Source organism: Synchiropus splendidus, chromosome 6, assembly GCF_027744825.2.
Source record: "Synchiropus splendidus isolate RoL2022-P1 chromosome 6, RoL_Sspl_1.0, whole genome shotgun sequence".
Taxonomy (NCBI): Eukaryota; Metazoa; Chordata; class Actinopteri; order Syngnathiformes; family Callionymidae; genus Synchiropus; species Synchiropus splendidus.
In genome coordinates, this window is record NC_071339.1 from 21,155,137 (window position 1) to 21,731,852 (window position 576,716).

The 576,716-nt window shown below is 41.8% G+C and overlaps 10 protein-coding genes across 26 annotated transcripts; 3 read left to right on the top strand and 7 right to left on the bottom strand.

The window, feature by feature from the left end:
- Nucleotides 1-24,227: 24,227 nt before the first annotated feature.
- LOC128760259 (proto-oncogene tyrosine-protein kinase Src-like) lies at nucleotides 24,228-47,961 on the bottom strand. Of its 7 annotated transcripts, XM_053867484.1 has the most exons (13): nucleotides 43,738-43,983; nucleotides 36,638-36,919; nucleotides 35,842-35,941; nucleotides 35,080-35,097; nucleotides 33,391-33,489; nucleotides 33,118-33,221; nucleotides 31,196-31,345; nucleotides 30,974-31,129; nucleotides 28,962-29,141; nucleotides 28,043-28,119; nucleotides 27,819-27,972; nucleotides 27,614-27,745; nucleotides 24,228-27,496 (listed from the first exon to the last, which is right to left on the bottom strand). In XM_053867484.1, exons 1-13 carry the CDS (start codon nucleotides 43,778-43,780, stop codon nucleotides 27,288-27,290), a joined length of 1,704 nt encoding a protein of 567 aa, XP_053723459.1. In that variant the 5' UTR covers nucleotides 43,781-43,983; the 3' UTR covers nucleotides 24,228-27,287. The 7 variants fall into 7 exon arrangements, with proteins under 7 accessions (XP_053723459.1, XP_053723464.1, XP_053723461.1 ...); XM_053867489.1 differs by lacking the exon at nucleotides 35,080-35,097 and having other exon boundaries at nucleotides 43,738-43,992; XM_053867486.1 differs by lacking the exons at nucleotides 35,080-35,097; nucleotides 43,738-43,983 and adding an exon at nucleotides 47,915-47,961 and having other exon boundaries at nucleotides 30,974-31,345.
- Nucleotides 47,962-48,007: 46 nt separating this feature from the next.
- On the bottom strand, nucleotides 48,008-50,293 carry manbal (mannosidase beta like). The gene is made up of 3 exons (XM_053867490.1): nucleotides 50,145-50,293; nucleotides 49,444-49,627; nucleotides 48,008-48,295 (listed from the first exon to the last, which is right to left on the bottom strand). Exons 2-3 carry the CDS (start codon nucleotides 49,591-49,593, stop codon nucleotides 48,185-48,187), a joined length of 261 nt encoding a protein of 86 aa, XP_053723465.1. The 5' UTR covers nucleotides 49,594-49,627; nucleotides 50,145-50,293; the 3' UTR covers nucleotides 48,008-48,184.
- A 1,678-nt stretch (nucleotides 50,294-51,971) lies between these two features.
- LOC128761195 (1,25-dihydroxyvitamin D(3) 24-hydroxylase, mitochondrial) lies at nucleotides 51,972-57,519 on the bottom strand. Its single transcript, XM_053869239.1, has 12 exons — nucleotides 57,095-57,519; nucleotides 56,834-57,024; nucleotides 56,675-56,768; nucleotides 56,514-56,607; nucleotides 56,106-56,197; nucleotides 55,650-55,761; nucleotides 54,753-54,898; nucleotides 54,274-54,440; nucleotides 53,259-53,337; nucleotides 52,790-52,987; nucleotides 52,546-52,657; nucleotides 51,972-52,281 (listed from the first exon to the last, which is right to left on the bottom strand). The coding sequence occupies exons 1-11, from the start codon at nucleotides 57,350-57,352 to the stop codon at nucleotides 52,547-52,549; spliced, it is 1,542 nt and encodes a 513-aa protein (XP_053725214.1). The 5' UTR covers nucleotides 57,353-57,519; the 3' UTR covers nucleotides 51,972-52,281; nucleotide 52,546.
- Nucleotides 57,520-73,699: 16,180 nt separating this feature from the next.
- Nucleotides 73,700-78,840, bottom strand: nat8l2 (N-acetyltransferase 8-like 2). Its single transcript, XM_053867475.1, has 2 exons — nucleotides 78,565-78,840; nucleotides 73,700-75,259 (listed from the first exon to the last, which is right to left on the bottom strand). The coding sequence occupies exon 2, from the start codon at nucleotides 75,252-75,254 to the stop codon at nucleotides 74,580-74,582; it is 675 nt and encodes a 224-aa protein (XP_053723450.1). The 5' UTR covers nucleotides 75,255-75,259; nucleotides 78,565-78,840; the 3' UTR covers nucleotides 73,700-74,579.
- A 214-nt stretch (nucleotides 78,841-79,054) lies between these two features.
- slc12a5a (solute carrier family 12 member 5a) lies at nucleotides 79,055-223,234 on the top strand. Of its 3 annotated transcripts, none has more exons than XM_053867472.1 (26): nucleotides 79,055-80,269; nucleotides 184,093-184,193; nucleotides 184,896-185,033; nucleotides 197,321-197,467; nucleotides 203,132-203,186; nucleotides 204,847-204,977; nucleotides 208,602-208,849; nucleotides 208,935-209,146; nucleotides 209,281-209,448; nucleotides 209,816-209,914; nucleotides 210,746-210,803; nucleotides 210,860-211,034; nucleotides 211,115-211,233; nucleotides 212,439-212,537; nucleotides 212,610-212,729; nucleotides 213,570-213,674; nucleotides 213,955-214,123; nucleotides 214,191-214,386; nucleotides 214,449-214,618; nucleotides 214,704-214,835; nucleotides 214,905-215,012; nucleotides 215,278-215,403; nucleotides 216,285-216,517; nucleotides 217,156-217,170; nucleotides 217,327-217,460; nucleotides 217,612-223,234. In XM_053867472.1, the coding sequence occupies exons 1-26, from the start codon at nucleotides 80,116-80,118 to the stop codon at nucleotides 217,701-217,703; spliced, it is 3,504 nt and encodes a 1,167-aa protein (XP_053723447.1). In that variant the 5' UTR covers nucleotides 79,055-80,115; the 3' UTR covers nucleotides 217,704-223,234. The 3 variants fall into 3 exon arrangements, with proteins under 3 accessions (XP_053723447.1, XP_053723448.1, XP_053723449.1); XM_053867473.1 differs by having other exon boundaries at nucleotides 79,058-80,269; nucleotides 216,324-216,517; XM_053867474.1 differs by lacking the exon at nucleotides 79,055-80,269 and adding an exon at nucleotides 138,994-139,575.
- Nucleotides 223,235-225,380: 2,146 nt separating this feature from the next.
- Nucleotides 225,381-234,773, bottom strand: ncoa5 (nuclear receptor coactivator 5). Of its 7 annotated transcripts, XM_053867801.1 has the most exons (13): nucleotides 234,501-234,773; nucleotides 233,806-233,933; nucleotides 233,282-233,333; nucleotides 230,936-231,188; nucleotides 230,660-230,767; nucleotides 228,958-229,021; nucleotides 227,667-227,852; nucleotides 227,477-227,598; nucleotides 227,298-227,421; nucleotides 226,984-227,186; nucleotides 226,715-226,919; nucleotides 226,508-226,599; nucleotides 225,381-226,405 (listed from the first exon to the last, which is right to left on the bottom strand). In XM_053867801.1, the coding sequence occupies exons 4-13, from the start codon at nucleotides 231,102-231,104 to the stop codon at nucleotides 225,612-225,614; spliced, it is 2,067 nt and encodes a 688-aa protein (XP_053723776.1). In that variant the 5' UTR covers nucleotides 231,105-231,188; nucleotides 233,282-233,333; nucleotides 233,806-233,933; nucleotides 234,501-234,773; the 3' UTR covers nucleotides 225,381-225,611. The 7 variants fall into 7 exon arrangements, with proteins under 7 accessions (XP_053723776.1, XP_053723777.1, XP_053723778.1 ...); XM_053867802.1 differs by lacking the exon at nucleotides 233,806-233,933; XM_053867803.1 differs by lacking the exons at nucleotides 233,806-233,933; nucleotides 234,501-234,773 and adding an exon at nucleotides 233,403-233,731.
- Nucleotides 234,306-238,827, top strand: LOC128760405 (F-actin-capping protein subunit alpha-1-like). 2 transcript variants are annotated; one of them, XM_053867808.1, is made up of 10 exons: nucleotides 234,306-234,390; nucleotides 236,270-236,333; nucleotides 236,412-236,463; nucleotides 236,541-236,604; nucleotides 236,669-236,875; nucleotides 236,947-237,026; nucleotides 237,103-237,181; nucleotides 237,373-237,444; nucleotides 237,946-238,008; nucleotides 238,078-238,827. In XM_053867808.1, exons 1-10 carry the CDS (start codon nucleotides 234,355-234,357, stop codon nucleotides 238,231-238,233), a joined length of 873 nt encoding a protein of 290 aa, XP_053723783.1. In that variant the 5' UTR covers nucleotides 234,306-234,354; the 3' UTR covers nucleotides 238,234-238,827. The 2 variants fall into 2 exon arrangements, with proteins under 2 accessions (XP_053723783.1, XP_053723784.1); XM_053867809.1 differs by lacking the exon at nucleotides 234,306-234,390 and adding an exon at nucleotides 234,421-234,993.
- A 1,964-nt stretch (nucleotides 238,828-240,791) lies between these two features.
- LOC128760191 (rho-related GTP-binding protein RhoA-D) lies at nucleotides 240,792-256,876 on the bottom strand. Its single transcript, XM_053867288.1, has 6 exons — nucleotides 256,746-256,876; nucleotides 256,317-256,524; nucleotides 247,540-247,697; nucleotides 244,123-244,243; nucleotides 242,868-242,998; nucleotides 240,792-242,778 (listed from the first exon to the last, which is right to left on the bottom strand). The coding sequence occupies exons 3-6, from the start codon at nucleotides 247,693-247,695 to the stop codon at nucleotides 242,605-242,607; spliced, it is 582 nt and encodes a 193-aa protein (XP_053723263.1). The 5' UTR covers nucleotides 247,696-247,697; nucleotides 256,317-256,524; nucleotides 256,746-256,876; the 3' UTR covers nucleotides 240,792-242,604.
- Nucleotides 256,877-257,742: 866 nt separating this feature from the next.
- ppm1j (protein phosphatase, Mg2+/Mn2+ dependent, 1J) lies at nucleotides 257,743-273,962 on the bottom strand. The gene is made up of 10 exons (XM_053868971.1): nucleotides 273,445-273,962; nucleotides 265,329-265,443; nucleotides 263,238-263,567; nucleotides 262,812-262,924; nucleotides 261,655-261,739; nucleotides 261,281-261,399; nucleotides 261,118-261,181; nucleotides 260,903-261,010; nucleotides 259,503-259,654; nucleotides 257,743-259,315 (listed from the first exon to the last, which is right to left on the bottom strand). The coding sequence occupies exons 1-10, from the start codon at nucleotides 273,705-273,707 to the stop codon at nucleotides 259,168-259,170; spliced, it is 1,497 nt and encodes a 498-aa protein (XP_053724946.1). The 5' UTR covers nucleotides 273,708-273,962; the 3' UTR covers nucleotides 257,743-259,167.
- Nucleotides 273,963-280,898: 6,936 nt separating this feature from the next.
- On the top strand, nucleotides 280,899-414,797 carry tafa3a (TAFA chemokine like family member 3a). 2 transcript variants are annotated; one of them, XM_053869291.1, is made up of 5 exons: nucleotides 280,899-281,299; nucleotides 368,791-368,903; nucleotides 402,141-402,290; nucleotides 404,240-404,364; nucleotides 413,746-414,794. In XM_053869291.1, exons 2-5 carry the CDS (start codon nucleotides 368,792-368,794, stop codon nucleotides 413,755-413,757), a joined length of 399 nt encoding a protein of 132 aa, XP_053725266.1. In that variant the 5' UTR covers nucleotides 280,899-281,299; nucleotide 368,791; the 3' UTR covers nucleotides 413,758-414,794. The 2 variants fall into 2 exon arrangements, with proteins under 2 accessions (XP_053725266.1, XP_053725267.1); XM_053869292.1 differs by lacking the exon at nucleotides 280,899-281,299 and adding an exon at nucleotides 308,986-309,057 and having other exon boundaries at nucleotides 413,746-414,797.
- Nucleotides 414,798-576,716: the final 161,919 nt, after the last annotated feature.

Here is a 576,716-nt window from a genome sequence, read left to right on the forward strand (position 1 = left end):
TACATCGGGCTGCTGTCTTTAATCATCACACATTCACATCTTGGCCTGTTATCTGCAAAAATGCTTCAGCATCTCCAAACATGCAGCCAGAAAAAAAGAGAGAACACCCACATCATTTCCACATTATTCTTATCACTTTATCCGTGCAGTCTCAAAAAACATCCCAAGGAGGAACCTCTCATTGCTCTATTTGTCAAACACTGGAGATCTCACAGAGTGTGTTGACAGTGCTGAGTGCAGGTGAGGTCCTTGTTTGGGTGTTTTCCTTTTAATCTCCTGATATAGAGATACAAACCTTTCTGGCAAAGTTATCTATTCATGAGTAAAGGTTTTCATCATGAAAGTTCTCAGCCTTGGTACTGAGCATTGGACCCTGTATGTTCACCCTAAGTTGGGTATCTGAATGAAAACGTTCATTTTGTGACTCCAAATTGTCTACTGGGGTGAGTGAGTGTCAAAAAATAAGTACCACGATTGACTGCACCTTCTTATCCCAAGCTCAACGCAGTTTGTTTCTAATTATTTGTGCTAGAAAGAGTACAAACCAGTCTAAATATGTGCAGCTGTTCACATGTAATAACTAGGGGCAAGAACACCTTCTGTCAATAACATTTTGGAACTAAATTGTGTCAGTGACAGTGCACCTGTGTCACATAGAGACCTCTGTTCAGAAGCAGTAGAAAAAAACTGGATTAAATAACCAACATCCAACTCATTTCACCGCATTACTACACCCCAGGAAGACCCTCGATCACACCGATGGAGTTAATCCAGTGTCTACAACCTCAGAGGAATGATAACAGGCAACTGTTATAACCGCAATAAAGCAGCTATAACGCTCTCTAGGAAACCTTGGTAAACATAAAATTACAATTTACCCTGGTTTGAAGCTCTAAATGAGTTTTTTTTTGGTTAATCGCCGTCCCCTAAGCGACTCTCTGTGTGTGACCTGCGGTGAACTGGCACCCTGGTCATCATATCTCCCGCTATTCACCCCTGAAAAACTTGTGCAGGTCTGTGGAGCCCTCCAGTTCTTTGGAATTTTTGAATGATGCAGCAGCTCCATAAGGTTAGGTGCTAAAGTTCTCATAATATTGAAAATCCCCAGATTTATTTCATAAACTGTGCTGGTGTTAGATGATAAAACTGGGTTGTTCTTCTGGTCAACATGTTTTCTTGGTAGCTTGGTATGTGTCCAACATATGAACAAAACAGAAGCGCTATGCTGAATACTGCATCAGATAGATGTGTCCTCTTTGAGGACTAGACAAGAAATGTCTGCTGCTTTAGTCCATTAGTCTGAGTACATCACATGGAAAATGCTCTCAGCAGTTCAATCTTCATTAAAGACTCCTCAAATCATTTCTAATGAGTTTTTAAATGAGGTGCAGAATAACCGTCTGTAGACTGTAATTCATTTGCTGACTCATTTATTTGCCATGCAAATGATGATTCGAGTGCTACGTGAATCTAATCACTGTTTAATGTATTATGGAACTGATGTTGAGTAGTTCTTTCATTACATGGAAAATTGGGGCGACATTTTCAACACACAAACCGATCAAGTCTTGTTTTCCCTTTGGCCGGAGGAAGAATGTTCTGAGTCGAGTCATTGGTCAAAAGACTGCTGACAAGAAGCTTGTTTCTGGCTACTAACTCTCAGGTCTTTGTGCCACTGTGCTGCTCTGACAGTCAGCCCTCATCTGTGTCTCACACATCACTGCCACTCCAGCCTTTGGCACATGGAGCTGCAGTGAAAGCTATGTGTTGCTTTTACACACCGATCCGTCATCGCTTCGATTTGGAGCACACAAGAGCCAAAATTCCGCAGAGGTTTGTCTGCAATATTCACGTTTGCTGATGCATTTTTACACGGAAGCCATAGAAACACACCAGCTTGCTTGGTAGAAAGCAAAGAAACAAACACCAGCAGGTTGGGTGGTTGATCCTCAGAACAGTGATACTGTGAGACAGATGGAATGGCTCTGGGTGATATTTACACTCTGGGAAAAGTGAGGAAAATATTCTGGAGCACCGATCCGTACAAGTGGTTATTCGCCACAACTTTATTTATTCCCTGCAGTTGCCACAACTGCTTTAATCAGCTCAGAACCTGAAGTTTCCACCAGTGAAGGTCGGGTCTGGCTCATCGCAAGGCACATCGTTTTTCTCTATTTTAACTTAATTTATGGTGAATTGATTAAAAAAAACAACTTAAAAACTGAGACAGCATGTACCTCTGTTATGGAGCTCGTGTCACATGACTTTATGAAAGCACAGTGTTAAGTCAAATGCACTATTCAACTTCATGTTTGCTTACAGCAGAAGCTCAGTTCCCAGAATCAAACAAGCACCTCCACTGACATATGCTCTTCTATGTTACACAGTCAGGAGTCTTACCGAGGAATTTTGTCACCACTTTCAAAACTTCAAAATATCACAAGGTTGTAGGTAACTATGCAACACTACCAAAACGGAGTGGGCTCATGTCTAACCACTCCCGAGGCTTTCACAAGTATCCATTCATAACTTCTGTTATGTAGTTACCAAACAAACAGATGAAAACATAGCTACCTCATTGGCAGTGGTTTGGACTGGACAGGATTTGATGGCATTTATTTGTTTCATTTTAATGCAAGAATATACATACTAACATTTCTTCTAATAAGATAATAAGACAAGATATTCCAAGGGCCACATGGCAGACTAGTGGTCAGCACTGTTGCCTTGCAGCAAGAAGATTGCAGGTTCGATCCCCGGGTCTAACCATCTTTCTGCATGGAGTTTGCATGTTCTCCCCGTGTGCAACCTGTTCAGGACTAAGCACTGGCAAATTGACGTAAAATATTCTTAGTTGACTCTGTTTCTGCCTTCTTTGATACTAAGCCGAGTCCTGTCTAGACTCTGTGCTAGACTCATCACTGTTCCAGCACTAAGGCTCTGAATCTATAACGTATTGATCCCACTACACTTCTGCTTCCTCTGTTCTTGCACGATAGCTCAGTCCGTGTCAGTAACCACTCCTAACATCTGCCCTGTGTCGGCGCACGTTTGGCCAACTATTAACTTCAACACAAAAACGGTGCTCTGGTTCTGTCTTTCATGCTAGCGGGATTATATGAAAACGTCCCTTTGAGAGCTCTTGTCGGCAGCCGTACTTGAGTCAACTCCTTGTTGCGCAGTGTGTACACCAACCAGGCCTTGCAAAGGTTTAATACAATCTTCATTTTAACAGGTACTTCTCTGTCGCTTCACTCCTGGAATATCTGACGCTCTCTTATGTAACAGGCTGCTGCTTGGAAGTATTCCAACTAGTAAATCCATAAATTTTGAGAGCTTATTATCGAACTAAAAGCCTATCTCTCAGTGCAGTCACACAAAATTGAGCCCTTATGGCAGCCAAACCATTTTTCTACCAGGCAGCTTTTCTCCTATTTTACTCAGACAAGGTTTTTGTACACCTACACATGAACTCATCTCGAGAGCTTCTGGGAAACTGTACAATACTTGGCAGGCGTCAACCTCAGAATGTCCTTGGAGTCACCATGAAAGCCGATTTTTTTGGCGTCTCTTGACTGGGCTAAATGTTGAATCTGTTTTTTGTAGATCCATGGCTGTCACAGTGCACTGAACGAAGAATATTCTGCCACAATACGCTAAAAACAGAGAAGAAATCCGGATCCAACTAATGTGGGTTTAAAAGTTTCTCCCTAGCGAGAGCACCTTCAACCAGGTTTTCTGTCGCTGCTGTTTTAGTGAAGGGCTATGGGACCAAAGTTTTGCCAGGTGTGCATTTGATATTGTCCTTGTCCATTTGTGGGAAGTTATGCTCAATGATGAAATGGATGCAATAGGGTGAGGGGGTGAGGGTTGGAGGCTGGCAGATGTCAGAGGAGGCAGCGGCTGTTATTGACATAGCTGCCATCTCAGGTCTTCTTTTCATCCATCAGCAGGAATCATGCGTGGATCCCCTCTGCTTTGTAATCTGACCCAGATGATGGCTCTCCGGCTGCAGGGAATGTGCGGGCACACGGACGCGTAGAAAGGAAACACTTGAACAAACACGCACTTGCTCTCTGGACACACACACACACACACACACAAACAGGCTTGCGCGCGCTACATTTCTGTTGCCGGCGTCATCTGCCATTTGGGGCCGTATCGGTTGCTCAAATCTGCCCGCATATTATTTTACCAAGTCTCAGATGGGGGACAAGTTTTCATCTGGGGCCGTAAATGGGAGGTTTACATGCAAAAGTCGTGTTGGATTTAATCCAGAGCGGAGAGAGACTTTTTAAGGGATATCTGATATGTTGACACCATCTGTCTGCTGCTACTGCGGATGATTTATGAGCAATCTAGCACATCATCATCACATTCAGCGACCATGACACACGTCATTATATAACGCACGCAGGACATTTTCCAACTGTATCAGTGACTTGTTTGTTTTTCATGCACTCAAAAACTGAAAAGACTGATAAGATGGGTAAAGAAATAATTGAAAAATATTGTTGTTACGTGGGGTGAGGATACTGTGACTAAATTTCAGTTTATTACAAAAGAAAGAGGAAAAAAGAGAAATATAAATGCCTCCCTCAACGTCAATGTATGTGTTCATACTGCGACATCAGGAAGAAAAATATGAAAGGATCATTTTAATTCTCATACTGTTACTTCTGATCCATAACATAGATTTAGGTGGAGGACGTTTATAACTTGCTGACATTTCTTTATTTATATGCAGTTTAAGTTGCAGAAAAAAAAATTGTCTGGATTAAAAAAAAGGTCACATGGCAATTGGCAATTTGTTGACTCATGTTTTTTACCTAGATGTTTATCGACCTCCAAAATGTACTCCTACACATGGCAGTGATTAATAGGGTTAAGGTGTGGAGTCCGAGTTGAGTATAAAACACCATGTACGCAGTGAAAACATGTTACATGCAACAAACTGTGCTGCATTATGGGAGCAGGGGAAGCGACAAGTTTGTGACAAGTGACAAGATCTATTGTGGCTTGAGCGACACATTTCAGGGAACACATTCAGTTGTATCGAAAGCTCATTCTGAGAAATCTGAATTTCAGTGACTTGTTGCATCATGTTGAATGACCAGAGAGGGAAGCTGTTTTTCAAGAGAAGGGAAAAGGACAAGTTTCTTATAGGGCTTTCCTCTAGCGTACACCCTTAAATACCCTTTCTTGCTGAGGATTGAATGGGTCTTCTTGAAGGAATGTGTGGTAGGGGTTGAAAAAGTTTTATGTTTAATGAGGAAAAAATCCTAAAGTCTCAGGGTCATGCATTTAGACTCGCCCCCCAGCACACGTGACCCTATTTTTATTGCAATTTAAGTGATGGTAGGAAAACATTTCTGTTGTCGGAAACCAATGGAAAGCGTTGTCAAATCACATTTGTGATGAACACACATTCACACTATCAACATCTCACTCTGGGATGAAGCAGCATCTTTATTTAATGAGATGGTGTCAGCAGTTGAACTTCCATTCCAACGTATTCTGCCTCCGCAGTTTACAGTCCTGTATTTTAACACACCACTTCTGTGGAGTAATTCATCAGCAATGCATCAGAAACACTTCAAATCAATAGAGTGACCCAGGTCAAACGTTCTGTGTCTCATATCCTTCCTTTAAATAGCTGCAGGCTGCTTGAAAGAGGGAAGAAAGGAGACAGAGGGTGGAATAGATGTGCAGAGGTGGCGGTCCCATGACTTGTCACATTCCAGCGGAGGTCCCCGGCATGGGCTTCTGGTCCCAGTATGTGAGATTAGAGAAAGACACGAAGGGGCCGGCTGAGGTGAGACATGATCCTGACCACAGATAGACGCACAGTGGGCAACAAAAGCAGGTTCAGGGTCGGTTTCGGTGGTCTGGAAAGGTTAAGATGCTGTTGTGCGCTCACCTCAAAGACACAAATGTTAAACAGATGTTTCATTAAATCTGCACAGATCAATAGTTTGAGGGAAGCAGAGGTCCCATGTTTCCCAGCACGACTGTAACGCCGTTATTGTTGACATTTTTTGGCATGAGGTAAAATTACTATTTTCCACAATGTGCTGCTGAGTAAAGAGGAAAGGACCAAAAAAATCTTATCTAAGGAAAAGTGGCAGTCAAGACTGATACATTTGTCAATGACATTGTTGTTGTAAATAGATTACATCATGATAAGTTTGTGCATACATCTGACCATGAAGTCTGGGACTCACACACGGTGAGTTTTTAGGGGTTGGAGGTTGGGTGCTGTCTACAATATCGGAGCAAGGAATTGAGGCATTTGGGAAGACTGGGTTGCAGCCCCAGCATGTTGCACCTCAAAGTAGTGATGGGCTTTTGAGGCTTCATGAAACAGTGTCATTCTTTTAAGAGCCCACGAGTTGGCACTTTTGGACTGAAATCTATGGATTTGAACAACACATTCAAAGAAAACTTCATCATTTTTAAACAGCATCTCCTGAGCACTGAAAATGAGGACACTGTTTCATGAAGCCTCATCTGCCCATCACCACCTCAAACAATATTGGAAAATCTGAACTTTGCTGACAAGTGTTGGAGTGCGAACCAGTCAGAGCCCAGATTTTGTGGTGTCGTATGCTAAGAGGGGAAATTCATCAACAAGACAAGAGAAATGGAAGAGAAGCTGAATTTAGCAGTTGCTGGAATTATGAATCACTGAGCTGATATTTATAATTCAACATAGAGAAAGTAGAGCTCAAGATTGTTCTTTAAGCATTAATTGTGTGCGAGTGTGTTAAGCGCTTCTGAATTGCTGAGCCTCATGTATGATTGTTATCATCATTGCTTTCATTTTGAGTCACTCCAGATCAGTTATTTAGTTTGAGGCAGCAACGCTGACGGATGTGATGAGAACATTAGTGGGGAGGGAGATGGTGAGATAAGAGCTCGCTTGGATGAGGTCGGGTGGTGGAGACCACAGACGACTTTGTGTGCAGGCCAGGAGAAAAAAAAAAATCTCTTGCTCTAATTTCATACCTGCAGACAGGTGCTTGGCAGCGCAGAACGTGCGTGCGAGAGGTGAAAGAAGACGATGGGACGGAGGGTGGGAACGAGAAAGACCTTCAGAGGGGATCAAAGAAGGTCACGCTGTTACTCCACCCTCCCTTAAGAGATCTGGAAATGATAGATTTCATTAGTGGTTTCACCCCTGAAGAGAGGAAGTGGTGTAAAGTTCCAAGGTGGACCCTGAGGATGTGGTCTGATAGCTAGAATGTAGAATTTGTTTGCCACATAAAACAGTTGTCTACAAAGCCTCAGGGAGTGCTTTGTTCGTGATAACCGATGAAAAGCATCAGCCCTTACTCTGTTCAACCACTGCAAGAAAAGGATTTATGCCAAAGTATTCACTTTGACAAAAATGACACTTTCTTTTAGTGTGTTGGTATTTAACTTGTAACCGATACAGGGCAACCTTTTAAACTCTACATTTTTATTTCTTCTTAAAATCCTGAAACTGTTCTGTACCGTTCTCACTCGCTCTCTACATCCTTGTGTCCTTGGTACTGACGATTAGACTCAGTTTTCTGGACTGGTCCCGTCCTTATACATTGCAGTTCTTTTTGGAGCTTCTGGAACAGATCACGACACACAATAAATGGCGTTCAACTGTATGTCTGCATCTGTCGGCCGGATTTCCCATTTCCTGTGCCCATCAGAATAAATCTTGTCAGTAAACTGAAGTACTACTGTAGGTACACATGCTACAGTTCAAGAGTACTTTTAGCAAGAGTGTTTTCAGATTCACATAATAAAAGAAATTCGTCTGTAAACTAAATTAAAGTGATGTGCGCGGGAGGGCCCCATAGAAAAGTTGATCCTGGGCTGCAATTGACCATGACGCCAGACTTTTTTACATGTCTGATCCAAAGGTTCCTATGGAGTACACTATTACCTCGAAGACATTCACATCAGCAGAAGGGACTGTAGGATGCGCTTCAAGAACCCTTTGAGAAGTGAGTCAAGCAATGATGTTGTGTTGAGCTCCTAAATTGAATGTGCATGTTGATTGAGTTCTTAAGATTGTGGCCAACACCAGCAGGATAAAAGGCAGTTGTAGGGGCCACAGATTCAAAGCTAATAGTTTTTCACCAGCATAAACACAACACACAATTAGATCTAATATTATTGACTTTGTTTAGTTTTCATCTTAACTTTATCATCTGTATTTGGCGTTGTATGCATCGGTGTTCTTCCTGTGTTTGTGTTCCACTTTAACTACTGTGGTACTCGAACAATGGACATTCTCATTCAATTCTTAGCGCTTCTAAACTTGTTGAAACAGCCGTCGAGCTCACAATTCCCATGGGTGGAGAATGGAGGGTGTATTTATGTCTTTGGTCCATCGTGTTTTTTTCTACTGTAAAGCAATAACAAGCCTGGCAAGTAGAGGCGGGACCCAAACCATTATTTACTGTGACATTGTACCTTAGAGACCTGCAGCCATGATACGGGGGAGAAGGCATGCGGGAATTAAATTACACGCAAAATTTAGCGATCCCTCTAAAGAATGGTCTCCCTTGTTGCACTGGGTTTCACGTGTTTCGGCAAAGGAGCCCTGCTTTTTCAGAGAGTAAATGTTTAAAACAGATCGCAGTGAAGAATTTGAGGATTAGCTATTAAGTGTCAAAGGTGGTTTGTGGCGCCGCTGTGCAGTTGACATGTTCGCTCCTGCGTTTGGGCTTCAGAGACGCTGCTGTAGGTGCAGTCGAGTCGATGCTTAATTGCCTGTTGAGATGTGGTTTGGATGCAGCCAGATCTCGTGACAGTCGCTCCTTTTCCTGATGAGGAAATTACAGGCTGCGTCGAAGCGCGTATTCTCGTGATTTGCATGGCGAGGTCTTCACCTGCTCCATGCTGAGATATTTACATTTGAATTATATGGCGAGGTGGAGAAATTTCCCGTCATCGGTCTTCATCGTCGTCTGAGGGGGGATTAGAAGGTAGACGCTGAAATAATTGGGACTGGAGAGGAATGGAAACGTAGATCATGTTATGGAGAGCAGAGTTATGGTGTTTTTTTTAAGACGGAACATGCCGAGGAGTGAACCGATGACATGAGATCAAACACTTGTTCTTGTCTTTGTTTGTTTTCAGAGCGCAGGGAGGGTGCAGACAGAGAGCAGCATAGATTAGCATGCTGCCCTTGATATCACAGGTGGCTGGATCTTGGAGCTTAGCGTCTGATGCAGTCCCTCATCCCACCACTTCCTACCTGGGATACCAATCCTGTGTTAAGGACGATGGCAAGGCTCGCGTTTCTGTCGGCTCTGCGGTTGCGGTGTGTAAGCAAATGAACGAAAAAGATAGTCGGTGAAATATTCGAGCGGTTCGTGCAGAGGTTAGCGGCTATTGATGGAGACTTTGAGGAATATTTTTGAGCGCCCTGGGATTTGCGCTTGATTTACAGCTGCTCAGCCTGCAGGAGAGGAAATGAGTTATGCCATTTTTGAAGAAGAAACAGCAGAGGGAAAAGAATTTTAGAACACAAACAAAATATGCAATTACTCTTTTCACCTCTCTGTAACGCATTCTTAAGTGACGACAATTCATCTTCAATTTCGCCCGCCGTTTTCCCTGTGAGACCCGCGTTAGGCTGTCTACCGCGTGTATTAGTGGCGGGGGTGGAAGAGGGAGTGAGCTGACATTTATGGATGAGGTTTTCCACCATCTCCGCGCTCAGGTTTTAAGAGTTGTTTCTCGCAGGAAGGCCTCAGCTCGCTAAGTTAGGGGGCCAAGGGCCCGGCTCTACACTGACAGGATAAGGGGTGGCTGCCGTGAATTCACAGAGGCTTTGTAGACGACGGCTGTGATGTGCACATCCATCACAGCAAAGCGGCATGCTGGGATTCAGAACGGGGGATGCATTCGTTATGCTGACACGGCTGGAGGAGGGATGGGGACGTGGGGCCGGTGGGGGGCAGGATTAGGGAAGTGAAGCAGAGAGGGCCGGGGTCAAGATTAGGGTGTTGGGGTAAAGAGTGGATGTTGTCGGTGAGGTGAGGCGGGGGTTTGTCCGAGATAAGAAGATTTTTGTGGGATTTTAGGGGGATAAAGCTTCCTGGTAGTGTTCCAGACATCTCTCACAAGTGCCTGCATTATTAAAAAGGGATTTTGAGAACAAAGCTTTTTGTGAAGGGCTGGGGGCCGAAAGTGGGGAAACAACAAATTGACCTTAAAAAAATTGCGCTATTTATGATTTCATTCCAGTAGATAATTTAATAAAAAGTGGGATGAAATGATGTGTAAGTTTGATATTGACACTCTGTCTGAGACAACTTTACTTTAAAGCTGATATTTGTTCTGTCTATGTGGTGCAATATCTGCATCTTCAGGAGGTAGACTGCACCCAATAGGCGCGATAGCATTCATAGTTTGGTTCGAACCCTCATGAATATTCTTTGCCGTACTATGGATGGTTTAAAAGAAACATCATGACACTGTATAAGATTTTGGGGGGTCACCTATTCCTTTCTAGAAAGAACGCTTTAGATTACGTGTTGCATTGGGGCACACATACCTTCACACACTCACTTCTGCTGAGCAGGGTATCACTTCAAATTGCTGTTGTGTGCAGTCGCCTCCCTTCAACACCTTGTAATCAGAGCCTGGCAGGGTATCTTCTGGTGAGAAAGAGGAGTGATGCTGACACGGAACAGAGTGACAGACAGGAGTGTATGTCATGGGAAAGAAAGACATGTAGTTGTGCTTTTTGGTGACTCAAATTTGTGTTCCATTTTTGACCATTCTGAAACAAACAGGCCTGGCCAACCTGCCGTCCCCGAGCCATATGCAGCTCTTTCCCCAGTTTCATTCAGCCCTTCACCAAATGAGCCGCCAAAATGGCTGTCAAAATAAGACTTTGCTTTGAAACATAAACAATAAACCTCGTAGCATGGGCGACTTCTCATCAGATCCACGATCAACACTTTGTTATTCCCTTAACTAAACGTATGGCACGTGTTTCACTTGTTATTCATTGTTGATGGTGGTGAAGTCCATTTAATTCAGTGGAGTGAAGATGAGACGTTCCAGTCTGCAGCGTTGCTCACACACAGACCAGGGCCATGTTATTGGTGGTATGAGCCACATAAAAAATATAGAAGTAAAATAAATGGCATACACATTTCTATCTACACCGCTTGGTATTTCCAGGAGGATCACGGTAAAACGTATGAATTTTAAAAATACATACCCAAGTGACATACGGCGGACGTGAACCTGCAACCTTGTGACACACAGGGATGGACTTTAAACGCTGTACTGCCGCTAAGTCACATGACCAGGTGTTCAGGTGATCTTTACAACCTTACATGTATGTAGGAGGTGGCTGTTTTCAGCAACACAGTGAAACATAGTGACTCTTATCCTCGGACTGGTTGGCCACCCTCAGTTAGTTGCTAAGACTGAGTTTTCAATTGCAATTGATGTGGTATTGAAATTGCAATGTGCAAGTGAAGTTCAATCATGATGTGCTTTTTTGAGGTTGTTAATGATTGAACGTCGAAATAATTTGGGTGTGAACATATTAAACATTGTTCTGTTATGCACCCTGGAATATATGAAGCACTGGACCATGTGTAGTTTCTGCCTGCTGCTGAGCCTCTCTTTGTCCAGACACTTAATCCAAAACTGACCAGCCTCATGTCTCACTTTTAATAATTGTGTTCTTATATGGTTCTTTTTCCAGTCCTGAAGTGAATGAGTTTATTTGGGTTTTCAGTCTTTCCCTCATACGTTGAAATATAAACCTGGTTCACTGATAAGATGAGCAAATAAAGGAAGAGCCCTGATACGTTCTTGCTTATTTAGCTGGTGATGAAAGAGACCCTTTGTCTTTTTTGGACTTTCCAAAACGTCAATCAGCAAACATCTGTTGTGTTTGGCTGTAGACGTCGGTCCTCCGCAACACACCCCTTAGAACCATTTGGCGTTCTCACAATGACCTTCATCCTGCTCTTGCTTATATATCTGAGGGACTGAAGATGGAGAGCATGGGGCCCGGCAGGAGATGGTCACATGACAATCGCATCTTCACGTTTCCCTCCCAAACGCAACAAGGGTTTTTAAGGGTCATTTCCAGGGCTGATCTCATGCGTTACTGTCGTGAGAGTATGTCCAACTTTTACAAATGAAAAGAGAGGAGGAATAAAATGATGAGCGGGGAGGTTTGGGAAATAACTGGCCTGTGTCTGATAGTGCAGCTTCATGAGCCCGCCAAGCAAAATTAGAATGATATGTGGTTAATAATTCACTTTATGCCACAGTTTCAGGAGTTATTTCTGTGTTTGGTCTGAAGCCATGTCGTCCGTAAAGCTTCCGTGCTTTACACATCCTAACATCAAGCTACAACCTGACCCCCACCACCTCCAGACTATTTGGAGATGTTTACGACTCACGTGTGACATCACAGCGCTGGTGGTGTTAATGACCTCACACGAGGTTTATGACTTTATGACTTTAAACGTTCTGCTGTGAGGAGCTCAAATCATTTTATATTACTTCCACTGGTTTCACTGTAAAACTTAGTGGACGTTAGTAACTCATGGTGCAAGAGTTTAACTATAGTCTGTTTTCCTGTACGAGTCAAACTACGAGTCCAAACAGTGGATAAAAATGAACAGTTTCATAATATATAAAACTTTGATTTGAAAATGGCTGATCTATCTATCTATCTATCTATCTATCTATCTATCTATCTATCTATCTATCATCTGTCTATCTATCTATCTATCTATCTATCTGTCTGTCTGTCTGTCTATCTATCTATCTATCTATCTATCTATCTATCTGTCATCTGTCTATCTATCTATCTATCTATCTGTCTGTCTGTCTGTCTGTCTGTCTGTCTGTCTGTCTATCTATCTATCTATCTATCTATCTATCTATCTATCTGTCTATCTATCTATCTATCTATCTATCTATCTATCTATCTATCTATCTATCTATCTGTCTGTCTGTCTATCTATCTATCTATCTATCTATCTATCTATCGTCTGTCTGTCTATCTATCTATCTATCTATCTATCTATCTGTCTGTCTGTCTATCTATCTATCTATCTATCTATCTATCTATCGTCTGTCTGTCTATCTATCTATCTATCTATCTATCTATCTATCGTCTGTCTGTCTATCTATCTATCTATCTATCAATCTATCTATCTATCTGTCTATCTATCGTCTATCTATCTATCTATCTATCTATCTATCTATCTATCTATCTATCTATCTATCTATCTATCTATCTATCTATCTATCTATCTATCTGTCTATCTATCGTCTGTCTGTCTATCTATCTATCTATCTATCTGTCTATCTATCTATCTATCTATCGTCTGTCTGTCCTGTCCTGTTCTTCGTCCCGTCCAACATCCTCTTCTGACCGTCTTCTGTCTTGCTCAGCCATGTGTCCCTCCATCCCACACACCTTACTAATCAGCGGCACAGTCGCTCTTTGTCTGCTCGCAGCCTCGTGCTCCTTCAGTCCTGTCAGGCATGTGGTCTGCTAACTGCGAGGTAGCTCAGCCATGTGGAATTTGACATTGTGTCCCGGGGCAGGCTGGGCCCCTAGAGAGAGAGTGTGAGCGGACGAGACGCAGCCAGTGTCAGCGCCCGAATAATGATTCCACTCAAGGAAACATTCACGAGTGAGATTGTTGTTGAAGTCGCAACCATAACAATGTCAATGTCAATGACATAATCTCACAAGAAAAGAAGCCGATAAAGTGTGAATCGTGAATCTGCCTTCATGTAGTATGATTTTATTATTATTTTCAACTTTTTTGGAACAGATTAGAGCTTGTCTCATAGTGGACATGGGTCTTTTCCGTGAAAAGATGGCTGCCATCCCACACATGAGTCTTCAGCTCCACAATTACAATCTTATCTTGTTCATATTTTCTTTTTATTTTATCTGATAGAATCAGTTAAAATGAGTTTTTTGTCAGACACGAGTTTTATTTCTATTCAGTTCAGCATTTCCATTTAGCTTGTCATTGACGGAAACACCTTAAAGCTTTTTTAGTTTTATACGCTTAAAGCTTTTTTAGCTTTTTGGCTTTAGACACAGACAGCTAAAAAAGCTTTAAGGTGTTTCCATTATTTTGTCCAACCCTTGTACATCAATGTGATGTCACCACACAACTACTTTATCACTAGAAAAGTTGTTGTTTGTCAGTTGTTAAGGCAGATCTTCTATTACTTCGTGCTGCTTAGTTTCCTTGTTGATCCATCCAGTCATTCTCTGCATCATGTTATTTCACGTTGTGACACAGGGCAGGATGTTTTGCTGCATAGATTTGTTATGAAACACTGCTACTAAATATTGGCTTCTCGCTAGCCTTGACTCATGACCTTCTTTTTTGAATGCTCTGGGACTTCTTACTAGTTACCATGTCCAGTTTCTTATACATGTTTAATATTACTGCTTGTATGCGTCGTGACTCCACATTGCTGCTATATTGCGGAGAGAAACCAATACTGGTCTTATCTTATCTTAATAACGCAGTCAAGCAGATACTGCGCAGACACGCATTGTATTGGAGGTGTGGTGGGTCATTCATCATCCTGCTCGGCCTCTTGTTATCCCCCCACCTGCCTCGCCGCTGAGGTACGGTCACTATAATTCATGAGCGGGTCAGGAAGGAATGCATGTGAACGCTACAAGCCTTTTTACTTGGACACACACTGCAACAGGTGCAGCCGGGGAGCATTGTTAACAAGGTCAACATGGTTAAGACAGGGGTGTCCGTACTTACCTGGCTTGTAAGCAACATTTAAAATGACCCCGGGACTGCAAGCTACATTTTTAATAGTGTTAAAAAGTTTTTTTAACAGCCTTATATTTACACATATCAAAGATGGATTCATGTCACCATAACCTTAAATGGCAAGTAGATGAATGTTTTCTTTATATATATCTGTGGATCTACCTGAGCCAGCTTTTCTACTGTTATATGGCGCCCCTGCTTTTACATGTGCAGATTCTGTAGTGAGTTCACTCTTGACATCTTTGGGTTAATGTTCAGTTTGAGTGTTTATCCAAGTTATATATCTTAATTACTGTATATTCTGTGTTTTTCCTGCATTGTGAGGCGTTTCATCTTATTCATCAAGTGATGAGAGTGAGGTGCATCTCTTCACTGTAGTAGTGATTTATGATATCGCAAACAAGGGAGTATTTGGGTTGAAAGAGATTCTAGAGCTCAGATAAATGGTCCCTCAGTAGAAAAACATTCCCCTGAAGAGTCTTCTATCAGAGCGAATTGAAAAAACATGAAGAATTGTACAGGTTAAAAGGATCTGGGGCCTCATTTCGAAACGGTGCGTAAGCACAAGAGTGTGTACGCCTCCTGGTACGCATCACTTGGTATTCATAAATGAAGAAACTTGCCGTTCGAATCCGCGCATGTCTACGACTGCTCCGACACTGCTGTACGCACAGAATCATGAGAAATGGGAGACAGCAGAAGGATGCTGAACTGATCTTATCTGATCTAGGGAAAGATCAGATAAGATCAGAGAGGGAAACACATTTATTGTTTCACAAGTTTGAGACTTTCAATGAAGTGAATGGCGTCTCAATGTATACTACATCACACATGTATCTTCATACATTTAGCGCCTCTGTCACCACTCAGGAGCGACTCCGCCTCACAGAGATGGTGATTTCTATATTCATTTGTGGTGTTCCCCGACCTCACATGGGCATAATGTTGGTGGGTAAAGTGCATTCATGTGGCAACTTCAGGATAGTTTCATGACTTGTGCATAAGCACATCCTATGTTTCCTGCCTACGCACACCATATTTTAAATAAGGCTACTGGTCTCAATTGAACATGAGGTTGTTGGCGGCTTTTTGTTTGGAAAATTTTCACCTCTTTTGTAATTCAATGTATAAAATCAAGTACTTTATATAGAAATAAACATGATTTGACTTCACTGAGGACTGGACACTTTTACAATGGTATTTTTTTTTAAATGTTATTTTTAGGTTTCAGGTATCTCTTCTTACCAGAAATAGTGTCAAGTCGTGCATGCACAGGAAGGATAGCTAATTTAGTAGTCGATTATTCTGGGCTATGATGACAGGTGGTTGCCGCCATAGTTAACAAAGTGAATGTATTACACAGGCGGAAAAAAGGTTTTTGGACACGCCACGTACTCCACTTTGTGCTCAGGGCAGGACTGCTACATATTAATTTAATGATGTGTTTATTTATTGCATATTTTTTGGGTGATAAATAAAGACTTTGTTGGCAACAATGTTGAGAACTGATATATTAAAACTGTCAAGTCTTTAGTTTTCTTGTAAACCAAAAATCATGCAGCCACATCTTTTGAAACATAAATAGATTTTTTTGTGATAATGTTTTAGATTAAGTCAAATCTTAACATTTTCACACCAATACGTGTTTAATTTATCATAAAATTCATAGCTACTTTGATGGTTGACAGTCAATTTTTTTGTGTCTTTAAAGCAAGTATTTTTTCCCAGGGCATATTAAGGTCAGAAGGCTGTGTGATGTGAGAGTCTCTGCGAAGATTTAGTCAATAAATATTCTAGTGCTCCTTCTCCACACTGGGAGAAATTAATGAAACTCACTTATATGGAGGCGACGACAGAACAGATATATCCCCTCTAAATTCAGTTCAAACCATCTGGATGCCTAGTTGAAAGAAAATATGTCTCAGGCCACTTGGGAGGAATAAAAACATATTTTCTGTCAGTTGGTCTGAAATATCGGCCAAAGTGTTTCTCCAGTGGAGGGATTTACATTCAATTTCATGCAGACATTCATTTTCCCCCAGAGAAGGACCTTTTTTTTTGTGATCCAGCAGTTTTTACTTAAAACGCGACAAATACCTGGAATACAGAGTGGATACGATGCACACAACAATCATGACAGAAGTCAACTTTATTTTAATGTTTTATTGGGGTTGCTTTTTCTGCTACAAAGCAAATCCAAACACTGAAAAGATGTAGCGCACGTAGAAAGTGGTGTCATGTGTAAAGTGTAGCTGCATGAGTGTGAAGGTGTGTGCTCGCTATGGTTCTCTATTCTTCACTTTAGCGTGGTCTACATTTCTTGAACTTTGTTTTCCTGCTCTATTCAGTCTCAGTTCACAGACGATGCTCCATTGTGATAACAATGAAAACATCCCGGTCTTCATTACTGCTGGCTTCTCATAAGCGGCTCCTTTGTTCCGGCTGGTTTGTAATCTCAGTGGCTTCAGATCACAAATAAATTGAGACAACCCTAAGGCTACGCCATCACACACCGGCTTTAGCTGAGAGTTGAACAAATAATCAGGATGGGTTCACGCGAAGGTCAGGAGATCTCCAGCTGACGGAGAAGAACATTTCAAGGAAATCTGCTGATTTTCCACGGCTTGTGTTTTATTTACTTCAACTGGCGAAAGGCATGGGGACGTAAACTGACAAAGATGTGTGTGTCTGTAAAGTGTCTTTGTTATAGTGTATAGCTGTGTGTTGGCGTGTCTGTCTTTTACCCTTAAACAAACCCTGAACTCTGGTATCACGGCCAGCATGTGAACCTTTGTCTCTTTGGTCAGCACATGCAAACAGTTAAATGTAATTAGAGGATGTCGCAGAGCTTCGTCCACGGGGCAGCCTGTTCCTTTCATGTTCGACGTGCGTGCACGCGCGTGTGTGTGTGTCTTCCTAAAGAGGCGATATTACTGAACTCCTGTTTTTCTTCTGATTCCTGATCTTCTAACCTGAACACAGCAGAATCCTGAAATGGCTTCCACAGCTATGTCTGCAGTTGTAATTGTTCTCTGGTGTCAATGAGATTGTGTTTCTGTGCACGTCCCAGATAGCTGTCTGTCATTTTCACTCACATAGCATGAGATCAATCTGCAAAAATGCTGGAATGGCAACACTGATTGGTCAACACCTGTCACATGGCATTTTTGACAGAAGCAAGACTGAAGCTTTCGCTATCATGAGTGGCATTATATTCCTTCTTACCTTTGTCTTGTTTCCCCCCTTTGCAACGATAAAAATGTATTGCTCAAATCACTAACATTTAGCGAGTTATTTACAAACCATTTTCAAGAACAATGTGAAGGCAAAATGATGCCATACCTGCATGTCCTCTAAAACCTAAAAATCTGCTTGGCTGGCCGCTGTGGTGAGCTCAGGACTTGATGCATCTCTGGTGGTTATACATGGATTCCTTGCAGTAAAATATAATGCCTCTCTTTTACTTTTTCCTTATGTACCAGTTAACCATTGCTCAAGTCATCATTAGAAAACAGACGCTGCCCACACATCTTTGCTATTCAAAGCACAGTACGATCCACATGCTGTACAGTGTGAACATATCAATCCTGAACTTTGGCTGTATGAGGTATGAGATGTATTTTTTTTAGCGTGAAATGGTTTTCAACAAGAAATGTACTAAAATAGCTGTGTGGCTGAAAATATTATTTTCCAGCCCAAACCTAATCTGTGGCTCCCAGTCATGTCTGCCTTGGTTTATAAGTTGTGGACTCAGAGGCTATGTTCACACAGAGACACATCTTGCCCTACACGGTGTCAGAAGGTGGTGACCTCAGGGGTCTCTGTGTATTTATCAAGAGTAGTGTTGACTCTTAGTAAATACTCCGTTCAGTTTATGTGCCATAATCATGCAAGAACATCTTCCCCTGGAACATTTAGGTGCTAAAATGTTTCTGTCATTGATATTTAGACCTCTGTTCAGACGTATCAGAATATAATGCTGCTGGAGCTGGGTTAAATAACCAACATGCAACTGAGGCTGATGCAGTTCTTCACCCCAATTCGACCCTCAATCTCATTGATGGTGTTCATCCAGTGTGTACCACCCCAGAGGAGCAATACCAGGAAGCAGATGAATCACAATGTATATGTAAATCTTCTTTTTTTCCCATCCCAACCCTACTAGATACGACTGAATCTCAGTGTGGACAGGGTCTCAGTTTAATAGGTTGGAGCCACTTACAGCGTTCAGGTCAACTCTGAAGAACTGGACCATGTTGCCCTCCATTGGAGGTTTCAGGAGGTTCCAGGCATTGGAAGCCAGTAGACAAAAATGTTATTTAAAACCTACCGAAATTTCATCTTCACTCTATTTTTGGGAATGTCAGCACTTCTCGGTGGACTTGCCTGATGTTTCCTTGAATAGAGAACTCCAGAATTCACTTGATGGACAATAGAAACCTTCACAGTTGCCTGACCTGGATATGTGGTTTAGAGTTTTATCACTCCTTCCACATCTGTTATTTAAGTCAGTTATGGTTAATATATTCACTCTTTACAACACAGGACACATTTGTTTAACAGTTCCGTCATGAAAGAAAATGAGCAGATGCATCAGAAGAGTTTTCACTATAAACTCCAGCAATGACTGTGAGGGTGGACCATGTTGGATTTTATGTCTCATACGGCTTTACCAGATGCTCATCGGCTGACCACGAGGATTGCGAGTGTAGCTACAGTTGAATTCACACCAAACATTGTTACACACTCACTTCAGCTGGTGGGAAACTGCTGGTTGTATCTGCTGAATGAATCGGCTAACAAAAGACTCAGGGATGTTCCACACGTTTGTTTTTCCTTCTCATGCAATCATTTGTAAGTATGAATAATACAGTCCAACAAAAGACACTTTTTCGCCTCCAAATATTCAGTGTTCAAGCTGCACAGCTTCAATTGTCAAACAAAATTAGGGAGCAAAACATGATCGTATGCATTCCAGGGCTCTTGTGAGCCGCTGGTTCCTTGATGAACGTGCCAATGGATGACGATGATGGATCACACTGGAGAGGGTGGGTCACATGAAGGCCCTCAACATCAATGTTGCGCCAAGTTGTAAAAGTCAGGGAAAAGAAGGATGAATGAGGAAGGGGATGATGCAGTTAAAGATTACAGACAGGTAGTGTGACTGTTGAGGAGTGTTGGGAAAGAGAAGTGGTGAAGGGAGGAAGTGGGAGGAACGGGACAAAGTCTCGTAGAATAGCTTGCCTCCAGAAGGGTGACAGAGAGCGTTCTGGACAAAAACATTACAGCATTATGGACAAATAAGGACAAATAATTAGGGCTTTATTCTCATGAGTAAGCTTGTATACCTCTTGCGTAAATGTGCAGTCCATTTAACTCTGTATTGCCTTGGACTGTGCCCATTCTCTCCAACCCACGGTTGCCTTAAGTAGCACGAGACTGGATTCCTTAAAAGGGACCTCAGTCATGATTTTCAATGGTTAAGATAGAGGTGGGCAAACCGGTCCTGAAAGGGCCGGTGTGGTACTGGTTTCTGTTCCAACCCAACTTGCACACACAACTTCACCAATCCGTTCTCTAAACACTGTAGTCAGTAGTCTATCTCTCTGGTGTTGCTTATTTCAGCTGACACCTCACTGGTTCCACTGCATGTGCCTGTTTGTTTTGGACAAACAAATACCTCCACCACACTGGCCATTTGAGGGCCTGCTCACTGGATTATTATTTTTTTCTTCTTTTTGCTGTGCCGTCACCAGCAGGCCGTAGCTGTGATTGTTTGGGACTCACACTGTTTTGATGTGCCAGACATAAGTTACTAACAGGTGTGATTCATGACTGCACACTCAGGAGGGCTAGAAAAGAAAAACCCTGGCGGTGTTGAAAGGCTGCACTTGCGAAATTCAGAAAGCCCTGTCACTCAGCGATTCATCAAAAAAGTGGAAGTGAAATGGTGCAACGCAGTGACAGCATAAACAAAATTTTGCTTTCCTCGGAGGAATTTGTCGACCTGCGCTCTTTTGAAGTATAAAAACTTCCTTGTATGCTGGAACCAAACCTCAGGCGTGGCTTCTCTTGCCAGGTTGCTATCACTGAATCGCCACAGGCTATGAATTCTAGCTGCTAAACGCTTGCTAGTCTGCTGAACTTGGCAGGAGACTCTGAAAACAGTCACGCAGGTTGGTCTTCAAGCAGCTTCGCCAACACGGCACAGTGCTCCACAACAAAAGGAGGCTGATTAAAGTTGGGCAAGCGTCCACACACCTGCTCCTTCTAATATCAAAAGAGGTTTTTGGTTTCTGCTCACAGGCGGTGCATCCTTCAGTGTCTCCAGGAGTCCTGAGATGAGTCAGAGTGTTGGGTGATCCAGGAGTGAACTCCCCCCCCACAGTAACTGCACACAACTTTAGCCTTGTTGAAAGAACCATCAGGCATGACTTTAAAGCTTAACTTGTCTAGAATAAAAACCTTAACCTTTGTGATGTCGAGGCCCACCGTGTCCAGAACAAATGGCTCAAGGGCCCATTCAGGGAATAGAACTGATTCGTTACTGATTTCAGAATTCAGTTCAATTCAATAACCATACATGTAAACAAACCAAAACCTTGTGCCATCACATGAAACCATGTGATCAGCGCAAAGATATTTGTCATGGAAAAGTCCAAACAGCAGTAGAACCAGGTGCAAGTCATGTTCATCGAAAAATGCCTGAACGTCATAAAATATTTTCTTTTCCATAAATAAAACTCTACTCTAAAGGTAAGTGAAGTTTAAATGAAAGTATGGCCATAAAATGTTCTCATGAATTTTAAACTGGTCAACAGTTTTTACTGTTGAGGGCGCTATCACTTTCTTCAGCATTTTTTCTTTACTTCTTTATCGTTGTTAACTACCACAAATTTGCAGCTGTCAAGTCAATTCAATGACCCACTACTGCCACCATATGTGGCAAGTGTATTAGAACTGAGGGGCCAGAGGAGTAAAGCAGAAAACTTGTATCGGCCATCGGGGGGCTCAACCATGGGCCTCGGCCGTATGTTTTAACTAGAATCCTCCTGTTGCCGTCTTCGCCGTGAAGGTTCATTAACAGACTGTGTACTGTATAGGAGTATTCACGGCCACATGCTTTCCGTGGGTGTTTTTCAACATAAAGAAATAGATATTTTGTCTGGAGCTTAACACAATTGTGATGTCTGGAAACACAAATATTGGCTTCCTCTCTTTGACATATAAACAAAACAACTTTGGGCAGATGGATCTAGACAGAGTAGAAATGCAGTGGACAACACCAAGAGCTGGAGGAACATAAAAGCCAATAAAAGTCGGCAGTGATGAGGAATCTTTGGCACATGTTCAATAAATAAATGGTCGCAGCAGAAAGAGTCGTTGCTTGGCGATGATTCATTAGGCGGGAGAATGAGTGGCTGACATTCGCCAGGGTTCAGGTAAATCATGTCAAGACAGAGACGGTGGCGCACCATTAGCGGGAAGGAGGGAACAACAAAACAGAAGTTTTATCTGACTTCCGTCTGCACTTGTCACGCAGTCATCACTGTAATGAGACAAAAACAAGCTGTAGCCCGGTGAGAGAGAGAGAGAGACAGAGAGAGAGTGTGTGTGTGTGTGTGTGTGTGTGTGTGGAAAGACTATAGCCTTGTGTGTGTCTCCCAGGTATCAGTGGCACTCACCTGGAGGTTGTGGCTCAATGCATTTACTGTGTTCACAGATGGACTTCTGACAATGTTTGTAGTAACTGAGATAAATGACCGACGCTGCAGCTTGGCAGAGAGTAGATCAAGACCACTTCCATGTCCCGATGCAAACACGCCGACCATTAATCGGGTTATTCATTGATCCCCTAGACATTCAAATCGATACCCACTTCCTTCCCTACAATGGTTTCTATTTCCACCGCTCATTTGTGGGAGAAGAGTCTGTCAATTTGGTTGCTGATTCAGGAGATCATGATAGAGTTCTGTACTCTGTTCACAGCTGCAGTCATTTCATTAGCGTCAGTCATTTATGCAACATGTTGCGCTTGAACACGAACAAGGTTGAAGTCGCTTTGGTGGACAGTGAAGGAGGTGGGGGCCCTGTCTCTTCCTGGGATCCGGGCCTTTGAAACTCCAATGTAATGCTGCACCCTTGTGGCCACAACCTCGCCTGCTCATCTTTATCATGACTGGTGGTTGTTATTGTTCAGTCAGTGTCAGAGAAGTGGTGGATCAGTGGTGTGCTTCTTTTCAATACCACCTGAAGGCCATCACTTATGTTTTGTTCTAGGTTTGCAGTTTGCTGTTCCATTGCAGTGAATCCACCTGCAGGATCTGTACCGGAAAGATTAAAAAAAAAAAAAAAAAAAAGAAAGAAAGAAACGCTTAGGAATTTATCTCAGCCAGGTATCGGCAGAAGACTCAGGCATATTACTTATTTTGACAGAATGAAACTGAAGGTGTATGACTGTAACATATCACAAAATTGTTGACAGCTGCGTACAACAAACTTGTATAAATGATCATTTAATTTAGCTACATGGATGTTGAGAAACTGACACGCCAGGAATGGACATGGTTAGTTGAAAAACAAAACTGTATTTTTCTGGGTTGAAGCATTATATTCTTCTTGTAATTATTATGTATTTGTTGAGTTGAGTTGAGTTTCTGTCATGTGGAGTAGAAAATACAGTATGTTCACCGTGACAACAGAAACAAAACTATGCTGATCAATAGCAAAACAAATCAATGTCCTTTGTCGCCAGAATAGACCTGGGGACATGTGGCGATTTGCTTTGTGAATTTGATTTTAATGAAGTTAACAGAATGAAAGATGTCAGTCATGTAGCACAACATTCTATTCAATATTTTAAACCAATCTACACAAGTCATGACAAAATGTATTAATCAGCTAAGAAGTAAGCGAGCAGTACATAGTAATAGTGTTGGATTACTGTGTGAAGTGAACTTGATCAACACCATTCAGGCCTCACCTCAAGCTCTGCCCCTGATACTCAATTCAAGTATGAACTATTGTGAAGTGACTGTGTCCCGGCCTGGTGAGTGATGGCCACCCACCACTAGACCGCAGTGTTTCCACACCAATGTTTGTCCAACATGCTGAGATTGTAAATATGAAAAGTTCATCACAGAATGTACTGTGGGGGTAATTACATGAGAAATTAGAGAGAAATACGGCAGATATAAGCGAGAAAGCGAATACAGTCACAAATGGAGAGTTGAATATTACATTTATTATTATTATATAATAGAGGCTTCTGAAGTCATTGTATCTAGAAAGAAAGGGACGCCGTGGACAGGTCACCGATTCATCGTAGGGCATTTATTTAACTGTAGAATAGTAAAAATGCCATAACCAAATGTGATCTGTGGTGAAAGCCAGAACAAATGACAGCACACACTCTTGTCAAAACCCATTTCAAATATAATTTATTGCACATTTAAAATAACATTAAGTGGCACGATACCCATTTGTCAATCCTGTCACAATTCTGAACAGCAAAACAAAACAAAAGTCCTTATAAAATGCTCACAACTTCATCAGATTTATGATCTTTCAAATTTAAGAATAAAGATGGCCATCAATTTGCAGGAATGCCGGACCAAAACTGCATAGATTCATAAAAAAGTCAACATAAAAAAAGACTGAGACGCTTCTAAAATATGGCACAGGAAGTCCAATGACACCTCGGCCCTCGGGGCCCTCTAGGCAGCTCAGAAAACGATTGCAGTCATTTCTAATATCACTATGTGGAGCTTAAATTTAGTTGAAAATAACCTCAGAATATTTAAAAACCTCAGAATGATTAAAAAACCTCAGCATGGAGGCAAGTAAAGAAACATGATAGTCACAGTCATTTTTGCTCTCACTGATTTGTTATCGATCAGGATTCATCACCAGGGCATTGACAAGTACAGACCACCAGCTCCCTTATTGCTGCATGTAGAGAAAACTGGTTAAGTTGTTCTAACCGGCTATACACTTTTTTTTTTTCTGTATCGACTACATCGATAACCAACTCACTATGAATGAGTGACACTTCTTGGAGACCTGCCTGAAGGTGACTGGTGTGATACAAAATCCCTAAAAGCGCTACAGTATGTACAGTATGACAGTGGTCGCTGTGGACAAAAATAATTGTAAGACGATGGTCTTAAAAGTCCATGATCCCAAATACACATGATGATGTGCGGTACATCATAACTACAAACCCAGCCAGGAGAACAGCACAAAAGCATGCTAACTGGTTTCTCATATTAAGACATTAACACAGTTTTATTAGGGTCACCTGATCGAATATGCTTCTTGAAGGGTCTCTTCGGTGGCACCTTTTTAATGGTCGCCTCTCTTGGCCGTAAAAGATTATGTACATCAGCAACAGTGGAGATACTTTTTGGCACGGCGAACAGTGGGCCCGGCTTTCATCTGCAGCCCACTTGGATTTTGATTCAACCGTAATATGATTGGACGGGCAGCTTCTTTAGTAGGTCACGTAAATGTTTCATGAACGCAACAACGCTCTGCGGAACCAAGCTTAGGACTTCGAACTGTGCCCAGTGCCGTTCAAACCAATTCTTTTATATCACAAATTACATTTGTTCGGGTGTACAAATGCTCTATAACCACATTTTTAAATCATCGCGCATTGAGATGGTGACTTCAAGTTCGTATGCACGGTTCGCACCTACCCAAGGAGTTATGAGGAACAACTCAAATTAAGTTGTGTATTTATCGATATTGTCAGCATAAAATAGGGAAGTAGAAAAGAAATGGGGTTGTTTTTTTTGGTGACTTGAGCACGCTTGTGATTAGGAGTCGCACCTCTTACCAAGTATCTGACGCTCCAATAGCAAATCTATCCATCTGCAGCCATAAACTGTGAGCCACATTGGGATTAAGGATGCAGACATTTGGACTATGAAAAGCTTGCTTATCAAAAAGCAGACCAGCGGGAGGTCCACTCAGGATCAAGTTTTTAGACCATTAAAATAATCCTTTAATTGTTGAAGAAAAAAAAGTACATCAGCCCACACACTTTCAGTAACCGAGTGCTGATCTGATATTTATGTTTTAATTTAAATCACAATTTACCCTCTAAACAGCTCTCCGGTCTCATTTTTGCAGTGCACGTTCTCATGTGGTTCAATCTAGAAAGTTTTTGCAGTCTTTTCATCCGGAGTCACGTGGGGTCGGTAAAGCAAAGACTGTGTGATGTTAGAATTCATATTTAATGCTCTGGCCTTCAAAGAGCTACTCTTAAAGAAGAACTTTGAAATGGGTTCGACGCGCCGACAGAAAGTGGCGTCTCTATAACTCCTCACGAAGGCGTGTAAGAAGACAAATGGCACGATAAATAATAAGCTTTATCATGTTTTACTAAACCAACCACAATGTTTTTCAGGCAACATGTAACAGCATGGGTTTCCCTGTCTATGACTTTTCGATATCACCAGTAACAAACCAACGTTGTGTGGGGGCATTCTACCTTTTATTTTGGGGGTCCTGAGAGGATAAACGCACTAAACAACTCTGCAGCATGAGCGATGATTCATTACGTAAAGCTGTACAAACATGTCACGTTTCTACTCGCTACTGCTCACCTGCCTTCCCAAAACCCCGACCCTTTTATTACTTGTCTTGTAGGTCACAGTTACCGTGTGGCTTTTTAAAATCCAAAAGACTCCCAGTTGTACCAAACCCTTCGTAAACCTAAAACAAAAAAAACAAAAAAAACACACACACAAAAACCCCCAAAACTTAAGAAGTCCCTGCGTCAGAATCGTTTTTAATCATTGACGGTGAAACCAGCCGACCAGCGTCATGAAGTAGAGAAAAAAGTCAGCAAAGTTGTCCTCACCTCATGGTCCAGTCGATGACCCTCATGAAAACAACGGACTGGAAATCAAAAAGTACCATTCTTGCCACTGAAAATGGAACTGAAACCACAGGACTGTTCAACTAAACATCAATAAAGATGCAAATGCTCCAGAAGTGAATCTGAGTTCAAAGGAGCAGCACTTGAGAATCAGACTGAAGACAGAGGAGGAGAGAGGCAGGAGGAATCTTGCGGCTCCTCCGTGGATGAGCAAGAGAAAGTTGCAGACCAGAGGAGAAGAGACACGACAGAAGAAAAAGCACTATGTTTTGCGGCTCATGCTTGGCAGGATAATCCTCCACCTCCTACCTCTCGCTTCCTCGAGAGATCTGGATTTGGTTCCTTCAAAACCTCCAACATGTAGACTTGTAATTCAAGCACTCTCCTGTCTCCTCTCTGCTCAGCACTATGGAGAAGTAAACAGCTTGATGAGAGGAGGACCTCCACGTTTCACTACTGGTCTCAGAAGTTCCTCTCCATGGAGATTCACAGGCTCAGAACTTCCAGTAGATGCTTCTCTGAGGTTGCTTAGTGCACATCGTTCTGGGTTGAGGTTCTCCCTCCAGGGGTAAGGGGACAAGGGGTCGGTTTATCGTGTGGTTCTATAGGTTCTCCCCAGGCTGATACTGGGGTTCTGTGGAGGTGAAGTAGTCCTCTAGGAAGCCCTGAAGGTACTCGAATGTTGGCCTCTCTTCTGGATCCTTCCTCCAGCAGGACAGCATAAGGTCGTGCAACGATCCGGGGCACTCAGATGGGCAGGGCATTCTGTAGCCGCGCTCCACCTGGTCAAGGACCTCACGGTTCACCATACCTGGGTACCCAGAGCGGAAAGAGGTGTGCACATGGAAGCCACGAGGACAGACTTCACAATCCATTTAAGAAAACACTTCAATCATGAAACCACCTTGCTATCAGTGAGAAACTCTACCTGGATATGGCACTCTGCCTTTAGTGGCCAGCTCTGTCAGCAGCACACCAAATGACCAGACATCTGACTTTATTGTAAAACGGCCGTACAGCGCCGCTTCTGGTGCCGTCCACTTGATCGGGAACTTCGCTCCTGTTAATTGTAAGAAACGGAATGATCCCGTAAGCCTCCGTGTGGGTAGCAAACTGACGTTTTGTGGATGTACCTTGTCTTGCCGTGTACTCGTTGTCTTCAATGAGTCTCGCTAGACCGAAGTCAGCCACCTTACACACCAGACTGTCTCCCACCAGGATGTTGGCAGCTCGCAAGTCTCGGTGGACGTAGTTCATCCTCTCCACGTACGCCATTCCAGCCGCGATCTGCATCAGCAGTGTGACTTGGTTATTGTCGCCACGGGGAGTGTTGAGGAGTAACATGAGCAAGGTGTACCTGAGCAGCCATGTCCACCAGCTGCGGCAGACGCAGCATTTTTCCTGCTTCACCTTTCAGGAAGTCCAGTAAGCTGCCTGTTGACACCAAACAAGTACAACTTTTTAAAACAATTGAACATCATATTCATATTATCTTAACAGGATTTGATAAACTACTCTTGGATTATTTTTTATTTGATTTTTCCATTAAGTAGGTGAGTACTGAACAAATTCAGACAAGTATGGAATGTAAATGTCTCACAGAACAAAAAAAACAAAACAAGTGTATAGTTCAAGTAAGGACATGTAAGACCACTGAGTAAATAAAAAATACTACAAGAGCCAACCAGTCCGTTCGTGTATTTCAGATGCGTATGGACATACTATTTGCTTGAAATGAGCAAAGAACCGCTTTAAGTCCTCCCGACTGCAGGTTCAAACTACTTACAACTTGATAAAATCATTAGGATTTTCACTTCGCTGTGGAGCACTAGCAGTTTTAAATCATTATTCAGTGACAGTGGTGACCACCAGGTGGCTCTTTGGTGCTGAGGACAGCCTTGTTCTCCAGACTACAATGGTAGCACAGCTGTTGCTGTCTGTATCATACAGAATTAGGAACTGTAAATTGAAAGGAAGCAGCCCATTTGTGAGTTCATCGACAGTAGTTATTCACACTGAAGGAAAACGATGAATCCTACAAGTCGCGGAGACGCAAATAGAACAGGTAATGGTGGATACGAGTCACTTGATGTGATGTCTCTCTCACTCACTAAGACTGCTATAGAGTCAGGACTGTCTGGTCCAACTTAATGTAAATCTAGACATCTTAGCACTCATAATCAATTTTGCAATATTTTCTTGCAATACTATTTCCTCTTTAGGCAAACAAGGACGTTTAAAGGTTTAATTCAGAGCCCTGCATGCAATCTGGTTACCTTGACTCATGTATTCCGTCACAATGTAGATGGGCTCCTCAGACACGACGGCATAAAGCTGGACCAGCTTTTCGTGCCTGAGCTTCTTCATGACCTGTGCTTCCTGAAGAAAGGCCTCTGGAGACATGGTGCCGGGCTTTAGGGTCTTGATGGCTACACGGGTCGTGCCATTCCACGTGCCTGCAGTCACAAATTCGATAGTGAGAAGCCTGACTCTGACACCTCTTAAATCGCAACTGGTTTCATAATGCCTTTAAAGTCGATCCAAAGACTGCACTAATCTGAGATCCAATTGGGAGATTGTTGTTAGATTAGAAGGTTAGGAAGAGGATCCCTCATGAAGATGTCAAAGTCACCATTGAACTGTGGGGTAGACCATGAATCATCACTGGGATTGGTCTGGGTGAAAACAGGAAGTGATGTACAGGGAGAGTTCAACAGGAGGTCTATTAAGCAACAAGGCATAAAGCTAGTGATCACATGTTTTATGATTATAGGAAGACTAAGGGGTTTCATTTCAGCTTAGTCAAGATAACTCCAGTTTAAACTAGACTATTCCATCTTATGGACGTTATAGGTGGTGGACAAACCCGTCTGAGTGGGGCTTGCAGTCAAAGTCAAGACGCGTCACGGCATGAGAATGTATGTGGCCCACTGCATATATTGTGAAGGTTTCAATAATGGACCTGGAAGCACTCGTAATGTCCTGCAACAGATTTCAAATATGCTACAGTACAAGACATATAGCATGGATGAAATATCTGCCGTCCAGGTCCGAGAGAACAGATATTTCATCCATGCTATATGTCTTGTACTGTAGCATATGTGACAATAAAGCTACCTAACCTAAAAGTTGCATTTCTGATTTCATTAAAACTCATTGTGCGTCAAATTCTATTCCAAATAGAAAAAAAAGTGAAACTCAAATGAAGCATGAATACTTTGTTGTACTGAAACAGTCCTTGCTTATGTATAACATAATATTATTCCTGATGCAGTATAACACAGATGGTACTCTTGAGTTCCAACTAGTGGTATCTCACATTTTCTTATATACTACATTTCTTAGTTTAACTCCTTGTCGTGTTTGTAACATCACAATGTGTTCTGTCAGTTTTATTTTGGAGTTAAATTGGTGGCTTTGTGAGACGGTGAGTCAGAAAAGCCTGTGTCAGCTCACGAAAGAGACGCAGAAGATGTGGTTAACTTCATCATCTGACAACATTGTTGTGAAGTTTTGCCAGTACCTAGTCAGCATTTGAGAAAATATACTTCCATACCAAGTTTTGGTCACACAGAAGAGACATCTCTTTTATAGGATGCCTTTATCTGTAACAGCTTTGAACCTACAGCTTTTAGAAATAGTGATATCAAAGTAAAAAAAAAAACTCCCAAATGGTTAACAATAGTTATCACTACCTGAACCCCAACTATGAACATCTCAGCCCACTGAACTTCTGCGCCTAACCAATGAAAACATAGTAATAAGTGTAACTTGTATACACTCTATGTCAGTGGAGAGCGAAGGACAGGTCGGGGGTCACATGTGGCCCCTGGGAGATCAAAAGAATAATACTCGTTTTCTTCACTAATTCTTATTGTCCCTCAAAACAAATAAAGTATAGTGAAAAAATAGCTTGTGATTCAGTGAGTAATATTTAAGAATAAACAAGTTACATTTAATATTATTGTTTTTCCATTGGTCCTTCGGATTGATGGCCCCTCACATTTCACAAGTGACTCACTAGTCTTTTCAACTTATACTCTTGGGGAAAATAAATAAATAAATAAATACAAATAAAAATTGTGTATCGTACTGTCCACTTGGATCATTTACATTAAAAGCAATAGAGATTTTTACCTCAAGGCAGCTTTTGGTTGCTCTGCGGACCTCGGCATTTGCGTGCAGGTGTGGGGGGATTTTATCTATGTGGTGGAGGGTGTGTGTGTAACATGTGCGTGGTGTGTAACATTTCTCGCAGCATGCTCAGTCAGGGTGCAGCAGTGCTTACCCATCCAGACTTCTCCAAAACAGCCCTGACCCAGTTTAAGGTCGAGTCGTAGGGATTCTCGAGGAATCTCCCAGGCATCCCTGGCAAGTCCCTGCGTCTGAGGTTTGGCCACTGGACACACATCTGTGAGAGCGTGGCACAGCCCGTCAGAGTGCTCTGAAAGATTTAAAATCATTAGAAATCCTAACAAACTGCCGCAGGGACGGGACGGACGTGACTCACTGCGGTAATGGAAGACGAGCTGCTGTAGGCTGGTGAACTGGGTGCGAGAGGTGATGTAGAAGCCACCACTGTCCAGCTTTCTGATCTTGTAATGCTTGACATTCAGACCTTTGGTGTTGTCGTAGTCCAACACGGACAGGCAGTACGCTCCTATGGGACACAAGAATGAGACCAGAGACACATTAGAACAATAATGCTGAGCCAGAGTGGCAGCTGTGCTCTGATGTCTCCCGCAGCTGTCCTCTGGAAATCCCTGCTGCTCTTTTATGGGCCTTAGAGTTTCACCAAACCTGTCTTTTGCCCTCAACTGGGCTTTCACTTACCAGTTTGATGGGCACCCATCTGATGCATAATAAACAGCTGTTTATTGAGCTACTTCAGTCAACCACAGGACCTAAACAGATGGTCCACCAACTGTTGAAATATTGTGAATTATAAAATCAAGCTCCCAAAAATGGTTCCCTGTTTGACTTGTTATCGATCTGCCAGCACCCACAGAAGAAAGGATCTGGATTTTATTAACTGGTTTTCAGAAAGACGGAGCTGAAAACGTCCCAAACGCTTCTGGCATTACTCTGGTATTATATGAATCTAAAGTGCTTAATCATGCTGCATTTTGTGTAATCTGGCCAAAATCACAAGCACACTGTTGGCTCCTGCTTCATCTGGAAACACCAGCGGTGCGGTTTACGAGAACGTGTTGGAGATAACTAATGTTAAAATGATGCATTTTCATTTGCCGCCTTTGAGATTTGGAGACCTTTTTAGCCTTTTAGATGATCCAAAGCATCTTAGCCAGAGTGACACGCTTTACAACAGCAAACATGGAGCTGCACACTAATCTGAGCTGCACATTGAACCTCACATTTGACATCTAATCCAGCACCAAGCCAGAGGCCAACACGCAGACCCCCCGCCCCCAGCCTCACACTTTCACTCAGTCTCCCCCATAACTGCTCTTTCCTCTCTCCATGCCTCACCCCGCCCCTCCTGTGTGTGCGTGTGTGCGACTTATAGCCAGGGGGAAACACAGCGCCCTCATAGGTTGACCTACTTCTGACAGAGTGATTCACCCCGATCCATTCACAACCCCCCAATTCACACCGCTATGTTGCTATTCCCCCCATACAGCCTTCAAAAACAAGCCCGACTTACATCACAGGGACGAGAGTCGGCCGACTCTCCACTCGCACACGTGGACAACAAAGACGCTGCAGGACTTAGTGAAAAATTTACAAATGACTTCATTACAAGGTTTCCTCTCTTTCATATCTGGTCCCTGAAGATTCACTTACTTCTAAGTGGCGCAAGAAAAAAACAAAGCTCAGGAGATTCGTAGGCGGATTCAACACACATTGTTACCCACGTACAGTGCCCGCCAAGAGCAAAAATACAACCTGGAATGTTCATTTTTTCCATGTTGAGATTATATCACAATAATCTGAGGATGTGGATTACAAACCCCTTGTATGGCTTAAATTGTGATTCTGCTGTGGCCTGTGCTCAGATCTCCTTATTGGACTACGATCCCGCTCGTATTTCGCTTCACATCTCACTACTCTGTAACATGATTCTATCTGTATTAGGGACGGGTATTGGCAGGATTCTGACATGTCATTTTGTTGCCTTCATTGTGTTTTGCTAAGGTGAAGGATAGAGATGCCGAGACCGAGACAGTGAGGAGATCTGAAAACCTTTGGCTGACATAACATTTTTCGTTAATGCCTTTGTTGCCAGTTCACTGCTTTTCCATCCTTTTGGCTCCTTTGGAAACACTGCAGGCTTGTAACACCACGCAAGAGTTACTGTAGATTAGGGGTAATGCGTGCACTGCGACAAATCCCCCTAACATTTAGCATCAATTACTATCTCAACAAACAAGTAAAAGCACACTATTATCAAAGTCAGGACGACCATCTCACCTTTGGTCGTTTCACTCTCCCTCACTAAAAAGGTTCCCCGTCTGTTTTGCAAGTTCAACAGGATCCTTTCCGAGTCACGGCGAGTGATCTTCCCAAAATACCACCTGCGGGAGGTGAGGAGTGTTAGAGTGACACTTAAACCCGTGAGGGAAGAAACTCACAATGCAGGAGAGGCTCATTAAAATGTGCAAGAAACTACATTTGAAACAAGCGGACTTGTCTGCGTGTTTCTGCTCTAAATGCTTTAAGAAGAAACAAGAGAAGATAATGTACTCTTCTGCTTGGATGGAGTCGGACGGAGCCACGTAGTTGCTGGGGATGTATCCGCTTTCCCCCGTGGTCAGGGAGCGAGCGAGCCACCAGTCTCCTTCTCTGTGTCACACAAAAAGAGACGCGAGTCAGACAAGCAAGACAGTAAAACCTCTTCGGTCTGAAAGTTACAAAAGCACCCAACATTGTGCTGCTACGACTTTACACATCAATAAATCATTGACGTTTTAGCGGGTTCTTATGCTTGACTGAGCCATTGTGATGTGTGAAGCATTATTATCTTCATGATTTAATTGTTCACAGAATTGAACCAGCACAAACTTCAAGGAAAACGAAACATTCCGTTTTTGGTTTCTTATAGCTCATGTAGTTGATGGTGGCCAGGACCTAAAGTATTTCATTGTTTAATAGATACCAGTTACAGATAACAGTTCTTGACTCTCAGACACCAGTTTACTCCCCCGCTTCAGTCGTTACGAACAAAAATATCCACTTCCTGAAAACTGTTGGAAAAACTGATTCAACTACTTCCTCAAAAGTCACACACATTCAATCGATGGAGAGTTTTAACTGCCTCATCCTCATCCAAAAATGACTAAAGAGGGGCTTCAATCTTCAATGCTGTATTGCTCTCATCAAAGTTATGATTCTTCGAATGTCCATCTATTAATTGTGAGCTAGATGCAAAACCACATGTATAGGGTGAAAATTAGAAATAGAGATACGATTTATAGCATGGTTTAATTGTTAAACTGTTCCTGTGCATGATGGAACTCAGAAGTGTTTTTATTGTGGAAGAGCCTTTTATAGCAGCACAAATGAATATCAGGTAGTGATGTCACATGACGTACATCCAAAAATACAACAGGGGCAAAGTGAGGCCCAACGGTTGAAACCATGTTCCCACTGAGGATAGAAGTGGTTCTTGGGTATCACATAAAAAAATGATATCCAAAGTGCTCAGATAATGTGCACAGAACAGTTTCCCACCCAGCCTGAAGTATTTTAAACTTCACAACCTTCCATCCACCAACATAATCTCATTCAGTCTCCATCATGAATGTTTTGGTTGTGACATCACACTGCATAATGTGGTGCACCTGGAATTGGTGCACTGAAAAATGTTTCCTCTCAAAGGTTTATATGCAATTAATCTGCGTGGTTTGGATAAGTCATTAGAAGTAGACGTATTTTCTGTTTTAACTGTCAGTAATTAAAATCACAGATTAAGAAATTGATTTTTTTGAAAAAGGACGCAGTATTTTCCCTTTAAATTTCCTTTATGATCAACAATGGCCCTCTAGTTCTGGGATTTCCCTTCAGTCGGCCTCCCCCACTTTAACCTATCCATGAGCCTCTGGTTGTCTTCCCAGTGATGTCGTTCGCTCTCATCTTGCATTTCCTTTTTGAATCAAATTCTAGTATTCTATTTTGTTAAATGAATATTACAACTTTGATGTCACGCTTTAATATAGTTCCTCAGCTCGACTTTCCTTGAAAGCATTTCCTAAACACTTTTCCCACATATTCGTAATTCCATCGACTTCTAACCGTCGAGCCATTTCTCAGCAGTATTGTTCAGTCGCTCCTCCACAACAACAGAGATGAGGGCATTAGTTGCATTAACACCGAGGGGGAAGTAAAGCACACTGCAGACTTGTAAGCATAAGAATCTCCGGCATTATTACTAACCTGAAGCTGTACTTTTTCCTAGGAGAAACCATGAAGCATGAGAAAGGAGGAGAGAGGGAGAGATAACAGACACAGCAGACACATCAAAATCACAGCAAGGAGACACAGCAAGGCAGACAGACAGCGTGTGTGGAGGGACTGCACAGTGGAGGCTGCTCTTCAGAGCCATCATTTCAGGTCAGATTATGGAAAACAGTCTCGATTTAAGGTCAGACGTTATCATCACCAGCATGAATATTATGTTGAAGCGAGTGGCTCAATATGAGCCCCACACTCTGTAGTCCCCACTCTGGTTAACATCCATAGCAAAGATTAAAGCAGGAAGTTTTTGGAGGAAGCTCACAGAACTCAAAGAACAGCATTGTTTCTGGTGTTACTAAGCAGCTTCAGAGTAGGGTTGCTCCACTTTACTCACTTCAAACACATTTTAATAAGCATCCAGTCACTTCTAACTCCAGTAAATCTGCACGTTTCGCCATTCATCTGAATCTCAGCATGATGCCGTCAGCCTAGAACACGTGAAGTTTCAAATCTTGATGTGAGGAGCTTTTTCAAACCATTACCAAAATGACAAACAAATCCAACGTACTCTGCCATCCTGCTGCCTTTTTGTCAACAGATGGATGCTTGCTAAGATTTGTCCTCGTGTCTGCGTTAGCGTGCTTTGATTCAGATGACGGTCACAAGTAAAATCAGTTCATTTAAGGTTTTCTGTCGAGTCGTGTCGTCCGTGGGGGAAAACAGATGACAGCTGTTTCTTACGTGTTGTTTACAATCTGCAGCCTGTCGCCTTTCCGAAAGGTCAGATCAGACGCTGTCCGTGATTCATAGTCGTACAGCGCCACGAACGTAGTAACGCCTCCTGCAAGAAGCAACACAGCAAATACATTGAGAGGCCTCGCTTCATGTTGACATTAACACCAGAAATCTATATCCATTCATGCGCTGCTCAACATCGGCACGAAATTGTTTACTCTACTTGATGAGGAATATTGACTCGTCCACCGCCGATAGTCCAATGTGGAGGTTTTATTTGATTGAGAGCTCAGAATTCTTTTGTGATTCTTGCTCCTTTTATATTCTAATGGAGGCCCACACACAACCTTGGAGTGGGCCAGACAGAAAGGGAAGAAAATACAAAAGAAGTATTTAAAGCAAAGACATTAAGCTCAATTACAACAAGTTTTAAAACTTTGAATGCAGTGTAAGTTGCGGGTGAAGCAAGAGAATAGAGCGGCCGATGTCATGATGAAGCATCTCTGTTGTTCACCACCATCGTTCACTGAATTCCCTCTCCACTCTGCATGAATGTTTGGTTTCCAGATGTACCACATTAACTGTCAATACTTAGCAAAGCTACCGAATAACTTGGTGGTTCACATTATCAACATGCTCTAGTTATGACCTGAGGGCCACGTAAAATGAGCAACATTCTGAGCTTTGAATTTAGTTCCAGTACATTTGGCATAATTTTCAATGGCTACCATTTTAAAGTAACTCACTGGTGACCCTACTCGTAATTTTCAACTTTAAAAAGTGCCAATGTCAGTCTTCTTACCGGACAGCGGACCTCTCTGAGGTGATGTGATGGTGCCGGTGTGGTCCACCCCTCCGAACAGAGCCAACTCCGGAGTATTTGTCGGCGCATGTTGATGCTGGCTCGGATGTGCCCGCCTGCCGGTGCCAAAAGCAGGACTCCTGTTGGGGGTTTGGGTCTGCTGGGCCGGGCCTAGGTGGTGGAAGTGCCCGCTGTCTGAGCCGGTGCCGATGGTTCCATCCAGGCTCATGGAGCGCTGGCCCGGCTCCTTGGGCTTACTCTTGCCCGCCCCCATATGCAGACCTGAAACGAGAGTCACTGTTAAGTTGCCGATATAGAAATACTGTACGTCCTCAAGACAAGTCAAATGAACACTACTGTGTGAAGGAGGTAAACCCGTGGGTGCCCATCGGGCTGTCTATCAGCTAGTGTTTTAGGACAACTGCAGCGCATCGTACGTTCTGCTGAGAAGGTGATCGGTTGCAGCCTGCCACCTCTTCAGGATCTGTATGTCTCCAGGACTCTGAGACGTGCAGGTCGGATCAGAGGCGACCCTTCTCACCCTGGTCATGGACTGTTTGTCCCTGGTACCTCTGGCAGGAGGCTACGTTCAATCCAGACCAGAACCTCCCGTCATAGGAACAGCTTCTTCCCCTCGGCCGTCAGACTATTGAATTTGTGAACAGCCTTTGTTGTTTTTTTTTTTCATTTTCATTTTATTTTCCGTCAGCACTTTTTCCAAAACACTTTCCTAGTTGGTGGGATTCTGAACAACGTTCTTTTGCCAATGATGGACCCAAATTGAAATAGCAAATCCTTGACAGATGTTTATGAACAGCACAAGTGGTTCATCAGTAAATAAATCCATGCATTGATTCAGTCACAGTTGTCCGCTTATCTGTGGTCTGGTTTCAGAGGGAGCAACTGCTCTTGGGTAATGGACAGAACAGGCACACATTAGGGGGTAACCTGACCAGTGCCACCTCAGTGGGCTCTTTCAATGTGGTTGAGCAGTGGTCCTACTCTGAGCCCCACATAAACGACTGGGCTCCACACCCTCCTACCAAGGGAGAACCCAGACAGAAAATAAAGAAATGGTGACTACTTCGTACCCAAAGCTATTGACCGACAGAATTGGATCAGAAGCGCACCACCTGACAGGCTAGAGGCTGGAAGACACCAATAGAAGAACAGTGGGGGAATCAGCAATGACGAGATACAGCATATCACAGTGCACAAAGAGCAAAAGCAAAAACAAATAATATGTGGGACGAAATAAGAAAAACAGTAGACAACAACAAAAGAGGAAGAGGATAATACAATGTAAATTATCCTACAGTACTTGTCCCAGATACTGTACTTAGGGAAATGGTGCTGATGAAGGCAGAAAAAAGGAACAGATTCCTCCATTAAAGGAAGAAGAAAACAGATGAGAGGAAGTGAAGGAACTGAACAATGAGAATATGCATCACACTCGCCGCTGAAAGTCAAAATTCAAGAAGCGGAATGGGAGTACACTACAAAGAAGAACAAAAAAAACATGTCGCTAAACGAGTGAAGGAAATTAAGTGAACCTCAGAAAAGATGGGAGTCTCAAGATGGGAAGCGATGGCAAGAGCAAGGAACATGATATATATATTATATATATATATATATATATATATATATATATATATATATATATATATATATATATATATATATATATATATATATATATATATATATATATATATATATATATATATTCAGTGCCAGGAGAAATGGAAAACACAGAATGTTGTCCTCGTACTTCGGCTACGCAGAGATTTTCCCAGTGGAGGCGGAGTTTCTGCTGTTTTTGTCAACATCCAATAAAGTGCGATTTGCAATGTCAGTGTTCCACCACCGTCAGTCAGTGAAGGAGGCGAGAGACCCCACACTCCAATCTCTCCTCGGTAGAGAAGCGATACACTGAGGAGAGCTCATACAGAACAACTACAGAAGAACACTGGGATGGAACCATAACTGGGTGAAAATGACTGCCTTGCTGCAACATGTAAAGTGGATTGAAATACACATGACTTCAATAGCAATATCCTCTTGAGTGATAATGCTGCACCAATGTTGCACCCTCTTATATTTAAAGCCTTCAGATAAACACAAGCCTCTGAACCTGGATTGGTGCGACAGGTAAATGCTTCAAGAACAGCCTTGAATCAGCCAACATTCGGGGTCACTTCTATTTGCTGATAGAATCTATATGCTACAATTGATGAAAGATTCATGCAGACACACACAGCATGGTGACACTGGTGAGCACACAAGCACGCACACAGTCGCATCCTCACCAAGTAATTATACTCTGCCTTCTCCAGCTGAACGCATCAATTATGGCCAGCGACGAGTCAAGAGTGTTGCATTGTAGCAAGCGCCGACACGGACACGATGAGACAGTCAAAGGCACCCACGGAAAGTTAGAGTGCTGTGTTTGTACAGCGCGTCCAAGACTCCCCGTGGGCCACTGCAGAGTGACTCACAGCGGGACCAGCTATTTCAGGCCGACTGAAACAGAGACACTCATACACACATGAAACAGCCTTGTTCCTTTTTCAATCTCAGTTCCAGACGGTATCTGTGTCATGTGTGCACAGCTGTTTTGTGGTCACTGCCCCGTCGAACACTTAAAAGCACTTCACACCTCTTTTTCCCCCGTGACACGTGTGTATCCTCTTAACGTTGCCGCCACACGTGAATGAGTCAACGCTCTTTTTTTTTTTTAAATACAAAGAGGAAGGAACTGGTTGCTAAAAGAACGTGGGTGGCTGTTGTATACTTCACGGACAGCTGAGGCTTAGTGGGCGTTTCAAGTGGAATGTGAGAGAATACCATAATCACAAAAGGTACGGGAATTCTCTCAGATAAGGAAGGATCCCACTGAGGAGGTGTGTGTGGGAGTACTAGTTATCAAGCAAACAAGTGTGAGTCGCTTCATGTAGAGTCGTGCAAGATTTGATTCAACGGCTGCCAAGAGGTAATCTGGAGCACCGAGGGTTAACGCATCCTCTGCTGCAGCACTGACTCACAGTGGACCTGCAGGAGATGGACCGGGTGTTGCGAACAGTGGGAAGCGCCAACCGGTGCATTTGGGAAGAAGAGAAGGGAGTTTAAACAGGACTGCAGGACAGATATGATGTTTATATTGAGCATTCCCAAGAGATGATGTACACAAGTGCGTATCACATAAGAATGAAGGAGAAGGTCGGTACAGCCGGAGTGGATTGTTCAAAAAGTTCCAACACCAACGTTTTTCCCAGATGACTGTTGGTTGCTTGTATTTTGACTTGGCGCCTTCAGTAATGGTCCCTGGAGCAAGTTTTACTTTGGTTTTCAACATATTTTATTTTCAGTGTATAATATAAGTCCATTCAATTACTATATTGTCTCCATTATTTTACATACTATTATTACTGTTGTTGTCAAATCTTGTATTGAGGCATTATTTTTTTTCTTAGATATTTGTAAATTAACTTTTTCCCCCATTTTATTTCATAAAGTACGTTCTCCTAATATCAAGCACATTTATTTCAGTAAGTACACTTGGCTAATGACCCTCATAGATGGTGATTTGCAAATCCCTATTTCTATGCAAAAATCTCCTTTTAGTCTTTCTAAACAAAGCCAGGCTCCTTCTTTCTCCACCTTTAGTATATTCTCAATAGGTCCAAGTAGAACACCGTGGTTGTGTCCTTTTTCCTGGTATCTCCATCATTTGTCTTTCAAAGAACCTAATTAAGAAAGAAAAACGAAAGGATATTCCAAAAATAAATGGTGTCCTAAAAATGTTTCATTTAGAATTTAAATAGTAATGTACTCACATCGGTCATATGAATATAAGTATAGGGCCTCACGTGGTCCCCGGGCCGTACTTTGCTCACCTCTAACCCATAAATAGCAGTAACCACTATGCTTTAAAGCTTCCTGCTCACCCTCACTGCTACTCAGTCCTCTCCACCCTGCCTGCACTTTCTTTTCACCTCCCTTCATCTCTGTCCATCACATGGCATGAAGAAAGAAATATAATAATTCATCACACAGGAATCGCACACTTTCTAGCAGGAATAAAAGATGTCTATTTATAGTTTTCCTCTATTTACATTGAAAAGGGAAGTCTCAGTTGGCCACTGTGGATTATATAATGGATCAACTGCGTGAAGTAATTAGAAAAAAAAAATACGAATAAGCAAATTGTAAGCACTTAATATGCGTGCATAGCAATTTTTGCTAAGACTGGAATATCAACTCATTCGGAAAACTGAATAATTGGCTTGTTTAAAGCCATTCCAATATCGGAACGCAGAACTCTCCAAAGCCCTCCAGAACCGCCCTGCATATGTAAACAACAGTGGTGGAGCTGGAGCATCTTTCCCAAATATGGCGCCACAAAACACTCCAAGAGCAATGAGGAACTGCCTCCTTCCAGTGAAATAAAATGGAGGCGTTATCATTGTGCAGTGAGAAGAACGTGCACCGGAGAATAAAGGTATTAAATATTAAGCTCCAACACAAAAGGCAAGATGAAAAGGTGTCGGTTTTGTTTTGGATTTTACTGTCAAAATAAGGGCCTGTCAAAGGAGCAGATGGAGTCACTTGCAAGCGACTGCGGTGGGTTGCTCGCTGAGAGGAGGGAATTGGGACGAGGCAGAAAGATGGGGTGAAAAAGATGGAGGCGTTAATGAGGAGCAGGACTTCCATCATCCTGAAACGCTTTTAAAATAATAGCAGTTAGCTATTACTTTAACCGCTGATGAGTTATGAACAACAAAGACATCTCTGATCGTCTCATTACAGCTGTTTCAATGGTGTCCAAGGGAGGTTTGCTATTGCCTTAGCATAACAGTATAATGTCACTTCTCCATTCTCTTCTGGACTTATAACTTTAGCAAAAGGGCAACTCTTAGCAAAGACACTACAATGATGGCAGCTCACAGGTCTGCGTTTGCTTGTATTGCCTCTCACAAGAAACAACCACATGGACCGTTCATATTCCTTGACTGTATTTTCTAAACAACATTTTACAACTTAGTTGCTTCAGACACGTCCAAAAGTGCAGTCCAGGGGCATTTGTGGCCGTTGATCAGATGTCCCACTGCTTCTAAGATAAAACATATATCTGTAACTCTGTGTCAACCAGAGAGTGTAAATACACAAAATATATTTGAATCTGCAACAGCATTAAACAAATATACAAAAAAGCTTTCCAACCAGTCAAATGAAAACGGCATTTATTATCCAGTGGTGATACTAACTGCCAAATACAGAAAGCTATTGGTGCCTATCTGTGTTAAATGCTCCAGTTGAAGGCTCGATGTTTTGGTAAGGCATGTTTTATGATCGTCTGGGTTGGTTCACCTCTGGTAGTAACCCACAAAATGAAGCCCAAATAACCAGCCCCCACCATTTCTTCCATTTGTTGGTTTCTTAAGAAGCTACAGGGGTGATAAGGGCCCAGACGACTGTGACATGTGACCCTGGTCAGTACTCATTGGAAGGGAGTGAGCGCAAAATCTTGAGTCGAATTGCCTCAGCAGCCATTTTTGTTGATGAACGTTACAGGGCGAAGGAGGAGGTGCTAGGAATTCTTGCACTCACAGGAGGATGAAGGAGTTTGTTTTATCAGATCATGTAGTGCAGCTGCCCAGTACAGGACGTGTCCTCTTACTTCAGGACCAGCACAGCTGTGCATGTCTGGCTTGATGTTGACAGACACTCCAACAAACAGTAATCTGTGAATAAATACAGAAACTCTCGGCATCTAGTGAGTTAGTTCGAACCCAAAATGTGTATGAATACCCATTATAAACAAAAAGAGGAACGATTATCACTTGGAAACAATAACATAACAATGACCGAAACACACCGACCAGTTCCTTGCCCTACAAAAAGGGTACTATATTTGGTGGGGACACGAGACAGGCCTGAGGGAAAGGGACCAGAAACTACACTACCTGAGACAAACCTACTCGGACCACTTCATGGAAACTAGGGATTTACCAATCTGACTTTTATGGTCCCGATACAGATACGTGGGCTATAGGTATCGATACCATTGTTTAAGTATTAACCGTCTTTCCATGCTGTGGGATAACACTGGTCATGTTTTGAGCAAAAAGCAAAAATGACTTCACATGGAATTACAACTTATTTATTTATATTTGTTTTTATTTATTTAAACAAAGTGTTTACTAAATATTGTCAGTATTTTGCATGTCGCCATTGCAGTTGTCACTGAAAAGAGGGTGAAATGTTTCTACACAGCAGAGTATCTGCTGTTAGCTGCTGTCATGTTATCATTCTGATGGTCGCCGCGTGCGACGTCAACATGTGCACTAAACATAGAGCTTAAATGCCAATATCGGCATCCCGGATTGGCAATTTTTCACCAATACTTTCAGAGGCTTGATCGGGTTCCATACCCGATACCAGGATCATCAGCATCACTATTGCAAACACAGCATTATTACATTAATGCTTATTATTATTTGTAGATCTGAAAAACAGAAGTACAACACAGCTTTCTGTTCATTGTTTCACGGGGACAGTGTGACTTTACTATAAGCTATAACGTTTAACTAGAAACTTACAATCCAACAAAGTTTGTGGTTAATGAGTCCAAAACGTAACCAGATACTAGCCAAAGCGTACTTCCTCTTGTTAGTAAGCTATTACTGCGCTCCAATATTGACTCATAGAACACGACTCAGAGTGGAAAATTCCAGGTCCCGTGTCGTTCAGGGTCAAGCCCGGCTGACATTAGGAGATAGCGCAGAACTAAGTGAAAACAGAAGACAATCAGTCATTAACTGTCGACTTGGTGAACTTTTCACATTATGAGAAGAGACAAAGGGTCTGCAGATACAGAGGCCGCGGCTCTCATGCAGATAAGGATTTGTCGGAAACAATTAAAACGAGAAACTGTTTCGCCTACAAGGACGAGCTGGCGAAGTCACAAGAATACAGTTTCATAACAGTGGTACCCAGGAGTGCAACCAAAGAAACGTGTTGCACAATGTTGCCTTCATCGTGAATTAATGTCAACTGATATATGGTTCTATAAAAGACATCAAACAAGGTCTACTCACAATGGTGACGATGCAGTTTTGGTAACACTGAATGAGCAACCATTGCATCAAACTGTGCAATTTTTACATCCTCATTGTTGCATTTAAGCAGCGCGGATGTTTGGCCGGAAAATAGATGAGCAGCTACCTCAGCTGTTTACATTGTTCAACAAGGGTTCTGGACCCTCCGCAGGACAGCTAACCTTTGTGCTTACTCAGCACTTAAAAATCTATAAAATGAACGAGCAGATGTCCAGAGTTAGCATGTTAGCATGCGTGAAGTAGCTTAGCATGACAGCAAGTGTGACTGTATAGCATCATTGGCGGCTAACTGATAAGGTTTTACATGGAATGCTAATTTGGATATTTTTTTTCTTTTGTTTGAGCATCATTTCATGTCTAAAAAAACACTGCGCTTAAGGACTAGCAGGTAGCATTAGCTGGAGGGCAAGACAATATTGCTAATTTTATTTTATTTTTTGGGACAATTTGTGTGTCGCCCTGCTTTACATATACAGTCCACTGACATTCTTAGTTAGGTTTTGTAATAAATTTATTGCCATTAATTGCATTTCAATACCAGAAATTCAAGTTGAATCTGTATACATAAGCTAAACAAGATTTTGCGACATTCCACGCTATTTCAGTCCCCACCATCATGAATGTTTTGGACATGGCCGATCATATTGTCTAATGTGGATCACACAGAATTGGTGCACGGAAAAATATTCCCCGTAAAATAAAGTTCATTTACTTTCACTTATTCTGTCACTTTCTGTACTTAAATAATCCAATTTGAAGTAGTGAAGTCCAAACCTTAGTTTATTTTTCATTTTATACAACTATTTTGGATCATAAATCTGTATTTTAATTCCTTAAAGTCAATATAAGGCTCTTGATGATAACATTTTTTAGAACATTGACGTGCGTCTGTGAACCTGCTGTCAATGGCTAGTGAAATACAGAACTAGATGAAACTGCCTCTTCCGTCAACTGCATGAAATTAACTTGAGGAAGCCCGACCACTGACTCCTTCACTTTGACGCTCTCATGTTTCCATTTGGTGACCAGCAGCTGTAGCTCTCCACATTAAGCTGAGCTGTACATTTCGGGTTCAGCCAGACCAACATTTGGCCGTGACAAACTTTCACAGAGTCACAGCAGACGGAAGCAGTTGCCAGTGTGAAGAAGCTCCAGCTGATGCTCCAGTCATTGGGGGGAGAAATAGTGCTTGTTCCTCCAGGTATGAGGAAATGTGACTTCCAGGTTTAACACAGCCCATCAACAACTTCTTCTTTATCAACTGGTGAAATCACCCAAAGCTTTTAAAAACATACAATTCTATCTGAGTGCAACAAGGAAAAGCCAAGAAGGGAAAAGGAGGATGTTGGCATTTAACCGACCAACAGTTCCTGTTTAAGACACTGTATATTTTTAAAGGAGAACAAAGCAAACGTAGCAGTTCACCTCTCTGTAGAGGAAGTGATCAGATCCTGAAGTAAAACTGTCCACCGCTCCCCTCAGAGAGGAGGAACAATGACACATTAATCCTCTGTTGTTGAAGTACCACATCCATTTTATAATGTTTTTAGATCCATTTAATTTCAAAGTGGACTGTGAGCTAAATATTGTTTGAAAACTAGCCTCCTCCTGTATCATTAAAGACACCATAACAGCATCTTGACGGTGAATAACAGGCGTCGCCTCTCATCCATCTAGTAGTTACAGCAATTACTTATTATGCTGCCACTCTGTGTATTTAGTTGGTCGGTCCATATCTTAAAACGAAAAAAACGAAAAACAAAACAATGGCTAACTCTCTGAAACATCAGAGACAAACGCAGGACAGCAAGATACAGTTGTTGTGTTGAATGGTTAGTGGCTCTCAATGGTGTTTCGATCACTTCCTAAATGAAGGGGATCGTATTTGACATCACACAAACCTGCTTGAATTGAAGGTTAGAGTTGATAGCGCCAGCATCTTAAACTAGGTAATGCAAGTAGTCGACATTGTTGAAAATGGCCGATTTCATGGGACCATTTCACAAAGGACACATACCTTTCACACCACATTTTTGAGGAAGCAGAATTGACATTGACATATAAAGTTGCTCTTGGGAGTCGGTTACATTGACCTGAAAGCATAGCACTATAGCTGGCAAGTCAGACACTGAGAATTTTTCAAGTGCCTTGCATGTGATGAACTTGGTCTCATCATTTAAATTACACAAACATTGCTCTGTGACATCAGAAAGGCAGCAAGCGTAGAGAACAGAAGCTTTCTGGGACAGTAGCGAGAGCTGCTAACACAGAATTCCATCTATGTGTGTTCACATTTTGGTCAAATGAATCTGATTTTGACCCTGGTGGGAAATGCCAAAAGAAGATCGCAAATAAGGTGCCAGTTTTAGACATGTCAAACTGAATCCCAAACATACAAAATACAATCTACAAATACAAAAATTCAATTGACCATCAAAATATAAACTTTGTGTTGTTCTTGCAACTGTTAGACAAGGGTTACCTGGGTGTCCAATGTGGCCACCTTGACAAAAATAAAACAGAAAAAAACCCAACACAAACAGTCTGATGCTATGAAGACAACAAGTTAGTTGTTCCTCAAATGATTTTTTTTAATGATTTTTGAAACCCCGTCAACTGTTGCAGTGCATTACGTGAGATGGCCATATATTATTGTGGGCAAGATATGGCCCATAGCGCAATAACATCGCATCCGTGACCGTGTGTATTTCTAATAACTACATTTCAATGATAAACAACAAACTCGTGAATAGCGATCGTTGGATTTTTGGTTTAATCCAATTTGTTTTCCCACACACCCCATGCCCAACCTGAACTCATTGGCTTATGGAAATGAGCTGGAGCAAGTCCAACCCCCCCTAAAACTAACAGTAAAGGGATTTTCCACATAATTAAAATTTCTATTTCCTTGGGATTAAAATAAAAACACCAATTATCAAGGGGGGTTTCAGTTGGAGGGGAGCAGGGGTGGGGCTGGATCTGCTTACCGGAGTGGCAGCTGTCAGATTGATTCACCAGAAAGGCCCCTGGGGGGTGAAATTGTTTTGAAAAAAATGTATGTCTATATATCACACGTTTGTTATTAAAGAGAATTCGCGGATATGAATGAAGCTCGAGTGAGCTGTCTCCAGCAGGAGCAGCCGGATGAATCAAAACAGGTGCTGCTGCTGCTGCTGCTACAGCTCCATTTTGAATGTCGATGGCGTGTTTTTCTCTCACCGACGTCGAATTTGAAGGCTCTCTGCAGGAATATCATAGTGAATTAACATCCTACAACACAAAGGTTGAAGAGGATTTCCTCCAGAAAGGGTTCTGGCTTCCCGATGAGACAGACGGAGCGAATGTTCGGCTGAATGGCCTGCAACAATGAACTCAATGAGGGGGGTCACAAATGCCGTGGAATAACATCCGCGCAGGAAAATACGCAGCGGACCGGAGACGTATATGGATCCGACAAGGTGAGCCGATATGGATTTAAATGCCGGTTTTACTCACCAGAGAAGGCGTCTTGATTCTGCCCCAAATCAGAGACGCGCAGCGAGGAAGCGAGCTAAGTCCGGACGGCTGTCCTCATCCGAGAAAGAATGGAAGCGGACGGCCAGTTGCTGTGGAAACCACGGTCCAGCCACGAATCCCATTTAGTGAATTTGGCCGGAGACTCGAGGAGAAGAGGTCATGCCGCACGGGGATGCCTTCTGAGGCGGAGGGGAGGGGGACGCAGCTGCTGCCGGTGGGCCGGACAAAGCTACGCTGGAGAGGGGTGGAGGAGAGCGAGCGACGGAGAGGAGTCTGGAGGTTACGCACGACTCACGTCGACCACGCTCGTTACGGAGGGGGTTCACTCGGAGCTCAAGCAACCCGACTGACAACGAAGGAATCCATCTCCATCAAACCCACCGTCCGGACTCAACACCGTGACAAAACCGTGTAGCAGACAGTCACACTCAATTAAGAGCGGGAGGAAACCGGAGTGAAAAGGGAAAGGTCATCCTCACCTAGCGGCGGGTTTCATTGTAAACTAGTCAATAAAAAACACACGGAAACGCACTCATGCTGAATGAGCATACTGTACAAGAGATGCATACACAGCGCAGCCAACTAACACATAAACAATAAAAAACGGTTTCGTTTCTGTTTTAACAACAAATCTTCACACCTCAAAACTCCACCTGCTTCCATGACGGGGTGTGGTGAAGTGTGAGGACATGAGCTACACACTCATGACGCTGTGACTGAGCAAAGGCTCTTTTATTGAAACACTGACACATTTTAAAGCAACAAAGATGGACACAAAACATCACAACTGGAATAGTTTGAAACATGCGTTTAAAAACAACAGAGGAATCCCAGGTTCATTGTCATTGTAGTGGTCTGGTGTCATGGTAAGATGGAGCTGAAGTAAACATTTCCTCTCAGGAATGCTATGCTATCGCTTCTTTTTGCTTTCTTTCTTGGGTTTCTGCCGAATCGGAGGTGCTGCTCCTTTAGGCTTCTTCGTTTGATCAGCAGCCTTCCCGTTGGTGGATTCTGGCTCCTCCTGAAGAGCAAACACAAAAGAACATAGGGCAGCTTTTAGGGATTTGGAAACATCTACAGTCATTGAATTGCAGAGTGGAATTTGTGATTTGCTGAACGGTTGCAAGACGGTGTCATTTTAAATAAATCTGACTTGAATGCTTGAGTCTGGGAGAATTCCTGTCTTGGTAACCACAGCGTGTTTCATCTGTTGCTGTTCTTTTAATAACAGGAATGATTTGTAAATCAAAGTGAAGGAGTTTCTTAAACACTAACGTCTGTCACGTTACTTTTGTCAGAGAGCAGCCTCTTCTCAAATATTCTACCCATAGATAAGAGGGGGATGTTCATGGTTGCTTTGGTCATTGTGATTATAAAAGGTTGCTGTAAAAGAAATCCTTTAAAAATGAGTAATTAAATTAAGTATATTTAAATATCAAGCAACACCAAATGAGATCTGGTTCTACTTGGGAGGGAGGAAATGGGAAAATATAAATAAATTAATAAAAAATAAAGTAAAAAAAAAAAAACAGTTCCTGAAAGATTTTGGATTCATTTGACTCAAAACATGAGCTACAATGGAAACAAAACGTTTTGAACTTTGAAACACAGGCGGATGAAGATCTATAGTGCCACCTAGTGTACAAAACTGCGAAACATATTTTACATTTCAGAATACTTTATTTCAGTAGTTCATATGCACCAAAATTCAATTATATATTTTCAAATAATATGCAAAAAAATATTAATTAACATTCATTTTCACCTAAAATATTTGCGGCAATGTAAAAAAGGTCTCTGTGATTCTTGGAATTGCTTAGAAAATGTTTGATTTCCGAAAATAGTTTCAAAAGAGTTACATTTCTAAACAAAAGAGTCTACATTTTCGATATTTTCACTTAGTGTGAGGTCTGGAGAGTAACTCCCTGATAATCGAGGGACAATTCTCTCTCCATTCATGACATGATTCAGTGAAAAATCTATTTTTAAGAGACAAATTTGTATTTCTTGTTGTTCTTCAACATCTGCAGATATTTGATAATGTGTTGGGGTTTACTCCTCATTGTACGGATACCATTATGTTCAGGTTTAAGCTGCATTACCTTGAACTCAATCGCTTCCTTTGTTTGTCTTGGAGGAGACAGTTCAAATTTAAATGCAATCTCTCACCTGTTCGTGTCCTTTGGAAGTCGGAACGATGATGGCAAGGATGCAGATGAGTTGGAAGATTGCACCCAAAAAGAGTCCATATCGTAGGATGCTCTCGAGGAAGGTGGGCTCTGGAACTTCAGGCGGAGACAAGTCCAGATCTGCAGACATGATCCTGCTCTTTGTTTTCGTTAGGAACCAAGATCTGAAAACAAGCAAGCGTTTGTAATACGACCAGCACAGCGCGTAGCTAAGTCATATACAGACAACCCTGCTACGTTATAATGCCACTGGCCCAACAGTAACTAACCACAATGTGAGTTACAATGGCTCCTGAGTGTACGCGTGACCAACATTTTGCCGAGAAGATTTATTTTAAAGACCAGTTTACCACTTGAAATTAGAAAGTAGGGCCGTCATTTAAGCACTAAACCAGGATGAACTGGAAGCCAGTGGAGCAGTTGGAGGACACGGTGTGACGTTTGGGGTCGACACATCGAACGGCAACACTAAGTTCCGTGTCATTGCCGTTGTGTTTCAGAAGAAGTTGCGATTACCTAGAAATACGTGAATCATTGTCTGTTCCCTGAAACATGAAACATTTCAACAAGCTAATTCGCCTTTTCTGCGGACGTGGTACCGTTATACCACAGACGTGACTTTGACACGTAGCAGGACAGAACATGTATTTAGGTTTTTACAGACTAAGAGTTAGAACTTACCGGAGTGTGGTTAAGTTCTATGTGTAGCCGACAAAGTCAAAGATAGCGCTGTAATTGCATAATTTACCAGTTTTCTTTGACAAAGAACTGGCAATCACAGATAAAAAAATACACGCAGGGGATTTCGGAAGTGACGTCATAAAAGAGTGACCAGGCATATTTGAAAATGGCGTCTCCTAGCGGTTATTTTGGAATCAAACGCTCTAGCGTCGCAGGTTTCATTGTTATGTACAGGTTTTACTTTTAGTTGAGCGCAGTCGAAATCCAAAATCAAAACAGCAAAGTCGTGCCATACTAGCTTAATAGCTTGAGCAGGCTAGGGCTTAGACACTTCAAAATGATAATATATTGCTGATGGAAACCCCAGGAACGAAAGGAAATCCGATTCTTAAACGTAAGATCCGTGAACTAATACGTGCATTTTATTTAATGGTCAACTTCTGCACACCGAGGATATATTTAGCTACGAAAAAAAAAAAAAACAAAAGAAAGGAAACGTCTTGTGCTATCAATGGACGCTGGGTGGCGGTATAATACAATGACTTTCTGTTGTTTTGACTGTCACGGTTGGTACCATTTGTTCCCCATACAAATCATGTTACACGAAAGTTCCTCCCAGATTTGTTTCAATTGCCAAATACGTTACATCAGAGTTCATGATGTTTTTCACTCTGCTCACCGAACAGGGAGGCAAAGAAAAAGAAGAATGTTTTCAAGTCTATGGACTGAGATTTCCTCATCTCATCAAGTTGTTTATCGTCTGCGGATTGGCTTCGTCTCTCAAAGATGTCACAGATCATCAGTTCTTAATTCCAGCTGCTGGAACAGGATGTGAGTGAAAAGCACAGCCATAAACATGTTTTTAGAACATTTTAACCTTGCTGGACTCTATTTATGCCCTTGGATTATACAACCATCATGTCAAAGGTAGAAAGGCAAATCCACCTTCCTATGTTCATCCATGAATGGGTGGTTTATTTTAACAATGAATCCAATTATTAAACACATTTGTAAAGCAATTTGGACTCGGTGGCACGATTTCCTGACCTACTTTGAGTGAAAAACATCAGGCATCTTTATTGTACCCCAATCTGCTTTATTTCTACCGGTTCCATTTCACCTTGTGCCATTGATGTCCTTTTCTTATTGAAGACAGCCAGCCAGTGCAAATTTAAGAATTAAAGAAAAAATAAAATAAAACATTTTTGTTCCCCAGATCATAATCCCTACATGTTTATTGAAAGTAAGTGGCACATGTGACTGGTTGAGGCATCCATTTTCACCTCACTGTAGACTCATTATGTGTTCATGTATGTATCATTAAATGCACTCACAATACACTGCACCAAATCAATATTTGTAGCCACTATATCATGTTTTCATAGTCAGAAAATTCCACATCTGCAAGTCCTACATGGCTGTTTTCACTGCTGTGATTCCGAGTGACGCGGTAGTTTTGGTGGTATTCTTAAAAGTGGTTCAAAAAGGTATCATATTGTTATTGTGGATCATCAAATAAGGACTTAGTCATAAGATTTGACAAATGTACATGTTAAAATCGGGGTGCTCGTGTTCAATGAATGTTTCCAATTCATTTGGAATAGTAATGCTTTGAGAAACGTGGTCATTCTACTTGTACACATCTATATGTCTAAATATTTCCCGACATCGAAGAAGGATTTTGTCGTGTTATACAATACGAACAACTAATCTGGAATTAGCCTGGCAGTAATTTGAATGGGGATAATCTCGACAGAAACTTGATTTTAATAAGATTAACTTCATAACTGCTATGAATTATAACATAAGCAAGAAAAGCAGACAGAGTTTCGTCTATTATTTTATTGAATAAAATATGTAAAACAATATACATCATAATACACATTGACTTTATTTACAAAATGAAAAATATGACCTATTTCAACTATGAGTGGTGAGAATATCAGAACATTCACTTTATACTTTTTATTTTTTTGTCTTCTTGTTGGTCATTCAGGAGACACAGTTTTAAATAAGTGTGAGGTATTTAATGAGGGATTAAAATATAGATTAATTTTAAGTTCTATTTACAGAGCAGCAGCAACATAAGGAGTCACTGGATCATCAGGGCGTGTCCAGAAAAGTATGGATGTGGATCCTAGGGTGAGAGAGAGGACAAATCTTTCAGTATAGATGTTACATCTCAGACATTGAGAATAACAAGCTGAATGTCTTGGGTGACGTATGGAACACGTCAGAAATATCACATTTTTACTAACATCACTATTGTCTGTACACCATATGAGGATTTTAAAACACAGGCTTTGGTAGATTTTCAATATTCTATGGAACAACACAAACATTTCATAGCCAGGACAAGAAGTGAAATAGATGCGAGTGGATGAGGTCCGTTTTCTTTTACCTCATCTCTTGATGAAGGCGACAGGAAGTTCTCTTTTAGGAACCAAAAGTCCTGAATGGATCACATCGAGTGGCTTGTCATCCGTTGCCACGATCTCATAGTCTCTCACCAACTGTCACAAAAACATAGAGTTGAATCATTAGTGACAAATTCTTTTCCTTTCAGTCTTAATCCACTTGCGTGTTTTTTTTATTTAACACGTGGAATTTTATTATTCATGTCATCGAACATCAACAGAGCCTACCCAGCACATGGCCAGCTGCAGCTGCAGCTCCGCCAGCCGTCGGCCGATGCACATCCTCTTCCCGATGCCGAACGGAACATAGGCGAATGGATTGATAGTACTATTCTCTCGCAGCCAGCGCTCGGGTTTGAATGCTTTCGCGTCTTCAAAGTTCTCCTCGTTGGAGGCCAAAACATGGCTGTTGATCATCAACACTGTCTGTGAACAGATAAAAAAAAGAATTAGTATTTATGCTAAGTATGCATGTGAAGAGAGCAAGATAGCAAAATACAGTTAGCTCCCTAGCTAATAGATGATGAATCACTCGTGGAACATTCCGTCATGTTCTCCAAATAATAAGCTACAATAGCAGCAGCTCTATACAACTCATTTTATCGTAATAAATGTTTCAACTTGACACATCAGACAAATGCAATTTCATGTAATCTGCGAATATCAGGTGTAAGGTAAAGCAAGCTAAGCCTCTTACCCCTTTGGGAATGGCATAATCTCCCAACACAGTGTCTTTGTCCATAGTTCGGCTTGTGAATGGGACTGATGGTGACAACCTGCAAGAAAAAAAAGGAACATGAGAAACGTAGACTCAAACCAAGTTACAGAGACTGACACATGTAAGCGGTTTAACGCGAGCTAAACATTTGTTTTCATGGCTGAGCTGTGATCTGTGATATAATCTCCAATGGGAGGCGGAGGGGGGACATACATATGTGATGTGGTTATGGTATTAGTCTTGAATAACATCAGACAACTTGTGACTGCACGAGAAGGAGGTCAAAGTGAAGCGTGATTGGAACGTGACCACACGGCCGACTTTCAGATGGGGAAACGTGGTTGTTGGTGGTGTGGGGCCTGTTTCTCCGAGCCGGTCATGTGTGCAGGTTTTTCTAAATCTCCGTGGTAATGGGTGAAATAATGATTTGTTTTGTAACTGTAATTTAGACGACCAGCTTTCACTGATAATCCTGGAAGAGAGGTTGACATAGAAATGCGACACATTTCACCAGCCTGTGTCTGTAAAATAGTTTGCGTCTCACATGAAAAGGTATGTTTAACGCAGTCTAGTCTTTGATATGTCCACAGTGAGATGTTGTTTGGACACACTCCCACATGCACAGAAAGTAGCGCTTATGTTGAGTAGATGTTGCAGCCCTAGTGTCACGTTTGGGGGGAAAGTTTTACATGCTAGCTTGATGCTAAGCATTAGCCTTTATTCATTGGACAGACACGATGCTCCCTTTAGCCATGTCATTGCATTATCAGCTAAAATAAAATGTTGACTTGGAGCCTTTATGATTTTTATGAACAGCTCCCTGAAGGTTGTGGCATTTCATCTTGAGTGCACGGTAGCTAAGTTAAGAGGTCACATGCAGCTGGGTCGTGTTTATCACCCGCTAATGACAGCATTCCCGTTTGTGGCAACAAAGGAGCTTTTTGTAGATGTGTTATAGGTGAGCAGAGAAAGTGATAGCCCTGCTGTGCATTACCTCATGGATTCCTTCAGGCAGGCTTTGAGGTAGGGCATGCTCTTCAGGTGCTCGCTGCAAGGGTCCTGACCAGCTGGCACCACCGCTCTGATCTCCTCCAGGAGCTTCTTCTGCGCGGCAGGGTTACGTGACAGGTTGAAAATGACCCACAGCATACTATTGGCTGTCTGAAAGGAAGAAGAGGAGAGAGGAAGAGCGTCGGTTAGTGAGGCAACTTCTCTAAGTGCATTCCTCAGTGGGGTCCTGAAAGGAGCAGAGGAATGTCAGGGGTTCCTCAAAGGCTCCTCAGTTACATCTATGCCACATTCATTTACTCCTTTTGAAACACTGTAACCGCAGCACCTGTTTGTTTTAGAGGCTGAGTTTCTTTTTTTTTCTCCTTTACCCCACTAAGAATATAGACCAAAGGTAAAGCCGACCAACAAACCACAAGGCCGAAACAATCATGAAGGATGATATGAGCCGCGATTGACACTCACTGTTTCCACGCCGCCGATCTGGAGCTCGGTGATGGCCGCGTACAGCTCCTTCTTTGACAGGCAGCTCTGATGAAGGATGTCACCGATGAGGTCATCAGGGTCCCTGTTGGCGTTGCTCTTCAATTTTCTGTCGATGTAGACTTTCGCTGTTGAACCAAGGTTATTATTTAAATTTATTTCTCTTAGCGGTTACTGCAACTTGAAGCCAATATCAACTTAAGCTCTTTAACTTTGATGGACATCACAAAAGAGCACATTTTTCCTTCAAACTGACATAAATGTTGCTGCTTTTCTTCTCTTCTCTAATCTTAACACTAATGTGGTGTCAGCCGACTGGGCTGTGTTCAGTATTCATAATAATAAGTCTGTGCTAATTGGCCAATGCACTGCCTAATATCTTAAACTTAAACAGCTTGAACAGAGGAATATTTGTATAATACATCATTCAGGTTCTGTTACCCCTCATATCACACGCTACTTAAAGTTGACTTTAACTCAAGTTAATCATGTGACTGCTTATAGAATTCCTCAGTGACAGTATTTGTGATGCGGCTAAATACAAGTTATTCTGACCGACAAGGTGTTACAGTTTGTATATACGGATTAATGCAGTTAGTTCTATAAGCGTATTACACCGGCAGCCTAAAAGAAAACTCTAGACATGTTTTTCTCTAACAATATGTGGGGAAATGTGAGTGAGGCCATTGAGTAGCCTGCCAGCGCCCCCACCCCACCACCACCACCACCCTCCCTTCTGCTACTACAAATATTTGGCAGGGTTCTTCCTCTTAGGTCATGCAGTTTACTACAACCCCAGCTATCTTTTACCCCAAGAGCCAAGTACACCCGGCTCATCTCCTCCATGACTGGGGCCCATGCAAGTTTTGGGTTCCGTACCTGTGCTGAAAATGCGATCCCACGCAGCTGTGTGATCCTTCCAGAATTTGGTGTTGAGGCTCTTGTGCAGCTCCACAGGTATGACCATCATGATGCCAAAGGTGCTCATCATCTGCAACAGTGGAAACGGAAATCTTATCATCTCATTGGGCTGGTGTTTGTTCTTGCTCCCGCTGTCCTCTGACCTTTGCTAGCTTAGAGTTATTATCTGTTTACCATGGATGTTATTGGTTTGCCCCAGTAAATCCCGGTAAATAAAGCGAAAGTGTCAGGCAGACACTGAACTGCTGCATCTCTGGCCGCAGTTCAGCTGACCTCCGCTTAGGTGAACCTGATGAACTGCACCGTTTCTACAAGCACGGGCTCAGAAAGTCAAACATCCAACACCTCGCGGGTTGTCGAGCCGGTGCTACCGCAGGAGCTGCTCCTAGGCTCCAAGAGTGTGTTCAAACTCACCGTCTTTACTGCCGTGATGAAGTCCATGGCCTCCTTGTTGACCTCATCTTGCAGGAGCCCAAACCTCTTATCATAGAGGACAAGGCAGATTGCTAAAATAGATGAGGGAATACAGATGTTAAAGAACAAATGTGGAAAATTTGCTTAAATAATGTATTAAAACAATAATAAATAACACAGTTATGTTGGCACTCTTGCGTCAGATGCTATTTTAACATAAAATTCTAAACTAAATTCATTGATTCAGTGTACAGAATGTGTTTGATAGAATACAATTACATTATTCAGACATTTAATTCCACAACTCTACATGACCTTTTCACACTAAAATTGCAAAATTCTGCTTTTTTTTTTCAAACATCTCATCCTTAAATTTAAGTTGAAAGGGAATATAAAGTGCAGACTTACTCTCAAACGACCATTTATTCAACTCGAAGTGCAAGTCCTGAATCCTCCCGTTGACGTTCACTCTTCCAACTCTGTTCACAAAGTCCACCAAGACCTGACCCGAACAATCCGATCAGCAAGTGTCGCTGGAAGCGATGCGGTGCGAAGTTTCGGACACTCACTTGGTTTATTTTGCCGTCAAGTTTCACCACCTCTGTGGGCTTCATCAGCTTCTGCTGGAAGGCGCTCCTCACCCTCTGCCAGTCTTTCCCCTCCCTGCGACCATCAGCGGCGTTAGTCGGGATCCACCAAAGAGGTGGGAAGCGTCAGCGTCTACTCACAGGATGAGCAGTCCGTAGGCCTCGTCTCGCAGGTCTCTGTACGCTGTCCAGGGTCTGATCTCCAGCCTCTGAGGGTAGCTGCCCTCCTTCCTGTAGAGCGACTCCAGCAGACATGGCGAGCCGATGTGCACCGACTCAAACGACCCGAGTTTCATGCGGAAGATCTTCCCGAACTTCTTGTGGTAGTGGACCTGAGGATGCGCGACAAAGTGAGACACGCGCGGTCCGACTGGCGAGAATAAAGCGTGAGATTTACGCTACCTGAGCCTCGTGCTGTCTGGTCAGACCTCCTCTACAAAGGAGCTCGAACAGACTTCCCACCACAGGCCACCTGGAGGGTCCGGGGATCGCGTCCAGGCTGTGCGTCACGGAGGCGGCGTGCGGGCAACGCGCAGCCTCCCCAGCATCCTTCTGCTCCAGGACGCACACGGAGGATGTTGGCTTGAAGTGCTGCAGCCCCACTGACTTCTTCTTCAGCAGCTCCACTATCTGCGGGACTTTCTGAATCTGCGTTCGCATCTTCAATTGTTTTTTTTTTTTTTTTTGAAAAGTCGGACTTGAATTTTCAAAAGTGTGTCAGTTTGGGCTTTTCTCGTTTCTTGGAACTGTCACACCTTGCCGGCATTTATACACCCAGAAAGGTTGGACTCCGAACCAATCAGGGGTCTGGACGGCATGGTGTGGTGGTCGAGCCCACAATCCATTTTATAGATCCACGTTGAGAGGACCGTATGACCTCTGATAGACCAAGGAAGTCCACCCTCACCCCGCCTCCCCCCGCTTTATAAATAAACACGCAGCCGGGGTGGAGGTGATGCGGTTCGCTTGAACCGTGTTTCACTGCGACCCACGATCGCAAGAAGCAAAACAAATACTAGTGCCACACTTCTGCCCCGTGGACAAACATTTATTTGTTTGTGAAAGAGAGCTCACAATCGAGGAAGAGATCAGTTATGGACATGATCAAGTGGCCCAAGTTTGTCAAAATAAATAGATAAAAACAATATTTCAAGAATGTAATAGTGGTATTATTGCTAGCTATATAGTGAATGGTAAAGATTCAGGAATGAGTGATGCATGACTGATGTGACACCCATGGTATATCTTTAAGTTATTTGTAATGTTACATATATCCGTCCAAATTGGAGGCGCTAACAGGTGGAGGAGTTTTTCCACACTAACTCATAGCCTCTTTATTTGTCAGCACGAGGCAGCAAGGATGAGGATCAGCACCTCTAAATCGAATGCTGTGGTTCAGAGTCAGTCCATGGGGGTTCCATTCCCCGGACTTGCGGAGGGATGGGCATAGCATGAAGTCAATCAGTCTGTCCCTGGGAAGAGAAACTAAGCACCTGAATTCCCACTCAACCTTCCTCTCACATGTGATCCTGAGCTTTGAGAGACCAGCACCAGTCAATGAGTGGAGACAGAAAACGTTTTAAATTGTAATGATTCTTTTTCAGGTTCCAGTTGTTTTCCACTTTTCAAATCTCTGCATGAGCAATTCCCGTGCACACATTAATTTCTTTCATTTTTAATATCCGACCACCTTGAAAACTGTAGCTATGTTCGATAATGGACTTGGGAACATCCCTGTTTGCTTACCTCCCTTTGGTGGAGCGGAAACCTTCAGTACAACAGCTGTCAACCTTGAGAATACGTATCAGCATGAGAATGAGAGAAGAAGAGTTATATGCCAACACCTCTTCATTTATTCACTCAATTCTTTCATTCCCTTCGCTTGAAGTATCTCAATGAATCGAGGTTTAGTGGGCACACATCTTGCACACACACGCACGCACGCACACACACGAGCGTCCCCCTCAGAGTTTCTAGGACTTAAATAACATATGGAGGGGCCCAGTCTTCATACCCTATAAAAGTTCTCATTTACAGACTCAGGTGGCATCAGAACAACCTTGACCTCTGACTATCGCTGCAGTGCGTCGATAGCAGAGTGAGCCTCCCAGATGCAACACGCTCATAAATCACACATGATCCTTCTTAAAGAAAGAGAAGGCAGCTGGAGAGAGGCATGGTGATACATATTTGGGTAGGTGACACTTCCTCCATGGAGAGATCTAACAGCCATGGAAACCAGGATATTTGAACGTGCTAATAATGCCAGGAAAACTGAAAGTACATGTTGCATTTATGATTAGAATACATCACTGACATTGGGTATTTTCAACCCAGTTAAAATCTTTTTTGCTTTTAAAAATACAAAGATGGCAGAATGTCGACACCCTTGAAATGTGATCATTACATACAGTAACATCAATAAAATATTTAATCTCACACGCTCCTGTTACTATTAAAAGGGAGTGAATCTTGTTCTAGGGTCTATCTACTCTGACAGATTGTCCAGAAAAGCTCATGAAGAGTTGCTTGACTATTAGATCTCAACATTATCAACTTAAGATAGAACATTGCTAAATGGCTGAGTTTCTTTGCCCATGTCTGTGAAAGGCCCATGAGTTCTGCCTCGCGCTGACCTGAACTGATCCTGGAGTTCCACCAATGGTGTCACTGACATCTGGCAGAGTACGAGGCATAAAGAAAACATGTTGTCTCCCGATGTTCTGTGGCGGCAAACACGCCCACGCACTCCTTTTTGGATAAAGTCGCTGATGCAGTGACTCATTAAACGCAGTTGTAATTTCAACAGCAAACTATCAAATTTACAAATCAATTTTATTCACACTTCTATACAAGTACATGAACTTGATCTTTGTCCGAGTGGCGTGTGAAGTGACTTCTCTTTTTAAAACATGGGTCCGCCTTGTGCATCGCCGTATCAGCGTATTACACTTCTAGGCATATCAGTGTTTTCCTGCCATAAAGTCAGCCAGTTAATGCCATAGGTTTAGCAGGACAAAAGGTTTATTCAAACGTTGTGTTTCAGGCGGAAAAAAGGTAAATGGCTCTTCATACTTATCCAGCAACCAAAGTGCTTTACGCTAAGTCACCCATTCCCACACTGACGGCACCATCTGAACTGTCAGCAGCAAACCAGGGTTAACAACGACACAAACAGGAACAGAGATCAAACCAGCCACCACTCAGTCACAAGCCGACCGCGTTACCATCTGAGCTATGTCTCTATACTTTCTTAGCTTGGTTGATTTGGGTGTTTGTGGTTTTTCATATCTCACTGAATTCATCTGAATGGCACCTTGCGTCTATCTGGGAAACCACAAGCCTGTTCCAGAGCGACTTCAACACTCACTCTTGATCTCATCATTTGCAGTGTGATTGGATTTGCATGACAGACATCAAGATGAGCCCAGATAGAGCACTGACCACCTTCCCCAGTCCACTCATCAGCACAAACCCATTGACTCCAACTGATGTGCAAATTGACTGGGCAGGTCAGTGAGTTCAGCGATTGGGTTTCAATCTCTTCTGAGATTTCAGGCACATGAAGGGAAACACGGTCATGCATGTGCATCTGAATGTCATCATGTGAGCGCTGGAAAGACCACCGTGCTCCTGGAGTATAATGCAGGGGCCACACAGAAGATTAGGAAAACTTCACAGTAGAGATGCAAAACATACAGTCACAGAAGCCTAAGTGGTTCCATAATGGCGTTGACCTAGAATGTGAGGTGCCCCTTTCCCTGAAAGCTTACACTAAAAAACATTTACAACAGAGCAGGAGTGAAATAGCACTAGGAGGACTCCTCTCCTCCCCCTTCTATCAGCATGAAGCACTCCTTCATGAGGCTGTGAACTTCTTCCCCAATTGATGATCCCCTATTCCGTCCTTTGGTTCTTTACAGTTCTCAGTATCTTAGAGTGTCAGGCACGAGTTGTTTGGTTGCACGTCCTGCAGAGCTTTAAATGAAATGAAAATTGTTGAGAGCGAGCCAGTTTTAATAAGAGCTATTGTACGTGTACATTTGCTGAGCTGACCAACAAAAGCTTATAGATTATTGACTCTGTGGAGAAACTAGGTCATTCCTATTGATAGAGAAGATGGGGAAGGGCTGGAGGCTGCTTAGAAGGAGACCTCCATGAACCTGTTGACCTCCTCCTCAACACACACAGGCTGCTGTTGCTGCTGAAGTGTGTGGGTCAGGATTCCCTGGTTAGAGTCAGACCCACCTACTTATTCTCTTCAGGATTGAAGTTGATCTCTTGCATGATGCTAGTGGAGAATTATGTCACCAGGAAACCTGTTGTCTAAACCAGCCCCGTGAATTCAACGCTGGTACTCAGACAAAAACAGAAAAGACAATACATGTGATTTAAGCAGAGCGCCATGAGTGAGACGTCTGAGACTGAGTACAGATACACCGAGGTCACAGTCTACTGAGGTCTGCGAACCAAGTGAACCAAACGTCCTGAAAGAACTTCTTAAAATCTGGGACAGGAGCCAACTTTTGCTTTATTCTTATGTACTTTTACCAGTCTAACCAGTTTGCTTTGGGATTGGATGTCCCACATATTTTTCCGCATGTGAGAAAGCTGCACAGAACAAATAGTGGTCTGTCATTGAGTGACCAAATATTTGATGCTGTCTGATTGTAGTTGAATGACACATCTTACACATGAATTACGGTATAGAACAAGGCTGATGTCAGTTAATACTTGGGATGCTCCGATCGATTGGTCACCGATCATGACCGGCTGATTTCAGAGTGATCGGTGAATGCATCATCAGATCACAGCAACTGATCACGTGTGACGCTCTGATGAAGCCCCGCGGGTTGTGATGCGTCCGCTCCTCCCTACGCAGCTGGCGTTTACAGAGCTAGATGAGCAGCCTTTTTCAGGTGTCGTTTACGCAGAGACCGAAACGACCGGATCCGTTGCTGTTTTGGATTTGGGTGCAGCGTTCGTCAGCCACCTGAATCTGAAACTTTTGAAAACGTCCAGAGTGGAAACTTTCATAAATGCGGTGCTCTCTGCCTCGGAGTCCCGCTACAAGCAGCCAGTATGTAAATGTTTCACGGACACAGCAAAGTCTCAAGAGACACACCAAACTGCAATGTCTCGCATCAAATGAAATGTTTTTCACTCGTCCTTTTGACAGAATAGTTGCTGCATTCCGCAAGGTTTTACTATTTTTGCCTACTTGAATAGGTATATGAAATGTGTCTGAATGAAATTGATTTAATCCTTCATGTTTTCACTGCATGTACACAGAAGGTCTCATCATTTTGACTACAAATTTATTGTCAATTCATGTGATTGGTATTGGTGATCTGCAGCACAAACACGGATCGGAGCATCCCTAGTTAATACATCGTCATTGAACCAGTGCTTCGTGTTGCAACCTCACAGGTTTGACTCTAGCTTGATGTTCTGAGCAAGTCTAGTTCGGTTGCGTGACTCTAAATTGTCTGTAGGTATGAGCGGTGATGTCTTCGAGACCACCTGACCCAAGACTGACATCAGGGCATAAGGAGACCAAGTCAGAGAATAAGGAATATGTAATAAGGGGCATTTACAGGCAATTTAACTCAGCAGGTTGGCAAAGGCTGGAGGTCATAGCTGGTATTTCAACATACTTCATTTCCACAATAACTTGATGCGGAGTGACCACAAGCTTTGACCTGCATCTGAAGAGACTGCTGACTCCTCGAGAAAGACTTGGAGTTTTCACTGGCCTATTTTCTCCACATACCAGGGTGTCCAATAGGTTGACAGGTATGATGCTCAGTAGTACATCAAGGCCACAGGTGAGGGAGTGCAATGTTATTGGACTGAGATCACTAGTAAACAGGACTTTTGCTTATACGCCATGATTTGTTTCTGATCATCATTTGAGTCGAAGTTCATGACTGAATTGACAAATTTCGTTTTATTTTCCAGTGTTAATACGCCAGAAGACATGCGTCACTCATGAGCTCCTTGGTTACGTCGCCAGCTCACTCTCTTACACTTTGACCTTTCCACCACGGCCAGAGCCTCAAATGCAAATTTGTCAAAGTGTTGACCCCCGGCTGCTGTGCACCACCAGTGGCCCCATCAACTCATCGCCCCGTCTCAGTTATCTTATCATTATAAACAGAACCTCTGGGTGGATGTCATCATGCACCGCTGTCCTGTCAGGCTGCCTGCTGGTGGGCATTCACAAGTAGCCGAGCGTGGCAGAGCACACAGAGGTTTGCGCAACCAGATGCTCATAAAAGTTGAGTCTGATTCAAAGCGCTTCACAGTGATGAGCATGAAGGGACAGCTTTTTAATCCTGCACTTCTATGTGCTCTGCATAGGCACAACAACATTCTACTTGTCTGCTTTTGTTCCTCAAGCCTGAAAAGCATCTGAACCTTCAAAGGATGTACAACTGACTGTGGATTGTACATTTGGGATAATTGTATATGCATTTATATATCCTAACTTGGAATGCACAGGTTTGGGGAATACATATGAATATCCTGCGCCTTTCAACTGGTTTCCTGTCAGTCCAATTTTCTTTATTCTGCTGTTAGCCATAGTTGGCTTCTGCTTTGCACCTGATCTCTTTTATCCCAAAGCAGGCGGTGGAGCCACAAACCTTACACTTACCTTGTTGTAACTCAGACATACAGTGTTAGGCTCTGCTGACTCATATCTGGACAATTGTAACTGGTATCATCAAACGGTTTCTTTGGCAGTAGATCTTTGTCTGGGCTTTGTCCATGGATCGTTGGACCATGGGAAACCCTATTAGGGCAGTGTGGCCCCAATAACAAAATGTCCAGGCTCACTGAACTTTGCCAGTGAAACAATGAAATTGCGAGTACAAGTGGTATAAATGGTGTCTCAGAACTACCCCAAAAGATAAAATCTGTTTTGCTACTAAAATACCAGATGTGAACATGAACTAACCAGGCTCTGGCCTCGTACATGAGTCTGTCTGGAGCGATAGATTACGTCCCAGGTTTGCGATGTTTCGGCCAGGGCAACTCAGCTCAACATTCTGGAAACAACGTGACCGTTGAAAACAATTCTGCAGCTAGTAAGTCGTTGGGCAACTGGCATTTGGGGGGAAAACAACTTGACGAAACACACCATAAAGGATGAGGAGTTTTCGCATCGACACCATTGTGGTCTTGTCTCTGGTGACTCCTGGGGAAATGCTTTAGAAATAGCTACTTTCTTGTACTAGTTCTGCACATACTGCCCCCAGCAGGTGAGAGTTAGTTTGGAAGAATGGGACACAACCGAAGGCAGAAGTGTGAAGTGAAGTTACGCACTTGGGCATGAAACAGACTTTGGGCTATAGTGTGAAAACTCCCTCAAGAGAGATGGGGAGGATAAGTGGAATTAAGGGAGCCTCTGGTCAGGATGCCTCCTGGAAGTTTCTAGCATGAGCCACTGGGAGGACGCCTCAGGGTAGACCCAATAATCACAAGGCACCTCTGGGTTTGAAGTGAACTCGTGTCCTTGTTCTCGCCTACATTTCATCACCATCACAACCTGACAGGCGACTCTAAAATTGTTCGTAGGTGTGTGGGAGTGTCTTTGTCTGTGTATCCTGATATGGACTGGTGGCCTGGGATACCCTTCATTCACTGCAAGCCTATTAAGTGAGTCACCATTTCATTTGTCTTTCTCGAAGAAATGCCTTGTGATAATTCTCTTCGAAAAAACCGGACCACCGTAACGCTGAGATGGGAAAACAATGCACCGCCATTTGAGACATAAGCAGGAGAGAGTCACACTGCAATGCCGCCTCACACCTCGACCACATGAAGTCCAAAGGTCTCCATTCATTCTGAATGATTCTCCTCCAGTACAACAGAGTCTTGAGAATGCTGGATGTTTAATGACTACAAGGGCACTCCATTAAACAAGACATAAAACTAACGTTTGTTTCCCTTGCTTTTGTCAGATTTGATACATCAACATTTCATAGCAGTAGTTCTACCAGGTGGTCTCGTGTAGCCAGTCCCCCGTGCATGTTTACGGTAAGGTTGGATAGAGGTTATTCAAGGCAGGAAGTGACTGGTTAGGGAATGGGCCAAGTTCGGGATCAGCCTAAGGTTGAATGGGAAACAAAAAAACACACTTCAAATAAATCGCTCTTGTTAATACCCTACTTTGTGTACACATTTGCCCCCAGTTTCCAGGAAAAAATACCTTCATTTTTGCCTGACATGTGGCATGTGTTAGTTCTCATTCATAAAGGGAGCATGATCAAACACAGGAGCCCCAAAAGGGGGATTTTCAGGAAAAAGGGAAAAACGATGTGAACACACCACGAGTGAAAAACATTCCAGAGCCTACAGTAACAATATCAAGTTTCATTGGACAGAGAAGTATTGCTCAATGACGTAGTAAACACGAGGAGGAGGACATAGAAGTGAGGCGGAAAAAGCCATCAAAACAGGCCTGTGAAGACAGCGTGTTGTGTGTGTTTGCTGTCAAAGATAAAAGCAGAGAAAGTTTCTGCCACACTTTTTACAACTGGAATTTATTGTTTACTATTCTGCCAGATGGATTTTTTTTTTGGAGTATATTTCAAGATGCTCTGAGATTACACTCAACAAATCAAGCCACACACATGCTAGCCATCAAAGAGTGGCTGTGAGTTCCAAAACAAGTCATTACGGAGACGGGTTTAGCATGAGGACAAGTGAAGCACAGACCTGGAAACAGGATTCGTATTTGAATTTTTCACTCCCATCAGGGTTTGACTGCACATGTTTTTGTCCTGGGTTAGAGAGATGACATGCCAGGAAAGGTTCACTACGTTCTCTTTCACAAATTATGTCTTAAAATAGATTGGGGTTAGACATGTTTTCTAATTCTGAAAAGTAAATATGAGTCAACCTTTTAAACTTTCATGGCAGATAATAACATGCTGTATCTTCCATTGATGCATTTTAGGATTAACTAGTCATATTTCCATCTGTTCTTGTGGCACAAAAACATCTGTTTCTTTCATGAATTTGGGGAATTTGCCTCCAAAGACATTGGTGATTTTCAGACTGAAGAAGGGCTGTGGAGATAGATGAACGACAGAAAGTACACAAGCTAAGATGGAACTGGAACTCCTTATGTCTGTCCCCCATGGATCATGCTGTGGAAAAACTCTGAATGACTCAAGCCAGTGACTCATTTCGATGAGTGCTAGACTTCTTGATGAGTCAGGCGTGCTTGCTGATTCACCGGTTTGTGCAGATCACTGCCATATCTTCCTGGCATTTCTTTCATGAGTATTGCGAACACAATGTTTGTCTTGGTTTGGACTCGCACAAAATAGTCAGTGTTTTCTCTCAACCCTAAACAAACAGAAGTAGCTGATTTTTGATGTTGCTCTCATTTGAAGCTTCATTCTTTGTTGCTATACTTTTGGTTGATCTGAGGTCATCGGGAAGGCAACTGTGTTATGCAGTAGATGTCATATGATACCCACTAGATTTTTTTTTTTCATTGCACGTGTTGGAAAAACAGACCTATAGATGCATGTTCAAACATGTTCTGACTCCCTTCCCAGACTTTCTCCTGTTGTTTTTGCTTCACCGCACCATTTTTCTATTGTGTCCGCTCATGTGCACAGGGTGGGATGTAGTTTCGCCTCTTCATCCCTCATGCTGGTGATTACAACATCTGTTTGGTTCGGGTGCTGGGGTGCTTTACATGTTGGAGTGGGAAGGAGGCCACAGAAACCCTGCTCTGTTATGAACTGAGGTGAGATATTTGTTGGAAAGGAGCCAACTTGTTGAGTTCAGAGGGGTCCTTGTGTACCCTGCTCTGAACCCTTCGCAACCTCGCTGTGTGTATGTGTGTGTGTGTGTGTGTGTAAGGGTAGGTGAATGAGTGAATGAGCTAAAAAACATGCACTGGTCGACCTCCAGTATGCCAACAGGGGTAAAGAGATGCCCCTTGTCACCCTAAACGCACACACACCTTGTGCATGGTGGCCTTCCTTGGGGGAATGTGACAACGATTACTGACTGTACCGCCCACTTTACCTTCTGGTAACCCGACATGACTGAACACACACGAGGTTCCGTGCATTCCGTGGACTCCAAACATGGATGGATGTTGCCAGTTTCATCGCCACACAAAACATCTTTTCTTGGTTATTTTAATGGCATGTATCCTGACTCAACCTCCATCCATCAACTCCCCTCATATGGTTATCATTTGTAATTGTTGCTGCATGTCTCCAGACAAACTCTGGAATTCCACTTTTGATTTTAAGTAGACCACCTGTACACCCTGGAACCATTAACAGTTGCCTTGTAAAAAGTGCCATGAATAAAGACAAATTGTGATACAGACTTCTGCACAAATTTCACGACCCATTCTGACCAGCTAATGATTAGGCTAATGATATAACCAATATGTCGTGTTCTTTTAAGACACACTGTAAACACAAAAAGTTAAGCAATGAAAATGCAAAAAAAGACAAAAAACCTATTACTATAATTAACTATTATTATAGTATTACTGACTATCTATCATTATACAGTCATTGAAGCATGAAATAAAACCATAGATATTTTCCATAAAAAAAATGACCAAAAAAAAGCACGGTGGTAGAGAAACATCAGATGACAGAGTTATTAAGCTTTATAAACATACTTCCACCTGCACAGCTGAAATGCTACCCTCTACATGTACTATACGGAAGGGAAGCTGAGGCCTGTGTTCTATTGTCACAGTGACTAGAAACCCTGAGTTATTTATCCAAGCTGATTGAAGACTTCCAAATAAAGCCTTCAAAAGAACTGTGAGACTACATTTATGTCTCCCATTCTTACAGAATCTTTTTAGCCACTTGTATTTTCAAATGTATTTATATCTTATTATGCTCTTGTGAATGTACATCTAATAATAAAACTGTTTACATTTCTTATAGGGACAAGAGTTGCTGTTTTAAGGTGACTTCCTGGACAAGGAGGACATGGGGACATGCTGCACCTTTGATGGGTCACCTGAGTTTACGTGCCCCTGTACCCATGCACACACTCCCTCTCCACTCCTCTTGTTTTCGAAACTTTGACAGGCTTGAATAAAAATGTTGCCATCCACGTCTCAAGGAAAAAGAAACAATTAGGGTGTCCACAAGTGGTCACAGGTCAAATTACATTTTTACCCCAAAGTACAATCTGTATTCCAAGGGGCCCATTCTAAGTCATTAAATGTGAGCTCACTCACCTCCGTCCAAAGCAAGGCTCGCTGTTGCCCAGCTACATGCCAGATCTGAAAAACGTTCTGGACTATGAGTGAAGAGACAGATGAAGCTACATAGTCACCCTCAAGGTAGCGATTCAGAAGAGTTACTCTCCATACATGGCTCTTCAATAGGGAGGAGATGGCAAATGTTTGGCAACAAATTTTCTGTCAGCCACGTAACATAGTGGGAGCGTAGAGATTTAACTTGTCATTGTCCGAAGTGCTTGCTCATCGACAGCTGGTTTTTACTATGGAAACCATCCTCTACATTCAGTGTGATCTTTTTGGATCATACTGTACATCTAATGATTTCTTTGCTATGTCTGTTACATTTGGCTGCTATTATTCATCCCATATCCTGAGGATGGTAATGTTTCCATTCTCTTGGTTATAGACCTGATTCAGTATATACTCCAGAATACTTTGGATCCATTTAATCTCACAGTATGACACTATGGCATGTATGAATAATATATAAAACAAAATAAGTTCCTTGTTTTTTTAAACATCAAACAGACTCGTGGGTAATAATTGATTCTGTGTAATCACGTTCCATGTCACAAGTATTAGATTATTGGGAAGTGTTACGCCACAGTTAATCTTTCACTTGTTATTTCACATTTTAGACATGTTTTTGCGTCTGTATCGGATAATTGTTGAAGGCCATCAGGGCCTAAGAGTTACTGACCTCAGCACAGATGTTATTACACATCAACAAGGCCACCCATCTGATCGTTAACCCTCACTAGTGTGTGTGTGTGTGTGTGTGTGTGTGTGTGTGTGTGTGTGTGTGTGTGTGTGCCCACGCCCCCCATCCGTGTCTTCACGCTCCCTCTTTGTTTTTGCTACTGTATTTCATTTAACTGTATCGATTTCTCCCTGAACCACCTCCTCAAGGTCTCACACTCGGGGACTCTGATCTCTACTCTGTCAACTTGTTGTGCTACTGGGCTGAAAAACAAAGGAATCTGATCATAATTCCGAGGCCCCTCCACTGTAAAGACTTGTAGTAAAAGTTATGAGGTGCTGTTGGACATCATACATTGCTTATTGGCTCGTAAATATTATTTCACTGGAAGGAAGGCGAGATTTCATTGTGTCTGTTCGGCATTAAGGGGAAGCCTGCTCAGTTGAGATGAACTGTTGTCAGTTTGCTGATGTTTCAGATTGAAGTAATACTTGAAGTGAAAACCAGAGGAATAAGGAGCTGTGAGGTTAGTTCAGATTACCATTCAGTGGGCCATTTTGATGATCCATATCACCCGTTCACATGGGCTGGTCCAACTGGACCTTTGGGTTTTATGTTTAGATCAGTGCACACCAAGGTATCATGACCATGGACACCTTTTCTGCCGGTTGTATACACTGATATACCATAAAGGTACAGTAGTACTGTCCTATACAGTGTGGTATTGCATAGCAGCAGTGTACTGGCCCATTGGAGCCGATGAAACCTACATCACGAACCCTGGAATTTTGTTCTTCTAAACTGTCAGCACTACCTGCACAATCAGTGAGAGCTACCGATATGTTTTTGTGGTTAATACAATTTTTCTGCACAAACTAGTTCCTCAACACTGCGCAGGAATTTGTCAAAATTCAAATGTTGCTGCTGTGTGGAAGATAGCATAGCCTCATTTCTTTACAGTTATTTTTAGTTGCCCTCAACTGTACATGTTTTTGTCATCTGAATGCTAGTTATGTTCGTCTTTTGCCTTTTGATAGCTATCCTCGCATGTTTGATATGAAGGTCTTTTTCTGACCAAACTTGACAGGACATACAGTAGGGAGTAGATGGTGCCAGACAAGCACCGTCTGTATAATGTTGCTGAGTTAGCATCATGGTTTACTGATCTTTAGAGGGCTCTTGGTCGAAAAGCCTTGCTAGTTTGTATCAGATTGCTTTCAATGCCTTTAACACTATTTTACCTCTCATAATGTTTATGACTAACTAGATTTCACCAGTCAAATGTCCAGTTCTGTAATGTGGTGAAACAGTTGCAGCTCTTTTATCAGAAAAACAAACAAACAAAATATATTCCTCATCTAACATGGTGTCAGGAATTTGTATAAATGTTGATTCAGTTGAGTTGAGTAAGTTGTTGCTGTAATCACCAACCTGTGTGACAGCTCTGGATGGCAGCAGTATGTGACTTAAAAAATATGTTACAGGCTTATATGTGTATATGATGCACAACATTTACAGGCCCCAGTTATTTATCCACTGACCGACGTGATCCTTAAGATGTTGACTGTTTCAGGGTTTCAGTTTGAATTTAGTTTTGAGCTCAACCTCAGTAAAAATGAATTCTGATTATTATTAATCATTATTATCATGATAGAATAATAATAATTAATAATAATAATAATACATACATACAAAAAGCCTGCTTGTTCCGCCTTTGTCTGTTTGCTGCCCCCAGTGGTGCATGAGAGGAAGTTCGTCTGTTTGTGAGTAAAGACTGGTTGATCTGTCAACATGACCAGATCACACATCTGTCATACTTGGGGACTCATGCAGCGTTGTATCAGCGTCAGTGTGTACCTGGGCACTCGTCCGGGCTGTTTGTGCAACTGCAGGTCCGCGCCAGGGCAGCGGGGCTTGTTTTGAAACTGAATGCACTGTTCTGTTTGTCAAACAGGGTTACAAATGTTTTCTTGTTGAGTCAGATCAGTAGTAGTTACATCAAAGATTGTAGTGAAAGGAGCATGAGATGTTGAGACGCAGGAAGTTCATTGAGGCCACTTTTCAAAATCTTTGTTACACTGTGGGTCCATGTAGCCCAAAACACACAGGTACATTTATTGTTCATCATCGGAAAAATCCAACTACATATGAGCATTCATTATAGCGAGTGACTCTTATCTCCATCTTTAGACCTGTTGGTGAACTTTCGTTTGAAAGACAGAACCATGAACTAAAGTTCTGCGTCGGGATTCGGTAGAACGCTCTCTGAAATTGCACGGGTCGGGATCCTATATAATTTGAGACCCTTTTCTCCTGTGGCTTGTAACAACTATACGCCGCCATAGGTCCATTGCAACTACTGTACATCATCACTGTTTAAAAGTTGTGCAGTCTATGAAGATATTTGAAACCGCAGAAGGAGGTAGACTCTGCAGGATGTAGGTTTTTCAATCCTCACCTCCAACCAAACCTGAGAGGAATATGAAAACGTGATATTTAAATCCTATAAAAAAAAAGGAGGTCTGGATCATCAAGGACCCCAGTGAGCACCAGAATGACACTTGAACTCAGGAGGGCCGATCGCATGTACAAGGATGGCCTGAGGAGGAGGGTTGGCCTGTTTGCACAGACACACGCACGCTGTAGCATTTGCATGCTATCCATAAAAACAATTTAAAACACATTTAATTTGTCTTCTGCATGATTGGTCAATGTTCAGAAGCGACTTGGCAGATCACAAACGTCTCTCCTGAAGACACACTCCTGGAAGCATCTTCTACTGAGGTCACAGACACCATCACTTCAGGACGAGAGCCTCAAGAGTTTTGCGGTACATGTGACCTGTCAGCGTGGAATTTGCTTCCACGCACTTAAGTGGATTTCCTCCAGGCACTCTGGTTTCCTCCCACAATGCAGAATCAAATCGAGGTTTATTGAAGACTCTACATTAGGTGTGTATGTGGTGGTGCCCTGTGATGAACTGGGGACCTGTCGAGTCTCCCTCGGTCTCCTGCCCGAGCAGCTGGGACAGACTCCAGTCCACTTTGGCACATTGATATCTCAACAATGTCACCATACGCACAATTTAAGGTGAGTTTTGGCAGGAACCACACGATACGATCAGCATCATCATCATATGAGGATCATGACACAATCTACCACAATATGATGTATTGCTATATTCTGTGACTTTCAATGCACCTCACTCAGGCTTGACTATTACGTTTATTGCTATTCATTGAAAAGAAATGAAATAAAAATTAAATCTATGTACTGGGACATATTGCCATGTTGATTTTCTTTCACATTTTGACACACAATCACACTGAAAAATAACCTTGTGCCAACAATACATGAGGTTTTGATGCACACCTTCATGTGTTTGTTCCCTCGGCCTCCTCAAAGGTTGACACAGATTCAATCTTTCCCGCACGTTGAGAGCTCCTGAGTACGCAATCCCTTTGATGCCAAGTGTTATAACACAGTCAGGAGTAACTTCACCTTTGGTTTCTCAATCTCACTCTTTGCTTTGGTCCTCTGCCAAGTGTCATTCACCTGAAATGTGTGTAGAGCTGAACTCAAAACAAGTGTCATGTGTTGGTCTTGTGGGAACAAGTTGTGAAGACAGCACGTCTGTATAATGATAAGGAATGATTTATGTCAAAGGGAAACTCAAAAATAAGCAAAAAGCCAAATGTGTTAGAACGATTTTTGCTGGTGCTACTGTGCTGCATCTGTCTGGGTGTGAGGAACAGTTTGTATTTCACCTCGCAATATACAGCCATATTGGTTGTCTTCCTCAGCTCTCATCCCGTTACAGGCACAATTGAGTCTCCTCCAACCACACAAACTAATTTTGGATAATTTATCTGATAAAAAATAACACCCCACGTCAGTGACCTTTTGTGCCCATGTTTTGTGGTGCGAGTTAAAATCACTACAGGATAGTTATGAGAATTGGAAACAGATTTTGCTCGATTAAATCATATTTCCAGAAAGAGGCATGAAAATCGTCATATAATGATGTATGTGTTGCAGATTCCCTCGCTTGCTGAACTGTACCATACTGTAACTTTTTTGTGACTCAACTATTCTGCTTTTAATAGTGAAGAAACTGTGAAGTCTCATGGATCTGTGAAAGTTTATGTTTCACAGGTGAGCTGAGCAGCTGCTTCACCATTGTTTGTCTCCTTTTTATCTCCTCACGCTGCGTAACATTTAAGTGCTCATGCTGTCTCAAACACTAAATGAGTTTTCCTCAAAGTAATTGCTCTATATTTATGGCTTTTGTTAAACAACCACAAAGAATGTTCATAAAACACCAGTTGCTCCTCAGATTTTTGGGGATAACAACATGTCTGGAGCTTGTTGGGTGGTTCTCACTCCAGTAGAAGTATGAAAGAAGTATGTGTGTGCCTGTTTTGGTCCCGTTAGGATCCGCAGGGGGAATGAAATGTTGTTTTCGGCAGAATATGAACTGTTCCCCAGCTGTTCTTCAGAGTTCTCAACATGTGTTTTCAAGGAGGATCACTCTGTAGTAACTGTTGTTGCTGTCGTACTGTTACACAACTGGTCTTTTCAGTTCACTTTTATTTTCATCCTCTTCAGTTATGAGCTGTGATCTGGACCCGTCCATAGTTTGAACTTCTCAAATCTTTTCCAGGTGACACTAAATGTCCTTTCTCCTCTCTGGGACCCCAGATATTTCAGCAACTCCAACACTTAAATCATGCCTGACCTCATTAATCCACACAATTTGAGGGATTTGCCAACAAGGTACCAAGAGTGAGTGTGTGAAATGGACTAGTATTCCAAATCAAAAGAATAAACACTGCTACATCCCTTGCGCTCATCTTCAGCTTTTCTGTCCACTGTCTTCCTGTCTGTGGCAGCTGATAGAACTTGATTCCACTTTTGGTACCCCAGTTGTCTTCAGTGTTGATGCTCCCTCCATTATGCATGAAATGAATAATAAAATGTAAACTCATTGCTATTAACCATGAACAATTATTTATTGTGAGGGATGCAGGACACAACAACACAATTTCATCCTGCCTCACAGACTGACAACTTCAGTCAGAAGTTGTCTTATGATATCATTGTTTTAAAAAAAAAAAATCATTCTCAAATCAAAATGACTTTGTGATCACTTTTCAGCTCCATATAAAGGTTCCTTAGGTTTTAGGTAGTCTACAATAACAGACGAAATGAAGTGGAATTCACGTGTGAGACGCTTCGGTGAGATTTGGCGCTATCTAGTGTTAATAAGGTGGTAACGCATGTTTCCTAAAATGTCTTAAAATCAACCGTACTGTATACTTAATATAATGATTATTGGTTCTAGTATATGATACATATGAACCCTAATAAAAAAGAAATCACCATAGACCCTTTACATTTAAATACAATGTAAAAACAGTGATGACGAAAGAATGGCAGAATGGAATTCACACAATTTGGCAACAGAATTACAATTGTTTGTCCAAGTGAATGGACTACCTTCAAAAGACCCATAATTTTATCTGCCAAAACTCACTCACTCAGTGTCGTACTGTCTCTCTATGGTTAGCATACTAGTTGTGACATGCAACGCGGAGAAATACTTTGTGAAGAAAATCTTCCTTTTCTGTTGCCAAAATCCACATGAATATTTTTGATGACAATGAATGCAAATGAGTCTACATATATGTTATGCTTTAGTCTTGATAAAGGCCTGTGATTTACTGACAATGTAATGGTTTATATTCACCGCTATTGTTGTCACATTGCTGGCTTAAATAACTGTTCATAGCATCATCACCATGATCCTGTGATGCATCCAAGGTGTGTGCGCTACGTATCGGTCGTAGTGATGGAACACCTTTTGGACATAATAACCACCTGGATTTACACTTGCACACCATCCCAGACCAAAACAGAATGTTATGCCACCGCTCTTACTTCCCCAACTTCTTCTCCATTCTTATAACCTTCACTCCAGACAGCCAGGCCATCCAGACGGGGCCTTCAGTGTTTGTGTGTGTGAGGACCACTTCAAAGCCTAGTTTCTCATAAAGGGCAATAGCCGCCACCTGCGTGGAGCTGGTCTCCAGAACCACTTTTGAAAAGCCTTGTTGCTCAGAGAAGTCCAGTACCATCTGCGTCATCTTGAGGCCGAGTCCAGTGCGCCTGCACTGAGGTGAAATGATCATTCGGAATAGCTCTCCGTACTTCTCTTTCCCGTTTTGTTTGGCCACGACTGCAACCATACCTAATATTTGGACCTTGCCGTAAAGCTCCGCCTCAGCCACCCAAAAACAGCTATCTGGTCGATTTAGATAGTTCCCGCAGATGTCCTGCATGTCGGTGTGCAGCTTCACCCTGACAAAGCCAGCGTAAATCTCGTGACAGCAGCCGTAGATGGCAAGAACCCAGAGTACTGCCAACACAGCAGTCAGCACAGAACCAAGCAGGTAGCTGAAGACACAGAGGGAGAGGGTGATGGACAGGTGGACAGGGTTGCTCATGGCGTTGCGAAAACATGGTCCGATGTGCTCCAAGATTCCAACGCTGAATAGAGACCGCACCACGTCCTTGTCGGCAGGTTGGTAGCGACGAATCAGCAGCTGCATGGCAACTATGACCAGAAGAGAAACACTTGCTTAGTAACAAAAGGGGAAGCGCTGGCAATCACAAGTACAAAGTCAAGCATGACCCAGCTCATCAGGGTAGGCTTTAGTGCAGGGGTTCTTAACCTTTTTGATCGCGGGGCCCACCTTTCCCAGAACAGACAAGAAATAGAAGTGATTCATCTAATTTGTGATCAATAGCCATATTTAATCTACTGACATGGAAACAAACCAAAACCAAGACCATTTATTTATTTGCCACCATGTGCGAGTCATATTCATCAAATTAACTAAAGAAAAAAAATACACTTGACGCAAACTGTATAATAAAACCATGTCTAAATATCATAAAATAAAAATAACATATTTTATTTAAACTCCAAAGAAGATATAAGTAAAGTGTAAATGAAAGTATCGCCAGTGTTCTAATACATTTTCAAAACTGCTTCAACAGGTGCTTTCATGAGTGTTTACTGTTGGAGGGGGTGGCATCACATTCTTTATCATTTTTTTTCTTTTCAAGAACTTCTCCATAGTTACTATCACAGATTTGCAGCTGTCAAGTCAGTTCAGTGACACACTAGTGCCACCATACGTGGCTAATGTATTACAACTGAGCGTCTTGCAGCCCTCGCGGCCCAAAGGTGTAAAACAAAAAAACTTTTAGCCCAACCATGGGCCCCGGCCCAGTGGTTAAGAATCACTGCTTTAATGTGACTGAGATTTCAGTGCTGTCCAAGCACCACACTGTGACCCTGAGTATTAGCGCCACCCAGTGTCCTATCGGAGAAACTGCTCAAATAAGAAAAGAAGCAACACCACTGACAGACATCAGGGCTGTGTTGGGCGTACATACATCAACTCCAACATAGGCCTCTTTTGCTTGTGACAAGAGTTTATTTCTTCCACCCTGAAGCCAACAAGAGGGAGAAATTGTTCTCAACTTCACAATAGTGTTAGTTCAACCACACGAATCACATCATCATCCTGAAGGTGGAAGGTGATTGGTGACTCATCAAAACATGCATTCAAGTCATTCATTAATGAACATTACGACAAAGCTCCCACTCCTCTAAACCCAAATGGGGTTAAAATGTAAACTGAAAACTCAGTTGAGTTTACAACTCGGACTGAGGCCATTATGTACTTTTGTCTATGTTCACGTGATCTTTAACTAGATATACACAAAGATGAGCAGCTGCCATGAGAGGACTTACTTTTTCTCCTGTTGAGGAAAACCCTAATTACCAAGTGATTTTTAAGAGGAAGAGCAAGTACAGCCACATCTAACCTGAGCAGCCTTTAGGTAGGTAGCAGACAGAATGATAAATAGTACAGTCCCTCCAGGATTTCGCACACTTTTTTATTGTTTGTTGTGGCCTGATCTTGCGGCAGATTTAAAAAAATAATTGTGGTGAAAGTTGCGATCATTTATGGTCAGAGAATTAATGACCTTTGTAAATTGGCTTGAAAAAAACTTGTGGCACTTAGTAGGTAAAGAAAGAGCTCCAGGCTGCAGCATGTGGTGAGCACTTGTTGTTTTGAGCTCCTCACACATTTGGATGAGTGGAGTCTGAGGGGTAAAGGTGGGGAATGTTTGTCTTTGTGTGACCGGAGTTGTTCACGAGATATAGCATGATACACAGCGTCAAATTGTAGAGTATCAGGTACAAGACAGCTGGATCTCACAGTCATATTTATTTCTGTCCGCCCCGTATGGCGTTCGGTTGACGGCGCGCTGCACTAGTGAGTTCCACTTTTAGGTTTGATTATACATTCAAATAATAGGAATTTGGACATTTATGAATCTCACTCTGTTTATGAATCGTTTCCGTCTGATTTGCATCCGTGGCGGCAATATATTTGCGTGGGTACGTGAGCATTTGGCGTCGCACATGACTTCATGGGGGTGCACATGCCATGTAGAGGGCATTGGTTGAAATTATGTTAATAGTTGCGATGGCAACATCCTTTCATGGAAACAAGTTGACAACAAGTGTTATGTCCATTTAACCTAAGTTAACTGCAACTCAATACTATGTAACAATCAAAACCTGAGGACTTCTGGTTGACTTCTTCGTGTAGTTTTCGGTGGTGGGCACTAGTGGCCGCAAGTTTGTAATTTGCCGCCTCTAGCTCAACACAAGTAACCTAACTTTGAGAAGTTGTGTTCCTTGTATGGAGCATTTTTCTTGAATAGTCCTGTGCAAGTTGATACCGATGTGTTTATTTTGTTTCCGTTTTAGACACAGGGGAGAACAAAATGCACTTTTACTGTCACTCCAGGTTAGAAACAGAATGCTACACTAGTCACTTGGAGGCTAACTTGTCAATGACTCCATCCAGCAGGTCCCCTTTAATCTGCACCGTTTTTTTTGTTGTTGCTTGTTTTATGTAGTGATCCAACCACTTTAAGATATGCCCAAGCAAGAAAGCATCCTGTTGAATATCAATTAATGCAAACTGTGCTCGGCTGATTATTTGCTCACCATCATGAGTGGGTCACCAGCACCAGTGAACACAAGGACTTAAGTGTTGCCAAATACTGTCTCGTGCTTGACAGTGACAAAGTCCCCCTCAGAGCAGTTTAGCAGTGAGTTAGTTAGTTATTATTAACTTTTGTAGTACTGGTTAAAGTTTATTAAATAGCACTATAACTGTTGTGTGGTTTGGTTTAGAATATTTAGGCTTTTCATCCTTGCATTCTTATTGTTCGTTTTGGTGATGTAATTTTAGCTGAAAAATATATTTTTAATAGCAGCTGGAAAAACGTTGGATATCGTATTGAAAGCAGATTTTGCGTTTTATTTACACTTCCTGCTATTCTCACTGACTTTTTAAATTCTATTTGTTGCCCATCTTTTCTGTTTTTGGACTATATTTTAAGGCAGAGTGATGAGCATGCACTGCTGATGGCACAGAATCATAACAGGTTATAACAGGTTTTGCAGCGAGGACCATGCACACTGCAAATAACGCAATAAATAGAACGTATGAAAACTATGTTTAATTTAATGGACAAATTTAACAATGCAGGTCACACCAATATCATATGACTTAAATGGGGTCGAATCTTCAAGTTGTAATCAATAAAATAAACAACTATCTAACCCTCCCGATGTTGACTGACAGTACTTTCAAATCCAGAAACTCAGGAAGTTCGAATGGCCTGCTTTATTACATCTTACTCGTTCCAACTTACTTTAAACTTGTTCCAACACGAACATTAAACCCACTTATAGAGGCGAAGTGCTAGCAGCTAACGTTAGCTCGTTTACATTCGTCCAACATTCAAATGCGACATCCGACTTACTCTTTGGTCTCCACGCTGACTTCTTCGCTGGTTGGTGAATGGATGAATGAATGAGTGTTGAGGTTCGGACGCTGCAGATGTAGTCAGGTCGAAGTGCAGCACAAGTGATAAAGAGTATCACTGGACGACTTGGTGGAGACCCGACCCGGAGAAAGCCGAGCGCTAACGGAAATGTCCGAACGGGCGTCTCGGCTGAACGATGTGTGAGAGGGGATGATTAAAATAATACTCAGATATATATGAGCAATATCGCCGATTCTGCTTTATAGCAGTCACCAAAACATTTTCCTCTTAGGTGAGGGAATATGGTGTCAGTCCATTTCAATAGACAAGTTTCACACATCAGCCTACGATTGTGCTGGAGAAGCCTCTCTGTTGCAGACTTCTTCAGATGGGTTTGGGCCTCTTTGTTTCCACCTGACCATGAATGTGCAAGAGAAGTAATGCTGCTCTGCCGTCCGCTATTCTAGCCATGTGTGGTTCTTTCCTTTGGTGGATCTCCAGATCCAGCCTGGAACAGAATATCTGTTGCCCACTGATGTGTCTTGGCTCATTCTGTGGTGGTGTCAGGACTGCAGACTGATGGTTTGGTCTATACTTCGAATAGATTAGATGGTCTTTATTCGTCCCACAGTGGGGAAATTCAGCTATATTACTTGGTGTTACCTTTATGTACTAATGAAGAGGCCCAAGTTAATACGATACTTTTTGAATTAATGGTTATGAATGAGTGAGGATGACCGCTCTACCATCTGAGGATCAGTGGTGAACAGTTAATGTCATTTCTACCCTGTTTCCCCGCCAATCTCTTGATTTATCGGAACCGTGGTTGTGTGTAGCTGTGTGTAAACTTATTGTCTTGTGTTTGTTGGTTTGCTTCTGTGATGTGCTGTGTGTTTCATCCAAAGAAACCACACACACACACTCACTTAAGGATCTTTTAGCCTAAGCACCGACAGCATGTATTTGGAAAGTGACAGGAAACCGGATATTCTGGAGGAAGCCCAGACATTTCACTTCAAACAGTGAGGAACCGAGTCGGATTTCAATTCAGCTGTGGCTCAGGCTGGGCTTGAACTGTGAACCTTCTCTGCTGTGCTGAGTACAAGAGCTCTACCGGTTATTTTGTTTATGAATTCAACACAAACATTTATTGACTGCATCTAAAGAACTCTACTGATAGACAACTATCTTCACATTATTCTTTCCATCCAACTACACAATGGTGAAACTATTAAAAACCTGAGGTGGAACACAAACATGCACTAACTAATGAATGTGATACGCATAGCGAGTTTAACTTGAATTCACTGAACTTTGCCTTTCACATTGACGATGCTGTCTTGCGAACGTCGGCTCTAGGACCCAGATGCAGCAGCAGCAGACACCGGTTGATGATACTTCGTGTCTAAGAGCCAGTCTTCGTACTGTAGCGTGGACAGGTCTCGCGCGTGCACCGGGACGCACGAGGCCCAGCAGAGTGACCGCACTGTGAGGGTGGACCAGGACCACAGCCAGGACCCACGCTCAGCCCCCTGCACCGCGTCAACCATGAGCCAGAGGTTCACCGTCTCCAAGAGCGACGGCGAGGCTGACATCCACGGGGAGGTGAACCAGCTGTTCGAGGTGGACGAGCCGCCGGCCAGCACCAGCGCAGAGACGGGAGATGCTGTCAGCACCGAGCCGGAGGTCGTGGTACTGAAAGGTAGGGAGCAGCCCATCACTGTCCGCATCCCGCATCTCCGGTTAGCTGCTGTATGCTAGCTGTTACACATCCCTGTGTGTGTGGACAGATGTGTGACTGGAATCTTTAATGGGTTCAGAGCACAACCCTCCGAAAATAATACCTATAGTAAGATTTCCTATTCACAAAATATGGTTTGTGTTGAAATGCATCTGGTTTTCTGCTTCTGTTCTGAGTCACTGTGAGTGGATGATGTGCACACGTGTTTGTTCCATGATTCTTTGTATGTTTCATTATTTATATGTAATAAATAATTCTCATTGGTAGGTCACAGAATAATTATAATCATCCTGACACGTCTGAAATCAGACATGATGGAGAAAAAGCAAAGCTAACCTGTTTAGTCTTAGAAGTATCAAAAGAAATAACAGAGAATTGAAGCGAAGTCAATTGTAGAAATATGAGATATGAAATAGTTATTTTTCTTTTTTAATTCAGAATTTAATATGATGTACACAGTGTCTTTGGAAGCAATATGATATATGTTATATTAATTTATCAATGCTTTACTTGAAATTTTAATCTCCACACATTACAGAAATAATACACCTGGTGATGATGATGATGATCATTATTATTACATATCTATGTATATTAATGATTGCTGAATACTCTGAAATTATTGTAAGAGATCTTCAGAAGAAGATTGCACTTTCACACCCCAAGTACTAAAAAAATAATCATTTAAAATTCATAAATATGGGAAGGGTTGATTTTTATCATTTATGTTCCACCTGCCTGTGTATTGATGATTTATATAACGTACTGCAAGCACCAGCTGTGCTGGTTTTTGTAAGGACATGCCCTAATCTGTAACAGTAGTCGTCCATGGATCACCCCCTGAGGCACCGGCGTTCGTCAATTATTCCATTGAATTACTCTTCTTCTACTTTTCTCTCGTCATTGGAAATCGCTGCGCTGCAGCTTAACATAAAGCTAATGCGTGTGTATGTTGCCACATAGCCACGCTGTGATATGAAGTTTGAACAGTGCTGACTTGCTTCCTCTCTTTTTAATAATGTCTACGCATCAGTCAAATAGACAGACATAAAAAAGACATTTTTGCTTTAAAAAAAGAAGAGAAAAGCTTAATAGCAAGTAGTCACTGCCACTCCTTTGAATGAGTTTTAATATTAGAGCTAAAAAGGAACAGTTCTAGGTCAGAGAAACTTGAAGAAAGAATGTGCTTCGCATGAATAATTTCCTCTACTCCCCTTGAGTACCAGAGCCTTTGCATTTGACCCTGTCCCATGAAGTGGCGAATGAAACACTCAGGGTCCTGCCAGCCTGTTATGAGTGCAGCAGTGCAGAACAATCCCCACCGGCATTGATAAGAAAAGTGCAACTGTTCATTCATACTCAAGAGCAAATGACCATTTAATAGTTTGAAAAAAACACTTCACATTAACTTAAAAGTCTGCTTCATTAACCGTCTTCATGAGTAATTGCTCAGGCTCCCTAGGTTTCTATCTTAATTGCTGCCCCAGTTTTCCTCAAGGCGTCCTCTGGTCAAAATATTGTTAAAATAAAGTTTCTCCATGGCTACTAAAAAATACAGGTATATACCGGACACTTCAATCTTTTCGTGTCATTTGACCCCAGTAACATAGTGGTTGCATATTAAAGCAAATTAAAAAAATGCCAGTTTGGATACTAAGCTGATGCCAGAAAACTAAAACGATTGTGGGTTAAACAGCAACAACCTGATATCACTTTATTGTTGTGCAGAAATATGTTATGGTCATCTACCTTCAGGTGTCATGCATGATTGTCCTTTACAAGATTGTACTGAATCACATTATTTTTGCGACCATGGAAGTCACCTGGCAAAGTAACTGAATGAAACAGTGTGCGAACATTTCGAAAAAAGCAAAAAAGAAACTTCAAGGCCAGTAATAGCAGCCCAGTCATTCAGGTGCAGGACTGGTGCTCCGACACAAGGCTGTAAATCAAGAACCAACTGGAACACCAGACTTACACCACTGCTCTGCGGTGTGTTTGGAAGGAGGATCATTTAAGAGAGCGCAGATTTTGTCAGAATCACTATGTTTTATAATGGTGGAAGCTTTTGAGAATGTGTCTGTAATATGATTTAAATTATAACAGCAGTTCAGAGCGTGCCTTGCATCCATGGCAACATATAGCGGTGCACATTCTGATTAAGCACAGCTTTAATGTTGTAGCAAGGTTTCCGGTCTGATGTGGCCCGTGGGTCTTTGCCTTCCAAAAAGCAAATTTCTTAACAATGGATTTTCAACAGAACTATAACTGGAATAAGCTGTCCAGGTGGGAAACGATTTTATGCCTCACTTGGTGAACATTGTGATTTAAGAAATGCTGCTGTGGTCGACAGTTCAGCATGATCTAAACTTCTAGTCATTGAGGTTGTTTTTGTAGAGCCCGGCGTGTGTGTCATTATCTTTCTACTCAACAGTGTGGCTGTTACAGTATATTTGTGTCGTCATTTGAGGGATGCTGTGTTTGGCTCCCAGGAAAGCATGAGGAGAAAAATGTAGCTTGACCATCATAATTAATTCAATGTTTCTATTTATCTAAAAGGGATTTGAACCCCCATTACACGATCTTTTTATTGGTGTTTTTCCCTTCAGACCCCATGACCACATCCATCATTTTTGACAGAACAATAGCTGCGCATGTTTTCACAAGCAAGTCTCCCCGCCATGGTGCGTCTTCAGACTGCTTCATTGAGTGACCTCCCCTCATCATGTGTGTGCTCCACTCCACTGAGCTATGGCCCGGCTGCTGTCTCCACATCCAGTTTGCCGGTTGCCGTGGCGACGCAGTACATTATTGTCGGCTCTCTCATAAACGCTCCAGCAATGAGAGTAAAACACTTCAGTTTGAGCTGCTACCATTACATAAACTGCCGGCTTTAGTTTTAATCATGGTTTATTTTTCTGCCCGAAGCTCACAGGGCTGAATCTCGGAGCATTTCACTAGAGCGATGCTCTTTGTCTTGGCTCAGTAGCCTCGCTGTCTAATGATTATCCGCCATTCCATTAAGAATCACTTTCTTTGATGGTGTCGTTCCACTTTAACTCTTCAGCCAGGTCTTATTGGCACCAGCAACTGCAGACCAGAGAAATCCTACTGGGTCGGACGACTTTACTTTGGCTCTATTGTGTGAGCATAGGTTTCCAGCTAAGTGAAACGCAAACGTTACCCGATTGTAAACATGTCGCTTGATAAGTTAAGGAAACTGTCGGTGACTCTCTGACTCACCTTGTATCCAAGCAATGTTACGATGGTGATGGCACGTTCCACTTATAGGTTTCCTCAAACATGCTGCATTTTTGAAACATTCTACACAATCTCAATGCTGTAAACTAGTAAAAGTGTCAGTTGTGTTAAATAAATGTGTATCATGAATGCAGCAGAAGAGGCGGATTCAGGGATTGGAGTCTAGACCCTTGATTCTGTTTTCATTGATCCAAAATGTCTGAGCTCAGACTGTCCGGCCAAGTGTTCCGTCTCCTCCTAACCTTGAAGCTGCACAAAGATATCGCCTGGCTTACTGCAGAGTACATAGACTTCAGTTTTCAGCAAGTCCAAAGGCAGAGTGTGAACAATGTGGTGTTAGACTTTCAACAGTTCTTTGAGCTAAATGCTCAATGCTGCTTCTTTAATGCAAATCGTACTTATCCAACCAGATTTTAATTATAATAATTAACTTTTAATTAATAATTAACTTAAGCTTGGACACTTTCAGGTGCAGTTTACTTGTGAAGAAAACTACAATCGTGGTTTGTTGACCAATAAGTGGAGTCGCTGATTTTGTTCAAGGAACACGTATCATCTCTTACTATGCTAGCATACGACTTTAACATTAGCGCTGTCATTTTTTGGAGCACAGTTTTGAGCCTCGTCCTGTTTACAAGGCATTCTTGTTTATGGTTGCACGTCTACTTCCCTCTAGCCATCCCTGGGTATCACAGTGATTTACCCCGGCCAACTGAGATGTAATTTCTCCAACATGTCCTGGGTCTGCCCCAGGGCCTCCTTCCAGATTGGCATGCATGAAACACCTCTCCCGGCAGTGGTCCCGGAGGCATCCTTCCTCCTTCCCCGGACAGTCTCTGCTGGCCTCACTAATGTGGAGGAGCAGCTGCTCTGCTCCAAGCTCCTCCCTGATGACCCTGTCCCTGAAGGAGCGCCCAGACGGCCTGCTGGTCAAAGTCATTACTGCCATTACCGAGTAAAATCTGCACTAGACAGAATCTCCACCACAAAATGTGATCATTTCTATTCTGGATCACATTTATTGGACTGTGGAAACAGAGTCTAAACATGTGAATTAAATCTAATTTACTACATGTCATGTTTCTATTTTCACTTCCTAACTCCATCTAGGGTTACAGCAGAAGTGATCCTGGCTGTTTTACTGCCCTAGAGGAATGAAAAATGAGTTGTCCGTTTTTAATAAACCTGAGTGTCCGTTGGTATTGGAAGACTGAGTCTGTTTTTGGTCGAGACAAACAGAATGATGATTTTTAGACTGTTCGTCTTAAATAAATAATAAATTAAACTCACTGACCGTACCTGAGTTCTTGAAATTTGAGTTACAGTCTGACTTTGCTGAGCAAGCATATGATGGAGGATAGATGTTAGTGGACTCGACCACCATCTCAAACAAATCTCTGCTCTGTGTACCTTCTGAACTTTGCTCATTGTAGGTCATTGCTGAGCCACAATGTGTCTGGCCACTTCCATGACAACTGGCTTTGGGGTTTTTGTCTCACATTAAGTGTAAGGGCTGGAATGAGTAGTATGACTATCAAATTAGTCGGTGACAACTTCATGCGCTGACTAGTCGTGACAGTGTTGCTCTCTTTTGCGTTTGTGAATAGTAAGTAGAGAAATGGCAGAGGGACCAATGCGACTGGAAGCATCGATCGTACAAATCAAAACTGAAGGCAGATTTGCAAACATACCTTTTAAACCATGTTTTAAACAATTACTCAGTCAGAATAATCACATGGTAGTACTAACACGTTAAAGTGACATTGGATATTGTTGTAATATTTATACGTCTGCTGCGGCGACACTTTGACCCTCTTTGACAGAACGAGCACAAATGTGCTCCAATATATTGATATCCATGCACCAAAACATGATGAGAAGATGGTCTCACGTGGATTCAGATCAAACCACAAGTGAAGTGATCCCCAAAAGAAAAGCAACAAAACAAATGGAGCATACTTTTGTTGCATACCTTTGGAACTCTCTCAGATAATGTATCTTGCTATGATGATTTGTGGAGGGAAATAAACTTTTTGGTAATTTGAGTTTTTGTTGTCAGTATATTGCAGCCTATATCGATTATTTTTGTCTGCACTTGAATTGCATTTCCTAGTTCCAACATCAGGCAACTCTCGAAGTGACCCTGTGTCATTAATCTGATCCCTTTTGAGAGGTTCCAAATACTTCCAACCACGGATTGGAAAATTGTGTAGATTTCCATTGGGTAATTGAGTTTCCTCCTACAATCCCAAACCAGGCAGTGGTTAGTTAATGGCTTTAAATTGACCCCTGGTGTCAATGTGTGCATGAACGGTTCATCTAAACATGCCCTGAGATTGGCTGGTGACCTTTTCAGTGTGTGAATGAATGACTCCATGAATTCACAAGCTGCGTTATGATACTTAAACCTGTCCACCTAAAGGGTGCGCTGTATAATCTTCGCTCTCACCTTCACATAGTTAACGTTCCCTGCATCACAACATGATGAAGTGAGAGTTGCTGCCGAACAGAAGACGCCAATTAGTCAAAATTCCGGCACTTGTTAATATTTAATGGGATTTAAATTATGCCATCATTTACTATAATAGATTTTTCAGAGTGAAAAACAGCTCTCTCAACCTTCTTCCTCAACATTGACTCCTTTGGTCCATTAATGTGTTTACTCACCTTGAATCCAAACAAAAAAAAAAACTGTTTCAAGTTGTTCATCCTCCTTTTGGTTCAAGAACTCTTAATCCTTTTCTTTATTGAGAGCTTCATTTTCAAAAAATCCCATTGTTTCATAGAAGGTCAAATTTTCATAACATATGTGTATTTAACAAGTGTGTGGAGTGCAGAAACAAACTAAACACGACTTCTACAGGGATCTAGAGGACAGGACAGAAAACTGCTCACAGGTAGACCCAAGATGTTACAGACAACATTGACGGTGTCTGTCCAGCTGGTCCTCAGAGGAGGAGACTTTTGCTTGTAACAACCAAGCTGACCTTTTAGGACATGACCCCAGCTGTCAAAACATGTGAAACCTCAAACTAAACACAAAGGGCAAAAGACAAAGAGGACAACAGGGGAAACTAAAACGTCATGTTGAAGATTGGACAAAGAAGTGAGCAGAAAAAAAACATGCTCACCTTCTCTCACTGCTTTTTTTGATCGACTCTACACTTACTCTCAGCTGTCTCTGAATTGAACGACTTTCCCTCCAGTTTCAAAGCAAACAGCAGAACTGTGCCATCTCTCCTCAAATTCTGCAACTGTCTTGTTTGCACCACACATTGCTCTAGAACGGAGAAATAGATTCACCTTCCATTTACCTTCTCTCCTCCGCTCACCCATCCCTCCTCGACCTGCTGTAATTTTATTAAATGGCTGAAATTTGTTCCCTCGGAAGAGCCATTGATTTGTAATCGAGCTGCCGTTAAATGCCATCGGCTGTCCGCCATCACTCACGCTGTTCCATTTTCTGTCAAAAGAGAGAATCATTAATTCACTTTAGATCGATGCAGTTCATGCTGAATCGCTACAGGATGTCCAGTGTCTAATTTTCCGAAGAGCTGCCCTCATTGAATTGGAAAATCTCATTTGTTTTTACACTCAGTGCTTTGTGATGACTTTGACAAGACAGCAGAGGGCAGCCTATTAAACATTTTTAACATCTGCAATCGGGAAAAACGTCTCACTTCTGAATCCGATTAAGTATTGTGGCAAGAAAGATGTCTTGTTTGTCGTTCACGGTGAGAAAGCATTGCCGTGAGAAACCAGATTCTCTGCATTGACCGGAGCGCTTTGGATGCTGAGACAACAGGGGGCACTTGAGCTCTTTCTCTTGATCCTGGCTGCAAGCAGGAGCTGTAATCCCCTCAGTCAGAATCATGTTCTCAAAACGCTTGATGCGAGAATGGGATCAGTCACATGTGTGCGATGAAAGGTGTGTGTTTAGTGCACTGTGCAGTGAAAATGAAATGAGTGTGTGTCCGCTTTTGTGCGTGAGAATGAGAGAGTGACGGATGAAAGATGGGGAAAAAATAGGCAGCGGCACCACGGGGGGAGTGAATCTTTCATAGGCCAGAAATCCTTGTACCGTTATGTAATGCAGTCTGCAAGCATGGTTTATGGGGGAGGTGTGTTTGTATGTGGAGGTTTGGTACCGATAGATTGAGAGTGACAAAAGTGTCCTCACATGCAGGCAGGCTGCGGGGCAAACGTAACCGACGCAAACACAGGAGTAATGTGCTTCCTCACTGGTCCACATTTCAGTGGAACTTTTTCATTCTCCTGCCAAGATTTAGATTACAGAGCGTCGACAATTATTTTAATGTATAAATTATCTCATATGACATTCAGGAAGGGGCAGAAAAACAAGGCAGGTCACCGGTCCATTTGAAAACCAACGCTTTGGTCGCCCTGTCATTATCCCTCAAGCATGTTGTTGGTCATTGAATGACATAAAGCATTCAGTCCACCCATGAAGGAGCGGCCACCCAAGGCTACAGCTCCCATGCTACGTTCATGATTGTAATTTCAAAATGCCCAACGTCCTTACAATGTCGCAGATGCCAGTGGAAATGATTCCCCTGGGCATGGTTTCAGGGTTGCCCCAAAGAGAAAGAATTGCTGTGTCACCTGCCTCCCCTAGCGGCTGAACCCAGGAGGTGCTGTGGCGTTTGATTCTCAAAATTTGTGCATGTGAATTCCAGGGATGTCAGGGTGGGCGTCTTTTCATAGGAACCCTTGCGACAGTGGATGAAAATTGAGAGATAATTTCGATCAAGCTAGGCTTCAAAGACAGCATGGAGCCTAGTTCCATCTATATAAGTCACCCTGAAATGTGCAGTAAATTCTCATATATTAGATCAGATTATGACCAAAGAAACCAATATTTCTATGTCGGTCTTGTTAAGCTTATCTAAACAGCTTATTAACTCTGACTCTCTCTCGTTATCTTTACCAGATTAGAGACGCTTGACATCAATATCATTTGAAATGTATATAACTGAAGTGATACCCATTGACTGTGTTGCATCAAATGCTGTAAATGAATGGAAAGACTAACATGGACTACTAAGAGCAAATTTGCTGCGACAAAGCTCCATTAATTGTCATATTTGTGAAACAACAAAGGTTTAGTAAAACGGCAGCACTAGAAATTCGCCCCTATACGTTTTTTGATCAGTTTTGGTGTCAAGAGTTGAAGGTTAATGAGGATCAGAGGTCTTATTTATTAACAGCGTGTGAGCACAGAAGAAGTGTGCCCAACTAGGGCTGCAATGATTAGTTGATGTCATCGATAACATTGACAAAAAAAAATATTCGACGTCAGAATATGTGCATCGATGCGCCATGTTGCTGTTGGTGTAAACACACACAGCCTGCAGGATGGGCATTGAGAACTGGTTGTTATTCAGAAGCAGTGAGAAACTATCACATTCTCTGGAATCATTAAAATATGTTTTGATTTATGTTCTTTTAATTGGTTCCAGACTAGGGTCCGACTCCAACTCGCTGCTGTTACTACGTGCCTCAGACTCCACGTAACCTCCTCCGACTGACCGTCTCAGTCACGGAGGAGTTCGAGCGGCGACGTGTCATAGTGTTCAAAAGTGTGGCTTCATTTTGTTTGCGAAGATAACGCGTCTTAAGGATGAGCAAACCCCTTTGACACCATCGTAGAATAATGAAGCCACCAATTGTGCACGTTCTCCCACTTAAAAATATGAGCGAGGACTGTAATTTTCATCATAGGTACACTTCAACTATGAGAGACAAAATGAGAAGAAAAATCCAGAGAATCACATTGTTTGATTTTTAAATAATTTATTTGCAAATTACGGTGGAAAATAAGTATTTGATCAAAAACAAAAGTTCATCTCAATAGTTTGTGATATACCTATTGTTGACTATGACAAACGTTTTCTGTAACTCTGTAACTTCTGTAACAAGATTTTCACATATTTTGGCGGTGATGTTTTGGGGCTGGGCAACACGGATTTTCAACTCCCTCCAAAGAGGTTGAGGGGTTGAGATCTGGAGACTGGCTAGGCCACTCCAGGACCTTGAAATGCTTCTTATGAAGCCACTCCGTAGTTGCCCGAGCGGTGTGTTTAGGATCGTTGTCATGCTGAAAGACCCAGCCTCGTTTCATCTTCAATGCCCTTGCTGATGGAAGTGGTTGGTTTTCATTCAAAATCTCACGATCCATGGCCCCATTCATTCTCTCCTTTATGCGGATCAGTCGTCCTCGTCCTTTAGCAGAAAAACAACCCCAGAGCATGATGTTTCCACCCCCATACTTCAGTAGGTATGGTGTTTTTTTGGATGCAACTCAGCATTCTTTGTCCTTCAAGCACGGCGAGTTGAGTTTATACCAAAAAGTTCTATTTTGGTTTCATCTCACCATATTACATTCTCCCAATCCTCTTCTGGATCATCCAAATGCTCTCTAACAAACTTCAGACGGGCTTGGACATCTACTGGCTTCAGCAGGGGGACATGTCTGGCACTGCAGGATTTGAGTCCAGGAGTTGAGATTTGGCGGCGTAGTGTGTTCCTGATGGTAGCCTTTGTTACGATGGTCCCAGCTCTCTTCAGGTCCCCCCGTGTGGTTCTGGGATTTTTGCTCACCGTTCTTGTTATCATTTTGACCCCACGGAGTGAGATCTTGTGTGGAACCTCCAGATCAAGGGAGATTATGGGTGGTCTTGTAGGTCTTCCATTTTCTAACAATTGCTCCCACAGTTGATTTCTTCACACCAAGCTGCTTACCGATTGCAGAGTCAGTCCTTTGTCCTTTGTCAGTTCTTTGGTCTTGCCCATAGTGGAGTTTGGCGTGTGACTGTTTGAGGTTGTGGACAGGTGTCTTTTACACTGGTGACCAGTTCAAACAAGAGACATCAATACAGATAACGACAGAGGAGCTTCTTAAAGAAGAAGCTACAGGTCTGTGAGAGCCAGAAATCTTGCTTGTTTGTAGGTGACCAAATACTTATTTTCCACCATAATTTGTAACTAAATTATTTAAAAATCAAACAATGTCATTCTCTGGATTTTTTTTCTCAATTTGTCTCTCATAGTTGAAGAGTACCTATGATGAAAATTAGAGGCCTCTCTCATCTTTGTAAGTGGGGGAACTTGCACAATTGGTGGCTGACTAAATACTTTTTTGCCCCACTGTATATGAACATTGATGATTTTAAATTGTACTCAAGGACCAAACTGGAGCTGACTGTTTTATGCTTTGTGCTTCACAGGCTTAATAAAATGTAAATTAATAAATAAACATTATTTTAAGATTCTTGTTTAATAATGTATTGTGTCGGAGTACCACAGTGAGATGATATAAGCAACTTTAAGTTACACAGAAATTCAAAATAGGTCCAAATAAAGGTAATCGCATTTAGTCGACTAATCGAAAAAATAAGTCAACAACAAAAATAATCGTTAGTTGCAGCCCTATACCCAACCCAGTACGCATCTTTTGTTCGCTACAAAACACAAACCTAACGTGAGAATTCACACACTCCTGCAGCAGCTCTGACCCTGGTGTATGCACAACGTCTTACAAAACGGTTAGACAGCAGAATGACACAATCAAAGAAAAAGTGGAAGTGATTCATTTGAGTGAAATTATTACATAGTACACATTTCATTACACAATATAAACAATGAATATTTGAAAAGACAAAGTATTTTTAATTCACAGATTTTTTTCCCACTTTGACGACAGGGAACACAAATGCAGAGCATTGTACGTCCTTCCCGAACCTCTGTTAAAGTCCTACCTTAAAAGGTGGAGTCCTGCTTGACTGACGGTGAAGGAGTGCTGACGTTGGAGTCATATTTCACTTCATTTTGACAAGAAAAACGCTGAAAGTCCCAGCATTGGGAAAGAACCCTGATTTATATCATGCATGTGTGAACATGCACATTATGGTGAAACTATGGTGAAGTATTAATTTTTTTCATATTTGTCTATATTTATTAAGCCAGAGTTGGATATGGCGCTATTAACCTTTCTTACAGAAGTTAACTCACACATTGACACTCGGATCTAGGATGAATGGTTGGAATAACACTGGAATTCAGCCTCAGTTTTGTTGGCTAATCTTTCAACACACATTCACATTCATGAAACTGTCTACCCTGAAATTTTTGCTCAATATGAAGACTCACTTGGCAGCTTTTTTAGCAGGGTCTTTTGGAAAGGCAAATACATGTTCCTCTCCTTAATAGCCAAAAACACACTTCATCGTAGCAGGTTAAAAGGTCGCTCCACTAAGTGGCGCTATTTATAGTGCAGTGTCTCATCGATCTTGCAGGTTTGTTTGTTCTTTGTAAAGTACATTTCTCAGAAATGGATGAATACACATATCAGGTCTTCTATGAGCTAACATGGGGTTTAGCTCAAACCTATGCCTCAAATGTTCTCCAATGTTCTGCTCATAATGAGCGTTACTGTAGAATACACTGTTATTTTACGATTCCTAGAAAGGTGGAGGCTCTTCTTTTGAAGCTCATTTGCCGTCATAGCTTATCTTTGATGATGATTGGGGGTAAAATGTACGTGTTAATATTTAATGTCTTTGGAACTTGGCTTTGGCTCTGATTCACTGACTTCGTCTGTATTCCTGCGTTTTTTGTTTTTTTTATCGCAAATACAACTGACTTTGGATCGTGACTTTGCAGTCAGTTTCATCATTCTGAATGTATCCCCTTCCTCCTGTAGGATCAACCATCTCTCTTTCTGCTTCACGCCATCCAAATCTGTGGGCAGCCACATCTCCCGGGGCTGGCGTATTTACATTTCAAAGCTGGAATCCAAAGGACACTTCACTAGATACTTGGAACTATTATATTACCAACTAAAAAACACCTACGTCAACAAAATTGAGGCTTTCATGAATTGCATTAAGCGGAGTAATTTTATTAGGTCAGCGGGATAATGTATTAGACTTTTTCCTGCCGAATAAATCACTGCCACAAGGATATACGAACTTCACTCTCGGTGTGATCATGTGTGTTATTTTTGGGCTGATTTGGTGAGTTGAGGATGCGCCGTCTGCTGTGCGATATAGAGGCATGCAGCGGCGGCTGGAGATACAGGTCGTCAATCCCCACAGGGCCAAGCTGGTATTCAGAAGCCAGACCAGACCTTCATACCCGTCACAGCAGGGGAACGGTGGACTCACCCAACCGATGATACAAATGAGGGATGGGCGGATATGGGTAGTTTATTTCCCTAGATCATTTTATTTATATGCTTTGGAGACACCCCATAAGTGGACCTGACGATATTAGGTACCTGGAAAGGTCAGTAGCGCTGCTGAAGATTGGCATTCTTCTCCTCAAAAACAAATGCAGAGCTAATTGGACTATGTAGGTCAGAGAATAAAACAAGTCCAACTGGGGACAAAGTCATCTGACTACGTGACTAAGTGTCTCACCCGGAGAATGTTGTTGACAAAGGAATATGAAGGCGCTGTGGTTTATCTAGTTAACTTGCTTGTGAGCTAGTGCTGATCTAGAGAAAGAAAAGTATTCAGTAAAAAAGGGAACAAATACTGTCATGTTATTTGAATAGTGGGTAGGTTACTCCAGTCACTCTGGTTTTCTAACAGTCCCAAAACGTACAGAGGTTGATTGAGGGTACTCTGAATGGTCCAAATCTGTGTTTGGTTTGTGTCTGTCTGGTCTCTAATAGTCTGCCGGCCTGTCCAGCGTGTCCGCCATCTCTTGTCCAGAGTGGCTGGGATAAGCTGCTCCCTTTAAGGGAACCAACAGTAGAAGATGACTGAATGAATAATTTAATTTCTAAAAAAATATTTACTCTGTACAATTTAGCATACATGTTTTGTTTTGCTAATAAGATTAGTGCATTGGGCTGTCAGTAAAATCTACAACAATTGAATGTGAAATGTGATGGTGAACATGAACGTTATTCTAATGAAGTGTTGTGCGCTCTCTGACTACTGTTCCCCAGTTTTGTACGTGTAAAAACATGTTTGAGTCTGAGTGCAATGATTGATGAATTAGGGAGGAACTTTTTCCCCACAATGAGATCACTCTACAAGTGCATTTTAAGTGTAGCAATGGATGGTGTATATAATGAAGCCACTTTTTTTCACAAATAAAATTTGCTCAGTGTTTTTGTTTTTAGAAGTGTGTCCTTAGTGTCTTTAGTGTCCCTAAATTCTGTTCCATCAAACTAATGTAAGCCATCAAACCTTTGTGTGTTTTGTACCGTGTCGGTACATTTATTTATCTGTAGAATGATATGAAACAAGACTGCCGTCTTTCAGATTGTTCATCAATGAATGTGGAGTCACCCTGTGAGTTCGAATCACCTGGACAATTTCAGAGTGTAGCAATTTCTAGTGCCATTGTAAAAAAAATGCTTTTGTTATACACAATAAACCTTCATAGCCCTTAATTGCACAAGCAAGTAGAAGTAGTAGTACAAGAAAAGGTTTGTACTCAAGTTCATTTTGGTAAATGTCACTGATATTATTTACTACCGCTCCCTCAAGGTTAACCATCGAATCTATTATTTTTCTTACTAGAGCGAAGCGCAAACCCATTCACTTCCATTAAAGACAGCCATGTAAATATTTGTGTTGCGATACTCCCATGATGCATTTCTTCTGCAAAGGCCAGATTTAGAGCTGCACCCCTCGAGGTTTTATCACCAGCCAAGTTTTTTCCACTCTTGAGGGATTCTGTCAGTTGGTTTCGCTCGGTTGGAGGCTCACACTTTCCATCACCATTACTGCGGATGACAATGCTGTAGCGCAATGTCAAGAGGGTGACTGTAAAGCTGGGCCGGGTCAAATGCGATTTAGAAATACTTCAACTTTAACCAAGCTTAGACTGATGAATCGAATGTTCGCCTGAAGTGCAATCCAAAAAGACAGACTCCTATTGTGGAGCTTGGGTGTGTGGAAGCCATTTGAGTCTTCAAATCTGCAGAAACTGGCAATTTTAAAATTGTCTCTGAAGTGTTTATATCATCATTTCTGTTGCTTAAATGCCAACAGGAGGATATGTATATATTTGTCAGTTTTATATAAGGTGAACGGTGGGAGGATTCTCTTTGGGTCTGTTGGACTCGTCATTTTTATGGGTTTGACACACATAAGTCGCACCAACAGCTTCCCTTTGAGCCAATTGAAATACTTGAGAATACAGTACGCAGCTAGCCTTCAGTACTGAAATGCACATGGCCCCACAAGGCCCTCTGGTGGAGGGTCTTGAACAAATCCCAGTCACTGGAGGATTAGATATGGTTTACCAGTTTATGTATAGGACCTGACTAAGTCTCTATTCCTCTGACAAATGCCCTAAATCTACAGTAAGTAGAAAGATAAAGTCCTGGCCTGACTGTTTGGCATTTGAAATAAAGATGAAACATTCAAAGCTTAAAACAAAAGTCCACCATCCTTCTTTAATTGTCATTGCTCATTACAAAGTATGTAGAGAACAGGGACTGGAAACTTTTTTGACCATGAGAATTGTGATTGCTTTCAGTATTGAATGATTTTTGTCTTCATAAAATGCTGACTTTCTTCAGGTTAAAAGGTTTTTGGCCAGGCTGCCATGACATTTTTGTCATACAGCATTTGTAGGTCATAATTCGCTGAGCTTTAAGAAAGAAAGACAACAAAATAAGTCACAAACTGTGTTAGAAGTTGTGCTGCAGTGTGGCACCAGCTGTGGCGTAAATTATTTACATGTTGAAAAAAAGAGTTTACATAATGCACTGTTAAATAATAAACTGAATCCAGACTATCACTGGGTTGTTAAAAAAAAACTTAAAATTTCACCCTGCAGAGAAACATGTTTTTTATCTTTTAAGTGGGACCCGTGATTTGGAAGAATCACAGTGAAGTAGGGTTTCGGTAATAAGCCCAATGTCCGAGCTTCTATCTCAGTTCACCACGAGACCCAGTTTATTCTCCTTTGAGGCGTTTGCTCTCTTTCTCACCTCTCCATTCATGCTGAGCTTCCATTTGACTGTCAGCCAAATTCAAGGTGCTCATGTAAACAGCGGCTTCAATCATTCCCCCTCCTTTGTTGTCCGCTGGTGTCAACGTTCAGACAAAGTCATTTTTAGCTTAACACCTGCTGGGATGCAGATCTGCTCTTTCCAAAGTCCTTTTTTTTCTTGCAGCTTGCGGCCACTTTACCGGTGTGTTTTCCTGATAATGGATTGAGAATGCTGTCCGGTCTTTGGCAGGGCAGAATATACAGATGCCGCAGATTAAGATCGCCCGACACAGAAGACGAGCAACACTGGCATCTTGGACTTCAGTTATTGCCACCTCCAGCGCCACTCTCACACCTTAATTGGGGTGAACTGCCGCTGGATAGAAGGCATATAGATTTATTGTGCTGCTCTCATAAACTCCGCCACATTGTAGGTCAGCCAACGTTGTCAGTATCCATCTCTGTGCAGAAGGAATCTTCTCTGGACTTCATAACGCAGCTTCCTTGCATTCACCGTCACCCCGTCCCCGTATTTGTGACTCGGTCTCTTTCCTCTTCTCTCTTCTCTATCTTTCTTTCTGTTTTCTCTCTGTAACCACCCCCTCACTCTTACACCCTCTCTCCCCTTGGTTTGGTGCATTGCAGTGGCTCCACCACCACATTGGAGACACAACAGCCTTGGCAAACGAGGTCTCTCTTTCTCACTCTATCACTTTCTTGCTCCCTCCTTCTATCTCTCGCAGTCTCGCACATAGACGCCAGCAGACACACTCTCCTCTTCCTATTCTCTTATTTTAGCCCCAATTTTTCATCTCCTTTACTTCCCGCCTCCCTCAAGGTTTATCGAGAGCGAGAAACAAAGCCTTGAGAAGGAGGCGAACAGGAGCCTCAACTATTTCCACATCAAACAGCTGCTCACGTCGTGAGATGAAAGACACTAACACAATCCTTTGCCCTCATTTTTGCATGCTATATACTCAGAAATTCGCAAGTCCCCCTTATTCTTGTTCTTGATGGACACTTCTAGGGTCTAAAGAAACTTGATTGATCTGCTATGTACAAAGAGTGCTGGAGATTTTCTTTTCGTGTCATCTATCCAACCCGAATTGACGACCAGGCAGAGCACTCGGGAGGTGACTGGCATTGTTTCATTACATCAATCCAGCGCCACCTGCTGTGGCTCTGGACCTGCCAACATTGATTAGGTATGGCTTTGATTGGCGGTCTCCTACAGACGTGTAAGATGAATGTATTTACCAGCAATCGCTGCGGTGGAATCAACACTACAGTACAGCACATATTGCAACAGTTCAGCTTTGAAATTCAGTCATAGTGGAAGTCACTGAACCTTCATATCTTTTGTTGCACCGCAGTGAGTACCAAAATTGTATCTGTCTTAAACATACGAAAGATGATGCCGGAGCAATCAATGCTGCCATGGTGGAGGTTGAAATAGGACACCTGGATTTAATATGCAAGCACTTGAGTGCTGCTTGAAGTGATATCACGCTATATATCAACAGCCCATTTAACACATCTCTACGTATTAACCAATACAAGTTTAGCAGTCTCTTCTTTGTTGCCATCAGCATGCCTCCTCTACCTTAACCTACCGTCGTCTTCATGTGCTCCTTCCTCACATACTGCACATGAACCTTAATAGTTGTCGTCCTCTTGATCTTTTCTCTGATCCTTCTATTTCCATCATTCATCTGCCCTGTCCTTCCTCTTCTCAAGTCTAAACCACCTGAGTCTGACCTCCCGACCTTAGTCTCCAAACTTCTGCAGTAGCTGTCACTCTGATACACTCATTTCTAGTCGTGTCCTTCCTAGTCACCCTTAATAAAGACCTGAGCATCTTCAACTCTGACACTACTTAACAGATATCTTTAGGAATGATGCTGAAATGAAAAAGCAGCTCATAAGCTTACTTTTTGAAGCAGTACAGCGTTCCAAGGACCAAGGATGTTATTTTATTTACTTTTTAACAGCCATTATCTTAACAAAATTTGTAGTATAGTATAGCCTTTATTGTTATTATAGCTGAGGATATAAGAAGATTGAATACCAGCTCCCCTCCCACTATATAAAAAAAGAAAAGACCAATATTAAGGACAATAACATTAAATATAAAATATGCAAGATTAAGTGAGGTAGATGTTAAAAGGGGGAATAAAGCGCAGGGAAGGTGTATTTGAATGTATTTATATTCATTACAGTTCATAACAGAAAATCTAAGTTGAAACAATGCAATATCAGACTGTTTCTTGGAGGCTATTTTTAACATTAAGTTTCTCTGTCCTTAATCAGTGACTTCTCCTCACAAGAAACTGTTTTTTCTTCATGTATGCCTGTCAATGAATTTCCTTCATTGTGCATTGTAATTACCCAGTTACAGAATGGCTGGTTCTACATCAACCTTGCATACTGTTGTCCTTGGGGTCACAATGTCAACATGTACTGGAGGGAATCTAGTTTTTGTTGTATTTCTCTGGTGCAAATGAGCAGTCAATATGTATTTCCGGTTCTTGCGGGCCACATCAAATTACTTGGAAGGCTGGTTTTAGCCACTGGGCCAAGTGTCAAGGACAAAAATCACAACCTGTACAACAATTCTTTAATTCTTCATGACATCACTGAGGTTAAGCTCATTTCCAGTTCTCACTGCAGGTCAGAAGCAAAAGAACAAGATCTGTGCAGTGTGTAACCGTGTTGTGTTTGTAACATCTCAGAATGTGTTTCAGTGTGTAATAGTTTATATTTGGAGTTTAAAGAGATGTTTGTATCTGCAAACAAAAGAAGTGCAGAAGACATGTCCAGTGATGATGTTATCATGAACAGGCATTTTTCCTTCGGAAGAAAGTTGTCAAGGCGGAGAGCAGTTTTTGTCAAAGAATCGAGCTTAATGATCTCAAAGAGGCTCAAATTAGAAACAGTTGGAGGTCTGTAGGGATGGGAAAGTCCAAGCCTCTTTGCTTAGAGCTGCCCCGTGACACATTCGCATACCGTGCGGACTGAAGGAAATAGATGCATGGAGCTACAAAGACCACGTTCATAGAACAGCGCTTGAGTAACCGCGCAGCTTTGACTGCCACAGCAACAACTCCTCTGCTTCTTCAGGCTCACATTCATATTACATTAATGCGACAGGGAAACCAACTCAACAATGCTAACAAGCATCGACACACATAAACAGGCCTCGCTACATTTACGTCAGCACCCTTCGCCGGAGACGGACACCCACGCTCATGCACACATAACTCTTTCCATGGTTGTGCTTTACACTGCTTTCCTGTAAAACCTGAAAAGCACTGAAAGGCACACGTTGAAAAACAGGCTGGAATCAGTTCTCTTTCTTAAGGCAGCGCATTAGCCCACCCTGCCACAGAGGCGTGCAGCCCTGGATGAGGCAAACCCAGTGTGAAGCATCCCTTGTTATAAGCTGAGCTATTTAAAGCCCGCACTCCCACTCATGAAAACCCAACCCGAAGCCTGTGATTTAATATTCTGTGCATGCATTACATAATGCTTTTGTCTCTCACGCTTGAACTCCTCTGCGGGCACATGCATAGTTTATTAATGAAAGGGATTGCATGATTTGGGGGTGGTTGTCTGTGTGCGCGCATTCACTCTAGCAAACTATCTAATGTATGTGTGTGAGTGGGCGGTGACTGTGGGGATTCCTTCGCACTTGACATGACGACATGACCACCCATGACAGTGGAAGGTCAAGGTCTGCCTCCCCTGAAGAATGTCCGCCTGTCACAGTTTGCCGGGAGCCTGTGCCAGATGACCGAAGTGACATGTTTTATGTGCACTGATTGAGAGGAGCGCACGTCCCAGAAACAGATTGCATTTGTCACGATTGTGGAGCACAAAAGAAATGCTCTACGATCTTCTGTGTCTTTTCCTGAATTATTCAGCCTTTCTTGTTTGAGCCAAAACATTTAGACAAACCCCGCCAAGGCTGACTTTCTGATTTAGCTAGAGAGTCAGCATCAGTCTGACGTTTGGTTACTTTTGTAAATTTGTCGGTACACTGGAAGAAAACTCATGATTTATGACAGGCGTGTCCGAAGTCTGGCTCCTGGCCAAATGTATGAATTGTAGCTTGCTCTTAACAGGTCCAAATACACAAAATAATGACAGTGCGAGAACTAAAATATTGCGTGGTTCAACTGGGCTTTTGACTCTGATTTTTTGAGGAGGTATGCCCCCAATTTCTTTCAACAGATTAGACAAAACAGTGCTGAAAACTGGCCTGTGTCAGATTAGTTTCCCTTGTACTACAATTACTGACACAGAATTTTCCCCAATGAAATGCTGCTCTTGCAAGATTTGATCGGCAAAAGAAGATAGCTGCAACCACTGGTCTTGAGTCTTCAAATCTTTATTATTACTATTTTTGAAACCTCGTTCGGCAAAGCTATTGGTCAAAACAGTGGAGGAGGAGGTCCTGCCTAAAAGTAGGGCCATTTTCAGTGCAAGCCATCCTCAGGACACCTGGATGCCTTGATAAAGTCCGGTTCAAACCATTTGAAGATACTGAATCCACACTTGTTTTGTATGATTATATAGAGAACATTCTCATTCTCAAGATAAAGCTTCAGCTTCCTGGAAATTCTGTTTTCACATCTAGCTTTTTCAATGGAAGAAAGAATGACGATTTCTAATGAAATGTCCTTGAACTTATTGTCTCGTTCGTCATTTGTTGCTGTGTAGAGGCATAGAAAAGTGTATCTCACTGCATTTATGATCCCTTTTTTCAAACATTTTATTCCATCAATGGATGTTACAGAAATGTGCTAGTGTTGGATTATAATGTTGTCAGTGAAACCATTTCATACATTTGTTTTCATTGTAATATTGGCACATTAGCAAAATAGCAAATAGAGTTGTTTTTTTGTTTTTGTTTTTTCACCTGAGTAACCATGTCTTAGGTCATAAATGAGATATAGGGTATGGAGCGATCCATCTTACTTCTTTGGGCTCAGTCTTGCAGGCGCACTTGGCTATATAGCTCTCTCGATTTTAAATGGTCACACTCCAAGGGCTGCACCTCAGAACAACCCAGACATTTGCTTCTATTATTGGAAACTCATTGACGTTCTGTGTCACTGTGAGAGAGTTGAAGTGGATCAATTCCAATTTGTTCTATATTCAGCAGTATTTTATTAAAAATGATTTTTATGCCTGCCAGGTGAGAGTTAACTCTCTAGGTGCCAGACTTTATTCCAAAAATATTCAGCTTTGATGCCACTATTTCAACAGACTGTAGCTTGAAATCTCTCAGAGATGAAGAGTTGACGTGTTTTCTGGCGGGACCATGAACACCACTGCAGCCTGCAGCACCATTCACAGTATTCTCCGGCACCTTCTACTGTGTCTGCCGCTATTTCTGCCTTTTTTTTTGTCACTTTTCCGCTACACAGTGAAGCATTGGCTCCAGTCTGCGCTGGTTTTGGACTGTCAGGCTGAATGGTGCACTCTCATCACATGCAGAAGTGGCGTCACTCTCCGTCATCCAGAACGAGTGAAAATCTTCATCAGAGGATGAGTACTCCTCTTCAGAATCTGAGTCAGTCAAATGCGTTCTCTTGCTCTCTGCCTACTATGTGACTACAACCTCACTCAACTCATTGACCGGTGGGTGGTTTTAAAACTTTGACACGAACACGCCCACAGTCTTCTTGCGTAAAGTAGTAACTACATTAGACTTCATAACATGCATGTTGCCTGTTGCAATTTTGCGACAATGGTTCCTCATGGGTTCATCTTATTATTTTCAGCACTATTAATTTTCTCTGAATTGACTGCAGGATGTGAGTCAATATATGAGGAGTGGTCTTCAGCCCAACACCGTCATGATTTCTTGCAAGTTTGATTTAATTTTGTCACATGTGTATGTTTTGATGATATTAGTGAAATCTATTTACAATATATTTTAATGTATGTATACAAAGTACAGAAACACCATCATTGATATTTATATGAATAGTAAACTCCACTGTTGGATGTATGTATTTATTTCGGGGTGCACCAATGTCCACTATTATTTTTTTCTGTAACAGCTGATGACTAATATTTACAAGTATCAATATTTCATTTTATATAATCTTTCAAAAAATCATGCAAAGACCATTTTTTATGTTGTCCTCTATTATTACCTTTGCAGTATTATATGACATTGTTACTTATGAACATCCCAGTAAACTAACAGTGATCTACAGGATGACAACCTGGTGCTTATCAATTGTTTTACGCTCAACTCCATTATTAATAACTGAGATCTGTGAAAAAGACGAAATCAGAAATATTGCGAAATAATTTGTACTGTGTCTGGGAATTTTTTTTTGTTTAGTCAAGTACTTGTACCGGCTGACCACTGCAGCGACGAATTTTCGCTGTCATTTCCCCCTGCTTCCAAGCGTTTGCAGCGTTGGCTTCCAGCAGTCACTTGTAGACTTTGTGTTGGTGGTTTTTCAAATGATTTATCATGTTTGTGGCATTCAAGGATTTTGGCATCCTCCTCACAATACGTCCTCTGGGCAAGTGTGGCACACAGCACACAGTGAAAAATGACAACACTGTAGACATTTTTCTTTTCTTGGTTCAAACTTCACACGACCTTTTGATGCTTGTGCGTAGCGGTAACATGCCCGAAGAAATGCACCGCCCGATATCGGTTGACAGTATCATGCCATTTTTACACATTGGACCGATCCTGATATGTCAAAACATTACAAATATCGTCCGATAACGATATTAATGCAGATATATATGCATCCCTTTTTTTTTTTTACTTTAATTTGCTCTTCTTTCATAATAGTTCTTAAATAAAATAAATAAAATAATATGTCTCCTTTTTTTTCCTTCAATAAAAAAATCAAATTCCTCATATTTTACTGTTCATTCAAATAAGAATGAACTTCATGAGCTGTCCTGCAATGATGAAAGTTGCCCTTTAATAACCTTTATGGAAATCGATCTTAGTGTTAGTGTAGTTCTTACTGTTGAAGCTGATGTTATTATTGGTCTTACATGTATTCAATCGTATCATAAATCCTCAAAAAGGCGATTCTAGTATCATCCATCAAAAAATAATATCGTCTGTAACATTATTAACTTGTCATGGTACAGTAATAACCCCGGCTTGATTGAGTATCTAGTTTGCTCGGCGTGCCAGCGGCTGCTGAATACATGGCAAGACTTGGACCTCCCACCAGCTTCTCTTGAAACTGTTTATCACTAGTGAGCAAACACTGATTGATTGGGAGAATAATTAAATGTGCTAATTAAAGTCTCTCCAAGTGGACATCCATCCCTGCACCTCTGAATAATTTGGTATATGTTTTCCCCCCGTGCACAAATAAGAGGCTTACACGTTGACCAAACATTGATTTCATATTCTCCACTGACATGTGCACACTGCGATGGTCATGCTTGTAATCCTGTTGGCAAAATATGCTTCGCTGTGAAAGCAGATTAAGACGTGGCCGTGTTTTCTTGGCCAGATAGTCCCAGTGGTCTGTGTGTTCTAAGCAAGAACTCACCAGCGTCTGTCCAAAAGCATGTCTCCAAGACTTACCATGCCTTTTCAGACTGACACATTTATGGTCCGCAACAGACACAAATGTGTTCAGTATAATGATTCTCAAATATTCAAAATACTTACGATTTAAATTATCACTTCATATTTTTAAAAATCATTTTCTCTTTAATAGTAATCGTAATACGCATTGTTCATCCATGCTTAGTTGCTATGGAAGTAATTCTGTTTTTGACTGAGCAGCTGTCATTAAAACTAATGCCTTTCACTTTTTTGTTCAGACCCTTGAGATGCCTTTTTGTTACATATTCAACTGAAGTCATTTGATTTTCCGCCTATGATTCACTGCCATACGCCTCGCCAGTGGCAAAAGTGTCTTCCAACATCTGACTCAGTTTTCTGAAACAAAGCCTCCCTGAGCTGTACAGTGGTGTGCTCACATCGCTTTTTGTCATTTGTCAGAGGAGATTGTTCAGCGACCATGAAGGTTCCATGTCACATGGGTTTTACGCTACCTGATTAACGGGCCAGTTAGGTTTCTTTCGTGCGTACTCAGAGAGCATAGTGGTAGGATTCTGTAAAACTAAAAGTACATGGATGACCAAGTATCAGAAGTCCTGAAGATAATGTAGGTCTTCCGGTATCGTTTTACATTCATTGAATCCAGGGGCTGAGTTAATAAAGACAACAGGTTGGGGACACATCAGTCCAATGGAAAATGGAAATAAGTCAACCAGCATCAATATTGAAGAACTATGCTCATGTCTCCAGTACAGAGCGAAGGGTAATATTTTATTTCCTCGCACTAGTTAAGTACTACTAAATATTATTTTTTAGTCACCTATGGAAGGTACTGAATGAACGGCATCCAGTCATTTCTAGCCCCTCATTGGTGATATTGTCTGAAGAAAGTGGGTTGTACTGGTTGCACCCCATCTATTTTGCGCACCACACTTTTTAGGGACAGTTCCACATGACAGTTCACACTTGAATTAAGCTGTGCACTGCAGACACAAGGCATTGTTATTATATTGCCGTTATAAAACATTGTTAGGCATCACAGGAAAAGTCTCATTTTTTTTGTTTTTTGGGGTTGGGATGGTGACCAGACCAGTGTTTTTTTAGAGTCACTGATACTATCAAAATTAAAGTGGACTCATTGACATCTGGTCAGACGTATTTTTTTTTATCGTCACAAGTAAAATAGAGGAAAGAGAGAAGATTTAAATGTCCAACGTTGCACTGTTTTCGCCTGTTTGTCCGCATTCCCGCCAACAGAGCCGATCTCCTGGAGGAGACGAGAAGCAGCAGCTGAAGCGGCTGTGGCGTCGGACATGACATGACACGCTCCTGATTCTAGTTCAAAACATTACTGAGTTTGTTTCATGAGTCAGTCTTGATGTTGGACCCGATTTCAAAACCAGTTTAGAAGTTACCTAGTGCGTCTCAGAACACTGCACCTTGCTATGCAGTGCACATTTTGCCTTCCTGGTATATCAAGTACATTGGAGCATTGGATTTACACAACTGTTTTCTTGCAAATGTATATAAAGTAATGTGAAATATCGCCTTGAAGGTCATGTTTCGCAATACACATCATATCGTGATCACTGTAACCTTATATGTATCATTATGGGAGTTTGTTGAAAATACAGCCCTAATGCTTGCTCTACATTCGACAATCAGTGATGTTAAAAAATAACATATAAAGGTTTGTCAGAAGTATCAAACTAATATTTTTGCTCGGCAGCTCAGCAGACACACGTGGCTCACTGTCTGTTTACTCAGAAAGGAAATGATGTCACGTGTTGCCACTGTCAAAATGGAAAATCATCTCGACATATTTGAGAACATCTCTAAGAATGTGTGCATAATCAAAGCTTGCAAAATGGTGCACAGCATTACATTCAATGGCAAACTGAGCTGAGCTGCATCACTTCATTGCCTTTCTTCGCTTGAATTTAATCTCATTCAAAATTGACCTACAGAATCACAAAGTGAAGTTGAAAGACATTGGGAGACAAATTGGATGCCAGTGTTCATTAACTTAATGACGTGGGACTTGAGAGCGTCTAATATTTGCTCCTTGCATCTAATGGGTATTGTGTCAAAAGATGAGGTGGCGTGAACTTTACAGGTAAAATCCCAAATTCATCTCGCCTCTTCCCAGGATGCAGCTACTTTTGGCGGCGGTTGTTGAAAGCAGAAGTGTAATGGGCTGTGTGCAATTCTCTGAGAACATCATTAAAGCAACATGACAGGAGCTTGTGAGGGGGAACAGATTGGCACTCTCTGCTGCCTGAGTTATGAGACGTGTCAAATGAACAAGACAAATGACAATGGCTTGATTCCGAGTGTGTTTTCTCCCGGGTTACATAAATTAGAAAAGAAGACAACATTAGGACGACATGCAAGGTAGTGCTACTTAGCATATACAATTCGGAATCATTAACTGACTTACTGTAAGTAAGTATAAGTATCCCTAACAAACATAGTCATGGATCGGTGGTGATGTTGAAATGAAAACACAGTTTCATCTGACTCATTTTGTCAACGCTAAGTGCCACTTTGTTTAAATCTCTCGACACATTTAATTCTGATTAGCTTCAATAGTGGATAGTAGCTTTGAGGTGGCTCTAAAATGCCTTTCCAACTAGGGGGGGGCTTGGGCAGACCCAGGAAAAACGGGATTGCCTTGTTAACCTTTACGTTATATGCAATTAACGCTGGTATTCCTCTGGAGAGCTGGGAGAAGGTCTCTGGGGAGAGAGCAGTGGGATCCAATTTTCCTGCTGCCCCCACGACCTGACCTCAGATCGCAGTGAGGAGGAAGTAATCTGTGCTAGCTCAATGACAATCTGCACCATAATTATCACCAGAAGAAAATATTCCAATTTTAGTCACAAAGATTCATTGCTTAGCCCAAACAATGGAAATCATGTTTTTTTTGTGAGCGATGTCTAAAGGTGAAATCTCTTCTAATGCATCCTTTGTCTAGAAGCATGAAGTGGCCTCAGGGCAGTGGGCAACCTGGCAATACAATACATATCTGGGTACCGGTGGGATGAGACGATGAATCACGATAAATTAGAATTTTGTAACTTTGGTGCTGTACTAATGAAAATTAGAATATGCAATATATAGATAATAATGATTAAACATGATTATAGCCATTATTTACAAAAATACAATAAGGTGGAAAATGTGAAATATTGTGCATTAAAATACTTTACTATTTTGATGAAATTAGATATAGCCACTTAGCCATGTTTCCACTTTGCTTAGATGATGGTGAAAGGATGTTGACGTTTTCTCCCTTATGTTTAGCTGACAATTAAATATAAAATATTTAATAAAATGTTAAATATTTTCCACTTGATTCTGATATCTATATTATATATATATATATGAATATTTCCACTAATTTGGCACGTTGTCATTGTAGCTTCTCAGTTGATGATTCAGTCATGAAGTCAATTTAATATCTTAAAAAATATAATATGAAATTTAAAAGAATAAAATATTGCTGCAGTCAGTAATATTTAGTGAATTTTGTTTTTCATACTTTTAATTTTGGCTTTTTTTTACGTTTAAAAAAAATAATTTTTTTTTAATATATTAACAATTAAAGAGAGTTGATTCAAGTATATGTTGTAGTTGTCCCAAAAGAGAACGCTAAGACTGAGTTTGTGGCAGGAGAACCCTGGGTGCTGCAGTCTTAACACATGTAAGCTCGTGTTTAAGCTCACTTAATTTAAACTACTTTAGGTGTCTTTTTTATTCGCCTCTATAAAGCAATGGAATACATAGCGGCTTCATTTACCAAGTTAAAGTAATGGTCACATCAGATCGCCTTCCTCTGGCTGCTTGGTCTCGCCGACTGACAGTCAAAGCAGCAAGCTGAGGGCTGCTTGTGGTTAGTAGGCAGCAGAAGGCTGGAGAAGGTGGTGGACTGGAAGACAGCAAGGCTCTGGCAGTGGGCACAACAGCCTGGCACATGAATCGCTGTGCAGCCAAGTGGAAAGGAGCAGTCTGGTGAAGCTCCTGAAAGACTGGACAGTCAAGTAGTGAGGGCACCGGCACAATAGGGAAGCAGCATTTGTTAGACCAGGGTGAGAGATAATCAATGATGTCACTGCACTCCATGGAATGCAGATGCTCGTAGGGAAGTGGAGTATCTCAGCGAAGCGTGCGTTCTCTTTTTGTAGGATCATTTTCTATGCAGACCGTCAAATGGGTTTTCGTATTTGCATATTTGCTCCTGCGCATAGGAAATGAAAACCAAATGTTTCATCTTGTGAGATGGCTTCGCAGATGAGCCAGCAGGACTCTCATCCGAGAGAACATGAAAGCGCGATCCCTGAACGCCACATCATCATGCAGCAAACGCGTTTATTAACATTTGTGACCGGAAACGATCAGTGGTGAACAACAAGTCATTGGAAATAAATAGAGAGAGAGAGAAGAAGCCACCGGTGGACCCTTTGCTTGTTATATTGGGCAGGAGTGACGTTGCCACGGCAACCAGCAGACCTGGATTGATATCTGGAGCAGTGAGGAGAATTACTGCGGAGAATTTCATGCTCACTACACATCTGGGGTCAGCTACCATGGCGTGGAGACGGCCACGCCTTTTTTCCCCCTCACCGAATTCTCAATCCCTTGTTTGGAGGCTGTGTTTGGCAGCTGACCCACTGGCGTTAAAATCTCCTGCAGATCAGCAGATTATCCCGCAGTCCCCGTCATTCTGACAGATGTTGGTGTAGCTGCTTACATGTGTTGCCGTGGCAGATAAAAACTTAGTTGATCACAACTTTTTGGTTTTGGATCGATCAACCCCACCCTCCCTATACATGCAATGAGATGCTGAAAAGAAACATTTCACTCATGTAAACACATGGTAAAATTACACAACACTATCTTGTGTGACAAATCAGGCACACCTGTTTATTTATTTATTTTTTAATCTGGCAGACATTTTGATTCATTATTAAAAATTTCCGTGATATACTCTAAAATGGTGCCTGCTGAAAGAGTGGAAACAACATCTTTTTTGTGGTCGATAAATATGTCATTTTCCACCTTAAATGCATGTAATGACAGTGACTAATGGAAAAGAAAGTTTAGTCCAGAAAGAACACCATTAGGATTAAGTTTAAGGAAATACTGGTATTTGGTTGTGATTAATATCAGTTGTGAAGATGGAATACAGGACAAGTACAGTACAAGTACAAGTAGAGACATTTGAGGCTTTTCTTGATTTGAATTCACTTATTGAAATCTACTACAATGGAAAAAAAAAAATCCTCCAGTATCTAAAGGCACGGTCACAATAGCGCCATTTCATCCATGCGACGCTAGCATATTGCTCCCCCACCTCCCATAGCCCACTCTCATTATGTCAGCTCTCACTATCACTACCTCGGACCGTGACAGTTTCCTCCGACACTTATGTCATCACCTTGAATGCAGGTCATAGAGCCTCATCAATAAGTAAATTTCTGTTGAGCCAACGTAACGGCGCCACAGCAGTGGCGTTCTTCTTCTTTCCACAAGATTTTCAAAATAGTCTGCTCTCGCACATAGTTGTGATACATTTGATAACAGAAAAGAGGAGTCATTGAAGAGTGGGCCAGCACCAATACGAGTGCACGAATACTATATGCTTCATAATTTACGTGTTTTCGCTTTTGTTTGGCTGATAAAACCTGATTCACATGAAAAGACAGGTTTGTTCCCATTAATGATGTTGGATTCCAACTGCTTCCACTGACATGATCCCGCAGCTGTCATCATGAGAAGAATTGCGATAGGGAAAGACGCCGATTTTACTTACGTTTAAGCAAGAATATGACCAGAATATTCATTAATCATTCAGGCGTCTGGCTCTGGATTACTCTGATAAAAATGTGGTTCGTGATGATTGAGATTTTTTTTCTCCTGTGCACACGACCGTCAGTAATCTCTGTCGCTTTCTTCAACTTGTTGCGTGGATGAATGAAGACTGTCCATAGTGTCCTCTGTGTTTCAGCCATCTTCCAGTAAAAATAAACATGAAAGCTCTCTCTCACGTTTACTATTGCCTGTGAAACGTGTGTAACGCCACATTCTGTTAAATGACTTCATGCCTGATCTGACCTCAGGCCCGATGACAATGACTCGTGTTTGGTACCGACAGAGAAATGAGACAAAATGAGAAACATCTGCATTGTTCCGTGTCTTGTCCAGCCGCTCTTGTATGCTGTTTTCTGCTCAAGTCTACAGCAAACATTGCACTCCCTCATCGGCCCAACACGAGCTCTTCGGTGCTGAGTGGGTCATAGATCAGCTGATCAAAGATGGCGTGCAATCTCATCAGGGTACTTCACACAGGTTGATCTCATATCACCTGTGTAAACTGCTAGTAGGTATCAGGTACTGTCACGAGCGAGTACAACAAAATAGGCCAGCATTGGTGTGAGTTGCGATACTGGTGTTGGCATCCCTAATTTAAATGCTTGCTTGACAAAGCCTGATACAGAAGCCATTTCAAATACACTCCCAGTCAAACAGATTTTTGGATCCCCACATGTCCCGCTGTTCATAAACCTCTTGTTGCTTTTGCCCCTTTGATAAACAAGCTTCGCATATTTGTGTATATTTTGTGCCGTTTGTAAGAACAGAATTAGAAATAAATAGCTTTAAAATCTCAAAGCCGACTTCCAATCGCGCTCTCTGCCCTGGTTTCTACGCTGGTTTAAATTTTTCACTCTGGCTCTGTTCATTCTTTCTACTTGAGTTGACAAATCTGCTAAAAGGGTTCAATGTCACACCAGCATTGTCATTTGAATATTTGAGTCTTGGTTTCACTGCCAGCAGAAGAAAGAAGATGCAAAGCACTTTCAGTCCATTTTTAGCCTCCAGTTGCACCACTTTAGCAAGCTGTAACACACTTCTGCCTTTCACGCAAAGCCACCTCTTTGGTCGCACAGTAGTGTGCCTTTGAACTATTACACCACGTGCACACATTTGTCTCTTTAATTCTGTCTGTTAAACCTAGATAAAAAAAATGGTGTCAAGATATCCCACTGTTTATAGTTCAACTATAGTATCTCTTGTTGCAGTTTTGTTTTCAGTTAGTCTTGAGTGTGGGTAATGAAAAACTGCCGTATCTTGCAATAAGATATTGATTGTAGTTTTAAAAAAAAAAATCATTTTATTTGAACAATTCACTCTGATCTGAAGATTGATGATGAAGATTACCTTTATTTATTTATTTTTTCTATTTTTTACTTTACCCTATTTTTACTTGATTTATTGATTTATTTTACTTTATCAATATATCTCTATGGATGGATATATATATGGATGAATGGCATATGCAATCAAAATGAAAAATGAATATATGGTTTAACAGTTGGATATTTTATTTTGAAGGCAAATAATAATCAAATTTTCACATTTTCATAGTAGGTTCAATTTTATTTCCTAGTATATTTCTTCCTTTTCTTTCATTTCATTTCATTATTCATTTTTTGTTTCATATTTTCCCATCTAATTATGTATTTTGTTATTCTCATACAGTAAGTTATCATAAAATGTTTTCCTTTGCTGTATTATGTATTCATTTATTTTAATATTTTTACATGCAAGAATAACAATAATAATTAAAAATATATATACAATCTCTGTATCCTGTGATTTTGGGTGTAATTGCTCACCAGTGCTGTACCAAGCCTAAGTGAAAGTGAAATTTGCTTTGACAACTTTGAATGTAGCTTGTAGCTCGAAAGTCAGTATACAACGTGAATGAGTCATTACAGGGAGCCTCTGACTTCCAGTGGACTATTTATTTCAGCACTGAGGATTACACATTTCATTACAAATGCACCATCATTGGACTAACAAAAGCAGCACGGTCGTCCATCAGGATATTTCGGTTGGTGACATTATCGGTGGAATATCGGACACTGTCTATCTTTTCACTGAGACCAATTCACTATTGTTTCGCAGTGTTGTGGAGAGACAGGGTGATTAGTTTAGTGCTGAGTGGCTTCATCATCTCCCCCATCATTTGTGAAAACCGAACAGGGTAAACAAACTCATTCAGCAACATAATGCTCGTGGCAATCAATTCTTCATGAGTAACACTCAAACAATACGCCACCGCTGTTGCTGCTATTCAATAAGGGCACTCCCGCTGAAACAGGCTGTCGTTGTTGTGTTCGACATGGATTAGGTTTCTCATCTTCCTGTGGTGATTTTGTTTTGCTATGCAATGAAGTGACTATCCTCTGAGGCCAAAGCGCTGTTTCATTTATTGACAGTCAGATACTAAGAGTCCACAACAGAGCCCTTTCTGGTGTGGAGATAAAATACTCAAGGGCTCGACATCAGCATTTATACACTCAGTTTTGTATTGCTGATTCCAACGCGCTACTACAAGAGACCTTACTTCTCTGCCTTTCCTCATTGTTATTTTCCTGATGGGGGTTGTCAAGTTCAAGCCTCACTATTACCCTCAAGGGTAATAAGCTATCCAACTGCTGAATAACAGTTAAATTAACCATTGTTAATATGCATTGGATGTCTTCATTTTGATGCAGCTGAAAGTCAGTCGACGTAATATGGATCTGTACGTTGGAACACTTTAGAGGATTAACAAACCTGTTATTGTCGGCAATGAAGATCTTGTTTGGTATGGAAGCTGTGGAAAAAATGGTTCACTCCCAACATTTTCCCATCTGTTCTGAGGCCTTTCCTCAGACACACACAGAAACCTGACTGATTCAATAGTGCAGTCAACAATGTGGTTGCCATTCGCTTATGTATATATATATATATATATATATATATATATATATATATATATATATATATATATATATATATATATATATATATATATATATATATATATATATATATCTGCTCTGAATGTCACTGCCAATGTTCATGGGTGTTTTGACTCAATTGAGGTTTGATACTACTGGAACTCTGTCTTTGCTGCATAGCTATAAATGCTCTCGCATCCTACACTGGTATAGCAATATAGCAATTGAAATACGTAGAGGCCTCTAAACCACACCCTCTTACACAGCAGGCCTGTGATTGGTTAAATTTCTAGACTCGGGTAGGTTTTCTGCTTTTTTCAAAGCACAATACAAGACCCCCGGTGATCTGCAGAGGTTGATTTTTAGGGTTTTGATGTGCTATATAACGAAATTCTGGCATTGGAATATCATTCAAAGACGGCAAAATATGTACTATAGTTAGTCTGAGAAATCTCTTGATTCAGATGAAGTCTCTGTCGTGGAGTCTCACATATCCAGGTGACTCCCTACAGTTGTTTTCTTGACTGTTAACATCTCATCTCATTTACACAGCTTCATCATCTGTGAGAGACTTTGGCTAGCGCCGCTGTCCGTTGGGTGGATTCATGCATCAGAAGAGGTCACCTGTTGCCTTCATGTCATGGATGTGTATTTTGGGTAGGGATCTGTCGTATCCTAGTGCTGACAGCCTTCTGCCAACTTCCTAAAAGCATTTTCTGAACTCATTTTTGGAAGAACAAAATGTTCCCGCATTGATGGATATCACAAGGTGTCCACAGGGATCCACGTTACACAATGCATTTCTCCCCTGTGTGAATATTTGATAGTGAGAAAGAGCTTAATGCACATACCCGGGTCTCTGTGGATACAGTGAGGATAAAAGCCCCACGGTTCTACTCTTAAGACCTTAATGGTCTTATAACACTTTCCGTTTTTTTTTTTTTTCCTTACGAATCGTCCATTTTAGTATACTTGCAATGTGCGGCCACATTCCTCAATGCCAAGTCTTGATGCTCATGAGTAAGCAGAATCACTGTAATTAATGAGATTATTACTCCACTGTGTGGCCGTGCCTCTCTTCCCCTCTGTGTATTATTCATCATAGAAGAGTCCTGCCCTGCTTCCCTGGGCTATTTTTACCCAGCATGCCCGTCACATTAACTGAGAGCCCCAATCCCCTGCTGCTCTCTTGAGCAAGCCTCCATCCATCTGGATCAAGAGTTAAGTCCGTGTTTTTTTTTTTAACCCTTTCTTTCATTTATGGTATCCTGTGGCCTCAACTGCGTCTTGTCACTTTTCCAGTCCACTGACCCCGGCGCTCTTCACTCTTGCACCCTTCGTTATGTATGTTATTTAATCTTTCATATTAGTTTGTGTCCAGTGGGAACCTTCGCGTACCGCTGTCACCCGTAGAGTTACGAGTGAGCTGAAATCCATGTCTTCATTTTTTATTTAGATTTTTTTCAATAAATTGTTTACAACTTTTAGAAATCCATTTCAAGAAGCCTCCATCTCCTTGAATACAGAGGTGTCCCCCCATCAGTCAAGACATATCTCCTAGTCCAGGGGTTCTTAGACCTTTTTGATCTTAGGGCCTACCTTTCCCAGAACAGATGTCTCCGGGACCCATACAAGGAATAGAACTGATTCAGTACTCTTTATTTCATTTGTGATCAATAACCACATTTAATTTACTTACATGGAAACAAACCAAAACCTAGAAGATATTTATTTGCCACCAGGTGCAAGTCATATTCATCAAATTTACAAAAGAAAAAAAATACACTTCATACAAACTGTTAAGAAAATGGGAAAAACTGAATAAAATTTTGAATAAAATAAATATCATAAAACCATGTCCAAATATCATAAAATAAAAATAATATATTTTATTTAAACTCCAAAGAAGATATGCGTAAAGTGCAAATGAAAGTATCGCCATAAAGTGTTTTATTTAATTTTAATTAATTTTCAAAACTGCTTCAACAGGTGCTTTCTTTCTTACTGTTGAGGAGGGGCGGCATCACTTTATAATTATTTTCTTTTCAAGAACTTCTTCATAGTTAACTATCACAGATTTGCAGCTGTCAAGTCAATTCAGTGACACACGACTGCCACCATATGTGGCTAATGTATTAAACTCAGTGTATGTGGTCCTAGCGGCCCAAATGTGTAAAAGAAAAAAAAAATAGTGGCCCTCTTGGAGGCGCTTGCGGCCCAACCGTGGACCCCGGCCCTGTGGTTAAGAATCACTGTCCGAGTCAGTAGGATGATAGAGTTCCTGACTCTGGTTCTGACAGAGATAATGCATCTGTGATCTCATTCATAGCCAGAGCATCTGTCCTCAAGCAAGGAATTCAGATCTTTCTGAGGGATTTACTTTCAATAGATTTCAAAATCTAGTTTTGTAGTGAGAAGAATACGTTCCAGTTTGGTTTCTCAGACTCAGAGACCATGACCAGCCCATGTCCCGCATGGGGTGAATGTGAAATTATAAACTCGATCACATGAAAATGCATCCAATAAGTATGTGTTCTAATATTTAAGCTGCTGTCAATATTTTCCTTCTTCGTTTTTTCTGCCTATATTCGGTGCCAATTCTAATTCTAATGACGACAGGGTGGGCTGTGGTCAGAGTAGAACCTTGCTGTATTTGTCACCTCACAGTCTGTGTTCTGTCAATTTTAGCTTGGGGTTGAATTGTGTATGGGTGACACAGTGAGTGAGAGCAATTGAGCGCTCGGAGGTGTGAAGATGATGTGTTGTCAACATCAACATCAGATGCTGTTGCGAAGTGATAATTGTTTTTTCCTTTGTTCTGAGGAACATAGTGAATGCGGAGAACGATGCAGATAGCAACTTGAACGGCACCACAAATGAGAATCTTTTTCTAGTGTTATTGAAAATGTCACTGTAGTCTGTTCCTGTTCACTGTATGACGGACTTGCTGTTAACCTATCGAGCCACTGTTTACTCCCTTCCATAGTGTCTGGAATTTTAGGTCTGATCAGGAACAGCCTCAAACACCCAGACATTTGAAAGCTAATAAAACAGAGGCGAGGCAGTCGAGACAAATACAAGAGGAGTGGAGATGGATCGTCTAATGAAACCGTCCCTAATGGCTGCGGAGTTGTTGGCTGAAAACAAAAACACAATTTAGTTATTTTATTTTTACATTTCAGGATTGCTGTTGGATGGCAGGTAATTGAATTGAAATTCAGTCCAAAATCCAGTTATCAGTCTGCTCCCAGACCTTTATTGGGTTTCAAATCTGCAACCTTTCGACGACTGCAACAGATGGCCCTAACGTGTGTGTGCAGAAATTATGGATCGGTCGGGAGACACACACCAAAAAAAAAGAGTAGAAATTTTGCTAATTTGAGGACAAAATGAGAAAAAGTAATTCACGTTAAAGAATATAGTAGGATAATGGGGGTTTTACCAGAAGCATTGTTCTTTTGGGGAAAGATATTTTCTGAATTTTCAAAAAACTGAATTGATGCAGCTGTGGTGACATTCCCTGGAGATGTGTGTGTGTGTGTTTTTGTTTTTTTGTTGTTTTAATAAAAGTTGTCCTTGGGCCCAATGTCATTTCAGTTCCAATCAGTCAGTGATCCATGGACAAATGAACTCGGCCTGCCCCTAACATTGATGTTCTTATTCTACAGAGCTCTTATTTTGTCTTCTTAAACTCGGACGCTGCCCCACGCGGAGCTCTGTAAATATTTAATCAGACCAGAAGGCAACGTGGTCATTTTTTGTACTAGACATCCATTATAAGCTTTTTTTTTTAAAGCTATTTCTGCTGCAGCGCAGGCTTGTTGTTTTCTTTGTACTCCCTTCAAAAAACTCATTCAATGTCTGGATGTTTTCATTCGCCTTTTAAAAAAGGACTTTTCATCCAAGTTATGCTAATCTCTTCTCATTAATTTATTCACAAATTAATTACTCATGCGCGCAGCACTAACTTATCGAGATCTAGGAACCTGTGTGTATGAAGACACACTTTTATCTTTAAGAAATAGACTACTAGTGCCACATCCCACATGTGTCAAAGAAAACTGGCTATTTCTGAAGACTGACATGCTGGAATTTGAAATAAAATAGTAAAAAAAAAAAAAATCTATAACCTTGTTGGCAGAACATGTTCACTTGTCATGGTTCATTGATCCTGCATTACCATTTGTTTCCCTTGGAGAATGAAGTGTTTCCACCCCTGAGGTGAAGCTGTCATCTCTGTTAATCTATTATGCCCCCTCCCAAAACATCGATTGACTAATATGTCGATGAGGTTGCACACCCCCCACTCACTTATCGCACTTATAACTGTGTTTGCAGAATTGCGTCGTAGTGGCTCTCTTGAGACGACTCACATCCACACCATGTGATGTGAATTTCCGTCCTGATATAAACCTCCCTGAGAAACACTGCAGTGAGGAAACAGTTTTCTCTAAATAAGTAATGAAGCTGTTAGCTAAAGAGCGGTTTAACTAAATTTAAAGTTTTGCTCTGTGTGCTATTGTCAGTGGATTTTAGAACGTAAGGGAGTGAATCCCTGAATGAATACACGTCTTCAGATCTCCATGTTTGTGCTTTACCAGTCCTGAAATCAACCCACAATGTGGGAGACCTATGTACATTAGGAGGCTGACAGCTCCAAGCCTATCATCTAGCATTTGTTTTTGCAAGACTTGCTTCATGTACTGAAATAAACACTTGTGTTACCATCTGTATTTTTTTCACTCCAGTTTCTTCCCATACTCCAGTAACAGAGGTGACATGGTGTAGTGTGACTTGGCTGGTGACCTGTTCAGGGTGTCCCTTGCCTTTCGCCCAAGCAGTTGAGCTCCAGCTCTGTGACTCCACTGAGAATGAGATGGGATTCATAACCTTAGTTAAAGCTACTGCTGCTCCTGCAATGCAATAAAACGGGGATTTGCTTCTGTCAAAGAGACAGCGCAAAAGCAATTAATGTGGGGCCTTTAATTTGCTCAATGTTTACCCATCATTGTTAATAATTCCACTGTGATTGATGGGATGTCTGACGCAGATCAGCGGAGGAAACCACAGATAAGTTCCAAACTTTAAACAATACTAACTCATAGCTTTGTAATGTGAGGACTTTTTTGGCTGGCTCCCCCCGCTCCTCAGTGCCGTGCATGGGAGGGGTGCAGTTTGCTGCACAGCACACAGAACATCGGAATTTGTTTTTGTGCAAATAGATGTTTTCAGCTTGTTTGGTGAGTTGTTAAGTCAGTCGTTGAAATGTGTTGTTGTGTGTGTTGGGGGGTCACTCGGCTGGGGGCGGGGTTATGGCATGTGGGCGTGGCTTTCAACACCCTCTTTCAAATTCCCAGCTAAAAGTCTGTTCTGCTTTTTTTTTTTTCGCTTTTATTATTGTAATTTAAAATGTCTCTACAGGACAAATGTAATTTATCTGTAAAGTCGTCCATTGTGGCTTGGGTTTTTTTTTAACCCCATTTGTCAGCACTGTACACATCCATTTGTCTACTGTCGATTTATCCTTATCAAAAAATAAATAAATATAAATATAAATAAAAACTGTTTAAAAGTACAAATAAAGGCCCCCTAGGGTAGAGGAAGTATACTTTGAAGGAGGAACCACTAGTCTTTTGCAAAGTGTGCGTGTAAAAAGTTCCGACTCAAACTGAAGACTGGCTGAATCACACGTGAGTAAATCGGTGACAGACAGACCAATAGTATTCTTCTTGTTATATGGCATGATTGGGGCAGGAAAAAAAATGCAGTGTGAAAAAAAAAGCATGTTAATACTTAGCCTGTCCAAATTAAGAGGCAGTTTTCATAGCATGTTCATTTGTCCTAAGTGTCTAAATATCCTATCCAAGGAAATGGGGCCACAGATTTCAGTTCACACTTAGAAGAGCACAACCCTCACATTTAATCACTTCATCCCCTCACCTTGTTTCCCACACAAACGCTCCGTAATATGTGACAGCAAGGTGAGGCTGTTTTTTTTTCTCTCCAACTTCACTCATGCATTACATCATCCTTCTCTCTCTCCCTCTGCTGTCATCCCTCGCTGTCACTATCGCTCCTCATCATCTTCGGTTTAGCTTTAATTCGCCCGTCTCTCCTCCAAATACGCGTTAACATTTATTTAGCTTTTCAGAACACAGCGCCAACTCAGCAGATTGTCGCGGATATTGTATGAACTTGGAGTGTCAGGTATAGGAACAGGTGAAGCCGCAGGCTACGGGCTGACCTCACTGTGTCACTTTAACTTCCACTCACGTCAAGTTAGTTTGAGCTGCTGCTTCCCTCTTCCTCTTTCTCCTTCAGGAAACTTGGCAGCTCATGTAATAATAATTAAACAAAATCAAGCATGACTCTTGGAGTTACAGATGCCTAAAATGAGCTCGGATTATATCCACGCCACTTACAAGGATTTAGTTCAGTCATACACTTACTGTAAATGTTTTATCAAACAATACATTAGTGACATCATAGCTTTAAATTGTGCTCCACTGGTGCTACCTGCTGTTGAATGGCAAATCCAAAAAAGGAATAAATTTACTGCTAGGCTCATCTTTTTGAAGCAATAAATCACCTTGCAGTTGTCATGTACTATAAATGTGGAGTTTTTGTTGTTATGCATTAAGCTAAATGCAGAATTGGCTGCCGTTCAATGTTCACTCTGCACTGCTTAAATGATAACATATGTTTTTTTGAAAGTCCGGATCAGGGGTGAGCAAACTTTCTGACTCCAACGCCATAATGGGTTGTAAAATTCGGCAGAGCAGCCAGCCAAGGAGCAGGTGGAGGCGCCAACTTGTGTAAAAGCCATTGCATTATTGAAGGTTAGCAGAGAAATTATTCAGCAACTTCATAAAAAAGTATTGTGTAGCTCACATGCTGATTTATTTAGATCTTTATTATGTATTTATTTTCTAACGCAGGGTATATTGCTAAATTTCAGGATTTGTTTTGACATTTTTGCAATGTGCATTGTCTTACCTAAAAAAAAACAAATAGCAACGAAAATGCAATATCGTAGAAGAAGCAGTGCTAAATCGTGGAAGTCCCAATGAAGCGTGGCAGTGCTCTCACTTTAGCCCCTGAAGAGGTTTGCAGATTCAATGCCTTGACATTATTAAGAAAGCGATCCCAACACAGCTAATGTTTATAGCGCCTGACGTCTATTGGGAAACGTGGGCATTCCAGGGAATGTCACAATGAAGTTGTCTGACATTGTTTGTGTTGTTCTTGTGCAGAATGTTTTGGGAAGCAAGTCAGAAAACAATTAAAAGCTGAATCAATAATGGATCATGAGTTGATGAGTTGGTTTTGTCTTTCAATCTAAGTGTTCGGTGGGTTGCAGCTTCTGTGCAAGTTAATGATGTGAGTTGGTGAAGCATGGTGGACTGTTTAAAAAAGCTTAATGGGCTGTGAGTGTTCATCAATGTCAGTGACTTTGGTTAAACAGAGACTGTTCTCTTTACTTCCCATTTATGCTCCCTTTATATATGAAATTGTATTTGTCTGTTCCAAACGTTACTGATCGCGTACTACATCCGTTCTGTCTATTGGTATTGCTGTTGACCAATATATCCAGTAGGGTCAAAAGTTCATGACGACAGAAACCAAAACAAACCTGGCGACTGTGGAAGAAGTATTGATCAAGTACTTCTTGCACAAACGACAAAACGGAGCAGTGCAGCTTTGTATGGGGCTGTGGTTAAAGTTGTCACAACTGGAGGATGGACAGTTTCCAGTGGTACAGCTCCATTTGGTCCATATATGTGGAAATTCAGACAAAATGAACGCAGAAGTTTCTGTCCATATCTGGATCCGTTTTTCGAACTGATTGCATAAATGGGCCTTTACTCGTCCAAGAACGTCGTGGGATTTTCATTTATCGATATATGAATTGACTATTAACAATGTCTTAAGGTATCTAAAGCTAAAGTTACCTTATCGTATGCATTAAAGAAATGTCGGAAAATAATAATAGGTGACAATCACAATGTTGGGTGGGAATGAGCTGCTTGGTGGAGGTGCTTCCACAAAGACTAGAGAGAGTCAACCTAACAACTATCTTGAAAACTAGTGAACTACTCAGATGATGGTGTGCACTAGTCCCACAGTACAAACTGGACTCTGCTGACACATTGCTGTATCACTGGTGGGTGACGACAGACGGCTTATTAATGTGTGAATAAATATCTAAAATGAGGGATGAGGGGGCCCATCTGCTTGGAGTCTTGTTCTTCCCAAAACGTGATATTTGCATCATCTATCTAAGCTCATCTCATCTAATACATGACACAAACAACACATCTGCATATCATCATTCCTTTATCATGTGTAGCTGGAGATCCTCTCCTGTCGATGGCACCTGTTCAGCTCTGAGCTTTTTCTCATAATTCTCTCATTTGTCATCATTCCTCCGTCTTTGACAAATACTTCTAATGTTTCCAGTCACTGTGTTGCTGCTGTGGTTGCAGTCATTTTTCTCTGACGGTCACTCGCGTGTGTGCTTTTCCCCGATCAATGATGTCATTGACTTGTCTTTAAGTTCATCGCCGACTAGTCGTGGCTAGACTGCATTATTGAGCGCTTTTCCAGTTTCATATGTAACTTGTGGTATCATGATGGGTTGCAATGTTGAATTACTTCAGGCCCAACATTAGCATTAGATGATGCATGAGATTACTGTCACATAAATATAAAATGTAGTGCAATAAGCAACATCTTTACATATAGTTCTGCATTCAACATTTACTTTGGGTGTGAAAAGATAATGACTACCACCACATGTCAATATTACATGACATTTCAGACATCTGTGTGGCCTAGTAATTTATTTATAAGGTGCATGTATATTCCTCATGCTTTTTATTTATTCATCTATTTGTGTTTAGCATATGTATAACAGCAGTGGGACAGTCAGGTTCTCTGTTCAGTATGTTTGACGAGTCTAAGGAACTACAATTCAGAAAAATATCGCTTGTCCTTTCTCCTCCATCGACCAATTAGCACTGCTATTCTGGCATTAAACAAAAATATACCATTACACACATGTGCGCCGATGATTCAGTGTGACACAGTATGTGCTAACAAGCCAGGCAAGAGCGCGCTAGTTCAATTTCTCCCAAGAGTATCAGAGTCAAATGTGAAACCGAGTGCCATAATCCTCGCATTAGACCTGCATTATATTCAGCTCCGCTCATAAAACATTCACCCTCCCTGAATATTGCATACGGTGTGAAATTTGTTGGTACAGCCACCTCTACTTGTGAATGTTTAATAGCGACTTAGTTGTCTCTGCGTGCATTACTTTTGAGAGATGCTCTAGATGCCCACTACAAAAGTTGTAGGGTCACAGAAATCAGTTTGTGATGAATCATCGCACTGACATCTGGAAAACAATGAAGGTTCATGATCGAAGGAAGAATCTGGGGTTGAGCGCGTGAGCTACTTAATGTTCCTCTACAAATGACATAGTGGAGCCAGGGTCTGATTGACTTACCTGTTGTAGACAGTTAATAAATGCACAGTACTGTTGGCGCGGTTTTTAAGATGCTCGAGCCAATTACCAGAAGCAATATCAGAGCTCCAGTGAGCAAATCAGATTACAGAATTGAGATTCAGCAGCAGACTTTCTCTCCCTTCCAGCTGACTACATCTTCACCGTGTCGTCAAATCTTTGGCATCGCTTTATCAACAACATGCTGCTGCCTTATCCCTCCAATTTGTGATGGTGCGGGAACAGCTGTAGCGCTGATGTCTATCCAGAGCCCGAGAATCTGTTGGTGTCTTAGCAACGGTTGAAGTAGTGGTTTTCTTCTGACTGATTCAGCTCGTGCCAGGATTCTGACGTCGGTGAAGTGACGCACCAGACATGTCCTGTCAGTTTCTAGCACTGATATCTGGAACAAAGTGAAACTCCAATTGTTTTGCATGATCTGGGTCTGTGTTTTATGGTTTGAATATTGCTGTGTATTCTGCTGAGATTTGTGTTTTGGTATGATAGTGTTTACACCTGCAACCTCACCACAAACGGTTATCGGTTCAAGTTCAGCATTTTTTCTGTGGTGTTTGTATGCTCTTGGATGTCCAAATGCGTGAAGTGAAGATGTGGCCTGCGTTGAACTTGTGAGGGTGTAGCCCTGGCCTTCCCTGTATAGAAAGAAACAATCAGTAGATACCGAATTTGGGTTTGCAGGGCTCTCCACAGTGCATTAGAACGAAGGTATACTCTCCATTAATACTGAGTTAAAAAGAAGTAAATATATGGCTTAACCGTTGTGGTTTTTCCTTCGAGTTTTGTTTTAAGGTGCTTACGTGGTTGGCGCTGCAGCCTTTCAGCAAAAGGTGGCTGTTTCAAATCTAGCTTGATGCAATTCTGAGTTTAAAGCTGATCTTATGAAGGAGCTTTTACGCACTCTGGTTTCCACTCACAGTCTAAGAAGTTAGAGATTTTAGTGTGCCCTGCATGGACTGGTTAAGGTGTCTCCCGACACTGTTGTCCAGTATTACTGTGAATTATCTGATTGTAATTATCTGTTTTGTAATGAATCCTTAGAATATTTTGAGTACAGTGCTCCCAAACCAGTGGCAATGTGCAGGAGCTAGTGAAGCTTTGTGGTGCTTCATAATTGATCTAGTGGTTTTCTATATGCTTACTTTCATCTGGCCCATTACTAGCAAGCCTCTGTCAGGGTCCTGGCTTTCTTCTCTTCTCAGGTTAATGGTGTTTTGAAAACAATTGTGCAGACATAGTGAACACACTGTGACAAGAGCAGTCTTCTCAAGACTGTCATAGCCAAGTCAGAATCAGAATCAGAATCATTGTATTCATCCGGAGGAGGAAAACTGCTTTTTGTTACAGCCCCAACTCCTGCTCAAAATAAAAGAGTAATGAAGAAACAAAGAGAATGGGTAACATGTAATAAACCAAAAATATAAAAACAAAAATAAAGACATAATAATGTATACTAATAAACGGAAATTTAAAAAAAGATCCATCTAGACAGTATTAACAGTGTATTCACATAAGCAGGTCATTGCACTGAAAGAGTTATTGCACGCAAGGGACACTAGCTGACACTCAGAGGGAGGAGTTGTACAGTTTGATGGCCATAGGTAGGAAAGATTTCCTGTGGCGCTGTAGTCAGTCAGTAAGTCAGCATTTGGAAGGACCGCCTTTTGATATCTGAAGTCTTGATATGATTCATAGTCTTTTAGCAGTGAGAAAAAAGCTGCCAAAGAAAGAGCTGTATGTTGCTCTAATCCTGATGCGTGGCATTACTCTTTGCATCGAAATGAAGGTGTGTGTATTGGAAATGCTTCAGATCAATTATGCAGCATCACAATCTGTTTAAACCTCAGTCTGGGCCAAACCTGAGTGAATAGAAAACGTCCCGGGCGGATACACGTCTGTCAGAAGCGTGGAGATCTGGATGCTGCCTCAGCTCCAGTGCTCTTGTTTCTTGCGGTCTGCCGAGTTCACAGTGTGGATGCAGGATGTCATGTTCATGGCTGCACTGTGGGGAGTTGGTTGCATGTGAAATCTGTTCCTATTCCCTGAAGTTCCCAAGATAAAGTTCGATCCAATTCATCTTCAAAGGTGAAAATGGTGTGAGCTCTTGGTTGTAAAGCTTTTGGAATGAGTGAAATAGCTTTGTTTATTTAGAGTCTCGAGATCTGGATTCGCATTTGCCTTTAAATATATGCACTGTTCTTGATGTGTTTCCTTGATGTGTTTAACACGACACCAGCGTGAAGGCGTGACTGTTCAGGGAATCATAACAACGGAATGATCGTCCTCCACTGTCTAATTGTGTCAAGAGTGGACGGAGGGGTAATTGCATTATCGGAGGCTAACAGAGTTGAGGTTGAGTGTGATGTGGATCTGGAAGTGGCAGATTACTCTGCATTATCCACTCACAATACATTATCACCTATCACAAGCCAGAGGTGTCAATTGATCCCATCAGCTGCTCCCTGCAGCCGTGCGGACCACTCCTCCCGACAGTTCATTATATGGAAGATGAGATACCTCACCTCACACTGCTGCGCTGATTCGGTCACTGATCTCTGTTTGTTTTCGGTCACATGAGTTTCATTTTAACATGATTTGAAAAGAGAATAATCTGAAAAATATTTACGCCCTAATGCTACATTTTACTTTTTTCAACTGAAGTTGGAAGAAGATGGATTAATAGAATTCATTCAATAAGTTGGTGTGCTGATGGTTCATTTGTAAAATTTCATTGTTAAATTTTACTTTAATATCAATGTAATTAAATTGAAATTTTCATGTATTTTACACTACATTTACATTTTTTAGGATGATTATTTTGCATTGTGTTTTTACATTTGTTTCTCAGGAACTAAACAATGTTCCTTCATTTATTTTGCTAAGCAATTATTGATAATATATTCAAAATATAATATAATATATAACTGATATAGACGTACAATGTTTTTTTCTGAATAATTTTCACATCTTGTTGCGACTCAATCATATTAGAACACTTGTTTCATTTCATGACATACATGACATACATGGTGTATACATATTTTTTGAAAAATAATTGTCACTTTTTCCATGAATACTATCTACCAATAACCAATAACATCTGAATTGAAATATATTTTCATGATTATTCCAGAATATAGAAATATAATATTCATGGTGTTTCTACATTTATTTGTATATTCAAGTAACACTCCCACTCCCAAAATATCTGAACATGACAGAATATTTCTTGATTAAAATTCATCATGTTTGGACAGTGATTTGACAAATTAATAAAAACATGAAAACATGAAAGCGTTTGCTAGAGCTGCAGTCTTGTCTTTTTGGAGGCTGCAAAGTTAAATAAATGGGAAAAAAAAAATTAAATATTAATAGGTGACTTGTTTGTCATGCCTGATGTCACAGAGACAAAATCTCCCAAAATAGCTGACAGGGCTTTAAAGAAAAGGTCTGTCATTGTGCCCTTTAACTTTCATGCCAGCTGACTTAAATAGATTAAAAAGATGGATAAAAATAACCGGAATAATGTGATACATATAACTGTTATGCAACTGGATAATTTAGTGAATTTGTTCTCCTGTATGTTAATCCTCGGGTCTAAGCTGTTTTTTAGTGCGGTGCTTTATGAGCAGAATATAGTTCCTTTGAATTTATGACTTTTGAGAAAATGTAACACATATTTATTATGAATATTTCACATTTTTCATCTCCCCAAAAATCCAAATTGGTTTTATGTCAAAACATGTAAGGATGATGCTTTATAATGAAGACTTTTTTGTTATATTTTCCTGAGGGAAAACGAAACAATAATTATATAAGAATTACATTTTCATTCAGATCATGTGGATCTTCTTCTTTTATTCCCCAGTTAGTTTAACAAACTCTTCTGTTTTACTTTGAATAGCCCCACAAGTGTAGATTACACTGATGCAGTGAGATGCCACACTACTCAAGTGTCCGTATGGGTTTTGCTTTAATGAAATATTTAGTGCCATCTCAGTTAATGGGAAACGTGGAACCCTGTTTGCTCTCTGATGAAATCCTCCAGTGTTGAGCCATTAAGCAGCAATTTTCTTAAAGCTATTTGTAGCAGAATTGTCCAATAATCATTACCCAGTGATGCCGCTCAAACACCATGCGGATGGATAATAGCGTGTGACCATAACAGGCTTAAAAGCGGAACACGGAGTTCTTTAAAATCTGTCCATTCACTGCCTGAGTGTCGCTCCCTCGAGTGTAGTCGGGTATTTTTGGTGCAAATGTCAGCTTAGTACCAACTGGCCATCGGAGCGCCGTTGCAGAAGGGAAACAGAAACGCGGGCTAATGTGCCATAAAATGTGAGCTCTGTAATGAGCTGACCTTTTGAGAAGAAAACAGACCTTGTTAGCTCTGGTTTCCGGTGATCTCATGTGATCGCTGAACTGTTAGCGTGAGGTAATATCTGCTGCAGATGCATGCCGATGACAGTCTGGTCCTCATTTCCTGTGGCACCTCTTGGAGAAATAGTGCATTAAGAATCTTGCACCTGGTTGCTAAAAATGTACGGTTGGATAAGCTCTGATTCATGCATTCACATTGCAGCACTCAGATGGTGTGTTAGCGCTAATCCGTCACCTGTCGACCCTTTTGCTTGCTGCCTTATTGTCTGTTATCACATGCGGTGGATCATATGTTTGAACAGAATTTAGCTTGTAATATTAGCATTGTGTTCTTTCATTCACTGCTGCTGTATACGCTATGAGGGGTGCTGAAACCAGCTGTATAGGTCAGTAAGGAGCAGACACCATGGTTCTCTCTTGGCACGCCGCTTTCCTCCCACAGTCCATAATCATGCAGATGTTAATTCATAACAAATGGTGTGCAAGTGGTTGTCCGTATGTGTCTAGTGATGGACAGGCAACCTCTATGTTTTTTTTTTGTATTTAGTGTTGCTGATAGTAATAATATATTGATGTCGCTGAGGAGGGAATAAAAGGCTCCGGTCTTCACTAGCTGCCGGGTTTCACTCCATTAAACCAGAAGAGAGGAAACAGGATAACACCTGTGAATCCGGACGCGTTTAACAACAGGGTCATGGAAATACGTGAAGAATCAGAGCGGTGTTTAATTTAACAGTCCCAGCGGCAAAAAAAAACTCTCTCTTCAAAAGGCTTGTGTTGTGTTTGTAGGTGTGCATGTACGAAAAAAGCAGCAGCTGCGATAGAAGACTAAAAAAAATCTAAATCCCACACACCTTGAAGCCTACAATAACCTTTTTGTAACTTTGTTGCTTTGGCACTGCAGGCTGAGTGTTGTGCGTTACACAACTGCAACTTCTGCCTCAAAGTTTGACTTCGGAATTAGTATTTCTTTTTTAAATTTCTTTAACATTAGTGCTCATCTTAGGTGACTAGCATGAGGGATGTGAATGTTTTAGTAGCTCTGACACACCTGCCTACTGAAACGGAGTAAATGAGTGAGTAACGTGTGAACGAGCGGGTCATCGAGAGTGTGTTGGGAAACGTGATTGAGTGCAGCTCAAAGGAACTTCAATATTGTTACTGCGTTTTTATTCAACTGCCAGAGTGACAGGACAATAACTCCCACAAACTTGAATGATTTACGCTGATTGTAACCTTATTAATTTGCAAACAATTGATACAAATTTGGTGTCACTTCAAACACATATTACTATAAATAAACCACTTGCTCTGATGTGCATTAGCAACCTATTTACCTGTAATTAGTCATTATAAATGACTGATTCACACTAGGCCTGCGCGATAAATTGTTAAAAAATTGCGACACCTTGTGTCTGATTTAATTGTCAATTAATTTCAATTCACTTGAATTTCAATTCAAAAGAATTCATTCATTTCAATTACAAACTGACTGGATTTGCATCACAAATGCTACTTTCCTTTATGAGGTTTACACTCTCAATCGGTGATGCAAGCCGCTGCTTTCTGAGTTCCCACGATGCTCATGGTTTCACCTTCAGCCAATGACGAAGCACCTTGTAGTCAAGTGTTTCACTCATGACGTGAACGCGGTTGTGATTGGATAGCTCGGCGACAGGATAGAAACTGAAGGAATATTTGTGACAAACCGGGAACTAGTTACGAGAGTCAGCCGACCAGTCAGTCTCAAAATGAACTGAAAAAAGGCTTGCATTCAGTTGTGTGCCTCTATTCAAACCGGACGACAAACGTCAATCTCATTTGTAAGAGGTGATTCTCACTCATCAGAGCACCGCAAGGTAACGCCACAAATTAGGGATGCTCCGATCGATCGGTCACCGATTGTGATCGGCCGACATCGGTGATTGCCGAGCAAAACAAGTGAGTGACAGCAGGCGCTCTGATGAAGACCCGCTGGTTGTGATGCGTCCGCTCCTTCCTACTGGCTGCTCAGTGGGCATCACTGGGAATCAATGAAGTTTGTATCCCACAGCACATGCACTGGAAATGCTGTGCAGGCAAACACCTTCGCTATTTCACCGCTATTTAAACCTCCAGCCCTTGACAGAGCACGGAGAGTTTTCCAGGCTCATGAAAGTGAGACGCTGGTTCCTCAGCAGCAGGCTGTTAGCACAGCTGATGTTTAGCAACGCCCGCCGGTCCGAGCGTGACATTTGGAACGCTAAGCTAATTGCCTAACAAATAAACAGTAATTTCACCAAGCTAGATGAGCTCCTTTAAGAGGTATATTAAAATGAATTAAAATGATTTAATGCTTCATGTTTTCACATCATGTACAGATCTCATCATTTTGATTACTAATTCATTGTCAATCCATGTGATCGGTATCGGTGATCAGTTGCAAAAAGCCTGATCGGAGCATCCCTAACACAAGCGTCATGTGTTTGGTGCTTCAACTTTGTTTTGTCGTGGTTTATGTGCGCGATAAACATATTTCATGATGAAAGGAGTGGTCACACAAAACTGCTGACCAGGTCCTGTGAAAACAAAGAAACCAGAGTTCAGGATTTTATTAAACAAAACAATTGAACTGTAATAAATCAACTTTCATGTGACAAAATGTTGATGTACCAAAGATTTTGCAGTTTTTTCATTCATTGCCTGAGGAGCGGCCTCTGTAAATAAATGTAGGAAAGCCAAGCTGACGCCAATTCCACTGGTCACCTGGTAGTTTGCTTTTAAGACGTCTGGACTTGTGGACTGACCATCACTGTTGATGCTTGAGGGTACGTTCGATTGCTATTTGCTATTTACCTCAACTTTTGCTTTTCTGTCTTTTTTCCTCTTGGATTTACTTTTATCCTATTTGATCCTTCTTTGCCCTGCCCCTGTTTGCATTTGGTAACAGATTTGTTTTTCGCTTGATCTATATGCATATTTTTGTTCTTCCAGAGCAGCAGGTGACAGTTTCCTCCTGTGTAGATCACCCGCGACACTTGGACCATTGGGATCTTTTGGACATTGCCCCATTTTGTATTATGGATTGCCTTTGGTTTTGTTTTGCACATTAAATTGTGTTTTAGTGAACCTTTTGCCTCTGCCACCTGCTGTCTACTTCTGCTCCTGGGTCTCTTTGCCAGTCTTATTTCTGTCAGTCCCAGTGCCTTTTTAGTTTCACCAAACTGAAGTGAGACGTCTGACGGTTGCGATACTTAGCATCATTTATCTTTTATCAAATTTCAGTTTTTTGATATTGAAATTTACGAGTACTACTAAAGTAATTATTGTACTTGATTAATGACCTTCTGACTCATTACATTGGCTTCTTGTAAACATGTTGTTGTAAGCTCCGTGGGATATGTAGGTGACGTTTGGACAGATCTGCTATGTATAAGTCACCCTTCATCCATTTGAGTGCCTTCTCTGTGACGTGAAGCAAAGCTCTCCAAAGCAGCCCACTTCTCTGGAAGAAGAAAGTGACACCGTGTTCCTGAAATCACGTATCCTCTTACGTTGATTGTTGGAGAGGCTCTAATCATCAGAGGTCACGCCTGAGAGTCTAACCATTGCATTATTAGCCATTCTGATACTTCTAGAACGCAGGTCAAGTGTGGGATTTATTCTCCCGCTGCATCAAATCACCACTCGGAGCTCCCATCCATGTTTGCGCATTAGCGTGCTCCGATTGAGATTTTTACTGAAAACACAGATGAGAAGACTTTTCCGCCATATTGTGCCAAACAGAACACAAAGAGAAGAGGCATGCATAGAAATAAGCCCTCATTACTTTCCGTTCTCTATGCAGCTGATGTTCGCTCACTTCATTTTTCTTTCACTGATGCTCTTTTCTTTGGAGGAAATCAAACTGGGTCATATCAGCCTCCCTCCCCTTCTTCTTCTCCTCCTCCTTCTTCTCCTCTGTGGTTTAAATGGAATAAATAAAAAAAAAGGATTAATTCAGGCCTGGCGAATGGATGGAAAGATGGCGATAGATAGAGGATTGTATAGTCATGGTCACACACGCGATCCCTTCGTGTTATTTCTCATACGTCACCGATTATGTAACAATCTGAAGGCACTTGAAAGATATCTCCTCCGCCCCGAATGCATCTCATCCAATGCTGAGCGACTTCTCCTATTTTCCCCCTTTTGTAGGAGCTGCTGCTCTTCTCTTTATCTAACACAGCTGAGGTTCCAGGGTGGACAGGCTGCCCACCGCAGCTCAATAGATCTGTCAGGTTCACCTTTTAATGTGGGAAGATGCCAGTCTGCCGCGGCCAGTTCCCACATAGATAACAACACAACGGCGGTGGATTCACCTGACAACAAAACAGCCATTTTCTGCTCATAGTTATGTGGAATCTTTTTGAAGGATTTTGTCTTGTCTTTTGTCTTTTCTTTTGTGTTCATACATGTTTCCATTGAAATGTAGGTAAAGAAACTGTAATAATTTGCAGTCGTAATAGGAGGAGGTTGAAGCAGAGCTGGGTCCGTCTGTGTTAACCAATAAAGGTTTCGCGCGCCATGTAATTTTAATCATTTATTTCCCGTTTTAAAATGCTCCAAATACAGTCAAAATTTTTGGACAAAAGTATGACTGTACATTACATAGAAGGCCCTGCAATTGTTAACTGTCAAAGGAAACATGAGTCAACATACCTACTGCAGCTCTTTCGCGATCTTAGTGCTCAGTTGTACAGGTGAGGTGGAGTTAGTCCTTAACCCAGGAACATGCTGGGGGTGGAAAGTTTTTGTGAATGGTGAAATGTTTCTCTCACTCGAAACACACCCAACAGCTTCAACAAAAACTTTACAGTCGGTCATGGTTCATTCACTAGACGTAAGGATGAGCGTTTCACGTTCGAGGAGCACCAGCTGCTTATGCTCCTGAGAAAATAATGATACTGAATTATGTATTGAAATAAATTAATAAAAAACAATTTTTCATCCTGCATTTGGTGGAGGATGGATGATGAGGAAAACATGTTTTTGAGATTGGTCATTCAGAGTAATCGACAGAGCCCATGGGAAGTGAAGAATAAAGTGCAGGCAGGGTGGACACGACTGTGTGAGTAGCCAAAGATGTATGGTTTTGAGACTCAGGAATCAGAGTTTGAAGAGCCAGAGTTGAAGATATTGGCCACTACCCAAAAGATGGAGAACAAAATGTGTATAGGGTAGTTCAGATGTAGAGGTTTGGAGACACAATGGGGAGCCTAGATGGTTTGGATACATGGAGAAGCGAGACAGTGCGAGACCAAGAATGCTTGGCAAAAGATAAGGAGAACGTCAGCTGAAGAGTTTGGAGGTGGAGGAGCATGACTTCTGATGGAGAGAGTGTAATTGAACAACTTTACTTGTTGATGTATTTATTTACTTAAAGTATATATTTGTCCCTGTATGTCCTGTTCTTTCAAACTGTTTGTATATATTTGAATCCCTTTTTCTTCTTATGTTTTGTATCTATTTATTTATTTATTTTTAGCATATTATTTTCATCCGAAAGGTTTACACAGTTCTGTGAGGTAACCACAGCAATACAAAACGTTCTTGTTTAAGAATTGATAATGTTAAAACTTTTGCTCGGTCCACTTCTCAAGCGTCAGGTCCAGCTCTGTGCAGAAAGATCGTAGATTTCACCATCTACACCCTGATGACTATCTCATCCTTATCTGTCCTTTTTTTTTTTTAGTTGCTTCTTCATCCGGCAGCTGCAGTCAACGGATTAGGTGATTAGAAAGACAATTTGCTGTGAGATTGGAGGGCAGGCTTAATCAGATAAAACATGTTTAGAGCAAACAACGGGCTCGGCTCTGCTGTGCCGGAACACTGTCGACCCACTTTGATCTCCTACCGCTTTCTGCCGATGCAAAACAACTCTCCCTAACGTCTTTAGATGCTTGTCAGGCGTGGGGGCTTGTTCCCTGGACCGCCTCCACTGTTCTTGGATTCATTACTTGGCAAACCCTCGAAGGGTCAAGAGGTTCTGCCAGCCAGGCAGGTTGCAACACTAAACAAATCTCAGACACCAGACCGGTCGCTGGGCTCTAATGAACAATATTTCGTGTTCTTGCGTGATTTACATGACCAGAGGTGCAAATTTAGATCTGACGAGTCTCGCTCCATCATTTCCTTCCGCTGCTGACGCTTCATTCATCACGTTTTCTTGTAAGTGTGCTTCTAAATCACCAGTGTTTTGCACAGGGATGGATGTAATTTCATTTGTTTGCGACTGACAAGAGTAGTGCTAATAATGTCTTGAAATGAGGCCACGATTTAGGCGGGGTAAATCGCAGGTAGCCATAGGGACAGATTTATTGGAGATTAGCGTGTACTGTGTTTGCGTATAACATGTTTGTTCTGACATGAAAACGTAACTTATTTCTTTAAAGGGTCAAAATAGTGCATGTCCCCCAGGTGGAGAAAATGAAAATTAATAAGGTGTCCACCTTCGATTTGATTTAGCAAACCTTCGCATGTGGGAAGTGCATCTTTCCACAGGTGTGTTAACAATTTTTGTGTTACTGACTAATACAGTACTTAAATCCATCTCGTTGTCTGTGAATTGAACTTGCATTTTTTTGTTTTTGTAGCATTTGATTGGGAGTAGCTTCGCAAAGTGCACTGGTTACAATGTTTTCCTTCATGCTTTGTTTACCAGGGAGAACAAAGTCATTTGGTCAGGGATTATACTGTGAGTAGACATAGTCTAACCCTGGACATAAATGGATGGGGCCAAAACTTGGGTGGGGGTTGTCCCATTTTTAAAATGTTTTGTTTATTGAAGTGAATTAAACAAATTCATACTATACAATACAAGGCCAACTTTAAAATGTCGTAAATGCTGATGTACAAAGGAAATTTTCTGTTTCACTTTTAATCCTATGCACATCAGCACTTTTTAAGTAATAGTACGATTTAATTAATATTTATTTCTGAAATAAATTTATGTCTCTATTGGGACTTTTATGTTATTCAATTATCTGCTATGTATATATGCAGATTTATGTATTTATTTGTATTTTTTATGCATATATTTTTGTATATATTAATGATAAATTGTCTTTTTATTGACTTTGAAGAGACCATGCTAAAAATGTAGTATCACTGCGACTCACAATGACATTAATGTTTTATTCTGTTAGACAGTTAAGATCATGTCTATGTTTTAAAAGCATAATTGTTAAACCACCCTCAAACTCTAGAAGAATTGAACAAAATGGAACTACATATAATATTTTTATAAAATTTTCATCAATCGCATTTTAATCTGAAACATCAGGCCACTTGATCAATGACTGTCACTCGACTCCAAGGAATGGGAAAAGTCGATAAAAGAAAGAGATTCATGCCTCCTGCTGGCCAAATAACCTTTTGCAGGTTGATTGTTCCCTTTAAATGATCATAATCATAGACTAATGCATTATTCAGTTTTGTCCCCCCAGAGTTGCCATAGCTGGGGGGGTCGCGGGTGATTGAGAGTCCACTAGTGCTCTGATGCTGCTGGTGTGGCCCAGTGGAGGCTTAGCTTCTCTTCATCATTGGAATCTGGCTCCAATCAATAAAGGATGATTTTGTGTTTAATAATGGCTCAGTAAACTGAGCGGCTCCATGTGTGTTTGAGATTTCAACCTCAGCTCACTCAAGTCGATTCTCAGCACCACTGAATTAAAATGGCTTCACTGCGATCAATGATAAATATTTCACGGAATACATGACACGACTTTTGTCTTGGTATTAACAACGTGAAACTTGGAACTAACTGACTTTAAAGCGTGTTGATCATGGATCTGATGATGATCCAAGTCTGAGAACCGCAACTGAAAGCTCTCATAGGCATTGAATAAATCCAACACTATTTCAGTCTCTGTCACTCCCAATGTAATTATTGAGCATTTTGTGTATTAAAAATGTGTTTCCTTACAGCGTCTTAGCTGGTGACATGCACGCGTAGCCACGTACGTGAGCTGCAGCTCAAGTGAGAGAGGGACAAACGGCAAGATTTTGTTCACCTCCAGAAGCCGTATCAGTTTAGAGCCGCAACTAGGAGCCGCCCACAGGTTGCTGACATTGGTTTTACAGCTGTTTTTGTCTCCAAAATCTCTGTTTTGAATTGTTCATACAATCTCAATAACACAAAACGCATGGCTGCAAATACACTCGCTATGCGACGATGGTAGTCAGCCGAGAACAGAATCAAATTATTTGATCTTAATTCAACTCAGAGCTAGGTCTTCAGTTTGTATGTAGTGCTTGTGGGATGTTCGAATGTCTCCACAGGAGTCGGTAGTCATTTATATAATAGTATGACTCCAGTCATGTGGTCGTTGTGGCGTGCCCTCCGTTATTTCAGACTCGCAGGATACGGCATCCACTTACAGAGTCAACCGGTCTCTCACTGAACTGAATCCGCGTCAGCTGTGCATCTACCCAGAATCAGTCATGTAAATGCCACTATATTCACAGGGTCATTTAGTAACGGGTCACAAATTGAAATACTGATGCGTTGACTCAGAAAATCATCCCAACTTTACAACGATACCACAGAGAGCTCTTACATAATGGTGACGTAAACATTAGCGGAGGGTGATCGTGTCAGCCTGGGGCAATAGTTTATATTTGTATGATTTGTGTATATTGCTATTTTCATTGGGAGTAGAGATGGTTTGAAGTGTGTAATGTGAATGCACAGTTCCTATGTGGTTTTATGTTTTTGGAGATGAAGAAGTACATTAACATGGTTGGTTCCTCTGGCATGTTAGGCCGATATGATGACCGCTTCAGCCGAACTAGCAGGTTGTTCCTCGGCCGCTGGACTCTGGAGTACTGCATGCCCTTGTCAACATTTGGAGGTGCTCAGACAGCCTATAATGATTTGGCTGGCGACCAAGACCCTGCTACACATGTGAGGGACAAAAGCTGTGCCTCAGATACTGGAGGTTGAAATGCTTGTCCTCTCATCTTTTCCTCTTAGACTGTCCTTTCTCTGCATCCTGGTGCTTCATTCTGCTGAGAGAAAATCAGTAAACTGTCCCAGTGCTTGTTGATTGATTAGTTCCAGGGAGAGTCTTGGGGTTTGGCTCCACTTAAAATGTTGTTTTTCCTCGTCTCATATTAAAGGCTGCTATTCTTTCTTAGCTTGAATACAATCTTAATCGAGGGTGAGGGAGGAAAATGGTCCTAGATTAAAAAATGCAACCATAAAATATATATTTGTAATGTTTTTAATGTGTTGTTCTTTTTTTTTTTTTGGTTGACAAACGTCCATAGCATTATCTCTGGACGGATGGATGACATTACAGTGTGCATCTTTCTTGGTTCTCCTTAAGAATCTACCTTAAGCAGAGTCCTGCTTGACAGATGGTGACAGAGCGTTGTCACAGCGAGTCACATTTCACTACAAAAACTGCTGAAAAATATCCCTCCCAATGCTGCTAAAGCGCTGGAGAGAACCCTGTAACTGTAACAATGCTGGAAACAGTGGGTTGTCGAGCTACAATTTCTTTGTCCTTTTTTCTTTCCTCTGAAAATTGAGTGTAGTTCCTGAACAAGAGTACGGAGTTGCAGGTTCCAACTTTGTTCTAACAGTATTTCATTATTATTTTCATTAATTTCTTAAATGGTAGACACATATCCAGGTGTCGTATAAATGTGCTTTTATGTCCAAATGTGAATGATATTCTCACAGAATACTGTGAAACATTGAACTGAAGGTATCTTGATTGCAATGTTGTCAGACTTGAATGAGGGAAGGTGCCTTTGGTTCATTTAGTACTCAATATGCAAAGTGGAAAAGGATTTGGTGCTCGCGCAGTCGCGCATTCTATTCAATATTTAAGATGTTTAGCAGCATGAGCTTGTCTTGTGTTATATAAGATGTTGCATGTCCTCAGTGCCTCATTGCATTCCAGCTCTGATATACAGTTGGTGATTGAAAAGTTTTATAATTATATGAAAATTTCTAGTCCCCTACTTTCTCACTCAGATCATCTTATATCTCGTAGCTGCTTCTACTAACTTCCTGCCGCCTGTCTCTCTCTCTCTCTCTCTCTCTCTCTCTCTCTCTTTGCTTGCTTTTGTGAAACAAGGTCACAGTTGAGCCTCAAGTCTCTCAGCTAATTTTGACCGCGATGCCATTGAAACATTTCAGTGGAAAACCGTCATTATAAAAGTACGATTCTACCCTCCTCAGAGCAAAGTTCTCAACCTGAATGTGCCACTCATTTTTACTTGATATACACACAAATGCATGTAATCAGGCACAAATAGCAACTTCACTATGTGTTGAGTGACTCAGCCGTCTGCACAAAAACCTCCTGACTGTCAATAACCTCTTTTAATGATCTCACTCTAGTTCAGGAGACGCATTCAACCAATCGCTGTGCTGTGGTAGATGCACATTTCCTCGCCTAGCAGTCTCCTGACTGCAGAGCTGCGGGCCAGAGAAATATGCCATTTACATTTGCTTGCTCACATACAGACCATAATAGATGCGGCACTCTGAAATAAAATGTGGCATGACACAGTGGATCAACTACTGTACAAGAATCATGGTCTACTTGATTTAAGAGCAGTCATTTAGGTTGATACATACCATGTCTGAGATATGTTTTGTCCAAGCTTCACCAAAGCGTTGCAAGTATTTAGTATTGTAAATTAAATATTTTTTTTTGGCTCCGTACAGCTACATGTTTGGATGTTAGTCTTGTCATTTGATTCTGTCCCTGCTCCTATGTGGAGTGCCTTCTGGCAGTTGTGAAGGTTTCAACAACTGGATCTTGTTAGCAGGCGGACTAGTGTTCGCTTGTCAGAGAGATATGCTGCTTAAGAAATGAGAAAATCCTTCAGATGCACGAGTGAATCAGCAGAACGTGTGCTGAATGCTGCTCTACGAAAAGAAGAAAAAAAAAACCATTGAAATTATTTCCACTTGCCTCTGAGTGAAGACAGCGCTGCTGAATTTTAATTTGCACGGTGGAATTGAAGCAATGCTGTTGATTAATTTTTGTGACTTTTGGTATATGCATTATTTAAAATAGTTTATTTTATTGCTAGAACACCAGCTAATTGTGTTGTTTATATATTTTGTGTTACGTTTGAGTGAAGGGACTGAAAATCCAACAAGCTACGTGTGAGAACTAGTTGGAGAGCGGTCTGTTTTGGTGGATCATTTATTTTTTGTGCTGTCTTTTGATGCATACAGTTATTATCTTTGGCATCAACGTTGGTGGGCAGGAGACTAGGGATCAAAACAATGTTTGGAGAAGTACTCTGGATAAGTGGTGTCATAAGTGGAATGGCAGTCCTGAAGCTATTAGAAGCATGCTTATTGAGATTGATTCCTGATGATGGAGAACCCACAGCAATAAGTGAAGCTTTGCATAAGGAATCCATAGGGGACCTGTTGCCCTTCATGGGATCAGTTATCTATCTCTACGCAAAACCATTGGTACTTCTTCCATTCCCGGCCCCTCATACTGGTCCTTCAGTGTAGGGCTGGGTGGTATGGCTTAAAAATCATATTGCAGTATGAATTGATTCACTTCTAGGTAACGATATATACTGCAGTATAAATGCAGTTTTTCTATCGCTGTCAAACCTGGGACACTGGTTGGCTGCCCTCCTCCCTTCTTCTCATTGCTCCTTCCCTAATGCAACAATAATTTCATAACAACATAATGCAAAGATGTGTGCTGTTTGTGTTGCAACAGAATGTACTTGATTGATTTAGTCGCCACTGCTGTGTTTGAAAAGCTCTGGCTTTTCCCCTTTCTCTTAACCGTAGGGGGCATGACAACAGTGCTCTGTGGAAACACTACAGTGTTTCAATACATGTATTTTGGCGTCCGACTGACTTACATCTCATTTCTGCTGTCGACCAAATTTAATACCGTATATTCCATCTACTGCTCCACCCTCACTTTATGAAGGGACATCCTTTTCTTCCCTTCCCTTTCTTTCAAGTTTTTGATAGCAGGGTTCAAAACAAATTCCACTTTGCTGAAAGTTAGTTTACGAAAAGTGGTGTAATTTTTACTGATGTATTTTAATTCATATGAGAGAGTAAGTCAACCTCTCTGTGCGAGTTGGGGGACATTGGATTCAGTAAAAAGTGAGGGTTTCCTTTCACGATTGACTAAAAAGATCACTGGGTTGAGTATGCTTATTGACTGAAAGTGGTCTGTTCAGGTACCGAGGTCCATGTCCACTAAAGTAGTAGTGTAGAGTTCAGGCTTTGACTTTTGCTCATCCCCCGCTGCCACGAATGGTGTCTGAAGTGGGATGGCAGCAAGTGAGTGACCCCCAGACGCCCCAGTAATGTGGATTAAAGTCACACAGAAAGGATTGAACCACTGCTCCAGCTCGTGTGTGAAGGTAGAATTTGATGGTGGAATGATCAAATGGGGGATTCCCACTGAAGAACAGGATCCAAGCCGGAATGCCAACTAATTTGTACGCACTCTGTGACACCCTGTTAGCACTGTTATTTTGACGTTCATAAATGTCGCCCCAACTATTGACCTCATCACGAGCAGACCCTGGTGTTCAGCTGATAATTGATTCCTAGGAGGAGCTGGAAATGACTGTGGTGTAAAACAGCAGCAACATGGCCCAAGGGAACGTTGAGTTCCCTAATCCCACGCAGCAATTACATTCGTACAATCTCGGTTCGTGACTTAAATCGCAATAAAACGATATTGTTTTAAAATATTTTGTAAACAATGACTTGACAACCTCTGGATTATGTAGCGGGACTCGATCAACATTGGGTCATCACAGACGTGATTCGATCAAATCTCAATTGTGCAATGGCAACCGCTCAAGCACATGATGCACTACATCAGAGTCTGCAAGCATCACCTTATTTTATGGTGAGGCTTCATTGTCATGCAGAAAGGGTGTTCATCCTATCTCGCTCTGGAAAATAAGCATTTAAAAAGGTTGTGTTTTTCTCTTGTTGGACATATCTTTCATGATCTTAGCAACATTTCAAAGACTGCTTTGGGTGTCTTATGCAAAAGTAAAGGCGCATGATACTGGGAACCAAACCACTGATATAATCGAAGAGCATCAATTCTCCAGTGCCAATCACCTCTGTCTTGTTGGAGTGATGAGCACACGCAAGAAGGGAGGGCAGGCTTGGATGGAGAGGAGAAAAATCTTCCGCGTTGAATACGCAATCAATTTGGCAGCTATCTAGACTGAGCAGCATCATCAGAGCAGGGGAGAGTGTAACGCGAGTGGGAGAGATCAGGAGTAAAAGGAAAGGCTGCGAATAAAAGAGAAAAGGAAGGTGGGAGAGAGCTACAGTGCAGCTTTGAGGCGTTCCATTATCCACCAAACTCCTGCAGATTCCCTCTTCCCTCCTCCTCTCGGACAGAGGGAGAGAGCGCAACAGACAGAAACGAGAGGGAGAGAAAAAGAGAGAGAGGGAGTCACGCTTACAAGCCAGCAAAGAGGAGACGTCAAGAGGAGGATCTACGGAGGGGAGAAAAAAATCCTTCTCTCCCTTCTGCTGCCTCTCTTCGAGCGTCCGAGGAGCGAAGAGGAGCGAGGGGGCTTTCTGACGCTGCTTCCCCACGATTCCTGTGGCTGCATCACAGTGCGTGGAGAGCAGGCAGAGCCACCGAGATCGGTGACAACGCAGCAGCAGAAGAAGAAGACGGCCAGAGAGGAGCCGGGATGCTTAACAACCTGACTGACACCGAGGAGGGGGACGGAGGAGCGCAGAGCCAGGGTGAGGACTCATCACTCTCTCGCAGATACAGTCGACATTTGCATGGCAACACAAGAGACGCAGATATGGGAGATTATGTAATGCTGAAGGAAACTCACTACATGACTCATTTGCATGCCGTTTGCACAGTGGTATGGAAGTATCGTATTCAGAGGTGAGCAAATGTTGTACTGCCGTACCATGGTTGGCCTTCTTACCTCTCCTGCCGCTGCTCTTACTGCAAGGCTGTTGTGACAGGAATAGTAATGCGCTCACTCCATACGATGGACCGTGAACGTAAGGACATCACAGCCATTCCAACACACGCATACACACACACACACACACACACACACACACACATACAAAATAAACTACATTACCTCTCATGCATGCTTGCTCTCTGCACAATGTTTTCTGGTTCAACTCTTCACATGCACACTCCCCTAACATATGGCACTCGGTGGACGGAGCGGCAGTATGGGCATGTGTACTCTGGGACACACACACGGCCACTCACAATTACAGACACAACTGCCGCTAATCCCATCGGCCTCCAGCTGTCAAAATCAGCCCTCCATCCAATCCTCACAGCTCAGCCCAATCCTTGGTCTCTGCAGGCTTTCGCAAGCAAACCTGTTGGCCGCTGGTTTGTGCAGCAGCGGAGATGCGAGGGCTCTTATCCTCCAACTGGCCGGGTAGAGATGGTAACCCTTAAGTACCAGTGAAGCCTGAGGTGATAAGTCATAGACCCAGTCTATTACGTTCACTTTGGCGTCTAATTCCTCAGCTCTGTTTTTAGCGTGGAAAATTCTCCCTGTAGCCTGGTCTTTCTACCGCTACTCTATGTGCCGTCTTTTGAACACTTTCATGTTTTGTGTCCAAATCTCCCCATTGTGTCAGCCTCTGGCTCTCAGGGATACTCTGGAGAGACAGGATGCGGATGAGAGAACAGTCACTATGCTGCTTTCCCTACCTGTGAGGGCTTAATGATAAAAATAGACCAGCAGTGGGAACATGAATATTTAACTTAATGCGGGCATCTTTTTGTATGTGAGTGTATGTGGCGGCAGTTGTGAGAGGATGGCATCATTCTCTAGGATCCTGACCCGCTTACGTTAACATAAAAAATATATATATTCTAAATTGTATCTATGTCTTTCTGTGTGCTACTGTCGATGTGAAATTAACTGTTTATGAAAGACAGGTTTGCCTGCGAGTGTAGATTTTGAGTGGGCACGCATGTGATAATGTGATGAGAAGTGTGTGCAGTTGTGGCTCATGGCTTCCAGGGCTATTTTTAGATGTTGAACAATTTCCCCACGTTACAATGAGCGATTTGTCTTCATAATACAGTTCTCCTCGTCTCATGCTCACACACTTTACAGCTGATCATGGGCTAATCACCTTTTGCTGACGCTCAGACTAGTGGTGTGCAAACGTGATTCCTTTCACCCTCTCCTCAATTCTTCTTTCAGCCATCATGGATGGGCCACGGAAGCTCATGAAGACGTATTCAAACCTGTACTGACCAGCAGAGTACGGTCAAATCATCAATGCTGAATTCCTAGATAACTCATAGCAGACACCAAACCTCAAGATGTCTGACAATATTATCTCCAGGAACATAGAAATTGCTGCACACACTGGATGGACCCTTCAAAACACAATGGGTGGCAACTAATTTTGAATTTCTGTTTGAGATTTCTGATAGAACATATAACCATTCCAAACATCTCCACTCAATGTGAAGATGATCTCAGTCTGACTGACTACATTAAAATTTTAAATGGATATTTTATTTGTAACAAGTAGTGATCTTAAAAGGACAAGCTCATCAAATCTGCTCAGTTAAAAATAAATAAGTATTAAATAAATAGATAAGTCATAAATATGCTTGGTAATTCAACTCAACAATGTCTATGACCACCCTGCTATCAGCCATTGAGCATGGAAAAGAAATTTACCATTACAAAAGCAAAGCGGCTTGTTTGTACAAACATATTCTGTTAAATGTATCCAGTTAAATATACATTGTCATCCATGAAAGACTTCAGTTTATCTTATGAAATGTAAAAAAATGAAAGGGCCAATGCACACACTAATGCAAACGGACACGCACATGTGGGCACCCCTTACTTAATGTATTTGTTCACCAACCTGAATAACTGTGTGCAGTCATCATCATGCAGGGACGCCACGTATGGGTGGTCCTTTGATCTCCACAGGAATGCCAGGATGTTGCTGATTGACACCCCCCTGCCCTCACTCTTTTCCTCTCACATGCACAAACACACACCTCCCTCCCCTCACGCTATAAGCTTGACGCTAGCAGCATGTTCATACTGAGGCTCAGGGCGGCCTGGCGCTGTCCAAGGTGCTGATTTATAGCCTTCATTACTCAGCTCGGTTACAGCATCCGTTTGTTTCCCTCTCTCTCCCTCTCTTCCTATCTGTGTAGGAGTGGGTTTTATAGCCCGTAAGTATAAGCATGAATGCATCATTCACCTGGAAATTAAATACATATGAAAGTAGCAATTTGGAAGTGCAACAGTAGAAAGAGAGGAGGACAGTTTTCCCTTCTATCTCAGCTGTTGATGACAATTCTTGGAGTAAAACATGCTTTTTATTTGAGCTGGAATTTTCTCAGACATACTGTGTGAAACAAGCGGCACAGATGGAGGGATGCTGGGAGGTGGATGGCAAAGGTTGAAGGGCTAATGTAGAGGTGTCAAACTCAATCTCAGAGGGGGCAAATCGGTGCATTTGCCAAACAAGATTAACATTAATGGATTTTTTATCGCTTTAAAGTTTAATCAGGAATTTGAATTTGATTTTAACCTCTCACATATAGTAGTCAATTGGCCACTGACATTGTATTATTCATAAATCTCTAATTTTTGACAATATTAAAGCAGACATACTAAATGAACAGAAAGTAAAATTCTAATAACAAATTCATGTCGTCTTTTTGTCCTATTGAGTTGTTGCAGAGTGAAACAACTTTGATTATCACCTAGTGGGAATCGGGTCACTGGTCTTGTTTTGTATTGCCATATTGTCTAAAGCATTTAACAGTGGGGGGTGCGGCAAATTGGAGCTGTTAGTGTTCACTCTGACGTCTTGTAAACAGTCTAAAGTGATTTCATGCTGCTTCTACAGATGTTTGTCACTATCTCTAATTTCTCGTTTGTGTCTTGCTTGTGACACTTCTGCTTACTTGCTTCCATTTAATGGTCAGGATATGTGTGCATAATTGAACAAACTGTCCCACCCGGACAAGCTCACTGCTTTGATAAGAAATTCTTTTCAACAATATTCATGTATACACTAGCAGAAAATGATAAAGAAATGGTATCAATCAATTGAAAGAAAATTAATTTCCTTGTTGAGTTCAACATTCATGCACAGTGGATGCTGGGATTTTAGTGTATAGTTTTGTTGAACGTACAGTATTTGTTCACAGTTTAATGTTAACATCGTGTATCTGGGAAACATAAAACTGCCGAAGCTTCACTTGAAACAAGGGCTACTCAATTATAGCTAAGTAAAAATAGAAAAACCTTCCGTCAAGGTTTCTCAAATATTACATATTTTCCTAAATGTGCTCATTGTTATGTCTATAACATTTTCTTGATTCATGTTGTATAAGAATCTAGGGGTCAATGTCTTGAGCTTCTCTACCAGTGTGGATCTCTCGGTCCGCCCAGTGAATTGAGCTGTAATGATATTTTAGTTATAGCTGAGTGCATAATACTGTAAAATGTTCCCCTAGGACTTCTCCCAGGCAGGCTGTTATTGTGCGTGCTTGCCGTCATTATTCTCTGTCTGCCTCTCTTGCAACTAAGCTGTGGTGGAAACATGGAGTAGAATTGGCCTGTTAGTGAGAGCTATTGCTGGATAATGTACAACTGCAGCCATTTTTTATGTTTATGTATTTGGCAGTTTAAATAAATTTGTCAATACTTGTAATGTTTTAATTTCTTTGTCGTACTTTGTCTGCATGAGCTGACAGACACAAAGGCCTAATGATGCCAAGACAGCAGGTCAACCATTTATTGTCCTGTCAACTGTAGGAGACTGTTGTTGATGCACCAACACGGAATGATGAGTAAATTAGACTCTTCATTCTTAGGGTATTTACACCTATATTATCTGTGACATAAGAATAAGAATAAAAATAATATCCATGATGTTTTTTTTCATAAAATGACTAGTTATTTACTTATTCACTGCCAAATGTTTGGTGTCATATATTCATTTAAATAACATTGCTCTTCATGTTAGGTGTCAATATATACAAATTCGAGAGGGAAGTGAGGTACATTAGGGTGTATACTGTGCACTTGCTGTTCAGGGTTGCCAAAGTTAAACCTGGTGGCCACTGTGAGCAACTCATGTCCACACTCTGATTTGTGTAATTAGCGATACACGCATCATCATTTCCAGTCTTGCAAGGGGACCCACATCACTTGGAAAAATATTGGAAAAAAATAAGATTAAAAAAAGTTGAAGGGAAAAAAGAAAAAAAAAGTTTTAGTTTTTCTTTTCTTGCTTTCTTGGTTAACTGTAGAATTGATATCAATATTGTAAGATTATCGTGTCATGAACCAAGTATTGTTATTTAGATTTAAGATTTAAATGGGGTATTCTGGTTTGTCTCCTGTATGTGCAGAATTTTGCATTGAGATATGGCAACACATGTGAAACACATGGCCGGAAAAATGTGTAGATAAACAGTGCTTTGTGCCAAATTACTCAAGATATGAAAGCAACGTCAACAACTATTTTGTCTTCCATAAAAGAAAGTTTAATAATAAAAGCAAAGCCAACATGACTATTGGACTGACCAAGCTTGGAGGAATAAGCCCTACTTTTTCTTAGAGCTATGATCAGAAAGTCATTTTAATGTTACATTCATGTGATTTTTTCTGTGAGCTTTGTCCAGCAGATCCATTTTATTATTTATTATTTAGCTGCTTCACTGGCATTAACAGACTTGCTTTCTTTTTGACCACGTGGCTGCTCTGTTGATCTTGCTTTCTTCTTCATATATAGATTCAAGTGATTGCGCCCACTGGCTATATTAAGTCTGAAGACCAGTTTCCGTCTCATTCATTACCTTTGTTTTTTTAATATTCCAAAGAGTCACATTTGCATCTCGCACAACCACCTACTGGTAATTGTGTGGCATATGTTATGAGCGCGGTGATGATCATTTACCTAATGGCACCTTAAGTCCGAATATAGCTCCTAATTGCAGAGTGCTTAATTGAATTGCATGAAAGAAGGTAGGTTTTAATGAAATGCGAGCACAGAAGCTCCAATAACATTTGGGACAGAGGGACGGATTCATGTGCTAATGAGAGGATAGTTAGCATCGGTGGTGGGTGTCCAGATATAATAGAGGCGTATTCACTTGCTGGTTTGTCAATTAAAAACGCACTGGAGTTAAACAGCAGACGAAGGCTCATCTGTTCTGCTTGTGCTTGACTCATAGTGTTCTGATCAAAAGCTGCAATGAAAGGAAATGAGAGCAGCCGGGTCTGATGTGTGGCACATGCACACACAAGACATATTTGTCCCACTCTCATATTGGTTTTAATTGGAATGAAATGATTATGTGGATGGATGGATGGATGGATGGTTGATATGAAAGAGTGGGGGAAGTAATGGGGGACGTAAGGTCAGTGGACGCGAGGTGAAGCCATGAATCAAACTGAAGAAGCACAAGCTGGGAAAAATAGCCTGATTTATGATTTAATTAGAAAACTACTCTGCCTTACTGTATCACAGGGGACGGATGTGTCTCGACATGTTTGTTTTCAGGGAGCTGGAGAGAAGAACGTGACCAGGTTCTTGGGGGAGATTAATAAGTGAGGTTCTGTGGGAGTATGAAGTTGCTGTATTAAGGCCAGTCTAATCCCTCCACGCTCCCAGGTGTGAGCTGTGTTTCTGTAGACACAGAAAACTCAGTATATATTTTACCCAAAGCTTATTATGTGACGCGAACCGTGTGTCAATAATTTAATGAAAGACATAAATGGACATTTGAAATACATTCTGTGGTAAATGAAGCCCAAATACATATTTGAGTGAGGTGCATGTACCTTCTTAAGTGGAAAAGCTGGTAGACACACTCACTTTGCTGTTTCTGGCTCGGCTCAATGAGTGCAAAATGTTCAGGGATGCGTGGTCAGCTAGTGTTTGGTCCGACGACTCCTGGCCAGCTGGAACCAGGCTGCAGATGATAAGTGAGTGAATACAATTTTTTGTCAACAAATATCATCAGTTGGTCAGTATTTTGGCATACATTTTCTTGGGTCATTATTTACTAGGGATGCTCCGATACCAGTGTTTTACAAAATGAGTAATGTACGAATACTTGCCTTTTGAGTACTCACCGTTACTAATACAGAGTACTTATGCCATTACGCTTTTTTTCCATGCATATTGTCATTTCAACATGTGTTTTTCTTGTACATGGTCACAAGTTTCACTGCAGTACAACCCCAAATTGTTTTGTGGTATCGGTGGTCATTCTGTGAGTACACATACGAGTACCCGATACCAGTGTCTGTATTAATGAATTGCCAATAATCGCATTTAATATCTGACAGCAGAATGCTGCTCAAATTTAACTTGTGGTTATTTGTTTATTCTTGTTCAACCTGTTACAGTATGGATAATACAGGTAGAAAGGTTTCTACAACACTGCATGTGCTGTAGTGCTTTATTTTGTTCTTTCTTCTAATAGAATAGTTTGTCGATGAAGCTCACATTCTTCCAATGGTCTGCTACATTAAACAGTCTTCACTTGCTTCCCGGCATCCTGCCGAGACCCCACTCTTTAATGAGTCTCTCAGTTTCCACCCTATTTGTCATTACGGTGAAACGGACTGTGCCAGGAGATGGAACCATAATGAAAAGCCACCTATTGATTTTGTCTCACTCTATTTGCTGTGATTTAGCCGGTTTGTTGCTAAGGCATGTCATGGACCCGCAGTAGCCACTCGTCCCAGTGGCGCGGCAGTCAGTCGTTGCATTAACTCTGGACACAAACGGTTCTGTCACTTCAGGTGCACCAAATGAGATCTAAAGATGGGAACCATTTGCCTGAGTGCAAGCTTGTGAGTCTGAGCCAGGCTTCATCCTGTTGCTGGAGAGCGAAGGTCGTGCATGTCGCCATGGTGACTGACTGACAAATCATGTACATGTCACATATTGATCTCAGCAAGTACTACCATGCTGCATTTGATACCATTATTAGGCAGTAAAGTAAATCCTCATGACTATTGCCATACAATTGTGAGATGGGTTTTGTGCTTTTCCTGACTATCTCTGTACAGTTTCCACAAGTAAGACCAACATGGAAACTCTGTGCTTCATATGTTTACCCATCATGTTCTACTGTTTCTACTTTTTTCACCACTGGCATTTGAAGAAAAAAGAGCAAACTGTATTTATAGAATTTTCTGGGGCTAACCACACCTACTGTAAGAAGAAATGCAAATTGTACTTGTCTTCATTCCCTATAATGTCATGTGATCAATCACGACAATACAAGATTTTGGAATTGCGGCGGCCCATATACAGTGTAAATGTATTGCTGGCCTTGAGTTGCGTTTGAGTCAATCACCTGTTCTGCGTCGGATCAGAGGTTGTTAAAAATGATGAGTCACGCTAACGTGCCAGCAGTTAAATCAATGTTTTCTCATCCTTGCTAACCAGTGGAACCGCTCAACCTCTTCGCTATTTCGCTTGTAGCGTCAATAAAACAGCACAGTTTGGGAGTTTCCCTGGTGAATGAGTCATTTACATTTGGAAAAAGAAAAAGTCAAGCAAACTCAGGTCTCACCCTTCTGCCTCATTACCTCAGCAAAATCCCTCATTCTTTCTCTCCAAGGAGAGCAGATCCTTTCCTCAGCTTCCTCTTTAATTGCCATGGTAACCATCGGCCAGAAGGAGAACTGCTTCCTCTTTTATCTTTAGAGTATGGTCAAGGCTTGTGCGTACATAATGGCAAAATTATCACCAAAATCTCACCATTGATATGTTGCTGGTTCCACCTCGGCTCAGAATTGGGGATGGACATCTGGGAAACAACCAAATTAAGATGTTCCGTACTGTACATATGGTATTTAGAGGTTTACATGTCCAATATTTTGGTCGGCTGTTCCTGAAGAGTGGCTGTAGGACAGGCTTGATGTCCATTAGTATCTCATCATCATGTGTTCACTTATAGGATGGAAGATGCAAATACCAGCAAAAATAGTATTTGTTGCAAATGTCAGCTTCTGTACTGTTTAGCAAGCATTATCGGGTACCTTTTTGTCGTACCCGCTTACATACATGACATGGCTTGTAAATGAGCAGGGGAAGGGAACAGGAGAGGAGGGGTGCTTCCCTTTGCTCCGTTGCCAGAACTCTCCCACAATGGACATTTTCCTTTCTTCACATAACTGAGGCAGATGGCAGCCAACCAATATCTTGCATAAGTGCGTCATCGCTCACAGTGATGTTCAGATTTCAGCTCTCAACATGGACTGATACCATTTACCGAAGAAAACGTTTCGTTTCAGAACAAGTCACTTTCACATGTGGGCATATTACATACTGGCACGGTTGCTTTCATTTTAGTTGGTAGGATAGGAGTATAGCGACTAGATGGAATACATTACCAATCTACAACAGTAGCTTTTGAAAATATATATATATTACTGAGCAGAAATGAGGGCAGTGATGAGTTGCGTTGTTGAGGTGTGACAGATGGATTCACAGTGTGAGCAGCGTTACATCAGGGAACAGCTCTGAGGTCCATCTTGTTTGCTGTGGTGATAAGCAGACTGACAAATGATGTTCGTGAGGAGGCACCATGAACCATGATGTTTGCTTATGATATAGGGATAAGGATAAGTTGAAGGAGAAGCTGGAGAGAAGGAAAACATGAATATTCGGGAGCAACAGCGGAGGTGCAACAGGTGACAGGTATTTCAACAGTTTAAAAAAGTATAGTGAGTCTTAGCATGACATAAAGTAATGGCTTTAAGATGTAAGATGTCCAGATAGGTCTAAATCTAACTGAATGTTTTCAGTATAAAATCAACACTTGTTTTGGACCGTCTCTCAAAAGTACTCTATCAACCTGCATTGATGTTTAAAACCCTGAAAGTCGACCGAACACTTCCTCTTTTCACAGAGACTATAAAATCAAAGCTGTGGATGATTTGTTTGTGGTAGCTGCCAGATAACCACAGCGTTTCCACTGATGAAAAGCGATATGGCTTCAGTCTTTCTCCTTCACTGCCTCAACCAGCTGTCCACTGTCCTATAAAGCCTGACACTAATTATAAATCGGCCCAGTGATGTGACTGGCCGCATTAAAGCTCAATGGTCTGTTTGCAATTTAAGCTTTTATGATGAAGCGTTCGGGCTTAGTCGGTTTTCCTTGGTTAGTTTCCAGCCACAAGGGTGCGTGAAGAGCCATTAGTGAGATTACATTTTGTGTGGAATTAGTTGGGCTCGTATGAATATGGAGTTTTTAGATCAACCTTCTGTTAGTCTCTTAGTTGGTTATTTATTGATGCTGACAATGTCTTGTCCAGTTGGACACCAGACCCCAGATGGTGCGACCATAACATACAGTAGTTATTATTAATGGCACATGAAAGTCTCAGATAAAAGCTCAAGATTTACTGTTTACTTGATACAAATTTGAAATAACAAATTTTTGTGTTCAATTCTGAAAGCATCACTTTAAATATTTAATCCTATACATTTCAAGTTCCATTAGTCAGAGCAGGAAAGTCTCAGAAGGTGCCTGATCATGTTGGGAAAATAAACAGGCATGACTGGTCGCAACAATAGCTCATTTATCAAGTCATCTGGAATTTGTCAAAACAAACTAGGTGGTACTTGAATATAACACCACTGGACGAAACCATTTGAAGTTTGACAGCTGCACAAATCGAATAAGCTAATGTCACTAGCTCATGCTAAGTGTGCAATTGTAGAAATGACTTATTTATATTCACTTATTGTTAAGCTGTCCCTCATTCCGAAACAAAAGTCATGAATTGTTTGACTGACATCAAAATGAATGTGAATTGGTGTTTCAAAATTACATTTCCCTTCACTTTTCATCCTTGTGTGCACTCGCTCACACTTCCTCCCCATTTTTAAACAGCCTGTAGAGCTTTTTTGATGTCTTTAATTGCACATCCTTTCATGTGGCTGCGTGTCATTTGATGACATTGTTGCTGATCAAAAGGGCGCGAGGAAAGAAAGAACAGGGGGAGAGGAATGGAACAGATGTGATGTGTGAACCTCTCCGCTTCATAGAGTCGGCGATTGTTGGCTGGACTACACACAGTAATAGACGAACTGCCCGCATCGCTATCTGAATGTACTGGTCCAGCAGGGTAGTTCACAGCATATAGCTGATTTAATCTTTGCAGCACTTACATCCATATTTCAGCTGTATCTCTAAACATGCTACATGATTCCTTTACTCCCAGCAATCAACTGCTGCTCGCCCTCAGCCGCTTTATATCATCTTATTCAATCACCGTCATTCAGTGCTCCACTTAAACACAGCCAGGCGAAGTGGACGTATGGATGTAATGTATAATCTGGCAATCAAATATTTATGTGTCTCTGTATGTATTTCATGCATCGTTCCCCGGGGGATAGTGTCGCCCCCAGCTAGGCTGACCACTTAGCTTACTCTGCGACAACACCTCTCTCTCTTTCTCTCTTTCCTGTTGACAACGGCTCATTTGACATGTCAGCTTAACTCTCAGCCAAGCGCGTGTCTTGAGCTGATATGCCTGCATGAATACTATTTCCTATTCTGCCCTGGCCTGCGGAGCCAATGGGCATTCGTGGTAAATGGAAGCACACCGGCTGTCAGTCAAGCCCCTCCACAGCAGAGCACGGCCTCTCGCCCACGTCCAAAAATCACATTTAGCGTTAATCTATTGTGACAAATTTGTCAATGTCACCTGAGAGCGCTGAGGTGATCTTGAGAGGGCCTTTATTTGCTTGCATATTTTGAATCACAATAAATGAAAATTGAGTCACACATTCCTTCTAAGGGGCTCTGCTTCTAAGCAACTCAATTAAAGGTTTTGTAATATTTTGCTTGTCTTCGAACCGATTGAAATTCAGACCTTTTTTGTCACAAGACTATCATAATGTGTCGCAACGTGTTTTTTGCAGTTTCCTCCCATAGTCTGGATGCATACAGAGGGCAGTTAATCACTCTATATCCTGAGGCTCGTATTTTTGCTGCAGCCACAGTATAAACTCATAAAGAAGACATAGTACACAGCAACAAAATAAATGCATCACGTTTCTGATCAGAATGAGACTGTAAAGCAGTTGCATCATGAGTGATGTACTTGTGTTTGGTGGAACAATGGACTTTTGGTGTTAAGAGTAGCTCGCGACTCATAGCACAAGATTTTGTGGGGCGCATTCGGCCAACCAATATTCATAGGATGGAGCAGGAATGGGGGAGGTGGTGACACTTTTAATTTGGGGTTAAAAGTTATTCATGTGTGAGACGGTGAGTGACAATGAGAGAGTGAGCCTGTGCGCTCCAAGATATTTGTAGCTTCTTATCTGCTGTTGAAAGAGTTGCTGAAGAGTTTGTGCTGTTGACATGAACATCTGTTGCCATTCTCTGGAAAGATGTATGCTCTCTGGTATCTGTCTGTCTGTTCCTCGTGCCTGTACCGTCCAAAGATATGTATGATGGAAAAGCACTGCTGGAAGCCTTGATGTGATGTATGTCTTGAAATTGACTTGTGACCTTTCCAAAGGGCCCCCCAACTCTTGCCTCAATGGATAAGCTTTTATTCATTGGTAAAAATGGGAATGCATGTCTGACTTCGCTGATTCACGAAGATAAACATATCTATGGCTACATCGGCTTTTAAAAGGCAGAAGATTGTTTCCTGACTAGATCTACATCATTTTCCTGTATTGGTCTGTTTACACTCACCCACGTGCAAAAGCTGCGTCTCTTCATACATGTTGCAGTGTTCAAGTGGTGGCTGTGACACATGTCACTATTTTGGCATGTATTATTCTCATCTTATAGTTCTTATCCTTCAATTATGTATCTTTATACTTCAACTGGAGGCGTAAAAGCTCTCAGTCTCTCAAAATAGAAACCCTTGTGCTTCCTCTGATTTCACCTTATAATTCATGATGCATCAGTTGAAGCTTTTTCTGATGGCTTCAACCTCTAAGGTTTCCTTTTTTCTGTTTTTTTTAAAAGATCTGTCAAGCTGAGTCATATCTCAGTCCATTTGCGCAGCGCCACATCTGAATGAGAGTTCGACACGTATGCCCCCGTCTGTGAGAATGAAAGCTCTCCGTGACCTTCGTCCTGTAATCCCCCAACCTGGACTTACCCCTGCTGATCCTGTCTCATTTGCTGTCTATCGTCTTTTTTTTCCCAGCAGTGGTCGTTGTCCAGGATGTCCAGATTATAAAGCCAAACACATCTTAATCCTCTCATCCTCCTTTGCTTCGGCTTGCCTTTCAGATTGGTCATCAAAGCACTTCTATTTCAGTGAAGTTTAGGACATCCTGCTGCTTTTCTGCCTCCTGAAGTCACTTGTAGGTTCTCTGTCAATTGATGTTACGTGTAGAAAGCATAATGTAAAGCACTGACTGACCACACTGCTGCAGATGTCTATTATTTTATTTTTGGCCGGCGCTTTACCTCCTCTTCCCCTGCGGTAGCTTGGCCTGCCTTTGGACCTGATTACTGCAGTTTGTCACACATCGCTTTAATTTCATTACTCGCTTCTCGTAGCAACCAGCGAGCTAAGAAGCCTTTGATATTTCCAAAGCACAATATGCAGGAAGGAACACAACAGAGGGGCTTTTGGGATTGGAAGGGGGGTGCTGCCACATCAAAGGACTCCCGAGCAGATGCCTCCAAACAAGATGGCGTCCAGGTTAGCTAATATAGCTGGTGAGTCAGATAAGCTCGTGGTTAAGGTTGTGGGGTTCCATTTATTGGCAGTTATTGCTGTGTTGGAATGATGAAGAGGCTCTTTAGTTGTCTGTGTGCAGGGAAAAACTATGCCCTTACCAAGCAAATGGTGTTGGAAGTAGGATGAGGCCATGCATTGTATTCGACGATTAAAAATGGGACAAGGTACAGATGACTACATTTTGGCTGAGTTTTGCCATCTGGATCCATCAAAGTTTTGAAGAATCCCAGTCACCCTCCCTCTCTTGAACACGGTTGCTAATCGCGTTTTCCCTTCTTTGATATTAATCATCGGCAAATTTAAATGAGCTCAATGATGTTTCAAATAGCAAGAAGATATCTGATTATATGGATAATAAACAGTCTGGTTGGAAAAACAAGCGGCTTGGTGGAGGTCTGTGCTCGCTTTTGTAGTTAGCATCCGTAGCTAACCACTTGCATGAAGCAATATGGTGGTTAGGGTGATGAAGACAGGCAAAAAAATGTTGACGCCATCTTTGGGTGTAGTGCTTGAGCGGTGAAAATGCAGTGCTCACAGGCTCTATGGCAGCTGTCAGCCACAGAGCTGTACAGTCTGTGTATGTTTGGGGCTGCGAGGGATGACATGCCTCATGGTACATCCATGGCCAAACTCAGACTGACTGAATTAGGTCAACAGATAGTTAGAAAATATACATTATTTCAGGTGTGTGTGTTGAGCAAGTCCCTCGTCGAGCTTCAGCGGGACCTGTTTCTATGGCAGTAGAAAGAAAGGGTCACAGATGGTGAAAAGCCTGAAGTATAAATGTGGGCCGCTTGACCCGGAGTCACTTATTTTGTGGCTGCTCCGGCAAGGTACAGCCAAATTCAATCTTGTCCAAACTATTAGTGTCAGACCGTGTGAGTGAACCATCCAACATGCTGCTGCAGAGAAATACATTTGTACTATCACTGTCCTACTCTCTCTTGAGTCCATTATTCAGCGCTGCAGGCAGATGTGCACTGAAATAATCGTGGCACTGGCATCTTCTCCTCCTTTCAAATCTAAAGGTCTGAAGCTGCGCTTCATTCAAGTAGCAATCTGCCAAGTAAGATTCAGTTAACCAGATGTAATCCTTTCGTAACTAAGCTTCCCAGGTGGTCAGACAGCCTTATTTCTAGACTGGCAGAAAGAAACAGGATAAAGCGGCCGCATGAAACTGTTCGGTGTCCGCGCCTTCATGGCTAGTTGCTATAGCAACATGACTTTGCATTCTCTTTCACCTGCCGTTTTTGATCAATGCTCACTCTTCATGCTGCTTTTCCAACCTTCCTTTGTCCTAAAATGCCTCGCCACTGCAGTGAACTTCTGCTGTTATGCCACAACAAGCTGGGTTCGTAATTACATATGATTAGAGAATGTAGTTGTTGTTGTCTCTTGTTTTGTTTTTAAGGGGAATGGCATGTGTTATACAAACAAGAGTTATTGTTTGGTCACTTTTTGCTCAACCGTTGTATCTTCTATATCCAACTCCAGGCCTGGGACTAATAATCGGACATTCAGTGTCCTGCTGACAAAACCTGGGCATCCTATTTTCACGTTTTGCAATTCAGGGCGTCCCCAGGACGCTTAGATGGCCCCTTGCTAAAAGCATGCACTGAAAAAAAGTGGTTGGCCTGCATCATGTTCCAACTGGTTTAACTCTTATAAAAATTGAGAGCTGATTTCTGACTGCTTTTTCTTGGTTCATATCTGTAATATGAAGCACAGTGATCGATCAACCCTTCTCAAAGAGAAGCACTGTGGCAGGAATCGCTAATCGTCAGTGTAAACAAATCATTACCAGCACAATTTCCTGCATTTTCCTGTTTTTTTTATTTAATAAATGCAAATAAATCACTGCTGTTTGATGCGTGAGTCATGGCTTCATCGACCAAGCTCTCTTCCCGTGTAGCTTGACTAAAATTGATTCTCTTTTTTAGCCACAGCTCATTAATATTGAATTGATAATTCAGACATTTGGTACCCAGCAGTTCAGCGACTGGTCTGGTGTTATTTTATCAGTCTCTCAAACTGAGGCCAAAGCTCCCGACCAGCTCCAGCCAGACAATTGACAATTGTGAGCGTATGAATTCAGGGGTTAGGTGAAGCCAATTAGCTGCCAGGGACGCTCTGTACTCAGTACTTGAACTGTGTGTGTGTGTGTGTGTGTGTGTCGTAACCTTCATAATGTGAACTGTGTTTTCCTGGAATGGTATCGCGCTAATTAGACGGTTTTAATCGGGCAAGTGAAGAGGAGAGCTGTGAGTCCTGGGTAATGGTTGCATAGATGGATAGTGACAGTCAGTCCTGCGTGAAGAAGCGGGGGCATGCAGGGAGGGAAGCCTGTGGTGGAGCCAGCCGACCATGATAATTCATCTCTCACGTAAAAGTGCATATCTGCACTAACGTCTGCATGTAGCCGCATTCATCACGGCCCGTTTCTACCATGAGTGATGTTTGCTCGTGAGTCTTCACCGAGCAGCACGTTGATTATTTCTTTCCTCGGTGATCCATTCTAATCCAACCTTCTCATGGGCTTGTCTTTTAATGCATAAAGTAAAGCGTTCTAGCTGCCAAGCAGGCGAACGTCCAATTGTTCCAGACAACACAAAGATCTCCCAAGAATCGATTAGCCACGGAATGAGGCATAATGACTCTTATCAAAAGATGATTCGGCCATGTAGATGGATTATAAGAATCTCTCTCATATTCCTCTTCTTCCATTATCTCCCTGAGTGGACATGTTTCATTAAAGCCGTTACGGACAGCGATTGAAGAGATTGAGGCGCACAAAGAATGTCAAGGAAAATAATATTGTAATTATCCTCATATTCAGTGGCAGATTAATCTGCTAATTCGACCATCCGTCTCAGCACAAGCTTGTGAAGGGATCCCACCATGTTCTCTGACACAGTATGATTACAGTGGTCAATGCAAGAGCCAGTCGGTATGTAAACACACTAGGGCAGCAATACGGCAACGTGAGAAGACGGGTGCCCGGCTCTATCATACACACAAGTTTGGGGGAAATTTTACTGAGCGACATTTACTGAGTCGGTGACAATAAAAACGCTAGCCGTCCTCACGTAGTCTCTTCATATGCCGGGTGCGCGACTATTTTTTTCTGGATTTCTTTTTCTTGAAAAACACAGAAAACTGTTGAAAATGTTTATGTCCACCTGCATGAGACCTTATGTGTTATCCGTTTGTTTCTATGTTTCCACTTTGTTTAAATACGTGAGATTTCATCTTTAAAAAGAGATCATTTTTCTGAAAGTGTGCTGGCTTTCATTTAAGACGTGCACATGTCCCACGCTTCTTTATATGCAGGTACAAGTCTGCATTCAAATATGTCTTCATTCATTTTGACCAACTGTTGCAAGGCGTTATGGGACTAGAATGAGGCAGCTGGGCAGTGTGGCAACAGCATTGGCAACACTTCATGAGTCGCCTGATTACTTCAGCTCACAATGATCAAGGCACAGAAGGTTGTCGGTTTAAATCCGGGTGACTCCACTAGTTTGACACAAAAATGTGTTCACCATCATCATTACTTTGGGTGGAAGTCTCTATGTGAATTTAGCTCATGGAAACACAGAGGAAAACAAGCTGGCGTGGCATTGTTGTCCTTTATTAATGCTGGGGCTCGGACAGTGTGACAAAATAGTCCCAGCTCATTAGCACGACATCTGGACTGGGTCACATGAAACTGACAGAATGTGAGCTCAGGAAGTGCACTATGGCCCATCGCAGGGGAGGCCACATGCATATGCATGTGTGTGCAGGTCACACAGTAATATGCACAAGTCTCACTCGACTAAACAGTGGAAAACTGCTGTATCGTCATATTTTAGTAAGAGGGAATTCCATCATGAATGCCACTGGGGAGTGCAAAAGTACACTTCACAGGGTAAGCTGTTCTGAAATAACGTTGTTTTTCACAAGATATAACTTACTAAATAATAAAAGACTGAAACAACACTTGTTGTCATGGTGGTCCCGCAATGGATTTGGGGAACAAGGAGTGAGCAGGGTCAGAAATGGTTTATTCTTTTGTTATTGCTTGGACTGAAAAAAAAAAGACTTCAAAACCTTCGAAACCTCAAAAGCTGCTCATGTCAAACTTCACTAGAGCATCGATCCCCTTCTTCCCGCAGAATACAGAAATAAAAAGAGAACACATGAAACACCTCCTGGTCGACAGATAACACACTTAAGACTATACAGAAACACCAACACAAACAACCACGAGTTAAGACACCCAATACACTGGCTTACATGCTCAGCTTGTGGACACACACAGCACAAGGACCTAGAATGCCCAAACGAAATGACTTGAGGATACACGTGCACACACAATACACAAATACACAGTTGTAAGGGTCTTTTACGGACAACACAAGGAGCAACACAAACATGTCTTGTCGACAGATGCTGACAGACAGAGTCTCGCGCACACACATACTGCTGGGCCTCACACACATTGTACATGTGGACACAAGCAACTTACACAAAATTTGTGCTTTTACTTTGAGTTTAAGGAGACGGTACCCATCTTTTTTCCATGTACAGGTTCCATGTGCGTCTAAAATTATGCTGCAGATAAAGCCATGCTTTTGGTCAAATCGAAACTATTCCTGAAAACAGTAATCTCATCCAGAGTGTGAAGGAAGGAAGACGGTTCTTCGTCTGTATTTTACCAGCTCTCTCTTCCTCTGTAAGTCAGCAACAGCAGCAGCAGCAGCATCACTAAATAGGTCACACTGCAGAGTATCCAGCAAGGAGAAGGAGCAGGGAGAATGAGAGAAAAAAAAGGAGCGATGACGAATTCTAAGTCAACAAGGGTTTCGCAGATACGATAATACAAAAAAAAAAAAAGGAAAAAACGGCATGAGAAAGGAGTCAGAAGAGGGAGGAAGGAGCTTGAACTGATGGAATTTGCCGCAGAGATGGCAGCTAACTCGAAACGCGGAAGCAGCATCACGAACGCAGAGGGGCTGATTAATAGATGTGGATTTTAAGAAACAGGACGATAATTCAACCGGCAGAAGAGAACAGCATGCAAAGGGGAATGAAGGTTAAGAGAGGAGTAACGCCGTGTACTGCAAGACGAGGCAGGATAAAGGGAAGGCACGGCTCGTCTACACGGCGGTCACATCGTGAGGATTTTGTCGTAAGGAAGAAAAGCTTGAAACTCATTTCTGAAACTTTCATTTAGGGTGTAAATTATGCTGGAGAATCTGCATTACAAAGGCTTTGTGATGTTTTTGGAAGCCTCTGAATTTCAGCGATGTTTGTGTGCGTGATGATGTTGTAAGATTGGTCATTGTGTCTTAAAATACTGCCATCAATGCCATCCAGTGTGTGAGCTACTGTACGTAGGGCCCACAAAATAGTGATACATTTTCCCACCATCAATTTTGACGGGGTTTATAATTGAAAATACATAGCATTCCTGTGCCAACTCCCATAATGCAATTCACCAACAGGTTTGCCATTGAGGAAGCCATTTGCTCAGTATTCAGTTCAAAGGTGCTCACTGACAAGTGTTGGATTCGCAGAGGAATACAACTTCCTACTGCTAGACATGGATTGTTAGACGGGGTCCGCAATAGAAAATGACTTCTTGCACAGTGTTGTTGCCCATCACCCAAACTACTAGAACTTAAAACGATGTGGGAGTCAGCAATTCAACATTGTCCACCTTGCTTCCTACTAAACATGGCTGTATGTGTGAACAGCGTCAAGCTGAATTGACTCCACCTCATGCAGTAATTTTGTAGTTGTTTTCACCGCTCCATCTATGTGCGTAACTTCATCCACATATGGAGCAACAAATTCAATTTTGAAACTACCCAGCATCCAAAGACATGATCCGAATGAAAGCAAACCGAACAGAAAATACATCAATGACACATTCTTAAAGGAGCACTTACAAGTGTAACGTGCAAAGAGGCGGGTAGACAAAATGTCAGCCAGGATGATAAATAAAGCGTCCCTCCGTGGCGAGGCTCATCCTTGTCAAGGGCACCAGGGAAGGAGGCGGTGAGCAGAGATTGATTGTCGCACCACTGGCTCTCGCACATCTGAAGAGCTGTGACACACATCTGTAACTGTAGAACAGCTGGAGAGGCCGATAAGAAAACCCACATTTTTCTTCCTCAAGAGAACACCAGGGATCCATTAGGACAATACAACATTAATTCGTGTATTACATGTGACCACTGTTGTGCGGTGCTTTACTACACACCAGCGACGTTGTTTAACACCCTCGTTGTGTTAGTATTAATACCTGTGGCCGTGTCAATAGCCTCTAATGCCTGTGTCAACGTCAGCCTAATGGAATCACTTAAGTTTGTGTGGACGTCCCCCCACCCTTCCCACTTCCGAGAACTGCTTGACATGCAGCGAGCGTACAATCCTTCATCCCTCGGCTAGCTGCGGAGTGAACTCGCAGGAGGGTGACAAGGTCAGAAAAGCATGAAAGTGAGGAAGCAATGTGAAGTGTCTCAGATGTTTTCTGTTCACCATTGACGGGACAGGTACCCTTTGGAATCAAGACTGCCTGCTCAGTGCACCAGTGAAATACTGCATCGGTGTCAAAAAAAAAAAAAAGGCCAGGGGACTGAATGCAGCCCATATGTGGCCCATTATGAAATGCTTTTAAGTGGACTAACATCGTGGCCCACACTGATGACAGTGTTCATGCTTTCTTGCTTAATATGGTGCCAGTCAGCTGATGGAGATTCAAATGAGTTCCAGAAGTCAGTGTCCTCTACCATATTGCCTTTAGAATCCAAACCTCATCTCCTGTTTTTGATCCCAGTCCCATGATTTCTCAAAAAAAAAACTACCAGAACCAGCTTCGATTGACAGAAGAAGAACACCAACATGTCAAAAAGAAACCAATCTAGTTTCACTCACTTCAAGGTCACGGTTCTGCACAGTTTTCCTTCTTCCCCAGTGAAATCATTGCATGAAGTCTGTCATGTTTTTGTCGATTTAACAAAGTAGACTTCATCAATTGAACCAAAACAGAGAATCAATACGGCAATTCATCTCCAAAATGCATGTGGCAAAAAATAAAACCTCTTGTCAGAAGCCTCCCGCTGTTGCGACTCCTGCAGTCTATTTTTACCGGAGAGGGAGCTTGTCGAAACATCATGTACCTTTCCTGGCCCAAAAGTGAGCGAAGGAAACATGTTGATGCATTTCTTTTTAATTAGGAAGCGGTCGTCGACAAAGGTACGTGGAAATGTACGGCGATTAAACATTTATCAGACCTCTGCTGAGGACACGGATTGGTTGGAGAGATGAAAGCAGAAAGGATGTCTCCTCGGCTGCAGCATCACTTATTTCTTAGATGTTAAATCAGGACACACATCCAAATATAGCCGAGTTCCGTTCTTTTTATTACATTTTAGAGTTTCACTTTTGGTCACGAAAATGAAATGCAGCGCAAGAGTTGTTAATGAGTGTGTAGTGAAGGAACATTTGCAATGTTTTCAGCTGGAGTCCAGTCCTTAAAGGACTTTGGTACCAAATTTGACATTAAACGGATGTACATGTCAAATTTGTATGTATTTCTTGATCAGTAAGTAGTGTAATTCATACATTTTGTTATCCTTACATTTGGTAATATTATTAGTTGTTTTAATACCAATAAATAAATAACCACTTCAATGTATTTAAATGTAGTAATACTTTATTGTAATTTATTTCTATGTAAAATCCTCACAACTATACCCACAGATTCCACAGTTTTTTCTCTTCAGTCATTTATTATACATGCATTAATCTAAATAAAAAAAAATAGTAAAAAAAATAAGTTCAACTGTGCTTTATTTATGAAGAATTCTAAATTATTATTCTTATTGTTATTTTTTTAATTTGAAGTGACATTGTTTATCCTTGACCTGAGTTTGCTTCACTTCGTCCCAGTCTGGAGCTCTGTTCTTCTATTGATGCTAAGCATGTGTGTCATTTGCTTTTCTTTGTGTCATTGTAGACTTTCTGCTGTGTGACTTTCCTAAAACCTTCCCATCAGTAACAGAAATCTGCATCCATTAATCTCCCTCGCTGATCCATTAATGTTCCACTCAAGACAGCACGTGTGTGTTTTTCCCAGCACAGTGCATCCAACAGTTACTTGTTGCGGGTCGCAGGGTGATGCATCAAAATCCTCCTCAAATGCAAACACTCGCAGAAGCGACACGTCTCATAAATCACCCGCCGAGCCAAAGTCCTCGTTTGTGCGTTTCTTGTTCACGTCGCGATTCCTACCCCGAGACTCTCCTTCAGGATGTGACCTCTATTTACCTGTCGTGCTGCGTTTCCTTCCCAAACCAGGCACACACACACCGACGCACACACACACGACAGAGCCCACAAATTGTTGCAGTTTGTCTTCATTCCAGCTTTCTCTCTCTCTCTGTTTTTACATTTTCCCACTCAAATAATTCATATTTCCTGCTGGTATTTTTTATTTGCTGCAGCCTCCCAGCAAAAGGGTAACAAGTTCGATTCCTGCTTTAGGCAAATCCGGGTTTGGTGTGAACCTGGGTCCTTCCTGTGTGGAGCTTGTTTATCCTCTGGGGCTAGATTACTCTAAATATTCTGCTGATGTGTGAGTGGTTTTCTGTTTCTGGTATCTATCCTGTGAGTGACTGACCTGTCCAGGTTATTCCCTGCCTCTCGCCCCAGGTAGCTGGAAGAGGGTCGACTCTCCACTGGCCCAAAATCATTTTTTTAGTTCCTGAAAGGTATATATGTTTTACTAGTTCACTGTTATCCGGACCATCAAAGCAAGATGTGGGAGCAGGATGCTGTACGTCTGCTCATTCGACAGTGACCCTAAAGCGAAGCGTTTTCGATGGGCAGGGCTTATGCAGATGCAAATGCAAATTTGACAATGGAAATATGTTAAATCATGGAGAGGCCTGTGCAAACCGACACGTACGATGTGCTCAATTGGGATCCATTATCATTAAAAGACAAGATTAGTTCCTCTTTAAAGACACCAAGGACAAAAGCTTCTGGTTTTACTATGCTTACGCAAGCGTTTGCACACAAGCGGCACCCACACATTCACAATTTCATGCACACACAGACACATACACATCAAGGGTTGTTATATAACAGGTACAGTCAAAGTGGCATAGGTGTCTTTGCTTCATCCTCAGCAGGTTAAAGGATTCAGCTCTGCGCTTGAGCCTATCTCTGCCAGTCTTTAAACGCAGCACGCCTGCAGCCTCGTGGCTCCAATGCTAATCAGCATTCCTGCAGCATCCCGTCAATTGGTGAAGGATTGTAGGGGCGCCCGCAGTATCTGTCGTCCGCCCGTCCAGTGGCGGAGAATAAAAAGCTGCCGCAGTTGAATGCGCCGCGTCCTGTTTGACCTTTTCGTCATCTGAACGCTTGGACACAAAAGAGGGCTAAGTGGAGGTCCTCCATGCCCTTTTGTGTGTCTCACAAAGACAGAATTCCATGAAATACTCTGCTGTCATTTCCTCATAAAATGTTTTCATATTTGTCAAAAATATTTGTGTCACAGAAGTCTTGATTTTATCTTGGCCTCTGTAAAACTTGGATGTTGTGTCTAAGTCTTTTTTTTCAACCTCTTGCTCTTGCACCTGATCTATTTACCCTTAACATCTGAGAGCCTCTGTTTCATCCTGCACAAAACTGCTATATTCTTTGCTTCACCTTGAGCTTCATCTCATCTTTGACTAGTCTTCATTTGGCACGCCAGGGTTTTCACATCTCAGTCTCTCACTTGAAGTTGTGTCTTGACTTTAAAAAGTCTTTGACTGTGTCTTAGACTTGACTTCTCAACGCTAAAGACGGGTACAGACCTAAATTACCCCACACATTAGGCTTAAATAATCTGGAGTTGTAGTGCTGACTGAAAATCTCAACAGCACACAACACACGTCAATTATTATTATTATTATTATTATTATTGCTGAATTCTGTCTGAAATATAGTTTATTAGTGGTAGTAGTAGTAGATGTAGCAGTAGTAGTATTTATCTGTACCCCACTTTAGTCTTTATTTGGGACCCAGTGAGCTGAAGTCTTGGTCTAGTCTGGGAGTTGATGCCTCAAACTTTCCGTCCTGCATGAATCTTAAGCAGTGCTTGTTTAGGACAAATGCCTTTGTCTGTACACAATGTAATGCCCTCACAACATCTTTTGTTTTTAGAACTCCCAAACTCAACTTGACTCTTGGTTCTATGACAATTGTTGATCTGTAAATGTAGTCAGCTCATGTGATGGTGTGATGCAGCGTCAGGAGGGCGAACAGAGGACCATCGGCTGGTCACAGGAGTGAGGACTATACCTGTGACACGCTGTCTGCAGAGAGTACATAACGAAAAAAAATCCAAAGTTGGAGATTAGAAATGAGCAGGGGCCTAAAGAGGTGAAAGGGGAAGTAGGAGATGAGATGCAGGAAACATATTGGCGGAATGATACTGTTTTCATGATCGTGGCAAGGTTAATCTAAGCAGCACCAAGAGATGGAACATTGTGTCCTGTAGTCATGAGTGAGTCAGTGTTGCGTGATGTTTACCTCCGTGCCACATAGAGGACACCGTTTATTTAGCCACATAGTCATGATGTGTTTGCTCCCACACATGAACACAGGGAAGATCTTGTCTCTAATTCTGCTTCAGTAATGGTAAAGGCAGTTCACCCCAGGGTCCTTTCATTTATTTATCATGTAAAATGTCATTCATAATATTGAGATGGAGGGACATCCTCATATAATCTCTCTATCACCACCTGGGTAAGAAAAACCTTCTCAATATACAGCAAACAATAAAATAAATTGACTTACTTGCAACAGTAGTGATAAAATGTGTCGGTGTTGTTCATTCACTGTTGCTCAAGTGCTTAGCGTTCTCTGTATTTTTTTGTTTTTGTGGTGAGCCAATAGAAATCCTGAGTCATTCACACTGTTTTAGTGCTATTTTGTGTTGTGATCTGCTTGCCTAGTTTTCCTTCCCATGGTCAGTTCATGTCATAACAACAGTTCCAAATTGGTCACAGAATTATTTTCTCCCATGACTGTGAGTGCTGAGCAGTCACTCGATGATTTCGGCACGGAAACTCTCTGAGGAGGCGTCGTCCTCACACTTGCAAACTCTCAAACACGCCTTGGTCAAACTCCTCCAGCGGCAGTGTGTGTCTGCCGGCGTTCCTGAATCCATGTTATGTTTAGCCGTGGCTCCCTCCTGTCACTCACGCAGGTTAAGACGTGTCAGCAGCCATCGCCTGCAAGCATGCGCTCACACGTGCACGCCGTCAAACTCTTGCACCCCAAGTCAGAAATAGCATCAAAACAAGGCCAGGCACAAAAACAAAGTTCAGACACACAGCTTGAAAGAACTCATGGCGGATCAGTGACACGACCCTTCTATTCCCTCATTACAGATGAAAGAGAACGTCACAAAAGAGCACGATGACTGACACCACAAACATGATTTTAAACGAAAGGTGACCTTATTAAGCACATGATTATTAAAAGCATAACTGAGTCACTGCCAGATTTTTTTGACAGGCTGACAGGCGGAGGAGTATCAAACGCTCACACTGAGTGGTGTTTTAAACAGCGCAATGGGAAGACCTCACTCTAAAGACTGTGAATCAAACTGTCAATGTCAAGTTTGAGGCATCGTAAGCATGGCATCTCTACGGAAACTAACAGCTCCCTTAATCCCGAGAACTTCTCTCACCTGACCGTCATCCACCAGCAGAGTCTCACTGGACTTTCTGCTTCCAAGAGACAGTGAGAATCACCCAAAATGGAGACCCGGTTAACGTTGTCTGGGGAGGAGTCCATTAGCTCACACTGCGTGAAGCTCGCTGTGAACCCTGCCAGTCCTGAGGGCTGAAGGCCAGTGAAGTCGACGTGTCAAAGATGGACAAGTCACATGACTGAGAAGGACACGAAGAGATTTGCTTCAGTCTGGTTTGTCTTGCTGCAGGTGCTTTTGTCCCTGGACGCAAGAAGTCCGAGGAGTTGTTTCTAAATGTTAAAAACCTGTACTACTTCGATGAATACTTGTGCGGCCACCAATACCACTAACATTACTCAATTACTCTGACTACTCTCTCGACCAATTGTTGCAGATTACTTCTAGTTATTGATTTTCAGTTGAAGATATTCATGAGTCCTTACTTCTGTGATTCCAGCCTCAGTTTATGACTATAGCATTCAAAAGGCTTGCCTATTTGGACCTTTAAATTCTTGGCAAATGAAAATGCTAGCTCATTTTCTGTCTAATATAAGTCGAAGTGAATTTTTCCAGTTTCTGTTTTCACTGACTGAGAAATGTCAGCAGTGTGAGATGGTAAGAAAGACAGTGTTCTGGTCTCACCTTGCTTCGCTCTCCCCCGCTGAGCCGTCCGGACACCTCAGAGGGTTCTATCGAAAACTGTATCTTCAGTGGAAATGTGGTTCGGGCTGAAACGACTCTTTCTTTGTGTCGGCGATGGATGGATCTTGATCGCTGCACTGTGCCCGTGTGAATAGCACTGTCTCGAATGGATAGATCTCTTTTGTTGATCTCATCCTCAATTTCTATCTCTGTCTCGCCCCCGAACCTGCGAACCCGACTCTCATTCCCATCCAGCCATTTCTGCCTGTTACATTTCCTTCCTGTCTTTTCATTGTAAAATCATGTGTTATTTTTCTTCTGCGAGATGATATCGACCCATTTTTGCGACATGGATGAAATTGTGTTTACATTTTCAATGCGTAGTTTGTCTTAGAAACCGAAAATATTATTCAGTTTTCTTTAACTTTTTCAAGCACAACATAAATATTATCCTACTCTAACTGCCTTTCCCTGTCTCAGTTGTAGTTTTTTTTTACGAGTAAATTGATTGTAGGATTTCTAAAAATAAATAAAAAATTCCCAGGATGCATTCATTAAAACAATAATGTAATAATACACTTAATTTCCACAGACGTTTGGTCGAAATGCATCAGTTTCAAGAGCTTGAAGTTTCAAGAATGTCTTCTCTCAGTAAAATTTTGTGGCTTAATTGTTTCAGTGATCGAGACCTAGCATCATCATTGAGGCTCAGATGCAACAGACCAAAACAACAGGAGCAGGAAAGAAAACCAAATAAACAAAAAAGAAAAGATGTTAAGGTCTGGTGTTGTAGTTAGCAGAACTAACTGAGCTAACTAAATGGTATCATGATACCATGATAGCATTTTCTTCGATTCAAGCAAGGAGTGTGGCACAAATTGTCAACTTTTGTTTTGGATTGGATCTGTTGAGCATGTTTCTGAACTCTTTCTGTGATACCTTCAAGACATGTAGTCAAGGCAGTGGAATGTTGTTATGAAGGCAGTCCGTCTTTGCTACAACGCCTCGCAAAGTAACCACAGCTGTGATATATGTAGCAAGACCAAATTGTTGATATGTTTGCCCAATTCTAAATTTATGACTGTGTTATCATTTTCTTCTGTCATCGTTTCATTTGACATGATTGACATGATTCAGCAAAGCAACTTAAACCTCAATGACAAAGTCTTTTGACTTTGTGTCCTCTCATGATTCTCAGTTTTCATTGACATCTTTGTTTCCTTGTTTCATGCTTTTACATTTTCATCCACTTCAGATTTTGGTGTCACAAGGATGCAGGACGAAATGCGTCCTAAAAATAATCCACATTGGTACTGAACCCGAGTCTGTATTCAAGTTGTCGCAACAAGTGAAACTCACTGTGACCGCGGATAATCGACCGGTTTTGTCTGCAGCCCCACCATTGATCCTGTGGGTCCTGATCACAAAGCGTCTTCTCCGAACACTTTGCTGTCTCATCCAGCAGCGAGTCCTCCCCTGAGTCTGACAGAGGAGACATTAGCTCAACGTGATGGATGATTGCAGTGATATTACCGTGACAACCGAAGGTCACTTCACAAAATGATGGCTGGAGGAGTGCTGTAACACTGCTGAATTCTGTCTGAACTTGGAAATTTACACCTGCTTGGCTGTAACTTTCTTTCCCAGTGGGTTGCAGAGGGAACCCATTAGGAGGATGAATTGCTTCTTGAGCTTCCCTGAAAGCGCCCAGCGGTTTTATTCAAATGTCCATGCAACATTGAAGTTGGGGTGATGGTTTAGTCGTCTGATTTGTTTCAATACAATAGTCCATCCACACCTTCATGACTGGTCTGTTTAGATGCCTGAGCCTGGTCGCCCTGTCCTTAATTTGCTACTGACCTTGATGATACACGTGGTGACGCAACATGTGGTCTACAGTGCTTTTAAAAACAGTGCTTATGTAATCACTCGCTTCAGAAAGCACATTTCCACAATAGACTTAGATTGCTGGACCACAGATGAGGGATGCAGGCGGCAATCCAACGGAGCATCTGTTGGTCAGAGTTTGTCAAATCCCGTGACCTCTTGTAGTGCATTTGAAGATTGCAATCAGATAAATGCCAATAGAGTCTCCCTCGCCGCTCAGCTGCAGCCACTTAGTCATGGGAACTGCACACCAGAATGTTGGCGGACACATTTTCTTGAAAGCGCCATACATCAGTGCGTCGTAGTCTGGCTGCGTTTTCATTCATAAACACTCTTCGAGATGACCTCATCTCAACCAAACCATGTAGAACGCTGACTAGCATGCTTCACTCGGGAATAGCGAGGACACAGGTATGATAAACCTCCACTTCACCCTGGATGAGCAAAACTCCATGTGAGAGCTCTGTTATGGTTCGTAGTGTTTTATGGGAGCTCCATTTGCTGCTCCATTTATGTCTGACAAGCTCGCAGTTCACTGGGATTATTTTTGACCGCAGGATCTGTAGCTGAAGCTGCTCGTGTCTGTATATCAAAATCCCCTCTGGACTCTGAACTGCCTTTGTCCAAAGCAGACAGGCGGCTATCTTCATCCCAAACTCATTCCATGCTGCTGCTCCTCTCACATGCATGTCACGCTTGTATGATGATGTGTCCTGAGCGTTGGAGTATTCTACTTTGTCAAGTATTAAGAACTGTTCTTCTCTCAGATCAAGTTGAGATGAAAGAGTTCCTATTTTATGTTTAATGTGGGAGTGAAATCAACTTTGCCTTCTTCCAATCCATATACACATTTTTTTTATACCACGCACTTCATGGTATTTGCTTTATACATTCAATGTAAGTTGTTCCAAGCAGTTCGTTCTTCTTCTTAAATATTCACTGATTTATACTGAAAAAAAGCCCATTTTTACCCATTGTTTTTTCTACCCCAGTTAAGTTAAAATATATATTTTTTCAAATGTCCCATCACATTTATGTTGTTTCTTTTTCCACCCCCTTGTTGTACAACAAAATACAACAATCAACATCTGTGCCTGAGCAGATGAATAGTCACTACCTTGGTTGTGTTCTCTTCACAGTAATAGTTCTTGCAGAGCCATCAGTAATACTATAAGAACACTAAATCAATTTCACCTTGGTCCTTCGTTTGCGTTTTCATTTCTACAACTACTGCGTCTACATTCTGCTCGTCTTATACTACATTTTTTTCCGCTACTCCGTGCACTACTGCTACTTTTATTACTAGTTATTTTTACGTGTACCACCATCATGATTCCATTTCGACAACCATGTTTGTGTTTTCATGGGTACTGCGAAGTGACTTCACTTGTTGGTGACACACATAATACACACCACAGACGCAAACAGGAATACATAAAAAAAACAAGATAAAATTTCACCCAGAGGACCCAACTTTCCCAGTCGTATTTCACAAAAACTAAAAATTCACCACAGGAAAAAAAAAGCAACCGAAGTAGCCAAACTCCCTCAGCTCTTGGGCTGTAGCTTCCTGTTTCATTTGTCCCCTTTTTCTTCTGTACGTTTTCTCCAGAGAGACGGAAAAAGGTTGTGTTTGTCAGGGGGAGGAAGTAGCGGGTGGAGGAGAGAGTCAGAACAGTTTTCGGGCAGAATTCTGCATTAATATTTGATGACATTCAGATGAAGTGCACTTTCACTGGATGACTTTTTTGTTTTTTTAAGAAATGCATGCCATAAGGAAGACAGAACACAGAATTAAATTTTGATTTGTTTAAAATTTTAACAGTGAGCTCTAAAGACGTAAAGGAAAACACTCATGAATGATATAAATGGGCCAATAATATATGCAACAGAACAGGAACCTTTTTAAATATAAGTCACTACCGGTCTTTGTGTATGCAGGCAACTGGTACATCAGGTCTTGTGTGATATACTTGCACAAATATGTCCATCCATTGGGCTTATTTTGGAATTGGTCCCATGAGCTTCACATTCCTATCCAGCCAAAGCAATGGTATCCAGTGGGAATATGATGAGATTGAGGTTTTTTTTTTGACCAGCGCAACAGTTTACCGAACAATTCCAATGACTCCTGAACTAAAACATGTTTGCCAAAACATTTCTGCCAAAAAAAAAAAAAAAACCTAGACAAAGGAATAGGAAGTATTTGCTAATTCAGAATTTCAATCTGAAAGTGCAGATATCTTAATCCGGAATAAGAAAACTCTTTCTGAGACTGGAAGGAGGTAACGGTTTTCTCGCTCAGCATTATCTGTCTCACATTTTATGACAGATCTTTCTCAGGTAGCTGTATTCCTCTTGTTCCACTTTCAGTTTCTCTTTCTCTCCCTCTGTCTCTGCAGACCTAGCTGTAAAACTCAGCTCTCAGGGCTTTCATCACTGTCAAAATCCAAGTGTTGTATTATTTATTTATCTGACAGAGACCAGAAATAACCACCAAGATCTGACAAGCTCAACCTCAGACTAGTGGTTTCTTGGCACAGCAGTCATACAGACACGTGTTGACTCACACTCGCTCACACACATACCTCCAGCCACACGTACTGGACTATCGAGAATGCTGTCAGGTAATGCACCTGTAAAGCCCTGCTGAATGCCGGCGTCTTATCTGCCCCAGCCAGATTGAAGAACAAGACTTTGTCTGCTGCTCCATCCTCCTGCTGGTGTCTCTCCTTGAGACAGTCACTGGCTTTGCCCGATTCTTCAGTGTCTCTTTGGAATACATTACTGTCTCGGTTTAAGTTAATGGGTCGTAAACTTGCATCAATGCAGGTGCTGCGAAATCTCTTTGGGTTTTGTTTACTTCCAAATGGCACCATTGTCGATCACTGCCAGCCAAGGTTGGGAATGTGATCCATCTTAAGTTAGAGGGGCTGAAGGACTCAAGACTGGATTGAGGATGAGACTCACAAATGGATAAGTGCCAAATAGGATGACTTCCAGTTCCCATTTTCATCTCCGAATGTTTTGGTAGTGGCCAAATTAGTTTCTCTCTTAGAAATGGCTGAGAAGCTCTGTCATCCATGAGGTACTCAGAATACTGTGCATCCATTTGAAGTTGGTTTGGCATCTAGTCTTGATGCCATCACGAATTAACTGCATAAGGAGTATGTAACAATATGTGTTATGGACACTCAAGTATTTGGTATTGAACTTCAGTAGTATAAATATCTGCTGCTATATGCTGCTGATATACCAAAAATACCAACAGGCCCTGCCAATAGTTGACATGTGACGGGCTACAGGTCATGCTTTATACAAGTAGCGTTGAATTCATTTGTCATCCAGGATTCTGTCACAGTTCAGCAGTTGCTCTGAACCGGGGTTATGATTAATTCATCCGCTGCAGTTTTAGGAGCATTCACTCACATGTATGCTCTTAGTTTGCCAAGTTTATTTATCCCCCTCTGCCGGAGACCCCCACCAGGCCGGCTTCTCTTGACTTTTGGAGCCGATGATGAGTGAATCTTGCAGTTATTTTTGGCCTCGTTGCGTAACAAGTGTCTCTCTGTCTATTCTAATGAAGTGGCAGGATGCTGCTCAGTTGTCAGGACAGTCAACATTAAACATTCAAGAGAGCAGGGAAGTGTTTTGTTAAACAGACATGTTCATTTTGAGGGGAAAAAATACTGTGATACGGAAGACAGTCATCTTGACTCCTTACTTCTTTATGGATTATTTTCTGTTAAACCTGACGCCATTTGACAGAGCAAGAAATAATTCAATGTGATAGCTTGATACTGCTAACCACTGCCACCTAGCTCTGAGATCAAATCCCTATACATGTTGTATATGTGGTAGGATTTTGAAGTGTATGGAGGAATATTGACAGACTCCACATAGTAGACATGATTTTTTTTTTTTGTTTCACAGTTTTCTTCTAGTCACTAGAAATACTGGAAAAACACTGAAGCAGCCCTACGTCCACCTAGTATCTCATTTTACACCTTTATAAAAAAAACATCCGTAAAATAACTTCAACTGGCTCATGAACTGTGTCGGCCCACAGCAAAAAGTTAATACCCTGACCGTGAATGGAACGCAGGCCGTGGGGGTGAGTGATATTAGCACTGCTGCAATATCACTACATAGCTTTGTTTCTTGGGAGCTGAAATCTTGTCCTCCCAACCACGGTTCTCTGTTGTGAATGGTCAGGCAGAAACCTCTGCCGACAGCTGCTGTCAAACGGGAGCGTCTCACTGCTCTTTTAAACACCATATAAACGCCACACCACGTTAAAATCTCTCGCAGCCAAAGCCGCACTTCCTTGTCAGTCCAAATGAGCTGACGTGAACCGTCCATTCCGCGCGCCTGATTTGGTGGACCGGAAAACATTGACGTCACCAGTCAGTCCAAACACAAACTAAACTTAAAACCATGAGCAAGGGAGTCAACCGCAGCGCGAATGATCGTGTCGGTCTCCAAAATCAGTGGAGTCAGTTCGCCAGTTTAATACTGGTTAGCTGAATGAGTTCTGTCTCTCACTCTTTCACTTCCACATCTGCCTGTGATGACAGACGCATCGCTCCATATCAGAGATCATTTCACCTACGGGCGATGCAAAGCAGACATGTCTCGGTGAGGGCTTGGTCTAATAAGGAGGTGGGTGGGTTCAGAATTGCACTGAAGGCAGGAAAATTCCACGGTGATGTGACAGTTTGCTTTGCTCTCATAATCTCTGATTTGCTAAGATTTCAGAAGGGGGAGAACTTTATCAAGATATAACTTTAAAACTGAGTATCTTCCTGATGAGAGACTTAACTTTTGAAACAAATGTGTGAGTCAGGAGTCAAGTTGTTCTTCAAGTCAAGCTTGAAGGAATCTACAAAACCATCCTGGATGCAGGCTCGTGAATATGTACTCCCCTGACCTCTTACTTATTATAAGCGTTTTATAGAATTTTCATTTCAATGCAACCAGAATTGGAGTGAGAGTGAGAACTGGAGTGATTTTGCTAAGTCAGATAAACATAGAAAAAAAAATTCCTCGGTGGAAGCAATTACCTTGGGATCACAATGTGGTGGCCGTGGGCATGGTCACGGACATACTGAGACAGTTCAAAAGACATTTCAAGTGCTGTCCTTTCAACTCCATCACTTCTTCTAGACTCCTTCTCCGGAGGCCAAACTCAATGCTTCTCCCTGCAATGCCAATCCCAGGTGATCTGCCACTGAGTTCTGCTCATTCATGGCTCTCTTTTGTCACTCACATCTCCTGAATTATTACAGGAAACTGTACACGGACCACCCTTGCTGCATCTAGTCCAGCTACGTCCGCCTCACCGCTGCACAGTTTTATGTGTGTTGTTTTTGTTGTGCCAACAGCGGGTGGCCCTGATGGACGGAACAGTAGACAAGCAAACACTTGAGGAGTCATTGATTCTTATATCCAGAGGAATCGACAGGAATATGTTTTTCTGCAGCGACTCACCAAACTCCTCTGGAGGTTTCATTTGTGGAACTATTGGTTCTGAGTTGACCTGCCAGTTTTCAAGCCAGTTTTTTTCACCTCCTGCATCAACACATATGGTATGGTATACATATAGTATTCTTCTACTACTTTAACATAGCAGATCAGGCTTAGACTCCTCTCTGCAATCCCACTGCATGACTATACCCTTAAAGCAGTGAGGTGTGGAGCTAGGATTGTGGCCACGCTTCCCGCCTTCCTTGGGTTCGTAGTTTCACTTTTAACTGACCGATATATCTACTTTTTCAAATGTATTACAAATCTGCTCTGCCAACTACAGCTTTGCATAATAAAGTCTGTTATGAATAAAAAAAAAAAAGAGAAATACTGTGAAAAAGTCAGCAACCTTAACTGACTGTCATCCACTCCATATTTATATCCTCGGCCCACCTGTCGATCTTGTTTGCGGCCTGTCAAAGTGATGATATGAAGACTTCTCGGGTCAGGAAAAAAAGGGAAGATGCTGAGAGAGGAGAGAAGGACGTGCCCTGCCTCCCCTGTTGTCTTCTGCACTCTCCGACGAGATTGCTTTTGCTCTCTCACTCTGTCAGACGTCAGAATGAAGAGAGTTCCGGGTTGGCAGCAGGGTCATTCGGTAGAGAAGACATTCCCGGGTGTTAATTTGCTCTCCTTCCACACCTCCAGCTTTCAGTGAGAGGATTGGTCCATCGGAGGCAGGGATCTCAAACAGCATCTCCCTGTTGTGTACCAGTCTGACAATTGAATCAGTAACTTGCACAGTCCTCCCCTGGCATCTTCACACTTCTTCACATAGATCAGTGTGTTGCTGGCTTCTGATTCTCTGATACCTTTTCTGAATCAAAGTCAAATGTCATGAAATAACTATTGACATTTAGCTTGTGCTTGGCAAATCTACAACAATATGCAAATCACGTTTATCATTTATTGTTTGGGATGTTTTTTGAGCAGCACTTTTGTTTCTACATATAGAGAGCTTCTGAAGGAAAGCTATGATGTTGGGTCCCATAGTGGCCTATAGTGTATTTGAACAGAGATATATTGTTATATAGGTCTGTTGGTGGACTATTGGAGTGCAAACCCAAACCATGACATACCTGGAGAGAGATTTATTGACTCTATCATGGATAGCAATATCCTCTTTGAGAAAATCAGTTTTCTTGTCAGCACAAAATCTACTCTCTTCAATAGTTCTGACTCTGTTCTCTGAATCTGTGCATGTTGTCGTCGTTTGTAACTTGGTTGAATTTAAGTTTTAAAATTAAATCTCTGTGATGCTAAACTTCAACACGTTCTTCCGTGGTTTAGGTTTTTATCTTTCATCCGAAGGTGATTCAGTTTGACAACACACAAACACCAACCACTGAAATTTCCTTTAAACATTATATATTAAATCAATAGGAAGAGAGAACCTGACTGCATTGACTCAGGCCTAAAATCTGAACCCGCAACATGGGACGATGCTCCTCAAGGTTTTGCTCTTGAAATTCATTCTTCTGAGACCCTTTGAGGCTGGGCGTCTGTCGTCCATCGTCCAGTCCTCGTGACCTTTCGCTCTCTTTGTGCTGTCCTCCCAGAGCTAGTGGTGGTCTCCCTACATAGCAGGAGGTTGAAACACCTATACATAGGTCATCACTGTATAGGCATAGTAATACCACTGTAAGGCTTAAATGAATGATCATTTTCTTCCTGATAAGGAGCCCAAATGTGCTTCTTTTGTCTGATTGCCTCCGTCTACCTCAGATCTTTAAAAAATTGCTGGTTTGGGACACTTTTGCTCCAGAACCAATTACCACACTGGTGTATAATCCTCCCCGACTTGACTTCTCTTCCCACTGAATCCTTTTCCCCTTCCCGCTGCTTTTCCTCGCTCACCTCCACAGACACCGTCCCTCCCTTTTTTCATCTCTTCCCTTCATCCCTCCAGCCCTGTTCGGCTCTGTGGCTCACCAATTAGGGCGAGCTGGAGTTGCTCCCACAGGCGGGCCTCCATGCATGCAGGAGCTACACAGCTGACATGACACAGGGTCTTCTCCTGAGTCCAGCCCACTTCCTGAGGGAGGCTGATAGCCAGGCTCCATTGGGGCTCGATGTTGCTGCTATTTACGACTAGCTGTTCACAGCGGTGCTCGAACCAGGCGGCCAGCAGCCTGCCTGATACTTTTCTTGTCAAGTTAACATGCTGAAAGCATCGTGGACCGACGCTGAAGCCATGTCGAGTTTAGCCTTACAGAGCGTGAAACAGAGCGAGTGGCGCGCACGTCCTCACAAATCTTCAGTGTATCTTCTTGAAAATATTCAAGGCCACAATTCTATTATCCAAAATGAGTTTTCATAAGCAGCGGGGACGGCCTATTTGCCCGCTGGAACTCCATTTGCTGTTATCTGATGATTAGGAACTCAACGTTTTTTACGAGAGCGCCGACATGTTTTCCTATCTGTTTTCATGTCAATGGAGAGCAAATTCCCATTTTACAGAGACGAGAACAAGTTCATGTCAAAGCTGGAATCTACATTGCGAGTTTATGTGGAATACATAGGCTGATGGACTAACCCTCCCCCATAGATGCTGACACAACATCACTGTCAAATGAAATTAAAACCTTAAAACCTTCCTGCTTCTGACGGTGCACCACGAGCCTTTAAAGCAGCAACATCTCTGCCATATGTATGAAAGAGGTGTCATGTTTCCTGCTCTTTTATAACATAACAGGAAATATTTTGCTGCTGACCTTATGAAGACCTTGAAGTAGGATCATCTAGTCTTGGAGAGAAGACTATATTCTGTAGTGTGTGGAGCTGCTGAAGTACTGTATGACGGCCAGACCTGCCGTTAATCCTGGTTGGATGACACGATAATAGTCATCACGGACGCTGTCAATGTTGACTGTCATCTTCTTAACTCAATGTAGCACAGGCATGATGTGCTACATTGTCATCAAGTCATCATGCTCCACAGCAAGTTTTTCAGCATTGAGAACACTGTACTGTAGGCCTTAAATATTTGGATGCTCCTCCACTTCTCAAAAATGTCGGTATGTGCTGGGCGAACATTAATGTTTTTATTTTTATCATGTCATTATTTTATTTTATTTATTAACAGCACTTTATTTCGAAGCACTTTCCTAGTTGGTGGGACCCCCACTGACCATGGCAATAAAGTCTATTCTGATAATTTATACTTTTTTGCATAAGTAGACCTTGGTTGTTTTGCCTGCACCAGCGCTTTTATGAGGATATCTTCCTTTCTCAGGAATAAATCAACCACCAAACTTCCTTTTGAAGATTTTCCACGGAGAAACTGAGGTGTACGACCGGTTAGGAATCATACTTGTCCTTGACATGTTGTTCGGCGTGCTGGGTAAATGCTCAACCACTGCTTGCATGAAGTTTTTTAAATGATTTTTATTTGAAGTTGAATTTCTTATGTTAGTTTTTATGTTTTGCTTTTACATTGATGGTACGAACAACACAATAGAGCGTGAAAATAAATTAGATGACAGGGGATTTGGGTCACATGCCGTTTGATCGAGGACTGCTAATGGCCCTTGACTCAGACTTTAAACACTGAAGTAAAGAAGACTGGTTAAACCTCTGTTATTGAAGTTTAATTGAGATGTATATCTAGACTTTTTAGTCAGTGAAAATGCAATTAACAGCGGTTCTTGAATGTAGCCATCAGCACAACCATGCTTGCTCATCATATTTGGTGACTCGATCTTGTCGTGAGTCAAGCACATGATCACATAAGGTACTATTTATACCATGTGACATGACATTATATATCTCACATGATAGATAATGTAGTGAAGCTGCTATTGGAGTCAGAAAAAGCCACAGGAAGGAAAATATTTGATTTGCTTGAAAGCCCAATGTGTCATCTGCGTCACGCTGAGACGAAAAAGTCCACTTGACAATTGTGAGTGTGTTGGGAGCGGGATTGTGACGGGGATGTGGTTGCACTGCCCCTGAAAAGCTATTTGAGCATCATCATCTGCCTCTCCATTGTGCAGAACATTCCTCCTCTAACTGAATTCACACTGTTGTGTGGGTGAGATATGAATCTGCAGTCACATGGAATACCTGACGTCTGAAGAGGGGAGCTCATGGTGGGATTTCGCTGCAGCCATTGAGGCAAAATTAATCCTGATGCGCACAGCTAGAGGCGCAGCAACAAGGAGAAATTGGAACCAAACCTGCGCATCCATCATTAGAGGCGGAAGCCTTGTCAACATGCTAAAAGCTGCTGTAGCTCACATGTACATGCACTGGCTCGCTCCCTCAGCTCTCAGCCAATAAAACACGACGCGGTTCAGGAGCCAATCCGGAGTCTCCATTGTTACTGGAGATGTGAGGGAAAGGCGCCGTATCAAAGCCAGGCGAGGCTGCATTGAAATTCTGCACCAGAGACGGGCCACAGGTTTGTGTCCTGTTGTTCTTTCCTCTGATTTAAACACACTCGTGTTCCCACTGCCAAACACGGAAGCGCGTCTTTAAATAATAAAAAGATAGCGTCTTATGTCTGGTTACACAAGGCTGTCTCTAATTTGGTGCTGCCGCAGCTGAGAAGACAGAAGACACCGAGCAGATATCTATTTCTGCAGGAGCGTGGGCAGATGTGGGCATGTTAACTTATGCTCCTGCTATTTTCTCATCTGTACATCATGTTGATGCTCTCAACTGAATCATGCAGCACATGACAAAAACACTTTGTAAATCCCTTTCTCCGTGAACACTTGTATTGTTGATGCTGAAACAAGCAGAAAGGAAAAGACCATTTTAAAGTAAATCAACAAATAAAGCCGCATGCTTTTAGCTTGACAGAAAGTCATTTAAGCTCTTTTTTTTCTTTGTGTTGTTTGACAAGCTTCAGTAAGTGGCTGTTTGTATTTGTTATATATTTTTCCCCAACATTTTTTTATTGAGAAAAATGGAGTATCAGCGTTTCTGTGGTCTCCAGTATAAACTGTGTCGAACTGCCATATTTTAATGCAAAGTAGGATGTGCTTCCATTGACAATGAAATACGATCAGTGATGTACTAGCACCAAACTTCACAAATTTATCATGGAACATATCATATCTTATTCTAGTTTATCCTCCCTGTCATGCATAAAAGCAAGCTGAGCTGGAGTACGTATGGTCAGAAATAAAATGCTATATTTAAATGACAAAAATGTAACTGAGCCAACGTTATTTCCTGTAAAACATAGATTCATCAGAGTCATGATCACATCTTAACTGGCCACAATAAATGCATTTTGTGCAGAGATTTTCAGCGATGTCCTCCAAGTCACCCTCCCAAAGCTGGGGATTATAATTAGCCAGTAAAGAGCACACAAATCATTTGCATTGCCGTCTTTGCGCTCATAAAACATTCAAACCAGTCAGCAACATTCACATTTTATTTTTAGCATTCCGAGAGAACTTTATAGGGGTCGAATATTTTGGTGGATTCCGGCAAACCTAGGAATCTGCGGACAATAATTCAAGTGAACTGCGAGAGGAAGGTAAATAAAGAGGTGCTATTGTTTACTCCATGTGTGTCCCTCCAGAGCTCGGGGACGATGCTGTGGAGGGCAACGCTGTTCTTTGCTTGATTTACGAGCAGATAGTTGTAAGTAAGTAAACACACTAGGCTGACTTTATTATCTAAAAGATTTAACAGGAACATCAATAAATGAACTGAACTTTTGACTGTCACAATTGTATTTTCAAGTCTCCTTCATTTATTTCCCAATGGATATTATTTAAAAAAATAATAATAATAAAATAAAATACAACTGCAAGCACAGTTTAGAGCATGAAATTTACATTTCACATAATTTGTCAAGCAGTCATTAAAAAAACTGTCTCCAAACCAGCATTCTGAAAACTGACTTTAAAGCTGCATTTCTATTAGTCTCGCTTGCATTATTTACTGCTTATTCCTTTCACAATTTACAGTTAATTTAGAGTTGTCATTAAATTTGTTTTAGATTGTGGGCAGAAACCAGAGAGCAAACAAAAGGAAACATACAAACTACACAGATTCACTGAAATTGGAATCGAACTTTTATTTAAAGTCACTATATTTACCAACATTTACAAATTCTTTTCTCTTGTGGTTCTCTTCTGAGTTCACTCTCTGAATTGAAGTAGCAACAATATTTGCTCCAATACGTCTGGAAGTTGACTTAAAATGTTGAAAAATCATTGGATTTTATTGTTATTCTCCCAACACTCTTACTGTTTGTACCAAAACCACTTATTCTGTTAATGCTGTCAGAGATTTATAGTTGTGCAACAAATCTATCTTGTTCTCACAACCGAGGATGTTCTGAGCTCTTTAATCCACTTTGTACCTTAAAGCCTGAACACAAAGGTCAAATGAGCGCCTTTCTTTTAGTTTCGTCTTCCAGATTGATGTGATGGATTGATGTGTCCGGCTGTGCGTCGCTAATACACCCATTCGACTGGAATTTAAAGTGACCTTAATCCCCCACCTGACTCCACCCATCTGATCAGAGCGCGAGGGAATGAGAGACGAGAGAATTACTGAGTGAACTTCTGACCCGCTGGGTTTTGGTCAATGCACCACGAAACAGGAAGGCAGCCAAAAAAATCCAACTTTGCTATTTTTCTATTGCTCTTTCTTCTTATTTTATCCCTCGCTCAGTCAGGATTAGTCACTAATGTACGGCCTGGTAAACATGAATATTGGGATAAAGGAAGGAGGTGTGTTGCAGGTGGTTGCTCTGTGGCTTTGGGGGTTTAAGACCAGATGTGGTAACTGTCACCAGCTGATGGTGATAGAGAAGGGATATTAATGTGATTCTGACTATTGAACTGTTGCAGTGCATTGTGGGACTTTATTGTTCTGCTTCTAAAAAACAAATAACAACACCTAAATAAATCCTAAAATAGTGAAAGCCAGCTGTTCGATGCTATCCAGCTAGCCAGATAAATTTAGCTTGGCTCATTCTTCCTCATGATGTAGTGAAGTGGTGTGATTTCTTTGTACGGTGCGAGACAGTCTAGTGGCAGTCGCTCATCGGATCCTTCAGCGTGAGCTCATCTAGTGTGAAATGATGTAGTCGACTCGTCCGGCGTAAGTCAGGAGAGGACGGTTAACTGGGAGAGAGAAGCAATAAAGTCTGTGACTCACAGGTACTAAAAGAAAAACAACCCATATTTTTATTTGTTTTATTTTGCTGGGACAATTGAATCGCCTTTTCTCCATTTCACACTCCCAAACAAACACACTTTGCGTCCTTGTCAGATGATCAATTCCTCTTTTCCTATTAGAGTTTAAAGAACACACAGTCTTGTTGATGGGATTTCATGACTGCTACTTCATATAAAATGGCTGAAATCCAGCCGCGCCTGCCCCCAGTGAGATTAATTGGTCTCACTAGCGCGTCTGCCGCTGAACAACACTGTAATTGGGGTGTCAGCCAACTGTAACACACACACGCACACACACACACACCTTTACGTTAAATCAACAGGAGCTCCCCAAGCAGCTGCGTTGAGTCAGATTTCTAATATGTTGCTTTATTTTTTCTGGTGAGTCTGATCTTGGGGGATGCAGAGTGGAGGTGGGAAAGTGAACAAAAGAGTGTAAAAGAAACAGAGAGGACAACGCGTGGGACAAGTGGGACTTGCTGGAAAGTGGCTGCTGAGGTTGTGTACTTCACACCCAGGAATCACTTGAGGCCATGCCAAAGTTCACAGTGGAGGCATCAAACGTGAGGCACGCGGGCCTCATCCATCCATGATGGAGTCATAGGTCATCACCATTTTAAATGTCTATTGTTCATGACCCTGTGGTGGAACCTTGTCACAATTAAGTTTGAAGCGTGATACCAATTGCCCCACAATGTACTGCAACTGTTGAAGCTCTTGATAGTCCAAATTAGTGCTGTTACTTTAACAAGTTAATTACAATCAATTACAACAATAAAACACGTTAAAATATTTAAGCCTTTCATTGTTTTAATTGTTTTAATTTTATTTAATTTAATTGAACAGTTTGCTCTCCAGACAACAGGGAACCTAGTTGTTGATCCCACTGATGCACAAGACACATGGCAGCTAGGATGAGAACAACAACAACAAACATGGAGGAATCCCTGAACAAAAGCAAACAAAAGCTTCTGTTTGCTTTTGTTCAGGGATGTTTTTCACTACACAATTGCCAGGGTTTCCACTACTCTGAATGCACTTGAAGTTCTTATAAAACTGAAATTCTGATACAAATATTTTCAAGACATTAAAAGAGCTTCAAAACTGTAATAATACATATATTACATAGATTACTCGTAATGGGGCGAGTAGAGGGAAATGAAATAATCAGTGACAGATTTACATGCTCACAAATCATCATTGTTTCTGTTTTTTCTTCTATAATAAGATGTCCTTTCACCATTTTCAAATTAATTTGGATATAGTTCTTAAAGCTGCTGATATATCATGACTCAGTCAGTTTCCCTCCAACATGAAGAGGATCTAGAAGTGTCAGCTGTTCAGTCTGCAATACTGGAAAATAGAAGATAAAACAAAGGTGCGCCCAATAATCTCATCATGATAATTTAGATTAAAAATGTGGTCAACCATCCGGAGCCAGTCACTATTTTGGAGACAGTCATGTGCTCGACAAATCTCTGGATCCTGACCAAAGATAGTGAGAGGCTTTGATAGTGAGCCCCATTGTTGCACAGATCTAATCAGATAAGCAGTCTTTTTATAAGCGGCTTGCAGGACAAAGCAATCATTTGGTCGTAGTTCTAAAAATTGGAGTTTCCACCATTGGTTTTATGATGGAGGTTTTATCATTAAGCCTTCGGATGAAATTGGCTGAAATGACTGATGAAATGAAGGACTTTCCGTCATTCCTTAAATGTATATGTCTTTGTTTGGTATTGGTTTAATCTATTCTTGAGAGGACCGACTCTCGGAAAAACACCTGCCTGTGAGGACATTGGCTATGATGGCATCATTCGCCTGGTCTAAAGAGGTTAAGCCTAAATTTAAGGTTCAAAACGAATAGTAATAAAATAACTAGGTTATTATAATTGAATTTGACTTTGATCAAGAGTCTTGGCTAAGCTTATCCATTTGTTTTGGATGGTTAGGTTTAGGGTGAGAGGCTGGGGAAAGCAATATGGCACTGAGAAACCTCACAATGTCGTAATAAAGATAGCAATACGAACGTGTGTGTGTGTGTGTGTGTGTTTGTGAGAGTTCTGAAGATGAAGGACTTTTTTAAGAGTGTTTTTGCTTTGATCGGTCGAGAAGCACCCGTTGACTAATTGGCCACCGTATGCGGAGAGAAAATGCAAATTGACATCCAAGTGTTTGATCAAAGCTTCCCATTTAGTTGATATAGTCACTTTTACAGTTGATGTTTCCTGCTGTCGGATTTATGCTTATATTATTTATTCATTTATGTTGAAGTTCCGGTTATGTTTCTTTTTTTTGTTTATCATGACTTCCACTATATTTTTAATACAATTGAATGTTTTTTAACAACATGAGGAGAAAAAAATGGATAATTTTATTTTCATTATTATAAATGCTGGGTCAAAAAGAATCATTTTCTTAAAAAACCTTTACTGTTTTATCACTGATCTAATGCCAATATTTGTTTAAAGGAATATGTTAACATTATTTTTATTTTTCTTACTAAGCCCACAGTGACTGTGATACAAGGATACGTTTAGATTTATAAGCGTTCTAATCCAAACTCAAGCCCACCTGAAAGACCTGGTCCCAGGGTGCAGTGTCATCTGCCACAGTGTCATCCAATGTGCACTCCTTATTAAACACAGGGCTCTTTTTCTGTTTGTCTCATCAAAACTAGAGTCATATTTTTCTTTTATGGCGCCATGTATTGAAACGTTGATGGGTGGACAGCCTCTGCATTCCATCTATTCTCCAGTGTCGTGTTAGAGTTATTTGTTTTCCGTCACTCTACAGTCTCATCACTCATCTCACCTCTCATACACTGCCTCATTTTCTCCCTTTTTTTTCCTGCATTAGCTCTCCCTCTTCCTGCCCTAAATTTCTCCCCGGCTGCTGTCTCTTGGTGCTGGCTGTTACCCGTTAGATGCCACGTCATGGCACATGGCTGCGCCCTCCTGACTATAAATAACTTGTGGTCTCGCGGTGCCCGGTCCAAGACCAAGAGCCATAGGGAGCGCAATCTGCTGTCTCCCTGAAGGGACGCTCGGAGGAGAAGGGCGCAGCAAAGGGCTTACACTGATCCGCCTTCTTCACGGAGGCCGTCATTAGACCCGGTGAACACAGTGATTCCCAATTTAATCATCTGTTTTTTCTGCAGCAGAACAACGGCGGAGAGGAGGGAGAGATGTTTAGATTCTAATCAGAGAGAGCGGCACTGACAGTGAGCTCGCAGTGCTCCATAATTATCCTACAACTCATCTGTGCCACTCAGTCTAGCTCTGGAGTTTGCTCTTCTAAACAGGTTTTCAGGCAGAACTTGCATTTGCTGATTTGATTTGAACACAGTGTTGGTGATGACATCTTAAATATGCTTTACAAAACTAGAGACAATGCTCTTCAGAAGCACTTCGTTTTCCTTTGAAAGTGTAGTTTGGGTGACATTAGCTTCAACAGTAGTCCGAAATTCATTTTTAGATCTTTTTTTTTATTATATATTTGAAAGTAAATATAGATACAGAGTGAGAACAAGACTAGTAACTGCTAAAATTTCTTCCATGGACTTATTGAGATAGATCATGATCTGACTCATATATACATCTAACCTCTATTTTAGGAAAATCATTGTTACAGTTGGTGAAATGAATCAATCCAATATTTGTGGATAAATAACCTAGGTGGTCTCAGTAAGCCAGTGCTTCTCAATTGGAAAGAAGTAAACGTTTCGCACCCCCCAACTCTCCACCGCCTCTGTAAATAGTATCATTTGTCTGTAAAATTATTGTAAGTACACCTCTGCATAGCATTGTATCCTTGTAAACATTCAAGAAAAGAAAAGAGAAAGAACATTGTCAACTTCCAACAAAGAATAACTTTATTAACATTGTTTTTGTCTGTAACAGGAAAGACTTAAAGTGCATCAATTTGCCTGAAATTTAAAAAGAATATCGTGAGTGGGTGTGCAATTACACTTTATTCTAGTACGGCAAAAAAGTATGTTCCCCGAGGTCACATGCACCTCCCCCTGTCATAGCTCCACGCCCCACTATCTGAGCAAACTGCAGTAAGACACACTTCTGCTCTCCACTCTCTATAGCTGCGACTTAACCTTGAGAAACATGGTTGACTGACCAAGTCAGATGTCGTTGGTCAACATCTAGAATCAATGATCTGCTTCTGATCATCTTGCGCAAATCAATCGCTCCTTTCATCCATGGATCCTGTGCAGTTGTGAGTAGATGTTGTGACAGTCGACCGGGATGTTCTTCCTAAGGAATATATATGGAGGCTGCAGCCGTGCACATATTGACATTGATCAGCCCATTAGCTTGAGTTGCCCCTCCGAGTGGGTCCCACTGCGAGCGCGTTGTGGAGATGACAGGCCGGCTGTGCATTTCTAGCAAGCGACCTGTCTTTGCTGAAACGTTGTTGCAGCTGAAAAGGACGTGACTGTACCTGCCCAACAATTGTGTCTGCGCTGAAGCAGGAGAGTCTGAGGCGCCACATGCTGCCTGTTGTCCGTATACATGGTGCCAGAGGTCAGTCTTCCCCCCGTCCTAAAGGTTTCCTCTTGTTTCCCTTGCAGCGGAGAGCAACCCAAAGGAGAGCAGCCCCTTCATCAACAGCAGCGATGCCGCCGCCGAGAAGAGCCAGCAGTATGACGGCAAGAACATGGCCTTGTTTGAGGTAAAGCGTCGGCCCGAACTGTGCTACCACCATTAATAATGGCCAACACTGCATAAAGGTTACAGTACTCACATCCAACACAAAACAAAACAACTGGTACCGACCAGGAGATCAGAACTTTGGATTTCACGTTTCCCCTTTTTAATGAACTGATTTCTTTGTGGCCTTTATTCAAGTTCTGCTACATGCTGCATGTATTCGGCCTGTAAAACCCTGCCAGTTATATTGATTGCCATCATAGTTTAACACATTTACTTTTGCAACAGAAGTGTTTCTCTCACGCTGACATGGTCTGACTGCACACCGTACCTTTGTCTGGCAAAAGTGCGGAACTGACGTTGTCCATCAGAGTCAGTCAGGCATCCAGCCGAGCATCTCCTCCAGCGTTTATCTCTAGCATGTAGCTGTCAAAAATGTCATGTTGTGTGTCGCTCAGTGTGGCTCACACTTGCAAGTCTTTCTCTCTATAGCAAATGGAATGGTATTTATTCACTCATTAGAAGACATCTTTTAGGATCATTTCAACTGGTCGTAGTGGCTTTACTCAATAATTGATTGAGATAATGTTGATCTACCACTATGTATTTTTACATGATCAGTTTGGTTCACAAGTTCTCAAGGAAAGATTCATTGTGAACCAGCATCAAAATGCAACGGTATAAATGAGCGCATTTTTACTTCTGACCCTCTGTGTCTGTGCAGGAGGAGATGGACACCAGCCCCATGGTGTCGTCTCTCCTCAGCAGCCTGGCCAACTATTCCAACCTGCCCCAGGGCAGCAAGGAGCACGAGGAGGCAGAGAACAACGAGGCCGAGTCCTCACGCAAGAAGCCTGTCAAGGTATGCAAATTTACATGGGAACTTAGGTTTGCATTATATTAACACTGCAACTCGAGACACTACGGGAATCAGAGTTCTGTCTGGAAGGACTTCAGTGTGCGGTCTTGCACTGTGGCGGGCAAAAGTGGACAACTTCAAGTGGACAATCTCAATTGCTATAAATGGTTGTATATTTCAAATACTGGAAAGTCTTATATGGCTTCTGGAGATACACAACTGTGTATCTTTTGTTAAAAAAAGTTGTGTGATAAACAGCAATTATTTGATCTTATTCCAGCCATGAACTGAATGGTTGTGGGTGTGAAAGTTGAACTGCCTTGTCCTTTCTGTGGCCAACATGTCAAGGTACTAAACAAGTTTGAGGACTCATGGCTCAATGACCCCTGAGGAAACAATAATTTCATCCAGATTTTAAAGGCTGAATGAGGGGACTTTCAGACAACAGCTCAGTAACCACATGGTTAAAGGTCTAACCTCTCTGCCGCTCAACTATGAACCTCAAATCTGAGCTTACTTTCCTTCTTTTCACAACGGCTCTCTCCATCATACAAGTGGCGACCAGAGTACAGACATATTTGTCACTTATTGATTTTGGTCTGTTTTTCCCCAGTGCAACCATATACATTATGATAGCAGCAGGGCTTCTGAGAGATGTCTCTGTTTCAGTGGAGGATTCATTCCTTACCTCACAGACTGCAGGTTTTCAGTGATGTAATCGTTCATTCGTGGAGCTGTGAAAAAACACCTTGTCTAGGAAGTCCTCAGTCAGCACTGACAAGTAGGCAGAGTCTGTTCTCAAGGTGAGAAATGGTGAGGTGATGTCAGGCGATAATGGGCCTGACTGCCTCGTACAGCAGGAAGTGAGGCGAATGATTTCAAAACTGGAACAGCAAGAAGAATATCGCTGGACCTGAGGATTCTTGATTTCTCTCGTGGAATCCTACGCTATTGCCAGTGACTAAAGTCAACAATGAAACTATCATACAATACACACATGTCACACCACTGTGGGAAATCTTCAACTCATAGTACAATTTCCTTTGGCCACTATACAAAGTGAGGGCAGAGAAGAAAGAGAGTTTTATTTAGTGTGGAATAAAGAAAAATGAAATGGGATTTGGACTGAATAAATGTACATCTCAGTCGCCCTGATTTATGTTAGTAAACAGGGATTATTATCCGAGCTGGAGCCTTCTCCCTCCCAGAGACTCGCTGCCCATGTCGACACAGCTTGTCTGGAATTCACAGATCATTCCCGTGTCTGCCATCCAAATCCTTAGATCTGGATCCGATTTGAAATGCCACTCACTCATGATCCCCCCTCCTCACAGCTGAAATTTACTTCAAAAGATTAGTTTTTACGTCCTTCCACGTTTGATGGACAGATAGGCGGCTCCGTTATTAATCTAGCGCGGATTTATGTGGAGCAGCGAGATGTGATTTGGTAAAGCCAGGGAAAAAGGTCACGATGATGATGCAAATAACAAGCCGCATCACAGCGATGTGGTTCTCGTTTTTGCAGAGACGTGTGAACTTTTTTTCATCCACAAATAGACTCCAGACTCTGATCATTTGCTGGGAAACATTGCTCTGTCACTTGGCTCCAGAGCTGACAGGCTGACAGTGTTTGTACCACCTTTGACACCGGCTGTCCGTCGCTGCCCAATCCCCCCAAAAATGCCTTCTGCAAACATATTTGTTCAGATTTTTCCTCATGCCTCTTTTCTGTTTGCTCACATTTGTCCTGCCGGAAGCATGTTTACCCACGGGCATACAGAAGAGTAAAAATATTTAGGTAAATTACCATTATTTTTATAGTCCAAATGAATGCTACATATCTAAATACAGTGGTACCTCGATTCTCGACCACAATCTGCGATTTGTTGGAAATCTGAATCGATTTTTCCCATTACAATTCATGGAAAAAGAAATAATGCGTTCCAAGCCTTAAAATAGTCTTTTGTTGGAGCGAATGTAGAGTGTCTGCTGCAGGTGCACTGTTCCTCTATGTGTGTGGCCGCTGCATGTGGGAGGGGTTGCCGAGTGAGTGACGTCTCTCCAGAAGTGAAGAGGTGCCCGGTGCGTGTCCAGCTCCGAATGTGCGCTTCTGTGCAGTTTGGCTGTGACAAAGTCATAAACCAAGTAACGCTCTGTCCCAGACTCGCCTCATCCCTGTCCCAGCTCCAGCCCACAACAGGACATCAAACCTCGGAGCCTCGGAGGTGTCGAGGAGCACCTCCCCTGTGACAGAGGCTACGTTATACACAATAACAAAGCGCGTAGAGGGTCAGCTAATTGGTCCGCGCACGCTTTTTTCGGGGCCATTCGAGTTCAGGATTTTCGTTCAAAATCCGAAGCAATAAAATCTTGAAATTTTTGTTCGAACTCCGATTTGTTCAAAGTCCGAGACGTTCGAAAACCGAGGTACCACTGTATGTCCATTAAACAAAAAAAAATATAAAAAGTGGGAATTGGGATTGAGAATGATTCTGTTACCGTATCACAGCTATTTTAGGTGAGAGTTGCTCACCAATTAACCACTGCATGTTTTTGAACTGTGGGAAGAAACTTGAGTGCCTAGAAGAAAACCAAGCAGCCAGGAAGTACGAGACCATTGAGAAATTTTTGCTATCGTCACAAGTGAAACCTTTTTCATGTTTTTTTTTTCCCCTCGGGTCACTGTTCTTCAAAAAACAAAACCAATGCTTAATTATTTTCTTGTGTGCAAAGAAGGGCAGAAATATGTATAGAATTATCTCATTCCACTCTCTTGAGAAACATCTGTGATGGTACTGAAACGTGATACGATGGTACAAAACATACCTGTCTCCATCATGTCTGGGTGTAAGTCTTATTTTGAAATTCCTACAAACACCAAAAAAAAAAGAAAAAAGTTTCATGTTCTTTTTATGTAGTGTCTCCCCATGTTCTGCACAGTGGCTTGGGTTGACTCCACCCCTACTGCCCACTCACAACTGCAGGAAATGGTTGAAAAAACTCTTTGCCTTTTTATACAAATTCAGTGGTGAAAATACAGGCAGGCTGTACAGACGTGTGTGTGTGTGTGTGTGTGATATTGTTGCCCTTATCTTAGCCTTGGAAACAGTTACAGTTGTGCAAAGTTGATTCATTCAGCAGACAACTCAAGGCTACCACTAGATGGCAAAAACAGGTTTAGCGAAATGCCATGGGGGATAACATTATTGCACGCTAACCTTCTCACAGTGCGATCTCAGGCTCACAAGCGTGAGCATACATTCCTCTCATGTTTGTCTTTTACACAAAATTTCATTAATGGCAGAAAAAACACCAGGGAGGTGAATATGCCTCGTGTTGATAATGCGCTACAGCGTCAACCTCACTTCAATCTCATAACAGCTCCAGCCAGCAGCAGGAAACCTCAGGCATTACAAGTGAAATCTCTGCAAAAATCTGCAATAACCATGTGAGACACATCTTCCAGCTTGTAGGTTGTCTGCTCTACAATTTCCATCTTGTTTCCATAGCAACGTCTTTAAAATAGCCGGCGAGCGTCTAAATTTGGCGCCTGCTAATAAATAGTTGTTGTCTTGCTCTACATTAGCCTCGGAGACAGCTTGTTTTTAGTCATTCCAGTGGCTCTGTGACAGGACGGTGTGTCATACACAGCTGTCAAAACATGTCACTGTCAGTCGCCGATACCTCCATGAGCCCGGTTCTCGCAGTCATCCTTGACGTATGGGACCAGGGGTTAACGCATGGGAACAGGTCTAATCTCCATAACTCCCATACCATAATTAGCATTCATGCTACGCGCGCCGGTTGCTTCTGCAATCACAAGCCCGTTGCTCGGCCAATCTCTCCATCACCATGAGAGGCTTTTCATTAGGACGCCCGTGGCATTTTATCGCACGTACACACACACACACACACACACACAGCAGCCTCCCTCTCTCGCGCCTTCTCGCCTCCACCTCTGCTGCCGCCTTTGCTCTGTGCGCCCCTCCACCTCTCCAGCTCGCTCTCCATCTTGTCCTCATTGCTCCCCCGCGTGTGGGTGAGCTGTGGAAGACCGGAGCTTCGCTTCGTCACAACGTAAAAACAACCGTAGATTTAAGTGCGCTATCAAAACATGATAGTGGAGTTTTGATGTTCTCCATTTGCTCTTGTGTCCTCCCAAAAAAAAAGAGTTTGTTCAATATATACAGCCGTTGCCTGCTCGACTCATGATCTACGGGACGTGGATCAAGCTGAAGCCTGTGAAGGAAGTTGGTGAATGACTCGGCAGTGTGTTGCCACTTGAAAATCCATTTGTAAGAAGTAGAAATGGTGAGTCTGTGATGTCGTCTCTGAGGTAGCCAGCGGTAATTACTCATGCATTAGCCAAAAGGAGCAAACCTCTGCGAGCAAACCCTTTCTCTTGATGGGAAGGCAGAATTCCATCTCCTCTCCATCCATCCCTTTTATAGCCCAATGTCCCCCACATGAACGTTGTTTCCTTGCTCTTATGAGCCTGCTCTAAGCGCTGCACTCAGCCTCGCCCCCTCGCCCCATCCCTCCCTCCCCGCACCCCCCCACCCTCTTATTAGACTGCAACATGGGATCAGTATTCCCATCAGCAGCCCCGCGAAAGACGCTTCTTGATTAATGTCAATTCCCCTTATATATTACAGCCGCGCTCACAGCCGAGCTAAACGGAAATTTCACAGCTCATATATTGTCCACATATTGACATACGCTTGGCTTTCACTTTCCCTTCGAGGCCTGCCGCCTCATGTTCGCGGCTGTTGATGGGTGGGTTGATTATAATTTATCTTTTGCACATTAGCTCCTGTTATGCCTCAAAAATGACTAGGTGACATTCGGAGCAGGACGGGGAAGGGTCAGTGGTTTGATGCCCACTTGAGGACAATCTTGGTGCGAAGTCAATAAGTCTTCTTCTTTCTCTTTCGGCTTCTCCCTTCAGGGGTGGCCACAGCGGATCATCTTCCTCCATCTCACCCTGTCCTCTGCTTCCTCTTCTCTCAAACCTACAAACCTCATGTCCTCCTTCACCACCTCCATAATTCTCCTCTTTCCTCTCCACCTTCTGCCTGGCAGTTCCAACCTCAACATCTTCCTGCCAATGTACTGGCTCTCTCTCCTCTGTACATGTCCAAACCATCTCCATCTAGCCTCTCTGACTGTCTCCTAAACACCTGACATGTGCTGTCCCTCTGATCTATTGCTTCCTGATCCTATCCATCCTGCTCACTCCCATAGAGGTACAAGTAGAAAATACTATTGTATAAGTATAGTGACAAATATGACTTTATATTAAGAGTTATTTTAGAGAAAAATCGAGCTGTTTAATCAAAAATAGATATCGACTGAAGATGTTTATTGAATTAGGTGATGACATTATACATTTATGTAAATCACATACTAGATATTTTTATATAACCTGCTGTCCAAACTGTTACAGAACGGTAGTGATTGGCTGATGAGGTTTTATGAAAAAGTATGGTCATTTCAAAGGCCCCTAGATGGCACTCTCTCTTTAATAATCTCAGCTATTGACCAACTATTTCTTCGAAACCTCACATCATTTTTAAACCATGAGCTGTACTGACTGAAAGCAAGAATTACGAGACTGTTTCATGAAACATCATCGCATCACTGGAACAAAAACCTGCGCCACCCCCTAACCCTAACCCTAACCCTTCAAGGACCGGTTTGGACACAGCTGCTCTAGATTATTTATTAACACTGGTCGATGCAGCTCATCTCTCAATATCCAACCAGCCCTTTGTGCTCGCTTCCAGTCACTTGCTCCAGGGTTCACCGGCATGTGAGAACTTTAGAAGCTGTTGAAGTCTAGAATATTCTAGTGCACATGTTTTTACCATTTTGAGGTGGCAAGCTTGGAGAACCTCGGAGGATGTCAAGCTTCTCCTGTCTGCGTTTCCCAGCTGACATGTGAATCACTCTGCGAGATGTTGACCGCCCCGTGACATGTTCAAGCTCGGTCTGTCTGAGTGGCCTCTCCTTCTACTGTCCGTTTAATAATTCAGGTGCCTGAGCAGAAACACATTTGCCCTATCAAGCGTTGGGCAAGTGGAGCGTGGTGATGGTGCTGCAGCTTCTTGCTCACCCGTGAAACTTCACACCTCGATCAAGCTGCTTCCACTGTGCTCGCATCACCTCTTAGCTCATTCAGAACAAACGCATTTGAATATCATAAAAAGGAACAATTTAAAGAAAACACGTTTTGCTCCACTTTCACTTCATATTGTTTTACACTCAGTTGGTTAGACACTTATTTCCACGATTCACAAGAGACAACTTAATTCTTGAACGTGTCACTGAGAAGCAGCTTCAGGTCTTCATCTCTCCTCGTGGGCAATCATAAGTAGGAAGTGCTGCTGGTCCTTCACATTCATTGGAGGGACCTTGTTCAAGTATATAAAGATGTTTATCCTCATTTTAATCTTAATCTCACAGTGCTGTAAGTGGCGTTATGGATTTTTATAAACTCACTTTTGTACAGTAACACCTTCAAGATGTGATTCCAAAGATGAAGCAGTTTTGTCAGCCGAAGCAGGTTGCCAGGGTGCTGCACTGCCTGAGGACCTGAATCCCCCTCGCTCCATACCTCCCTCATGCTCCTCTGAACTCCTTCCCTTTCATTTGCTTTCCCCTGCAGCTAACCGAGATTGTGAAGTTTCACCTTCTCTCTTCAGTCATTTCTTCTCCATCACATGTGTAGAGGAGGAAAATTACTACCTGTGCTGGTCTCAGCACTTCGGTAGATACCCATAGGTAGATGGAAATGAAACGGTGGCATTGAAAGTGAGCAGGGGGAAAAAAAGGTAATTACCGAATCCAGTCTGTGCCTGATGATTTGCTGTGCAGAATCAACATTTTTCAAGGTTGGGTGGGAAGAAAATGGAAATGAAGGAAGGAATTTGGGTTTAAACTGCATGGTCACACAGAGATGTCCTTCTCAGAGAGCTTGTGGCGGTGTTATGCAATCTTATCACTGCTCTTCTTAAGATTGTTTGGTTCATGGCTGTAACACCAGCTTTTGTAATCCAACGTCAAGCCACACATGAGATGGATGAGCTCTATTTTGGACCAGGAAGCAAGGCATTACAAAGCCAGTCAGCAAGGAAGGGCTTAGGAATCGCAGTGAACAGCAAGATGAGGACCTGTTTGTTGGTAGACCCTGCCAGCAACAACATGCCCGATGGAATGAATGGGACTTCCTACGCTTCCTACAAGATAAGGCGGTGGCCTTAGGAGGCTCAATGGCAATTCATTCTTCTTAAAAGCTTCTCTGGTCTCATCCTAAGTTACCAAACTCACCTCTTAGTCTAGCGATGGATTGGGACCTTGATCTCACCCTAGAACCGGGTCTGTGGGAGTGACCAATTAGTGGTAGGAGAGCACATGCAAGGAGAGTATTGGTGGCTGGTGATGGGAAAAAATAGAAAAGTGGGCGTATTCAACCGTGAACACAAAGCGCTGCTGTCCAACTTTTCGGACTTAAGTGTGGGACGGAAGGTCCAGGCTGGTGAGGCGGCGAATGCTGAGTGGCAGTGCATCAGGGCGCAGTGAGTCTGAAGTAAACAAATGTATCGAATGATCCTGTTGTGCATCAACAACACCTGAGCCATCCGCTCGACAGAGGGGCTGAGTACACCTCCCGTGGGGCTCAGTGGGCAGCTGTTACTTCCAAGTTCAGTGGTGCCATGCTGAGCTACCTGTAGCTGTGCTGCCATCAGGGTTCTCTTTGCTCTCAGTGCTCGAATCCCTGGGGAAATCATCACACTGTTGGCTCTGTTCCCACATGCACATGCACTCCGGCGTCATTGCTGTTGTGTGTTTGTCAGAGCAGATGTAGGACTGGACTGCCATCGCCAAATGAACAAATGAAACTGCTATCGCAAGAAAATAGAAAAGTGCCCCTTCAAAGAGCTTCTAGCTTTGTCCCTTGAGACATTCACCGACTGAAAGACCCAACACTGGAGCAAGTACTTGGCAGCTGCGGCCAAAAGAAATTGCCATCTTTTTTTTTTTTTTTTTTGTAATCTGTGACCGTGAGAGAGTCCAGCCTGAGGTAAGCATCTAAAGCAGTTTGGGAAGAGATTTTGAGAACTACAAAGACAGAGGCTTAAATGGAAGATGTGAGAGGAGTTGCGCCTAACACTGGCTCTTGCTTACAATCAACACGGGAAGGTGGTGGACTTCCATTTTCTATAATCTAGGATCTTCCTAGCAGAGCACTATCGTGGCTAGCTAGGAATAAGTTTGCCAACATTAAATTGAATATTAGATATTAAAACAACAGATGATTTTAAAAACATGTCAGGCACAGCACATGTCAGTTGCTTAGGAGACAAAGTCAGAGAGGCTAGATTGAGATGGTTTGGACATGAACAGAGGAGAGAGGTTGGAACTGCCAGGCAGAAGGTGGAGAGGAAGGCCAAAGAGGAGATTGATGGAGGTGGTGAAGGAGGACATGAGGGTTGTAGGTTTGAGAGAAGAGGAAGCAGAGGACAGGGTGAGATGGAGGAAGATGATCCACTGTGGCCCCTGGAGGGAGAAGCTGGAAGGAAAAGAAGAAGAAGAAGAAGATAATGATTTAAAAAAACAAACTTGTTGGTTACATGTACTGTTAACGGATAACATAGCCAACAGTGTTCTGCCGTTCCTTCTTTCCTTTTGGTCAAATTTAAAGTGAACAACCTTTGTTCTGAACCCCTGCGTTGCTTAATCTGGCTTATAATGCATCACTGCAGTGGCAGACTATAGCCCACGCTTGTATAGAAAGCTTACATCCAAGGCCAGCCGCATTACTCAAATCTGTCAGAGGACAAATAATAAGCTGTGGATTACATTTGCTCTCTTTTTTGGACATATTTTCCTCTCAATTCTTTTGCTCTAATTCATCTTGTGTTTATGACCAGGTCATCTCTTGTTTGCCTGTGATTACCTCTGCTTTGTGCTGCCGTAGCGATTCGGACCTGAGAGGAGAGTGCTGATGGCAGGAGAACTCTAACACCTGACCGACAGTTTATATTACACACCAGGTCCCTCATGGGCCGACCGGCGGAAACTCACTCCTTTTAATTACAGAGTTACTGTTGAGTGGAGGATCATATAATGAAAAAGTTGGAGGGGAATATTGAAGCTGAAACCTCCACCCAAGAGACGGTATAGAGCTGTTAAGAAAAAAGCAGGAACGCAATTGTCAATGTTGCAATAACTCAGTGAACTTTATGGTCTGATTCCATTGAGAAATTTTAAAACCGTATGTTCTCATAAACAGTCCAGTATCCGTACATGTAAATCATTGATAAACCTACATTGCAAACCCATTTTTCACCACAGAATTGAAGCAATGAAGGGTAGGATCCTGGTGTGGTGCAGCCACCAAACCCTGGAGTTCATTTGCCCATCAATTTCTCTCCCACCCAAATTCATGAACTTGGTTTCTTGGGCCAAAGAGTAAGAGCATAAAACCTGTTTTTCTCATGCCGTGACCAGTGAGACTGAGGTAGAAGCCGAAGCTTTCTGCCAGAGACTTAGACAGACGCCTACTTGGAATTCCCTGGTGGCCTCGCGCCCCAACAATATACCTGCCTTTGAAATTGTAGGATATAATCTGATCCGACTCACCAGGAGCCACAACCTGCTGCTGTTCATCACAGGACAACAGGTTCTGCAGAGTGATAATCTTGCTAATTGCATTTCAGAGTGTGAGCCGCAACTGTTGTTTATCTGCAGTAAATGAGAAGATAATTCAATTTCGCCAACCTGTGTGGACTAGCTGTGATGCCTCTCTGCATAATTAACGCCGGGAAGTGCATCTCTTCAAACACATCAGAAATGGCATCAGACACAATTTGATTCCTTTCATCTTAGTCACATCCTGGTCTGAATAATCCAGTCAGAACGTTGCCTTGCTTTTCTTCCCAAAATTCTCCATCCCTCAATAATATTCTACTCTTCTGCTGGAATGTTGCGGAGGCCATTGTTTCGGGCCTCACAGTTCGTTGTTGTGCTGTTTCCACACCCTCACCCTCCGCTAAGAGCCCAAAGATGCCCAAGCGTTATTACCATCACTGGACACCTGTCTGCCTGAGGCCTTCTCCCACCATGAGAGGTGTGTGTGAAACACGTCACCTGGGGAATTCATAAGCTTTTTTTCTAATGCAGCATTACTTATTTCGACGTCAAAGCAATAAGGGCTGTTCGAGGGCAAGACACTGTTGATTCGGGTTTTCAAATCAACACAAGACTTCTTGTGCATGAAGTAGATGTGACAAGTCTTGCCAGGGTTGGGACTGAGGCAAGACACTCCTCCTTTGGCGCCAAGACAAGACAAATGTTGCTATGTTGCTGAGAAAAGTCTTGTTTGGAGAATAATGACAAAGTAATGACCAGAGGTTTTTATATTTGAGGCCATGATAAACTTGAACACGACAAGCCCATGAGAAAAATATCTATTTCCCAGTCCAGCTTTATCCTGGTGCCTCACCTAATGAGCAGCAGAGGTTTCTTTCTAAGGGCATCATGATGAGAAAACTAATTTTGGCTGCTTGTACCTGTCATTTTGTCGGTCACTACCTGCAGTAGATTAGCTTTAGGGCATTGAACCGTATTAGCATTCAACACAAGGATCCCATATTCATATCCCATATTTTGAACTCCACGAAAACTGAGGTTATGATCTTGTGACGGGGCTTGAATGCACCTTTTATAAGGTTCATAAAGTGCAATTTCTCGATTAGTGGCAGGTCGGTGCTCACTGCCTCCCTGTAATGACCACTAGCCAGCCTTCACTTCCTCTGTTTGTCAGCACGGCAGCCAAATAAAGCGGCAGGATGATTTGTGTTATCAGTGATAATGGAGTGACAGCAAAGGTCTCACTTGGAAAAATGGGTCACGGCGGCATATCGCCATAATTGCCCTTCGTTTGTCAAGTTGTCCTTGAGCAGTGAATGAATATTATTATTATTCCGCTGTGGACAGGGTCATCTGATGTGCCCTTCAGATGCAAGATGTATTTTGTTGCAGATGAGCAGTAATGTTCGCTGTAGGGGGAGAATTATAGCACGCAAATATATGAGCTGGGTACACAATGTAAACACAGCTTAGTAGACTATACCATGTTCAGTCAGCTAAACTTGTTTAGTGCCAAGCTTGATGCCTTACGTCGAAGACCTAACAAGTAGAGACCAAGACTAGAGTTAAGTGAATACCAGCTGAGCTTTCTTGATACCTTGCTCCTTGTGCGACTTCCAAAAATACCTCTCATAATACCATCATCTATGACACCACAGTTGGAGAAATAGTATCCACTTATGCACTAAAGGGCACTGGATCGCCTCAATTCTGTACAAACAACAACAGACTCTTTTACAGCACATTTAACAAAAAAAGTAAACCTCTATTTAAAATGATCTGTCCAAAATGTTTACATATGTCCACAGGAAAAAGGGGAGGTTTAACAAGGTTGTACACTCAATTGCAAAGTCGCATTTTAATATCAAAAAGACTCCAACAAGGCAACTTATTTTCATGACAGTGGCAGAAGAAAACAAGTGGAAAAAATAAATATAAAACTTACCGTAGTTTGATTGGAAGTGGAGAATCACATTTACCAACTCGTGATCTGACAAAGTATCAGAACTATGCATTAACCATATGTACCTGTTCACTTACTCTGCTCAGACTCTGGGCAGGTTTCATGCAGCCTGGTAACGCAAGGGATTGCTTTGGTCCGAGACCTGATGAATACGAACCAAGATCTTATGAGTTTACTGCAAGGCTTCATGGATTTAGTCATTGACCAGATGAAACCTGAGTAGATAAGTCCAGGAGTCAAACACCACATCAGTTTAGTCCACGACCTGATGAGAATAGACTGTGATCTGAAGAGTTAAGCTCAAGGTCACCTGACAAGTTAGGTTCACAACCAAAGAGTTTAGACCAACCCCTGTACCGACAGCCAACACAAGGCGAGGTTTAACCAAGACCACGTAAGAATAGACCAAGACCTGAGGATTCATTCTGGGACTCTCTAATCCGCTGAAGGAACACTGTGGGTGCGGGTTTTCTTTCCAACCACTGAAGAGCCTGCACCTACGCCAGCCCTGGTGTGGGTCAGTTTAAGACCCCTGGTTTAGTCCAGGTTTTTTAAAAAAGGCCAAATGAGTACAGGAATCGACTGCATGCGTATGTTTTAGAAAATGTCTCAAACTTTGACTACAAATTCCAGTGAAGGGTGACATGCTTCTGTCTCTGTTGTCTTTCTTCAGGCTCCACAGCTGGGCACTCTGATGGGCGTCTATCTGCCATGTATTCAGAACATCTTCGGTGTCATCCTCTTCCTCAGGATGACTTGGCTGGTGGGCATTGGCGGAGTCATCGGAACCTTCATCATCGTCTTCATGTGCTGTGCCACTGTGAGTATTTGTGTTTCACCCAAGCGCACGCAGTACTTCAGTGTTCTACCTTTCTGAACGTCCTAGAGACATGCACCACACGCACTACAACTACAAGGGACTGTTGTGTAAAATCTATTTTGGATGAAGCTCTCTGCAGCCTCTGGTGAACACATTAACGTCATCACCATGTAAGAGAGCGACTTTGGACTGACGCGCTGCTGGGGACTTAACAATGAATCGCAGTCGACGCCGTCCCACCGGATCAGTGGCGCCTCAGGCGGCGATCTGAGTGGCCGCTACAATCTGATCATGTTTGATTTGTTTGACGCTTGTGATTGGCAGCGGACATACTCAGCACTGAACAGCACATTCCATCTGTCCTGCTGGAAGAGGATCTTACAGGGGAGCATCTCTGCATTACAGCAATAAAGTCTTCTGCCATTGCAATGTCAGTTTTTTTTTTGGTTTTGTTTTGCATCAGCATCTTCTCTCTTTTTAAGAGCAAGTTGTGTTTCGCTCGTGTGTGTTTGTGCAGCCTCGATTCTCCTCCAGCTCTGAGTGTATTTATAGATCAACCCCCTCAAATCCCAACCGCAGCAAACGAGCCAGCGCGCACAGACACACAGCAATATGCTTCCAAATCATGTTTTTATGTCACAGCTATAGAGGAGGCTTTGAAGCCGCATCCTCTGAGGACAGCAGGCAGAATCTCTCCTCCAAATTTATTATATTACGCAATACCAAAAGCTGTCGGGCTGGAGATATTAGGAGGACATGCAGTAAGATAATGCTTACAATATCGTCTGAGTATTATATTTCTTCCTTTTACTGCTACAACTGGAGTACAACAAATACTGTAAAATGCCCGCAATACAAAAAATAGAAAGGATACTTTTGTGCAGTATTCCTAACTGCAACAACGACAAGTACTTCTCCTGCTATCACTACTTCTGCCGCTCTACATCTGGCATTACTGCAGCTTACACTGCAACTCCTGCTCCTAGTTGCACTGTACATCTAACACAATCCCTTGAAAAGTACCATTTTCACCCATAATACTACCACATGCCTCGTACTTCTGCGATTACTCACCATGCTTGCTACCTACTTCTACTACTTCTACCGGTTACTTTAACTATTGCCTCTGCTTCTTATGAGTCACTACATCTAGTACTACCCCCAGCTCTTGCAATACTAGTACTGCTGCTGACACTACCTCGGTGGCTGCTCACAACACCTTCTGCACTGCAATTAATACTACTACCATCACTACTAAAGCTGCTTGTCTACCAAAACTTCTGCACTACCTGCTCCTCGTACTGTACATCTACAATCAGCACTTCTCTTCCTTTAACTTCTACATCTTATTTTTACTACTACTTCAGTCACTACTTCATGACTACCACACTACTACACACTTCCACTGTTATTACTTATTCCTCTACTACATGAACTTCTTCTGCTCCAATTTGTGCCAGTAGTGCCATGTCTGAACTATTACTTCACTCCCACTATTTCTATTTATCATACCAACACAACTGCCCCACACCTACTCTTCTTCAACTACTGCTGTTGTTACTTCTTCTCCACTATTATCACCACTGATACCATGACTGCTATTGCTACTTCTTAAGTTCTAATGTAGCTTCAGTATATTTGCTACTTGAACCACTGCCACCTTTGGTACTACTTTTACTTTAACTTAATGCTACTACTATCTCGCTCTAATAATAATAATACACACGCACATTTTTGCTTTGCTTTCATCAGCTTCTCACCGTAAACCTAACCTCCCAAAAGAAAAGGCTAACCGTAACCATGACTCCTAACCAAACTTGAACCCAAAGCCCTTTTATTTTGAAGTTTTCCTCCTCAAATTGAAGCTCGTACAATTGTGGACTCCAAACTTTGTCCCCACTTGGTGTGAATTCTGAAAACTGTGTCCCCAATTTTAGGTTAAGCATGCACACACACTCTCACACACACACAGGGTACGTCTCTGTGTCCCCCAGGACGGACAATCCTCTCTCTTTGAGTGAGTCGGGAGCTGACAGAAAGTCATGCAAACACACAGATTAGCGACGGTGCCCTGCTTGCACATACAGTGTTTCGCTCACATGCATATGTCACTGTCATACACACACGTTCGAGCACACACACTTTGCATTAGTCACTGTGAGATCTCAGCAGAGCCCGTGGCTGATAAGCCAGAGTGTGAAACCCCCACTTTCCCCTCTCTTGGTCTCCTTACGTAACACATTACCACCAAGCCCTGCGGCGACACGCCACTGGAGTGTGTACATGGATGTGGGCACGTGGAGACCCCCGCCTAACATGAAATCCTGGGGCCTTACACTGGAGTGTGATCTCAGGGGCCGATCCTGACCCTGCGCTCCGCCCTCTTGAGAGCGTGGCGGGCGATCGCTGACGGAGCACTTTCTCCCAGACGCTCAATCACAGCCGCGCGTATCTGTCACTGTCGCACACTTGCACCGTTATTTGTCCATCACAGAACAATTTGACAGACTGTTAATGTGGCGCCATCCCCTCATTCACTCCCAGACTCATTATTTTGTGAAGAATGTGCTGCCATGCATTAAAGATTTGACAAGTTACACCACTAACTATAAAATTATGCAGACGCGTAACTGCTTTATAAGTCTGTACATGACGAGACTCTCATGCTTTTTGGATTACAAAAGCATTTCATCTTACTTTGTAGCTTCATCTTGGCCTCAATAAAGTGTCTCATGTATTTTCTCCGTCCCAAGTGGCTCTTAAATTTTCATATCTCACTCTCACCTTCATCCATCCCGCTGCCTCCTCTTCCTCCCAGCTGATCTCCGTCTCACCAGGAATGAAAGGACTGAAGCTTCTCCAACACTTTGTCCAGTGTCATTTCAACGTCACAGTCACAGACAAGTTCTGAGTCGCTGTTGTACACGAATTGATGAAGTCGGCAAAACTATTTGTGTAATGAAGCATGCTAATGAAGCTGGCTCTCAGGGCAGCGTCAAACCTCCGACGCTGTCAAATCCAATTTCCTCTTCACTCCAAGGTTGGCCACGGGTCAAACCAGAGTGTTATTGAAGCAGCAAGAAGACTTTCATTCGAGCCGTGTTAACTTTTGTGCTGCTTCTCCCTGAACGTTCTTAGATGTTCCTCATGTACCACATGTGTCCAAACCTAAGGTAGCGCCAAACTTCTGCACATGCTGGTCCCTCTGATGCACTCAATTCTGATCTGGTCTTTTCAAGTCGCTCTTGAGGATCAGTTTCTTCATCACTGACTCTTCTAACTCTTATCATTGAGTTAGAACCAGGCATCATGGCGAGTCACATGACTGTCCTGTGAACTTTCCATTTCTCTCTGTTCACTCTGCTCCACTCCACTCTCTTCCTCACCTCAGTCTGTCCATGCTGAAAAAAAACTTGAGTGGATGTATATTATTTTACCATGGTAACTTTTAGTACTGACCAACTTATCTGAAGCTAGCTGTATATTTTATGTTTTCTGCACTAATTCTTCCACAGATTGCTGATAGTGAATCACATTTTACATGTATACAACAGGCTTGATGAATGACATAAACAGGAGGATGGAATTTTATTTTCTGTGCATCACTATGGATGATTTATACAACAACATGAAAATATATTCATTTATTAATGGATTTGAATTGTATTTCATACGATGATGTGAGTGCCAAAGGTCTTTTGATAAAAAATAAATTATAATTCTATAATTTGCCAAAATCCTGTACCTGGTATTTATTTTTTATTATGCTAAAGAAATGCTGATTTTATCACTTATTGACATTTTTATTTCCTTCTCTGTTTCTTAAATTTTGGTTTTACAATGTAGTTAATTACCAGTTTTGTATTTACTAATATTTTCTTGTTAGTAGAAAAATCAGTCAGTAAATAAAAACCCTCAGGCCAATGCCTGGCAGTGTTTTTATCCACAGTATAAAGCAATTCTGACCTTTACCATATTACATTTATGTTACATGTGCTAACTGAACATATTTTACGAGAAATGACTGTAGTTATGAAATCTGATTAATCATCAGTATGTTTGAAATCCTAATTTTGTCTGTCTGCATCAAATACATAGCTCGGTTCAGAGTGCTCAAGTGTTCTTTTTTTTTTCAGCATAAAGTTGAATTTCACAATTTAAAGACTCAGTGTTTTTGTTTGTACTGTTAACCTCAAACAGTTGTCTGTGCTGGTATGACCGAGAATATTTTGGCCCATATATTGCTTTCTTTTGTTCTTGTGTTTAAGACATAAAATACATTCTTATTTCAATATTTCAATTAGTTTTTATACTTGCTTTGAAACTTGTGTTTGTTGTTCATGCTGCTTTAGTCTGTCCGTCAGTTAATAAATCTATTAAATTACAAAGAAGCCCAAACATAACTGTCTATAAGAAACAGACATTCATGAAAGCAAATGGGTTATCAATATCCCAGATGACCTTGGCGGGTGTGTGGTGGAGGTCACTCTGCAGGCTTGAACAGCAGAATCACATTTTCACCTCCAGAACAAACTTTGTGATTTGGCGACAGGTGACTGATGGTTCATATTAATGCCTGGTCTTCGGCTGAGTCCCTGGGGTCACCTTCCGAAATGGGCCACTATTTTCTGTGAAGGTAGAGCGACCCAGTGGGGTTCACCCCACAGAAATAATCTCATCTGCCGTCAAATCCAAGAGACCCAACCCTGTAAAACCACCAGTCACGGCGAGACAAGTTTGGAAAGGTCAGAAGGTTTAATGGATCGCGTTCCTGTTCCAAGAGTCCAAGAGCGTTGCTCTGCCTCTTGTTATAGCTGAGTGAGGGCAAGAAGTCCCTTTATGGTCCTTTCTTTTAGGACTGTATTTGCACAGTCTTACAGGAATATTCAGGTACTTTTTTCCTGTTTCGATATCATAACCTTGAAGTTCTTTGCAGTGCAGATCGTCGCCACATGACTCAACTTCCCTGCCGGTGGGTTAGTTGGGTATGCAGCTGATCATCGGCGTGGCTGCAGCCCTCATCAGATAAAACACTTAAACAATTACTGTCTTATCTGCTGTGGTGGGAGACGGGCCTGTGGCCTCATTATGACCAGATTATAGAGGAGAACACAGACAAACCCAGTGCTCGCTCCCCGTCATCAGCCGGGCGAGCCCTCCGGCGACTCTAACCACATTACAGTCCTCTCTGCCGCCGATCGTGGGGTGATAACCTGTATATTGGGCCTTTGCCACACATGCTTCCCGCTTTGTATCTGATGCTCCAATATGACCTGGCTGTGAATTATATGTGGAGATGGCCTGCGAGACAGTGAGAGTCAGGGCCACTTTATTTCTTTCAGATGCTAAATATTCCCTGTTCATTTTGCTATTGCATAGCTTCATTACGCTTTTTTTAAAGGCTTCATCTGAATTTAGTATCCACGTTATTATCTTATTTTCGATTCATCAAACAGAAGGTTTGAGCAGCTCTTCTCTTTCATTCTCTCTCTTTCTTGTGCGAACAATGAAGAATGGAACAGTGGTGTTTGAATGAAATCTTGGTGCCACCTTTGTTGTGTCACTCCAGCATCTCTCCCTGCCAGCGTGGTGTCGCCAAGTGAACATTCTCCTGACACCTGTATGTGATCTGCCTGTAATCCTGTGCCCCGTCTCTCTCCGCAGACCATGCTGACTGCCATCTCCATGAGCGCCATCGCGACCAATGGAGTCGTGCCAGGTGGGTGAACAGACGCTCGGCGCGGTCGTCCTCTAAAATTCTCCCTTCACTGATTACTCTTGGCACATCTCGCCGACCGCAGCTTGATGTCCACAAACCATTAAGAGCTTAAATCTGGGATCTTGTGCACTCGAAGTCGCCGTCTCACAATGTTAATTACTGCGAGCATGAACGGCAGCCAAACGTCTGTGGCCTCGGCTTATGTTGAGTCACTATCGACGGTTTGCTGTTCACATAACAAGGTTAAGGGGGCGTTACTGGTTTGATCGATGGATCCGAAATCTACAAGGGACCAAGATTTTATTCAGTCTGAGTCGTCCAGGACGAGTTTCTAGTGCCCTTTCATTTAGCGCTGAGATTTACATTGAGACAACCATATGCATTCTCAGCTCTTCAGAACACATTTTGGACCTTATTCCCATGTGGAAATACCTAGGGCATGATCAGTGCATACTATATTAGCACTTGTTCCGATGAAACATCATGACTTTTCAGGTCATACAATTCCCTGATCCATACTGGTTTCATCCAAAACTGTATACATCAACCACAACAGATAGTTTTTCCATTGTTTTGAGCTCACACAAGATCCTTATTTTGCTCGTACGATATAGCACACAGTATTTAGATTTTGCCCGGTTCAGTGGGGCCACAGAGGGAGTGAGGTACCAAGATCCATAATCGAAAATCACAACTTGCGTGTGGCTTTGAGTCAGTTTCAGTTTCTCTTTGTGACAGTTCCTATGCATTGATGTTCGTTGTATTAAATATATGCCTTCTCTCCTCCCCCAAAATGCTTCTGTGAACAAACATTACAAAACTCGCTATTTTATTCATATTATTTAACAAATTATTATTTCAACTTTGTGATGGGAAAGTAAATCTGGATCTGACATTGGAAAATTTAGTTACTAAACATTAATTACAATGCATGATAACTTTTAATTTCATTTTATAATAATTTTATAATATTTATAATGCAATGGTAATACAATAATTTGAAAAGCTTTTTCAAACATGAATTTATATTTAATTTGGAAAGTATTCAATAAATCAATAAAAAGTGTTGTTACACCTGTTACTTTTTTGTCATGATAAAAAAAAATGAATGGTTCTTAATTTAAATATCAGGTGGGGTTTCAGAGTAATTGACTGATAAAGGTGATAATATTTTTTTTTTTATGAATAATAGACTGACAGCATGTCGACTGAAAAAACAACGGCTGTTTAAATAAGAAATTAAATGAAAAGCAATGTATGTTGTGATGAGATGAGTCAGCAACTTGTGCTTACAGTGAAACCATGAGTTGTTTTCGCTTGTAAATGTGTGGTAGGAAAAAAATTCCCCCCATTTGTTGCAATGATTAATGACACCTTGTAACACCTTGTAACCATTAAAATATAATGGTAATATTAGTGACCAAATTTGGCAAAATGTATTCTAATTTTGAATATCAGATTGCAGTCATTTTTCTGCACTATATGCTTGAAAAGCCATGAAAACCTCATCTGTACTGCATTGTAGAATTGGTTCAGAGCAAAAATAGACCAAAGTGAAGAGTACGGCTGCTGTTGCTGTTTATCATATTCATATTTATGTGCATGACTGTTGAACTTTAATTAAAAAACACTGATAGATGCCATCAATAACTCTTTGCAGCGGGAGGCTCCTACTACATGATATCCCGCTCGCTGGGTCCTGAGTTTGGGGGAGCCGTGGGAATCTGTTTCTACCTGGGGACCACCTTCGCCGGGGCCATGTACATCCTGGGGGCCATCGAGCTCCTCCTGGTGAGACTCCAGAATTAAACATGTTTCATGAAGTCGCACTGTAGCAGCTGTTCCGGCGGTGTAAAAGCCATTCGTCCTGGAATGACCCAGAAACTTCCTGTCATGTTCGATATTGAAGACACTAAAATACTCCTCGCCTGTGCAGGTGTTTGGCCCATTTTCTCACCAGAGATTATTCCTGGCGGCGTGTTGAATATTCGCCTGGATGTTTGCTCATCTCACTTTAATAAACAAAGACTAATGGCAGATGTTGTTTTGGTTCCTGCTGATGCAGCTGAGCAGAGTAATGGCCAATATTCTTCCGTCCCGCTAAAGTGAAACCTATTTCCTCGGAGCTCGTCTGTGACTTTATGGGAATGAAATGAGCGACAGGAAGGGTGATGAGAGGAATTTGGCAAGTTAGTGGAGGATGAACAATCAAACAGTCACAGTTTCTCCACTCGACTCTGCGACACCGGCCTCCGCAACTTTTACACTGTGTTCACACACTTAGTTGCAAGGGAATGGAAATGAAAATGGGTCGTGTCCAAAGTGAACGAGGTCCCTGATCCAGGTCAGTGTTTTGGGCTCTCCTCATTAAACTCGTTTTTTTCTGGCTCTCATACTTCTCTAGTAATATTTATTTCCAAGAGTCCAAGATACCCAGATGAGTCGGCATGAAATGATCAATATCAAGTGGTTAAAAGGGTGGGTGGACTCAACCCAAGTACCAGATAGATTGGACACACATGACTAACCCATGGAAATCATGGTCTCTCTCAAGCATGTACACCTATACTGTGTGATATACGATATTGACAGCCGGTTATATGGTGATTCATTTTTATTTATTACTATTTTGTAAGTTGCTAATGCTGCTATTTTGCTGTCATCAACGGCTTCAGGGACACGTTTCGCTCTGTTTTGACAATAATCTGTAATGACAATAATCATCCTTGAAAGTTATACCTGAGTCACCGTGATCTCCATCTACTGTACTGATGTTCAATCCGCCCAGTACCAAGTGTCTTTCTGTTTAAGAGTATGCATCAGGTGATGCTTTGTTGAAGATGTGAAATTCTGCCTGTTTGAGAGTTAAATAAAATACATAAACCTACCATCGGCAGTGGACGTAGGGCCACAGTTTTGGCTGAAATTCAAGCTTCTCTTTTGCCCATGGTATCCATTTTGAATGTGCTTTGCGTAAGATTTCGACTCACTGGTCACTGCTCTCGAGACGGTCCACTCAGGATACAACAACTCTCAGAGGAACGCTCTGGTGCCACACTGGAAAAATGGAACTTCCTTGTGCTGTTGATTTTCCCTCATCGCTTCTTCGCCCAATATGTTGCACCCCTCCATCCAGGAGAAACTCACAGTAGAACAGCACATCAAGAGAAGCTGTTTGCCCCGTCACTGTCTGGTGCAGGGTTCTGGGCATGTCCTTTCGGAAGGAAGCCTAGCGGCTGACCCAGGAGATCTGGAAAGAGTTTGTCTCAGTTGACCTGCTGTTTCTCCTCGGAGGATCTTCCTCAAGGAAACGTGAAGTCTGGCCATCCTTACTTGAGGTGCTGCCCCCTCAGCCTGACCCCAGAAACACTTGAGAAAAGGTGCAATGGATGTTGGTGTCAGATATGCTGGTGTCCCTTCTCTCCTGTTTTTGCTTCCAAACACAGCTTTGAAGCTATTTTTTGTGAGCCCTCAGATCTTTCATTTCCTCCCCTCTTTTATCCACTGCAGTCCCCCATTGCTGCACGGAGTTCTGGGTAATTATGCAAATGCTACATTAGTGAGAGATCAAGACACTAGAGGAGAAACAAGACCATACTTTGCAAGCGCTCGCATCACTTTGGTCCACTGTTATCAACACATCTGTGTGTGCGTGAGCGAGTTTGTGTGTGTTTGGTCTTCTGTTCTCCTTCTCGCTTCCTCTAATGGCCGCGCACGAGTTTGATCGTCAGGTTAATTTCGTCTTCTGGGTCGGAGCTGGCTTAGTTTCTATTGTAAAATAACAATCCCCGCTGGATTGTGAGCGGCGTAGCTGGAGAGGGCTGATTTGAATACGTTTCATCCTACCACCCGAGCCAAGTACAAACCGAGGCAGCTATTTCAGGACGGTTCGTGGCAGATTTGTTTGCCTAGTGATACGCCGTTCTTAGCTCCAGCTCGGCTTCTCCTAACAAGTGACCCAAGTGAGCCTTGACTCCCATCGACGAGGCGAAAAGAAAGAAATTCCCAGGCTTATGTAACCACCTTACAATGAGTCCCATCACGCCGGTGACAGACGGCAATTGGCTTATTCGGAATTACTATTTTGAATGTGACGTAACTGCGCTACGGCTGGAGTAAAAGTGCATTAATTGGCTCTATATTTAGAATGTTAATATCATGCTTGAGTTCCTCAATTAAACTGAGTTAATTGTAGCCAGGGTTACATAAGCGTCTTCAAGTCTCAGCAAAGGGACGTCTTTTATGTTGGAGATGAAACCAGAAATTTGGTGTCTGTTACTCTTTATCCTTTCTTTCTGCTCATTAAGCTGTCTGACGGTTGCTCTCTATTTCTCGTCTTTCTAGTCTTATGAAAGCAAAAATACAACAGAACACTGGTTTATTTTGCTGCAGCTATGACTGGAACTGACTCCCATGACACCTGATTTTGCAACAATGAACAATGTCATGTGCCTTGAGCTATTTTGAATCAATTTTCATTCACTTTTTAAATTACTTAAGGCAAACTGTAGAAATCCCCAGAAAACACTGGAATTATGTCAAAGTTTTTACATAAATATAGTTGATCAGTCTTCGTTTTGGACGATTATGACTCTGCAAAACTGCATGTACTAGCTTTTGTAAGGTAAATGCTGGTGAACTCAATGTAACAGTTATCACCTAGAAATCACCACAAAAACAAGCTACCATTGTATTTCTCTTCATATTTTTGAAGTGCCGGTAGTTTTTTAATGTGGCAGCCATCTTGAATGATTAAGAAACAGCAAAACCTCACTTGTAAATTCTTTCTTTGAAATTTGTACTTTCAAGTTTTTTGTCCTAATTTTCAAGATTTATTTGATAAATATAAATTTATATTTATAAAATATAAATAAAATTTGTTACTGTATATCACTGCTGATGGACGCGCTCTATTGACTTATTTTTGGGAGAGAGATGTAAAGAACCTTTATTTGTTTTGTATACCTGGATTTTCTTTTGATTCAAAAGTGTACTTTCCAGTTAAATCAGTTCAAAAGTAGCACATTGTCACGCGTATTATGCAGGCATTCAAATAACTCAAGAGCCAGTGAGTCATTTACTTACAGTAGACCTATGTTTGATGCTCATTTAGCTCACTGTTACAATGTTAGCAGACAATGCTAACTCACCGCTGTTTTCGATTCAAACTATTGTCTTTGACATAATTTGACGCTAACCCTCTTATTCTTAATGTTAGCAAGAATCAGCAGATCTTTCGTGTGTTTTATTCCACCGTCATGAATCAGGTGTGGTCAGAAGAACTAATGTAATCTAATAATGCTAGCACATTCTGATTTAATTTAAAATGGGTTTTTAAAATGGTATACTGCCGATCTATCAGTGGTTAGCGATAATCGAGAGTATTTCCTGATCTTGTGGTTCTTTTCTGTCCAGATCTATATAGTCCCCAAAGCTGCCATTTTCCCGCTGGAGGGCCTGGAGGGGGCGGAGGCAGAGGCGGCGCTGCTCAACAACATGCGTGTGTACGGCACCATTCTGCTCACCTCCATGGCCACCGTGGTGTTTGTAGGTGTCAAATACGTCAACAAGTTGGCCCTGGTGTTCCTGGCCTGCGTCATCCTCTCCATCCTGGCCGTCTACGCCGGGGTCATCAAGACCGCAGTGGAGCCGCCGGACTTCCCGTAAGTTGAGCAAAACCAATCATGGGATCCAGCTGGCTGCCTCGACTAGAAATCCTGTGTCTGATCATTTTGTTTCGGTGTCCAGTGTGTGTCTGCTGGGGAACCGCACTCTGGTGTGGAAGTCCTTTGACGTCTGCGCCAAGACCATCGAGACGGCCAACGGGACCGTCACCACGCAGCTGTGGCGCATGTTCTGTGACTCTTCACTTCTCAACGCCACCTGCGACAAGTACTTTGCGGCCAACAACGTGACCCAGATCCAGGGCATCCCAGGGGTGACCAGCGGAATTCTGGCCGGTCAGTTTCCCTCACGAGATCTTGATTCTTGAGTTTTGTGTCTGTTTTTTTTTTTTGGAGTACATTGTATTTCATGATTTATATTTGTATTTTTGGTGTGAAATATTTACCGTGAACTTCACTGTGTTTCTCAGAGAACTTATTCTCAACCTACTATGAGAAGGGGGACCTGATCGCGCGGGTGAACATGCCGTCGGCGGAGGACCCTGATGATCCGTTAACCAGCTCGAACCGTTACGTCCTGGCGGACATCACCAGCTTCTTCACCCTGCTGGTTGGCATCTACTTCCCCTCTGTGACAGGTGACCAGTGCGCTTCTTCTTTGTAGTCAGTCAACCTCTGCGACTTTAGCCTGTCTTCATCGTCCTCCCGCATCACACCTGTCCTCCTCGTGTACTCATTTACTGTTATCCATGAACCTCATTGGTTGTCTTCTTCAACGTATTACACATATTACGTCTGTCTCTGTTGTCCAAACCTGACCGGCCTAACTTTGTCCCAAACTTCTCCCTCTGACACACTCATTTATCATCTTGTCCTTGCTCATCCCTGCCAAGGATCTACTGCTTCATCTCTGACACGTCTGTCTCTGTTCCCGTCTGTTTGTCAGAGCTAGTCCATACATGAATCCATACATTGATATCAACCGCTAATTTTGCCATGTCACAGGTATCATGGCCGGCTCCAACCGCTCCGGAGATCTGCGTGATGCCCAGAAGTCCATTCCTATCGGAACCATCGCAGCCATCACCACCACCTCCACTGTCTGTATCCTCCAGCTGCTGCAGCGCTTCTCTGTGTGTGTCCTAGAAGTCTGAGGACATCTAGTGGTGTAGTTTAGTATTGTCACAAGAAAAAAAAACAAAACTAAAATCGGACATATGTTTATAGATAGATACAAAAATGTGTCTGAATTTAGCTGAGTTCAATTGACCAAGCGTTAACTTGTGTTACAGGAGAGGTTATTACTAAAAGAAGAATCTACTTCTCTCACAGATATGGAGGGCGGAGGGCTATTTTCTCAATTGCGTGGAAATAATAATTTAATGTACTATTTTTAGTGAGAGAAATGTTTTAAAAATATATAAAATTCCTAGAATTTCAAAAAGAATAAAAAATATACAAGGAAACAAATGAACTATCGTATTGCAAGTGAAATAATAATGATTTATTTTGACATTGACAGATGGAGAAATGGCCTGCAGCTCGATAGAGCCGTGAGAAAAAACAGCCGTGGGTTTAGAGCGTGCTAGCTGTCATCCTTATGGTTTCCAGATCTGAGTGATAACAAATTCAAATGAACGTCTCAATACACTTTAAGTTTCCAAATTGTCATCAGAGCTGCTCATAAACGCTGGATGTGATTAGAGACTTTGCTGAAGCAAGTATCCCAGTCATCAGCTCTGGCTCTGAAGCAAATTTGATTTGAACTTCTTATCGCATCATCTTAGCAAACAGGAGTTCATAAAGCAGGAGGATATTAGGCGTGACGTCGTCGATCGCAGGGAAGCCTCGATGGGTGCGACGTCTGCTGGTGACAGGCCCGTCTATCTAGTTCAGTGGTGAACGGCTCTACTCTCCTGAGCTGCCTCTCCTCAGACATGTCCAGTGTGATCCTGTTCGGAGCCTGCATCGAGGGCGTCGTCCTCAGAGACAAGTGAGTCCAACATAGTTTCAGGAATATGGACCTGATGTAATCAAAACCATCTTCAGGTTCGGGGAGGGCGTCCACGGGAACCTGGTGATTGGCACGTTGGCGTGGCCGTCGCCCTGGGTCATCGTGATCGGTTCCTTCTTCTCCACCTGCGGGGCCGGACTTCAGAGCTTGACTGGAGCTCCTCGTCTCCTCCAGGCCATCGCGAAGGACGGCATCGTCCCGGCTCTTCGGGTACCTGATACACATCACATGCCACACATTTCCCTGACTTAAAACTATGGCTGTTAATCTTGGGTCGCGTCGCTCGGCAGATATTCGGGCACGGGAAGGCCAACGGAGAGCCCACCTGGTCCCTGCTGCTGACTGCCTTCATCTGCGAGAGTGGAATCCTCATCGCCTCGCTGGACTCGGTCGCTCCCATCCTCTCCATGTGAGTTCACTCCTTCATCACACCAGCTCGGCTGAGTTCTTCCCAGTGCTTCCTGCTCACAATGGTCACCATTACTGAGCCTGCTAGATGGCACCATGAACAACCAATGGAATTACACCTCACATCCTTTTGAAACGCCTCCTGCTGATCTGTTTCATGAAGCCTCATCAGCTCATCACGACTCGTGGCAGCTTGCATTGGTCCTCATGACTTATAAGGAAGTGAAGTAGTTACCACTTTTCACCACTAACTGGCCACGAGTCCTAACATATGCTGCTGTTTGCTAATTATAACTAGAGCCCTTTGTACTGTGACTGACCCTGAACTATAGGATTGCTGCTCCTATAGTTCAGCTACGTGTGTCACACAATTGAACCCTTTTATGCCTCTAATGTCGGTTTACACTTGAAATACAGACCAGGTCAAAGTGAGGTCCTCAGACTGCATCTACTGTATGTGACCCTCATGATGTCGGAATTAATGTGATCATGCAGGAAAATTTCATTCTGTTTTTTCTTATTATTACAAGTTCTTATTTACTATTAGTAACCAGTAATTACTTTACGATGTTCAGTGGAAGTACAGTCAGGCTTGAAAAGACATCTGTGCTTAATAATGTCTAATAAGCTGCCAATACACACATGAAGAAGTTATTTATCGCAGTATATGTTCTCTAATCTAAAGTCTAACTGTCACAAGCTCCCAAGGTCAACTCTTATTTTTATTTATATTAGGCAGCAGACACACTGCAATAAAGGAAAAAATGGTCAGAAAACTCAAAACACAAATAGTGGGAGCGGGATGTGTGTGATCAGGTGTGTCAGCTGAGCTGTTTGGCAGGAAACAGAAGGAAACGCCCCCCAATCCTGTAAGAGAGGAAGAGAGAACAGCGGGAGCAGGAAGTCGTCTACAAAAATAAAAGTTGACAGAGGGGGCTGGTGACACTAACCATACTTTCTTTTAGTTGAGCTGATAGTACAACTAGTGCTTTGTATTAGGTCTTATTTTTATTGCGTCTTTTTCCTCTTCCCCCTTTTGTGAGTACCTGTGGTCCTTCAAAATAAATTGAGGGAAAATTGCAAAATTGTTTTGATGTATAAATGTTCTCATTTATTTATTTTCTTTTGGCTCTTCACAACAGTCTTGGTGTATAATGGAGCACTATTAGTCAGTGGTTAGTTATTGTGTGTATTATATGTGTGCAGGTTCTTCTTGATGTGCTACATGTTTGTCAACCTGGCCTGCGCCCTCCAGACCCTACTGAGGACGCCCAACTGGAGACCCCGCTTCAAGTTCTACCACTGGTCAGAGAAGTGGAAAAAGCAAATCCGAGTCGGCTCTCTCAACTCCCTTAAACGTGGCTGTCGTCTCCGCAGGACTCTGTCTTTCCTGGGCATGAGCTTGTGCCTCACTCTCATGTTCCTCTGCTCCTGGTACTACGCCATCGTCGCCATGGTGATCGCCGGCTCCATCTACAAATATATCGAGTTTGCGGGGTGAGTAACCCGAAAGAGATGGGATCTGCCGGCTGCCCTGGTGGCTGGCTGACCTGTCATCATGTGCATATGTTTGATGCGAAGTGTCAGCCTCTTGGTTTTGGGGTGTTGTGTGCAGCAGCGATGTAGAATCCTGCCATGTGAGAGTGTAGAGAACACTAAACATAACGTGCAGGGACGTTGCCCGTGGTGAGTGACATCACGTTGGCCTGACATTTACCAGAAAGGCTTAATCCTTAATCACTTCCTATCATGTCAAGTAGATTTGCTGTGGTGAACTGTCACTCTTTTCAAAAGAGATCATCTGCAACTGCAGCGCACAGGCTCCTTTTGTGACTGTTAATTATTCATGTTCTGGCTGTGGCATGGTACTTAAGAGTCCTGGAGGGGTTTTAAGGTTCTCTATTTTAAGTCTTCTGGAGTTGGATCCTCATCTGCTAAGGTTACATAGTTTACATTAATATAGTTTACATTAATGTTCCGTTCATATCTATTCAACATATGGTGAGTTTTATAAAGAGGACGCTAGAAAAAAAGAAGGAAAAAAAAACCTTCTGTCAATACTTTTTGAAAAACACAGAGAAATGTCGTACATACAGTATCCTTTTTAAAGCAACTGCTATTTTGTGCTTTTCAAGTACATTTGAATTGCAATTATTATTATTGCTATTATTTACATTAGAAGTTACATAGTCTCTTAAAACTGAAAGTGAAATCCAAAACCCAAAGATGTTTGGTAAGTTATATAAAATAATAAAAGCTACTCAAATTCATGAAATTTACTTCGGTTAAAAATGTAAGATCATCTATAACAACATGATAAATGTGTTCATCTGGCAGAGCGGAGAAGGAATGGGGTGATGGGATACGCGGTCTGTCTCTGAGTGCTGCACGTTACGCCCTCATGCGTCTGGAGGAAGGACCCCCTCACACCAAAAACTGGAGGTATGTACTACACCCGTCCTCAAAGATGATAAATGTTCTCTGAGTTGTCCTCATCACAGCTGTCGGACGTCCAGAATGTCAGAATTAACACGTCGACCTGGTGCTCTTTCTCTCCGTTTCTGCTCCCCCTAACTCGGGCTTTCACTTGGCGCACTCGGCCGTTTCATTTCTCACGCCTTTATTTAGCTCCCCTCTACCTGGCTGCTTTTTCTGGCTTCTTCTCTTTTGTTTATTTCCCTCCCTGAATTTTCGACTCCCGTCTCTTCTCCCTTCTCTTCAGGCCCCAGTTGCTTGTGCTGGTTAGTACAGATGCAGAGCAGAACGTGGAGCAGCCCCGTCTGCTGTCCCTCACCAACCAGCTGAAGGCAGGCAAAGGTCTGACCATCGTGGGGACCGCTCTGGAAGGAAAGTTCCTGGAGAACTACGACCAGTCTCAGAAGGCCGAGCAGGTGGGGAGCCAAGCTTTCAGCACACCTACAAAACGTTATGAGATGACTAACACCTTTGTGCTTTCAGGCGCTGAGAAAACTGATGGAGACTGAGAAGGTGAAGGGCTTCTGTCAGGTCACCGTCTCCTCCAACATGCGCGACGCCACCTCCCACCTCCTCCAGGCCAGCGGACTCGGAGGCCTGAAGCACAACGCCGTCCTAGTGTCCTGGCCCCGGAATTGGAAGCAGGGAGACGACCATCAGACCTGGAGGAACTTTATTGGTGAGAGAAAAGCTCAGTCTCAAAAAAAGTCCTCTGCCTTTAACCTTGCCACGTTGCTTCAGAGCTGGTGAGAGAAACCACGGCGGCTCACTTGGCCTTGCTGGTCCCGAAGAACATCTCAGCTTTCCCGTCTAACGGCGAGCGCTTCACTGAGGGTCACATTGATGTCTGGTGGATCGTTCATGATGGAGGCATGTTGATGCTTCTCCCCTTCCTCCTCCGCCAGCACAAGGTACTCCAGTCTTTCGGCCCAAAATGGATGTGGTCTTTGTGAGGAGGCGTGACGGTTCTGGACGCATGTGCTGTCTGCTCCTCAGGTGTGGAGGAAGTGCAAGATGCGCATCTTCACTGTGGCCCAGTTGGACGACAACAGCATCCAGATGAAGAAAGACCTGACCACCTTCCTGTATCACCTCCGTATCGACGCCATGGTTGAAGTTGTAGAAATGGTAGGCTCATCCAAAACAACTTTGCTGCATGACAAACCTGGCCCTGACCTCAATGTTCCTCCTCCTCAGCACGACAGCGACATCTCGGCCTACACCTACGAAAAGACCCTGGTGATGGAGCAGCGCTCGCAGATGCTGAAGCAGATCAACTTGACGAAGAACGAGCGTGAGCGAGAAGTAAGACGTCCTGTTGATGCACACATGAACTTGAAGTGACTCGACAGGCCAAACTTGGCTCAGCACGGCCTGATCTGAGCGGGCTTGACACCGACACCCCTGAAGACAAGAGCATCCGTAATGTTGAATAAGAGCAACCCCGTACATCTTTTCTTAGGACCACTGAAGGGGTGATGCAGCGATGAATGATTCATCTCTCTCTCTCTCTCTGGTCTTTATCGACAAACAGTGAAGTTGTGATATGGACACATTTACTCCCTCACAGATCCAGAGCATCACTGATTCATCCCGCGGCTCCATCCGTCGCAAGAACCCCGCCGCTGTGACCACCCAACTGAGTGTGACCGAGGAGCCAGCAGCTGCCAGCAAGGAGGAGAAACCAGAGGAGGAGGTAGAGATCACCCTTCAGCAGAGCTCCTCGAGTCCTGAATCTTTTCTTGGTTGCTTGTGTCTAAATACTGCATGAGAAATGCTGCACTCTCCACATGAAGACTGAAACTTGGAGAGATATTGGACTGACAGATGAGTCAAATGACGCGTGAGCGCCCCCTAGTGTCAGTGCTTTATATATATATATATATATATATATATATATTCCACAAATATACTTTCATTTTTGGACGGCAAATGTCTCATCTCTCCCAGCAAGGTTGACTCTGTGAGTGATGACTTGGGTCACAACTGTGAGCCAAAATAATTCTGACCGTGCCGCAATCGAAAAGGTCAACTGAAGGCGAATCTTGTTTTTCACTCGTGACACAGAAACAAAGCAGTCTCTCCCTCAGAATCCTGCCCTGATTTTAGGCCAAACTCATGCAGAGGAAGTTTTAAATGAAGAGTGGGGGTGAAGGAGTGAATTTATCCTGTGACATGGAATAAGACGGCCACCTCTCATTGAAGTGAATTCATGCAAGGCGCGAGACGCCCCAGTAGATTTGATGTTTCCCCAGTGAATCCATTGATTTTGTGTGTGCTCAGCAAAACAATAACAACACACTAACAAGAATCTAATGGTCTATGGAGACATGTACGAGACAGGAGAAGAAGATTCAAAATAATGCACTGCCGTTTTTTTCAATCCATCAACACATGCTCAGATTCTTGCTGCTCTCCCTAAACTTCTGTCTTCCTCTCTCAAACTCTCTCGGCTCTTTGTGGCTCCTCTGCCTGCATTCCTGCATTTCAACCCCAAACTTGCTCAAAACCTTGTGCGTACTTTGAATGTGACTCCTCCCGGTATCACGTCCGTCCTGGCTTCCTCTTGTCTCACAGTCAAAGTCGGCCTCTTCCCCTGTCTGCCCCCCTGCTCAGGTCCAGCTCATCCACGACAACACCACACCGGCGAGCCCGGCCACCCCGGCCACCCCTCTGACCCCGGGAGAGGCGGCGCAGAGCCCCGGAGAGCAGGTCCAGATGACATGGACCGAGAAATGTGACGGCGAGCCGGCCAAGCCGCCGGGCGCCGCTACACCAGAGGGCATCAAAGACATCTTCAACATGAAGCCGTGAGTCCTACCTTCATAGATAAATACACCCAAGTAAGTCTGTTAGACTCATCAGCAATAAATGGTCCTATACATTTCAAAAAAACACCAACAAACCGTGCTACTAGTGGCAGCGTGTACAAACGCACTTGATATTTGACTGGCACTACAATAACAAAGCCTTTGGTCAAACCGGCGACTTCAACTCAATTTGAATTAAACGCTACATTAGCAACAATTGCCAAAAAGTGCCATTATTTTGTCATTTGCATCTGCACACTAGCTACTGCCCTTCACGGCTTCAGCTACTTCCTTAGCACATTAGCTTCATCTTGATTAAATAGAGCAATCTGGGGACATTAGCTGTGTCTTCCGCTGTTCGTGAGGATGTTAGCCATATGAGACCAGCGCCCCAGGCTCGCCGTGTCTGCACGGTTATGTCTAGCGAAGTAGCTGATGATGGTATTAGCATTTTAGCCTCGTTCGCGCAAGGTTTATCTGAGCATTCGCCGGCGACACTTTCAGCCAAAGAATCATGGGAACTTGTTGAATGGCTTGCAGAAGCGTGTGACTAAATGTAATCTGGTATCATTGTTCGTCTGGAGTGGCAAGTGAAGTGAAACCAGTAACCGTGTGTTTCTCTCCGTGTCATGCTGCAGTGAGTGGGAGAACCTGTAAGTAACAATCACCTTCATATCCACGCTCATCAGACACATGAGCAAATGCCGACGACAGCGTTTGTGAGCGCATGAGCATCTCTCATGTCCAGGTCTCGCCTCCGACGTCAGCACCATGACTCTCTCTCTCTCTCTCGTGTTTCGTCCACTCAGGAACCAGTTCAACGTGCGGCGCATGCACACGGCTCTGCGACTGAATGAGGTCATCACCAAAAAGTCCTCCGAGGCCAAGCTGGTCTTACTCAACATGCCCGGGCCGCCCAAGAACCGGACAGGTGACGAGAACTGTATCCTTTGTTGCGACAGCGCTCACTGATGACTGTGCACTTTCAAAACATGTCTGTCAGCCACTTCACCTGAGTCACTGCACTACAAGTCAACAGTACATTACAAATGTATTTTTATCAAAAAACCTTTCCTTAACTCTTCCCTCCAAAGACATGGAGTTCCTGGAGGTCCTGACCGAGGGTCTGAACCGTGTCCTCCTGGTCCGCGGCGGCGGGCGCGAGGTCATCACCATCTACTCCTGAAAGCGCAGCCGCCCCTCCCCCTGCCCTGCACCCTTCCATCCTCACCTCCTCCTCTTGCTTCTGTCTCACCCCGCCTCCTTCCTCTCATCGCCGCTGCTTCTCCGCCGTCACCATCATGTCGTCCTCTCTGTTTATCTGTGTGAGATGCTTCCTGTCACCAGCGACGTCGGAGACAGGTCTATATTCTTTCTCTGCTGGTCCGTGTTGACGGGGCGCTGAGCTGTGCGCGCATGCATGTTCTTGTCTTTTATTTAACCTCCGCAGACTCCTGCTTGAGCGTTGTGGCTTAGACGTGGAGAGAAGGAGCTCATGTGACTGTTGAAGTTCTCCTGCCCGGATGGACTCTTTTCCTCGTGTGTCGGCGACACAAGCCAACAGGAAGTGAACGTAGGAACTGTGACATTCACGGAACACTGAGATCTTGAACCTGAGGGCTCCTCAGCATGACTCCACTGGTTCTCCTCATCCTCCTTTCTTGGTGGCTTTTGAACCCCGTGGCCACTGTTAGTGCCAAAAACAACAAGCGAGGCTAGCTTAGCGTGACTTAGTCGAGAGTGACATGCAGCGAAACTGTGACCGGTGCACTTCCTAGCAGAAGTGAAGCGAGGGGATCCGTCGTCACCGCCAGCACCGCTCGACCCCTCGTGTGTAAATAATGTACAAGCTCTGACGCGTTGTTCTGTATGAGTGTAGTATTTTTGTGACACTACGAAGGCAAAAAAGAGTGGGGAGACTTCAAGGAGTCTGAGGGGCAGCTTGGGAAACAAACAAAAAAAAAAAAAGATAGGAGGTTTGTCCTAAAAAAGCTTCCGTCACTGTGTCACTGACCCTGACCAGCACGCTAACTGTTCATGAAGCTCATCTGAAAAGTTATTTTTCCATCTAGAGAAGAAATATTTATGTCGAGAGATGTTATTTGACATTCATATCTATGGAGAGTTTATATATCTAACGATGCCAAATTTAGATTTTCAAAAGTGCCAAATAAATGCTAAATTAAATGAATCGAAATCGGAGGGCGGCAACAAGTAAAGAGGCAGCTACTTGAATACGAGATGCATCACGAGGCTACATGGCTACGTCTTCGTTTCATCGGCTACGTGACGCTGTGAGCACAATAGTTGCTGCAGGAAGACGTTCCACCCTCTAACTGAGGACCATGGTCAGTGACTGACCTCAGATACTCGGGGTAGAACCGCTGCTAGTGTCTGTTTTCAGACACGTCGTGATGTGGGACTGATGTGGGAGGAGGCCTCAGGGCAGGCCCAGGAAGATTCAGAGATCCAACCCTTGCCAGGTTGTGTTCTTAATTCTGATTTTGAAAGCTTCCCACTAGACTCCAAAATGTCCACTTTTGGTGAAGCGTTGACCTTCTTCATCCTAAATCAGGCGCTTCAGCGGTGAAACGAACGCATAGCCACACGGACGTAGCCGACTTTAGAAGAATCTGGCTGAACGATGGCTCAGACTGAACTCTATGCAGTAGAGATTTTTTACGTCAAAATTTGAGCCACACCCGACGCGTCATATCGAAAGGATGGTGAAACAGCAGATATCCAGACTCATGTGATCATGTTATTTATTTTTTTACGCATATATTTTAATATATATGTAGATCTCATCTCACTCTGACCAAGAACAGCTGTCACTTTGTTTTCTTTCTGTTCTGTTTTTGGTCACTTGCACTTGTAGTAGAAATATGAATATAAATAAATACACATATATATATAAATACATATATATATATATAAATATATACAGTCTATATATAATATATAGGGAAGCAAAGCAAATTAGTTTCTAGAACTATTTAAAAAGATTTCAATGTTTTTAGTGTTGCTTGAATGTCAGACCATATGTTGTGAATGCTGCTAGTATCAATAGATTTATTTGTACTGTAAATAAAAACAAGTATTCAAGTGAAAAAGGGTAAAGACAAACATATCAGCGGCGGTGAATGACCACGAGGCTTTACCTGCAAAGTATTTGTCCTGCAGTCTCCCACAGGGTCGAGAAAAATACCTTGATGCAATACAAAGAAAGCCTCCACCCTGTGTCCCGTTCTGGGGGAGCGCTGCGTCCATGTTGGGCATTTTGCTCTCAGTAACATGATCTTTAATTTGCTATTTTTTTAAAGAAATGTCAATCAAAAAGTTGCGTAGAAGTTACACAGCATTTTACGGCACAGATGGCTTCACTGTGGAATATATCTTTGGAGTTGTGTAGTTAATAGAAGAGCTCTTTGACTTGTGAGAAACATGTTTGATTATTTTTAAAGATTAGAATTTTCTCTTTCTTTCAAAACACATTTCTTAAATGTAGCCATTAGTGTGACTTTGCTATCTCACTGAATATCGGAAGTTACCTTCGATGCAGTGGCAAACAAATGTCTACATGTTTCTGAGTGCGTCATTTGGAGCATATGTTAATTTACAAACTGGGGGCTGCGCTTTATAGTCACAGTGTCATCCAACACAGTCACTGCAAAAAAAGCAAATAAAAAAACAAGCTGTCATTCAGTTGAAGCAAAAATCCCTTCATGGACGTGGCACACTACCAGAAGAAAATACAATATTCTCCAACGAATAATCTCCTAAGATTTCTTTTTCAAACACGTTCCGGGGTTCCCTCCACAACCTTGCCTGCATCAACTGAGCCTTTTTAAATTTCACTCTAAAGATTATCGGGGGAGTTTATTGCAGAAGAATTGATTTCAATGTTTTATAATTGCTGTTTGCATGGTTCTCTGTGGCAATACTCGTTTCAGTGGTTTCTATAGTGGTGACGCAGGAAAAACAAACCACTCGTGTTGAGTTGAAACTTTGGCTAAAAAAAGAACAAAAAACACAAATGAGTTGCTCATATTTCTGTGGGGGAAGAAACGGTTTCGACGAGTGTAAATATACTCTCGCTCCGGTCAGAGACACTGTAACCTTCTGATGTTGTCTTCTGTTGTGCACTGTTCTTTCACTGTGGACGAGTCCTTGATCGGTTTTGTATGACCATGTGCAATATTGCTGTTTCTTTCTCGCATTATTTATTTATATAAACCACTGGAGGCGGCACCACGTGTTTTTTATTTTCTCTGAATGTTTGCCTCACGGTCACCGCGACCACACATCGGGGAATCTGAAGTAACAAAGCACTTTAATCTGAATTTATTCCGAGGTCGTGCTGGACCCCGACTCACCTCCTGGTTAGTTCCAGGAAAGAGCTGGTCCTTCAGACAGAGAGCCACTTTGGTCCTGCAGAATCTAAGCTTCTGCTGGTTCTCGGTGAGACTAGGAAGCAGAGGGGACGTTCCAAAGTCTGTTCCCATGTTCACGAGAATGGAGCCCAGACACCAAACGCTCCGTTTACAGATCAACTTGGTACCTGCCAAACAACAACACCAGGAAAGGGTTTACTTCCCTCAGAAGAGTGAAGAGCTCTGCATCTGCAGAGACTCGCATTAGAGCGATTAGACCCAGAGAAGTATAGTGTTGAAGCCCATTATGACCAGCCTTGCGGCTGAACAGTTAACAAGTCAACCATCTTATTTTATTATATTTTCTTCTATTTATTAAGTTGATAAAGTTATTCTTTACAGCATTTCATCAGTCAATTACAACAGTTTAACTACCTTTTGAGTCCAATAGTTTATGACATTTACTTCATTATATTTTTCTATTTATGATGGTGCAGAAAGGTGTTTAAATTTGACCGAATCCAAACTTGAGGACACATGCAGACCTGCCAAATGTGGCAGACATAAACCAAAGGCAGATGAAAGTGTCGCTTAAAGTGACAAACGTTTGAAAGCTCTGTCGCCCTGCTTCACCTTGGCGATGGCCGCTGCCACGCTTGCTGTGTCTTTCGTGATGGGCAGATGAGGCTTCATGAAACAGTGTCCTCATTTTCAGAGCCCAGGAGATGGTGCTGTCTGTTTAAAAAAAGATGAGTTTTTCTTTCAATTGGTTGTTCAAATCCATAGACTTTAGTCCAAAAGGGCGCCATCTAGTGGGCTCTTAAAAGGACCACACTGTTTCATGAAGCATCACGACCCCATCACAAGGTGTCCTGTACTTGGTAGCAGGTCCAAAGACGCCGCAGTCACTCTGGCATGGGAATGTTTTGTATTAGTGGTTACAGAATTGTAAAATCATGACCTACCTGCGCGGTCCAACAGTGCCCTCTGGCGGCAGAGGAGTATATTACAGGCCTGGTATTTTCTGCTCATCTAGTTTCTCATCTCACTCAGCGCATGCATCACTGTATTATTTCTCTTTAAAAAATAAGAAAAACAGTGTCCTGTTTTTGTGCTTGTTACTGAAAATGTGAGGTGAGCCCTCCCCACCCTCCCCTCCTCCCAGGCGTCCCCTCCCTGCCCACCCACAGCTCCCCCTACACCCCAGCTCTGTACTTTTAAATGTGATTGCAGTCAGAAAAAAAAAAAATATATATATATATCTATATATGATCAAAGAATATAAAACTTGCGCTTCCAGTCCTGGGACCAGCTCTGCTTCCAAAGCGATAGTCCACTTTTTGTTTTCTCTTTGGAACCAGCACCCCCCCACCCCACGGCCTCCCCCTCCCTCCTCCCCCCGTCCTCTGGTTGATCAGATCGCTCACCCGCACAACTGTAGCATGAGACAAAGCTGCCGGTGACCACTACTCAGTCTCCATCCTTAAGTGGATACTAAGGGCTCTGACTGACACACATCTGGGTCCAGGACGTCGTCCAAGCCGGTGAGATTTCCAAACCAGTCCCAGGTTGTGGCACACAAGTCCGCATCTGATAATCCCAGGCGCCGGCTGCGCTCCGGTGGCTATCCCTGCAAGCAGAGTCCGTCCCGGGCACGTTGTGTACCAGTGCATGCATGTGGTGACCTTGGCACAAGGTGTATGACCATATATAGTGTCGTATATTGTTTTTGAAATTCTTTTAATTGGTTTACTTGTAGTAGACTACTTCAACGGACCCATCACTGCATCGATATATAGATTTAATAGTACATTCGTTGACATGGTCTCGCTGTATCAAGAGAACCAAAGTCTAGTGATTTACACGCAGAGGCGTCTTTTTAAATATGTAGCTCGGCCAGTTTGGCTTTTCAACGAAACAAACGTTTGCGTTTAACTCACTGGAGTGATTCGAGTTGTGAACATAAGCAACTAAATTTTCACCGATGATTTTTGATCTTTCCACACTGTACCCGGTGAAGTGTTTCAGTTGTGTGGGCGTGTGTACGTGCGTGTACTCGTGAGTGCTGGGGGTGCGGGAGGTTGCGGGTGCGGGCGGGAGTGGGCTGTGTGTAAATAAATTAAATAAACTTAATGTGGAGGTGTTTATTTTTGTGTCAGTGTAAGTTATATATTGGGAAAAAAAACATGTATTCTCTATTGTGTTTCATGATACATTGGAAAAAAAAAAAAACAAGGAACGGTAGATTTATCATTTCAAATGCTTATATGGCTTCTGGCTATTCCTGTTCTATTTTATAGATTTGTCAGCACAAAATGCAATAAACCGATACCATTTTATTACAGCAACTGTGTCCGAGTTTTACATTCTTTCTACCTAAACACCTCACTTCCGTCTCAGGGAGCAAAAATAAATAAATGAATTGATAAATTCTGAAATAAATGTAGAATGTACTTTGTTTGTACATGCATTTTTTTTTTTTTATATAAGTATTCATGTCTATATTTAGTTCAATTTTGTATTGTTGCAGTTCCACATTTATTCATTCATTGATTGACTTTATAATAATTGTTATACTTATTCACATACTTCGACATTTATGTCTCCTCTTCGGACGTCTAACCAATTCTGTACAAAACATTCCCATGCGTGTCTTTGGACATTTATTCATTCATTTTTACGTATTGCCATGCCGGAAAAAGTATATATGTAAATAGAGTGGGCGGTCCTAACTCCAACATATTTACTTTTCCTCTTCCCAAGAGGAGACATAAATGTGGAAGTATGTGAATAAGTATCATATTAATAATAAACTTAATAAATGAATGAATAAAGGTGGAATTGTAATAATACAAAAAAAATTATAGAAATTATCAGTACATAAACAATGCATGCATAAATGAGGAAATGCATTAAGAAACATAAAAAATATCGTTTTAAAACGTGGTACCATGGAATTATTTATTCATTTATTTAATTTTAGCACATGAATACTTAGTATTATGATAGCATGTAATACATAGCTCATGAAACAGTGTCATGATCACCACAGGCCACCAGATGGCGCTGTCTGCTGCAGAACGGTTTGGACAACAACGGATTCAATGAAACTTCACATCATTTCTAAACCAAGAGCACCATCTAATGGCCTCTGAAAATTAGTAGACTGCAGCAAGATACCACATCTGTCCATCACTAGCTCCCTCTTGAATGAGGAAACAATGGAGAGCATCCTTGTTAAATGACAAAAGCCCCCTCTCAAGTCACTCAGCTGTCGTTGCTACAATACATTCCTCAGCTTTCAGTCTTGAGCATGTGACCTGACCTACAAAGCAGTAAAGACACATGACGGGAGAGTGAAGAACTACCTTACAGAACTCCAGTCAACTCACTTCTACAGAACTGGGCATTAGCAATAACTGATGCAAGTGCAACTGCGACTGACTGCCGCATCGAATCAAGTGTGGGCAGCAGATATCGCCTGGACAAAAGTACTTACTACACACACTTCCTTTCGTTCTCTGACCATGAGCTCAAACCTTTCATTCCGACCGCTTCCTGTGGACTCCGGCTGCTCAAGACACAGGTGCGGGACGGGTACAGCTGCTGACTCGCATGAAGCACTACAGCGATCAGACCCTTTGCCGCCCGGTGTAGGTACCAAATATGTCCGACCTGCCGCGGAGTGATGACGTCACATCCAGCATATACAATATCTTTTTTTTATGTTTTAATGAGCCATAAAAAATTTAAACAAAGGATTTCAAGGCAATTCTACCACATGCGTAGCATTTATTTCCACAAAATGCGACGTTTGTCATGCAAAGTTTATGTCCGTTCTTCTCCGCAGTCTGCGAAACAACGCGTCGTGATTGGCCGACATGTACTGGACTTTGTTTTTCTTTTACATCGCACAAAAATCAAAGAGACTCCACAGAAGATAATTATGTACATCTGATGGTATCTTTAGTCGTTTAGTCGTAAAAACAATTGATTTATTTGAGAGATTGAGATATTTTCACATTATTTACAGATATGGAATAATAATGAATGCAAAGACTTAAATATTATATACAGGTCATCAAATCTATGTCAGTTCAGTCTGACAAGTCGGCAGCCTGCAGGGATGTTTTTGTCCAGCAGGTGTCAGTATTCAGTGGCACACTATCAACACAGAGTGTCATTGTGCTGAAACACTTTATGATGCCTCATTTATCCATCACTACTACTAAGTACTACAGGAAAATAATTTAAAATTATTAGAAATTAATGAAAAATTAAAAGAAGAAATAGCTTTTGTCCATCGTCAAATCACCAATATTGGGGAGGCACTAACCGCCGCTATGCCTATGCCTAAGGTGGGAAGGAAACCAGAGCAAGCACCAAGTGAACACACCGACTCCACTCAGACGACATATGATATTTGATCCGTACAGCGGTAGATGCTCCAGAATAATTCGCCCACAATAATAAACACAGTACAAGTTCACTGGTCGTGAAAGATCTGCCTCTTTAATTGTAAAAATGTCTGATTCACAGCCCTCAAAATACAATAAAGAACTCAAAACTGTACACAACTGACACAAAAACCTTTTTTTTTTTTCCAATGAATATTTGACTTTGATTCTGCTGCTCAGTTCACCTACTTAATGGGATTTAAAAGGGAAAATTAAAATGTTTACAAAAAGCTGCTGGCGAGACAAACTCAGCACCAGGACAGGTCAGTAATGCCGGGGGTACATAGACATGGGCTGGGCGTGGCCCATACTGGGAGGCGGCCGCTGCTCTGGTGGAACTCCTGACACCAGGCGGTTGATGGACGGCCCTCCTTGAATGATAGTATCCAGGGCTTGCTTCACACTCGGGTTTTCTAAATTAATGCCAGAGGGGTTTTGAGGCCTTGAACCACCAGGGGGCATCACCATGCGGGGCTGACCGGTGCCGTATCCCGACTGGGCAGGTTGATTGGGGCCGGGCATGGTGGGTTGGGTCATGCCCTGTGGAGCAGCGTGGGTGTTGTAGTGGAGCTGCTGCGGCTGTTGCTGAGGTGGCGCGACTGAGGGCATCTGTCCAGAGGGAGCCGATAACCCGCTGTTGCTTTTGAACAGGCTGAGGATTTTGGCCTGAAGCTCCTGCTGGTTGTTCAGGCTGGTATTGGCAGTTGAAGTCCCCGAAAGGCCAAGGTGGCCTGTAGGAGCAGGCGTGTGTGCGGTGAGGGGTTGGGTGGTGGGCAGGGCCTGACTGGAGGTGAGAGGCTGGTGGGAGGTGAGAGGCTGATGGGAGGAGAGAGGCTGATGGGAGGAGAGAGGCTGATGGGAGGAGAGAGGCTGATGGGAGGAGAGAGGCTGATGGGAAGAGAGAGGCTGGTGGGAAGAGAGAGGCTGGTGGGAAGAGAGAGGCTGGTGGGAAGAGAGAGGCTGATGGGACGTGAGGGTAGGGTGGGATGCGAGGGGCGATGCAAGGGCAGCAGCAACAGCAGCAGGCTGAATGTCAGGATGCACTGAGAGGCTCGGAGCTGGAGGGACAGACATTTCACTTTGACAATCCCATACAATACAATACACCAATATACTCTTCACTCTCATGGCAAAACTCGCCCAACATGACAAGCTCTTACCCGTGTGAACCTCTGCTGGTGGTCGCGACAGTCGAGCTCGTTTGTCCTTCAAATACGCAACCAGGCGATCCAGTTCCTCCGGAGTCAAGAACCTACACGGAAATGAAAGACAAAAACAAGGAGGGCTGTCACATTGCTGTCCAACAATTGTGAAGACGACTTGACTCTGCTGGCTAAACCTCAATGTCAAATCACTCTCACGGTCACCTGTTCTCAGCCAGAAGAGTGATGGAGGTGAGCACTGAGATGGGGTGAGACTCTCTGTCAGCCTCCCTCAGCAGCACGTCGTCCGCCATCTTGGCTGCCTTGCGGGCGATTTCATCGCGCTCCTTCTCACGGTTTTCCACTTTGTAGGCGTCAAAGTTGTGTGCCACAAGCATCATGGCGTCTTGCATTGGCATGTTCCGGTGCTCTAAGGCGACAAGGCTCCATGACTCGATATGGCGGTCAGAAGTGCGAGGTGCCCGATTGCTTACCTTGAGGAGTCCCAAACAGTATGTTGACAGTGCAGGAGCGGTGCATCTGGTGCTGCTGCGTGATGATGATGGCGAACGGTGTGCGAGCCCGTCCGACATCCTCCAGCGCCTGAGTCAGTGAGACTTCGGTGTTGAGGAAGATCAGGTCCACTACCATGCCCAAGTCCCGGACCTTGCGCCCGACAGTCTCTGCATATTCCCGACTGTTGTTTGGGTAGACAGACATGCCACATGAAATTAGAATGATTGGTGAAGTCTGGGTGTCGACCAGAAAGCAAAAATGCTATCCAACTAAATCCAGAGAGAGGACTTACTTCTGGGCCTTGTTGACCACAATCACAGAGCAGTCCACTGGACGGTCCAGATCGTAGCGCCGCTGCACTTCTTCGTAATACTGACGATAGAGTTCGTTGCGGCGCCGCTCCTCTGGCCTTTCTTCTACAGATGTCTGCGTTAGTTTATATCAAAGAACTTCACTAAACCACACACCAACCTTCGATTTCACGCCGTCCATTCCAAGGGTCCCTATAGGGATCTCTGAAGGGCTCCTCCTTCCTCCTATAGAAGTCCTCAGGAGGAGCTCCACCCCGGTACAAGCGGGCATATTCCTCCCTGCTGTAAGAAGCAAGCCAGTTTGGAAAGTGTCCTCTAAACCAAGAGTCCACAAGGCAGGATCTTGCTACCTGTATGCCGGTTCCCGTGGGTCCCTGTCTCGTGGCTCTGAGCCGTGGTACCGGAAATCATCTCGGTACCCAGCAGGCCTGGATTCCCGGCTGGATTCTCTAGAATCCCGAGGCTCCCGTCCATCCCGTGGATATGCCGGTGAACGTGAACGAGGTCGGGCATCTTTGCCATCCCCATAGCCGCCTCTGAGAAAACAGACATCAGTTAGAAACAAGAAGGTCAAACCTTGAATGCCCAAACACGCATCATGAATATTTCACCATTTTGAGCACAGATTTCAGAGGGCATCCTTTTAAATATGCCATAGCACTGAGTGTGCGATAAATGTAGCAGCCACAAATGTTCCGTAACAGTTGGCTTCTCTGGTGCACTTGGCTGTAGGCCAGCTCTCAAACCTGCGACCATGCGCAACCAGGGGAGCGGTCCAACAAGTATTATAGCTGGGAAAATGAGTCAGGAAAGTGTCGAGATGACTCCAACTGAGAGTTCGTCCAGGGAGGAACGATTAAGACGTCAAAACGCAAATAGTTTAAAACGCAAGCGAAGAGGTGTAGCGGCCGCTGGGTTGCGAAAATTCCAAGTAAACAGGATGAAATCAGAAATTCGTCCACAAATGGGATTCGCATGTCTCCATACTGGTAAGTCTCGAGGGATGTTGGTCCAATGTATACCACTAGGCATTTGTCTTCAAACGCACAAGTCTTTTCATTCATGAAAACCAATACATAATTGGTAGATAAACGAGTCCACCCAGCAGTTTCGTTCCGAAAGCATCAGCGACTTTAATCACGCAGTCCGAAAATCATTTATTCCGTCATACCCTTGAGCACTTTTGTGCCAGGCTCACAAGTCCACTCAGAGATCAAATCGTTTTCGAGATCTAGATGCAATTTAACGGTTTTCCTTTAGCCCAAAAGAGCAAGTCATTCATAGAATTTTGTGATCCGCAAAGCAATTTAGGTCATCCGCCAAGCACAGCAACTGTGGTGTTGAGGACAGACATTTTGAGCAGGGTTATTCCTGCATGAGCCTGAGCTGAGGTCAAAGCCGACAGAAATGATAAAAAAAAATCCAGGAGATTTCAGTGAAATAGGAGACAGAACGATAACGCCGCAACTGCTCTTTATTCCAACCCACGTTGAAATCTTTCACTCCAACACCTTAGCGAGTCCAGAACTGTGTCGTGTTAAGCGGTCCTTTGGTAGAAATGGAAATTGGGCAAAATGCGCTCTTTACCGGTCGGTCAGGGATCGTGGGGGAGTTCTTCAGACTCGGTAGGGATTACTTTACCTGCGAGGAGGGCTCTGCTGCGATGGAGGTTTAGCTTGCCGTCCCTCCACTGCCATTTTTACATCTGAAAATAAACGAATCCAAACGTTGAACAAAACAAGCTGTTATCAAGAGCACGCAAATTAGACGCCACATTAACAATTCGCGAGGGTTCGACTGAAGATCCATGATTTCAAGGAGAGAAATTCAAAATTGACGGGAAATTCACCTGATGTCTCAGGTCGGAAAACAACTTCTTGATGCATTAAAATGGTATCAAAAATTATATCGAAGGAGGAGCAAAACAAGAGATGGGAGAAGGACCTTCCTGGTCCTTCAAAGTTTACCCCACAGAAATCATAGCTAGTTTGATAGGTACCGACTCTCATTGGGCCATCTCAGCAGTGATAAAATGTGGCTTGGAAAGTGTAGTTTGGGCAACGTTATTTATTTTTAAGTGTCTGTTAGCATTTAAATTCTGGTCTGATAATGCATCAAAAAAAAATCTAAAGAACTCTTGAAAAGATTTTTGGTTAGAAACACCCAAATGTATGATGCTTTGGGCCTTGTTAATGAAGCTGTTCAATTCCTGTCCACCCAAGAAAGCAAACAATTCAGTATATACAGTATGTTACCAGAGGAGGGACTACTCAGAAGGGGCACTGGGAAGTCCAGTGTGTGGTGAGGACCAAAGCACAGAGTAAGTGTCTCTAGGGTCCCTCATTTTTTAAGCAGCGTTCAGATTGGGTGTCAGGTTTAAAGTTTCATCAAGTATTTTTTTAAATCCAACATGTGCATAAAGACGATGTCACCATTGGCACTACCATAAGGTAGTATCACTGCGGCAGCCACGGTGGATAGCCGAGTTGGGCTGAAGACTTATAAAAACATAGTTTAACCCACACTGCACTCAGAGTAAAATAAGATCCCATGACTTGTGATGCAGCAGCATAGTTTTTCAAAATCGTTTTCAATCTGTCAATTTCCACCGGTAACGCAGCTACGCTCTTGCACAGCTGCAGCACTGCATAAAATCGGCAAGGATTGTATTTCTACCCGAGCAACGCGCAGCACCGCTTCAAGTTTGAGAGAGGAGACACATACAGACAGGAAATCAGCCTCAGAAACGTGACGTGGATCCAGATAAATTTCGAAATAAACGAGACATTTTGGAGGTCGAGCATCAGCCCATTCTGTATGACACTTGCCACAATCATGATGAAGGTGATATCAGTAAAGAAATAGCAGGACTGAAATTGAAAGCAATGGGACAGAGCAAGCACTTCATACACAAAGGTCTGACTGACCAAATTCATTCACAAGGGATCGGCTCTCAATCCACGAGGTACCGCACGACTGACGATTCTTGCGTGACCAAATGCTGCACCACCGCTCGATGACACTCTGCTTCGAGCTGTTATTAAAAACTATGCAGCAGTAACTGCTGCAGCTCCCGGTGGAAATCGGGGGCAAGTCTGAACACCCTTGCCAGTACCAGACCATCTTTTGGGTTTATTTTAAAGGCAGCATTCCAAAACGGAAACTTACAGGAAGACAGGAAAGACACATCTCCTGGAATGTAGCAACAAATTTAATTAAAACTGTTTGCGCTAGGAAAAACATCAAGCATTAAGTGTGCTCTCAGGGCTCTTTTGAGCAGCTCCATTTGATCCCTACAATCCTCCAGTATCCAGCGAACAACAACAACCATGGTAAGGCTTACCTAATTTATAACCTTTAAATATTCGACCTTTTTGGGCCACCTTTGCAGCTTCAGCCTCCTCAACGCGGTCAAACTGAACAAATCCATATCCACGAAAGAGGGACACGCCTGAAAGAGGGAGATTTAAGGTTGTGCATACGTAAATATACTTTATTGAAATAGCAACTCTTACAAATAAGACCAGTTACAGTATAATAATTGAACCTAGGAATGTGACATTTTGTCATACAAAGGTGCAGAGGATCAGAGAAGGACTTAAAAGGTGTGTTTACTGACCAACGACTTTCCCATATGGGGTGAATATCTCTTCCAGATCTTTCTTGGCCATGTCAGATGACGGCAAATTTCCAACAAAAAGCCTCCTCTCCAAATCCCGAGGGTTGTTGCTGCTGCAGCTGCGTGAAAAACGCGATGGGGAGGGGCTTCGACTCCTTCGGCGGGACATGTCTCAATTCCAGTCTTGCTTCTTATCGTTCAAATGCACAAGCGCTTGGTTCGTTGAAAAGTGACTTAGTTGTCACCAAAGGTCCTGAAAATGTCAATGAGTCACAAAAGAGGTCAAATTCTCCTCCAGATCAAAGGGTATAGTTCAAAAGCCAAATGAACGCAATGAAAATGCCACCGCGACGACGACGACAACTCATGAGATCCAGCGCTGTTGCATAAATCACAGAAGGGTGACGGTGGACCAAACTGTTCATTTGGTCCAACGTGAATGAACACATGAAAAGGGTTCATTGGCTGTGGATGAAAATTGTCATCATCATCAAAAATTTGATATGTAATGGATGGATTTCTTGAGAGGTTTGTTTAAATGTAAAAAGGAATCACAGAACCACTCCCTTGTTACAGTCAGAAGAATAGAAAGATGACTTCTCGTTGCAGCAACATTATTAGCATCAGCAATTCTTTTGTTAGCGTTAATTGTGGTGTCCATCATCCGTAAGCTGACGTTGTCTTCTTGAAGACATCATCTATCCTCATAGCAGTTCACACTGCAATTCATACACCAGAGCTTCTTTGTGCGGTAGCATCTTCACACGTCACACTGGGAATGTGAATTCCACCAACGTGCCTTACCCATTTGTCAGAAGCAAAGTTTCAACTAGAACATCATACATAACTCGGTTTTCTGGAAGAGTGAAACACTGATGTAGAATACAAACGTGGATTGCAGCTGATCACGCACAGCTGAAACCATGACGCTGCAGTAAATATTACCACAGAGGTCATCAGTCCACCTCTAATTAACAACATACTTTGTATTAGTAGACATTCAAAAAGACAAAAGGACGTTACTACACTTAAATAGTGTTGCATGTGTTTGGCTTTGGAAACATAATAAACTGTTAAATTCTAACACTTCAGCATAGTTAGACAGCACTTTGTGCAGACCACAGTAAACCATCATGTCATACTGCCGCAATTCTTGAAGATAAATTGCATATTACTACTGTGTATAATTCTTATGTTCAACCGCAAAGGGTATTTGAATATTATACTGCATGCATAAAAAACGTATAGCAACGCCAAGCGAAATTGAACACCAAACCGTTTTAATCATCGACACATTTTTTAATATGTGGAAGCAGGTATAAAAAAACCATATTACCAGAGCGATTACTTGAGGTTATAAGAGAAAACAATGGGTAACTACAAAACAATGTGTCAGGAGTCGAAATAGATTTTTGAGATCAGATGCACTGGTGGGACCAGGAAAAAAATGGGTGCACGACATAACAGGTAATTTTATGAACCGGTCTATATTATTATGAACCACTACAAGCTCAGACGAAAAAACAAATCTTATATCCGCCAATCATATGTTATTCCACACACACATACCTGTATATTATAATGGCGTAACCACCTCAGACCCGACAAACAAGTTGGTTTGCTATTATTGTTGTCACTCATGCATGTTTGTTCATCGCAAACAATACTTTAAAAACTGTAATAACACAAAAGACATGTAAAAAATGCAGGCAGTTCATTATAAATGAGTTAAGTTAGAGCATCGCAATGTCTGAAGTGTTGAAGGTGCTCCGTGTCATGAACATGACCCCACAGCTTCCCTTCTTCCTCAACTTTGGTAGGCAAATAGGGCTAACTAGGGGCTGCATGAAGCCACAATGTTTCGTAAAATTAAGTTTAACCCACTTTCACATCAGAATTTAGAAAAAATAGACATGTGAATAGTTCTATGTTTTGATGGCTTGTGAGCTGTTTCCTGGGTATTAGCCATTATTTCACTAGTGGTTGACTGCTCATTGTGGAGGGAAAAGAAAGATCCGTGGATGAGCAGGGTATGGGAAGTAAAAGTTGGAGAAATTAAAACTGTAATTTGCCCGCAAACAAACTTTTTCATACAGTTGAAATATCAAGAACACAAGAAGAAGCAATGTGCAAATGTGAAACACAAAGGGGTGTTTTAGCCGGTGCACAAGTACACCTGTTATTTTGACCCCTGCTGAATTATGACACATGTTCAAGGCCTTTCCCTCCAAACGGTATTCTGGATTTGAGTGGAGCAATGTGTAGGACAATATGAAGCTCATATAAGGCATATAGACTTATTTCGCCTCATTATTTACTGATGCTGCTTAACAACCAGCTTCTTACCTAGACAGGAACCTGGGAGAGCTGCTCGTGGATTGTTCGGGTTCGCAGGAGTCTACGGAGAGGCAAACAAAGGGAATTTAATAAACTTCAAAAGGAGAAGAAGCACAGAACGGAAGGTTACTTTCATATCACCACGCGCTGTCATATCACAACTGGTCCCTGCCAACGTTTGGTGGCCAACAATTCAATATGGAGTCCACAGACTATAACGTCGCGCCTGTCTGCAATGTCGCACTTTCAACTGACAACAGAATTTAGGAAATGCAGTCAAAATAACGGGTCGGTCGCTTCAACGGTGGGCTAAAATGGCCCTACATCCACCTGAACCGTGCGGAAACACACTGCACAGGGAATTGATGACGTGCTAGAAGCTAATTCGCGTTAGCTTCCCTCGATTCGACCTCATCGATACACGGAGGCAAATGCAACACTCTGCAACGCAGCAATTTAGTGTGTTTCAAAGCACCGTCGTGTACAACATTTCTCACCAAAAAACGCAGGAAAAACTGCTTTAATTCACTTACATCAACAAGCCAGAACGTCGGCGACGGCTTAGCCGCACAATGCTTCTTCTTCTTGCTTTGAATAGTACAGTGGTTACCGCTAACCAGTGTACACGACCACCATCACTTCTAGTGGCCACAATCTGTAACTGCATATAAAAAATACAGCGAACGATAAATCTAACAATGATGCGTAAAATAGTTGAGACAGTTGTAATATGATACCAATCTACTCAAATTATATTTTAAGGCGATAGAGGTGTCGTTTATGAATTTCGCTGTTCATAATGATTAATTTAACACAACCGAGAGCCATGTGTTCGTTAGATGGAAAGAGCATATGGCTATCATAGTCAATATTTTGTATTTTTTTCCTAATTTTACTGAGATATATCTTCAAATCCAGAGTATTGTTTCCTCATCCTACCCAACGCGAAAGGAATCGGGTTGCCAGATCACACGCTTTTCCCGCATCAACTAACAGGGCAGCGACAACTGTCATTTGCAGGGAGGAGACTCAACATACTTGGCAACACCCACAGTCGCTTTGTTAACGTCTCATACGGCAAGATGGCAGAATTCGACGAGCTCGGCGAAGAGGAGAAGGTATCGACACATTAACAGTCGTGATAAATCACAGCTATATTTGCATTTACTGGTAACCGCGAAGGCATTTTACGCTGCGCCCCGGTGTGCAAGAGCGCTGTTTTTGTTACCTGCTACCGGAGCTAGCTTAGCCGAGGCAGTGATGTGTTTGACAGTTGAACCGACTGATCCATATGTTGTTCCTCGGGATAAAACCGTTTCTATTTGACCTTTGCTTTCAACCGAACGCTCATAAAATGCGCCGCCCTTTCACCGTTGATGTTTATCAGCTCGTAATGAAGTTGAGGGCTAATGCTATAAAGCGAAGGAAGTCGAGCTACTTCCTGCATTTACAGTGTTGGTCAATGACAGCGCATCCACCCACACCCAGTCTGCTGGAGTTTGTCTCGTATGCGGCCGATAAAGCTGTGACAACATGCCATGTCAGAGTCGGAATCAGGCATCCCTTTGATGTACTTCACATTTACGTCTTAAAGTGTGTGCCCTTTGCATTCTTTTCCGTCGGTTTGACTGCGCTCTTGTTGGGGCTTGAAGTGTGTGCTGTGGCTCTTCCTGCTGTTACATGTCAGAAAAGACAGCATTCCACAGACTGATGGAATGCAGGTTTGATCGCTTATCCTCATGTTTTTTCTTTTGTCTGCACGTAATGTTCACAACTGTGGCTGATTTCCCACGCCGATATATGGATTATATATTTGTTTTCTACTGTGGATTAATTTACAAAGCATCGAAGTTGTATTCTTGACGGTAGGTTTCCTGCCAAATGTTTTGTTCTGTGGTAAACAAATGTATATTAAGTGTAATCTTGAGAAAAAAAGACATGTTTTGTACGTAGGTTTCTGTGACAGGTTACAAAGTGTATCAGGTAGGGTCCAACATTGACTTTATTCGGAATGTTATGATGTCTACACAACCTGTCCATCCTTATACACCTCGCAGCCCGTCGCCATCCCCGATAAGTGCTTAATACATCATTTACTGATCGTTTTGGTTGACTTAACTGTCTTAAATGACTCCGGAAGCTTTGTGCAAACATAATCTGGGTTAGACATTGTGACGTTCCTTTTATCCTACCAGCTGGACAGACCATCATTTGTAGGTCAAATACAGTTGCAGCCTAAAGACTCAACAACTGTCTGTCTGCCAGAGACATTGTCACGATCCAATGTCACCACCTCCTGCTGTTATTGTAGTAAAACTGTGGATCTCTTTGTACCGCTTTCTCTGTCAGTCTAATCTGAGACCAAGATCATCCTGTATGCCCTCAATTTTCAGCCCACAAGGTCGCCTCAGGTTTGCTGTATGTATGTGTACTGCTGACTCATGATGACAGCAACCAACAGGGCCTCAAGTCTCCAGTCTGTCAAGTGGGGAATGGTCATCGCTGGCTTGCTGTTTTCTTAGCATCAGAGCATTTTTGTCCCGAGCCTTCTCACTCGGCACGCTCTGACACCCCTTGCTTACAGATGCTGCTAAGAAAAGAGTTGGACAACAGCCTCTGTCTCTCCATCCAAGGAGTGGCTATAGTCATTCGCCCAGAGGCGAAGAAATTACACTCTCCACTGACGTTAGCTTCCCTGCAGATTTGCTGCAACTGTCTATGCTAACAGTTGGTCCATCGGAATTAATCTAAAGATACAACACAAATGTAACACAGAAACCTGGCATTGTCTCAAATCACCACTGTTTTCAGCCCCTCTACTTGCTTGCAACAAAAAGCTATGAGCACAGTCCTGGTTGCTGGTTAGGGGTGCCATTTTCTCCCAATGTTTTGAAAGCATTCATGAATTAGAAGATTGCTTCATGGTGGTCTGAGGTGACCCATGAAATGCAATTGTTATTACTGATCCTACATTTATTATTATTTTTGTTTTTTCAGATTCGCATCGCAGCCAATTTTGTAATCCACGCTCCTCCAGGAGAATTCAACGAAGTGTTCAATGGTGAGACTTTGCCGTCGTCCACATTCTGTATGAACTGAGATTTTTTTTTTTTATTGAATATGATTTCTTCTCTTTAAGATGTGCGGGTCCTGCTCAACAATGATAACCTCCTCAGAGAGGGGGCGGCTCAGTGAGTCTCCTTAAAGCTGATCTTTAGAACCAAATGTCTTTTCATTCGCCAGCAACTTTTTCCTTTTTCTGATCCAGGTCCTTCGCGCAGTACAATATGGATCAGTTCACCCGAGCCAAAATTGATGGATACGAAGACCAGGTCTGTTTAATGGACATTTTAACAAATAAGCTACGTTTAGTTAACACCCTTGTTTTGTGTAAAGGTGCTGATAACAGATCATGGGAACTTGGGTAACGGCCGCTTTCACGACCCTCACAACAAGATCTCCTTCCGGTTCGACCACCTGAGAAAGGAAGCTTCCGACCCCAGACCTCACGAGGGCGAGGCGTCCCTCAGGTCCTGGACTGAGGCTTGCGATTCTGCTGTTCGCGCCTATGTTAAGGAGCACTACCCCAATGGAGTCTGCTCTGTAAGAAACTTGAACATCCGCAGTGTTGGATTACAAACCATCATCTCACACATACACACACTCCTTGACAGGTTTACGGGAAAACGGTTGATGGCCAGCAGACTGTCATCGCCTGTATCGAAGGCCATCAGTTTGAGCCGAAAAACTTCTGGTAAATTCCAATGTCAGCCTGCTGGCTAAACTGTTCCGAGGCTGGTGCTGTGAGTCAACGACCAACTGTGTTGCAGGAACGGACGCTGCAGGTCTGAGTGGAAGTTCAGTGTCTCACAGTCGACAGCCCAAGTGGTTGGAGTCTTGAAAGTTCAGGTGGGAATCGTTTCATGTCACTATCATGAGATGAAGAATTTCGGAGACCTACTTTTAGACAATGTTACGATTTGTCATTATCATTTATATACTTTTACTAAGTCTGGCAGAAGTCATGTGACTCACGAGTGTATAAATCATTGAGTATTTAGGGGCTTTTCCTCAAGCTGTGTTGCATTTTTCTTGTGCAGGTACATTACTACGAGGACGGAAACGTGCAGTTGGTCAGTCATAAAGACATACAGGAACCTCTGACCATCAGTGTAAGTGTTCCCTGATCCTTGCCTCATATAACTCGGCATTCTGTCCATTTTGGAAATGCCTTCCCCATATTTCAATATTCCTATCACAATGTGCTTCATTTGTGAAAGGTAAGTTGATGGAGCACGCTTGATCTGTTGTTTGCCTTTAAGATCAGTAAGTGTCTTTGTAGATCTAAGAGAAAGCCCAGACTAAAGAGGAAGTGTGGTCCTCTTCGAGGAAGTTTGTAGAGTCAGGTGCATGTATTAGGTCAGTGATGCACTGGTGTTTTCATTGTGAGTGACAAAGGATGGACAAGTTTGTGAGGGAATGTTGGACAGAGAGGGTTGGAGATAGAAGAGGTTGGTGTGGAGTCTTACATTACTGCCCCCTGCTGATGTGACTTGATATTGTTTTTTTTAATTATTGACTGAATTTGTAAATGAGACTGAACCCTCGATGGACAAAAAGCGGCATGAAGTTGTTTAAATTTTAATCCAAACTCTTCTCATTCCACCTTCAAGAACGAGACCCAGACAGCCAAGGAGTTTGTCAGAATCATTGAGGAAGCAGAGAATGCATACCAGGTGAGGTTCCGACGCTTTGGGGCTGTTCCGCTGTCTGCTCTGGCTCTGTTCTGACACACCTCTTCACAGATGGCCATCACTGAGAACTACCAGACCATGTCGGACACCACGTTCAAAGCCTTACGCAGACAGCTGCCGGTCACCCGCACCAAGATCGACTGGAACAAGATTCTCAGCTACAAGATCGGCAAGGAGATGCCAGCGTCGTCACATTACTCCAATTGAGTCTCTTTCAAATGCAACACCATGAATCTCTCAGACAAGTGCGCCCCTCTTCTTATTTGCACCCTCCAAAATGGAAACAAACAAGTGGCATAGCTGTCACACGTGTCAATTATTCTTAAACCTTTCTCACAACACTTGTCTTAATTTCGGACCCCTTAGTGGTTTAGCTGTAAACGCTTGAAAGGTCACCTAGTAACTAACGTTGATTCTCTCTATTTGACTTGATCGTCCAGAACTTCCCATACCTCCATAGTTTTGAACAGATATGCAAATGAACGTGTCACCAACTGGAGAAACTTGACGGCAGCAAACGACAAGCTCGTGATTCAGTAGTTCTATTTATACATCTCTCTGGATGCAGAGTTGTAGCCAAAAGAAAAAAAATCTCCTCTTCCTCTGTCTTTCAGTTCTTTACTCAATCTTTGTTTTCCTCAGAGAGACTTTCGGTGGTTCCTCCTCTAACCTCCTCCCTGGACTGTAAAAGTTTCTGTGTTCCTCTGACAGTTTGCCTTCAGCTTTTGCTATATTTTTTATACAAACTGTAAGTACATTTATTATTCGTGAAATAAAACTGTTGCACCAACATTCAGTAGTTTTTGGGTGTGTGAGATCGGGGATGAGGAACAAGAAGTCAGAGGCCGTGGTTCTCAGTAAGTGCTGTCAAATTGATGTTCAGTGTCTTCTGCTTTTACCCATCACATGGGAGGCTGGAGCTGCTCCCAGCTGCTCGGCACCAGCAGCGGCTGACACCCTAGACAGGGGGCCAGTACATCACAGGGCTCATACAAACCAGCATACTTTTTTTTTTCTAAATTTAACGATATAAAACAAAGAGGAAAATTGGAAAATACTAATTATGCCATGACATTATGCCCTTATTTAACTATATATTTGATCATATATTTCAAGATTGTCAATATAACTATTACTATAAAAACTGTTGTAAGGTGGCAAGTGTCATAGCTAAATGTAAATGTTACATCATTAAAGAATCAATAGTTAATGATGCTCCAAATATATATATATATATATATATATATATATATATATACTCTGATGCCGATTATACTCCAGCAGCATTTGGATTTGAAACAAAAGTTTTCTCAGTTGAAAATGACAGAGACAGTGAAGTGCGCCAGAATAGACAGTCAGTCTGGGTTATCTAAAGAAACAGGAAGTGAGATCTGAAGGAGTTTGACAAGTGGGTATTTAGGTTCATTTCTGAATGTGAACTTAGAGTAACTGTTGTACGTGCAGTTGTAATGATTGTACCTCTGAAGAACTGCTCCCTGCTGTCATTTGAAGAGCAAAGGTTAGAGGTTAACCAACATGTCTGCAACTTCAGCAGCTGCTGAACCAACATTCTGTCACAGCATGCCCATATATGTCCAAATCTACATACGGCTTCACGCCCCAATGTCAATCACTCACTTCACTTTTACAAAATGGTGCGCGCTGATATTTAGGTCCTTAAAGTTTAACTTATTCTTCTGGTATTCCAAATTCAGGGTTCTTTGGAGGGCTTTATATTTAAGGCACTTACCTTGTCGACACTCCAGAGAAAAAGACAAACACAAAAAATAGATTTTAATTGTATAGGGAAAGTTTGCGACCTCATTCTTGCATCTATTGACACTAGCACTTTCTGCTGACAATGCCTTCTCCTTGGTTTGTGAGTCGCATGACATAGTATTACAGGCATGGCATTTGTAACGTTTTGTACTTACCTGAAGTTGCAGCTATTGATGGACAGGGATAATCGTAATACTATGATCATTTCTACAGATGGAAGGAAGTGAAGGTTCACCAGCATCACGGACACAACAATCCAGATCCCAGGGTTGATCAGTCTCCCAAACTGAGGGATTTCAGTGGCAGGCTGTGCCACTCACAGTTGACGGAACTGATGAAGATGGATTTGATTAAAAAAAAATTCTTCCCAAAGTTCCCATTAATCGTCCCCTTAACATTTTTGACTGAATGAGGTTACTTTTCACAACATGCATATTGGCGACCCCTAGTGCTGACTTTGCGCAACTGCACTTAAGGGGGTAAAAAAGCGCTCATTCTGGAGTTCCTGAAGAGGAAGTGTGGTACCGTGCGAGGACGTTTGTAGAATAAGAGTGGTGCAGAACATGTATGAGGTCAGCGATACAGCAGCTATAGACTGCTGCCGGAGGGTCGGAATGATTAAAGGTGAGAGCAGATGACATCAGGACTCGGCTCCTCGTGTTCGACGGATGATGTTTGCTGCTATACCGAGATTTGTAGTCGAAGTGGGAAAGGGGAACAAAAAAGAAATGAAACTAATTGATGTACATGCAGCAAACGCAATCATATTTAATGTATGAGCTGTGCATAGAAAAGCTCAGACAAAACTGTGTTATCACGTCAGATAACAGAATAATGGATAACTGTTATGCTGCAGTTAAATGCGTCTTCCATTTTCTGTCCACAAAAAAAACCCCAAAATAAACGCATTATACCAACAGATAAAGAGTTGCATAAAATTGCTTCGATTGAGAGAACAAATGAGCAGTGGAGCTGCAGCTCTTGTCTCAAAAATAGTTTATTACCAATGTTCATCATGTGATCAAAACATTCACTACAACACTGTCTTGTTTACAAAGCGCTGATAACAATGCGCCTTAATCATAGAAATCCCTCTCCATCTACAGAATGAGGAGCAATACGTTGCACAACACTGAGCGTAAAGCCGTCCTCACATTTGTGTATTTGAAGTCCTCATGCATCTTGCAGCTTTGGCTAAGCGCGCACACAGAAGCAGCAGCGTTCCGTGCCCCTGCTGACCCTCAGTACGATCAACAGGAAGACAAATGATCCGATGATCATTTCATGTTTTAGTTTGGAGCGTCTGTCAGATTACTGATGCGGTTCTTGAAAGCATGAAACACCACCCTAGAGTCATTTAATATTGAACTATCATTAGACTTAGTGATATAGTTATACAAGAAGAAAAACAGGTGAGTAAGGTTTTATGTTATCATTCACTGAACATGAAACGTATACAAATGGTATTGACACTCCTAAAAGACTGACCTTATGCCAACTCAGTTCAGGACCGGTTTTAGATTCGTGAGTCTGTACGTATGCTCATGCTACATATATAGAATACTAAATGTGAGTGCGTGATATCTGTATTTTGGGTCTCAGATATGGATAATAGTTTGACAGTATCAATACTTTCAAATGTGTTGACAACCTTATGACACAAGTTTAAATGCACTTCTGTTTGGAAATCACTGTGTAAAAAAAGACTGAAAAAAAAATCCAACTTGAATTTATAGTTTGGAATAACCACAACTGATTGGGGTTGGTCAGCGAACACACCACTGGACTGACCTATGAGTGAGAATCTCAAGTGGTGTTGAAACACACACTTCCAAACACATGAAGAAGTCGAATCCAAAATCAAGAATGTTCAATTCAGTTTTGGTTTTATTTCCACTCTTACATTCACAATTGATCACACAGCGTTTATTTTCAATCGACGTATTGAATAGCGAGGTCAGTGAATGCACCAGTGGGTGTGCGCCAGTAGATTACGAGTTCCTGAAGATGTGTTGGCGACTGGATCTCAAACGTGACCTGTGCAGTGAGTGAAGGAACAGCAGTAGCGGTATAGAGCAGTGTTTTCTAATTCTGTTTAAATATCGGACACAAAAAGAAGCGGACGAGAGTGAGATCAAGTCTGCTGCATGTCTCATCGATTTCTTGTCAGGTCAGTCAATTTTTCAATTTGTCATCTGGAGGTGAGGGGAACCAGCCATGGCACCGGGTGGGACAAAGCGCTGCCTCTCAAGAGACATGCGGAGAATGTTGTTATGAACACGCCAAGCGGCTCAGACGAGAACTGAGAACAGACCGACCGGTTGTGCGGCATCACGCAGGTGAACTCCAACTCCTGTTGTGCACAGATGACATCAACGTGGCTGTGTTCACATCTGGCGATGCTCAGTTCATGTTTGACAGAACTTGTGTGCTCGTTGGTGAAACGTATATTCAAGACCAACTACCATAGAACAAGGACCGTTTTGCTCCCCCGGTGCCGAGCAAACTCAAAACAACAAAGGCACGAGCGTCTTACTGCCAAATTAGAATTTCCTTCTCCATCCACGGATCAGAATTAAGATGCTGACAGACAAAAGTGTGGCGTTACATACAAACAACCTAAGACAGAATTAGAAAACAAAATCAACACTAATCTAAACAGTGGTAACATCGACAGTTCCTAAACAGGATTGGTTTACAGTACAAACAAGCCGTTTGGTCAGAGGGTCAGTCCTTCTCGTGTGTGTGTGTGTGTGTTGTTTCGTACTGGTCAGTTGGTTAAATGGTGACAGCTTGGGCTCACAAGAGTGTGCAGCCGCTCCTCTTCTTGCGCTTGCGGACCTGCAGCGCCGCCCTGGTGGCCATCTCAAAGACTTCCCGGACGCCATCCTTGGTCTTGGCCGAGCATTCCAGGTAGCCGAAAGCGCTGATCCGGTTGGCCATGTCCCGGCCTTCTTCAGTCTTGACCGGCTCCTGTAACACAGAAGAGGGTTTTGAGGTCAAGTTGTCGGAGTGACTTACAAATGTTTTCTCCTCATCCATCAAGCAAAGTAAGCAGGTACCTGCTTCATTTTGGCCAGCTCTCTGCGTGTGTGCTCGTCGTTTCTCAGGTCTTTCTTGTTGCCTACCAGGATGATGGGAACATTGGGACAGAAGTGTTTCACCTCGGGCGTCCACTTCTCAGGAATATTTTCTGTCCCGGGAGAGAAGAAGCCGCAGAATGAGCCAAAAACCCTCTGAAGAGGGACTATAAAAAGAGTTGCTACGCCTCTCTCATGATGGATCGCAGCTCGGATCACAGGCGCCTGAAGGCAGAGATGTTTTTAGAGGCGCAAGTCCTCGTTCCCATCAGGACGTCAAGACCAGAGATGAACTGCTTGATAAGATGAACTGTTGATTTCCACTTTAAACTTGTGTGTCCGACTCACAGCGGAAGTTTATCAAAACATCCCCCACCGCCTCCCCCTCCCAACAACACTTCATTCATATGAAAGTGTTTTCCAAACCAGTTCAACGTTTCGAGGTTAGTTTAGACAAAGTTTGACGGCTTTAGTTTATGAAAAGTCAAAGCATAAATATTCAGTGAAAACTACAGTTCAATTAATCACATAGTTGCCTACATACCCACGGAAGGGTGTCAGCTACATGTAAGCAAGCTCTGGCACCGCCACGGCGTCAATAAGAGGTGCCATGTCATCAAAAAAAAAAATCTCTTTTTATAAGATGAAATCTCATGTGATCAAATGAATTTAACCAAAGTGGAAACATTGAAACAAAGGGTAACACATAACACATCATGGAGGTGGACACAAAATGGTTGTTTTCAGCATGTCTTTCACTGAAGTTCTTTTTTTTCAAAAAAAAAATCCTAGCAGAAACCCTGCAAGGTCAGGCGAGGTCAATCTCAGAAATAGGTCCAGGAGCTCCACATTTGGGAATGTTATGATGTTCCCAGGACAATAAAGAGACGATCTCTCCAACATGATCTGCATCCCCAAGCAGGCCGCCAGTCGGACATCATTAGGAAGAATGTAAACATGTTTTTAAGGAAAGCTTAATTCTCAGTCATCATAAATCTGGAATGTTTTGTATTGGGTCCTGCGAGGTCATCCGTTTCCTCTTTGGCTTTTTTTAACGCCACAGAAACAATGCACAATTGTATGATGTGCTTTCCTGTATGTGAAACCAACACAGCTGCATGTAAAAATGATTCTGTCTACAATTGACACTGACCAGGTCAGCGCCAGAGAAACTGCGCGAGTCCGAAGGAAATCAAACGCAACCATTTTTTTTATTTCCGTGAGGAATGCTACTTACCTAAACTGTCTGGGCTGTCGATGGAGAAGCACATGAGGATGACATCCGTGTCAGGGTATGAAAGCGGCCTCAGCCTGTCGTAGTCCTCTTGTCCTGCAGTATCCCAGAGAGCCAGCTCCACCTGGACCCAAAACACTCATTCATTCCATTGACCAAGGAGAAGCAGGAGCTTCATAGGGAGGTGTGATTGAAGGAATCATTCCCAAATATCTGTTAGAGATGACCTCCAGTGAGACTTGAGGCTCAGATATGGAGTTTCTCACTGCTGTTGCTACACACTTGTCAGCAAACTCTCGAATACGTAGGTAGTATTCAGTGTTGGTCAATCAATGATGGCGCGACATGCTCAGCATTATTGGTGTCAGTCGTGGCGGTTACAAGAATTTCACTTCCACAATTTGCCTGTGTGTCATTTGTACGTGGTGCGGTGAGACACAGACCACAAAACAAATCACAATTACAAACCCCACAAAGCACTGCGCCTGCCAACTCCACAGACCGCTTTCATTTATTAACAAGCCGCTCAGGTCAGTCGCCTCTCTCTCTCCCTCTCTCTCTAACCAACAAACCTATCCAGGGTTAGTCTGCAGAATACTGATATTCACTATATAAACACTTGGGAGAGCTACTGTGACTCCCACAAGGAAACACTGCAAACAGCTGGAATCACAACCAAGGACGCTGGCTTGCCCCACAGTAAACGAAACAAAGATGATTAGACAATCCAAATATGGGCATTTTTTTCTGAGATTTAGACTGATTACATTTATCAAAAACAGAATCATTTCACACGGTTATCATCCCAGTTTCAGTTTTCAAGTCTTCTTACTGTGACCTCACTGTCAGAATCATCCTGTAGAGCAGTGGTTCTTAACCTGGGTTCGATCGAACCCTAGGGGTTCGGTGAGTCGGTCTCAGGGGTTCGGTGGAGCCTCCGCTGCAGAGGTCCACCCCTCAGTCTAGTCTGCAGTTAGTGGGCACAGTCATTGAAAGCGTCCTGCTCTGAGATTTCCTACCGGTCCGCTGTGTTGGTTTTGTTATTTGAACAAGTTGATATTAATGCACAATTCATTTTGTGCACCAGTAAAAAAAATCATATTTAATTTTTACTAAAGAAGGGTTCGGTGAATGAGCATATGAAACTGGTGGGGTTCGGTGCCTCCAACAAGGTAAAGAACCACTGCTGTAGAGTATCTGATATTGACAGTAACAGGTCAGGGGAGGTGCATGTTGCTGTTTCAAACGATCAAGCACACCCAGTTTAACCAATGAGGTGTCAGCAAGAACAAGCAACAGCCAATCAGCTGACTCCTGAGACACGCAATTGGTGAAAGGGTGTTTCACAATATTCAGTCGCAGCTATGGACCCACACACAGGAAAAGAAGCACCGTATCACTGGCTTCATGCCCTCAGAGCCAATCAGCGGGCAGGACACAGTCAAGTAATGAATCGCAGAGTCACCTTGGGCTCGGCAAGTGACTCAATAACCAAGTGAAGAAGATGTGCAGCACGCGAAAAGCAGAAAAAAAAGAAATACTCACTTCCATCATCTGCACATTGCACATTTGCAACCCCTAACCATAACCGCCAGCATTGCAAACCTCAGTCACAGAGATGATGCTATTTTACTGTGCAATTTATAGATTTCATGATTTAAGACTGTAACTACCAGTAGATGGTTTGAATGCTTGGTTTTCAGAAAAATACATAGAAAGTATTCTTAGGCAAAGGTAACTTCAGTAAGACTAACAAAAGTAAAATCACAGAGAGAGACAGCAATAAGAAGTGACAAAAAAAGAAACAAACTTTGTTTACGTTTTGTGAAACTGGTAAAAACCTGTTGACACTGTTCCGACACACATCCTCTTTCGTTTTCTGAGTCGGTGTCAGGTTAGCAAATAGTCTCTTCTGCTGTTTAACAGCACTTCATTCAGCTCAAGATGTAGATTAACAACATAGGCCTACTGTTTTTCTTTTACACTGTGAAATGGCAAACAGGTACTTCCCCCAGCGGATGAGCTCATCAGCTTCCTAAGTGCGCTGGTAGGAGCCGTGGAAAACTACCTGAGCTCTGGACGCATCCCATCCTGCCACTTGAGTAATTCAATTAGGGGAAGTGGAAGATTAGCAGGCATCAAAACAGATACCTTCTGGTGCTGCACGGGAAACCAACAGCCCGCCTCAAACCCGCGCTGGCACAGCGTGCTCCATCACAAAGTGAGCGGGAACTTGGGCAACACTAATGGAACCCTCCTTAACAACAAACTCTTGGGCAGTGCCCACAGAGAACACGGGCGGCCGTCCCAAAATAGAGGTCTGCAGAGGCAGCGGGTGGGAGGCGGCAGCTGAGGCTGGAGCGTTTCTGTCCTCCACAGGCATGATTTTAAACAGCAGATTTGGAAAGAAAAGAGCAACAAAGGCTATTTATAGCACCACTGAAGGCTCCCAAAATAATGTTGCGTAACAGCCCATTTCCTGTTGTGCGGACAATTATTATTTACGATGATATTAGCAGCCACATGTTTAGATTGCTCCTTCTGTTCGTTTTAGCCGCCCTCAGATCGTCCTCTCAGAGCAACCAGGACAGGAAATGAGAGACATTTAGGGTCCGCTGGGATCCCCCTTCCCCGTCTGAGCAGGAAGCTGGGAAGTAGAGTAATTTCCTGTTTTGCCAACTGGCGATCCTGCGGCGGTGACCGACGCAAGGGAACAAAACCTTTTGACAAAACAAGCTCTCGCAGTTAAGAACCGACCCTTGTCCTCTAAATAATCGATTCACACACAAACACGCGCCGACTGGATCGGTTGGATTCTTAAACCTATTTAATCTGTGAACAGTGAAGCATTTGTATTGATGCAGTCTTCAAGCATTGTTTTGCTTTCGATTTCGAGCCAAAAACTAATTTGAATGTGCAACCTAGCTCATGTTAAATTCCTGATTCAACCATATGTACGGACTGTGAAACAATATCAGGCTTGTTAGCCACCTGGCTAAAAAATGACAATTGGATTGGGTAAATGTACTTGGCTGTCATGTCCAAAGAGCTGAACGTAAATGTTCATCAGAATAATCTTTCAACTTTAATCTAAAGTTGAAAGTGTCTCATATCCATTTTATTTTAATTTTTCACAAAAGCTCCAGGACAGTAACAGCATTGTCCGATTCATTATTTCCTCAGACTGCTGTTTGCCTATGCTCACTAGTAAGCTAACTGCTAAGCAAATGTGTGAAACAAATTGAAAAATGAGCAGCCGCATAAAAAAGAAAGATGCTCCATGACACGACAACCACAGCAATGTCACATAATATCTTTAGAAGCAGAACACAATTGTAATAAAACATATACTCTTATATACTTAGTGTTTCTGACAGAATTTTTTGTTGAAGCCATGGTGAAGACCTCTGGATCACAAACCTGTTTTCCATCCACTTCGATGTCAGCGATGTAGTTCTCAAATACTGTTGGGACGTAGACTTCCGGAAACTGGTCTTTACTGAACACAATGAGGAGGCAGGTTTTCCCACAAGCTCCATCCCCGACGATCACCAACTTCTTCCGGATTGCTGCCATCTCTGTCACAGAAACAAGAGAGCGGGGGGTTCCCCCGAAAAGTCCGTCAGAAGCCAACCAAACATTTTCGTTTTGACAAGAAGCATGATCATTGTCAGCTAGGAAGATAATATCAGTATCACTAATACATAAACGACATTCTTGTGTTCAGAATGTTTGCAAGTTTTCATGTGACACTTTCTTTGAGGTGCTTCCAGACCTGCACTTTGCGTTGAGCCTTCACCGCCGATCTGAAATACATACTACTAAACTACAATGAGAATGGTGAAGGGGAATGTGAGGGGAGGGAAACAGGCTGGGACACGAAGGAATGTGCTGTCAGGAAGCTCCGCCCTCTTTGGAGTCTGCAGAGGAGACAAGAATCCAGGAGCTGCTGAACAGCTTGTGAAACAGCAAACTAAATAATTAGCAACAGAGCAGAGAGAAGGAGAAGGTGGTTTGTTTTGGGATTAGCCACTAATCTTTCTGAGTTTGTGGTTATTTAACAGGATTACTGAGAGAGTATCAGGAGAAATGAAGAAATGCTCGGTTCAGCAAATCATGTAACCAGCTTTGTTCCCGAGTCAACTCAAGCGACTGAATTAAAAAAGACATAAAAATGGAAACATGAACTAGACAATAAATGGAAATGAAAAGTCTTTGAAAAAAGGAAAGAAATTGAAATTGCAATATTATCATCAGGCAATATTAAGCACCATATTCCAGAGCTCGGAGTGACATGTTGCACACAACAAATTACTTTAGTTGAGCACAAAAATGTCGACTTAAGAGAAAACTAAAAGATGTATTTCTTTTTCTCCAGTTCTAAAATACTCAGTAGCTTTGCATCTTTGTGTTTCTCAAGTGTAATAACATTTAAAGTTTGCAAAAATGACTGGTTTGTTCAAAAATGTCTACAGTGAATCAAAAATACATTGAGAAATTCAAATAAAAATGATTTTGGGCCATAAGTCGGGCAGGTTTGAAGAGTGAAGACTGCTTACTTTTCATGTTGAATGACTGATCCTATCAAAAACTGATACAGAAGCAGAGATAAGCCCAAACAACCAGCAGCTACACAATCATCACTAAAGAAGAAGAAGAAGAAAACTACAGGTAAAGTAAGCAAAACGCATTGCCACAAAGTTAAAAAGAGATTTCGATTTGTTTTAGAAAAGACTTTTTTTCTTGCTTCAGGTGTCAAATGTTGAAGCTTCAGTTGTTTCACAAAAAGCCCAGAAACAATGTTAACCTGAGAGCCCAGCACTGCTCTGGCGTGTGCGCAGCGCAGCTGATGGATGAGGTGGAGCGGACCTGCCCGGGAGCAGCTGTGCATATACTCATTAGCTCCTCACCTCATCCACTCTCCGGCACGGCATCCTGACAGCGATGGTCTTCATGAGGCCACTCACTTATAAGAGCCAAATCCATCTTTTAGTGCTGCAGGCAGCGTTTCCAGTCAGGGCGGACATCACGGCCAATTTTAAAGCTGCGCTCAGATTTACAAGCAACATTAAATCTCTCAGCGTGATGCACCAAGGCATTAAAACAATCATTAATGAAAGACGAGTCGAGAGATTCGAAGCAGACGCGTGAGTGTAAATCATCCATCATGCTGTGATCCAATATTAACTTAATATTAACTTCCTGTTTGTCATTGGACTCAAACCAACATTGTTCAGAGGCTTCACGATTAACTCCAAAATTGAATTTGGTTCAAATGTTCATGTGCAAATGCAACACAATGTACTGTCAATGTCAGACATTTTATAAGTTCATTAATTCAATAATAATGGATAATTATTATTAACAACTTAACTGACAACTCTTGAATTTATTAAAAAAATATATTATTTTAAATTATATTGTAAGTAAAGGAATACTATTCTAAATCATGGAAAATTGAAATGAGGGATAAATGTGAGCAAGCCTGAGTTTGGATTTTTAAAAGTTCTTGGTTGTTAATTTAGTTTTATTTCTAAATTGTTTCACGAATTGAACCACTGATGACCAAAGCGGTACCTGATCACAAAGGAAGCCGCGGTCCATCGTAGGACAACAAACTAAAACAGGATGCTCGATAAAACTCAGTTAGGTCTGTATGCATCAATGGAAAAATGACTGTTGATGAAATGCTGATTAAACCGGTTAAAAAAACGAAAAGTACAAAGGTACCTCGGTTTTCGAACGTCCCGGACTTTGAACAAATCGGAGCTTGAACAAAAATTTCGAGATTTTTTTTGCTTCGGATTTTCAACGAAAATCCAGAACTCTAACGCCCCCGAAAAAAGCCGGAAATCAACGTGGGCGGACCAATTAGCTGGCCCAAGACGCGCTTTGTTATTGTGTATAACGCAGCCTCTGTATGCAGACGTGTCCCATTAGCTACATTTACTGACTGTTTTGTTCTTCATATTGAGGTGTAAAACCTTTCCTGTCTCCGCACTGGACCGTGGTAGAGTGTCACAGGGGAGGTGCTCGCTCTCCACACCTCCGAGGCTGGAGCTCTCACTCCAGGGTTTGATGTCCTGTTATGGGCTGGAGCCGGGACAGGGATGAGGCTAGTCTCGGACAGAGCGTTACTTGGTTTATGACTTTGTCACAGCCAAACTGCACAGAAGCGCACATTCAGAGCTGGACACGCACCGGGCACCTCTTCACTTCTGGAGAGACGGATTGTGGTCGAGAATGAGATATCACTATAAATACATTTTAGCCAGTCATGAAAACTGAAAAAGAAGCCGAGCGAGTCGACGAGAAACAAGAATGTCAGTGTTGATTCTATTCAGTCATTCAGGATAGACGTAGAACAAGAATAGCCATCACAGTTTGAATTTCCACAGATAGCATGGACCCACAGTGTCAGACGATGCGGTTACAAGCCAAAACAAGTGGGAGATGGCTGCTCCAAGGCCGCAGCTCCCCTCACAGAAACTAAACAATCCACTTCCTGTTCAGCGAAACGAAGATTTGGGCTGTTTGAACAGGCCTCAGCAGAGTCGAGACACGAACACAACTGCCAAAGGCGATGCAACCCATGCGAGTGCTCGCATTCTAACGGACACAAGAACACTGCCCTTATTTGTACAGAGGGCTGATAACCTCTCAGTGACCCGATATATTTAGCGAACATTCTGTGCGTGAGAGAAGTCCACAGAATGTGACTTGGGGGTCAATAGATCATGAAGGAAGACACAACTGCCTTGTGATACTATGTGGAAAGAAACAAACAACACAATCTAGACATCTACAGTGAGTCCGGCCAGGTCTGACTCCTGTAGGCAACAACAGTGAAGCAGGAGGCTTTGGCCTTTGCTCATTTCTCATCGCTTCATTTTCTCTGGCAAACTCTGGTAGCCATGAGTAAACAATTCCAGATGTGCCACACCAAGAGTGTGTCTGTGGTATGACTAATCTGAGGCACTAATAGATACCCAAGTATCTATAGTACTCAACTTATAGAGAGAAGCAAGCAATCCATCCAAAAAAGGTAGACTTTGGTGTAGTTGAAACCTTTACCATTTCGCAGTTTGCAGTGAGCTCACAGTGCAGGGGTCTGAGACTTCGGATGAAAACATGTAGCCACTTAGCACGCCATCCTTCAACAGAAGGCACCCAGAGCCAAAACTCCCTTACTTCAGTCCTAGGATGTGCAGCATTTAAGAGTCAGGTGAAACCCAAAGTAGAAATAAATAAAGCAGTGCAGAGGTGTTCGCTGACAAAACTTAACAGGTGCGCAAGACAGTTAAGCGAGGCATCATGTACACGACCAGTGCATTGGATGTTTTCAATTCACAAACGTAGTTTGTGTTCCAATGCTGACCTTCCCTATGTCACTTGTCAGTCAGAAAATTGATTTATTTATGCACCAAGAGCGAGTATATGATGTTTTGCTGATCAAATGAAGCAGCGTCTTGTATCCAGTCACTGTCTTGGATTTGAATACGGTAAATATGCTGACAGGAGTACAGGAGGATAGTTAGGGCAAGGTCTGTTCTTCTCAGCAGGACACCTGAAATGTCCAATTTTTAGTGCCTGTATAATGCCCTACTCATAGTGCCATCCAGGCTTTTAGCTAGGATGGCGCCTGGACGTGAACATGAAACAATGGACATCCCAACACAGCAGGACGCCCTAAGTTAGTGCCTGTATAATGTCGTAGTCATAGTAGTAGTTTCCATGTTTTCGGCCGGAAACCAAAATTGAAATTTGCCATAGCAGGCTGCATATTTGATTTTTTTTTTTTTTCGGTTGAGCTTATAGGGGACTGAGTCAGTGCAGAGAGCTGTTGTTGACAAGGTGGCCACTTTAACTACAAAGCGCTGGAGGAAATCCTCTCATTTAGCATTCATTAAATGAACCTAGCCTTAGATGCTAACCTACTTAACTCAGAGCACTATAGCTAATGTCATACCATTATCATTAAATGCTCACTGTGGGAGCTCCTTAATGCTACACAAAATGTCACTTTCAGGAACTATGTCAAGTAATTTGACAAGTAAAAACATTTTGCAAATACAGATAAAATCTTCTGACAAATGGTGAATGTCGCTAATAAGACCAGCAATCAGGGTCTTTACTGTATGATGAGGATTTAACAGCAAAAATTGAAGTTATAAAATTACCAACGATCCTGCGCCTGCTTACTTATTTTTGTAAAGAAACAGTACAAAAATCATATTTTCACTGGAGGACAGCCAGGGGAGGACATTCTGATTCCTAGAAACTCAAGTACTTATCATGACCTGATATTTGCCTAAATATTCTCAAACAAGATTTTATGTGACCTGGAAAGAGTATGTCAAGACTGATGCACATCTCTGAATTCTTATCCTATTAGGAGATACAAAAGATCCCAAGCATCTTTGGGACTTCCAGACATTTCACTAGCATTGAGGCTCATCACTAGCTGTGGTTGCTACTAGCTCTTGGACGTCCCGAACCCATCAGAACCAAATAAACTCCACTGAAAAAGTCACTGCAGTGCATACGGTCCATATTCTCCCGTCACTCTGGAACAGAACTGGTACTGTTGAAATGTGGCACATGTGTGCATCTTGTTCCCAGATATAATAGAAATATACAAACATGAATTCAAGATGACTTCTTTTATTCCTCAATAAAACTCATATGTTTGGAATGTGTTTCTTTAACAAATGATCCATAGACCTCGACATATTTTTCTGATTTAACTTGAATGACCCGGCTGCTGTGACACGTTGAAATTCCCCACCCTGGGACGAATACAGGAAACTTAAATGAATCTATAAAACATTTTCTTTGTCATTCACCCTTGCAATTGTATTAAAAGCCAAGCAGAAGAAATGCATTCAAGTATTTGTTGCAGGTTAATATACACACTATTTCTCTACGGAGGCTTTCCCGAAAGGCTTATGGGCCAGATGTTACGCAACAGTTCAAGCCGAGCGTGGCCCGATCTTCAGCATTTAATATCAGCAACAAACAAGACAAGACGATAATGAGGAAGTGATCAGTTCTAGCCACGCAAGTGGGTCATTAAGTTTATTGTTTTCCTCCCTTCATTTCCAGACTGCAGTGCTCATTCATTTTCAGCCTCCAGCAGCTGATAAGGACTATCAAGTCATTTTCCTGTATCGAGGCAAAGTTCATAGTCATAGTTGCCACGACATTCAAGTTAAGAGATCCAATATTAGTCCAGCGGGTTGGTTTTAAGTTGTTTCATGATGTGAAAAATACATAGGCGATTCAGGCCACCGGTTGTTGTCGGGGTGTGTTCTGCCTTATGATTTTGTTAACGCCAAACAACTCATAATTTTTTGTGTGTTTTTTCCCGCTTCAAACAATGAGCTTCTCAGAATCAGTTGGACATTTGTGACCTGCAGTGCCGCAAATTAAATTCTCATGAACTGAAAGACAAATTCTCAATAGCATGAGCTAGAAGTAAAAAACACAAGAAAAAAAATGTTATTGTGTGAATACTTTATGACTAATCAGCCACTGCATTAATGACACAAGTGACACAGCAAGTGGATTATTCATACACACAATGGCATCACCCCAGTGTGAGAGAAACTAGGTCAGAAGTTTACAAACTGGTCCGACAAAACTTTTTCAACACCAAATCAAACCACTAATGAAATTTAGGATCTGACCTTGAAAAGCATATTATTCCACCTGGCCTCACACTGCCAGGTCAGGAATGTGGCACCATGCTCGGTATTTTTGGGCCGATGGATCAATTAAAGACGGAATGTAGCTGCATGAGCATTCCCAGCCGATCAGCCCTCATTTTTTTGGGCGTATTTAGACACAGTGGCTTTCATTTGAGTCATAGTTTCAACGGCTCACCCATTGAAATGATGAAGCGGAAAGAAGTCAGTGCAGGAAATGAAGCCTGGACCATTCTTTGAATAATATCAGCGTTGGGATGAAGGGCAGTCAGTGATCGACGATGTTGAGAGTCAGAGACCAAATCTTACTTCAGAGTAAGATTAGTTCAGAATTAGCTACTTGATAACTGACTCCCACACACCCAATTTTGCTGTCACATGATGACATAACATGACTGATTTCTGATAACAACAAACCTGCACATCGACAAATCACGTGACTTTTATCAGGCTTTAACGAATCACAGCTGGTTTCTTCATCCAGATAAAACGACAAACAACAGGCTGTAGTGGTTTTGAAATCGGGGTGGTTTTGTGTAGGTAATTCAGGGCGCAACATTTAGGACAAGAAATATGGTAGCAACAATGTGGCATATACCGGTGGATGGTCTGATGTTACAGGAGTTATACCAATAGCGACCAAAAAAAACAAAACATCAATGGACTAATTTTGCAAATGTAATTTGCTTACATTTACAAAATTAAAAGGACAAGGTGATGTAAAACTTAAGAATGCTTTGGTAAACAAACCGCATCAATACAAAACATCTCATTTTAATATTTAAAACAAAAACAGTCATAAAAAAGGAATTAATGGGTCCTTTAAGTTCAGCAATAATTTACATTTTTTGTTTGCTTGAGTAACGGTTCACATTTCAAATATACTATATGAGAGGTACTAGGCTATATCCCTCACATCTCTATAGGTAAATGTACACATCTCAGGCACAGAATAGAGCCACTGCTCTAGACATCCAGACGATGTTTAGAAGAATTCCACTTTCGGCTTTTGATTATATGTCCTTTTATTTGCCCCACAGAGGGGAAATTTGATGTGTCACAGCCGCAACAAGCAAAGGCACTAAGGTATCAAAGACAACAGAAACTTTAAAGACACACACCAAACAACAAGGATGCACAAAGAACTTTCATTCTTCTTCTCACCCGTCTTTGTTCCTGGAAGTGACATGCTCTTTCAGCCAAGTAGACCAGAGCTTGCCAGAGCCAAAACCTAAACGTAACATATTGAATACACGAGGGTAGGGATGGTTATCGGAACCAGATTTTTTTGCAAGAAACTGTCCTGTCAATGAGTCCAAACATCCTCAATTTCACTTTATGTGACATGCTGTAATGTCGTTTTGATTTTACAATGGTCTGTCAAACAAGGTGTCGTTTTGTTTCTTTAGTTATTTCAATAATTTTTCAATGTTGTACTTTTGTTTATGCCGTTAAAGAATACATATTTTAATAAAAAATATATTTTAATAAAACTAAAGGAGTAGGGAACAACCTCAAGGCATGGTGCCAGTCTGAAGAAGTTCATATCTATAAGCATTATCGACAACTTTTTGAGTGACAAGTATCGGTTTTGGATGTGAAAACCTGGTTTTGAGCCATCCCTACACAGCAAACATTAAAAGTGATGATCCAAACATGTCCTCACAAAGGGTTGAGCTAACAAGCTTAAACGAGATCCTTTTACATTATAGTCAGAGTTCATAAAAGCATACTGGACTGTCGGTGACAGAGAATCAAAGACAGCAACTGCGGTTGTGTTACGAGGATGCACAAGATGGGTTCTCCAAAAGAAGATCCCTCTGGCTTGGGAAGACCTCATTTCTTCATGAACAGTGTGCTGTGGTGGTAACAGGAAGGGAGGTCTGGGAATCGCAGGCAACAGCGTTTCCCCACAGAACTAGTCAGTTGTGCACTAAAATAGAACTATTCAAGAGTGGAGCAAACCATCAGACGTTTTATTTCAACACTTGGAAAAACCTGCTTGTTGGATAGAAAGTTTGTCAAACACACAAGTGGTAACCACCTAAATTGTTTTTAGTCATCAAACTCAAAAGGAGTGGTTGTAATGATCCAAGCACGATTCACTGGTGACAAAAAAACAGCTGGAATAAGGTTCACTGTTTCAATATTCGACATCTATTTAGAAGCAATGACGAGATTAATGGAGTTCTCGGGAGCAGAAGTGGCTCATGAGATTTGCCACATGGACTCCGGTATTGAGGTCGCAGCAGTTGAACAAAGTGTCCCAACCGGAAAGACCGAATCAACCGTCATGAAATATGAAACGAAACAAAGCAGACGACGAGAAAAGGCACGCCGTGACGACGAACGGAGACGGTAAGAGCAGCAAACTTTGGCCGCCAGACCGTCAGCTGGGCTGACCAACTCGGGTGAGGAGGGGAAGCAGCCACCACCTTGTCCAAACACAAACAACATTCTCCGAATTCAAGCTCGTCGCATCCGGCTCACCTGTCTGCTGCCGGATAAGTTCTCTCCAAAAACGTTACTTGTCGTCTTCTCTCGGTCCTGGATACTGTCACACTCACTTCTTGATGCAGTCTTCCTAAATTCAGAAAAGCGGAGCAGCAACAAACGGACGTGCACCGCCCTGACAGCGACAGCGCATTTCCGGTCTTGGCCTTCAAAATAAACGTTGCTGAAACGCATGCGCAGAAATCTGTGGAATTTAAGAAAAAAAAATCTGATTGCGATAAATAAACGATAAAGTTATTTGAATATTCCATTTAACACAGCATTGTTATTAAAGTAAAATTGTTTTAGTAATCGTAATTCAATTTATTTTAGTTTGTGTGAATGACTTCTATAAATGGTACACATTTCAGGATTAAGAAGAGAGACGTTTTTAGGTATCGGCTCTCACAACTGTCTACAACCTACCTTTCGTCCTTTCTGCGACTCTTCTATTGCTTCCCTTTCGGACCTATGGATAGTTCAGAGTCGTTCACTATCATAAGATTCTTTTCTGACTGTGGGAGGAAACCAGAGCGCCTAAAGGCAAACCCAAGCAAGCGCCAAAAGAACAAGCTTGACACAAAGGGACTCAGATCCTCATGAGAAAGAAAGGCTTTTTTTCGTCGAAAGAATAAAAATCTAAACCTCTAAAGTTGATTTTATTCTGAAAAGTTAAGCACCATCTACCGGGGCTCCTCGACTCTCTTAACAGAGGAGGTACCGGTGGGCGCGAGGCTCTCCTAGCCCCTCCTATTCCCTCGCAGCAAAGGTGACGTCATTGGTAGTAGGCAGGAGCGCAACAGGAGACTGAAGATGGGCGTGGAACAGGGATCCTGCAGGGCCGCGGGGACCCCGAAACTTGATTATTAGCAGTGGGCAGCGTTTCCCCCTTTTCATAATACTAATACTACTACTCCTACTAATGATCAGATCCGATTATATTATATTATATTATATTATATTATATTATATTATATTATATTATATTATATTATATTATATTATATTTCCTTTATTTTTTCCTCCTTGGAGAAATTCCAGCAACAGCAAAGACACCAAAGGCATTAAAGACATCAAAGACACTCACCAAAAAACAAAGACGTACAGAAAGCAACAGCATGCAAATAAGATGTTTATTGGTACCAGAAATGGAAAAGAACAATAATAATAATGGTACTCTGGTTTCCTCCCACCATCCCAAAAAAAAACAAAAAACACCACCAACAACAACAGTGAATGGGAGAATAGAAATAATCCGTTGGTGAGGGCATATGTGCTAGTGATTGTATCCCTTTGTGTAACTTCTCACCTTCTGTATATGGCACAGGCTTCATCCACCATGAGCTCTGAAATGGGTAACAGTGAACCATAAACAAACAAATGAACGCAAAATCTCAGTGAAGGAGAAAACACAACTCAAGTCTGATGGGGAATTACAAATTTATTTCTCGTTCTGTCAATCTGCCATTCAACTATGGATTTAAACAAAAAAATATAATACTTTGTTTGAAATAAAACTCTCAAAAATATAACCAAAATGACATTGTTGTGAAACAGAATGATACAAAAGGAGGTATATGCTATGTTTAAGGACCATGATATTTTATGAAGCACACCTGGCAAACTTTTTGTTGAGTCCCTTTTGTAGTGATGGAACGATAATCATCATATGTATATATATATATATAGATATATATTGAAAAAAAAAAAAAACTAAAATGAATAAGGCATATGTGTGAAGCTGATCACATCTTACTATACCAAGTTTTCCCTCCGTAGGGGTTAGAGAAAAAAAGATGCCATGATCGTAGCAGATGTAAACACGCATGTGCAATGATCTTCAAGTTCCTCAGGTGTCGTCATTCAATCATGAATTACAGACCAGACGCTTGTGCTGAAAATAAGGTCCATTCCTCTTTTGTAACTTCAATTCATGCTGCTTTAATGTACAGTGTGACGTTTGTATGATCCATCCTTCTGCCTCTTTGGTTTCCTCACATTCTTCACTGCTGTCCCATTTACATTTATGACAAGATCCTTCGGCGAAAGGAGATCAGGTTGTAGCATTCACTTCAGAAATAAAACGTGAGAGCATGAGATTGTTCTAAACCTCATAACATATTCTTGCTGGAGTACTCCCAATTAATAATACAACTGATGCTGCATTTATTCGTTTTATATTTTTCCTGTGAAAATATTATGCATTTACAAGATCAAAATTCTCATAAATATTGAGCAAATACAGCCTCATTTTCCCCCCTTTTTACTAAATTATTTGAATAATTTAGAGTCTAACATTGGTTAAATTAAATAATAAACAACTTAAACTACATTATTAATTGTAAGATAAAATTCAATTAATTTATGAAAAATGCCTACTTATATTGTTATACTTTAATATAAAAAGTATCTTCTTAGGCAATTTTTTTTTTTGGTGAAGTAATATATTTTAATGAAAAAGTAATGACGGGCATTATTTTCAATCCTACAGCAGCTCACCATTAACAGCTTGGAAAATTTCAATGTTCATCTGAAGCCTGATAGAAAGCTGCCCATTTGTAAAAACATGTTTTTATTATCTCAAGTGAATGCTTGACACTTTGTCTAAAGTCCAGTTTTTTACAGTTTGATCAGCTGCCAGCCTTGACAAGACAAAAGCAAAACTGTAATGACAGGATTAAACCGGCAACTGACACGGAAGAAAAGGATTTGGACCTGGTTCGGACCAATAGAGAGGGGACAATCGAGGATCCAGCTAAATGGATGATGAAGGTGCGGCTCAGGGTCAAGTCTCCCCTGTAGGTTCCAGGAGCCTTAGTGAGTGGTTCCCATTACGGTGGTCATGTGGTCATGTTGCTGACTCGTATCCTGCCAGTGGGACGACAAACACAGTGATGTCATCTCCGGAGCCCAGTTTCTCGTTGGGCAGCCTCCAACCGCGCTCCTTCAGAACACCTCTCGACCTCATGAGCAGGTCCTGGGCGGCCATAGTGTACCTGCAGAGAAGGAGCACAAGCAGTGATGAGCACTGCAGGACGTCCCGCTGTGAGGTCGCACACACACAGTGATGCACCGCCTAGCTCACATAACGACCCCTAGTGGCGGACTGCCGCGCTGCAACTGTCGCACCTAACTGGTGCAGCGCTCACACAAACATAAAGGATTACTCCGCCGTCTGTTTACCTCATCGGGTTGGCTGGATCGCAGCAGGATAAGTAGGATGACACAGCATCTGCCACTTCTCTGTCTGTCGTCACGTCCCACAACCCATCTGTGCCCATAACCAGGACGTCGTCTGGGCCGTGCTTGTTGTCCTCAAGGTTGTAAACCTGCACCTGTGGAAGGAAGACAAATTCATTTGAGGCAAACAGACCGGAGTTTAAGTAGCTAATCTTTAATCCAGGAGTTGTAAACTATATTCCCAACATAATTTTATTATTACAATGATAACTATTTACATAATTTTCTCAATTGGTATTTCACATTTTGCTTGTCTATCTGCAGTTTTGTTGAGTGGATCAAAATAAAATAAAATAAAAAAAGAATGAATATAAAGGTAACATCATCGTTATCATAATATTATAACACCATGCAAATAAATGTCATTTATATTTTAATAAAAATATGCAATAATAAAGCACAACAACAATTGTAATTCAGCATTTTAAGCAAAAAACGTCATACAATACAAAAATAGTCACTGTCATTATGAAGCTGATTTATTAATAAATCAGCTTCATAATGACAGTGACTATTTTTGTAATATTCTTTGTTTTGTAGTACCTTTTAAATGTATTTATGCATTATGGGCAATGGAGTCAGTTTTGTTTTGAGAAGTGCGGGTGACAAAGACTATGAGCAAAAGTGACTTTTGAGTGCTAGGGACGATGATTAGAATGGGTTTTACTTCAAGTTAGGCTAGTATAAGAGCATCTACCAGCACAGCCTTTTTTTAAGCGAAATAAAATGTATATTAGAACTTATATTTATAGCATATATTATATAATAATAACATATAATATAACTTGTGCTTTTATTTCGGTAAATATTTATCCTTATCCATGAATCCCTTTTCAGTGGGACATACTTTTTGCCTACTTCAGGCCACCGTAGATCAAGCTACTGGTGCTACCTGCTTGAGGTGATCATGTTGAAATAAATGAGGAATATGATTCCTACACACGTGACGGTCCACAGGAGCGTGCATGTCATAGCTCTGGCTTGCTTTCACTGTTATTCTTCATTTCTCTCTCTCTCTCTTCCTTCTCTCAGGTAAAGCGCTGAGCTACCTATCTTTGACGTGTGCAGGTGTTCAAGCGTGTCTGAATTTTCTATGCTAATGAAACTAGCCGGATTGATGATGGCGTACAGGATTTGTGAGTGGTGGAGACTAAATGACTTACAACAAACAGCCTTATTATGCATTATTGCGCATGCAGCACAGTATAAAAACGGCCAACAGAAAACATGAAAGACATCATCGTCACTGATAATGATCGTAAATGTTGCCATATAAATCCTGATGAACATGTTTCTATAAAGCAAACTTGATCCCTGGTGTTGACGTGAGTCCTCCCACTCACCTCAGGGACACATGACAGAAAAGGTTTAATATAAATGTTGGAGTTGTAGACCTTCAGGTCATGGTCTCCAAGTCCTCTGGTCACTCCAATGGTTGCCATGACACGGGCCTGATAGACACCAGCGTGCAGTTAGACACACATCACACATCAAAACACACTTTACACTTCATCGCTGGGTCACTGTTAATCATGATGTAGATCATGGCGTATCTCACCTTTTTGCCCTCTCCATATATGAGCGGGAACTTGAGGTCGTCTTCAACAATTGTTTTATAAGCCCTAATGGGAAACAAAAGCATTTTTTTTCTTTAATGTTATGCAATAACATTTTGACTTTAAAGTAATAGAAAAGGGAGATTAAGAATTATTTATTTTTACCATCCAGTCATGGTGTGGTCTCTGTAGAGCATCTTCTTCCCCAGCTCACTGTGCTGAATCCTTCGTGGAAACTCAATGTGAGTGAACTCATTACCCAGGAGCTCCGGCCTCAGAAAACCCTGGAAGTGAAAGAGTATCAGCTGAAATTAAGATTTTCCAAACACTTTCAAATGAATATGCATGAAAAGATGCTGATGACAATATAAAGAGTCAATGTCGTATCCTCCTGCTTCCAGTTTGAGCAGCAGCCACCCACACGCTGACTCATAATCTGCTTCTTCAGAGATAAATGATGAAAACCTCTCATGTCTGGGCAGAATTTCAATTTCTTAACGATATCTTTGACGTGTGAGCGCTTCAGTTGAAAAACCCACCAGATACTGCAGCCGCTGTCGCTCCGACTCGGGTGTAAATTCATTAGTCATGGGAATAACTTCATTGTTCCTGATTATTATTGCCCTGTGAAGACAAAGGGGGAGAAAATGAAAAGAAAATATAATATAATCACATTCACTCGACATATTTTACCGGTGCAGGACTATTATTAGCATCATATATTCACATTATTAGCTTCACATATTTAACCCATAGAAATAAATCACACAGAAAAAGCAGCCGAGACCTTTTGAGAGAGATGAAGGACATGTTGGACGAAGTCAGAAATGGTACCATCAAAAAAGAGAATAAGAAGACAACCAATAGGTGTGCACAAAGAAGGTGGTTGAAGCATGTTGGCTGGATGTGGAAACCCTGATGACAAATGCCAAAAGTAAAGACTGGATGAAGGAGTCGCAAATAGTACGTGAATTTGGTTTTCATTGTCCTACAATTGACCCTATTTCAAATAAATGCCGGAGCTTTCCACACTGTAAATCTGGAGTTATGCATCATATTTGATTGGGCTTTTATGCTTAAGGCGTGTTCTAAAGACAGAATGTAGCTACAGAGTCCGTGAAATGATTTTTTTTTATTAGGAACAATTTTTGGCGAGGCAGCTTCAACAAAACCCAACGTGTCAACATGCAACGCAGAATGCTGCCTATGGCATCGTCCACTTTCCCAACTTCAATATATATGACGCCAGGATTCATCACAAAAGCCAGTATGTCTGACGGGCTATTTTTAGAGTTCTTCATCCTCCAACATTCTTCTGTTCACAAAAACTGGCTCATCATCTTCAGGGTAACTGACGTGGTGTTGGATGAAACATCTTGTTGAATTTCCCCACAGTGGGATGAATAAAGGGTAGCTAATCTAATCTTGACTGTCCTGTCTGCTCTTTGAAGCTGGCTGGATACATATCAAGCCATATCACGCTTGCATTTGTCACTCCCACGCTTTGATGCTGACACGGTTGAGAAAAACTCGAACTTTGGCAGACAGACGTGGGGGCTAGCTTAACAACTGATGACGATACACGTGACGACAAAGCAACACATAGCATCAGAAAACAGCTCCTATTCTGAGATTCACCCAGATGGGGCTCAATATCTCAGCGTGGGGGACAACTTTCGATGGCAGTCTCTCTCACCTGCTGTCTCCAGCGTTGGCTACGTAGAGTTTGCCCATTAGTTCCATGGCTGCTAAGGCACAACACCCACCAGAGATGGCATAAGATGTTTTTTCCTTCTCTATCAGGTCGTCCTGGAAATAGAGGGAAGAGTGCGGAAGTGAGTTATTACATCTGGTTATTACATGTGAGCTTGTGTGAGCTGGACACAAGTTAACTTCAGGGAAAGGTGTGATGATGATGTCCGGGTTTGTTTTCATTTTTATGTTTGGAGCACCACATCGTTGAAGACTTCTCTCTGCTCAGTAGAATGAATTCATTGACTCAGCCTTGCTCTCTGGATTAATGTGACATATTAATCTGGATATCTTCAATGAACTTGACAAGAAGCAGGAGCATCATGGAGACGACATCATTCAAATCTCCACGTTGCTTTGAGCTGCTCACCATCTGTTTGAAGGCCGTCTCGATCACTCCCATCACCAGACTCTCCAGACAGACCACCTTCTCCATGTGGAAGCGGATCGTGGAGTCGCTTATTGCGTCAGGATCCTCTGGATCCTGCGTAGCTCCCTTTTTTGAATCCGCCTGGTAAGGACTGCCGTTCTTAGCCAGGCAGATGGGAGGAGCTGTGCTGGGGCTCTCCAGCAGGTGGCAGATTTCACCCAAGCGGTCTCGGATGAGGCGATGGAGGAGCTTTGAGGCCATAATCGCTGCACCCGAACCTGCGTGTCCATCGAAGACCCCCCAGAAGTGAAGAGGGATTCCTGTGCCGTCCTGGGAAAAGAGGCAAAATGAGCGATAATAATATGGATACATGAAAGATTACACAAGTGGGCGTCTCAAAAACGTGGCTGAGATCATACATCTAAACTGAAAGGCACTGATTCCAGAGGTTCCAGATGACGGGGGACTGCTGGTCAGGACTACTTGTATAAATAGCACATTAAGTTGTAACTTGTATTATTTAGCTAAGGCAAACAATGTTCATGTAAAGGTGCCACTGAGCACTTAAGAAGACTCAAGCTAGTTTTATTTATATGTAATCTAATTTATATTATTATATGCCTTCAACCTGGTGAAAATGAAACATTTTTTATATTGTGACACAGAAAAAAACGTAATTTTAATTACAATATAGCGACTTTAAATAAATCATGATTCTGTTATTGCTGCTCCATAGTATTCCTGGAAAGGAAGTTATTTTTTTAAATATTTGTCTGTCTATTCACAAAACTAAACAAACAAAACAAAAACAACAGGAAATGTTGATGAACAAAGGAGTCTATTTTGGTGGCGTTTCAAATTACCACCTCATTCAACAGGGATTGTATCATCTCTTCCAGCGCTACTTTAGCGTCTGTGTTGTTTGAGTGAGTTCCGGAATGCTTCTGCCCCTGCCTGTCCCACTCAGCTCATTGTGATCAATGCTAGTCCACATCTTAAAAAAGCAACCGATTATATCGCCTAAATATATTTAAGGCAATAACACTGGGGAAAATGAAATTCAGTGCTCCTGTAGTGCATATCTGGGCAGTGATGGAAGCATGTGAACCAACAGAGAGTGATCATCTGACGCAGGAGGCATGATGGTCGGTCCAAGGCACACCACAGCTTAGTTCAACAGAACGTTGGATTATAAACAAAGAAGACAGTTATGAAACAGCATCATCATCTCCTAACTGCAGCCAAACACCTGATCGACACCATGCCTGCTGATCAACTAAAGACTCTTGACAGTCTCATTGTGAACTGACTTGGTGAGGCTGCCCTGCTGGCATGCATGATGTCCAACTTGACCCTTGCCAGTTGCCACTGCCAGGTGGAATTGGCACAGGCCCTCACCATCAACACCCCCTGCCTTAACCCTGGATGGATGGATGAACACAGCAATGGCGTGACTCAAAGCTAGCAGATGAACAGACATCTGACATCTGCTCACTTGGGCGGAAGGAGGGGGAGCCAAACAAAGGGTGATGTCATTTCTTCTCACCACATGGAGGTGCATGTGCACTGCGCTTCTATCAGACTCTGAATTCAGTTTTTCCTTCAAAGGTATAAACGTCATTGCTTAGTTTGCAGATGAAGAATAACAGTTTGACAATAGACATGATTTGCTACTAAAGACTATTGAATATATGAACTTATTCATCATTACTGAGTCTGTCTTTGAGTCATTACAGTATAGTAATGTTTTCAAGGAAATTCTAGTTTAACAATGGACCATTTAATTGCAGTTACCAATAAAATTTGTCACTGTGAGAATCCTAAAGTACATTCTCCATCCATTTTCTGGGGTTGCAGTGGCAGCAGTCGAGAAACTGACACAAGCACAACTTCAACTAAATCATAGAAATTACCTTTGAGGAATGATAAACTCATCCAAATTGTATTACATTACATCAGTAACATCAAACTAATCTAAGATGTAAAAGGACAGTGAGAAGGAAGGTTGTGCAGTTCTGATAAACTCGGTTTATATTCAAATTAGAGAGAATGAAATGGTGTTGCTGCTGCAGTGGAGTGTCTTTCTCTCACCCCATTGTCCTCCAGTAGAGAAGAGTTGCGATGCTTCCCGCTGGGCTTCTTCACAAACAGCTTCTCGCACGAGGCCTGGTCCTCGTTCAACATGCTCTTCCCCGCATTGATCACCCTGGAGAAGAGAGAGAGAAGATTTAGTGTTTGCCCTTTTCAACTCACCATGAAAACATTATGACCTTCCAGGGGGGATTGAGCGTTTTTATTATGAGCTGCCAAGCCCAAAGCGAAATGGCTTCAGTCACTCGCTATCCCTTTGTCTCTCCTAGAGCGCACTGCCTCTGAGATCACCACGCTGATCATTGATTTGAACTTCAGAAAGTGCTGAGGCTTCAAAAACGCACTGTCAGCTTGGAACCAGTTAGATTAAAAATTACCGACCTATGTGTAGGAAAGTCGCTTGTGAATTCAACTGCAATAAATCCCGATTAATTCTCACCTTCAATAAAGCATTTACACCTCAAATATTTCAGCCTGACCAACATTTAGCAAGCAGTTGTGTGACTGTAAAAAAAGGAGAAAAACACTGTCTGCATCACACCACAGTAGCAGTTTTAAACATCACAAAAGGACAATACATATAAATATACAGTAGATTCCAGCCTAAACAATCTAACCACAGTCTAATGTATAGTTTACCTCCACACTTTCTTGCTTCACAAATCCTAACTGCTTGTCTGGACTTAATGAGTGTTTTTACTGTTGTGTTCCTGGTTGCCTGGTGATTACAAAATCCAACAATCACTCTTCTTTCAGTTCTGCCTAGTGTTTTCGGCGTCCCGAGGGAAGTGTCTGAACTGCTAAACGCAGCAATATGTTCAGACAGGAGTCTCTGAGCTTCACTGTCGAATGTTGCTAGAAACTCGACTTCTTCTCCCATCAACTCTGAGGTGATATAAAAAACATCTTTAAGAATAGTTATATTCGAAGTGCAAAATTTCACTTCTAAGGAAACTTCAGGACGAAAAATGTGGAGGTGTTTCTTAACAACCTATAATTTCATCTGTGGGGGAAGTAAAATGACACTCTTGAGAGGTCACATTCGTGTAGATACATTTTAATATGTTTGTGAAAATAATCCTGAAGAATACGTTGTACAGTTATATTTCATCCATCTCCAGCTCCATCAACTGATGGTGCAAGAGCACTGACAATGTGAGTCACACTTCACTACATGTTGACAAAAACAGCAGAAAACTCCCAGCGTAGAGCACCCTACACTCCTAATGGTATACTGTAGGGAGAAGCCTGCATAGATTACACTTTATAATCTCGATTAATCGCACCACAACCATATTTAAGTCACAATGACTATTAAATTTAAAGGCAGTTCTTAAATGTAACTTGGAAAATTTCCTCAAGAGTTTAGAATTTGATCACCAAATACCAGTGGTCAACAATGGTTGCAAATATTTGTTCACTGCAACAAACCAAACTGCCAAGACTACTATTTAGAATGACCTCAGTGGCACTGCATGCACAAAAAATACATTGCTTTTCATAGCTTATATTTGAATCCACTTCAACGCAGCAAGACACACACACCTTCCACATCTATCTGAAGACACCCCATCATATCTGAAGATTTAATTCCAACTTAAAATGCTCTGCAGCCACTGTAATGTCAACTAATGTGGCTTATTTGCTTCGCAAATATAAATAATTGATTTAAAAGCTTTAAACACGTCAGCCTTTCTTACACACTCTGGTACTTATGAATATGGATGAATGCAAATGTGCCGCCTACTGGGGGTCAGTGAGGCTGCTGACTGCCAACACGTTTACCCCAAAGTGGGTACAGTGAAATGGGAGATTAAAACGTGTGAATGATGAGTCATTTGTAGAATATTGTTCATGTATTAACTCCCCACCAGACAGTATGTGAGTTCAACAACTGTGTTTTTTTTTGTTCAACCACACTATTCTTTTTTAATGTGCACTAAACTAGGAGAAACAGGAGGCAGTTTCCACAGCAAAAACTGGCAGAAATAAGAAACAGACTGTCGCGGTGGACTCTCCGAACGGTTTAGTTGATTAAACGCATCACAGAAATGTCGAAAGTCTGGCCACAGAGTCTGTGAGATCAGAGAGCGCAAACATATTAGGCATAAAACCCAACTGCTGCTCAAATCTGGATTATAAAAAGCCCTTTCACTCACTAATCAGTTGAAAGCTGGGGACTGGCATCGCAGCGATCCAACTCTGTGATCGGGCATCAGGACTAATGACCAGGAAAAATGCAAAGTGTCATCCCAAACTTTCTGCCAAAAGCACTTTTCAGATTTCTTGACTGAGGGCCGAAAGCCGCTCATTTATACTGGAATATGATCGCAGCAGGTCCACGATGTCCTGCCAGAACTCATTTTTCGGTGAAGTTAATTTTCTGTTATGGAAATGACTTTAAGGTTTTAATTGAGCGTTTTAAAACAATAAAATTATCAATATGAATCGCTTAATCTGAGCATTCTTTCATGAGGACTGATCAGTCATCAACAGGCCGATACCGATATTCGATTCCTGTGAATTAAAGCACATGAAACTAACTTTACTTTTTTAACTTTTAAATCGCATTGTGCCCTTACTTCATTCTCCACATGTACGGCTAAGATAAATGAGTGCTCACTCAACACTAGTCCATGGGGCAGAGGGGCAGTTTAGGGTAAGATTAATGCCGCTACAGCTAGCATTAGCCTGGAGAGCCCCCTGACAACACTCATAATCCAGCTACTGGTCTGTGAGCAAGTGTCAGATTTGTTGAACGTTTCAGGCCTTTTACCCCGTAGTTCATTTTGCTGTTGTAATGTATTTTCTGTCCGCTTCCTTCAACCGGTCCCAGACAGCAGACATGGCGGCTGTCTCAGAAACAGCCGGGGGCTGTAGCTTAAGGTGGGTGTGGGTACATGCTACATGCTTCACTAAGGGGACTATGGTGTCTGAGGAAATGTTCATTACTGTTTTGTTCAGCTGAAAATAATAATATTACTATATAAATAACGACTGCGAAAATCGGCATACTTTTATATGATCAATCAGTGGATCGCGATGACGTTACAACACATAAGTTGATGCCGACCTGTCTACGAACCAAGTAATCTCCTCCCTTTCAAAAAACAACCAAACAATAAAGTGACTTAGTTTTCATTAAACTCAATATTGTATCTCATCTATATATCACATCTATAAAGAGACACTGTATCAGATATCAATATCTAGATGAAATGGGGACATTGCTATTTAATCGAGAATAAGTCTCTTTGGACGTGTACTGACTCCAAAGGCTGTAGATGAATATGCCTCAGTCTGTTTGCAAAAACACAAAGAAAACAAGTACATCTTGCGTCAGACCTCTGGGGTCAAAGTTAGCTAAAGTGACTCATCTTGTGTTTGGTTATGAACAAGACATGATGAATTTTTAACAGTTTCAAGATACATTTGTCAGCCAACTTAAACTATCCACTTCTTCATAAAACCAATCTGCTAAATAAAAAACATTTATTAAGTGTAACTGTAATTCATTTTGAAATAGGAATGTGAGCAATCGCCATGATTACAACATCTCATAATTCCCACAAGATATATTTAAGAATCTGGATTTTTTTTTTTGGTCACATGAGCCCAGTGAGCTCACTTGCGCATTCACTTGATGAGTCTCATCTCATTCGCTGTCAGATGTTTACTAAACACGTGACTGAAAATAGCTGTTTCTGACTACGGTCTGGGGAGAAGAGGAAGTTGACTCTCTCTCGACGTTAACGCCGCAAGTAAGACTGATGGGAATTATGGAAACTGAAATGTTTTTCTAATGAAAAAAATAGATCCTGTATCTCTCCAAGTGTGTCTGAGTCTGTTGGTGGGTGAGAGGTCAAGGTAGCCAGTGTGAAATATTCAGGAGGGATTTGCAGGATGTGCTGTGAGCGGTGGTCACAAGGAAAACAGCACTGTGATGTAAGCTAGATTCTTGAGTCTTCACTTGAAGTCACCTCAGGTTGTGTCCTTAAACAGGCACTCTCAAGCTCTTTCACAATATGTATTACCTAATGTGATCCTCACAAGGGCAAGGCCGGTTCTGCAGACAATGTTCTGTTCTAACCAATTCGAGGCCAGCCTGGCATTTAGTCTCTGCTTCTGATGGCTGCTGTTGCTCCAGCGAGATGCAAATGACAAAGTGGTCACCCACTATCTCACAGAAGTGCTGGATAACGGCTGAACTTTTAGACCATTAGAGCATGGAAGCTGCTTGATGGTTTCCATTGCAGGGGAGGGACTAAATGGCAAGGTTGTCAAGTAACTGCTTTACCAAAGTGCCTGCCATGGTGAAACTCTCCACCAACCAGTTATTTTCATTTTAAATCAACAGTTAAATCCGAAACCATGGGCCTTCCTTTGTCATGCTTCATCTATATTCCAAGAAAAGCAACCATGACAGTGCTTCATCTTTCATTTCAGTGCTGGTTCAAGAGGCGGACAAGTACTGACATTACAGGACATATTTGAGAGACAGCCATGATGTAAATATGGTTTGTTTGATCAGAACATGATGGATCTTGTGAATGTGTAGCAAAAACGGAGCCAACTACGTAGGTCCTGTGTCTCTTGCAGCATGTCATTGGAGTTTCTGGAGTTCAGAGTTAATGGAGGAAAGAACAGTTGTGAGACGTCACACTGTGGTGCAGTTACATTCTGTTTTTTGGTCTCCATCAAAAGACTAGGAAACCGAAGCTTATCTAATTTTAAGAAGGGGAATATTGAGGTCATCTTATTGGGTGACAGACCAAAAGGCCAATTGGGGTATAAAGCTACCATTCACAAAGTTATTATATTTTATAACCTCCCCAATACTTAGGCTCAAGTAATCGTATCTATCACTCCAGTCTTTCCGTATCAAATCTGGAAATCTCCTGCGACGAGAGTATCGTGTATCCACCAGACAATAGTGTTTACTGAAAGAGCACTCTTGCCCTGTTACTGATGCATCAATTTGAAACATTATCTGCTCACTAGAACCTTGCGCTTCATCATTCATCGTCTGACAGCGGAGCAACAATCTAATTACCAAGTCATCATTTTTGAGCATGATAACACGTTTGCGTGATGCCAAACGGAGACCACTTGAATGCTGAACGGAGCTTGGACATGAGCCAGCAGGGTGGACCCCAGCCGGGCACCTGCACTGTTGGATTACCATTGTCCAAGCTCATTACAGCAGAAGATGAGTCAGAAGAGAACAATGCAGACGGCGCTGACAGACACTTCGGTAGTGAAGTCTTCCTCTGTGAGCGGATGATATCAGAATCACCTGAGTAACTCTGACCAGAAAAATCCCTCAACCAGTCTACCACCAGCAATTGACCACACAATCTGTATGAATGATAGAGGCGGTCGGTTTAAAACAGGGTGTGTTTTATGCAACTGATATTTAATAAGGAGCAAGAATCACCTAAAGAGGAATTGGCTGAAGTACATGGTTTTATTCCCTTGAAAACTGGGTGTAATTGTGACTTAAATTAAAATAACAACCAACACATCACCTCAAATTTCATGGTGGACTGAATTGCAAATACCATCTTGTTGATCATATAAAAAAATCAAGCTTTCACATGAAAAAAGTTGTACAATATTTGTGTATAACTATGCCTACGACAGTTGTAATTCAAAGGCAGAATGTGCAGAATACACTTGATTATAGGCAGGAGATATGTATATTTGCATCCCCAGAGAGTTGTGAAGTAAACATCAGTACTAACATACAATTACAGATGAAAAGACTGCAATTTCACTCTGCAGTGTTCTGTATTATAAAGCCCGCACCGCAGATATGACTGTATTGGTGTTTTTTGTTCATAGCCAGCAAGGTAACAAGCCACATTTCAAGAACTGGATTCATTTTTTTCATCACCAAAGGAATGGAATGTCAGTGAATGTTTTTACTCAGCGGGAATTGCCCAAGCAGCACATTCTAGTGAGCGCTGCCTCACTCCTACTGCTGCACACTTGAGCTGTAGTTTTGTTCCAACATGAGTTGCCAATTCAATTCAGGAATGAGATTGTGAAGTCACAATATCAACCCTGAGGAAAAACAATATTAATAATACAACCAAGTACAATGTTGATGTTAATTACACTGTGGAGCAGATCATATTTTTGCTGTAGAATGACCATATATGACTTACATTTGAATGACTGCTATTTAAACAAAGCTACATGACGAAAATATACTGAAAGGGTAAGTTGGGATGAATCAATCTCTAGCCAGGATTTGTCTGAGCGCCCCCTCCTGGCACATAGAACAACACTGTGGCGTGCCACATTGGAGTAGCTAACCACGTGACACATGAAGAAGGCCAGATGATGAGGTTGCACGTCACACTGACTAGTGTAGCGGACCAAATTCTGGAGGCCCCCAATTCTGTTATAACCCCATTGTTACTGTATAACACATGAATACGTTTATTTTACCTTAGAAAGCATGTTTGATTTTCAACATTGTGGCAACTTCTCAAATTCGCTCCGTGACAAATTGCGGCAGACGTTGGATGGATGAAACGCTACGCAAGATGGACATTTGTTGAAACACATCTATGAGGGAGTGAGGGACAACAGTCCACCAATTCACTACCCAGGAACTTGGTTGAGAATGAGAATCAGCCACTGTTTCGTCGCAGAAAACAAGAGGTTTATTAAGTCTATTAAGGAAGCCACCAGGTCAAGCGCTAGCGCAGTTGTCTTGGCTTGTCAGTGGACAATCAGGGGACCGGCTGAGAAGAAATTTACAACAACTTCCATTTTTACTCAAAGGAAATGGAAACTTTCTCCCACAAACCAGCAATAGATGCATGTAGCATCAATCTATAGAAGAAATCATGTATTTTTAAAAGGTGGTGGGAACAGCAACATGCTTTTTTAAAAGGAACAGGATACAGTCACACTGAATTTTGATCTCTCCATCTCAAAAACATTACTGTCTTAAAAAGAATTATAAAAAAACCCTACTGTAACTAGTGACTATTTTGAGTTAACTAGTCACCGACTACCTTGATGATTGATTGACTTGTCCATGTCCATGTCTGATAGTCGTCTTAGGTAGGTAGAATAAATATAAATTAGAAATGTAGGTAAGTTGTTTCAAACAAATGTATATTGTTAGATCACATTTTGAAATTGTTTGAATTTTCATTTGTTAAAATGTGGAGTGAAAGAAAGTGTCCTCTGATGTGTCCTCGTAAAATGGTCGATGGTCCCGTAGCCTTGGCTTATGGCAAAGAGAGATATGATGCCACGACTAGTCGACTCATGAACCCGTCAATAACAAATTTTAACACTTACCACAGTGCCGTTTATCACTTGTTGAATCTCACCGATCAAAGGTCACTGATCAGGAAATGTCTGGGAGATTGAACGCTGCATTAGCTGCGTAAGTTTTTGGCTGCACACATCTGGCTGTGTGATGTCTGAGGGCACACTCATTCACATTAACACTTTCTTCTGGAAAAAGTTCAAATCAAAATGTACACTCCTTTAGAGGGGAACATAAGAAGTTCTACAGAGAACATTGAAGAAAATGATTCACGTTCTTGTGAAACTGTTGCCAAATAGAGATTTTTCCCAGCTTCTTACACTCTGCTGCCATGTTCTAATATTTACTTTACCCTCTCCTCCACTGAAGCAAGTCGGGCCAACACTTTTTGAACTAAGCAGAAGCAGGTCTATGCAGGTAACACTCCTTAATTTCCAAAACCCAAAAGACACCAATAATAAAATTCAATATTTGGTTTGATATATGGGTCAGTATCCAATAGCCAAATTCATTCAGAAGGGCATTTTAAACATTTCAAATATTAAAATCATTTATATTGGTGTTCAAGAGCAGCTCACTTCAACAGCAGTAGTTCCTGCTTTCACCGCTCAACTACTTCCTGGCTTGCTCTTTAAATTCGGTGACTAAGCGTGTTGTGTTTGATCAGCTTGCATGACATTTCAGGGAAGTAAAGAGTAGAAAAGGGCCTTCATTATAGCGAGTATGTGGTGCAGCTGCGGTGCAGCTACCAACCCAGTGCGGCATAAAGGCACTGCTCGCATGATAAGCTCGAGAAATAATCCGGTGCTGCTGCTCACTTACTCAGCATATCCAGTCTGCCACGGAAGCTTGGTGTCCCTCTTTAACGCCAGAACCGGCCGCGATGCGTGCTCGGTGGAGTACTGCAGGAGCTCCGGGGTGAGGTCCAAGAAATCCGGGCGGCCGTAGGGGAAGCGCGGCGGCAGGCCGTCCGGTCCTCCGGGCTGACCTCCACCTGCGTGCTGGCTGTGATGGTGGTGGTGACCGTGGGGCATCATCCCTCCCACCAGCGTGGACATGGCGTTCTTAACTTTGCTGATCATCATGCGCGCCGCGGTGGAGAAAAACAAGGAGGAAATAAATAAATTAAAGGCGCCGTGATGTCAGCGAGAGGAGAGAATGCGGAGAAGCCATTGATCGTTTCAGGAAGCGGTGGTTCTGGTTCTCCTCCTCGGCCCCATGTGACAGCGCAGAGACAGCGCGGTGTTTTTCCTCATTCAGACAGAACGAAAGGCTCGACTGACTAGTGACTAGGTAATCCGGCAGGAGTGTGGATGTGCTGTCAGAAGGCAGGGCTACACACACGCGCGCACACACACAAATGCGGACATCCTCATGCGAGGGTGGAAATGCGCGCTGCTGTACACGTAAACACACGAACTGAACTCTTTATAAGGCTCTCTAAAATACTCAATTCACCGTCACTGCAGCAGTAGTGATAAACATTAGGCTATGGAGACGTGGATAATACTAAGACTGCCTACTCGGCATTCGTTCACCTTCCTGTGGGGCTGGGGTGAGAGCTGCGGGACACCCTGGAAAGGATGGCCAGGGAACTAATGCTGTTCTGTTCTTCGGGGGAACTGGACAAGCCAGCTCCAATGAGAGGCCCAGAGCTCATTATATGAAAGAGTCAAGCTAAGAGAGAGAGAGACAACTAACGTATTCATTTCTGGAGTCAAGAAACTATTTTGTTGCCATGAATTTACTTGCACTTGTTGACATCAAACTAAAGCACACGGCATTCTCTGCTGATCTACATTACAATTAAGATAGAGATTAGAATTCTATCATGCCTTATAAATAGCACTTTCCCATACAAAACCTGTGGTTGAAGTACACACCTTTAAAACTGTCAAGTGCAACTCAGACTGACATTCCTGACTACAGGAAAATAGCCTAATTATGTGCACAATTAAACATTATTTCGTTTCATCTGAAATGTTATTGATTTTGTATTGACTTCCCATCTGCTGGTGTTGAACCAAGAGTTGCTGCCACAGCAATTGAGTCAGCTTTAGATAAATACTTTGCACAACACTGCATGAGGTTAAACAGCGCATTGATTTATTGCAGATTAAAGAGTGTCACAATCTGTGATATATATATGTATATATATATATATATATTTTATAATCCCTCCAAATCATGATTGAAAACAAGACACTGAGGTGATTTTAACTCAATCTGCGTTTGGAAAAACATTGGACAAACTCATTTCATCAACTCCGCAATCCAATCACAGACCACAGGATTTCAGTATAAACTAGTTCTTGTTAGGGTCATTTCGGGGACAGTCAGCAAACATGTCGAGTTAGTTACACAAGCTGATGTTATCCGAGGACACAGTCCACATTCCTGCTGACAGGGTGATGAACAGGCACTGACTTATCATTCAATCAAAGAGACATTGATTCAATTTCTCTTCCATGTAAATGTCAGCCGGTAGACACAACCCTCACCACTCAGTCACTGTCACAACAGCAAAAACACCATTTTCACATATTTACAAATCCATGAACTACACCATTATAATAGTAATTGTTGCTTATCAGCGAAATATGTTCTTCACTCTGAAAACAACAGGTACAAATGAACATTTTTACTGAACAGCAAAATGAATTTCAAATTGATTTGAGAAACTTTTTTTTTTTTTCTTTGACCTCTTTTTCAACATCCTCCAACAAAATAGTTTGGAGCTTCCACTATGTCTGCAGAAAACTTGCAACATTAAGAAAGCAAACAATGAAGCAATTAACTTAAACTTAAGTGTGACAAGAATAGTATGTTTTCTTTCTTTTTTTTTTAAACAACTTTTGATTTCCTCACAATACGCAGTTATTTCCAATCACTTCATCCATTTTTTCTGTTCTCAAACTTACAATTATCTCTTATCTTATGATTCTTTCTGCCTCTATTTCTGCTGCTAATGCTAACCATTGGTTCCAAAAATAAATAGATGCATGCGATTCAGTTTCATACATCTTTTTTTTTCTTACTAATGTTGACACTTAAAAACTAAAATACAAAACCAATAATCCACCACTTGAGGTACAGCACTAAAAGCATGATACTTTTTCAGTAATAAGCATGCATAATTATGGGAAGAATAAAGGCAGTCTGATCTAATCTACTCGGTATATTTATTTAGTAATTTTGTCTCGTGAAACATACATCATTATTATAATTATTTTTTTCCCCCCTGAAATTAGTGATTTGCATCCGTACCTCTTTCTTTTGCCCAGTAGGGAGCGCCCGAGGTCCAAATAAGGAACCTGATGTCGCAATGGCAAATGCAGCTATTGACTCTGGGATTGAAGCGGGGATACGAGATGAATGCAATCCTTGTCAAGAAACCGGAGGGCAAAGGACAATCCATCTCCACCAACCGAAAAAAACAAACAAACAAAAAAAAAAACATTAATTGGGGCAATACGACATGAACACATGACGCAACTGTATAAAAGGAAGAAAATGAAAACAAGTCACGAGAAAGAATGCTCAAACGAAATAATGTTCTGAATGTTAATGAGATTAAACTTAACCACCCCATTAAAAACATTTTATTGGACGATATATTACAGTGTATATTACAGTGTAGTTTGAGTGCCTATAAAATATATTATGAGGGACAAAATATATAAAAAAATCTAAAAAATGTAAAAATATTCTCATAAAATACAGTGAAGAAATTGAAGGTCAATTAAAACAACAACAACAACAACAACAACAACAACAACAACAACAAGAATAATAATAATACAATACAAAACTAAATAAATATGCTAAAGCATACCAAAATTGTAGATAATTATGATACTTTTTGGACCATTATTGTAATTTTTGCTGGTTATGACAATTATTATTAGTAAAACAAAAGGGATGGAAGAAACTGGACCTCATGCTTCTATATAATTTTGGATGCAATGATTAAGATGGAGTCGGCAAGAATAACTAAAACTACATTTACAAGACAGTTAATAGATTGTTTTATCTAATCCAGAAATAGACCAGGTTGAATGTATCTTTTTTTTTTTTTTTATAAAAGAAAAGCAATGAAATACACACAACACAGAATATGCCAGTCACATCTGAGTTTAAATTAAGTGCTTCATCATTTGGTTTGAATAATTCATTGCTCTTATCTTAATGTTGCATGTTTTTTTGCAGACTTAGTGGAAGCTCCAAAACTATTTTGCAGGAGGAAGTTGGAAACACCATTAGGACAATGAAAAAAAACAAAAACATTAATGGTTCTTGCAATCTGGATTGAGGTCATGGAAAGACCTGCCAGGGCAGCGCTGCACAAAGCCATAAAGCCTGATGTAGCGGACTCTTATCGAGCTTCCACTGTGGAGGAGAAATAACTGTCCTGGCGGCTGCAGACCTGTTGAATTAAAGGCAGCATTAGCCGCTGCCTCCTCTGCATTATTAATGGCCTGCTCTGGTCCTCAGACCATTATGACTCCCATTTTTCCTCCTGCAATATTCCGGTAGACGTCCCACTGTCTTCAAAGACACTTGGGCATGAAGTTGACTCAGGGTTCAAACAAGAGTATTTGGCTTTCTTTCTGAAGTCCAAATCGTCTGGACTCCTCTAGTAAAACTGAGGATGGTAAGTCAAATAGGCCAAAACTTGCTTTTCTGATGGTACCCTTATACTTTTTGTGAGAGTTTTCTTGGCCCCAGATCCTCAGTCCCTGTTTACTCCCCGACCACCTATGACCAGTGAGATTTTGAGCTGTATTTCAGTGGAGCTGGATCACTGTGAGGCTGCCATCACAGCTCTTCTTGATGATTCCCTGCAGAATCCAACTTCCTCCTGGTTTAATTTCACCATCATGTTTTTGCTCTGGACAGCTCCTGGAAAGTTCATCTGTACGACTCTAGGACCCGCGGCATGTCAAAGATTAGCACACATTGCACAAGGCTCTTATCATAAACCAGTGTTTTTCAACCTTTTTCACAGTCTGGCACACTTGCTTATTGAAAAAGTTCAGTAGAAAATCCCTTTTAATTTGTGAAAAAGTGTATCTACTGACACCTGGCGATTTTAGCATCCTATTAGCAGAAACAAATTGTATAAACTGTATTTGTTTAAAAATGTATTCAGGATGGTGTGGGCAATATGGCAAAAATATATCTTGATTTATTTATTTATTTTAAATGGCTGTTTTGCATGATTTTATTCTAGTTAGAGGAATTTCCAGACATATCTAACATTCATTGCCTCAGCTAACAACAATGATTCTTTCTTAAAGTTTTGAAATGAGACTTCAAAAGTGAGACTAGTCGTCTGAAGTGAGTTAGCTCTATTAGCTCTGCGGCACAGACTGTCTTTGGAGTGGCGGTTCCGTCAAGCACCACTCATCATACTGTTGTGCAGGTGTGTGGTCCAGTGAGAGGTGCACGAGGTTTGAAAACAAGTCAGAGTTGTGCATTTGACTGGCTTCTTCACTGTGAGTGTGTCGGAAAAGTTCACCTCCATCGCCGGACGCCGGACTCAGTCTCAGTCTCAGTCTAACCTTTCCATACACATTTTTGGCTACTTACTCGTCTATTCTATTTATTTGTGAAATTACATGAGAAAGGTTTTATTGAGAACTTAACAGCTTCATCTGTGATGCCTTGTAACTAACCAGTGAACCAAGCTAATGTCTTGAGCAGAAGCGTCATAGCAAAGACGCATTTTCGATTATTTCTCAAACATCTCTATGCGTCCTGATAGGCGCAGCCCGGAAGACAAACAGAGCAGAAATATACCACATTCTTACCTTCATCTTAACTCTAACCACTGTTGCGAGACATGACAAATTACATGATACACCGCAGCAGCGCTGCGTGCTAAACCCTCCTGTGCATATATCCGTGGTCATTCTTTAGAACTCATCCCACTCCATCTAATTCCCGGTCCCTTCTCCTCTCTGTTCCGAGTGGGAATAGTCACAGGATGACAAGCGTGCGATGATGCCTTTCATGCAAGATGCCACCTTTAGTAACAAATCCTCTTTACAGCAAGGCGCTACGCACGCCACCTCAAAGGCAGCAGATGTGTTTTTCCAATCTTCTCTGATGTGACCTCAAAGAGAGAGAACCTGGGACGGTTTTCTGATTTTGATGCTCCCTAACCGGGATTACCCCATGACTCACATCAGCTGCCACCAAGAGTATATTTGTTGTGCAGCTCTCAAATAGAATATTGCCGGCTTTATCTGCACACATACAGCTTGAGACACCTTACCTCCAGGCTGACCTCATCCTGTCACATGATTTAATGAGGCGAGCCGTGTCACAAACCAAGTGTCAGGGGGATGACAAGGCGGGCGCGCACAACGCTCTAAAGATTAATGAGGTCATCTCCTCTCGCTGGGCGGTTGACAGGGAGGAAGAAAGAAATATGACAAGTCAGAGAATGACATTAAAAATAATAATATTGACCATAAAACAAGTTCATCTTCTTTGCATTTCCCAGGATTTAGTTTACAGCGCGCGTCCGCCGAGGCTTGATGATGATAGGCGCTCTCAGGAGGTGTCAAAAACCAATCAAACTCAAATCCAAATGCCTTCCACGGGCCATTCCAAAGGTCAGTATTGATTGTTCCAGCCATCTCTGACTTTCAGGAGGCCAGACTAAAGAGCGTGCGTGAGAAATTGAGATGATAATGCAATTACTGGTGGAAGTCTTTTGTAGACGGACGTTAATGCCGGAGGAGAGTGGGATGTCAGAGACAGATGGATTATCATAATGTTTGTGAGCAATAAGAGGGCCATTAAAGGCATGCAGGTTTTGGTCTGCACAGATCCCATCAGGCTGGTGAGGTTGATGCCTCAGCAACACCTATGAAGAATAGTCGATCCGGTGGCCAAGTCCATCAGCATCTTGGAAGAGCTTTGTAGACAAAAGCTCATCTTCCTGATGCCAACTTTTGGTTACCATTAAACATAACCACATGTGGATTAAATACTCCTTCTAGATAAAGCGGGCCTCAAAATTCAATTCTAAAGCTATGAATAAATGCGTGACACGGTGAGCTCAATTATTTGCCAGGGGGAAAAAAAAGAAAGAAAAAAGCAGGTTTCCTCCACAATGATTTCACGTTGACCTGCGAAGCAGGAAAATCCATTGATGCTTCATGCTGCAAACGATTAAGATGCACCTCTTTATTTTAGCTGTCTCCAGCACTGGCTCAACTCTTTGGGGGCGCTGAGCTTATTCTGGGATATTTAAGGATAAGTTATTTTAGTTTGTTGGCCCCTGCTCAGGAAAAAAAAAAAATTAGAAATTAGACTCGGCTTCCCTCCGTGCTCTAATAACTTCAGCACAGTTTTTAAATCTTTTATGCATCAGCTCACTCCATGACCTGAAAATAGAATTTGCTTTAGAGAGTTTCGTATTACTCCCTGCCCCCGTTTTAAAAAAAAAATCATCTTATTGATTCAACTCGTTGATTAAAACACGTTCAGAGCGAAGTGAATTTTAATTGTACGACTGTGCCACTAAATGTCTGAGGAATTCAACTTGGGGTAGTGGTTAGTGCTGCAAGAGGGTTTGGTTCCAGTTTGAAGGTTCTAGACCTCTCTTTTTTGTTTCAAGTTCAGCTTGGATGATGGGTGTGTCCAGCGACAGAGGTGTGGAGACAGAGCTGATGGCTGCTAGATGTCCCTGTGGGAATGTTTGCCATGAAATGTGTCAAATTTGAGGGAAGCCGAGTGTAATTTCTAATTATATATAAGCTATTTTTTATTATTATTAGTATTTTTTCCAGTTGAAGAAGAGGGTGCAGGCTGGGCGGAACAGGTGGACAGCGACAGAAAGGGAGGGTGTGTAGGACAGTAGCGAGAGCTGCTGGTTTAGAGGGGCGTGGCAGAGATGTTTGTCGTGACTAGGAAGAACATGATCGGAAAACGAGCATATCAGAAGAAGGAAAGATGGTTAGGACACGAGAGATGAGGTACAGTTATTGAGGATCATGGACGAGGTGAATGAGGGCATGAGGGGGATGAGTGTGACGAGAGAGGACGCTCAGGATAAGTTAAGGGAGGATGCTGCTTGTGAGAAGTGAGAAACGCCTGTATAAAACACACGCGCTTGACTTGTTCTCACTGCTTATGTATCATCAGGTACAAGGCCAGTTGACGCCGGACAGTAGTGCAAGGCGCCGCTGGGTGGCGATAAAACACCAGCGCTGACTCACTGACACGCCGTGACGAGCCCTGCTGCTCCCGCATCCCTCGGACACCTCAAATCCATTCCTCTAACTGCACGAGGACGATGCCAAAACCCAGGCTGAGCCAAAATGTGGATATTAAAGCGGGGGAAAATGATGTTTGATTAGGAATGAGAGGAGCACGACAGCGGAAGAGCTCGGGAGGAGAGCACTTTTAGAGCCGGAGCTCGGAGGAGCAGGAACTTTTATAGACTTCCAAGTGAGCTGCGTTCAAGTATCCAGCAGCCAGACTTGTTTGACTCGGGGATTGCGCTGGTGGACTGCCTTGGCATCTGACCGGAGATGATGCTGTCGGCTTGAGGAGGCGTGGAGATCGCGTTTGTGTCAAGATATTGTTTTCTTTTTGGCTGACAATGGAGAATAAATGAAACAAACGAGGCACCCCCGGATTAAGTGACAACAACCGACAGGTAGGAACTGGTTTTCATTGTTTCTGTTCTCGATCGTGTTCAAGCTCGGGTTCAGAAAGGGAGTGAAGGAATTACAAACCCCATAATTACATGACGTGACAGCTAAATAATTAACGAATGTACCACCGCGATCGATTGATCGCTACTTTGAATGACCACACTTCCGAGACAGTGGATGTTCATTCATAACTTGACCAATCTCGGTTGACTGCCCAACTTTATTGAAAGAAAAAAAGCATAATGTAATGTCTATTGCATCAATACACGTGGAATTGAATGAATGAATGAATAATTAGTCTGTCGATCTGTCCATCTGAAATTTTCTTTCAAATAAAAATGAGATGTCTATCACCTATTCTGAGCTATCATGTATTGTATTTTTATCTAATGTATCAATAGCCAAATTCTGAGTGCATGTTTGTGCTATGCTAGCATTATAGCTTATTAGCTCACCAGTATTTCAATGATATTAGCCCAATCGCTTATGTCCCCTTATATCTATAATTATATAAAAATGATAGTGATATTTCATTTGGCCACATATTTAGGTTACTCAACAATTCCTGGCACAGAATGCAGCACATTTTTTGAAATGTATTTCTTCAGGACCCTCAGTTTCACACCCTCGTAGCATATGAATGTAGTTGACTTGAGCTGCTGTTGGTAATAATTCATTATTTTTTTGGTTGACTTGCTCATTTGTTTAACAGATTTTACCTTGTTTTTAATTATTACAACAGCTGCAATGACCCCAAGCCATTTTGATTTACCACAATTCTGTTGCTTTGTTGATTCTATTGCAATTGACACTGAATTATTGCTACTGAAAATATTTACGTATATATCTACATTGGATTTATTTTTTTGGTAATTTAGTTACCTAAGGAGTCTTCTTGAAAAGATTTGAAAGAATTTTTTGAAATTCTAAAACTTCATTGCTTGAAAGGAGGCTGCTTTATTTTGCCTGTGAATGAAAATGCAGCTCAGAAATTGTCAATATGGTGCTGTCAGAGCACCAAACCATTACCTTCCTCCCCCTTAATCGAAAGTGAAGGTAACCCCAAACACAAACAAGGCCTCCCACTGTACAGGCGAGTCAAATGGCTGCTTTGATTTGGAACATGGAGCTGAGATCGCAGCGGGAGCCGCCTCCTCCATCACTGTTATTATTATTCCACTCGACTCTGAATGGAAAAAAAAAATGAAGCAAAAACTCGAGCTTTAAGCGGCTTGTTTGTGACTTAAGAACAGCACAATGCTCTTATCTTGTTGGATTATGATGAAGAGACTCAGTTGGAGTCCCCCATGAAAACTGCCTCGTGCATTTACTCTCTGCGACCCTGTGCGCCAAACTGTTGTTATTCTGCTGACACACTGGTGAATATTCATGCCCAACCCTTCTTCCCGTGCTTCTTTTAGTAGCATTGTTGACCTTCTTTAATCTGCCCTTCATGCTCTTGACAGGTGTGGTGTGGTCAGCTCTTTCGTCCCCCTTCTCAATTAGTGCTCATCGTGTTTCATCCAGCAGAATAGTCCTGTTGCAGGGTGATACAATTCTGCTGTGATTAATTGGAGCCCCCTCAGTGAATCAGAGGAAGCGTAGATCTTCTCCTTCACACATGCTGACTGGCAACCCATTATATTGTTTTATAGATCGCCATCAGTAGCCATTGAAGCTGCCTGCGGCGGGCTGTTGTTCTGTGGGCTTTTATTGTGAAGTGTTATTGGTGGGTACTGCGGACAGGGAGCAAAGGCCACCCTGGGATTATCTGGGATGAGGTTTTAGTGACACTTCCCCTGTATTTCAAAGTAGCCCTGGAGGGAAGCTAAGGGCAGAATTTTGAGCAACGACTGAGCACTAATGGTGAAAAATGGATCACAGTAATGTGAGTGTCACCTCAAAATGAACGTCTCCTGGATAGGGATTGTTAGTCGAATCACTCTTTATGTGAAAATAAATACCTAATTTATAAACAGATGTGTGTGTTGATAAGAAGGGAAGAAAGTCTAGTTGAAGCAACAAAGATCTGTTTCCTTGCTTGGTGAAGATCTGCACTTTCTGAGTACGTTTTCAGTGTTATCTTTCAAATATACAGTGGAAGAGGAATGGACAGTGAAGTGAAATGTGTTATTGACTGCACTGGTGTATCAGTGACGCCTTCAGGAAGTGGTGCCTCATCAGAGTGGCGCTATGATCGTATGAACTTGAAAGCTGCACAACTCAAATCCAAGTCAAAATGAATTGCATAGAAAGAACTCAAGCACCGTGAGGCCTCCACCATACTGATAGCCTGCGCATGTGCAACGGCTTGATTTTTTTGAGCTGACAGGTGGTTGGCATTTTATCTCCCAGAAAATGCTAAATTGTGTGTAAACTGTTTCTCAACTCCTCTCTTGGAGAGGATTGACTTATTTACTTTTGGCAGGAGACAAAATATTGGTCCAGCTAGAAGATTTGGGGTGAATTCCAATTCCTCCCTTAATCCTTAACATTAAGTCTCAACCGTAGCCCTCAAAACACAGTGTTAACTGCTATGTGTGACTAAGAAGTGGGACACGTCTTAAATGCAGGTATATCCTCTCGCTGTGGGGGGCAGCATTATGCAAAAGCAAAAAAAGTTTAATTCAAAGCAACTATTGAGATGATTAACAAATGATTGTAAAATAAAAATATCATGCAACAATGAGGTAAATAATACATAAAATGGGATAAGATCATACAATGGTTTTCATAATATTTCGCTTTGGATGTCATTTTTTATTGGCTGAAAATACACAAAGCATTCTGGGAATTCCTCAATCCTAAAGTAGGTGCTGGCGAATCTCAAAATTGAGGAACATACTTTCCTCGATCTCGCTCCTCAACTTAACTTCCTGCGAATCGGGACAGCCCTTGCTCTTTACAGGAGCGTGCATTTTTCAGGTTTAGGACAGAAGTAAGTAGTGAGTTTTAATGAGACAATGAATTTTTTAAGATGATGACACTACCAAAAATATTGCTCTAATAATTCATAACTGTCCTATATCTATTTATAAAAACAAATTTGCGTATACACCGTATATGCACAATATTGATAAATACAAGCTGAAACCCCACATACAAGTATATTAAATGAACTTCTGTTTTTATATTGTATGTATGAAGTAGACATAAGTATGTAGAGAACTATTTATCTTCCCTGACACAAGCATAGGAACATCATCACAACAGTGAATCATGCTACTGTAAATAACCTCATACATTCACCGCCTGTACTTGAATATGTAGAAATAATGACCAGAGATTGTAAACTAATCATATGGTTGTTGTCATTATTCTTCCACTGACAAGTTGTTGTGGTCTTTTAACAAAGCTGGCTGTTGGCAGCACCGTGACAAACTGGTTTCCTGCTAAATATATGTGCATTCTAAGTAGTTTTCTTTTTTTTTTGCGTCGGTGCCATGCTAAAGCTGGAGACGTGATTCAAAATTAGACGCTGGTTTCAATGTTCAAACAACATCTGGATTGTATCTCTACGACAATCACCGCAAAACAAACATCAAATTTTGCGACTGATGAAGTCACTGATCAGTGGCAATGTTTTTTTTAACTGTTATTCATATCTGACAACAGACTACTAAGTGTATGAGTAATGATGACCTCATCACCTTGTCGTGCTATATGTGCTGTATGATAGTTTGTTGCGCCATTATATGAGGGTAGAGGATGCTACACACACTCAAGTTATTCATGTTCATGCACTTTATCTTGTCCAGCTGTACATTGCTCATATTTACAAGACTGTAGGCAGTGAGGCACAATGCAAATGCATGTTTTTATCAGCACAATTTTCTTACATTTATTACACAATGTACATTGTACATTGAATAAATGCATTATTACAAGGCGTTTTGTTCTTTAAGGATTTTTTTTTTTTATGTTAAATGCTATGTTATTATTATATCCGGCCATTATAAAAATGCAGTCTTTTTTTCTATGTAGTTAGATGACGTCATCGCCGCATTTACACTCCCTTTGCATGTGAAAATGTAACTGTACCTGCTGGACAAACTACAAACAACAAAAAAAGTGTTGTAGGAGAAAGTGGTTGGTGAGGCCATTAAATATATCGCAACTAGAGGACAGAGAATTTCCGCCATTGTCATGTCTTCTTTGTGTCTCATTAGAGCTACAACACTACAACACTACCCCTCAGTTTCCACTGGTACTGCTCTGTTTGGCCCATTTCTGTGAGCTTTGCGGAAAGGTGCGGAAATACGGATGAAATGAACGCAGAACACAGACAGAACGCTCCTTCAGTATCTGGATCCGTATGGAACATTCAGCATGAATGGGTCTTAACTCCTCCAGCTTTTGCCGACTTAACTTCAATGACACAACTTCAATGGAAGTTGGAAAAAGCTTGCCGTCGAGTCATCCACATGTCCACTTCTATCAGTTTATAAATGTAAACAGTGATAGAAGCACCGATTTGTGTTTGTTAAAACAGCTTAAGATCCAGTTCTGGATTCATCCTGTGTCATGGTTCTTAGTTCTTGGTCCCATCATGTTCTCGACACTTCTGTTGTGTGAGCTGCAGTTGGAGCACGTATTAACCAATTTGCCGAAATTGCCGTCCATATCCAGCTTTAGCTATCACCTTTTTGGCACAGAGACCCCTGAACTGTAATTTCATTTAACGTCTGAGACGACTATATATTGCGAGCTGGATTTATTTATGATTTGATCCACCCTCTGATATTCCATCAGTGAATTGCAAATGTTGAATGTTGTTGTGAACACAGTGTGGTGTGCAGTTTATATTTGCTGTCTGTGGTGGCAGACATGCCTTCAAAATCTCAATTTTCACTTGTTTATATGCATGCTTTTGAAAGTGACATTCACACTGTTGCGGTGAACAAACCTGATCAGTCCAAAAGACGGCAGACTCGTACTTGATATGCATGAGACACCGGGTGATTTCTACTGGAAGAGAACACCGTGGGTAGGAGCTTTGTCTCCTGATTTTAAGGAGCCACCTCGGGCAGAATTTGTGTTCTCTGCCGGCTTACTGTGCACTCTTGCAGATCAATAACAGGCGAGTCTAGCCATGTGTGCTGCAGAACAACAAATATAGTTTAAATACAAGGATTTAGTGTGAAGGTTTTCTCATCGCTGGAAACATTCATCCATTTTTTAAAGTATTCTAGCACACGCTGGATTTACTTAAACATGGCAACCCACTGGCTTGTCACGGTGTACATTGCATTCCAGTAGCGCAAGTTAACAAAAAAATCCTGAACATTGCATCATCCACTCAAAACTCAGTATGCAGCACCATTGCCATCTCTGCAGATTTGTCATGGTGGAACAATATAAGGTAAAAGTGTGCGTGATTACACCCAACGTTATCGCCATGAGATTCACTGCTCAGTGGTGTTTGCAGGCTAATGTGTTTAGAAAAGCACTGTTTATTCCACCCCTCAACACGGCTGCCTGATCTGCCGGAGTGAACGCGTCGCTCTTTAATGGAAAAATTCAAAGCTCCACCAAAGCAAACGGAATGCTGCATTGTGGCGCTTGTGTGCAGTTGTGTCATGTACAGAGGAGCAGGAGGACGTGGGAAGAGCACATCGTATGTTTTATAGATGCCATTTAAAAGGAGCATGTCCAAGATGGGCTGGCTGCAATGAACTGTAACCGCCGACAAAACACCAAGACAATAAACAAACAAATTGGTTTCCTGGAAGCGAGCAGTGTCCCACTCAATCGGCCTGGCTGATCCCTGCCGATGCGGCAAGATGTTTTTTTCCTCAGAGATTAGACTGTGAAGCACAACTCCATCTCTTATTTATTCATGCTGATTTCCTGTGTGCGTGTTTGGGTGTGGGTGTGTGACAGTGGAAGTGTGTGTACATCTGAACTGATTTGTTATTAGTGGGAGAAGGTGTTTTCTTTGGTGTTGATGTGAACCAACAATGTGTTGGGATGAGTCTGTGGGATTGTGTGTCCCGAGCCGTCTGTCTCATCTGTTGCTGGATTCATGCAGTGTGCATGGTGACGTCTTGTCTCTGGTTCTCACGGCATACATGACGAGAGCCAACTGCTCGAACCAAATAGTAACACACATGCTAATACTCATTGTTTGATTTGGCTAAAAAGACACATACATGTCGAAGGCAGCACTTTACTGTACCTGTAGCCACCAAAAATGGCTGCCTTACGGAAGCGCCAACATTTCTTCTCGTATATGATGTCAAATATTCAAGTGGGAATGTCGTTCACCTGACACCTGGGCACCAAAAGTGTCTGCTAGTGGAATGTGGCATCAGGTCCAGCAGTTACAATCAGATCTAAAAAAATGAAGAAAAAAAGAAAACTCAATGACACTTTCTAGCAGACGGCGAACACAAGTGCCACATCAGAGCAGGAAGTAGCTTAGTATGTGAAGAGCTCATTTATTGATGTACATTTTTGACTTCAATAAATAATACTGAAATGTGTGTTCCGTGGCATGGGATTGTCTCCAAAGAAATCGATCAAATAAAACCTGTACAAATCAGCCAATCGCGTTGCGGTGCATTGCAAACGACCTGCTTGACAATCATTGTCTTTTGCTAACATGAATGTTTCATGTTTCACCAAATCTTTCAACTGAAGTTTCATATAGTATAAGTTTATAAAAAAGTGCACTCCCGACAGCTGGACGTGTTATCGGCCGAATAGATTCCACGAGTGGACACATTTGGTCCCTACATTGGCTTTGTGCCTGTGCTGGATCCTCTTTGCTTTTCATTGACTGACTTCCTGCCTAGACCATACACTGTGCTTATGATTGAGGCAGTTTCTGGGTATGTAGTGTAAAGTAGAGTGCTTGTGAGAAGATTCAGAGATGCAGTGCCATTGAGTGTTTGAGAGTGGAAGCCAGAATCAGCAAGAATCAGGTACTTCCCTGACCTGACCCACACGCATTCAGTGACAGTTTACCAATCATTTTGGCAGAAATGAACTTTTTTGTCTTATAAAATCTTATAAAATGGATGCATAGCGTCAAAATTTGATGCCAAACCAGGCTTTTAATAAACCCGAGAAATTGGACTGCTTATTTTTCCAGTGGAACACCTTATATTTCCAATAAGTAGTGTCTGTATAGCGTCCTTATCGTAGTGCCATCATACTGGTTTCAATGAAATGGGTGTTTCACCCTGGTAATTTTGCCGAATTAGATTGAAATTCGTAGATTTTCATGTAAAAGTAAAACCATGAGCAACATACACTTTAGCTGTTACACTGTAGCAGTAAGAATATGTAATCTGTAGAGCCATGCACTGCCATGTTACAGAATAATAAAATACTGATGCCTAAAATATTCACTGAATTGTTTTACATCTCGGTTTTCCCTCCAACATATCAAAGGAAAAAAAAAGGAAAGGAAAATGGTTACATTGGAACATACAAAAACATTTGTATGTTCCAATGTTTTCAGCGTTTCTTTCTTATATTGACACAAACCTTGAGTTCTTTGGAAGCACCATCATTGTTATATATATAGTGTCTTACGGTATGTAAGTTTGATTGTGTTTTACCATGTCTTCCCAAGTATTGTCTGGGGCATCAGACCAGTTGTCCTGTACATCAATCAAGTGACTGCGGGGTGGACCCTGCTGGTCATGGAGGTTGCAGCGCAGCAACTGGGCGGTGCATGAGGCGTCCACCTGCGTAGGTGGCAGAGCGCTTGGATGAATCTTGTCAGTCTCTGGGGTGTGCAATAAAGCACTTCTCTGTGGCCATTGTTTGAGATTGTGTGCACAAACTGGGACATTGGTTAATGTGTCCCCGGGTCTTATGGTGTCAAATCTCAGCCATCATGAAAACAAAGGACTGATAAAATAGTAATTCTTGACACTTACTCAGTAGTGTTTGTGAGGATAGCCTCATTTTTAATATAAAGACATATGATTAACATTCATGTCATGAGAATTTAACGGAACGAAACTCAAGATCCACCATTAACATCACCGTTAACACAAGGAACTATTGACCCACACTCCAAATTGAAATTGTTTACACTAGGTATAGTCGAAAAAATAAACAGCGTGACTTTCATGTACCTTGGGAATTTGGTTGCATATCTGAAAATAATTGATCTGATGAAAACCGTTTTCTAATCTCCAAAATAACAACAGTATGTGGTGTTTCTTGGCGAATTCTTCAACCTCCCTGAACATTAGAGCTTAGGAACCTAGTGTTCCATGTACACATTTCTCAGCTTTGTGGGCTTGGAGGATTTTCTCCCCTCAATCTTCTCTCTCTCTCTCCCTCTGAGTTGATTTCTTTGAGGTGGTCAGGTTTAGCAGTGTTGAGGCGCAATGTTGTGCTTTTGTGCTGAATCAACGTCCTATCAAGCACAGGGAACACAATCTCCAAACTCCACACTGCTAGTCCAAAGAAAAGGTTGGGAAATTGTCGATTTTGAGAAGCCTTCGTCTAATCCCTGATTCCTGAGGGAGTGAGAGACCTCATTTCATGTATTTTTTTCCTAGCTCCCTCCATCTGTACAGAGTTCCTTGGTGAGGTTTTTTTTTGCTTTTCGGTAGAAGTCTGTTTTTGTGAGTACTTTCTACTGAGATTGCGAATAAATAAATAATTAATAAATATATGTGTCTAAGAAAGGAGGCCAAAGTTGAGTTGAGGTTTGAACTCTTCTCAGCATTTTTCTCTTGTTTGTTGACATGATTAAGTGTTTCCTTCGTCTCCTGCTCTCCACCGCGAAAACAAAAGAATGTGGGCTGAGGACGACCTGACTCAAAGGCCGCTGATGTTTTTCATCATGAGCTCACAGCAACAGAAGAGAGGAGACAGTTTCCTTTATTAACAGAAACTCTCCTTCGTCTTGATGGGGTGTATGAGATGGGAATAAGAAACAGGAACCTGGAGGGTTATCTCTCTTCTCCGTGATAGAATTAGCTCAAGGGTAGCTGGAGTGCATGCATCGCTTTCATCCATTTAAACACGCCTCCTCTGTCAGTCAGTTATGGGCACTGTGTACTATCACTATAAATATTCGCAGAAGCTTTCACGTTTTAATACCCTCTTGCAGTTTGATTTAGCTGAGGTGCTGGAGCAGAGTGTTCCAGTCAGGCTCCTGTGTACGCCCGTAATTGCTGCAAATACAGTTCAACTCTGAAGACTTCTCGCCAGTGAGTCGTGTCTATTATATTAAAATATGAAGCAGAGTTGCTGTAATTTTTGCTTTTTTGAAAATAAGTGAACCTAAGATTAACTTCAATTCTGCTCATATTTATAGCGCTACTTTCTCTAGATTCCCATTCCACTGATAACAATAATAAAATGTAAAGTGTCACAGTCTCAGTGTCTCAGTGTCACAGTCACAGTGACATGCTTGTTCAACTGCTGAAGCAAAAGTAATGCGATCCAGTATCCATCACCAATATGTTGGTGGTGATGAAAAAAAAATTCAGAGCTCAACCTTCATCCTTGTTAGGCCCATTTATGCTTTCTTTACGCAATGTTCTGATCACATACTTCCATGCGTTCTTTGCGTTGGCATTGCTGTTCACCAAATACATCCACCAGAGGGTGCAGCCCAGAGTCAAAAGTTAAAACGACAAAATCCAAAATCAACATGGTGACTGTGGATGAAGTATAGATAATGTACCTTTTGCACAAAAGAGGAAAACAGAGGGAGTGTTGTGGGAGGCGGTGGTTGGTGAGACCATTATGCAACCATAATGCAACTGGAGGACGGAGAATTTTGTGTCATGTTCGGGTCTCTTTAGAGCTACCTACATATTGTCTAGTGACAACAACACTGCCCCCAGTGGTTCTTTGCCGTTTGGTCCGTATCTGGAGGTTTTGTGGAAACGTGCAGAAATGTGGATGAAATGAACGTAGAGCAGGGACAGATGGTTTTGTCCAGATCTGGAGCCGCATGTAACGTTGAACATAAATGGGCCATTAACAGTCTTCCTTAAGGGGCAGACGATGATGATGATGTAGCGGTATCCTTGGGAGTCACACTTGACAACAACTTAAAATGCTAGAAAATCATGTGTAACTCAAAATCAGAAGCTGTAGTCTTTGAAGGTGGTCTAGTTTTTGGATCACCTTCCATTATATGTATTTAGAGCTCATGTGCGTCGAATATGGCCTTGAGTTTGACGCATGCATTATCAAAGACATGCTTATTGCTGAGGGATTGCTTCTATTGTAATGTAATCACGTTCATCTCTAGATGCATGAATCCTGCAGTTCTCTTTGGACGAGATGCGCAAATCTAAAATCAAATATTTATTTAGCTTATTACAGACATTCCCTTGATCGTGTGGATTTCCATGTAGTCTTGTTCCGTTTTCTCGTGTGAGAATAACTAGATAGACAAATGTTTATTATTGATGACAAATATTTGCAGTGTCATTGATGGGTTTTAAAATGACTTTGAGGACAGTGAATACTGGTTACTACCGCAGTCTTTCTACAAAGATTAAAAATGTTGATATATTTTTCATTTTTGAAAAATGAATTAGATAATGCATTTATTTTAAGATAATGAAACCTTTGTTGCTTTATAAGTAACTAGATGCCAATCGTTCACTCTGGTTGAATTGAATAGATGAAATACTGAAATATATGGACTGAAAGGAAAGAAAGAAAAATTAGAAAACTAAAAAACATACAAACAAACAATGGCAAGAGGTGTTGAAAATAAACAACAACAACAAATAAACGATCAAGGTACACCGCTGTGGCAAAATAAAAGCTGCCACGCTTTCAGGATTATGATTCCCCCCCCCCCCGTTTGTACTTGTTTTCTTTTCTTTTTATTTATATTATCTGAATCAAGGGTGGGGAAACCCTGGATGTCAGCCACCTATGCCAACTGTATGAGTTAAATGAAAGTTCAGAACATCACCGCACAAAACAAGACTGGGTATTGCAGTGCATAACTGGAACGCAATTCCATCATGTTTCATAAATTCACTGTGCAGCCATAATATTTGTGGTCTACATTCACCATGCAGCCATGATGCGGCTTGACTTCTTTTTTCAATGGCTGTCATCGTTTTGTTCAAGCAAAAAAGGGCTTCTCCACAGATGTGGGAGGATTTTGGAGCGTTTGCCAATTCTTTGAGAATCCATCTTCCGAGATAATGAGCTCTATTTCCCATTTCTGCTTTTATACACATCTCCACATTGATTTTTTTTTTTCATCATTGTTCTTTTGGCCAAAAAGAGCGAGTGCCAATACTTCTGCTCATGTGCAGCAAACCGTGATTTGCAGTTTTCCTGTGTGTTTGTTGTCCATGCTTTTCCATACAAAGCCTTTAAGCTTCATTGAAAATGTGTTGCCTGTTTGACATAAGGGAGAGGATTTGTGCCATCATCTTTGACGACGTGGTTCAATCTTTTGGATGGCTTCGTTGTCTTTAGGTTCTGCCCTTCTTCCTTTCATATCTAAATATACACTGGATATGCCTCATGCCTTTCAGAGAGCATTCATGAAGAATGGCTTTAAATACTGTTCCCTATTCAGTCCTGAATTGTAAGAGGTGTATCTGGGGGTGGTCTGAAAACCCTCCACTCTCTGCTTGTTTTACAGGATATGATAGGCAAGCTACTGGTTCACAACATGGGCTCTGTTGTTCTGGCCATCCAGGCGATTAAGAAGACCCATTTCATTCGGCTTTAAGTGCCTGAAATACAAACAAATGAAGGACGGTGCAAACACATCCACCAAATGCTCAAAACATGCCATTTTAACCTGGCTCTTTGAAAAATCAATTACAACCCATTTCACCACTGTATGTTCTTAAAGCTTTCTTTTTATTGCACGTTTTTATGACTTCATCCTGTTTACTCGCTGTTCCATCATATTGTCCCGCTGCAACCTTGGCTTTTAGTCGACTCATTTGTCCATTGCCTTTATTGAATTTTTTTAAAAAGTGCACCGACACAAATAAATTAGAATGTTCTCATGGTGGAAATATGGAAAATTGCTTCACATTTCTGTTAGCTTGATAGCTTCATTATGCTGTCCTGGAGCTGAATTCTGTAAAAGGAAAGCTTACAGCGATTAGCAAGCATATAGTAGAAAGAATTATGAATGTAACCAGAGGTCTTTGGTGGGAGTGGGGAGCAGCCAAGATGAGGATGATAAAAATCAAAAGACAAAATTTAGGATTCAATTTAGGTTCCAATATTCACCTATGGTCAGAAGCTGAGAGGCTCGAAGAGTCGCTGCTACTCCTTCAGTACCGGTCACGGTCGCCACACTGGGTGGAGGACCTGGTGCAGACCCACTACAGGCACGCCACGGGACTTACAGACCACAAATATACAGGTGAGAGGCAAATCTAGTCTTTTAATGTGGCTTCCAAAAGCTGTTTATTAAACTAGGTTAGCAACAAAGCATCTTGACACCATGACCTAAAAAGATTAGTGTTAAAGCGTTTAGCAGGCCGTGAAGCCGGCTAACAAGTGGAGGTCATAATGAAAAGAATAAATCTTGAACGTGAATGTATGAGGGAATTCTATGAAAGATCCAAAAGCAGAGGAAGTTGGGTGAATAAGCTTCAAGGAGAAAACCACCCTGTCTGTTATGATTCAGTGGTGAAGGAAGACAATCTATGTGTTTTGAAGCCAACCGCAGAGAAGCCTTAAGCTATAGGTAGCGTTCAATAATTAAAAGAGACAGTCATATCAGATTCTGTCTTAAGTACTTTTTCTGGTCGAAGAACAGCACTTACAGAGTGTTCAATACACATGAATTTTCATTGGCCTGCCGCTTGGTTTGTGTTTGAAATTTTGGCCGCTGAGTTGTCTAGTTTGACACGACGGATTCAGAGTGTGAGACAAGTACACCGCTGAATTATTATAATTGTTGGTATTCAAGTCATCTTCGGAATAACAACCACAGTTAGGTTTGGGAAGAGCACCACTCTTTTGAAGTGTTCCTCAAGCACAGAAAAGTAAGTAAGTGATGCAGTCGGAGTGGTGCAAGAGTTGCAATGACTGGCTACATGGAGAGCTGGGTTGTTTTCATCTTCTTCTTCATTTGCCATTTTACACGTGTTTAGAACGCTTGACTCTCCACTATCACCTTAAAGAGGCGCAGAACTGTCAGCTGTAGCATAACATTGCGTGTCTATATTTAGAAACCCAGTGGCTGGGAGGAAGTCTGCATGCAGACAGAACGCTCCGTTGATTATATTAGAACTTTTGTGTGCAGCAAGTTGCAATGATGACTCACTAATGAGCTTTTGTCATTTTGTGCTGATTGGATTTAAGTCCACAATTAGGTTTCAATTTCCTCCAGCTTGCGAAACCTCTAGACATTTTTGAGAATTCATCAACAAGACCTAAGACAAGCGGCTGTAAAATAAGATACCCATCATGCGTACGTGAGCGAGCAACATGGAAATAAATGCAATAAAGAAGCCGATTAGAATTTGCAGCAAACGCGCTGTAACTTTTCCCAAAAGGACAGAATTTTATTAAGCAGCTTTTTGTTTCACTCGGATCATCCAATTGCTCATTGTATCAGCGACTTCCTAGCGTGTGTGCGGCCACCAAGAATAATAAGAGTAAAGCCTATTACTTTTCAGAATGCTATGCACATTATACAGAAATCACTTTTGTCTCGATTTTATTGAACCAAATCCAAAATAATCCCAGGTTTCTAGTGAGCTGGTGTTTCTATCCTGGTCATTATAAAACCATTTTCCTCTATATTTGTTCAACAACGAAACAAATCTTGTTACTGCGTTACTCTTTTGCTGAGGACCAACATAAATTGGTCCCAACATAGCATCAATTTTCAGAGATGAAGAGGAATTATAGGGCTTGCGATGAAAAACAATTTTGTTCTTTCAACCTCTCTGTTCTCCTTGCAGTCTCTGTATTTGTTCTAAAACACACACACACACTGACACGCATGCTCTCGCACCACAGTGTGCAGGGTGACTAATTTCTCTTGGGCTTTGGACCTCAGTGTGTGAGATGGTGGGAAGAGAAAATGAAAGGAAAGAGGAGAATGTGGTGCAGCTCAGAGGAAGCAGATCCCATCCAAGGAGTCAGACATTGCTGTCTTTCGTCTCATCTCTCTACAGATGTCTGTCTGGTGGTTTAGCTTTAGACCTAGTCTGAGTACAAGAAAACAAAGCAAAACAAAAAAACCTTTATTCTTGTCTTGCCAAGTTATTCAGCTTACCATGATTTATGTCACTGACAACAAATCTGGATCAATTTGTCTGAGAAATAGAGCTTAAATTTAGAGCTTTTCTTCAACCTTATGTTGAAACTTTTTTCAGGGGCATCACTATCATTCTATCCTTCAGAGCCCCTCAGCAAACCCCTGGAAAAAGCTGTCATTCTGTGGTTGGAAGGGCCAGTGAGTCGTGTCTTGGTTTAAAAACTATTATTGACTCACAGTGTGCTATTGTAATTATTTTGATTCATATTGAATTCACAAGACTGAACACTTAACTGACAGAAACCAATGAAAATGAAGTGAAAACAATACAAATTGTAGTTATTCAAACCACTTTTGAGGTGGTGCCCTTCAGCCTTAAAGTCACTAAACAAAACAAGCAAATTGTATATTCATTTGCAATCCTTCTCCTCTCCTCTAGGGGTGCCAACACTTTCCTGGAGTCTACTTCAACAACCGAGCTAACACTGTTATTACAACAGAAAACTCAGCTTCATGGGCGGAATGCTTGATCTTGGGTATTCAAATCCATTCTAAAACGCTGGGGAGAACCCAGTACTCAAGCACCTCCCAGTACATGGCAACAACGACTATACTATAGGCTATAAGTCTATTATTTTTTAAATCACATTCACCATAATTACAGTGGTACACAGTGGCGGAAAAATATGGCGTCCTTAAAGCTTCCTGCCTGAAAACTGGGTGTTCCATTTTCAGTACCCGGGACAGCGGCCAGATAACAGCATGGTGTCACAGGCAAGCTGGACCAACACATCACACAAGGGGCAAAATGTGGACTGGACACCCACCACTTCTTTAACAGGAAATAAGCAAATATATCAGTCTCCACCTTTTCACCTGCCGTCTCTGTCAGCATACCTCACCTCCAGCTGCCCGTCATTACGTCAGTGCATCCATTTTTTTGTGTTTTGTGTTTCCTCTTGCAGCTTAAAAACCAGATCACCCTTGGTAATTATTCGACTAACAAATATCCATTAAGATGAAAGAAAATATTTTAAGGGGAAAAACAAAAGTGAAATTCTACCCTCATCAGAAAGGGTAAAAGGGTGATGAAAGGAGAGTGCCTCTTCAGATTTGAGTGACAGGGATGGTTGAAATTCTTGGCAGCATTTCAACTGCAGCATTTACCGGCCATATTCAGGTAAATACGCTTCATTGAAATACTTTCCACATAAGCTGAAATATTAATGAAGAGGAAGTCTGCCAGCACTTTGCCACTTTTTCTCTGCCCCAGTTCTTCCACAGCTATATTTTCATATCTACAAATGTTTAAAGGAAGGAGTCTTTGGAGATGTTTTTCTATTCTGGTTGGGATGGAAACATGGTTTAATGAAATTATAAGGGGTGCCAGTTAGAGCAGGAAAATGTTTTTGTAGCTACCAGAAACAGGTCACTGCTGCATTGTAGTGTGCACGGAAATGATATATTTCGGATGTGTTCCGATTGCAGTTTGATTGAAGAGTCGGGCTAAGGAGATGGAACATCTTTTAAATGATTAAATGCTATTCAAAGTGCTTGGAGCATTGTAATAAGTAATAATAGTTGATATATTCTACCGCCGCTCCTTCTTCAACTTCATGTCATTCCATATCTTATGTCGGTAACCACATACCAATGTGTCTTGAGTCAAATCGAGACAAAGATGTATCTGCACTCTTCAGATAACATGCACAATACAGCACATATCTTTCTCTTTGATTCTATCAGCTAAAAAACTGTATAATTCTTTGCCCCTGGGCATCGCAGAAAAAGGTAATTTAGATCTAGAAGGAGGACTGCAATGAAAACAAGAATGAATCTGGGAGAGTTGTAGCTTTGCTGAGGAGATACAGTAGGTGAATGAAGCAACAACTAAAACACTGAAATTTGGAGGGCATCTTAGAGGCATAACACAAAAGGTTTAACAATAGACGTAGGAGGGAAGCTATGCAATGTGGGTGAGTATTAAGGATCTGCTATGGTGGGTAAGTTTGGGGATTTGAGTGGCTTGGACTGGGACAGACTGTGTGAAAGCTCTTCCTTGATGCTACCACTCTGCAGGTGCCCAAGAAAAATATTTCAAGTATCATGTTTTTTGACATGATGGAGCTCTACCTGACACGTCCTTTTCGGTGTCATTGCGCAGGTAGATGTGATATTTATATAGAAAGGTCCAAAAATGTCTCCATTACTGTGGTAAGCGGTCGTCTGCATGGTGCGACTCAGTTTGGACCAGAATTATGATGTGAATGGAACTTATGGAGCAACCATTTTATGGGATTCAGGTTCTTGCTGTTCTTCTATGTGTCTTATCCACTTCACTGCTGCAGCTCAACAATAAAACTAAATTGACTTGATGATTCACATGGAGAACAATACGGCAGCAGTGTGTGTTTCTGTTTGCTCTGTTGACTGAGGCAATCTTAAACGCTGAACAGAGATTGTTTTGTTTTGGTCTGAGAGAAACAGCTTTTGTAGCTGCCAGTCACTCCTACCAGTGAGTGGCCTTCACATCAGTAGACAGTCATTAATGTGTGTAATACGGTAGTTTGGTAGAGGTTCAATGTAAACACTTTTGATTCCCCAGGATTCATCCTTGTAGCCATTTGGTAAACAGCTACATATGTGTTTACATTTAAATTCTGACTGAACTGTGACCAATGCTGGCCAGACTACAGAACCGACACGTTTAGCAACAAATATATATATATATATATATATATATATATATATATATATATATATATATATATATATATATATATATATATATATATATATATATATATTCTGTTCCCCCCTCATTAGTGACAGAATGGACATATTTAATTTGGTAATTTCTTCGCATGGATGTCACTCTGTACATTGTCCCCTGGCTCTTATTAATTAAAAAATTGAAAATATAATTCTCTATTATTGATGTCTGCAGCTGTCTATGGCCGTGCCCTGGCCTCCTGCAGCACCCTGGCCCCGAGTGTCTGTGGACACATTTTCTGGCTGCTCATTAATTGATGCCTCTCTTGGTACCGCGGGTCTAATGCACTCGCACTTTCTGCTGGCTATCATGCTGATTCCAGCAAGTCCCCTCTTCCCTCTGTCACACAGCGAGGGTGCGAGGGTCTCTGGCACACATCATGATGTCATCAAGTCGTGCTAAAAGGTTCAGTGGGTTTCTTCACCCGCTGGCCTGTTGAGTGAGAGAGAGTGTGTTAGACAAGAGGTTAGCTGTGAAGAAAATTTGGTTCACGGCCCCGCCTGCAGGACTTCAGAACAAGTGGACAACTTATCTTTTTTTTTTGTCCTTAACATTTGACTTTGTTTTGTTTTGGTGCACCTGGGTCCTTTTTGTTCAATCAGGCTTGTGGGTGGTGGAAGCCGCCTTTGCACCTGCCTAATTTAAAGAGGAGTCAGTAACATAGAAGAGGAGAAAAATGATCGCGAAAATCAACAGCAGAAGACGAGAGAGTACAGAAAATAACAAATGTAAAAAGTTCAGAAGAAAGTGTTTTAAAGAGGTGAATAACAAAGGGAATGTAGTAATCCACTGTGGCAGTGGTCGAATCAGTTCCTAATGAAGTACAAGTAACATCTGACTTATGACTGGGATCGGTTCCGATAAACCGGTCGTAAGTCAGATTGGATTTAAGTGGAATGCTATTCAAAATAGCCAACGCGAGGGTTATAGTTACTACTGTAGTGGTAGATGGCTGTGTGAGAGTGAGATGCTGGGATACTGTGCTGCCGTAACTGTTGTACGCGTTGCCGGGCTGCTACGTGCTGCAGTGCCAGACATTGAATTAAAAAAAAAATCTGCTGGCATCTGCTGGCCGTGGTCGTAAGTACGGGTGGACGTAAGTTGGGCAGGTGGTAAGTCGGACGTTGCTTGTACTCTGAACATGTTTTGAAACAGGTGTGCCCATGAAATACCATGAACGAAAACAAATTATATATGTATCAGTGATAAGAAGGCATTGAGCTAGTATTTTGAAACGAAAAAGCAAATTTGGAGAATCAGCCAATTTCTATCATATTTGGCGAAATTCTCTTGTGTTTGGAATGAGCCCAATTTTTGTTTTGTGCATACCATACTTTAGCAAACTTGAGAATAAAGTGGGATGTCAGGGATTCTATCTGTGATGTTTCTTTCTAAAGCCAACCCTAACCTGGATGCATTAAAACTGTTGTCAACATCGAGGTCATTCTTTTCTTAAAAAAACTGCTCATCTTTTATATATGCTGGATGTGGATCTGTTTGCCTTAAGTAAAGTCATAACCTTGTCTTTGACATATTAGGCTTCCTTGCAGTGTAAAAACAAACTGCAATTCATCCTTATGAAAGTAGTTACAGTTCAAACAGACCAAATGATTGTGGATATGTAATCACATCTCCCCGCGATGAGCACAGGGGAACGTGCACTCTGTTATTAAAGTTATTGAAAGGTGCTGCCTTCCAGATGGCACTTTTCAACATCCCATTGTATCCAGATATTAATTATTCCATCTTTAATAAGTTTGCAGACTCGTGTGTAAACACACTGAATTATTGAACAGAAGGCGCAGCCCTCTTGTGTGTTCAAGTCTGTGGGACGTAATTCACATTAAAAACAGACCCATTGTTGAAAACACTATCATTAAAACTATTCATTTATTCTTTGTGGCAAGACAATGAACTTGACTTTGCGCTGCATCTCTTCGTGTTGTGTAGTTTCGCAATAGTTTGAAAGTTTTGGATGGATATTCAGATTTAAGTTATGTGTTTGTTTGGTTCATTCAAGCAGGAGAGAATTTGTAATTGGTCAACTATTGGAACATCAGTAGAACACCAGTAGAAGAGGAAACAATGTAGTAGTTCTTTTTATCGTGCATTGTAAAGTAGCAAACTTATTTATTAAACAAGAGAATTATTTATTAACTGAATTCCTCGCTTTTTAAATGATTGCTGGTTAAAAACCTATCAACTTTCAACAGAAGAGTAGTAGTGAACTACTGATTCACTAATCTGCGACTCATAATCCTGGTCAGAGTTTGGACGCAGTGATAAAGAAGGGGTGCATGCACATTTTGGCAACAATGCATGGCAGAGCACATGTGTTTGTCAAGCAATGCGAGAAGGCTGCCTACAAAAGATCGCAATTTTTTGGCGCAAAATCTCTCACAGATGGGTGAAAAAGGATCCGAGGATCAGACTCGAAACGTTTGATTGATTTTTCATATGAAATAACATACTTTAAGCATATATTATTATAGTGTAATTACACTGTTCCCTTTTAGAGAATATTTAATTCTCAACATTTTAAGAAAAAGTGTCACCACCTACAACAAAGGACCTGGTATCCTTGTTTGTAAACTTCTGGGACTCTTCTATGACACTGAGTACTGAACACCACAGGGCCTTATGGGAAGGTGAAATAGGAACAGAATTAACACCAGAATCTTGATCTAAATGCCTAAGCAACTTCCACTCTTGTTCAGTAAACTCAAGGCACCAGTTGATCCAATATAAGGTAGTACACAGGTTTCATGACTCTAGAGTGAAACTTCACTCATTTTACCCATCCACATCTCCAATATGTATGAAATGCAAACAGTCTGAGGGAACCTTTTCTGCCCTAAACTCACTAAGTACTGGGAAGAAATATTTCAGATTTACTCTGAGGTTTTGTGTAGAGATTTATCTCCTAATCCTGGAACAGCCATTTTAGGTTGCTCACAGCAAATGGAGGATTTAAATAATTATGAAATAATGGCAATATGGCATATGGCATGGTTCTTGCAAAGAAGACTATTCTGCAGTACTGGAATAAAGAAGTTCCACCTCGCTCTGATATATGGCTAATGGAATTTTCAAACAACCTTTACCTAGAGAATATTCACTATGCTTTAACAGGTAGAACTGAAAAGTTTAATACGATTTGGCAGCCATTTTTTATGTATATTACAGCGCAATGCCAGCTCTAGACACCTCTGGACTGTAATGTTCCTTCTGTAATAACATTTACGAATGCTTGAAAGGATCATGTTTTATTTAATTGGTTGTGTGGACCGCACTTTTTTTTCTTTTGTTTGGGGAGATTGGTGGGATATGTATGTCCTGTCTTGCATTTTTGAAAATTGGAAAATAAAATACTACAAAAAAAATGACAGGAAAGAATGTTGCCCCTTGGGAAATTGAATTGCCCATCACTGATGTAGATGGAGAAGAGACAGTTCTGTTGCAAAGAAGCAGGATTTTTTTTTCAATAATATCCACTGTAATTGGATCTGTAGTGAAGGATAATATTTATTTTTTTTGTGTGAACTTCAGTGTTATCTCTAATTTTCTTCTAACAATAATATACAAATATTTCAGGGTCTAAGAATATGATCTCACTTCAGATATGCGCGGCAGCTCATATCAGTTCTGGAAAACGCTTATTAAAATAAAAATTGATATCTGCCAACAATTTCTCTAAGATGAGTTGTAAGCTGCTGTATATGGAAATCAGCCGAATGATTAAAGTGGAGAACCAGGAGGCCGCCATGAGAGCAGAGAGCTCCACCAAGGCCTGAATATTATTCTCTCAAATATTAATGAAAAATGTTGGGATCTGCCTTAAAATTTAATAAGTCTAATCCGGTCCTGTGACCTACCTCTGGAATTTGTTCCTCCCAAAAACAAACCAACCCACTCAGGTGACCGCATGCCTCTGCAGAAGCTAATAAAGAAGCCTGCCTTCTCTGTCTGGCCTGTTTTTAATCACTCTGACATGGTAACCTCCAGGCCAGTGTCTTATTCTCATTAAAAAGTTTTGCATGACATTTCCAGGTATTATATTATGATTTACAGTCCTCTGCCTCCACTGTGTGTCTGACCTTTCGGAAACCGATTCAACTCCAGGGATTTTTGTTTTGATAGCAAACGCTTGATCTTGATAACAAGCTGTAGAAAGTATAAGAAAAAAGCTTTGACTCTTTAGTGCTTTTTCATCTGTCTCACAAAGCCTGCAGTGAGGCTGCTGTCATGGTTGCCCAAGTGCCTGCCTGACCACTGTATTAGAATTGTACAAGAAATCAATTGGGGGAAATATAGAGGCAATTATTTTGTCTCCCACATACTCTGACAAAGTAGCACTAGAGCGAGCCAAAAAGAAAATACCGAATTAGAGAGTGGAAAATAAATAAGCCTCCACAGTGGGGTTTGGAGTCTGCATATGGAACATGTGGGTGATGCAAATTCCGCTGCCTCCCATGATTAATCAGCACTGAGAATGTTGCTTTGCTCGAGCAGCAAAATTGACTTCATGTTAAGTCACGGGCTTCTTTATTTCCGGCTGAATTCTGCCCAACTTCTGCCCTGTTCACAGCTCACCCAAATGACATTGAAGTTCATCCCTGCTAAATGTGAGCAGACAGTGGGTCAGCGTGGAGCTATGATATAAGTGAAATATATTTTCGGGTGGTTACATCAATACACATTTCCCCTCCAGCTGTTGACCTTATATTGAGAGAGAGTCATGTGGTACTCAAGCCTGTCTCTGCTGTCCCTGCATGCATGATGTCAACAAAGAAACCAGAAGAATGAAGATATCAATAACTATTAACTATAGGTGGGTGATACGAAAATAAATAAATAAATAATTGAACCTGACGATTAAAGGACCAGCCACTTACAGACATCTTGCTATTTCATTTATTTTCATTCTTGACAAAGCTGAAATCGAGACAGATTCCTGTTGCCGATTGTAACCCTGGAAAAGCCTTTTGTCAACTTTGTCTGATTTGCACTGTGTTCAGGTTGGCATTCACTTCCATCTTGCTTCATTCGCAACATGTTATTCTAGTTATGTTGAGTTTACAGACAAATCTTTAACATTAATCTGCACAGATTGCTTCATAACAGTAATAACTTCAGTGTTTTCAACGCGTTCGCCATTATCTCCATTAGCACTGCAGAGCAGACAAGTCTTTGGCGTCGTGGGTCACATAAGGAACACAAGGTGTGGTCCAGTTAGTGGTGCATCAGCGTCGCTTCAACTGCGAGTATGGTACGACATGCACTTGTATATATGAATCATTCACGATCTGATATCGTCACCCCTTCTATTAATGAAAGATTGATTTAAATTCATTTGACATCACCTGGTTATAATTTTAATTCCACCAAAGGCAAACAATATATCGAAAATTACACAGAACAGCTTTGTGTTTGAGAAGCAAAAACAAAAAACAACCCTGAATGATAATATTAATAAATAGATATTATGATTGTAGTGTCTTCAGATGAGATATTTAACTTTCACAAACAGGCAAAAAAGAGCCTGCAAATGTCACATCAGTGTCACAAGTGTGGAAAGTATTTTTCTGAACACCTGCTTGCAAAGAAAACGGATATTTGCCGTGCCATGCTGTCATAGATGGAACAGCTGCGAGGTGTTAGTCTGTTAGTCTTGAATTCTATACTGCATATTTATGGCACACATTCGAAAAAAACAAAGCCCATTGGGGTCTGTTCATTAACATACATATAGCTGTGACTTGCCTGTCCACAAGGTGAGGAAGGTCAGATTTGTTTAATTTGTATTTTGTATTTTCACTGCTGTGCCTCCCAAACCTCAGCAAGTTGTTCATCTTGTGATTGATGTTGCTGGTGCAAGTCTCGGATGAATATCCTTTATGATCCAAAATGAGTTCCTGATTGAGCTAATCTTTCAATCCTGTCATTTAGTCCCAAATCGGATTTCAGAACTTCATTATGTACAATTCATTCTGGTCTTTTCTTTCACCCAACAAAGGCAGTGTACGTAAGGATCAGCTGTAACCCGCCGGGAGCAGAGGCCAGATAAAAGGCTAATGTATTTGTCCTCATGCAAAGATGCACAGCTGCGATCTCTGTGTTAGCATTTCGCAACAACTCATATCTTATGATCCTTGGGATAATTATAAAGGGCACTTTTCTTCTGCTTGGCTTACAATCTGTGTAAGAAGCTGATGAGAAGTGAGGGAGAGACAGTGTGTTGATAGCTTGACAGCTTCAGAACCTACGTAGAATTAATGATGTTAGACTTGACAGACAGTGATTCTTCATGGAGACTCGCCGTTATCTTGCCCTCGATGCCTTTCAGGCACCGTGGGGATTACGAAGTTGGACATGGCGCAGGCTATTTGCATTACACTGAAGGTTTGCGGAGGCATTTCTTCCTCCTCGTAGCTTTGGACCACTGCCAGAAAAGACTGGGCTGGAGATAGAGCATGTCCTTTCCAAAGAGCATGTTCTCTGACACGAGTGTAAGATTTTGACAGAACATCATTCAGACGGCTGCAAAGAGAGGAATAAATCTTTAGTTAAAAGAAAAGAAAATGAAGCGCTTCTTGCACGCCGTTAATGAGCCATGATACGCTGTAGAAGCTGTCTCCTCGTGGAAGAAATAAGCAAAAGGAATAGCTTAATGACTCCAGCAACGGTTGCCCACACTGTGTGTTTCCATGCTCAGGGAATAATTGTGTATGTAAAAGAACCAAACAACATGGCGATGAAGTCTTGCATGATTAAGTAAAGGGTAATAAATTCAACTTTTCATGTCCTGTGACAACAACTGCACATGTTAGTGGAGCGTGAAAGTATTTCCTTATTTTTAGAAACAGCTTGCATGCAAACTTTTGTTCTTTTCCTAAAACAAAACTGTATTTCTTTTGTTCCTGCAGTTGCATTTCGAGCTTCACAGTGCAGAATGATGCTTGTGCATTCTTTGTAACAAAATAGAACATGACATCTCGAGGAGTTTGAAGCTTGAAGGGATCCAGCGGGGTCGACCTTACGCTGCAAGGCTTTTGAAAAACATTTCGCCAAATTATACGTTGGAAAAAATTCTTAAGATCCATGCTCTGATGTTAAGTTACAAGGTGACAGAGTAAAAAGAAGAATGCGATGAATGTTTAGAGGACGATTTAGTTTTGACACTTAATTGGAGCAGACTCAATGCATCTAAATGGAACAAATGTCCATTAAAAATATGTGAAAAAGCTAAGTTTATTTATCAAATCTTATTTCATGAGGATTTAATGAGACAAAATGTATTTTTTTCAGGCACAAACCCAAACTATCTTGTCCAATTACTACACAGGAGAAGCTTTTCTGAATTAGATTACATTTTGGGAGTGTTATTTAAAAACAGAGCACAACATCAGTTGCTTGCAGAACAGCGGTGTGATTTGTATTAGGCCACTGATGTAGACTCCATTGCTTTGGTGTTAATATTTTATATCAGAGCCACTCTGAGGTTTCCCTCGGCTCCTTGTAACCTCATGAGAACACTCTCAAATAATAAAATTGCCTTGCCTCAGTGCTTGAAATCATGAAATCTCTGCCTTTAAAGCTTGGAACTATTTTGGAAGAATATTTTTTTGCGGAACATATTTCTCCTTTGTATCATGAGGATGAGGGAAACAATCCCATGTGAGGGATTTCCGACTGAGTTTAAAGTTGTAATATGGAAAGAAATTGTCTTTTACCGAATAGACTGCATTGTAAAAGTGTCACAATTTTACTTACCTAGTCCTGACTTTGTGGCCATTCTCACTACGGACTCTTTCACCAGTAGAAAAGCCTTAGATGGGAAAGGCTTGAGTCTCGATGGTTGGCTTTGTCCCTGGATTTCATCCACAAGCGCATGGCAGTGTGCGTGAACGTTTGTCCAACTTTGGATGAAGACGCAGGAATTCTTGTGAATGGTGAAAACAGCAATTAAATAACTTCACTTATTGGCATTTGGGAATGCTCAGGTTTTCAGCAGCATCAAAAGCATTTGGAGAGTGGTTTCCACTGAATCGCAAAAGGTGAGTCCAGTGAAAAATGGGGCGCAGCTCTGAAGGCAGAGGTGCGAAGCGGCACAGTGGGGCGGGTGGTGAGTGACAGAAGGTAAGTTGAGACTTGGGATATTTAGCACCTGATTCCTTGGACATGTTCTTGATTTAGGTTAGGTTAGAGGAGCGATGGGCAATTCCTTTATCCTTAGTGGCCCCATGGCATATTGTGACCATTGTGTGGAATCTTTTTTCTTTTTTTTCTTTTAATCTGATGTCAATTTTTGAACCATTCTCATTATATGCACAGGATGTCAGTCAATACTTTCTATTTAGTGTGAATATATTCGGAAAAGATCTACGGCGAAATGCAACTACATTTTAAACAACGACAATGTATTGTAGAGTTTTATACTTATACTGTGTCTTCATCAGAGCCACAAAAAGGGCCACGCATGTGGGTTATTGTCTTCTCAGGTTTTAGCTAGGCTATTTTGAAATAGGGCGTCCAAAACCCCGCCCCAACCCATAAGCCAGCCCCCAACCCCACCCCTCACGACACACCATGTCAACGACTGACAGCTAACAACTTGCTTTGTAAAAAACACAGCTGTAAACATCTACCAAATGTACCAAAATAACAACTAAATAACTAAACAACAAATAAACAGGCATCTGAGTCAAATAATAAACATTGGCTGACCCTGATTTATTTAAAAAAAAAAAAAAAACGTATAATATTTTTTTACAATTATTCTTTCTCTTACTACAAGCCATCGTGTGTACAACCTTGTGTCTTCATCTTTTTTCATGCACGATAAGCATGCAGTTGTATAAGCTGTGTTGTTTGACGTGGTTTCCTCCTGTCATCAGTGTCAAACATCCCATCAACAGCAACGCATTTCCCCGCGAGTGTCGCGACTCGCAAGATACACGATACAGGCCCTAATAATACATTTAGGGCGTCCGGCTGAGGAAACAGGGCGTCCGGTTTTGAGTGCTGGATGGCGTCTATTTTTTCATGTTTTGCAGTTTAGACACCCTCTAGCTAAAAGCCTGGGTCTTCTACTTACTGTAAGCCGGTGGTTGATGTTTTGTAACACGCCATTATTGTTTTTGTTTTTCAGTGGATCAATCGAGCCGTAGTGGACGCCTTCGAGCTTCTTCTCTCCCTCTCAGACCAGTTGTAGCTAAAGGGTGGTTGATTCTGCTTTTAGCGATATACTCTGGTTCGTAAAACAAATAATTAAGTGAAGATGCGTTTGAAACTAATTTAATTGAAAGCCACGACCATAAAATCACGGTATATGAAGGGGAACATGAAGGTAATCAAAAGGAATACGCCATAAACTCCACATTAACTTGCCCTTGACTTAGCTCACTGAGTTAGTGTTGGCCTTTGAGGTCATTCAAGACAGAATGGTTTCCCATATTGACAGAAATGGACTGTATAAAGGAGGTTTCAGATGACATTAGACCAGAATTATTTTGCTCCCTTTGCTTAAACAGTGCATTCATTTGTGCCAGAAATTATTCTCTCGCTGACATTTATTTAGCTTTGGTTGAACTGTTTATCACATCTTATAAAGGGAAATTTTGATTACACTGTAAATCTGTAGAAATGTACTTTGTAAAATAATGGATTTTCCATACTTGTATCTAACTGCATGGAATACATAGAAAAGAAACAACATTCCAGTGACGTGTACATACTGTATAGGCAGTTCTTTACTTTAAAATCCCTTGAAATACATTGTACAAGTTCTAAAAATGTGATTGACACTCTCCTCACCTGCACCTGGCCATAACTTTGGAACTTATGCTGATACTAGCAGAATTCCCATTAATGTCTGACAAGCTGAAATAATAAAGGGTTGACATTTATTCTAAAGCCCACAGGTCCCCTTCACATCGACTTAGGTGGTTCAGTTCTGAGGGAGCCGGGCAGGATGAGACAGAAGACCACATAACAAGAGATGTCAGGAGACAAAAAGATCAGACAAAAGTAGGAAATAACAAGGTTTTCCATTGTTTTGCTGACCAGTGACAAAACTAGATGTTGTTACACAATAGCAAACACAGCACCCGTCACACAAAATAACAGAAATACTTGGCCAAAATATACATCTGCAGCTGCTACAGGACATGCATCGTGTTCCATTTATTCCGGCCATAATCATCTATTATTTAGCAAGAAGAACAAAGAGAGGTAGCGAGAGACGCGGGGGGTTGGAAGCTTGACAGCAGGTAGTGTCGGGGAGGCAGAGCTCACTTATGTTGACAGACTGAGCGAGTGCCAAATGTTGATGGACCACCTATTGAGACAGACAGGCCCTACCATGATTGCATCGGTGTGGCCTTGATGTTTGTTGGTGGAAAGTTTTCCCTTCCTATTTGTGTCGAGTGATTTATCTGTCCACTAAAGCACTCCCTGAGATCGAGGAGGGGCTTCTTTGTTGTGAAATGGAAAGTGTTATCGATAAACTGAAGTTGAAGAGCATTGACTGGACTGCCGTCCTCTAAAACTCCAGTCAAAATGAAGGCTCGGGGGCCAAATCTGGCCCGTCAGGTCATTTAGATGGGCCAAGTCAAACTACCTGACTCACCAGGTCAGCTGTATTTGTACATTGCCCATATCCATTGAGGAGAAGGGCTTTGTGATTTAAGTGTACTCTCTGGCTTAGGAATGTCCTGAAGTCCTGGTTAGCTGAGTGCTGACTCCCAGCACCAACACTCACCAGCGGGAGAGGAGAAGACATTTATTTTACGGTGAGTAGCGGCGCTCAGGTTGAGAGGGAGTTGTGTTGGAGGTAGTGAGGGTTCTGGATAGAGGACAAGGCAGGAGAAATAATTATCACTGGACAGTATGTTTGAGCAGGTGGAACTGCGACCAAGTGAGAAAGTATTTGTCAAGCAACTCGAGATCTTGTTGTTTGTTCAGTAGGTAAATCTTGTAGCCGTAGGTGAAGGAAGAAACTTCGATGGACAAGGAAACTGAAGACACTTCAGTTAATTGCCTGTCTATCTTACTGTCCATCTGTCTCTCACTTGAGAACAAAAGAACAACAAGAAGTCCTTCACCCAGGGCAGAAACCAAAGCTGATTTTTGGCTCTTACTCCCCATTCCTTGCCTATGCCATGAGGAAAAGTACAGTCTAATGTACCTTCAATTAGGGCTGCATGATTATGTTTATGATTATGATCATGTTTATTCATCATGCTTGACATTTCATCTGTATTTTTAATTTGTAAAGAAATTACTTGAACTGATTTCAATGCAAAACAAAACCTTAAACATGAATAGATAATAGTGGACAATAGATAAGGCTGAACTGGAACAGGAATGAAAACAGCGCTAACATGACTAGCTTGTGAAATTCTGAGCATGAATGTGACCAATGGCATGAAGCAGGAGTAATGTTGTTCGGTCTTCATGTGACCACAATTACAATGTGTGCCCTTGCTTTGATTCCCCTTTGATCCCTACTGGAAGCAACGTTAATAAACATGCCACAGTCTGTGTCATAGTGTTGATGTCTGAATGGTTTTCTGTGCTCAGACTCTGGAGTAAATGCACCGTCCCTTCAGCTCAGTGAAGTCTGCTTCCGGACCCTCTTACTGCATGTTTGACACAGTCTGTCGGACCAACATAATTGGCGCCCCTTGTTGGGTATATCCCCACGCGTAATTTACGCTGTCATCATTGGTCTTTACATCCTGGAAAATGCCAGCAAAAAGTTATTGGCATCCTAGCTATTATTTTGTCTGACGCATTGCAGATTATTATTTATTATTATTTTATTATTTCATACTACTTTCCCATGGTCAGAGGTCAGAGGTCAAAACACATCCAACTGGTCTTTACAAGAAAGGACTTTCCTTTTGAGGCCAGCTTCTTTTATGCTACATTTGCAGCCATTTCCTTCAGAATTCTACTCTGTGATATTCATTCAGGGTTTTATTCCTTTTCATCTGATACATCTTGCCATCTGCCACAAATTGCAGCATATAGCTTCAGTGACTTTGCGTATTAGTTTATATGTGCAATTGTGTGTGTGTGTGTGGGCGGCACAAAGCTTATGGCTGCCCTCGTAGTTGATTCCTCTGAAGGGGTGGAGCAGACTCTGAGTGCAGACACACCTATTCATCACAGTGAAGCAGGGAGTTCATTAAAATAGCCCACGCAGCCTCTTCTGTGGCTGCTGAACGGCAGCCAGCTCTTTCTCGACAAACAAACGGGGTCAAAAAAAAAAAAAAAAATAGTACGTGTTGACGTGGACCAGAAATATCCCCTAACAATCAGCGTCATGTTTTTCTTCTCAAATTACAAGTCAAAAGTAGACTTAACGCCTCGCGCAGAGAATCTGGAAATGGGGACAACAAATCAAGCGATTATTTTTAGATTTCATGACATTTCCTGCTCAGTTTAGATAACAGAACTATTGGGAAGATGAGGAATTAGAGCAGCTACAGCAGCAGGAAATCATCGCCGAAGTGGATGGACACAAAGTGCGGATATTGCAGTTCTTAATCAGACTTTAAACCCTTTATTTTCTCTCAGCTGCCACACCACCAGAATTGCTTTTCATTTTGATCAAATCCTGTTGGATCAAAATTCTTGAGGTTTGCTATCTGTTCACTCATACGCTTGCTATTATAACCCCATATATTTATGTCGTTTTTTTTTTAGATCATACTGTATGTTGCTCATTCTCAAATGAGTGTTTTGTTTGTTGTGTAAAAAGGCATCAGTTTCTGTCTGGATGGCTGTTTAACAGAAAAAAAGAAGTTAGTGGTTTTGGTGGTTTGTCTCAAGAGAGACTCTGAGGTTCTCCGGTTCTCCTTTTTGGCTAGTTTGAAGCTGGCAAACCAGAAATAATCATCTCATTAAGAGGACAGACATCTCATCTCTCCCAATATTTTTATTTTCCGTGCCACCAACGTTAAATAACCATCGCTTTGGTTGCTGGTTTAAAAAACTGGTTGGAAATAGGATTCTCCCCAAGATGGCTCTGTTTAATGGATCAATGGTAAGAAAGGCTGAGTTGGTTGTTTCTTTTTGTGTAGTCTCCTGCTGACTTGTGTGACCTTGTATTATCAGTGGCAGGCTTATCAGTTTTACAGATTTAGTTTCTAGTCTGAATCTATGTGTTGGTGAACTGTCTGCAGTAAAACTGATCGACATAAACACGCCACCACTGAATATAAGTCTATCATGTCACGCCATGTTGACTTCACTGATGCGACACGTCATCATCACTCAGCCACGTTTTTGGAGACCTCCTCAAAGCACCTTTGTGGACTTTGGTTGGAGCACACGAAGGCAGCAACTTCACCCACAGCCCACAACTGAGACTCCAACATTATGTAGTTAGCTCACAATGCCACAACAATAGTACAAGGTGCTTCAATTGCGCGTATAAGAGCCGTAGTCTGCTCCATCTGGCAGGAGTTAAATCTCAGCACACTTCATCCCATTCAATGTCCCCGGTGTCCGAACAATACCCCATACATCCCTGCTCACTTAATTTATTTCGAATATAATTAGAGCACAATAGATGCACAGAAAGATCTGGCCAGTAATTTGTAGCAGTTCATGCAGTGTGTGTTGGCGCACAATTTGCATAATTTCCTGAGAGAACACTGTGGCACAGCACAGTCCACTTACTGCAGTGAGCCAACCAAAAACAGACAGTTGGTCAGATTTTGTTGGACTTCATTTGCTCTCTGACCAGTGGGGCTTTGGGGTTTCAGTGTGTGCAGCTTCAGTGACCTCCAAAGATTTCTGCGGCAATTTCTAACACACGACAGCTGAGCATGCATCACTGGGCTGCATATGGGCAGCAAAGGACACATTTTTTTGAAAGTTGTTTTGTGGATTTCCAAGCGCATAATGTCAAACTTTCTACACAACAGCACAAAAGATGCTTGACAAAGCATCAAACATTTAGCTTTCCTTGTTTATTGTTTTGCTTGATTTACCCCAAAAAAAAACATGAAAATGACAATAGTCCAAATACTCTTGACCACATTCTTGACCACACACAAGTCTGTCTCTCCTGGATTACTCATATTTATTTTGGATATTGGCATTTTAAACCCATGTGTGCTTGCTAAAAACATGCTAACTCACTGCAGTGATACTTCAACCTCACTTCTCTTCATTTGCTCCATTTACATGCATATACAGCAAAGAAAGCTAAAAGCTAAAAATTAAAAAATCTTTGATCATGTGACTTCATTGAACCGGCAAGCTTGTTGGTTTTAAAGGATGCACATTTCCGCCATACTCACGAGTGCTCTGGGAGAACATGACAGACTGTTTCATCTAAGCCAATGTGTTAAAGAGGAGTTGCCCACATGTTTTGTCCACATAGAAGTGCATTTTCACTTGTTATTTTGGGCACTTGAACGCAGCACTTGCAATACTCATGTACAATATAACATCATCAGTCATCACTATCACCTGGGCATCGGTCTTGTTCATGTTTAGAGGATTTCAATTTGACCTTTTGGCTTTGTGGCAGTGGATTGAGCTTATTCATCAACCCCGTAGCTCCAAGTATGTAAAATGTGAGTCGCATGGCGTTGGGATATCCTACGGAAGGTGGAACATGTGTCTCAATTGAATACCTATTGCATCAACAGGCAACTCTGCAGGCTGCCTTCCGCATCAGCATTGGACACTGAAGTCCACTTCCCAACGTCAATATATTACACCCTGGGAGTGAGGATGGGTTGCAACAAAAGCCAGCGAGCACGTTTGAGTGACCGACAAATAAAACTGAACACATAACGTAAAGTGACCAAGAACTCCCGCCAGATGTATTGGATCATGCATCAATAGCAAGCTTTGCTTTTTGACTTGTAAATAGTTGGCTGCTCTTCTTCGAAGCCAGTGCATAAAAGCTTCAGTCATCTAGTAGGCTGATTAACACTTCTGGAAACACTCAAATCCTGCGGTAAAATAATGCATGAAACATCACTGGAAATAAATACACAACTCCCATCAGACCATGCAGTTCAGTAATCCAATCTCAGCACCTGGTTGCTACAGTGTGTTAACAAATCTGGCACAGGGACCAGCAGCAGCATCAAGCCAATTTTACTTTACACATTTGTGAGCCGTGAACAGTGCAGAGTTTATACAGCAGTATTGTGATTAAACAGTGCCACGTGGCATGATTTTGACAAAGTAATGAGCCACTCTTCTAGTTACTGCAAAAACAACATAATTACTGTAATGCATTACTTAAGAACGCATTAGTCCCAACACTGTTCACCACACACAAAACAAACAAACCAAAAAATCATCTCAATAGAAGCAAGCTTACGAGTATTTCTGAGAAAAATAGCTACAACTGTTGGCAAGGTCTGTCATTAATAAAGATGCCTCTCTATGTCATAATAAAATGCCAAAGGTGTTCTGATATTCTGCCAGGCCTCTTATCTTGAGTCTGTCATGGACGTTATCCTCCTATAAGCGGAGGCAACCTCAGATTTCAGTTTTGGTCTTACACAGCAGATGGCAGTGCAACAGGAACAGGTGTGGCATTTAAATGCACTTCTTTTTGGGAAGCAGGTGGCTGAGTGTGATAGATCATAGATGTCATATCTGCCTGGGCTTTGTTCTGTATTAGTACCAACAGAATGAGCTTCTCTGTTGTGCTGCAGTTGTGCACACGCGCGTACAAAGGACGTCAACACACACCAGCCAGCAGATTCATGGCTCACCATGTGTGCGTACAGACACACATTATCTGACTTACACACACACCTGCAGGGGAGTATGGAGGGGACCTGCGATGATAAAGAAGCATTGCTCTGTGTTGAAATCCCACCGTGTCAGACCTTCCCTCCTCTCTAATGACCTGCAAAAGTCCACCAGCACAAGAATACATGTGGGGAAAGCATGGCGTTTACCTGCTAGGCGTCATTGAAACGTGTGCCATGGTATTGGATTTTTTTCCCCCCCCTCACAATTATTCTTTCTCCAACGGTCAGAAAAAGATTATAAATACAGTTGTATATGCGTGTGGTTTCTTCTCCTCGGGGTCTGTTCAATTTCACTTCGTTCGTTGTTGATCTTTACTCACAAGGAGAGAGGCGTTTCAAACGGTAAACAAGACTAAAAATAATGACTCTGTTTGAGCTTTGCTGCTGGATCCTGCCATTCCCAAAAGAATAGCTCTCTAAATACGCGTCGTGCTCAAACAACAGACCACCTCACAGATGCTTTCCCGCTGTTGCTACAGATTTCCAAAACTGTCCCATTAATTTGGCCGCCATGATTCTGAACCAACGTGTATTCAGTTCTCAGTGTCCTGCTAGCAAGAGATCTACACGTCTCTTGGGATTAACTACGGTTTGTGGAGGTGGGGGGTGTTTTGTAAAGATCAAAACGTAGAAGCACTTGCATACAGGACTCACAGTTGGCGACAAATCATTGTGATATGTTGGTTTCCAAATGTACATTTAGCAGATGATTCATGTGTTCTCAGGAGGAATGCTTAGTTTGCATCAAAAAGTGCCCATATTGTGCTTTTCTGAACCACAATGAGCAGTCATCTGAAATATGCTCATGTCGTTTTATGACAAAACGGAAAACCCCCGAGAAATCAGTCGCCTTTTCTGGTCATGTTCTCTGTTACATTCATGTTGTGTTCAAAACTAAAACCACTATAAACCACTCTATATTTAAGTACATCACTTCAGTCTGCCTCAGCTTTCTATTAGCAAAACGGAAATCTAGTTCATCCCTTTGGGCTTTGGATTAAAGACTCAACGTTAGGTATGGATCCAGATCCGGATACGGACGGGGGCTTCCCTCCATGCTCTGCGTTCGCTTCGTCCGTCTTTCAGCACGTTTCCACAAAGCTTACGGATACAGGCCACTCGCAGCAGTAACACCGGAATTATTATTCATATTAACCAACATTTTGGTGGTGTCCTGGATTACCATCTGGTTCTGGTCTGTAGCAAGCTGTAGCAAGTGCCAACAACTTCCCCGCTTATTGTATGTACTGTGTGGGTGAGTTGGTGACTGCCACCTGCTGTCCAGTTGACGTCATTTCAGGAGAACACGGACATGAGGGCTATAAAAACTTTGCAGAGGTCTGCGCTAGAAATGACCATGAGAAAAAGTTCAACATTCCAGTAACACTCCCAAAAAGTTTCATAAATTGAAACTTTTTTTGAGTCTAGTTCAGGTAGCGAGGGAGTCCAAAACTTTTTCAGCTTCTTTAAACATTTAAAGCAGTTTAAATAAGTCACCGCCGGTACTCTGTGTGTCAAACGGGCTGCATTTTATAATTTTGCTTGTTTTATTATTCACAAACATCTTCAGTGTGTTTTTGAAGTCAGAGAAATTGCTTTAAATTTCCAGTCACCAGGATGCCTCTAAATATGTTCCAGTGTCTGCATGAAAAAATAGAATGAATATTTCATCTCCTCACTGTTGAATTAGGAAAGTATTGCAACCACCCCAGTGCTAGTCGTGCTTTTAACTGCAGTTTCATGTCACCAATGAAATGCTCCGGATGAAGACTGCAGGAGTAAACAGACTTTCTTCTCGAGCTGCTCTTGATGGGGAGTGGCTCCTCTCACATGATTGAGATCTCTGCTGCTATTTTTACTCCAACTTGTGCTTGTGTATATAATCAGGAGTCTGATTAGCCAGAGCATGCAAACATCAGGAAAAAAAATAGATAAATAAATGGCACAGAGTTGGGGTGCGGGCGGCAGCGGAGGCACACAGGAAAGCACTAAATGGTGGTTTATTATTAGCAGGCGGCTATGACATCATCCCTCTGAGGAATTGTGAACGCGCTGACAAGCTTCTCCAAAGCAACATCTGATTTGTGTGTTCTGACATCGCTCCCTACTGCTCACTTCATTCGGCTAAAACAGCTTCTAATTGTAGGTGATGATGATGTTGATGCCGAATAGAAGTGAAATAAATGTCTCTGAGTGTCAGCCAATCAAATGTGAGAAGGGAATCATTGTGATATGTTGATAATTGAGCTCCAACTGTTTCTTCTGACACTGTATATATTTGTATAGATTATGAACATGTGTTATTTTTAGTCCTCCCTCTCTTGCAGTCACACCTCTCTGTGTGCAAGCGACTTTTAAGGCGGAGCCCCTGCTGTAATGTCAACCTTCTGCCTCTGCAGCACGGCCTCCTACTCGATGCCAAAGAAAGGCCTTTTGGCTCAGCTCTTTTTCAGTCAAAACCCTAGAGCAGTAAGATCTGAAACATTTTAAAACACAAATGAAATGCTGCTGTTCAGCTGCCACTCCTTTAACAGGAAATAAGAGTCCAGGCAGAATGTGACGCCAGTCACAGTCTGTGGCTAATTTTAGCATAAAGCTTCTCTGTAGTTCACCACCGACTCTGCCTGACAACACAAGGGACGCTCTACTTGATGCACAAACATACATCTTCCTATCTTCCAAAAAAAAACTCCCTTCCGTCTGCTTCATTTGTGAGAATTTCCAGAGTAATTGCTGACATTTACGACTGTCTTGGCTTGAAAACAACCATGGATTGAACATTGATAGTCATGTTGATGAAAATTTTCTGAAGCTGATATTAGTGTTGATTTTTAGTTTTTAATGCTTTCACGGGGCTCATGAAATGACAAAATTGGCCCCTGGCCCAGAGATGGTAACTGCGTCTCGAACCTTCTGCAATTTAGAAAGATATTTCTGTTTATGAACTGGATTTCCGTAGCATATATATACTTTTAATTTAATGTTAGCTTTGGAATTACAATTGTTTTTGTGTTGTTGTATGACAGTGAGTACTTTTTTTTCTAAAATAGATTGATGCTGAAGTTTCCCAATGCAACTTTCTTGCTCCCTCATCGCTTCTTCTCTGCTGCCTACCTGGCGAGGTTTTCATTTTCTCCCTCTCTCCCTCCTATCACGCCATCTTGAGCATCAGTTCTTTCAACTTCTTCCATCCTCCTCTGAGGCACCTTAAGACCCTCTGGTGTTTGCATGAGCCTGTTTACTGCACTCTCGGCTCATCTCTGAGGTGTCAGCTACTCCAGGTGTAGAGCTGCTTCAATCAAAATTTCCTGACTGCTGCGAGCTGCGCAAAGAAACGTGTAAAGTGAATTCTATGTTTTATGTAACTCCCCGAATGATTCACAAAAGAAAATGTTTGTGTTGCACAGATCATTAAATATTGAGGGCAGAAGGAAACTCAGTACCCAACCAGTCTACAGACTGTATTAATCACTGATTCTCAAGAAGGTCACTTTGAGCATGATGAATAATCTAATACGTTGCAAAAAAAAAATGTTGTTTAATGTTCCGTAGAATGTGTGTCAGGGTTTTTCTTGTCCAGTTGAGATCAGATACAGGGAACAAAAATGTTCTTAGTAGCAATCGTAGCTCAGGCAAACAACTCCTACAATGGCGTCAAGAAAGGTTCAAGAACGTACTGAACTAGCTAGGCAATCATGAAGAAAAACTAAGACTCAACTTCAAATCCACGTTAACAACTCCTTTCTGCATTACTAATGACTGGTTGTCAATGCCACACCTCCCACTGCCCAGCTATCCAGCAGAGAGAAGAGGAGAGTGCAGACGGTGGTAGTGAGGCCTGGCACGTTTAGCAAAAGCTGGAGGAGACAGAAGAATCAAAGGTGAAGATTTATTCATAGGAATATGACAGAGAGACGTGGAGAAGTTTAGTGATGAAGTTAGGGAGGACGGATCAGATCTTTATCAGAATGTCACATTGGGAGTGGGAATTGCATTCTGTTAGCTAGGATTTGTCAGGGATCTAACTACTTCACTAATACTTCTTTCCATTTCAATATTTAATAATAATAAATTTAATAATAAAATACCACTGAACCTTTGAGCTTGTAACAAAATTAAAGGTCCATTATTATCTGTGGTGTCCAATACTGTCCTCTGGTGTTGATATATATATAAACTGTTTTGTTTTGCGATTTCTGTGCTTCATTCTTTCTTTTCTCAACTACGGAGGAACAGAAAGAAAAAAAAAATCAGTTTCAGACTTGAATGTCCATAATTTTATTTTTTCCTGTCACAAGTTCTGTGGCGCCTTTCATCAAAACATTTGCCTGTGCGTTTCCAGTCTTGGGTCAAGACAAAATCTAAATTTTGCGCTGAATGTCTTCCCTCAACATTAATGGGTGGCGACACAGTTATATATTGCTCATGAAGATGTGCTCATTTTTCTTTTGTTCTTACTGACAGAATGGAACTTGATCAAGTACGCTTTCTAAAAAACATGTCATCTAAAGGGACGCACTAGGAAAAGAGGGAAATACAAGAAAAATGCAGAGTCTCCAGAGAACATGAGGCTCACAGTCAGTGTGTGATCTAGCTCGATGAATAAAATACATTATGTCTATGATAAGGTAGCAGCTGGAGGCCATTACTAGTGATTTGAAATACAAGTGTACATTTTCAACATTAATGAATGGCTTGGTGTTGAATGAGTCCATGACTTTGTTAGATGTGAAAAAAGAGGGATGAAGTTCTCTCACAGTTTATGCGGTTGTTGGTGCTACTTCTCAACTCTACTACTGCTCAACCACTGCCACTGTTTTTTCCAGGTACGTTTCATTGGTTTAGAATATCATAATACATTACGATATTGTGAGATCATGATATATCGTGGGACTATCACATAGTGTTCCAAGTATCATGATTCATATTGTATTGTGAGGTTCATGCCAATGGTCATCCTCTATTGTAACTGTGCCTTTTGTATGATTGAACAAGTGTCTTAAAATATGTGCTTTCAAATGAAACCATTGAATAGGGAAGGCAAATAGATACAAATGGACACTTGCAAACACTTCATGACGTTAGATGACGAAGATGTGTCATTGGCTGCCTTGCTGTGTTTTGCTTCCTGCATATCCAGTGTTGGAGACGTTTTGTAAATGCCAGCATTCAACGTTTTTGCAACCTCTAGCATCGGCACTGATAATCTCACTTGGTTTGGTGAACCAACGGAGACAGAAATGGGCAGAGCCGAAACCGACTTCGCTGCTATGTCGCGGTGATAGATCTGTTAGAGGTATGAGGATGTTAACGTTAGCCTGGATGTGAGCCGACTGTTGTTTGTGAAGAAGACATAAAAACATACTGTTGTACGTCGTGTTGTATTATTCATGTTGTCGGACATGGTAGACCATTTGGGTTGCTAACATGTGATACGAGAGAAAGTAGTAGTCCTCATTACTAAAATGTTGTCCTGTCCAACATTGTTTTTAAATAAAGTACTTTGGTATCCTGGAAGTTTATCCACACTTCATATTCCCATTTCGTTTCAAGTAAGCTCCGGAGCTCCCTCACTTCTGAAGGGATCATTTCTTCTTGCCAGTGTGACTCTCATGTCGGTGCAGATCGGTGCACCATTTTCAACACCTACTGTGCCAGTGGTGAAAGAACAACTGATTGTTCAATATACATGTAGCTATTTGTATGTTCAAGACCAAAGGTATTTCTGTTGATGGACAGCAAATGTACAAAAATAAATAAATGCAGGAATGATGCGGCAGGAAACCTACCATAGCTCTGTGGTTATTAAATTTAGCAGGTATACTATCCTCGGAAAAGTTGGGTCTGCAGACTCCGGGGGAGACAGAAAAGCCAGACACACCAGTGGCTGGTGGACATTTTGCACAAATTGTGCTGCAGCCACACGGGTACATGTGGTGATTTAACTGAACACCGTTAGTCACTTTGTGTCTACTGAAAATACATTTGCCCCTTCAACTTCTATTCTGTCCTCACCACCCACACAAGTGAGCGGCAAAAAAAAAAAAGTGTAATATTCTCTGCTTCTCTTCTACAACTGTTTGTTCTCTCCAAGAAAGCTCCAAAAACATGCTCTGCCTTGGTTCAGTAGCAGGAAAAAGGTGTTTCAAGGTTGGACTAGTATTAAAAATATATTTGCAAGGTGTAGGCTGGTTACGATACAAGGTCCGTGGACACTTTTGTTTTATCCCACACAGGAATTCTTGTCCCTGAATAGTGAATAGCTGAATATTCTTTCAAATAAAGCAGAAAGATTGTGTGTCAAATAAAACAGAAAATCATCACTAGAGTTCAATAATGAAACAAAATATAAACTACATATTTAAACTATTAAAGCTTGCTTTGTCAACGCCTACACAAAAATGTTTTTGAATAATTAAATGAGTTGCTGGTTTCTGCTTCGACACCTGTTCAATTTAATACTGAGGCTGTCAGTGTTGCAACTGAATTACTCCGTCTGTATCTTGTAATATTTGTTGGGTAATTAACTTGATACCATGTGCCGTGTTGTTATTATGCTGCTGCATTGCATCTTAATACTGTTGTCCTCCAAAGCATTAAGATGTTCCATTATATTTGTCAGCAATAATCAGCCTAAAACTAGGTTTGACATTTGTTTTGTTCATGTCGTGTTGGTATTGTTTTCATTACAGTCTTCTATTGTAAACCTTTTACATGACTGCAGACTGTGGTCTTAGTGGTCTACCGTCTAAGACAACAACTGAACCACAGGATATTGTGCCTGCATTACAATACAGCTGTCCAAGGTAAAACACAAAGGAGACTTGCAAAAAAACAAAAAAAACAAAACAAAAAAACATCAAATACTTTGAAGAATGCACTGGTTTTATTTTTAACTGTAGAGGATTTTTGTCAAAACATCTGACGCCCAGCATGAAGCTGCCGTGTTTGGAGTGGTCCTCTTTTGAGGGCGTACTGTACATTCTGCCGATTAAATAAATTTCAACCTAAATCCAGACGTAATTCATGTCGTCATGTGACATTGCGTATTGCAGTTTTGTATAGTGTAGTTGCTGTATTTCAACTGACATTTGAAACCACAATCTTGGTAAATTTGTTTACTCCCCGCGCATGTAAAACTCAAGTCCTGGGAGCCAAATCCAGCTTGTGTAGTTACTGTACATGGCCAGCCATTAAATGCATCAGATAAATAATCAAAACTAATCTGAAGTGCACCAAAAACCAGATTGCCAACAAAGCATGATGATATTATGACCGACAACGATTAGTGCTCAAGCTCCGCCCATTGAGTGGCCAACAAGTGGTGATTATAAAACTGAAGAATTAATCTGTTGCAATCCTCAAAAGGGATGGATGGCTGAAAACAAGGCTGTCTGCTGTGTTGTAAGCCAGTGGTGAGTGTTTAGAAGCTCTGCCAAAACTAGTGCCTTCTAAAGGTGACACAGTCACTCATTTCATAGCAGGCTACTTCAGCGAGGTCCTCAAAGTGCTGGGCTGCGCAGATTTTTCTTCCGACCAATCAAGCGCACACGGTTTCACTGATTAGTTGTAAGAACACTGTAGTAATCCCTTGTTTCAGGGGACACCTGATTGGTTAACCTATTTGTCCTCATTTGGCTGGAACAAAAACCTGCACCACCCCAGCCCTTTGAGGTCCTGTGCTTTACAGGCTTAAATGAACACAAGTCTCACCTTCACCTCCTCTGCTGAGGTTCCTGCTTCCATTGTATGAACACTGTAGAGTTGCTCTCTCCCACGTGAGGGGCGAATGCTGTGTCCATGAAGCGTGTCACTGCTCGGTCCATGCTGCTATGAGTGCTGACATTGGACAGTTGATGTTGACGTGAGTCATCAGATCTGTTGGCCTCTTGCTGGCCTCAACAAAGGTCAGCAATTTTTAGGAATGAAGGTTGTGACATTTTTTTTTCAGTTAACTAATTTGAGCACTGTATTCAGGTGTACATTTCTGGATTTGCCCTCAAGTTTCCTTATGTCCATTTCAGCTTATAACTAGTGTTTTACCTAAGATGCTGTGGCTAAGCAGGTGCAGTTAGGATTGGGCCGTAAGAAAACATCAATACACTCAAATATCCTGTTACTTGATTTCGTGATATTATTTTTGGTGAAATATTTCAATACTTGTCCCATATCGTAATGATTTTTTTACGTCAGCTATATCAATGTTTAAGACATAGATTCTTGGATAGGCCGCTGCATTTCTGACTTGTTTACACCAACATTTTTGTTTGAGCAATTCATTCCTTTGTTGTAGTGCGAAATTTAACTGAAAGTGTAACTGGAGGACATCATAACCATACATTTGTTTTCATGCACATCATGCTGTGCTGCATTATCTGATACCTTCCCTTAAATGATGCTTCTAATTATAATGTATATTGTTGAAACAGTATTGTAAAATATCGGAATGTATTCTATCACCACTCCTGAATGGGGACATGTATCAAATCGCGAGATACCTGCCAATACACAGCCCTAGTTAAGATGTGCCGTCACCTCCTCGCCAAACTCGATTCTTTTAAACGGGCTGCTTTGACTGCCTTGGAAACAAAAAGTTGCCGACATACATCACTGCTGTTCTCACTATCGTTTAGTAGACCTTCTCTTTCAATCCTGCAGATATTCCTCTGTCATAAATCACCCTGCTACTCTTCTCCTCCCACTTCAGCATGCGCTATCTCCATCACTTCTCACCCTCTCTCCATTACTGTGTGAGCCTATCTAGTTGAAGAGGCTGGAAAACTCCCGTGTTCTAACGCAACAGTATGGTTTCCAATACATTACAGCAGTAGCAATCCAAATGAAAATGAATCCACAGTGGTGAGGTCAAATGATTGCGGTTTCTGTTACACAAAGCCATTTTGTTGACTTTATTATTCATTAATTTGACCCAGATGTTCTTGGTTGCGATTAACCTAACATTGTGTGGCACTTCAGGAAACCTTCCTACGAGTGACATGAATGGCCCGATTGCTTGAGGGTCTAATGAGAAACCATATCAGGAATGAAGCTTCACATCCTGTTTCTTGGTCTTATATAACTCAAAGAAACTCTTTTTGTTTCAACAATTGCAGAGGATGGATTCACAGATCCTTTGAAATAGCTCCTTTAGTGATGCATGAGTGGTTTTCATCCAGGCCTACTATGTAGAGGGTCATGATGCCTTAGTAGCGCAGTTTTTAGGAAAGGCAAATACAAGCTCCTCTCCCTCACAGCCAAAAACACATCTTTTACGGCAATAGTACATCAATCCCATGATCCTTTGAAGGGACGAAACGATTGAATCGCATGGAATGTAGTGCGTCGTATACGCTTACTTTCAGGGCAAAATTACCTACTGACATAGATAGTTCCTTACCACTTCGCAATACGTAAAGATCCATTTATGCTCGCTTGTTTACCAATATATCCACAGCGGCTTTATGAGTTGATGGCAAGTTTATGACAACAAACTCCAAAACAAACATGGGGACTCTGGAAGAAGTATTGAAGATGTACCTCTTGAACAAAAGACGAAACAGAGGCAGCGTCGTAGGAGGTGGTGGTCGGTGAGGCCGTTAAATATACTGCGACTGGGAAATTTCCACCATTGTTGTGTCTTCTTTGTGTCTCACTACAGCTATGTGTCAGGTATTAACAGCAACACTGCCTCCATGGTTTTCAGAGGTACTGCTCCGTTTGGCCTGTATCTGTAAGATTTGTGGAAATGAGCAGAAATACAGATGAAATGAACGCAGAGCACGAACAGATGGCGGCGTCCGTATCCAAATCTGTATGAACATGAATGAGCCTTCAAGGTGACGCTTCATCTTGCTAACACTGTAAATAACTCTTTAAACCTGGACAAACAACAGGGTCCCTTTAAAAAAACAGGGATTGCCAAAAACACTGGTGAAAAGTACTGTAGATTGTGGTTGTAAGTGGAAGCCCATTACTGTTTAACAGCTTTTTGTGTATTGTCCATTTCAGGTCCTGTTTTCTAACTCTCTTATTACAAAGTTTATTTAAAACAGGCATTACGTTTAATTCTTGTTTGTCGATGCACGTGCATGAGCCTTCACCATGAACCATTAGCGTGACCATATTGATCGCGGCTTGCACCACACAGGCATCTGCGGTTGCTACGTCTTTATTTGCAGGAAGTACACATTGCACGCCCTTGGTGGCTGATTGAAAATGCGTACTTAATTTGTAGCTGGAGGCCAACCAGGCGGTTGTATAGCTGATTGCCAATGAAGTTTCAGAAAACTACAAATAGGAACATGCATAGCTGATTTAGCAGAGGTACGAGGCTTTATAAATATTTTCTCACGTGACCTGCTCTGTGAATTTCTCCTCCTGTGGACTAAACTTTGATTCCCAGCCCTCTAAAGCCTAAACCAAGCCTCTTTAACAGATTCCTCATCCAGCAGATAGTCTGACAATAAAAGCAGGTATTCATGCTCGCGCAAAAGCATTTTGTCAAGAGATAAAAGCTCCCCTCCGTTCTATCTCCCCTTTCATCAATACAGAAGAACACAGTGTGAAGGCAAACCCCATTTTCTCTTGCGCTGCGAATATCTCCGCAGTGTAATGTAGAGGGTGTCATTTGTAATGAATAGCCCTGAGGTAATTAGAAACAAGCTGCTCTTCCTGCAGAAAAACAAGATTGTGAAAAAGCGATGATGAATAAACGAAGTGGAGAAAAGAGATAAAAAAAAACAAAAGCAACAGGATAACAGAGGGATGCCGCTCCTGGGTGGGAAACAGATGCCGCAGATGAATTGTTGATCCTCTGCTGTCTCGATGAGGACGGGGAGGAGGGCCTGTGTCGATTTATTAACCGGCATATTGAGGAGGCTTCACAGCGCGTCCACTGGCAATCGAAACAAGAGTCTGGATGCTGATGAGGGTGTTTATGTTCCGATGTGTTTAAATCCACACTCACTCCAACTGTGCGACAGGACGGCTGGTACGTCGTAAGAGATCAGTTGAAACGCTGACAACAGTGTTGAGCGTGAAACATCGTAGGAGCCTGGTATAATGGGAATAGTGCAATATAAATGGGTATTTGGAGAGAATACAATTTTAATTAGCACTGTGACCCAGTTGTCTGCTCTAATTGTTACTAGCTTTAAGCAGGGTAAACTCATGACAGTATTCTGGCTCTTTTTGTCCCGATTTTGCTTGCTCCTTCTTTTAAGATTACCCTGTGCGATAACCCTGGGGTTTGATGTGTGCCGCGAAGCTCTGTTGTGTCCTTCGACGTGGCGAAGCTTTACTTTCGTTCTTATTATTTTTTCATTTTTTATTTTCATTTTTTGTTCTATTGCCATCTTGTTCTCTTCCATGTTGCATGTTGCCTTTTCTGCTTGTTACGATATATGGTCATGTGCGGTCAAGCTTCCTGAGTGGTGGTGGAAGAGAAAGTCGATGTGTGTGGTGAAATTATCGGGCAGCCATACTGTAGACATAACACTGGGTTCTCTGACAAATGAAGAAAAATGAAACATTCTCTGATGTGAGTGTCTCTGAGCGGTCCTCCCACACTCTGGTTAGTGTTGGAAAACTAACTTATCTAATGAATGGATGGGACATCAGTTTTTCTTCAAGGATAAAATGTACTATAAACTCTCACCGCAATGCCATGAAAATGCTAAATGTCTATGTACTGAATCAATAACGTAAACATCTATTTAGCAATTCATTGTGGACGAGTGACTTGTCTTTGGGCTTCTCCCCCCAAGTTGATGGGATTGGCTCCCGCTCCGCTGCTGCCTCCTTCTTGGGGTGTCGTGGGGTTGCAGCTACCCCAGGACAACTGACGGTGGACCCCCAGGACAACTACTCACACACACTGCTGATCATTTAGAGCCACAACTTGATGAATGATTTGGACTGTGGGAGGAAATTAGAGAGCTTATACTGTAATCTCCACATAGAGAGACCCCGATTTTCCACCAAGCCAGTGTGACATAAAGCTGGATTCTAACTGCTACATATGGCACGATGCTCAATGAACCTGAAAAAACAAACAAATAAACAAAAAACAGTAACATGAGGAAAATGGAACAAACTATTGTCTTGAGTTTGTACAAGCTACTGCTGCTCTTTGTGCTGTATTGACAGTACAGTATGTTCATATCCTTTAAGGCTCTGTACCTTCACATCAAGGATGATGAGAAAGGGGGATGCAAAGTCAGGGAAGCTGTAGTGTCTTGGTTGTTCCTACAGTTTTACCGGATACGAGCACTTAAATGGATTTCAACCAATGAATTAATGACTGTTGTGAATGTTGACTGCTATATGTCTTCACAGTATCACATCAAACCTCAAGCCATATACTTACGCTTGAAGCTCTTACACATCTCAATAGTTAAAGGAGTCGGTCAAAATCCTGCAGGGAGCGAAGCATTGGCCGTACGCGCGGCTGAATACATGACCACTTATTTAGGATGTCATGCTGTCAGATGGATTGATCTCCGCTCGCTGAAACGCAGCATTAGCTGAAGTCCCGCTGACAGGAGGAGGAGATGTTGTCAATGTATGTGACATTGATGAAGAAAGAAAAAAACGCTGGCACTAATTGAAATGAATGTTCTGCATTTACAGTAAAAAAAAAACTGTCAAACAGACCTCCCAGCTGTGTTAGAAAAACTATATGTCGTATGTTTTAGTCAGGAATGGTTTTGTTTCACACCTAGCAGCCTGCAGCCTTTTTCAGTCTGAAACAGACGATTGACAACTTAACGTTCTACACAATTGTAGTCGACGTGTGTGAGATGTGTCTTATTACTTCTGACTCTGAGAATAGCTCTTTATGGATGAATATTTTTTCAGCACGGTTTTATGGGGCAAAGACTGTAAACCATGAAATGAAGTGAAGCCACCAACCATGCTTGTTGGTGAAGTCTGCTATGTCAAGAGCTGTTTTTGCCTTGTAATACTACTGCTTTCAAGCACACGTAACGTGTTCTTCTAGCAAATACTTTGATTTGCATAGCCGTGTTTAGACGAGGGACTCATGTGATTTAGTTAAGAGTCCCTCTCTGAAACATCTTATCAGTCACGAAAGGACTCAGATCTTGATTTCAGCTCTTGATCTAATAGAGAAAGTAGTTTACTGCCAACTTCTTTCTTACAATATTTTCATTTGCATAGTTCAAATGGAAGCGAGAGCATGAATGTGTCTGACTGTACTCTACTGCTGTCCTCCCCAGCTACCTCATCTATGTTCACTTGTGCACACGGAACTCATTACAGTTTGAAATACTGGCCAGAAAAAATGTCTACATTGTTGAGTTGTCAGCAAATTAAGAAACAAAGACTGAAGCCACCACAGAGCCGACCCACTTACCAGAGCTGCCTGTTTGTGAACTCGCATCAACTTTCCTCTTCTGAACGCAACTATAAGCAGAAAAACAAAACAGAACAAAAAAAAAAAACACACTGAGCACTTGATGACACAGTTAAATACTAAAGTGTCATGCCTCTGGAACAATGCATAAATATGCAGTATGAAACGATCATATGTGTGTAAATCTAGTTCAACATGAAGCTCAGCGAGAACTGGAAACAAGCTTTTGTGACGTCACTGGAGGTCGATCCTGTCCACCATGGAAGACATGTAATAAAAATCCTTCAGCATCAGAGGAGAAATGTTGAATCGTTGCATGACAGCTGGATGCTCTATTCATGCTACTGAGTATAGAAGCCTGTTCTTCTAACCAAAAGATGAAGAGCAGACCAGAAATAATTGAAGGAAGTTCAAAGAATTGAGGGACAATTGGCGATCGTCTGCATTTACCTGCTTTGCAGGTTCATTTATTTGCCCTGAAAGTTTTCCTCAAACAGGTAAACTTTCAACTTTGACAGAATCACATTGTACTTCATGGTAGGTACTGTATATAGAAGCAAAATTCTATTTGCACCCTGACAAAGAAGTACTGGGTTTGGTGGTACTGTTGTGGTGGTTGATGGACAGATGTAAAAAAATGTTTTAAAACAGGGGTTCTTAATTTTTTTGATCTGTGGGTCCACCAGAACGAACGGGCCCAGGCCCATTCAAGTAATAGAAGTGGTTCATTACTCTTCGTTTCATTTGTGATCAACAACCATATTTAATCTATTTACACATAAACAAACCAAAATCTTGTGAAATGACACGAAACTATGTGATCATCGCAAAGATATTTATTTGTCAGAGAAAAGTCCAACCAGCAGCAGAACCAGGTGCAAGTCATATTCATCAAATTTACTAAAGAAAAAAAAAGAAAAAATACACTGTTGAGAAAATTGAACTGAATAAAATTCTGAATTAAATAAATAATATAAAACCATGTCTGAATATTATAAAATTGAAATAACAGATTTCATTTAAACTCCAAAGAAGATATAAGTGAAGTGTAAATGAAAGTTTTGGCACAAAATGTTTTAACTGTCATTTTTTTCTTTTCAAGAACTTGTTAACTATCACAGATTTGCAGCTGTGAAGTCAGTTCAGTGACACACTAGTGCCACCATACATGACTAATGTAAAAAATCAGAGTGTCTTGCGGCCCAAAGGTGTAAAACAAAAAGACCTTTTAGAGGCCCTCTGGGAGGAGCTCGCGGCTCAACCATCGGCCCCGACCTTATGGTTAAGAATCACGTTCTAAAAGTGATAAGCGACACACAATCGATGTGTTTACAACTCTGATAACCTGGCACAAAGACAACCCAGATGTTTGTTTTGTATGCCGTATTTTCTCCTACTTGTTTACACTCTGCATTGTGGCTGTCAACATCAAATCAATTCCAGTGTGCTGCATTGATTTTCCAAAATAAATAGTCAGTGTTTATTTAGACAATGTGTTTTCTCCTTGTGTGGCACTTCTATGTACTTGATTGCTCTCAGACTCCTGTATGTTTATCTCCTGCTGTAACTTCTCTCAGACCGAGAGAAAAAATCCTGTGCACAGCTCATTGTCTCTTGATATGAGCGCCTCTGACTCATCCACCGACAAGAAGCGGAGAAGTGAAACCAACATTTTTGCACTTATGCTGTCAACCTGCATTTGGTAGAGGAAAATAATAACACTTCTCACTTTGTACCAGATTAAGTACACATCGCCACAAATTACAGACTCCAAAATAGATCATCGCCCCTCTCGCACAGATTTGGTGGCAGATAAACATCATAATCCCCGTGGTGCGGATTAACTGCAGAGACGTTCTGTCACACTACGTTTCAAAATGTCATGTAATTACTGTTTAATTGTTGTTTCAAAACATTTTAACTCACAGATGAACCATGGGGGAGCGCACAACCTAAGCCCTGACTGTATACTGCCACACAGCGGATTACACATAGCTCGACCTCTTTGGAAAAAGCTAGCTGGTATTATTGTATTTTGATTGAACAAAAATGCAATTTTTATCTTGTTGCAATGGTTCTAGAACATGAACTGGAAACAAGCTTTTGTGACGTCACTGGAGGTAGATCCTGTCCACCATTGGAAGACATGTAAAAAAAGCTCTTCAGCATCAGAGGAGAAATGTTGAGCTGTTGCATGACAACCGGATGCTCTATTCATGTTACTGAGTATAGAAGCCTGTTCTTCTAACCAAAAGATGAAGAGCGTCACCAGAAATAGGTGGAGCAAGTACAAAGAATTGAGAGACGATTGGCGATCATCTGAAAGCCCTGAAAGTTTACCTCAAACAGGTAAACTTTCAACTTTGACAGAATCACATTGTACTTAATGGTTGTAATTCTATTTGATCTTTTTGGTATGAATGGAAGAAATCCCAGTACTTCTTTGCACCCTGACTGTGCAAAGAAGTACTGGGTTTGGTGGTACCGTAGTGGTGGTTGATGGACGGATGTAAAAAAAAATGTTCTAAAACAGGGGTTCTTAACCTTTTTGATCTGTGGGTCCACCGGTTTCATTTGTGATCAACAACCACATTTAATCTACTTACACATAAACAAAACAAAATCTTGTGAAATGACACGAAACTATGTGATCATCGCAAAGATATTTATTTGTCAGAGAAAAGTCCAACCAGCAGCAGAACCAGGTGCAAGTCATATTCATCAAATTTACTAAAGAAAAAAAAGCAAAAAAATACACTTGATGCAAACTGTTGAGAAAATTGGTTCTAGAACATGAAAAAAATAATTGCTGGATCTGCATCTTTTCACATAACAACAACAACAATAATAATAATAATAATGTGTACTACAGATCATATCTGACTGAGCGCAGGATCTGTGCGTTTTTGTTGAGCCAGTTCAAGAACAGTGATTATGTTAGGCACCATTGTAGCAGTGGGTTAGTTGACCCATTGAGTTTCATTGACATAATATATAGACTCATTATCACCCCTTCATTGAGTGATTTTACACCTAGAAAGGAATGACTTTTGTAATTTAATAGCCATCTATGCACTGAAACAGGCAGTGCTGAAGCTCCCCTATCAACATCCTTCTTGACAAGATGACTTGATTCAATGTGCTTCCTGTTCTACTTTTGGTATCAATCCTATCTCAATGCTTCAGGTAAAAGCAAGCGAAGCATCAACTACACTGTTAAGTGCACCAGGCGTCAAGTAACAGCTTGTTGACTGGACTCTATTGACAACTATGAACCATGCAGAGTGGGACATCATTAACAAGCCTGCAGCCAGAAGATATTTTCCCGGCTGGATTCATTCACATGGGTCATTATTTCTGATGATATGAATGTTCTATGTGAAGTTAAGCTGCTTTTAAAACATTAATTTGACTTGTCATTTATAAATAAAAATGAGAAAAAAAAATCCAAGAAAGTGCATAGCCAGCCACCATCATCATACAGGGCCAGCCCGACTCATGCCGTCATTCCCCAGCTACTAGCTATTTACTTTACAGCTTAGTTTGTATGTGACTCGGTGCATGAATAACATACGATCAAAAAAGCAAAAAAGTTCAATCAAAATTAAATCAATTGAAGAATGAAATGCAGATGGCAGCGCCAGGAAGTACGCAAACAAGATTCAACATTCAAGAGGCTTATTCGTCACGCGTAGTTATTCGCGGTACAACGCATGGTGAAATTCTTTATGTCCCTGCATCCAATAAAAAAGAAGTATGCACACAAGATGCACACTATAATAATAATAATAAATTTTAAAACAGCAGTATAAAAACAAGTACTGACGACCAGACTGACTAGCAAAGTATAACTGTCATTCCTACCTCTACGCACGTACCAGACTACTCAACAATACTGTACATTAAATATCCATCCATCCAAGTTCCATTTGCCTCTAGCTTTTATGTTGAAAATTATGATGTGAATCATTTTTGACACTAGTTGTGGAAACTACATACAACTTTAAACAGGCCTGTAGCCTGGGGACGATTGTCTGAAGAGTAGGGATGACTTTTGTACTTTGTCAGTCAGGATTGTCAGTACTTGTTTGTGTACTCGGTGGCACTGTACCATCTGTACAGCATTCTCTGATTGTTTTAATTTGTTTGTATTACTTCTTTGGAAATATGTTATTAATCCAAAGAAAAAGCTGTAAAATATGTGAGAGTGCATAGGTAATAAATAGCTGTACCTGAGGAAAGAAGATGTATCTGGGTTGCTGCATGATGCTGAGCTATGCAGATTCTGGCACATTTTTTTCACTTTTTTATTGTGAAATGACACTTCAAATGAATGTTCTCAAAGCAACGTGGAGCATATCATCATATCATTGCAAATGATGACCGTTGTAGCTAAATCCAGCCTTGAAAATATGTCCTGGCTGCTGTGCTATAGTGTTATTGTGTATTTGAAATAAATTCCTCGTACTTTGTTGAACTTCTTCATTCTACTATTGATTTCAATTTCAAGTTTTAGATATTTGGATGTTTACTGTCTGTACTGGCAATTATTTCACAGCAGTTCTTTCATGGATCCATGTATTGAGGCGTGCTCTTTCTGAAACAGAATTCAAAAGACTCATTCCAGAATAGTGCAACATTGCCTCTGCAAAAAAATATACAGTACGTTCTCTTTCCCAGTTTTCTGTTATGCACTCAGCAGTGTCGTAAATGAATAGTAGGTCACCAACATCTCAGGCGCAGAGCTGTGAAGCTCCTCTGTTTGCTGTTTCCCCAGCTCAAAGAATGGCTTTCTTCTCAGGATGTCGTACATAGCTATGACGTGAATTAAGTAAGTGATTTTTTAGAAAGTTCTCTTTTCAGCTATTTATGTGAAATCCTCAATTCTGTAGTTTGTAGAATCTTCTGTTCAGTTCTTGACCTAGCTGAATAAGGGGTCTCTGTAACTGCTGATATCATTGCAGAATGTTTCCTGTGTGATTCTGGGACAGATTGAGGATGAAAACGGCACTAACATAAGCAGTTTTTCTATTAAAAATTGTGCTTGTCAGCGCCATTGTTTGTGGAGAAACAATACTGGCGGCTTTTTCGCCTGGTTCTTCAGCATGTTTGTTGAGATTTCTGAGTCGTGAAGAAAAGAATATGATCAAGTACAGAAGAGAGGGGCTTTCTTGTGGTGTGACATGCCTCTCTCTTAGGGATATAGTGAGACGCTCATCAGAGAACGTCTTCTGTGGAGGGTTTTTCATGTACGTCCAGCTGTCACACGAGCACAGCAGTTGGGGAGCGCTCACCCCTTGTCTGGGATTCTCTCATTAATATCTGACGTTGAGGAGGGTCACGGGTGTCGTGAATATGACGCTGTTTTCCCAACAAACATGCAACCAATCAGATGGTGAAGGCGAGATGAGTGCTCCATCGCACAGTGTTGTCACTGAGCGATGAAAACATGACTGCTACGCTTGGGCACACAAGTCTAGTAATACGGTTGGGTAAACAAGACACATCTGTGGTCAGCATTACTCCAGACTTGACCCCTTGTGTGTTAAAATTCTGATGCAGGAATTTGTCAAGACGGCCCAAATATTGACGTGTCAGTAGGTCGGTGTGGCTCTGTTGGTTTTTTAAATAGATGCCAATCAACAATGCTGACATAATATGGTGTATCAATGATGCATGGCCACTTTCCATCCATCTATTTTTGCCACAGGTTGAGGGAGCAACATTCTGAGCAGCGAAGCCATTAGACTCTCCCAGCTCCTCATGTAGCATCCCAAACTCTTCCTGGGACACCTGGCAGATATTATCTCTCTGTGTTCCTGGGGGTGACCTCCTCCATGTACGGCTGACACACATGATTATTTTAATAATCTACTAGTCAGCAGTTATTTTTTGCCATTAGTTGACGAATCATATCATACGTAAATTGCAGTTTATTGCACTAGTATGCAGCTGCTCCTATAGAACCATCAACAGCTTCCAGTTTGAAAGGAAAAGGTTATGAGTTAACTAAAAATAAACATTCATAAACATTCTTTTTTTAAAATATAAAGTGCATAAATAAAACTGTGCACCATGAAAATTACACTACCAAGAATACAAAATGTCAGGAAAAAGAGATAAACATAATCCATAAAACACAGCAGCCCAACCATAATGTCTCTTGCCATCCATCCATCCACCTTTCAGTGATCTATTTCAGATCTATTTCAGATTTCACATAACGTTTTAGAATGAAACATGTTTAGCCGTTGTTGTGTTGATGTGTGGGTGTACGTAGGGCTGTAAGGAAGCCAGGACGGTAGATGGTGCAGTGGCACTTTTGGGAAACAAAAGCAAAATTGAAAAAAAAAAAAAAAAAAAGCAACGATGTTGTCGGCTAGTAAGTCTGACGTCAATACCTACCTACCTGACGGACGTGCCCAAAAAAACCTTTCTGTGGAGACATCCTGTCCAGGTGCCCTAGCTACCTCCTCTCAAAGCAGGAACATTGGTCCAACTTTGCGCCTCACCCTTTCGCCTGTGCTCCTGACCTAGAGCCCAGATTATCTGTGAAGATTTTTCCACTTGTATCTGCGATCTTGTCTTTTCAGCCTTTAACCAAAGCTCCTGCCCATAGGTGAGCGTTGGTACGTAGAACGTATCCGCATCACTGCCAATGCTGCCCTGATCCATTTGCCATTTGCTCTCTTTTCCCCTCACTCATGAACAAGACCCCTTAAACTTCTCCACCTCCTCTAAAGACTCCCATCTGACCTGCAGGCAGCAATCCACACTTTTCCAGCTGAGAACCATGGCCTCAGACGTGGCCTCTGATGTTTCCTGTTGAAAATGTTAAGGTCATCAACCTTCTTGTTTGAATATACGTACGGCATTTATTTCTAATAAAAAAACCCAAATCATTCAGGACTGGATAAGCCAAACATGTTTGTCCAATTTAAAACAAAAGTTTGGACTTTTCTAGTAAACAGTTTAGATGCACGATATCCAAAATAACCAGAAGAGAACCGACCAGTCCTCACGCCACGAGGTGCTTGAAAAATGAACATGATAAGTTGCCTAGCAGGAATATTGGATCATCCGTATCAATGTTTGTCGTCCACTGAGGTAGATGTATAAATGTGGAAAAACGATTGCGGTTATTTCATCGATTTTCCCATTTCCAGCTGCACTGCTGTTATTGCCACCTCCCAACCTTCACCATTTTCTTATACATACAAATGCGTTTGGGGTCAGGAGGAGTTTGACTCAATTATTCCGATAAAGTCCAAAGGCAGACTTTTTATCTCAGCCGTGCTGGTGTAGTTGTGTGGATGTTGTTAACATGAAAATTTGAATGCATGTGATGACGGAGGGGACGCGCATCCCCAGTGTGGATGCGTTAATCAGAACTCCAGAGACTGGCAATGTAAAATGAGGTGTCATCTCTTTCTCCCTCCCATTATAATGTGAGCCGTGATTTTTCCAGGTGTGCCTGAAATTATAGTTCCCAAAGCAGGCAATCTGGGAAGAGTCGTACGCAGATTTTTTCATTAGAAGGAAGAAATATTATGTGCATACTTTACATCCAGGCCAGCCGATTATGCACTTGATCCATGCTAATGCCCTGGCACCCGCTTGCTATTCTGGGAATGAAAAAGAAAAGGTCATTCTCACGGCACACCTCTCTGTTTCTTATCTGAACCTCCGTTGAAATGTGTTCGAGTGGGAAAGAGGCTTATTTTGCGAGCTCGACAATGAGAGGAGCGGTCGTCGCAGGTAGCTGCACTGACAGCTGTCAGAGATGAACATGGGAGATGATGTGCACCCAGCCTAGTGAGGATGAAGGCAGGCGGGGGATGGGAGCGAAGTAGTTGATTTGAAAAGTTAGAGAAGTGCTAGTACAACTGTTTTAATCGATTAGTCTAGACAGAAGAGGAAGGATATTCAGCCTTCAAAATGGTGTTTTCAAAGGATGTCAAAGTATATATGAAGCTGACTGCTTTGTTGTGCACTGATGTGAGTCCATATAGAGCCAGTTTCTCAATAGAGTCTAGTTACTCGGCATCATTCTCTCTCGGGTAGAGTTGAGGTTTCTGACTCAATAAATTAAAAAAAAAAACAAAACCACGAGCAATTAACCTTCTCTCTGCATTAGATGTGCTCTTCAATCCGGCTGATAATTTGTGGTCATATTTATCTCAAGTTCAAATGGAATCCGTTGCTTGACTGGTGCCTTTCCAAAACACGGAGGGAGTTCATGCTTCAAGCGACGTAATAGTAGCAGAAACCTGAATCTTCAGTGTAAGTGAATTCCAACTGTGAAAGCAGGCAGATCTTGGCAATAAACGAAGCATTAATGTTTGAGTGTATCACCTATTATTTATGGATTCATGAAGGGTTCATATTTATGGCTGCACCTGCGTGTGGAGTGCTACTGAGTGTATTTCTGTCTTGTTATGGTGTAATGAATGAGTTTTATTTGACTTCATGTCTTCTATGTGACTTCTTGTGTCCTCATATGTAGTTTTGCACGGGGGTGCCAAATCCTAAACACCGCCTTATTGCGGGCCACACAAAATGTCGGTTTGGTGACCGGGCCCCAACTGTCACCCTTTTAACAGGAGACAAGTGTCTAGTTTCTGAAAGTCCTGTAGATTTGTTGACATTCATCGCCTCTGATCTTTAGATTAAACGCTATCCACAGGTCACTATAGCAACACATACATTAATCTGAATTGACATGGGTGACTGAGGTGGAAACATGACTTATGGCAACGGAGTTTCATTAAAATGTCCTTGGAATTAGTCGTACAACACCCAGTTTGGACAGAAGTGACCCTCTTGGTGAAAATGGGTTTTGTCGCTTTTTATTAGAAGTACTTGAATATTCTGTACAATAGCTAGACATTTAGCCAATATCTTAAAGACAAAGCTGACAACACGTCCTCGACGACATAAAATGAATGTAACGGCCTGGAAGTTAAATGTATCGTCCATAAATCCCTGTATTTCAATGTGCGCCCAGGTAAACATAAGAAAAACAACATAATTGGGAAATAAGCCCTGGGAGGAACTGAAGGTTTAACATCTGTTAGCTGTGAGTTTGCGTGTGTGTGTATTGGTTTTCGGTGCGCTGCGGTGCATACACTTGCTCCTCTGAGATTATGCTAAACAAGCTTATACAATCCACTTAGCATACAGGCTGTAATAAAGTATTAACATGCACAGTCACAAGCCGTGTAAATCCAGGGTTCTTTCTTAAAGTGGTGAAACTGAGCAGACTTTTTTCTTTTTTTTGCTCCATAAAACTGATCAAAGAAAAAGAAGTCAGAAAGCTTTTTCTTTAGGAAAGTTCAGTGCTTTAATAAAACTTCAAAAAGACAATTTGACTACATTTTACTTGACTTAAGCGTAAATCTTTCGGCGTCCACTTCCACGTCTCAAATATGTCTCAAGGAAAACATCTGTTTGATGACTCAGATTACAGTGCATGACTAATGGAAGCTTGTCCAACAGACTTATTGATTTGGGAAGTGTGAATGTTTACTGCTGTTACTGACCGATACACAAGCCGCAGGCCTTTATCTTTCATGAGTAACAATAGTCAATGTGTTTTGCTAGGCAGGATTTTTCTTGCAAAAGTTGAACAGAAAACCGTTGGTAGAATTTTGAACTTTTTGAACATAATAAACAAGAAAGCCGCTGCCCATCGGCCATAGACTGCAAAATGACCCCAACAACAGCCCGTTGCCTCCACCACTAAAATAGTCAGCAGAGGCAGGAAAGGAAGACAGGAAGAAGAAAATTACAAGAAAGATGACAGTGAGTTTTCAAAACAAAACAATTGGTTAATGCATTCCCTCGTAAATAATCCTAGTTAAATATTTTTTTGTTTTTGTTTTCATCAATGGCCTCCACTATCTGAAGAAGGAGTAGGGCTCTAAGTAAAATAAGAGATGAAAGCCTTGATAAAACTTATGCTCGATAGACAGATGACTCCTTAATAACTTTGTCAAAACGTCAACTTTACCTTCACATTTTTAATTCTAGGCTGTAGACAATTAACAAAACATTGTCATGTTGTGAAGAGAAGAGAGTGAGTGTTGGAATTGAATATCATTAAGATAAATACCAAAAAGTAGAGAGAGGAATTTGGCATGAAAAAAACCCCCTCCAGTTATGTGTTTCTGATTGATCTCTTATCATTCCTTTAAATACCTCATTAAAATACATCCGCACAGAAGGCACCAATGCAGTTTTGCACCTCATCCAGGCATCAAACCATGCGTGCTGACAGCATGTCAGTCACGCAGGCATTAGAAAAACACATGTAGAAATTTGCCGGCATTGACTTCCCATCATCTCAGATCAGTTGTCACACTTATCTGGCCGGAACACGCCTGTGCCAGCATGATTTTCTGTTCCCGTCACTTCCCGCAACCTCTAATTCAAGAGTCATCAAATGTCATCTATCACATTATTGATCATCAAGTGCTGACAGTTCAATCACAGAACATCTAATGTAATAACAGCTGTGGCGTGAAAGTTGTCATTGACGACCGCACCATCTGGACAGTTGTGGCTTCGCTTGTCAGACAAAAAGTGATTTTATTTATGATTCGGTATTTTTCTTCTCTTTTCAGTGGCATCTAATTGTGTTCATGTTTTTTTATGTTTTGATCCAAACTGATTTTTGTTCTTTATCATAAGGGTAAGTAAAAACACAAACAAACAAGTTTTCAAAGTGAGTTGTGTGTCAGTATCTTGGAGCGCTTACTGAAGTAGAGCGACTGGTTCCTTGTCAATGTGCAAACAACATTTCTTTGGAAATCTGTAGTTCAAGCCATTCAACTATCCAATGACTTGAATAACTGGGTCTGTCTGTGGTTTCGCCGACATTTGAGAATGGACATGACATAAAGAACTTATTTTTTCCCCTCATGATCTGGGTTTGATCCATAGGATGGTTGAGTGCATTTATTGCTAGTTGATTTTCATTATAGGCAAACGTCCAGAATCTTGAACCACTCAACAACTCTGGCACTTTCCCTGAAGAAGCTACTCTCCAGTGACCTGGTCTTTATATATAAAGAGGTTTTTTTTCTGAAACCAAAAATTAAAGAATAAATGAAAAATAAAAATGGCTGCTCCTCCATTACTCCAGCTTAGCTTTTGTTCCTTATTTCAAAGGGATTGCAAAGTTCAGTTTCACCAGGTAGTCAATGTACAGCAAATGTAATAAGTTTAGGATCATCTTTTGTTAAAAAAAATGTTGAAATATTTCATTTATGAAGTCCTTGACATTGCTGTGTGACTCATTGGTTTATAGAGATAGAAAAAAACATCTGATTGTATTTTGAAAAATTAATTAAATAAAAATATTTAAAATAAAATAAAAAAAATAAAAATAAAATATTCTGTCTTTATTTTTGAAAATAGCAAATATTTAATGCACAATATTATTTACTCTCGTGCAATAAACTGTCCCAACTGGGCAATTTTTTATTTTGATTGTTGATTGATTTTATTTCTTTGGACATCATTGACTGTTTGCAGGTATTGGGACATGGTGGAGACAGTTGTGGGCATGTTTAATAATGACTCAGCATTAAAGATCATGAATCTAGTCAGTGTTTCATTGAAGACACTTGGATAAAGAGTGTGGTGTGAAATGTTTTTAATGTTTTTTTTTTCTTTGACTCTCATCAAAGAATACGGCGTGACACTTTTACTTCAATCATTGCCTGTCAAGGTTGCACATCAGACAAGTAGCTCAACCGTGTGTTTGGCGGAAAAAAGAGGTCACACCTCCTGAGGAGTACAACAGAAGAAGAACAAAAATAAAAAAAGTCACGCATAAAGAAAGGTGTGAATAAATGAAATCAAAATAGGTAACCTTAAGTCTATTATATAGTATAGTGCGCTGGGTCAGACTGAGATACATCTCTCCGAGTGAAGAGCGTCTGAAAATCAAGTGTCCATTTACAGCAGAACTGTCGGGCTGCTCTGCTTACTTTAATTACATGGCATGATTTTATTTAATATTTTAATTCCATGATTTCAATAACATTTCACTGAAAAATATTGACCAGAGCGAGAGCGGCAAACTTGTGCAAGGCGTTTCTTGGTTTGCCTCCCACTTGAGGCAATCCTGGATTGGGCTCTATTATGCATGAGTTTCACTCCAGTTTCCTCCCACTGTCCAAAAACATACAGAGGTTGATTGAATATTTAGAAAGGGAGGGAGTGTGGCTGTCTATTGTTAGTGTGCTGCGGTGGACTGGTGACCTGTCCAGGGTGTCCCCTGTCTATTGCCCCATGTGTCCGATCTTGCCTGCCAAATAACTTGCTATCCGAACATAAATAAATAAGTATTATGTGAAACCAAGTACATTCAATAAACCAATTAGTCACCGGCTTGTGTTGATCTGGTAAACCACTGCTAGCAGCTGTTGCTAGCGTGTGCACTGTGACTTAAAGGCTTCAGGCCCCTTGTGAGATGCACCCAGATGCTGTTATGAACTCCCACATCCCCTCACACACCACATGCACTGTAGTCACAGCACCTATATGATCGCTGCTGTCTGTGTTACCAGAAAGTAAATTGGAACGAGGCTTCTTGTATTTCCCTCCAAGGGGTTTCAGTCGATAAAAAGCCTGACACAACAGCAAATAAATCAATTAGCGGATGTGAGCGTTTATTTAATGTCACTGAACCTCTGCCTCTTTCCGCCGTGGATCCTTTTCCTGTAAAGGGCGCTGAAATGAGACTTGATTAAACCGTATTGCTTTGCTAAAACCCATCTGTTGGACCACATGCATGACCCGGCTCTATGTCCCAGAGCTGTGGTTAATCCAGCAGATTATGTTAAAAAAGCACACGTCTCTTTGCAGCCGGACGGGAAGGTTTTTTTTTTTTTGAGGGCATGAGGAATTAGTGTGCAGATCTGTCGAGCGGACACATGATTCTGCGTTTAATAGCTGCCGCTCCGCCCCCTCCCTCCAACATATGTGCATGTCTGGTCCCGAGGGGTGTCCGACTGGAAACAGGCGGACGCTAAGTGGAAAAAAGTGTTAAGTGTGGTTAAAAGGGATGGAGGGGGATAGGATCTAAGAGCAGAGCGGCTTCCGTCGCAGGAGCAGTGTTGTTAACGGTGGTGCTGTGGTGAAAGGTAATGCTTTAATGAGCGGTGCTTACTGGATCATCTGCAGAACACCCGCTGAGCCAATTCAGCGAGCCGAGGGACCAGAATCTGAAGGAGCACCGCTACCCACCTTTCGCCTCAACTGTGTGATGAAAATACTTCCACCAAATTTGAACTCCTTTCCTTCATGTGAATAGCGACTTTACATTTTCGAGGCGTCCTACTGAGAATTCCACCTGGCAGAGCTAGACACTGCTCAGTCTGAGCCAGCTGTCAACCCTACACTAAAATGCTCTCCTCTGGAGCTTTTCTCTTTTGCACCACTGCAGTCTTCTTGAAATTGGACTTTAATTTTACATGATGATAAAACCCGCTTAATTGATGAATGATGCATTGGTTTCTTCGTCTGCTGGCAGTGTTTTTCTTTACTGTATAAGGGTCGTGGGCGGGCTCTAGTTATTAAATATCAATTTATGATCAATAAATCAATTAAAGCTTGAGTTTATCGGTCAAATAAAAGCTAAAACAGCAGCAGAGGCAATCGATTTTTTTTTTGTTCTTTCATTTTCATTTTGATTGACAATGTTTACAGTGTTTAAGGGCAGTGTATTGGCAGCTATTTTGCAATATGTATCCTGATATGGTGGGGGAAGGGAAGGCCGGGGGGTGATACAGTACATTGGGATGTGTTGCAATATATTCTAATAAGGAACCTCATTTTAAGGGGGAAAATCAGACAATGTGGTCATGATTGTGATGACGTCAGTCCAGCGAGACTTTCAATTTGAATTCGCAGTCCAACAGAGGAATAAATCTCTTCCTTAATCAACAAAACAACAACAAAAAAAAGGATTAAACACATTACAAATGCAGCAGCATAACCACGTGTCTATGTATTAAACATCTATATAGACAACTAATACTATCAAGACAATATCACACAACCAAGTATTGCGATTTTTCTGCCAAAATATTGATACTATATCACAGAATTGAGTATCGCAATATTTGAGGATATCAATATCATCTTACGCACTCTGGTGTTTTCTGCAAAATATTATCCCTCAGACAAAATCTGTGTCTCTAAGCAGGCTGAAGTCACATTCCGCAGCATGAAAAGCCCACAATCATCATAAAGAATGAAGAATCACAAGAACCCATTCAGGGGAATCAGAAAGTTGGTGTTTCTATTGTGAAAGTCTGAATCCCAGAAAAGTGCTCCTTTGACAATGATGTACATTACGAGCTAAACTTTCATGGAATTAATTTTCAGAGTGAAAAAAAAGTCCCCAAAAGTCCAAGCAAAGCCTACTGTCATTGTTAGTCAGCATTCTCTAAATCCGAACATTGCATCAAGAGCTGCTGTCCTAAGTGCTGCTTTTAAGACATGTTGGAGGGAGGGAGCACTAGTTTTGATTCACCGCTTGTAAGTACTTCATTGCTTCAAATATTCTAGATCTTTCACTCTGACCATGAACGTTGTTACTGTTTGCTTTCAGATGCCAGTTTTTTGAAGAATACTTTTACTCTTGAGCCTGGCGTGGCTTTCATTATGTTTCGGAAACATAATGAAAGCCACGATTTTTGAATCACATCGACTGGCAACAAGCTGCTTTCACAGCTCCGTTTTTACCGTCACATTCTCTCGTGTACTAATCTCAAGCCTAACTAATTTGTCTTTAAATGAATCGGTGGGCAGTATCCACCCACTGTAAAGCGTGCTGAGCCACAACAGCTCCTTCAGGCTTCAAATATCAGTAACTAATTATACATGTGATGTAGATATACTTGCTGCTAAATACGTGCATAATTACTGGCACCCACAATGAGCATACAGGATTTAAAGCATGGGAGGAATTATGTGTGGAAAGGAAGCCAATGCAAGAGGAGGCACATCAAAGTTTGTCTGTATCCAAACCGCTACTTCAATATGCTCAACAATTAGATTGCAGATCAAAGTCACGCCAAAACTGCTATTAGTGCAGCTAAAAGAAGTTGAATAATAGACTCTAAAATTCTCAACCGCCGAATCCTTTATGGCTCTCTGCACCTTCTACCGTCGCCCAAACAGAGATCCTATTCAGGAAAATCCTATCTTCTTGTTTGTGTGGCACTTGATGCTTTTAGAGTTTTGTGTCTTTCAAATAGTATGGAACACTTATCACTGTGTTAGGTGTCATATGTCATCAATATTTCCTCCATAATAATTCACATCTATATTCTCTTTATTCTAAACTTCCAATAAAACAACTACGTTCAACACTTTAATCTTCACTGGGAATAGCATCAAGAAATTACTATCAGCTTTCATTTTTGAGCACTTGGAGGCCACAAAATCTTTTGGCAGGCCTGATGTGACCCCCGAACCTTGACTTAGACAACTGTTGCTTTGAACCTATTGATTTAAGCTACGGTGAATAGTGCTTGTGATAATAGTTATTCATTTTCATCCACTTATTCCTTCATGGCTGGTGTCGATACCGGCTACTCACACACACACACACACACACAGACACACAGCTGGAGTCAGAAATTGCCTCACGCTGATGCAGAAAAAGAAACAGGATGATAACCAATAATTGAAATCAACCACAAATTTTCCACAATTCATTGCTGTCACACCATTGTAAACTCAGTAATTGAAGATGTAACAATGGCGGAAATTCCCCATCCTCCAGTCCCTTCATCTACCACGACCTCCTACAATGCTGCTTCCGTTTTTGTCTTTAGTGCAAGACGTACATGCTCAATACTTCCCCCCGCAGTTGCCATGTTTGTTTTGGAGTTTGTCGCCAGTGACGGTAACATCGCTTGGAACGGACAGGTTCAATTTCGTACGCCAAGGGAGCATAAATAGGTCTTTAATGATACAAAAAACTGGGACGGGAAAGCCGTTTTAACCACTGCTGCAAGAGTGAAAGGATCAAACAGACAACTTTGAAAACTATTTGTGCTAATAAAAACAGCGAAGCCAAATGCAGCAGTTTTAGGTTCAGGAGTGAGTGCTCATCAGCTATTCCAAGACGCGTTTGAGGACAACAATCCAATGTGAGTCGGGAGTGGTGATGAAGCATAATTCCTGTTGAAAGCATGGAAACTTTCCTTGAATATGTTCAACTTCCTTGTCATGTCTGAGATCACAAAGACATTTCATGGAACAAAACTTCTGGGTGCCGTGAGAGGAGTATTTCAAGCCAACGCTGGGATTCTGCACATTTCTGGGTCAGATAGCGCCCATAAATCTTTCTTATTGAAAATGTCATGTCTGCTCCACCCCGACTCAAGAGGAGGGAAAACAGAAAACAATGGAGAGAGGATATAAAATTAGATGATCCACGTTGTTGGAGGGACAGATAATTTCATCCTTGATGTAAAGATTACATTTTGATTTACTGAAGTACAGTGCTTAAGAAATCTCTTCAAGGAAGGAAGAGTGATAACACAGCACAAAGCTACATTCACATGACATTAGGTAGAATTCCATTATAGTATTTGCTGTGCTATCGTTTCGGGCCAAACGCAGTGAAAGCAGTTTTCTACCTGGAGGCCAAGAGCTCGCCGCGCAGGCAGAAAACCGCTCCACCAATTATTCCCGCACACTGTCCAGGCTGCGTACGCTCTCATCCTTTTTCTCTTGTCCTCATCCGGATACCGAGCTCTCGCTGTTTAACCGTCCCTTTCTCAGGATTAGCTTTTTTCATCACCTCGCACATTCTCATTTTCTGATTGTCACTGTGGGCGTAACAGTAAATGTTCTTTTGTCAAGTGGTGTCAAACGCTGTCCTGGCTGTAGGATTAGAAGGTAATAACTCAGCCGCCAGCAGATAATTAAGTGTTGCATATGCCTCGGAACACAGTTTCGTATGTCAGTAATCCTGGATGACCTTCCCCACTTGAGACGCAGGCTTATAGATATATATAGAATGATGTAATAGATTTCACTTTGTCCATTAGCAGATCATTTGACACTGTAATTAAAAACAGCTCACAGTGATGAATGAATCAATTCTCCCGAGTCAGTTTGTAAGATAAGATGTGGGCACTTTCTTGCTCACACTGCAGAGCTGAAGTATTTGGATAGATTTTGGAGAGGAAATTGACAGAGGCCGCGATTCAGTGCTGCTGCAGCTGAGTAAAAAACCAAGCAAGCCAAGATGCAAAATGGAAAGGAAGCAGAAAAGTTAGTTTAATAAAGCTCCGCAACACAGCAGTTTTTATTTATTAAGTGCTGGTCTGGGTTGTGCACTTCTCTGTTTTGTGCCTCTTCTGCGGATTCGTGAAGATTAATTGTCAGCCTAGGATGCAGGGGTGGTTCCTTGACATGTCAAGAAGGACTGGAAAACCTTGTATCCCATTACTGGATCAAATAACTTTGCTGGAGAGCAGTGGTCTCAAACACAGTCCAAGCCGTGGCTTCCTTTCCCGTGTGACGTCCCAAAAGGAACCAGGGTTTCTTCACTCCTTCAACTTAGAAGCCACGTGGCATATGCTGCAGCTTATGTGGCTCTGCACCTGTGAACCAGTGATTGTTTTAGGGGTGAACTATGCCAAGTGACACAATTATATGGATGGATGGAAGACATTTGTGTGGTTTGTGCACTACATGCAACAAAAAGTTCAGTGGGGCACTTCCACCCCATTAACTTAAACCGCGGTTGAGACATCATTCAGGTATGGAATATTAAAATGGGATTGACCCCAATTTATTAACTATAAAATTGAAAAATACATTTACCTAACTATTGGTAACCAACACCCTTTCAGCTGATTCAGCTGATATTGTCTTTTTTTAGTACCAGGAGAATAAGAAGCGCTTCACAAAAGACTCAAGCACAAACATGCACCTGCCTCACCTTAAATCCCCATCCTTCCACATCAGTTTGGCTTTTTTTGGAAGTTATTTTACATTAAATCTAAGTTCTTTATCTTATCTTGGAGATTGGGATCTTGTCCACAATGACTAACAATGAATTTTGGGACCACCATCTTGCAGGCCTTGAGTTTCACTCATCCGCAACATAAAACCAACCTGCAAAAGATAGAACACCTTCTACTTCAGCGCCTATGTAGTCTGTTGCTTCTTTGCTTGACAACCCGCTTCTCCAGTCTAATACAGTTGTTTGCATTAATGTAAACCGAGCGTGACTCAGGGACCTTTTATAACAATCTGCAGCTGTTCATGGTACAGTATTTTGTTCTTTAGCTCCAGTTTGTTATTCATGTACTGATGTCTTTTCTGCATCTTTTACACACAATTGATATTTCAGATTCATTCTACGTTGATTACATTTTACACTAATGCCATGCATTATTTATATGCATAAATCAACGACTCAAACTGGCCTCCAGTCTCTGACCGGAAAAGTTGATCAAGTTTCTCAAACTTCAAATAGTTCTTTTTGCAATTTCTCCGCGGCCCCTTCAAGGGCATTGCCGGAGATGGACGACTCCCCATGGTTCTGGTGTACAAATACAAAAACAGCCGTTCTGCCAGCAGAGGAAGAAAACAATTTAATAGTGCAAAGCTGTCAGACATTTGGGACAACATATGCAGCCGAATTTATAGTGTATGATGGAGGAAGTTTCCTGCACCGCCAGCTGGTGAGGATTCAGCAACTTCATTGATGTGCCTTGTGAGCGTTCTTTTTCAAGAACTCATCTCTACAGCTGTGGATATAATTGTCAAAAATGCTTTTAGAACTGACTCATGGTGTCATTGTGGTTCATGCAAAGTAAGCAGGTAGTTCAGTACTCTTGCGCTCACTTGCCTCGGTGGAATACTGGCGCAGTATGGACGTGGTTTGAAGTGACAGGGAAGGACAAAAGAGTGAGGAGAGAAAACAGCACCTTTGGGGAAATTATCTTTTCACTCAAAAAGATATAGAAAGAGGGACGTGAGACATGAACGTTTAACTTCAGAGCCTTAATAATTGATGAACCCTTTGTTAAAGCAATAGTCATAAAGCAATGCAACAGTTGAAGGTAGGTTTTCAATTTGTTCGTGTTTTTTGAAAATGGTAATGCCTTCAGTGACTTAGGTTCATCTCTTCTGTCGCAGGGTAAGCTGCAGATGCAGACTACCTGCCTGTCTAAGCCACTGGACGGAGTGTGCAGGAGTTACTCGTACATTAGGCAGCGTTGAACAATCCCAAAAGCACTTGACCATAAACCATTACCACTGTGAATGTTTATGTAATGATAATGTATTAAATACTTGCTTCATGATAGTGAAATTCAATAGTAGCTGGGGGACGGTCCAGCATCTCGCACTCCTAGCATGACGTAGATAGACTTCAGAACATGATTTAGTCATTGAATATTAATATGAGTTACTGTGATCTTTAAAATTACTGAGAATTTATACCCATGACATTAGTATTGTGGCCTAGACTATTATCAGAAGAGGTGATGTATGTATTGTTTCAACAAGTGGAATGATGGTGAAAAAAATAGAAAAAAAAAAGATTATTGTTTCACTTCCCGCTGCTGCAGGCAAATGAAAATTATCATGTTTATGTACATGCACTCGGTTAAGGTTAGGAATTATTGATTTAAGGTTTTTACAAAAGTCAACGATGTCTCTGAGCATAATTGGCATGATCTATGGACCACTTAACCTTTTCAATATTTATAGAGCAACTTAGCATCAGCAGAAAATTTTACTCTGTGGTTTAACTCCTTCTTCTTTGTTGCTGCTGCGGAGTCACGATGTTACTCGAGGGAGGTTTAATCACAGGTTTAGTGGGGTTGAGGCTCTGACAGGCGTAAAATATGTATTGTCTTTTGCCGTCAATATAATTGATTTGATTTTAAAACTTTACTGCGGAAACTTTCCTTGAGATCCATATAGCTTTTGCAAAGGATAGGCTGCCAGATGCTTGGGGTGAGAGACAGTGAACATCCTGGACAGCTCATGTTCTCACTCCTCAGGCCAAACATATTGATGTGCATCAAGTGGATGCATAAGTCCGTCCGTGTTACATGTTGAGGAAATGGTTCCTATCCCATGGCATCTCCTAATGCGCTCCAAGACAGCGTTCCAGTGTTCGGGAAGCAAGTGTGAACATTAGTTCTGTCAGCAGCAGATATCTTCCTGTAATTTAGTTATGATGTTCCTTTCAGGAGTTTTCCATAAAAAACATAACCCAATAATCATGTCTACTTCCATGTTGCCTGTTGCGTTTCCCGCTTGTTGTCATGTTTCGGCTTTATCACATGATCGAGCAACATTTCAAGACAGAACCTGTGAGTGGTGTGCTGCTTCTGTTTCTGACAGTTCCACAAATTTCTCAGATTTTTTTTAAAATTCTTATGTGTGTGGCCCCCTCTAGATACCTTTCTCTGTGCCAATTTTCTGTCCCGTACTGATCTCATGATCTCCGCACCGTTACCTCATAACTGCTGAGTGCAGTACAACTGGACAGGAAGTGGAAACTACAGTGTGCGTTTTTCAAAATAAATAATTTACTGAGCAGCGTCACATTTCCAGAATACAATAAACTTCTAAACTTTATATTTGGATGAATGATTCATACATCATGACTTTTACATGTGTGACATCTAAAAATATGATCATAATTCTGAAGGCTTTTATTTTGCTGTGGCTGTGTACATGTAGTAGAATCCTTAGTTAGTCACATTATCATGGTCTCGGATGGTACATACCTAGTAACATATGGCAACAAAAAGCAGGGTTTCCATTACATTTCAGCACTCATGGCGCACTGCCATGGCTTCAATGAGAGCCGGCATGCCTTCAGAAAAGTGGTCTCTTTTTGATCATGAAATCTCATGTGATCATAAAAATGATGCATTAAACATTGACACAAGCTGATAACACATGACGCATCATGGAGGTGGACATGACCATGGTGGTTGTTGGTGTCTGAAGCTTTCGGGTTGGCTGTGTGGATCATTCTTTTCTTCTCGCTCAAGTGATACCCTTGTAGGCAGCATTATGCTGACACAGAAACCCCCCAAAAATGTTGACTTTTGATTCTCTTTCAGTAGGACTGACAGATTTGGCTGCAGGAACGGTGCAGATAGAGCGTACAAAATGTACAAAATGAGACGGGGGTGTAAGAGAGTTTGGGCAGTTACAATGGAGGTAAAAGAAGGATGGTGATGGAACTGCAAAGCGAAAAGAGAAGAAAGCCAGGAGGCAGTTTATGAAAATGGTGAAAAAGGACATGAATGTTGTTGTGTGACGGGAGAAAACGTAAAGGTCAAAGAATGATAGAGAAGGTTGATCCACTGTGACAATGCCTAGAAGGAGCAGTTGAAATGAAATATAGTTACAGAAGCTCCTTGCTGCCATTTCATGCATATATTTCATTGAATTGTGCAGTAACATGTTACAGCAAATGCCACAGAAGTCACAGGAGTCACTGTGCCGTTGCTCAGGTGAAGCAAATAAACAGGAAACTCTATTCCCACTTGCAACTGACAGTGCAGTCACCAAAAAAAAAAAAAAGCAACAACAAAAAAGCGTTCTCATTTATGCTTTAAATTAGCTCGCATAAATAGGCTGAATTGTGCCCGGAAAACACAAACACAAGGCTTCCCGCTGGAGCTCCACAAAGGCGCAGAACAGAGCTGAATCTTTTGAAGGGACTCTAAAAGGGAATTAAGCAGGCCTGTCTAAAAATTAAACTGGCTCTGGTTTGAGAAGAGTCTCTTTTCGCTCTTCTTCTGCTTAATTTCGTCTCCCAGAATACGCAGGGTGCTGCCAAGACACTGCAGACCCCAGTGCAGATCCGTCTGCCACGTAGGAAAACCTCACACTGCGTCTTAATGCTTCTCATCGCATACTTGGAAGTGCTGATATGGTTATTCACCACCATTCATCAGTTGTTTTATGTTAATGCTGTTTAACCGCACAGCAACTCGGTTGCCAAATATGAATATTACTGTCAATCATTCTATTTTGGGTTCTGTTCTTGTCGCAAAGAAAACTGATTAAAGCGTCATCGCGAGCAGCAGAGTAGGTGGCTGCTTAATAACGACGGCAAACACAGGCTTTGTTTATTTAGAGGACTACAGATGACAAGACAAATGTCAGGAGAAAAAGATCCATTTTTATAATAGACCTGATGGAACAATGGCGATACTAATACTTGTCTGTCATACAGTCACAGATTTTATTTCAGAGCATCAGTTTCTCATGAATTCTGGGACCTTGTGCTGCACAGCTGGCGTCTGACTGTTTGCTGCTTTAGAGGGCTTGTGATGCCTCGTCTGATGTTAATGCCAACTTCAGTCTTTCTGAAATATCTTGAGAAGGGCTGGGCTTTTGCCGTTCTATTGCAGGTTGATTTTTCAAATCCTTTTATTTTGGTATTTGTTGACTAAAGATGTCAGTTTTTCATATTGGCTTTCAAAAGGTCAACTTTCCTTTTGCATTCTTCCTTATTGTTTTTTCTCAACAGTCAAGAGGAAACATTAAAACACTGTTGAAAGGCAGGGTGTGTGTGAGACATATCAGTTCATTATCAGCTACGATATGAAATGAAATTTAACTCAAAATAAAAACACACTAAAACTGACATCATCTCAAATGCAGTCGATTTGTGATACATGAGTTTGTTTTCTCACAAGCAGAGATCTTAAATTGGTCTGACCACTTGGTACTGATGGATGAAAGATGGGCACGCCTTCTGTTTCTGCTTTTATTCCCTGTTACATATGAATACATGTTGCTCGGCTACTTTCTAAGACTGAGCCAAGAAGTTTGGCCCCTTGAATTTCATATGTAGTTTCAAAAATGAAAGTGTGTTGTAACCCAACACATGCAGCTAGTGATGGTGCCATGGAGAGGGTCTGCAACCGGCATCCCTGTTCTTCTTCTCAATTCTCAACTCTAGGTGGTACATGAGCCAAAATCTGCAATTAGTGTTCATGTCCATATCACAGCACTTATGCCATGAGATATTAGAATTGTGTATCAATGTTACGACTGGACAGATTGTGGATTTGATTTCATGTTTTAGAGATTTTACCAAAAGTAGCTTCCATGCTGAAAGACCTGACTGACTAAAGCTGAAACTATTAAGTGCTACTTGGAGCTCAAGCCTCTACCAGGGAAAAAGGCAAGGGCAAACTGATAGTGTGGAAAAGTTTACTTGAAGAGGTGTGGAAGGAAAAGGAGACAAGGACGACCAGTGAGGTTCTGCGATGGAGGCTGATCAAGATAGGTTGGCCACCTGCTGTGACAGCCCCTGATGCAGAAGGAAGACGTGATGGGAAGGATGTCTGACGATAAAATTGTCTTTTTTTAAAGCAAGCAAACGGATGCAAATGATTTGTTTTAAAAAAAATCCAATTCATGACACAGAATTAAAAACAGCCAGTTCTGCAGCTGCTGATGAATGTTGAATGAAGTGAGGCTGCATTTTAGTGTTTGCTTTTCTTATTGAATTTTCATTTATCTGTGAGAAATAATTTTGACTGATAATAATTACTCATTCAGGTGATGTTTGTGTATGGGGTTATCCAATTCATAAATGAATGAAGAGAAACAGAATGCTTGTTATCCATTCGATAGTTTAGACAGTTTTTATGACGGAAGCGCTGATACTATTTGTGTACTCACTGATACCATTACCAAGTCGAAAGAAAGTCTGTTATTTGAACTACATTACTCACTATCTTTTTCTTGTACAGTGGTGACGGTCACAAGTCTCACTACAGTACAAACACATTTAACAAAATTATCATAAACTGACATTCAGAAATTGCGTGCTGTCATAAAGTCGTGTCAGTTTCATGGTATCGCCATTTTACGAGTACTAGTATGAGTACTCAAGTCTGGTACCGGACTGATATCTGACGTACCCAGTATCGGAATCGGTGCCTGCCTAGTTTTTAATAATACCAAACATGTCATTGGTAATTGTTATCCATTTTTCCACCTTATGTTTAGAAGTGTCACTTCATTTTCAGATACAGTTCTTTGTGTGCTTCATGCTCCCTAACAAGTGATGTTTAAAACATTCTCTAAGCCTCTCCTACCACTGTGTCTAATTCTCACCCAAAAAGCACAAATGCTAGTTAAATCCCATTAACTTATTCGAGTAAGAGCATTTGTTGCGCTCAACTGTGAGTTGGAAAATTGAGTGGGAGCGATGCGTTAATGTGCAAAAACCAAAGTTTCAGATTGCGGCGAGTATTAGCTTGTCCAAACATGTCAGGGGACACGGTTAGACATCCAATTATGGCTGCGACTCTCCGGGGGCTATCGGCTGTAACCACTTTTTATTAAACCACTCTCTTATGAAAGATGAAACCCAATATTCTGCAAATACTTGCTAGATTAAGGGATGGGTCAGCTTGGTCGACTAATGGCTTTCTAAAAAGGTTTACTCTTTCTCTGTGAGTTGCCAAGACACTCCGCGTGGAGTTTCCAGCGAGGGCATACGAAGAATGAAATAAGTGGCAGCTGCGTGGAAACACGCGATCTTTGTTCACAGCTCAGTTGTCACAAGCTTCAATAAAAGCCTCTAATTGTGCCGAGTGCGCAGGCAAAATGGACCCCAGGCCCGTAACACTGACAAGAAAACAGACTTAAATTTGACAGCTTCAGTCATGAGCAAATCGATGTAAAGAATATGATAATAGCCATCCGTGTTTGTCGTCTTTCTCTATTCAGTGCCTCTGTGGCACCGGCTTCATGGAGCTCTGACATTCTCCAATTCATTCGTCGATCTCTTTGAGGAACATACACGTTAATGAGACCACTAGCCGTTGGAACGTATGTGCTGACGTGATACAATAAAGTTTTAAAAATCGTACCGGTAAATTATTTAATCTGAGCTCATGTTCTATTAGCCTCGACTGCTGTTGGAAACTCGGGTCACTGAAGATCCACCTAACTGTCTGAGTCAACTGGAGACGTTCCCAAGTTGATAGAAGCGCGTTTTATTATTGATGTTAATGTTTGCATGTCTCCTTCTTTTACTTTATGAAGTGCACGAATGAAATGTGGGGAAGCTAAATCATTTGTAAATATATATATATATATATATATATTTATGTATGTATTTCAAAGGCAGACGCTCTTTTGCGTATGTGTTTTAGGTAATACAGAAGCAAAATTCTTTTAATTCTTGTCTTAATATCACATCAAAGTTCTTTAAAACTGGGACTGATTCGACCTGACACATTGGGCCCCTGGTCGACATGAGACCACGCCAACCCTTGCCACAACAATCAAGTCGGCTTAAAGATCCCCAGCCAATTCAAACATGCAAGTCAGAGAGTATTAAGAGAGCATATGGTCTTAGCTGCCCTCAGCCATTCCCATGTTGAAGGGACCATGTTTTGTTAACGTTAGAATTAATGAGAAATGTTTGCATGACACATTCTTTTCGTCAAGGAGGTTGTATATGAAAGAAATGTGGGGCATCCATCTTCCTCTCACGTAATGCTGCTGGAACATGCTGAAGCCACCAACAAAAGGTTTTCAATGGTGTGCAATGCTTGAAGCTTCAGTCAGTTCCTTAGCACTAATGATTGAGGTCATTACAACCAATCATATTTCAAATGCTAAAGGAGGCATGACTGATATTGGAATTCGGAGTCAAATTGCTTTTCTTGTTTCACTATGACTTTTGCTTTAGTTCATCTGGTAAAAGGCATTTCCACTACAGGGTCAACAAAAACTGAATTGGATCAACAGCAGTTGTTGGATTTCCCATCTGTACCTTTTGGATAAGTGTAGCAGACTGTTTGCAGGGACACTTTTAGCATCCTCTGTTGCCACCAAAGTCAGTAAGTGTTTCAGTCCAGTGAAGCGTTTCCCCTCCCATGTGACCTTGGGTTAAAGATGCAGGGTGGGTGATATCACCCAATACAGTATACACAGCACCTTTTGCTAAACTGACGGTGTCAATAGTATTGCCAAGTCTTTTGGGAGGAAAGTGGCTATTGGCAGTCGTAAATGTCACTAGACTAATTTGCATAACCCACTGAGTGTTTTGTGACGGGGAAGGGGCTCACGGTAGTAGCCACTGCCTGCTGAAGACAGCAGCAAGAGGTGCTTTTTTGTGGAAAGGACGACAGAAAATTCAACAAAACTATTGCTAGTCGCTTTTAAAAATAAATGCAAACAGTGTTTGGAAAGTTGCTGACATTAGCGAAAAAGTTAAGTTGGCACTGTTGGGTGTCCAGATACCGTGACTGAAGTGCCATGTGTCAGGTGACAGAATTATATATACTGTGCGAATGCAGTGCCATCACATGGCTGAACCCCTCCCAACCCCAACCCGAAACCAAACGTGCACTAGGCGCTTGTTGACTCCTTGGGTGTGAGATTGGGTTGGCAGTTTGATTAGAATTTGTCGAATACATTTGAAAATCTCCAGATCATGGTGTGATATTTGATTTGCCGATGAAGGCAAAGTACAGTTGTGACACAAGTAGGATAACAGTAGGACACAAGGATAATTATCGTGGGTGAGATGAATTCATCAAATGCTTCTCTCAGATACAGCTGCTTCTTTCCCTTGGTGTTTTTGCCGCTCGAGATGCTAATTTTGTTTCTCTAGATTGTCTTACTGGCTCTGGTTGTTTTTTTTTTCTCTCTGTCTACATTTTGTCATGTGTCATTTCATACTTCATGGGTGACTCACTAGCACGGACGGTGTTTTACCATGACCAGATTAAGCAGCCTTGCCTGTTCATGAAGTGTGACTGTGCTCCTCTTTATGCCCGCTCTGTTCCCACGCGCCATCCTGCACATTTATTATTTATGAGTGCATGCAAAGCTACTTCTGCTGAAGCAAATAGGATGGGATCTTGCATAGCTTTACGTGTAAATAATGCATCCCGCACAAATATTGCAGTCTTTAAACGGTATCGTGGATGTGAGTCCCTCGGAGGCCGACCCCTGTCCCAGAGTGTCACCCGTCTCAGTCTCAGGCAGCGGTTCTGGTTTCCAACTTGGTTAATAACATCAGCAGCACAGCGACAAGGCATCGTGACTTGTCATGGATCGGTAGTTTTGTCCTGCAGTTTGTTTTGAAAATAAATAAATCAAGTAATCAGCCTGTGGTGGCCTGGTGGTCGAGGCCTCACAGCAACGTGGATACTGGTGGAATGGAACTCAGGGCGAATGTGGGCCGACCACGCTTTTAGATTTCTAGCATGCTTAGATGAAAGGGATCATTTATAAACAAGGAGTCGTCTTTTAAACAGTTTGACCAAGGTAAACTGTTTGACGCTGCTTCAGTTATGACGAGTGGCCAGGACAAGTGCTTCAAAATAATATATCATAAATACAGCGATTAAGGAAGCACTTAAACACACCAAACCGTTCCAAACGGTAATGGTCCTCTTCCCAAATCCCCCAGAATCCAGATTACATTATCACATACTGGAAACTTGTCAGCTGAAGGGATAGATGAGCTCATCTTCTGAGCCTCCCATCTGAGGGATTTTTACACAGATGTTTTTTTTTTTAAGTTATTATTTCACAAATGTGTTGACACTGAAACTTGTTTTGCACTCGGCGGAATGACCACGACAAAAGAGATCACCCTAGTTGTCTTTGTCTCCTTTCCTTCAAAACATGTGCTGCCTTCAATTTCTTCACGTTCTGGAACTAAAAAGGGGAAAATAAATAAATAAACATTGTCAGTGTCACAGCCAACAAATATCAGAGAATGTGTTCAAAACAACAAATAAATAAACCATCAAATCATCAAATTAATATTTAGTAGTCTTTCAACTAGCACACAGTAGAATGTATGAGGGCTCCCCACCACTGTATAGTGATACTGCACTCATATGTATACTACATATCCATGTGTGTACTCATACTCATATGTGTTATCTGTGTAGACAGTACCCAGTCTTTTAATGTGTAGTTCTGTTAGCTAAACAGTCTCAATCGGAGCAGGTCTTTCTCTGTTTCTCTGCTCAAGCTGACGTGACGTTCATGCGCTTGATCGATCTGCACTACTGCTAGCATGTTCATGTTCCTCATTAATTTAAAGTACATATTTTCACATCGCCGCAAAAATGGAGCCCAGAGTAATTAGATGAGGCTTAATGAATCAGTAACGTCCCGTTTGTGCCCACAATTACAATTATATGGCGATTTCATTAGTAACACTTGAGTTATTTGTGGTGAACTATAGCAAAAATATGAAATCACGCTTGAATGATGGATTTTTTTATTAGGGTTTTGCTGGTTAGCTGAGAGGGCCACTGCTAATTCATCTTGAAAATAAGAGTGTAATTGATCGTCTTAAAGCAATAATGTATGAAATTACCTTCTAGTTGTTGTCATAAAGATGAATAGCCTCTTATATGTTTGGACCAAAACTTTAGGGGGAGCAGTGAACCAGAGTCTCAAACGTACTTGGTTGTTAGAGAGGGTGAGAAAGAACAATGTGAATTCAAGCATGTCTCATGTGAAGAGCAGAAAATGTCAGAGGTTGATAAAGGGAACACACAATAAATCATCTACGGAATGGGACGCCTGGTGCACCTCGCCAGGGAGCCATCCATCCTGACGGGATGCTAGGATGCAGCTCCTCACCTAACTTCTGAGGGAGAGGCCGACCCAAAGCTTGCGGTCGCCTCTCAGCTCAGCTTTCTTCATGACTGACTTACCTTCAAGATTCCTTTGACAGCTCCACCCTTCCCTCTCTCCGCCCTCCTGTGTATTGAACATAAAATGGGATAATCCTTTACGGGACTGACAGGAAAAGTTCTGCGGGAATTAGCCTTGCCCCTCTGTAGCTTTTCTATCTTGCCATCATTATTTGGCTCATTTAAACATCGGCCGACACTTAACCCTTTGGTTGCCAGAATGTTCTCATGAACTATTCCACTCGGATATCACCTTTTCAGAAGGTTGTATTGTTGTGGATGAAGGCGCTTGTAAGGACTGTAGTGGAGATGAGTCTTCAGTGACCCAAACTTTGGAATGGTAGTAAACTAAGTAATGGTGGGCACCACCGTGGGCAACGTGTCGAGGTTTGTGTTCAGTCCCCTTTCGTTCTACGTGTACGATTTGTCAAAATGAATAGCAACTGACATTCAATGTGGTTCAGTGAAGAATTACATTCCCTCCATTGAAACACCTATATGTCACCTTTGTTGTCAGTACAGGACGCAAAAGTCCACTTTCCCGACGTCACTATATGACACAATGGGAGTGAGGATGGGTTGGGTTATCTGATCCACTGGAGACATTCTTCCTCGTCTCTGAAGCAACGATGATGACGGCTGGCCATCATCACTGTTGCTTACTGCGGGACCCTGTGGTCTCCACAACTATTCACAGTGTACAGAATGACCGTGACACAGTAAAGCATCGGCTCCAGTATGTGCTGCCATATGGACTCACAGCCAACGGACCAGCTGTCATTACACACTGATGCAGAAATTGTCTACTAATAATCTACTTTGACTGCTAGTATCTTATGTAGTCACTGTCTCATTATGTCATTTCAGAGACAAAATACTCCACCTGCAAAATGTGAACATTTCAATTTACCATCCTGTCTTTCATTTATAGTCTGAATTTGACAACCGTTTTTGATTCTAAAATGTGTTATACTCTGTGGGGAGACAATAGGGGCCGTATGCCATTGGATTAAGGGCCACAGCTTGCCATGTTGGACATCCTTCCCTTTATCCCAAATTATCGCTCTTATCTTCGTGTTTTGATTTTATGCAAACTAACAACTGCCACACAAGCCACACAAATCTCTTCCCCCTCAAATGTATTAACAAGCCATATGAAGTTCCAGTGCAGATAGAGATGGTCTGCTGGTTTAGCAGCTCATTAGTGTTGTTGCAATATTCTTGATAGTTGTTATCTGCTCAGTCAGTCGTCGTGGCTTAATTCTGGCGGGACCCGAGTGAGCACTGTTTACTCCGGAGTGACTTATATTGCTTTAAAGCAGCGGAATAATTTTCTGCCTGAGCAGACACATTGTTGAATCAAACTGTAGAAATAAAGCTCGGAGATCCACTTAGCATTACTTTGATCTTATTACGGCTTATGCCTGGCTGCGGCATTCAGTTTGTGTCAAAATATTTTCACGCCTTTGAATATTCATCCCAGTCTGAACATGCAGCGTTTCTGTCCATAACCGCATTAGGTGAGTGCAACAATAGCGGGTGAGACGGCGGTTTCCGCTGCAGAGGCGAAAATGTTAGCAAATAAATAAACAAAACAGCCTCTTAAATGGGTCAGAAATATTCAGGCAACTGTGTTTGGAACTGTGGCAGTGCACTGTGGGTCTCACTCTCAGTTATATATTTTTTAGGTTGGGCTAGTATGATAGCGTTAACTAAGTTTTGTTGCTACCACATACTTGTTAAAGACAGTGACTAGTACTGTGTGTAACATGACTATGACCTTGAGTTTGACACATGGTGTGCATGGCTTTGAGTCGTACAGCATCTCAGCTAATACATACCAGGATACTGTACAGTGCTTATCAGTCTGGGTTTCCAAGGACTCGTCGGAAATGTTTATTGTTATTCCTGAATAGCATCATTTGCATAAATGTGAGGAGAATTTTGGAACAGTGCGTAGTCGTACGCCTCCAGTATGCTTAGTGACGGCAGCCATGTTTGTTTCCCTCTTGCCCTGACGGTGTAGTGATGCAGGCGGACAGCTATCTGATCCCTGCTGCTCTGTACCGCCAGTACAGTGGCACAGAACATGCAGCGAAGGCAAAGGATGAGTCAGAAGCACGTAGACGATGCTGAATCACAACAAGAGGGGAGATGGAGAGATGTAGAGGGACAGGACCAGATAGAAGGACTAGCCAAGTGTGTCACACAACTTCAGCTACACTCAGACGACCTCTGCCGCTGCACCAGGCCACCCAGAGGGGATGTTTTCCAACAGGTCTGAGCCTAATGTTGGCTTCTGGAACTAAATACTCGGGCTTTTATGGATCACCACTTTCAAAATATGACCACACCAAGCACGGCAGGGAGCAGAGGCAGCAAAACAGTCACAGTGGGCCACCGTATGCACTGCTGAGTTGTTATTTTAGAAAATTCCAATTTTGTCTGGAGCAAGTATATTTCATTGCAGCCTCTCCATACACTTATATTACTTCAGACGCGAGTGCTCAAGTCACATCAGAGAGGTGGGAGGGTTAAGCGCTGAACATATCGACACATTTCCAGAAGGAATTAGGCGTTCTGATCTGCTGGTGCTGTGTCCGTCCAAATCCCATTCATTCTCACCATCATGACCAAAAGGAAAAATGCGACAGTATATGTGGCGTCCAGCTGGATGTTCAATCTAATGTTCTGAGCTTCTTAACTTAAATTTGATCTTCCTGCCGGCAAATGTCAATATACTTTTAATCGTGATTAAATCATAATAAAATCTCTCATTAATTAGACTAATGGAGTCCCACTCTTTCAGCAAGTTGGGAAATCTCTTTATTATTGGCACATCTCAGAAACCACATTGTTTGACACTTGAAACTTTAATTTAGACAATATAAAACATAAAAGTATGTGATGCCGTCCCCAGCACAAATATTACATCATGGCTGAAGACAACTCCGAAAAATGAAAACACAATTTCTACTAGAATGTTAAGCTGGGCTTGGACTTGGTGACTTTCCAGTCTCTTCAGTAAAGTCATGTCATGTCGTGTCATGTCATGGTCAAGGCTTTCCATAGCAGGACCCAGAGAGTCAGTTACTATCTTATTGCAACTGTCATGTATCAACTTTACTTCAAACTAGGGATGAGTATCCGCAAAAATATCACAATTCTCAGGTCATATGTATCACAATTCTCAGGTCATATATGCTACGATGTCATCCGATAGTATCACTGTATGAAGCCATTGTTTTGTATATATTGTTATGTTCACCACAGGTAACAAAAAGTCATATAATGCAACAAAACATTTTGATTAACAACTGCTTTCCCATCTGTTTCAAAGTCACTTAAACTACTATGACATTAACCTCATGCAATGTTACATTGTATGTTATCTGTTTGTGCTCCTTATTATAACTCGGGTATAGTTGTGTGGTTTTGTGGACAAAGTCTGCACCCTGCACATGACTGCATCTGCAGGACATGGTCACATACAGCTGAGTAGCTCTTGGAGTAGCCATGTACTGAAGTTGTATTTTCCTTCAAACATGGTTAAAATAGTAATAGTATATTGTTACATTGTGCCAGCATTTTTTCCACACATGTAAACAATTAAATTATGGTGCATCAATTCTTTCAAGCATTGTTTGGCCCTGTCTAATAATTGACGGATGTCTCAGAGTAGAGCTTTTCTTCAAGTGCACCATTCTTTTCATATCCTTTCTATCAGTTGCAAGTGAAATGTCACTTGTGGTCATGTGGACATAATTACAGCTCCTCACAAATGTTCTTGTCTGCAGCCATGCTGGGACCTGAACACACTCTGCAGGTTCAAAGGTCGTATGCAGCTGAGGTTAAATGAAGTATAGTGTAGGTGCAATGGTTTTCATGAGCAGGTCCAGTCCTGATCCCAGTGGAAAAGGTGTCACCATCAGTCGTTGTGTTCTTACACTGTCACGTTCTGTGTTCCTGGAAGCCATGTACGTTATTATGTTCTAAACAGTAAATGATTCACCCTTATATTCTACGTAAACCTGAATTACAGTTGTGGATTTAAATCTGCTGCAGACACTCTGAATCTCCTCATTAATGCTGCTGGTCTCTGGGATCAGCAATTGTCCTCTGGCAGTAAAAAAAGTTGTGCAAATCTCCAGTTATCTGCAGGATTGCACACAAGATTTGTGTGCGCAAAAAAAAAAAAATCATGCAGCAGGCAAATTCCATCACTTTATGGAAATGGGTTTTTCTCTCCAACTATTCAGGGGAGGGTTTAAAGACGGGGTCTCCCCTGCTCATCCTGCCATTACAGCACTTTCATCAGAATCACATTTTTACTTTCCATCACCATCATTTCTAAAGAGAAGAATTGTAATTGTTGAGGGGGATTATTTCAGGATTTTTTTCTCAATACTCGACCAAATTATTTTTAAAAATACTGTGTCATTATTTTCACCAATGTGTTGGACTTTTGGATTGGGTTGGATGTGTTGGATTTTTCTCTCCATGAACACCAATCCATTTCCATTTTTTTTTTTTTGAAAAAAAAAGTACAAGTGAAATATGTCAACGACAGAATAACCCGTGGCAGAGAGGAGTTAGGTTAGCAAAGCTATCATGGGTGCAACCCACATGCCCATCTGTGCTGCTCCTCCGGCTGAATGTGGTACCATTTCATGAGGTGCAAGATTTATTTTTGAGACATGCTATTCCAAGAGAGTTTTCTGTCTGGGGTTGCCACGGGAAATCGCCCTCATCCACCTTAAATTATCTTGATCATCCTCCCTGGTCACATCTATCTTCTTCACGCCCTCATTTATGGCATTGTTGAATCTCAATGTTTGTCTTCCTCTTCTTCTTTGGCTTGGCACTTTCATTTTTAGTACTCTTTGTCTGACATTCCCTCTCTACTCTCCTCTTGTCCTGACCGTTTGGATTCCCTAACTTTTTTTTACATGAGCTGTCCCTCTGATGATTTTTGTATGATTGAAAACCATGAACATACACTGAGTGACTGGCATCTTGGATCTACTCAAGAACCATTGACTTTCAAATCAGCATCTGACAAATACTGACATTTGTTCATGCCCTTTTTATGTGTGATGAAACGATTATGAGATATGGTGTTACGTGCTGTAACATATATTGTTTTATTGTTTTTCATTCCATTGCACTTTTTGCAATTCCCCACAAAGAGGGCATTAATGCAGGCAGAGGGCCAGAGGTGCACTTTGACCATATCTTGGATTAATGTTTGTGGACACATTTTTTGGCATTACAGTTTAAGAATCTTTTATTTTTTTATGTTTTCATAGCCTCACATTTTATGCTTCTTTTATGTTCTGACCAAAGAAAAATATTTTATTTAAGTTGACTGTGATGTTAAAAAGGACTTGGTGCGGCGTGTTTTGTATGTAAAGATTTATTAAAAAGCATAAAAAAAGCTAATGAATTCACATCTCCTCGTGTAGATCTCTTTGAAGTATGCTGTTGAAAACACGCCAGATCTGTTGACTTTGTTATACGTGATAGAACTGCACTACGCGAGGGAGGTATTGTCCCGAGGTGTGACTGCTGGGGCATCACTGAACATGTGTCATATGCAGATAAGAGACAAAAGAAGCAGACTAAAACCAAACCCAAAAAAACAGGTTTGTTTTTGCCCTCCAACCACCACAGCCATATCGAGCAGGTCCACTCTGCCATCTATGTGCTCTTAACTAACGCCTCGCTCTTGATTCCTGCGAGGCACAACGTGCTGGAGGGGAAGTGAGACGTGGGGAAATGAGTGTGTGTGCATTCATGTAGCGGCCACATCCAGCCTTCAGACACTTGTGAGAAGGAAGACTCTTTGCATAACAAGCATCTGTGAGAATTGCTAAGAGAACAGAAAGAGCAGGAGATCAAAGCGTTCGATGAGTGCTATTCCAAAGTGGTTGCCTAGCAACATAAAATTAGCCTTTAACCAACAAAAATTCCGGGTTGGACTATGATTATATGTACGACATATTTCATTATTACAATCAGGCGTCGATAATTCAAAGAGGTTTGAGTCACGCGAGGCTTTCAGTGATACGGAACACATGAAGAGGTGAATCCAGCTCCAACATGTACAGGAGGAAATTATTGAAAAGATTGATGATCAAAAACAATATTTCTTCCTTCACCTTCCTTTCAATTATGAATATATCTTTTGATGATATTTCTGTCCTGTCTTGTGCTTTACTTCAGGAATTGTGTCTTAAACTTTGAAGATGTGTGTTATATTTTGTATATATATATGTATGTATATATGAGTGGTGCGTTCTGTAACATTCGGTTTTGCTTTTACTTTTACGTTTTTTTCATGTTTTTAATGTTGTAAATGTTTTTAATCGGGGCAAAATATTGTGTATTTTGGTGTTGAGTTTTCTATTGCATTGTGTGTTGATTTTACTTGTTGACTGCTTATTACATTTTGCTTTTATTTATTTCTATTCATTATTAGTATTTATAGTTATTAGTTATAGTTATTTATTTTGCTTTTCACATTTTTTTTTTTTTTTTGGTTACTGATGCCTTGTCTTTCCCCCATGTGGGTGAATGGTTTCTGTATTCCCAGGTTTCATTTTTGATTTATTTTCAATTATGCATTTATCCTGCTTATTTATTTTCTTCAATTGTGTTGCTCTACGTTTCAGATGTCAAGCTACCTCGGAATGAATCACCTCTCTTTCTACATTAATCCTCTGATTTTGGTCGATTTAGCAGCACGCTTATCAATACACTAGCAATGTCACCCGGCAATGTAAAAGCTTCAAATGACACTTCAATAATTAAAATGGAAACATAAACCCTCAATTAATTATACGGCCAGAAAGGTCACCTGCAAAATTAAATGGTTCGTTAGCTTTTACGCACTGGAGTAGTGTTTAGGTCATCGATTTTATCCTCTCTGCTGAGCCTGAATAGCGCAGGATTACAGGGGACATGTCCATCTGCATTTGGGCGACAAGTAAAGGGTCTTCTGTACGTGGCAGGCTTCTCAGCGTTTACACAAACCCTTATCCCTTCACGACTACAAAGACTAGGGACAGTGTTGCCAACTTGGTGACTTTTTTGCTACATTTATTTTTTCCTAACTCTTTGGTGAATTTTAATGTCAATATTGACTAAGTCACTTCTTGGTCGTGCATAAGAGCGACCAAGAAGACAAAAAGTTGTCGTATATTCCTGGTGATTTGGGAAGATTTTGTTCCAGTTATCCTTGCATACGACTGTTTACATTTCGTGTTTCATTCTTTCTGGCTCATCTCCGATTCATAGAAGGAGCTTTGATGAGCTCTGGATTGATTTGAAAACAACTTAATTGATTTAAAAAAAAACGTTCAAACCAATTTAGGCTACACATCTGGTGCAGAAAAAGTTGTGTTGCAATCTTTACCTCGACCCCGAGTCTCCATCTCTTCCGCTACATTTGCTTAAAGGAAGGCTGTGAAGAAACGTGGATTGGGAAGCCTTGTGAATGTAGTCAAACACATTTCCACAGTAATGTGATACACAAACCTGTGTGCACCTCCAGCACTGAAGCATTTCCTAACTCCTCCTGAGATGCCTGTTCGCTGATGAACCACCTGGTCCCGAAGACCTGTCCTTGCATTAACATAATTTTTCTGATAACCGGCTCAGTCTGACCACCTGAACGCTACCAGACGCGCAAGATGGAGCCTTTTAATTTAATACCAGATATAAATCTGAACTCGCAGTCCATCTCAAAAATCAAGCAGTCGTCATGGCCTCCACTGGTGGATGTTTCATTTTCATTAAGCAACGCAGATGCAGTCAAACAGCAATTATTTCTGAAGTCCGGCTGTCGCTGCACATTTATTTGTTGTGCTGTGCGTTAAAATCAGAAAACCACAAGGGAGGCTGAAAACAGTTGCGGCTGAATAACATTCCTTTTTGTGATACAAACCCAGTATATGAAATAAAAGCTGATGAATGGAAAGTGAGGTGGAAGTGTTGCTCCCCGGAGCTCGGATCCATGAGAAATGAAGCGTGGTGCTACATCAGGCATCGAGCGCCGGCTTCAGTTGGCAGATCGGCATCAGCGCTTTCCGATGATGTGCCACACCGACATTGGCACAATGCCGCTACACAACAATACCACGGGTGTAATAACTGACATGTTTAATCTGCCTTTTTGGGAGCTGTTTGAACAGCCCGGCGTAGAATGTTTTAAAGCTCCATTTCACAATTCAAATGTCCTCAGTTTTAAAATATTGAACGGAAGTATAAATGTTTAATTATTCTAATCTAACATTGTGAAATGTGCTCTTCATATTAGCTGGAGTCAGATTGACAAATTGCTAGTCAGACTCTCTGTTTCACTCTGAAAGGCAGCATTTACTTTATTTAATTTTTCTGAAGGTGTGTCTATTTAGACTTAGACTTAGACTTTCTTTATTGTCATTGCACAAAATTGGCCCCTGGTGTCTTGTCAAGAGTGACAAGACGTAAGACGTGGATCCAAGCTACTGAGAACTTTTGGTACAACTGCAATGGCTATATGAATTATTCTTGAGCGTTCAAAACTCCAAAGAACGCATGTGTCAAACTCAAGGCCCAGGGGCCAAATGTGGCTCATGAAGTCATTTTATTTGGCCATTGCTCAAACTCAAATACAATAAAATATACAATGTGCAACAACACCTCCAAAGCAAGTCGACGTTGTGATCGTCAAGTATAACAGCGCTCATAATTCACCATATGGAATGCTGTGTGTGCGCAAGATCTGAAATGTCAACACGCAATTTTGGAAAAAACAAAAACAAAAAACAAACATGCAGATGAAAGGGAATTTCAAGTGTGTTATGTAATGATGATGAGAGAGCAATTTGACACTAAGCTGATACAATTATGCTAAAATTAGCCTCAAATAATTAAAAAGAGAGGAAGATTTCTGTTTGGATTCTAATCCCCTGTTCAATTAATTCTAGTCGCACATTGCACTGGAAGTATTATCTTCAGCCAGTGACTTGGGCGGTGTTGCACATTTTGACCTCTTGATTTGTTGACGTCTCACTTGTTGCACATTAAAAATAACTTTCAATCAGATGGTTAATATAGCTACGAAAGCTAAACTAAACCTACCTCGTCCATGTGTAACATGCTTCAGTTTAAAAAAATTATATTCTCAGTTTGGTCTTCAATTGTTTCCGATACTGCTCAGTAGCTTTATCCTCCTCAATTTGGCAGTGAGCCAACTTCTAAGAATACTTACTGAAACTTTTAGAAGACAAAAAGATGAATAAATAAATAACATTTAAAAAACCATTTCATTTCCTCTTCAAAACTCAGCTGTTTGTCATTAAGCACCATAAAAATACAGTTTAACAAGATTGTAAGTGTAAGGCACTGAACAGTTATGGCTGCAAACACATTTTGTTTATTCATGTCGCTTACCGCGCTGATCCAGAGCTCACAATATTTACATCCATCTCTCTTGTCTGGGTCTTTTCTCGTGTCCTTGTTTTGCACGTTGCAAGATTTTATTTGGCAAGTTCCTGCCACCAACTGTCGATCAGTGGACTGGTGTAAAACTGTTGGCAGAACTTCATACCGCCCACGTGCTACCGAGGTTTGGCATTCCTCTGCATGCTTACAGAATGGAAGCTCAGGACTGACATTTGAGGGCTGCGAGTCCAGTTTCTGAAAGCGTACATGGTCAGAGATCTAATAAATCTGATGTAAACATGCAGCAGTTCACTACGCTGTAACAATTCAAATCGTACCAGTTATTGAATGGCTCACTTGGAAGCCGACATCCAAAGACTGCACTACTCTGAGTCTTTGGTCAGTGTCAGAACTGTTCCTATTCTTGGTTCAGTCGTCACTTTTTGGCCAATTGTGTTGTACAATGTAACAATTGGCCTGATCCATGTCGCCAAACATGAGGATATCACTATCCTCACACCTAACTGCGATGATACAGGTCTAATTTAAGGTGACTGTTTCCATCGCATAGAGAAGAATGAATCATTGGAACATTTGATATACACAGTAATTTCTGGACAATAAGCCACTACTTTTTTCTCACACGCTGAATGCTGCAGCTTAAACAGCGATGCCACTATTATATGGATTTTTATGTGAAATCCTTGCGCATTTTTAAGCCGGTACGCGGAAATCACCAACCAATCTACAGCGTAGACTGCACCTCTACACCCACGGCTTCTAGACCAGTGGGGCTAGTGTATGTCCAAAATTGATTTTCTTCTTAAATTTAGTAGGTGCTGATTATTTCTAGGTGAGCTGAAGTCCAAACATTGCAATGTATGTTACAGAAGGGCTGAAAATATACTGTTTTCATGGTGGCATGTGGTGAGGAGCGAGCGCATGGGTGTTTGTTTGTTTTCTACCAATGGTTTATCGACTTATCATTTGACTTCAATTCATCATATTATTTGTTTTATTTTTCGATTGTCTTTTTCGAATGTGCTTGGGCATTGGATGTAGGTCGCATTGTGTTTAGGTGCACTTCCGAAAAGATGAACAAATAGGGGACGAGGATTTAACAATTTCACATACACTGAAATTGTATTGTGTTTATAATGGCTTGACTTGCCACCGACATTTTTTGGGGCCCACTGCTGCCTCTGAATGAATTATTCTTGAGCATTAAAATATGTACAGGCCGATGTGGTAGCACACAATTGTATATTTTACCTTTAACTTTATAGAACATCTACTTTTATCTTTTTGCTGGAAGGAACATATTTGGATGATAGGCTGCGGTCAGTTCAGGTTCACTTCTGAGATGGAGGCGTCAGATTAGTCTCATTACCTAACCTTTATTACCACACCAAAACCAATAAAGATGCAGAAAGAGATGCAATTTGAAGCTAGCTACTGATACAGCCACTTTGAAAAGGAGTAGTTTGGTGTGAATGATGCCTGGTGTGTTGCAAATGCACCGTTCTCAAGCAAGGAGTTGCTTTGTTGCTAGTGATACTATTACCAGACCAGAAAAAGATTCTCATCTGGCTCTGAGGGATTTTGGTTTCCCTGTGAATTAAGGAGACAGTGATGTAAGAGTGGACAAAAGAGAGATCAGAAATGTTGTTCAGTAACACACACTAATGTTGAGTCCAGATTCTAACCAGTGGACTTGTCGCTGAAATAAATAGTGTTCCGTCATTGTTCAATGTCCTCATCATATTTTTCATAGTGTATGTAAATACATAAAACACTTTTGGTGTTCTACTATTTCATGGAATGGAGTGACACACTGTAAAATTTCATGAACCATTAGGTCGCAGGTATCACTGCTGCCTCTCCCTGGTACCGCAAACATTGCAATTTTGGTCTGAGCTGCACTTGTGTTGAACTCCGGGTCATGAAAGAAAGAAAAGAATAGGGAAGGACACAAAGTGAGGGGCCCATGTCTGCCGCTAAAACATGGTGAATAATTCAGCCATCCTGTAGAAACTTTCTGTTTGCTCTTGAAGATAGAAGGATGCCACCTCCTCGCCTTTCATTCAGGGCATTTCATGCCGGAGGGAGGCGATGCTAACCTCTTAGGCTTCTGCAGTCAAATCTTGCACAAGTGGGCTGCTGACATCTCTGCAGCATTAAGTTGTGAGATCCATGAAGTTGATGATTCTGTGCCACACTCTCTGTGACCCTTCACCTTATAATCTCCTGCTAATGACTTGCATTATGATTATTATCCTAAACACGGCAAACGCTCGAGCTGTTTAGCGAATTTCCAAATGAGAACTTTCCATTAAAATCCCTCCACATTGCCAGTCACGACATAATCCCACCCGTGCTAACCCCTGCCAAATGGAGTCGGTATCCTTGCATGAAACGCAGCATTTTTGCTAATTTGAGTGGCTGCACTTGAACAGAGTTCAAAGCAGAGCTCTGATTTGCGAAATGCGTCCCCCGCGAGGGAAGAGCGAAGTCCTGTTGGCAATAAGATGAGCCACTGATTGCATTGCTTGTTCTTTTCTCCACAGGCCTCTGAAATAGAGTATTTCTGTGCAACAGCCTTTCGAAAGTACATGAGGATTACGGGGCTGAGGACATTAAGACAAATGGCCAGGGAGCAGCAGGACGGCAAGAGAAGGAGACAAATAAACACCATTAGACAGGTTTTCCCCCCTTCAATCGCTTGGTAACGTGGCCTTCAGCGTTGCACCGTAAAAAATCCCACGACATGTAACCATGTTAGGGCCCAAACCAGCTAATGCTTGGCCTCTTCATTCGAAAAACAAAGTGGAAGCCGTGAACAAGCTCTCCAAACAACAACTTCCAAGCTTGTTATCTCATCACTAATGGTCCGCGCCGCTCATTCAGAGGACATTTGTAGCATTGAATCCTCAAAACGCTCCTTTGTTGCGCAGTGTGCGCCCCAACGGGGACGTGTTTAATACAAATGTATGTAGCAGCCGCTGTAATTGCGGAGGTGAACGTTTGTTTGGAGTAGGAGTGGATACCTTCCTCCCCAGTAGTGTCGTGGAAAAAAGACACCATTTGTTCAAAAGTGTTTTATCTTGACTTGCAGTTTGTGTTTGAATTGCACTTCCAAAGTAAAACAGAATATTTAACGATCCATGTATCACAATCCTGCTTGTTTTTCTTGCCCACCAGGATGAAGGAGAAAGACCTGCAGAGCATGTGCAGAAGTGCATTGCTGCTGACCGTCTGCATGGTGTCGCTTTGGGGCCAGCTGACCAGTGCGTCGTCACACCGAAGCCACATAGGTGAGGCACATTCACTGAACAGCTTACAGTCGTTGCTTTTTTGAGAAACGTAGGTTACATGTCCATGCTGAGCATCTGTGACTGCACTATTAAAAAAAAAAAAAAACAGTTCAGGCAATCATAGAAAAAAGCTGCTGTTGGCGGCTTATTCAGACCTGATCAATATGACCACAAACTGTGAAGAAAACTCACAGCTGACCTTGTGATTTAAGGTACATGGACACAGTTGTTGTGCCTTTGACGTAGTGATAGAAAAACTAGGTAAACCTCCAGGGGGCGGATCCTTCAGATGCAGAACAGTCTTCCATTTGGCTTTGTCTTGATGAATGTGCCCGTCTCTGGATATTCCAAAAGAAGAAAATCTGGCTGTGACTTGTCAGCTCAAGTTCAGAGTTTGAGATGACAAATGACGACAAACACATGTTGCTTGAAACTTGCTGAAGACGCTTCCCAGTCACCTCAAACCTTGTGGCATTACAGTTTGTTAATCGCTGTTCTACATTGATTTCACATGTCAATAAGCTATTGTTGCTTAAATTTGCAGAGAAAATACAGTGAGAATGGTGGGAAAAAGGTTACATTTTGGTCTCTGATCATGTATTTCTGCATCAGTTTTGTTTCTGAGCACATTTACACCACAGACTAATCTACAAATAAATAAAAGAATAATCATTTATTTTGATTTTAGATACAAATAAATAATAAATTATATTATTTTTTGCAGCTGCTTGATTTGCTTTTTTTTAAAAATACATTTTATACTAGTCACCTCTTTTGTGACTAGTACTGTAACTTGCAGTTGTTATAATATGTAGTGTTTTTCGGCGAGCAAATGCTAATATTAAAGCCAAAAATGTGAGGGATTACTGCATTTGTTCCTTTGTCTTTGGTTCCGAAGCTTGTAAGTCTGTGCAGTTATTTGACCTATCATCAATTCACTTCACTGCAAGAGAGAAGGGCAAGTACGACGCCAGCCAGTTTGTTGTCCTGCATTAGTACGTAAATATGTGAAAAGATTGTTTTTCCTGACAGTCTGGGATAATTCGTGCAATTCTAATTAGTACAACGTGGGAATTGTGTTGACATGACATATGGTTCAAGGCCACGTCTGTGTTTGTTGGAGTGTGTTCACATATTTGGCAACAAAGGAAAAGGTTTTCCCACAGTGTACCAATGTCAGATGCCAAGTAACTTAACAAATAGTATAGGACGACATGCTCGAGAGAGAAAGGAGGAACCAGAGAGAGGGAGAAGAGGTTTATCCAAACGTCAATAAACTAGACAAGCGAAAGAAAGTGACTCAATCCCTCTCGATGTGTGAGCGCCCACTTAATTACATTACATTGTAACTTGGTCGAAATCAGCTCTGGATGTATTTTCTCTGCTCTCAGCTGAATTTCTCCCCTGCCTTGTTTTGCCAAACTGTATCTGTAATATATTCAAATGAGATCATCTGGAGGTTGTATTCAGGAGGACAGTTGAGGTTTCTGACTTCACGAGACATGGAGTCGTGTCTTTAAGAAGGAAGGATTAAAACCAATTTTCTAGTCGGTGCCTTCAAAACTATAGATCAGCATTATGGAAATTCTGTGAGTCAAAAAAGGCGACGGAAGTGTGATGCTCTTGGTTCGACTTTCCCGGAGGGCCATCTGCTACTATCTGATTTTTACTTTGCTGTCACACTTCTGTCTGAATATTTGTGGATAATTTGTCTTTCTCTGAAGCTTGAACAATGTAAGAACATGCATCCGTGGGGTCTGAACAGGATGTATTTGGAAGCATTGTTTGGACTCACATGCAGAATTCAAGGTCTTACAAGGTTGATAATGGTTGTGCTCATCTTTTCTCACTGTTTGACCTTCACAAGAAGTATCGGACCTTGATGAAACATTGGAAACTGAACCAAAAAGAAGGCAACTCTAGCATTTTTTTTTTTATTGCTTCAGATACTTCCCTGTCTAATCCCCTGTCTACAACACAACATATCCACGACACATTACTAATTCACTTTTACGGTGAAGGCAATATTTATTCACCAAAACTTGAAAAATGTCAATGTTTTGGTACTGCGTTAATAGAAAAGCATTCTTATTTATTTATTTATTTGCAATCCGATTTTCGAACAAATTGCTTCTCTAACGGCCGTCGGAACGGATTGTGGTCGAGAACCGAGGTACCACTGTACTGGCAACATCCGACTTACAACGTGCTTAACTTACGTCCACGGCCAGCAGATGCTTTTTTTTTTTTTTTTCAATGTCTGGCACCGCAGCTGGCACCGCATGTAGCATCTCGGCATCTCACTCTCACACAGCGATCTACCACTACAGTAGTACCTATAACCCTCACCATCTGCTATTTTGAATGCCACTCGACTTACATCCGTGTTACATGTATAAATACTTGCAGTTTATTCATAATATGAAGAAAGGTTTGAGAGTTGAAGGAAGTAGGAGTGAAACTACAAAAGAACAGTAGTTGCAGAAATGTCAATTGACAAAGTAGTATGTTTGTGGTGAGCACAGTAATCTCTGGACTAAATCTTCAAAAAGTAGGTAAGCAGACGTGTCAAACTCTGGGTTTATATTACCTGCAACAAGTCTGGTAAAAAAAAAAAAAAAAAGAAACACTGCCACCACCACTTGTTCCATAATGCACTGCAACAGTGCCAAAGGTTTAACTCAAATTTCTGTTCCTGGTCAGTTGTACGATGTTCTTGTTTCAACATTTTTTTTTTGCTCCCTCTGACATCTTGGCTCTTCTGGTCCCACGGTGGCAGTGGCATCATCTTATTTCGAATAAACATTTAGAAAATGACTAATTACATGCTCTTATCTGAAAAAACACGACTCCAGTCTGGCAAACAAAGACCCATTTGTAGCGTAGAGATAGATGTAGGAGTCTGAACCTGAGTGAAGGGGTCAAGTCTGACAGTGGAGATTAAGGACGGGACACGCACAGGGAGGGAATGACCTGTCACCACTGGCCATGTGAAGGACCTGCGGCAAAGAAGTAACAAACTTTCATGTGTTTGGTACCAGGACAATTATCCAGACTGATGGAGTGGAAAATCAAAAGTCCTTATCTACACGACTCCAATGGTAATGCTCCACTGTTATCCCACTACCTGCAGAGTGGGATACTAGGTTTCTCATTCATAGTATTAAAGGGGCTCTTTTGTGCCTTTTAAAATACTTGTATTTATATAGCTATATTTAGTTTAAGTTTACAAACATGGCCAATAACAAAATGCTGGATGATGCATGCTGCCAACAATCCTACACCAAAAACTTCGGTGTTTTCAGTCACAACGTTGGATTTTTGAAACCGAAGCTGTCTGTTCATGATGACATCACCGCTCCATTGCCTCTTCTTTCACCCAGAAAGCCATAATTTTACAGCAACTAGAGCTTTCTCTAATAGTTACCACAAACTTTTCATTATCTTAACAGTAAACGCCACAAACTGTCGAGAGACACACCGCCAGATTTGAGCAATGGCTATGTTTCATTGTAAAATGAGGTGAACTGAAGGTGACTGAAATTGAGCTGACAGATGTGTGAATAAAAAAGGAACAAGCAAGAAAAATACAGGTCTCTCTTGTGTCTTGAGGGTTAGGGTTAGTGTGTAGGGGTGTATGACAACAGCTCAAGTGTTGTGGGTCCACACCAAAGTCTGCTGCTAACGCTGTGCATGCATCTTCCTCAGTTGTGGCTAGCTAGCATGTTTTCACTCATTCAAAAACCACCCAGACACATTACTTCAGAGAATTTTTCAGATCGGAAAAGATGCGTTTCCTCATTGTAGTCTGAGCCCACCCCATGTGAAAGAGGAATAATGACCTGATTTCAGTTTTCCTCTGAATCAATGTCGGACTTGTCTTTGTAAACGTGGCTTGATGAAAACAAAATTTAAATACGACGTTCTCTCCCTTTCATCTAATATGTGTCAGCGGCCGTTATTTTCGCGTGTCTGTGTCCCCTTATCATCGCATATGCTTTTATCAGTAACCCCAGCCCATCAGTCACATTTCTTCTTTGCGTCCACCGTGATAATCTAACCGTTCCAGTCCAGGTATATCCGATGCCGGAAGAGTGACAGTGACGCTATAAATCCTTTTGTTTTGACTGCAAACATATTGAATAACCCATTTAATCTGCAGGCTTACATTTCTGTCCCTTTTGCCTCTGCGTCCGTCTGGCTGGCGTGATTTGTGTGCTTATTCCTGTGATTTATTAGTGGAGAGAAAGCCAACACAAGTAGTCTGCCCCCGCCGTCCCCCCGGCTCCACTGACACTTAGGTAATCATGCTGCCTTGTCCCTGAGCTGCAGAGGTCAAGTCAAGGTAGACCCAATAAACAAACCTCTTTAGCCCCTCTGTTTATTGAGGTGGGGGCTCCGCCAAAGCAATTGAACCTTTCACCACAGTCTGACTGAAGGATGTTGAGCCTTGGCGCATAAACCTGGTAATAAGACCGTCGCTCCCCCCCAGAGCGCCATCTGCATTCATTAGCCAGTCATGAATGAGTGGAAAAAGGTTGAGAGGGCTCTGCGGGGAACGCCGGCGTGAAAACAAACTACCTTTTGGCTGTACAATTTGTTTTGGTCACAGATTTAGACGGATGATGCCACTGGGTCAAATGGGAGTTTCATTACTCAGCTGTTTAGATGCTTTTCCCCCCGCAGTGGTAACTCATTTATAAAGTAGTAATCAAGCTCTCTGCGGTTTGTTGGTCAGTGTCTTCTGAGGCCAGTGCTGAAATGCGGAAGAGAGGAAAACAGGCGTGAAAAAGCACGTCCCAGGGAGACGGTGTGATGCCACACGGCTTCCATTTCTTGAGATATAAAATCCTCTAAGCGACGCCGTTCACCGGTCGTAAACTCTGTTATATTTTTAAATACAAGGCGTTTAGCGGCACGGCTTGCTGTTTCCTCTGAAACTGGAATCAAAATCACTTTGGTGCTCAGGTTTAACCAAGTTCCTGTTCCATATTCACACGCTCACACGGGGCCACGCTGCCTTATTAATAAGATGAAACTGCGCACTGTGGCCTCAATTCCGTAAAACATTTCCATATTTGCTTATTTCCAAAAACTGTGATGCACTCTAATGGCTCATTCTCAAGCTGATCTCTGTGCTGTAGGGGATCTTTTTTTTTTTTTTTTTATATATGTGCGTTTTCTATGCAAATTGGCTTAAATCTAACCACTCTTCATTTCCAGTGTTCATATGAGCAACAAACGGATACTCTGGAGCTTAAGTTAGAAGTCAAATCCAATTTAAACTTTTTTTCGGCTCAGTTTTTTTAAGGTTCTTAACGAGAAGCAGCCTGCCACATAATGCTATTTCTGTTTAAAGCCGCGGATCATTTTGGGAGTCGGAAACAATATCTGCGTGCATCTCTGTAGTGTGCTGCCGCTTGTTTATTGAGATCTACAAGATCATTTAAGCCAAATCAATGGATGGTGCTCAGGTTCTTGTAAGAAGGAACTGCTCCATTTTTGGGGGCGATTTACTACCACTGGCTTTAGATATTTATAGAAATTTGCATTTATCCTATCACTTTTGCCTTTCAGTATGGTGGTGCTTTGTGTTCTGAAATGTTGATCTATTCATGGCGCATTTATCCTCCCTTTAGGTACAAAATTGCACCCGTCCTTTTCAAACATGCTTCCATGCGTTCTTTACGTTGATATTGCTGTTGGCCTATATATCCACCAGGGAGGAGCAGCTTGGAATCTAAAGTTTATGACCACAACAAACTCCAAAGGCAACATGGCGACTGTGGAAGAAGAATTGACAGTGTCCCTCTTGGACAAAAGAAATGGAGGCAGCATTGTAGGAGGTGGTCAGTGAGGCATGTCACTTCCTCAGCTGGTCCACCTGCCTGATGCGATCCATCGGAAGTTCCGGGGCTGGAACCGGATGTTAGTAACACGCATGTTCTATGAATTGTATTTACTGGTTATATCACGTAAAGTTGTGATTTTTTAAAAATAATTCTTAAAATACTCTATATTTAACGTGAAAATCTGGAAATTATACATTTTTACTTGCATGTGTGAGTATGCAGTATTCACGCCAATGACGTCATCACATTGTCACAATCTAGATTTAGAAAGAGAGACATTATCAATATTGTACGGGAAACATTTCTCCTTCTATTTGTTTCACATAGATTTAAGAGGAGCAGGAGTGAGCATTCTGCCCTTGAACAAGGTTTATGTCTACCGTGGTGCGGTGCTTGAGTTTGTTTATGTTGTTGGATTAAAAAAAAAAATAGAATATCATATAAAAAACGTACTATTTCTAAATCTAGACTATTTTGAGTAAAACAACTATTTTAATGAAATTAATTAATGAAAATATTACGTAAAAAAAACGTATTAAAAATATAACCATCTACGTATGCGCTTACCAGCAAACGTCAGCTGGTAAAACATGTGCATTTCCGGATCCAGCTCCAGAATTTCCGGTGGACCGCAATAGGCAGGCGGACCAGATCAGGCAGTGACAAGGCCGTTAAATACATTGCGACTGGAGGACAGACAATTTCCGCCATTGTTATGTCTTCTTTGTGTCTTATTAGAGCTATGTATCTGGCAGTAACAGCAACACTGCCCCAAATGGTTTCCAGTGGTACTGCTCCGTTTGGTCTGTGTCCGTCAGCTTTGTGGAAACATGTAGAAATATGCACGAAATGAATGCAGAGCATGGACGGGAGGCTTCGGAATTATGTTTTTGATGAATTCTACATTCTACATTCTACATTTGTCTAATACATATGTTGAAAAAGAAATGGAATTCTTTCCTGTTACCTATATTATTATTGAAGAAAGATAAGATAAAAAAAAACATTTGGAAAGCAAATGCATTTTGTAATTTGTGGCTGAATTTTGGTTTATTGATTCAATTCAGGGTTTTCTGTCAATACTGCTCGAGTAAACAAACCAAAAGCGTATTGTTTATTCTAAACACTACTGCAAACTATCTTCACTGACAGCACATGAGCATACACACATGCCTGCGCTGTGATTTCTGAAGAGGCAGCACTACTTTGTGTTGTGAGGACTGGCCAGCCTGCTGTCACACTCCACAGCAGGTCAGTATTCAACACTCGCCCAGGGATGGCTTGACATACAAAGTGGCAGCAGCAGGGTCACTTCCACCCTGGGGGACGTGTGGGGACGTGGCTGCGCTGCATTCGTCCTGACATTTGGAGAGCAGGTGGACGACACAATGCTGGACGGAGATAGCGCTGGGGCCCAGATTGAGATGGAGATGTGGAGCTGTTTGAGATGCGCTATGGGGATGACAGAGGTGAGCTCGCCCATCTCCCCGTGGCAGCTGCTGAGATTAGAAAACCATCAAATGTCCTGTGCTATACGCCTCTGAATGGCAGCTGTATAGATGAGTGTCTGCGGGTGGCCTTGGTCCTGTTCTGTTTTGTACGTGATAAAATGGTATTAGCCCAAGTCAAATGCACAGAGGGGAAGCCCACAATAAATCCAGTTGAATATGTATTGAGGATGACGTATCGAATGTTGCTCCTGTCATCGCTGCTGCTTTAGTTACTGTTGAGAAAAGTTATGGCACTCTGTGACAACTTTATTGATGACCACGCCACTGAATGTCAAAGCAATAAAATTCCTCGTATAATACAAATAAAAAAAAAATGAAATGAACACATAAATAACACGGATCACTCGATGACCACAAAGCCTGTGCTGGGCCACAGTCAAGACCATTTGTGCCTTTCTCCAAGATGGTGGCCATTAAGGGATTCAACAGCCGCTTATATGACCTACAGGGATTGGACAAAATAATGGGAACACTAAAAAAGCTTTAAGGTGTTTCCATTATTTTGTCCAACCACAGTGTCAGAAGCAATCCAAAATGTGAGCAGTGCCTTTCTGAAATGGGCAGAGTTTTGGGATTTTCTCGGTCTCAATCTGGATTTGGGGCAGGCAGATCTCCTCCTGGACAGGTGACCAACCAAGATAATATTGCAATAGTTTGAGTTGTTATGCAAATGCATCCGTTGTGATAGTCGGTAACAAGCGGCTAGAAATCTGTTAACTGATGCTAATGAATAGAATACCGTTATCGATTTGCCTCTGAACTGGCAGGGTACTGACCCTGTTCACCTTTAATGTTTAATTGACTGACAACTAAGGCGGCAAATACTGACAGTTTTCAGTACGGATGGGCGATAACTTATCATACACGATATACTGTCAAACACAATGTCCACAATGACAATTCTGCATCTCACGATAAATGAACACGTGACACACTCATGCATTGGACCTGCATTCATGAACATGACAAAGACCGCGACGACGCGCCGCGCTCTGCAGCGTTTGACAGCCGACACCAGCGTGTGACAGTTGTGGAGCGTGTGGTGGACTTTGGTTCACGATCATAGTTTTAAACTTATTTTTAATACAGGGAACCTTTGATAATGACACTGGTCGACTCTGAGTCTCTGGATCCCTGTTTATTTTATTAGTTGGAGTGGTCCTCATAGGTTCTCTGACGCGGTCGCCTGCCTTGGTTCGTATCAACACATGCAGGTCTCCCGCTGTGCTGGTGTCTCGGTAAAACACTGTGGTGAAAATAGATATTGGACGGAGCTCTGCTTCGATATTGGCGGCGGCGTCCTCTTTCGTGTCCCCACTAGGGCTCACTGATCCCGGACACACTCTCACAGGCAGCGCTAATGCTACAATCCAGCATCAGTTAGGGACCATCAACAAATTCTAAAACGGTGTTGGCGAAATCTTCAATAAGGCAATGGAAAACTGTCATGTTTGCCTAAGAAGTGACCCAGGTGCCGATGATTGCAGGCTGACAGAAGGCACGGACACAAGATTAAATTGATAAATTTAACACAAAAATTCACAATAAATACAGACGACGAAGACAGGAACTGAAGACACCAGAGTCAAAACACGAACAGGGAAATACACAGATGGACTAGGGAAAAATCTGCAACAAAAGAGAGGTGAATTAGATTCAACCTTCAAAAACAGGGAGAACTCAAACACGCTCAGATATAGGTCCAATCAACTAAAAGCGCTACGTGGAGGAGAAACACTCAAACTCACAAGAAGGGAAAAATCTACACAATTGATAAATGAAAAGTGAGTTTAAGAACACTCACACGCGGTCTGGCTAAAGACCTGAGGAGATGAAAACAGAAGCGGAGCAAGAGGAGAAAGCGAAACACAGGAAGCGGCTGAAGAGAAATTAAAGCGCGCGCAGGAATCTAGAAAAATTCAGAGAGAGTTCACAGAGTGCTGAACGTGACAGAAAACAACCATTTTAGGAGAGAGAATTGTGAAAAGGATTTTCATCTCACAAGACAAAGGACTGAATGTTTGTATAATGTGTTCCAGAATACAATTTGACTAAATGATCATTTATTCACATTATTTCCAATATTTCTTCAATAGCATCTAGGAAATGTGTCCACTCTGGTCCATAGTTAAAGTCAACTGTTAAGAGACATGAGATACAGCAGACAGACGACTCAATTTAACCCCTAAGTCTGTCAGACACGAGCGGCCTCTACCAGTGAAACATTGAATTTCTCATCTCTACACTTGGTTAACTATCATATTTAAACATAAATAAATAAATAATGATGTTGGAGTCAAACTCCACTAATAAGTTTCACTATAAAACAGTTTCAAGAGAGACTGTAGTATGTCCAACACATGGAATAGAATGAAAATGTATTTATCGTCATAACTATCGTTATCGCCGGAATTACAACATTTATTGCGATAACTTTTTTTGTCCATATCGCCCATCCCTAGTTTTCAGATGTACATGCCTCCTACAGATGTTGACGCATGACACATGGGTGTTTCAATGGAGTTAACTATTTCCACTCAGAAGTGACTTTTCAAGCAGAGGGGAGGTGTGCGTTGGGGATGAGGAAGAGGAGGAACATATGCTTCAGTTGAAAGTCCAATGTCTTAGTATGTGATAAGGCTGACTTTGGCGTCCCCCTGGCACGCAAAGGTCCACGTGAAAATGGTCGCTGTTTGACACTGTGGGAGTGAGAATGTGTTGGTTTAAAACAAAGACAAGCTGAGAATAGTCTGGCCGAGAATGTTACCCACGGGTGGATGAGGTGGACAACACGTGTGGTCGGGTTTCCCTGGTAAACTCCAGCAGAAGACAGGTGAAAGGAGTTTGGATGAAAGCGAGCGCTCCACACTGACTTGGTGCCAGCAGCCTTCTTCTCTGTCCTCCCTCTAATTACAGTTGAACTGTAAACTCATTCTCCCAGACTACATGACCAGTTACCTCCGGCGACGGCAAGAAACACAGAAGAATTTGGAGGATTCTGATACGACCCAAAGGGGAGCGGCGCGATAACCATTTGAGAGGATGATTGCAATTAGAGGAAGCGCGCGAACAGCATGGTGGTAATTGGCTCTTCCAAACTAAAAGCCTGCCCTTACACAGCAATTAGATCAAGCTCCTCTCAAGTCAGTCAATTGTGTTGCTGTTAATGGTTTATGCTCGGTTGAAGATTAGCACGAGCCGTTACAATCCTTCTGTTCAAATGAGCCACAGCTCTCTGTTTGGTCTTCGCCGTCCTCTTCATCGGTCAGTGACTCTTTGAAGCCATTCATTTGCTAGTAAAGGTGATTCACACGCTCTGGCATTTCAGATAGGCTGTTGGAAGAGAGAAGACAAGCATGTCTTCTGTTCCCTGTGGCCAAGCTTTCTTAAATCTTATTTAATGAGAGCTTTTTTCGTTCAAGTCACAAATTGCAGTGGGATTCATGTTGTACATATGAGGTCCATTGATCCCTGGTCTTTAAACATTGCTGGACTGGGGTCACTGAGGCCAATTCCATCTGTCATGAGCGAAGACGTGGGGACGGCAGGACAGGAGCCCAGTCCATCAAGGCGCCCAGAGAGAATTCACTGTTGCTAATTCACTGTAATGTTTGTTTTGGACTGTGGGAGGAAACTGAAGGTTCCAAAGAGACCCCTGAAAGACTTGTCTAGTTTATTTATAATACAATTCAGTCTGAAGGGTATTCGGGTTCTGACTGTGTTTTCATGCTTTAATACTTTTATATAATGAACTTTGTGGCATCAGTATCCCACCAGGAGAGAAATAGATATCAGTTTCTTTTGCAGTTCACTTTATTCTTGTAATTTACTTTGGTAAGTATTGCAGTTATCCTATGTTAGCCTTAACTTATCTAGCGTTCAGCAGAAGGCAGCTCTGGCATTCAACCAAGATTATTAACTCCCCATATAAAGTGGGACAGAACCTCTTAACAGCTGTTAATGATAAGTCGTTTCACTTTAGTAGTTCCACTTTCTGATGCAGATGCCACTTGTCTCTCCCCTTTAAAACCCTCCTTGATGAAAAGTTGTGAATTGGTTCTTCCTAAATTACAGTGTAAGCCATTGAGCGCAGAGAGGCTCAGACACTTGTTTGTGAATACAAAAATACCATGTGATGATGACGTCCCAGAAACTTTTCTGTTGGTGTCCCCAGCTTCTCTTCCCATCACCACTTCTTCTTGCACTAACTTTTCTAACTGAATCCTGGGCTGGAGGCCCCTCCAGAGTCACGGACTGATGAAAGTGTTAAATCAACATTATTGGACAGGAGGCAGCAAACCATCACTTAGGATCTGAGTAATTATCCGAGTGAAGGAAGTTGTCATTCAGGAGATAAGGAAACAGTCCAGTATGTATGGTTTAACTGAAGAGCCAAAAAGAGAAACTTGGCTGTGGAGTAAAGAGTTTTACGTCAAGAAAACATAATGGGAGGCGTGATTCCAGAGCGAGGAAAGTTGAGTCAAAAAGAAAAGGTCATCCAATTCAGAAAAATCAAAATACATTTATTTAACTGCCACAGACATAATAGCATTGTTTTTTTTCTAAAATGTATTTTTTATAACCATATAATAGAACAACACATTTTAATGACAGCGATCAATTTCTGCTACTTTAAAGGATAAAATTTGTCACATATACTGTTACATTCAAACAGTAAAATGATTTCCACTTGTTCTTTTTGTAAGAGGTTATTAAACACCCGGTTATAAATGTACATTTTCCCCTGAAACCACTTCTACATGGAGCATAGACTATAAATCCAACTAGACTTTTATTATTTGTCGTCAAACCCTGTTGGGAGTGAATTTGAAGTGAGACTCTGTGGCTCCTTAAGTCAAACCTATTAGTGCACAACATGGGCTTGTAGTTTTTCATGAAAGGCTAGTTTCTAACTGTGTAAAATAAAATATAAACTTCTCAAATGCAGTCCATCAATTCCCAGCTGGTGCCTCGCGGCTTCGCTCTGTGACTTTTTCTTGCCTCGTGTCTCCTCAGGAATGAAGTGCAGAGCAGAGCAGTCCGCGCTGCGCCGTATAAACAGCAGCCGAGGCCGAACATCAGCTTTATGTGAACGGACTGAAGCATAAAACGTAATGGCTGAAACCTTCAGAGTTCCTTTCAAAGTACTATTTTTCTCAAGAAGGGTTTATGCCCGTATTTCTCAGTGAGATGGAATATTAAAAAAGGGACGTTTATATTGAGCCGTATATGGATGGACAGGTGCGCTGCTCTTTTGGTGGTTTCTAACGTTCTACACCACATTGGTCAGAGAAGATTTGTGATTTTATTTTCACTATATCCCATTTTTTCATTCAGAGCACTGAATGATTTGTAACCATTTCTTGTCGTCAGCGTCTTGGGACATTACATCAGCAGTGGCTGAGACAGTTCCTCTGGAGACATTTAACATTTAGAATTAGTTCTAATCTTCTTCCCTCTGCTTTCCCTATGAGGAGTTGCTCGGCAATGAGCCTCTTTCTACTTTGCTTATCTTGATCGTCTTGCCTAGTAATGCCTCCTCTTTATAATTTTATTAATTTAATATCCTCTATCCGCTGTACCATTATGTAATTGAATCAACAAGCCAATCACAAAACAGAAGCGTTTCTCAGCACAAACGGGGCATTATTTATTTTTAGTTTAGACTTGGGCGGAGTGTTGCCGGGGGCCTCTATGGCCCTTGGTCTGTATTTATCCGGACCCCACAAGTTCAGTGTGACACCCTATAACTGACCATGCAGAAATATTGTTTTCTGTTCCAAGTTTCTCCTGTAATAATTAACTGTCCTTCTGCCACAGGTACTTGTCTTAATGTATAACAAAGTAAAGGCTTTTTCTTCTTTTTTTGATGCCATTATTATTTTTTATTATTTTAGCACCACAACTCGTGAATTACAGTATGTTGCTTTTATTAGTTGTACATAGTGAATGTCAATGCATATATTTTTCAACCATCATTTATTGTATTCTTTTTAATGCTGTGGGCTTATTTTTTATATTTACTGTATGTTATCACTCATCCCGGATGTTTTCAGTTCATTGTTTATTGTTCATGTCATACATTCGTATGGGGCAGAATGCTCTGACTGTCCCTTTCATTGAGGTTGTCTGGTGGTACACCGGAAGCTCAAATATAGAAGTTCTTCTTTGGGTAGGATCAAAGAAATATGGAAGATGCAGGTCTCAAAGTGTAGACTTGTGTTAAACGTTATGTGCAGTAATCTGCACATAACTCCAGGAATTTCATGAAATATTTGGCAAATGATTACAATATACCAAATGTTTTCACTGTCTCCAAAAAGTTTGGGTCAAACGGGGAAAAAAAGAGTTTTCAGCGTTGACACGGATGTGCCAAAGAAATGGGTGACAGCCGGCTTCACTAACTGGGAGGCACAGTAGGAGCCAAGTGGCCCATTTCCACAAACAACATTACAAAGAAAACACCTTAGTAAGATGTTTTCTTCTATAATTATTTTACGTCCTGTCTGTAGATAATGTGGTTCCCCGCCAGGGTATTTATACGCCGCTGCTCAACACTACTTGTTGCTCTACATTTTAAACGATCTACTTGGTTGAACAAAGATAGATCAGCGTGCTTCTCAGCAGTCGTTCTCTCTCGCACATTTTAACATTCGACAGCCGTCCCCTTTCACTTGAACCGGCAACCGTCTGTCTGTCAGCCCTGAGAGGCATCAGAGGAATCTGTTCCAAATGAAAAGAAGTAGGAATCCTGCTTGAGAGCGGCGATGGCAGCCGTTTAGAGCCAACACGACACCGGCCTGACAGATAATCAGCATGTGTGCATGTCAGATGAGAGACCGTAGATGGCAGAACCCATATCTTTACTTTTGTCTGCCTCAGTGGGGCTCAACATGCCGAGTGCAATGTGCTTTTATTACGATTGCCTGAAATCTATTTCATTTTATATGGAACTGCTAAAACTGTTACTCTGCACTGCAGACTCCCAGATGACTGTGGTTCTTCTTCTTGTATTCCACTATGTAATATACAGTAAAATAAGTCATATGACGAGGGGATGAACAATTTCAACAGTACATTGTTTCCATTTTTCATGGTTAAGAGGTGGAATAGAGGATAGAGGTGGAAATTGCATATTAGTTATGGACAGTGTTTGTTTATAGTAAGAACGACGTTAGTGGCACCAACCTATAGGACACATTTAAGAGCCGTGTCAATTCACTGCATATGTCTCTAATAGTGGAGTGTCCGTTCCTGCATGGAGCATGTATGTCCTCCCTGTTCTTGTATGGGTTTTCATCTGGCAGTCTGGTTTCCTCCCATGGCCAAGTCATTGATGACTCTTATTCTGAGGTTCTCAAATGCAAATCTGAATCTTTGAGGTTGCTCCGTCTTCATGCTCCACTGCAACATTTAAAACAAGAAAACATGAATGATGTTTTCAACTTGAAACCTTCATCACGACCATAGTGTTCTGGCTTTGTGAGCACGATGGTGTTGTCCCGTTTGAGTCTCTCTCTGAATTACAGATTTTCACTGTCCACTTTCTGTTAGCAGTGAACTTGAATACGTAATGTTAAGGCAAGAACGGTATATGTCATTTAACATTAGTGCGTTTGAACTAAGGATGCACTGAATATTCGGTTGCTGAATATATTCTACAAGACTGCATTTGGTTTTGGTGGCCAAGAGTCACCAAAGTCGAATAGAGGCGTGTGACGCTGTCATGATATCAACAAATACAGAGCAGCCTGGATGATGATTTTTCCATCAAATTGACAAGGCTCTGTGAGACCACTGGTGAAATCCAGGAAACACACTCCACCATTCTCCAAGGCGCCGTTGTAGAGACCTGGCAACACAACCCTTCATTTTCAGCAGTGACAGCACCAACTACTGGCTTACTGCCTAGTTGGCTGGTGACCGGTTCATCATACTTATTATACTAAATTATTTTGACTTCTGATGGTATCGCATGTTTCCTCTTTATTTGATCACTTCTCTGTCATCCATGGTGTCAAGTATCAATGGCCATTGCCATGGCAACGCTTCAGTGCAAAGTGTGATCCAAAGTCTGCTTACAGTGTTGAACTTTTCAAGTATTTCTAAGCGTCGGAACGTGAGAGTAGAATTGCAGTTTGCAACGTGTATTCAACCAAACTATCTAGAGCCTTCAGTTTACGTTATAAGCCTGTTCACTGTGGCTAAGCTAACGTGTAGCAAAAGGACATGAATTTGTTTGGTGTGGGTTTATCTTCTTCAATGTCTTTTTGGAATGCATGATTTGTTTGAAGGACTAATGTAAATTAAAATGATTTTTAATGTCAAAAATATTCAATCATCTAAACATTTACTTTCATTGAAAAAGTGTATATAATGTATTCTAGACTATTTATGCAACATTAAGAAAAAAAACAGTAAAAAACTTGTAGCAATGTTTTGAGTTAGTCTCAACACATAAAATAATCGTCCCAAAATAGACTTGTAATTAAAGTAAAATCATTTTCTTCCTCATGTGATGAACATGAAATAAATCTTTCAGCAAACCGTTGCAGTCTGTCACGTTCCTTCTACAGTGAAATTCAGATGCCTGAGTGAAGCAATTTTTTATCTAAGCTTAAGATAAACTTTCATTTGAATGCTCTGCTTTTGGGCTTTCAATAACCATTAATTTTTTTTTAAATTACTACGACCGTCGCTATTGTACAAAATAGCCCATATAACTCTTTGTTCATAAGGTGAGGCTACCTGGTAAATCCACCGTGCTTTGGCGCAGTAGTGCTGGTCACTACTGTAATGACAGTTATGTGCCTCGGTTCGCTTCTTCCAGATGGTGTTTGACTGTTCTACATTGGATAAACCTTGGGGGAGATTCAGTAATTGACAATGGCAGCACTGGATTGTTTAAATGGGGTTCATGAAGAACAGTTCAGGGGCCATAAACCATTGACCTGCGGGACACCTGTCCAGGATGTGCCACACCTTTTCCCAGAACATGCGGTGTGGAAAAAAAAAGCAAATTAAAAGACCACACATCATCGTAGAAAATGTTTTTTTGAGCTGAGACAAACTGCTCCGCCACCTAATGCGTCTGAGAATGATTTGCGACGGGAGAACAGATCATGATTGTGCTCTGATAGGATTTCTGTACATTCATTATCACATTTGCAGCATGGAAATTGCACTCTGCATGCGCCGAGCCATATAGACGTCACTCTCCCACTCGGCTCTGGCTGATGTCCCTGGATTTAATAACTCCAGTTGCCTTTCACTTACACTGCAGTATCATTCCTGAAGGCGCTTCCATTGATCAGTTGGTGGTGGGCTGGAACATCATGGCCGTGAGATAAATGGTACAGACATAGACATAGATACACCCGAATGGCAGACTCTCAGGGAGTTTAAACACTTACTCATCTCTTCTCCTCCCTGTAGCCTCAGCAGGAAGATGAAAACAACTTCTGTTATCTCCCTGCTTATTTAGTAATTGTAAATCTTTGGTGTTTCCTTCTTGTGTTATTCCTCACCCCTAATACTGCTTCACTGCAGTCAGATCATTTCAGTTTGTTGGCTCTTTAAGGAATAATAAACAGTAGAGTTGAAGCTGCCGACAGTTCTGTGTGCTTCTCATCTGGCAGGATGTGTTGTCGATGATGGTTGAGATGATCATGAAAGTAACACCACCTCTTTAGATAAAAGTCAGTGATTCTGTCTTTCCGTGATCCATTTGTGCTGCTTTTCATCTCTACTGGAAACTTGATTCCATATTCGCTTGTTCAGTGGTGTCGTAGTTAATGTGTGTATCATTTGAAGCCTGCGTACTGTCTGGAATGAGGCAAAATGTTTTGGTGCAGGTGAGTCCTCAAATGCATAAACTCTTACACAGGTAAGAAGATGGTGGTGAATAAACAATTCTTATGTTGACCATACAATACATTATTTAAAAAAAATAGTGGCCACAAAAAAGACAGAAGTGCATTGTCACCTGAGCCCATTTTCTGCCTGTCCGTCACCACATGTTTAATCGGATTTTTAGGAAATGTTGATGAAGGTTTGTTGGTGTTCTGGTGTCTGTTATCATGTGATGTTTGAAGCCTCCTCTGGTGTCTTTTTAAATGAGCCATTAATTGGTCTTCAACTGGATAGTCTTTCACACTCAAGTGGGTCTAATAACCCTTGGTCTGCGGCTCGGCCCGGCCGTGACTTCACGCCTCTAGTGGCACCAATAGAGTTCGAAACCCCTGGTTTAGATGCTCTGTGCGAGTTACTGCAGATACTGTAGAGTTGGTGTCCAGCAATTTTGCCGTGTAGTAAATCATACGCTATTATTAATAATTATTGTAACCTTTGGCTCCCACAAATTATTAATGACAAAAGCTACGCTTGTCTGGTTCTTCAAGTTGCCAGTGTTGAGGTTACATCGCCGTAGAGCATCTCAGAATTTCATCTGCGGTATGTGTTGAATCCGCCTGAGAAAATGAATGAATGAGTCACTGGCCTGTCAGCACATGTGCGGCTGAACAGCAGTGAATGATTTGAGGGCCTGTTTGTATTTTTGTATCAAGAGCTATCAACAAATCTTATCGAGTCAGTATAGCAGCTTGAATGATTGGAATCGTGAGGCAGTGGCTCGGTCGAAATCATTATCATTTGATTCTCTGTCAGATCCGTGCGACCTAGAACGGCTGTTTTTTTCAGTAGCAGTTGTTTGTGTGGTCTGGGCCCGTGGCCAGGACATCAGGCTGCTTCCTGCGATTTCATCTGCTTTTGCATTCACAGCCTGGAAAAGGCAAAGCGACACACGCTGTGTGAGGCGAGTTTGAAAACACACGCTGGTTATCCGTCCTTGTGCTGTGATAGTGGAGTTAAAGCCGGACCTGTTGCCTCCCGCCTCAGAGGAGAACGACTTTTCCTGTCAGACTCATATGTCTGGACGTGTCACATCAGAACATAGCTTTTGATTTGACGTTGATATAACTGAACAGATTTGTAGAGTTTGATTCCATCTCCAAGGTTTGAGGAGCAATATGTCCTTGTGTGATTTTGACAAAATACCACTGCACAAACACGCAAAGCTAATTGATGCCCCAAAAGCTTTGGAATATGTGTCTGTTGAATGTATTATTCATATAATCAAGTCTGAGTTCTCTTGTCTGGTTAGCTTTAGTTTGCACTTGCTTCATTTGCATGTTGCTGCTGCTGCTACACTGAACCATACTCACACGACTTTCTCTGTAGCGGAAGATGAATAATTCAGCCAAGCTGCCATTACACCATGGTATTGCTAGAGGGCACGTGAAACACACATTTTTTGTGTTGAGTGTTAAATTTAGAATGTTGTGAAACAGCTAAAGCTGCGAATGCTGCCAGTGTTTGCAGCGTTACAACCGCTATCACACCACCGGTGTCGGTCACGGTAATTCAACAGGTAGGTAATTCAGATGGTTTACTGCCTGGAAAATGGAATTAATGCAAGTAAATACACGCTGTCGCACCAAGTCTGTGCCACCATTGCCGCCTCCGTGCTGCTGGGCCGCTAAAACAAGGTCGAGTTCGGTATTGTGTGGCATTGCGCCGCAGTATCTGTCTTGTTAGAGTGGAATAGAACGTTCATGCAGGATAGCATTTGATAAAAGTTAGGTGCCTCCGGAAATGTTTGAAAATGAAGCAGTATTTGTAGACTGTGAATCAGATTCCGCTGTTTAAGCGTCAGTATGATGCTGAAGTCGACGGCACAGGCACCAAACCATCACTTGACACCAGGGATCAGTGGTTTAGTCTACATGATACGCAACTAGGCGTTGTAAACCCACGATGAATAGGCAATAGAAAAGTGTCTGAGGATACATTACCACTTCATTTTTAAACAAGTTCTGAAAATGAGCGTCATGGAGACTGACAAACTGGGTAAAGACCTAACTGCTACTTGCTTCCACAACCCTCCACAGCTGCCACAGCTGCAGTATGGGGCACAGGGAGCAGATGAGAGGTGGTGGAACTTGTCAGATTGAGCTCTTTTATTGAAGTAAAATGTAAAACTGTTTTCACAAGGCGAAGTTGTTGGATGCATAACAAGTTCTTCACAGACGTTGAGTGAACTGATGCAACCATGCGTGTGGCTCAATCACTTATTGATGATGATGATGATGATATAGCTTCTTCATGTCTTGAGTTTGACACTGCAGTCTCTGCTGGTAGGTTCTCCCTGACTGAAAACACCCCTACAATATTAATGCTATTGACAAAATCACTGTTTAACTTATTCATACTCGACAAATAAAACTCTGTTAGTCGCATTTGCACCTGTCTGATCTGCCATTCTGGATTGTGCTGTCAGTGGAGTCACTGTCAGCAGGAGAATGAACGCTGTGCTTTTCGTGTATCCCCTGTAGAGCTTCTATTACTGTATCTTGTGCTCGGCCGGCCAGGTGAAGCTGGCGCACGCAGTCATGCAGCTGACAGCTGCGGCAGACAGCAGTTTCTCACTCAACACAGCCTGCATGTTTAAATCCATTATTTGATTGTGACGGAGGCTGAGAGGACCTGTCTGAACTTAAAAGCCTGGTTCTGATATTGAGACGCGGTTTATTGAAAAGGTCCTATTATTTTAGGAACTGTCACAGATGTCTAACTAAGAGGGAAATAATGACTGCAGTCCCAGGAATTTGGTCTATTTCATATCACTGTCAACCAGTGACAGAGTGACAGGCATTATGAGACCAAAGTTGTCTTCATTGTCCTTGAAATAAACTGCAACAGCGAGACTTTTCAGTGCATTTTTGGGTTACAGTTTCAAATTAGTTATACAAACAGTACCTTTGCCTTTCAAAACAGTGCAATATCAAACAATAAGTGCAGCCATTCTACTGCACTTAAAGCTATTAAATATGAAGCAAAATAAAACAGAAATGGTAATGTTTTGTCCTCTTGCTTGATGAGAACTGTTGTTGGTAGTATAAAAATAAATGTTCATTTGTATATATTTCACATACATTTCTCATGCATTCTTGGTGAATTAATTGCAGAAAAAACTATCATAGTATGCAAATGCTAATGTGTCAACCGCCTTCTTGTCAGTGTACCTGGAGCTAGCATGGTAGCTATACATCTTAAATTGACACAGCTTCAAGCTTTGATCATTCTGGTATCTCGGTTAAAATGGAATAAACCTCAAATTAAACTTCTAATTAAGTTGATTTTTTTTTTCAATCCCGCTGCCGTGACAATATGCGACTCAGCAGTTTTTTTCTTTAATTCCTTCTTCTTCTCATGAAGAACCCACATTAACAAATTGTTACATTGTATTACTATGACACAACATTAAATTGCTTTAAAATATTGTATATGTATATCCTTTCAGTAATAATACTAATAATGATAATTATAGCAACAACAATAATAATAACGAAATTACAAAAATGTCATAAATTGTCAGTGCAACATGATCTAGTCATATAGTACGGAGCCCTGGAAGTGACAAGCATGAGTTTATTTTTTTTTAGCCCGAGACAACAGTTCTCCCGAGATCTTTCCTAGAGTGCCTTCTACTCAAAATAATACCACATGTGGCATGCATGACTTTTTTTTTTTTTCTCCCGACATAACGGTTATCTCAAGATAATTTGTACCTCCAGATGATTTTTATCTTGGGATAAAAAAAATAAAGTCATGCATGTCGCTTCCAGGGAGGCATAATACATATATATTAGCCACATATGGTATTATTTGGCGTAGAAGGCACTTGAGCATTTGAAGGCATTTGGCACTTGAGTGTTAAAAGCGCACAGACTTGCAGACAGTGACTGACAATGTTGACGAACAGTTGCGAAGCCATGGGAGACATAGTGGTTCCAGGAGGACGTATACAACATGCAGTTATGCATGCGCTGACATTTACGATTGTATCTTGAGATAAAAATAATCTTGAGGTAAGTGTTATCTCGGGCAAAAAAAAAAAAAAAAAAGTCATTCATGTCACAGCCAAAAAAAAAAAACCACATGCATGTCACTTCCAGGGCTCCGTAATATAGCAACAGAAATGACAACAATAAAATACCAGTATCAAAGAAGTGCAAAAATAAAATAAATCACATTTGTAATAGTAATGTATGCTTCCTTTTTGTTTATTCTTCTCTCTTCTACAAACAAGTGAACTACTGTAAAGTGAGACCCACTTAGATAAAGTGAGTTCTGACAAGCTAATGGAAAGCAAGCTACAGGAAGACCGGGGTCTCAGCAGTTTAACGTCACATGATCAATAGTTGCACTTAAGATGCATTTGCCATGAGTTTCATCATGAGAAACAAAACAGGAAGCTGCTGAGAGGTGAGCCGCAGGTAATCGAGCCACGTAGTATTTTCAAGATATTCAATACTGACTTTACATTACCTCCGCCAAGGAGGTTGTGAGTTCGACAACAATAGCTTGTCTGTTTGTGGAAGGGACACATTAATAAACCATTTTGATGAGTGAGGATTTCTGACATTTTTAAAGAACATTTTGAGATCAGAACATTTTTGGCATTTGCGCCAGATTGTCACTGGGAGATTGTGTTGGGTGTGGACTGAAGCTGCTTGGTGGAGGTTTGTACCCTCTGAGTGCTTTTCTAGTTTATTTTGTTGTGTGCTAACTTGTGCTTTATCCATGCTACACAATTAGCTTAAAAAAATAAAAATAAATAAATTCATTCATCCATGTTCTGAAACCTCTTTAAAGTGAACAGAACTTTTGAGTCGGTCCAAGTGTGGGGTATTGTCTTTGTGTTGCTGTTTTCGCCTTAGGCTGTCTTGCTGTTCATCTCCCAGACAATTATATTGCTCCAGCTGTCTCAGTCGTCGCCTCTCACTTCACAGGGAGCATGGAGGGGTAATAATTACCGTCATGCATAACTGTCTGGACTGAATTAGACCAATAAGTGACTTAAAACTTGTCAGCAGTGGAAGGTTGTGTTGAAGCTAATAAGCCGTTGAATTTTCTGTCTGCTTTGTAACAAAAAGTGGTGTCTAATATTTAATAGCTGCATGCTTTATATTGGTTAATTCTTGACAAATTCCAAAACTTTATAGTCTTCTTCTTCATTGCGACTGCCATTTGGCGACACTGGCGTTATCAGACTCATCGCGGTCATTAAAAAAGGCCCCGCTGCGAGAAGCTGATTTGTCAAATGGTCTGCCAGATTCCTCTTTTGCCAACCTCTTGCTTTTGTTTTACCATGTTAGAATGAATGAGGAACTCTTCTTGTCAGTACAGTTTGTCTTAGTTCCTGCTGGGAGACTCACACAAACTGTATTGTTTCTAAATTAAACTCACCAGCTCTCTCATGTGTGCAGTGGCCAACTAGATTCATTCAATTTAAACCACATTTATGTTGAGTCCCTTGTGTTGTGTCTGCGATGTACCTAAGTGCTGTTACAGTCTTACCATCGACCAGTGTGCAGGTACAGTATACTTTCTACTATCTGCATGTGTCAGAAGCAGAAACACTTTTCCTGGTGGATTAAAAAAAAATATATATATATACACAATTAGGACAGTGCATTCATTCTTTATCGAACGAGTGCTTGTTTTGGATGTGAGATAAAATAAGATGAGTCGCCATGAAAAGGATCCCTTTGAGTAGCCATTGTTTTGATCATTTTCTGTCTTAATAATCTCCACACATTCTCCCTTCCAAGGCATCAAATAGCAACTCTTTGCAATTGAAGCACGTCCTGCCATCTGCTGCATGTCATGATGTACGTATCATGTGGCAGGTTGTGTAAAAGAAAGCCAGAGGTTGGAGTCAGGGCTAGCCATTGGGTGCGCTCCTTTCGCTCTGCATTCCATAATGTGTCACTTGGTATACAAAGCGACTGTTTTTCACTCATGGTGAGTTGACCTTGTCCATGCTTGTCTTACAAGCTGGAACTGTTGTGCGAAAACATTACGACAAACGGAACAAAACACACAAAATGAAGCGGACGAATCTCAGAAGAACTTGATGTTTTACGATTGTCAAGTGCAGGTTTGAGACAATCCTTGGCCCCAACACAGTTCTTCGGTCATTGGAGTTGTATTGGTTTGGTTGTGCCGCATTTTTGTGAAGATGTCTGAAGTTAGCTGCCGTGCTGTCTCAGTGCATCCAGTGAAGAATGTAGTTTGTCTATGTTTTAGGACATACAAACCTAAGTAAATCAGCCCCTAACTTTCAAAGCAGAATTGACTTTCACTGTCATTGCACACACCCACTGATAATCCATAAGAATTAATCTCAGTCATAATAAAACGTTTTTAATTTTCTGCCTTTAACCTCGACCCAGGTGTGTTTCCTTCTCCTGATCTGTGCTGGTCTCCTCGGCACACGGCTGTTTATCAATCGCAGATCAATGATTATGATTGAAGACCCCAGTACTTTGCTTCAAAGTGATATTGATCCACTCAAGGGTTCAGGCCTCATGCCAGTTCTCATTAGTGGTCTCTGTCCTTTCGCCTTTCTCTGTTCCTCATCTGCTCATCCCGCTGACGTGGGAGACCATTGATTCCCAAGTCATGACAATCCTAAGTGCTTTCATAGAAACCTATTGATCACAGGTGTGGAGAGCCATTTACACGAACCTCTCGCCTTCACATATGCTTATTTTCCCACCAGCCATGCCTCTAAATAAAGAGCTGGTGTGCGTGGTGACAGGGTGACCCTGGTGGTTGGTGGGCCCTGCTTTACAGCTGGAAGCAGAGGTTAGATTTCCGGCTTGGCCATTGTCAATATGCCCTTGAACGGAACAATGAGCCATTACCTTCCCAAGAGCTGGGGCTCATGAATATAATGGCGGGCTTCCATGTTTATCAATGTTTGCATGCGCAGAGTGATCAATCACTTTTACTTCTGTCTGCCCTTAATAGATGTGCTTGTATTTCAGAATACCATAAAGGAACAAACAGCCTCATTAGAGCTTGATCAGACTGTCGAATCAATCGTCTCACTACCAGATCATTTAGAGATGATACTATTGATTTTAAAGCCACAGTGATTTCTCCTTCACCCTGTTCGACCCTCCTCGACCCGGGATGGAGGCCAAGGGAGCGACTCGTCTCCCTCTTCGTAACAGATGAAGGTGGAAGGCGGAGTTCCTGCTGTGAGCCGCCAGAGGTCACTGTGGATACTACCTGATGGCAGGTGACCCCTAACGTGAGGGCCCGAGAGATGGTTGAAGAACAGATGAATCACCTTCCAAGGGTAGCGTTAACCATGCACCCAGTGTTTTCCGCAGTAAATGCGGCAGAGCGGCCGCTGATGATGGCGAGAGTGTGGTCTAGGACCGTGACTACGATGGGGGAGTTGTGGTTGTAGAACGTGAAGTCACTTGTACAAGTAACATCCGACTTACGACCTGCTCAGCTTCCGCCCACCCGTACTTACGACCACGGCCAGCTCAGTGTCTATCACCTCAGCAGCCCGGCAACGCGTACGACAGTTACAGCAGCACAGTATCCCAGCATCTCACTCTCACACAGCCATCTACCACTACAGTAGTAGCTATAACCCTCGCGTTGGCTATTTTGAATGGCATTCCACTCACGTCCAATCTGACTTACGAGCGGTTGGTCGGAACTGATCCCGGTCGTAAGTAGGATGTTACTTGTATATGGGGGCCTTCAATTGTGGCTTTATGAGATGGTGAGTGAGAGCGAAGGAGCACACTTCAATATGTTTGTAGCTTTGTGTTAAAGAGGTGCCGTTTTGTTAATATTCCACTAAAGTGAAGGTATGTTGCTTCTGATGTGATGATTTTTAATATTCTTTTTTTTTTTACTTTCGGTAGGACGTATGTCCAGGCAGGGAACAGTTTAGGACAAGGTAACCGCTGTCATGACTTAGCAGTGGGAGATGTGTTTTCGGCGATTTACTTTCTAAATAACTGAGAGTACTGGGTCAGGCCCGGGTGCCAGATCTCTCCCACAAAGAAAGTTGAAGTGGGTGCAGGAGCCTCAAGTGGCAGGCACAAAGGTTAAGTCTGCCATTGCATTTCAAGATAGTGACCCACAGACACTGTAGTATGCAGTAGGCTGTTCTTTGAAAAAATTTGAAGCAGTTACTGTAAGTCCGAAAATGACTGATGCAGAAAAAAACAAATTAGAATTAATTTTAAAAACAGATGTTTTTTCTGAGCATTGAGTTGAGTGACAGTTGTGTTTTGTTTCGACCTATATTTCCCATGAAAACTAGCAATTTTCTTTGCCCCCCCTTCTGTGATTGAGCTTGACTCCTCTTATTTAGACTTTACAGTAACACGATTTCTTGTATTATTCAGTGAGGATAGCCATATTTACGTTTTGATGGACGGAGTTTGTTTCTATTGGAGGGATGGCCAGAGTATCATAAAAGCAGCGGCTAGTCAGCTCACAGATGTTACGTCTCAACTCCTTTGTTACCCGCCCAGGATGACCGCAGCGCCGTGCTCCCTGACCTCCCCTCCTGTTCACGCTGCATGCTGCTTTTGGGTCGGGCCTTGGAGTCACTGACCTTGGCGGACGGCTCCAGGTTTAATTAGCACTTCTCTCCACACAGGCGGACCGAAGCCGCCGCTCCTCGCACCTTAATGAGCTGAGAGTCCCGCGTCGGAGCAGGCGGCCTGCAGTGGTGCTGTCTTTCTTCTTCTGCCACTGAAGTTGGGCATGTGTTCATTCAACAGGAGGATAAGCAGTGAAACGGCTCATTGAGCTCATCTTGGAGGATTCACTGAGGAGAGTTTAAGGCCTTTTAATTTGCCTTCTTTCATTAGAAGTTTGAAACCTTTATTGCTGTGTTGATCGACTATTTCACCTTTCAACTACTAAGAACAGCTGAGACAAACAAGTCTCTGAAACCTCATGGAGATGTTTCTGTAGCATTAACTAAGCTTAACGTAGCACCTTTCACCCCTTTACCACTGCAGTTTGGACAGGAGTATATTTTGATATTATGGCAGTCAAAGATTTAAACCTAAATGAACCATTTTCTAAGCTGAGTTGGAAAGTGCCACCCTCTTTATAAAACCTCAAGCATCGCTAAAAGACATGGACCATCAAACTGAGAAGATGAAATACCATCCAATGTAGCAATCAGAAAGTATCACTCCTGTATTTTATCTATACTTTTTTTCTGCCATTTAACTATCTAGTTAGCTGGTGTTGAAGTACTGAGTGTCACTGACTAGTGCAGCGTAAAAAAGAATTCTATTTAAAATGATCTTATTTTCAAACTGTATTACTCCTTGGGTTACCTCCAATCCATGATACATGGTGGATTATACCAACAGATTGTCACTCCCAAGGCGTCAAATAGTGACTATTTTAGGTGGACTTAAGCTTCCTGTCGTGACGCTTAAAGAGGAACCAATATGGTGATTTGAGTGTCTTTTAAAATGTATTAAAATATTGGACACTGCAGTCTGATATTATAGAAAATATAACAGAAAATAATAGAACTATTATTTGAAATAATTACATGAGAATACATGCATAAGCCCAACCCACCTAATAAAGTTCCTGGGAGCTGAACGTCTATTCCCACTCTGCTGTGATTGGTCACGAGGAAGCTTCAGCCCGCCTCTTCTGTCAAACAGGAGCGTCTCACTGCACTCATGAGCGCCATCTAAATACCTCTCAAGTTATACTCTCACACAGTCACAGCTCCACTTGACACTGACATGCAGCGTCCTGTCTGCATGCTTGGTGGTTTAGAGATAAGAATATATGGAGCTCCCTCATTGGGTCGGAGGCCGGTGATGTCACTGGAGCCGTTATGATAAACTTTCAAATTCAATACTGGTTAATGACTGAGACTTGTCCCGATTCTGTCTCTCAGTCTCTCACTTCAGCGTCTGCATGTGATGCCAGACAGAGATTACTACTCCTACGGAGTGTGTTGTTCATGAGCTCATGCCACATGTGTTAATTAAGATCACAGCAATGTGAAACTCGCTGACTAGAATCACGCACCTCATCTCTGATCCGCTGACATGTCTCTACCACTGTTCGGCGTAAGAAGGTGGTGGGTGGGTTAAGAGCTGTCAACTTTTTTTTGACATCATAAAAAACCTGACCTCCCATTTGCCAAGATTTCAGATGGAGGAGACTTTGGAAACATGAGTCAGGAAAGTTGGATTTGGGACATTAGTTGCTCTTTAAGGAAGCATTCCATGTTCTGTGTTGACACATTTAGGTTTCAAGTGACTCACACCGAGGCCTGCAACAGCTCCCCACGCATGTCTCAATACAAGTCACACCACTGAGACACCGATGTGGAAACATGTGACACGGAATGCTGATTTTGACGTCAACATTGGGCACAACAGTCCACTTGAAAATGGAGAGAATGGGTTGGTTTTTCACTCAGGAAGTTAGGAAGCTAGTTGATAAAAGCCAAAGTGGATGGGTGTGCTGTATATTAATACTTTGTTTCTGGATGTGCCAATGCAGAAGTACTGATGGCCGGTGAAAAAAGTGAGAGCACAAAGCTTTCTAGATTGGATAAACCTTCTGGGAGTTATGGTAATTTGAAATGTGGATGTCAAATCACGTCAGCAGTGACAGAGTTTAGGATTCCAGGATTTCGCTTCTGAAGTAAACCTTTCCTATTTAAGCGGTAAAAGGTCCACATGAACGCTGTCATTACTTTTTCCTACTTTTGAGGATAAGGCTGATTTGTAGTTAACTCGAGCCGTGCAGACACAGATGGGTTTGGATGGTGAGTCTGAGCGGGAGTAATGGAGGGGCCTCTGTCCCCCAAGGTATGGTCCTTTGAGGTGGAGTTAAGAGGTTCATATCCGAGGAGTGGAAGCTCCGGGCTGAATTCTGGCAGTGGAGCGGATCTGTGAGTTGGGAAGGGGGTCTTGTTGTGGGAGTGACGCCTTGCATTTTAAACTGGGTTGAATTAGAGGCCAGCAGTCATCTTGAAAGACAGTGGTGCTGTGGTCGCAGGTGTGGGTTAGTGAGCTGGCGGATACGTTTCAAACATGCATGTCTGGAAGGAACAAACACCTGATAAAGGGGAGGGGTATTTTTAAAGTGGGATAGGCAGTTTCTGTGATTCAGTTGATGGTCTCTAAGCTGTCAAAGGGATGTGGCATGTGGAATTGATGGGGAATGTTATTGTTGGTGATGGCAGGATTTCGATTTTTTTTTTTTTTTATGCTGGGGAGTTGGTGTCAGTTACAAATATCAAATTTGTCTTAGTTATAAAACACGTTTTCAGAAACAGATTTAAAATCCATATTTAAGCAAGCCAACCTGCAACTTTGAAGCCTGACGTAAAACTACTTCACAAACGCCGATGTCAGACACCTGTAACTTCAATCTGAGTTGCATTTGAGGGCTGTGGCCGAGACAAGGGCGGTTAGTTATACGGTAGGAGCAAAAGCAAGAGCAGGAGAGCACATATGGCTCACTCACTCACATTCTGAAGATCATGCCGTGAGACAGAAAATGACAACAGCGCAACTCCTGCACATAGTTGCTCCTCGACACTTCAACATCATCATCATTGCTGTTTGAAGGGAGAGTATCACTATCAGCCAGTATAGCTATGTAGATCACTATTGCTGGTAACATCGTAATATACAAATTTGATGAGTGAATTTACTTCCATCCCAAACTTTGGGTCACACTGAAGATTTGTTATTTACAGTATGCCTTCATCTCTAACTCTTTTGAATCTACAGCACTTTGAAACTTGAATGTTTCATATAAAAAACACAGGCGTTTGTTTTCAAGTTTTCAATACACCCAGCGATCGATTCTAAACTAGACAGGAGGCCAATTCTACTGAACCAAAACCACTGAAACAGATTTTTCGGCCAGTTAGAGGGGAGCAAGGGATTTGTGGTTGATGCCGAAGTTTGACAAACCAGTGAAGACAACGTGTGCATACTGTATGTACTTAGATTTTGGTGTGATATAACATTTAACAGGAAGACACATTGCATACCAAGGTTTTGGACTGTTTTCTATTTGGCCGTAACAATAGAAAGAAAACTTGTTACATAGAAAAAAATGAAAAGGGAAACAGAATAGAGCCTTGGGGGACACCGCATCCAGTTGTTGTCGTGCATGCTATAATCCCTTCGTCAGAAGAAATGAGCCAAGATGGTTTTACCTTTAAAATCTTTTTTTTCTATTCTGTGAGTCTCTGTTTGTCTGCTCCATCACAACAAATGATCTTTGACCAAAGGGCATGTCTGTGGCTCAACAATAATCACATTACGGCCACAACGCCAGACATCTTTCGTTTTTTTTCTTCAGTCTGTTTATCTGAGCAGCACTCAGCACTTGTTGTCCTGACTTTTGTGCGAGTGTAAATAGCACTTTATTGATCAGAGGCAAAATGTTTTTAATGCTGCAGATGAGATTGGAAGCTAATGGGAAGATGGAAACTTGCTGCAATTTATTTGCGAGTCAACATCCAAATAGAAAATCTTTAGCAGCGTAATTAAGGTAGATCTGAAAAGAATGCCAAAAACTCTGCACATGCAAGTCCTTATTTAGTGGATTTATATGTATATTTTTTTTAGCGTCCAATCCTGATTGTTGTGTGTAAAGACATGCACACAGCTGGAATAGCGATGAGCCTATGCAGAGAGGCAATGAATATAAATCAGACAGCGGTATTGATGTTTAGCTGAACCCATTGGCAGTGAGAACAAGGTCAATGGAATTGATATTGTAATGTTCTTTTCACACAATTAAGCACTTCAGTGATCTTAATGAAGTCATTTTCTCATTGTGTTGCCGCTTTTCTTATCGCTCTTGACGATGACTACACTGTGATTCATTTTCACAAATTCTCAGGAATTAGTCATATGTCTGGCCCATATGTGGTGGGTTTGGAACGCATGGTCCTTTGGCGTCATTTGAACAGTAAACGTCATTCAACACGTTTGGCTCCGTATGTCTGTGTGTGTGTGTGCGTTCCAGCAGACGTTACTCATATTTATCCACTTGATCTCTTGAGATCATTTCAGTGCGCAAATGTCACCTTCAGGTTTAGCAATGGGGGGTGATGGTTTCATCATTGGCATGTTTTTAACATGGGCCTTCGGACTGAGTAAACCAAATGAGTCATGAGTGTGAGCAACTGATCAAACATGTTGCTAATCTAATAAAGTAAATTTTCTTTAATGTGTTTAGAATGAGGTTGAGTAAGAAAGTGTGTATTTTCTACGTTTTAATATTTTCATGTAAAGTGATTATTAAATATAATATTAAATAACCGTTAAATGATCTGCTCATGAAACAAATTTCTACATTCCATTTCTACATTAGCAGTATTATAACACGCAATTTTCACATTGTTATATAAAGATTTTGCTCACAGAAGGATTTTTTTCTTAACGTCATTCAGCAACTGCTTTGTTACTTCCACCAAGAGGTCATTTTCAATGGCATTACATAGTTATGTGTTCCAAAATGAATACATACACACTTCTCTGTTTACTTTGTGATGTTTAAATATTGTACTGTAGATACTGTACATATTGGTAAATTACACAGTTTTGTGCAATGTAGAGCCAAAAGATCAAATATTTTTATTTCTATGTATTAGGGCAATTACGGTAAATTCAAATGTAAATGAAATTATGACTGTATGTTGCACGCATATATCATGGGTTAGAAGCAGAAGAATAAGTTATGGATTTTCAGGATGACTTACTAGCTTTGGGTCACGCCTGAAAGATTGACAGGTCTGGGCGGAGACCATGTCCTCAGCTGTCCTGGGACAGCGCTGCACCACAGGGGCTGTGTGGGTCCGGGCCTCCTTATTTCAGCCATCACGTGTATGCGCTCTCTGAGTGCTTTTCTAGTTTCAAGGTGCATTAATCTGGTGATTTTTCATGCTCATATTGACGTTCTCATCTCCTATCTTATATTCATGCACAGACTTTGATGATAGCAAGGTACATGTGGAGCAGCGCCGCTGCTCGGCCTCTGTCAAATTCCTGCTGGATTAAATATTTATCACCTGCACACTGGCGAGGAAAGAACCTGAATTGTCTCTTCTCAATGATGCATCTGTATTGAACAATTTCCACAGCATGGTCTGAATATATACACGTCTGCATTCATTATGAATGGCAGCATGGATGTTGGCTGGAGCCGAGTGGTACTTGAGAGTCAAACAGGAGATGTAGAAGAGAGCGGACTGGAGTCGCTCCCTTTTCCCCATCTTGGCATTTATTGTGCGTTATTCTTTGTTGTGTTTTGCACTGACATTAGTGATGTGTCCTGTAATTCTTTAATTAAAACACATCAGTTCCATGTGTTCGCTGCTGATGTTTAATATTGAATGTAAATTGATTAGCTCGTGGTCAGATGCATTATTTACATTATATACCAAGATTGTTGGTTTCCCTCTCAATGGTCCTAATTTAAATCACGCTTGCATGACAAATCCAACCAGCGTCCATCAGCGTCACATCATTTATTCAAGAAGAGACCATGTTCATTCTCGTGGTCGGTCCCACTGAGTTACACCTGGAGAATATCCGAGGGACCTCTATGTGGAGAATTTTGGAGACTCATTTTAAAAGTCTGTGATGGTTTTGACTTGAATGTAGAAGATGGAAGAAGAGGAAAAAAAGCAAGTTTCTTGAATGTTTGAGGACACGATGAGGATCAGTGTGACCAGGGAGGAACATGATAAATTTAGATGGTGCTGAAACACCAAGAAGAAAAAATGGATCGACAGAAAAAAAATGAATAAATAAAGACATTTCAAGATTTTCATTTTAAGGACAAGGCCAGTCCAGTCTGAAGAGGGGGGAAGTGGCAACTATGAACTATGTGAAAACCCCTTGCATAAGAAAGGATAATGGGAAATAAAAACTGTTAAGACATGGCCATTGTTGTTCTGTATACTGTTTCCATCGATGAGATTAGACGGTAGTAGTACAGTCAATTCTGTGTTCAGGCTGGTCCCAGTCTTATTCTTGGTCTTGGACTTGGTCTCTCTCAGTCTGGACAAGTGGTCTAGACTACTAAAACAGATTATAGCGACTCAAGCGTATGACTGTGATGTAGTTTCTGTGACCTGTAACCTTAAAGGCCTTTCTCCTTCCCCATGAGTGTCTTCACACAAGCCCCTTTGAATGAACACATTCTCACTTTTGACAGCAAGACATTAATGGCTTTAATGTAATTGTCTACATCATTTGCATGTTTGTTTTGGGGGTTGTGTATAGCATCATCCTCAGATCTTTGTAATTCAGATGGGGCGGGGTCAATTCAGCTGCTGGAACTTGGCTGGAAACCTGCTGGTTGTCAGCTGGGAAGGCAACTTTTAAGTGGCTCCACTGTATGTGGAAATGTGCAAATTCTATACAGTGCAATAAAAAAGCTGATGGAAACACCATAAAAACCTCTCAGGGTTTGTTTTCAGATATTTTGCAAAGGAGCTATACTGTATCTATCAAAAGTTGGTGGATGAATTCCTTTTTTTCCAGTCCTTTCCTGGAAATCCTTTATAAGTGGCCTTTGCCAAACGTTGGGGCAGTGCCTCTGAACTATCGTCTTTTCTCAAAAACCCATGTGGATGTAGTCATTGCAGGTGTTTTGACATTATACACAAGTTCTGACATTGCTGCCTGAAACAAACTTAAATGGAAACACTTTAAAAGCAAAGTTATACTTAATACAAAATGTACAAGTGTTAATGTGAGTAAATATGACATATATTGTGTTTGAAATATTCCAGAATGTTAAGTGTTGTTTTTGTTAAGATCTGTGAGGCTGTGGTCATGGACGATGTCTTTTTGCCTGTCTGTACTCAAGTCCTGTTTGAAAAAAAGCCACACAAATATGAAGTGAGATATTGTGTCATTGTGACAAATCCAGACCTCTAATCACGCCTCTTCTTTTTCCAGTCCACGTGAAGGCAGGAACGTGTGAGGTCATTGCCGCACACCGATGCTGCAACAAGAACAAGATCGAAGAGAGGTCCCAGACTGTCAAATGCTCCTGCTTCCCGGGGCAGGTGGCGGGGACAACAAGAGCAGCGCCATCATGTGTAGACGGTACGTAGCTCATTATAGTTTGGAGTCTGGTGACCTGACGTCTGCTGCGCTTTTGATTCTGCATCTCCCAAAGACAAGTGTGAGAATACCTGCAATCATTAGCTGCTCACTTTCTAGACCCTTGACACGAGCTGTGCTTACATGAGCACATCTTACACAGACCAGCAGCAGCAGGTGGATGCTCTGGAGGGATTCAGGCCCTTTTCACTTGGTTGAAAATATATGTACTGAATAAAAGCTGGCTCAAGCTGCTCTCTAGGATGGAGTCAGCAGGATTTATATGACAAGCTTCTGACAAGGTCATGTTAACGCTCTGCTCCAACTACATTTAAGGTTCACTGGTCTGAACACAACCCTGTTGTTACTTACACACATTTCCCAAGTTTTGTTTTGGTATTTCAGGAATCCGTTGAGTCTCATTTAAACACCAACCCAAGCGCTTTTTTTTGTGTAAGTGGTTGAAATAACCGTAAATCGAACTGATGAAGCTCACTCAGTTTTTATTGTTCACAGATGTAGCACTCGTCACAGTAAGGTGGTGAATTGCATCCTGTATCTAATTCATATAAAAATGATTTCAGTCAATAGAAAAGTGATTCCCAGAAACAAACAAAAAATAAACATTCCAGTCTTGTTACCAAGAGTCAAGCATTTTTGCAGTTAATAGAAGTCTATTGCAGTACACAGTCACACTCCCAGCTGTGGAGAATTTAGAGTTATCACTTAATATCTGTCCTTCAACAGACTATGGGAGGAAATTAGAGCGCTCAAGCTGACCAAGCTGCGGGACCAGATACTATCCTGCACCAGCAAAACGTTGATAGAGATGGTGTTGACCATGACTTCAGTTTCTTAATGACTGATGAATAAAATCTTCTTTTTTCTTGGTATAGAAATGTCTTGCGTTTTGTTATTTATTTTGCAGTCTTTTTTTCTTTTGGAAATGGATAAATCAGACTGCTTGAAATGGGAACAAAACGAGAATGAAAAGTATTTAATTTGATATCTAGGAACGGTATAATTTTCATTTAGAAAAGTTCACAGTGTTCTTTCACGCAAACCTTTATTCACACTGAAATTATTGGCTTTCCTGCTGAAGACGCAAAAAAAGGCTTTTGATCAAAGAGTTGCAATAACAAATGGCAAATGTGATGAACAGGATCCGAAAACTTTTATTTCTATTTGTCAAGCAGCAGAAATTTCATGATTATTATTGTTCCATGCTTCTTCAGGTTTGGTGCAAACTGCTCTGTGACAATTGAAGTCATTTCTGGGCCAGAGCAGGAAAAAGTTTGATGTTATTGCGTTCTTTCAACACAAGCAGTGAGATGTAAATCCAGGCGCTGCAGTCGCGACTGTAGAACCATTGTATATCCAAGTGAGCCGTGCCCTGCTCTCCATCAGGTCGGCTTCACCATATGACTTCTTTGTTGTTGACAGAAGGGGAGGTCATTTAATATCATGTCAAATGTGGCCTCTGTTACAGGTGAATCGATCCCCAACTCCTCTCTTCACCGTAATGGCTCTGACCAGGGCTTCTTGGGTTTTGACAGTTTTCTTTTCACTTTACAAATGTCAAGGGAAGCTGTTTCTCTCCTGTAGACCTCCTGAGAGGCGAGCGAGACCTTGACGTGCCATTCTCTGCTTTGTGCTTTATTACCCCTCCCACATACAAACATCTCCTCCACGCACCTGCTCTCAACACTCAGCGCCTTGACATTGACCCACGGTCTGTAATTCAGCCCTGAAAACACACCAGGGAAGAACTGACGGGTCTCTGCAGTCAGCAAAAGATCAAAAGACACTCTTTGCTGGAGCGGCAAGCCGGAGGAAGCGCACGCTGCTGTTTCCACTGAAAGGAGAGGACCTGGTTACGCTTTCAAACAGCGTGGTGTTAATTGCCTCCAGTTGTATTGTGATAGCTTGAATGTCTTTCAATTTTCTCACAGCTTCCATAGTTGCCCAGAAGTGGTGGTGCCAGATGCATCCCTGCATGGACGGAGAGGAGTGTAAAGTGCTGCCGGATCTCAAGGGATGGAGCTGCAGTACAGGAAACAAAGTCAAGACAACCAAGGTGCGTTTCCTTCAAAAACTGTTTGTCAAGAGACATAGGCCACGATGTGGTCAGGATGGGCCGCCAGATTCAACACTGGCCCCAAAAAGAATCAGGTTTGGAAGCATTCAGCTCCAGAGAACTCAAGAGGTGCAGTCACACAGATGCTGACATCAAAAGTTTCTGTATCTAGGCAAAATTATGTTGAGTCAACTCTTGATCTGCTTCAAGCTTAGTCTGTAGCCATTTTAAAGCTGTTCAGAAATGTTTAAGGAAACATGGCCTTGTTTTAGAGTGAAGGGAAAATGTAGTTGCAAGGAGAACACGCATCCTCAGTGTCAGGAACCTTTTTGACTGAGACAGACGAAAAACCGAAACGAAAAATGAATGTGAATTGAGTTTTTCATATGTTTTACAGCGATGAAGTCTCCTCATGCACCAGGTTGCACACAGCATTTGATGTGAACTGGTATCTAGCGATCCTATTGGTTGTGTGAAATGGTAACTGCGTCTTCAGAATATCCTCCAATATCTACTTTTAGTCAAAAAAACACGTCCCAGTAGAGATTCAATTCCAGTTAACCCCATCATATAGTACCATAAGAGCCTCGTAGTATACAATAGGTGAAGTTACTAGCAACAATAAACCACACAGTAAATGTCTGACATTTGACCAGCACCTAGGCAAAAATTGGTGGGTGTGGATTTTATGGAGACTTCTTTTGATGACCTGATAATGGAAATACAATATGAATTACTCACCAGGACAAAAATCACATATTCAGTTGGCACCTGGACAGAAATACTGTATGTAGGGGCCGCGTTTTAGCTGTGCTTACAGAACAATGTTACAAAAAACCAAGTGTTGATATGATTTTCTTGGGCCTCACTTATTTCATGAGACGGTTTAAGATGTGAGACCCAAATGCAGCAGGGAGGAGGCGAATGAGCAAAAGAAGTTCCAACAAATTTAATTACAAAACAAACAGGATCACACTTGACTTCTAAGCTAGAAGGAGGCAGGAATAACAAAAGAACCAAAATACGACAAACGCAGACGAAATATAGTAGTAAACCTCAACAGCAGAGGGAGTCCGATAAATAAAATAAAACAATCTAGGAATATAAACAAGCGCAAACAGAAGGGTAGAAACCAGTGTCCAAGGCACGTAAATAAGTCCGAGGAGGATTGGGGGAGAGAAACAATGGTGAGCAGGCACAGTCACACAGAGCGATCGAAAGCAACAAAGTGACGCGGTTGTCCTCTGGCCGGCGTTCAATTTGAGTGGAAGATGATGACAGGATTGGGCTCAGGTGTGTGTGTCTGTGAAACCTGTATGGCGGGAAGAAGACTCCCAGTCCTGGAAGTGAGGAGGAGAAAAAGGCGGGAGCAGGAAGTTGTCCAAAACAATAAGACAACAATAAGGATTGGGGTCCGTGAGATTTCATACTGTAAGAATCTTCTTCATTAGATTGCATTTATATTCCCCTCCCATTTTAAACAGGCACATTACCATCAAACCAGTTGTGCTTTCTGTGTTACACTGAAAGTCCTTTGATGACAATGTTAACTGGAAGAAATCGCTTGTCTCTATGAAACTCTGGAGTAGTGCACGCTCTGGCGAGGGACACAACCCTCGGCAGAGTGCAGAATCAACTGCCTTGGTTTCTGATTTTTTTAGCATGAAGACCGCTAGTGCGTCTTCTGGATCATGCAGCTCCATAACTTAACAACACTGGAAATTAACACCTTGCGTGAATCATGAACCCAATTCATTTGTATATTGAGTAATAGTTTCCTTCACGTGAGCAGTGTTTTATGTCTCGTCTCATTTTTCCTCACATGATAGAGGTTGGTCAGTCAGACAGTCACACAGTCAAGTCTCCTCGTGCTCCTGGTTCATGCGGTGGACGTGCGACAGGACAAGTGACAACAGTGTTCGCCAAGAGCGCAGATGCTCATGAAATGATAGTCACGACTGATTGCCCTGCCATGCAGGTTTGGTATGCGCTGATGTGAGACTGAGGAGGCGGCACAGAGGCCTCCTGGTGATCTTCTGTTTCTGTTTGTGTCCTTGGCCCCATGTTTATACACCCAATATTAGGTTGCATTTGAGGGGCTGAGACTGTACTGTCTGGATGGATTGTGAAACAAAATAAGTGAAAATGACTTTTTGATTTAAATTGGATACAACAATTTGTAGTTTGGTGTACATGTTTTATTTAGATCCTCCGGGTAGGAGTGAATATTACGGGCTGAAATGTAAACAGCCGTGCAGCTCTGACTTCAGAGTCAGCAGAGTTGTGGCTATAAGTTTAAGATCGGCAGCGACAAACCAACAAAGACAATAGTGGGCAGAGAAAAATCAACAAACAGCCGTCCCCCGAGGACAGCGATCGTTGAGTGGGATGTGCTGAGACAGTGCAGGAGAAGTGTGGCTTCTGCACTTCCAGAGATTAATAGAGGTGATCTGAATGTATGTTTAAGCTTTCAGGGTGTGGTGGAAATAAAATGGGTGGTGGGTAAAGGGGGTGTGTGGGCACAGTGAGCCCTGAGCCATCCATCACAGAGCAGTGTTTGACTCACCAAACGCCTGTAGTTGAGCTGCCTTTTTCATTATTCATGGCTACAGGAGGCCTGGACGTAGCAGAGCTTTTTATTTTAGCCGGGTTAATAATTCATGGTCCCTCACTCAGCCTCAGGAAAGCAGAAACAGAAGCAGGTCCAAGTCCAGGTAGTCTCAAGAACTCATCAGAACCTTTTTTTTTATATATATATTTTCACTTAGGAGTCAGCTGTGTTCTCATGGCCCTTAGTCAGAGAGGGGGTGATAGTGAGTGCTGAAGAGTCCTTCGAGGTCGAGCTTCCTGGGCGTTTAACACCATGGCAGGGTGTAAATGGGAGTCGGTGGAATAAGATCTGTCTGAGGTTGCGTCATCTGAATCGCAGTGAATGGTGAATATATCTAATGATTTGAGTCATAGGTTAAACCGGACTGATGGTTACATCAGAGATCACACTTTTTAAAGAATAAAGACTCTTCAAACCTCATTTGGGATGAAATCTCTGGACAATCTTTCTGCTCCTGCTCTTCGAGTCAGGACGCCGGACAGTCCGAGACGCAAAGTCAATGAGAGGAAATGGAATGTGCTCGAGGAGTCGTTCAGTTAGAGCGGTGTGTGGGTATTTAGAGGAGGTAAATCAGTGCTGCTAAATGAGCGGTCAGCCAAATGTGGCCGTAAAACTGGATCCCATCAAATAACATGGGAGTAATGGCCAACCTGGACTCACTCGCACTCGGCCAATGTGTTTTTAAAGCGTTTTACCTTTTTTCATGTCATTGTTATGAATGGAACGTCATCGCCTTCATTTCTGAGGAAAGTGGTTTGTTCTCTGGTACTTATTCACTCATGTATTCATTTTAGAGCAGGTTCCGTTGCAGCTACTGTTCACCAGTTTCTCTTTTCACCAGGCTTTGACGGACCTCATAGAGCCAGAAGCACACAAATACAACAAATCCAGTGTATCTTTGTGATTTTTTTTATGCATCTCACAAGAGATTGCAATTTTCATTTTATTTATTTTATTAAAAGTTTAATTGTATTTAATTTTTTGTATGCCTCGTCTTTAATTTTACTTTTATTTTTTTTAGTAAATTGCCTTCATTTGTGTGCGTGAGTGACTGCAGGGGACCCGTCCAGAGAGTCCATGCTTTTCATTGTTGTTGCTCAGATGCGCAAGACCTCTCATAAATACTGAAAAACCTGCAGCAGAAACGGCAAGTTCTGTTGTACAGGCACGTGCAGATAGATCCCGAGTGGTGCCCAAGCACCAGCCCCAGAGAAGTAAAGCATTTTTTTTCTTTCTTTTTTTGTAAAAAAAAAAAAGGTTTTCACACCATTGCCTCCTCAATATATTTTAGCTGACCACTTGTGTCAGACTTTCTGTAATGTGGCTGCTGAAGAAGCTACTGACAAGTGCGCGGTGGCCTGGGAGTAAGTTGATGTGTAGCCAGGGTTTGGATCAGAGCTAGCCTGAAATGTTTCACAGTCAAAGGCTAAACTCTTTTTTTCGATGCCTGTTATGAATTGAATATTTTGAAAAAGCTGCGCTTCAGTTTTTTTTTTTACATAATAGGTTTTGTGCAAAGATCTCTTTGGCCTACATCTCTGCTGGGCAGCCACACGTGACATGATGTTGCAGAAGTGGTTTGTGTAAGAAAGCCATGTTAGTGTGAAGCGTCATAATTTTATTGTCCATCCATTGTCAATGTTACTCACTGTGAAGATGATTCTACAACAAGCCCGGGGCCCAACATGAGCTCATGTCTTGGTGGAATCACCGGCTTGTTTGTAAGCATCTCAACTGCAATGTACCATGACAGCAAAACAAAACAATTCGATGATAAACTCTGATGAACTTCCACAGTGTTTTAATTCTCATCTCAGTCTGTGAAGAACTGTGAAGGATTTTCTGGGGTTCTATCAGTCAGGACGCCTCAGAATCAGTCCTCATAAAGTGAAAGTTTGAAGTCAGATTTGATGTGTTTTCACGGAATCCTAAGAAACATCTTCAACTGAATGCATTGTGGCGTATCCAGCTCTAACATGAGACTCCTAATGCCTTAGTATCTCCACTGGGAAGCATCCATGTGGGTAGCTCAACTCCCAACTTGCATCAACTCGTATCCCACTATGTGCACCAATCTTTGTGATACTTACTGATGCCCCACCCATAGCTTGGGCCCGTACAGGAAGGGAACCAGCGAATGTATACCTTTGCCTTTCAGCTCAGCTCTTTCTTGTGCGCTGTCCTCCTGTGTCAAGACAGCCTACCAATCTTTCTGGTGGCAGCATGTTCCATCCTGCCTGCTGTGCTGTGCAACACCACGTTTACAGTTGAGAACCATGGTCCGAGAATTGGTGGAGCTGTGCCTTACTATACAAAATAAAGCCAACAGCATCTGTGCATGAAGGTGACAAACAGACCTGGCAACAAACTCTAGCTCAAATTCTCAGCTGGACCCCGTTGTAAGACCCTGTGATACCCTCAGTCTCAGGTTGGCTACAGTGTGGAACTAAAGGTTTGGGTAGATATTATGTATTTTCCAATTAAGTGGCAACCTACTGTGGCTCAGTGCTAAGTAAAAGACAGATAGCAGTTTCTTCAACTATGAATCACCTAAAATAGGCTGTTGTAAGACCCTTCTCTCTGATCTGTGTGGCTGATTTTCTGCCGTATTATCTGTCTCTTCCGCTCACAGTGGGGACAAATTCAATAGCGATTATCAACATGCAACTGCTGCGCCTCATGGAGGAAGTTGCCACTCCTTTATCATAAGCGGAAATCCTCGGTGCCAACGCTGCAATCATTAAGAAGCATATTGAAATCTATTTCACGTTAAGGCTTCTGCTGTGTTTTTTAAATGGATTAGAATTTGGTACATTTATAGGGCTCTTATTATGGGCTGCATCTGAGTTCAGTAGAGGGGGATCTGAGGACACTGATCACTTTCTTCTTCCCTCAGCATTTCCCATCAGGGGTTGCCATGGTAAGCAGCCTGATCCTCTTCATATCCTCAGTTACTGCATCCATGAACCTCCTTGGTTGTTTCAGAGTTCGCACTTGCACTATATTGGTTTCCTGTCTGTTTTGGAATTGATTTACAGACTCATAACTATATCACAGAAAAAGTGTCTGCTGCCTGGTGGACTATGAGAATAGTTGAGGCTGCTGGCTCTTTCAATATGCAAGCAAACGTTCACAAATATAAACAGTATAATTGGCTGCATTTGATGTTTTATTATTACATTCCAGAGTGCTTGGGTATTAAAAAAAAAAACAAAAAAAAAACGGATGACGGCAGGTGATTTAAGGCGGTCAATTTGTCTCCTAATACATTTTATGTGTCAACAACTTATTCAGCGGTGCTCCATAACTGTCGTTGTAAATCTTCTCTTCTGTGATGTCCAGCGGTGGCATTGTTGATAAAGAATGATGGTGTCGCTTCACCTCATGATGCAGTCACTGCCATTAATCAAACATGCTGACAACCTGCTGGTTGCTGTCCAGAGGACCTCAGTCACTGCCTCAGATGCAGATTCTCCAGTAGTGCCTGCGAGGCTTGCAAATAAAAACCAAAACCCTTTCGACATCGGGCTGCCTGTGACTCAATGAACGGACAAAGTCCCTCAGTTTGGGAAAACACAGCGACACCTGAATAGGCCGTCAGAACTTGTGACTTGTGCACAAAAAAACGCAAAATGAATTGTTTTGCTCTCACAGTTGATGTGAGAACAGCAAAACAAGGTGTTTTGACCTCAAACTCAACCGCAGTTGATTTGTGCGTAGTACAGTCACTTATTTGTTTACATTAAATTCATTTTATTGGTGTCATGTCTACGTAAACATTTTTTTTCTTCATGATACATCAGATTCAACAAACTAGATTGGAAGTGCCGACAATAGTTTTAGCAGACATCATCATATTTTTTTAGGTTATTTTTATTCTTATTATTATTGTAATAGTCATATTGTTATAAGAAACAAGACCAAATGGTGAGGGTTTTTTTTTTCTGAATCAAAATAAAAAAAAGTTTAAGAAAAATAAAAATACAATTTACATCGTTTTTTACTTCACTGTTTTGTCTGCTTGATGAAGTTTGCCTGCTCATCTTGCTGCCTGAGGAACAGATATATTCCTTCTTTCAATATGTTGAATTTCCAGCCTTCAAAGCAAACATACACACAAGCCCATCCTGCAGTAGAGCGATGCTGTTGTTCAGATTCGGCTTGTTGATCCTAAGCTTCCCGTATTTGTGCAGCAAAACTACAGCCTCCTTGTTCTTAACCCATCTTGATCATCATCACCCCTTGTTCCACCTCTTCTCATGTCTTCCTATTCTTCATGAATGGATCTCATGTGCTGTCTTGTTCCTCTCCTTTTTCCTGTTACCTCGACTTCTAGCATTCTGAATCTCTCCTTACCAATGTGTCCAAACCTTCTGGCTGCTGCAATTTTGTCTCCAGACTTAAAGATGATTCCTATATGTTCATCCCTCTGTGCAGCTCTGAGTGCCTCCTATGTTCTTAAAAATCCGCACCAGGGCACTTTTCCTTCAACTTCCTCAGAGTCGGCTCTCTCCCTTCCATCCTGAGATGATGTCACGACCAAGTGTCATCCTCTTCTAACCCTAGCTTTATTCCATCCTCATCCTCATTCCATCTGTGTTCCTGCCACATTAGACTGACAACGGTCCTGCCAACCCACTTCCAGACTCAAACTACTGAAGACCTGACTATTTCTATTCTGGAGGGAGACAAGAATTGGACCACTGCCCAAAGGAAGATCGCCTGCCTCAGAACCACAACATCATATGACCTCAGCGACACCACATAACAAGAGAAAGCCAAACCCCTCGGATCTTATGTTTGTGAATAACAGTGAGGGGGTGGCCACCTTTCCAGGGTGTTCTACTCCCACCGAGCAACAATCCATGACTTTTGCAATTATGGGAAAACCCAGATGACATTTTAAGAACTTTTACTGTTAAACATTTTAAGCAGCTCATTTCTCTCTTTTGTGAATTATAATAGTTGATGGGGAAAAAAAGTGAGTCCTAGCCGTTAACAAATAATAGATCAAAAACAACAAAACAAGTTTAAGAGACAGCAAACTACTTTTCAAAGTCACATTTTCGAAATCTTTTGTTGTATTATCTTTGTGGCACTTGAGCAGTCGCAGCTTGATCGATAAAAAAAAAGGCTTGACAAATATGAGACTGAGACAATCTGGCAGCTGCTGAAACAGTGGCAGGACCAAAAATCATTTTCATATTTTCGCTCCTGCCCTGGATTCCTGTGGACTGTCACTTGGAAGTGAAAATTAAATTGGGCCTCCTGGCGCAGCAGGCTGTGTCTCCCGCTGCAGAGAAAAGCGGGGAACCCAAACCTCACTTCGATTGTTTCTTTGAAGACTGGTGGTGTGACTTTCCATTGTGCTAATTGAATTGAGAGTGAAAATAAATCCAGCACCAATCAGGATCACAGCTGCAGGAGTCAGCACACACCTTCTGTCCATATATAGACGGTGGAGACTAAAATTGTCCAATGTCATCTTTCTCTGCATGTTGGAGTGATGTTTAACCAGGAAGCTAGCTGTATCTAAAATAGTATCCTGAAAAATATTGAAAATGCAAAATGCATGTGAAACTTTTGCTTAAAACATGCCTCTTGATATTCAATAATAAAAGGTTATTAATAACTGAGTTTCTTTTTACTTATTTTCAAGAAGCATGAAAGGCCTGGTAACCAAAAACTAATAGTCATATCTGAAGTTTCATGAACTGCAGAAACTTTAGTCAAAACACAATTGCGGCATTATTTTTGCTTGATTAACAATAACTTTATGGATCACATACTGGCATAACAGAAACATTGCGTACAGCTCCGGATGCGGACGTAGCCTGCTTTCTGGGCTCTGCATTCATTTCCTCTGAATTTCGACACATTTCCACAAAGCTTACGGATATGGACCAAATGGAGCAGTACCACAGGAAACTGTGGGGGGCAGTGTTGCTGTTACTAGACTATAGGTAGCTCTATTGAAACATGAAGAAGATATAACAATGGCGGAAATATTTAACGTTGTCACCAACCATTGCCTCGTAAAATGCTGCCTCCGTTTCATTTCTTTTGTGCAAGAGTTTTCAATACTTCTTCCACAGGTGCCATGTTGACTTATGACTCTGGGCTGCTCCCTCTGGTGCATATATTGTTGAAGAGCAATACCATTGAAAAGAACACATGGAAGCATGTGATCAGTGACGGTACCACGGACAGGTGGAATTTCATACATAAAGGCAGCATAAATGGGCCTCAAATATAAACATTGAGCTTGTCAAACCATCCTGCACAAAGCAGAGCTACGAATTTGTGACCACATTTGTTGTCCCAGGGTTTTTGGTTTATGTATTTTCAGTAAAGAATATTACTTAATATAATATCAGTATGTGTCACTCATCCAGTTGATCTGTGGAGATGAAGAATAGAGTGCAGGCAGGGTGGAAGAGCTGAAGATGATTGATGGGAGCTCTGTGAAAGAAGGTTGGCAGAGAAAGGGAACCTTCATAGGACTTCCTTTACAAGAGGTGAAGGAAGCAGAGCACCAGTGAGCTTCATGGATGTGGTGAATGTCAAATACAGTACAGCCTCTGGTGAGGCTCTAGGGCACTTTCCCTCAAAGAAGGAAGTGGTGATAGAGCACGCTCACATGTTGCACACGGTGTTCTTCTGGCAAGCTTTGTTCTGAATCCACTGGTCTCACAGCAAATATCGATGGCAGTTTGGGACGACTTTTTATGCAAAGTATCTGATGCCTCTCTCTTTCCTTCCTCTTCCAGGTCACACGATAGTCATCTGGAACTCGGACAACGTTTTCGGATGGAGACCTCCTGAGTATCAACACCCCAGGACATTGTGTGATTGAGGACCAATAGAGACAATGATCACAGACGTTTCTGAAACTGAGTGGATGTATGGATTAAGGAGCCGGGAGCTTGGTATTATAAAAAAGTTCTTGTCTTCAAACTCAACCAACAGTAGCTTTCTCCGGACTCTGTCGCAACTAAATCTCTATTTGTATCATAGTTTTATTCCAATAGACTGACGAACTGTGGATTTCCAGAGACCGAAAAAAAAAAAAATCTAAAATCTTTAAACAAATATATGTGATGTGAAACCATTGTGTTTTTTTCTCACCAAGAAGAGCGCCAGGACTCTTGTTGCATCTCTATGTTGAAGATCAAGTGAGACAAAGAAGCATTTTCATTCCTTTAGGCCTTATGGAGCTGAAATCTTCAAGGTTTTGTTTGTTTTTTTTGGACTGAAAACTATCAAGTGTTTGGCTTTTTAAAGTTTATTAGGATGTCAAGTCATCAGATGTTAAAACCAGTACAACCCAGAGAAACTGTAGTCGAGGTGAACCACACGGCGAAATACATGCTGCCACATGTTTAAATGGTATTTGTTGTTTTCTGAGGCTGGTTGATTACAAATGTCAGTATTATCTCAATAAATTTAACTTAAAGGATCGCTCTTCTGGTTTTCGTATGCTCACTACGAGAAAAAAAGCCTTTGAATTCTTGCATTCATTTCATTTGGCGGCAGGGTCGCTGAGGGCTTGGAGCCAATCTGAGGGACGCTGGATGGACGTCGAGGGCCGACGGGGACAGGTTTACTGATCCATCATTCATGGTGACCAACCTGACAACACTAATGCAGGGGGCATATTTTAGCCATAGAGTCGAAGTCACATGACTTTTCAATGTGTTTCCCTTCACCCAGGTCAGATGTCTTTCATTTAATCATAGTTGAACAATACGAGCATTCTGCCATGATCATCCTGTCTCAGGCTGAGCGACATCGCAGAGGTTCCTTCGCTCTGGTCACAAGTATTTCTCACCAGGAAGAAAATTTAGTTCAGACCCTGTGTGCACTGATCTACTAAAGCGTCATGTTTGTTCCATCTCCTCCAACCAGCAGTAATAGGTGGTTCAGAAACGTCCTTCAGCTCATGACATTAATATGAGGGTATTACTGAAGTGCATCGCCTCTCAACTGTGTGGTTCCTGCAGGCGCTGCAGTACTGCGTGGATGTGTCATGTGACCCTTCGAAACCTTTCTGTTCCAAAAATCAATCCAATATAAAGTGCTGATGTAGGGACGTGAGTGGAGCTGAGGGGAAGATGTATAATTTAGCATTCTTGACGTGGATTCTCATTATCACGGTTTAATACGGCTGGAATTCACTCATCACAGATAAAGAGGAGCCATCCATCCTGTCGCTTTCTCACAAAAAATCCTTCTGAGATCCTGGAAGAGATGGATCGTCATCATGTTTGTGATGATCAGCAGTGAATGTGGTTGAAAACCTGATTTGTAGAGTTGTTGTTTTTTTGTTTTCTGCTGTCCAAACATGCTTTTAGGTCAATTGGACAGTTTGTTTGGATTCAGTGTTTGTGTCTGTTTGTCCGGCAGCGAGCTGCTTATCCACTCCACCTATGTGAGCTGGGATTGGCTTGAGCTCACTTTGCAGATCAGGGATGAAGAAGATGAACACTGGTTATCACAGACATCCGTGTGTGGCATTACTGGTGAGCTGCAGGATCTGATCCATGCAGCTCATGGCGACAGGTGGCGTCAGAAGTGGGATTGCAACAGCAGGCTGCAAGACTAACTCCAGATGTGAAAGACTCCACTTGTAATCCAGAGGTTACAAGAACGACGCAGATAATTCTCGGAAGAGAACGATTTTTTTTTAATCACAGGCATTTGTTGTGGCAATCTAACAGACACATGCAGGTTTTCTATTCTTTTCAAAACATTCAAATCATTATGAATTCCAAGCCCATATCGCTCTTGCAACTGGGTGCGAAGAACGTCCCAGTTGACCCTTTTGACTGTTTCAAAAACCCCCTGAAAACTCGACAGTGTTTTGATCCTTTGTTTAGCTGTGAACAGATGTGTGTGACCATGTCAGAAAAAGTGTGTGCGAGTGAGGAAAAATCCTTCTTGTGGGGACCTCATGCTTTGCTTAAGGTGAAGCCTCAATTTGAGGATGAGGGCTTCAAAACGTCATAATAATTGGGTTTCGGTTTGGTTACGTTTTGGATGCTTTAGGATGGTTACGTTTAGAGTGAGAGGCTGGGGAGAGCCGTATGGCAATGTGCAGACCCCACAAAGATGGTGCGACCTGTGTGTGTGCATATGAGTGTGTTTTGAAATATTTCACATCATTAAACAAAGTAACACGTTGCGCTGTTATATACAGTGAAATGTCCATGTTGCTTTCAAAGTATATGTGCAATTGTTTTATATTCCTTTGTTGCATTTTCTTGTTTATATCTTTCACTGCTTTGTGCTGGAATTTATGTACGTGTTAAGATGCGAAGCATCAGATTTCCAAACTTACATACAGGTGGCCTTTTATGAAATTTTGACAGAGACATGTATCTCTCCGAGAGGGGTCGACCTGGCATTGCCCTCAGTGGCTTTCATGTTGTGAGCTTTCTTCCTGTGCTGGTGTGCGTCCTCTGTCGATGGTGGCAGGAGCAAGCGGTTTTCCCGGCTGCAAGCCTTTTGTACTACAATTTTTTCGCTTCCGGTTCTCATCTGTGTTGATACGAAACCATTGGACCTTTTCTTTTTCTTCTTTTTTTTTTTTGTTTAATCGCTGCTCAACTGAAGGTGTTCCAGACTCCTCCTTAGGGAAGGGACTATTAGGGATGTTAAGCCTTCACACACACCCGCGCCTGTGGTCATAAACTTGAGCTAATGAATACCTGGAGGATGCAAATGATCAAAATCAGTCTGACTCCACTTGTGAGGTCAAACATCCTTGGGAGATTTTAGTTGTACCAGTTCTTCCTCCACAAAGAGAGGTATTCTAGTGACCTCGCGTCTTACTGCTTGGAGAGTCCGTGTCGCAGGTTTATTTGGTTTTCCATCCTTCACCATCCAAACTCTACAGCCAACACTCAGTAGGAATGTTGATGTAACTTGTGTCTCTGTCCTTGATGATCAACCTGGACAAATAATTCAGGTAAAAATTGACTATACATTGTCTTTTTAAAACAATTTTCACTGATGAAATGAATCCATTTATAATAACTTGTCTGTTGCTCACATGGTTGAGATGGTCTGAAACACATCGACGGATAAACAAAGTCAACTAATGTCCAGTTGGCTCATTCCGACCCTTTAAAATCGCCGACCTGATTGATTTAAGACATTTCGGCGAATTAGTATTGACTCATTTCATCGATAGAATTCGTCAACGCAATATTTTTAATTCGACCCCCGAAGCAAAGCATCACTAAACTTGGTCAGGTCAACAACTACCTCTGAAAGGGCCTGACTTTTTTTGAGGGACTTGCGCGTGCAGTCGAACCGCGGCCGAATCATCTTCATACAAAGCATAATGAATTAAGCAAAAAGGTAAAAAGCTCTCTGGCAAATACGGCTCCCGAGGGGCCAGCGCCGCGTGGGTGGGACGCAGTGGGTTGCGGTGGTTAGCGATGGGCTTGTCTCTTGTTCGGGTTAGAAATCATTAAATTACAGTAATGACTAATTTCTCATTCCTGCATGCAATTCGCCCGAGACCACCGCGGATTTAATAAAGAGCTGGCGATGAATTACAAAGCGCGAGTGGCTGAGGAAAGGCTACGTGATTATACAGAGTAATTCAAAAGTGCATTAATAAAACAATACAGAAACATTGCTAAATCATTGGAGATAAAGGTTATTTGCATAATTCATTAAGATTAATCAGGCCGGGCAATAAAGCGCAGCGCTCCCAGGAACAGAGAGGAAAGATATGAATCCAGTCCCCTGGAAAAACCCTCTCTATCTACAAACAGCGATACAAATCTACCCTTGGATCAGAGAATTAACCTCGTGCTCTTTACAGCCCCTGCAGTGTTGAAGCACAATCCTTCACTCATTCACCTTTATGTGGGCTAATATTCTATTAATAATGAACGATCTTTTCATAGCAGAGCCCCCCTGAGCTTTGTTGCTCATCATAAAAGACCTTCACAAAAGTTGAATGGAAACGTGTTCCGCCTGTTTGCGAGCCGGCTGAGTGACGGTTTGGTGGGCAACTGAGGTGAGTGGGGCGCACGCAAACAGTCAAGCCCTTCTGTTTGAACAACTCCAGGTGCATGTTGAGTCACTCCGATATTATGCTTACATTAATGGCTGCATTATAGCAGAGTAATTACAAGGGATGGGACTCTTGTATGATTGACTGATCACAGACTATAATAATCATAATAATAAAAATAATATCAATAATAATATTACTAATAATAGCTGTGCGTTTCCTTCATGGTGTATTTTTCAGTGCCATTCCTGCGGCACCACCTCATAAAAGTGAGTTGAAATGAAATGAATAGAATCTGTTCAGAGCTCTTCATGCATCAAGGAGTTGGCTCATCCTTAGAAAACTTGCACCCAGTTTCAGCTTGCGTGAACACATTCAACCTCGAAATTGGACATTCAAATATTGTGCCAGCTATTACAATGCAGTTAGCTGCAATAAATTAATTGTGAAGGCTCTAATGGAGTAGATTCATTCTTTTATTTTATTTTATTTTTTGTAGACGCCAAGCGAGTTCTTTGAGGTATGGATTGCTCAATTCCACTTTTCCATGTCAAACACTGATACTGATATGAATCCAAAAATGCAAGTGTGTCTCTTATGGGAATAATATTAAATTACAAAATAAATATATTAATTAAGCTATATTATTAAATAGAATTTATAATGGGTTGTTAAATAATAAAAGGATTGAGTTCAACAGATGCAGAGAATAAGGGAATGGCATCTGATATGAGGAACCTTTTGGAGACCATCTGTGGCGTCGTAAACCAATTAATCAGGTGGAGAACGGATGAGTTGACAGAAGCAAGATACCAAAGAAGGACGTATTGGGTCATCTGCTCCGCCATTGTCGCCAATAAAGGACAGATGTATAAACATCCTAAAGGGATTTCCAGACGTGGTGGAGGCGACACAAGATTTGGAATGCGACTCCAGTGGCCTGGACCATAAGGAGACCTGGACCAATCGGTGGAGACTGCACCCCAAGATTGAAGACTGCAGACTGAAAACATATAAAAAGGGTCAGGGCCAGATAGTCTTTGTCACTCTACACCACTGGAGCTAAGGCTAAGTCAGGCGTAGTTGTGGACCCAGAGCTCTGTTAGGGTAATTAGACTCCTCTGTCAGGGAATAAATTCTTTTTGATTTTAAGTTGTGGGCTTTTGGTAGTCATTCTCACGAGTAAACGAACACGCGGAAGATACATTAAAGGTGTAGATTCCTACAATTTGGTGAACCCCGACGTGATCGTGAGGTGGCTGGATAACAGGACAGAGGAGTCGGACTTGATTTCTGTTGGACAATTGGTCTCCACGGTGCACCGGACTAAAGGTGAGCAGAAACCTGTTTGAGATATCACGAATTCTGCATATTGGATAAGAACTATTTTGGAGACTGGTTGGAAGACAGTGTTTGGTCCATAGTCATTTTAGTTAAAGACAAAAGTGGGGTTTGGTTCTTTTTTATTTGTGAATGCAAATCAGCCAGAGAGCGGGGTTTGGTTCATTTTTTATTTGTGAATGCAAATCAGCCAGAGAGCGGGGTTTGGTTCATTTTTTATTTGTGAATGCAAATCAGCCAGAGAGCGGGGTTTGGTTCATTTTTTATTTGTGAATGCAAATCAGCCAGAGAGCGGGGTTTGGTTCATTTTTTATTTGTGAATGCAAATCAGCCAGAGAGCGGGGTTTGGTTCATTTTTTATTTGTGAATGCAAATCAGCCAGAGAGCGGGGTTTGGTTCATTTTTTATTTGTGAATGCAAATCAGCGAAAAAGCGGGGTTTGGTTCATTTTGCATATGAATGCAAAGCAGCCATAGAGCGGGCTTTGGTTCATTTTGCATGAACGCGAGTCAGTTTGGAACTGGACTCGGTTCTGTCCCGCCGTAGACTGGCTTGAGATCGGACGCGATCTCATTTTGCAATGTTGCTGTACACATAGGGGATTTTTGGGACCCCCTGAAACAGCGTAGAGTTTTATGCCTGGTCGGATACCAGGAGAATAGAGTTTTATACTTGATCGGATATCAAGACAGAGTTTTATGCCTGGTCGGATACCAGGAGAATAGAGTTTATACTTGATCGGATATCAAGACAGAGTTTTATGCCTGGTCGGATACCAGGAGAATAGAGTTTATACTTGATCGGATATCAAGACAGAGTTTTATGCCTGGTCGGATACCAGGAGAATAGAGTTTTATACTTGATCGGATATCAAGACAGAGTTTTATGCCTGGTCGGATACCAGGAGAATAGAGTTTATACTTGATCGGATATCAAGACAGAGTTTTATGCCTGGTCGGATACCAGGAGAATAGAGTTTTATACTTGATCGGATATCAAGACAGAGTTTTATGCCTGGTCGGATACCAGGAGAATAGAGTTTTATCTGGGTCTGATCCCCAGTATATAGTTTTTTATTTTTGACTTTTATTTTGATGGTCTGCGATAGTGAGGTCAGGAACTTATTTTAAGATTTAAAAAAAAAAAAAAAAAAAAAAAAAAAAAAAAAAAAGAGAGAGAGAGGAAAAGGTAAATGTGCGTATTTTACACGGATGTAATAAGTAGAATCACGAGAGAAAAAGATGGATGACTTGTATGCAGAGATAGAGACACAAGTTTTGGCTGGGGTGGATAAGGAGAGAAAAGAAAAACATAGAAATAGATTAAATAAAGAGTGGGTGGTGTTAGGGAAGGAGAAGGAATTTCTGAGGCAGAAATGTACTATGAAACATTTATCTGAGAATTTGCAGCAGAAGGAAAGAAGAGTTGTGGATAAAGGAAAGAAGTTGAAAGATGAGGTGAAAACAGCTACATGGTTGAAAACAAGGGAGCTGAAGGAGTTGATAGAAGAGAATGAGGAGACCAGAATGCTGTTTGTGACATGATGGTAGTGGCTTCAGTGTTAGGGGAGGAAGCAGCCCCACCCCCCGTGACGGAGTCCACAACAGGTCACAGACAGGAGCGTGCAGACGAGCTATCCAACTATCCAATGATGATCAACAATCAGGGAGTATTGCAGTATCATGAGTGGGAGATGCAAGATCTGACCCTGGTAACTAATAAATTGCCAAGTTTGACTGCAGGTGGTGAAGAGTGGATTGGAGCATTAAAGACACATATGGACAGCATTTTACTTGCAGTTGGCGATGTGGTGAGAGTCACCCGTGCATGTTACAGTTCAGTATAACAATTTGACCAAATTCTTTACATGACTGGACTTGATTCTGTAGAGTTAACTTCTCCTTTTGGAGGTTTTGCTTCTTATTTTTTACAGTGATTAGAGACTTGTTCCCTTAAGTGCCCCGACAGTTCCGACTCTGCCAGACTACACGCCAGCCACGGACCCCAGCTCTCACTATGACAAGTGCCTGACTCTGTGGACCGATAAAACTGCTGCACGTGCGTCCAGAAATAATGCAAAAGAGGTGGTTTTTGGAATTGTAATCATGAAAAGAAGTTAAATCAGAATTGGGTATAAGCCTGGATCTGATGGATGCTGAGCAAAATATTTTAAAAGACATGTTCATTATCTCAAACTTTTTGCAGATCATCACGCTGAATCTGAAAAAAAATGGCAAGGGCAAGCAGGACCAGCTTTTGAAGCTGCGACTCGCACCAGTCCGTCGCAATGCCATGATTCACAAACAAAGAGGGAAAGGATAAAGTTAAAGGGGAGAAACAGATGTGGATGGATCAGGGAACCGGTCATTCGAGAGGCAGAGCCATGGATCGTGGGAGGGGTGACCCTGGAGGCGGTAGGGGAAGCATCACTCAACCCGCCTACCAGCAACAACCTCAAGTGTGTCATCGCTGCGGACATCCAACCCACTGGGTGAGAGACTGTCCACACCCTCCTGTGTTACAACAAAGTTTTGGAGGAGTGGCAATGAGAGGCAGCCAGACCCGGACCTAGGGGAGGGGGAGTCCCCAGAGGTCGAGGTGGTCGAGGACCAGCGCCCTGGAATCAACAACCTTATCTACCGCAGCAGCAGAGTCCAGTCTCTGTCAAAGTGGAGGGACAGACTGTCAACATGTTAATGGACACTGGAACCACACTGTCCACCATCAAGCCTTCGAATCCCACCAAAGAGACATTCTGGAAATCACATGATGCTGATGGGACTCACATGAACTGCAGCCTCAATGACTCAAGAGCAAGAAGGGGAAGGTGGTGTGTACTCGACCTTCCTGCTGTGGAAGCCCTGGAACGATCCAGTGGCCTCATTAAGACCTCCGATTGACCCCCTCCACCTCACTCTGTTTTATGGCCAAAATCAAGATTTGATCTACCAAGAAGCATTTGAATCAGTTAAAGGGGGAAGAATGGCAACTCTCAAGTACCTGCATTTATGTAGGGAAACAGGGAGTAGCTGTACCTACCAAACTGACGTCTTCACAAGGTGAGTGGTATATGATGTCCGAAACATCTAATCCACACATCTTTCTTGAACCAGTTCACGAGCATGTGCTCAGAGAGCTGGGACCCATGGTGAAGCAGTGTGAGGCAGCGGAAGACTGACAGAGTGGGCAAGTACCAAACGTGCCGTTTTCACCTTCGCTAAACACTTTTTGTATCCAGGATAAAACAGGAGATTCAGATGTTCTAACTAGGTTTCACGGACGAGAGCGCTCTGATCATGAATTATCAGCAGAGCTGTTGGACACCCTGCCTGATTCGCTGTGGTCATAAAGACCGGCGGACGTGGGCCACTGTGTCGATTGTGAACCGGTAACGTTTGAAATCACACCTGGCGCGTTTGTTAATGTTCCACAATATTCACGTAAACAGGAGGCGTCTGAGGGGATCGCTAACACTCTGGATGGATGATGGGAGTCAGGAGTGCTGGAGGTTTTCTCATCGGCGTGCAACACACTTATTTTACCGGTAAAGAAAGCAGACTGCGTTAATTATCGTATGGCACATGACCTCAGAGAAATTAATAAGGTAACATTAACATTGTGCGTTCCAGTGTCTGACTCGCACAGATGTTGGAATGTGTTAAGTCCAAAATTTCAGTGGTTTAGAGTGAGCGATTTGGCAAATGCGTTTTTCTGTATCTTATTAGCTCCAGAATGTAGAAAGTTCTTTGCGTTCATGTATTACATGAGTCCCACAAGGGTGGAAATTGAGCCGTGGGATTTTCAGCCAATATTTGTGTGACATGCTCTCCACTGTTTCATTACCTACAGGTGTTTTCTTGGTATGGTATCTCGACGATCTGTACATTGCGACAGAATCATTCTGGTATTTGTTTGGAGGCTACCAGGATGATTTTGCTCAGATGTGTTAGTATCTGATGATGTTGTAAACGGTGTACTCAACCAAAAGAAAGGTGAGGATATTTGGATTCTGTGTATGTTGTGAGTTGTTGATTTGGCATTTTGGAGACGCAGTGGTTTTGTAACAGCGACTGGGGATCCAGTTGCATATGGGGATCTCATTCATAGGTTGGACAAGGCTGTCAACCCTGCGCAGCGGTGGTGGTAGTTGAATGCCCAGGACACATGAAGGTGAACACATAGGTTGCCAGGGGTAACCAGGCGGCAGATGCAGCGGCAAGGAGGCTGCAGGCTGTCAGGTTTCTCCTCAATGAGGTAAGCAAGTTGAGGACTTGTTACCTGAAATCACTTTACAAGTTATTCAGCAGCTACAGGCGAATGCGCTGGACAGTGAGAAGCAAGACTGGAGTGCCACTGGGGCGTGATGGAACGCTGATCAGGGGCTGTGGTTCAGCCCAGTGAAGGGACCAAGAAGAGTGGTCCTTCCTGATGATTTGTCAGAGTTTCAGCATTGGTCCAACGAAGAGGGTGATGCATCCGATGGAGTCAGGGAGGACTCCGGGTGAAGTGGTGGTCATGGACTACACAGACATGATCACACCGGTGTAGATAAAGAGGTATATGTTGGTGATGGTGGATACTTTTTCAGGACGGCCTGAGGTGTATCTGTGTGCAAGGAAGGATTTGTTGTCTGTCATCAAAGCGCTGGTTAACCATTATATTTCTACCCATGGGTTTTCAGGAATTATCATATCACATCACATCACATCACAGATCGCATGTATTTTACAGCAAAATTAATGGAAAAGTTGTGTAGTTCCTGGGATTGATTTATAAATTTGGTTCTGCATATCATCCCTAATCTCAAGATCACGTTGAACAAAGGAATCGTATGCCGAAATAGCATTTGGCCAAGACATGTGCACAAACAGGGCTGAATTGGCTGTAAGCCCTGCCTATAGTTCTTTTGGCAATCAGACAATCTATTAACCGCCGGACAGGGTTCACACTTTTTGAACTCCTGACTGGTCGTCTGATGCTCGGTCCAGCCTCGGTGTTGCTCCAGCCGGAAGTGGACCCACCAGCCGGCTATAAGCCCTACTGGGAGCAACTTTCTTCATGTTTTTGTGCGCAGGATGATGCGACTTTTGCAGCTGAACCAGACGGACCCCCGCCAGCGTCATCCATTTATCTTCATGTGTTGCAGAGAAAGTGGTCCGAACTACTTTGGACTGGATCTTTTGAAGTCATGGTTCAAGCTAAATGTATTGTCACTAGTTTTTGTTTTCTTTGCTCATTTCATATTTTGCAGGAAGATATAAAAAGGGGGACAATAAGATGATGGTGATGGACAAAGAAGGACAGCTGGTGACTTTTGGGGATCTGGTGATCTCCTTGGGAGTAATGTCATGGCTGTGCAGGCTAACAATAGGGGACAAGGAACCCAACCTGGTAGGATCTGGCAATGAGACCCTAATAATGAATAGGAACAAAAGATCTGCAGAGCCATGAGAGGTTTGAAAGCCATGTCCATCAAACGAAGATCAATGTGGATGACCTGCTACATAATTTGCTGACGGGCTGGTTTGGCAACTGAAAAGGATTGATAATAACATTGTTTATAACAACGATGATACATGTGAACTACTTTACTTTGTGATGGTGTGGATGTTGTATGTAAGTTGTGTTTTCGAAAATGATTAATAGGGCATTTAAGGAGGACGATGGCAAAGGAGTCTATGTGATGCTATGTGTTCCAGGAGACGATGGGAAACATCTGGAAGAAGAAAATATTGTATCCTTGGCATGAAATGTTTGAAATCCTTATTGTCAAGTTTGAATTTTATTTACTTCAATCCTGATATTGATTTTAATTTTAATACCAGGGAGAGTTTTGTGAACTATGTTTGATGTGTTGTTGATCTCTTTAGGAAGAGATCAAAAGGGGGATTATGGGAATAATATTAAATTACAAAATAAATATATTAATTAAGCTATATTATTAAATAGAATTTATAATGGGTTGTTAAATAATAAAAGGATTGAGTTCAACAGATGCAGAGAATAAGGGAATGGCATCTGATATGAGGAACCTTTTGGAGACCATCTGTGGCGTCGTAAACCAATTAATCAGGTGGAGAACGGATGAGTTGACAGAAGCAAGATACCAAAGAAGGACGTATTGGGTCATCTGCTCCGCCATTGTCGCCAATAAAGGACAGATGTATAAACATCCTAAAGGGATTTCCAGACGTGGTGGAGGCGACACAAGATTTGGAATGCGACTCCAGTGGCCTGGACCATAAGGAGACCTGGACCAATCGGTGGAGACTGCACCCCAAGATTGAAGACTGCAGACTGAAAACATATAAAAAGGGTCAGGGCCAGATAGTCTTTGTCACTCTACACCACTGGAGCTAAGGCTAAGTCAGGCGTAGTTGTGGACCCAGAGCTCTGTTAGGGTAATTAGACTCCTCTGTCAGGGAATAAATTCTTTTTGATTTTAAGTTGTGGGCTTTTGGTAGTCATTCTCACGAGTAAACGAACACGCGGAAGATACATTAAAGGTGTAGATTCCTACACTCTGTGCTGTCAAACTGAGTGAAGACACAAGGACACATATGAGAACTTGAGATGTCAATATGAAAACTAACTGATGCCCCATTTTCCAAAAGTTGAAGGGTGACGTTTCTGACCTGTCTCTACTTTAGAGAGGCTGTGTTCACAACATGCTGTACAAAATAAAGTTGCTGTTCAGCCTTGCAGCCATTTGTGCTCATATTGGACCCACTGTGCCAAAGGTCTCAAAACCCACCATATCCAGGCGCACAGCTGCTTCATGATCCATCGACACCTGAGGGATCAGTCTGTATGAATTTCAATTTCACAGGTTCTTGTTTGATTATGGTTTGGCAAAATAAACTGGAAATATCAAACGGTCTTGTTTCAAACTGTGGCTGACTTCTCGATGGCTCTCATCTAGGTAGGTAGGTAACTTAGAGTACAAGACATATAGCATGGATGAAATATCTGTTCTCTCAGACCTGGACACATGACATCAACCACCTGGGGGAGCACCTAGCTCATGGCAGCATGGCAACATCCTCTGCCCTAAACCCTCGCATCGGCTAAGGAAAAACTCTGAAAAAAAACCCTATCGGGAGGAAAACAGAGAAACCTCAGGGTGAGCATCAGAGGAGGAGTCCCCCACCCTGGACGGGCAGACGTGCAATGGATGGAGCCAAAAGTGCCTGGTGCAGACCTGGGGGCAGAGCAGGAAGGGAGTTCAGCATCTGGATGCACATCTGTGTTTACAGCGTTGGTTTCCTGCTCTCTACAATGAAAGAGTAACTGAACCGTTGTTACTGACCTACCCGACAGTTGACAGTATTGTCGGTGACTTCTGGGGAGACGGGGCCATGACTCCTTAGCTTTCAGAAATATCTGGATACACACATTTTTGTAGTCACTCTTACACCTGGGTTAAAAAAGCATCAAATACGGCGACAGAAAACATTGGATCCTTGTGGTCGAAAGACCTATCCGACACTTGTGGATACAACCGACTCTGGTTATCTCTCTCTTGCTATGTTTTTGCTCTGGGATTTGATCAAAAAAGACCAATCAAACTAGAGATGAAACGAAAGAAAACTTTAAGTCAATCTATTTTGAATTTGAATTTCCATATTCTCGAATTCTGAATCAAGACTGAAAAACAAATGAGTGGGTGGGCGATTCACAGGGACATTAAGATGAGGACCCTTGACATCATCCAGACACTTGGCGATGAACCACCGGTCCACCACACAGGGGACAAGAAATTCGGCTTCCTAAGAAAACCTGTCCTCATTTTGTTTTTTCACCAAGACAACACACATTATTGTTTTGTCCCGCAAATCAGTATTTTACTGTTACTGTATTTTACTTTTAAACATTACTGAGACGAATGAAGGTTTTAAAAATTACATTATTTTCTTAATATAATTTCCATGAGACGGGAGCCACATTTAAATCCCTCCGCACATTAAACGTCTGCAGTGGAACTCCCAGTTAATGAAATCTCTGATGTGGATTATAAAATCCAGGCTATTGGTTTATATTTGTCTTCTGTGGAGCGTTTACAGCCTGTGATGGTGAATGAAACCATCCACGAGTCTAAATCCAGATGAGCTCACTGATATAGAAAAAACAATGTGAGAGGAATTGGATTTCCAGACGTGTCCAGGGAGGTGATAAAGGCTCACCTGAGCCAATCTTGATGATGTTACACCAGGGGTCTCAAAGTGATCCACCAAAGGGGCTGCAGTGGGGGCGGGCTTTTGTTCCAACCTTGCAAGCACCTGCAGGTAAACCAAGCAGGTGAAAGAAACAGCATCAGCCTGACAGCCAACTGCTTCAGACACCTGGTTGGTGAGAAGGTGTGTCTTGACAGGTTGGTACAAACGCCTGCGCCCACTTCGGCTCTCTGAGGAGCGGTTTGACCCTCCTGTGTCGCTCATTTTGATTCTACCCTGCAGATGACGATGAGATACTTGCACCCAAGAAGCTTCAACACAAAGTAACCAGCCAGCCAAAGCACATGATCTGACTTTCTTCCATGCAGCACAGTAGCCATTCAACTCACAACCTACTGTTCCACCTACAACAAAGAATCCTGTTTGGATTTAACATGAATTTATTACCGCTTTCCCCAGCAAGCCAGGTTGAGAGGGTGAGGAGGGGGACACCCCGAAATGGGGGACACACTGTGTCATAGCTGTTGGACAATGACTCATTCTCATACTCATCAATTGAGTCGTAATGAGTCATCAATTAGGGCTATATAACGTACAATAGCCTATAAACTTCGAGTCACAGGAGCCATTTTCAGTGCACCACGTTACACAATGTAATGTCATAACCCAGAACATCCACGCTGAAGGGGACTTTGGGATTTGGACCAATGGACAGAATTTGCGTTTAAAACCCTTAGACTGGAAAGACAACCTGTTGTTCTGCGCACTTTATACAGCAAAGAGTTGCGGAGCATTTCCGTCCTGATGTTTGGTAATCTTTACCGGTGGACACGAAGTAACCATCTGGAAACGCAGACTGGAACCAATATGTTGAAATCAGTGGAGCTTGATTAGCGGATGGGTTCCAGCTGCGCTGCCGTGAAGTTGGACAGGAAATGGAAATAACACACAAGAATACAGGAAATTATGAAATAAAAGGACATGAAAAGCGAACACAACAGTGACCTGATACTGGGAATAAATGTGAGAAGATTAATGACAGTGGACAGTGGAAAGAAAACTGGAGAACAAATGAAATCCCATTGAGACATAGACCAGGTTCTCCCTCTTGAATCCCGAAACAGTGTAAATTCTGACTCAATTGGAGAGGCACACATGACATCAGATGCTTTTCCTGCCTACGCATCTGCGGGAATCCTGAGACTTTTTCTAAACTTTCAGTTGACATTTATCCCCATTTTCTACATTAAAACATTTTTCATCCAATAATGTAATGTCTAAATCATAAAACATATTATACAAAAAAAAAATTTAAAAAAATAAAATAATGTGAAACTAATGATATCAAACAAGATGTTTTTAAACAATATTATAATATACGAGTCCAAATTGTAAAATAAAACTATACATACAACTGTAATCTTTTTTAGTTCAGTGTGTAGACAAATACGCACAAATCAGTAAGATTTAAACCCGCTCATTTCCTTCAAAGAAGTTTCGATTTTTATCTGAAAATGCTCAAGGAAATCGTTTTTTTTAAACCCACCATAAATGTTCAATTTTTCGTCCTTTGCTCAAAGATTGTGAGGCTGTGTCCCATGATTCCGTCCCAGCGAGCCGGTAATTAGGGAGGACTGAGATAAATGATTCAATCCCAGGCCGTGGCGACTGAAGTCATCAGACGTCAGACACTTTTGAAAAAAGTGTGTGCAGAAAACAAAGCTCTGGGTGACACAAACACCATCTGGTGAGTTTGCCTTCGCTTTGATGGGATGAACACATTTAAGATTTTTTTCTCACTCACTTTTTCACAATTACTGCTGGAATAGAAAACCTTTGAGTCTTCAAAACACCCAGGACGGAAAGAAGACTGCGGCCTGGGAATCTACTATTGTACATCTGCTCTTGGATATTTCATGATTCCACTCAGACATCTCAGAGTAAAATTCTGTTTGGGTCAGAGTTTAGTCTTAGTTCTGGCAGCCGTCGTGTTATTCTCATCAGGTCAGGGTTTATTTGCAAGCAAGCTCTGCTTCTCCCTCCTATGCATCGCTGTGACCCGAGGCATAATGGGATTATCCTGCTCAAGGCGAAGACATTGATTCCTGGAATTCTAATATCAAAGTTTTTCATGCGGTACCTGACACCTCCTGCTCGCTGTGTTTTTCACGCCTGCATGGATGGAGAGGCGGATAAACTGCGAATCAGGGCGCAAGCTGCTTGGGCAAGTCGCTCTCACTTCCTGTGCAAACCAAAGTTGGAGGATGTTGGTGGCGCGCCGGGCTGTCATCAGCAACAAGGCTGGTGTAAAACAAGCTTACCAGGCAGGGATTTATCTGAGACGGGAGATGTCCAAAACATCGCAGCTTTAAACAATGTGCGTTTGGCTACAAAAAGAGCTCTTCCCTACACATCAGCTCTGAGAGCAGCGGGCTTCTCGGCCGGAAAAGGGTGGCATTCTCACGCTTGTTACCTTCACCACGGAGGTTATGTTTTACACTGCAGTGCTTCACCTGTCTTTGTTCAAAATAGCTTGAAAAGTAAGGGATGGATTTGGGTGAAATTTCCAGGAAATACTGTATGGGTAGAGCAGAGGTGGCCAACCAGTCAGAGAATAGCCACATTTTTTTATTGTGTTCCTGCAAAAGGCCACATGCTACAAATATGTAGGTGTGACAGACAAGGCTCACCTGAACAGCTGGTCAAGTGACTTAGCGGCAGTATAGCAGTTAAAGCACATCCCTGTGTGTCACAAGGTTCGCATTCGGCGTATGTCTCTTGTGCATCTGTTCTGAAAATTAATACATTTAACCGTGATATTCTTCGAATCTCAGGTGGCATAGATAGAAATGTGTGCGCCATTTATTTCATTTATTTATATATATATTTTATGTGGCCCATGCCACCAATAACGTGGCCCAGGTCTGTGAGTGTGAGCGGCGCTGCAGACTGGTGCCTATCATGTCGACTCTTCAACGATGAATAATACGCAAAACACACGGCATACATTTAGTTTAGGTCATGACAAACGCATGAAAAGTCATGTTAAATCGTGGATCTGATGACTCGTGGTGAAGAGCCGCATGAAACTGAGCAAAGAGCCGTGGGTTGGCCAGGCGTGGTGTAAGGGGACAGTTTTTTTTTTCAAGGGTTCTTTAACGTTGGGAGATAGACAGAACTGTGTTCTACATTTATGCCAGATCATTATATACATCAGTGTCAACATAGGATATGAAAGTACCTGACGATTGTCTCTATTTCATTCCTTGCTAGTGAAAATGTCATGGAATGATCGGGAGCGAATATTTAAGATATGAAAATGACCGTGGTCAGAAGAAGAGGGCACAGACTCCTCCTTCATTTTACTATTATCAGCTACTGATAAGTGGTTAAAAAAAAAAAAAAAAAAGAGAAAAGAGATGGGAAGTTTAGCAGTAACTGGATGAGCAAGTTGAAATGAACCTCCGGAGACCTGCGTTACAATCATCGCCATTTACCACATTGAATATAGCGTAGACTTATTCAAAGCACTGCCTCTTGGGTGCAGGATTGTCTCGCCGTCTGGTTGTAATGAAATGACAGGATGGATGGCATGGAAACAATGGTGGACAGTAGCGGACGTTGTGCATGACGTGCGGGGGAATACCAAAGGATTATCACAAAATGCCTCGTACTGGCCGCGGGCTGTTCCAACATGGATACACCAGAAATATCGCTGTTTGACTTTCTTTTAAACAATGAATACAGATGATGAGTGACACTTTTAGTTCAGTGTACTGGCGCTAGCTGGTACCAAACATATTGCTGAGGAGTCCTGCATGCACCATGATTGACTTCCCTACTCCATTCAATTCAAATTGCTGAGGGAGATTCCTGTCAATTTTTACCAATATCACTTGAAAATGGAGGCCATTCTCAGGAAGCACGACACTCTAAAATGGCGCATTATTGCAAATACTACTGCCTACATTCTGTTTCAGAATGCAGGCTGTTCTATACCCTGTAGAAAATAAAACAAACATCAAATAAACAATTGAGACTTAATGATTATAAGATTTTATGAATTGATAGTAGGCCATTCTCATGAAATCAATTCTGACCGATGAATCCATTATTTTGAAAGTCTAGCCCTAACAGCTGTCGTCCTCTGTTCATCTCTGTGCTGAGGTATGTCACTACCACTAGACGTCAGGAAACTTGACCATAAATGAGTGCGTAGGAAAGTATAAATAGACATATTGCTTATGTATGTTTTGCAGTTCACAATCTGAACGGACGGAAGTACCAAGCAGTCAGCGTTTGGTATCAAGGGCTTCAACCGGTAATATCAACACCCCCGTTCGACATCATGTTCATCTTCAGGATCATTACATATGACAATATTTCCTCGCTTTCCGAAGTGACTATTGTCGCTCATGTTGAGCTGCTTAGGATCTAGTTGGTACATGGTGGCTGCTGAGTTTTTAAAATTGGATTTGCTTTTTATATATGTGCTTGAAAACCATTCCACTTCACCTTCAAACTATGTTTGAAACCAAAGATCAGAAGAGAAAACTAGTCTCTGTGTTTAGAGTCAAGCCTGTCTTAACCACCAACACAGATAATAAGAAGTCACAATTGTAGTGATAAATCAGAACTATATATTGTTTTTCTTGTGACGCATCTAGATGTGACCATAAACCCAACATCCTCTCATGGACAGAGCCCCCGAACCAAACACACAGGCAACAGTCTTCATAATGTTCCCAGAAATTACACAGAAGCTTCGTACCGTGCAACAACAACCCTTGCAGACCCTTCAATAACGGTTAACTCCCATCATATCTTGAGTGAAAACCACTTTCTGCTCTTCCATACACTGTATTGTTTAAAAAGCAATATCCTGAGGCAAGAGGGAGTCGAGCCTTTCTGTTGCTACAAATGCTCACCGACACTCTAAACACAGACACACACGGAGGGAATTCAAGTTCTGTTAATGTACAAGGAACATCCGAATTGAAAAGAGAAAGGAATATCACAGTTATACTGTGACTGATTATGGTTTATGATGATGAAGGTTAAACATTTTCTGGCTTTGAACACCGCTGCTGGGAGGAGCTCCTCTGGTTTTCAAAGCAAATCACTGGCTGTGACTGTGGTCCATCATCGATCCTCACCTCTTGCATCCGTACTTCTCCATCACTGACCTCTGTCATCAAACGCGCTCACTCTTACTTATCACTCTTTCTTCCTGAACCGCACACCTGGCTCACATTTTCAGTACTTCACCCCCAATTTCTACAGAGTCCGGCAGCAGTGCAGAGCTTTTCCAATTTGACTTCCAGTGCTTCTGAAGTTGTTCTGACAGGAAATCAGTCAGCGAAAAGAAATGCAAATCCGGGAGGTTTTAGTCATAAAATGACCATTTTACTGTGATAGTGCGGTGTAAACCATACGTCACAAGGGGCTGTGACTCTGATGCAGACAACAGAGCACTTGTTTCGTAAAAAACATTGATGACGAGTCGCGAAATATGGTGGTCGGGCGTTCGCCCATCTTCATGACGAAGGCCTCTTTTAATCCACAAAGTACCGCAGGTGTGATCACGATTCTGACCGAGTGGATAACAAGCACTTGGCTCTGCACCGCTCCACATCCCAGTTCCCAGTGAAAATTGAAAACTCCGCCATAGTTCAGTGCCAACTCAGCGTTCCCGTCGCCACGGTACCTGGTGGAAATTCCAGATTAATCTTGTCGCCTGGGGAGGCAACCCTGCCAGAGTGTTTGACCTTTGACCTCCAGCCTTAATAAACACCGGGCGATATGCCAATCACTTAGTGGCAGGTGGCACAGTGGCTCATGTGATTGAATGGGTCCATTCCAGTTGCTGTGCTGGTGTCCTCTGGCAAAACACCTAACCCACCTTGTGAATGTGTATGAATCATGGTGGTCGGACGGGCACATTAGCAGCCATACAGCCTTCTGTCTGAAGGTGAGGCAGTCTGGGTTACAACAATAGTAGCGTACCACCACGAGTGTAACTGGATAATGGTTTCTGTGAAGCACGTTGGGCGTCGGGAAAAGCGCTGTATAAATCTAAGCCACTAATATTAGTTGGGTCTCCCACACAGGGTTCATTCATGTTGTGTGCCCATGACATCCATGCAACTGCCTTCCAACAGAATTCCTCTTCTGCAAACCCCATTTTTGGGGGTAAAAACATCCTCACAGACCTGGACGCCAAGTCCAAATCTAAGTGAATGAATTTGAATGATTCATTAACTACTTACTGAAGAAAAATCTGAATGAATGAATCACATAAAGACGTTCTTTTGCAGGGAATGTTTTTCACCCCACCAGCTCAAGGTGCACCACATGATACAGTTCAATGTGATGACGTCATTGAAACATCCATGATGAAGGAGAGGAACTGAGCATGTGCTGATGGATGAAAAATAAGAGTTTGACAAACTTGTGGAAAGAAGCACAAAAAAGTTCATGCAGCCAAGAGTTCGCTCATCGCTGTAGCACGTCCATCCTGAGGTTTAAGCTGAGCTCTACAGATTCAGTGGAAATCAGATCATTCTCTGATCCAATATTAAAATGTGGTTCATTAAATATAAACCTCCCGACCCAATATTAGCGAGACAAATGTTTCTTTATTTAAACATGGTTGATGTGAAATAGAATGGTACTTTTTGCTTCTACTAATATCATATATATTCTCATGTAGACCCCGAGCTTTGTAGCTCTGTTATCGTGTTTTAGTCGGAGTATGGAATGAAAAATGGAAGCCGTGTCTTGTTGTCAACGCTAAAAAGTAGAGAGCTTTTCTTCTCCAGCCAAATCACAGGAAGAGATATATGACTGCGTCGGTGGGTTTTCAGAGCAAAGTAGAAAACCCTGTTTGCAAAAAAATCTGATAAAGGTTCAAAGGAATGAATTTGTTCCATGGGTGCAGTAAGTGTGGTGTTGTCAAGACTTTGAGCAATCGCTCTCTCTCCTCATCAGAGACACACTCCGCTCCCATACTGCATTATCACAAGGCCTCGGGTCACTGAAAAGGCCCGTTGTAATTTGAAAAGGAAATTATCTTTGCTGTATCTCACCGCATCAGACCAAAAGTATGGAGCGAGTGGGCGAGGAGAGGGAGCCAGGATAGAGAAAAATAGGAGAAAGGCTCTTCCCTTCCGTGCTAACATGTGAGCAGGTTAATGGCGCCGAGGTCTGCATTGAGATGTTTGGTCAGAGAGGCACAAAATGACATTCTGATGGATTTCCAAGTGTCTGTTCTTGCTTGCTGAGGCAATTTTGTGGGGCCACACGTGATTTACTCATCAATTCCGCTCATTTCTCAGCGGCGTAGATAAAATAGGTTTCTTTGCTAATGGTCAGTTTACCGCAGCAGAAATGGCAGCCGTAAACATTAATGAAACGTTCATTACTGTTGTGATGAAAAGATGCCGGTGACATTAAAAAAAGGTCAATGGACTTCAATCCTGCAGAAATGGAATCTGCTGCTGTTTTTACTGTCTGTTAACGTGGCTGAGGTGAAATATGGCTCTCTGCAGGACGGATGGGTCAGCAGAGTCCAGCACATGTGACCGGAGTAATGATCCGTGGAACAATTCCTCGTCCAAAGAGCATGGTTTTAATTCAGCGTATCTTAGTCATGTTGCAAAGCGGAAAAAAATCAAGACCACTGAAACATGCAGCACTCACAGAAATTATAAATGGTCTTTTAAGTCAAGACTTTCTGTTGCTACAAATGTTCACAGACACTCTAAACACAGACACGCACGCAGGGAATTCAAGTTCAGTTAATGTAAAAGAAACATCACAATTGAAAAGAGAAGGGAATATAACAGTTATACTGTAACTGATTATGGTTTATGATGATGGGGATGGTTTTCAAAACAAATCACTGGCTGAAGAACAGAAATTATAAATGGCATTTTCTAAGACAGTGGACGGGGGGAGGGATTTGTTTATAAAATATATTAAATTAATTTTAAAAATCGCATCATTTTAAGGAAAAAAAAGTTTTTTGACGAAAAACATAGTAAAGCATGAAGAACACTTTTTTTCTCTTCCCTATTAAATATTAATATAAAGTAGTTCAAATGGATATTGTTCTACTATATTCTGGGAAAATAGAGACAAAAGTGGTATTTTGATTTCATTTTGGCCTTGACTTAAACTAAATTAATTTATAATTCATTAATAATTCATTTTGTGACTAAACTGTTCGAAATATATACTCGGAATATACACTACAATAAAACACACCCACAAAGATATGTAATAAATAATAACACATTTTAAGATGTGTGCCTGAAGAAAAATCTCCACAATTAACACCAACTCTTTTGTGAAGAACTCTTTTGTTCTCCACTTGAGATATTTTCCCCCCGTAAATGTCAAATAGAGTACAATCTGAAAGTAAAGAAATACCTAGTATTAACCACAAGATATATGCAGTGAAAACCAAACCATTGTTTCGTAAACAGTGCTTTATTCAGTCCCTAAAAAGCCGTTGCCCTAATTCGCTAGCGTGAATCACGTTCTGAGATCAAACGCTTCATTGCGGTTTCTTACTTTAGCAATTATTAGAGATTAGCGATGAAAGTGAGAGGATGAGGTCGCTGTCAGTTCAGCCTGGCTTATTATCCAGCTTGTGATTTCCACTCCTCTTTCATCTGTGGTGAAGCCATATGGAAGCGCACAGGTGAAACACTGCCATTCATTGAGAAATGATTCATCACAGTCAACAGCTCCAGCCGCTCACTCTCTGCCAAAGAGTGATTAAGGAGCTGTGGCCTACAAGGTATCGGGGAACTTCCTCTGACAGATGTTCCAGACTAATTATCTATTGTAGCTCAGATCCCACAATCCCTCAGTTCCTGTGTTCCCTTCCGGTGGGAGCCTGGTCATCCTTGTTTCATATCCTTGGCTTGGTCTTTGCTTACCTGGGGCGTAGCTCTCCATCTGTGAGGGGAACCTGAGAGAGACAAACAAGCCCAGCGGCTGCACTAAGCCTCTCACACACACTTTAAACTGTCACGCTCAGGTGCAAGCACACTTGTGTTTGCTCACAATGCATCACATTATTCCTGGACAGCAAAGTCAAGCGTCACATACAAAAGAATTCATTTTCAAATATGGTTGCTCGACTGCCGGGATTCAAGCATTACTGTTTTGATAGCTGCCTGTAGATTTGATGGTCGAGACAGTGGGAACAACATGGTGGTGGCATCTTCTCGTCTCAAAGATGGACCAACATGCTCTCACTCCTAAGGTGTCAAATGTAAACTATCGTCTTGTGGACTTTTGTGTCCCAGGATGACGCAGAGTACAGTGTTCATGTCAACTGAATCAAATGTCTCGGTCATGTTCTGCTTTTACTTTGTTTTTGTATTGTCTGTTTGCTGGTTCTCAGTTTATGACACACGGCTGGAACTAATCTGCTCGTGACACCTGCTTCTCTATATCAGAGCCAAGGTTCCAGTCCACGCTGGTGAATTGGCCTCTGTACTCTGCTGTCTATTCTCCTGCGATCCTCTTGGTGCTGGAGCTTGATTTGTTTTGTAGTTATTCATGTGCTGGTGTTTTCTGCCACGCTCCTCTAGTCCTCCTTACTCTGCTTTTTTTTATGTTACTGCATGTGAGTCCTGACCACTACGTTACTTTCTGTTACAGTTTTTATCTATTTTTTTCCATGTTTTCCACAAAGCGTTTATTAGACCACTCTGTGTTGTGTTTGCAGTCCTTCTGTTGTTTTCACGTGCTTGTGCTGACAGCCATTTCAGCGCTTGTGTTCTTACTGTAACAGATTTCTTACCTCAGTTCCGTCCTGTGTTTCTCTCCTGGCCGGTGACGCCATCGCTCGTCCTTATTGTCTGTTCTTTGTTGTCTGCGTAAGTAAACTCTCGCTGCCTTGCAGTCTCCTCGCTTCCTTTCTTGTGTCCCGCTTTCTTACCATCTCATGACAGTCTCCCTGTCGGTAGCAGTTCACCACACTGTCCAGGTACCAATCTTCAAACATAATTGGCGCACAATCATTTGGTAATTTATAGTACCTCATCACTTGAATCACTTAAAGCTCATGGTCATTTACTACTCAGGTACTACAGTACAATATACTGTAGGTACTGCGTAACATGACTGCAACTGTCCTGATTCCGGATGAATGCACCCAAGTGCAGGAAGTGTTGGTTGACAGAAGGCACGGGACACAAGATTAAATTACAGAGATGTAATCGTTGAATAAACAATACACAGACAGACAAATATCTATAACCAAAGGCGCCGCAACCAGAGCATGCGACATGGAACAACGAATGGGGAAGAATCTGAAAACACAAGAGGCGAATTAGAATTCAGAGCCTAAACCTGGGAGAACACAAAACACTCAGAGTTAAGCCCACAAGGTGGCAATGAACAGAAAGCGCTCAGTGGTGAGAAGGAGTAACTATGTCAGAGTTATAAACTGAGAGAAATTCTCTCAGTCGGACTGCACGACCTGGAAAATGCGGTTAATAGCTGTAGCCATGAGCATGAAGAAGTAAACAAACTCCGAGACTCATCACGGTTTAATGATGTCTAATAGCCTTCTATACAATGGATAAGTTGCGTGTGTGTCCGGATGCAGTATGTGTGTGCTCCTCAGTCTGAGCCAAAGTCTCCGGCGAACACATAACAAACCTGATATCGACTGTGTTTGGCGATGCAACTTTTGTCGTTTTTATCCTTACTTCTCACAAAAAGATTAGAAGTCTAGCAAACTACTCATAGTTTGATTGTCTCCGCACGTAAACCAGCAGAACTTGACGCAGTCTGACTTGGCAGCGTAACTGAGCTATTGCCTTAGTCAGGCTACACTACTGGGGGAACCAGTTTCAGTCAATTGAAACGCCAATCCCTCAACACCCAACGTGGAAGGCTAACCTGATAGTATCTTCTTTCTCCACTGTGACTTCTACTATGCGACATTTTATTTTCATTCCTCATAATTTTTAAGCAAGAAAAAGGTCATTCTAAAAACAGGCAAGCAAAGGCAACTTCCACTACTGGACTGGCAGACAAGTATACATAAAAAACTGGAATAGTACTCAAAGAGAGCAAACCTCTGCCTAGCAGCCTCAGGTCACCGCCTATGCAATCTCTCAATAACATTATTTAAAAAAATCCCAAATCCAGACGGTGATCTGGATCACTCCCAACATTGAATCATTTATTCTTTGTCTCATTTCACACACTTGCTGAAAATTTAATCCAAATCCGTCCATAACTTTCAAAGTCATTTTGTACCCAGATAGGCAATTCAACACCACCAAAACTACCCTGCAATTCGGTGAAATACAATGCGCTATTTAAATAAACTGTGTGTTGAGGACACAAAAGTTCATGGACGATCAGGAGAGGCAGGAGGGGAAGCGTAATGTGAGATAATTGTGTGTTATTGCATCATCTGTTGCAGCATCACATAACCCTAAAATGAATGATTGTGTTGCGGTTGCAAATCATACACGTGAGTGAGGACAGTGAGGGGAGGCTACCCAACACAGCAGAGCAGGACAAACATGCTGCGCCGTGATGGATCATCACAATACGTCCCCCACTGTTGAGAGATCTGAGGAGTTACAAAATAGTCGCACTGCTGTTTAAATTCTGCGTGAATCCCTTAAAAGACATCTGCAGAGTCTCCTGCTCGCTTTGATGAGCGAGTCGCTACATTTATTCCTGATGAATCATTCAGCTAAAGTATGTTTACATGGGCATCAAATTGAAACATTGCAGATGCTCTCACAAACATCCTGAATATTTCAGAAGCTAAGAAAAAGGAGTGCAGAGCTGCATTACATAAAATGACAGAATACCTTTCTCTCTGTCATCCGTCTAAACCCGCCAGCATCTTACATTGGGATTAATGGACTGGGCCGAGGAAACCTTTCTTGTACGGAGAGAGACCTTTAGCGGCGCTTTGGAACAACTCATGGCGGAACAAAGCAGCGCAAGAATGGATTAAGATATGCTTGGCTGCCATTCGCAGCCTTGTCAATGTGGGCTGGGTGTCTGTGCCGAGCAGATCAGAGAGACGCAGGAAGGTCATCGCTGCTGGGAAAAGGAGGCAGTGAAAATATTGTCCTGACAAGATGTAGAGTGACTGTTGCAACCCAAGGCTTGTGTTCCAGATTAAACCGTGTTGGCTGACGGGAGAGGTGAAGTCAAAGGAGGTGTAGAAGGCGAACATGAAGGGTGTTAAAGCTGCCTCCTCGAAAATCCCTCTGTAAACCAGTTTACATAAGAGCTGTGGAATCAGGTTTTTGTTTTCACTTGGAGTGGGGTTTGTGAAATCCTAATATTTACGCAGCTCTTGCTGGAATAAGCAAGAAATGCGCATCACTCCATGCCACTCTTTTGTGATTTATCACTCAGGACACCCTTTTTAAAACACGTCGCTCATGGTGCCAACGAGTGCTGGGAATTTGTATGTCGGAAAAAGACAAAGCAAGTTCCGCCACAAATTCTCACTAATTGGCCATTTTGGTTGCGAGCCTTTGACTGGGAAAACATTATTTGCTTTTATTTTGAAGGCGATTGATGTGGGGGGCAGGTGATATGGGCTCAAACTGAACTGAATGAATTCGATAGTGGTCTCAAAAGGCCATGACAGGGACAAAGGGTTTAGTCCTTCATGCAGTAGCATGGTACATATGACACAGTGCATTACACTTACAAGAGAAGTGAAGAAGAACACCTGACGTTTTCCTCATTTGTTTTTACCTCCTGATTACTTGATATGTTTCTGACTGATATGGTTTTTGTGCCATATTTCGGGGTTAGGCAGTGATGGTGGCTCCCAGAGACAGAAAAGCCAAGAACCGCTGCTCCATAAGACTCAGTGCCATCACTACTCTGATGTAAATCGATAGGCTTTTAGGTCATTTTGACTGTTTTATGAGGCGCCAATGTCTATGTTCATGCCGTGTCAGTCTAAAGCCTGAGGAAAGATGAGTGCCTTTGGTTCTGTGGTGAAACTGCTGACAGCCACTGTGCACATACATAGAGGCATCACTGTAAAAGAAAATATGAACTGTCAGATTCATATGAACTTTATCACAATGAAAACGAAAGCTCTTATTGATGAAGTCTGAACTCAGTGAACGTAATAGAACAAAGCAGACAGGCTTGAGTGAAAAGTGGAAGGAAGAAAAGCACAAGGTCAGAAGCCACAAATTCAAGTTCAAGTACAATGGCTGTTGCATTAGAAATTGCTGAATCGAATTGATAATAATAGCTAGATATAGCTAAAGGTCTAAATCACCATCAACCCAAGCATCACGATTCTTTTCCTGATCCCTCCTCTAAACCTATTGACCCCACCCGTCTTCACACTCATGGCTCTCTTCAGTAACCATCAGTCTGAAGATTTCACCACCTACCTGTATTTGATGCTTCCTCCATCTGACCCATTGATGAGGTTGCTACAGCATGTTTTCATTGTCTTGGTCTCTGTGCATTTTTCCTCATCAGCGTTAAAGCACAGTAGCGGGAAACATACCAAAAAACTCATCACATGACGTTTTTAAGAAACATAGAGACTCGTGATTCAAAAATGTTGAGGGATTTTACCAATGAAACCCACGTTACAATACTCCAGACTCATTGACAACCCTTCACCAAGTCCAAAATAAACTGTCTCTAATCCCCTCTGTTCACGCAAACTTAAATTGATATCATTTATTGATTTTTATGACTGTGGCGTCCAAGATGTGTCAAATAAATACTGTCAATATAAAAGGTGAGAACGATAGGTCTCAGAAATTAAATGCAAATGGATGTTAAGAAATGAATGAGGAAAAGAACCTGTAAAAAAAATGATATGAAACATGTAATTCTGTCCAAAGGTTGCTCTCCATGGCTGATGTCCCTACAAATGGGAAGTGCAAAGTTTCATTTTGAGCACGATTAGGGTCAACAGGAGTCTGACACACACCTGAAGATTCCTCCTGACGTGCTTTCACCAGCAGGCTTTTGTGCTCACGCATGAGGAGGGGGGGAAAAAAAACAAAACACCTCCATGACCTACAAGGATATTATTTTTGTGTCTGAACTAGTATTTTTTTTAACTTCATCTACAATGACAAACACTCTGATTTCCTCTAGTCATTGACTGAAAGTGTATTGATTTTGGGAGGAAGTGGAGGGGGGCTCAAGATACACATTATCTTATCTCTGTTTGGAGTTATTCCAAGATGGCTGCTTTACTGGCTAATCCAACCCGAGGCATCTTGCGGTTCCACAGCTAGGATGATGTTGTAGTGTCACCATCTGGTCCTCAGCTTTGCTCCATGAAGCGGCTTCCTGGTTTATTCTTTTCATCTTCGACCCAAAATGCATCAGTGTTGCCAGATAAGGAGCTGCTGCGCGTAACAGCTGCTGAGCTGGTGATTTCTTGCCGGCAGTTTTGGCTTCCCTCAGAAAATCCCCAGCAGCCCCGCCGGTTAGTTTGGCTGATTCAGATTTGTTGGCCGTTTTTAATTTCCTGTCAGACCATAACCACTCTTTTCCTGCCCTGTCCCAGGTTATTCATTAATTTTTGTGAGATTATAAAGCGTCTGCAACTCGCCACACGTCGGTTAGCATCCCATGCATATGAGAGAGCGAGCAGATGGCAACATTATGGACGGATGATGTAGATGCGAAGCAATGTGTGAGCATTTACGTGTGTGGGTATGAATAAATAATGCGCACTCCATATGTGTGTCGTTTTTAACAGCATTAAAGAGCGTCTTTGGCGCGTTCAGAATGAAATCGAACATGAAACCAAATTGTGAGCCATGAATCACTGGTAACCGCGTTTGGGCAAAAATGAAATGTGCACATTGAGACGCTCTGTTTTCGCCTCCGGTGTCAGAACAAGTGAGGCCCGACAGCAGGCTTCGGTTTGCGCCACGCTGCAGGACTTTACTTTCATTAAACTCTGTGTGAGACTCACTCGCCTCTGTTCAGCTTGTTCCCTGAACTGTGCCACAATTTGTCACTGTGTACAGTCCAAGTGGCGCTGCAGGACTGGGTTTTAAGGAAGTACCGCGACCTGCACGCCTGTGTGATGCTTTCTATTATGGGATAAGAGTCTGTGAGAGAACTGGGTCGCTTCAGCTCATGCGATTAAAACTATTTTGAACAATTTCATCAAGAGGATTTCTTTAAAAGGGGGCCTGTTCTCAGATGCTTCGGGGGGGGATGACTCAAAGCTTTTGAAGACGGATATCCATATTTGAAAGACGCCATTTTCTAAAGAGACCAAATCGTGAATTGCCCTTCTGCGCACTTATCTTCAGGTTATCTTAAGCCGACCCTTTGTCACTGATACAAGCACAAAAGCACTGGGGAGAGAACTCTCTGCTTGAACAAGTAATGGCAACATACTGTGTGAACAAACAAACCGTATTTTTTGTATTTATTTTAAAACATTTCTTGTGCATTACCAAAGCAGTATTGTTGCATTAGAAAATAAGAATATTAGAACTCCTGTTTTACTGGGACCATGCAATGTTTAAGCAGTGCAACATTTTGACGTTTTTGTTATTTCATTTCATATTTTGTGAGACAATAGGTTTGATATTGGACAGTCAGAGACCACTGATGTCACCTCTCCAGATTTTATTATAACAAAGCTCTAGACAACATTACTTTCTCGGGGTGATCTCACTCCCGCCCATGTGACCATGTGACACTTTTACTATCTCGGGATTCTTTCGCCTCTCCCTTGTTTCAGACAATCGACGTGCATCTCTATATTAGTTTGATGTCATAATTACCACTTGTGATGACATGTTTCACTGTTGGGAGTCCGTGACCTTCCTCGTAAACAAATGCACTGAAAACTCCTGTTTTTTGAAAGAATGTTCACTTGTGCATGGGGCTTGTCCTTTGATCGATCTCACTTAACAAGCATGGAGATTTTCTGGACCATCCTCTGTTAATTGTTCTCGTACTTCTTGGATACACCTCTCCTCCTTGACCACAGGAGGTCACTGTGTTCAGAATCTGACAGATGACGGCAAACACTGTTTTCAAAGGAGTGCGCTCTGACAGTGGTCCGATACGATATTCAACTGGTGAACAAACAACTAGCCAACAAGCAAACGAGATGGTGTGCTGAGTGGATACTGTTTTTTTATATACTTTTTTGTTCTTTATGTATTGTTTCTGTATTTGTACAATTTGATAACTGTAATTTTTGGACTATAAGCCATTTTACTCCTGGTCTAAACGGCTGCAGCTTATAGAGCCTTGTCAGATCAAACCGATGAAATCCAGGGCGTTTTATTTACGGCTGAAGTGTTGCGACTTCAGACACGCAGGCAAAAACAGCACATTCTGAGCGCTTTAATGAAAACAACAGAAATGTCTAGTTCATGATTCAAGTTCATAACGTTGTCCAGTTTGTTGAATGAGTTGGTTTTCAAGATTAGTTTAGAAGTGATCCTCATGCATCTGTATGCCAGGTGCACCACTGATCCTTCTACGGTGCAGACAGCACCACTGCACCTGTGACTTATAGACCTCATAAGCCATTTTCCTTCTTATCTTTTCTTTTGGTTAACCGTTAAAATCATTGTAGTTTCTATAGTGTTCATTGAAGAGGCTTAGAAACATGAAATTTTGAAAACAATCCCAAAAATCGAGAATTGCCCCGCCCTGCTTGCACATCGAGGTTGATGGAACTGGGCTCCACTTCTTTTGCCAAAATCCACAAACATGTTTCCTGATGATGTCAACTGTGAATGGATCTCTTCGACGAGCATCATCAGTATCTAGTGGCTGAAGTGCAACTTCTTTTTTTTCCTTGAGAAACATCCAATGCTGCCTCAAAACTACTCTCACACGCTTGCACGGCTTAATAACCGTTCAAAGCGCTCCAGTTAGACGAAGCTGGAAGTAGAAGTGTATTTCAGACGGCAAAGGTCACTCTGTATTGAAACAGCCTTTTCAAATGAAAGAGCTGAACCACGCATGCCTAACATCCAGCATACGGTCTGTCGGCAACAAGGTGATAAAATAAAAGGAAAGCTGAATGTGTGGCCTCTTGAACGACGGCACAAACGTGACATATTGAAATCATAATCACTGGCGAAATGAGGAGAAGCAAAGAAGCCCTGGTGGAAAAAAACCTCTGAAGGGCAGGTGACATTGCAATTATAGAATCTATTGACTTGTGTTTCCCGAGCTATGATCAATTGCAGTGAAATAATGACATCTGTGTTGTTTTGACCCACTCTCAGCGAAAGGCAATTTATTTTGTGTGACAGGAGGCTTGCAAGGGACAAGTGGGCTGATGTTTGCCAGAGATCAGGAGGCAGAGAGGAGCAGGAAAGACAAACAAGAGCAGGGGAGGAAGGTCATTAGTTTGCGCGTCAGATATTTTATTTATGGTTGCCGAGACGTCGGAGTTTTGCGCTAGTCAGCGACTTGAAATTTGATTTGTTGGCTGATTTTTATCCTTTCTCTCTGATTTTAACAGTTAATTGACAACAGGGTGACATTCATCTGTTATGTCGTTGTGCCTTTTTTGGCAGAGAATAACTGAAACACTCCTGTGCACCAAGGGTAGCTGGTACATGAACTGGCTGCGCTAGCTGCTAGCCCTTCTGAAATGGGTTTTTATTTGTCTCCTCTGTCGATTAAACAAGCAAAAACATCATTGTTTATCTTTTGGTGTTGAACAGTAGCACTGAGGACTAGTCACCACTGCTGATTTATTAACATTAAACTGTTACTGGAGGAATGAATTGGAAAAAGCAGAACACGTCTCAATATAGAATCAATATAGTTTCCACCTAAAAACAGCCACAATTTGAAGGCACAGAGACTTTAATTGAGTGAAATATCGCTCGTCTCACAGTGAAATTTGTTGGGAAGAATATGATAAAAATAAATGAGAAAATGACGATTTTGCTATGCTTCCCATTATTATTGATTGTTATTGATTGATTTGTCTATTATTTTTAATTGACTCAAATAGGATGCTGAATAATTTCTAAATCTAATTTCTAACTAACTATATATATATATATATATATATATTTCTAAATCTAATTTCTAACTATATATATATATATATATATATATATATATATATATAGTTAGAAATTAGATTTAGAAATTATTCAACATATACACATATATGTGTGTGTGTGTGTGTGTGTATATATATATATATATATATATATATATATATATATATATATATATATATATATATATATATATATATATATGTTAGTGGTGGAATTTTAACCAGGTAATTGCGATTAATTAATTAATCATAATTTAAGCGTCAAAATATTTTAACCGCATTTAATCATTTTATTTTAATTTAATTTAATTTAACAGTTTGCTCTTGAATTTGAAATTCTTATAAAATTGTTGTTTAACTGTATGTATGGGTCCATCATTAGTTTCAGTAATATACTAAATTACTGTAGGCTACTACATTTGATGGTGGGCAGAGGTGTCAATTCAGATGACGGTATGGCAAGCAGGGCTGCGATACTCATGTGGGCTCCGAGTCTTGTGACTTTGCGGTGTTATGGTGGTTAGAGCCCGTCCTCATGGTTGCCACTTCACGCCTGGCGCATTCATTGTTTATTTTTATTTCTTTAATGACTGCATTCCAACATGAGTCAGTTCAATATCAATATCAAACTAAATCATTTATTGTGTTTTCAACAATGAATCAACATCCCAAAAAGATCATAATAAAACGCATTGATAGCTTGAAATACTGAGTCAAGTTAACGGTTAACTGATTCCTGCCTTCTCCCTCCGCTGCTGGGTCAACATTGGAGCCGTCATCTGCCTTTTTTCTGGTTGGAAAATCAGTTAAAAGTTTGCGTCTACGTCATATTTTATGTTCATGATCTTTACAAAACAAATTGTTGGGACGAGGAGATACTGCATTTCAAGGTATGGAGGTCGGGTATATCATTTTCATTTGTAGTTCATTTATATGTACTGTATATAAGAATACAATAACTTATACAAATTAGAAATTCTAAAATTCTAAAAAATAATAAAAGAACATCTACCCATTCCCCTGCAGCCAAAGCATGGCAGCTGCCGTACTTTTGACGCCCCTGGTTGCCGGTGATGAAAAGGTCAGTAAAAGTCAACAAAAACGCTAATATAGCGCCTCCCCTTTCCTTGTCAAAAATAAAGTGATTAATCGATGCAACGGTCACCGCTAATACAAAAGGTGTTTTAAGGATCAGCACGTAAACATGTCTGGAATGAAGTGGGTGGTGCTCTCAAGCAAAATGAACTCCTGTCTCACACTCACACATCTGTATTCCACCGTGACACAGACGAATGGGACAATTTGGGACAGTAGAAAAAGTACTCCAAGTCCTCTCAGCTACTCGCAGAAAGTCATCCATCAGGCGTCCGCCGACCCCCACTGCCTCTGCCGGCTCGGCAAATCACTTAAATCCCAATTCCACCTCCACCAACACATCTGCTGAATTTATTTCTGCCTTCCCCCAAAACAGAATGGTACATCATGGACACGCTAACCGGTAATCCTGGTACAGGAAGAGATGAGATGGAGCTAACTGGTACCAGAACCATGGGAAATTGGTAGATTTTTGCCGCTCAAAGTCAGAGACGACGATTTTCTGGGTTTGGAGAGCAAAGTTTGAAGCGGGAGCTGAGGAACTCGCGGCTGCTCAAGGCGGATGATGTGTTTGGTTTACTGGTGTGACTCGCACAAGAGCAGGCTGTAATTACCTGAGAGGATGAAGGGAAGCAGCGAGTCTTGTTTGACTCCTGCTGTTGCCAAAAGTGGAAGACATTGATCTGGAGGGTTATTTTTGACAAGTCGGCGAATGTACTATGTCCCCTTTTTAATCCATTATGTCCAAAGTATCACCAAACTCCTCAAAGAAAACACTGGAATTCACTGGCAATTACATTTCCTTAGGGGCCACTGTGCATCCTGTGACTGTTGTGAGGGGACAGAAGTTGTGACCATAGACAGGACAGAAGGAAAATGAAAATTTAATTTTGACACTAAAATATTAGGAGAGAAAAGAAAAAAAACTGTAAATGATGTGACATTATAATAGAACCTTACCTAGCTTCATATCAGAACTAGTAAAACCTGTTTTTTAGATTAGATTAGATTTTTCTATAAAAGGTTTTCAAACCGTTCTCTAACTTTTACCATCTGTCAAACTAAAACAGTGTGTATACTCTGGTTTGACAATGTTCGCCAGTGGATGTGTAATCGGTATAATTGAACACAAAACATTTTAACAGTTGCTCGTGGTGCACCAGATGCTCCATCTGAGATTCATTTTGCACTGAATCTTTTATCATGGAATAACACGTGAAAACTTTTTCAAAGGTGAAAACACTAACTGAATATTCATATTTCATCACAGGTCACAAGTCTCAGGTAGATTTGCTTCCACACTCTTCTCGTGCTGTCACTGTATTGGGTAACACATATTTAACACATATCATTTTGACCGAGGAATTATTATTGTTGTTGATGTTGTTATTATTATTTTCATTTTCATTATTATTATTGAGAATGAAAATATTTCTTTGGCTGATAGTGACATTTCCCGTGTGCATTGTGGCACTTGTTAGAAATGAATTGTTTTACCGCAGCGTCAAGTATTTGACAGTGAAAAAATGTCAGACAATAAATCCCAACAGTTTCCCATTTGTAGAACAACTCTTTGTTCTGCTGCCTTCCTGAGGCTGAAAATCTGAGCGTCCACTCTTTCCTGTTGTCAGCTACTTTTGAAACAACCATTCTCTTGTGACTTTGTCACGCTTTGTGTATAGCTCTTAAATTGATGTAATTGTAAGGCAGATTTTTATTTTTGTTTCCTGATTTACTTTATCTCCTTGTTGGTCGCCATCTACCTGTGGGCCACCACTGGAAAAAACACCTGTCTCAGCGTTGACTTTGTTGTTGGTCAGGTTCCAAAGCGGACATGGCTCCTTCCACAGCCTGTGACACGTCCTCGACTGCCGGTCTGTCTGGCTATTTACAAGCTGAATCCATAGGGATGACATGCGTCAAACTCCAGGCCTGAAAAAGGACTGACGCATCATTTTTATAGCCTGCAACGGTGTGAAGTAAAATGTTGAGCAAAATGCAAGTGTCCCCTCATGTAAAGCTACACCTCAAGAACTGTAGTTTTTAATATGGTGGGGAGTTTTTGAGGAAGAATATATGTGATATATATGGTGTTTTTATTTTAACTCTTGCATCTGTTGTTCGAACAGTTTTTAAACATGTTTTTTTATGCTGACATTGAGTGTCCACAATAGCATCTTCAAATAAAATGTGTTATTATTATTATTATTATTGTTGTTGTTGTTGCTGTTGTTGTTGTTATCATTATTTAATATATGATGCATGAGGGTTTAGGCTTAATAGTGAGAGCAATGACAAATAGACTCGATCTCAGCTTCTAACTAAACAGCCCCAATTGTGATGCCCGTATCCGTACACGCACTTCAGTCACAGGCAATTACATCACCAAAAAGACTTGCCTTTCTTTCAGGCCAGTTGGACACTGTTGCTTAGCTCGGCAGTTTTGCTATGTCGATGTCATCGTTTGCTGTGTTTTTTACTTGAAAACCACAGATATGGCAGGTGTGTCCAACTTTCAGGTCCCAGGACAGATCTTCGATCTGCATCTATAGAATACATTTCGTCATTTTTGGGCTGATATTGAAGGTGAAGAGGACGCCCCTATCATGATGTCATCAAGGCGCGTCTCTGGTTCTGGCTCAGTCCGGCACTGTGGCGAATTTGCATTAAAAGCATTTTTCTACTTATTTACCATTCAAATTCAACTTTTGCAGACAGTACAAGATAATTCCATGGCGCATATCTATGCACGATTCCAAATCTTGTCACAGAATATCTGAAGCATTGGCCTAAGCCCCACTGTTGGACAGAAGCGACTCAGTAACTTTTGCCTCCCGACATTATCATGCTCAACACCATCTTTTGATAGGTATTGAACTGGGATTATTTTTGACGCACCTGTTTCCCTCCACCTCTGCAACATCCCAGTCTGTACTGCACTCAAGGAACTTGCTCTGTTTTGTGATGATGAAGGTAGAGCTCATTTCAAGATGCTGTTTCCTTAATTAGTTGTGAGCCGTGAGAAAACAAAAAAAAAGCTGTGAGAGGTAGCGAGGAAGAGGCAGATGAGGTTGTTAATTCCGATGCTGTCTGCTTGCATTTGAGTACTCATTAATCTAGGACGGGGCACACCCTGTTGTCTTGCTGAGCATTAAAAAAAAAACTGTATTAGCACTTGTGAAGCTGAGAAATTGCCAGTGATGTTTGAACAGTGTGAAGAGAGAGAGGGAGACAGATGCCTCCGGAATACTGAGCTCCCTGCCAATCCATAAGCCTCCTCCACGCAAGTAGATCTCCTGCATTGTGACATTCAAAGTTTACTCCTGACACCGATCATGTGTGACCAGTGTCACACCGCGTCCGCCACGATGGCAGCTAGTGGAGTTCCCGCTGGCCAAGACGAAGGCGATCGCCCAGTTTGTTTTGCCATTAGCAATGATGTGATATCAAGAACAATTTGGACCTATTTTCTCTCCCCGCCTCAATTAGAGTCATGTACAAAAAGACGTCTGCGAGAAATACCCGTCAGTGATTGGAAGGCAAACAATTAATTTGCCTCACAATAAGTCAATGGAAATTGAACAAAGGGTTGTGTTTGTGTCATTAACTCCGCGCAATTGGCAATTTATATGCTGCGTGTTGAGCTTGTGAACATCGTCGCCGCGTGCATGAATATTCAGCGCTGAGGCCACTTCATTTACAGTTCTGAACGAAGGTGAACGGGAGGCGGGAGACTGGTTACCACCTATAATGTCGCCTGCCGTCAGCCTCAATTTGTGTCTGAACCACCAGTGATGCATGCGGCAGTTTATGAATAAATATGAAGTGATAAAACATGTCGTTCAAAATAGGATTACTTAGAAGTAAAACGTCTATCAACTGACGTAAGTTGCAACATCTAATGGGAAAACAACGCATGCAGACCGCAACGCCTGTGTTTCTATAAATATTATATATTTGATATATATTATATGTTTTTATATATTTTCTTTATATATAACTAAATGTGAGTAAAATTAACAACACGCATATTTCGTGATGGTAGATGAGGTATCATGAAACAGTTTTGTAGGGATGATGAAACAGTGTCGTCATTTTCGGCAGCCACTGGATGGTGCTCTCGGTTTCAGAATGATGTGGGTTTTATTGGCACTAAATGTTTAAGTCCAAACATTTTACGGCAGACGGCGCCATCTGGTGGCCTCTGAAAATCAGGACACTGTTTCATGAAACCTCATGAACACTCTTCAATACTGGGGAAAAAAAATTGAACAAGCCAAGCTCCAAATATGAAGCCTGATGTAGTGAATTATGTGAAGCAGATGGCGACGCCTGTAACTTCAAGGACTATACTTCTGAGGAATATATTTTCAAAACAAGATGTGGTGGTCATAGCTACACAGTAGGGGAGTAACAGGGAGCATGACAGCGAATTCAACTGACTCAGATTCAGTGCAGTAATATTCACACTCTGATAAAGACCATACAGTGAGACAGAAGTCACCGCATCTGTGCGTAGTAACAGTGAGTCCGTTTGCTGACAGAACAAAAGAAGCACTGTGATGCAAGTCACCATTAGTCCCACTGTTGGAATGTTGCTTTAGACAGTTTTAATGTCAATTCAGAATGATCAATAAAACCCCCCAAAACTGATTTTCTAATCCTATCTGTTTGTCACAACGGCAGTGGTGGCTATATCATCCCTTGATCATTTCCATCCAGTTAAACCGCATTTTCTTTCGGGCACGTAGTGGGCGTAGTAACCTGAAGAGTTGTCAATAACCCCTGTGGCACCTCCAATCTGTCCAAAAGGAGTAAACCATTAGACCCAACCAGGAGCCCACACTCTTCTCTGCTACAGTGCCATTAATCCACTCCTACAGCAGACAGAATCCATCTCCTGTCGGCACCTGTGTGACAGAGGCTAAAAACAGGGATGAGATAGGAGGGCGTGGATCAATGCTTTCGATCTCCTACTCCATCGCAGCAGTCATTCATTAGCCCATAGTTGTTGATAGACTTGTAAAACTGAGATCTGTGTGGAGTGCGGCTGAAAGAATCATCGTCGTTTGATGAGCATAATTCAAATGTGTCAGTTATCCTGAACAGATAAGAAATAGGGACAGACTGATGGCCTGACAGACCAATGGACGACCAAACAGACAAATGGAGGAAGGGCTCACCCACAGCGACAGATTGGTAGTCGGCCAAAACGAAAAATGATAGAACAAATGATCGAGTGAATGGAAAGGATGGAAGGACGAATGGATGGTTGTATCAAGCAGCGTTTCTAAACATTGTCACATAGATATTGCTTTGATATTGAAAGACACTTGTCGCCCACACAAATAGAAGAGACAGCTGCACTTGGACGCGTGACTGAGGCCTGTCTACATTGACCCCACCCCCAGTTTCACAACAGTGAGCAGAGGATAATGTGTATTACCGTTGCTTCATGTAATAACTATAGTGCTCTATTAGTCCATGTGTGAGCAGGCCAGACACACACACAGTTGTACAGCACTTTATGAATGTGCTCAGTGTCCACTTCATTTATTGCTAATATTAGTTGATGTTTAGTTCAGCATCTTCACACCTGATAAAGCAAACAGGATGTAACATGCGGAGAGTTTTGCTGATAAACTCGCCCAGTTCCGCGAATGGTTAGCAAGAAGCTGCTTGTGGTGGCCAGATTGACATGCTATGCCAGAAGCCAGTGTTTACTCACACAGACGCAGACATGGCCGAGGCCACAGAGGTGCTGCTGCTGCTGCTGGCTCTCATCTCCACCACCGTCCAGGATGAATTCATTCAGAGAGCCGGGGGATCTCATCACTTCATCCTCAACAAAACAGCCGACTTCTGCTTGATCTCAAGATGGACCGGTGAGGAGAAGACGCTTTTGTGGAATTCTTCTGAACGCCACAACCCCAGCGTGGACAGAGCAGCGTCTTATTGGTTATCCAGCCTGAGTGTTTCAGACTCGGGTCAGTACCAGGAGCAGTGCTGGACCCAGGGCAACGTGACGCACGAGAGGAACTCCACACTTGTGGTCTGTGACAGACAGAATATGGCAGATCGCAGGTTCCACCCGGATGCTGGAGACTCTCTGGAGCTGGATTGTTTCGGCGCAGGACCAAACCAGAGTGTTCAGTGGTTCACAGAATATAAGAACTACAAAAGCGGAAATTGGACGTTTGCTCCAATCGTTGATGGAACTTCCTCAGTGGATGAACTGAAGCTGGTGAAGAACAAATCATCTCTACTGCTCACAGTGAGCAGACACCTTGGTGTCATCTTCTATTACTGTGTGGAGAAGAACCGTCAGATGTGTGACTTAATGTGGAGATTCATTGTTCATGTCCCACTTGTGTATATTCACGGCACGGTGGGGGAGAGTCTGGAGATTAACTGCTCTGATATCAGTGATAACCAACCACCCACGTGGGAGATGACAAATTCTGGGCTTGATGATGTAAAAGTGAGTCTCAACAACACACTGATGTTTAAATCACTGACGCTAGACCACTCTGGCAGATACAGATGTAAATTCAGTGATCTGGATGACAAGACTTACGAACTGTTTGTGTGTCCTGAGTCCCACCCGCCTGCTGCAGTGTTCTTCACTGGTGGAGAAAAAGTGACCCTGCATTGTGTCGAATGGTACCAGTTTGAGACACTTTGGTTCATGAGGTCAAACAGCACTGAAGGAAGAGTCTTGTATGTGCGTAACTATCGACAGGAGAATAAAAACAAGATATACAGCACTGGGCTCAGCCTGGTGATTCCCAACGTCTCTCTGGAAGACAGTGGAGAGTTCTGGTGTGTGATTTTTGAGGGTGGTCACTGTGTGTACAGATCTAAGACCCTCCTGATGTTCGGCGAGCCTGAGGTTGACGACTGCCTTGTGAGGACAGTGTTGCTCAGTGTTGCGATCGTGTTGCTGTGCGTGGCTGTTGTCATGGTGACGATCAGGAGGGGCAGGGGTAGACAGCATCTCCCAGCGGCTGTGGAGGACGTGGAGATGCCTGAGCTGGGCTGAGCTGCAGATAGAAACTCTGATTTGATCCAACACGATCCAAGTGACGAAATTGTGTACACAGGCCGTTCTGTTTCCTTTAACTTCACTGTTTGATGGAAGTGTTGACTTTTGCTTGCTCTCCAATGTTGAATAAAGTGCAGCAAAGGTTTCAGAAAGTCAGACTCTTTTTTTTTCTGTGCAGTCGTTCATTTTCTGAGCCAGCAGGAAGACGAACAGTCGTGAGACCGACGTCTCAAGTGTCTCATTCATCCGTCTTCCTTCCTCACACACACACAGGTTTGTCGCACCATCGTTGTGGGGTCTGCTCATTGACATAATGGTTTTCCCAGCCTCCCACCCAAAATCTAACCATCCAAAACTAAACCAAATTTAAATTCCATACAATGACCCAGAGATTTTGAAGTTTTAATCTTTAATCAAATTGAGGCTTAATGTTGTGGGGACAACAAAAGGTTACAAAATGTACCCACGTGGTGGTGTGTTTCCAAGAAGTGGTCCCTACAGGTATAGCTATAACAGTTTATATGCACACACACACACACGCCCACACACACGTTTGTATTTCTATCCCTCTGAGGACATTGGGAGGTTTCTCATTGCCATATTGTTTCCCCCAATTTCTCCCCCTAAACCTAACCATCCAAAACAAATGTAAATTATAATATGCTGACACTCTTGGACACACAATAAAGCAGGTGCACAATGTGAATAAATACCAACAAAATATAATTTTTTTTGAAGCATTTGGAACCACAAATTGCATATATTTTTTTAAACAAAGTACTCATGTCCCCCGGTGACAGACCAGAGAGAGAGAGAGATGAGCGATCTCTCCATCCATGCCGTCCAGCCTGATGATTTTGAACAGATCTAGGTCTTCCTATTTGTGTTGTATTTATATGATGGTAATAAATAAGAATATATTTTCTGATCTGTGCCTGTAACATTTTCTGCTGTGCATCTAGTACAAAAGAGGCCCACTCTCCTTTAAGCATTGCATGATACAGCACCGCTTTACAAATATATTTGACAATTTAAAGTGGATGATGAAGATGAAATCTTTGTTGTCATTGTTCGACCTACTAAATAATAATAGACTGGCTCAAACAGAATCTCTCCTGACTTATAGCTAGAGGGCTTGGTCTCTATTATTAGCCCACACACACAGTGAAATAGACATGAGGAGTGGCTGATCAGGAGGCTACTGTCATGTGGCTGACACTTCTTTATTCATTTATTTATTGTAACTCTGCGGAAGAGGGTCAAGTAGCAGTTATTCTCTGGCGATATTCTTGACCATGTGACTGTATGTCGTCTAATTGTGACACAATTTATACTTCATCATCATCAGTAAGGATCCTCCCCAGGTTCACAGTCAAGAAACATTTGAACTGTACTTTTGAAACTTCAAAGTCAGGAGTTTTAAAACATATATTTGACCGTGGTGTGTGGAAACGTTTGGACGTTCTAAAACACTACACAAAAATGTATATAAAGAATGGTGCGACAGTTTGGACTATTGTTGGACCATAATGTAATAAGGTGACCATCAAAGCAGGATTATAGAGAGTCTGAATGGTCGAGATGAAAGTATTTTGTGTCAAAAGGTTCAAAGGGCTTCGCGTTTTGAACCGCATTACTCTTCATTCGAGCCATGATGTTAAGGTTTTTGTAAGTAGCTGAATCATTTTTTGTGTGTTTAGCTCTCCACAAGGTGAGTGGGTCTTTGATCAGCCAAGGAGAAGCATTCACCTTCGATTAAAGGTGACACTAGTTTGATTGTGTAACCTGTTTGCCCTGATGTTCTTGTCGCTGTCACGGCGCCCCCCTGCTCCACGATACAGTAATCGGGCGCCGCTGCATCTGGCGAGCCCAGGCGACTGCTTTGATGTTCGTCCTCTGTGAGGCTCAATAACAAAGTGCAGCTTTCAAGTCGTGTTGTGGTGGGAGGGGAAGCAGATCTCATTTAAAGGGGCCAGATCTTCACGCTTCCAATTGTTCCCTACAGTGTTAAACAAGGGTTTGGCAGCAGAAGGGCTGTTTACTTGTTAAAGCCCTTATTATAAAGTTCTGTGACAGACCAACACTTCTCAATTTGAAATGGAAAAAAGTGCCAGCAAAGTTCATTATTCTTGACTAACTTGGAATATGTGCAATAATACTTGTATATAATATAAGTATTAATATTGAATTCAAGCATATAATATAAAGAATTCACATGGATTTTCATTCACTGACTGAGTTCCATTAGCTCCATTGTCAACCATGGGACATACTGTTACGAGGCAGTCCAGATGAACAAAAATGAAAGGAGTAGGAAAAAGCTTTAAGGTATTGAATTAACGTGACAAAAATGTTGTTTTCAGGCAGATTTAAAGACGATATAATGATTCCATGTCAAGTCATTTTTGTAATGAATGTATGAACAATATGATGCCTCAATGTGTACATTCATCTGTACACAGGATTCTCTTTGTTTGTCATGGGAGGTTCTCTGGCAATGTTGTTGCATTTCCAAACCGGAGTATTTTTTGCACTGTTGCGCCTCAAATGTGCAAAGTCCCCTATAAATCCTCCTGCACGCTTCTCTCTGAATTAAAAGCGACAAGTGTGTTAGTTCTCGCATGCTCAGGTGATGCATTTGTGTTTGATCTCTTGGAGGCTGATGGCTTGATGTTGCAGTCTCAGACACTCTGACCTGGAAGTTCGAAAGTAAAGCGAGCAGGTCAACAAACCAGAGGGCAAACAAGATCACACGGCAGAAGAATAAAAGATGACATGTGATTAAAAGCCGTGTGTCGCATCCTTCAGAGGCATCCCACCGCTGCTTGTTGGTAGCAGACAACACAAAGAATCTGCTTCTTCTTAATGATCCCAACAACTGTTGAGCCTTAAATCACATCAGTGCTGCTGCACAACATCAAACGGCAAGAAGAAAGGATTTCAGCCAAGACTGGACTATGTACAAGCAAAGATGAGTGTGCGGGGAGGCAGTGAACTTGCTTGGTGGGATAAAAGGGAAAATTTGAGATGCACAAAAACAGCTTGCGACTGCTGGCACTTAACTTGAGAGAAGAGGGAATGAAAAGACATCTGTTTGTCCTTTATTCTCCGCTCTGATGAAACCATCCACATGGCCATGATGGAGCTCACTGCTACCTTGTATGGTCATTTATTCTTACTACGACGAGCTCATTTGACTTTGACATTGACATGAGGTGTGAGTGCTGCTGTCGTCTTTTCACTGTTTTGACTGGCTTGAGAATGCATTATGCTGCTCTGTCGGAGGGAGGAAAAACAAGCAGGTGTTGGCGTGACGTCCGTGGAATGAGTGTCTTATTACAGTATCTTTCCATACTCACTTTGCAAACTAGAGAAGATATCAGGGCAAATCAGAGTTTCCTAGTTTTTCAGTATTTTATTGCCTCCGGGATGTTAGGAAGATGTACTTGCTGGGTGACATCGGTATAACAGGGCTTGTCAAAAACCCGGGAATTCCACTACAGAATCAGACACGGGTCCGTTTTGCTCAAAAACCAGAGATGAACAGAAAAAAAGTGGATTTGGCTTCTGACTTTAGTCCATGTGGAGAAGTGGATCCCAGTCCCTCGATGTCTAAACTAAAACAAAAAAAAATTAACAAGGTTCTTTGCCATAAAGACGGCCTGCGGTCTTCTCATGGAGCAAATTCTGCCAATACTGCCCCCCTGTGGTGCAGCGTTTGTCCCTCCTAAGGCATCAAATAGCATCTATTTTCACTTTTGCGTCCAAGACAGACTTGTTTTTGTTGCATCAGTTGTGCAATTGAGGGCTGTCTTTCGTGTTCACTGCCTTTTCCTGATGTGGTGGGCAGGCAAGGAAGACAAAGGTTGGGGCTGAGGGCAAGCCATGGGGTAGCGCTAACTGCGTTCTGTATATTGGCATTTGACTGCGATGGACTGGCGACCTGACCAGGATGTATTCCCGCCTCTTGCCCAATGACCGCTGGGTTGCACTCCCCACAACCCTGAACAGGACTAAGCGCTGGTTAACTGACAATGTATATACGTTTATTGGCATTTGACAGCATTCAAATATGTCTATGTGTCAGGCTGCAAGACAGACAGCTGAACTATGCGTCCACTGTTGAAACAGAAGTCCACTTGAAAATAGTCACTAGCTAAGAGAAATTTGCGTAACGCACAGCATCCATTTTCCAGAGTGTAGCGCAAAGTAGAAAATACCAAAGACTAGGTAGTGCAAAACGAGTTATGACACTGCACAAAACAACAAAAAAAAAATAGATGTTCTCTAACTTAGAAGAAATCAAGTATTTACTGGAACAGATATTATGCAATAACAAAGTCAATACAAGTAACATCCGACTGGGATCGGTTCCGAGCAACCGGTCGCAAGTCAGATTGGACCTAAGTCGAATGCCATTCAAAATAGATGCGAGGCTTATAGGTACTACTGTAGTGGCTGATGGCTGTGTGAGAGTGAGTTGCTGGGATACTGTGCGGCCATAATTGTCGTACGCATTGCTGTTACGTGCTGCGGTGCCAGACATTGAATGAGAAAAAACAAGCATCTGCCGCCTGTGGTCGTAAGTTACGGGTGGACGTAAGTCGAGCAGGTCCTAAGTCGGATGATACTTGTAGTGAACTGTTCTCCAGGTGGTCTGGTTTGTTCAGTTGCAAATACTATACTTCTGACGACTCGAGCAGCATTCTCATAAAAACAGTTACCAATATTTAAAGGATGTTACTGCTAAACAAAAGATACATTTAATTGGAGCAACTCAAAGTGTTTTTAACCACTCGCGGCACCCTGCGGTGACTCACTAGTTTCAGCTTCCTCCCTCCACACACATCTCTGGCTGACTTTAGTCTAGATGATAAACAACTTTGGCTGGAAATGTTAACTACATGTGCAGCCATGGGCTGTTTCTCTGTGAGGTTGCTGCGAGTGTAAATGTCAAGGTCGTGTGTGTCTAAGAATGGAGCCGCCGATCGGGAGGTATGGAGTTCTTGAGCTACCTGGATGGAACTAATTTTGATGAACAGACAGTGTGGAGGGAAAAAGTGAGGAGTGCAGTATATTTCCGTCCAATAAGATCCACACGTCCTGCAAACTTGGTAAACTAACAGGTGGTCAATAACAGGAGCTCCAGAACTGGAGCCAACAAATCCAATGAGGGGGCAGAGCTGAGGCGAAAGCACAGTCAACAGTTCAAAAGATAAGACGCTGAAAAATAACACAGGAGAAGTAAATTTGCAGAGGAGCTGCAACCCCGAAAAAAATGCTGCAGTCTTGAGCCAAGAAATCGGTGGGCAATATGAATTAAACAATGAAGATCCAATAAAAAGGTGAATGGAGAAATAGGTGGAGAAAAAAAAACATCTTTTATTATTAAATTCAGTTCTCAGCGTGTTGCTCTTGTTCTATATAGTCCATCTTCTTGTGTGCTCTAAATCAAAGGAGGGAATCACTTTTATCAGGGATATGATCTAAGTGTTGACGGTTGTGAGGTACTAGTCCACAAATATCGAGCTCATTCCCACATTTGGGAGCCATGACAGCCAGCCGTGATGAGTGAGTTGAGGGGGGTGACCCTCTCGGATGGGGACCGGTGATCAGATTAGCTGGTGCTGAGCGGCGGTAGACAGGCGGGGGTCTAAAGTTAACATGTGTGCCCACCAGGCTTGATCGATTGTTCGACCGGTGACATCTAGTAAAGTCATCTAGCTCGCTCCCAAAACCATGTTGCTCAAACTCCAAGTCCAGGGGCCAAGTTCAGCCCCTCATGTCTTTTGTTGTGGTCCATAAGACTTATAAATGTGCACAATTGAAATCAAATTCAAAACGACTGAAATTTCGACTGGACCCTGTGGCTGATACAGTGCCGTGTCTAATATGTGGATTTATACAAGCTAAAGAGGGTCATGCTGCCAAAATGTTCAACATCAAACCGATGAAATCGCAGGAGTTTTATTGACTATTGGCTGTTTTCGCCTGCGTGTCCGTAGCTCCACCAACAGAGTCGATGTCCTGGAGGACCGGAGACGAGAAGCTGAGACCGGCTGTGGTGTCGGAACTTTGGACACGCAGCCAAAAACGATGTATTCTGAGCGGTTCATGAGTTTATGATTCAAGTTCAGAACATTGCCCAGTTTGATTCAAGAGTCAGTCTCCCTGCCGGATCCCGGTTTCAAAACTAGTTTAGAAGTGATCCTCATGCATTTTTAAGCACCACTGTGCATTCTACAGCGCAGACAGCATCACTGCACCCGCGGCTTATAGACCTTAAAGGCTTACGTTTTCCATCTTAAATTTAGTGGGTGTGGCTAATATTCCGGTGTGCTCTGCATTCCGGAATTTAAGGTTTGACTACAAAAGAATCAACATACATTTCCTGTGTCCCACGACACGGTCTGTGTTTGAGTTTTTGACCCCCTGAGTTTGATGCCCCTGTGTCACGGAAGACAGCGAGGATGTAACTGCTTCTTAGAAACCGATGAGTCACACAAGTGAAGCTGTGGAACCCATGCCAGTGGTTAAGTTTCCTTCTCTGCTTGGTGACGCTCACGCTGACCTTTCACACCAAGGCTGTGCTGGTCAATGTGTCACTTCGCAAGGATTCGTCCTGGTTGGTTGGCAGACTTGACTCATTGCAGCTGTCAGTTTGAGACATTCATCCAAAGTATCTGACACTTTTCAGATATTCATTGGAGGCTGTCCTTGATCGTACAACTGTGACAGCAGACGACTTTGAAGCAGACTCGGCGTGCGATGAAGGAACAGCGGAATTTAGAGCCACACATGTACGTATCTCTCCCTCAACAGCTCATAAAGGTGTTTGATGTCAAGCTTTACAGTGCAAGTTGAGTGAACACAAATGTATCCGACATTAATTAGATTAGATTCAGGCAGTTTCAGCCGCCTCACTTCGCGCCACGTCTTTCACGACAGTGTGCACCCATCTATGACTGCACAGCTGGGGATTCAGGGAAAGTTTTAGCACATCCAGAAAGTTTGCAGAAGCATAACCACATGGAGAGACACCCATCAGTTGTGAAGATGAAGGCAGAAAAGACCCACGCGTGGCTCAAATAAATTTGGATTCATTCATTACAGAAATAATATTATGATCCAAATCATGTAGATGCATCACATATTAAGTACTTATATACTTTCACAAGGAACATTTTCAGCACACCAATTCCAGGTTAAGTTGTGGAAGCTGAGCTTGCAGATGGGACAAGTATCCATGAGTCTGAATGTGTCCTTGTAGCCTCCCCAGCCGGTTTGCCCTCTGCTTTGTTTGACCAACTTGTCACCAAACATACCCTCTATTGCGCTGGATTAAGAGCACATGGATGACATAGTCAAAATGATCCCATAAAACAGCACTTCTAACACTTGCGCTGACGTACCGCCACTGAGCCTAGCATTCAACCTCGCTATTTAACCTGCGCACTGTAAACATGTGACAGCACTTGAAATACCCTTGATGGTAACTAAAAATATGAAATGGTGATAAAAACGGGCACATTTATGTGTAATTTGAAGCCAACTCAACAACAGTTCCATCGGCTAAAATGGTATTCGGTGGCACCTCAAGGGTACATGAGGTTACTGACGGAACATCAGCGAAATCTTCAGGATAGAAGCTCTTGAAGCAGCAAGAGGTGGCTCATCATTGGAGAACTTGAACTCTGTTTGAGCCTATGTGTGCAGATTCACTTTAAATGTAGCGGTTCTGGTATGAAATGTTACGATGTGATGAATCACTGTAAATTAATGATAAAACCTGTGATTATAATGAATTTGTAAATGTCATAAATGAGAAAGGTTAAACGACTGAATTTAGTGATCATCTATGTGTTATAAGTTGCAAGTAATTATACACTATAATAAAAATAGAATAGAAATGGAAACAGTTAAACAGTGTTTGACGTATGAAAATTGGATTTTATGACATGTAATTCAGCATTAAATAAAAGTACTCACTGGGTTTATATTCAATTAAATGTCCGTAAAACTAGGTTTTCATTTGAATAACATCAATAGATGTCCCAAATTCTGTAATGACAAAAACAAAGCAAAAATAATTGAATAAATAAATAAACAAAGGGTAAAAGCCGCTGGAGCAGAATTGTGTATATTTTTCAAAAAGCAAAAATTCCGTCGATATGAATTTGGTGATGTTAAAGCACTGTCCAGTTTCAAACAGCTAATATCTATGTTATTTTACACCACAGATTCAAAGAAACTCCGCTTGGTTAATTGGAGACTTGGTCCTCTGAAGTGGCATCTGCTATTCATCCATGCTAAATCAGAGGTCTCATTAATGCCCTGGAGTGAGTGAGCGGGCCGTCATCACATTCTGGCGTGAACTCCAGGCTCTCTCTCTCTCGCTGTGTACTCGTGAAGGTGAGAAAACCGGAAAGTGCAATGATGTTCTGTGAGCTCACAGCGCTTCTTTGAGCCACCAGATGAGAAAGATGACAGTTCAGAAGAAAGTGTTTTATCACATTAAAATGGAAGTTCTGAATAAAACAGAGTGTGAAAAAGTTCTTTTATGAATTCATAAAAGGAACTCTGCGTGGCGCTCACATGGAATTAGAAAAAAATAAAAAGTGGGAGATGCAGTATTTCCACAGAAGGCACTTCACTGGAGGGCTTATCAGAGCTAACGCAAGTTGCTGTTGGACCTTTAACAGAGTCAAGGTGACCAACACGAGCTCTGGGGATTTAAGATGACACACTCCAAATGTTGCAACTGTTGCTGCTGGTCATCTCACAGGATCATTTGGCTTTTCAGTCAAGATTCGATCAAACAATGCTGTGCAGTGCTCTAGTTATGACTGCAGTTAGAGGCTTGTGGCAGGTGAAATCTGAAGGCGTATGGCCTTTTTAAATATTGTATTAATTCAAGAGGTGTATGCTCTTTGGACGCTGTGATGATGAGAGATGAGAAAGCGTGTCACCAACGTATCAGAAAAAACATCTGCAGAAGTTATGTAATTCACAGTGACTGCCACCAGGTGACATCATTATATCCAAAGTATGTGAGTGAATTTACTCGGAACCCAAACATCGGTCCTTGCTGAGGAATTTTCGGATTTTGGGTTTGACTTTTTCGTGAGCCTTTTTCTAGCAACAGGTTTTTCCAAATAGTTTAAAGAATTTTTCAATGGAAATAAAGAGTTAGTAAATTCCCGAGTGACTTAGTTTTAGATCTCAGATTCTTAAGCGCTCATGGAACCATCTCCAAAGATCATGGGATCGATGACGCAACACATTCTTCCACTGCTGCACTGTCTGACTTCAGGGTGCGACGTTTTTACTGCGTCTATATATTCTCCTGTTTCGTTCCTGTTATTTTGTTTTATTTTCCAATAGAGAAAGCAGGTTTCTCGAAGCTACTATAAATTCTTGAGTGATGCTTTTGATGAGTTGAAAGGGTCGCTTGCGTAAGCATTTTCCGTGACAGCTTTTCAATTGAGGCAGCCATTTTGTAAACGTAGCTTTTGTAAATGCATGCATTGGTGAAGACAGAGACTTTGGCGAACATGCTGAAAAACAAATTTGTTGTGACTATGACTAAAGCACATAGAGCTTCAAATAAAACCTGATTAGTTCGGGGTGATCGCCACCTGCTGGACCATGTGAGAAGCCCCAACATGAGTGATATATACTCCTGAAAAAAAAAGCTGTTCAATGGACCGATGACATCCGAATATAGGTCAGACCAGAGTGTAGGACATACGCAGCCCTCTGGATGTCTTTTCAGAGGCCTCATGAGCTCAGACTAAACTATACAGCAGAGAAGTAGTAAGTGTTCAGACATTTTTTTAGCCATTACTAGTTCAGCAGAAAATTTAACATTGTTTGACAAAAGTTTAGTTTTTTTCCTTTCTTTTCGTTAGCCATTCTAATAAGTATTTCTTGTTCCTCAAAATACAAAAATACAAATATATTTCAAAATAAGTCTTTCTTTCTTTGATGCTTGGTCCATCATTTTATTATGATTTATTCAAATAAAATGCACATTAAATTGAATATTTTCATATCTTTCTTGGCATATTTACACCGCTTCATATCCTTACTTCCATTTAACCTTTTTCCATTTAACAAAGTCCATTTTGACCTTGTTACTTCAGTTTTTATGCAGTCATTGCTATCTTTCTTTTGGCATGATGCCCCCAGCATGACATGTATGATGTCCTCACATCATATGAGCTTTGCTCAATGAAATGCTGCCCAAAGAGCTCACAGAGGACCACGACCAGAAGGGAACTGGTTCATGACATTTTCATATCGGCACTATGTAAACATATTTGTTTTTTTGTGTTTTTTTTGTACCACAGTCTTCTGACGAATCAAGAAGGTTTTATATCTACCAACCTAAACGGTATCATGACTGTTTAGATGAAGTAGGAGTAGAAGTCTTTGAAATGAAATTGTTCAAAAAAAGGGAGTGAAAGCATTTCCATCTCTTCCCATCTTCCCTGAGATGCCACAGACTTGTTAGCATCAATGATAAACACCCACTGCATTAATAAATAGAAAGCACCGTCCCCTGAGGACTAAAGTTAAATAACTGAACCAATAACTTTCCCCTCTTTTTGGCCCGCTTCACCATTTATATGCTAACCATGTCCCCGAAGGTTCCCTCCTTCCTTCTTTCATTTCAGCGATCCCCATTTTAATCAATTCCTCTTCCATCTGCCAGCACTTTCAATGCAGATACATTTTCTTCTTTTTGTAATTAAGGGTCTATGTTTGTGCTAAGCTGTGATTGTCAGATTAGAAAGGAGCATAGAAATAGTTTAAAGGGATTAAAAAGCATCCCTCCCCCAGATTATGGCTTTTAATGAGAGTCCATGTGATGCTGCGTGAGGTGAGAGTCAAACTCCACCAGTGTCTTGACAAAGCTGCACAGGGGAGATTGTTCAATGTGCTTTTTTCCTCCCGTAAGTCAGGCTTCGCTCAGGGCTGGTCAAACATAGTATGTACTGCAGAATGAGACCAGTAGATCAGTTAATGTTTCAACTAGTGGTGGGACTTTAATGAGTTAATTACGATTAATTAATTACAACAAAAATTTAATTGAAAAGTTTGCTCTCCAGACAACAGGGAACCTTTGTAAGTGCAGGAGCTCCTGTTCCACTGATCACACTGATGCACAAGACACGTGGTAGCTAGGATGAGAACAACAACAACAAACATGGAGGAATCCCTGAACAAAAGCAAACTAAAGCATCTGTTTGCTTTTGTTCAGGGAGGTTTTTCACTACACAATGGCCAGGGTTTCCACTGCACTGAATGTACTTGAAATTCTTATAAAATTGAAATCCTTATACAAATATTTTCAAGACATGAATAGAGATTTTGTTTCAATAAGGTGATATAAAAACTTGAATATAGCCACCATCGTGATTTATTGTGCTGTTGTCAAACTGATGCAAAATAAACAATATTTTGTTGTTTCAATGTATGTATGGGTCCATCATTTGATTCAGAAATATACCAAATTCACCTTCCTTCACCTTCTTCTGCCGCTTTTCCGGGGTCGGGTCGCGGAGACAGCATTCGGAGCAGGGAAGCCCAAACTTCCCGATCCGCACAAACCTCCTCCAGCTCTTCCCCGGGGATCCCGCGGCGTTCCCAGGCCAGACCGGAGACATAATCTCTCCAGCGAGTCCTGGGTCTTCCCCGGGGTCTCCTCCCGGTAGGACATGCCCGGAACACCTCCCCAGGGAGGCGTCCAGGGGGCATCCGAATCAGATGCCCGAGCCACCTCAACTGGTTCCTCTCGATGTGGAGGAGCAGCGGCTCCACCCCGAGCTCCTCCCGGATGACCGAACTCCTCACCCTATCTCTAAGGGTGCGCCCAGCCACCCTGCGGAGGAAACTCATCTCAGCCGCTTGTATCCGCGATCTCATCCTTTCGGTCATTACCCAAAGCTCATTACCATAGTTGAGGGTGGGAGCGTAGATCGATCGGTAAATCGAGAGCTTCGTCTTGTGACTCAGCTCCCTCTTCACCACGACGGCCCGATACCAACCCGTCTATCAATCTCACACTCCCCTTTTCCTTCACTCGAGAACAAGACCCCGAGATACTTAAACTCCACCACTTGGGGCAAGAACTCTACACCGACCCAGAGAGAGCAAATTCATTCAACTTGAAAAATGTGGCTTCTAGTGGCAAATATTCTTATACCATTAAACTGTGATCAATTGTGATGAATTAATCACAAATTCTCTAATTAACTAGATTAATTTTTTTTGAACGAATCCCACCCCTAGTTTAAAGGTTCAAGCTCAATTCAGCCACTCAAGACATGAATCTAATGCGTTTGTTTCCTTTGATGTTTAGACTTCTGCTTTCGGCTTTTGCTTCCTGAGGCCTTCCTAAACGTCCCTGTGCCAGACTGGACTTGCTGTCTCACTTGTAATGGATCAACTCATCGTCTATTCATTTAAGCAATCCTTATCGCAACTTTGTTTCCATGTGAGACAACCTGCTGATTACACTCATTTCTGATCTTGACCTTTCCAGTCACTCCGAATGACAACCTCCATATCCATCAGCTGTAACGCTTCTAACTCAAAACTAGTGGAGTCGATCATCAGACTTTGACAGCTGTGTGGTTCAACTGCATGCCCTCGATTGGTTGGACCAAAGACCTGTGCCCACACTGACCCTTTGGCAGACAGGACTCCACCCCTGGTCTATACTGTCCATCATAACAGCCCTCGCTACAGTCTGATAAAACTTCCCTTCCACTGACGCCTCTGCTCTGTCACAGAATCAGCCTTCTCAACCCTTTCCACCCAGCCTTCACTCTCTTCTCAACCTCCCTTAATCTCTCTCCATTACTCTGACTGACTTTTCACTCTCCCTCCTGCCTCCTTCTCATTCACACATACCTCACGCTTCGTCTGGCTTTCTTTTCATTAGCTCACAATACTGCCTGAAAAGAATGGAAAAATCTCTAGCTTTGCTTGTTTTTACAACACATAATTCTCCCCAGCAAAATTATGCATCAGTGTTGAACATTTTCACGTGGTAACGTTTAAAAAAATCTTGGCCGCTTACTAATGAGGGACATTTCTAGTACAAGAATCTATGAAAGGCTGACAAACTCAAACTTTCAAGGGATTAAAATTTCAAACACATTTATTAAATAGTCTGTAAATGGAGTTCTTTGGGAGGAAAAAGCAGTTTAAACAGAATCAGACGACAGTGTCGCTTAATTATTGGAAGCTCATTTTAGCAGCTCACCCATGACTCATGAGATGGTCGGGTTTTCTTCTTAAGACACTTAAATTCATCTGCTTTCCAATCTTACATCAAAGTCCCTTTTACCTGTGTCAGATTTTAGGAAGTTTTCAGACTAATTCATGACATTTGTAACTTCCATTTGGTAGCTTGGTGGCAGGCACAGATTGAACACTGTTCTTCCCTTCAGGTGTAAGAAATACAAGCCTGAAAACGGGGACAACTAAGAAACGGATATAATATATAATATATTATATCTAGGAGATAGATAGGAGAGCTAGATAGAATCAGAATCAGAATCAGAATCAAATTTATTGCCATGGTCAGTGGGTAGCCCACTGACTAGGAAAGTGCCTTGGAATAAAGTGTAACAAAAAACAAATAAAATAAAATAAAATAAAATAAATAGAATAACATAACAACAAGGCTGTTCACGAATTTAACAGTCTGACGGCCGAGGGAAAGAAGCTGTTCCTGTGACGGGAGGTTCTGGTCTGGATGGACCTTAGCCTCCTGCCAGAGGGAAGAGGAACAAACAGTCCATGTCCAGGGTGAGAAGGGTCGGCTCTGATCCGACCTGCACGTCTCTGGGTCCTAGAGGCATACAGGTCCTGAAGAGGTGGCAGGCTGCAACCGATCACCTTCTCAGCAGAACGTACGATGCGCTGCAGTCTGCTCCTGTCCCTGGAGGTGGCGCTGTTGTACCAGACGGTGATAGAGGAGGTGAGGATGGACTGGATGATGGCATGTAGAACTCCACCAGCAACTTCGTCGGCAGTCGTAGTTTTCGGAGCTGCCTCAGAAAGAACATTCTCTGCTGGGCCTTCCTGATGAGGGACCTGATGGTTGGCTCCCATTTGAGGTCCTCAGTGATAGTGGTTCCCAGGAAGCAGAAGGAGTCCACAATAGGAATGGGTAAACCAGCCAACATGAGAGGGGACAGAGAAACTGTGACTCTCCTGAAGTCTATGACCATATCCACTGTCTTCTGGCCATTGAGCTCCAGGTTGTTGTGGCTGCACCAGGACACCAGCCGCTCCAACTCCCTCCTGTAAGCCGACTCATCTCCATCTGAAATGAGCCCGATGATGGTGGTGTCATCTGCAAACTTGATCATCTTCACGGACTCGTGGCTGGAGGTGCAGCAGTTAGTGTACAGAGAGAAGAGCCATGGAGAGAGAACACAGCCCTGAGGAGACCCAATGTTGAGGGTCTGAGTGTCGGAGACAGTCGTCCCCAGCCGCACAAGCTGACTTCGGCTGGTCAGGAAGTCTGTCATCCATCTACAGAGGGAGTCAGGCACGTCGAGCTGGCGAAGCTTGTCTTCAAGCACAGCTGGAAGAATTGTATTAAAGGCAGAGCTGAAGTCCACAAACAGGATCCTGGCATAGGTTCCTGGGCAGTCCAGATGCTCCAGAACGAAATGAAGGGCCTGGTTCACTGCATCGTCACAGATCTGTTGGCTCTGTAGGCAAACTGCAATGAGTCCAGGTGAGAAGCAGTGATGGACTTCAGGTGAGAGAGAACCAGGCGCTCAAAGGACTTCATGACCACAGACGTCAGTGCCACCGGTCTGTAGTCATTCAGTCCAGTGATCCTGGTCTTCTTGGGAACAGGGATGATAGTGGAGGACTTAAAGCAGGCAGGTACATGACAGGACACCAAGGAAGCATTGAAGATGTCAGTGAACACTGGAGCCAGCTCAGTAGCACAATGCTTCAGGATGGCAGGGGAAACTCTGTCCGGACCTGCCGCCTTCCGAAGGTTCAGCCTCCTGAACTGAGTGCGCACGTCTTGCTCCATGATGTCAAGAGAAAGAGGGGGGAGGTGAGGGGGTGGCTCATCAAAAGTGACTGTGATCTTTGCTGTCTCAGTGACATCGTTGGTCTTAGTTGTGTCACTAAGAGACAGCATAGTCCTTTGTTTTAAAGTGGAACATGAGGCTGGAGAGACCACAGAGGTGTTGGTGCAAAATGGCTGCTCAAAGTGACAATAGAAGTTGTTCAGGTCCTGTGCAAGAGCGAGGTTGTTCAGAGTGTGGGGGGCACGTAGAGATAGAGTGAGAAGAGAGACAAAGGTGACAGAACGAGGAGATGAACACGGAGCAAAACAGAGAGGTAAACAGGGTTACAAGCGAACGGAGGAATCGAGAGAGAACGTACCATAAGAACAAAAGACGATCATCTGGAAGGAGTGAGAAAGCAAACAGGAAAACAAGGAACTGGAACACAGGAAGTGACAAAGTAAAAGCACAAACCATGACACTTTGTAGGACATAGGTAACAACAAGGGGATCTATTTCTTGGAGTGGGTTTGAGTTCAACTACACCTATTTAGTGTATAGCTCTTGTGCACATAAACAGTCTTGGAGAGCCAGATTTGGGCCCAAGACCTTGTGTTTGACAAAGAAAACAGCACTTCACACTCTTATTTAGACAGGCTATTTAAGTCACTCATTTTTTTCTTGAAATGTTTGATTGCAAAATGTCCAGTTTTGACTCAGTAACATTGAGCCCTACAGCATTTCTGATTTTAGGACTCTGGATAAGTAAAGTGTATCAGATACAAACCTGTTCTCTGCTCATTGCTCTGCAGGCGATATAGGGTTTACACACGAGTGTGCCCACGCAGATCTTTAGCCGACATAGATTCCCATTATAGCAGGTAATGCCCTGCGCTGTGTGTAATACAAGTCTAAAATATCTTGACCTGTGCGCGTGGTTCCACATTGTGTCAATAAAAATCCCCTATGGCCCTTTTTAGGTAAAGTATTTCGACTTGTCGTGACTGGGAACGAAGCGGTGTCTTACATAAACACATTCTCAGGTTGCCCCTCTGTGGGCTTGGGGGCAAACCGCCCACTCTCACTGCAGCGTCTTCCAGTAATCAGTGCCGTCTCGTCGGGCCCATTTAGCGTAACATTAGGCTTCACCCAGCTGCCCTCCCTGCTGCTACTTCCTCACAAGTGAAGTACCCAAATGAGAAATATAAGGTACTGATGAGCAGTTAATAAATCCTTACATACAGCTGCTCGCGCTCCGCCTCCCCTTCCCTGCCTCTGTTTTCCCTCCTAATGGTGGCGCCACAGTGGGAAGCGGTAGCCGAAAGCTTCTGATCTGCGTGACCCCCAGAGAGGGTCCGAGGCTTAAGAGCCTGCAGAGAATACAGATCAACCTCCAGCGTGTCCTGAACTCTGCCCTCTGTACTCATTACCTTTCACATCCACTTACCGAGCGGTGGCGGTGATGCCGAATATATCCCCTCTCTCTTGACACATGTGACGACTGCAAAGGAAAATGTTGCAGATGCTCTGGGAAGACGACATAAAAATTTAATGGCACGTAACTTCGCTTTGAGCCTTTCCGTATCATCTCGCCAGCTCCCTCCTGGGTGAGGGAATCCTCCGTTGTTTTCTAACACGAGTGTTAATAAACAGCTCTCTGGTGCATCAGCTGCTGTAATTGCCTGCAGGATTACTAATTCCACAGTCAATCACAGTGATGGGTAATTTTCCTCTTTTAGGAGACACAGTGCATCAGCCTGATAAAAAATGTATGCCGATGAAACTCCATACATCTCCAAAGTTAATGATGGGGCATAATAAATAATCATGAAAAGCTGTTTATATGCTCTCTTAACAAGCATTTAAGGCGAAAGTCATTTGTCTTTGCATGCTGTTTTTCTAAAAAGTGCTTTCATTACTAGAGTACAAGGTTCTTAATTAAAAAGTTTGTTACGGAGTTCAATAAGCTGAGACAGCTGCAGCTGAGGCTAGATAAGGGGAATGGAATGTACTTGGTCTTGAACTGTATGTAAATCTCTTATTTTATGTCCACACTGTGGGAACAATATAGGACAAGAGGTTTGACCTATCTTTGCAGCAAACCTGGGCTTGTATGATCTCGGCTCTTATCCGAGCTAAATCTGTGATTCTTAAGTTCTCAGTAGGGCAGAAGGGTTCTCGGTCTCATGTGACCTGTGACTGACATAGTCTTCACACTGAGTCGTCTTAAGAGCAACCAGGAGATGTTAGGCATGTTACCACATTCTGTTATGCAAAGTGGCATCTCACACGAGAAGCGGTTTCTGCCAGGTTCATGACACGGCATCAGCTCAACGAAACAAGCGATATTTGCAATGCAGTGATATCGGTGACGAATGAGTGAAGCGACACGATATGGAGTGATTTTGCATTGAATACTGGTTAAAATACAAGCAGAAACCACAGAAAAAAACATTTAATTTGCACTTATTCAGATTTATTCAGATGTTTATTTTGTAACCATCCACGCACAGTGGACTCGCTAATAGTGGTCTGTGAGTGTGAACGATGCTGCAGACTGGAGGGTCCCATTGACTCTCCACAACACTGAATTTAACTGACTTCACGCAGATCAATTGGGAATATTGCATTGCAGTATGACACACATTTAGTATAGGCCATGACAACGTGAAATGCTGACCTTGCTAACTTTCATCCAGTTGATCGTAGATCTTATGATGATCCATGTCTGAGGACTATGACTCTCATTGGTATCGACTGCGGGTCGAGGACTTGGGGCATGTGTGGCATGACATATTCTTTATGTTTCAAAGTTAAACACAAGTATTTGAACAGTGATTTATTTTGAAACCCCCACCAGATATACTTTTACTTTTTTGACTTCCTGTATGAATAATCATCTTCATTGCAACTTGATCAAAACCACCGCGATGCAGCTCGTCTGGTGTGAGTCATTTGTGTGTTTTATATATTTCATAGCGGTGTCACGGAGCACCTCAAAAACCATGTCTGCCGTCAGTCCATCCAAGAGCCTGTGGCAGCAACTTGGGACCCCCCAAGAAATAAACAGAACATGACGAGACATAAAATACGATGCACAATTTAGAGTTAAACATTGACCTATGTACATTCTTTGGACTAGGGGAGGAAACCTGAGAACATACAAACTCCACTCACAAACAACACAAACTCACTCCATGCATGTCGCTTCAAGCTGGAACTGAGCTCACAACCCTCTTGCAAGGCTACCCATTACTGCCGCGCCAGACAACAATTCTTCAAAAATGTTTTCAGAAAGAGGCTGTTTTGGTGCTTTTCAATAAATGGCAATTCTGAAATCCAGAATGCCTTTGTGTGAAAGCAAACAGTCACTTTATTCCTATATGTAGGCATCCTCATACCTTGCCACCAATGATGCCGCTTGGACGACCAAACATAAAAACTAAAAGCTATCCATCAAAGCTTCTACATGCTAATGTTGTACAGTATGTCTGCTAATGTGACACGGCAGCAAAGTGACAAACCACTTGAGTTAGATACCAGGTCTCAAATATAAAGAATTCCTGTGACTTCATCACTTCTAAATTTACATAATAAACAGCAAGACGATCAATTCCCTTCTGTTGTACACGATGCTCAATATGGTGAACTACTGGTTTCGATTGGAAACAATAGCTACAAGTATGGATGTGTTGTCAGGAAGGGTTAGCAGACGTGCCCATTTAGATCACGTTCCAAGCTCCAAAAATGACAAAGCATTCCAGATTCTGAACAGCGGCCGAGCGTGTTTGCACTCCACCTGCCAGGGTTCAATCCCTCTGCTTTCATATTGTCCAGCTGTGCAATCTCAAACAAAGCCCACTTCATCATCACGCCGCTCCGTCACAGCGGATTGAGGGCTCGGGTAATGAATAATTATCGCATGGGGAAGAAACATGGCAGAATACAAAACAAGGAGAGAGAAAGGTGAAGGGGGGCTGTCAAGAAAACAGGTGTGTGCCATGAATTATACATCTGCCCGCTGACTTCAGATGAATTCATTTCAGATTATCTCGCTTGTGTTTGCAGTCGCAATCTGCTCCATGTTCAGCAGATGAAGACCAGATAGCAAGCGCAAAACAAGGAGATAAAGCAGCCGCAGTGTTTCCTGCTACGTTCAAGAATAGTCCTGGCTGTGTTTCCGCGGTCAGACTGCAGTACTTGAAGACGCTTTCACAGGCCTACTTCTCTTCTCTTTATAAACAACATTAGACTGCTACTTATTGAGTCACATGCTACCATTCATTTCCTGAGTCGTCGCTCGGTCCATTGTGAAATTATTTAGATTCATTGTTATTCATAAAATGTTGTTGAGGCGTTAATTCAACAGACATATAACGCCACACCACATAAAAGCAAACATTACTTTTATATTCAAGAAAGTGAATTAAGTTTGCTTTAATTCTTATTGGTGATGTATTTAAATATAAAAAAACAAACAAAAAAAACATTTACATAAACTGAAAACTAAAATAAAATCTCACCAAAAAAAGCCCAAGTTGAAACTTTAAAATCTAGGTTTTAATCTGAAGTTAGATTCTGAAACATCACCATTAATCATCATCTGAGTACCACAATATCTGTTGCTCTTAAGGTTCTTGTGAGGAGTTACTCCTGGCTTGCAGTGCTAGGGGCCAGGGACTCGAGTCAGACACAGACAGACCCCTAGTGGTGCTAGAGCAACCAACCCTTTTTCCATGCAAAAGAAACGTGCCCCTTCTGATACCCTTTTTTTTTTCACTCGTTCTTCAATTCTTGAGAAAAGAAGATCTTGTCAGTTCCACCCACATTGATAGCATTTATTCATATTGATTTATTTGAATCTGTGTGAGAATCATTTCCGGACTGGAACCATGTAGCTCACAAGCCTGCACACACAGCACTCATGTGTCAACAATGTGTCTCCGTTAGGTGCCCATCTTTCTGGTGTGAGCACCAGGCCTCCACAATGTCTCTATAATGTCTTGACTGAAGTGCCTCCACAGACTGATATAGAACAATGTAGTACATGTTCCAAGCCTATTGGTGGCGTTGTATTGCCCTGACAACAAACGAAGAAAACGGGATAGTGCGTGATGACTATAGAAGCGCGAGTGTTAGCATAGCATAACAACTAGAATGTGGAAACAGAGACGTTAGCATGGACAGACGTTGCTCAGGTGTTATTATGAGTACTTAAATCCCAGCTCCCCCTATGCTCAACTGTGCTGGCGAGAAACTTCGCTGGTGCCTAGCTTGCTCTCTCAACATCTCTCGGACCTATCCGACAAAGCTACGTTTAATCCTGACTGACCAATAAGAGATTTTAGACCAGGTTTTAGGTCAAGAGCTCTAATGCTCCTTCTCAGAACAGATCCCTCCCATCGCTCCAGACACTGGCTTCCGTCATCTACCCAGATCCACTCACAAACATTTGTCCGTCTTTACTGTACTGCCGCATCCGACTCATCTACGATCAAAGGTCGCAGCCTCTTTTTTCATATTTGTTTATCAGCTTCAGATGGATTAGGGACACTTATTTTGAGTCTGGCCTTTTTTTTCTGTGAAATGCATTCAAAAGCACAGCGTGGTTCTCTCTGGTGTCCTTGCTGGAAGACATGCTCTCTGCTTCGTGGGTTGGAGAGGGTGGGAGTTAATAACCGTGAATCAGGGACTTCCAGCTTCACGGTTCAACCAGCTGCTGACATCCCCCCGTGGCCACGAAAATAAACAGACCGCATTATACACACATGAAGTTCCAATGATTTCTGGCATTAATACAACCTTGTGTTTAACTAGCAGACCTTTTAGGTGAGTCCTGAGGGCGATTTGTTGGGCAATAAAAAAAGAAGGAGGAGAAGATGGAAGTGTTGGAGTTGAACTGAAAATAAAACCAGGTAAATAAATGATTAGTTGCCTGGATGGTCACCTCACAAGCATCTCAGTAGAGAGAGTAATGCTGTGTTCACAGAGGGCACGAGAAAAATGCAAATGACTTTTAATTATTATATTATATTTTGTTATCTACGAGACAAAAACAATGGTATCCACTTCTGCGATCTTCCATGGCTGTACCACGCATCACCAGAATGAGAAGAACTGTTCTTTAATCTACTCCTTTCAAGTCTCTGTGAAATCTAGCAAGAAATGTTAAAGACACTGTAAGTTATATATTAGAAGCAACACCCCCCCCAGAGACGGGACTTGCACATTTTTGGAAGGGTCCCGGGTGTTGACCTGAATGGTCCAGACAATATAGTAAAACAATGTGTACACTTATCAGTTTATCTGACATGGTTGGCTCAGGTGAACATCAGGTGCTAAATAGTAACTGGCCCACATATTACTCGACATAGACAAGGTTCAGTTTTACAATATTTAATCAACAACAACACCAAAAATAACAGGGCACAGACAGGAGACTAAGGACGTCGCTATCCAAAAATGCGGAGCGACAAAACACTCAAGGGCGGGGAAAAACCTGAGAACAGAAAAGAGGTGAATTATTACAAAGCCAACTAACGGGGACAACCAAACAAAACCAAACAAACAAGAACAAACAAGGAAGCGGCAGAAACAATAGATACATTTCAAAGAGCTAATTTTGAGGAGGGCTTTCCCAGAGAACAAGGATCAACCATCTGGCAGCGCAGACTGGAACTCAGGTGTGTTGGGAACAAAGGAAAAGGAAAACACAGATAGAAAATAAAAAAAATAAAAGCACAAGAAAAACACGGAACATAACAGTACCCTGGGTTAATTTCCTATTTTGCATTTGTATAGTGTCGAAAAATGTCAAGAAGACAAGGCAGCCATTTGCATCATAGGTCTAAATAAAGAAATCGAGGACAACAAATGAAACCGATGAACTGAGGAGCATTTGTATTTCTACAACACTGCCCTTTTGCACGCAAGGTGCACTGTAGGTCATAAAAAAGGTCAAATGGAATCTCAATGTACCAGAGGAGATTGGAATAAACACTCATTCATTCATTGTTGGGATGGACTCCAGTCATCAAATCCTCCAGTTGTGTATTCCAGCCCTTGTTGTGCGGCGGTAAACATGTCACTGGACTCTGGAGGCATGACTGCAGGGCATGTACAAAATCTGGGTCAAATTTACACTGAAATATTTCAATTAAAGCGAAAACACTTGAGTCAACACAATAAAGTGAACTGAGTGAAGTAAACAAACATGCATTAAAGCAACACACCATGTTTTTAATGTTGTGTTCTTGCACTAAAACTTGCATTTAAACTTGTGTTTCTTGATGCATGAGTACTGACTCCTACGAAAGCAAGGTGAATTGTGTTGATCATACACGTCAGTGTCCACTAGAGGGCTTCTGAAATGTGCCAAAGCAACAACCTTCTGAAAACTCCTGAAGTTCAGTCATGTTTATTAATGTATCCGTTGATTCATATATTGTAGATTACACAGTGGGAAATGTTCTCACTTGTTGACTTGCCAAACATGACAGGAAACAAGCGTGAGTCAAGGAATTGCGTCTCACAGTCGATTACGTCTGTGGGATGTCAGCAGCGACATGAGTCCGTCCCTCCAACATGAGTACGGAGCTTATGTGGGCCACTAAGACTGTTTACGGCAATAATCTCAGAATATAACTGACTCATCATTTAAAAAAATAAAAAAATGAAGCAATGGGGCCTCACCAGCTTGGAAATGCAATGAACAGCAAAAATGAAACGCATTATTTTAATTATCTGAACCGGAATCCAAGACACATGAGAGATTCTCCCACAAAGATGTGAAAGAAAATGAGCGTGTCTCAGTTCCTCGTCGTGTGACTGAGAGACTGCTGTAGCAGGATCATCATGAAAAAAAGATCAAACCATGGTCGCTTTGTATCCAGCAAAATAAAAGAAAGAAATGCTCCACCACAGTGAATCATGTCTGGAGAAGCCCGCTGGCTAAAATGCTCTTTATTATGAAAGGAAATGTGTATTTAATATCGAGTGCTATGCAGACAGATGGTTTGCAGGCACATCAAACACATGCCGTGCTTACAGCGACTCCTGAAATCACCCACGGTGGATGCGGCAGTCACATAGCATTTCAGGCCAATTTTCGAAGTTGTCACTTGTTTCGGAAAATATCACAAAGTGAAAAGTATCCGCAGACCTTGTGGAGTAATTACAGTTGTGAAAAATGACAAAGCGCTGTAATGGAATCACACACAACTCGCAGGTTTTCCTCTTTCCTCCTCTTCGAGTTGAAATCCTCGTTGATCAGGGGTAGGATACCTGCAGCTCAAACCCTCTATTCTGGGGCTCATTCAAACTCAACATGAAAGGCCGCCTGGTGATGTAAACACACTGCTAATGTGAAGGCTTTTCATCCAGCTTGTGTTGGAGCATGGAAGCTAATTGGAATAAATTCTTTCATTTGTGTGAAATACTATACACACACACGTTTGTTTTACCATCCATGTGGGGACATTAGGAGGTTTCTCTTTGCCATAGAAACCCAGTTACAATGAGTATTTTGAAGTCTTCACCCTCAAATTCAGGCAGTGTTTTGTCAAGAATTGGTCCTCACAAAGCAAGATAAGCAGTATCACATGATAAACACCCATATATGCTTTGAAAACTTTTTTTTTCTTTTTTCCTACATCAAATGACCAATAAATATTATTTAGATAATCATAATTATGACCAAATAATAGTGATAGTTTATGCATTATTTTCAAATAAACAATACTATTATTATACCATATTTTAATGTATAATAATAATTATTGTTATTGTTGTTGTTATATTATTACGTAACATATTATTTTTTGAAGAAAGTTGATGTACTTAACACACAAAATCATGAATACAGTTAAAAAACAGTATAACTGAACACATATTGAATTTATGCAATTATACTGGTTTTCAAAGGTAAATCTTGGTCAACAAGTACGTGGAAAACATAGAGAAACAAAATTTTATCTTACAATGACAATGGAGATCAATAAAAGAAAACAACAGACACTACAAACAAATCCCTGAGTGGATCACGTGTGATTCTACGCTTCTTAATCTGGTGTATTTCTAAACAATTAACTCATTAAAGATTTTTTTTTTCCCTCCGGGCATCAAACCAATAACCACAGCTAGCTACACGATGGAGTCGACCCACATGCTCCTCGTTGACCTCCGCTTGACTCCCTGAAGTAATCATGGTTTGTTGCAGTTATATTTACATGAAATTGCCCCGCAGGCTGTTTAACTCCTGTGTGGTGGGATTTACTCTGGCCGTCTGCCTCTTGCTACGTTACATCACCAACACGGGCTAAAAATAACTAGCAGCTGGTCATTTCGGATTGTATCCCCTCGTAACCCCGATGGAAGACCGGCTCGACAGCTGAATGAATAAATGATAGGTGCTTCTGCCCATGCACTTTGAGTGTTTGCAACACTGAGTCACAGAATTCGAGGAATTTGCATCAATCCAGACGAATTTGCCTTTCAGGAAATATTCATCTCAGCTTTATTTGTCTTGACACCTCACAGATAGTAGATGCCATGACAGGATAGGGAATGAATCTTAAAATGTCTGCCCTTCCTGTGGTTACTGTAATAAATAGAAAAGGAGTAGAAATTAAATGAAAAGGTAGTATTCATGTGAATAGGCAGAGTCACGAGTACTGAGACCCACTTGCAAACAGGCCTTTTCTCCTGTTATGATCCAAGGAAATAAAAGAAGTATGTTTGCAAAACCCAACTTATTTTGACTTTATATGGGTGAAGATAATAAGAAATATAAAAATAAGTGAACAAGCTTAATGATAGAAAACACACAGAAAACACACATGAATGGAAGACTCACCACACTGCTTATCAGACGCACAAGTAAGTGGACAAGTTAGTGTTCGACTCACACAGAAGGTCAAATTCATTCCAGGCAAGGTTCAGTACACGGGTGATCAGTCCAAGCAGGCACAACTATACATATATATATATATATATATATATATATATATATATATATATATATATATATATATATATATATATATATATATATATATATATATATATATATATATATATATATATATATATATAGCAAAATAATGGAAACACCTTGAAGCTTTTTTAGCTTTAAGGTGTTTCCATTATTTTGTCCAACCCCTGTATAATGCTGGAACTTTCACACAGGGACAAGATGAACAGGAAGTAACAGCATAAGAACTAAACAGATAAACATGACAAGCTAAACATGACATACTGCGCTAATACACTTTTAAAAAGTTGGAGTATGAACATTTGTCCAAACCTTGGCTCTTGCAAAAAATAAATGAATACTTTGATTGAAGTTTCTTTTCATCCAACACTTTATGTCCTAGAATTATTTTCCACATTTATTTCCATTCATATTTCAATTATTTTTAACATAAATATTTTGATTCAAGTGCCTTGAAATAACATCAGTTCAATATTAATGATATACGTTTTTCCCCTGTAGTTTTGTTTTGTTGTAGTGTCTTGTTTATTTTACTGTCTTTAATCAGTGAAACTATCATTGTCAAGACTTATAGTTTAATCTTACTTGCAACTGATTGCAAATGTATGCGGTGTTGTTCAAAATGTGTGTTTTCATTGTACAGTTCACCAAGTGGAGGTAGTTTTGTGGTACTTTTTACCATTCTGCCCACCTCCTCACGAGTGTGACAACCATATCTTGTGCTTATTCTCTTTTGGGTCATCACACTTATTTATTATGAAATTGTTTTCAAGCCACATGTTATGACTGAACTCAGTTACTATACATAAAGAGAAAATTATTTAAGATTATATTAATCCACCAAAATTCAACTGAATTCATGTCATGGTGGCAGTGACAACATTGATTCTGATGACGGAAGCTTGAGCACATGTGAAGTGGCCTGAACTGAAATTCGTACATGTCGTGTGACACAACGTGAATGTGTGAATCAGGCTTGTCTGCACCTAAAATTGCCCTGGTGATGGTGGGATTGCAGTTCCTCTGTTGGACCCTAGGGGAAAATGTGACAGACTGGCAGAATTTCTATTTCAAAGCAGTTCATTTAAAGCTGCGATGGACTGGTGTGTGACCATCCTTCGGTGGCTCTATATTAACGTCACACCACTGTGACTCCTGTGTCAGAGTTCAAGAACATCTGCGATTTCCCCGACAACCTGTTGACAGGCCTCTTGATTCGTTTTCCTTATTTTCGACAGTCAAGCTTCTTATGAATGATCAAACATAAAGCTTCAAGCCAGTTAGCATTTACGCCACATTGTGTTTGTGACCAATACAAGCCCTGACACGAAGGTTGTTTTGTCCAGACTCATTTTAGCACAATAACTCAGTATCTCTGTGCTTTTCATAATGTGTGTTTGCAATTAACTGCATATTTGCGGATGACAGTGATAAAAAGCAGCGCGGATGAATTTTGACAAGCAGATGTGCCTGCTGCATTAGACAAGTCTGCAAGCAGCTGTGTGGGGGAGTGCGGTGACTCATATTTCTTATCTGCGCTCGCAGGGATACCTGAATAGAATGAGGTGGAGTATAATGCCAACTGTGTCGGTAATTGGTTGCCTTTCAGTAGGACTTGTGCTGTGATGTGAATATGATAATCCATTTTCCATCCAGTGGGAATCCTCTAATGTAATGACACAGGCTTTCCAGGATAGAGCTCTTTAATCCCTCTCATTGTTGAATCATACAGGAACTTGAGAATTGGGTGAAGCTTTGTGTGCGTGTGTGCGTTACCCGTAAAGGTGTCCTGTTTGTGAGGGGCTGTCATTGGCGCCATCCATCCAGTGGTGACGCTACACCTGCACCTGACTGTAATGCATGCTTGCAAATAGGAGAACATCTCTTTACAGAGGATGCTGTTTTCGTGCTTTGTAAACTTAAGGAACCTCTTCAGGTAAATGACCGACAAGGCTGAGTCAGAGTTAAATAGTCCGGGATCTGGGTGCTGCCAGCTGATCATGCCATGGAGTTCAGCTTGGGGATTTTAATTTAGTTATTTCCTCAAATAATGTTTTCAAAGATTGGCTAAATCATCCGATAGCACCTGCGAAATGGGAGCCTGTTGTTGTTAATAATAAATCATAAATTCATTCTGTTTGTCTTTTCATTCATCAAATGTTTCAGGCTTTTAAAATGCGAAGTTTCATCCAAGTTACACACCTATTTAGTTTCAACAGCCAGGTGACATCCAGGGTTGGGTTAGGGTTAGGGCTAAACACAGGGTTAGTTAATGCCAACTTACCGGCATATTCACTGATAGAATGACTGCTTTGTTGTCCTGGTAAAAACGCCGAAAGCGGAGGTGACAGTGTACACAATGTGCCTTGCTTGTTTGCGATTGGTCAATTAAACAGCATGGAAACACCTCAATTCTTGCGTTCTTGCATCACCATGGAAATGCTGAAGCCACTGCTGGACCCTTCTCTGCAAGTCATTTTTGCTGAACTCATAGTCTTTATCATGGCCACTTGAAGCCAGAGCATATCCCACTTGCGTAGGGTGACAGTAGGGGGACGGACGCATGTGAACTCTCACATAAACACACTTGTTTTGGACTGTGGGAGGATTCCAGTGTCACCAGAGGAAACCCACGCGGGCACAGGGTGAGGACACCCACTCCACTCAGGAAGTACTCCACCACACCTGGATTGCCATGAGTGAAATCAATAGCATTTGCTATTTTGACACCAGAACCCACAGTGAGAGTAAATGGCTCCCGGTTTAAGGCTGTGTAAGACTCACACACACGATTCAACACATTAAAAAATCTTGCACCGTTTAATGTGTCGAATGGTCATTTGTGTTTATTGTTGATGCACAAATTGTGTTGCATTTCACTTGAATCCAATGTTTACTCTCCCTCGGCTATCTCAGTGGTCAAATAGAATAGGTTGGGGTTACGATGCGAGGATGTACTATACATCGGTGCCGATCAAAACATTTCATTGTCAAGATCACGTGACGTACTATACATGCCAAATGACATGACCCTACTGGAGTAAACCCTCAAAGACAGCCATCCTCTGGCTAAGCCCTTACCCCAACCACAGAGGATGGACCATGGCATCACACCGCTGGAGGGCAAACATGTCACATGCTTTAATTTTAGTTTCTTAAAGTGTGAACATTCTAATCACAGTGATTCACATGTAAAGATTATGGTTTATATGGGCGAAGAACGGGCGTGGATTGAAAGAGGTGATGTCTTCATAGAGTTTATGATGAAGCATGGACAGAGGCTCAACCTCCAAAATGAACAACTGGTCCTTCGTGTTGTCATAAAAGACGCGCTCCGTTCGCTGGCAATGACCTAATGTTTACACTGCTCTTTCACAGAACGTCTGCACATGTTGTGTTTCATAAGGAAAATTGTCCCAGATTGCTGATTTCCTGTCTGAACGATTCTCTCTGCTGCTGAAAAACCTCCGCGCAGCTCAGCCTCCGCGCCACCTCCGGGTTGGGTGGAAATTGGGGGTCAGATCCGACAAATCAATGTGAGCCCCTCTAAAGCTAAAACCTCTGGCTGAGGAGGTTTGTGCCAGTGAAGAGGCTCACAGTGTTCAGAGCCTGCACTAAATAATAGCCCTCATTCTTTACCTTCCTCGGCCTGTCCTTGACATACTGGAGGTATTTTCTGCGTGTTTAAGAAATATCACCTCCCATCATGTTGATAGAGGCGCGGTGATGCTCTGGTCTCTCTCGCTCTCCGGGATGTTTACATCCTCCACCTCTCCACTTCAGCAACGATCGCGTATGCAGCAGTGTAGACATGAACGGAAATAAGGGCCACTCTTTAATCTCCCATGTGGGAGTCTCTCTGCTTTTTATTTGGGGGAGAGTGTCTTGTTATCAAACACCGAAGACATCAGCAAACCATTTGCTGTATACATTACATACGTGTTGCTGGTAATGGTGTTGTTGATGGAATACAAACCAAGGTCACAGACTGTGTAATACCAGCCCGGCGTGATTATCCTGCGGATTACCGGATGTCATATAAAGAGGTTCAGTGAACGAGGAAACTTGATGCTGACACCTAATTGTCCTGAATTTATTTGTACAAGGAGCTGACACATGGGCTCTGATGGGATCACACTCGTATCAGACTCTGTAATAGACTCCATAATGACGAGAGGCGGTTGGCGCTTTTCCACAGCAGTAACTCTTGGCTGTTTAAGGACTTGGCTTTGTGTCTGCGTTTGTGTTCAGTCTGCTGCACTAACAAGAGGCTCGGTTTTATTCTCCCTTTGCACGAGTTACTTGGTGGTAAAATTCAGGCAAGTGATGATTGACATGCGGAATATAGGATTCACTTTTAAGTCCATGGAAAACTCAAGGTTTATACCTGAATTTGGAAACAATTTTCATTCATTTAAAATGCCTACCATAAAAGGAAGTTATTGTGAAACCTCCAATGGAGGTTTTTTGTCCACCTAAATACCTAATTCCAGGATTACTTTCAGATGTAGCATGACAATAATCATAATCTAAACTAATATGTCTGTGAATCATCCTGTCATTTTCAGAATGTCAACGTGAATTATGATTCTCTCGTACGTGACCTAATGCATCTCTACCAAGAGGCTTTCTTTAACGTACTCACTGAACACATTTGTCTAACACATTGTTCAGTGCCCAAGTCTGGAATTACACATATGAAAATATGAATATGAATTGATCTGGGTATTTTGCAGGTCACTGTTTAATCAGAAGTGAAGAGTAGCAACGTATACAGATACAGTGTTATGGTGCTTAGGTGGAGTGCTTCACTTGAGTAAATTGTTTTGCTGGATATTAGACTCCCATACACTTAATGTTATTAATGTAATGTGTACTTTAATTCTGATAAATTTCTTGCCGGCATTCTGCAACATTGAGATCATATTTCGATTAATCAATAATAATCTCTGGGGACTTCAACTCAACTGCGGGGAAAACCAAAAGTCAATGACTCTTTTTTCAGTTCATCCTGCTTCATTGTTTATTGTGTTGCAGAGCTTTTATTCTTATTCAAGTAATATTTTAATACAACCGTACATACATTTTTCAAGCATGTTTTCTCATAAGGGTTTTATGTCTGCTTTATTTTGTATTATTTAGCTAAAAATACTCATAAACCAAAGCAACATTATTTTTGCACCAGAGATAATGCAATCGCTCACTGGAGGATGGAGTGGGGCGACTGTCTGTTCCAAGGCACAGCTCAGAGTGTTGGAGAGCAGGGCGGCATTTGAACTGTCTCTAGAGGATTTTAAATCTTTTAAGGATCCTCCAACTACTGCTGAAGAAGTGCTGTAATCTAGTGGAGTCAGTAATTGTTATATTCTTTGGGATGGGCTGACTTATAGCACAAGATGAGTCAGAGAGACTTGGATTTGTGGAGAGATGTGGCCATGTAGCTCCAGTTGAATATGAAAGTGGTTGGGCAAGACATGGTGGTTACAAACGCATCTGAAATATCTCTAAATGAGAGTCTCATTTTGTGCATCTGACCTGGTGAAATCGCCAAGGCGAACATGAGTGTGTGTCGCGTCAGAAGCTGTGTCGTTAACAGAGGCGTTGTGAAGCGACAGAAGTTAGAATGACAGCAACACATTCGTCTCCTTGTTGTGTGTTGTTGTTGCTAATTTGATGGGATTTACAACTTGATGAAGGCAGTTTATAAATTACCACACACTTGTTCTGCTCGGCGGATGGCGGATGGAATGATTTGGGGGACCGTAAACTTCACTGCCACCTGGTGAGTCTGTTGTTCGGGAGATTGAAGACATGAATAACTACCACAGTGAATAACAAGCACATTTCCATGGTGCCCATTTGAATACCAACTGTGTGGCTATGGGGGAAAGAGAGGGGCTGTTTTGTGTGACATTTTCCACGGGATTAGAACAAAGCAATGTTGATGTAGGATCGCTATCTTCATCGGGAATATCTGAACCAAATATGAGACATTGCAGGTGCAAAAATTCTAGGGACGTGCTCTGCCAGTTTCACATTCAAACATCTCAAATGACAGAGTGGCAATGTTGTCAAAGTAAACAAACCCAACTAAAAGTTGTACATGGGCAGTGCCTGGAACATCTTTGCCATGTGACCACTTCATGTCGGTGACTGGCTGAGCTGTTTTGACTTTTTCAAGTGCCCCATAAGCAGTATGTACAGTAATGAACAGGAAGCAAAATAAACAAGCGCAAATAAAAGTCAAATAAAAGTTGTCAATGATCAGTGGCTGAAACATTACTTTTCACATTCCAGAGAAGTTGAATTTTGTTGAACCCTCAACTGTCGGTTCGTAGGCAAACCCTGTACCCATTAGGCGTCCAATGACATGACCAGCTCGTGGACCCATCTTCCTATTTTAACAGACGTGTATAGGACAACATCCTTCCTAACAATGAATGTCAATCGTGATGAACGTAAACATTGTCTTTGACTAAAATAATTTGATGCAATAACTAGAGGCCAAATTTGTGGGAAGTTTCCATCACAAAAGTGGGGGCACTGCTGAACGGTGGCCCTCAGGCAACATATTCTCAGGTGCTGATTGGATGAATCTTGTGCTTTGTGACCAATTCATGTCTGTGATTGGCACAGCTGTTTTGCTGAGTGGGCACTTTTTCCAGTGCTCCATAGGCAGTACGTAATGAACAGGAGGCGGTCTACTCCAAAAATAGTATTTCATGGGTGACATTGTGCACTCTGAACCCTGGCTTACTCGATGGTTAATGATTATTTATGAAAAACAAAATTCTCTCTCTAAATAGTCAAAGAAGTAGATACATTTTAGATGGAAGAAACGCCAAAACTCACACCTGCTATTTTTGTCCTTCGAGGAAGAATGTTCAACACCTTCAGATTAACAGGTGATTTGTGAGTCGTTTGCATTTGTTCGACAGCTTACTCCAATTGGGAGGTGTCACAAGAAGACTGGGGCCTGTCGCAGGAAGAGCAACAACTTCGTCTAAAGAATGTAATTTTCCAAGGACAGATGTTCTTATTTATTGCTTCCAAGATTGTGAAAAACTTTCTGCATCTTCCACATGGCATCATGCAGGTACTATAAGGTTTGGGACCATGGCCCAGCGAACCGACAGTGTGCAACACACCATTAAAACAGTGGGTTTTCAGTGCACACCGATTTATTTATTTATTTTTCATAACACTAGTTCTGCAAAATTCTGCAAAATGGTACAACAGAATGATGCCTACATTGACCTATCTTAGATCGCCATTGCTTCTAACCAGAGTAGACTGCACGCTTACCAGCAGATTGCTTGTGACCAAGGTCATCTGTACAAAGCACAGATATGCAGCCTTGAACGTATTTACTTACATCGCACTCCTGCACAAACCTTTGCGTTGCTTGTTAGTATCTGAGTGGGTAGCGAGAGAGCGAAGTGAATGAATAGGCACCGTCTTCACAAACATAACACAACACTCATTTCAAGTTTTGAAATGCTTTTGACCAAAGTGCAGAAACCTGCCCCCTGTGGTGAGTTGTTTTTTTTTCCAGACAATTCCTGCTCAATCTTCCTCCAAGCTTTTGTCCTTCGAAATGAGTTTAATTCTCTCATTCCACGTCACTTCTCTCTGCTTCCTTTGATCCATCTACCTAGGGTTGTTCTTTTTTTTTTCTTTTCAGATCCACATTTGCACCCAAATCCCTTTTCCCAACTCTCTCTAGCACTAATGTCTCCTTATTTTACGTCTCTCCTATATTGATGATCAGAGGCCATTTCCTCTTTTAGCGTTGACGTGGACGGCTGCATGATCCTGTGACACCCAGTGGTGAGCCAAGAAGATCGCATGGCTTCACAAGCTCCATGATTCCATTTCAAACATTTCTTTGCATCCTGTTTATTACAACTCAAAAATAGCTCCCATTGCGTCGCTTCTCTGTGCCTCGCTACATTTTAAATTACTTCCGTGTGGCTCTTCCTTCCTCCTTTTATTCTATCCTCATCCCCTCTAAAGAAACTTACTGCCTTCAGCTTTACTGCCCCACCACGTTGAAAGTCCTTCTCACAATTTATATCCATTATTCCTTTTGAAACAGAGCCATAATCAGACATCACACATACATTTGTGCCATTTTGTTGGTGTCTGTGATCCAATTGTTCCTAAAGCGGAGCAAAAGCATCTGCAGTTTAGGTTCAATAGCATCATTATTCTCTGAACGCTTACTGTGACTAAGTAGGAGTTCATTAAAGTTAATCTCTGATATTCAAATTTTGTGCTTCTCCAGGAGTCCATATATATATATATATATATATATATATATATATATATATATATATATATATATATATATATATATATATATATATATATATATATATATATATATATATATATATATATATATATATATGAAACCATAATATTGTGTTTCTTATATACCAGATATGCCCAGAGACCATCTGGCTTTGATCACATACATTTCTTTCTGGATCAATGATCTTCTGGAGCTATGATATTGAATGACACTTGGGTTATGGTTGATGGTGCCCTTCAATATACTGTAGTATTGCATTTAATTTGAGCCATCTTCACATATTTAGTCTAAAGCGGTGATTCTAAACCACAGGGCCGGGGGCCCATGGTTGGGCCACGAGCACCTCCTCGAAGGTCGCTAGAAGTTTTTTGTTTTACAGGTTTGGGCCGCTAGCACATACACTGAGTTTAATACATTGACAGCTGCAAATCTGTGATAGTAAACAACTATGAAGAAGTTCTTGAAAAGAAAAAATGATAAAGTTATGCTGCTGTCCCTCCAACAGTAAAAACTGGTCATGAAGCACCTGTTGAAGCAGTTTTGAAAATTAATTAGAACATTTTGTGGCAATACTTTCATTTACTTATATCTTCTTTGGGGTTTATATAAAATATGGTATTTTTATTTTATGATATTTAGAGTTTTAGTTTTATTATATTTAGTTTTTCAATTTTCTCAACAGTTTGCATCAAGTGTATTTTTTTTGTTTGTTTTTTCTTTAGTAAATGCACCTGGTTTTGCTGCTGGTTTGACTTTTCCATGACAAATAAATATGACATCACAAATAAAGTATCTTTGCATTGACCACATGGTTTCACATCCTTTCACAAGGTTTTGGCTTGTTTGCATGTAAGTAGATTAAATATGGTTGTTCATCACAAATGAAATCAAGAGTCCTGAATCAGTTCTGTTACCTGTACGGCCTACTTGTTCTGGGAAAGGTGGGCCCAAAGACCCCAGAGGTCCCCCTGGTCTAAAGCTCTAGGTGGCCTCTTTAGGCATCATTGCAAAATTGCCACAGGAATTTGAACAAGCCGAGGTGAAAATATGATGAATTAGTGATCGCCAGTATTCACTACTTAACTCAGGCAGATGGCAGACAACTAACTTCAACCTGAGCGACATTACTTAACATAGTTCTATCAATATTTTGGATGAAATCGAGATTGAAAACAGCCCTGTGTTCGAGGAGACGAAGGAGGTAATGTTCTAGTCATTCATGACAGAACGCTCTTCTGTTTGTAGTGTCCATGCCATGGCAGTACACAAGCAGCACACCGTGTAGCAAAACACAGTGACAGAGGTAGCGAGAATGTGAAAAAATAAATAAATAAAATTGCAGAAACAGCAGTAGAAGCCGCAGAAGAAAGACAACACGAACAGCGCTAGGCAGCACTGGGGTTCACAGTCCCGCAGAAAACGACAATGATGCCCAGCCATCATCAGCAGTGGATCAGATAAACATCTGTTACTTTATACACTATAGCGCCGCCTTGTGACGTCAAAATATACAAATTAGATGAGTAAATAGTCTTCCATCCCAAAGTTTGGGTCACACTGAATATTTTATTTACATTATGCCTTCATCTCCAACAGTTTTCAGCTACAACCTTGAGAAATTGTGATATCAATTGCATTGATAAAACGTCACTATCCGTCTCATTCCTGAGAACATGAAGTTCAGCCTTGTTTTTACAAAATATTTTTAAAAAGAGATAATAATTTAGTGACGAAAAGTTGGAGACTGATGCAAACCTGATGCAGTTTATTAGGAAAATAATTCCTGAATGAACAATATTAATCTGAATCATGTTTAGTTGTTGTCTCTAAAAAACGAATTATAACACAAATAGCGAAAGAAACGTTGAAGGTTGGCTGATATTTCGTTGTGCGACTAGTGTCCAAAACACAACCCAGTGACAGATTCAATTGACACGTACCCTGAGCGCATCCCGCAGCTGCCAGAATCATATTTTCTTTGTCAACACACTTTACAATCATCTGCTTAAGTCCTAGAACTGACATGACTAGAAAGACTGCTTCAAGAAAGGCCATTGAGGAGGGTCTTCACTCCCCCTTCCCGTTTAGTACTTCATTTTCAAGTGTGATGAAGTCACACAAGTGTGATCAAGTCTGACATTGCAGAGCTTTTCCAGTCCACATCTCCTTGTCGCCACCGTGCTGCTGCTCATGGTCCAGAGTGACTGCTGATGCTCTTCTGCTGGATATTTAATCACCCGATCAATCTTAGGGGTGACAAAGGATCCTCAGCTACACTTGGCCAGAACATCTCTGCCGGCAATCTTGACCACATTTCCCTCACCGCAAGAAAATAGGTGGCAAGAAGCAAAGAGAAGGGAAGAGTTGAGATGAGGCAGGAGAAGGGGAGGAGAAGGGGGGTGTTTAATCTACTGATTCAATTCCTGCCATTGCCCGTCACTCTCCCTCTCTGTCAGGGAGGGCAAATGGAGCATGCAGCCCAAAACACCAGACCAAATCACATTTTCTCCAAACTTCTCACTTTCTCTCTCTCGGCTTCTCCATGTCTATCTTCAAACTTCATCTCTCACCTCCTCCCTTTTCCTCACCCACTCACTGACTGACTCCTTATCATCACATCCTTCAAGTCTGTGAAAACAAAGTCTCTGATATCCGCACCTATCTGGAAGAATTGGCCGCCCCCACTCCTTGTTCGGTGATCTGAATAGTCGAAGACCTCAGAAGTAGATGCATTTTAGACCCCGCGGAAGAAACGTCGAATCTCACACCTGCTATTTTTGTCCTTAGCGGAAGAACATTCCACACCTTCAGATTAACAGGTGATTTGTGAGTTGGTTGCAGGAGAAAACATTTGTTCTACTGCTCACTCCAATTGGGAGGGGTCACAAGAAGACTGGGGCCTGTCGCAGGAAGATCCGGCAAACTAAGTCTACGAAGAGAAACTTTCCAAGGACAGATGTTTTTTCTTTTTTTTTTTTATTGCTGAGAAGATTATGGAAAACCTTCTCCATCCTCCACATCATGACTGTGGCCTGGGAGGACATTTCCTTGCCCACTCCTTGTGTACAATGTCCTGGGGACAACACTCACTTTCACCACTCCCCCGTACCGCCCCTCGTACACATCTCATCACCCCCCTTGGTTCCAACACTCCCCTGGCCTATTATCACTCTGCCAATACTCTACTGGTCGGCTTGCCATCTTCCACTCTGAGCAAATTCAGGGATATTGTCTTCTCTGTTGGCTGAGTGCTCCTTCTTCCTGGCCCCTCTTTCTCTTTTGTTTTCCATGTCCACGATCAAACATAGTCCAGCATAACCGCACACTCAGCATGCCCACACTTTCCCTGGTAACTGACCAAGTCAGTCCATCTGGGAGGAGATTTTTCCTGGAGAATCTGGGAAGACTGCCTCTTTACTCAGCGTCCTGAATGCCTTAAACCCCACACATATTGCTTGTTACGGAAAGGGGCATAAACCAGTCTTATTAGAAGGCCTGATAGGGGGATAAAAATTAGTGAAGGGATTAAACGAGTGAGTAATAACATCTGAATTTAATAAGAAAATCACACTTTTACAAGACAATATGGCCCAATAGCACTTCTTAGACACTGCAATTCCCAGACTCGGTTCTTGCTCCAGCCGTCTACTTCCTTAATTGCTCACTACAGAAATATCTCTTTATAAAGTGATAATACATCCCACATCACGAGCAAAAGGCGGCTCTGCAATATTGCCGCACGACTCCCAAAAGTCTCATCCTGGCTTGAATTATGCCGCAATATTTTCCCCAACTCCTTTTGTTTAATTGTATTATTCATAAGAAGCACATCCCCATGTCACCACTGCAGCCCCAAACCAGGTGTCTGCGATAAAATCCAGTGTCATAATTGGAGGCATAAACTTTAAGTAAAAGTAGAATCTGTAATTATTCGGTAATGTGTCTTGCTCTCAGCCTCGCGCGGTGGAGATGAAACGGTTTTATTCATCGTCTTGCCGGCTTGACACATTACCATACATGCGGAATGTCCTGTCTTCTTCCCCCCGCCGCTCTTTTCATCCACATGGAGCCGGAGGCTGAGGCTTCCTCTGTAGCACCATGAGCTTCATCATACTCGTGCGCATCCTCTTGACCACCGAAACAGCTCCCGCTTTATTTACTGTTCTTATTTATATCAGGTGTAAAAGAAATGCTTCAACAAAACAGTCTAATTAAATCCACCTCTTATATGAATGGAATATATGCACTTGTTCATCAAATGAACAAAAAGGATATGAGTCAAACATACACCAATTTCACCCACAACTAATATTAAAAACATATTATTATATTCAAGTCACGTTGTTTTGCTGTTCCTCTTGGCATATATGAAGCTAGCAACCAACCAATAAATGTTCATGTAAAACCAATCCTTTCGAGTAGAAAACGGTGGAGAAAACAGTCATCCGATCAACAATTATTCAATTTGTGCCTTGTTCATAGCCTACAACATTTAATCCATACAGTTCCGGAAAACATTTACACACCCCTCATTAGGAATAATAACTGCCTCTCCATTTAATTGAATTGATGTTGCCGTTACATCCTGCAGTTCTCCAGCTGCTTTCATCATTCCTGCTGCGACTCATCAGTGCTCTGCAAATGACTTGTCAACAGAGCTTTTTTTTTTTTCCCTTTTTTTTTTCTTCAAGCCTCAGGTGGTCTCGGTGAAGTATTTGGGAGAGACTGATGGAAAAATGCAGAGTTTTAAAAAGCAAGGTCTTTCCAGTATAATGCCTGCTGTCACCTACCGCTTTTGTAGCAGTCAAGTATTCGCAATAAATCTTAGCATTCACCTCTCTTTTATGGTTTAACGCAGACCAAATGAGAGAGCATAAATCTGAAAACCATTTATCTTCAGTTTACGACAACTACTTGAAATAACCATGATAAAAATCTAACATCATGCATGTTCTGTTGAACTACTTTTTGTCCTCAGATGACAGTTTTACTTGCTGCTTATCTTCATCTCATGATTCAAACTCATGGCCCATGGGCCAAATCCAGTACATCTGTCATTTAAAGAGGCCATGGCGAGCTTGAAATGCCACTCTACACAAATATACAATAGTGATTTACGTTGGCTTCATGACTCGCTGTCACCATCGTGTCACTATTTTTTAAATCATAACTCAGAATTGAGTGGAAGAGAGTTTCTTCATAACTTGCATGTTTTGAGTAGCGAGAAGCTTGGATTTTTTTGTATTTGTAAACTTATTGATTAGACTTATGACTTAGAATTTTGAATTAGAAGTAACTAGTACACACAGCAAAGGGAGAGGAAGAGTTACTTCAGCACCTGAAGAAGAGTCACACACAGTCTCACTGTCCTGGTGCTGCGTATTTGGATGTACATGGTTTTATATATCTCTTTCCTTCGGTGAAACATATTGCTGAAAGTTTAGTCGACTTTTATATCCAGAAGTCCACATTGATGTATTCGCTTTTCAATTGATTCAACATCTTTTTTCTTGATGTTCAAACAGAGTGGTTTGGTTTAGCATAAGGTGAGATGGTGCGGTGATCTCATTGTCGCCTCACAGTGTGACTTGGTATTTATACTGCATTGTCTCATGTGACCAACTTCTGGGCACTGTGAGTCACTGTCTTTCAACAGTCTTGGGAAGCGATACCACTACAAACATTTATTCAGATAAAAGCCTGATGCACAATAATAAGGACGCATGGTGAGATTTGTACAACTTCACTGTACGAATCTCACTATGTCTCACCTTAACAATGACATTGTGGTGGGCCACGCTGCCAAAGCCACCAAACGCCCACCTAATTTTTTGAAACCCTGCCATTGTTGCCCGGCACAGGACTGCATGTCTGATCCAAAATACTAAAAAGAAAAGAGAGAGAGATCTCAGATGTGCTATCATAACCTCTTTTTGTTTGTGCTCCTCTGTCAGAGTAAATATAGATCTTGTCTGTGGCTTCCTATCGGCACCATTCTCACGATCCAATTCCAGGGGACCAGGCTATTTCTCCGCGCATGTTGAAGTGACCGACTTGATGTTGCTGTCAGTGGTTCCTTTCATCAGGTTGTGTCCACACAGAATTGTTGGTCACTTAAGTCCTTTTTTATATGGAGTTCATCTGTAGCAAACATGCTATCAGCGCTTGGTTTTTCTAGTAAATAAAGAATTCTACATAAAACAAAGAGTTATCCACCTGGAAGTGATCCAATAAAGTGCTTTTTCAAGAGTTTTCAGACATCACAGTATCAGCAAAATCTCAGATGACATTGTCTGAACCAGGGCTTTATTTTTTTGTAGATGCTCATCCTTTCCTTTCAGCTGATCGGCGACATCAACCCTCAGCAGACACAAGGCGACTTTGTAAAGTAATATGTCATTTCCCAGGTAGAAAATCCTCTTTGCCATGCGCTGTCACCAAGTTATCTGGGACCCGGGATGCTCTAAATTGACCTTTACTTTGAGGTGCTAACGCTGACCTGGAAATTCCACACTGTTGATTGGTTTAGGGGCCTGAGATGCAATCTAGTGATGAATACTGAAAAGGTCAAGGCGGCCTCTCCACAGCGGTGCTGTTCCAATGGGTTACACGGTGTCCCAAACTGATCTGATAATACTTTATTGTGTCTCCCTCTGCCTCAAGCATTTTCTGCTCCACTTATTTAATAGCCATCCTCATGAAACTGTTTAAGTGGCTAAATTGTCATTTAGGCTCACAAGAAATATACATTGCCACGTGAACGATACGACCTACTGTGTGTTCCCACCAGATGTGATGTGTGTGATGAGAGCCGCTGAATGTAAAGACACTGTAAAGGTGCTCTAATGCCTGACAAACTGTTGCCCCAAAATAGGGGACATGTTTGGGGCGACAAGGTCGCAGCTTAAATGCATTTCAAGCGAGCGATTTCAGGCGACAGCTTTAGTGTCAAACGCCCAAGTGGGTTCTTCAGTGTCAAGTTGTGGCATGTTTACATCATTCAGAGCCCAGATTTCACTGTGATGGATGCTGATATTTTAGCAGTTGCTGGAATTAAGCTAAAGGACTGCAGCGTCCAAATCTTTCTTAGCTTTCGCTCCTCAGTTGACCAACAGCTACAATTCAGCCTCTGCCAAACTCTAGACCCACCCCCTTTAGATTGACCTAGGTTTTTAACATGGCTTTAAAGACAGGGGGAAAGCCTTTAGTGGTCCTTCTCAGAACTAAGCTCTCACTCATGACACGTTTATGTATGTAAAACATAAACACATCATTGCTCAGAACCACCAGTCCTCCAATAATTGGATGGTTGGTGGTTCAAATCCTACTCTGCTGCTGTGCTCTGGTGCTTATTGACTGTAAGGCTCTTTGGCTGTCTTGAAAAGCATGCGACAGCTGAATCCCATTTTTCTTGAGTCGTTCACACATATTTGTAGTCATGAGAATCTTTGCTAAGGCCTTCTACTCCTCTATATTCATGACTGAGTGGGCATTGTGTACTACCACCATCTCAAACATCAGTCTAGCTACCGACTTTAATGTGTTATTTATTCACATTATCTCACTGAAGACTCTGTTGTCTCATTAAACATTTCATTTTCATGAATCATGCATTCTCCACTTGCCTACAAAGGCAGGTTGTGCTGCCTATAAATTGTCCTTGCACAGAGTCATATTGATACAATATATCTCACTCAGGATGGAAATGTCACTCTGGCAAAGTCAAGGCCTTTTTGGAAATAGCACATGGTTGCAAATGTCAGGAAAAGTGCATTGCTGATGAGTGGCTGTTGTCTGGAGCTGCCTCGCCTCTGATGCAGACACACACAATGACTTTGATATGGAGAATCGCTGACTCCCCCGTGTGAACTGGACACATATCATGATCAAACGATGCGCTGCCTCTGATATCAGCTCTACATCACGTACGTCGGCAGCCGTTTTATGTGTCCTATTGACGATGGAAAGAGTTGATGTCACAAAAGGCAGTTATTGCATTTTTTTGGGGTCAAATCCAGACTGTGCCACTCCATCCAGACCGGCTGTCAGTCAGTGTATCAGAATTTTCATTTACATTGACGGCTTGAATACATTGATGCTTATGAAACCACAGTAGTCTGGAGTTAATGTAGCTGTCACTACTTCTGTCATCGACTGAAAGATATTTGCTTTGTTTGTTCATCTTGAAGATTTTAAATGTGAGGTATGTGTCCACAATTGAAGCAGTGCACATATACAAAGACACCACTTTTGAGTTCTGAAGACACGTAGTAATATCATACAGAAAGGAAGCTAGTTTTCTTCTTGTGGGACTGTGGTACTAAAACACCTGCTTTGCTGTGTTGCTCACAAAATGAATTATGAATGATTTTTTTCCAACTAAATTTAGTAAGGAATTGACCGAGGAGAGCTTCCTCCTAGTTGGAATACTGGAATACAGGATGTGAAATGGTTTGAACAATAATGTTTTAAAAACAAGACAGAACAAGTTTTTTTATTTTATTTTATTTACAGCACTTTATTCCGAAGCACTTTCCTAGTTGGTGGGATCCCCACTGACCATGGCCATAAAGTTGATACTGATTCTGATTCTGATTCTTTTGTCTGACTCTGCCTGTCACGTCATTGTATGAGTGACACCTTTATGCACCATGTGTGCCATGGCCATTGAAACTTTATTTTGAAACAATCGCCGATTTGACTTGGAAAAAAACGAAAAACGAAAAGAATTGGTTCTTAACCAATTAAGAATTAAATAAAATATTTTCATCGTGGCACTGTGTAGGTTCGAGCGTGAGTGAGTTTGTGTGGAAAACTGCCTCTTCACATGTTGACATGGGCCACATCAGAGGTACCTGATACAACAACTTGCCACCAGGGTAAAATGTTCAGAGGAAATATTTGTTGCCGTATTTTTATGGGCCTTTTTTAATGTCAAATGCTTTGAAATAAATTCAGAGGAAAGTATTCACTGTGAGATTTGTGCTCTTAGTAAAAGTGGTGACATTGATCTTGGTTGCAGCTGTACCTATGGAGAGGTCCACCAAAGAGTTGCACGTCCTTGAGAAGCCTCAAGAAGCCTTTTACCAGCCTCAGTGAGCTTCTTAATCGTCACACTTTAGTCTCTGTAACAATATGATCTTGATAGTTGATAACATGAACTTGAGTCGGAATGTTCTACAGTACTGCATCAAAACCTTAAGTTTTTCAAAGTGTTGTCAAGAACTATAGAAGAGCTCTAAACCTAAGTTACAGTGCTTTAATGCGGACAAATCACTTCATCCCTGCTCGTGCTCTTCATCATTTAGTATTTCTGAAGTAGTGAGGATTTTTATCTTTATAGAATTAATTTTTTTTTCTCCCATCTCTTCCCTTCCAAGGCGTACTGACTTCAGAGGGATATCTCCCCCTCACATCCGAGCCATACCCTGCCAATGCAGAGTTAGCCTTTCCTTTCATGCCGTGCCCCTGGGATTGTCATGTCAATCTGCGTGACCTGATTACCAGGCTGCGGTTGGCTGCCGGAGCGCTGGATCAAGTGATCCCTGCCGTCTAATTAACACCTGCATGTCATTGCTGCAATCCTCCCCCTTTGAAAAAAGAAAAAAAAGGAGGTTTGGCAGCGGGCTTCTCTCCATCCATTGCCCTCTGATGCAGCAACATGTGAGAGCTTGAACCCCGGCAGCTCACAGTTTACAGCCTGTTGCTGCTGGATGGAGTGGAGCTCAATTGACTGTGAGTTGATACGCTTCCAATGAGTTCTTATTCTATCTTACTATCATCGAGTCAGTCTCCTGTTCCTTTGCAACAAACTGCACTGTATAGGTCAGAAATGTTTTATAGTTTTGAATCTGACAAGGTGGGGAAAGTTATGCAGACAGAAATGTATTGAATTTCATTTCATCGCATGCAAAACACAGTTGTAGCTGCAGCTGATCTTTTTCTTCCCAGAGCAACACTATAGCTTTTTAACTTTTTTTTTTCTGTAAAGAAAATACATTTTACTTGATAATAACCTAAGAAATAACATACTACTAAGCATCATATAATCATGTATTTGTCATTGTTTTATTTTTTATTAAAAAAAAACAAAAAAACAATAATAATAAGTGATGGTGATACAAAGTACAAACATTAGTTTAACCCAATATTATTGCCCTACACTCCTTTTATCTATGCAATTTGATACATTTTTGGAGAAATTGAACTATCATTAATAATTATAATAATAAGCTTTGTGCAACAGCAGGTGGCAGTAGCCTTACGACTTTCTCTGTCACTATGGAAATTGATTTTTTTTTTTTTAAGATTGCAGTATGCAGATGGTAAATGAAACACAAGACCTACATTTTTGTCATCTCTTCCCTGCCCAACCATTCCTGAAGGATTTCGCCGTATCGGTTCATCCGTTTTTGAGTTACGCTGAGAAAACCACAATGCTTGAAGCTACATAATATTTCTACTATAGGTCTGTCCAAATGCCAGAGTCCATCATAAAACTCAGCAAAGTCAAAGGCAACACCTTCACTACTCCGTACTAGGGTCACGGTCTCAGCCTTGGGGGTCCCTCCTCTCATAAATCAGCTGCGTCCCCTCGGCCTCCCACATGAAAGCATTAGCAGACGCGACATATGTTCCCGCCGTTAGCATGATCACAGGCACATTGATGTGTTTTGATTATGAGTAGCAGCTACTGCCATCACACCCTGCAATCGTCCATTACAGCCAGATGGATATTAGAGAGAAGGGTCCACTTGACTGTCATTAACAGGTGGGCAATTAATTCCCCATGATGGGCTGGTGTGACACTAATGCAGGTGGAATCGGCTGTGGGACTCGCGCTGGGACTGAAATGACGGCAGGCACACCGGCGTGTCCTTGTCATCCTTGTGTTGTCTTATTAGTTTGCTGTTAGCTGCCTTTTTCCCAGACTGCATTCTTCTTTTGTGCGATCACCTTTACACTGTGTCTGCCTTTGGAGATGGTGATTTAGTCCTTCTTTAACAAACATCCGCGCCAGGTGAGCGGTGTTTCTTCAGTGTAAACTGTTTGTCTCCTGTGGTGGGACCAATGAGAGACAATAAGCCCACACTGCAATGGAGTCTCAAGTGCTGAATCGAGCCTATAAACAGGGACAGCCTGGCCTTATAGAGACTATATGCAGTTTGTAATGTAAATATCTCAAACTACGCCTTCATCATGGCATTCTACATATAAAATTGTGGATTACAATGTTTCATTTGTAGTTGCATGTCAATACTTCAGAATGAAAAAGTAATGATTTTCTCCTTGAAGCTACACTGTGGCTTGCGTGGCACTGCAGCCTGGCCAAGCTGTGTTTAGCTCATTGACTGTTTGTTGGTGGCCCAACACCGGACTTGAGTACTCGTTCTCATAGAACGGCCGCCGATACCGAGGAACTGATGCCACCTTTCAGCATTTTCATGTTAATAAAAATATGCTTTCTATAATAATTTGTGTATTTTTTTTTATCCCTGTGGTATTGAAATTGAGAATCGTACCGATATTGAGTCTGTCATTTTTGTATTGTGCAATTTTTCATAAAATAAACAGGATTTTCTACCATGTTCCATTTGTGGTGGGCCTGGAGTTTTCTGTTTTAATTCTAAAACTTACCCACAGCTTCCTGTGTTAATGATGAAACTTCATGTGCAACACATAATTGTATACTGTTGCCGATAACTTTTGAAGAGGTCTATAGCCAGTGATCTGGGGTTGCCAGAAAGGTGCTTTCGAAGTGACCTTTGAACTTAACTGGTCAGGATTATCCATACTGTCTTGTTTGTGTGGCAGCGTCATCCCTCCTTTATTCTTCAATTTATTTCATTTTTTTTTATTCTCCTGAGATATGAAAAAGATCCAGAAATGGCATTACTCTGATCAAATGCACGATATGTACGGCAAGTATCATAATGGAGATGACAAAGGAAATCCTCTTGTTCCAGCTTCCCACGGTATTAACAGCTCTTGCATGAGTCCGCTATGTTCGGTCGCAAACACCAGTGACACGTGAAGGCAGGACGTCACAATGTGTAAGACAATTATGGCTTCACTTTTCCATCACACATACATGTGTGAATTATTCAAAACAAATAGAGAGTCATAATCTCCCCCATTAGCATTTTGGCGTAATTGATTCTCCGGAAAAGATGGAATAATAAATGACTTCCCGTACATGAGCGATCCACCGATATTATCCGTCCAACACTCTTCTCCCTGATGCCGCGTTCCTTTCTCTCCTCCACCATTTGTATGCTTTTCATTACCTATCTGCTCCCTCATGACATACCAGTAATGGCCTTGGAGGCATGCTGGTAAACAGTTTTGACAAATTAAAATCACCCAGCTCAAGTAAAGAGACTAAAGAATAAGTGGAAGGGAGGGGGTTGAAGGTGGGGAGGGAGGGGGCGACTTGTGCCGCCGCATCCGTGCTTATGGCTTTACACAGTAATCTGCAGCTACTCCTGGTGATTTATTTCAGCCTAATCCTGAGACAATTGCCCACTCCAATGTGTCATTGGCGGGATTGTAAGGAAGAATAAAAAATGTGAATTTGCTTCAGTGAATCTCCCGGTGCGTTTAGCGCCGCGTGCCGCGCCTCACCCCGGGATGATTTGCACGGCAGGCTCCCGGCAGGCTTTCATGACGGATGTGTGCCGGCGACAGGCTGGTAACACCGATTCAAACAAGTAATCCATTAATGATGAAAACACGATTAATCCTATAGCGGGCTATATTAGACTCCCGGCGCCACCGATAGTTAGCTTTCATTTGACTGTTTGTGTTTATAAATATACCGAATATCAAGAAGCATGCATGATTGGTAATCCTCTGCGCTTACGGCAATCCAAACACTCCTCCTTGTCAACTGCATAAACACAGAAAAGACACAAAAATCACACAACTGAAATGAAATGAAACTTTTTTACTATTGTATAAACAGAATACTAGCTGTATATGCTAACAGCTGCTCGGATGGACACCTGATATACCTGATATGCTCAATAAAGCTTTGTATTTATCTTACAACGCTGGTATTTGTTGTTGCATTGATGCGCTTCAGCTTGTCTGCGTGTGAATGTTTCCTGGAGGTGAATCCTGTTTGACTATCTTGTAGTTCCCAAACCGATGCATGTGCTATAAAGGTGTTCCATCTGGATTAACAACCAAATACATTTGACTGCTGTTCACCAGTATTATCTGGGTTCACCCCAGTGCTTTAGCAGCAGAGGGGTCCCTTACGCTGGCATTTTGACCCCCATCCCAACATAGATGGAGGGTTTTTTTTTTTGTCAAAATGTAGTGAAATGAGACGTCAGTGTTCCCTCAGTCGAGTAGGAGTCCTCCGCCTTCCAAGGTAGGACTGCAAAGGATGCACCCAGCTGTTTCCCCACCCCTTGATCAGAAACATCACTTAAAAACAGTTTCAAGGTGGCAACAGATGACAAGGGTGTTACTCTCTTCAGTTCAAACACTTATATGAATATATATATATATATATATATATATATATATATATATATATATATATATATATATATATATATATATATATATATATATATATATAAACAAGATTAGTTTCTAAGTGAGCTAAGCTGGAGGTGGTATTAAAATGTTATAATGTTTACATTAATGATTGACCTTAAAACCTTCACTGGTGTGGTAAAAACCTCCCACATAGTCAGCCGTCATCTTATGAATATAGACACTTTTAGGTGCATCTTTCCTCTTATTAATGAAAGGTCAAATCACATAAAAAAGAAAATCTATAAAAAGCAGTAGTAATACTGATACTAATAATTCATTGCAAAAAAGCAAGAAATATACTAGTGGTGGGACTTATGGTTGGTCTTGTTTTAATATTTGGCCCCAGAATGAAACTTTCATCAAGGTGGAAGTTCCCTTGTGACAAGCAAAAAAAAAATTGTGTTTAGTTTTTTTTAGACTAAATGTTCCATACAATCTCCTGCACTGGTTATGGCACCACGTGACATAATGTGGTGCAAAAGTTCCCCCATAACTTCATACACATACAAATATGATGCAGAAGAAAGAAGAGAGAAAACATTAAAATAAGTAAAATTATAAGGAATAAAAAAACATTTTCCTGATGATAACAAAACTTGCCAGAACATTCCAATTCATACGAATTCAACGGATGTGGTGCAGTGTTTTAACCACCACCAGCTGGATACTTTTTATCATCTCTAACAAGCGACAAATAGACAGACGCCGGCAAAATCACAATTTTTCTTGTAACCCCATCACTCAAGCAGCAGGTAGAGTGGTGTAAACATGAAGGAACATATCATGGTGGATAAGTTGATTAGTGCCAGTCAGGCTGTGTTCTGTAAGTCCACTCATATTTCAGACGCTGCTTCCACTTGGTAATCCTCACAGTGATGTGCAAATCTTTTTGGGTTTATGTCTCGCGTACGTCAGAACTGCTCCACATCAAAGTGTGCGCTTCAAATGTCTAAATGACTTTTGAAGAATGTACAAAATGACGAGGCATGTTGAACCTATTTAATGATTTCATGTGCCTTCATTTTCAAGTCAAATCACTAGAACCACTTCAAGACGTGTTTGCCCCCATGCACATGGGGTGAGATTGGGATTGTGAAGGCCTGAGTGGTCCGTATTTGTGTTTGGCAGCTGAAAAATCTGCTAGTAACCTCGTACAGTGCTGCAAAACAAAAGGGCACGCCTCAACGGCAACAGTTCAGCGCGTCACCATCTCCTGGTGTTAGTTAATCTCGGTCCAGTGACTGAGCAGGAAAGGTTAAATGTCAGAAGAAGGTTATTTGGACCGTCTGACGTGTGTCTCCCATGCTTGCACTGGGATTGCGTTCCTTGTTGTCTGTGGTGTCAAGTGTCCTTCATCTGACCGTGCTGTGGTTGCACCTGGTTCTGCTGCTTGTCTGACTTTTCGATGACAAATGAATATCTTTGCGACGATCACATAAGTTCTATTGCTTGTATGGGCCCTGGGTCCAGATCAAAAAAGGTCAAGAAACCCTGCACTCGGGGGCTCGCTCATGTGCAAAATGGCGACTGAAGTTTTTATCGACACCTAAATTGAAATACTGTACTGCTCTAAGCCGGAAGTGACTCGTGGAACCTGACGCAGTTGGGTAATATTGAACACCTGACTATTACCACAGCAGCGTGAGTCAATGATTCTGCGCCCATCTGCTGCATGAAGTAAGGACATATTGAGAGCAAAAGTGTGCCGGCAGTAACTGCACAAGATCATCACAATAAAAATGTTCTTAACTTCTCGCTCAACAAAATCACTTCCCGTTTGAGACACGATCCATCTTCATTTCCTGTGGTGGCTCAGTGACAGGGGCTTCCATCATGTGTCATTATTGGTGTATGAGGCGACACACCGGAACAATCCGCCACGCTGGGAAATGCATCAATCACCGACTCCTTGTCCCACCGTGACAGCTGGGCTCCGAGACAACAACCAGCCCACCTCAGCGCGCGCTTGAACCTGTGCTGGATTGGGCTGAGCTGAGAAGTCTGTAATTAAGATCAGGGATTGAAGACATGACAGCGGGAACACATGGCCGAATGGCTGTCAGGTTTAAACATGGTTTGACACCATCAGGAGGAAAACTGTCGGGTGAGTGAAGCCAAGAGGGATGACCACACTGTGAAGAAGATTGAGAGCCGATATTCAGCGAGATAATCTCTTTGTTAGATGTGGAAATGACTCTGTTACAGATGCGGACGCTTCCTATTTCAAACGAAACTTTCTTACTCATTTTTGTGTCTTCCCAGGATTTAAGTTTGACTGGACTAAGGTGTAATAAGATGAAATATTATTTATTTTAATTTTAATTTGTACCAAATTTTGCAAAAATATATTGTTCTATAGTTGCTAGATAAAGACGCAGCCATAAAATGGAATCTGTGTGACTAATGCTACATTATGTTAATTGGATAAAACAGAAATACTGGGGAAGAACTAGATCATATTTAGAAAGTAAAACAAAGAGATACATTTTAGAAAATAAATTCAGTACCATCAAAAAGAAATGTAGAGAAATGTACACCAATGTGTGCCACATATGAAAGGCTCAGAATTTATTTTTCCTCATTGCCAAAATTGCATTCTCTATCTAATTTTGCTGCATTTTACCTGAGGTCTTGCAGTGTCGACCTGATCTGTATTCACTCCTTCAGTCCACCAGCCGAGTTTTGATTCGCCTTCTGTCACCAACACCAGCCGACAAATCACTATACGAAGCAGCAAAGAGGCGAGCGGATAAAAAAAAAAGAGTGATGTTGGGTCATCTTTTAGATCTGAGATGTTATGACTTGGTTTGACTTCAATTAAATCCTCTGGGAGGCTTCCTGGTCAATCTGTGATCCTTATCTCACGCTGCCTTTTTTGATCTCTATCTTGGCTGCAGCCCGCCGGGAAATGGAGACGACTTTCATGACAATGCCTCCAACTTCAAGCCATTTCTGGCCCGCCACGCTTCCTTGTTTGCTGTACAATGCGCAGAAAATGTCTGTGGCTTCAACCTTGAGTACCGACCTGCTGGTTTCAAAGCCATGAGAGGGTGAAAAATGTGTATTTTCTACCACAAAACCTCATCATCTCCTCAGTATCTTTTTTAAAATCTTACAAATAATGAAATAATCTTCACAACCTCCATAGTTTTGACACAAATGTGAGCATAGAACAAATCTTAAATCAAACCTCAGCTCCCTTTGAGCTAAAGATAAAGCTTTTTTATTGATTAAATATCAAATTAGAAATAACCTATGCAAGTACTTAATGTGTCCTTGAGCAGTCCTTGTTAAAACTAGTCTTCATAATCTCATGTAGCATTTCAAACGTCTCTTTAATTATGCTTATTCTCTCATACCCACCTTTCCATTTCCTATCCAACAGATACAAGTAGGAATCCTCGGTGTTCAGATATAACCTTTCCATGTCCTGGGTCATTCCCCTGGTGTCTTCCCTGATGGACGTGCCGGAAGCACCTCACCTGGATCACCTCAGTCCAGAGGAGCATTAGTTCTACTTTGGCCTCACCCTGATGTCCGTGTTCCTGGACCCATCCCTGAGACATAGTCCCAACACCGAGCTTATGTCACAGATTCCACCGCAACAGAGAGGTAAAGCATTTGCATTACTGCCGACCCTGCCCCAATCCATTACCATCACTCGTGAACAAGACCCCAAGGTACTTAATCTCCTGTCGCCTTCCACCCTTTTGCCGCTGAGAACTGTGGCCTCAGACTTGGACGTGTTCAGCCTGCCATTTCAGTACGTCAACTTCCATGTGATCAACGTCTGTGTAAATTTTGATGGGTTTGTCGGCTGTCCAGCTCAAGGAAAGGTCCTCGTGTGCTACGGCCTTCATCGGGACCATTGAAGCAGCGGCATTCTGTCCCCTTTCCCAGAATTGTGCCTCATGGCAACCCCATCTCTGAGATCTCCAGACAATTCCCAAGGACTCCAATTAGTCTTGACTTGGTTTTCATGACTTTAAGGTGCATTGTGTATCGCGTTTTGGATTCAGCCTGTTACATAACAAAATGTGGGAAGCGCTGTGAACACTTTCAGTACATTAGGAAAAAGATATTTCTTCTATCATCCTTTTCATCTTAATGTGTCTTGCAGAAGAAACAGCCATGTTGGGTGAAGATGTGAGGTGAAAGTTACACTTTGGATCCGGCAAGGATTTTCAGAGTTGCCCGTGGTAGTGGTTGTACGTAGGCAACGATTAGCATCACAAGCGCATTGAGGTCTCTGCTGGGTTTTCCAGCTGGTGAAAGATCACAGCAGAATACGGAATGGAGGGATTATATCTTGTTCTGGGCGAGTCCAAGCTGTAACGTTTGTGACTCAGCAATAGATTAGTGCAAGAAGATGAGGACGATAAATAGAGCACACGCAGATTTCTACGTGATTGAATAGCAGCGGGGAAAGATACCAGACTGGTCCAGCAGCGACGTTCAACTGACTCTCTTAATCTCTAGCTCTCCTCCTTCACAGGAAAGTGTCCTCTGATGGTTAATTGGGTGCTTTGATCTGGTTTGTTCCATCTGCGTGATGTTCCGCGATCCGTAATTGTGCTGAACATTCACAGCGCACGCTCATCTTCCGCGGAGCCCTGCACCGCTCGTGTGTGTGTGTGTGTGTGTGTGTGAGTGGGCTCCATCTTCAGCAGAGGAAATGTTTGGACTCAGAATTGCATCAGGAGGTGCCGAACATTAAGAAACACAAAAGGTCCATTAAAGGTGCTTAGACAGCAGGGTTGGAGTCTTTATGGAGTCGGAAAATTAAATTCACTGCTCCTCAATCAATCCGTTGAAACTTCTCTGTAACATGTGCAATCTAGTCAATTGGACACATGAGAGGAGGTTGCGGTTCACAGTTTAGTGCTCTCGAACTCGCTGCAGTTTGTCTGTGTAATATTCTCCATCAGACGTTATTGGTTTAGAGTGAACAACACCATGGAAGGATCCATTAAGCTGCCAGTTATGAAGATGTGAGCACTGCCCCTGCAGTAATATTATACACCTCTTTGTCTGTGGTATAGTTTCATTTTTGGCTCAAGGGAATCTATTTGACCATGTACTTCTACCTCAACCGCAGCTTGGCTTTTTCTGAAAATTAGGTGTCTGTGTTGAGACAACAACTAAATTAGTGTTTTCTTTATGTTTTCTCAAAAAATTTGGGCAGAACTTTCGTTTTTTTTCCCAAGAAATGTCAGAATAAAAATAGCTCATACAACAAAACAAGTATGAAAAAGAGGAGTCATGGTTTCAATGATATAGAAAAATAAATTATTTATTTAATGCGTGAAAACTTCACGCTCATACAGCACAATGAAGATTAGGGCTACCACTCGGTCTGGCAACTAATCTGCTTAACTAATCCGTGGTCAAACTAGAGTACAGTAAGTTGTTCAGGCAGGAAGTTAGCTGACAAAAACAAAGTGGATCCAGTGGATTTTAACGTTTTTTTTCCAGACCTTAAGTGACATTTTACTCTGAAGAGTACAATGGTTTGGTGCCCAGTGGCACCCGCCCCAAGCCATCATGAAAGACAATCTCACTTGGAACTTGGCACCATAGACAACAAGGGAGGTGGTCCACTGAGGAGCAAACTTGTGAGAAATGGGTGGAACAATTGAAATAATTGTATTGCAAAAAGTGTGTTTGTCCACCATGGCTGCTAGTGTGTAAATATTCAACTTGCTTCCACACTTGTTTCCATTGTCGGCCTGTGTTGTTTTGCGGATCATTTTTCAAGAACTGTTGTAGAAACACACCACTGTTAGCTTTTAACAACAATGCCAAAATTCAATCATCAGTTTTGTCGGCTGACCAGCTCAAGGAAAGGTCCTCGTCTGCTACGGTCTTCATTGGAACCGTTAAAGCAGCGGTTTTCTGCTCCCCTTTCCCGGATTTGTGTCTCGTGGCAATCCCATGTCTGAGATCTCCAGACAATTCCCAAGGAATCCAATTAGACGGAACCTTTTTTTTTCATGACTTTTAAGGGGCATTGAGTGGCGAATTTTGTCAGGGAGGAAGAGTTTTGCAACAGTCTGTTACACAACAAAGTGTGGGAAAAGTGAAGCATTTTTCATTTAGCTTTGCCTAAACTCGTTACACCTATGCCTTCAGTGAAGTACTCCCCCCCATACTCCACCCCTATATATATATTTATATATATTTATATATATTTATATATATATATATACATTTCTGCTGGAGGGAAAATATGACAATGCATTATATATAATGCATTCTGACAAGGTTTTAATCAGTGGGTCGCTGTCACCATCTTGTGACGTCACTAGCGTTGCCAGCACGAATAATGTCAACGTTTAAACATGTAAACAAAGGACTTATTTTTTGCAAAGCACGCAACCATGGAAACAACAACTCTGACTATTGTGAGAGGTTCCCACTTTGTGCATCATTGCCCTTTGATTCAAGTAGAACTAGATTGACACTTATTTCACATGGCAATTCAAAAGAACCTACTTTGTAGACGGTATATAATCATATCGATATATTAATATTAGGGATGGGTGATAAAACATGAGCTCCATGATGACAATTCTGCATCTCACGGTAAATTTGATAAGCGCGTGACACACTCGCTGTATTGGACTTACACACGTGAACATGACGAGACCGCGTGTGATGGCTCCACGACACCAGCATTTGACATTTGTGGAGATTGTGGTGAACTTTGGTTCACGATCGTAGTTTTAAACTTATTTTTAATAAAGTGAGCCTTTGATAATGACACTGGTCGACTCTGAGTCTCAGGATCCCTGTTTATATTATTAGATGGAGTGGTCCTCATAAGGTCTCTGACACGGTCGTCCGCCTTGATTCACATCAACACATGCAGGTCTCCCGCTGTGCTGGTGCCTCGGTGAAACACTGTGTTGAAAATAGTTGGATATTGGAGGGAGCTCTGCTTCGGTAATAGCGGCGGCGTCCTCTTCCGCGTCCCCGATTAGGGCTCACTGATCGTGGACACACTCACGCAGGCAGCGCTAATGCTACGACCCGGCATCAGTTAGGGACCATCAACAAATACTGAAACGTTCAAAGTTGTGAAATATTAAAGGCAAAAAAAGGCAAAGAAAAACAACCATTTTAGGAGAGAGAATTGTGAAAATGTTTTTCATCAACAAGAGAAAGGACTGACAGTTTGTGTCGAAATTTTGAGAATAGAATATGTCTAAATGATCATTTATTGAGATACAGCAGACAGACTTCTCAATTTAACCCCTAAATAAAACGACCGGGTTCTACGAGAGAGATGAAACATTGAATTTCTCATCTCTACAATTGGTTAACTATTATATTTAGACATAAACAAATAATGATGCTGGAGACAAACTAATAATTTTCATCATGAGAGACTGTAGTGTGCACAACACGTGGAATAGGATGAAAATGGATTTATCGTGATAATTATCGGCGACATTACTACATTTGTCGTGAAAACTTTTTTTGTTCAAATCACCCAACCCTCATCGATATCGCTCAATATCATATTTATGCATTGATACAGAGGCGTGTTGGTGACAGTTTGTTGCTAACTGTTGTTGTCTGTACTTACACAATAGTTATTGAATTCTTTGGTTGCTGGCCATCGATTTTTCCTTGCGGTAGTTCAGAAAAGATATTAAAAGGAAACTGCTGCTGAAAATTTTATGAGAAAACAGAAGCTTAAAGCATAACACAATGTTTGTACATTCAAGGCGAACAGCAGAAGCCGCTTTTTGATCCGAACGTATTCTATATATAGGCGCCTATTTGTGCTTCACATCTGCAAATACATCCTTGTAATTAATTATTCCTGAAGAAACCATGCCGCTAGCTTGTAACTCGGGGAACATCCACTCCTCTCTGTCAATGCTGCATTCGTAGGTGGCACATGATGGATTTTGGAGCAGTGCTCTTTCCATCTCCCGACTGCAAAGATTGCCTGGGGATGCTGGCGGGTCCCTGACAGGCAGGGCCTCCTCCATGCCTCACCTTGATCAACATTCAGCTTTGCCCCCTGAATCTATCATGGGCTGTGACAACACGCCTCATTTTGGACTTTTTATATCATAGAGCATGATGGTTGGCGGTGCTGGTGGCTGCTGGAGCTGCCACAGAACATGATGAAGATGTAGCGCTAGCCCTGAAATGCGGGGAGAGCCCTTTATTGAAGTTTGATGTATCCAGTAATTTTGATTAATAAATAAATAGATGCACTCGTCATTTAGATCCATGTCACCGTGGCAGCCGAGTGAATAATGTAGGCTACAAGATCAAGTTATGTCCTGGAGCGTCGGCAGCTGCAGCTGGGCTTTGATATTTATTTTATACCAAGATTTTAAGGGTTTGCTGTGTAGCAACGGCAACACAATGGACTGTAGTTTGTTTATTCATTTAAAATTATTCAGATACTGCATCAGAACCGGGTGAATATGTATACAGTTTTTCCTTGTATTTTGGTGGACTTGGTGGAATCTGATGCACTCAGGAAATGTATTTTTTGGCATTATTTAGGAGGCAGATTTTCTCTTGTGAGACCTGCTGTCTACCGCTCAAGAGAGTGGTTACTCTTCGAGACTCATAATTACCTCCATCAAGGTTGTGTCTGGTCTGGTGTTTTTGCAAAACAACATTTTGTTGCGTTCTGGAGTTACATCCACATGCAGGAGTGTTTTAAAAGATCCAGTACTTGCTTTTTTTTTTTTTTTTTGCTGGTAGCTACACGTTATCAAACTATCAAACCACAAAAAATAAATTGTCTTCCATATCACAAATATTGTTTTGGGGTTGACAATTAAGACTGTTGGAGAGAACACAATAGAGCTTACAGTTTTGCCAACCAATACTTTGTGGTCTGTAAGTGCACCTCAGTATTGTTGAATCTTGAAGGCTGTTTTATTGATTGATCGTATGTTGCGTTTAATTGACTCCTTGCTAATTCCTTTGATGGGGTGACATGCAGAAGGTGATGATTGGGGGTACGCATCGCTGTTTTAGTGTGGACGCCACTTACACTATACACTATGTCTATTTCTTGCAGAAATGAAGTTACTCATCTTGCCGAACACAAGAGGAGACAACCTCCCCACTTTGCTTCCTTGTTTCTCAGTTGGATACCTGGAATACACTGCAAATAAAATGTGCCTGGAGCCTGACACTGAAAGCACTCTTGGACGCACAAGTCGACCAGAAAATAGTTGCTATTTGACAACTTGGGAGTGTCATGTTTCGTTACTCTTGTGCTTTTATTTTGTTATTTCCTGTGTGTGTCGTTTCCTTTTCTCTCTCTTCCTTCAGCTTCACAGCAGCGCTACCATGCATGGTATTCCGCTGATCAGACTGATTTCTACACCTGGGTTCCAGTCTGCGCAACCAGATGGTTTCTTCGCGTCCTCACCGTAAACGCCGTTCTCTCATGCTCCTGTTATATATTTCAAAATTCTGTGCGTACTTTCTGCCGTCTCCTTAGTTTGTTCTCCTCGCTCTGTTTTCTATTTTCTGTTTCTCGCTTCTCGCTATTGAATTGTGTGCGAGTTCTTTGTACAACTCACCTTTTGTTTTCCTCTCGTCATAGTTATTTCTGTGTGTGTGTGTGCATTTAGGACTTGTGAGTCAATTTCCGAGTGCGTTTGAGTTGTCCCTTTTAGTTAGGATTGAGTATAATTTGCATCTTTTCTGTTTCAGGTTTTTCTCCTGACCTTGTATTGTTGTATTGTGAGTGTATTTCCCTTTCCGTGTTCTGGTGTCTGCGTCCTTGGTTCAGCGTTCCTGTTCATCTTTTGCATTCTAGCATAATTGTGAATAAATATTGTTAAATCTACCCTCGATCTCCCGAGTCTTCTGTCAGCCTGCAACAATTCAGCAACTGGGTCTGATCCCACAGACAGCCATGACAGGGAGAGGAATTCCTTGGGAGGAAGGGCTGAAAAAATCCTGGCGGAAACTCTGCATATTCAGTTTGTATTTTTGTAAACCAGTTGGTGCTTAACTACAAGTCTAGCTGTAAAGTATATATTCTTTAACACTGTTTTTAAATTTTATTTTGTTGGTGTTTTTAATGGGTATGAAACATGATCAACTGAGCATGTGTTTTATTTGTAAACGCATATTGAGTCAACAATCAAAATACTAACAGCAAAGTTGCAATGAGGATCTATAATTCTAGATTTTCAGTCAATATTTTAGCCGTGGAACATATAAATATAAATGAATAAATAAACACAAAGGATCTATACAATGAAAACAATGATATGATAAAAATGCTTTGGCTAAAACTTGACTAAAAGACGGTTTTGTTTGACTAAGCAGACTTAATTGTTGTGACTTTTATTGACTGAAGCATGACCACTAAAAATGAGGTGAATGTGTGACTAAGACTGAGAATTACCTTTAGTACAAGACTAAGACTAAATTGAAAAATGGGCAACAAAATGAACACTACCTGCGAGTGACTATATATATGTATATATTGACCACATTATTGTTGTACAGGGACTAGGACGTTACAATGCAGTCCTAACAAGTGTCGTTGAATAGTGTCATGAAGTGTGAAAACCTATTAGACACACATGTGACATCTAGACTGTAGTTGAGTATTTACACACTCTATAAGTGAATGCCCTCGTAAACACCCCTTAACCCGAGCACCGATCCATTGCCGGCCTCCGTATCCATAAAGTTCAGGTCATTAAGTGCCTGATCAGCAGAGTTGCAAGCGTTTAACCAGCGCTGAAATTTCTCCTCTCCTTCCATCATCCTTGCTAATAAATCTTCTTAAATGAATCAGAGACAGATGACCCGAGAAATGCTAATGATATTTCTTTGATGACAACTTGTTTGATCTGATATAATTATTGATTCTAATCTGCTCGCCGCCTCGAACCTGCTGAGCGTAAATGTTTTGGTAGCGATTGACTGCCAGGGTTTACCTCATTAAGCGCGACTTGTCTCGCGGCTTCGCCGCCAGCGGATTGACGTGTGATTGAGGCGGCGAACAATTAAACAGAAGTCTACGTCATGCAAATGCAAATTATAATTATGGCTGTATGTCAAGAAAATGATTTGCATCTGAGTTGATGCTATCCCCCACAGAGTCCAGCACTCTGGCGCCGCTGGGGAGACGAATGACACTGCAGCTGTAAACAACGTTCAGGCGGCAAATCCGAGAGCTGTCATTCATCAAACAATCGTTGGGAATAATCTTTCGCAATGACATTAGTCAGAGATGCTGCGATTAAGTTGTAAATCAGCTCTGCATTGAGGTGCAGTCGCCGTCGCCGTGAGTAATGAAGGCAGATATAATGTGTGACACTCGCAGTAGACTACAGTGGCTTATTGACCGGCGGCTCCCTCAAAATCTCATTTTAGTGACTAGAACTGGTGTTTTCCTGAAATATTTCTAGGGTTTCTCAAGCATCGGCAGATGCTTTCATCTGAGGTGGCAAATCATAAGCCACCGCCATCATCTAATGAGAGAAAAACACAAATCACACTCATGGAAATCATGCGTTTGTCTTCAGCAAATGATAATAACAGGCCACACTTCTATTGCCTGGTCACTTTAGTCAGCTGAGGGAACAAAAAAATCCTTTCGCCCAGGTTTGCCACCTGAATGTCTGATCATCACACGTGTACCTCCCTTCTCAATTTGAGCCATGCAGTTCTCTAACAATTTTTTTCTTACCATGTACACAAATTTAAAACCGTTGAAGCAGACACAAATCTCTTCCAGAATCCAGCACCACCTCTGATTGGAGACTTTCCCAGCCAGGTAGCGGGTTTTGCCAGGAAACAAGGCCAACCTTAGCCGGCATTATTATGGTTTAAAGCAATAAGCAAAAATAATCAGAAGCGTTCATTCTCTAGAACAGTGGCAGGGAAGTAGTTCCACAAGCCAGATTTCTCGATGTGTTCCTGTCAGCTCCTCCAAGCTGATCACTTGCTATCCACTCAGGTTAGATACGGTTTTATTTATTTATCACAATATTGCCACATTAATATCACAGTATCATTCAAAACTGAAAAGAAAAAAAAGAAAGAAATTCAAAACACATATGTGCCAATTACATTTTTGTCATTTTGTTTGTTTCACTGCCATGATAGTATCACGAGTCAAGATGTGGAGCGGGACCCAAGTGCAGTGGTGAAAGTCACAGGAGGCAGGAGCGAGTCAAAATAATATTTTAATTAACAAGAAAATCACAACAGAAAGTCACCGAACCGGGAGAAACAAAGCAAAGTCAGAATTTCAAAATTGAGGCGTCATCAAACCAGGAGAAGTCCACAAACACGAGTAAAAGTCCAACGGAAAGCGTCACCAAACCGGGAGAATCAAACCAACTTAAATATGGAAACGGAGAGACGAAAGCACAAAGAACAGATAATCATAAAAGAAACCAGGTAACCGGAAGAAACAAAACACTAACTCAGGCACCAGGGTTTAAGACAGAGTAATCAAAATAAGCTAGCGCACAGAACAAGAGAACGAACGAGGAGAGCCAAATTACCACAGGGAACTGAACAAGAGTCCAACATAAAGCGTCACAGAACCAGGAGAATCAAACGAACTCAAATGACAGAAACTAGAGGAGTGAATCTGGCACACGTTGCTGGAGTCCAGGTGTTCTTGTACTCAGGTGATCAAGGGTTGATTGGCTCCAGCCGTGTGCCACAGGAACAGGAAGCACGGAGGGGGAAAACAAAACAGGACTCAAGGGACCAAAATAAAAGCGGAATTATGACAGATAGTCTGTTTTTTTTTTTTATATTGATGAACTAACAAAGTTAGTAACTAACAAATTCCTATCTGAAATTGCAAGAAAAGCTTGAGTTTTAAGAGATAAAGGCAACTTTTCAACATTTATTTATTTATCTTGACAGTCAAGTGTAGTGTTACACAAATTTGTCATTTATACTGTGATGTTAACCAAATGCTGGAAAGACATTATTGTTGTTTTTCCTTAACATACAGAACTCACAATGTCTTTGAACACATGAGGAACCAAGTGATTTTAATCTGTCATTGTCAATAAATGGTTAGTTTTTTGTTGTCATTTGCAAATATTGCATTTGCTGAGATTTGTAATTTGAATTGAAGATTAAATAAGTTGTTTCGAAAATTGCTAATTAGTTTCATATCTGAATTTAAAGTTAAACATTATTGATGAATTTGGAACTAACTGGGCCCAAGTGCGTGTCGTGACTGGACACAGAGAGACTCGACAAAAGTGCGTGGATTTGTCTCGAGAAAACGCAAAATAAAGCAAAAGCAGACGTGAAGGAGGAATCAGGTAGGAGTGAACCCAAACGAAAACGACTTGCTGGTCAAAATAGAAAATGTATGTAGTTCTGCAGGGCAGGAATCAGATGATGTCACCTGAGAAACTAGAATCTTAAATTATGATGACTCATGCACTAAATGCACATTGCAAGTTGTCCTTATCTGTGATGGGAAACAGAGGAAGAGAAAACAAGGAAGTAAAACAACAAAATAATAGCAGACACAAACTGTGGACTGTGACGGAATCTCATATCTGGGAACTTCAATCACAAATATCTAAGGTTCATGCCTGGATTTTCATTTTTTTTCTTTTTTTCTCTTTCAAAAGTTTGAACGTACCACAACTTCATTTCTCCATTGTCTGTGTTGATGGCTTAATTACTAAATGGCTGAGTTTGTGTTGTCCTGGCCTTGAAGTATCTTGAATTTCAAACCCTATACATTGGCATAAATAAATCAGAAAAAAAAAAAAGGAAACTGTGCGGATGTGCGGTTTTAAATGCATGCAAGGCTCCTAATGTGTTTGTGTATTTGAATGAACAAATAACAGGAGGATTACTGCATGTGTATGTCAGTATTTGCTGAGATTTGCATAATCACACATAAAACGAAAGCAAGGCCCTTCACACACGTTTGAACACATCCGTGCCACAAAAATACCCAAATATAGGCACAGGTGGGCTTAATGGCTCCTAACGTTACAAGTATGACAAATGAGGATCAGCATTTTGGCAAAGAAATAGAAAGAAGTGAACAAAAAAAAATCCCAGCGAAAAAGGCTGTATATCCCTGACAATTAAGAAACGCACAAAAAAAGCCTTTCCTTTTCAAAAAACAACTGGAAATGGCCCCAAATGTCGTCTGTAAATACCACTGACTTCAAAGACAAATTTCATTTCGCTCCCTCGCTGCAGTGTCAGTGGCTCACCCTCCAGATGACTGCTTTTATTTGATATCAAACTAATGAGATTTCCGTTCTCAAAGCATATCCTCTTGCTCTCCCAGTCTTAGCCAAGATTCCATTTATGTTTAAGCCCTGGAATGATATTTGTTTTGCATATTTACATAAGACATATCCGCCGTATCTATATGTTTTCCAAATGCCAATGTTTTATTCATGCATTACTCTATGATTTGCTTTTCATATCTTCTACCACTTAAACAGCACAAGCTGCCAAAAAGACTGATGGGCTGTAGAGATATATTCAACATGTAATTTAGTTTGCGTGCGAGTGTGGGTGAGAGCTGCCAGGATACAGACACATTCTGTCAAAAGGAAGAAAGCATAATTGATATTTTTGGTTGCTCACTTACTCTTTAAGAGACATGATTCCACCGACGTTTCTGGAGATATCACTCTCATGAAAAACGACTGGCGACAGTGTGATGCCCATTACATAGTGACTTTTCAAAGAGGTCCGTCGATGGTGAAATGACTCTCAGTTGTTTGGTGAAAGTTTACTTTTCATGCTCCCCAGTAATCATTATACAGTAATATAAGTCTTAGTCATCATCTAAAAATAATGTCCAGACGAGACATTTTTCTATGAACCGCTCACCAGGACTTGTTTGGCTTCAGAAGTCCTGCCAGTGAATTGTCCGATAAACCAGGAGTTTTGACCAAACATTCATATCTAGGTGGTTCAACAGACTGGGGAAAAGCTATTCGTATAATGGACCGTCACAAGTACAGTGACACCCACCTCAAGCTATTCCACATAAGAAATGACACATTGAATTGGGAATCTTGTCACGGTTGGTTGCGACGGAGCACATCATTCACGGGTTGGCAATTAAAACACATTAGACGTAGGCTGCAGAGAGAGAGGCTTTAATTACGGTGCTGTGCTAACACCGAAGCATGTCCCTAAAATGAAAATGAGGGAACTGCAACAACAACACAACGAAAGAGAAGGGGTCTCGCGCCCCACCGCTGTGCTCTAATTTTAGAACCTCATCTGAAATACTGTCCAAAAAACCAGGACACGTTTGATTTGAGAATGGATTTTCCAGCCAAATTGAAAACTGATCAAACCAAAATGCATAATATCTAGGTGGTTCAACAGACCGGGAAAGAAGCAATTAGTCAAAAGGAACGTCAGAACTAAAGCCAGTTACTCCGACTACTCATTGCACTTGCAGTGGTTGGTAGCTAGGGAGTAAATCTTGATGCTCCAACATTGAATGAACATATTGGATTATATTTAAGGTTTTGATTTTTCCTACTTTCTTTGAATCCCTCTGGGACAAACTTCATTATCCCGGTCAAGTGGCTCCTGAGGTAGCCGGGAGAGAGCGTTGTCCAGAGGCAACGTTTTCAAACACCACAATCAGGTCGGTACATGGCCCTGCATCTCATTTGTCTGGTGAAAATGCTCAGAGAGATCAATCCTCACAAACACACCCATCAATTTTCCTCAGTGTATCCCCTATTGGGGTCGCGACGGCTGGAGCCTATGCCAGCTAATTGGGAGGAGAGGCGGGGGCCACCCTCAATGTTTTTGGACTGCAGGAGAAGGCATAACCATACCATAGGCGTGACCCTTACCGTGCCGTTTCCCAACTACCTCATTGTGCAATACTTCACAGGGAATAACTTGTTTCACTTGACTACATTCCTTGGAGCTAAATGCCAAACATTTAACATTTCTCTCCTGATACCCCAAGATTATTTGTGGGGACCAGTCTCCACCACTCTACCTCAAAACTCATGCAAAGTGAATTTAAATTCCTCCATGTGTTTAAACACATCGCGGCATGGTTGAAATTCCGCCGGGTACAACTGCAGCTACCACTAAACATGAGCATTCCTGTGCTGGTCAGGGTTCCCCTTTTCGCAAACTGAGATGCCGCCCATGCAGGTTACGTCCCCATCCAGGTTTTGTCGACATCAACATTCGTCTCAGACATACCCAAGCCACAGCTGGACACTTCTTCTAACAGGGTTGTCCACAGGATTGGTGTGGTGCGATGGATGGACGACATGGCGCATTGTACATTGGACAACTCAGGGCCTTCCTTAACGGTCTACCTTAAAAGGCGGAGTCCTACTTGACAGTTGGTGAGGTAGCCCTTTAGGTTGACAAATATAGCTGTAAACAGTGTGGTTGAAACCCCAGTATAGGGGGCGACCAATGCTGCTAAAGCAGTGGGGCGAATCCTAGGCTAAAGTCAGCCTGGGTTGCCATATTGTTTGCTGTTGTTTCACCGCATTCACCATCTGTGGACTGCATCCAAATAAAAACATTATGTCAAAAGGCAGACATGTTCCCTTGTTCACGATTTCTCTGAATAAATCCTCTGTCAAAGATGGATGGACGTTGGCGAATAAATATCCACTTTTGATACGGACCTGAAATGAGAACAGTCCTGCGTTTTCTTGCTGAGTTTGCCTAGGTAGTCGAGGTTAGCAAAGGGTTGTGGTTGGATAGACTTTGAAAGAAGCAATTTGTCAAAGCAAATGTCTGAAGGGCTCCACTTGCTTATATCTGCGAAACAGATGTACAACAGCATCGTCGTGTCAATAGCCTGACAACGGAAAGGCTGGGTGAGAATTCAAAACGCCAGTCTGCGCCGCCTGGTCCTCCTACACAGCCCGGATTTAAATGGCAGCATATGTTCAGTCAAGCGGCAGATAAGGTTCCCTCTCTGACTCAGGGAAACATTGGTTTGAGAACGACAGGCAACAATATTCCTCTCTTTGGCCAGACAAACACCCACACACACACACATACACTCTAGAATAGTAACATAGTCAGTCAGAGTGAACAGTTCAAATTCTTTCACAACTGTTGGAACATGTCCACATTCTACTTCACTCCCGGCCTCACTTTGTCTGCTTCCGTACGTCTCAGTCTATTGTCACATCAAGGAGTCTTCGTTTAGATGCACATGTTCTGAATTATTGATGAAGCATGTGACACTGTGATGATACATTTGTCATATCCACACCAAGTCATTCTTTAAAGGCCTGTCCCGCTTAATGCCGCCAAGAGTTCACATTTTGTCACTTGACATTTATGGAGAGTCATATGATGCCCCAAAGCGATGGTGTCTCACTGCTGCTGACACTGAATGCAGACTGCACGGACACCAACGTAGACGACACCTGAGGGCCTCATGCTGCAAAACACTTCGTACAGATACTGTTTCGGCTGTGACAAGACTGTTTGGTTCTTTAGCGCGGAGCCTAGCATTCAGTGGTACCTGTGCCACGGTCAAACTCAATATTTTTTATGTCCTATAAATTTAGATTTTCTACCTTTAACAGCCCATTTTTTTCTTGTCTTCTTCTTGTTTTGTGTCTTACCTTTTGACAGTCTTCAGTTTTGTCATGACAGAAAGGGTTTGGATCTATTGTATATAGGCAGGTGAATGGTGATTCCTCAGTACAGGGTCATTATATGGTCATAATGCTATGTTTCGTGTTTATTACCATTTATTTTCTCAATGTTTTAAAAATGCTTCGGCAAATCACAGCACTACTTTGATGCATCTGAAAAAAAGATTTCTAAATTTATTAATAAATAATTGTAAAAAAACAAAGGAGTATTGTATGTAAAAACACTAATATATAAATCTGGAGGAAAAACCTATATCACCAATCAAAATAACAGAAGACTACTCACTTCAAGTCATCTATTTTTTGATGACTTGCAGGGATTTCTTTAATTATTTTTGCTCAAATTTGAGCAAATTGAATATGCAAGATGATCTAGGGGAAACGATATGACGTCTGGTCCATGCACCCATTCATTGCTTTTGTGCAATATGTTGTATTCCTAGTTCTTAAACCCAGTGAAAGCATTCAGTTATAATTTCACATCTACCTGTATGTTCACCCCAAACATGTCTTTTTAAAAATAATAAAAGATTAATTATTCATATTTTGTATTTTACTATGTAAAAATTTTTTTCTCACAATACCTTTTTACCTGATGGTGCGGGTCGCCACATTAATATATTGCAGGGTGTCAGACCCACAGTAGAGGAGTAAATCAAAGAATAGAATTAATATGAACTCAACTGTCTAAGAACATTTGCTCAACTTTCAGTTCTTTGCCTTGACTCTCTTTTAATGGCTTTATTTTGCCCTAATTCATATCTCAGTCTTGTGTACAAAATCCACATGCCTTGCTCGATATCTACTTTTCTGTCAGCATATGCCTGAAGTAAAGTTTAAGATGGCGACTCGTATACCGTGGTCACATCAAGTGGTGTGCCACCATGCCATGAGTTGGACTGGTGGTATGCACTGAACTCACTGCCTCTTAATCTTTTCGTGAACTATATTTTTCACGTACAGGGAGCACAAGCGTCCTGTCACACCATACGCGCAGAGACATCCCGTGTGAGCGTCCCTCGCTCTCTCCCTCCGCATGGTAATTCCGCCTGACATGTCCTCTGGATATGATGTCAGCTTCTTTTGTTACTTCGACTCATTAACATAATTAACCAAGTGTATGATTTGTCATATTTAAGCAGTCAGCTGCAGGCTCTCGTTCTGCTGAAACCGCCGGACGCTGACAGTTCCGTCACAAAGCAACTTCAGACGCACTGAGTTTGTAATGAAGTGAAAATTTGACGGGTCACGAGTTGATGAGCGGCGAGGGGAGTCGCCCTGGGCGGCTGGTGGCTCCATTCAAGATTCAAATCACTAATATTACCGCACAGCTATGGTGCGTAATGTCGTATGTCGCTGGTGGTTGTTGCTACAATCTTGTCAGATTTACACACGGCTTAGGAATCGTTCAGTCAGGGCTAATGCTGTTTAAATAAAGCCTTTATTGCCTCGCAGCGAGTGAGACGCGACAGTGGCACTGCAGTCTGCCATCACTGTATACGTGAGCACGGCAGGCCTCCGGCGAGAACAGTGACAAGCACGAGCCCAGCATGGCGCCGTTACGATTATTAAAATACAAGAAGTGTTTCGCTTCCCCAGGTTTGACAGTTTTGAACTAGATTGTTTTTACATTTGAATTATATTTATGTGAATGGCTAATCCAATTATTGGACACCGTAATGAAGCAGTGAGCTAATCTCTCAGAGGATTATTGTTGAGTCACAACTTCCTTCTGGTTTTGATTCAACATTTATTTTTTTGGAGTCGGGCATGACAATATAAATTACATGGTGTTAAAGTAGAACAATATTGTGCTTTGTGACCGGCTGAATAGGTCACGCAATCTCTCAATATATGTTATCAGGGCAGTAGGTGCTCAACATACGGCAGGGTTCCGTTGTTTATGCCATGTGGGAAATTGAATAAATGCAAGTCAGTCAGAACTTAGCAAACCCATGCCACTCCACGTCACTGGAAAAGGATTGACTCGAGACTGCGGTGCTAGTCGTGTTGGAATTGAGAGGATCCTTCATGGAAGAAACCAGTCAATAAGTTAACTCTATGCTGAAAATGTTCAATATAAAGCACAGACAGTATATTTGCACCTTTGGAATCAAGTAGCATCAACATGACAGCAGAGCCATCGACATCAAGTGGTCACTTGAAAGTGTCACTTGATACTTGACAACACTGATGAGGAAAGTGTTCAAGACCAGCAAATTTTATTACGTATTAATCATATGCTATATGCATCACGAAATAAAATAAATAAAAATTTGAAAAAAATTGAAATTGAAAGTGGTGGAAATATTAGCTTCTTGAAATGCAATCTCACGGTGCTGCAATTCTGTCAAAACAGCCACAAACCACATTTGGTGAGTTTGCAAAGCCATGATTTCGGACAGTAAAATGCACTAAAAAAGGACAGAAGAGTATGAGTCTGGCGTAATGAAATGAAATACTGAAAACTGGCAACCGTCCTCAGCTCAGCTCATGAATTCCACTCCAAAACATTCTGAATCGGAACGACAATTCTTCAACATGGGGTTACATGAGTGAAGTCTACTGCTTTTTCTTTTCACACAGAATTTGTCTTAAATTCTTCCTCCAGGGGAAATGATACGTCTGTATGTGTTTTCATTGTAGAACACTCCCTCGTCTGATTGTGGTTCCTTTATATTGGCCTTCATATCTGAGGTTGTTTTTGGTATAATGTGCAGAAAATGACACATTTAAACCTGATAGTTGAGTTGTTGGCCTCAAATGAACATTTTCTTTTTTTTTTGCTGAAAATAAATAGTAATGTACATGATACAAACGTCAGCATCTGAATACAAGATATACGCCGTTTCAGAAAAAAAAAAAAAAAAAAAATGTCTCTACAGTATTTCCAAACTATTGGATACCTTAAGTCTGAAAATAAAATTTGCAATGAATCTCCGACTTGAAGTTGGAGTTTTATTTATTTATTCATTTATATGAGTTTTATTTTTATATTATATTTATAATGTTTTTTTTTTTTCATTCTCAAAACAATCAACATGTGATCAAGTCAGGCCGCGTATAGCAGTAACTTGGGCCGGCTGCAGCCAGCAGGCCTTGCGTTTGATACCCGCAGCACCCAAGTGCTTCCAAAAAAAACCTAAAGAACCGTCCCCTGACATGGATACCATGAGCAACTGCTGCACCTCATTACTGATAAAGCTCTTTTTTTTCCAAGTCAATTTGACATTTCCCATATTGCTGCAGTAATTAGTCATGTTTTTTCCAAATGTATTTACTCCCTTTTGAGTAATTTGTGCCAGTGAACCAGACCTGCATAAATAGTACTGCACTGTTGAACACTAATTATATGAACCACTAACCAGCAAATGTGGAGAAAGAAAAAATATACTTGGGTGACTAGTGGATAAGTGAAGCATGATATTACTTGTGAAACGCAACGCAAGAAGACTCTTGGTGGTGCGGAACATGCAGAAATCGTTACGGCTATTCCACTTTAATGTATATAAAGTTTGGGCCAAAATATTATTTTGTCAACTTTTAAAATCAATCACTGGTATATTTACAGTATTTCATAGTTTTATTAAATGTACTGGATGCTTTTGGTCTGCTGTTATTTGTTTCCTTCTCATGCAAAGACACACAGCATCCGTTTGCATTTGCACCATTGACCTCCAACTGATTATGCATTTTCATCACTCAACATTTTGAAGAACTCTAGATGTCCATCTAGTCTAAGTGCTTAAATATGTTTAAAAAGTACTTTTTAAAGTACTTAATTTTAAGTACTTAATATGTCTTATGCTGCGAAACCTGCAAGTCACACTTCTATAGTTCTGACAGTGCAGGTTCCCGGAGTACAATGAATAAGCTCAAATGGTCATTGTAGAAATGCATGTGCTATCTCAACTGTAAATGTGAATGCAGCAGGCCCTCCAGGGGCCCATTTATGTTCTGTTTACGTACAAGATTACTGTCACTGATATATATATATATATATATATATATATATATATATATATATATATATATATATATATATATATATATATATATATATATATATATATATATATATACTTCTGCACGTGCTTTGTGTTTGTGTTGCTGTTCACCAATATATCCACCAGGGGGAGCAGCACTGAGTCAAAAGTTTAGGACAACAACAAACTACAAAACAAACATAGCTACTGTGGACAATGTGTTAGGAATGAACCTCTTGCACAAAAAAGAAAACAGAGCCAGTATAGTAGGAGGAGGTGGTCTATGAGGATGTTAAATGTATTGCGACTGGAAGATGGAGAATTTCCGCCATTGTTATGCCTTCTTCATGTCTCATTAGAGCTATCGTATCAGCGTATCAGTTAGTAACAGCAACACTCCAGTGGTACGTGTGGAAACATGCAGAAATACAGTCCATGCCTGGATCTGTGTGTATTGGAACAATTGTAAAAAATGCAAATTTTTTAAATGTATTTATTGAATAAGATTAATGCAGAATAACAACTCATAGGTTGGGTAAAATAATAAACAATATACATTATGAAGAAGATACAATGCAGATAAGCATACAAATAAAACCATACTGACAAAAAATAAAGGAAAAACAGTTGGACCGAGATTTAGAATAAACAATAATGTAATTAAATTCATACCACCATAAAAGTATTACGTTGCTACGGACAGCAACAAGAAAAAGAAGATTATTTTCAAATGTAAATCTTGAAATGAGAAACAAATACAGGTGAGTGACGCATTGATGTTTAGCCAGACATTGATTGACAATGATGTCCAGCTGGCTACATGTTGTACGGCTGCATTCGGAGTGTAAGTAAAGATGACAGACTTTCTGTCAGTCGATACCCACTATATGGATAATACTACATGCACATACCTGATGTGAGGATTAACCAAACTGATCTCTAGTTTAACCAAAACCACGAGCTGGACGATTTGACTGCAAAGCTGCTGCGAGCTGCTCCGGCTCCCTGAGGTGGTTGTAGCTGATCAGTCATTCTGTCAACCCTCTAACACCCGGTGTGGTCAGTGGGAAAATCAACACGCAATATTGTATAAACGAACGGGGGTCTCCTTGTTAGAGGTGAATAGCTGCAGCCTTCGGAAAAGTGTGATTTTCATTTGAATGAGCTCATAATAAGGTGGTGAGCTCCCAGTGTTTCATCTGATATTAGACAGGAAGCTGGTGATGCATGCTGAAGCGGGCACCAGTGCTGGCTGCTGCTGCTGTGCTAAACTGGGAAATTAAAACTGCATCGCATTTTAATGTGAGTACCCCATGTTTTTTAGCAACACCCATACAAATTTTACATTATCGTAAATCATGTGGGGTGCGGAACCACACTGAGCAGAGAGACATTAAAAAGGCTTTTATTCGATTATCGGAGACAATTGTAATGAAGTAATTCAATGGTGCAGCTTCTTTTATGCCCAGATTCTGCTGTGGCTGGAGAAACGTGGTTCGCTTCTTTATCCGGCAGCTTTGCTGCAAACTCGGAGACTGTATGTTATTTCTGGTTTCAAATTTGAAATCACGTCTGTCTGACTTCCTGTTTGAAACAACTCCATAGTTGTGTTTGTTGTCATGCTCACTTTCCGGCCATTGTTACTTCCTGCGCTTTACCTCTTTCCGTAACTTGACCTGTTTGGGTAGATTGCCAGTCTCCACTGATCTCTGCTGATCACCTCATGCTGCATTTTTTTTAAAGATGCACACAAGCCATTGAGCTTGGGCCAGGTGTCTCTGCCTGGGTGCACATCTTGGTTGCTTGCACATTTGCTTCCTCCCTTGGACTCATTTGTGGATTCACTTCCTGCCATTTCTCTTTCTAGTTGCCTTGCGGCGCTTCCGTTTTCATCCAGACAACAAGCTATTCAAACCAAATTTTAAGCAAGAGCACATAAAGAACTAGTATTGTTTACGACAACTTACATGCATTTTTCCTGTGTTTTTTTTTCTCATGACAGTTTACAACACACGTCTGTGTTCGTCAACCTTGTACAATACACCAACAAGTTCACTGTTAGAGTCTGTGACTTGTCGACTGCTGAAATAGTTGTTGCCACCCAAGTTTAGGACATCCTACACTCTTTGTCTGTGCCGCCAAATTGGTGACTAGTGAGGAATTTAGTGACCTTGATGCGGTTTATGCACAAAAACAACAATGCATTTAGGCCAATAGTGACTTTTTGAGTTGGCAACACTGACTGACATTCGAATTAGGACAGAACAACATGGCCACCAATGGTAGCTGCAGAAGTAGAGCATGATAAAAAAAGAATCAAGTACTTAAGGCAACCAGTAAAGAGAAAAGAAGTGGAATGAAAATGATAACCAGAAGTCATCACTGTCAAAATAGCAGCGCACAGCTCGCAAAGGTTCGACTTAACAGCTATGGGAGACTCCTTTTGCCTTCGTAGCTCTTTCACATATACTTATTCATGATTTGGTGATATTCAAATATTCAAAATGGTTTATGGTCACTAGGCTGTGGTGAAGTAATCACCCGGAACCCGGCAATGAGGCTTGAACCCCATTTCCCTGGCTCCGTGGTCTGTGACTGCGTCAATTAACAAGGCTGGTTTCATTTGACCAAATGGTCCCAAGTCTCGGGGTCTCCCGGCTCACAGACGGCGGCTAGAGTTCCCGACTGGCCACTGCGAAAGGGCCGTTGATTCAAGTGAATTTCCATTACAGAAAAGTGGCTGGCTGGAATAAATCATAATAAAAATGGGACTCGTGGCCTGTCATCTCTCGCAGATCGGCTACCTTGGGACACTGAAGAAACCTCTCCCATCATATGCCCCAGTGAAGCAGAGACGATGGGAAAGAGCCGGGGAGAGGATTTCGGTGCCGGAGGGAAAGATTTTCAAAAGGAGATTTTAATACAGTAAGCTCCCCTTTTTTTATTAAAACAGCTTCATATTCCGAGAAGAATCAACTGGATATGACTGCGGACGCCTCGGGAAAGAAGCATTTATGCATTTGTTGTGAACGACACTCTGTTAACAAGAGCGATTGTGCGCTGACTTATTTCAATCTTCCATTGTGTCATAAACGTGAATGACTGGGCTGTTTATTTTTTATTATGATATTTATATAATTCTGTAAAAGGCTTTTTGAAACAGAATTTCCTTTGCCTAACGCCTGGTTTGGTGATAGTACATGACAAGACTTGCCAACATCAAGATCTGTCGCCAGGTTCACTATAGATGTGCCTCCAGGGTTCTCCATGAACCAACAAATCAGAAGCTATAGGGCCTGTCACAACTCTCACCCAAACACTCGTTCATGGCTCTAGCACTCTAGCACAGACTTAAAAACAACCGGGAGACAACAGTGACATTATAGTAACTAGGATTATTTGTTTACTTTCTCCTCATATTACACGTTTGTGACCTAAAGGCTCTGCCATGTGCGACACAATGAACAATACAACATTAATGAAGATATTGTTATTCCATCTTAACAAGCAACAGTCGGCTAGAATTCAGGCCCACGTTAACGTCGACATACCTGGGCTGGGCCCATTTTTTAAGTAAGTTTATCAGCGCTGATGCAAGAGGTTGCAGGAACGCTGGTGCTGGCATTTCCAAAACGTCTCCAACAGTGGATATGCAGGAAACAAAAACACATCACAGCAGCCAATGATGCCTACATTGTCTTTACGTGTGACGTAAGTAAAGTGTAACGTCATGAAGTGCTGTCCCAATTCTTATGGATGTCAGTCACTTCTCACTTCAATTGGAGGCCACTCAAAACCAAGTGCTAGTGTTGAGTGTGAGAAATGGGACTGGGCCTTGTGCTACACTAGAACTAATGGATCAAAGGGTCAGTACTAGGGTTTTGCCTGCTATCAAGGACGAGGATTGACCAAGCCATTGTTCTTGGCTGTCTTTTCTATTCAGCTGATTCGAGAGTGGAGAATACCAAAATGAGTCATGAAGAAACAAGTGGGAGCTAGCAACTGACTGGACCTTGACACTTGGCATCGAGCTGACTCTGAATAGGTCCAGAAAAAAATACGGCTGCATCAAATTTTCTGATCATTTCAGATCAACTTAACTTGAGTCCAGCAGTGCAACCTCACAAATGAGAGACGAGATATTAATTGTTGGTCCACCGTTCTTATAAAGAATCCCTCAGAAATGATCACTCCAACACTTAAACATATTGCAGAGTGTTACGCGGACCTTTGCTGTCATTACAGAACTCCGTGTTCTGCGTTGCGTCTTGATGGCCAGCCCTTTCAATTGATCAGTTTTGTAAATTAGAAGAATGCAAAGCCAGCTGTCGAGGAAAATTGTCTGATAAGGAAAAGACCTGAATTGTTGGCAGGGTAATTGCTTAACAACGTACTGTATGATTCCAAAGGTTTGCCTAGTCATCGTGTTTTGGTTTTTTAGATTACAGGCTTGAGGATTGACTTCCATAAACCTTTTGTCTTGTCACAGAATGTGAGCATCATCTATGCTCCAGGAAGTTGCTTATCAATTAGACGGTATGGAAGAATGTCAGGAGGAGAGTCAGTTGCTGCTTTTGGAGAACTGAAATATTGTTTGTCACTTCTTGCTGACGTTAAACATGTCAACATGTCACACTGAAACCCGCTGCCTCTTCCAAATTGGTCCCCTGGGAAAGGGTGTGTGCACTTTTCTTTTCTGAAATGCCAAACTCCCCAACAGCCAAACTTCATTAAAAGATGTATCCATCCTCCACTACGTGCAGACACACATACACCCACTGTCTTTAAATGGTGCATTAAATCCAAAGCCGTATTTGTGGTGTTGTTTTTGTTACCCATGCATTCTTGTGTTAAATATATTCAGAAAACCCATCGTGACTGCTCCTGTAAATCTATACAGCTGAGCGGCTCACACTCCTCATTTTAAATAGATTTCTTTTATCCTTACTTATTCCATGTCTCACACGCCCTGCATCATCTCCAAGTAATTAGAACCAGTTAGGGAATAGATGAAACATGTTCTAAGCTTGAACCGAGTCCAGTGGCTTTATTTTAATTGGCTTCATCATTGCTTACATGATTTCACACTGCTATATTAACTATAAAGTTCTGCAAATGCTAATGTTAATTTAACAGTTATTGCTGAGTAACCGAGGTCTGGACTGCTTAAATGCATTTGAGCTATTTAGAATTTTGGCTGCTGAGGAGGTAAAAGTGAGGTTTTTGCTCTCAAACCCGATTTCCATGTTGACGTATTTGAGAGCGGAGATTATTGCTGCAGCGAGAACTAAAGGAAGCTCAGCTTGTGTCCTGCTGACTTACTGTGAGGGAAAAACTGCCTTCAGTGAAGTAGATTTTGAGTTCAACTTGTATTTAGGTTATAGAGGAGCTCTTGTTTTAAGGTCTGCGCTGAGCACACAGCTCTTCAGTTTTGGGTGAAGGCATGAGCACAATGATCATTGAATGATGTCACATCAGGAACAGTAGAAAACCTTTACTCATAGAAGTCTCAAAACTCAACAGATTTATGAGAATTTCTTTATTAGGACAAGACATTCAAAACATAGTAAATCAGGACATTTTCATGGGTGACTGAACAATGTGCTGATTTTTATCAAGTGCAGTTTTCCATTGCTGAGAGGAGGTCCATTGATACCCTGCAGGCCTCATCTTTTCAACAATATTGGAAAATATGGCCCACATTAGTTTCAGGATGTTTCAGTTAGAGGCCCACCGATGAGCACTTCTTTGACCCATGATGCATTACAAGAGATGAAGCTCTTTTATCCTGAGGCAACACTTTCAGAAAACTCTTTCAGAAAACTTCTTTTAACCTGGAAATTTCATAAATGCCGTGCTCTCTGTCTCAGAGTCCCACTACAAGCGACCAGTATGTAAATATTTCACCGACATAAAGTCTCAAGAGATTCACCAAACTGCAATGTCTCACATTGAATTAAATGTTTTGATAGAATAGTTGCTGCATTCAGCAAGGATTTTCGATTTTTTGCCTATTAAAAATTACAATTATTTAATCATTTTTTCACATCATGGACACAGAAGGTCTTATCTTCTTTTGATCACAAATTCATTGTCAATCCATGTGATATCGGTGGTGATCGGCAGCAAAACCACCTATTACATTGACAATGATCATGTGGACTTTTACGCTCGATGTTGATGTAGAAGCCAGACGTCCACGTCCCATGCTGACACATGGAATGAGATGTTCCCTCCGCTGTGGTATTTCTTGACATTAAAAAAACAATGGAAGGAGTTAGAGCGCTTCTTCTCAAATAGGGGGTCGTAAATCCTAGCACTTTTTTTTCCACTGGATGCCCACAGTGAATCTGTTCATTGAAAAGTTGTGCGTGTCCATGTCAAGGCTGTATGAAATGGAAATACGTTGACCATAATCACGGAGTGTCAGCTACGCGAGCCGAGACGGAGGCTGCTCAACAACCGTCAACACCGCGGCACTTAAGTAGCCCTAAACAGCAGAACCTTTCCCTTTTAACGTATCAGCATTTAACTTCTTCGTCAACTTCTTCGTCAAGTCGTCTTGACAATCAAAAAATGTGATGCCTGCGGAATACGAATGTTGGATGTTGGATGAAAACAGATGTGTGGTTCAGATTGTGTCACAATCTGCCGATGTTTGCTTAAGGATTATTGTTCTTTTTAAGCAGTGAAGTAGATGGCCAAGTGACAGACAGATGGATGGAGCTGCATTAGGCTAAAAAAAACCTTGTGTATATACAGTACAACAAAATAGAAGTTTTAAAGACGCAATCTACTGAGTGTTATGAAAATGGACCCTAGACAGCCTTGTTAGCCAGACAAAAATATTTGGTCCCACAAAATGAAATTCTTGGATGAATGGTCAAAGCCATTTGCTGTAGGGAAAACGTTGCAAAGCAAGTGTTTGTTTTGTAATATGTTCTCCATCTTGTTTTGCTGGATGGTCAGGGACACCATAATCTTTTAACACCCTTTATTTGTGTCCTGTGAGATGCAACATACACACAGTAATTTCATTTGGCAGAAAAGTGGCCTAATGTTTAGAGCCGTTGTCTCACAACACCAATCTAATGGCTCTGTGAGTCTCGATGTGGGAGTTCCTGTGAGTTTCCTCTAATGTGGTTATACACTTTAATCCAAAAACATGAGTGTGAATGGGCTGCTGACTTGTTCCCCTCTCGGGGACTAGCTTCAGCCATCTAACACGCCCAGGATAAACTCAAGGAAATAAAGGGCTGATAAAACAGCACGTGTTATTGTGTAAGAGGTGATAGATGGCTTTACCTGTCGTCATGGCCGGAGAGAAGAACGCATAAATAATGCATTGACTTCGGTGAAATAAAATGATTCATGTACATCAGTAAAAACTTCAAACACAATTAAACTGAATGCCCGCATTGGATTCCCAAGGCAGAAGGAAAAATAAAACTTTGTGTGATGCCATAAACATTTATAAGTTCCGGTATTAGATCAGCAGTCGGGTCTGAAGTGGCCTCTATAAAGCAATGTATAAGATTCATGTAACACTCGCAAATAAGAGGCAGTAACTTTGTATCCAATTTATGCGAAAACATTCTCCCCATAATTCATCGCTGCTGTCTGCGCTTGCTTCTGTTCCGAGCAGCTCTACTACAAACAGCTCGAGTGTTGGCCATGCATGCCAATGAGGCATTGTTCAGACGCTCGCGCCACAAAAAAATGACAAAAGAAATTAGGAAGTTCAGCCATCTGGGGAATCATCTGTCCATGTTCCGATGACTAGAGCTTTTCAAGCTTCACAGATCTGGATGTCTTGTTTTGCTGATTGATCTTGTTTACCACATATTTTTCACACACCGTTCAATCAGCGTGCAACCATTCGGCGTGTCATCAGTTTAAAAGTGTGTCATGAATGGGATCGTGAGAACGCTGATTTACACTGGATTTTTAACATGCAATTTACACTAACTATAAAAAGACACTTTGTTAGCACATACACTTTCATTGTTTCGTTCAGTCACTGTCAAAGTTATCCTGCTCATTTACCAGGGGGTAGATGTTCCACTTGAAACTGCAGTGTAGTTTCAAAAGTGTTTGCTAAGACCACAGTCATGTTTAGCCAAAGGTTATTGAATGTATCACACTGTCCACTGCCCTCAGGACTGGGTCCCATTTTCACAATTCAGTCGGGCGATCTGGGGGCGGTATACACAGAGGACTTGTTTCAGGGCCACACAATGAGTATGAGTATTCAGTGAAGACTATTCCCTGCAGATTATGATGTTTTTCTTTTCAAACCAAATACCAATTATAAAACCTATTTAAATGTTGTGGATTGTTTCTTCTGGTCCCATCATTTCCAAGTTACTTTGGGCAAAATATTACACTGCCTGCTGAATGTCCACAGGAGAACTCCAGCTGGACCCAAGTTCAGGGCCCAAGCCAGGTTTTTTGTGTTTGGATCCCTGATTTTTTGGTCTGTAATCTGAAAGTCCATTCAGATTTAGCTTTTGCAGCTTACCGTAACGTGGAGATTCTCATGTTTGTGTCAGGTTGTCTCTCATAATAGACGAAGTGGGGGTCGTTTTTTTGCCTGAATCATCCTGCTCTTATTGTGTGACGTGGCGTGGCGTGGTATCAAAGTTTGAACCTGTCAGTCAATTAGAAATAAACTGATAAATCACTTGTTTAGCGCAGTTGTATTGGAGTTTGTGCTGCAGCCTGAAGCTAGAAGGTCTCTGGTTAGAGTCCAGCCTGAGGCAACGCTGAGATGAGGGTGAGTTTTCCCTGTTAGGTGTATGTTCTCCACATTGCTGACTGGATTTCCTCACACATTCCAAAAGCAGTTTAATCAGTGAGTCCAAAAGGAAAATCATTTTTTGGGGGAAAAAATGTTTCGCTTTTTATGGAAAAACTACTATCCTCATGTAGAAAAATAATAACCATAAACAATATGGAAAAATGTTGGTAGCAAATTATGCATATTGCAATAATAAATTGCTCCTGCTAAAAAAAGATGCAAATGCATTTACACTGGTGGGAAATGTAACAGTGGGCGAGTCAAAATAAAGTTGGCAAACATAACTCAGCTCAGCAAAGTGGCAATTCAACAGTGCTTTGTTCACATTGCACTGCTCTCTTTTTCTGTCACAGAACGTACTGCTGCATTTGATTGTTGAAAACATCCCCATGATCTGTCATCCCATCTTTCTTCGACTCAGTTCTCAGATGCTGAAACTTCACCCAGTGAGTCATCGATATAATTGGACAACTCAACTTTTAATTGCTCGCGATTTAAAACATCGTACATCAAATCCGAAAGCCTTCAAAAACGTACCGAGCTCAAGTCAACAAGGTGCCATAACGCTTTTTCTCTCCACTTCAGTGGAGCGAGTTATTGTAAAATAATTGGCATTCATCTTGAAAATGACTCCTGTTCCAATCTCCATTTATCCTGAAACTCAGCATCCAGATGAGCTAATGACAGGAGATGAAGGAGCAGATGGCAGACACCGGCAGTCTCCGACGGTAGATTGGCAGCTGTGACGCAGTTTAGTCCCACAGCGCTTGGCTGGGTGTTCGACATAAACAGCTGTGATGTTTTTTTTTTACTTGCACAAACTCAAATACCAGAGTCCCATGTTTACTTTAGAAAGTTCATATCGTGAAATGTATCATCAATGTGGCTCTTTATTTCACAGAAAACTCTACAGTACTTTGATCGATGACGTCCAGAATGGTTTAATGTGAGACAATAAATCAATAGATCTAAATACATGCTCGCTCGATGCCAACATAATGAAATGAAATGAAAAATCTGAGGGGTCCCGGACTTTTTGCATCGAGGCCCCATCGCCACGGAAGATGGGTCTGACCCTCCCCAACTACCTCACACCACATGCTACATTACATACTGACACACTATATAGAAAATACAATGTCATGCTAATGTGAGATTACTTTAGTAATCTGAGATTACTTTTGTAATGTTGTAATCTCACATTAGCATGGTTGTGTATTAGGGCTCCTTTTGTCTGTATTACAATGCCATATTAGACAAAAGGGACAAAAGTTTTGTTGGTTTGTTTTTGGTGCTGTTCTGTTTGCTCCGAATGTTAGAAATATTTTCAATGAGATGAAAGCTGGCTAAAACGTAACCAAACATGCAATCGAATCACTCTTACTGTATGAATGAATACATTTTCATGAGACAAAATGCACCGTCAATGTTCATCTCCTGATGATATATGTCAATGCGGTAAAGTGGGTTCGAGTCAGTGAGAGTCACATATGTTTTTACGTATTTTACAGACACATAACAGTATTAGAATGTCAGGGTGTTATGTTGAGGATTCCTCAAAAACTAGGGTGTAAGAACATATCAATACAAATACCCAAATACCGCAATACTTGATGTCGCAAACACTCTACCAATGATATGATACTGATGTTCACTAAATAAATGCTTATGATATATGATAGGATACCGACCTACTTGCAGTATTCCAATGTATTGTGACGTATTATACCTGTATCAGGATATGTATCATACTGGCAGATTCCAGCCAATACACCATTGTATCAAAAACTGGACAATTCTGGATTTCAGGGTAACTAAAGGACAGCTTTGTCCTATTCCTGTTGTAGCCTACTGTATGACTATGTACTGCATACGCATGTTCTGTGATGCAAACCACACACATTTGCATTCATCTGCCGATGAATGCTAAACACACCTCCCTTAATTGTATTTCTCGACTTTCACATTCTTTTTTATGGATGTAAACGGGATTTATGACTTCACTGAAAACTGTTTTGAGTTGGTGCTCTACAGAAATGTTATCAGCTACCACAACTCGAACACTCGTTTGCCAGCTGGACACAATGAACAACCATTTAAAAAGTTCATTTCAATAATGTGTTCAATTTGATTTAATAGTGTACCATTCTTAGTTCAGTAAACATGGGAGTCCATTGGTTTGACTCATACAGCCGCCCATGAAGGTTAATTATGGCGCTGTATTTATTGGTTCGTTTAACATGGACGCCGCACATTAATACACATTATTACAATGGCGCCCCAGTTAACTCTGGCCGGTTTCATGTGCAGTCGCCAGATGTTAAGTAGGTAAATGTTAAAAAAAAAAAAAAAGTCAGGTTCAGGTTGAGTAGATTCATGGGGATTTTACTTTCAATGAAAAGCACTCAAGGGTGAGACACCGCCTTCAGGCATCAACTTGGAAGTAACTTCCAAAATCATGGAAGTGACAGGTGACGGGTGCAGGTGTTAGTTACAAGCTGCCACACTGCTGTGGCCACTGATGCCACAGGAGAGGTGCGAGCCGACAGACAGACCAACTGTGGGAGAGGAACGCAACAGAGAGGAGGGAGATGTGCTGCTCTGCTCTCATTTGAGGAAACTTTCCCTCACTTGCATCAGTCAGTCAGAGTCACTGTCGATTGGAATATGAACATTCAACACCACAACTTTTGAATCACAAAATGTAGCTCCAGTTCAGTACATCTTTAATAGATAAATGAGACCTGATCCATAAATGACACTTTTATACAGATGGTCTTGTTTACAGAATGCTTTGAAAGTTCAATGTTTTGATCATCATTGTGGTTGAACAAACCTTTTTGTGCGTTGGTCTGTTACTTCTCAAAGAGTAGTGAGCGTAACAGGCTTTCTCTTTTAAGCCAAATTCCAGGACCATGCTTTTTGGCTTTTACTCCTGCAACGCTCTCCCCTCTGGTGTCCTATGTAAAAAAAAATTTAAAAAAATTTAAAAAAAGAGAGAGATGACATCAACCACATTGAAGTCTCAGCACTGGCTTACTGTGAGTTTAATAATCAATTAAGATCTATTTATTGCTTTATAAAGGCCTTTTTGATACATAAACTCATGACTAAGGTTGTTAAAAATATAGCTTTTTGAAAACGGGATTTATAATCTTTGTATCGTGACAAACTTAATGAAGACATTTAGTCTTGCTTTCATTAAAATCTGCCTCCGTTCATACCAAAATATCTTCTCACTTCTCTTTTCCCACACTTATCTACTTGTTCTGCCACGACTGTTCCATACTTGGGGACACAAAGCCACAAAGTTTTTTCCTCTGCTCACTAAAGCTCCAAATTTGACTCTGTGTTTTCATGTCATTCACTCACATTGCTGATGTTTGTAGGAGTGTTAATGTGTTGGCAGCCAAGAGCCAAGATGTGTTTCCAGAATTACATTTTTCATCAGCCAACAAGTCTCCACCCCAGTGCTAAACAAAGCTGCCTCATGTTTTGGTTTTCCACTGTCTGCTCCCTCACGTCCGGCTCATATCAGCATGGACACTAACAAGGAAGCATTTCCGTGAGCGTTCTGGACACTAAATGACTACGATGGTGAAATAAACCGACACTGACTCGGCGTTTCCTGATGAAGGGCGGCTCAAAGTGCCTTGTCAGAAGAAATCAACTCAGGAAGAACCAGAATCAAAATTGACGTTTGATGTACTGAGCCCAAGTGTCCATGAAGACAGCACAGCTTGAAAGGACGTGCTTGGTCGAGCAACAGGCAAACAAGCCAAATGTTACTGTAGTTTTTGGATGGAGCTGATGAGCGTTTTTAAATTTGGAGATTGAGCTGTCACCATCTTTACTTGCCGGATATTCCTTTTACTGTTTTTGTTTTCTAAAACAAACAAGGACACACTGTTGTTCCTACTCAGGACTTGTCATGAGCAGGGAGAGCCGCCATCCTAAATGACTCTTAAAAGAAAGCTCATCCTGCACTCATTTCTTGTCGCGTTATTTTCTCCCTATTATTCTCCCTGTTGGTCAGAAACCAAGCAGGCGGAGATGTCGGGCAGCACAGCATCATTAGCCTCAAGTGCTTTTGATTGTTTTCGTTTAATTTTCTCCAAATCCTCTGGGAATGTGCTTAAACCTTCCAGAGAGTCCAGCAAGTCATCTGAAAGCCCAGCAGATGTGTATAATCAGCCTCTCACTTGCAAAGGGGAGCAGGGTGGACATTGAGCACTGGTCCCTGAAATTACAATTTTGTTGTTCAATTATCCGTGATGCCAGAGAATGATACATCTTGGCCACGGGCCCATGCAGTCGACGACCTGCTGCTCACACGCGCGTCCCCAGCTCCGCGCCGCTCCAGAAATACACTGCGTAATCGAGTTGAAGTGCTTTGTGAATGACACATGTCTGGTAATATTTACAACAATGCAACACATGCCACGCCAGGCTCGCGATTGAATTTCCTCACAGTCAGATGACTTACCAAACGGGAATCATCCGCCCTGCGAGACACCAAACTGTGTTAGTAAGCAGCTGTGCATGAAATTATAGCCATTAAAATAATAAGAGTGTTTATTTTTACCGACAGACGGGGGATGGAGGGAGCGACCTGATTGATCTAGATCATTATGGAAACCAATATTGTTTGTCTTCTCTAACAGTGATCAGCAATCTTGCCAGAGTCCATCTCACTGTCTTTGAACTTCCAAATGACCCTGATTCCGTTGCTTTTCATGATGAATATAGCCGCTGTGTGTTTGCTGACACAAACTTTTTGAGAAGTACAACTTCACTGACTTTGGAGAAGTTATTTATTGACTCACCCTTCATTGATGTTTATATATTTTTGCATGAGAAAACATCATATGAAAAGCCTAAATATTGACAGTTTCTCAGTCACTTTGTCTTTTAAAAAAGTCCGTTCCACGTCTTGCGGATGAATTTTCTCTCTCTGCTTACATCACAATGTGACCCTGTTGCCCTGTTACTCCTCTACACGTTTGGTGCGAACGCAAAGTTGTGTAGTCTGCACCTCTTTAACAATTTGAAATAAATAGGAAGTTCAGAATGTTGGTGGTGTTCCGAAACTACCATTTAGATGAATCTCTTTGTGATCGGCTGACATGTATCAGTCATTGGTTTCATTTGATATCGCACCAAAACCAGAATCAAAGCATCAGCAGAGATTCTACCGCTGCAGACATTTTTATTCATTTGCCAGGGGAAAATATGCATCCATGAAGATGACAGGACCGAATCTGTCCAGTCACTTCCGGGTTCGCCAAACGACACGTCTTTCTTTTCCCATCCATTTAATTCCTGCTGCACACACCTGTATCTCCGAACTCGTGTCACAGTTTGTGCACTGCCGAGTGAAGTGCAGTCACGTGTCTGTCGGAATGACTCTGGTTACATAAATGTAATGTTGTACCATTCAGCACCTTAAAAGACCTGTGAGAAACTGAGAGCCTTTTCATTGCAGCTGCAGCAGCAATCTGGGATAAGCCACTTTAATACCAGCCTCTTCAAACAGAGTGCCAGCGCGAGTCAAAGGTTAATGAAAGGGCACCTGGTTGGGAAGATGAAGACATGGCAGCAGCCAGAACTAAAGGGATTAGCCTTGTTCTCATATCAAAGAGATCCCGAGCAAGCGAGGCTCAAACTGGATTTTGTGTGGAAATCTGTCTCTATCGCAGAGACATTTAGTCCAAGAGCTGGTTAGCTCTTCATCTTCTCTCACACCTCCGTTCTCTGCGTGTACCCACGTACGGCGTAGACCCGGAGACAGGAGGGATGAGCATTTGTGTGAGTGGATTCTGAATTCGACAATGTTTGATATAGTCGTCATATTCTGTCTGAAATGCTGCAAGGCACAAAGTTGCATCAACTTTTTCATTGTTCTTTCCACAGTCTTGTGACGTCTTGATACTGCGCAACACAATGACAGGCGTCCACTGACATTCTCTGTGTCACATTACGGAGCGGCATGACTAAGACAACCGGATGTTCTATTTTCGTCTCTTGGAAGTCATGTCACTCACAATCCCTGCCTTGCTGCCGATCGTGCTGAGTCACTCTGGCTCAGAATATTTAAGCTGGACCCCCTGAACACCATCTCAAACACCGTAACAGACACAGCAAAAATGATATGTTTCATGTCCATGCATTCCTGCATTACATGGTTTGTGACCGGCATTGTTTTCAGAAATTCAGTCCGAAAATCGGGTTTGGCTGCGCTTTTTGATGCGCACACAAATTCTGAATGTGTCATCATATTTCTGAGCACATCACGTGAGAGAGTACAAGTGTGTCTACAAAAACAGGACTTTTTTTTCAGTGATGCAAGAAACTTACAAACTAACTAAAGTTTTACTTACATTTTTTTCCACTAGTCGACTCAAAAGGGAGTTACACACAGGATCAGGCTGTCTCTGTCCCGATCAAGAATAGCAAACACAGATAACACGTACCATATCAGAGAATCCGTATGTCCAGGGTGTGTTAACAGTGAATTATCGGCTCTAAAAACAGTCGGGCCAACACTCATAAATATTAAACATGTTCAATATTCCTGACCAATATTCGCTCCCAACCAAAACTGTGATGTGAACAAAACAGAGGCAATCACATAGCAATCCGAGAAACAAGGAAACAATTGAGGACACTTTGACATTTACTGAATTTACGGTAACAAAAATACTCATTTTTCATCATAACCACTAAATCTCATGAGAACATCTAATCTACTGTAATCTGCCACCATCTTTACCTGGTCTGGCCCTTCAAATGGAAACTTAAGTTCCACGAGCGGAGACATGTCCTGTCATTCATTTTCTGTAACATTTTATTCAGATTCTTCTGTTAAAAAAACACATAAAAGCAACACTTTTAATCCAGTGAGTTGTATTTTCTGCTTGGTGTGACATTTGTACTTTTTTTTTTTGACGTTTCAAGCTTTGAGGATACAATTCTGGATCTGCAGTGATCATCGATATCATCTTCTATTCTTCTATTCATCATCTGTTTGTTTTTGTTTTAAAACTTTTCATAACTTTTTGGCAATTCTTTGCTGATAATGAAGGTGAAAAGCTTGTTTACATTCCTACATTCCTCCAGTGACATCATCAAGATGCGCCTTAGTATCCCGCTCAGTGCCACACAGTTATAGTGTGGCACTATAGCGCAGAAGTTATAGTTTTACACTTGTTTAGCATTTGAATTCAAAACAACTAACACTGCACCTTATCACAAACAATTTAAGTTTTAATTATGATGGATTTTTTAAAAACCTTCACCTTCACCTTCTTCTGCTGCTTATCCGGGATCGGGTCGCGGAGGCAGCATTCGGAGCAAGGAAATCGAGAGCTTCGGCTTGTGACTCAGCTCCCTCTTCACCACGACGGTCCGATACAGCGACAGCATCACTGCTGCCGCTGCACCAACCCGTCTATCAATCTCACGCTCCCCTTTTCCCTCACTCGAGGACAAGACCCCGAGATACTTAAACTCCACCACTTGGGGCAAGAACTCTCCACCGACCCAGAGAGAACGAACCACCTTATTCCGGTCGAGAACCATGGCCTCAGACTTGGAGGTGCTGATCCTCATCCCAGCCGCTTCACACTCGGCTGCAAACCGCCCCAGCGCATGCTGAAGGTCCCGGTCCGATGAGGCCAGCAGAACAACATCATCCGCAAATAGCAGAGATGAAATTCTGTGGTTCCCGAACCGGATCCCCTCCGACCCCTGGCTGCGCCTAGAAATTCTGTCCATAAAAGTAATGAACAGAACTGGTGACAAAGGGCAGTCCTGGCGGAGGGCAACATGCACCGGGAAGAAGTCTGATTTGCTGCCGGCAATGCAAACCATGCTCCTGCTCCGGTCATACAGGGAGCGGACAGCCCCTAGCAGAGGTCCCCTCACCCCATATTCCCGGCCACGACAGCCCTACAACATCCAGGGATTTCAGGTACTCAGGATGGATCTCATCCACCCCCGGAGCACTACCACTGAGGAGCTTATGAACAACCTCAGTGACTTCGGCCCGGGTGATGAGAGAGTCGTCCGAGTCCTCAACCCCCACTTCCTCAATGGAAGACATGAAGGCGGGATTGAGGAGACCCTCAAAGTATTCTTTCCACCGCCCGACAACATCACCAGTCGAGGTCAGCAACCTGACAGCGGGTTCCGCCAGGCGTTCCCAGCAGACCCTCACAATACGTTTGGGCCTGCCCGGTCTGACCGGCTTCCTCCCTTGCCAGCGGATCACCCTCACCACTAGGTGGTGATCGGTTGACAGCTCTGCCCCTCGCTTCACCCGAGTGTCCGAGACACGTGGCCGAAGGTCAGATGACACTATCACAAAGTCAATCATAGACCTCCGGTCCAGGGTGTCCTGGTGCCATGTGCACTTATGGACACCCTTGTGCTCAAACATGGTGTTCATTATGGACAAACTGTGGGTGGCACAGAAATCCAGTAGTAGAACACCACTCAGGTTCAGGTCGGGTAGGCCATTCTTCCCAATCACGCCCCTCCAAGTCTTGCTGTCATTGCCTACGTGGGCGTTGAAGTCTCCCAGTAGAACAATGGAGTCCCCGGTTGGGGCACTGTCAAGTACCTCTCCCAGTGACTCCAAGAAGGCCGGGTAGTCTGCACTGCTGTTCGGCCCGTAAGCCGCGACCGCCGTGAGACACCTCTCCCCAACCCATAGGCATAGGGACGCGACCCTCTTGTTCACCGGGGTAAACCCCAACACGAAGCTGCAGAGCTGCGGGGCTATGAGCAAGCCAACGCCAGCCCACCGCCTCTCCCCACGGACAACTCCAGAAAAGTAGAGAGTCCAGCCTCTCTCGAGGAGTTGGGTTCCAGAGCCCAGGCTGTGCGTGGAGGAGAGCCCGACTATATCTAGCCGGTACCTTTCAACCTCCCGCACGAGCTCAGGCTCTTTCCCTCCCAGTGAAGTGGCATTCCATGTTCCAAAAGCCAGAGAATGTCCACACAAACCAGGTCGTCGTGTCCCCCGCCCTCGACTGCCACCTAGTCCTCTTTGCACCCGACCCCTATGACTCCCTCTGCGGGTGGTGGGTCCGCAGGAGGGACGGCCCATGTCGTTCATTCGGGCTAGACCCGGCCAGGCCCCATGGGCAGAGGCCCGACCACCAGGTGCTCTCATTCAACCCCCAAACCCAGGCCTGGCTCCAGGGTGGGGCCCCGGCTGCGCCATGCCGGGCAACGTCACGGTCCTTGTTGTTATCATTTTCATCAGGGCTTCTGAACTGCTCTTACTCTGACCCGTCACCTAGGACCTGTTTGCCATGGGAGACCCTACCAGGGGCATAATGCCCCCGACAACATAGCTCCTAGGATCATTCAAGGTACACAAACTCCCCCACCACGATAAGGTTGCAGTTGCAGGGGGAACTGGAACTTTTAAAAACATTTACTTATATTACAACTGTGAGTCAAAGCTTTTGCAGTGAATTAAATTTGAGGTCTGGTTCAAACCAGCTCCACATTGCTGGATAAAAACAACCATGTTTCAAGCAATCATCAAATCTAGCTGTCAAGTTGTTGGATGGTAGAGCCACTTGGGATGTGAATGTTCGCCCCTGCCTCTGCTCTTGACATGTTGCCATGTTGAAACGTCTCACATTGGCACCTATACATGTTATTATGGTAAAAAGCCTGGCCGTCATTAAGCTATATAAAACATTGACAAGAATTTCAAGCATCTGATTTTGAGGCTCCTTTGGGGAAGGGAGCAGATAGACTGCACACACGGAAATACCAAAGTGAAGCAGGTTCAGCTCAAAGACACATTTTCTCTAGAGATAAAGATAGCCAGCAAGAGTCTTCCCACTCGCCTTGGAAAGGGTGCTTATTCTGCCCACAGCCAGAACTTCATTTAAAAGTAGATGCTATGCAAATGTTAAAGCCAAGTTTTCTTTTGAAGTTCAACCCATCCAATTTGTTTGCTGCACGCAATTAATTTGTAAAATGTTTTGTAGGTGTGAGCTACACCCATAAGGCTAAAACAACATGGAAAGGTGAGGATGTGTTTTTCCATTGTTTCTTTTTTCACATGGCCAACACCTCTCATTAATGGTGTTGTTTTCGAAAGCAGCTGGCTTGAAAGCTCCATCCGTGTTTAGTGAGCTGGAATGCTAATCACCACACTGTGCTGTATCTGTTAGAGGGAGAGAAAATCCGCTTCAAAGCTCCTCAGTTTCACACTGTTGTACAATTATTTAGACTTTCTCACATGTCAACATCTCAATTGCTCCCGTGGCTGAGCGGAATCTCACACTTTCTATGTGATTGTCTTTTGTCTTCAACTTTCAATTACCATAGGGTCAGAAGTCAGCCGGAAGTCGAGAGAGGCTGGACATTTCATTGATGGAATCCATTTCATAGTGTGAGAACGGCACATTTCCAGGACTTGCATCGTTGCAGCCTATAATTTTACACCTAGGAATCACAGGTTTAAGCAATTCTACAGGACCAGTCAGCTCGTCTTCGAACTGAATCCAGCGGTAGTGAAGCTCTCTTTCTGAGGTTCTTCTATCTCCATGGAGACAGGATGTCTGGACTTGACAATCATACTGGTTTTGGTGTCAGTCCATTCAGCTCAGTGCAGTAAAGTGCAAACTATGCAGTTACTGCACGGATATCGACTAAAGCCTTGTTGACTCTGCTGCATTGCAGAGTATCAAACATGCATGGTCATCAACAAGTGGCAGCTCAGGAGACCAAATTCATTCACACACATCTTCATTTTGTGGGTATAAATGTCTCACATGAAAACAGTTTGTACATTATTTTGAAGTGTCCCCCACATGAAACTGCAAACTGTGACGTTATCATGAGGTGGCAGCCCACACGTGCTGTGGTTCCCCAGTTATTCATTGTATACGCGATTAAACACTTACATAGTATGTTGTTCAATTTAAGGAATACTGTTGAAAAAAAAAAATGATGTTAAGAAAAAGGAGAAACAACAAACTTGCTCTGATTAAAAAATAATTAAAAAATTAAAAATAATTTAAAAGCTACTGAAATGAGCAAAGCATAAGTTACTTTACAATGGAAAAGAAATCCAATTAAAATCCAGGTTGAATGTCTCAATCCAAATACATGATTGAAGGATTTTGATTTAGAAGCATAATACGTGTTGACAAAACATATTACTGAAGATAAAGGAATGTATTGTATATTTAATGGAAGCAAAACCTGTCCACAATGAGTTTTTTTTTTTTTTTTAATAACTGCTGTTTTATGCAAAACAGAACCAGAACAGAACAACTTTATTGTCTGGTATCGTCCGTCACAATTGTTGCGATAAGCTAACAGCACCAGCATACCTGGACTTGGCAGGTCCAGTCTGCACCATGAAGAACACACAAGAGATCCACAATAAACACAGGTGATGCCTTGTGGAAAAGCAGCTATGGAAAAGTCGACTGGCTCACCCTTCCTTTCTTGACTTTGAGCTGAAGCACAGGCGAAGGGCTATGTGTGACCCCGGGGCCAAACAATGACTCCTCTACACTCATTAAGGTTTGTTCTGTCTTGTTGAGGACACTGAAGGAGACGGTCCACGCAACCGTCCAGGCAGTTTATTACATTGTCAAAGCAGAAGTCGTTCTTAGAGGACGTCTATGAAGTCGACTATCATCCGCTCTCCAGGTTTCCCCACCAATCGCCGGGACTTGCTCTAATAATTGCTTGACGCTTTGAGGTATGGCAGTTTCTCACTGACCTACGACAGAACAGGCAGGCCGGGATGGGGAACAGGTATTAGCCCTATAGATCATGTAAAATTAGCAGCAGGAAGTGCTGTCAGCGCAGACATTGGCACTTAATCTTGGACTTTTGGCAGACTGTTGCCTTAACAGGTCAAGTGATATCTATAAATCAAGGATTCCCCTGGTGGAGAGAGCGAGGGAGCAGGGGAGGACTGGAAGCACGGAAGGTTGGCAGTGAAACTTCAAGGGAATTAAATCCCAGCCATAAAGCCCAAACCAAGGAAATAATCCAGTCTATTTCATAAAGGATTAAAACCTTTAAAGAAGATAGATTGCCTCTTTTTCCTTTTCCAAGCGATGTAATCCTAGATTATGGAGATCACATGGGGTTAGATTTTAGAGTATTTGATCAGGATTGATGGTGAAGGGGCAGCCATTTGTAAGACCCTCTTTGTCTTAGAAACACGCTCTTTTTTATGGACAAAAAAAAGAAGCTGCAACATGTTATGTTACAGAATACCTTGTTTTTTCCCTATCGCTTCCTGAACAATGCGGCTGTAAGCAATTGAAACAATAAATCTTCACAACTCAAGGAACAAAGAAGTGAAATGAACTGTTAAGCGGCAGCTTAACGGCTTAAGTGGGGACTTTATGGACGACAAAATATATTTGCCTTTCTGGAATGTCTATTATTATTTGAGACATGAAAAAATTGTGGACAGCATTCTGGCAACTCTGACAACTAATGGTCACTAAATGCTGCTTGTTCTTATCATCTTTGTCTTGAACCATACAGACATAAAACGGAGTCACAAACACATGCCCAAAAAGATTTCAGAAGATCGAACTGTCCCCGGAAAGTCCCGTTGATGTTTAATAAATTGAAATGCAGTCAGACGGCAGTTTGAATATACATCCCTTTGATCTTGCAGTGCACCGATGGCCTTGTCTGGACCACTGTCTTTACCGTATTCCAGCTGGGAGCGGCTTGGGCGACCTTGCTGGTTTCAGCATACAGAGTCATGGAGGAATAAATGCATATATTAATCATGCATGCTGGATTTAATGCAAGAAACGGTCCACAACAGCATGGGGGATCATGCCAATGTGTTTGCATGGATTCTAGAATTTATCCAGCTGAACTTTTGCTCTTTACTGCGCATGATATTACAAGCTCAGTTTTATATTTAGCTTTGAAATGTGCTCATATTTACAGTAACTTTCTCCTCACTGATGATGAATCACTTTCCCATCATATTAAAACCGTGGCGTGAGAACTAGTTTTAACAATTTACACCTTTCTCCATTTTAGATAGTTAAGGTTCCGTTTGAAGACTTGAAACATCCAAGGTGGGCTGACTCCTTTCCAGAAATGTTGACCCAACATGAACCAGCGTGGACTCTCAGATCCTCAGGCGGGTGCTTTTGGTCGAGGATTAAATCTCTCAGTCAGAGCACCTTGACTTTGGAGCTGACTGCCTGAGGATGTCTGTAGCTCGACCTGCGTGTCAACTTTCAAAACCTTTTTGAAAACACATTTTTATTGACTCATGTTTATGAGACACTGTCATGCTCTTGTATTGCTGTATTTTTTCTTCCTCAATTTTTTTTTGTTGTTACAAATTATTACTATTACTCTCTCTTTGTTTACATTTATTATTGGTGTGAGTGGCTGCATTTTGTGATTACATGCTGAAGTTTTCTAAACTTATTTCTCTCCATCAATACAATCTCATTTAGTCTCCTTCGTCGATGGACATCATACTTTATAATGTGGTAAATGTTCCCTGCAAAAGAGACTTTATTTAGTTGTTAATTAAAATGAATGCAAGAAAAAGAAATTCCATCTACAGACTCACATTGCAATGAATGGAAGTGAGAATAAAATAAGATACAGAAAACAGGAAGAATAAACAACAAAAGAGGCGGAATGATATGCGTCACCTGTGGAAAACAGTGTTAAAAGACAAGAATTACAACAAAAACCATCATGGATGTAAGTGTGCTTGCGCAGTGGAAAGAACAAAAGACACATGCAGGAAACACTAGCTCACTAGACCAGGAAACAAATCCTGAGAAGAACAAGCGGGACCCCACGTAAGCAACATGAGCACAAACTTGATCTGGCCCCCACACTGGCAACTCTGTTGCTAAAGAGCAGGCGTGTTGAGGTGTGTGATAAGCTACAGGTGTGTGCCATTAGTGACGTTCTGAAGAGACAGAAGTATACAAATAAAATTAAAAGTTTAGGTATGAATTGTTTCCATCTCACTTACAATTTTAACAAAAAAAATGTCACATTTTCAGACATTACTGAAGCATCAAAATATGTGTGTGATGTTGAAGCACATTTGTGTGAAAACTATTTTATATTATAATATTAATTCATATTAAATCATAGGATTCAGCGTTCTCCCCATGATTTTTTTTTCTCACCGTAGCGGGAGAGGGGATGGTGGAAAAGATGTGCTGGAGAAGGGGAACGGACAACAGAGTGACTTTGTCTTTCTCCTGCACAATCCAGATTCTTTAACTGTTTTAAAAAGCTGTGACCTGCTCGACAGACTGTAACTGAGCACTGACATCATGAGCTTCACTTCACTTCATGTAGACAAATAAAGGTGAAAAGAGGGTCTGAAATCTCAGTACAGTGTGCCCCTATGTTGCAATGAGGAAAGAAACCCATGCATTTTCTTCAGCTATTTGGAAACACAATGATCGATTTCATTGTTGACTACTCATGAATTCAGACACCACAGTGAAAACGTAGTGATAAACTAGCTGTCATTCATAACACCGTGAGGAAGGAACATTTGAGGCAGTTTTTGTGGACTGTCTCAGAATCTGAGGTTAGTGTGTGGAGTGTGTGACTGTGGGTCTGTCTATGGACTTGTGCCCCCTCCCCACCCTCCCAGGACACCCAGCAGAAAGTGAATGAATGTCTTGTGAACCCCCCAATGATGATGGAGTCTTATCCACCTTCCCATCATGTTCAAGTCACACAGATTATTATTTTTAATATTTATATATATTTATGTATTATTTTGGTTTCACAACCAAAGTGAGGTGGAACGGAGAAATGTGTTGCTGGATCTTCGAGCTGTTTTGCATGGTGTACATTCGGTTGAACTGATGGCAGAGTGAGTGTGGTGCAATATGACCTGTGTGTTGGGTGAAAGGAGCCAATAATGATCAGTAATCACGGAGTCAGACTGCCAGCACAGAGCGATGAGGTGGTGGAAATGGCGGTCAGGCAATTGTGTGTATAGACGTGTGTGTGTGTTTGTGTGTACTGAGCAGAGCTGAAGCGGAATGCTCCACCACCCATGGAACTAATTTAAAGTCCTTGTTTAGAGGCTGTCACAGCGAGGACTGTGATGACCACTGATCTCTGCACATTTAACGGCACCGGCAGCTGTCGGCCGCTTGACAGACAGCCTCCACCACTGACTGATTACATACCAGGCCGGAGTGAACTGTGATCCGGTGAACTTTATTTTCCCTGGCAGGTCCAACGTGCGGCGCATGCCTCAGCTGGCCGCCCCATCGCCGGCCACCTCAAATGGAGTCTGTCTCCATCTGACCCATTAACGCCTCACACTGGTGTGAATCACCCCTTTGAGTTCATGACTTATTAAAATAGGTGGTTTTTGCAACACCTCCGCAAGTGGAAATGTAAAAATAAATATTCACAGTTTTAGCTCAGGCTGCGGTGTTTTTTTTAACCGCTCAAGGAAAAATGAAAGAGAAAATAAAATAAAAAAATGAAACAAGTCAGTCAGTTCCAGATGCATTTTCGTGTGTTATTTGTCCTCGTGAACTACTTCTTAATTTAATATGACTGCGTATACTTGATTTCAGTTGTGTTTTTCTAATCGTGACGCACACAATTATAATATATGTGCAAGTAATGCTAAAAACATAGCATTTGTTTGGAATAAATGATGCAGAAACCTATTCAAAGCAGATAAAAGAGCGTACAAGCATGAATGCTCATCACTCTAAAGCAGTGATTCTTAACCATACGGCTGAAGCCCATGGTTGGGCCCCAATCGCCCCCTGAAGGGCTGCGAGAAGTTTTTTTGTTTCACACCTCTGGGCTATGAGATGCTTCATTTTAATACACTTGCCACAAATGGTGGCAGCAGTGTGTCATTGAATTTGACTTGACAGCTGCAAATTTGCGATAGTAATGGTGATACTTTCATTTACAGTTTACTTATCTTCTTTAGAGTTTATTTATGATAAAGAAAATATTTTATGATATTTAGACATATTGTTATATTTATTTTATTCAGAATTTTATTCATGGCATACAGTTTTTCCAATTTTCTCAACAGTTTGCATGAAATGTATTTTTTTCTTCTTTTTTTTTCTTTAATAAATTTGATGAATATCACCTGGTTCTGTTGCTTGTTGGACTTTTCTGTGACAAATATCGTTGCGCTGATCACATGGTTTCATGTCACTTCACAAGGTTTTGGTTTGTTTACATGTATGGTTATTAAACACAAATGAAATCAGTAATTCTGAAATCAGAAATCCGCAATCACAGTTCTGAATCAGGTCTATTCCTTGAATTGGCCCCGGGGCCATTTGTTCTGGAAAAAGTGGCCCCTGAGATCAGAAAGGTTAAGAACCCGTGCTCTAAACTCACCATATAAGACACTAGAGACCACCGTTTGTCAACATAAAAAAACATTTTGTAGTATTTGGAAACTTCACATCGCCACCTTGTCGAAGGTAATAAAACATTTTTTTAAAAGTCAACATGAAAGTGGGATGATCTAGCCAGTTGTTTTATTTTAATACGCCTACTTGCTCTTTTATTACCAGTCACTCCTTAGGATTTTCAGATGGTGGTTTGGATAACGCATCAAACTACCTCTCATTCACGTCCATCCTCAATATTATATCCATTACTATGCTACCACAAATTCATTTTCAGACCAAATGGACAGCAGACCTTTGGAGGTTATGTAATTTGTTTTCATTTTTCTTTCACTGATGTTGCATTAAATAGCTTGCTCTTTTTTAGCACTGTCCATTCAGATTCACCTGAACAGCTTTATTCCAATGCCTACTTCACTAAGAGACACATCAGCTCATCCAGTAGTGGATTGAACCAGCGACCTCCAAGTCACAGGGCAGCCACTCGACCATCTGAGCTCATTTAGTTCAGAGTTACTGCAGCAGAAACCACTTTCTGGCCATGAAAATTCACAATTAGTTAGCTTTGAAACAAACAAATTTATTTATTACTTCCCGTAGAATACTGCAATATTTGTAATTCAGTAAGTAAAAATGAATAAATGCAACCTACAGTATGTTTTGTTCATAATGTAGAACCCACATCCACTTTTGACAGAATGTGGGTTCCAGTATACATTTTTTATTTTGTGAGGTCTTCCTTGATGATTTTTCTTTCCATAATTCCACAATGGTAACGTCCTGATCATTTTGTGCTCATTTATTCCAGATTATTTCTGCTTCAATTAAGAAGGATCCAAACTGAGATCGCCAGATGATTCAATTGTTTAGTCAGGTCACCAAGTCACTCTACATAAAACGTGGCTTCTTTGCTCCTCATGGAGCCCAAGACTACGCTGACATCTCTCTTGGCTCAGAATAAAAAAAGCCATCAAATAAGAATTCCTGCCTGTCTACCTGCAAATCTCCCTCAATCTGTGGATTACACAAAAGTCCTCCAAAATCTTGGGTTGGTGCTACATCAGAGGATGTGCAGCACTGGGGAAGTTACGTAACTCACCAACAGCTCACTCCTCTCTCCGGGGTTGGATCCTCGACTCGATAGACTTGCAGCCCTTTAAGTGAATAAAGCCGTAGACGAAGGCTTGAACTATAGAGCACCCGAAAACTCTGGAACTTTTTGATCTTAACAGCCGGGATTGAACTGGAGGGCAGCTGCCTTGAACTGCATTATTAAGCGTCATCGGCGTTGTTGTCCTGACTGGTGATTAGCAGCAGTTACAGACACAGGGACGCAATGGAAGATGCTAATTGATTTATAGACATATGACACAATTCAACTGTTTAGCGGTTCAGCACTGGCTAGTCACGCTCTGGTCTGAGGGGGAGGGGGATCATCTTGACTTGAGTGCCACAATGGGGACAGTCACATGCGCCACGCAATTCTGGGGGCGCATGTGACTCCGGGGAACATAGTTTTTTTGCTGTACTACGATAAAGTGTATTGTTAATAGGGCTATTCTTTATTGTAAGGTGATCTATATTACTTCCTTTTTTTCTTTTCTTTAAGGTTAACAGGTGCTTATAATAATTTTATAGACAAATGATGCTGAGTACTTTTTTTTTACTGAGGCGGCGGAGAGTTGGGGGGCGCGAAACATTTACTTCTTCCTGAAAACAATTGGGAAGCACTTTCGCTGAGTAACTCAAGGTTGAGATAATTACTCTGACCCAGCACACGGGGTCAATTTTGGCTGACTTTAGATTCGGGCTGTACGATTTTGGGGAAAAAATTGAAATTCGAGTTTGGAGGAAATTGTAATTTCATTCACGATTTTCTTCTAATACATTTTTTTCAATCAATTATTATACTATTTACACATTTTTTAAAATAAATATTTTATTGTATATTTACGCTACACATTATTACTAAGGCAAGAACAAAATGTAACGTTTAAGCTTTAATGGCCAGTATAACAAGTGATATACAGGAATTCTGTGGTCAGGAATTGAAAACTTTGATGCATATGTTATATGACTGAAGAACTGAAGCTTCCATCAAACAATATTTACATCAGTGGTGACACAGACTCTGAGGAGTGTTGGATCGATTCAGTGCAGCACAGATGAGAAATGAACTGCACAGCAGCTGCACAGCAGCTTTCATGATCTCAAAACCGTGTAGTTTGAAATCACGATTTCAGTTAGAATACAATCATTCAGCTGTTCTTTAGCGGATGACGTTGACCATCAAGTCAAAGCAAATTATTTCAAACATCGTCAGAAAACCCGGTGGCGTAGTGGTAAGTGACCGCCCTACAGAGCCCCAGGGTGATAGATGGTCTGGCTTTTTCACAGATTTATCAAGATGTTTGTTTTGACATTCTGAAGTCTTGATAAAAACATGAATGATAAACAAAAAAAGCAAAAGCGAGGAATCAGTGAGGGTTGTTCCAGTACCAGTATCAGCACTCACACTGATACTGGGCTGTTTTGCAGTACTCATACTGGTCAAGTACTCGCTCATGACTGCACCCGATACCTACGACAGTGTTCTCTCCCTCTCTCTACTGGGAATTCAATGCATCGTATGATTTTACAGGGCTGTCAACTCTCAGGCAAATGAGGATGGTTGCAGGTATGTATGGCACTGTAGCCAGGTAGCTGCTCCCAAATGTGCGATGGTGGATCTAGTACTTACAGAGGCTCGGATTTTATTTGATGATCTGCGTGACTCCACGCGTTACATGATGGTGCTGCTACCGTACATTTTTGGTGCTCCAACCAATATATGTGGCCCTGGAACGTAAGCCCCACAATAAACAAGGGGCCATTGTTGCGTAAACCAGTAGGCAGTAGTAGGTTCTTGTGTATGTCAGCTAGATTGCCCAGGCTAAACTTGAAATGTTAGAAGTGAAATCTGTGGCAATGGAGCCATGTTTGTTCAGGGAACATGAGCCCAAAAAGACTCTTAATTTGAAATGGTTGTTACGACATTAATTACTCATACAGGTTTTTGGTATCGGCAAGAACTCAAATGTCAGTACACAGACTGAACTTGGTAGACGAAAAATCCCTAAAATTGTCCTTTCAATTGAAGAAGATATTTCGAAGTATTTGTTACAACGCAGAATGCGATTAATTCTTTGCTCCTGTCAAACATTGCATGAAATACAATGAACTTGTCTGTGAAAAACAGTTCATCAATGAGCAGCAGGTGTGTGTTAATCATGTGCACTCAGCTGTATTATGAAGTCTGGCCTCAACCTTGTCGAAAGAAAACACAAAAATGTTCCAAATCTTGTGCCATTTCAGCTGGAAATTTGATGTTTGAAGCGCATCATTTGTCACTCGAACACTTGATGTTTCAGGTAAAAGGGAAACAGAAATACTGAGCTCTTGTGCTGCGTTTCCAAAGTCTCTGCTTCACACCTGTTTTGAACACAATTTAAAAAGAGTATTTTAGAACACAAAATAATATCATGCAATTGAAGAAATGGTCAACTATAGACCTCACAACCCAGCACTTTTAAGTGCGTATGATTTGACCATGGGGCTGGGCCAGGAGCAGATTGGTGGAAACAAAATAGAATAGAATAATCAAAAAAATCTTACAGCGAGCTGTTGTGGCTCTGGTTAGCCCTGGTTTATGGTGGTGAATGGTGGTACCAAATGTGTCCGCCCTCTGAGCTGCAGGTACAATTGCATTTTTAAAAAACACATTTTATGAGTATATGAAACTTAAACTGAAGGATTTGTGAGCACTTTAGTGCCACACACAAAATGCTTATATCAACAAAAGACATTTTTTGTCATTGTCATCATTTGTTTGCTAGAAAACAGCCTGTCAAAGGGCAGAGCTTGACCACTCTGAACTCTGTGTGTCATGATCTCAACTTGCATCAGGAGAGATTTAAATTTTTGTGCGTATGATTTTGAGCCAACCAGACAGATCTCAGCCTCTCGCGGGCCTTAAAATGACTCAACTGGCCCACAGTATGAGCTAATATTGCGAGCTAATATTGCTATTGTTGAACTACGTGGATGTGTATTTTCCACCTTTAGTACGATCGTTGCACCTCCCTCTCATTAAACGCATCGCAACTACAATGCGTGATTCCACATTAGCAGTCCCTTCCATCACTTTTCCACCAATTCTCATTGCGCAGCAATTCCGTGCTGCAATGTTCACTCTCTCTGAACTGCCATGACAACGTGCTGGAAAAGCCTGACGGAGCCCGAAGGCCTCCTCAGTCAAGAGGGCTGTGCTCCCTCTGTAGATGACTGCACTCTTCCATTTATTTTCATGAAGGAAAACAAAAGGCGAGATGGAACAGAGGGATGGGGAGGGCCCGCGAGACATGCCGGAGAGACTGACCCCATGTACTGTCTGCGGAGGCACACAGGAATCTGTCGAGAACATTTCGGGGGTTCAACTGCAGCCATGCGATTTGACATGTGGAATTAGTTAAATTGCATCTCTGTTTATGAAAACAACAAAGGAGAAAGAAAAGGACGGTCTCTAATTATGCTCTGTTGTGTTGGTAAAGAGCAGCAATTTGCCTTGCTGTGTGGTTGTGTGTAGATAAACATCCAGTGATTCTGGTTGAAAAAGAAAATGTTAAGATGTGATGTTCGTTCTCTACGTCACCTGATGTGACCGTAACCAGTTCGCTGAGGTGACGTATGGTTTAGTTGAAGGCTCCTGGTTGCTTCAAAGTAACATGTTTGAAAAACACTGCCAAGGGAAGCACAAACTAAATACCATCTATACATGGATTTAATGGAATCCATCCAATCCCTGTAACCTAAATGTGGAAGTTGAAGCACAGTTCCAAATCCATGTGCACGAAAGTGACACATTGGACAGCTGTGGTATGAAAGTGACAAAAAAAATGGACTTAAACAGTGATGACAACCAAAGTTATACCTCATAGCTTACTCACATTTAAACAGGACAACACCAGCGTCACAACTGAGATATTGCCCAGATCAAAAATATTTTTTTCTCAAAAATCAGAGATGTGAACCCAACCGCGCCAGATGGAAAGAAGCTTCTCTGGTAATAGGTGTCACACAGCAGCAGTGATATTTTGGCGACTTGGCAGAAGACGCTGACTCAGTATTGCATGACTATCAGTGACAATGGGTGGTAGTCTAATCAATCGGTGATATGGACAGATACTGAAATCCAAAAACTACTCGACAAAACACACCATGATGTCAAGGTTTTCAGTCACTGACTTTCAGACTATGAACTCAGGCACGGGTTGAAGTCTATTTTGCAACACAGCTGTGATATTTCGACCAAGGCCCTTCAGTGCAGGACACATTGTTACCAGTGTGCCTCAACTTATACAGAACTTGTGAGAATAGATAACTCACCCTGAATTTCCACCAGGTACTGGGAAGCAGAGTGTAGAGGTGCGGCTCCAAGTGGTTGTTATCCACATCCTGCGGTACTTTGCAGAGTCAAAGAGGCAATGTCTCTATCGAGTTTATGATGAGTGTCACGAAGAATGGGCGGACGCTCAAACCCCAAAATTAACGACTCGTCATTCATGTTGTCACAAAAGAAGTGCTTCGTTGACGACTTCTGACTCACGTTTGCTGGTTATGACGCAATGTTTACACCGCTCTTTCACTGAAAAATGTCAATAACATCTACACATATGCTTTATTATGAAAATTTCACGTGGCTTTTCACTGGCTGGTGTCTGAACAAGTCTCTCCATCCTGCAAAAGTCGAACTGTCGCAGAACTGAAGCTACGCCAGCGCTCTGCAGCCACTGGAAATCACCAAATTGAAAACATTTTATTCTTTTTGAAACTCACCCGCACTGCTTCCCAACTTGAGGGGAAATTGGGCGTCAGCAAAGAGTGAAGTTGTTCTCGCGATATTTGGCTGGACACGCAAATACACCGTGACGAAGAATAGTTTTCTTCTCATGGATCACAAACGATATTCCTTTGCACATTGACCCCAGCTGGGAAATAGCTCTCAGCATTGATAAATATGCTCAAATGCAGCCTTGAAAAGTGTTTAGATTATAATGCAGAAACACTAACGTATATTGTTTGACTCTCTAGCACCAAATCATAATCATAATTGTGCAAAGACTATCTTCAATGCTGCCATTGAGGAAGCTACAGTACATGAGTTTGACCTAATATTTGACTTGCAGATCACATTGATGTTATTCTGCAGCATTCTTTTTGCTCTCAGTTTCACAAGAGTCTGAGACTCACCAACATACAATTGCAGGAGAAGAGCCAGCCACATGTTCATTCATATTAATTCATATTATTCATAGTTTTATCAACACAGTTTTTTCAGTCTTAACGGTTCTGCTGACTTTCATGTTTTAGTTCTATGTATTTATTATTTTTGATGTTTGTTTTATCCTGATTTTACAGTCTGTACAGCAATTAGTGGTGGTTTTAAGTGCTTTATGAATAAATATGCTATGGTATGGTACATATATTATGTAGCTCTTGTATAATACAAATGTTTCCAAATGCGTCGGTGATTGAAGAACAAAGGTCTTGTGTGATTCCTGCCCATGAGACTGTTGAATTTTAAAGAAAAAAACGAAAGAAAATACTTCTGTGTCTTTTTCAAAACACTCCAAATGGTCATCTCATAGATACCATTAATATTTCCTCTCTTTTCATCTGACCTCTGTGGAAAAACAAAGGCTGTTGCAGGGAACAGCTGACCTTTCCAAGGCCTCAGATCATACTTGACAGCTATGCAGTCGCCCCTTCCTGGACTGCAGAGCACCTGGTGGTGTGGTTGTTGTTCATCTTGCTGTAAATCTCTCTGATGGTGTTCTAGTTTTGTCTCTGAAAGTTCAGTGGGAGTTGAATAGTTGTTGCATTAAATAAACTTAAACAACAATCAGGTATTGTGTTTCAAGGTGAGACTGATTGGATTTTTCAAGTCGCCGCAACTGTACACAATGAAAAGTACTTTCTCACGATAAGGCCCTTGATCTCTCTCTCTTCACATACGGTACCTCCAGAGGCTGCATTATCATGCATTTATCAAAACAAGACACTTGTTTTCACGTGAATGTGTGGGCATCCAATGGAAACAGGGTGATGCGACATTTGTCAGTTACACAGCTCTGTCGCACAAGACATTTTCTTCAGCTCAGAAACAATGAGACAAACATGCTGTGGCTTGTTAAGCTTTCAAAGGTGCTGGCTTGTGCTCCTGTCATTCATATTCTATGGTCTCTCTTGCTGGTACTGTTTCAATTTCTCTGTTTTACAGTAGCTTTTTTGTGTATCATGGTCCAAGTAGTAAGTGATTAGCATATATAGTTATTCAGACTGCTGTGAGCCGACTGCAGTTCAAGACAAAACTAGTATTTTTTTGGTGTCATTTGACCCAACAGGTTCTCATACCCAAGATGTCAACTTTTTTCATGTGGACTCTTTCGACCCAAAGTGGCAACAAAGTCAGCCTTGTACGTTGCATGTTGATGCATTAGGCTTACAATCCAAGCACAAGTTTTGGCTTCTGCAGGACATGCGGACAGAGAAGATAGACAGAGGCTGGGATGAGGCCAAGGGTTGCCATGCCCGCTTCTTTTGGAGCGTCACGGGGGAAAGGAGACATTTTACACCAGAGGAACAGCGATGCATCAGCATGCAATATGGAAGCTCTACTCAGATGTGGATCACACGTTGCAGAGCACAGGGGACGGGAGACACACTGAAGCTCTCTTCACTGAATCACTTTGGATGTCTGTTGAGATATATATATATATATATATATATATATATATATATATGGCTCTCCTCCGTAGTGATGGTACTGAAAGTTACTATGACTAAAATGCACTGCGATTGAACAGGCTTTAAAAAGCAATTGACATGCACATACAGTAGAATGAATGCAGCGCCACCCCATGACTATCCGATCCAACCTCCATCTTTTTCTTACGTGTCACGCTGCCACGGAAGGCGGAACATGTGCTTCAATGCACTTCAATGCATGTGTCACATGCAATGCCTTTGTCACGAGTATAGGACACAAAAGTCCACTTTCTGAACTTCAATACGCCATGACAGTGAGGATGGTTTGAACACGGACGTTATTATAATTCTAGTAACTTAAATCTTTCACCCTGAAATGTTATCAGGAAGATACAGTATGGTGCATTTGTGCGGTCTTTCATGAGAGGACCACATTGAGCAGAGGAACAGCCTTGCACGACCCAGTCACCGCGCCTCTTACTTTGGTGTGTCACAGTGGTGCAATGTCCATGTCACAGTCTGTACCTGAACATACATATGGACACGGTTTGCATTGTTTCATTGCTCGCACACCTAGCATCAACTGCATGCAGACGCGTCGCCTCCCATTAGCCTCAAAATAAATAGTCAGTTCACAACTTTCCCTGTTCAAATTATGTAAATACTGTTCACAACATTCTCCAACACGAACAATAGCATTTATCAGAACTACTGAACAGCATGCTCAGCGTGTTTTGTTCACTCTGTGACTGGTTGAATGCCCATGTGACTCCTCAGATCTGGTCTGACCTTTCTTGATTAGAGCAGTGAAATTTCCGGATGTTGCCCCTTGGTTGAGGGAGATGCGGGTGCAATTTTAAAACCCAGTGGATGTGAGTGGATGTGGTTCACACCATAATTGCCGTTGAAAGTTTAAATACGAGAAACTTTAAATAAGAGAGAAGGTAAATGAAAAATCTCGTCCTAAATCTCACTGAAAATCTCCTCGGAAGATGCTTTATGCTTCTGTGTGCTTTAAAAGCGTTGCATGTGCACGGACCATCAGAGGGAGTGCTGCCAGAGAGACCTCTCTTCTCTGACATCCCTCATTGCTTTGATTCCTCAATAGACCTGCGGCCAATAAGACACAAAGAGAGGTGGAGAGATTACTGATGCAACATATCTGAGCTGGATGGAGAGCTGAGGGGCTGCTGGAGGAAAGTCAGACACCGAGGAGAGCAGGCACGTATTACCTTAAGGTGTACTGCTATTCAATTACTCTGCAACCTTTATGCAAATACCTATCAGCTGAGTCATTCTTGTTGAAAGACTATGAATTAAAACTAGTCACGAAATCACCCTCCAACACTTCATTTGTGGATGCCCGAGAGAGAAGGAGGATTCTTTTATCAACAAGGTTAGGAGGAGAAATAGACAGTCTTTGGTCCGCATTGAATTTATTGCGCACAATAAAGGTTCAAAACCATACAAGTCTGAAGAGCATGATTCTCACATTCCAACGTGACAACGCAATATTATATTGCGACTCCTTGGGAGACCTCGTGTCTTCAGCCACGAGGGTTGTTTTAGTGGCAAAGGAAAAGCTCTCGATTCAGCTGTTGTCCTATTTCCTTTGGTGTGAGAATGTACAGGGGTTGGACAAAATAAGGCAAACACCTTAGCTTTTTAGCTTTAAGGTGTTTCCATTATTTTAGCTTTCTCCAGCAGCTTGGATTCAGGAGAAGTATGGCTGCAACTCCAGTCCAAAGAGCAGCCAGTTGAGGTGGCTTGGGCATCTCTTCTGGACACCTCAGTGGCTTAAACATACCATGCCATACCTTATCTACCATCCACAAGAGTGTGGGAGAACATCAACTATACTGACTCCTTAGGCATCACTTCATGCAGAGTGGAGTTGGGATCACCCACTTAATTTACATAAGTAAATAATAAAGTGAATGAATAAATACGGACATATGCTAGTACAGAAATAAATTAAATATAAAGTAAGAAATATAATAAATAAATGTCAATACACTTGCATAAATGAGGGGGAAAATAAATAAAATATATATCAAATACAGTAATACAACATGAAAAGTTACCATTTTATTATCGCATTTATTTATTTGCAATTTTACTGCTGCATTTAGTAATGCATTTACTGATAGAGTAATTTATTCTTTTTTACATACTGTAATAAATGATCAATTTATTACTTGTGTCTTGTTTTGTCCCTCAAAGTTGTTGTCATTGTTATGTCATGATGTGCTGACAGGGGTGCATCATGAGTGAAGCTCATGATCACAAGGTGCAATGTGCAGCCTGTGACATGACATGAGCCAAACTTTCAGACCTCCCCATGGCTCAGTCTTCAACTTCTTTTCATCTCCTTGCACCCATGACGGTGTCGGGGGCGTTTCAATTGAAAGCATGTTGTGTGAACATGCATATGGTGGAAGAACATAAGGCATAAATAATAATAACATTTGCCTTCATGTCACTGAACCAGGTCACAGGTCCCCTGGATGGGTTAGTCCCAGCATACACAAGATCAGAGCCATTTGAAAGGGCACTGTTGATAATCTGGGGATTTAATTGTGGATGTGTTTCTACCCACTGTGCCCTTCTGCTGCGACCTTGCCCCGAGCAGTGGAAGAGTTGGGCAGCTCGCCTGAGGCCTGTCCATGTTTGACTGATTAGATAAAGCAGAAAAGGCCAAGCATCCACCGACAAAGCCAAGTTTCTGCTGCACTGTCGCATCAGTGATCACTGCCGTCACCTTCATTTATTCACCTTCTCCTGTAGCGGACATCAGGGTTGATTTGAGTAAAAATTGTATTCGCTTATTATCATTTTGTTTTGCCCGAACCCGAGACAGCATCTGGCTTAGGGACACCATGATATATTTCATGCTGTGTAAGTGTGGCTTTTTTCCCTCTTCTCCCCTCTATGTAAATCAGATTCAGTGAGGTGTCAAAAAGTGCTCTGGGCGTATTCCCATCACCCACTTCAGGTCAGAAGAGTCCAACGCTCCGACAGATGCAGATGTAGCCATATCATGTCAGACATGACAGTGAGGCTTGGAAACACGGCAGGAAGCTGTTTGGCATTTTCTCTTCTCAAAACAAAGCAGGAAGCAGGATGTCCTTTCTGAGAGGAAATGTGAAATGCCCTCTCATTCAAATGAGACCTATTTCTCTATGCAACATGAATCCATTTGAGCCATGTTCTCTATCCAGCCATTAAATCAAAGCCTCAGGTGCTGGCATGTGTTTTGGGGGAGATGTGCAAAACAACAGCAAAGTGAAGGACTGTTGCGAGCTGTGCTCTGAGAGCTGACTATCAAGCAGAGGGAAATGTTTTTAATAGGATTCACTTCGCAGCAAACCAGCAGCCATGCAGCACGCTGGAAGCCAAAGCGATTTGGGCAACTGTAAAGAGTTTACCTAAACCCTGGTGCGCCCCGGGCTTCTGTCTGGCTCTCTGTCATCAAGGTCATCATACGCTGAGAGCTCTGTAGAAGTAACTGAACTTTGGATTTGAGTTCCTGAAGGCAGTCTTGCAAATAGGGTGTGGATAGGTGCACTGTTAATATACGAGGAAGGTGTGCTGTGTAGTTCCTAAGAAATAAGTTGTGCCTTGAAAATAGTATAAAAATTCCATTGTATTATTTGCTAGATTACCACTATTATTATTAATAATAATCTAAGACAATGCAAATAACAATAACATATTTATATATATTTGTAATAATTGTACATTTTTTATTTTTATTGTATATATTTTGTTTTGGGTTTTTTTTTGCAATGCACTGACCACCAATCTGACTATCGTATTTTAATTTCTTTTTTTTTTTTCTTTTTTTTTTTAACTCTGCTGGACCCTGGTTGCACCTATTCCTAAATAACTATATTATTTATATTGTGTTTTTTAATATTATGCTTTTGTTCTTTTCTTTTGGGTCATTCGAGCCACTTTTAAATCACCATTCACTCAAAAAATAGGAAAATAAAAATGAGGCAAAGCAGTCAGCCCACAGTGGCTGCTCATCATGAAAAATTATATTTGTGCGGTCTGTCAATACCCAGATTTATGCTGAGTTATGGATAACAGACATAACCACTCTATTAACGTTTTAATCCAACAGCTGAATGAACTCATTTTAGCAACCTTGCAGTTTTTCTTGGTAAGTATATTAATAAAACAGACAGGCATCTGTAAGTGTGATTGATGTATTTGTGAGCGTTTCATGCTCCAAGTGATGAAGGAGCTGTTTTCTTCTGAAATGAAATGAATTATCTGTTTATATTCTTTATGATCTCAAAACGCTGGTGCTCAGAAGCCTTTGTTTTTTTTTTTATTATTTACCTGAAACATATCCAACTTGTCCCCTGGAGGACTTTAATTTGACTTGTGGTGAATTTTATTTATCAGTAAGAACTCAGAGCAGAAAAACAACACCCACCGGCAAAACAGCTAACTGGCCGCTGATGCAAGCATACATAGGCGCAGGCACAGAACCTGCCCATACTGATGTTTGCTTGCATGAAACTTTAAAAGAATGACTGGAGTTTTGTTTAAGCTGTACAGCAGGTTGGTAAAAATAATAGTAAAATAAAAAAAAATACTAAGTTTAAAAACAAACTCCTACAAAACTAAGTTTAAAAAGGGTTGTGGTTTCCTCTGTTTTGGTCACCAGCTGTTCAAGGCGAGGTGAGTAAGTCATAATTAGTGAAGTAAAACTACTCACAAAGTAACCCACTCCAGTGTCTCCAGCTGACTATTTACTTTAATCTGTATCATTGGCTAGCACCTTAGAGTTTAAGGCAGAATTATTATTTTTTTTATTAATTTATTTTATTTTATTTATTAATTTATTTATTTTTGGCTTCTCCCTTCAGGGGTGGCCACAGCGGATCATCTTCCTCCATCTCCCCCTGTCCTCTGCTTCCTCTTCTCTCAAACCTACAAACCTCATGTCCTCCTTCACCACCTCCATAAATCTCCTCTTTGGCCTTCCTCTCCACCTTCTGCCTGGCAGTTCCAACTTCAACATGTTCATCTCTGCTACCTCCAGCTCTGCCTTCTGTCTTTTCCTCAGTGCCATTTTTTCCAAACCATACAACATTGCTGGCCTGACCACCCTTTTGTTCACCTTCCTTTTCATCCTCGCAGACACCCTTTATATTATTATTATTATTATTATTATTTCATGACAATAAGACGGCACAATTTCACATCACTTTGTTAGCAGATTTTTATTGCCTGTGCGTCATTTATGAGCATCGATATACATAAAGGCTGACAGCACCGTCTGTATCTGCAGTTTATATTCCAGAATAACGGTCCTTGTATAGCGCGTTTAGAGCATAATTTACAATTGTTTTATGGTCTCACAAAGCTTTCTGGTAGGCACCCATATCACGGCTTATACACTATAAAAAAAATTGAATGTTTTGGGTTTTTTAAAGCTTAGTAGATCAATTTTCAAGGAAATGGAGATCGACTACAATGTGTTTTAGCACAGATCAGCAGGGCTCACGCTGCTATTTCCTTACACACATTCACTCAAGCATTGTATTTGACAATAGTGTAGTGTCTATACATTGGTAATAATGATCATAACTTGATTACCAAAATGAACACCTAGCATCACAACATTCATTCCCAAGGGGCACTATGTTGACAATGGGAAGTGGATATGGGAAGCGGATTTTCCCCCGCAGTGATCAGTGTTGACGCATTAGGTGGCGCCCCTTTCGATCTACATGTCAATTGAATGCAAAAGTCTGCTTCCCATCGTCAATATGTTACGCCATGGGAGTGGGGATGGGTTGACCCTCATGGTGTGACTCCTCTGTTCGCAGCACATTAGCACATCTCCACTAGCTGTGCAGAGATTTACTGGAATGAGTTTTGTGCCTCCTTCTGGCTGGTTCTGGTGTGACATCTCTGCCATCTGATTGGCAGGCAAAGTCGTCCGTCACAGCGTGGGCAGGTAGAGGCACAGATACTGATATGTCAGGCCCATATTGTTGCAAACCAACAAAGGGAATGGACGAGAGACAAATGGCTGCAAAAGCATCTGTGCATAGGGACGAGGAGGTGAGGTGCTTTGTCACCTTTATAGTCACAGTTAGCACCACCCACAATTTAATGTCAGAACTGTTGAGTTGTTTACAGAATGGTTGGGGTATGGGTCAGGGTTATTCAGTCCGTGGCCGAGCTGAGAACTACATCTATAGCTAACCTCCATTAGGAAATGGTGTGAGCCTGAATGTGTCTGACTGAGGCATGTGGTTTGCCGTAGCATCCATGTGTCTTCCTATACTGTATACGTCACTGTGGCTGTCCAGCAGGAGCAACATCACGGACGCTGGCCCCTCAGCTCCACAGATGGAGTTTGCAGTTGGATCCCCCAGTGAATAATCTTCTCATTACTTATCATGATGAAGTGTGGCATGCAAATATCAATAAGGGACCGTGGTGAAGCAATCCAATTAAAAGCCCAAAACCAGGAGTCTCATTAGTGCTGAGTCTCTGATAATGCAAATGACACCCTGGTTGTAATCAACCTTGAATGTAAATGGCCTCGGCGAATCCGCCACTACAGGTGATTCTGTCTACCTGGCTGTGATTAAAGACTCCAGTCAAAGCTGCTCAGTTCGGGGCATTAGGACTCTGAAATTAGCATTTTCTTTGGCCCCTTGTGCTGCAGCAGTCGTCAGGAAACAGAGCCCTTGAGGTAATTATCTACGCTGCTCATCTGCTCGTGCAACGTTCCCTGTCAAGGTTTTGTATATAATAAATGCTTCTTTTGAAAATGTTATGGTATTTTGAGCGTGTGAGCTGAGTGGGACTGCACAGAGCACCCCTCCATACTTGCATTCAAGCCAAGCTATATACAGTGGTCAGCTTTGCTAGTTTTGGCATTTGTATTGTATTGTTCATACATGCTACAGTATCATCCAAAAAAAACAATGACAACTTCATTTTGCACTTTTCTTTAGATTGCTGTCAGAATAGAAACCATAAATGAATCTATTCAATATTTAGCATCTTGATCTGGTGCTTTGCTACAGTGCCAGAACACTTAAAATAAGTAAAACATTAATCTGCCATCACTGAAGTCAAAATTAGCTATTTAACTTTTCATAATTTTAAAGGTGACCACAAATGGTAACCCATGCTTTAAGAGTTATCAGCAGGAAGATGAAAAGTCACCTTAACTAATCGTGCCAAAGAACCATGTTCATGCATTTCTTAGTTTAGTTTAATGAAATTATGTCTGCACAAAACATTGCACCTGTCATGACTGCTATGCTAAGGTGAACCCAAGAGCAGATGATTTTGAACTCACAGAGGACACGGACAAGCGAGGTTAACAGTTAACCAAGTTTAATACAAATAACATAAGTCGACGACACCAGAAGCGGAGCGCGGAGAACAAACATGAACGGAGGGGATAAACCTGGAACAGAAAGCAGGTGTAAGAAATACAAGCCTGAAAATGGGGACAACTAAGAAACACTCGGATATAACTCTCACGTGGCTAATACAAAACTAAAGACGCTCAGTAGAGGTGAACACAAACACTCTAACCGAGGAAATAACTAGCACACAGGCTGAACTAAAGTAGCACGTAACACAAACACTCGAGGAAGCTAACGCGGTGCTAAACAGAGAGATAAACAGGGTCACAAGCGAACGGAACAATCGAGAGAGAACGTACCATGAGAACAAAAGACGATCATCTGGCAGCACATGAGGAGGCAATCAGTGGAATGAGAACCAGCTGCACTGCCATGAAGCTGGAGGGGGTGAGAGAGCAAACAAGAAAACAAGGAACCGGAACACAGGAACTCTGGATCTGAACTTTGATGCCAGAATCTGAGCATCACGTCACTGAAGCCGTGAATGCTGTGATTTCACTGTGAACTTAAACACCAATAACCTCCTCTTGGATGAATGAAAAACTTTTTTGTGTCCGGCACTAGAATGAGGAATATATGAACTGAGGGGAGAAAGCAAGAGGGTCTGCACTCAGAAAGAAGTGCGTTTCACTTCATATTTAACTGTTGCTATTTAGTGACCACATTGGAAGTGGATGCATTATTCTGCAACATGTCTCCCTCCATGTCAACGACATGGTCAAACATGTGTGCCCACCTGCATATGGTACACAAATAAATGCATGTCAATGCAGCGCCAGTCTGGAACATCATTCAACGTCAGGAGTTTGTATGGCACCTGAATTAAACTAACTTCTGAGTTGAAATGCAGCAATGCTGTCTCACCAAGTTGACACATGAGTCAGTTTTATTTTTTATGAGCAAACAGGTTTGTTTTAGCTACTTACCATCTTAAATGGTTCCAGTGATTGATGTTAGTGATCCTGTGAAACCAGAAGTGATTGTCATGCAAAGTTCAAACACCATGTTTGTACTGTTTGTAGTTCTTTTGTAGTGAGAGTAAGTGAGGTGGTGGTGGGAAATCATGGAGCTTGAGCTGGGGAGCTGGTGTTTCTCCTCCTTAAGTGGATAGCTAAACATCACCGCATATCAGAGGGTTTTCTCACTGCAGACTTTGGCCCAGGTCTTAAAAAAATCATGGATGCAAACACAAAGCCGTGGGACTTATGTTCACCTTCTGCCTGGTTCCTCCACATCTCACCACTGTCGTCAAAATTGTGTCGCATTTTACAGTGATGTCAAGTTGTTTTCTTCCTAAACACCAATGAGTCAACTAATTTAGATGCACACACAGAGGACTGTTTCCGGCTGTCACGTCATTTCCTGCATCTTGAGCTAAGTTGCCAAGGGTACAAGTAAGAGAGCTCTTGCGTGGAAAGTGAGGGAGGAAATCCTGGTTCATGACTGATTTTTAAGTCAAAATGACTTTGAGCCAAGTTGGAGTCCATAGTATAGAAGCCCCCTAAACTGGATGTGGCAGGGTTGTTGTATTTCCTGTTCGAGGCAACTCGCACTGGACACTGAAAACAACAAAAACAGCTGGATTCTTTGCTCAACGGGATGTTTATTTGGGTGGCCAACAAACTACTCAAACAAATTGACTAAACATACGTGACACTGAAGTTGTCAACGGCATCGGTGAGTGTTTGTTGGGACAATGGGGGTCATCAAACAGCGGAGCAGCTGGGAACTTGTTCAGCCGTTCAAGAGCTTCATACTTTACATGTTTTTGGTTTTATTTGACTGCTCTGTTTTAACAGATAATGGACTTTCTTTATTTAATAACGTCCGATAGTTGATATCATCTCTGCCGTAGAGTACCAAGCTCTTTGCACTGAGGTCTCTTCTTAATGTCAAAACCACGGTTTTACCATGGTAAAGGTGCCATTGTTTTGGTTTGCAAAATGTGTTCAGAGCCAAAATGTCGGCGAGTTGGTGACATTTTGATGGGGACACACTTCGGCACACACTGCCCCCAGCTGGGGAAAAATGGAACACAGCCCAGAGAGCAGCGAAGGAAACAGTGTGAGCCACAAGTAGAGCTGTTGAGCACCAGTCCAAACTCATCAAGGTGTAGTTGAATGGACACCATTTCTGACTCCAAGCTGCTGCACTTCTCAGCTCCACCTATGATCTAACTACAAGTCCGACATCATGCAAATTAGTATTGATGTTCGATCTTACTGTAGATGCCACTGTTTCACACGGATGCAAATGCTTCTGTCTCAGCACATTAATGCCGAAAGACCTCCTGATCACGGTGCAAGTCTGACAATGGCGACAGAATCCCACTAACAACAGAACAATGCTTCCATCACCATCCTTTCGCTTTTTATCCTGCAGCTCACTTTGCAGCACTACGGTTTCCTCTTCCTTCAACAGTTTCATTCTTTTTTTTTACAGATTGTATCAATGTACACACTGTGAATCCATTCTATCCGCACCATGGGAGGCTCCTCCACTCTCCGGTTAGACAGCAGAGGAGACTATTTTCCAGCGACTCACTCGCCGGCTCTGTTGGCTTACAGTCATTAATATGATGGTGGGCTGAGTTTCGAGAAAGCTTTGAGCTGCCTCGAGGAAAATTCGATTATGATTTGGGATTCCTCTACAGAAACAGATTACCTATCTCACTAATGTCATTTTCCTTCCCATTCATGCCTCGGCTAAATGATACTATTGAGGGGGGATATGTGGGCGCCTCAAATTTGCGGGGTGATGGTAATGATGATGACTTTTTCCTATAGTCTATCCACTCACATATTGTATAAATATTTCTCCCAAAGTGGAACTTTACTCTGGCTGTAGGAAGCCGTCAATCTTTCCGGGCGCAGCCAGACCTTCTATTTCAGTTATGTGTGAGCTGAATGATCAAATAAAATACACAACTGGCCATTTGTTTGAATCCTGTGCTGCATTTGCTGCAGAGGCAAAGGTCTCAGTCAACACACTCTCACTCCTTAACATAGCACAATAGTCAAGTGAACTTCTGGGTCCTGGGGTGGCACAGGAGTCAGCCTTCTGTGCTGCATACAGTATTCATGCCAGACTTTGAACTGAATCAGGCGCCTTTGGTGGCGCTTCATCGATCTGCCCGATAAGAAATGACTGGGGTAAGGGTAATTTGTTGTTACCGAACTAGTGGTCATATAAAGTACTATGTATACCAAGTGTTACCCCAAGTGAACTACTACCCCCCATCTGTACCCCAGTCATTCTTGAAGTCCACTTGCCCATCATCAATATATTGCACCTCACCACTGTTATAGCAGGAGCCAAAATTTGACTAGTGTCAGAACATTCTAAATTCTGAAGCCAGAGTGTTGATCATAAATAATGACAAGACTCAAATGTATGCCTCCAAAATGTTCTGTTACACACTTCCACAGATCCAAGCCATTCATGATGCCGTGCAATCACAAACTGAACACAGGTCCAGAGAAGGGGAAATAGTTCTGAATTAGCTGGGAGCTGATTGGTCAGCTCACAGGCTTAAAAATTGATCATTCTTGGCTTCATGTGTCAATACAATTGTGTTTGAAAATTCAAGACATTAAAAATGTCTTCTGTTGAATTTTATGTCACAGAGAGGATTTCAGGATCGTATTTTAGTAAAAAAATAATCACTTACATAAGCAATAATGTGAATTAAGTTTGATTTCCAAAGGTACTTATTGTTATCGGGACCGTTGACGGAAGTAAATCAGTTGGTTCTGTTGATGAAATGGTATCTGGAGCCCGGATAAGGGAAAGATGGTTGGAAAAAAACAAAGAAGGAAACAAAGCATAGCAGGAAATCGTGTTGTGTGTTGTTAAATTATTTTTTTTTTCTATTTTCTGGCTCTGGAAACACTTCGCTGTACCATCCCTTGATCTCTTGAGAGAGGAAATACAAAATACAGTTCACAATAATGAACGCACAGTGTTGGATTACTGACAAAACTCACACTTGAAACAAATGTGGCTTATTCTGCTACATACCCGGACAGAACAGCTACTTATTTGGTTCAAGGATTGGACGCCGTTCACAGCATACTACCACAGAACTCCCCACAGCTTCTCCATTGGGTTCTCCGAATCCAAGAGCCACATGGGGTCTTTGACAGAGCCCTTCCTCACCCCCAAAAGAATACTTTCTGGAACACAGTTGATCCATTGTTGTGTGACCTGAATATTTGTTTTGGTGAAGATAATCAAACACAAAACTTGCGGTAAGTTTTGTCCAGCACGGGATTAATGTCATGTCATGTTGTTTATGCTGCTGGAGGATAGCATGTCTTTCTCTTTGTAGTGAACCAATGTGCGGCTCAGGCACCTGCACAAGAGTCTGTGCCAGTGTTCCTCTGATTCTACCTCCAAAGCCTTGGCAGTGTTAGTGGCACACTGGCACACTGGTGGAGACAATCCTGCCAAACCAGTGGAGCTTCACCTCAGGCAAAGCAAGCAGCAGACGCACAAATCCCCCAAAAGACTTGTTCTCCCTGCACCATTGTATTTTTCATCTTCAGGCAAACTCAAATGAGCTGCTCTTTGTTGTTGCCTGTACTCCATTCTATAAGCAGACAGATGTATGAGACAGTGATGATTTTCTCCCGTGGATTATGACAAATTACCAGCGGACAGGTAGCACGAGTCCAAGGTTAGCATTTTCAATGAGGCATTATGAGACAGTACCTGTTTGATGATTCGTGTCAGCAGCAGGAGATGCAGCTCCAGACTTTCTGCCATATTGACATTAAAACTCAACACATAGAATGATGAAAATTGAAATTTCATTGAGTTCCCTGTGGAAAAGTGGGAGAGTCAGGCATGCCAGAGAGAGATGAATAATGTAACTTCCCTCGCTTTGCTCATTTTTTATTTAATGTGAAACTTGCCTTTGTTGCTCCTTCCAAGTCCGCGAGAGCAACTGTGCACATAACACAGGTGTAGAGTCGAGAAACACATTTCATTGTGAGCGAATAGGCAGAGAAGTGTGCTTCAACAATAACATGAGTCATCCTTTGAGTACGTTAATGGATTTAAATACTTTAGTTTTGGAAGCCACAAAGCACATTCTGATTCTTGGCTGCAATTAAACAGCAGCCAAAGACATGCGTGTAACCGAAAAGATGGCATTCGTTTTTGTGAATAAGCAGATTCATGTTATGAAAGGTGTTAATTCTTGGGTTTTCTAACTGTTGGTAGTTTACTTTCTTATGGAGCAAGTATGAGGAAGTTGACGATAAAGATGAGTCACTTTCCTTGGACCCCACTACAAAGGCTCAGTGGATAAAGTCTGTTTTTTCAAGATGGCAGCCACAGCCGGGGGGTAGTCACGGAAATGAGACCAGAGCCTCATTTTCATGAGTTTAAAACGGATTGGAGTGGTGTGTCGCCCAGTTATTGTAGCTCTTGGTTTGAGCGTGGCAGCCATTTTGTGAACTTATACTTGGTAAATACAAAAGTTATAAATTTTCATGTGAAGAACATCTCACCTTTATGTTTTGTACGAAACCCTTATTTTGTCTTGGAAACTCCAGCTCCTTTGTTTTCAAGACAGTTGCACAATGTATTGTCCAGAAAGCCCGCTCAATACTGTAATGCTGTAATGAATAAATAACAACCGATTTCACTTCATGATTACCTTAAACAAAAAACATCACTCAAACAATACCACAACATCCACACAGATTTCTATAATAATAATTTGTTAGCTAACACTCAAAAGATTAAACTCAAAGTACCTGTTAAAGGATTGATATTTTATTAAAACAGTCGATGTAGAAACTTTGAGATAGATAATCACTAGTTGAACAGCTGAATAGAGATTCACAAAGTGCAACATCATTAACACAAACCCACTTGTGGACAATAGAGCGCATGCAATAGAAGAATAAGACATTGTTGTGATACCTTGGCATTTTTGCAAGCTGGTGTCTTGCCAAAGAGAACGAGCGTGCACAGACTCACTCATGAGGTTTAGAGTCACTTATGTACCTCTTTGTAACACTTACCACAAGTACTGATGTACGAAGGTAAAATGGGTGCAAAATGGATTTGTAGTCACAGAGGAGGTGCCGATAAATTTGAGTATGCGTAACCTACAAATTAGAAGTCACAAAGAAAAGTATTCTATGAGTTGAGCACATGAAGAATTTATGGAATTTATTTACTCGGTTCTTAGCGAGTGTGGCTTCGATTGAAAATGTAAAGATTGCCGTATCCTCTCCAATAAGAATACTTACCTGCCAACATTGCACATACAGCGACCAGTACGCATATTTACACCGTGGACAGAAGTAAATTGCTTTTGTAACACCTTGATTCACCCGGCATTGGGAAGAGGAGGCCGGTTTTGTCAGATTTGTTGCTGTCTCCGGTGCACTCCGAGGCGGCGTAAGCGCGTGAACTCTGATTGGCCAGAGTAGCTGTCATTTCCTAACAGACCCGCCTCACAGACCTGGAGGACTTGTAGCTGTTCATTTTTTAATTGCAGGAAAAATAAATTCAACAATGTGGAATTAAATTCTTCAAGTGCTCAAATTCAAATTTATCGGCACCTCCTCTGTGACGACAAATCCATTTTACCTTCATACTGATGCACCAAAATTTTGGCCACCAATCCCATGAAGTCATTTGTCTCTGGGACAGAATACTACAATGTAAATGAAGACTTCAAAACAATGTCTTCATTTGGTGGGCGTTTGGTGCCATTGAGCAGTCACAAACAAAATACCTGAGAGACAGAAGAACTCAATAATCAACACATCACCGACTATTACACTTGTCAGATTCACTGTCAGTCAAGCAGCTTGAGTCACAAAGACTTGGTCAGATTAGCATTTGCATGACTCTGGCTGTCATCCTGACATGTTTGGCAAACCCACAAGGGAGCGCCGATAATCAATGTTGGCGACTCTCCTGGTGCAGACAAGGTTTTGGGATCGCAGTCATCTGTCTGTCAGTACGCAAAATAACTCAAAAGTGTATGAAGGGATTTCAGTAAAATATTGTGGTACAAAGAACAAAGGATTACATTCTGATGCTGTTCTGAGTTACCAACTGGACCCACAAATTATTATCCCTTTCCTCTCATCCCCCTCTCTTTCTTGTTATGTCTCGTGTAAGTAAGTTTAAGTACACTACTGCCATCTGCTGTCCTTTTAAGCTCATTGCTATAAACAATATTTCAAATGCTAAAAAGGGGATTTTTTTTTTTCGGGACAAAACAAATGCAATATTATTATTGTTGTTTGTTTTTTATATGTGACTAAACCAGCAGCTTGGCATAACTGCATTCTGACCTATTTTATAACATCTAAGAAATGAGATATCAGTTGCATTTAATCACATTGGTTTTCTTTGGTTTAACATCCCAATATTTTTTCACGGTAATGAGGCCCCTCAGGAAATTGAGTTGCCCACCCCTGAGTCTGACTGGTGGCCAACAGCATGCCATATTTGCTAAAAGTTGTTCAAAATATCATTAGGCTGCCCTTGCTGAGGGGAAAAAGAAGCAACAAAGTAACCGAAGTTCATGGTTTTAAAAAAAAATGGGTGAGATAAGATTAGATGCTCAATATGTGTTCAAAAGTGGAAGAATTTAAGTTTACTTTTCAAAGGTTTCACAAAACTAACCACACCAAAGTGTCTTACTGATGTAACAACCAGCAAACAGACTTGTGTTTTTCAAAGCAAGGAGCAAGCTGCCACCACAGGTAAGATGCTGAGAGTGGACTGCAAATCCGTCTTGTTATGGTCTTCTCAATAGTCATGGCAGTAGAGCATCGACGCCAGGGAACGAATCGGGACTCACCAACAGAAAGATGTTCCCAATATGTTCTTTAAAGCAGACCACTTTGTACAGTTTATATTTTAGGGCCAAACAGATTACAACTTTTGTGGAACTTCATCCTGTTGTCCCTGTGTTGTCTCAGGGGGCCTGGGCCTCCTCTGAGTCAGAGCTCACCCCCTGATAAGGTTAATAACTTAATGAAAAGTCAAGGTCAGTCATGTGGCCAGCTGAGTACAGAGTGGAACAGGGAGATGGCGTATTGGATTTTGATTTAGGTAAACAACAGCTCCCGCCCACTCATAAAGGGCCACGAGAGAAAGGTGACGTCCTGTTTGCTGTTGGACTTATTCAGTGAGGTCAAACAGCTTGTTTGTGTGTAGCGTTGTAATGCCGCTGATGCATTCCTGAGGAACTGGCAGACATGAAGAAGAAAAACTTGGCAGACCACTATAAAAGACGAAACACGCCAAACCTCTTGTTATACACAATGAATTCTTTGTTAGTCGTCGGCTCCAAACATTTTGACGTGCTGGGCTTTACATCATCATCACTTGTCCTCTCCGCTGAAGTTATCTCCACTAAGAGAAATGGTAGCTGTCGTGTGGAGGAGAACTTGTATTACTCTTGGAGACTGAGTGCGGAGTCAGTCAGTCGTTCTAATTAGCAATTACATCCACAATCAGCCATGTTAATTCGTGTCGGGGGGGGCAGGTGCGTGTCATCTATTTTCATTGTCAGGAAATCGGGACGGACATACGTGGCATTTAAAGCGCCGGTGTTTAATACAGCCTCATCAGTGTTGAGTTGGGTGATGACTTCTAAATGAAGAGATCATTCAGGTTATTTCCATGTGACCCCACAGTGTTATTACGTTTCCGGATGAAACAAAATGTGGCCTAGAAATTCAATGCCGTACAATGCTAATCTTGAGGAAAAAGTGCTGGCAAAATATCAAAGACCATAGAGCTTTCTGCTTCGAAGTGCTACACAACTGAATAGTTTGGATGTGAATTGTCAGGACACAACTTGAAACTGAAATTTCTCAGAAGAAATTGTCACTTGATATTGCGCTTTTAAATTAGCGAGTAGTCAAGACCAAGTTATGATGATGCTTGTGCTTTCTTCACAGCACATAGCACCCACTGGTTCCTCATTCCATCTCTGATATGACCTGAATATTCCATCAAAATCTGTCCATAACTTTGTGAGTTGTCTTGCACACAAGGAGAGAGACGGCCCAATGCTCCTGAAAACACCTGCAGGAACAAAAATAAAAAATATGGGTGTAAATAATGCGCATGGCAGTGATCTGCACTCATTGAAGTGCTACTTTGTTTTCCATGTTAGCATTTAGTACAGTACCTGAGGCAGCGAAACAGCAGCTCCTGTCATCTTAGCTTTAGCCTGTTAGCATCTCATTTCAGCGACACATGTTGTCAAATGGGTTAGATGTACTTTGCTATGTCAATTGCAGTGCCGAAATATGGACAATAAAAAAGTATAAATGTAATATATATCTCACTGAAATAATAAATTAATTTTCTGATGATAATCTGATTTTTTTTTTATCAACAAACAACAGGTTTCTTTAAGCAACTTTAAATGCCTCGGTGACTGACATCTGTGTTGCATTGAAACCCGAAGAGACTTGGCTCATCACCCCATGTTTGTAGTTCTTTAAAGTCCTTATCAGTCATTGAATTCAATTCATTGAATTCAAATTCATTCAATGTAACAATTTGAGCGAGACAGCCATTTTGCAATAGCCAATTATTTGCCTATGTCTTTAATCTATGTATGCTGCCGTATCAACCCACATTTTTGGATGAATAAAGGCAGCCTAGTCTTGCGTTTAGAATTAAATACATAGATCCATGCATGCATTGTCAGTTAACCAACACTTAGTCCTGTTTAAGGATACAGGGCGAGCTGCAGCCTATCCCAGCAGTCATTGGGCAAGAGGCGGGAACACACCCTGGACAGGTCACCAGTCAATCGCAGGGCACACACACACACACACACACACCATTCCCACACACATGCACACCTAGGGGCAATTTTGTTTTCAAGAGTATCCAATTAACCTCTTTGGGCTGTGTGAGGAAACCGGAGAACCCAGAGAAAACTCGCGCGCACACAGGGAGAACATGCAAACACCACTGCAGACATTTAAAAGAGATGTGATGCTGCTCTATTAATATGTGCGATTTGATAACGGAGGAGGAAAAATTGGAACCAAAGGGACCTTTAAAATCTCATGACTGTGGATATATGAGAGAAAGAAATATTCAACTATAAAATGCCAAAATAATGGACAGCAATATTGTTTTGTCCATTTTTAAAAATTATTTTTTAATAAGAACATACTGCTTAATTAAAACAAAAAGGAAGAAAACTTTAGGTTGGTAACTAATTTCATTGATTAAGAAAATCTATTTTAACAAAAGGCATTTTAATTTAAATTTGCATGAGCTCCACAACATCAAGTTTGTTTGTTTTTTTTTGTGAAATTGCAGTCAACCACAATGGCGTGTTAAAAATAGTCTCCTTTCCTGGGAATGCATTCATGTATTTATTGTCTGGCATGATGTCGGGTTTGAATACATAACTATGGTAGTTTGGCGATGGAATAGAAGCTCAGCTCCTCTGACTGTGCTTCTCGGGTTTGATCATATTCAAAAATGCACTTCTATCCGATACACGCAAAGGCGGAGCCAACACACAGTGACACACACAGCAGGGATCTGTGAGACAAATGAAAATAATGACATCTTTGGGGAAAGTGGATGCCTCCTAATATGTGTTTTTTTTCTGGCAATCCCTAATTGCGATGTGCAATTAAGCATACATTTCAGCGAAAACAGACAGCACACAATCCATCACGGCGTCCGGACGCCTGTGTCAAGAGATTACTTGATAAGTTGCTCTGCCTAATCTGGTTAGCACGGTAATTTTTCAGGCATTTCCCCAACAAACGCTGGTCGGTGGATGCTCCTTTTTCTAAATTAGAAGAGCAGCCACATTGATTGTATCGAGAGAAGGATCATTCTTCTTGTTGATCCCCGGGAAATAACAGCCTGGTGATTTAAAACCTGAAATCAAATGAATGTTTTATACTCATACATCAATAATTGAATTACAGGGGTGCAGATGATGCCTCCTGCTGTTCACTGTTTCCCTGAAAATCGACCAAACTTTTCCACCGACATTCAAATCCAAATTTCCCCCCTGTATTTACAGATAAACCAGAAAGCCAATCCAAAGCCTCTTTACAGTTGGAGTTCGATTCCTGGCGACAGATTCGGCGATGCTTTTCGTCGCAGCATGTGCTTTAACTGTCAGCAGCTGAATGTGAACCAGCAACCCTGTACCTGGAGGAAATTGAATCAGATGGTATCGTCAGCCACTATCTGCTGGGAACATGAGTTATAAACATTGCAGAGCCGAGGAGCGGCGGTGGCTCAGTATCTCACTCACACAGACTCTTCAGACGGTTCAGTGTGCGGCAGCTGTGGGACTTTCAGTGGTTCAAACCCCAAACGCCATTCACTGTTGCCATGTCTCGTGGATTTTTCATGGCTTTTCTTTGGCTTTTGAAGATACCCGTTTAGTATTAACTGTTTAACCGAGAAGTAAATGACGGAGGATGTTGCTGATCAAACATACAAATGGCTTTTCCAAGCATAATTACAGTCATGATGGCTTGATGTCTCTAATAAAAGACATTAATGTTTCCTCTCATAAAACCAATGTTGGAGCACTACTCACAAGGGACTAAGAAAAAAACACGATCAAGAGGGTCGTAAATTGAACTGGTGCCCGAGGTTAAGAGTGGATGGGCGGGCGGGGGGATGCTGTCCGAAGTGAATAACTACATTGACAAAAATATTTTGGTATTTGAACTGCAGGTCGCCTATTTGAGCGTAATATTGAATTCATCAAGCATTGCAGGAGCATTTCCTCCTGTCTCCTCGTGATGGTCTCAATTGTAGCTTAATGGATTGAGGCAAATCTGTTTCATTTTGGAATTTCCCAAATTCAGTGTTGCATCATTGGATTACTCAAATGGCTAAGGAATTTTAAGAACATATATTTTGTGAAAACTCTCTCTGACATTCCATGACAACAAAAAGATGGTTCAAAAGAGCGTCATATCCTTTGATAGCCAACCAGAGAGCGTTACTCATTCCGCACAAATTCAAAAACATTGCCGTGACTGGCATTGCATGTATTTATTCTTAGTACAGTAAGATGTGATGACATTCAGTTGGTGATGGGTAATTGATGTTCGCTGTATAAACGCAGCACTGATACTTTGTTCAATAATCCAATTACATTGACCTAAAATAAACAAATTTCCGGGTCCCTACGTGATGTTAGCATGTGGTGAGTCAGGAATTACTCAATATCATTTGATGGCTGAGGATTTGTTTCAATATCAGCTTGGAGTGGGTTATGGTGCCTGTGCCTAAGTACTCTGTACACAGAATAACTGTGTCCCATTTCTCACTCTAACACTCGTCTTTGAGCCTAACACTGGGTTTTGCGCGTTCATGTATAAGTGTACTGTGTTCCAATACTCCTACTAAGACCGAGGGCACTCTCTGTTCAGCAATGTTGAAGAGGACAACAGGGACATTTTAGTAACGGGGACTACTCTTCCGTTTGTTTACTTTCTCTCGTATCACACGTTAGGCACCCAAATGGTCTATCGTGTCAGACAACATGAACAATACAACATGTATGTACAACAGTATGTTTTTATGTCTTCTTCACAAATAACAGTTGGCTAGCATCCAGGCTAACGTTAGCATCCTCATACTTCTAACAGATCTATCACCGCAACATAGCAGCAAAGTCGGCTCCGGCTCTGCCCATTTCTACTCCGTTGGTTCACCAAACCAAGTGAGATTATCAGTGCTGATGCAAGAGGTTGCAAAAATGTTGGAGCTGGCATTTCCAAAACATCTCCAACACTCGATATGCTGGAAGCAAAACACAGCAAGGCAGCCAATGACACGTTGTCTTTACGCAATGTGTTCACTTACGTCACGCGTAAAGCATAACGTCGTGAAGTGTTGTCCCAGTTCTTAGGGACGTGAATCACTTCACTTGGTCGTCAGAGGGCACGTCATAGTGGAGGGCACTCAGAACCAAGTGTTAGTGTTAAGTGCCAATGTTAGGTTGAGGAATGGGACACAGCATAAGTCTTATTTTTTATCGATACGATTTGTTTCAATACTGTTGATGGCGATCACCACAATAGGACAGTAGGTGGCAGTAGCATTACTCACTTACTCGCTCATAAGGATGCTCAGAGAGAATAACACCTCTTCAAACATTTGTTTTTTGATTGTCCACTTGGTATTTCAGGAGACCACTTAATCTTAATTTGTTCTTTGTCTCAACCTTGCAAATACATTGAATTGATCCCTGAGGACTCCCTTCCTTTAGAATGATTTTAACGCCAAAGACTACAATAATGCTCCTTATTATATCTCTGGTAGAGACACATATTGGACTTGCAAAGCTTCATCTTCAAGTTTCATATTTTTGTTCATAATGCAAAGAAACACGCTGAGCTATTACGATTATTTTTTTCCCTCGAGTACTTCTTTTTGTTTGAGCAGAAAGGCCTCGCTCTGCACCCAAACATCCACTAATGATCCGCTACATGCTGCCAGAGCCAAGAATCACTCTATTTTAATCCTCTTCATCTCAGTTGCTGTGTTTTACTTGACAAAAAAAAAGAAAAATGTCGACACCATAAGACCTGATTGTTCCACTGTCTGGTTTGTGCTCTCGATGGTGTCTGTTTTTCTGCCTGATTCCACCCGTTCTTTATGTTCTACGCAAGTTTTCTAGTCAAGGTCATATGGATGCACATTTCTGCCAAGCAAATGAAAAAGAGTTTTTCCATCCAGCTGGATGGAAAAACTGAGATGGGCTTCAACTGGTGGTGAGGAAAATGATTGCACTCATGTACCGTGAGGAAAACGGAATCCTTGCATTTTGTCATTAGTGTCAAATTACTCCAAACATATATTTGATCAGGGAAATGTAAAAGATGGATGTCAATTTCACCTGAAATCAAGTGAACCGGAACACAACACCAAGACGACCAAAGTTTGAAGAACTTTTGACAGGAGATACATTTCTGTATTGTAATCTACATAATGCAATGATCGT

Excerpts from the sequence above, each read along its gene's own strand:
- manbal (XM_053867490.1), bottom strand. The coding sequence starts at position 49,593 with ATGTCTGCAGATCTGGACTTGTCTCCGCCTGAAGTTCCAGAGCCCACC. Across the intron at positions 48,296-49,443 it reads CTTCCAAAGGACACGAACAG|GAGGAGCCAGAATCCACCAA; the intron begins GTGAGAGATTGC and ends TTTGCTCTTCAG.
- tafa3a (XM_053869291.1), top strand. The coding sequence starts at position 368,792 with ATGAAGGAGAAAGACCTGCAGAGCATGTGCAGAAGTGCATTGCTGCTG. Across the intron at positions 368,904-402,140 it reads GTCACACCGAAGCCACATAG|TCCACGTGAAGGCAGGAACG; the intron begins GTGAGGCACATT and ends TTCTTTTTCCAG. Across the intron at positions 402,291-404,239 it reads AGCGCCATCATGTGTAGACG|CTTCCATAGTTGCCCAGAAG; the intron begins GTACGTAGCTCA and ends ATTTTCTCACAG.
- LOC128761195 (XM_053869239.1), bottom strand. The coding sequence starts at position 57,352 with ATGCGAACGCAGATTCAGAAAGTCCCGCAGATAGTGGAGCTGCTGAAG. Across the intron at positions 52,988-53,258 it reads ATTATGCCATTCCCAAAGGG|ACAGTGTTGATGATCAACAG; the intron begins GTAAGAGGCTTA and ends ATCTGTTCACAG. Across the intron at positions 52,658-52,789 it reads TGCAGCTGGCCATGTGCTGG|TTGGTGAGAGACTATGAGAT; the intron begins GTAGGCTCTGTT and ends TTTTTGTGACAG.
- nat8l2 (XM_053867475.1), bottom strand. The coding sequence starts at position 75,254 with ATGCAGCTGCTGATTCGTCGCTACCAACCTGCCGACAAGGACGTGGTG.
- LOC128760405 (XM_053867808.1), top strand. The coding sequence starts at position 234,355 with ATGGCAGAATTCGACGAGCTCGGCGAAGAGGAGAAG. Across the intron at positions 236,464-236,540 it reads CTCAGAGAGGGGGCGGCTCA|GTCCTTCGCGCAGTACAATA; the intron begins GTGAGTCTCCTT and ends TTTCTGATCCAG. Across the intron at positions 236,605-236,668 it reads TTGATGGATACGAAGACCAG|GTGCTGATAACAGATCATGG; the intron begins GTCTGTTTAATG and ends TTTTGTGTAAAG.
- LOC128760259 (XM_053867482.1), bottom strand. The coding sequence starts at position 45,818 with ATGTCAATGTCAATTCTGCTTCCTCAAAAATGTGGTGTGAAAG. Across the intron at positions 28,120-28,961 it reads GACGGAATACATGAGTCAAG|GCAGCTTACTGGACTTCCTG; the intron begins GTAACCAGATTG and ends TGGTGTCAACAG. Across the intron at positions 27,746-27,818 it reads CGAGTACACGGCAAGACAAG|GAGCGAAGTTCCCGATCAAG; the intron begins GTACATCCACAA and ends TACAATTAACAG.
- slc12a5a (XM_053867472.1), top strand. The coding sequence starts at position 80,116 with ATGAGCCAGAGGTTCACCGTCTCCAAGAGCGACGGCGAGGCTGACATC. Across the intron at positions 209,915-210,745 it reads CACCACCACCTCCACTGTCT|ACATGTCCAGTGTGATCCTG; the intron begins GTATCCTCCAGC and ends GCCTCTCCTCAG. Across the intron at positions 211,035-211,114 it reads GCATCGTCCCGGCTCTTCGG|ATATTCGGGCACGGGAAGGC; the intron begins GTACCTGATACA and ends GTCGCTCGGCAG.
- ppm1j (XM_053868971.1), bottom strand. The coding sequence starts at position 273,707 with ATGATGATCAGCAAAGTTAAGAACGCCATGTCCACGCTGGTGGGAGGG. Across the intron at positions 261,182-261,280 it reads GACCACACCATGACTGGATG|GGCTTATAAAACAATTGTTG; the intron begins GTAAAAATAAAT and ends GTTTCCCATTAG. Across the intron at positions 261,011-261,117 it reads TATATGGAGAGGGCAAAAAG|GCCCGTGTCATGGCAACCAT; the intron begins GTGAGATACGCC and ends GGTGTCTATCAG.
- ncoa5 (XM_053867802.1), bottom strand. The coding sequence starts at position 231,104 with ATGTCCCGCCGAAGGAGTCGAAGCCCCTCCCCATCGCGTTTTTCACGC. Across the intron at positions 227,599-227,666 it reads CCACGGGAACCGGCATACAG|CAGGGAGGAATATGCCCGCT; the intron begins GTAGCAAGATCC and ends TGCTTCTTACAG. Across the intron at positions 227,422-227,476 it reads TGGACGGCGTGAAATCGAAG|AAGAAAGGCCAGAGGAGCGG; the intron begins GTTGGTGTGTGG and ends AGACATCTGTAG.
- LOC128760191 (XM_053867288.1), bottom strand. The coding sequence starts at position 247,695 with ATGGCAGCAATCCGGAAGAAGTTGGTGATCGTCGGGGATGGAGCTTGT. Across the intron at positions 244,244-247,539 it reads TCGAAGTGGATGGAAAACAG|GTGGAGCTGGCTCTCTGGGA; the intron begins GTTTGTGATCCA and ends TTTTGGGTCCAG. Across the intron at positions 242,779-242,867 it reads AGCTGGCCAAAATGAAGCAG|GAGCCGGTCAAGACTGAAGA; the intron begins GTACCTGCTTAC and ends TCTGTGTTACAG.